Source organism: Hyla sarda, chromosome 6, assembly GCF_029499605.1.
Source record: "Hyla sarda isolate aHylSar1 chromosome 6, aHylSar1.hap1, whole genome shotgun sequence".
Classification (NCBI taxonomy): Eukaryota; Metazoa; Chordata; class Amphibia; order Anura; family Hylidae; genus Hyla; species Hyla sarda.
In genome coordinates, this window is record NC_079194.1 from 253,434,624 (window position 1) to 254,000,149 (window position 565,526).

A 565,526-nucleotide genomic window follows, 5' to 3' on the forward strand; every position below is an offset into this window, starting at 1 on the left:
ACTTTTAAATAGTACACCTTTAGGATTGAGCACCAGACTCCATATATTGAATATTGAGCTGCGTTGTTTGCTTAATGTTTATGATGATGATTGCAAAAATTTTCGTTTTCACAGTTTGCTGCTTCAGTGTTCTTAGCTCTTTTAGGGTGATGCATTCATACCACACTTGTCGGATCCGCCTCCCGTATCCCAGCCGGAACGGCGCCGAATCTCATTCATTTAAATGCGCCGACCGGAGCCAATAGTGGCTCATTTTTGCCCCATATCCGGTTTTGTGGCCAGACTGAAAACCATGGTAAACTTGATGAATTTGTTATAAAGTTTGTGAAGACCACAATTTGTGTCAGTCCCAAAAATGATTGCTATAGAAAATGAACACCAAAGTAGAGCACACCCAAATACAGTGAATCGCTTTATCAAAAATGGTCCTTGATATTTTCTTTTTACTAAGTGATTTACAGTATTTGGGTGTGAACTATTTTGATGTCCTTCTTTTTGTACTGCAATGTAGTGTTTGTCTTTGGACACAAAGTAGCACCCCATTATTTGTTTACTGTGTTCTTAAAGGGGTACTTCGCTGCTCAGCGTTTAGAACAAACTGTTCCTGGAGCCGGTGCCGGGAGCTCATGACATCATAGCCCCGTCCCCTCAGGACCTCACGCCCTGCATGGCGTGATGTCATGAGGGGGCGGGGCTATGACTTTACAAGCTTCCAGCTCCAGTGTTTGGAACAGTTTGTTCCAAATGCTGAGCAGCGGAGTACCCCTTTTTAGCCTCTTATTTCTGTATTTCTAGTCTCAAAACTTTTGGCCACAGCTCTGTACCAAGCTCTGCTGAAATCCTGCACATGCACTGTTGATGCAGAGTGCGGTTTGAAAGTAAGACCGATCCCGGACCTGGCAAAGCCACTGCTTTTACATCTGCATCAACGGCGTTTGTGTGCGCTATTAATCAATGCTGGACATTTAATGCGCATTTTCCACGTGACCTAAACTTTTAAAAGGGGTTTTACAATCACGGCTTTGTGGCAGTTTTTCATAATTTTTTTTTTTTTAAGCCAAAATCAGAAGTGGATCCAGCAGGGATGAGACCTATAAGTGCTTCCTTTTTTCTTGCTATTCCATAAAAATCCACTTCTGATTTTGGCTAAAAAACTGAATGAAAAACTGCCACAAAAAGCTGTGTATAAAACCTCTCGATGTTCACACGGGCAGATGTTTTGCGTATCCATAGACACATTTTCTTAGGGTAGATTAACACAGGGTGGATACACTTGGGATTTATGTGCAGAAACATCTGCAGTGTATTTACAGCAGGGGCAAAGTGAATGGGGCGCATAACTGCCCAGAATCCACACATTGACTTCAATGGAGAAATCTAAATTTTTCCTTTTTTTTGTTCTTTTTTTTTTTAACATAATCAGTTCAATTTGGTGTGAATTTTGGTACTCAAAAGCTGTGAAAAATCCCTAGCATATCTGCCCAGTGTGAACATACTCTTATAAATTTGTTTAATCTTGTTTATATGGTGCAGTTTTGATTATTAGTTTTTTTTTTTTTTTTTTTTTATAAGCCAAAACTTCTATTGTTTGTTAAAAAGAGCAGAAATTTCTCTTAGGCCGGAACCACTTGTGGGGTTTTTAATGCAATCTTTTGCGACAAAAAAGTATAAGGCTGGTGTCACACTCTGCAGTTATTTGTTTTTTCACAACTATCACTACAGTTTTTGAGCTAAATCCGAAAGTGGGTCCAGCAGGAAGGAGAAGTAGACGTTCTTCCTATATATTTCCTATTCCTTTTAATACACTTTTGGCTTTGGCTCAAAAAAAATGCAGTGGTAGTTTTCCAAAAGGGGGTGGGGGGCCCTGCAGTGTGTGACACCATCCTAATTGAAAAGCTGGTAAATTTCCACTCTTCTGTATTGTTGTTGTTGTGTTTTTTTTGTTTTTTACTGAAAACTATACATGTGAGATTCCAGTCATGTAGGATCTGCACTTGGAGCATTTGCACCCCTTTCTCTACAATCCTAGCCGTTTTCTTATCCCCCCCCCCTAAAGATATAATAAAAATCTTTGCTTCAGTTGCTCTTTCTGCTCTTTGTGTAGGTAGCATACTTACCCCTTTCTCTCTATTTCTTTCTTTCCTCGTTTCAGACAGTTACAAACTAAAGCAAACTTCGAAATTCTCCGAAAGAGGTAGTTAAACCTGCTCGCTTGTGGCGCTAGTTTGCCATCTTTCCCACTCTGCCCATCTTCCTTTGCCCTTGCAGCTTAGCATGCTTTGTCTCTTCTCAGCCATGCTGGTCGCCATTATGGTGGTGTCTGTAAACTCGTGCTTGTCTTTCATACCCCATTCTCTTAGTATGCTTCTGTCTTGGCACGTTGACTTGTAACATTGGGGGGTGGTAGAAATATGTTATGGTAAGTCCCTGTTATATTAACCAGCCACTTGCCCTGATAAAAAAAAATGAAACCTGGCTTTATGTTTGCACTTCTGCTCTGTAAGCCGAGTCTGCATTTCCCTTTTTACCGCTCCGTTGCCATACATCAACAGAATGACTTCCAGGCTTCTTTTAAGCTGGCGACACAATCGGTCCACAAAGTCTTTTCAGAAATGTTCTCATGTGGACAATTTCTGGCAAGGCCGACTAACGCTTGCTCTGCTGATGAATAGCCCTTTGTATTCCAAATTGCAAGTGTCTTTTAGTTTTCTACCTCTGCAGCCATTGATCGTAGCCTGGAAATAAAGTGATTAGACCACATGAACAGTGACGCATTAAAATGCATGCTTGCTTCACACTTCATTATGGAATATTTTCATGTCTGAGCTTCATTGCTTTTCGTCATGTTGTACACACACAGATTTATTTCTGCCTCCTGCATTTATCTTATAATAAATATACAATGCATTTGGAAAGTTTGTAGACCCTTTGTCACTTTTTCTTATGTTGTGGAAAAATCTATTCATCCCCCACCCCTATCATTCTGCATTCAATATAAATGCATAATGAGAGATATAGAGAGATATATACAGATTATTATTATTATTATTATTTTTATCTTTTTATCTTTGAGATGCTTCTACACCTTGAGTGGAGTCTTTTGTGGTAAATTCAGTTGAGTGGACATGAATTGTAAAGACACCACATCCCTTTCTATAGAAAGTCTCACAGCTGACAATGCAAAAACCAAGCCATGAGGTGGAAATAACTTCTTTAGACCCTCAGGGACAGGATTGTGTGGAGGCACAGATCTGGAGAAGGGTGCAAAAATCTCAGAGGCCATCGCATGTTGAAGGCAGCATCAACATACGATGCGTTTTTATGTCGGGGCCATCACATAAACGGCTATCCCGCAGCGCAGACTGCTTCAGCTGCCACCGGATAGCCGTTTACGGTGCCCCGTGAGCTCCGGTGATGATCACTTACCTGTCCTCGGGGCTCCGGCGCGTCCTCTTCGGGATCCCCTGCATCGTCGGCTCTCTCCATTGTCGTCATCACGTTGCTGCGCACGTCATCCAATAGGAGCGGCGTGCGTAGCGACATGATGACGGAGAGCGCGGATGCCGGGGAAGCAGAGGCCTTACCGGAGCATCGGGGACACCTCGGGGACGCGGCGACAGCGATGGACGGCGACATCCAGGGCAGCGGTGACGAGCGGTGACGGTCCGGAGCGGCGGGGACAGGGGAGTACAAGTTCCTCTTAGAGTGGTCTACAACCTGCGGACCTCCAGATGTTGCAAAACTACAACACCCAGCATGCCCGGACATCCGTTGGCTGTCCGGGCATGCTGGGTGTTGTAGTTTTGCAACATCTGGAGGTCCGCAGGTTGTAGACCACTGTCCTATACTTTTACATTGCACGGATCCCTCAACATGCGATGGTTTCAACAAACGATGGTCTGTTTGAAACGGATTACCATCATATGTTGAGGGACCACTGTATGGTTGGACTTTTTGTACAGCTGGTGACCCTGTCAAGTTTAGTAATTAGGGAAGAAGAGACTTGGTAGGAGAGGTGACCAAGAACCAAATGGTCCTCTGGTTGAGCTCCAAAGATCCTGTGTGCATTTGGGAGAAACTTCCAGACAGGCAACCATCACTGCAGCCTCCACCAATCTGGGCTTTATGACCGTGTCCAGAAAAATAGTCTCTCCTCAGTAAAAGACACATGAAAGCCCTGGTAGAGCTTACAAAAAACGTCTAAAGGACTTTCAGACGTGAGAAACAAGATTCTCTGGTCTGATTAAACCATATTTAAAGTTTTTGGCCTCAATCCTAAGCATTATGTCTAGAGAAAACCAGGCACTGCTCATCACCTGTCCAATACCATCCCTACAGGGAAGTATGGTGGTGGCAACATCATGCTATGGGGCTGTTTTTCGGTGACACAGACAGGGAGACTGGTCAGGGTTGAGGGAAAGCTGGAATGGGCACTGTCACTTTAGAAAACTTTTTTGCCATGTTGTTGAGACATGTCACAAGTTTTGATCGGGGTCTCAGTGTTCAGATTGTGACAACTAGAACTAGCTGGGAGAAGTGCATGCTCAGCAAGATAATGTAAGTCTACGGGATTGTCTGACGCACTTTCCTCTCTGCTCATTGTAACTATTTTACAGGGTCTGAACGATCAAAACTTTTCACAATTTCTAGGACATTCTAAATGTTTATTTAAGCGACGGGTACACTGTAATGAAAACCTGATCCAGACAACACAGGAACAACTTAGGGATAACTCTGTAAATGTCCTTGAATAGCTCAGCCAGAGCCCCGACTTGAACATCTCTGGAGAGAACTAAAAATGGCTTCCCCCGAAGTTCCCATCCAACCTGACAGAGCTTGAGAGCATCTGCAGAGAAAAATGGCAGAAAATCCCCAAGTCCAGGTGTGTAGCATCATCCCCAAGTAGACTGGAGGCTGTAATCGCTGCCAAAGGGGCTTCAACTGAGTAAAGGGTCTGAATACTTATGTCAATGCTATATTTTCATTTTTCCTTTTCAGTAAATTGGCAGAGATTTCTAACATTCTGTGTTAACTTAGTCATTATGGGGTATTAAGGGCAGAATATGGGGTATTAAGGGCAAATTAATTTTAGCACAAGACCACAACATAACAAAATGTGAAGACTTTCCAAATGCACAGTATACTCGCTTTTTTGGGGGGTTTATAGGTAACATAAACCCTGAGGTTTACCATACATGTGGTTCACCCCCGTATGTGGTCATTGAGGGATTGAAATACCTTCAGGTGACCCTACAATGGGAAATATTACGAAAATATCTACTATAGGGCTCAATGTTTCCCTAAATATGGCTTTGAGCACATGCACACTGGAGGGGGGTAGTTACATATGTGGCAATGGTGCCATGATTTTAGACGTCCCTCACAATTGCTCTCTGCTGGGAAAGCATCCACTAAACCTTTAGACACAAGAACTACAAAGCTGGTCGTACACATCCCATGAGTCTCTTGTGATCCCACTGATTTCTGTGCGATCAGCTGACTTGTGTTTTAGGCAGCCTCCTGATTCTCCCCCCCCCCCCCCCCCCCCCCGCCATGCCAGATGTTGGGAAGAGGAGGATTTGGCATGTTGGATTTTAACTGCCTGATTCTTTTGTTCTCCAGGAGATAAGCTTCCATCAGATGCTTACCCCACTCCTCTCCATTGAGAACACATGCACTCTCAGCTGCTGGTGAGAGAGTTTGACAGCTATCTTTAAAGGGGTACTCCACTGGCTAGCATTCGGATGTAAATGCTCCGAACGCTGTTTTCACGCTGCGGGCGTTGGCCACATTGCGGGGGACCTCCACCATGATCTTGAGAGTGGAGCCCTGACTCCTTTTTGTTTTCAACAAAGCAAAGATTTGCACAGGAGCTGGGACCTCATTCTCAGGATCGCAGGGGGTTCCAGTGGACTCCTGAAATCTCACACTCTTGCCCCATCCTGTGGCTATGGGAGGTGTTCTATAAACTCTGAATACCTCTTAAATTTTGGGATACCTCCTTTTAAAGGAGATCTGCAGACTTCTACAACTTGTCCCCTATCCACAGGGGCCCTGGAACTGCCATGGCGCTGCGTGGCTAATGCTTGTGTCATCGACCTCACTAAGAGGTCGACAGACATGCCCTCTCCATACATCTCCACCTTTCCCATAGAGATACATGGAGGGGGCATGTCGGCTGCGGTGTCATGCTGCGGCCATCATGCCTCCTGCATAGGGAGAGCTGTGACAGAGCTGGGTCCCCAGCGGTCTGACCCCCCGCGATCAGACACTTATCCCCTATCCTGTGGATAGGGAATAAGTTGTATAGGTCTGCTGTACTCTTTTAAGGGCACAAACAGGACTGTTTTGTCTTTTTGATTTAGTTAACTGTTTTCATAGCCAGTCCCTGTCCTGTGCAATGACCTGCCGGGAGAGAGCAGTAGGCTTCAGAGACTCTACTAGAATTTTCTACACCTTTTAAGCAGAGTCTATGTAATAAAGTAGACTCTACTCCCCCTCTTGTTGCTGAATTTCTGCTTTGATTCTGTAATCTCCATGTCTGATTTTGGATTTGCTATGAGATAGTGGCGGAGTTAGTAATCTATTTCTACCACTCCTGACCTGTTATGTTTTTTATGAAGCTTTAGATTTCTCTGTAGGTCCCTGTTGATGGGATGAGCATGACCCCCCCCCCCCCCCCCCCCCACCCCCACTCCTTTTATTCTAGATGATTTTGACCTTAATTCCACTTTCATATCACACATTTCTTTTCTCTGCTGCCAATAAATGTAGTTTGTTTACTTCAACTTTCTGTTGCTTGGTAAGCACTTGGTCAGACACATTCACCATTAAACAGCTTTTGCTATTTGATAAAGGAATGGTGTAGTTTAAAATTATATATTATAGATACCTGGAAGATCACATTAGTGAAGCCTGTGGTCTTGTGCTAAAAATCTGTGTGGACTCTTAGCAGTCGAGAACTTCAGCCAAAATTTACTTATACACTATCCAAAGCCTAAGGGGATAAGTAGCTGATCAAGGGGGGATCTGATCACTGGGACCCCCGCGATTTTCGGAACGGGACCCGGCTCTCAGTAAGGAGCACGTGTGTAGACTGCATGCGCTCCATTTATTTCTATGGGAGCACCGAAGAGACCCGAGCACAGCACTTTGGCATCATCTGCACTCCCACAGAAAATAAAGGGAGCTCCTCACTGAGAGAGTCAGGGTCCCATTCTTGAGATCCACAGGATAGAAGATAAGTAGTTGATCACAGGGTGGTCTGACCGCTGGGACGCTCCGTGATTAGCTGCTATTCCTGTAGATAGGGGATAGGTTCATTTTGGCTGGAGTTCTCCTGTAAGGCTGGGGTCACACTACGGTTTGTAACTACGGTTCCCGTATACGGCTGGGAGGAGGGGTGGGCGGGGCTTAATCGCGGCGCCCGCGCTCAGCCGTATTCGGGAACCGTAGTTAATGTAAGTCTATGAGCTGACCGGAGTTAACCACAGCCTCCGGTCGGCTGTATTTTCGACCGTATGCGGTTTCCCGACCGCAGGCAAAAACGTGGTCGACCATGTTTTTGCCTGCGGTCGGGAAACCGCATACGCCCGAAAACGCTCATAGACATACATTAACTACGGTTCCCGAATACGGCTGAGTGCAGGCGCCGCGATTAAGCCCCGCCCACCCCTCCTCCCAGCCGTATACGGGAACCAGCCTTAAAACTGTTTCTTTACTTCAGGCTATGTTCACACTGGATTTCTTTCACTTTTTATTCCAAAACTGAACATGCAGAGATATTCTTGACATCTTAATGACTGTAACCCTAGTGCAATCCTTTAAGGACCTTAATCTGTCAGTGTGGTCCCTCCCAGCCATTTGAATGGGCCCATGCACACTATAAAAATTTGGCCCTGAATAAATCTAAGCCGCATCCTATTGATCTCAATGGGATTCTGCTGCACTGTGCACATTACAGATGTTTATTTGCGGAACTTCCAAGGCCGATTCGGATTCCACCAAATGAGCGAACATGTTCATGTAGTGTCCGTGGGTGGTTTGTTTAAAGGAAAACTGTCACCAAGTTCACCCCCACTAAACCAATACTTTTTCTTGTCACTGAGTTGTCGTCCGCTAAAGTTCTGCCATTTGCCCTTCACTTGAGCTCTGAAGGCGCGTCCCTCGCTGACACCCTTGCTTTGGGTCCTGGAGGAAGGGGCCTTAGCCAGAACGATCACCCCCCGTGGTTCGCATATTCATTGTCCCCCTGAACGCAGCACGTTGGGAGAGCACTCTGTGCGCATCCTGGTAGTCGGAAGTAGCGAGCGGGTCCGGCGCATGCAAAGTTACAGAGTGCTCTCCCGCTGCGCTCAGGGAAAATGAATATGTGAACAAGGGGGACGGGCTAAGGCCCCTTCCTCCGAGACCCAAAGCAAGGCTGCTGGCAGGGGACCCGTCTTCAGAGCGCAAGTGGAGGGCAAACAGTGGAACTTTAGCAGACAACAACTCTGCTAAAATGAGTGACCCATGTATGGACTCCTGTTCACCCACACTATAACCCAGTGTATGAGGTTTAGTGTGGGTGAACTTGGTGACAGTTTCCCTTTAAGAAATCAGCAGTGGCCAGAAAGCAGACTTCACTAATGTGATATTTTTTTCTTCTGTGTTATATTAGAAGACCATTTTGATTTTATTACCCCTTTTATACAGCTACATCATGGTACATAGTAGAATTGGTGTGTCCTCTACAGTGTCCTCTATTGCTGCACCGAGGCTAAGCTAAATTAGGACATGATGGCTGCCAACATCTATAGCGGAGGTTTCCAAACTTATTTGGCCAACTACCTCTTTTTCAGCTAAACACCCCCGCCCCCCAAATGTAAATCGTTGTCAGTGATCATGCAGAGCTTTATTATCCCAATCCTTGGGCTGGCACTGCTGGGTCACCCTGACTGTGGATTGGCACTTTTTAGAGATTCTATTTTGGCATCAATGAAGCAATTTGTATGTAAAAAAATGTATACAATTAAATTTTTTTTAATCAATTTAATTTTTTTGCTTATTATTAAAAAGAAATCTGAAACATTCTCAATCTTTTCCGTATTTCTCCACCACCTCCTTATTTTTACTACCACCCCTGGGTCGTTTTTGTGCCCCCAATGGCCAATATTGCCAACTCTGGGAATCACTAATCTATAGTTATATAAAGAAAGACAGAAAATGCGGTCCACTTCTTTTCTCCTCCCAAAATCCTTTATAAGCCTCTTGGAGACTGAAACGCCAGCTATTTCCTCCCACCATTGCAGCCTCACTGGACCCTATTCCATAGATGTGCCATCAGTCTCTACCCTGAAATCCCCCCCGCCCCCTTGTATTGTTTTATATGTAATGGAAAACACTTACTGTAGAGAAGGTGTTGTTGCAGCATGTCATGCCCTAGTTTGGTGGTCCTAGAATATAACCTTGCAGCTTATCTGCCAGTCTACCCAAGCTTTGCTATATCGTTTTAACCTATTGCTTGCTGGGTACATTTTAAAGTCAAGCAGTTTCACCGCCGCTTTCACTTTTTGCTGCATTTTTTGTGTTATGACGTATTTTTCTTTCTCTGTTACTCTCATTCACTCTACTGCTACTTTTTTTTTTTTTTCTTTTCCTCCCACAGTCTGTGGAAAGCGTTACAAAAACCGACCTGGTCTGAGCTATCACTATGCACACTCCCATTTGGTGGATGAAGAAGGGGCCGGGGCAGAGGACAAAGAAGATTCACAGCCTCCCACCCCTATAATGCATAGACCAGAGGAGCAAAAGAGTAAGTCAAGTATGTCATTCCACAATCTTTTTATTTCTCATATACTGCATGCTTATTTCTTATGTTTTTGTGCCCATTTGTTAATACTTAAGTCAGTGTCTCCCAACCAGGGTGCCTCCAGCTGTTGCAAAACTATAACTCCCAGCATGCCTGGACAGCCAAAGGCTGTCTGGGCATGCTGAGAATTGCAGTTTTGCAACAGCAGAGGCACACTGGTTGGGAAACACTGACTTAAAGGGGTACTCCGCCCCAGGACATCTTATCCCTTATCCAAAAGATAGGGGATAAGATGTCTGACTGTGGGGGTACCGCCGATCTCGGCTGCAGCACCCCGCTTTCATTACTGCACAGAGCAAACTCGCTCTGTTTGTAATGACTGGTGATAGAGGGACCGGAGCATCGTGACGTCACGGCTTCGCCCCCCCCGTGACATCACGGACCGCCCCCTCAATGCAAGTCTATGGGAGGGGGCGTGACAGCTGCATTAAGGGGGCAGGCTGTGACGTCAGGAGGGGCGGAGCAGTGAAGTCACGATGCTCCGGCCACTGTATAGCCCGTCATTACGCACCGAGCGAGTTTGCTCTGTGCTGTAATGAAAGCGGGGTGCTGCAGCCGAGATCCCGGGGGATAGGGGATAAGATGTCCTTGGGGGGGGGGGGGGAGTACCCCTTTAAGCATTAATAAGAAAGATTGTATTCATGTTGATGAACTCGACTTAGGTGATGAATTATTTACTAGACTTGCAGATCTGATCATAAAATAGAAAGAAATTGTTTTCAGGTGGAGAAATAACATTGCAGCATTCGCTGGTGGAAACATCATACCTGGCCAGATAGTTCTAACAAATAAAGCTTGGCCATATATTTCAGATAGCTGATAACTATCTCTCCGGATCCCCACTTATACATGCTCCCCCCCCCCCCCCCCCACAGTCCATTCATTATACATAAATGCTCAGCTGAGCGGTGTTTGGATGTATTGTAAATAGGGAAAAAGGCATCACTGCCAGACTCTGTCACAGTACAAATGGTCAGGCACCAAATTCTGCAGGTGTATAAGTTTAATGTGTATGACCAGCTTATAATTTTTCTTGTTGTGAAATATATTCATATGTTCTGCTTTAGCATGGAGGCTTCTGAAAGGAATCTTCTAAGGTGTAAACTGATACTTCCTTTTGTTTTCTTGTTCTTTGTAGCCAAGAGAGGCCCGGATGGTCTTGCATTGCCCAACAATTACTGTGACTTTTGTCTTGGAGATTCGAAGATCAACAAGAAAACGAGCCAGCCAGAAGAGCTGGTATCTTGCTCAGACTGCGGTCGCTCGGGTATGAGAGGCAGGGTAAAGAGGGTGATACAATAAGCAGTGTGGGAGCTCAACGGTTACCTGGTTGTCAAGATGGCTGGGTGGTATAGACTGAATGTTTACATAATGGGAAGCTGTATCAATCTTGGTTGAATTGCATGCCCTTCCCCACTTCCCAGCGTGTTTTGGGCACCCCTTATCAGATCTCAATCCCTCCTCCCCCCATCCCAAATAAAAGAGAGAACAATTAGTGCCTCTTCTATTGCCTCTCCATATTGCTAGCTGACAGTTGGAAAGAAAAAAAATAATAATAACTTAGAGACACTTTAATTGTGGTGCAATAAAGTAACATGTAACTGTAATTAAATTATTGAAAACCGCCAGATGTCATTGTTCTTTATAATGAATGCAACCTAATATAACTATGCAAATAAATGTGGATTCAATGCAACAGACGGAGCCCTCTGTATACAAAGAAATCTGTGTGGGTTAATGTTTTGCAACCAAAGTCTGCTCTTGCTCAAAGAGAATATAATGAAACATATGACACTGTGTGGCTTATTTTTTCCAAAGTTGTGGTGCATCAGTTTCCTGTATTGCGGTCTAATAGATGATATTTATTTTTTAGTTTAGGCGTAATAAACTGATGGCATAGCCATCATCTTCGTTTATTTTCTTTTAGATGTACACAATACTTGCATGTAGCTTTCACAGTTGATTATTTTTTATTTTTTTCAGAAAGTTGAATGATCACAGTTTACATGGAATTCCATCCTTGTGCACTTTTTTATTTATTTTTGGGTGATGCGACGATTTGGGCAGAGGATAAATGGTACCCAGGACCAATTAGATGAAATGTCCCTTGGTGAATAAATGTAAATATACATATAAATATGAAATCACCAATTAGGCTCGTGATAAAATAAAACTTAGCTTTTACTTCAATCGGATAAAATTATAACAAAATGCACAACAAAATAAAAGGTGCTGGGATGGGGAAAAGGGGGTACAGGTGAAGACCTACACTAAACAACCCTACCAAATGGAGAGAAATAACCCCCTCCATTAAAAGCAAAGTTTTATTATAACCCCAGTAAAAGCTAAATTTTATTATATCACGAGCCTAATTGGTGATTTCCTATTTATATCTATATCTGCCCCCCTTTTTTTTTTTTTTTTTATCAAAAATGGCTCAATCTGAGGATTAATGTCTTAATAATTCTTTATACTGGTCAGTGCTTTCTTATTCTTATACAGAGTTCCAAATCTCCTTCATTGACATAGTTAAAATGTAAAAATCTAGCTGCCTGTGGACACCATTAGATTAGATTTAGAAACTTACAGCATATAGTTTATAAACTGAAATAATAAGTGTGCAATGAGTTCCTTACCTTCCCCCAGTGGCAGCGGCAGGCATCCAGAATATTTTTTCACAAGGGGACAAGGATTTGTGTATCAATTTTTTTTTTTAGCTCCAGTCACTATTAAAGCATTACTGTCATTTTCATAAACTTTTAACTTTTTGCACAGACATGTCAAAAGTTAAGACTAGTCAGGGTTTCTGTGCTGAGGTACCCTTCAAATATTAGTTAAAGCCGGGTGAAGTACGCAGAAGCGTTCTTCACTCCCCTAACCAGCATTCGGTCCTCCAGTTATAGCTGGGGAGTAAAGCACACTTGTGCGTAGTATACCTAGCTATAACTGATGATTGGAAGGGACTTACCACTGAGATCCTGACTGATCCCAACTTTTGACATGTCAAAAGTGAATTTAAAGGACGGTATCGCCTTAACATGTCACTGTCACTTAGAAAAGCGTTTGGCGTGTTAGAGACATTTCAAAAGTTTGAATTGGTCAGGATCTCTGCAGTGAGCTGGGAGAAGTGCCCAGCATTGCCGTTCAGCTGTAGCGATGCTTCTCTCACTGCTCCATAGACTTATAATACAGAAGCAAGACAAAGATCTCAACGAGCCAGGGAAAGAACAGCAACACTGAACACTTTTTCCTTCTCATTCTCCTGATCAGTGGGGGTCTCAGCACTGAAACCCTGCCCGATCAAAACTTTTGACTTGTCTCTGTAATGTGACAAAAAATGTTTCTAAGTGACAATGCCCATTTAAGGAATTTACTGGCACGTTGCACACATAAAAAACCATTGTGTTAAAAGGTGGGCATTAAGGTGTACTTGGGCGAGTAATGTGACTACACAAAAAGGATTTTTATGCTGATTGTCTACATTGGTGGTTTGGAGGAGAGACTATAACTCTAGACTATTTTTTCACGTCGCTTGAGCAAGGTCCATGTACTGAAAAAAATAAGAGCACAAAATTCAACTTTATTTTGAAGGCACAAGATATGTGGGTTAACTTTGGGAAAATAGTTTCTCACCTGTTTTCTATGGGGTATTATGACCATGGTTTCCTTTACTCACTCATCATTTAATAGCATGTTTCTTTTCCATTTTATTGGGATATCTCGTGCTGTATGGCTGAGAAAGCAACTTCCACTGAAGAATAGTTACTAGCTATATAGGGCTTATACCTGTTCCTGATTCCGTTATATGAACAGACCCTCAAGCTACACTGTGGCAAAATTTTGAGACAGTAAAGTGTTATTCGCGCATTTAAAATTTTGGACCCTACTCTGAGCCCCGTTTTTCTTGCGGTCACAGGGCACCCCTCCTGTTTGCAGTTTACACCCGTGATGATGGCGGCAGTAAAGACGTACCGCTGGCAATGCATTGAGTGCAAGTGCTGCAACATTTGTGGAACTTCGGAAAATGATGTGAGTAAATGCAAGTTAAATTAAAACTTTCACTGTACACTAGCATCTCTGTGCACTGACCTATAGTTAGTGATTTATTTGCTTAAGAAAAATTATCTGTCTAAAGGAACTATTTAATTTTACTACATATCATCCTTGGTTTACTCTATTAGTTCTGTAGATCCTGTGTTTGTCTAGACATTTATGTGTAATGGCTTTGAAGTTTTCTGAGCCCCTTGTTTTCATAGGACCAGTTGCTGTTCTGTGATGACTGCGATAGAGGATATCATATGTACTGCCTATCTCCTCCGATGGCCGAGCCTCCTGAGGGTAAGTGAAATTTAGCAATTTCAAGAAGAAAAACATTGGGGGAGATTGATCAAAACCTGTGCAGAGGAAGAGTGGTGCAGTTGCCCATAGCAACCAATCAGATTGCTTCTTTCATTTTCCACAGGCCTCTTTAGAGGCCTGTGGAAAATGAAAGAAGCAATCTGATTGGTTGCTATGGGCAACTGCACCACACTTCCTCTGCACAGGTTTTGATAAATCTCCCCCATTGTGTGCAAACACATTACTTTTACATTATTTTTTACCTATAATTTGCATTCTTAATAAACTTTGCTTACCCTTGTTTTTTTTTTTTTGTAGGAAGCTGGAGTTGTCATTTGTGCCTGGCTCTTCTTAAAGACAAAGCTTCTATTTATCAGAACCAAAACTCCTGACATTTTACTCAAATAGACAATACAGGGTGAGGAACACTGCGGAGCTTGTGGACCTGATCTTTCACCACTTTATGGAATAAAGCAGATTTTTTTTTTTTTAATGTTTCCTAATCCACAAATTGTGTATATGCATGTGTGCCCTCACATAAATATGCACAGTGTGTCCTTTGACTGTCACCGTTCTTTGACAATATATTGGGTTATTAGTAGACTTAAAGTATTCAGTCTTATTAAATGAACCTTTTAACTGCTGGAAAATCTCATGTGACTGAGAATCTCCATATAAAAACACCATCTGTTCAAACCTACAAGCACTGGAAAACAACACGTGAGCAGGTGATCCCAGGTTTACCTGCGTTCTAGTATAGATGTTAGAGGTGTAAAATGCTGGCGCATACGGAAAATGTATGTAGATCCTTAACTCAGACTCTCTTAGGTACATCAACACATACCGTATGGTGTTTTCCTTCCCTGGGGCTATCTGGCGTAAATGGGAAGAGTGAATTCTTGTGTATGACTATTCTTTACTAATTTATCAAAAGCTGTCAGCCTCTTCCCGAAAAATACAACCTTCCAGTGCCATATCTGCTGCATCTCCTGGGCCTGGAACCCACCCTTTTATTGCTTACTAAATGCTTACAACATTTAAAGAAGTTGCAATATTCATTATTTTTCTAGAGTATACATATATATTTTTTTAAATACCTGGATTAAAGGGGAAGTGGCTGATGGGCATTTAGATCTATAGTCCCATGTCAGTATCCAGTGATCAGTATAGCATAGGAAATTTTAACTTAAAGAAAAATAAAATAATCATTGTATTTAGCAAACTTGATATCATTTTTTTTTTGTATCTTGGTGAACAAGTTATGAATTGTACTCGTGTCAAAATGTTTGAGAACTCTTGCTTCATGTTGCATGTTCACCAGAATAAGTGGCATCTAGCACGTTTGTGGGCTGTTAGGGAGCGAGTGTCGCATTAGACCTCTCACTTGACTCCGTGGAAATAAAGGGAATCTATTGTGAAACAAAGAATATATTTTGTAATGTCAGTTTACTTTAGTAAAACAAATTCAAGCATATTTTGATTGACTTTCTCTGAGAGAATATAGCAACTACGCCAAGCACTACTGGTTGGCCGCCTAAGGGAATCTGGGAAAAATATAGAAATGACCAAAAACTTGATTTAAAAGTATTGTCTTTGATATAGTCCTCCAGAATTTCAGCATTGGCGCTATATGATGAGCACCCTAAGGGGGAGTTCCCACACAATACATTTTCATTTCCTTTCTATAAAAAACAGGAAGAACTTGGGATTAGTTCTCAGATTTTGTAGACTGTAAAGTGGTTTTCTCCCTTCGATGGTAAGCATTTTTAGTATAGCTGTGCTTCTAAAATAATTTTAAAAGCCTGCATGGTTTTGTTACATTATCCCTTTACAGTGCTGACAAAGTGATGTTAGTGCTCTCCTTGCTGTTATTGAAATGCTGAGAGCCCCTCCATGGTGCACAGCTTCATTTTCTTCATTTCAGGGGCATGACCAGAGCTAAGTTTTTGGGCAGTGTACATAGACTTCTTTTCCCTTCACTGTCCGTGCATGCTGGGAGTTCTAGTTTTGCAACAACTGGAGATACACTGGTTGAGAAACACTGCATTAGACAGTGTGCCAGTCCTGCCATGTTGGACTTTTTTTCTAATGTATATGATAGCCTTATAGCAACGTCACTACACAGAATGCATTGGCTGGCTGAGTTATGTGAAAAAGGGCAGATTTTACTTACTTAATTATAGCATATTTACAAACCTGTAAAACTACATTATAAAATATGCATACCCAAGTTCTTAAAGGAAAAGTCTCATGCTAGAAAACTTATCCCTTATCCTTTGGATAGGGGAAAAGTTTTAGATTGCGGGGGATTCGAGCGCTGGGGGCCCCCTGCGATCTCCTCTATGGAGCCCCTGTGCTTTAGCACAGGAGCGAATCACAACCCCTGCCCAAAGCGGAAGCCGCCACTTCCCCTCCATAAAACTCTATGGGAGAGCTGAAGGTTGCCGAACGGTGTGGCGGCCTCCGGTTCGGGCGGGGGTTGTAACACGCTCCTGTGTTACAGCACAGGGGCTCTGTAAAGGAGATCACGGGGGGCAGTGCTCGGACACCCCCATGATCTAAAACCCTTTCTTTCAGATAGGGGATAAGTTTTCTAGCATGAGACGTATCCTTTAAGGGTATGTTCACATTGAGGAAAGTTCAGTGTGTAAATTCAGCATCAATTCTGTACTAATTTAGCTCAAAGCTAATTTCACCAGAAACTATAAAGTCCCATTGACTTAAATGGGCTTTTACATGCAAAGTTTGTCAGAAGAATGAACAGAATACAGTTCCTCTTCCTCTGAAATTCCTCAGTGTGAACAGAGCAGCAAAAAGACCATTGAAGTCAATGGAACCTCTCATTCAAGGTGGAATTTGTGCGCAGAATTCAGCAGTGTGAAAATGCCCTTAAAAATTCTCCCATTAACTGTTCTTGCAGGAATGAAGGAAACCTTTTGTTATTATACATTTCTTAAGATTTTGGAGACCCCTATAAAAGCACAAGCCAGGAGAAAAGACACAGAACACTAAACATGGTAGCACTTTGGCAGAGATTGAGGTCAAATACGGAGTGGTTTATGTGACTGACATGTAACTTATTTTTAATACATTAAACTCTTAGACTTATTAAGTTACAGGAAACAGGTCAGTTTTAATCTGTTGTGGCTTTACTTTATTAAGAACTAAATGCTTTGTGCTGGGTTTTATATCTTTTTTTTTTTTTTTTTCTAATTGCTGCTGGTTTCAAATCCTAAAATGAAAAAATAATCTTAGTGGATTTATCTGTATTACTTAATATGGAAGGAAGTGGCCAAGGGAAAATGTGGGTAAAAGCTCTGGATCTAAATCATAGCTGAAGCCACTATTTGTGGACGTCAATGCTTTTAATACTCAAATGAATGCATGGCCAAGTAGTCTATATTAGATCATTGTAAGTATTGGCTTCTGATTTTTAACCCCTTAAGGACCAGGCTATTTTATACCTTAAGGACCGGAGCGTTTTTTGCAATTCTGACCACTGTCACTTTAAACATTAATAACTCTGGAATGCTTTTAGTTATCATTCTGATTCCGAGATTGTTTATTCGTGACATATTCTACTTTAACTTAGTGGTAAAATTTTATGGTAACTTGCATCCTTTCTTGGTGAAAAATCCCAAAATTTGATAAAAAGGAGAAAATTTTTACTTGTATTTGAAACCCAATTTCTCTCGAGTAAGCACATACCTCATATGTGTATGTTAATTGTTCGGCGGGCGCAGTAGAGGGCTCAGAAGGGAAGGAGCGACAAATGGTTTTTGGGGGGCATGCCGCATTTAGGAAGCCCCTATGGTGCCAGGACAGCAAAAAAAAAACATGGCATACCATTTTGGAAACTAGACCCCTCAGGGAACGTAACAAGGGGTAAAGTGAACCTTAATACCCTACAGGTGATTCACGACTTTTGCATATGTAAAAAAAATAGATATTTTTTTTACCTAAAATGCTTGGTTTCCCAAAAATTTTACATTTTTAAAAAGGGTAATAGCAGAAAATACCCCCCAAAATTTGAAGCCCAATTTCTCCCGATTCAGAAAACACCCCATATGGGTGTGAAAAGTGCTCTGCTGGCGCACTACAGGTCTCAGAAGAGAAGGAGTCACATTTGGCTTTTTGAAAGCGAATTTTGCTCTGGGGGCATGCCGCATTTAGGAAGCCCCTATGGTGCCAGGACAGCAAAAAAAAAAAACACATGGCATACCATTTTAGAAACTAGACCCCTCGGGGAACGTAACAAGGGGTAATTTGAACCTTAATACCCTACAGGTGTTTCACGACTTTTGCATATGTAAAAAAATATATATTTTTTTTACCTAAAATGCTTGTTTTCCCAAAAATTTAACATTTTTTTAAAAGGGTAATAGCAGAAAATACCCCCCAAAATTTGAAGCCCAATTTCTCCCGAGTACGGCGATACCCCATATGTGGCCCTAAACTGTTGCCTTGAAATACGACAGGGCTCCAAAGTGAGAGCGCCATGCGCATTTGAGGCCTAAATTAGGGACTTGCATAGGGGTGGACATAGGGGTATTCTACGCCAGTGATTCCCAAACAGGGTGCCTCCAGCTGTTGTAAAACTCCCAGCATGCCTGGACAGTCAACGGCTATCTGGCAATACTGGGAGTAGTTGTTTTGCAACAGCTGGAAGCTCCGTTTTGGAAACAGTGGCGTACCAGACGTTTTTCATTTTTATTGGGGAGGGGGGTTGTATAGGGGTATGTGTATATGTAGTGTTTTTTACTTTTTATTTTATTTTGTGTTAGTGTAGTGTTTTTAGGGTACAGTCGCACGGGCGGGGGTTCACAGTAGTTTCTCGCTGGCAGTTTGAGCTACGGCAGAAAATTTGACGCAGCTCTAACTTGCAGCCGGATACTTACTGTAATCCTCCGCCCATGTGAGTGTACCCTGTACGTTCACATTGGGGGGGGGGGGGGGGGACATCCAGCTGTTGCAAAACTACAACTCCCAGCATGTACGGTCTATCAGTGCATGCTGGGAGTTGTAGTTTTGCAACCGCTGGAGGCTCCGTTTTGGAAACAGTGGCATACCAGACGTTTTTCATTTTTATTGGGGAGGGGAGGGGGGCTGTGTAGGGGTATGTGTATATGTAGTGTTTTTTACTTTTTATTTTATTGTGTGTTAGTGTAGTGTAGTGTTTTTAGGGTACAGTCACACGGGCGGGGGGTTCACAGTAGTTTCTCGCTGGCAGTTTGAGCTGCGGCAGAAATTTTGCCGCACCTCAAACTTGCAGCCGGATACTTACTGTAATCCTCCGCCCATGTGAGTGTACCCTGTACATTCACATTGGGGGGGGAGAAACATCCAGCTGTTGCAAAACTACAACTCCCAGCATGTACGGTCTATCAGTGCATGCTGGGAGTTGTAGTTTTGCAACAGCTGGAGCCACACTGGTTGTGAAACACCGAGTTTGGTAACAAACTCAGTGTTTTGCAACCAGTGTGCCTTCAGCTGTTGCAAAAAGCTACAACCCCCAGCATGTACGGACAGCGGAAGGGCATGCTGGGTGTTGTAGTTATGCAACAGCTGGAGGCATACTACTTTGGCTGGGGATGCTGGGGATTGTAGTTATGCAACAGCTGGAGACACACTGGTTTGCTACTTAACTCAGTGTGCCTTCAGCTGTTGCAAAACTACAACTCTCAGCAGTCACCGACAGCCAACGGGCATGCTGGGAGTTGTAGTTATGCAACCACCAGATGCACCACTACAACTCCCAGCATGCACTTTAGCTGATTGTGCAAGCTGGGAGTTGTAGTTACACAACAGCTGAAGGTACACTTTTACATAGAAAGAATGTGCCTCCAGCTGTTGCAAAACTACAAGTCCCAGCATGCCCATAAGGGCATGCTGGGAGTTGTGGTGGTCTGCCTCCTGCTGTTGCATAACTACAGCTCCCAGCATGCCCTTTTTGCATGCTGGGAGCTGTTGCTAAGCAACAGCAGGAGGCTGTCACTCACCTCCAACGATCCAGCCGCACAGGTCAGTCCCTCGTCGTCGTCGCCGCCGCCGCTGCTGCTCCTGGGGCCCCGATCCCAACAGGGTCGCCGGGGATCGGGGTCCCCAGCACCAGGGGTGCACGTCCCGCACCCGCTCACGTCCTCCGGAAGAGGGGCGGAGCGGGTTGCGGGAGTGACACCCGCAGCATGCGCCCTGATTGGTCGGCCGGTAATCCGGCCGACGAATCAGGGCGATCGTGAGGTGGCACCAGTGCCACCTCACCCCTGCTGGCTCTGGCTGTTCGGGGCCGTCTCTGACGGCCCCGATCAGCCAATAATTCCGGGTCACCGGGTCACTGGAGACCCGATTGACCCGGAATCCGCCGCAGATCGCTGGACTGAATTGTCCAGCGATCTGCGGCCATCGCCGACATGGGGGGTCATAATGACCCCCCTGGGCGATATGCCCCGATGCCTGCTGAACGATTTCAGCAGGCATCGGGGACCGGCTCCGCTCCAGATGGTTGCGGGGGGCCGGTAAAACACATGACGTTCTCATACGTCATGTGTCCTTAAGGACTCGGAAATGGAGACGTATGAGAACGTCATGTGTCCTTAAGGGGTTAAAGCATAACTATCCTTAGAAAAATCTTTTGCCCAGACATGTAACATAAACATAGTAACATAGTTCATAAGGTTGAAAAAAAAAGACCAGAGTCCATCAAGTTCAACCTATATCCCTAATGAGTCCCTACTGAGTTAATCCAGAGGAAGGCAAAAAACCCTCATACTAGAGGTAAAAATTCCTTCCCGACTCCAAATATGGCAGCCAGAATGAAACCAAAAGTTTTGGTCTCATTGGCTGCTTTCCTGAGTCCAGTTGCGATTGCTAGTTAAAAGAAGGGGAAGTGCACAGCATCCCGCTTCATGATTGGAAGATCAGACCTTTTCGCTGCAATAGACTTCTATAGCAAAAAAGGCTGAATTGGATTAACAGCAGGGGAGTGAGCTGTGTGCTGCCGCAAACTTCCCCAGCTAATAACTAGTGATTGCAGCAGAACTCAAGCCAATGTGGTCAAAAGTTTTGACACATAATGTGAAGTGTGTTTTTTTTATTTTTTTTATATATATATATAATTTTTTATTTTAATTTTAAATAGTAACCCTTTGTGTCCCACATGTGCCTAATGATCAGTCCAGAATTTTGAGGAGTAGTTGTTTCTGCATGTATAAACAGATAACACTAGGTGAGGGTACTCTATCTATCTAAATAGTGTATTGTCTGAGAAATTAGCCTAAAATGGTATCCTCAAACCACTGGAGAAAATAATATAAAGCAGAAAGTATTGGCTGGTTCTCAAGGACTGGGTAAAAAATAAATAAATAAGTGATAAAGTAAAAATAAATAGGTAATGGATGTGATGAGTGTATTGTATGGTGTGTGTCAGTAAAGGATTGTGTGGATGTGAAAGAAAGCGGTCTTGGTTAGTGTTGTTGTGTTGTAACAAACAAATCCAGGGGATAAATAGATACTAGTAAATCATGTGCTGACCATGTCCAAAGTGTAACAATATTTATTTGATACAATACATATACATAACACTATAAAAAAAGTGCTGGATCCTGGCACTACCTTACAGCGCTTAGAGTAAAAGTTAGACAAAAACTCTTCAAATAATTTGACATGAAAGTTAAAAATTAAAATTAATGGACATAGCTCAAACAGTCTCGGGAGGTATGAGGAACAGATGGAAAATGTAAGTTGGGTGGTGGGAGCGCCTGCAGTGCACTTGCAGGTGCTGGAGTACCACAGTTTTTTGCCCACTCCTATTTAGTCACTGTAAAAGTTCCTCATTGATGGTAAAACAGATAAAAGGTGCCGGACAAGCTGATATAATGTCTTAGATGTTATACAGTAGATGGTGGATGGCCACCGAGCCAAAAAAGTGATGGAGATACCTTTTTTTAATAAAATGTCATAGGGTATCATTAAAAAAATAATAATAAAAAGATATAGTAGTAATGGAAAAAATTGTATTTAACGAAATTAAAAATTTTACATTTTTTTTACGTAGTTCTACTACTCACAGCATGGAACACACTGTTCCATGATGGGAGTAGTAGTACCTGTGCTAATTGACATATCGCCCCTTTGCAATCCGCCCGTATAATGTATAGATGCAGCCGTATATATACACCTATTTATATTTCCCGCAGAGCTGTGGTTGGCCAGATGGTTCCAGCCACTCACAACTCTCTGTGGGAAATATGAATAGGTGTATATACCGTATACATCAGTGCAGGGGACCATAGATACATCTATACATTATACAGGAGGATCACAGCGGGTGTCAGGAGGAGTGACATCTGCTGTTATCTGATTCTTACTGCAGGTACTACAGCTCCCAGCATGGAGCAGAGTGTGCTCCATGTTGGGAGTAGTAGTACCTGCAGTAAGAAACGGATCACAGCAGATGTCATTCCTCCTGACACCCCCTGTGAAATCCTCCTGATGTGAATGTCGGGATCAGCTGTACTCACAGCTACAGAACCGGGAGAACAGCTGATGCTGAGCAGTAGATATACATCGTATATCTACTGCCCAGCAAGAACTTAGTTAGCCTGCAATGTGTATACAGTATACACTTTGCAGGCTTACTTACCCCCTTGCTGAGTTGTGCGCTATGCGCAAGCCTGGCAAGGAAAGAGTTAATTTACACTGCTGGACAGTCTAGGTTAACCCTTTTGATTGGTATACAGTATATACAGCTATCTATAGATAGCTGTATATAGTGTATACAGAAGATGAAATCCCTTTCCTCCCTCCAGTCCCTGCTGGGTCAGTGTAGCTCTGCCTCCTAGTGATGACGTCATTAGGGGGCGGAGCTTCAGACGGGAGCCAGGCTGTTTAGTCTAAAGCTCTCTTCACATTGTCCGTTTTGTATAATGTGAACAGAACCTTCTGGCAGTTTCCTCCAGGACAGGGAGACTCCAGCTGTTGCTAAACTACAATTCTCAGCATGCCCAGACAGTCAAAGGCTGTCTGGGCATGCTGGGAGTTGTAGTTTTGCACCAATTGTAGGCTCCCTGTTTGAGTAGAGATTGCATTATGGGCTCTCTTCCCAGTGAAGAGCGCCATAAATGTCCTAACCAATATTTTTTTTTTTCTTCTCATTTCAGATCCGTGTATGCAGAGGCTTATGGCGGATGAACAGTTTTTTTTATTTATTTATTTTTTATAAAATGGTTAACGAGGGCTGTGGGAGTGTTTTTTAAAATAAAATAATTTTTCCAATGTGTTTTTTTTTATTGAATTTTCAGGCTTAGTAGTGGAAGCCGGTCTTATTGATGGAATCCATTACTAAGGCAGGGCTTAGCGTTAGCCCCAAAAGCAGCTAGCGCTAAACTCCAATTATTACCCCGATACCCACCGCCACAGGGGTGCCGGGAAGAGTCGGTACCAACAGGCCCGGAGCATCAAAAATTGCGCTCCTGGGCCTAGGCGGTAACAGGCTGGCATTATTTAGGCTGGGGAGGGCCAGTGACAATGGTCCACCCTGGTAACGTCAGGCTGTTGCTGTTGCTGTTTGGTTGGTATTGTGCTGAGAATGAAAATACAGGGAATCCTATGCTTTATTTATTTTTTTTAAATGCATAGGGTTCCCTGTATTTTCATTCTCGGCACTATACCAACCATACAGAAAAGCCTGACGTTACCAGGGTGGGCGAGGACCATTGTTACTGTCAGGCTTTTCTGTATGGTTGGTATAGTGCTGAGAATGAAAATACAGGGAACCCTATGCATTTTTTTTTCAAATAAAGCATAGGATTCCCTGTATTTTCCTTCTCGGCACAATACCAACCAAACAGCAACAGCCTGACGTTACCAGGGTGGGCGAGGACGATTGTTTCTGGCCCTCCCCAGCCTAAATAATGCCAGCCTGTTACCGCCTAGGCCCAGGAGCGCCATTTTTTGATGCTCTGGGCCTGTTTGTACCAGCTCTTCCCGGCACCCCTGTGGTGGTGGGTACCGGGGTAATAATTGGGGGTTAGCACTAGCTGTTTTTGGGGCTAATGCTAAGCCCTGGCTTAGTAATGGATTCCGTCAATAAGACCGGCTTCCACTACTAAGCCTGAAAATTCAATAAAAAAAACACATTGGGAAAAATTTTTTATTTTAAAAAGCACTCCCCCACAGCCCTCATTAACCATTTTATTAAAAGAAGAAGAAAAAAAAACAGTTCATCCACCGTAATCCATCGAATCCGCCGTAGTCCTTTGCATACACAGATCTAAAACCAGAAGAAAATAAAAAATGGTTAGCACATTTTTGGCATTCTCCGCTGGGGAGGGCGCCGATAATGCAATGTCTTCCTAAACAGGGAGCCTCCCAATTGGTGAAAAACTACAACTCCCAGCATGCCCAGACAGCCTTTGGCTTTCTGGGCATGCTGGTAGTTGTAGTTTAGCAACAGCTGGAGTCTCCCTGTAGACACTGGCAGAAGGGTCTGTTCACATTATACAAAACGGACAATGTGAACAGAGCTTCAGACTTATTAGCCTGGCTCCTGTCTGTTGCTCAGCCCCCTAATGCCATCATCACTAGGGGGCAGAGCTACACAGACCCGACAGGGAGCAAGGAAGGTAAGTGGACCTCGTGTTCTGTACACACTATATACAGCTATCTATAGATAGCTGTATATCCTGTATACAGCCCAAAGGGCTATAGGAGCAGGGAGTCCTGTCAGTCTGGTGACAGGATTCCTGTACAGTATACATGGGTACACTATGCACCCCTGTATACGGCTGGGGGAGGGGAGTAGTGATGCTATACATCACTCCTCATCTCCTTACACTCTGTGGACTGGGCGCTCAGCATCTGACCCACAGAGTGGTACCCAGAAGATAGTGAGAAAACTGCCACAGGGGACAAAACTGGAAAAACGCCAGTAAAATTGCCAAACGCAAGGAAAATCCATGGCAGTTTTCCTGCCAGGAAAAAACCTCAGTGGAATTCTGGCCTAAATATGTTGGGTTTTTGGGAAAATGTTGAACATACCCATTTTGGTGACCGCCCACTTTCCCTTAATGGTCCCCTTTTTTGGGTTTTCTCAGTAAACTGGAGAGTTAGTCAATTTGAGCACGACCCCACAAAACTTTTTAGGTTTACAGTAGTAAATCAGGACCATTGTATATGGGCATAAGTGCAATAGTCTTTACTGGATATTGATATTTCTTGAGCGCTTCATTGGAGGACACAGGACCATAGGTATATGCTGCTTGCCACTAGGAGGCTGACACTAGGCAAAACAAAAAAACAACCAAAAGGTTGTCTCTTCCTGACCGGGTATACCCGCCTTCTGACTCTGAGCAGCTCAGTTTTAGCTTAGTCAGCAGGAGGCAGACACAGGTCTTATTTCTTATGTATTTTTCCTAGTATCTAGCTACAGTTAGATTTTCTTTCCTTTTTTTGTGTTTTCTAGCATGGGCTGACAGGAGCATGGCGCTGCCTGTTGCCCCACCTGCAAGCTAAGGGCACGGTGCATTGCTGCATGGGCTGTTAACCCCTCCTCGTCATCAACACCTGGTGGTGTACCCAAGGTCAGGTCCCCCGTTTGCCAGCTGGGCTGGCTTAAGGCAGATGGCCCTAGCTGGTCGAAGACTACCTAGGTTAGTATGTCTATGTGGGAGAGTATGTTTCCCTTGGGGTTGTGTGAACTCCTCTGCTGCCCCTGGCCCATCGCTTGTTGCGTGCGTGAGCAGCCTGTAATGTGGGAGTGCACACTGCAGGGGGCTGCTTTTCTCCTCCCCCCTTCTACTTCTATGGGGGTAAAGCGTGCACCCTGGGTGTCATGGCTCTTGCCACTCTGGAGGCTGTGTGCCTTGCAGGGGTCAGTAGGTCCCGGCTTCTGAACCAGTATGGACCTGGCTGGACTCACTTCTCAGCCTGCTCTACCTTTTTGCGGTCATCTTGCGCTGCTGTCTGCTCCAGCTGGACCCTTCAAGAGTTAACACAGGATCTTGGGTGAGGTCACTCCTTGTCTGTCTGGCTGTCATACTTAATAGTGTCTACTCCTGTCCGAGCCCCCCCCTCACTGACAAGCGGCCCTTTGCTGGTCACTTATGCCTGTTCAGGCCGTAAAACCAAAATGCCAGGCAGGTCAACTGAGCCTACCTGCCCGCCTGTGCATCCTTGTGGTCCATTCCTCCCCGGGCTACTGTTCAGGATGACCCGCCGGACTGCGAGAGGTCTGATTCCACTCCTCAGTGGGTCTCCTCCCTTTATCAGACAATCTCCAATTTGGCCAGGGTCTCCCAGGAGGTGGTTTCCGCTTTGAGGCGGTCCTCCTTGCGTTTGTCTCCCAGGGAGACAACAGTTGATCCCCTAACCCACCCTCCTCCCACCATTCTCTATGGCCCTCCCGTGGCTGACCGGGTCACCTCTCCTCTGAATCAATGAATCCTGAATCCAGATGTGCAGGGCCCTCAGGCCACTGCTCACGCTCCATATCCAACTCCTCCAGGTGCTGCCGCCGCAACCGGTAACCCAGTGTCCACTCCCAGTCCACCTCCACCCGTTCTAGGACTCCTACGGTGTGCTCCTGGGCCCCAGGGGCTCTTGTGGACTCGGTTCGTCTCGATTCGGTTCCTCTCTGACTCAGAAGAGACTTCCCGTATGTCAGATTTGGTGGACTGTTTGGTGTCGGCAGTCAGGGACACCTTCCACCTACAGGAACTTCAGGATCGGTCCACACACTGGATTTGACGAGCTGTTAGAGGCAGCCTAGAAGCATACTGATAAGCGCTTCCATTGCACTAAGAAGGTTTGGGCTCTCTTTCCCTTCCCTCAGGACCTGGTTACAAAGTGGTTTTCACCTCCTACAGTGGACCCCCCTGTATTGTGGCTGTCTAAATCCACTACCCTGCCGCTGGCTGATGCAGCCTCCTTTTTAAAGGATCCCTCATAAAAGCGCATTGAATATTTGGCGAAATTCGCCTTTGAAGCAGCAGGCTCAACTTTGGCGGCAGCTTTTGCCCCTACTTGGGTATCCAAAGCCCTCTCAGTTTGGGCCGGTCAATTGCACAAGGGTATTTTAGCAGGTGCCTCCCCCGGTGATTTGGCAGATCTAGCTCGGCTCGCTGTGTTGCCTTTGCCTCGGGCAATCAAGTGGCTCTTCAGCGCTCCATTTGGCTTAAGGCTTGGAATGGTGATGCGGCCTCTAAGCGTTCCCTTACTGAACTTCCTTTCCTGGGGTCTCGTCTCTTTGGCAAGCACCTAGATAAGATCATCTCTGAGGCTACCGGGGGCAAGAGTTTCCTCTTGCCCCAACTTGTCCACACTGCTCGGACTCGCGACGGAAGACTTCTTCCTTTTCGTTCTTTTCATTTCTCAGGCTGCCCGGACAAAATGGCGGCCTCACAGAATAGGAGGACACCATCTTTCAAGTCTTGTCCCTCCTGGAAATCTGGGGCCCCGTTCCAACTGCCCCTCTTCCAAATCCGGAACTTGCAAACCTCCCACTGCCTGAGGGTGCGCCCCCATCTGATTCTTCTCCTTGGTCCCTCTTTCGGGTTGTTTGCCTGGCGCACATTCAGGATGCTTGCGTTCAAGAGGTCGTGTCCCAGGGCTTTCGAATAGAATTCTCTTCTATTCCCCAGGATTGTTTTTTCCGATCCCGCCCCCCTCATTCTCACGCTCTTGCTGCAGCTTTCCTCCGCGGGAACGGTTTTCGGGGTTCTACTCCAATCTCTTCATAGTTCCCAAGAAGGGCGGCACTGTCCGACCCATTCTCGATTTGAAGCTTCTAAACAGTTATGTGCAGGTCATTTTCAGTTTGTCGCCCTGCCCTTCGGGATGGTGACTGCGCCCCCTGAGTCTTCACGAAGACTCTAGCGGCAGTGGTGGCTCTCTTCTACTCCACGGTTCTACCCTATCTGGACAACCTACTCATCAAGACGCCCTCCCTGGAGCAGAACCGGGTCAGTCTCAACATCAATCTGCAGACCCTTTCCAGTTTCGGTTGGATCATCAACCACGAGAACTCCAACCTGTCTCTGTCTCAATCTCTCAGTCAGAGATTCGGCGGCCAGGTCTGATTCCTGTCCGGGACTGCATGTCTGTTCTGGGTAAGATGGTAGCTTGCATGGAGGCAGTTCCCTTCCCCCAATTTCGGTACCATCCTCGCCAGTGGACCGTTCTTTCTCAGTGAGACAAATCCCTCTTGTCTCTTCACCACGGGCTCCGACTTCTGCTCAAAGTTCGCCGCTCCCTCCTTTGGTGGCTTTGGTCTCCTCTCCTCTGGGCTGGTCGCTCCTTCCTGCCTCTCCATTGGCATGTCCTGACCATGGATGCAAGTCTCCTAGGCTGGGGATGTGTCTTTCAGGAGTAAGCGGTCCAAGGCCGTTGGACACTGTCAGAGTCCGGTCTCCCCATCAATGTTCTGAAGCTCCGTTCGATCTTCCTATGTCTTCTTCACTGGAGTCGCCTGCTGCGGGGTCCTCCGGTACAGGTGTGACTGACAACACCACGGCCGTGGCATACATCAAAAGCGGCAACCACAGCTTGGCGGCCATGAAAGAAGTGTCCAAGATCCTCTCTTGGGCGAAACTTCACGTTCAAGCCATATTGGCAGTTCACATTCCTGGGATCGACAATTTTGATGCGGATTTTGTTGTTCCACCACAGACCTGGGCAAGTGGTCCCTTCACCCGGAGGTCTTCGCTCAAATCTGTCACCACTGGGGAATTCCAGATGTGGATCTCTTCGCATTCCGCCGGAAAAGGAAAGTCTCTCGCTTCGTCTCCAGGTCACGGGATTCCCTGACACTAGCGGTAGACTCTCTCATGGTTCCTTGGACCCCCTTCGTTCTCCCCTACCTCTTTCATCCTCTTCAACTTCTTCCCAGGGTCGTCCGGAAGCTCAAGACGGAGGGTGTCTCTGCAATTCTTGTTGCTGTGGATTGACCTCATCGCGTGTGGTAGACGTTCCCTTCAGTGTTCCAGATCATCCTGACCTTCTCTCCCAAGGACCCCTCTGCCACCCCAATTTATGCTGCGTTTAACAGCGTGGCGGTTGAAACCGTGGTTTTGAGGGCTTGTGGATTTTCTTCCAGTGTGATCCAAACCATGCTCCGTGCTCGGAAACCCTCGTCCGCCAGAATTTACCACTGTACCTGGCAGGCCTATTTCCGCTGGTGCGAGGCTTGTTCCTTCTCTCCCACTTCTTTTTCCTTGACGAATCTTTTGTCCTTTTTACAATCAGACCTGGAAACGCGCCTTGCCCTCAGTTCCATCAATGGGCAGGTTTTGGCGCTTTCTGTCTTCTTCCAACGCCCTCTTGCGTCTGACCTTCATGTGCGCACTTTTTTGCAGGCCGTTGCTCATGAGCTTCCTCCGTTCTGGCCCCCCACTTCACCTTGGGACCTCGATCTTGTTTTAGATGCTCTGCAGGGAGCTGCATTTGAGCCTCTTTGTCAGGTTTCCCTTTTTTGCTTTCCTGGAAGGTGGCCTTCCTTGTCGGTAGTCACGTCCATTCGCCGTGTGTCGGAATTGGCTGGCCTCTCTTGTCGTTTCCCTTTTCTGGTACTTCACCAAGACAAGGTAATCTTTCTGCCCGCCCCCTTCTTACCTGCAGGAGCACCAGCTTCACAAGCTGGACTTGGTCTGGGCAGTTTGAACTTATTTGTCGGTAACTTCCTCCTTCCGGCGGTGTGACTCTCTGTGCTTCCCGGGCTTCCAAGGCCACTATCTCCCAGCGAATATGCTCTGCCATTTCGGAGGCGTATCATTGCAAGGGTCAGGTACCCCCCTTTCAAGTGACGGCTCACTCCACCCGCCCGGTGGGGGCCTCCTGGGCTTCAGCCATGGGGCTTCGCCTCTGCAGGTTTGCAAGGTGACAACTTAGTCGTCTCTGCATACTTTTGCCAAGTTTTACCATTTGCATGCCTTCGCATCCTCCGATGCAGGCTTTGGCCGTAGGGTTTTGCAGGCAGCATTTCTGCCATCCGCCTGAGTTCTTTTCTGGCTGGGATGTTGTTCTTTCCTTCCCAGGGACTGCTTTATGCTGTCCCATGGTCTTGTGTATCCCCCCCCCCCCAATGAAACACTCGAGAAAAGTAGATTTTTTTGACTTACTGTAAAATCTTTTTCTCTGAGCTTCTATTGGGGGACACAGCACCCACTCATTGGTTTGTTTTCACCGCTGTGGTGCGGGGGTGTTTTTCATGGTCGGTTCCCTTCTTTTGTCTGTTTTTTTTTTTGTTCGTACTGTTCTTTCTTGGTCGGTTCTCTTTCTGCTTTGGCACTAAACTGAGTTGCTCAGAGTCAGGAGGCGGGTATATCCTGCCAGGAGGAACCAACCTTCTTTTGTTTTTTTGCCTAGTGTCAGCCTCCTAGCGGCAAGCAGCATATACCCATGGTCCTGTGTCCCCCAATAGAAGCTCCAAGAGAGATTTTATGGGAAGTCAAAAAATATACTTATTTTTGTCTTCACTTCTGTGCATTTCTTGTCTTTCCTTCACATTAGATCTCGCCTACTATTTATTGTATGTATTTTGGAGATATATAATAAAGATTATATAATGTTTATGAGCCTATGAACTCTATTACTATATTAACTTCTACAAAGAAATACCAAACTCTGCCTATAAATCACCTAAATGCAGATAGATATAGCTGAATGGAAGTCAGACGTTTATAAATAGAAAAATAATTACCAAAGACTGGCAATTTTATTCACGTGACAACCATATTTGCAAAAGTGACAACAGTAAGTGCCGCTCCTTTGTCACTTCTAAATTAGTTTCTTGACAACTGGCCCTTTATCTTGATCTGGTAGATTGTGATAACTATGACAGATTACCAAATACAAAATAATTTAGCACAAATAAAAAACAAACAAACAAGGGAGGGTCTCCCATACATGTTAAATGGTCAGCTGATTAACAGATTTGGCTGAATTTAATGTAAATGCCCAGTTTAAGTTGAGCAATAAGTACTTATACAATTGGATTTTCGTGTGCTTGCTTATTTCTGTTCTTACTTGAAAATATGCGCTCAGGTATATTTGATCCTAGGCTACGTTTCAAGCCAAATGTGGACAGATTATCAGAGTAGAAAATTTGAAGTGCATGAAGAGCCTGAGGGAACGAGAGTAGCTACAATCTGTGTTGCTTAGTGATCTCCTCCTCCCCCTCCCTACACTGTGACTACCGCTAGTAAACAGCAGGCCCACACTACTCATTCTTACACTGAAGTTTTATTTCCATGTGGTTAAACTGCTATTCACAGCTCAGACCAGCAGCTAAGCCAAGATGGCTACCCCAATAGTCCTCTATACAAAATGAAGATGAAGCATTTCCGCTAATAGGGTAAAGGTTAATAGCAATTATTGCTTGGGATCTAGGAAATGTGGTTTTGTAAACTGGTCTAGCACAGTTAAAGGGGCTGAGCCGGCAGTTTCTGTCCACATGGCGTGTCACAGGAGCCACAAAAAAAAAAAAAAGGACTGCAATGGAGCCTGAATGTTCAGGAAGCAGCTGTGGCAGGGTTGTGGGCTGTGTATGCTTTTATATTTTCTCCACAGCCATCAATATGTCCAACCCTTCCACCCCTGGCTGGACAATATGGCATAGCATTGTTTAATGTTAGCAATGAAATATTTATTGACCAAAGATAAGTGAATAAAATAATATAAACAGATAATGTAATACATGTGAAGACCCCTCCCACAATAAATTTTAATTATATTACATTTTACTTCAAATAAAATGTTAGGGGAGCTTGGTATGAGCGGTGGCATGGAGTGATTGCTCCCACTTAGAGCTTGCTGAATCTCCATCCTGGCTTCCCAGACACCGATTGCCAGATCGCAAGCTAAGGAGATGCCCTTGGCTTGAATCTTGCTTATGGGCCAGGAGAAATTGGTGGCAGAAAAGCTAAAATAGTGTGCACGCGCTGGCAAACAAGATGGTGCCGTCTGCAGCCCAGGCCTCCCGCTCTGACTCTCTACCCCAGCCTGCACTAACTGACACATCAGAGCCGGAATCAGATGTCCCTGAGCTGAATCTATGGGAGGTTAGTGAGAGGCTGCTTACCACTATACAGACCAGCAGCACGTCCCTCACGGGCAAGATGAAAGATGTGCGGGTGGATGTAGGGCTCTTGCGGCAGGACATGCATAATCTTAGAGACCGGGTGACGGAGGTGGAGAAGCGGGTCTCCGTGCTGGAGGACACCATGGGCCCATTCCCAAACTCTATTGCTGTATTACGTACAGGCTGCGCCGAAACAACGTCAGGATTATAGGCATGCCTGAACGTGCAAAGGGGCAAAACTTGGGCGCATTTGTAGAGAGCTGGCTCAAAGACCTGTTCCCTGATGTGTACTTTTCGCCCGCATTTGCAGTGGAGAGGGTGCACCGTGTCCCAGCTAAACCGCCCATCCCTGGTGCTCCTCCACAGCTAGGCTCCTGAACTGTAATGACCGTGATTTAGTCTTGCGCTCTACGCGGAGTCTCCCAGAGATTCGTTATGAAAATGCACAGATATCTATATTCCTGGACTTCTTATCTGACCTGCAACGCCGCACAGTCACGTTTGCTGCGGTCAAAGGCCGCCTGTGCAACAAAGGAACAGTGCCATGGCTTATCCTGCTAGATTGCGGGTGGTGGACAGAGAGATCTGTTTTTTTCTACACCTCAAGAGGCTGATGAATGGCTAAGACGACAACACCGTGCGGAGAAACATTGCAAATTGAGAGTTGACTGCCTCTGCTGCTGTGCTACTGTGCATGCTGCTTGGTTGGGATCACTCCCTTATTCTGACTTCTGCCCTCGGTTCCTTTCCTATCATATTATTGTCCCTTTGCTTTGCCCGTCTGAATATCCTCACTCCCCTCTGCCTCTTCCTTCCCTCTCTCCTGTTCTTCCTTCTCTTCCCTCTGCATCATTTCTCTTGTCTCTGGTCTCAGCCTTCTTCCTTTTCTCCTCTTGTCATCCTTTCTCCCTTGCACCTCTTGCCTTCTACCTCCCTCATTCTCTTTCCTCTCCCTTCCTTCCTTCATCTTCTCCTCTTTTTCCCTTTTCTCCTCCTTCTTCCCTCTTCCTCCCATGTCTCCCCGTCTTCTCCCTTTTTCATTTCTTTCTCTTCTGGTTTCCTCTTACTCTCCTTGGCCCTTCTCCTCTCCTTTTTGTCTCTGAGAAACACGTCCTTACGTGTCATTGCAGGCTCTCCCCACTAGATGAAGCCATAACCACAGGGAAACTTCCTCTGTATGCTGTTCTTCACAATATGTTTGTTTGTTGTTTCCTTTTGTTACCTGGTCGGTACTCTGGTTCCACTTTTGTTTTTTCCTCCTCACATTTTAAAAATCATAACCCTTTCAATTTTGCACCTACAGATCCAAATGATGGCTTATTTTTTGCGCCACCAATTCTACTTTGTAATGACATCAGTCATTTTACCCAAAAATCTACGCGAAACAAAAAAAATCGTTGTGTGACGAAATTGAAGAAAAAAAACGCCATTTTGGGGGCTTCCTTCTCTACGCAGTACATTTCTCAGTAAAAATGACACCTTATCATTATTCTGTAGGTCCATACAAATAAAATGATACCCTACTTATGTAGGTTTGATTTTGTATAAAAAAAAAATCATAACTACATGCAGGAAAATGTATATGTTTAAAATTGTCATCTTCTGACCCCTATAACTTTTTTTTTTTTCTGCCTATTGGGCGGTATGAGGGCTCAAATTTTGTGCTATGATCTGATGTTTTTATTGGAACCTTTTTATTTTTATTGGACTTTTTGATCCCCTTTTATTCATTCATTCATATATGGTATAAAAAGTGACCAAATACGCTATTTTGGAATTTTGTTTGCGCATACGCCATTGACCGTTCGGTTTAATTAACAATATATTTTTATAGTTCGGACATTTACGCACCCGGTAATACCACATATGTTTATATTTATTTACATGTTTTGTTTTTTTTAATGGGGAAAGGGGGGTGATTTGAACTTTTATTAGGGAAGGGGTTAAATCACATTTATTAACTCTTTTTTTTTTTTTTTACACTTTTTTTTGCAATGTTATAGCTCCCATAGGGGGCTATAACATGAAGCACATTGATTGCCAGCACTGTTCAATGCAAAGCCATAGCATTGCATTGATCAGTGTTGTCGGCGGTCGATTGCTCAAGCCTTGATCACAGGCTTGGAGCAATCAATCGCCAATCGGACGCACCGGAGGCAGGTAATGGACCCTCCGCTTGCGTCCTAGCTGATCGGAACATCGCACTTTCACTGCGATGGTCCTGATCAGCCCAACTGAGCTGCCGGGAATGCTTCTTTTTACAGTTTAGACGCGGCGATCAACTTTGAACACCGCGTCTAAAGGGTTAATAGCGTGCGTCACCGCGATCGGTGATGTGTGCTATTAGCCCCGGGTCCCGGCAACCGTTAGACGCCGGGACCAACCCGATATAACGCAGGGTCACCACGTGACCCCGCGTTATATCGCGTGAGCAGGACTCAGGACGTACAGGTACCCAGACCCCTAGGTACAGGTGTCTGGTGTCCATCCTGTATACTCGCCTCATCCAAGCCAAGATTTCACTGTCTCCTCTCCCTGCTGAACGGCACTGGAGGTCTCACCTCCATTCTATGACTACTGAGAACTGGGAGGACATGCAGTCTTCCCACTTGTTGGTTTCTCCAGCTGCCAATAACAAACTTATCCAATTGTATATCATCCATTAGTGCTACATTACTCAGCTTCATCTGTATCAGATGGGGCGTGTGTCTTCAGATGCTCTGCCCTAGGGCAGATTTTTGGCACCTTATATGGGACTTCTCCTATGTGGTGTCCTTTTAGGGGGGAAGTCTTATGTTTACTAAATTCTATAGTGGCCCCTTCTATTCCGACTGACCCCTTGATCTGTTTGTTTGGTATTTTGGATGAAGAGGTATGGCAACATCATGTCTGTACCTTCCTTAGGGAATCTTTGTTTTTAGCTAGAAAGGTGATTGCACTACGTTGGATTGATCCGAGGCCCTCTACGTGCTCCAAATGGAAGAAATTGGTGAACTCTATTGCCCATTCTCTAAGGTGGTTATAAACATAGGAAATATCCGGCCAAATTTGAGAAAGTGTGGGGTTCCTGGTGCTCCTCTACATTTACTCATTGCTCCCTAGCCTCCAATCGTGGCCTGACTGACCATTAGTTGCCTCAAGACATTACCTCATTTGTGTATACCTACTATGTCTACCTTGCTATATTGTGAGTTCTCTCAGCGGCAGCAGCTTAATGTTTCCTCGATTCGTGCATAACTTAATCATTATTTTTTATTTATGGGTATACTCTCACCTAGTGCCTTAAGAGAATAAAGGACCTATGTTTATGTTTTTGACTTTATGGCACCTGCGGGTGCTTGTTCTGTCTACAATTGTTAATTGGCTAGCTCACTTATGTTCGTCTTTACCACTGTTGGTGTGTTAGGCATTATGTACTTTATACTATGTCATCCCTGGATTTTGTATGCTCTTGCCTATCTTTTTCTTCTGTAATGCTGATGTTTATTTAATTTTTTTTCAATAAAACAAATAAAATAAAAAAATGTTAGTTTAAAAAAAAAATAAAGAAAAAATATTTAACCCCTTAACGACGCAGGACGTATATTTACGTCCTGCGCCGGCTCCCGCGATATGAAGCGGGATCGCGCCGCGATCCCGCATCATATCGCATCGGTTCCAGCGCTCATCAACGGCCGGGACCCGCGGCTAATACCACACATCGCCGATCGTGGCGATGTGCGGTATTAACCCTTTAGAAGCGGCGGTCAAAGCTGACCGCCGCTTTTAAAGTGAAAGTGACCCGGCTGCTCAGTCGGGCTGTTCGGGACCGCCGCGGTGAAACCGAACAGCTGACAGGACACCGGGAGGGCCCTTACCTGCCTCCTCAGTGTCCGATCGGCGAATGACTGCTCCGTGCCTGAGATCCAGGCAGGAGCAGTCAAGTGCCGATAACACTGATCACATGCGTGTTAATACACGCCTGTGATCTGTGTAAAAGATCAGTGTGTGCAATGTTATAGGTCCCTATGGGACCTAGAACACTGCAAAAAAAATGTTAAAAAAAAGTGTTAATAAAGGTCATTTAACCCCTTCCCTAATAAAAGTTTGAATCACCCCCCCCTTTTCCCATAAAAAAAATAAACATATGTGGTATCACCGCGTGCATAAATGTCCGAAATATAAAAATATATAATTAATTAAACCGCACGGTCAATGGCGTACGCGCAAAAAAATTCCAAAGTCAAAAAAAGCGCATTTTTGGTCACTTTTTATACCATTAAAAAATGAATAAAAAGTGATCAAAAAGTCAGATCAAAACAAAAATCATACCAATAAAAACTTCAGATCACGTCGCAAAAAATGAGCCTTCATACCGCCCTGTACGTGGAAAAATAAAAAAGTTATAGGGGTCAGAAGATGACATTTTTAAACGTATACATTTTCCTGCATGTAGTTATGATTTTTTCCAGAAGTGCGACAAATTCAAACCTATATAAGTAGGGTATCATTTTAACCGTATGGACCTACAGAATAATGATAAGGTGTAATTTTTACCGAAATATTCACTGCGTAGAAATGGAAGCCCCCAAAAGTTACAAAATGGCGTTTTTTCTTCGATTTTGTCGCACAATAATTTTTTTTGCCGTTTCGCCGTTCATTTTTGGGTAAAATGACTAATGTCACTGCAAAGTAGAATTGGCGACGCAAACAATAAGCCATAATATGGATTTTTAGGTGGAAAATTGAAAGGGTTATGATTTTTAAAAGGTAAGGAGGAAAAAACGAAAGTGCAAAAACGGAAAAACCCTGAGTCCTTAAGGGGTTAAATATAACATTAATTAACACGTTCCATGGCGTAAATGTAAAAAATACCATAATCCTGAATTCTTAGTATGCCAGAAAAAAAAGTGATCAAAAAGTCCCATTAAAACAAACAAAAAAAAAAAAAAAATTATGATCAAAAATACAGATCATTATGCAAAACTATTTTCTCCCGTACAACCCCAATATATAAAACAAATTTAAAGAAAATATTAAAGTTATATTGGTCAGAAGAGGGCAATTTCAAGCATACTCATTTTCTTTAAAAAGGTTATACATTTTTTACATCTAGAGGACACTGGGCATGCAGTACAAGTACACCCTGTGCCCTCTCCTGGGCTGAGTCCTCTGTATAGATGGTTGGTTCTGGCTGCTGAACACCTGGCATTAACCCTTTAGATGTTGCAAACAAAGTTGATTGCAATGTCTAAAAAGCTGAGAATTCAGTTAGCTCAGCTAGCTTATTGGGAACACACCGGCAAAGTTGTGGGGTCCTGATCATCTTACAGAACAGACAGATTGGCTTCAATCTGTGCGGCAGACCAGCAGTGCAGACATCCTCAGCAGCCTGTAATAATGGAGCGCTAATGCACAGCATTGTTCAGTATACTAGGGGTGAAAAAGTATCGAACACATTTTTCTCAATAAATATATCTCCAAAGGTTCTATTGACATGAATTTTTTACCAGATGTTGTAAACAACCCAAGTAATCCATACATTCAAAGAAACAAAAACAAATAAGCTCAGGAATTATAAGAAGTTATGTGTAGTAAGATCAAATGACAGGGAAAAATTATTGAACACATGAAGAAAGGGAGATGCAAAAATGCATAAAAAGCCAAGATAACAGCTAAAATCTATTAGTAATTAAAGCAATCCAACCCCTTGTCATTGCACATTAATATTAGCTGGTTCAGTCCCAACTGATGGCCTACAAAAATTTCTCATTGCCAAAGTGTTACACAGGGCAAATCTTATGCTGGTTGTCTAGAAAGTGGTCTAAAGACATTGAAAACATAACAATGGCATTGGTTAGCGGCCTGTTTCTAAGCTACTGAATGTTTCAGAGAGCAATTATTACATTTCGTAATAAATTTGCCTCGACCAGGTGCTCCCCGCAAGAAGGAGTGAGAAGAATAAGAGGAAGAGTGGTCCAAGAGCCAAGGACCACTTGTGGAGAGCTTCAAAAAGACCTGGAATTAGCAGGTACTGATGTCTAAAAAAAACACAGGCCTTTTTAAAAATAAAAGAAGTGAGCTGATTGGTTGCTATGGGCAACTTTTCCTCTGGATAGGTTTTGATAAATCTCCCCCTATGTTTGGAGGAAAAATGGCACTGCTCATCACCCTAAAAACACCATACCAACAGTGAAATTTGGAGATGGGATCATCATGGTGTAGGGCTGCTTTCAGCAAATGGTATTAGTAACATAGTTTATAAGGTTGAAAAAAGACCAGAGTCCATCAAGTTCAACCTATATCCCTAATGAGTCCCTACTGAGTTGATCCAGAGGAAGGCAAAAAACCTTCCAAATATGGCATCAGAATAAATCCCTGGATCAGCGTTCTGTCCCTATAAATCTAGTATACGTAACCAGCAATGTTATTACTCTCCAAGAATGCATCCAGACCCATTTTGAACTCTTTTACAGAGTTCACCATGACCACCTCCTCAGGCAGAGAATTCCACAGTCTCACTGCTCTTACAGTAAAGAATCCCCGTCTGTGTTGGTGTAGAAACCTTCTTTCCTCTAGAAGTAGAGGATGCCCCCTTGTTATAGATACAGTCCTGGGTATAAATAGATCATGGGAGAGATCTCTGTATTGTCCCCTGATATATTTATACATAGTTATTAGGTCTCCCCTAAGCCTTGTTTTTTTCTAAACTAAATAACCCTAATTCTGATAATCTTTCTGGGTACTGTAGTCCTCCCATTCCCCGTATTACTCTGGTTGCCCATCTTTGAACCCTCTCCAGCTCCACTATATCTTTCTTGTACACTGGTGCCCAGTACTGTACACAGTATTCTATGTGTGGTCTGACTAGTGATTTGTACAGCGGTAGAATTATTTCCTTGTCGTGGGCATCTATGCCCCTATTGATGCACCCCATGATTTTATTAGCCTTGGCAGCAGCTGCCCGACACTGGTCACTACAGCAAAATTTACTGTTAACTAAGACTCCTAAGTCCTTTTCCATGTCAGTCATCCCAAGTGTTCTCCCATTTAATACATAATCCCAGCCCGGATTTTTCCTCCCCATGTGCATTACCTTACATTTATCAGTGTTGAACCTCATCTGCCACTTCCCAGCCCAAACTTCCAACCTATCCCGATCCATTTATGACAGTGCACTGTCCTCTATTGTGTTTACCGCTTTACAGAGTTTAGTATCATCTGCAAAGATTGCTACTTTACTATTCAACCCCTCTACAAGGTCATTAATGAATATATTAAACAGAACAGGACCCAAGACGGACTCCTGTGGTACCCCACTAGTAACAGTCACCCAATCAGAATAAGTACCATTAATAACCACCCTCTATTTCCTATCACTGAGCCAGTTACTTACCCACTTGCACACATTCTCCCCTAGCCCCATCCTTCTCATTTTATGCTTCAACCTTTTACGTGGCACCGTATCAAATGCTTTGGAAAAATCCAGATATACGACATCCAGAGATTGACCCTGGTCCAGTCTGGAGCTCACCTCCTCATAAAAGCTGATTAGGTTAATTTGACAGGACCAATCCCTCATAAAGCCATGCTGATATGGGGTTATACTTTTATTTTTATTAAGATACTCCAAAATAGCATCTCTTAGAAAACCCTCAAACAATTTACATACAACGGAGATTAAACTAACACGTCTATAATTCCCATGGTCCTCTTTTGATCCCTTTTTAAATATTGGTACCACATTTGCTATGCGCCATTCCTTGGGAACAGTCCCTGTTACTATAGAGTCCTGGAATATTAACCTCTTCAGGACACAGGGCGTATGGATACGCCCTGCATTCCGAGTACTTAAGGACGCAGGGCGTATCCATACGCCCGTGGGAATTCCGGTCCCCACCGCTAGCCAATTGGGGACCGGAGCCGGATGCCTGCTGAAATCGTTCAGCAGGCATCGCGGCATATCGCCCAGGGAGGTCATGATGAGTTAGGCTGAATTGTACAGCGATCTGCAGCGGATTCCGGGTCAATCGGGTCTCCGACGGCCCCGAACAGCCATAGCCAGCAGGGGTGAGGTGGCACTGCTCACGATTGCCCTGATTCGTCGGCAGGTTTACCGGCCGACCAATCAGGGCACCTGCTGCGCGTGTCACTCCCGCTACCCGCTCCGCTCCTCTTCCGGAGGACGTGATCGGGTGCGGGAAGTGGACCCCGGCAGCTGGGGACCCCGATCCCCGGCGTCCCTGTTGTCATCGGGGCCCCAGGAGCAGCGGCGGCGAGGGACTGACCTGAAGCGGCGGCTTGCAGAAGTAGGAGGCCAGTGAGAGCCTCCTGCTGTTGCTTAGCAACAGCTCCCAGCATGCAAAAAGGGCATGCTGGGAGCTGTAGTTATGCAACAGCAGGAGGTAGACCACCACAACTCCCAGCATTCCCTTATGGGCATTGGGCATGCTGGGACTTATAGTTTTGGAACAGCTGGAGGCACATTTTTCCTATGGAAAAGTGTACCTTCAGCTGTTGTATAACTACAACTCCCAGCTTGCACAAACAGCTAAAGTGCATGCTGGGAGTTGTAGTGGTGCATCTGCTGGTTGCATAACTACAACTCCCAGCATGCCCGTTGGCTGTCGGTGACTGCTGAGAGTTGTAGTTTTGGAACAGCTGAAGGCGCACTGGTTGTGAAACTCAGTTTTTTTCCCCCTTAACTCCGATGTGCCTCCAGCTGTTGCAAACTACAACTCCCAGCTTGCACCGTACATGCTGGGAGTTGTAGTTTTGCAACAGCTGGAGGCACACTGGTTGTGAAACACTGAGTTAGGTCACAAACTCAGTGATACATAACCAGTGTGCCTACAGCTGCTGCAAAACTAAAACTCTCAGTGCATGCTGGGAGTTGTAGATTTTCAACAGCTGGATGTTCCCCCCCCAATGTGAATGTACAGGGTACACTCACATGGGTGGAGGTTTACAGTAAGTATCTGGCTGCAAGTTTGAGCTGCGGCAAATTTTCTGCCGAAGCTCAAACTGCCAGCGAGAAACTACTGTGAACACCCGCCCGTGCGACTGTACCCCTAAAACACTACACTAACACAAAATAAAATAAAAAGTAAAAAACACTACATATACACATACCCCTACACAGCCCCCCTCCCCTCCCCCATAAAAATGAAAAACGTCTGGTACGCCACTGTTTCCAAAATGGAACCTCCAGCTGTTGCAAAACAACTACTCCCAGTATTACCAGACAGCCATTGACTGTCCAGGCATGCTGGGAGTTTTACCACAGCTGGAGGCACCCTGTTTAGGAATCACTGGTGTAGAATATCCCTATGTCCACCCATATGCAAGTCCCTAATTTAGGCCTCAAATGCGCATGGAGCTCTCTCACTTTGGAGCCCTGTCGTATTTCAAATCAACAGTTTAGGGTCACATATGGGGTATCGCCGTACTCGGGAGAAATTGTGTTAAGAATTTTGGGGGTTATTTTCTGCTTTTACCCTTCATTGCGACACTCTTCATTGCGCACAGTGTAACGCAGGACGCAGCAGGAGCCAGAAGTAGCGTGGACCCCAGGCCCCGGGAACAGGTAATTATAAAACCGGGGATGAGGGAGGCAATGGGGACGGGGCGGTGCGACGCGGTGCGGCGGGTCGGGGGAGGGGGACTAGCGGTCGCGGTGCGGGGGGCATTATCGGCTTATCGGCAAGGTAATTGCCGATACCGATAATGCCCAAAATCGTGATTATCGGCCGATAATATTGGCCAAACCGATAATCGGTCGATCCCTAGTATTTTCTGCTATTACCCTTTTAAAAAATTCAAAATTTTTAGGAAAACGAGCATTTTAGGAAAACAAAATTTTTTTTTTTACATATGCAAAAGTCGTGAAACACCTGTGGGGTATTAAGGTTCACTTTACCCCTTGTTACGTTCCCCGAGGGGTCTAGTTTCCAAAATAGTATGCCATGTGTTTTTTTTTTTTTTTTGCTGTTCAGGCACCATAGGGGCTTCCTAAATGCGGCATGCTCCCAGAGCAAAATTTGCTTTCAAAAAGCCAAATGTGACTCCTTCTCTTCTGAGACCTGTAGTGCGCCAGCAGAGCACTTTTCACCTCCTTATGGGGTGTTTTCTGAATCGGGAGAAATTGGGCTTCAAATTTTGGGTGGTATTTTCTGCTATTACCCTTATTAAAAATGTAAAACTTTTGGGAAACCAAGCATTTTAGGGAAAAATGTATTTATTTATTTTACATATGCAAAAGTCGTGAATCACCTGTGGGGTATTATGGATCACTTTACCCCTTGTTATGTTCCCCAAGGGGTCTAGTTTCCAAAATGGTATGCCATGTGGTTTTTTTTTTTGCTGTTCTGGCATCATAGGGGCTTCCTAAAGGTGAAATGCCCCCCAAAAACCATTTGTAGCTCCTTCCCTTCTGAGCCCTCTACTGCGCCAGCCGAACACTTTACATAGACATATGAGGTATGTGCTTACTCGAGAAAATTTGGGTTTCAAATGCAAGTAAAAATTTTCTCCTTTTTACCCCTTGCAAAAATTAAAAAATTGGGTCTACAAGAACATGCGAGTGTGAAAAATGAAGATTGTGAATTTTCTCCATCACTTTGCTGCTATTCCTGTGAAACACCTAAAGGGTTAAAATGCCGCTGACTGAATGTCATTTTGAATACTTTAGGGGGTGCAGTTTTTATAATGGGGTCATTTGTGGGGTATTTCTAATATGAAGACCCTTCAAATCCACTTCAAAACTTAACTGGTCACTGAAAAGTGAGTGAAAATTTTGTGAAAAATGTGAAAATTGCTGCTGAACTTTGAAGCCCTCTGGTGTCTTCCAAAAGTAAAAACTCATCAATTTTATGATGCAAACATAAATTAGACATATTGTATATGTGAACCCAAAAAATTTTTTTTTTTGAAATATCCATTTTCCTTACAAGCAGAGAGCTTCAAAGTTAGAAAAATGCAAAATTTTTGTCACGATTCGGCAGGCTGGAGGTGGATCCTCTGTGCCAGAGAGGGATTGGCGTGGACCGTGTCAGTGGACCGGTTCTAAGTTGCTACTGGTATTCACCAGAGCCCGCCGCAAAGCGGGATGGTCTTGCAGCGGCGGTAGCAACCAGGTCGTATCCACTGGCAACGCCTCAACCTCTCTGACTGCTGAGATAAGCGCGGTACAAGGGAGTAGACAAGAGCAAGGTCAGACGTAGCAGAAGGTCGGGGCAGGCGGCAAGGTTCGTAGTCAATGGTGATAGCAGAAGGTCAGGAACACAGTATTGGTAAACACAGAGTAGCTTTCTCTAGGCACAAGGCAACAAGATCCGGCAAGGAAGTGCAGGGGAAGTGAGGTCATATAGCCAGGGAGCAGGTGGAAACTAATTAGGGTGATTGGGCCAGGCACCATCATTGGTGCACTGGCCCTTTAAATGTCAGAGAGCTGGCGCGCGCGCGCCCTAGAGAGCGGAGCCGCGCGCGCCAGAGCATGACAGCCGGGGACCGGGACAGGTGAGTGACTTGGGATGCGATTCGCGAGCGGGCGCGTCCCGCTATGCGAATCGCATCCCCGCCGGCAATGTCAGTGCAGCGCTCCCGGTCAGCGGGTCTGACCGGGGCGCTGCAGGGAGAGAAACGCCGCGAGCGTAGAGTCTCCTTCTGGGGAACAGTGAAGTCCTGGATATGCACGGCAGACAGTTCAGAAGGAGTGGGAATGGGGAGGGGGGGCAGAGGGTGAGGCTTGGCACGGGGTAGAGTGTCACCAGGACGGGGGCTATGAGGAGGCACGGCACAGTCCTAATAGACCTTGGGGAGATCAGGCACAGGAGGAGACACTAAGGCTCGACAGACGGGGCTGGGAGCAGAAGTGAGGCATTTCTTGAGGCAAGCAGGACCCCAATTCTTGATCTCCCCGGTGGTCCAGTCAAGGGTGGGAGAATGATGCTGGAGCCATGGCAGACCGAGGAGGACTTCAGAGGTGCAGTTGGGCAAAACCAAAAATTCAATTTTCTCGAGATGCGGTCCAATGTTCATAAGCAGGGGCTCTGTGCGGTAACGCACAGTGCAGTGCAACTTGACTCCGTTGACCGAAGAAATGTAGAGTGGCTTGATGAGACGGGTCACCGGGATGCAGTACCTATCAAGCAAAGAGGCCAGAATAAAATTTCCAGAAGAACCAGAGTCCAAGACGGCCACGGCAGAGAAGGAGGAGTTGGCAGAAGGAGAAATCCGTACGGGCACAGTGAGACATGGAGAAGCAGACTCCGTACCCAGAGACGCCAGACCCACATGAGCTGGTTGCGTGCGTGCATTTTCCAGACGTGGAGGACGAATAGGGCAATCCACCAAGAAATGTTCGGTACTAGCGCAGTACAGACATAGATTTTTATCCCTACGGCGAGACCTCTCTTCAAGAGTCAGGCGAGACCGATCCACTTGCATAGGCTCCTCGGCGGGAGGCACAGGGGTAGATTGCAAGGGATACCGTGAGAGAGGTGCCCAGGGATTAAGGTCTTTTTCCTGGCGGAGTTCCTGGTGTCTTTCCGAAAAACGCATGTCAATGCGGGTGGCCAAATGGATAAGTTCATGCAGGTTGGCAGGAATCTCTCGTGCGGCCAGCACATCTTTGATGTTACTGGATAGGCCTTTTTTAAAGGTCGCGCAGAGAGCCTCGTTGTTCCAAGATAATTCGGAAGCGAGAGTACGAAATCGGATGGCGTACTCGCCTACTGAAGAATTACCCTGGACCAGGTTCAGCAGGGCAGTCTCGGCAGAAGAAGCTCGGGCTGGTTCCTCGAAGACACTACGAACCTCAGAGAAGAAGGAGTGTACAGTGGTGGTGACAGGATCATCGCAGTCCCAGAGTGGCGTGGCCCAAGACAAAGCCTTCCCAGACAGGAGACTAACCACGAAAGCCACCTTCGTCCGTTCTGTAGGAAATTGGTCCGACAACATCTCCAAATGTAGGGAACATTGTGACAGGAAACCACGGCAGAGTCTAGAGTCCCCATCAAATTTGTCCGGCAGTGACAAGCGGAGGTTAGGAGCGGCCACTCGCTGAGGAGGAGGTGCAGGAGATGGTGGCTGCTGTTGCAGCTGCTGTAGCTGCGACTGAAATTGCTGTACCATGGTGGACACTTGCGACAGCTGGTGACTTAGATGGGCGATCTGTCGGGATTGCTGGGCGACCACCGTGGTGAGGTCAGCGACAACTGGCAGGGGGACCTCAGCGGGATCCATGGCCGGATCTACTGTCACGATTCGGCAGGCTGGAGGTGGATCCTCTGTGCCAGAGAGGGATTGGCGTGGACCGTGTCGGTGGACCGGTTCTAAGTTGCTACTGGTATTCACCAGAGCCCGCCGCAAAGCGGGATGGTCTTGCAGCGGCGGTAGCAACCAGGTCGTATCCACTGACAACGGCTCAACCTCTCTGACTGCTGAGATAAGCGCGGTACAAGGGAGTAGACAAGAGCAAGGTCAGACGTAGCAGAAGGTCGGGGCAGGCGGCAAGGTTCGTAGTCAATGGTGATAGCAGAAGGTCAGGAACAGTAGTGGTAAACACAGAGTAGCTTTCTCTAGGCACAAGGCAACAAGATCCGGCAAGGAAGTGCAGGGGAAGTGAGGTCATATAGCCAGGGAGCAGGTGGAAACTAATTAGGGTGATTGGGCCAGGCACCATCATTGGTGCACTGGCCCTTTAAATCTCAGAGAGCTGGCGCGCGCGCGCCCTAGAGAGCGGAGCCGCGCGCGCCAGAGCATGACAGCCGGGGACCGGGACAGGTGAGTGACTTGGAATGCGATTCGCGAGCGGGCGCGTCCCGCTATGCGAATCGCATCCCCGCCGGCAATGTCAGTGCAGCGCTCCCGGTCAGCGGGTCTGACCGGGGCGCTGCAGGGAGAGAAACGCCGCGAGCGCTTCGGGGAGGAGCAGGGACCCGGAGCGCTCGGCGTAACAATTTTCAATTTTTTCATCATATTTTGGGATTTTTCACCAAGAAAGGATGCAAGTTACCACAAAAATTTATCACTATGTTAAAGTAGAATATGTCACGAAAAAACAATATCGGAATCAGAATGATAACTAAAAGCATTCCAGAGTTATTAATGTTTAAAGTGACAGTGGTCAGAATTGCAAAAAATGGCCGAGTCCTTAAGGTGAAAAAGGGCTAAGTCCTTAAGTTGTTAAAAATAGGGGTCTGTCTATAACATTAATTACGGTAATTCCTTTAGAACATGAATGCCATCTGGACCTGGTGATTTGTCTGTTTTGATTTTTTGTAGGCGGCACTGTACTTCTTCCTGGGTTAGACAGGTTACCTTATCTCGCTGTATTCCACCTGCCATTTCATTTTCCTCGATGAATACAGTGGAGAAGAATTTGTTTAATATATTTGCTTTTTCCTGATCCCCGTTTATCATTTTTTAAGGGGACTACACTTTCATTTTTGACCTTTTTGCTATTTATATAGTTAAAGAACATTTTGGGGTTAGTTTTACTCTCTTTGGCAATGAGTCTTTCTGTCTCTATTTTTGTGGCTTTTATCTGTTTTTTACATATTTTACATTTTTCTCTATAGCTTTTTAATGCTTCTTCACTGCTGTCATGTTTTAGTAGTTTAAATGCTTTATTTTTGTCATTTATTGCCCCCTTAACATTTTATTCATCCATATTGGTTTTCTTTTATTTCTGACCCTTTTATTCCCATAAGGTATATATTTATTACAGTGATAATTTAAGCTATCTTTAAAAGTCTCCCATTAAGTGTCAGTATTCATGTTTTGAGGACATTATCCCATTTTATATTGTTAAGGGCTTCTCTGAGTTGATCAAACTTTGTCTTCCTAAAGTTCATTGTTTTTGTGGCCCCTCGAGAGATTCCCTTATTGAAGAACAAGATATAATGTATTATATTATGATCAGTATTTCCCAGGTGTCCTTTTACCTGCACATTCGTTACTCTGTCAGGTCTGTTGGTTAATATTAAGTCCAGTAGGGCGCCCCCTCTGGTAGGGCTCTGCACCATTTGGGACCATTTGGTCTTTAGCTATAGTCAGAAACCTGTTTCCTCTATGAGATTCACAGTTCTCAGTCTCCCAGTTTATATCAGGATAGTTAAAGTCCCCCATTATTATCACCTCATTCTGATTTGCTGCCTTGTTTATTTGCCTCAGTAATTGATCTTCTGCCTCTTCCATTATGTTTGGTGGCTTATAGCAAACCCCTACCAGAATTTTTTTATTTTTATCTCCATATTATTCTACCCATAATGACTCCACATTATTGTTTCCCTCCCATATATCCTCCCGCAGTGCGGCCTTCAGATTTGATTTCACATACAGACAGACCCCTCCCCCTTTCCGTTTTGTCCGATCCTTCCTGAATAGACTATAACCCTGTATGTTGACCGCCCAGTCACAGGTATTATCCAACCAAGTCTCTGTTATACCCACTATGTCATTATTTTCCTCAGACATCAGCCACTCCAGTTCGTCAGTTTTATTGGACAGACTTCTGGCATTAGTCATCATGCAATTAAGTGGTGTATGTTTTTTCTTCCTATGAAGCCTATCCCTATTTACTATTCTAACCTCTCCCTCCGCTCCACCCCCAGGTACATTAATAAGTCTCCCCTCTATCTACACTATCTTCCCCCTCTATGTTATAGGTTCTCTCCCCCCCAGTCCCTAGTTTAAACACTCCTCCACCCTTCTAGCCATCTTCTCCCCGAGCACAGCTGCACCCTCCCCATTGAGATGCAGCCCGTCCCTATGGTAGAACCGGTAACTGACAGCGAAGTCAGCCCAGTTCTCCATGAACCCAAACCCCTCCTTCCTACACCAGCTTCTGAGCCACTTGTTTACCACCCTGATCTTCCGCTGCCTCTCTGGTGTGGCTCGTGGTACAGGTAATATTTCAGAAAATATTACCTTGGAGGTCCTTGCCTTAAGCTTGCGGCCTAAGTCCCTGAAATCATTTTTTAGGACACTCCACCTACCTCTTACTTTGTCATTGGTGCCAATATGTACCATGACTGCTGGGTCTTCTCCAGCCCCACCCAGCAACCTGTCAACCAAATCCGCGATGTGCCGAACTCGAGCGCCCGGAAGACAACATACTGTTTGGCGATCCCGGTCTTTGTGACAGATCGCCCTGTCTGTCCCCCTAATAATTGAGTCCCCCACTACCAGTACCTGTCAAGCCTACCCTGCACTCCTCCCTCCCTCCTTACTGGAGCAGACACCCCCCTGGCGGTCAGAGGCAGAGTCCTGCTGCAGTACTGCTAGCTCTGAAATGGCATCCCCCTCATCCGCCAACAGGGCAAACTTAGAATGGCCCAGTCAATCCCCATGGCCCAATCTACGGAAAGACCTGAAGATTGTGATTCATAGAAGAGGCCCATGAAACCTTCAGGATTTGAAGACGGTTTGTGTGGAAGAATGGGCCAAAATAACACCAGAGAAATGCATGAGACTAGTTTCTCCTTACAGGAGGTGTCTTTAAGCTGTCATTATCAACAAAGGCATTATAAAGTATTAAATACATATCAGTAAACATGTTCAATACTTTTTATTTTTATGTATGGATTACTTGGGTTGGTACCAACATCTGGTGAAAATTTCATGTCGCATCTTTCATGTCATTAACAACCTATAAGGGGTGACCCCCTTATGGGGACAACCCTCACTAGAACCCTCCCTATAAAATATTTACTTTATTAGTATTAATTAAAGTATGTGACCCCAAAGAAAAAGTTAAAATCTGCAGTGGAAGGGGAATGTATGTGATCAAGTGTGAAGGAATTCACACACTAGAGGGTGTTAGGGGCAGCTGCGCATGTATTCAACTCCATTCTATGGACCACTGGTGATTTCAGTGTCCACTGGTGCTCAGCTGTCCCTCACTCCTTTATTCCTAAAGATCCCCTATGCCACGCTAACTAAAACTCGGACCGTAGGCCTCCCCGACGTTTCGGTGACGAATCACCTTTGTCAAGGGTTGCGAGGCTACTGTGCTTCCAAACGCCCGACAGGTATTTATAAAAGCTCTGATGGCCGGTACTTCCTGTCCCTGGAGTGGCCAATCGGCGGGGGAGACGTCATAGTCACGCTTCTCGCGATATTACCGCGGCCAATCCCATGCCAATCTTGGCTTGTGGCCGTTGTTTACCTCCTAATTATCGCGAGAGCTCAATGCTTAGTTCCGTACTTGCGCGTTATTTCGCGCATGCGGGAAAACTTCACCGATAGCCCCAGTTCCAGCCCTCTCTGCGCATGTCAGAGGGCCCCACTCCCGTGACAAGGTGAGCAGATCTGGGTTGTTTACTGTTACCATGTGAACCTACTAAGTTAACTCTATGTGTGCCGATCGCGCTGATCTCTAAGGCTATGTCTGATGTAGGGTGGTGGTCAGTTCTATATGTGTCTGTCTGGCTGTTGTTGAAACCTATAACTGATGCAAGGTGGTAACTGTAGGCATTCAAGTAGAGACCATCAGGGAGAAACTCCATAACTCAGCCCTTTGGCTTGTTTTAACACAGGAAAAGCCAGTGTATAGTGTAGTAATGGTGATATAGGGGGGGGGGGGGAAAGGGGGGGATATGTATTACTGTTCTACAAACAGAATATGAAATGTAGTCAGTGGGCTCCTGGTATCTAAACAGGCTGCACTCATTTGTTGTTCACACAGTTAAGTTAGATGGATACGTGGTCCTGATGATATGTCCTCACAATAAGTGTATACCTACATATGTTTCCTGTTTGTATAATAGGTTGCCAATCTATCAATTTTAAATCCTTGATTCTTATGGTGATCCAAGATCGCTAATCTCCTACATGCTCTCTTCCTTACAGTCTACCCGATGCTCCGGCGGACTCCACTTCCACCCCATCCCCCAGCATCCCTCCCCCAAGGACAACCAGGGTAAGTATTAATCAGCCATTATTAGGCTCCTTTATTGGCTCCAGAAGACTATAGCTGTCACGATGCCGGCTGGCAGGTAGTGGACCCTCTGTGCCAGAGAGGGATTGGCGTGGACCGTGCTAGTGGACCGGTTCTAAGCCACTACTGGTTTTCACCAGAGCCCGCCGCAAAGCGGGATGGTCTTGCTGCGGCGGTAGTGACCAGGTCGTATCCACTAGCAACGGCTCACCTCTCTGGCTGCTGAAGATAGGCGCGGTACAAGGGAGTAGGCAGAAGCAAGGTCGGACGTAGCAGAAGGTCGGGGCAGGCAGCAAGGATCGTAGTCAGGGGCAACGGCAGAAGGTCTGGAAACACTGGCAAGGGACACACAGGGAACGCTTTCACTGGCACTAAGGCAACAAGATCCGGCAAGGGAGTGCAAGGGAAGTGAGGTAATATAGGGAGTGCACAGGTGATAACTCTAATTGGAACCACTGCGCCAATCAGCGGCGCAGTGGCCCTTTAAATCGCAGAGACCCGGCGCGCGCGCGCCCTAGGGAGCGGGGCCGCGCGCGCCGGGACAGAACAGACGGGGAGCGAGTCAGGTAGGAGAGCCGGGGTGCGCATCGCGAGCGGGCGCTACCCGCATCGCGAATCGCATCCCGGCTAGCAGCAGGATCGCAGCGCCCCGGGTCAGAGGACGTGACCGGGGCGCTGCAGCGGAGGAGGTGAAGCGAGCGCTCCGGGGAGGAGCGGGAACCCGGAGCGCTCGGCGTAACAGTACCCCCCCCCTTGGGTCTCCCCCTCTTCTTGGAGCCTGAGAACCTGAGGAGCAGACTTTTGTCAAGGATGTTGTCCTCAGGTTCCCAGGATCTCTCTTCAGGACCACAACCCTCCCAGTCTACTAAAAAAAAATTTTTTCCTCTGACCTTTTTGGCAGCCAAAATCTCCTTGACCGAGAAGACGTCCGAGGAGCCGGAAACAGGAGTGGGAGGAACAGATTTGGGAGAAAAACGGTTGAGGATGAGTGGTTTGAGAAGAGAGACGTGAAAGGCATTAGGGATACGAAGAGAAGGAGGAAGAAGAAGTTTATAAGAGACAGGATTAATTTGACACAGAATTTTGAAAGGACCAAGATAGCGTGGTCCCAACTTGTAGCTAGGGACACGGAAGCGGACATATTTAGCGGAGAGCCATACCTTGTCTCCAGGGGAAAAAACGGGGGGAGCTCTTCTTTTCTTATCCGCGAACCTCTTCATGCGTGAAGAAGCCTGTAAGAGAGAATTTTGGGTCTCTCTCCATATAATGGAAAGGTCACGAGAAATTTCATCCACAGCGGGCAGACCAGAGGGCAAGGGGGTAGGGAGGGGGGGAAGAGGGTGACGGCCGTACACCACGAAAAATGGGGATTTGGAGGAAGATTCAGAGACCCTGAAGTTATACGAGAATTCGGCCCATGGAAGGAGATCTGCCCAGTCATCCTGGCGGGAGGAAACAAAATGTCGCAAATAATCACCCAGGATCTGGTTAATTCTTTCTACTTGTCCATTGGACTGGGGATGATATGCAGAGGAAAAATTTAATTTAATCTTGAGTTGTTTACAGAGAGCTCTCCAGAATTTAGACACGAATTGGACCCCTCTATCCGAGACAATCTGCGTAGGCAACCCGTGAAGACGAAAAATGTGTACAAAAAATTGTTTAGCCAACTGAGGCGCAGAAGGAAGACCAGGAAGAGGAATGAAATGTGCCATTTTGGAGAATCGATCAACGACCACCCAAATAACGGTGTTGCCACGGGAAGGGGGTAAATCAGTAATAAAATCCATACCAATCAGAGACCAAGGCTGTTCGGGGACAGGCAGAGGATGAAGAAAACCAGCGGGCTTCTGGCGAGGAGTCTTATCCCGGGCACAGATAGTGCAGGCTCGCACAAAGTCCCCAACATCCGTCTCCAGAGTTGGCCACCAATAGAAGCGGGAGATGAGTTGCACAGATTTCTTGATGCCCGCATGACCTGCGAGATGGGAGGAGTGACCCCATTTGAGGATTCCGAGGCGTTGGCGTGGGGAAACAAAGGTCTTTCCTGGAGGAGTCTGTCTGATGGAGGCAGGAGAAGTGGAGATCAGGCAGTCAGGTGGAATGATGTGTTGCGGAGGGAGATCAACTTCTGAGGCATCCGAGGAACGAGAGAGAGCATCGGCTCTAATGTTCTTATCGGCAGGACGAAAGTGAATCTCAAAATTAAATCGGGCAAAGAACAGAGACCACCGGGCCTGGCGAGGATTCAGCCGTTGGGCCGACTGGAGGTAGGAGAGGTTCTTGTGGTCGGTGTAGATAATAACAGGAAATCTTGATCCCTCCAGCAGATGCCTCCATTCCTCAAGTGCTAATTTAATGGCTAGAAGTTCTCGATCCCCGATGGAGTAGTTCCTCTCCGCTGGAGAGAAGGTCCTAGAGAAAAAACCACAAGTGACAGCATGCCCGGAAGGATTTTTTTGTAGAAGAACAGCTCCGGCTCCTACTGAGGAGGCATCAACCTCCAATAGGAAGGGTTTGGAAGGGTCAGGTCTGGAGAGCACGGGAGCCGAAGAAAAGGCAGACTTGAGTTGTTTAAAGGAGTCTTCTGCTTGAGGAGGCCAGGACTTGGGATCAGCATTTTTCTTGGTTAAAGCCACGATAGGAGCCACAATGGTAGAAAAATGTGGAATAAATTGCCTGTAATAATTGGCGAACCCCAAAAAGCGTTGGATAGCACGGAGTCCGGAGGGGCGTGGCCAATTTAAGACGGCAGAGAGTTTGTCTGGATCCATCTGTAGTCCCTGGCCAGAGACCAAATATCCTAGAAAAGGAAGAGATTGGTATTCAAACAGACATTTCTCAATTTTGGCATAGAGTTGGTTGTCACGAAGTCTCTGAAGAACCATACGGACATGCCGGCGGTGTTCCTCTAGATTGGCAGAAAAAATTAGGATATCGTCCAGATATACCACAACACAGGAGTATAATAGATCACGAAAAATTTCATTGACAAAGTCTTGGAAGACGGCAGGGGCATTGCACAGTCCAAAGGGCATGACCAGATACTCAAAGTGTCCATCTCTGGTGTTAAATGCCGTTTTCCACTCGTCCCCCTCTCTGATGCGGATGAGGTTATAGGCGCCTCTTAAGTCCAATTTAGTGAAGATGTGGGCACCTTGGAGGCGATCAAAGAGTTCAGAGATGAGGGGTAAGGGGTAGCGGTTCTTAACCGTGATTTTATTAAGACCGCGGTAGTCAATGCAAGGACGTAGGGAGCCATCTTTTTTGGAGACAAAGAAAAATCCGGCTCCGGCAGGAGAGGAGGATTTACGGATAAAGCCCCTTTTTAGATTCTCCTGGACGTATTCGGACATGGCAAGAGTCTCTGGGGCAGAGAGAGGATAAATTCTGCCCCGGGGTGGAGTAGTACCCGGGAGGAGGTCGATAGGGCAATCATAAGGCCTGTGAGGAGGTAGAGTCTCAGCTTGTTTTTTGCAGAAAACATCCGCGAAGTCCATATAGGCCTTGGGGAGACCGGTTACTGGAGGAACCACAGAGTTACGGCAAGGGTTACTGGGAAGCGGTTTTAGACAGTTCTTGGAACAAGAGGACCCCCAACTCTTGATCTCCCCAGTGGACCAATCCAGGGTTGGGGAATGAAGTTGAAGCCAGGGAAGTCCAAGGAGAATCTCCGAGGTGCAATTGGGGAGGACCAAAAGTTCAATCCTCTCATGATGAGATCCGATGCTCATAAGAAGGGGCTCCGTGCGGAAACGTATGGTACAGTCCAATCTTTCATTATTTACACAATTGATGTAGAGGGGTCTGGCGAGACTGGTCACTGGGATGTTGAACCTGTTGACGAGAGAGGCCAAAATAAAATTTCCTGCAGAACCAGAGTCCAAGAAGGCCACTGTAGAGAAGGAGAAGGCAGAAGCAGACATCCGCACAGGCACAGTAAGACGTGGAGAAGCAGAGTAGACATCAAGGACTGTCTCATCTTTGTGCGGAGTCAGCGTACGTCTTTCCAGGCGGGGAGGACGGATAGGACAATCCCTCAGGAAGTGTTCGGTACTAGCACAGTACAGGCAGAGGTTCTCCATACGGCGTCGTGTCCTCTCTTGAGGTGTCAGGCGAGACCGGTCGACCTGCATAGCCTCCACGGCGGGAGGCACAGGAACAGATTGCAGGGGACCAGAGGAGAGAGGAGCCGAGGAGACGAAACGCCTCGTGCGAACAGAGTCCATATCTTGGCGGAGTTCCTGACGCCTTTCAGAAAAACGCATGTCAATGCGAGTGGCTAGGTGAATAAGTTCATGTAGATTAGCAGGAATTTCTCGTGCGGCCAGAACATCTTTAATGTTGCTGGATAGGCCTTTTTTGAAGGTCGCGCAGAGGGCCTCATTATTCCAGGACAATTCTGAAGCAAGTGTACGGAATTGTACGGCATACTCGCCAACGGAAGAATTACCCTGGACCAGGTTCAACAGGGCAGTCTCAGCAGAAGAGGCTCGGGCAGGTTCCTCAAAGACACTTCGGATTTCCGAGAAGAAGGAGTGTACTGAGGCAGTGACGGGGTCATTGCGGTCCCAGAGCGGTGTGGCCCATGACAGGGCTTTTCCGGACAGAAGACTGACTACGAAAGCCACCTTAGACCTTTCAGTGGGAAACAGGTCCGACATCATCTCCAGATGCAGGGAACATTGGGAAAGGAAGCCACGGCAAAACTTAGAGTCCCCATCAAACTTATCCGGCAAGGATAAGCGTATCCCAGGAGCGGCCACTCGCTGCGGAGGAGGTGCAGGAGCTGGCGGAGGAGATGACTGCTGAAGCTGTGGTAGCAACTGTTGTAGCATAACGGTCAGTTGAGACAGCTGTTGGCCTTGTTGCGCAATCTGTTGTGACTGCTGGGCGACCACCGTGGTGAGGTCAGCGACAACTGGCAGAGGAACTTCAGCGGGATCCATGGCCGGATCTACTGTCACGATGCCGGCTGGCAGGTAGTGGACCCTCTGTGCCAGAGAGGGATTGGCGTGGACCGTGCTAGTGGACCGGTTCTAAGCCACTACTGGTTTTCACCAGAGCCCGCCGCAAAGCGGGATGGTCTTGCTGCGGCGGTAGTGACCAGGTCGTATCCACTAGCAACGGCTCACCTCTCTGGCTGCTGAAGATAGGCGCGGTACAAGGGAGTAGGCAGAAGCAAGGTCGGACGTAGCAGAAGGTCGGGGCAGGCAGCAAGGATCGTAGTCAGGGGCAACGGCAGAAGGTCTGGAAACACTGGCAAGGGACACACAGGGAACGCTTTCACTGGCACTAAGGCAACAAGATCCGGCAAGGGAGTGCAAGGGAAGTGAGGTAATATAGGGAGTGCACAGGTGATAACTCTAATTGGAACCACTGCGCCAATCAGCGGCGCAGTGGCCCTTTAAATCGCAGAGACCCGGCGCGCGCGCGCCCTAGGGAGCGGGGCCGCGCGCGCCGGGACAGAACAGACGGGGAGCGAGTCAGGTAGGAGAGCCGGGGTGCGCATCGCGAGCGGGCGCTACCCGCATCGCGAATCGCATCCCGGCTAGCAGCAGGATCGCAGCGCCCCGGGTCAGAGGACGTGACCGGGGCGCTGCAGCGGAGGAGGTGAAGCGAGCGCTCCGGGGAGGAGCGGGAACCCGGAGCGCTCGGCGTAACAATAGCCAGTAGGTGATATTGTCTCTACAGGTATAGGCGCAGCCAACCATGTACCAACCACGACACCTCACTCCAACCCGCCACCCCACCACATGGACAGCCACCCCCAGGTAAGTAACTACATTATTATCAATGTCATGAGGTTTATTTAACTAAAAGAGAATTATATCCATTAAGGTTAACCAGCATTGCTGGGGCATCTGGAAGCATCCATCAGATGGGGTTCCTAAATAATACAGTGTAATACATTATCACTCAAGGAACGCAGTATATGTAAAGTCCTCATTTAGACCACGTGGGTTCTTAGTATTGAGGCGATAAATCCATCTCGCCTCCTCTTGTAACAATAATCTGTCTATGTTCCCCTTGCGTGGGCCCAACGTAAGTTGGCGAAGGCCCTAAAATTTCACTATGTCAGGTTTGTTCGCATGTCTCAGCCTGATGTGGCGGGCTAATGGGGTATCAGCCCCCGTCCTAATTGTACTTATGTGTTTGCCGACTCTTTTTCTTAGCTCTTGTGTGGTTTTCCCTACATATAACATGGGGTAAGTACACGTGGCTACATAGACAACATTGCGGCTACTGCAATTTAAAAACTGCCTTACATCATATTTAGTGTTGCTCGCGAATATTCGCAATTCGAATATTATTTGCGAATATCGTTTTTACGTAATTACGAATATTCGTTTTTTTTTTTTTTTTTTCTTCACAGTACACATCACAGTGATCACCCCTCTCTGCTTCCAGCTTGTGTGGTGTAAAGAAGGCTCTAATACTACTGTGTGAGACTGGCGTGCGAAAATTCGCACATACGAAAATGCGCATATGCTAATTTTCGCATATGCGAATTTTGGCATATGCTAATTTTGTATATGCTAATTTTCACATATGTAAATTTTCGCATACGTGAAGTTTCACATATGCGAAAATAAAACGAGAATACAACGAATATGCGAATATTCGCGAATTCGAATATGGCCTATGCCGCTCAACACTAATCATATTCTCTACCATCGCTTGGATTGCTAAATTTCTTAATCCTGGGCATATATCTGCACATGGTACAATGGCCACATGGGTATGAATCGGGGGGCGGACTCGGTGGCCAGGTTTGACCTGTTGTTGTCTCTTTTTTGTGGTGACTGTGTACTAATATATCCTTGATGTTGGCCCCTCTCCTATACGTAATACTAGGTCTACTGCCATGACCTCTTGTAGGTCGGCATCGAGCCTTAGTACAGGCCAGTGCCGATTGAGTATCTCTGTTACACGTGAGGCGTAGCCATCAAAGGTGCCAATGCATCTTATGACTTTTTCTGTCCGATCAGCATTCTTCTGTGAGTTTAACAGTTCAGTCCTATCCAGAGCTCTGACTCTATTATATGCTCGTCGCATATGTTTCTTGGGATAACCCCTATCAACGAACCGTTGCATGAGGTTCCTACTCTCAGCCTGAAAGTCTATCTCTCGTGAGCAGTTCCTTTTTGCTCGTAAGTACTGGCCATACGGTATACTCCGCTTAAGAGGTCCCGGATGCCAGCTATTCCACTGAAGGAAACTGTTGGTAGAGGTGGGCTTCCTATATATGTTAGTCTGGATCTTCCAATTGTCATCAATGGATATCGTAATGTCCAAAAAATTTATACTTTTGCCACCCTCCTCCGAGGTGAACCTCATTCCAATGTTGTTCTCATTGAGTTTGCTTACAAATTCCCTAAACAAAGTGATGTCCCCATCCCAAAAAATCAAAATATCATCAATATACCTCCCCCAAAATAAAATGTGCTCAGTGTAGTGTTGGTGAAGTTCCCCAAAAACAATAGTGCGTTCCCACCACCCCAAAAAAAGGTTAGCAAAAGAAGGTGCACACGTGGTCCCCATGGCGGTACCCTTCACCTGACGGTAGAGGGTACCCCCAAAGAGAAAAAAGTTGTGAGTGAGTACAAAATCTAGAAGTGAAGTGACAAAATCATTATGCCTCTGAAAGTGAGTACTACGTGTAGTTAAGAAAGTACTAACTGCTGTGATACCTTTTACTGGATTAATTGGTTTATGGGTTTTAGGGAGGGCTTAAAAGGAGGAAAGATCACAGGATGAGGATTAAAAATGTATTTCATCTCCTTTTCAGTGATCAGATGCTCAGCTCTGGCTCTATCGAGCAAGGACTTCAGGTCCGAAAGGTATAATTGTGTCGGATCACTGGGTAAAATTTTATGTCACGAAGACGATGGACCATATCCTCGTAGGTCTCTCTATCTAGCAACACAGCATTACCGCCCTTATCCGATGATTTAATAATCAGATTGTCATTCCTTTGCAGGTTCTGCAGGGCTTCCTGTTCTTCAATGGTAAGGTTGGAATGAATGCGTCTACTCTGTGGTCTAATGCACTGGATATCATTGGTCACTAAGTTAACGAACGTGGAAATGTTGGGATATTGTGCCAGAGATGGAGTCATCACTGATCTCTGTCTCAAATTTGTAAAGGGTGCATTTACCGACACCTCTTTTCCTTCGTTCTCACATAAGAGATCATACAAGGTCTCAACCGTGGCTGAATCTCTTCTTCTCTCTTCACTGAGAGGATTCTCATGTCCTAAATGCCACTTGTGGAGGGCCAATTTCCTCGCGAAGAGGTTAATATCCTTCACCCGCATCTTTCATGTCGACTGTTGCATCTTTGTAACTATATTTAGTGAGAAAAATGGAGATTTGTTAAATGCTAATTTAACCCGCTGTAGTCAATCAAAATATTGCATGCAACAGTCCCCTAAAAAAAATGTTGAATGTGAATAAGCCTCTGTGTATCTGACTGCACAAAAAATTATCCCTCATACATCCCTGTATGTAAAAAAAAGGGTTAATATTTGTAGATGGAAAAGTAAAAGATGGATTTTAAATGGTGAGGAGAAAATAATGAAACAACTAAAAAGAAAAATCGCTGCATCATTAATGGGTTAAAGAACTAAAAATGCGTTAAATGATCATATTCTCAGTCATATAACGTTTTTAATTTTGTTTGTGCCCTGACATATTTTTTATTGGTACCATATTGGACTATTGAGTGGTTAAATGGGTGATCGTGTACAGCATGGTGTTCTGCCATGGCATGTGTGGAGGCCTATAGAAGGTCTCCTGCTGCCATGGCAAACAAACGGCACTTCATGACTGCATTACAGGGGTACTGATAACAGCTCTGAGCTCTTGAAACATAACAAGATGGTAACAGACTAAAGTTTGATCCCAAAAATTGCTGGTGAGTGTCAGCTGTATGATACAGCTGGCACTTACTGCCTATGGGGCAGGCTCAGCTGAGACAACTCCGTATTCCCCAACAGCATGAATCACGCACATGCATGTGATTATTCAGGAAAGGGTTAAAGGTGTAATTGTATGTATAGTGTCAGTTCAATCCAAACAGATCTAAACCAGAAAGTTAAACAGATTTGTAAATTACTTCTATTAAAAAAGTCTTAATCCTTCGAGTACTTATTAGCTGCTGACTACTACAGAGGAAATTCTTTTCTTTATGGAACACAGAGCTCTCTGCTGACATCATGGCCACAGTGCTCTCTGCTGACATCTCTGACAATTTTAAGAACTGTCCAGAGTAGGAGAAAATCCCCATAGCAAACATATGCTGCTCTGGACAGTTCCTAAAATGGACAGAGATGTCAGCAGAGAGCACTGTAGTCATGATGTCAGCAGAGAGCTCTGTGTTCCAAAAAGAAAATAATTTCCTCTGTAGTATTCATCAGCTAAAAAGTACTGAAAGGATTAAGATTTTTTAATAGAAGTAATTTACAAATCTGTTTAACTTTCTGGCACCAGTTGATTTAAAAAAAAAGTTTTCCACGGGAGTACCCCTTTAACCCCTTAACGACGCAGGACGTATATTTACGTCCTGCGCCGGCTCCCGCGATATGAAGCGGGATCGCGCCGCGATCCCGGATCATATCGCGTCGGTCCTGGCGCTCATCAACGGCCGGGACCCGCGGCTAATACCACACATCGCCGATCGCGGCGATGCGCGGTATTAACCCTTTAGAAGCGGCGGTCAAAGCTGACCGCCGCTTCTAAAGTGAAAGTGAAAGTGAACCGGCTGCTCAGTCGGGCTGTTCGGGACCGTCGCGGCGTCCCGAACAGCTTGCAGGACACCGGGAGGGCCCTTACCTGCCTCCTCGGTGTCCGATCGGCGAATGACTGCTCCGTGCTTGAGATCCAGGCAGGAGCAGTCAAGCGCCGATAACACTGATCACAGGCGTGTTAATACACGCCTGTGATCTGTGTAGAAGATCAGTGTGTGCAATGTTATAGGTCCCTATGGGACCTATAACACTGCAAAAAAAATGTAAAAAAAAAGTGTTAATAAAGGTCATTTAACCCCTTCCCTAATAAAAGTTTGAATCACCCCCCTTTTCCCATAAAAAAAATAAAACAGTGTAAAAAAATAAATAAATAAACATATGTGGTATCGCCGCGTGCGTAAATGTCCAAACTATAAAAATATATAATTAATTAAACTGCACGGTCAATGGCGTACGCGCAAAACAATTCCAAAGTCCAAAAAAGCGTATTTTGGTCACTTTTTATACCATTAAAAAATGAATAAAAAGTGATCAAAAAGTCCGATCAAAACAAAAATCATACCGATAAAAACTTCAGATCACGGTGCAAAAAATGAGTCCTCATACCGCCCTGTACATGGAAAAATAAAAAAGTTATAGGGGTCAGAAGATGACATTTTTAAACGTATAAATTTTCCTGCATGTAGTTATGATTTTTTCCAGAAGTGCGACAAAATCAAACCTATATAAGTAGGGTATCATTTTAACCGTTTGGACCTACAGAATAATGATAAGGTGTCATTTTTACCGAAATATGCACTGCGTAGAAACGGAAGCCCCCAAAAGTTACAAAATGGCGTTTTTTCTTCGATTTTGTCCCAAAATGATTTTTTTTTTCCATTTCGCCGTGCATTTGTGGGTAAAATGACTAATGTCACTGCAAAGTAGAATAAGCCATAATATGGATTTTTAGGTGGAAAATTGAAAGAGTTATGATTTTTAAAAGGTAAGGAGGAAAAAACCAAAGTGCAAAAACGGAAAAACCCTGAGTCCTTAAGGGGTTAAGGACCAGAACATTTTTTGCACATCTGACCACTTTCACTTTAAGCATGAATAACTCTGGGATGCTTTTACTTATGAATTTGATTCCGAGAATTTTTTTTCGTGACATATTCTACTTTAACAAAGTGGTAAATTTTTGTCGATATTTGCATCATTTCTTGGTGAAAAATTCCAACATTTCATGAAAAATTTGAACATTTTTCATTTTTTTTTTTTATTTGAAGCTCTCTGCTTGTAAGGAAAATATCCATACCAAATAAATTATACATTGATTCACATATACAATATGTCTACTTTATGTTTGCATCATAAAGTTGCCATGTTTTTACTTTCGGAAGACATCAGAGGGCTTCAAAGTTCAGCAGCAATTTTCCAATTTTTCACAACATTTTCTAAATCTGAATTTTTTAGGGACCATAGTTACATAGTTACATAGTTAGTACGGTCGAAAAAAGACATATGTCCATCAAGTTCAACCAGGGAATTAAGGGGTAGGGGTGTGGCGCGATATTGGGGAAGGGATGAGATTTTATATTTCTTCATAAGCATTAATCTTATTTTGTTCCAGGAATGTATCTAATCCTGTTTTAAAGCTGTTAATTGTTCCTGCTGTGACCAGTTCCTGAGGTAGACTGTTCCATAAGTTCACAGTTCTCATGGTAAAGAAGGCGTGTCGCCCCTTGAGACTAAACTTTTTCTTCTCCAGACGGAGGGAGTGCCCCCTCGTCCTTTGGGGGGGTTTAACCTGGAACAGTTTTTCTCCATATTTTTTGTATGGGCCATTAATATACTTATATACGTTTATCATATCCCCCCTTAAACGTCTCTTCTCAAGACTAAACAATTGTAACTCCTTTAATCGCTCCTCATAGCTAAGATGTTCCATGCCCCATATTAGTTTAGTCACGCGTCTCTGCACCCTTTCCAACTCCGCAGTGTCCCTTTTATGGACAGGTGCCCAAAACTGAACAGCATATTCCAGGTGAGGCCGTACCAATGATTTATAAAGGGGGAGTATTATGTCCCTGTCCCTTGAGTCCATGCCTCTTTTGATACATGACAATATCCTGCCGGCTTTGGAAGCAGCAGCCTGACATTGCATGCTATTCTGTAGTCTGTGATCTACAAGTACACCCAGATCCTTCTCTACCAGTGACTCTGCCAGTTTAATCCCCCCTAAGACATACGATGCATGTAGGTTATTAGTACCCAGATGCATAACTTTACATTTATCCACATTGAACCTCATTTGCCAAGTGGATGCCCAGACACTTAGTCTATCCAAGTCATCTTGTAACTTATGCACATCCTCTATAGTCTGTACTGTGCTACAAAGCTTGGTGTCATCTGCAAAGATAGAAACAGAGCTGTTAATGCCATCCTCTATATCATTAATAAATAAATTAAACAACAGCGGGCCCAGTACAGAACCTTGGGGTACACCACTAATAACCGGGGACCAATCAGAGTACGAATCATTGACCACCACTCTCTGGGTACGATCCATGAGCCAGTGTTCAATCCAGTTACAAACTAAAATTTCCAAACCCAAAGACCTTAACTTACCTGTCAGATGTCTATGAGGGACAGTATCAAATGCTTTAGCAAAATCCAGAAACACTATATCCACAGCCATTCCTCTGTCAAGGCTTCTACTCACCTCTTCATAAAAGCAAATTAGATTGGTTTGACAACTTCTATCCTTAGTAAACCCATGCTGGTTATCACTTATAATACAATTATCCCCTATGTATTCCTGTATGTAATCCCTTATAAGTCCTTCAAACAATTTACCCACAATGCACGTTAAACTTACCGGTCTATAGTTTCCTGGGGAAGACCTAGAGCCCTTTTTGAAGATTGGCACCACATTCGCCTTGCGCCAGTCCCTTGGCACAATACCAGACACCAGAGAATCTCTAAATATCATGAACAGGGGTACAGATATTACTGAACTTACCTCTCTAAGAACTCTTGGGTGTAGTCCATCCGGTCCTGGGGATTTGCTTACATTTATATCACTTAACTTACCTTGTACCATCTCTACATTAAGCCAGTTCAGTACATTACATGATGTGTTACCAGCACTGACCTGGCCAATGTCAGCTCCTTCTTCCATAGTGTATACAGAACTAAAGAACCCATTCAGTAGCTCCGCCTTCTCTTGATCGCCTGTGACAACCTCCCCATTATCATTATTAAGGGGTCCTACATGCTCTGTCCTTGTTTTTTTTTGCATTTATATGTCTAAAAAAATATTTAGGATTAGTTTTGCTTTCTTTGGCCACCTGTCTCTCATTTTGAATTTTTGCTGTTTTTATTACATTTTTACAGATTTTATTAAGCTCCTTGTACTGTTTAAATGTTATAGCTGACCCATCAGATTTGTATTTTTTGAAGGCTATTTTTTTGTTGTTTATTGCTCTTTTAACATCATGTGTCAGCCATGTAGGATTTAATTTTAATCGTTTATATTTGTTCCCCTTTGGTATATATTTAGCTGTATAGTTATTTAGAGTTGATTTAAAGATGTCCCATTTACCTTCTGTATCAGTATTTGAGAACACCTCCCCCCAGTCTATGTCCTGTAGTGCAGATCTCAGCCCAGGGAAATTTGCCTTTTTAAAGTTATATGTTTTTGCCTTCCCCGCCTGTCTTTGTTTTCTACATTTTAAGTCAAAAGTAACTATATTGTGGTCGCTATTCCCAAGGTTTTCCCTCACAGTCACATTACCAACCAGCTCTGCGTTGTTGGAAATGATCAGATCCAACAAGGCATCACTTCTTGTTGGGTCCTCCACAAACTGGCCCATAAAATTATCCTGCAATAAATTTAGGAATTGTCGCCCCTTTGTAGGGGCGACAATTCCTAAATTTATTGCAGGATAATTTCAGTTCAGTTTTGAAGTGGATTTGAAGGGCCTTCATATTAGAAATACCCCATAAATTACCCCATTATAAAAACTGCACCCCTCAAAGTATTCAAAATGACATTCGGAAAGTGTGTTAACCCTTTAGGTGTTTCACAGGAATAGCAGCAAAGGGAAGGAGAAAATTCAAAATCTTCATTTTTTACACTCGCATGTTCCTGTAGACCAAGTTTTTGCATTTTTACAAGGGGTAAAAGGAGAGAAATCCCACCAAAATTTTGAACCCAATTTCTCTCGAGTAAGGAAATACCTCATGTGTTTGTAAAGTCATCTGCGGGCTCAGTAGAGGGCTCAGAAGGGAAGGAGCAACAATGGGATTTTGGAGAGTGAGTTTTTCTGAAATGGTTTTTTGGGGGCATGTCACATTTAGGAAGCCCCTATGGTGCCAGAACTGCAAAAAAAAACTAAAAAAAAAAAAACAACATGGCATACTATTTTGGAAATTACACCCCTCAAGGAATGTAATTTTATAAGGGGTGCAGTGAGCATTTACACCCCACTGACGTTTGACAGATCTTTGGAACAGTGGGCTGTGAAAATGAAAAATTACAGTTTTCATTTTCACGGACCACTGTTGCAAAAAACTGTCAGACACCTGTGGGGTGTAAATGCTCACTGCACCCCTTATTAAATTCTGTGAGGGGTGCAGTTTCCAAAATGGGGTAACATGTGGGAGGGGTCCATTGCTCTGGCACCACGGGGGCTTTGTAAACGCACATGGCCCCAGACTTCTATTTCAACCAAATTCTCTCTCCAAAAGCTCAATGGCGCTCCTTCTCTTCTGAGCATTGTAGTTCGCCTGCAGAGCACTTTACATCCATGTATGGGGTATTTCCATATTCAGAAGAAATGGGACTACAAATTTTGGGGCTTTTTTCCTATTTTCCCTTTTTTTTTTCACATCCAACACATCTGTGGGGTGTTAAGGCTCACTATACCCCTTGTTACGTTCCGTGAGGGGTGTAGTTTCCAAAATGGGGTAACATGTGGGTATTTATTGTTTTGTGTTTATGTCAGAACCAGTGTAAAATCAGCCACCCCTGTGCAAATCACCAATTTGGACCTCAAATGTACATGGTGGCTTTCACTCCTGAGCCATGTTGTGCGCCCGCAGAGCACTTTATGTCTACATATGGGGTATTTCCGTACTCACGAGAAATTGTGTTACAAATTTTGGGAGTCTTTTTTTTTCCTTTCACCGCTTTTGAAAATTTCAAGTATGGGGCAACACCAGCATGTTAGTGTAAAAAAAAGAAAATGTACACTAACATTCTGGTGTAGACCCTAACTTTACCTTATCATAAGGGGTAAAAGGAGAAAAAGCCCCCCAATATTTGTAATGCAATTTCTCCTGAGTACGAAAATACCCCATTTGTGACACCAATAAGACAGGGCTCCAAAGCGAGAGAGCGCCATGTGCATTTGAGGCCTAAATTGGAGATTTGCATCTGCCACCAAAATACCGTATGGCAGTGTTTCCCAAACAGAGTGCCTCGACTCTCCAGCTGTTGCAAAACTCCCAGCATGCTTTGACGGTCAGTGGTTGTCCGGCAATACTGGGAGTTGTTGTTCTTCAACAGCTGGAGGCTCCGTTTTGGAAACAGTGCTGTACAAGACGTTTTTTATTTTTATTGGGGGGGGGGGGGATTGTGTAAGGGTGTGTATATGTAGTGTTTTACTTTTTATTTTGTGTAGGTGTAGTGTAGTGTAGTGTTTTTAGGGTACATTCACACGGGTGGGGGTTTTAAGTAAGCTTCTCGCTGGGAGTTTGAGCTGCAACGGAACATTTGCTACATCTAAAACTTGTAGCAGAAAACTGCCTGTAAACCCCCGCCCGTGTAAATATACCCTGCACATTCACATGAGATGGGGTTGCTAGACCTTCAGCTGTTGCAAAACTGCAACTCCCAGCATGCACTGACAGACCATACATGCTGGGAGTAGTAGTTATGCAACAGCTGGAGGCACATTGGTTGTGAAACACTGAGAGTTTGTTACTTTACTCAGTGTTTTGCAACCAATGTGCCTTCAGCTGTTGCAACACTAGAACTCCCAACATGTACGGTCTCTCAGTGCATGCTGGGAGTTGTAGTTATGCAGCAGCTGGAGGCATACTGGTTGTGAAACACTGAGTTAGGACAACCAGTTTCGCAACCAGTGTGCCTTGAGCTGTTGCAAAACTGCAACTCTCAGCATGCATTGACAGCCAAAGGGCATGCTGGGAGTTGTAGCAGTGTGCCTCCAGCTGTTGCAAAACTACAACTCTCAGCATGCCCTTTGGCTGTGCATGCTGAGAGTTGTTAATAAGCTTCACCTCCTGCTGTATCCTGCCGCCTGCACTGCTGGGACCACCGCCGCTGCTGCCACCGCTCCTGCTGCTCCTGTCCACTGCCCCTGCTCCTGAGGTGACCCCCACTGGGCCGGGCAAAGGTAGGAGACCCCCGCCGGCCCCGATCACCGCCCCTATCACTGCCCAGCAGGGTAGTGATTGGTTGGTCGTACCCATGCCACCTCACTCCTGCTGGGAAAGGGTGAATGGGGCTGTCTCAGACAGCCCCATTCACCCTATTTTCCCAGGTCACCGGAGACCCAATTAACCCGGAATCGCCGCAAATCGCCAGTATGAATTGACCGGCGACATGGGGGGGTCCCTGGAACCCCCCAGGGGGTTGCACAGGGTGCCTGCTGAATGATTTCAGCAGGCATCCCGGTCCTGTCCCCGCCTGGCAAGCGGCGCGGACCGGACTTCCAACAGGCGTACAGGAACGCCCTTGGTCCTTAAGTCCCAGGACACCAAGGTGTATCTGTATGCCCTTGGTCCTGGTGGGGTTAATATATTTTTATAAATTTAAATGTTAAATATCTAAATTGCTTTGTCATGGAATGTTGCAGAATCTTGGAATACCTTTTTTATTGGAATAACAGTATTTTGTAGAGACAAGCTTCCAGGAGACTTCACTATATTGTGTCAAAAGCATTTTATCATTTTGGTAGGTTCAACAACAAAGAGATACATGAAGAGGAGTATACTATATATAGGGTTTTTATGTAGTTTGTAGCTGTGGATACATATAGATATTCATATGGGCTGTAGGAAGTTTTTCTTTTATTAACCCCTTAAGGACCGGGGGTTTTCCATTTTTGCATTTTCGTTTTTTGCTCCATGCCTTTAAAAAATCATAACTCTTTCAATTTTGCACCTAAAAATCCATATGATGGCTTATTTTTTGCGCCATCAATTCTACTTTGTAATGACGTCAGTCATTTTGCCCAAAAATCTACGGTGAAACGGAAAAAAAATCATCATTGTGCAACAAAATTGAAAAAAAAATGCAGTTTTGTAACTTTTGGGGGCTTCCGTTTCTACGTAGTACATTTTTCGGTAAAAATGACACCTTTTCTTTATTCTGTATGCAGGAAAATTAATACGTTTAAAATGGTCATCTTCTGACCCCTATAACTTTTTTATTTTTCCGTGTATGGGGCGGTATGAGGGCTCATTTTTTGCGCCGTGATCTAAAGTTTTTAACGATACCATTTTTGCATTGATAGGACTTATTGATATAAAAAGTGACCAAAAATGCACTATTTTGGACTTTGGAATTTTTTTGCGCGTGCGCCATTGACCGAGCGGTTTAATTAATGATATATTTTTATAATTCTGACATTTCCGCACGCGATGATAACACATATGTTTATTTTTATTTACACTGTGTTTTTTTTTTTTTTATGGGAAAAGGGGGGTGATTCAAACTTTTAATAGGGGAGGGGTTAAATGATATTCATTCACTTTTTTTTTCCACTTTTTTTTGCAATGTTATAGCTCCCTTAGGGACCTATAACACTGCACACACTGATCATTGTTATCCCACAGGGACCTATAACACTGCACACACTGATCTTTATCATTGATCACTGGTTTCTCATAAGAAACCAGTGATCGACGATTCTGCCTGGATCTCAGGCACTGAGCAGTCATTCGGCGATCGGACAGCGAGGAGGCAGGCAGGGGCCCTCCCGCTGTTCTGTAAGCTGTTCGGGATGCCGCGATTTCGCCGCGGCTATCCCGAACAGCCCACTGAGTTAACCAGCAGCTTTCACTTCCGGTTTTAGCCGCGCGGCTCAGCTCTGAGCGCGGGGCTAAAGGGTTAATAGTGCGCGGCGCCGCGATCGGCGCTGCGCGCTATTAGCGGCGGGTCCCGGCTTCACTATGATGCCGGGCCCACCGTGATATGATGCGGGGTTACCGTGTAACCCCGCGTTATATCAGGGGAGCAGGACCAAGGACGTACCAGTACGTCCTTGGTCCTTAAGGGGTTAATACTATTGCAAAAAAAAATGTGAGCAAAATAATACAGCTTTAAAAGATTTGTACAACAATCCTCTTTATACTCAATACTAGCTCAATGCCCACCACAAAAAGCAGAGCATTTTATCAAGTAACTAACGTATAGATGCTTTTCCTGCCGATGGAAACTTTTTTGCACCCCCTGTGCTATTGACAGGACATGGGTGCGGGGGGCACCCATGTCCTGTCACAGCATCTTGTTTTTGTCACAGCATCTTGATATGATGTAGATAGAAAGCCAACACCAAAGAATGGACCTGAAAAATTTAATACATAAATGTTCAAAACTTCTGCTAAATTTTTTTTGCCCATCATCACAATAATCTTTATTTTTTATTTTTTTGCAGTTTTATTTAGCAGAATAATCTGATTCATTTTGGGCTTCAGGTTTATTCGAAGAAGATAATACAATTTGTTTACTTACCTGTAGCATCAAATACCTATCCCAATAGTTTTTCAGTGAAAGAAGGGGAATAGATTCTAGAGCCAAAGCCGTAGAGGTAGCATTATTTATTGGTGGACATAGACATGACCAAAGGAAACATTAGAAAAATGTAGGTATTTTCCTCCATAAACAGCACCAATCTTATATCTTATATCATATACAGTATCTCAAAACTAGAGCCCTGCGTGAGACGGTTTTCTTAATCCCACTCCAGCTGGATTTCTGACCATTATGGATACTCCCACAAGGTGTTTGTTCCTCTCCCGCCTGCTCCCACAAGGTGTTTGTTCCTCTCCCGCCTGCTCCCGCAACATGTGTGTCCAATCCCGCCTGCTCCCGCAACATGTGTCCAATCCCGCCTGCTCCCGCAACATGTGTGTCCAACCTGCCTGCTCCCGCAACATGTGTGTCCAAACCCGCCTGCTCCCACAACATGTATGTCCAACCCGCCTGCTCCCGCAACGTGTGTCCAATCCCTCCTGCTCCCGCAACATGTGTGTCCAACCTGCCTGCTCCCGCAACATGTGTGTCCAATCCCGCCTGCTCCCGCAACATGTGTGTCCAATCCCGCCTGCTCCCGCAACATGTGTGTCCAATCCCGCCTGCTCCCGCAACATGTGTGTCCAACCTGCCTGCTCCCGCAACATGTGTGTCCAATCCCGCCTGCTCCCGCAACATGTATGTCCAACCCGCCTGCTCCCGCAACATGTGTGTCCAACCCGCCTGCTCACGCAACATGTATGTCCAACCCGCCTGCTCCCGCAACATGTGTGTCCAATCCCGCCTGCTCACGCAACATGTGTGTCCAATCCTGCCTGCTCCCGCAACATGTGTGTCTAATCCCGCCTGCTCCCGCAACATGTGTGTCCAATCCCGCCTGCTCCCGCAACATGTGTCCAATCCCGCCTGCTCACGCAACATGTGTATCCAATCCCGCCTGCTCCCGCAACATGTGTGTCCAATCCTGCCTGCTCCCGCAACATGTGTGTCCAACCCGCCTGCTCACGGAACATGTGTGTGCAACCCGCCTGCTCACGCAACATGTGTGTTCAACCCGCCTGCTCACGCAACATGTGTGTCCAACCCGCCTGCTCACACAACATGTATATCCAACCCGCCTACTCACGCAACATGTATGTACAACCCGCCTGCTCACGCAACATGTATGTCCAACCCGCCTGCTCACGCAACATGTGTGTCCAATCCCGCCTGCTTCCGCAACATGTGTCTAATCCTGCCTGCTCCCGCAACATGTGTGTCCAATCCCGCCTGCTTCCGCAACATGTGTGCCTAATCCTGCCTGCTCCCGCAACATGTGTGTCCAATCCCAGCTGCTCACGCAACATGTGTGTCTAATCCTGCCTGCTCACGCAACATGTGTTTCCAACCCACCTGCTCACGCAACATGTGTGTCCAATCCCGCCTGCTCCCGCAACGTGTGTCCAATCCCACCTGCTCCCGCAAACATTTTGTCACAGCTTTTAGAAGTAGTACCTCCTTGCCATTTGATCACCCCTTGTGCCATTTGATCACCCCTTGTGCCATTTGATCACCCCCTAATGCCATTTCATCACCCCCTTCTGCCATTTCATCACCCCCTTGTGCCATTGATCATTCCCTTGTGCCATTTCATCACCCCTTCTGCCACTTCATCACCTCGTTCTGCCACTTCATCACCTCCTTGTGCCATTTCATCGCCACCTTGTGCCATTGATCCTCCCCTTGCACCATTTCATGACCCCTTTGTGCCACTTCATCATCCCCTTGTGCCATTTTATTCCCCCTTGTGCCATTTCATCACTTCTTCGTGCCACCTCATCACTCCCTTGTGCCATTATATCAGCCCCTTGTGGCATTTCATCAGTCCCCTGTGGCATTTCAGAGGTTTGCAGGATTTTGCAGGACCCACTGTATGTTCTGTGACCGGCCAGTCCCAGCCACACCAACCTCATTACTACCCACAATGCAATCCCGATGAAGGGCTCTACTGAAAACTGCTGACCAATTTCCGTTAAGTGAATGTTGCTGAGCTGTAATACCATACACAGTCTTATGTGGCATTTTTTCTGGAAGAAAATAGTGTTGTTTTTTTTTAACAGAACTCTAAAATACAACCAGGCGCCAAAGTATCTGATAGAGATTCAGACTTTGATATATCACGGCCAGTTTATATAACTTTCCAGGGAAGGCGTATGCAAGAACAATTTCATTTGTGGCATCAGCTCAAAGCTTATCAAGGACTTTTAACCATTTGTTTATATTCTTTTGATATGTTTTTTTTATTTTTTGTTGTGTTTATTTTATATCATGAAAATCTTTCCGGTTACAATGCCATTTTTTGTTGCTTTTCTGTTTTTGGCATAGCTGATTTTCCGCGCTTCTCTTGTAGTGAAATAAATTTTAATTTCCTGTCTTAGGAAGATGTTTTTTATTACACTGTAAACATTATGCGGAGTAAAAGGTTTTGTCACGTCAAGTGCCAGATTTAAGTCAGAGATTACAATTCTCTTTGCCTTTTCATTTACATTTTTTATTATTTATGCCATGCTATACAATGTTTCAAGGAATGGTAAAATGCTCATATTTTGGCATATTCTTAGAGCTTGACAGATTTGTAGCTAAACATAGAAGCTCTTTATTTTCCGTGTACGTAATACTATATGTACTGTTTGATTTAAGTAATAGACTGTTATTAAAAATGTATTCCCATATGGACAACCCAATTTTAACCCCCTGATAGCTAAATTCCTGGAGCCCCCATTGCCATTTATCAGCGTTTTGATGTAAAAAAAAATGTTCATGGAACATGCCATTAAAAAAGATGAACTCCCTTAGGTTGATGGTTGGATTCAAAGGGTTATATAGGAATAGTAAAACAGAGCTAATTTCTTCCCAAAAGAGCACCACATCTGTTCTCAGGTTGTGTGTGGTATTACAACTTTGCTCACTTCAGTGGAACTGAGTTGCAATAGCACATCATTAAAGGGGTACTCCAGGCAAAAACTTTTTTTTATATATCAACTGGCTCCGGAAAGTTAAACAGATTTGTAAATTACTTCTATTAAAAAATCTTAATCCTTCCAATAGTTATTAGCTTCTGAAGTTGAGTTGCTGTTTTCTGTCTAACTGCTTTCTGATGACTCACGTCCCGGGAGCTGTCCAGCTCCTATGGGGATATTTTCCCATCATGCAAGGGATATTCTCCCATCATGCTCAGCTCCCGGGACGTGACATCATCATTGAGCAGTTAGACAGAAAATTTCAGAAGCTAATAACTATTGGAAGGATTAAGATTTTTTAATAGAAGTAATTTACAAATCTGTTTAACTTTCCGGAGCCAGTTGATATATAAAAAAAGGTTTTTGCCTGGAATACCCCTTTAAGTTTATTTAGGTCAGCGTCAGTGCCTCCTGCTGTTGTAAAACTACAACTCCCAGCATGCCCGGACAGCCAAAGGCTGTCCGGGCATGCTGGGAGTTGTAGTTTTACAAAACCCTGACATAGGTGATAGATCACCATCTAATCGGCAGAGAGTCCCAAAGGCGTGTGAAATGTAGGCAGGATTACAAAATAATTTCAGAGTTAAAAACGCATGCATGCCAAATCAGCTAAAACAGGTAAGCACAAGACTCCCACAAGAACCTCTACATTTTCTGATAAGCTACTTTGTATAAACAAAAATAAACAAATAAATAAATAAATACATTCATTCCCAGAGTTTGAACATTAGACTTGACAGACGACACTGTTACATTGAATAGGATACACAATAGTAGCTCATGTTTACATCTATTGAGAGCTTTACTCTGATTGTACATGTTGGTTTTGCAGGTATCCCAATGTACAGTCATGGCCGTAAATGTTGGCACCCCTGAAATTTTTCATGAAAATCAAGCATTTCTCCCAGAAAAGGATTGCAGTAACACATGTTTTGCTATACACGTTTATTCCCTTTGTGTGTATTGGAACTAAACCAAAAAAGGGAGGAAAAAAAGCAAATTGGACATAACGTCAGCAAACTCCAAAAATGGTCTGGACAAAATTATTGGAACCCTTAACTTAATATTTGGTTGTACACCCTTTGGAAAAAATTACTGAAATCAGTCGCTTCCTATAACCATCAATAAGCTTCTTACACCTCTCAGCCGGAATGTTGGACCACTCTTCCTTTACAAACTGCTCCAGGTCTCTCTTATTGTGAGGCGCCTTTTCCCAACAGGAATTTTAAGATCTCTCCACAGGAGTTCAATGAGATTTAGATCTGGACTCATTGCTGCCACTTCAGAACTCTCCAGCGCTTTGTTGCCATCCATTTCTGGGTGTTTTTTGACGTATGTTTGGGGTCATTGTCCTGCTGGAAGACCAAAGATTTCGGACGCATTCCCAGCTTTCTGACACTGGGCTGTACAGTGCGACCTAAAATCCGTTGGTAATCCTCAGATTTCATGATGCGTTGCACACATTCAAGGCACCCAGTGCCAGAGGCAGCAAAGCAACCCCAAAACATAATTGACCTCCACCATATTTCACTGTAGATACTGTGTTCTTTTCCTTGTAGGCCTCATTCCGTTTTCGGTAAACAGTAGAACGATGTGCTTTACCAAAAAGCTCTATCTTGGTCTCATCTGTCCACAAGACGTTTTCCCAGAAGGATTTTGGCTTACTCAAATTCATTTTGGGAAAATGTAGTCTTGCTTTTTTATGTCTCTGTGTCAGCAGTGGGGTCCTCCTGGGTCTCCCGCCATAGCGTTTCATTTCATTTAAATGTTGATGGATAGTTTGCGCTGACACTGATGCTCCCTGAGCCTGCAGGACAGCTTGAATTTCTTTGGAACTTGTTTGGGGCTGCTTATCCACCATACGGACTATCCTGTGTTGACACCCTTCATTAATTTTTCTCTTCCGTCCACGCCCAGGGAGATTAGCTACTGGTTTGCAAACTTCTTGATAATGTTGCGCACTGTGGACAAAGGCAAATGACAATCTGTTGTCCATGCTTAGTGTGGCACACACAGACACAAAATGCAAAGAAAGTGAACTTCTCTCCTTTTTATCTGCTTTCAGGTGTAATTTTTATATTGCCCAAACCTGTTACTTGCCCCAGGTGAGTTTAAAGGAGCATCACATGCTTGAAACAATCTTATTTTTCCACAATTTTAAAAGGGTGCCAATAATTGTGTCCAGCCCATTTTTGGAGTTTGGTGACATTATGTCCAATTTGCTTTTTTTCCTCCCTTTTTTGGTTTAGTTCCAATACACACAAAGGGAATAAACATGTGTATAGCAAAACATGTATTACTGCAATCCTTTTCTGTGAGAAATTCTTCATTTTCTTGAGAAATTTCAGGGGTGCCAACATTTACGGCCATGATTGTATACTGGTAACGGTGCATTGAAAGATTACCTGACACCAAACTAAACTTTTAACCCCTTAAGGACGCGGCCCATTTTGACCTTAAGTACACAGCCGTTGTTTGCAAATCTGACCACTGTCACTTTAATTAATAACTCTGGGATACTTTAACTTATGAATTTGATTCTGAGATTGTTTTTTTTTGTTACATATTCTACTTTGTTAGTGGTAAATTTTTGTGGATACTTGCATCATTTCTTGGTGAACAATTCATTAATTTGGCATTTTTCGAACTTTGAAGCTCTCTGCTTATAAGGAAAAGGGGCATGACAAATAAATTATAAATTGATTCACATATACAATATGTCTATTTTATATTTGCATCATAAAATTGACGTGTTTTTACTTTTTAAAGACATCAGAGGGCTTCAAAGTTCAGCAGCAATTTTCCAAATTTTCACGAAAAATAAAAAATCTGAATTTTTCAGGGGCAAGTTAAGTTTGAAGTGGATTTGAGGGGCCTTTCTGTGAGAATTACCCCATAAATGACCCCATTATAAAAACTGCACTCCTCAAAGTATTCAAAATGACATTCAGAGAGTTTGTTAACCCTTTAGGTGTCTCACAGGAACAGCTGCAAAGTGGAGGAGAAAATTCACAATCTTACACATTACAATCTTACAATCTTACACTAGCATGTTCTTGTAGACCCATATTTTTTATTTTTACAAGGGGTAAAAGGAGTAAAAGCCCACCAAAATGTGTAACTTAATTTCTCTCGATTAAGGAAATACCTCATATGTGGATGTAAAGTGTTCGGTGGGCGCAGTAGAGGGCACAGAAGGGAAGGAGCGACAATGGGATTTTGGAGAGTGAATTTTGCTGAAATGGTTTTTGGGGGGCATGTCACATTTAGGAAGCCCCTATGATGCCAGAACAGCAAAAAAAAAAAAAACACATGGCATACTATTTGGGAAACTACACCCCTCAAGGAACGTCACAGGGGGTACAGTGAGCCTTAACACCCCAGCAGCCACCCCTGTGCAAATCACTAGTTTAGGCCTCAAATGTACATGGTGTGCTCTTACTCCTGAGCCCTGTTGTGCGCCCGCAGAGCATTTTACATCCACATATGGGGTATTTCCAAACTCGGGAAAAATTGCATTACAAATTTTGGGGGTCTTTTTTTCCTTTTACCTCTTATGAAAATGAAAGTATGGGGCAACACCAGCAATTTTGGGGCAATTGTTTTTTACACTAACATGCTGGTGTAGACCCCAACTTTACCCTTTCATGAGGGGTAAAAGAAGAAAAAGCCCCCCAAAATGTGCAGCGCAATTTCTCCAGAGTACAGAAATATCCCATATGTGGCCCTAAACTGTTTCCTTGAAATACGACAGGGCTCCGAAGTGAGAGAGCGCCATGTGCATTTGAGGCATAAATTAGGGATTTTCATAGGGGTGGACCCTCCATCAAAAAATACCCTACGGCAGTGTTCCCCAAACAGGGTGCCTCCAGCTGTTGCAAACCTCCCAACATGCCTGGACAGTCAATGGCTGTCCGGCAATACTGGGAGTTGTTACTTTGCAACAGCTGGAGGCTCCCTTTTGGAAACAGTGGCGTACGAGACCTTTAAATTTTTATTGGGGGGAGGCGACATTGTAGGGGTATGTGTATATGTAGTGTTTTACTCTTTATTCTGTGTTAGTGCATGCTGGGAGTTGTAGTTTTGCAACAGCTGGAAGCACACATGGGTTGGGGAACACTAAGTTAGGAAACAGATAGTGTTTCCAAAACAATGTGCCTCCAGTTGTTGCAAAACTACAACTTCCAGCATGCCCGGACAGCCAAAGGGCATGCTGGGAATTGTAGTTATGCAACAACTGGAGGAGAACTGTTTGGAGACCACTTTGTAGTGGTCTCCAAACTGTGGCCATCCAGATGTTGCAAAACTTCAACTGCAGGCATGCCGAGACTGTCCAGGCATGCTGGGAGTTGTAGTTCTGCAACATCTAAAGGGCCAGATGTTACAGAACTACAACTCCCAGAATGCCTGGACTGTCTGGGCATGCTGAGAGTTGTAGTTTTGGAACATCTGGAAGGGTACAGTTTGGAGACCACTCCAGATGTTGCTAAACTACAACTCCCAGCATGCCCAGACAGCCAAAGGCTGTCTGGGCATTCTGGGAGTTGTAATTTTGCAACCTGTAGCAGCATACTCACAGTGATCGCCAATGCACAGGAGCCCTCTGCTGCACGCCGCACAGGATCGCCGCCCGGTAACCGCCGCCTGCTGTCTGCCTATCGCTGCCCGCTGCAAATCCCCCCGCTTTGCCCAACTTTGGTAGTCCGGGCAGAACAGAGGCAGGGGATAGGAGCAGGTGGAACCCCTGCCACCTCACGCCTATCCTTCAGGGTGATTGGCGCTGTCTCGATTGGCGCCAATCATGCAGATAACAGCTGCCATCCTGGCCTGATCACTGCGTCCAGAGACGAGGTGATCACAGAACCCAGTGCCGAAAATGTACGGCGATGTGCGCTTAGCAGCGCCATACATTTGCGGCGCTCGTCCTTAAGGGGTTAATATATTGTTCCTTATGTCATTATAAAACACTTTGCTATTTACTTGCTGTTAAAATTCTCAACCCTGATATGTTTTTAATGTGACGGGTGGCTCTGTTCTGTTCCCTGCGCAAATCAAACAGTTAGATTGGTCTCTTTTAGTCGCCGTGCGGTACATGGCGAGGCACAGCTCTCGCAGGCTTCAGTCACGCCGCGCCTGCTGGGGAACGCCCACTTTCTCCTCTCGGGAGCTCAGACAATGTGAGCAAAGAGATAGGTATGATGACACACAGCTTTTTAAAGCTTAGAAAAAAAGTTTTAAAGGAGTAGTCCAGTGGTGATTCAGTGGTGAGCAACTTATCCCCTATCCTAAGGATAGGGGATAAGTTGCAGATCGCGGGGGGTCCGACCCCTGGGGCCTCCCGCGATCTCCTGTACGGAGCCCCGACAGCCCGCTGGAAGGGGGCGTGTCGACCTCCGCACGAGGCGGCGGCCGACACGCCCCCTCAATACAACTCTATGGCAGAGCCGAAGCGCTGCCTTCGGCAATCTCCGGCTCTGCCATAGAGATGTATTGAGGGGGCGTGTCGGCCGCCGCCTCGTGCGGGGGTCGACACCCGCTATCTCGGCGGAGAGCCGGGGCCCTGTACAGAGAGATCGCAGGGGGCCCCAGCGGTCGGACCCCCCGCGATCTCAAACTTATCCCCTATCCTTAGGATAGGGGATAAGTTTTTCACCACTGGACTACCCCTTTAAGGGCAGGAGGAGTGTTAGGAGTAGTAAGGGAAAATAATCTGAGTTAGTTTAGAAATGATGTTTTGACAAGGACTCTGTAATAACTGTGTAGATATAAAAAGATCTTGTGATATTGCAAATCCCTTTAGTATGTGTTCTACTTGTTGCCCGTTGTGGCTGCACAATATGACTATTTACCTTGGCATGGTTTTATCTCCTATCAATGTCCTTATAAGAAGGCTGAAGCTGCAGGGTTCTCATTGTTAAGCATCCTGAATATATCTTCTAGTGCTGCGTGGAATGACTCGGGGTTATACATGCAGTAGAGGTTCTTTGTTATCCTAGGTTCTGCCTTTGGACTATGCAGCACACAGGTCAAAATGGATGGTTCTGCTATTTCAGCCTTAATATTTGCGCTGCAATACCGAAGTTCAACAGTAGAGGTCATGCGCTGCCTGCCCTCTGTTTTATGTTAGCCAAAGTCCTTGTAACAATTAGATTACTGGTTAAGTATTAGAACTGATTTCATTTTATTGGCCACTGATGGCTGAGAGCTGCACATTTCACTGCCAGATGAAGGCCTCCCTAATCTGTTATAATCTTATTACAGGCGCCAATAGATATAGGGGGAGATTTATCAAAACCTGTGCAGAGGAAGAGTGGTGCAGTTGCCCATAGCAACCAATCAGATTGCTTCTTTCATTTTCCACAGGCCTCTTTAGAGGCCTGTGGAAAATGAAAGAAGCAATCTGATTGGTTGCTATGGGCAACTGCACCACTCTTCAGGTTTTGATAAATCTCCCCCATAGTGATTAAAGCAACATATCATGTTATAATATACCAGATGAATGCGTTAGTAATAGGAAAGCAGGGCTGGAACTATAGAGGGTGCAGAGGTAGCAGCCACATTGGGGCCCTGGTGCCTAATGACACTCAAAGACACCTCTGCCCCAAAAGAAAACAACAATATTATAAATGGTGCACAGGAGACACGGGGCCCTGTAATAGATTTTGCATTGGGGCCCTGAAGCTACACGTTGCGCCTCTGCTTGAGGGTAGCATGGTGGCTAGTACTATTGCTCTACAATACTGGCCTCCTAAGCTTAAATGACAGTGGTTCATAGATCAGTCTTATCATAAATCTACCGGAGTGAGATGCACAACGAAAATCTACGCCCCCCAAAGGTCAGTCACTGCTGTGTTAGGTGTGCGGCATGCTTTACTCCGCAGCCTGGCACGAAGAGGGGATCTATTATGGTCTATGCAACCCGTCTCCTGTAATCACTTGAAGGAGAAAAATAGATTTGCAGGAAAAATTGCAACTTTTATACACCAAAAAATAAAACTGGCATAGATTCTGTAAGATAAATATAAGTTATTATTTTTTATTGATTTATTATTATTATTATTTATTTATTTATTATTATTATTATTTATTATTATTTAAGCTATTATATAAAATGTTTATTGGCACTAATGGGAAATCAGATTTTAAAGGGGTACTCCACTGGAAAACTGTTGTTGGTGCCAGAAAGTTAAACATATTTGTAAATTACTTCTATTAAAAAATCTTAATCCTTCCAATACTTAACAGCTTCTGGATGCTCCACAGGAAGTTCTTTTCTTTTTGAATTCCCTTTTCTGTCTGACCACAGTGCTCTCTGTTGACACCTCTGTCCATGTCAGGAACTGTCCAGAGCAGGAGCAAATCCCCATAGCAAACCTATCCTGCCCTGGACAGTTCCTGATATGGACAGAGGTGTCAGTAGAGAGCAATGTGGTCAGGCAGAAAGGAAATTCTAAAAGAAAAGAACTTCCTGTGGATCATGCAGCAGCTGATAAGTACTAGAAGAATTAAGATTGTTTTTATAGAAGTAATTTACAAATCTGTTTAACTTTCTTGCACCAGTTGATTTAAGTGGAGTACCAGTGGAGTACCCCTTTAAGTGGAGTACCAGTGGAGTACTCCTTTAAGTCCTATTTCGGTCCTATCTAGTATTGATGTATATGATGGCAATGTTTAGATCTGTGGAATACATCAATGCTGGTATAACCTACAAATAGTAATGGCAGTGGGAGAGATTCCCTTAGCAAAATGCAAAAAAATTCTGGCGCACATTTTGCCATAAAAGGTAAAATTCATAACATGCATTAAATTTGTGTTTTCAATACTTTTACCTCTCACTTTACAGTTTTTACTAAGTGTCTAGAACAGTGGCTGTGGGGGCATGCTGGGAGTTGTAGTTTTGCAACAGCTGAGGACACTCGGTGCGGAAAACACTGTTCTAGATAAAAAGCTTCTGTGTAAGACAAAACATGGGACATCCAGCCAGAGCATGCACCACGGCTTTTAGGCTCTTTAGCATCGGCAGACTTGCTGTAATATTTCTATTGATACAAATAGGAACATAAAGAAACCTATGTTTAGTTTTTTTTCCAGGTTTATTTCCACTTACAAAACTGGGTCACAGTATGGCTCATTGGAATTCACAAACTACTGTTACCGGCGCCTGATGGGGGTTATATTCAGTTGTGGAAGGAATACAGAAGTGCATGCCAGTGACACTGGAGCTATCACAGCTGGGATACAGAAACACAGGGACAGCTATATGTCAGCTATGCGGAAACAGATGGAAATCCGAGTGACTGGAGCAAGGATAATCTAGCCAAGTCTAATGCAGGTGTACAGTGACATTACTTACAGCCATATACTTAAAGGGGTATTCCAGTGCCACAAAATAGCTTTATTTTAAAACAATCACCTCCAGATATATAACTTACTGATATAGTGTTATCACAAATTGTACTGGCTTTAGCATGTATATGCTTGATTTACCTCTGACAGGAAGTTGTGTACTCCTTTCATTTTCAGTGTGGTGTCTCAGCTCCTACCTCTCTCCCAAGACTATGCATCATCCTTTGCTGTCTCAGGAGGCGTGGCTGGATCTTGTGTCAGAGCTCTAGCCCCGCTCCTGAGTGATGTCATTACCTCTCTGACCAGCCCCTACAGTCTACATCACCGTCTCCCTGTTATATACACATAAATCTTTATTGAAAAATTTAGCCAGAATGCTGCTTTGTGCTGAGCAATACCACAGGCAGAGAAGCGATCAGGAAATGAATACAGCAGCTTTTGAAGACTAGCTGCTGGAAGCAATGTCCTGTTGCAGCTCTGAGCAAGGAACTGGCAGGGGTGCTGTGGGAAGGATAAGAGTATTGTGATGAAGAACTGAGGGAAAGCAATGCATTCTGGGGATTGTACTGAGCATCTGCTCAACCTGGAAGCATTAACTGACATGCAAAAAAAAAAAAGAGGATTTCAGAACTGGAGCAGATAGGTAAAGAATATACTTCTGCAGCATTAGGTGACCTCTGGATATGCCTTTAGAGTGAGTTTTATTTTATGTTAAAAGAGTCTGTTTATACTGCTGAAGAAAAGAACGTTAGCCCTGAAACGTGTCAAGCTTTACCGTTACAACACGAGCAATACCCATGATCATATCATATAGAAAAAGACATTGCAACCGGCTATAGGGATAGTGACAGCTACAGGATCCCGCCAGAGCACCTCGCGGTTCAGCATCCGTAACGCTACCTCTTTGCATCAAAGACAAACGGCATTTCTATGCCACAGAAGAAAGCTCCACTCTATACAGGAAAAAGAGTGAAGATTGTCCGATGTAGATGCGGAAGAAAGACACTCAATGCGGATCGATCTCAATCCATAGAAGGACCACATTGTGTATTCAGTGTGGGGTAGTAAAAGGTGTAAAAACATTATAATACACTTACTACTTGAAAGTGTAATGTGTGGACTGTTCAGCTCACCCTCCAAAATGGAGGTACACGGATCCCCCACCCAGCCTGGTGCACAACAGACAGCAAAGAAGAGAACGATCCAGCACTTCATCAAATAGATATCAGCTTTATTGAAGATTCAGACATCCCATGATTCAGGTAAAAGGTTACGACACCAGACACGTTTCAAGTGCATGCACGCTCTTCTTCGGTGACCGAAGAAGAACACTCATTCGCTTGAAATGAATGTGATGTAGTAACCTTTTATCTTAATCCTGTGTTTTCCGAATCTTCAATAAAGCTGATATCTATTTGATGAAGTGCTGGATCGTTCTCTTCTTTACACATACTACTTTACCTAATGTCTTCTTATATAACTACTAGAGGCTGTACAAGACTGTGCACATGTCCTACAAACAGTCCAAAGAATCATGCTTGCTAAAAATCTAAGGCTATGTTCTGGGGCAGACTGTGACCCCGAACACCAAGGGAACCTGACAGGTCCCTTAAACTTTGAATGGGATCCATTGGGGTTCCCTTTGATGCCCTTATCTTTCCTGATTTTAGCAGACATGCAGGAATTTTTCTCTCTGCTAAAGTCCCATCATTTTACTGGAATCAGGGAACGGTACGCTGATGTGAACATAGCCCAAAAATGGTGTGGAAAAAATGGTACTTTTTTTTTTAGGAGACCACCAAACTAGCATGAGGAGTCTCTAGGCCATGCAATGCCCCACTGGGAGAAAATATATGTAAAGTAGCCATCCCACAGAAGTAGGAAAACTTTCTCTCTGGTGCCACCTATTGGAGGTAGCATCCCTTTAAAAGTCTTCAACCATGACTTGGATATATTAGCTAATCTGGAAACCCCACCCAGAAGGAAAAGTTACCCATTTATAAACTCAAGGAAAAATTTTACTCCCACAGCAAAGGCCTCTTAGCTAGTCAGCCCTCTTCCCTCATGGGAAAATTCTGACTTGGTTCATATTCCCCAGTCATGTTTCAAGGCTCCTTAAACGTCCAAGCATTAACTTGCGGAGATGCCACTTCCGTTAGTTAGCACAAGACAGCAAACTTTCTTCATTGTGACTTTACATACTCCAGAAGGAAGAAAACCTTAGCTAAACCAGAGTCACATCCAGTAAAGGAATAGACACCCATCTATAGACAGCCCCTTATGCCCCTCTTCAGTACATAGCAGAGCACTGATTGGCTAAAGAAGTTCCTTAGATGCAACTTATTGGTGGTGGTGGGGGGAGGAAGAGTACCAGGAATTAATGAAGAGAGGAGGGGTACAGACTCTTTTTCAAGCACTGCTCTACTCTCTTTTCTTCCTTTTGCTAATTTGCATACTTTCATCCCATGGAGCATTGCTTGGAAAATAGGTCTCCATATCACTGATGTCTTCAATGAGAATGAATGCCCCCTGAGATCAACTATTTCATGACATGGGTTACATTCAGGCAAAAAGCACCACAACTAACCAGACATCAGGTGATCTACAATGCAAGTGAATGAGGCTTCACAATAGAATTCTCTGGAAGGATAAACACATAACATGCCTAACCTGATTTTATTGTGGCGTATGAAATCTTTGGTAAGATCTCTATTTGAATCCACAATTATTAAAAGGCGCTGTGTGCGGGTACACATGGCCTAGGACGACATGACCTGTGACTCTCCGGTGTAAGGACATGACTGTCCCTGCTGACTGCAAATGATGGTAAATGACGGCTCTATAATTTATTCTGCACATTGTAGCCATTACTCCAGCGTGACAATAGGAAATTCTCCGAGACCGTCCTTAATTAATCATCTTCAGATGCTAAGTGGATATTACAGAAAACTTTGAAGTTGTTTTAGCAAAGCAGAAATCTATTATTCTATTCAACAAAGCAGATAAATTGTCTTCTCTTTGTTTTGAAGACATGCAAAGCTCTAATTTTTCTATCACTCTAAGACTTAAAAGTTCAGTTCTGGGTCACAAAATAGGAATTGTTAAAAAAATTCTATTGTCATTTGTGAAATGAAGGATATTAAATATGATGTTACCTCTGCAGAATAAGTGTATGTGAGTCTGCAGGTCGATGGTTGGGTCCACATGTCCGATATAATACAGTTCTTTCATGAAGCCATCGTCAGGAGTGAACCATTTTGTAAGGGGGAGGAAATAGGAACCACTCAAGTGACTCTGAAATGAACCCCCCCCCCCCAAAAAAAAAAAAAAAATAAAATAAACTTTCAGTGGCTCCATACTCTTGTGCTTGTGTCCCTTTGTTCAATCGGTCGGAAGAGGTCTCAGCAGCCACAGCCCAAGCAGCCGTAACAATTTATTAAAAATATAAAAGAGAACGCTCCATGGCGTAAAACCGACTGGGTAGATATTTGTAGAAGGATTCTTTTTAAAGCCTCTTACCCCAGGTGGTTGTGTGAGCTCACACACAACAATGGACAGCGTGTAAGGATTGTTAGAGCCCGGTCTGCAGCCTCCAAACCAAGTAGATAGAGACAAATGGACTTCAAAGGTGCGGTGGGTCTTTTGTGGCGCTGACTCGGAACAGGCACATCAGGGGAGTGTAAAAGGTTTATTAAAATGCAACGCGTTTCACCGCACATGCGCGGCTTCATGATGAAGCCGCGCATGTGCGGTGAAACGCGTTGCATTTTAATAAACCTTTTATACTCACCTGATGTGCCTGTTCCGAGTCAGTGCCGCAAAAGACCCACCGCACCTTTGAAGTCCATTTGGAACAATTTATTGTCTGTATTATGGGGTCTGGGAACAAGACCGAGACCCCATGTGGTTCTGCTGAACCAAACTTTGTTTACATCAGATTCTTTATTATGTATCTATAAGACATGGACAGAATTTCACGATTCAAAGGCTTCAGTTGGGGGTTGTGTATTTAGTGCCATGCACAAGATCAGATACTGCCTCGTAACATCAGTTAAGACTTGGCCCAGGAAGCTACTACCCTTGGAACGTGGAGGTTAACGCTACCCTGGTGTCACTATTTAACTTTATTGCAGGCACATTACCTCAGTTAATCACCACACCAGGGACAGGGGAGGATTTTAAAAGGAAATGTTAGAGTTAGTCTGGCTTTGGGGTATTACCACTTAAAGCAGCAGAATAAGAGACAATTACCGAACTGACAAACTCTTTTGCAATGTTAGACTAATGTAAGGATATCCTCTGGTCCGGCCTAGTCAAGTTACAAACTGTGTCTCAGACTAACCCAATGAAACGTAGGTGAGGGTAGGGGATCTTTGCATAATGCACCACGGCACCCACCCCTGCGAAGACCCCTGAAGCATGCACATTGGATTACAGCTAGAACAGCAGTCCTGTTTACTACCAAATCTAAAATTCTTTAGTCACAAGTTTGAAGTCTCATCCTGTAAGTGTAGTGGAGAACAAACCAGGATAGAAATGCTGTATGCCTCTGAGTCTTACTGAAACCACCAGGGTTAGTTTACAACTCAGGAGGACTACAAGTCACATAGTGTCAACTCTCAAATCTGTAAAATTATTCCAGGACTGTGACAAGTTACCAGTTACTTTTCAACTTCTAAAGTGTATACCAATGTATGCCTGTATGATTATAAGTGTATTCCTTCTGTATTTAATTTGCTTTTCAAGTAAAGAACAAGCTGTTATCGATATATACCATTGACTTTCAAGGCATTTATTTCCTTGGGGCATTGATACAGATATTCGCTTATAGAAGTAGTGGTTAGTGTGAACTGTCATCTAATTATAGGGTTGCTTCACTCCTACCACCTGACACTACAAACCTTATTATACACTACAATCACAATCTTACTTCTGGCGTCATAAGCCTGACATCATCATCACCATCCTGCCCTACCACACTGCTGTTGTCACAGCGAGCGTTCCGGTCTTCACCTCCGGACCGGAGCGCCCGCTGCCTCTGTCCTCTGCGCGGGTCTCACATTGGCAGGGACGCGGCTAGCGTGGCGGCTGGTCCCCGCTCGCGCGCCGCGTCCCTGTTCGATTTACCTGCTGCCCGCGCTCTGCTCTGCTCTCCTGGATCCCGGCGCACGCGGCCCCGCTCTCTAGGGCACGCTCCGGCTTCAGTAAATTTAAAGGGCCAGCACAACGGTAATTGGTGCGCTGGTTCCTCACCTCCCCCTGGCCCTTCCCAATAAAAGGCACCTGCCCCTTCCTGCCCTTGCCGGATCTTTGTGCCTAGTGCCTTTGAGAAAGCATTCCCTACTGTGATATTGCCTTGCCAGTTGCCGAACCCATTGCTACCGTATACTCGCCTGTGAACCCTTGCTGCCTGCCCTGACCTCTGATACGTCCGACTATGCTCTTGCCCGCTCCCTGTTACCACGCTATATCAGCTGCCAGAGAGGTCGAGTTACTACTGGGGGATACGACCTGGTAGTTACTGCCGCAGCAAGTCCATCCCGCCTTGCGGCGGGCTCTGGTGAAGACCAGTAACTGCTTAGAACCGGTCCTCCAGTACAACCCGTGCCATCGCCTCTCTGGTCCAGAGGATCCACTACCTATCCTGCCGGTACGTGACAGCTGTGCCCAGTTCCTGAGGTAGACTGTTCCATAAGTTCACAGTTCGTATGGTAAAGAAGGCGTGTTGCCCCTGGAGACCTAACCTTTTTTTTCTCCAGACAGAGAGTGCTCCCTTGTATTTTTAGGGGGTTTAACTAGAACAGTTTTCCAAACATTTTTTGTATGGCCCATTTATGTACTTAAGTAAGTTGATGATATTACTAGGGAAGTATATATTAAAAAAAATCTCAAAAGCCACCACACTTCCTGGATATGTTCCCTGTAAACCATCCTGCCTGATATGCATGGCTCCTGTTGTCTTCTTTGGCTGCTTGATATTTTTTGCCATCCTTCCCTTCCCTTGCCAACATCTCCCAGCAATCATTGCAGCTCTACTCTCCCAGCCCCCATCTCCTGAGTCTCAGTGTCTGATTGGCTAAGCCTCCAATTCCTCAGCACTAAAGAGAGTATGGCTCGTTAGTGCAGGGCAGAAACCACATGGTCTGTGTCTCTCAGGAGGGTGGGGGGGGGGCTGCTTTGGGAGAGGGATTTGGACAGAGACAGAGTGGATGGATGGATAACGTCATTCCCTTACTTCATGCATGTAAGTGATAACCAAAGAGGGGAAACTGCTCTATATAGTTAATGAATGATATTTAGACAATCAAATAGGTAGATGAGAGTGAAAGGATGGGCTATGAGTTTAGTTCCCTGGAGTACCCCTTTAAACGTCTCTTCTCAAGATCAAGAAATGTAATTCTTTAATCTTTCCTCAAAACTAAGATGTTCCATGCTCCTTATTAGTTTAGTTGCGCATCTCATTCCCTGTAGCCAGCTCCTGGATACTTCTAAACTAAGCGACTAAACTAAGGGAACCAAACGATCTCCTAAAAGGCATATTATTCTCATAAGGTTACAGCTAAAAGTTGTACAGTAACATATCCCTTAGTGGACATCTCCCAATAGGGGACACCTCCCAATAGCGGATAGTTTTTTTTTAATTCCCTGGCAGAGTCCCATAATACTTAATGTATTTGTATACTCTGAATAGGGGACACACCCCATATAACAGGCGTGGACACACCCAATAGGGGACAAAACACTCCCAATAGTGGACAAAACACTTGGGGTTAGGGGGTTTGATCAGAAACAGTGGGCACACTAGAAAGTATAACAAAAGATGTCAGTTGTATGATACTTTCTTTTAATAACCAGAAAAAAGCGGTACAAGGTTTATATAGACGTTAGTGATGTCTACAAAAGGGGTTGTGTAAATTGGGTGTTAGAAACACTTAATTGGTTAAAACTTCTTTTACGTATTTCTTATCTCGCTCACATTCCAATCTGGGACGCCATCTTCCATGCTCGATGGAGGGAGGGAAGGAGTACATATTGTTAATACATACTAATCCACCACACAGAGGGTTCAAGAAGGGAGGAATGAAGTGGCATTGGAGGGATCAAGAGGGGGAATAAAATGGCATGGGGGGATGAAATGGTACAGGGGGCTGATAAGGGCGATTAAACAGCACTGGGAGATTCTACTGTAATATTGCTTTTTATCATGTTTTATATGTAAATACACTCTGGAGTGAGTACAGTACAGTATTCGGTGATTTAGAAAGATTTTTGAGCCTTTTTTCCCAATAGGGGACACCTCTCAATAGGGGACACTTTTTATTTCCCTGTGAGTGTCCGCTATTGGGAGATTCTACTGTAATTGCTGTGAGTTGAAGATTCATTGATATGTGGTAAGCTTGTGGGGGTGTAGGGTATATGGGGTGTAGCTGTGCAGTGATGAAAGGGTGCTGGTTTAACCCTTAACTGTCATGATGCCAGGGTGATGGCTCCTCTGTGTGCTCTGTGTTCTATCGCCACCCGTCACAAGAGCGATAGGGAGGTATAATAAATGAATGTCCACAACTGGAGGTTTCAGAAAACTGTCGGAACTTTTACTGCAGGTTTTATGCAGAAACAAACAGGAACAGTCTTTGTACATTCAGAGTCTATGAGGATCCTGACAGTTGGTTGGGACCTTGTGAGTTTTAAGCTCAGGAGATTTATATGCGCTGTTCCGCTGGATTTAAGGGATTGAGTTTAGGTCCAGCAGTCACGCGGACATTAGCGGGGAGTTGTATTATAACTCACGTTTAGTATTATCAGGCTTCGACCTGGTCTTGTCTTTGAAAGTTGCACGGATCTCTACTCTCTGCTAGTCCGGAACCCAAGAGAGCGAGGATTGGCTGGCAGCTCCCTTATATGGGCAGGGGCTGGCTTTGAGCTCATTGGTCCATACCATCTGTCAATCACTTTATAAGGAATTATGGTCTAGACATGTGACCACCCACGTGACCTAGGAAGGTCCTTTAACATACCTTAATAGAATTAACATTAGTCATGTGACCTAAGGTCCTGTGACACTATATTCAACATTAAATATATAATTAAATATACATGTAAACATCATAAAATTGAAGAAGGAAGAGGTGACTAGGGGCTATCCCATCAGGAGGATGCTACTGGAACGAAGTCACTCTGACTTTGGGGACCACCATACAAGGTACGGTATACTATACGGTACCGGGACACCACAAATATATGGATGCATACATAACTAATGTCTTCTGTGTTGTATGTACAATAACACATACTACCTGTTATTCACACAAGCATAATAACCATGAATTTCATTGGTACATTATGCATTTGTTGCACAGCACAATTTTGCAGGTTAGTGAGGCTGAAGTTAGTCGCCCTCAGAGATTACAAAGGTGTATATAAGAATTTTCATGTTGAGTCTCCATTTTCACTAAGCCTTCTCCAGGACCTTAGTTACACACATACAAACACGCACTCAAACATGCACAGATCTGAAAGCAAATACTCAGTCCCTTGTCCCGTGTGAAAACTCTGTTTCCTGACACCACCTCCTGCCTTGTGTTTGCAAAGTGAATCAAGAAGCCTTTAAATGCTAATGGTTAAGACGAGAATCTAATTTCTTTGGATATGGTAGTATGTTAAATGATGAAAGGGACGTAGAACGTTAAATAAATACTGTGAAACCTCTCCAGAATACCAACTCTTCAGGAAGACCACCCCCTTGACCAGATCATATGTTGTGTGGCAGATTTACAGTCCACCGTACAGTATGCATTGGGGCCATCTTCGTTGAGAAGACCACTTTTCGATGCAATTTTGATTGGTCTTCTGAAAGAGGTTTAAAGGGGTTCTCTGCCCCTAGACATCTTATCCCTTACCCAAAGGATAGGGGACAAGATGTCTGATCTTGGAGGTGCCCCAATGATCTTTGTGCAGCACCCGGCATTTATTTAGAACACTGGGCGCGGGCGGCTGGGGGTCGTGATGTCACAGCCACGCCACTTGTGACCTCACTCCACACCCCTCAATGCAAGTCTATGGGAGGGGGCGTGGCGGCCGCCACGCCCCCTTCCATAGACTTGCATTGAGGGGGCGTGGCGTGACGTCACAACCCCCGCCACCCGTTCCAAGCGTGAACGCCGGGGCAGAACAAAGGTGTCCATATACATTAGCTAGAAGTATGTTGATGTACTTTCACAGCAACTATCAGACATAAATTCCAAACACAGACTTCATTTTAAACAATGATGGTCAGCTGGTAAAACAATTGTTTGTAATTGTTCTATATTTTACTGTCTTCTGATGGAGATCTGACAAATGGTTGTGATGCTTCCACAAGGTCTGAGGGACACATTCCGTGAAGGGATTTTCACACTTGCCTGATCCGATCCCCAGCCACCATGCACACAGCTTTACAACTGTATGTACATGAGGTCTTATAGAAATGCTCTAAATAGGATGTGAAAACTTCCCTTTATCTTCACTGGTGAGAGTCAGTTTATTAAACTGCAGAGCATGTAAAAGTTTATCTGAATACATGTGTGGTGTCCCGGTACAGGACCTGGTCCTGTCCCTTGTCTAAGGTCCCCGCAGCTAGAGTCCCTTCATGTCTATAGGGCTCTCCTGTAGGGCTTACCCCTAGTCGCCTCATATAAATGTGTTATTTAATGTATATATATATAATAATATATATAGGAAATATCTGTATAGGACCTTAGTGGTCACGTCAGGGGCGGACATATCACTTGTTCAGCCGGTTCGGCTGCACAGGGGCCCAGCGTGTTAGGGGGCCCCCCTAGTAGCCCAGGTCACAGCCTGGGCCTCACAGTTTGGGCCCCTGTAGGGCCCCCTGCCAGTACTTCATACTATATGCTGCAGCAACAGGTCCCGGACCTGCCGCTGACAGCAATAATTTACCTTTAAACCGGCCGGACGAGAGGACAGGCCAGGGGCTGATGGGAACAGACGTGCCCCGCGCAGGCACGCACGTCTGTTCCAAGCCCCTGACGTCACGTGTCATGGCCTCTGACCCCGGCAGAAGCGACAGGAGCAGCAAACCTTCCCGCCTCACACGGCCGCATCGCTGAGCAGATAAGGTGAGGAGAGTGACGGTCGGGTGCAGGGCGGTGGGGGAGGGGATTGTAATGATGATGAAGAGGACAGGAGGGGTGTTGAAGAGGTTGGTGGTGTAATGATAAGGAGGATTGGGGGTCTGGGAGAGTGTAGTGTTGATAAGGAGGACCAGAGGGGGAGTCAGGGGTGTAGTGATTAGGGGGTTTAATGTTGATGAGAAGGACTGGGGTGGGGTGTCAGCTGTGTAATACTGATGAGGTGCTTAAGGTATATGAGGTGATGAGGAGACTGAGGATGGAGTGCATGGGGTGTATGGGGTGATGAGGAGACTGAGGATGGAGTGCATGGGGTGTATGGGGTGATGAGGAGACTGAGGATGGAGTGCGTGGGGTGTATGGGGTGATGAGGAGACTGAGGATGGAGTGCGTGGGGTGTATGGGGTGATGAGGAGACCGAGGATGGAGTGCATGGGGTGATGAGGAGACTGAAGATGGAGTGCATGGGGTGAGGAGGAGACTGAGGATGGAGTGCATGGGGTGAGGAGGAGACTGAGGATGGAGTGCGTGGGGTGTATAGGGTGATGAGGAGATTGAAGATGGGGTGCGTGGGGTGATGAGGAGACTGAGGATGGAGTGCATGGGGTGATGAGGAGACTGAAGATGGAGTGCATAGGGTGATGAGGAGACTGAGGATGGGTTGCGTGGGGTGTATGGGGTGATGAGGAGACTGAGGATGGGTTGCGTGGGGTGTATGGGGTGAGGAGGAGACTGAGGATGGGTTGCGTGGGGTGTATGGGGTGATGAGGAGACTGAGGATGGAGTGCGTGGGGTGTATGGGGTGAAGAGGATGGAGTGCATGGGGTGTATGGGGTGATGAGGATGGAGTGTATGGGGTGATGAGGAGACTGAGGATGGAGTGCATGGGGTGATGAGGAGACTGAGGATGGAGTGCATGGGGTGTTTGGGGGTGATGAGGAGACTGAGGATGGAGTGCATGTGGTGATGAGGAGACTGAGGATGGAGTGCATGGGGTGTATGGGGTGATGAGGAGACTGAGGATGGAGTGCATGGGGTGTATGGGGGTGATGAGGAGACTGAAGATGGAGTGCATGGGGTGTTTGGGGGGTGATGAGGAGACTGAAGATGGAGTGCATGGGGTGATGAGGAGACTGAAGATGGAGTGCGTGGGGTGTATGGGGTGATGAGACTGAGGATGAGGTGTGTGGGGTGTATGGGGTGATAAGGAGACTGAGGATGGAGTGCATGGGGTGATGAGGAGACTGAGGATGGAGTGCGTGGGGTGTATGGGGTGATGAGGAGACTGAGAATGGAGTGCGTGGGGTGTATGGGGTGATGAGGAGACTGAGAATGGGGTGTGTGGAGTGCATAGGGTGATGAGGAGACTGAGGATGGAGTGCATGTGGTGAGGAGGAGACTGAGGATGGAGTGCGTGGGGTGAGGAGGAGACTGAGGATGGAGTGCATGGGGTGATGAGGAGACTGAGGATGGAGTGCATGGGGTGATGAGGAGACTGAGGATGGAGTGCATGGGGTGATGAGGAGACTGAAGATGGAGTGCATAGGGTGATGAGGAGACTGAGGATGGGTTGCGTGGGGTGTATGGGGTGATGAGGAGACTGAGGATGGGTTGCGTGGGGTGTATGGGGTGAGGAGGAGACTGAGGATGGGTTGCGTGGGGTGTATGGGGTGATGAGGAGACTGAGGATGGAGTGCGTGGGGTGTATGGGGTGAAGAGGATGGAGTGCATGGGGTGTATGGGGTGATGAGGATGGAGTGTATGGGGTGATGAGGAGACTGAGGATGGAGTGCATGGGGTGATGAGGAGACTGAGGATGGAGTGCATGGGGTGTTTGGGGGTGATGAGGAGACTGAGGATGGAGTGCATGTGGTGATGAGGAGACTGAGGATGGAGTGCATGGGGTGTATGGGGTGATGAGGAGACTGAGGATGGAGTGCATGGGGTGTATGGGGTGATGAGGAGACTGAGGATGGAGTGCATGGGGTGTATGGGGGTGATGAGGAGACTGAAGATGGAGTGCATGGGGTGTTTGGGGGTGATGAGGAGACTGAAGATGGAGTGCATGGGGTGATGAGGAGACTGAAGATGGAGTGCGTGGGGTGTATGGGGTGATGAGACTGAGGATGAGGTGTGTGGGGTGTATGGGGTGATAAGGAGACTGAGGATGGAGTGCATGGGGTGATGAGGAGACTGAGAATGGAGTGCGTGGGGTGTATGGGGTGATGAGGAGACTGAGAATGGAGTGCGTGGGGTGTATGGGGTGATGAGGAGACTGAGAATGGGGTGTGTGGAGTGCATAGGGTGATGAGGAGACTGAGGATGGAGTGCATGGGGTGAGGAGGAGACTGAGGATGGAGTGCATGGGGTGAGGAGGAGACTGAGGATGGAGTGCATGGGGTGATGAGGAGACTGAGGATGGAGTGCATGGGGTGATGAGGAGACTGAGGATGGAGTGCATGGGGTGATGAGGAGACTGAGGATGGAGTGCATGGGGTGATGAGGAGACTGAGGATGGAGTGCATGGGGTGAGGAGGAGACTGAGGATGGAGTGCATGGGGTGATGAGGAGACTGAGGATGGAGTGCATGGGGTGTATGGGGTGATGAGGAGACTGAGGATGGAGTGCATGGGGTGCATGGGGTGATGAGGAGACTGAGGATGGAGTGCATGGGGTGTATGGGGTGATGAGGAGACTGAGGATGGAGTGCATGGGGTGTATGGGGTGATGAGGAGACTGAAGATGGAGTGTATGGGGTGATGAGACTGAGGATGAGGTGTGTGGGGTGTATGGGGTGATAAGGAGACTGAGGATGGAGTGCATGGGGTGATGAGGAGACTGAGGATGGAGTGCGTGGGGTGTATGGGGTGATGAGGAGACTGAGGATGGAGTGCGTGGGGTGATGAGGAGACTGGGGATGGAGTGCGTGGGGTGTATGGGGTGATGAGGAGACTGAGAATGGAGTGCGTGGGGTGTATGGGGTGATGAGGAGACTGAGAATGGGGTGTGTGGGGTGTATGGGGTGATGAGGAGACTGAGGATGGAGTGCATGGGGTGTATGGGGTGATGAGGAGACTGAGGATGGAGTGCGTTGGCTGTATGGGGTGATGAGGAGACTGAGAATGGGTAGTGTGGGGTGTATGGGGTGATGAGGAGACTGAGGATGGAGTGCATGGGGTGATGAGGAGACTGAGGATGGAGTGCATGGGGTGATGAGGAGACTGAGGATGGAGTGCATGGGGTGAGGAGGAGACTGAGGATGGAGTGCGTGGGGTGAGGAGGAGACTGAGGATGGAGTGCATGGGGTGATGAGGAGACTGAGGATGGAGTGCATGGGGTGATGAGGAGACTGAGGATGGAGTGCATGGGGTGAGGAGGTGACTGAGGATGGAGTGCATGGGGTGATGAGGAGACTGAGGATGGAGTGCATGGGGTGTATGGGGTGATGAGGAGACTGAGGATGGAGTGCATGGGGTGTATGGGGTGATGAGGAGACTGAAGATGGGTTGTGTGGGGTGTATGGGGCGATGAAAAGACTGAGGATGGGGTGTATGGGGTGATGAGGAGACCGAGGATGGGTTGTGTGGGGTGTATGGGGTGATGAGACTGAAGATGGAGTGCGTGGGGTGTATGGGGGTGATGAGACTGAGGATGGGGTGTGTGGGGTGTATGGGGTGATGAGGAGACTGAGGATGGGGTATATGGGGGTGATGAGGAGACCGAGGATGGAGTGTGTGGGGTGTATGGGGTGATGAGAAGACCGAGGATGGGTTGTGTGGGGTGTATGGGGGAGATGAGGAGACTGAGGATGGGTTGCGTGGGGTGCATGGGGTGATTCAGTGGTGTATAGTGATTGGCAGTATTATATTCAGGGGTACAGTGGTTGGCAGTATTATATTCAGAGGTACAGTGGTTGGCAGTATTATATTCGGGGGTACAGTGGTTGGCAGTATTATATTCAGGGGTACAGTGGTTGGCAGTATTATATTCAGGGGTACAGTGGTTGGCAGTATTATATTCGGGGGTACAGTGGTTGGCAGTATTATATTCAGGGGTACAGTGGTTGGCAGTATTATATTCAGGGGTACAGTGGTTGGCAGTATTATATTCGGGGGTACAGTGGTTGGCAGTATTATATTCAGGGGGTACAGTGGTTGGCAGTATTCAGGGGGTACAGTGGTTGGCAGTATTATATTCAGGGGGTACAGTATTTGGCAAGGTTATAATGATTATTGTCATCATACAGAGGATCTACTGACAAATTAAGGAGCCAATGATGTCCAGGTGTCAGACTCTGCAGAGAAGACGTCACTCAGGTCAGTGATATCATTGTGTATTTTCCTAACTGTCCCATCAGAGCTGTAGTCACTGATATCATTGTGTATTCTCCTGACTGTCCCATCATCTGTAGTCACTTCAGACATGATGGGAGTTGCAGCTTTCCAACATCTGGGGAGCCACTTGAACCAAGGTGATTGGTGGGGGTCCCATGAGTCCCCCACCATAAAAATGGGCTGTTTATTTTAAAATGCCTGGGCCTATTTTTGGTCCCAGTCTGGCCCTGCCTGTATGTCACTTCTATCACTAAGGATAAGAAGCCAAGGAACCAGGGGGTGCCAAGGGGTGTCGTGCTAAGTCCAGGGGTGTGAATGTAAAGGGGAGCACTGCCCTCTGCCTCCCAGCTAGATACGGGTCAGGCTGACCTGGGGGAGTACTCACTGGGCCGCACACTGAGAGGGACAGGGGCCACCCGGAGCCCACCTCAGGAGCCGTTCCATCCAAGTGGCGACACTACATGCGCGGGGTAAGTGGAGGCCCTCCGGTGGGGTCTAGGTACATAAGGGGGCACAGTGCTGGGGGGGGCCCAGGCACATTCTTTGCACAGGGGCCCTCTGCTGTCTGTGTCCGCCCCTGGGTCACGTGATACACAGTTGCAATGTATAATATGCTTAAGGACCTTTGGAGGTCTTGTGATATACACAGAGTTCACTGGGTTCATAACTTACAGGTTTGCTGACCAATGGGCTTAGTCCAGCCCCTTATTATATAAAGGACTGTAGTCAATCAATTTGCTCTCTTATCTCCTGTACATAAAAGCAAGCACATCTCATCATCTTATCAGCATCAATTCAATTCAACTAGGCCCAAAGCCTAAGAACCTGCAGCCACAAAACGTGAGTCATTCAAAGCTCAAACTACTGAATCCTGTGTGACTACTATCAGCTCAAATCTTCTAAAATAGTAGCACAGTGGCTAGCATCAAAAGCTCATTGCTTCCAAGTCCCAGCAAACCAGTGAGGAACCTGTATCCCAGTTCACTCTTGAAAAGACTGTCTGTTATGTTAAATACCGTTGCATAAAATCTGCTGTGGACATATTTCTCCATGCCGTTTGTGGGACGGTTGGCGGTAGGAACATTACTATTGAGGAAACCGCACCCTGGCGTCACGACATTCAAGGGTTAATACCACCAGACCCTACACCACTATTACCGCAACACCCTAGACACCATTACTCTCTCCCGGCACCACACATGGTCAACATTTACAATGCCTGCACAGGCAAAGCAAGAATAAACAAAGAGGCAAATAATGTAATGGTGTTGGTGCAAAAATGGGCAAAATGTATAACAGCTAGTGTTTACATAACGTAGAGTGGGTGCCCTTAGTGACATATCTGGTAAGGGGTAAGGACAAGGGGTAGAAGAGGATAGGTATGATGACTGCCTCTGTGTCCTCATGATGCTCTTCGCAGCAAATGTAAAATCTGGCTCAAAATGAGGAATCCTGATCAGAAGACTTCTCTATAACATGCATATGAGCCTAATATATTAATTTACAACAAAATCCTCAGTCAACTTTTTGGTTCACCAAAAGATATGGAGGGAGATTTATCAAAACCTGTCCAGAGGAAAAGTTATGGACCAATTAGATCGCTTCTTTCATTTTGCAGATGCCTTGTTAAAAAGGAAAGAAGAAGAATCTGATTGGTTGCCACGGGCAACTCAGCAAAATTTCCCCTGGACAGGTTTTGATAAATCTCCCCCATGGAGTTTGGATCAAGTTACAATATTCAGTTTTGAGTATTTTTTGCAGATGCATTCCTTTATCATATTTACCTCTTTCTCCTGATATTCCTTTCTTTCCCTTGTTGATAGCTCGTTGTCTAGGTTGCAGACCACCACTCCATTGTAGACATTGTGATCAGGCTGAAATATAGTGAGGAGCGGCATAGGCCATATTTGAATTGGCAATATTTCGTGAATATTTGGACGAATATTCGTTCTATATTCAATCATTTCGCATTTTTGTTCACACTCTTTTTCCATGCGAAAGTTGTAATATAATTTGCAACATGCCCTTGAGCAAATATATCTTTCAACTACTTTCCTATTGGTTGCTAAGGACAGGGCCGGGTTTAGGCTTAGCATGGCACTGGGCAAAATCAAAAGTGGGGCCCCAAAAGTCATAATAGTGCACTAACCAGGTTTGCACATTTTTGGTCACTTCAAATACCATTAAAAAAATATCTAAAATGCTATTGAAAAGTCCCATAAAAAAAATGTTAACAATAAAAACTACAAATCACAGAGCAAAAAATGACCCTCATACATCCCCATATACAGAAAAATAAAAGAGTTATAGGGATCAGAATAGTACAATTTTATATTTTTGTATAGTTCCCCCACATTAGGTTGGCAGTATAGTTCCCCCACCTTAGGATGGCAGCATAGTTCTCCCACATAGGTAGGTAGTATAGTTCCCCCACATTAGGTTGTAGTTCCCCCACATTAGGTTGGCAGTATAGGTCCCCACACATTAGGTTGTCAGTATAGTTCCCCCCCACATTAGGTTGTCAGTATAGTTCCCCCCACATTACGTTGTCAGTATAGTTCCCCCACATTACGTTTTCAGTATAGTTCCCCCACATTAGGCTGGCAGTATAGTTCCCCCACATTAGGTTGTAGTTCCCCCACATTAGGTTGTAGTTCCCCCACATTAGGTTGTAGTTCCCCCATATTAGGTTGGCAGTATAGTTCCCCCACATTAGGTTGTAGTTCCCCCACATTAGATTGGCAGCACAGTTCCCCCACATTAGGCTGGCAGTATAAGTCCCCCCACATTAGGTTGTAGTTCCCTGCATTTGGTTGGCAGTGTAGTTCCCCCACATTAGGTTGTAGTTCCCCCACATTAGGTTGGCAGTATAGGTCTCCCCACATTAGGTTGTCAGTATAGTTCCCCCACATTAGGTTGTCAGTATAGTTCCCCCACATTAGGTTGGCAGTATAGTTCCCCCACATTACATGCAGTATAGTTCCCCCACATTAGGTGCAGTATAGTTCCCCACATTAGGTGCAGTATAGTTCCCCCACATTAGGTGCAGTATAGTTCCCCCACATTAGGTGCAGTATAGTTCCCCCACATTAGGTGCAGTATAGTTCCCCCACATTAGGCGCAGTATAGTTCCCCCACATTAGGTGCAGTATAGTTCCCCACATTAGGTGCAGTATAGTTCCCCCACATTAGGTGCAGTATAGTTCCCCCACATTAGGTGCAGTATAGTTCCCCCACATTAGGTGCAGTATAGTTCCCCCACATTAGGCGCAGTATAGTTCCCCCACATTAGGTGCAGTATAGTTCCCCACATTAGGTGCAGTATAGTTCCCCCACATTAGGTGCAGTATAGTTCCCCACATTAGGTGCATTATAGTTCCCCCACAGACATACAGCCTTCAGCCATATACAGTGTATGGCTGGAGGCTGTATGCCTGTGTACTGCCCCACTCCAGTGCTCCGTCCACCGCTCCTCCGGTCAGGGGTCACAATCTACTGATATGGCCTATAGGAGGAGCGGTGGTCAGAGCACTGAAGATGACGTGCAGGTAACTTACCATGCGCGCGTCCTCCTCCTCGATGCTCCGCTCCTCCGTTCCTATGGGCGCACGCACGGGACGTCAGTGACGTCCCTGTGTGCGCTAACTCCTGGCGGCCCCTGTGTTTTTAAAGTTCACGCGGGGCCGCAGAAAAGTAACTGGGACATCCTTCTGTCCCAAAGAGATCTTTCGGGACACAGGGATGTCCCGAATGTGACGGAGCCCCCTGAGGGCTGCTCAGTGGCGGATCCCCTCCCTGGATCCACCAATGAGCAGCCCACAGGGGGCCCCCTGGGGGATGGGGGCTCTGGGCAATTGCCTGGATTGCCCTGCCCTAACGCCGACCCTGGCTAGGGATGTTGCTAACCTCTGACAACTGTATTTGCATCCTTCTCATTGGCCTACAAGCTTAAAGAAGAGAGGGATAAGTGTCCTCTGGAAGTGCCGATATTCGCATATTTTTCGCATAAAATTCGCATTCACATATTCGCCTTCTTTGGACGAGCTGTAAGCAGGGAGGGATGATCACTTTTTATTTACACAGTACACATCATTGTGAAAAAAATCAAAACAAAACGAACATTCGTCATAATGAATATAATTAGCGAAATTCTAAATTCTAAAAACCGCGAAGTGCCAATATTCGTGTAAAAAATTTGCTATTTGAATATTCGCACTCAACACCACTGAAATATATATATTTCAACCTGATCACAATGATTAAATAATGTAATGGTTTTGGTACAAACATAGGCATAATGTATAACAGCTAGTGCTTACTTAACGTACAGCGGGTGCACTTAGAGACATATTTGGTATTTAGTGCCAGGACAAGGGGTAGAAGAGGGTAGGTATGTTGGGTTTATGCCTCTGTGTCCTCATGATGCTCTTTGCAGCAAATGTAAAATCTGGCTGAAAATGGGGAATCCTGATCAGAAGACTTCTCTATGACATGCATATGAGCCTAATATATTAATTTACAACAATTTCCTCAGTCAACTTTTTGATTCAGAAAAAGATATGCAATCTGGATCAAGTTATAATCTTCAGTTTTGAGTTCTTGTTTATAGTCAGGTATTTTTTTTTGCAAATGCATTCCTTTATCAAATTTAACTCTTTCTTCTGTTATTCCTTTCCTCCCCTTGTTGACAGCTCGTTCTCTAGGTTGCAGACCACCACTCCATTGTAGACATTGTGATCAGGCTAAAATATACACTGCTCAAAAAAACTAAAGGGAACACTTAAACAACACAATGTAACTCCAAGTTAATCACACTTCTGTGAAATCACACTGTCCACTCAGGAAGCAACACTGATTGACCACCAATTTCACATGCTGTTGTGCAAATGGAACAGACAACAGGTGGAAATTAAAGGCAATTAGCAAAACACCCCCAATAAAGGAGTGGTTCTGCACAGATCACTTCTCAGTTCCTATGCTTCCCGGCTGATATTTTGCTCACTTTTGAATGCTGGCGGTGCTTTCACTCTAGTGGTAGCATGAGACAGAGTCTACAACCCACACAGGTGGCTCAGGTAGTGCAGCTCATCCAGGATGGCATATCAATGCGAGCTGTGGCAAGAAGGTTTGCTGTGTCTGTCAGTGTAGTGTCCAGAGCATGGAGGCGCAGTCCAGTACATCAGGAGACGTGGAGAAGGCCGTAGGAGGGCAACAACCCAGCAACAGGACCACTACCTCCGCCTTTGTGCAAGGAGTAGCAGGAGGAGCACCTGCCAGAGCCCTGCATAATGACCTTCAGCAGGCCACAAATGTGCATGTGTCCACTCAAAGGGCCAGAAACAGACTCCATGTGGGTGGTATGAGGGCCCTATGTCCACAGGTGGGGGTTGTGCTTACAGCTCAAAACTGTGCAGGACGCTTGTCATTTGCCAGAGAACACCAAGATTGGCAAATTCGCCATTAGCACCCTGTGCTCTTCACAGAGGAATGGTTCACACTGAGCACATGTGACAGACGTGACAGAGTCTGGAGACGCCGTAAGGAACCTTCTGCTGTCGGCAACATCCTCCAGCATGACCGGTTTGACGGTGGGTTAGTAATGGTGTGGGGTGGCATTTATTTGGGGGGCTGCACAGCCCTCCATGTGCTTGCCAGAAGTAGCCTGACTGCCATTAGGTACCAAGATAAGATCCTCAGATCCCTTGTGAGACCATATGCTGGTGCAGTTGGCCCCTGGTTCCTCCTAATGCAAGACAATGCTAGACCTCATGTGGCTGGAGTGTGTCAGCAGTTCCAGCAAGAGGAAGGCATTGATGCTATGGACTGGCCCGCCCGTTCCCCAGACCTGAATCCGATTGAGCACATCTGGGACATCATGTCTCACCACAGACTGTCCAGGAGTTGGCGGAAGCTTTTGCCATGGTCTGGGAGGACATCCCTCAGGAGACCATCCGCCACCTCATCAGGAGCATGCCCAGGCGTTGTAGGGAGGTCATACAGGCACGTGGAGGCCACACACACTACTGAGCCACATTTTGACTTATTTTAAGGACATTACAAAGTTGGATCAGTCTGTAGTGTGGTTTGCCACTTTGATTTTGAGTGTGACTCCATATCCAGACCTCCATGGGTTGATAAATTTGATTTCCATTGATAATTTTTGTGTTATTTTGTTGCCAGCACATTCAACTATGTAAAGATGAAAGTATTAAAGTATTTCATACGATCAGTTCATTCATTCAGATCTAGGATGTGTTATCTTATGTATATACACACACATATACACACATATACATATCAGCCCGACCACACTTTCTAGGGCAGAGTGATGGTCTGTGACCTAGGCAATGAGCTGTCAACAATAGGAGGGAAATAACATGAATTTCATGAGGATACAATTTTGCTAAATATATGTATTTAAGAAAATCTTTTTTTTGATGCGCCTTTGAAGTTTATCTACATTAGATCAGATTAAAAATACAGCTTTAAAGGGAATCTGTTATCAGTGTCACCCGCAGTTACCTATTGTTACAGGCTTGTTGTGCGGGTGACACCGATGACAGATTCCCTTTCAAGGTGAAGAATGTTTGAGTTGGTTCATATATAAATATAAACTTGCAGAGGAACAGGAAATGTTTCTGTGTTATGAATAACATCATTCAGAATAATGACTGACATACACACATGAATTTGGGAATACCAGAACGGACTAAGTTTGTCCAAGTTTTTAGGTTCGCCAGATCTGGTTAAATTCTTTAGTGAGTGCTGTATAAAGAAGGTGTATTATTATATTAACAATAAAAGTAATACTAATCTGCACATCTAGTTTATTAAAGGTTTTATACCATGGCATGTCACTGTTTATGGGACTACAGAGCATAGCCAAGTTTAGCACTTAGCAATATTTGAAAAACCAATAGAGAAGTAATGTAGCAATGGTCAAGCATGCCACTCCATTCACTCGGGGGACAACTGACCTCTGTTCCTGTGATTGGTGGAGGTCCCAGCTGTATGACCCCCCACTGATCTAGTTATTCTCAGTCCTGTGGTTAAGGGATAACTTTTAAACTTGGTGTGGTGGCGGTGTGTGAAGTGCAGGGCAGATGTTGTTACCCTAGGGGCAGATGGCATTAACCCAGGGCGTGGTTTAGCCTTTAACCACCCAATCCTGGGCTAGGCACGGGGGCAATAAAGACTCCGACGCCAAGTTCTGGACAACGGTAGCTTTACTGAGATTAGACAGTTGGTAAAGTCTATACAGTTCAGGCAGGGTCCGAGGAGGTCACCAGTGATGTAGAGACCTTAAGGGCTTTCTGGGACTTGAAGTAGGACTGGACAATTGAATGCAGACCACGCTGATTTGACAGATGACAGGGACTGACTTGACTTGACTCATAAAGCTGTTACCTAAGCTTACTTGACTTGATGATGGCTGCAGGACTGGACTTTGAGGTCTCCAACACTCTGGACACACACACTAGGCACGACTGCACTGGACCTCAGCTTAGCAGAAGAGCAGAGCTTAAAGAGAGAGAAACTAGCTCCACCCATGGTTTCTATGGGACTAGCAGGGAGCCCATAGGTCACTTTTGGGATCACCTGGTCACTGGTGCTTCCTGGGTAACAATCACATGAAATATCACATGGTATAACTATTAAAGCAACATTACATTTTATAACACTTTACATGGTAAAACATATTTGCAATGGGGAAACAAGTGCAGGGGCCTTGAGGACACTGAAGGAGGCTGCCTGACAGGACAGCAGGAGCACGGGGTAACACCTCCCGTACTGGGCCACCAAAAACTCCCCCTTTTAATTAAAGTCATCCTCGACACCCAGTCCTGGAGGGCGGAGGGCTGAAGTGGCCACTGAGGCCTAGTGACAGTTCCTGGGGCATTTATGCACAATTTCCTTCTCAGGTCTGGATTACGAAACAAGATAAGGATGAGTCCATGTGGCATTGTGAATGTCCATTCATGCTCTTTAAACATATGGGGTTAATTTTGACTTTGTAACTGCTTTCTGAATACACTCAAAACAACAATATACATATCAATACACATAGATTCACGGATTGGGCTGTTGGAGGCTATCTACCCAATGCCTTGGCTGCTGCAACCCCTCGGTTCTCAACTCTTCTCCCCATGTATATCGGTATATACATATTTTCATTGTACCGCTCCACATTCCAGGTACATTTTAGAGTTCTTAGTAAAAATCACAGCTAGAAGCTGGGCACGTACACTTATGCAATTGGTTACAAATAAACTTCTTGACAAGTTCATCAGGCACTTTTCTTAAACGTTGCATAACTTGTGGAGAACAAAAGTACTTAACAAAGAAAGTTAATGATGTATATCAGAATTATCATGGGTAGACTTCCCTAACTTGCCATGCTAGCCTTGTCGGTCCGACTGCTTCCGAGGCTGGGACATGTAACGGGATCCATGGGACTGTGCCCCCTCAAATGGACTCACTTGGGGGTTCCAGTTCTAAAATTACTATATTACTAAATGAATATGTTACTATAGAGTGTATGTAAATTTGCTCAAAAACAAGGTACCTGCAGATTGGATTACATTTTAATGTGACAGGTTACCTTTTAAGTTTTAAACAAACACACTTTGCTCCACAAGAGGCATCCCAAACACTTCCCAAAACAAGTTAATGATGGAAAGCATTGAAATCCTTCCTCTCTTGATAACTTTGTCACAATAGTTCCTGAATTCCCAGAATACCCTAGAACTTTTATTTCCTTCTCCCAAACCACCGGTTTGTATAAGATAGCTTGACTGTTCTATTATGTCAAATAATTCGACCAGCTGGAAAAGTAAAGCTAAATTTTTTTTTATTCCTAAATTGTCCTTTTATTGAGAATACATTAGATTTTCTATAAATGGATTTTCTACTTACCTACCTCCTGAGGGAGGGGATGAATTACCTGTCTGCCTACCTACTGGGGGGGAATAAATAACCTACTTAGGCTGGGTTCACACCACGTTTTCTTAAATACGGTTCCCGTATATGGTTTGGAGGAGGGGGGCGGGGCTTAATCGCGGCGCCCGCACTCAGCCGTATTCGGGAACCGTATTTAATGCAAGTCTATGAGCCGACCGGAGTGAACCGCAGCCTCTGGTCGGCTTCGTTTTCGGCCGTATGCGGTTTCCCGACCGCAGGCAAAAACGTGGTCGACCACCGCACATGGCCGAAAACGAAGCCGACCGGAGGCTGCGGTTCACTCCGGTCGGCTCATAGACTTGCATTAAATATGGTTCCCGAATACGGCTGAGTGCGGGCGCCGTGATTAAGCCCCGCCCCCCTCCTCCAAACCGTATACGGGAGCCGTATTTAAGAAAACGTGGTGTGAACCCAGCCTTACCTGGAAAACTGCAGAGCCTAAAATGTTTGTTGTCTGTCAGGTTCTGTGATGACATTAGTCACGCCCCTCCCATAGACTTGCATTGAGGGGACATGGCCATGACATCACGAGCCTCCAGCACTGGACCCCCGCAATCAGACAAAGGATAGGGGATAAACTGTCTAGGGAGGAGTACCCCTTTAAGTTTTGCACATATTTTAGCTGTTTATCATGTAATTTTGTGCAGAGTCATACGGATTATGTCTGTAACAAAGTAATATTGCTGCAAATTTAATAAGCATTTAAGTATACTTAGATAGTCCCTGTCCTGTGTACATTGCCTCTCAAACCTCACGTTACACTAACATCAGAGGGATCCAAAAGAAAATTGCAATAATACTAGTCTGACAAGGACTTTCATCCATCTCATTCCAGGGCTGATCCTTTGTTTTTGGACTCCTTGGTAACTAAATCGTTGTGATGATAGAAGCCATTGTGATGAATAAGGCCTTATACTCCAGAGCATGGCTATGTGTACCCCAGTAATGCTGGCCAATAGGTTTCATCACATATTTATTTGAGATGCCTTTACTTAAGTTGTTCCTTACATATTTAAAGGGGTAGTACACTGGAATTTTTTTTTTTTTAATCAACTGGTACCAGAAAGTTAAACAGATTTGCAAATTAAATGCCGGGTCACAGCATAGGTGCAGGTGTATAGCGTTTAGAGGCTACACCAGCAGTTTCGCACGTGAGTGCGTGCTTCTTCCGGCCTCTCAGAGGCCGGAAGAAGTACGCACTCACGTGCGAAACTGCCAGCGTAGCCTCCGAGTGCCATACACCTGCACCTATGCTGTGACCCAGCACCCCGTTAACCGAACTTCCAGATGCAACTATCTCTGTTGAGTGGTGAGTGCACGTACGTGCCCTTTTGTTTATCTTATATTGATACTTCACACAATTGTATGTGCACCCAGCAGGAGACATTGGTATAGGTCGTTGAAGATGTAACTACAGGTCGTGGAAGGTGAAGTTGCTTCCTGTGTGCTCTCCCCTTTCCTACTATATTTTTTGGTTAGATTTGTAAACTACATCTGTTTAAAAATATTGACCCTTCCAGTACTTATCAGCTGTTGTATGTTCCAGAGGAAGTTCTCTTTTCTTTTTGAATTTCCTTTCTGTCTGACCACAGTGCTCTCTGCTGACACCTCTGTCTATGTCAGGAACTGTCAAGAGCTGGAGAAAATCCCCATAGCAAACCTATCCAGCTCTGGACAGTTCCCATAATGGACAGAGGTGTCAGCAGAGAGCACCGTGGTCAGACAGAAAAGAGATCCAAAAAGAAAATAACCTTCTTCCTCTGGAGCATACAGCAGCTGATAAATACTGGAAGGATTAGGTTTTTTAAATAGAAGTAATTTACAAATCTATTGAACTTTCTGGTACCAGTTGATTTAAATAATTTTTTTCCAGTGGAGTACCCCTTTAAATGCTTGGCTGAGCATTTTTATCTGTAAAATCGCTAGGAAGTGAATGTCAGTAATGCAGTAAGTCTAAAAGGGGTCATTTGTCTGTCACAGCAAGTTCTGCAATATATATATGTATTCTGTTTATACAGTTGGCTGCCTTAAAGGTGTACTCCGGGCCTGAAACATCTTATCCCGTCACGCCCCCTCCCATAGACTTGAATAGCGGGGGCGAGGCATGACATCACATGGGGGCGGAGTCATGATGTCACAATTCTCCGGCCCCATGGTCGCCACCCGGCTGTTTGTGAGCTGGCACAGCGGCATGCAGCTCCACCAGGTGGGTGGCGAATACAAGATTGCTGGGGTCCCCAGCGGCGGGACCGCCACGGTGAGACATCTTATCCCCTATCCTTTGGATAGGGGATAAGATGTTTCAGGGCTGGAGTACCCCTTTTAAACAGTACAATCCAAGCTATATTCTATCCCCAGAGGTTGTCATGCTGGTCAGCATATAGTGACTGCATCTCTGCACGTTCTATGCCATAAAGCGTCTTGTGTTAGATCTTTGTTTTGTGCCATTCCTCTGCTATTACTCCTGGAAATATATAAATGAATTGACAACTGGGTGTCACCATTTCCCCTTATCAGTTAGGTGTGTCCCTACATAGTGTGACAGTGCCATCATGGAGTGGACAGTATTACACTGGATAGATAAATATGAGAGAGATATTCCGGACAAAGATTCGGTCTGCAGTGGCCACCTACGAAATCCATTGATGTTAGGACTGTGTGGACCATGTCCGTGTCACCATTGATGCTGCCCACATGGAATTCCGCTTATGGATTGAACATCCTTCTTATTTCAGCAGGTCTGAAATCCAGAATTTCTGCAGTGGAATTGCGCAGTGTGAATAAGTCAACAGAAAACCCATTCTCACCAATGTAATGTTCATGCAGCAGAATTTCCGGGCTGGATTTTTGATCGGAATTCCGCTCAGAAATTCTGTAGTGTTTATGGACCATTAGTAAGTACACTCACTGGCCACTTTATTAAGTATACCTAGTTAGGTGTACTTTCTACAAGGTGCAGGTAACATTCCTCCTCCAAAGCTGCAGATTTGTCATCAGCACATCCATGGTGCTAATCTCCTATTTCCCCTCATCCCAGAGGTGCTCTATGAGATTAAGATCCTATAGATCCTATAGAGAGTCCAGTGACCTCATTGTCATGAATGAGATTATGTGAGATTTGTAACATGGTGCATTATCCTGCTGGAAGTAGTCACCAGAAGTTGGGTGCACTGTCGTCATAAAGGAATGGACATGTGTGCCGCAATACTCAAGTAGGCTGTCACATTTAAACAATGGTCAGTTGGTACTAAGGGGCCCAAAATGTGCCAAGAAAATGTCCCCCACAACATTACACCACAACCACCTCCCATGAACAGTTAATACAAGGCAAGATGGATCGATGCTTTCATGTAGTTTACACCAAATTTAGACTCCCAAACTTAGCAGCTGGAATAAAGACTCACCAGAACATTCTTCCAGTCTTCCATTGTCCAATTTTGGTGCCTGTGTTAATTGTGGGCTCAGTTTCCTGTTCTTAGCTCACAGGAGTGGCACCAGGGGGGTCTTCAGCTGCTGTAGCCCATCTGCTTTAAGGTTAGACATGTTGTGCATTCAGGTATGGTATTCTGCATACCTTGGTTGTAACAAGGTTATTTCAGTTAGGATATGTTCACGCATCGCAGCTGTTTTTGGCATGAATAACTAAAATAGTGGTTAAAAGTTGCATTTTTACAGCAATTTGCCTAATTTGTACAGTAATCAGTCATTTGTGGCAAAAAGGCATGTGACAATTAGCTGCGGTACTGCTAATTGGCTGCAACGTGTGACCACAGCCTTACTTTTGGCTTTTTTGTCATCTCAAACCAGTCTGCCCATTCTCCTCAAATCTGTGACATCAACAAGACAATTTCCTCTACACAACTGCAGTTCATTGGATATTTATTGGACCATTCACTTTATTGGACCATTTTCTGTAAACCATAGAGATAGTTTTGCATGAAAATTCCAGAAGCTCTGCAGTTTATGAAATACTCAGACCGGCCCGTCTGGCACCAACAACCATGCCACGTTCAAAATTACTTAAATCCCATTTCTTCCCTATTATGATGCTCAGTTTGAACTTTAGCAAGTTGTCTTTACCACGTCTACATGACTAAATGCTGCCGCCATGTGATTGGCTGATTAGCTAGCTATCTGTATTAACAAGCAATTGTACCTAATATAATGGCTAGTGAGTGAATATCTGAACCTTACCCAGATATGATATAGAGAAAGCTGGGTGGATGGATGGACAGATAGATAGGAGAGAAATGAAATATGAGCTAGAGTAATGACACATATATAAGATATATATAGACATTATCCATTATGGAAGGATTTACTAAGACCAGTGTTTAATATGATTTCCATGATAATTTATGCTGGTTTAACCTTTTCAAAAGTTGGGCGCTTGGCATAAAGGGAGCAAAGAGTCATCAATGTTTGCGCAAAAAGGTCATTGCGCAATAAATTGTGATATTTTTTTTTTACATCAAATGGCTGCATAGACCACTTGATAGATCCTGCGTATTTTCCATATCTTCTATGTCATCTATCTATCTACCTATCTATTTATTGACTTATTATATTTAAATTATCTTTAGATAGACAAAAGATAAGATATATTACACATATATAAGATATATAGACATACTAGAATGATGGTGAAATATATGAAAAATCTAATAGATAGAAAGCTGGATGTGCTGCTGTGATATTTCATTTGGATATTACAGAGCTTGTTGGACAGAGCCTTTCCCTATCTGGACTTCTTTGGTTGTGCTGCTCCTAGATAGATAGATAGATAGATAGATATGAGATAGTAACATAGTTACATAGTTCATAAGGTTGAAAACAGACCAGAGTCCATCTAGTTCAACCTATAACCCTAATGAGTCCCTACTGAGTTGATCCAGAGGAAGGCAAAAAACCCTCATACTAGAAGTAAAAATTCCTTCCCGACTCCAAATATGGCAGTCAGAATCAACCTTCTGGATCAACGTTCTGTCCCTATCAATCTAGAATCCATAACCAGCGATGTTATTATTCTCCAAAAATGCATCCAGACCCTTTTGAATTCTTTTACAGAGTTTTCCATGACCACCTCCTCCGGGAGAGAATTCCACAGTCTCACTGCTCTTACAGTAAAGAACCCCTGTCTGTGCTGGTGTAGAAACCTTCTTTCCTCTAAACCAGGGGTCTCAAACTCAAATTATCCGGGGGCCACTGGAGGTAGCAGCTGGGCCGCATGCGTCCCTTACATATAATGCCCCCATCATGCGCCCCTCACATATAATGATCCCATCATGCGCCCCTCACATACAATGACCCCATCATGCACCCCTCACATATAATGCCCCCATCATGTGCCCCTCATCATCCACCAGAAACTCTCCTATCATCCACCAGCAACCCCCCCATTCCCCCTATGCCCGTGTGGTAATAGCATGAGCTGATGGATGATGGGGGTGCTGCTTCTGGGGGTTCCCCAGATTAGGTATGCAGCAGGTTCCCCAGATTAGGTAGGCAGCAGGTTCCCCACATTAGATAGGCAGCAGGTTCCCCACATTAGGTAGGTAGTAGCAGTTTCCCCACATTAGGTAGTAGCAGGTTCCCCACATTAGGTGGTAGAAGGTTCCCCACATTAGGTGGTAGCAGGTTCCCAACATTAGGTGGTAGCAGGTTCCCCACATTAGTTGGTAGCAGGTTCCCCACATTAGGTAGTAGCAGTTTCCTCACATTAGGTAGAAGCAGGTTCCCCACATTAGGTATAAGCAGGTTCCCCACATAAGGTAGAAGCAGGTTCCCCACATTAGGTAGTAGCAGGTTCCCCACATTAGGTAGTAGCAGGTTCCCCACATTAGGTAGTAGCAGGTTCCCCACATGAGGTAGTGGCATTTTCCCCACATTAGGTAGTAGCAGGTTCCCCACATTAGGTAGTAGCAGGTTCCCCACATTAGGTAGTAGCAGGCTCCCCACATTAGGTAGTAGCAGGTTCCCCACATTAGGTAGAAGCAGGTTCCCCACATTAGGTAGAAGCAGGTTCCCCACATTAGGTAGTAGCAGGTTCCCCACATTAGGTAGTAGCAGGTTCCCCACATTAGGTAGTAGCAGGTTCCCCACATTAGGTAGTGGCAGTTTCCCCACATTAGGTAGTAGCAGGTTCCCCACATTAGGTAGTAGCAGGTTCCCCACATTAGGTAGTAGCAGGTTCCCCACATTAGGTAGTAGCAGGTTCCCCACATTAGGTAGAAGCAGGTTCCCCACATTAGGTAGTAGCAGGTTCCCCACATTAGGTAGAAGCAGGTTCCCCACATTAGGTAGAAGCAGGTTCCCCACATTAGGTAGTAGCAGGTTCCCCACATTAGGTAGTAGCACGTTGCCCACATTAGGTAGTAGCAGGTTCCCCACATTAGGTAGAAGCAGGTTCCCCACATTAGGTAGTAGCTTCTCTCCGGCGGCGGCTTGACAAGTGACGTCACTGACGTCCTCCTGTGCGGGTCTGCGGAGGGACGTCACATGCGTGACGTCTCACATCAGACTCGGGCCGGCCAACCGAACAGGAGGAGGGCGGGGTAAGTGAAGTCTTACGGCATTTAGCGCTGCTTGCCCCAAGCAGGGCTACATGCCTGAAGAAACCACCTGCCCGGACCCCGGAACTGCATGTCCCCACATTAGGTAGAAGCAGGTTCCCCACATTAGGTAGTAGCAGGTTCCCCACATTAGGTAGTAGCAGGTTGCCCACATTAGGTAGTAGCAGGTTCCCCACATTAGGTAGAAGCAGGTTCCCCACATTAGGTAGTAGCAGTTTCCCCACATTAGGTAGAAGCAGGTTCCCCACATTAGGTAGTAGCAGGTTCCCCACATTAGGTGGAAGCAGGTTCCCCACATTAGGTAGAAGCAGGTTCCCCACATTAGGGAGAAGCAGGTTCCCCACATTAGGTAGAAGCAGGTTCCCCACATTAGGTGGAAGCAGGTTCCCCACATTATGTAGTAGCAGGTTCCCCACATTAGGTAGAAGCAGGTTCCCTACATTAGGACATTAGGTAGTAGCAGGTTCCCCACATTAGGTAGAAGCAGGTTCCCCACATTAGGTAGTAGCAGATTCCCCACATTAGGTAGTAGCAGGTTTCCCACATTAGGTAGTAGCAGATTCCCCACATTAGGTAGTAGCAGGTTCCCCACATTAGGTAGCATTGTCGTTCCCCACCCCACGACTCACACACACAGACAGACACCCACACATGAACACACACAGACACAATTACCTGTCCTGCGCTGTGCTTCTCTTCGGCGGCGGCTTGACAAGTGACGTCACTGACGTCCTCCTGTGCGGGTCTGCGGGGGGACGTCACATGCGTTACGTCCCTCATCAGACTCGGGCCGGCCAACCGAACACGTGGAGGAGGAGGGCGGGGTAAGTGAAGTCTTACAGCATTTAGCACTGCTTGCCCCAAGCAGGGCTAAATGCCTGAAGAAACCACCTGCCCGGACCCCGGAACTGCATGTCCCGGGCATCGGGCAATACAAATCGCACATCCCTGGTGCGGGCCACAAATTTTCGTTCCGCGGGCCGCAAATGGCCCGCGGGCAAGGAGTTTGAGACCCCTGCTCTAAATGTAGAGGATGCCCCCTTGTTATAGATACAGTCCTGGGTATACATAGATCATGGGAGAAATCTCTGTACTGTCCCCTGATATGTTTATACATAGTTACTAGGTCTCCCCTAAGCCTTCTTTTTTGTAAGCTAAATATCCCCGATTCTGATAATCCTTCTGGGTACTGTAGTCCTCCCATTCACCATATTACTCTGGTTGCCCGTCTTTGTCCCCTCTCCAGCTCCACTATATCTTTCTTGTACACTGGTGCCCAGTACTGTACCCAGTATTCCTTGTGTGGTCTGACTAGTGATATGTACAGCGGTAGAATTATTTCCTTGTTGTGGGCATCTATGCCCCAATTGATGCCCCCCATGATTTTATTTGCCTTGGCAGCAGCTTCCCGACGCTGGTCACTATAGCTAAATTTACTATTAACTAAGACCTAACCCTAAGTCCTTTTCCATGTCAGTCATCCCAAGTGTTCTCCCATTTAATACATAATCCCAGCCCGGATTTTTCTTCCCCATGTGCATTACCTTACATTTATCAGTGTTGAACCTCATCTGCCACTTCCCAGCCCAAACCTCCAACCTATCCAGATCCATTTGTAACAGTGCACTGTCCTCTATAGTGTTTACCGCTTTACAGAGTTTAGTGTCATCTGCAAAGATTGCTACTTTACTATTCAACCCCTCTGCAAGGTCATTAATGAATATATTAAATAGGACAGGACCCAAGACTGACCTCTATGGTACCCCACTAGTAACAGTCACCCAATCAGAATAAGTACCATTAATAACCACCCTCTGTTTCCTATCACTGAGCCAGTTACTTACCCACTTACACACATTCTCCCCCAGCCCCATCCTTCTCATTTTATGCACCAACCGTTTATGTGGAACCGTATCAAATGCTTTGGAAAAATCCAGATATACGACATCCAGCGATTGCCCCTGGTATAGATCGATAGATGAGATAGATGATTGATAGATAGATATGAGATAGATAGATAGATATGTGGTGGCCCAGTATGGGAGATGTTGCCCCGTATCCTTGCTGTCCTGTCAGGCAGTCTCCTTCAGTGTTCCCAGGACCCCTTGCACCTGTTTCCCCTCTGTACATATGTTCTGCAGTGTATTGTATTATAAAATGTGTTGTATCTTTAAGAGTTATGTCACTCTTGGGATCACCTGGTCACTGGTACCTCCTGGGTAACAATCACATGACATAACTCTTAAAGATACAACACATTTTATAATACAATACACTGCAGAACATATGTATTCTCCCCCTGCTAGTCTCCCCTATATAAGCCCTGGGTGGAGCTTCTCTCTTCTCTCTTTGAGCTCTGCTCTTCGAGGTCCAGTGTGTGTGTGTGTGTCCAGAGTGTTGGAGACCTCAAAGTCCAGTCCTGCAGCCACCATCATTTCAAGTAAGCTAAAGTCGCAGCTTTACGAGTCAAGTCAGTCCCAGTCATCCGTCAATTCAGCATGGTCTGCATTCAATTGCCCAGTCCTACTACAAGTCCCAGAAAGCCCTTAAGGTCTCTGTGTCACTGGTCATCTCCTTGGGCCCTGGCTGAACTGTCTACCGTCAGTAAAGGTACCATTGTCCGTAACTTGGCGTCGGAGTCTATATTGCCCCTGTGCCTAGCCCAGGATACAGCGGTATACCTTTGGTGGTTTTAGGCTAAACCACACTCTGGTGTCACGAATACAAGGGGTTAATGCCATCTGCCCCTAGGGTAACAACATCTACCCTCATCACACTCCGCTACCACAGATAGATATGAGATAGATGATAGATAGTAGATAAGATAGTAGATAGATAGATAGATATGATATATAAGATAAATAGATAGATACAGGTCCGCCATCAGGGGGTATAGGCAGTACGTGACCGCCCCCGCCCAGCCCGGTAAAGGGCCCGCCGCCGCTACTGAGGATCCGAGACACTCGTCCCAGATGCCCAGCAGACAGCGCTGCCTTCTCCTGTATGTGCGATACACGTACATACAGGAGAAGGCGTCCCCTCTGTGTGAGCCGCATCTGCAGCTCACACAGAGGAGACGTGACCTCCGCTCCCACGCAGCACGCAGTACAGGCACTGATGACATTACTCATCCGGCGCCTTTACTGTGGAGGGGAGAAGACACGGGCCCCTGCTGCTGAGGAGACCGCTGCGTGGGACCTCAGGTGAGAATCTCTTTTTTTTCTTTTCTTTTTTAAACTATGCCTATACCTATGGGAAAAGGGGGGGGGGGTAACTGCCTATACCTATGGGGAAAAGGGGTGGGGGTGGGGGGTAACTGCCCATAGCTATGGAGAAGGGGGGGGGGTAACTGCCTATATCTATGGGGAAGAGAGGGGGGGGGGGGTAACTGCCTATACCTATGAAGAAGAGAGGGGGGGGGGGTAACTGCCTATACCTATGGGGAAGAGAGGAGGGGTAACTGCATATACCTATGGGGAAGAGAGCGGGGTAACTGCCTATACCTATGGGGAAGAGGGGGGGGGGGGTAACTGCCTATACCTATGGGGAAGAGGGGGGGATAACTGCCTATACCTATGGGAAAGAGAGGGGGGGTAACTGCCTATACCTATGGGGTAGAGAAGGGGGGGGGGTACTGCATATACCTATGGGGAAGAGGGGGGGGGTAACTGCCTATACATATGGGAAAGAGAGTGGGGGGTAACTGCCTATATCTATGGGAAGAGAGGGGGGGGGGGTAATTGCCTATACCTATGGGGTAGAGAGTGGGGGGGGGGTAACTGCCTATACCTATGGGGAAGAGAGTGGGGGGGGGGTAACTGCCTATACCTATGGGGAAGAGAGTGGGGGGGGGGGTAACTGCCTATATCTATGGGGAAGAGAGGGAGGGGGTAACTGCCTATATGTATGGGGAAGAGAGGGGGGGGGGTAACTGCATATACCTATGGGGAAGAGAGGGGGGGTAACTAAATATACCTATGGGGAAGAGGGGGGGGGGGGGTAACTGCCTATATCTATGGGGAAGAGAGGGGGGAGGGGTAACTGCCTATACTTATTGGTGGGGGAGGGCTACCTACCTTTATACCTGGATGCCTAACTACTTACCTACATTCCAGGCTATCTAACTAACTGGCCTTCATACATGGCTGCCGCACTGCCTAGCTAGCCCCCTACCTACCTGGCTTGGCACCTACCTACATATCCGGCTACCTACCTAGTTACCTATTTACCTGGCTACCTACCTACCTGCCCTTTTACTGTACAGGACACCAAGGAGGGCATTATTACAGTTTGTGGGCCTATAGATGGGAAGATTGTGTAGAGGAGGGCACTGAATATATGCAGAGTCTGACATGTTTTTCCTGCAGATGTTAAGAGATCCACATGGCGATCTTATCCGGAGGGAGAAGAAAAGGAAAGAGGACGCCGCTGATCAGAAAAGACGTAATTGTGAGTCCCAAAATGTAATTGTAATCGCTTATATGGTATATACATCCTGTGTACAGCTGATATCTACCACCATATGGTCCTGTATATAATCACTTATATGGTATACAGATCTCTATACAGCTGATATTTACCACCATATGGTCCTGTATATAATAACTGTCACGATGCCGGCTGGCAGGAGGTGGATCCTCTGTGCCAGAGAGGGATTGGCGTGGACCGTGCTAGTGGATCGGTTCTAAGTCACTACTGGTTTTCACCAGAGCCCGCCGCAAAGCGGGATGGTCTTGCTGCGGCGGTAGTGACCAGGTCGCATCCACTAGCAACGGCTCAACCTCTCTGACTGCTGAAGATAGGCGCGGTACAAGGGAGTAGACAGAAGCAAGGTCGGACGTAGCAGAAGGTCGGGGCAGGCAGCAAGGATCGTAGTCAGGGGCAACGGCAGGAGGTCTGGAACACAGGCTAGGAACACACAAGGAAACGCTTTCACTGGCACAATGGCAACAAGATCCGGCGAGGGAGTGCAGGGGAAGTGAGGATAAATAGGGAGTGCACAGGTGAACACACTAATTAGAACCACTGCGCCAATCAGCGGCGCAGTGGCCCTTTAAATCGCAGAGACCCGGCGCGCGCGCGCCCTAGGGAGCGGGGCCGCGCGCGCCGGGACAGGACCGACGGAGAGCGAGTCAGGTACGGGAGCCGGGGTGCGCATCGCGAGCGGGCGCCACCCGCATCGCGAATCGCATCCCGGCTGGAGGTGGTATCGCAGCGCCCCGGGTCAGTGGATCTGACCGGAGCGCTGCAGTAGCGAGAGTGTAGCGAGCGCTCCGGGGAGGAGCGGGGACCCGGAGCGCTCGGCGTAACAATAACTTTTATTGCATACAGATTCTTTATAGTATGCTGGTCTGTATACTATACTATAGTATACTGGTCTGTGTAGGGGTGGCGGCATCCTGGGACTTGCAGTACTCCTCAACATCATTTGGTATGTAATAGTTTGATGTTTGTTCAGCTTTACTACTTTTGTGCTTATTGTGGCGGTTAGTGAGTTGCATCTGCACTTTAGGACCTATGTTGTCCAGATTCCCTGCCATTTTGCACATTTAAATTTTCAGCTGCTATACATCGTTCTGTTTACATGGTACTCTTATGAATTATATCCATTACTGCTTGACAAGTGTTTTGTCCCAGGCTTTGCCGCCTCTTTGTCGTCTATTCCTCCTGTTTTAAAATGTTTTTATTCATACACTGCTTTGAATGTGTGATTTTTTTTCAATAAAGATTTATTGTGTATTTTTTCAAATAGCTCCCTTTTCTTTGTTGTTTATACTGGTCTGTATATAGTGGTTTTATTCAGTACAGTATGGTGGTATTATCCAGTTATTGTGTGGTGGTATATATTTACTCCTTGTATACCAGTATTATTGGTCATGGAAATTTACCTACGTGTGTTTCTTCCATGTATAAATTTTAGTTTATTGTGTGGGATATGGGCGTGGCAGAAGATTGACAAGCTGCAGAGCCTAGCAGGGGCCCTTGCCTTTTTTTTTTTTTGGTCCGGAGGTCCCGAGTGTTGTCAGTCCGCCCCTGGCTATGACCCATAGGCCATAGCAGTGGATCCTGACCCCAGACTAGAGAAGGAGTGATTGGACCACGGAAACTGGCTGGTACACAGACATATATGTGGCTGGAGGCAGTATGTCTGTGGAGGGCCTACAGCAGTATATGGAGGCACAAAGGGGAGGGGGGGGGGTCATTAAATATATTATGGGGGCAGCAAAAGGGAGTCATTAAATATGTATATGGGGCACCAAGAGGGGGGTCAATAAATATATAGGGGGCACAGAGGGGTGCACATATATATACAGGGGCACAGAGAGGCACAAAGTGGGCACTATTAACCCCTTAAGGACCAGGCCATTTTACACCTCAGGACCAGAGCGTTTTTTGCACATCTGACCACTGTCACTTTAAACATTAATAACTCTGGAATGCTTTTAGTTATCATTCTGATTCCGAGATTGTTTTTTCGTGACATATTCTACTTTAACATAGCGGTAAAATTTGGTGGTAACTTGCATCCTTTCTTGGTGAAAAATCCCCAAATTTGATGAAAAATTTGAAAAATTTGTATTTTTCTAACTTTGAAGCTCTCTGCTTGTAAGGAAAATGGATATTCCAAATAAAAAAAATTTTGATTCACATATACAATATGTCTACTTTATGTTTGCATCATAAAATTGACGAGTTTTTACTTTTGGAAGACACCAGAGGGCTTCAAAGTTCAGCAGCAATTTGGAAATTTTTCTCAAAATTTTCAAACTCACTATTTTTCAGGGACCAGTTCAGGTTTGAAGTGGATTTGAAGGGTCTTCATATTAGAAATACCCCACAAATGACCCCATTATAAAAACTACACCCCCCAAAGTATTCAAAATGACATTCAGTCAGCGTTTTAACCCTTTAGGTGTTTCACAGGAATAGCAACAAAGTGAAGGAGAAAATTCACAATCTTCATTTTTTACACTCGCATGTTCTTGTAGACCCAATTTTTTTATTTTTACAAGGAGTAAACGGAGAAAATGTATACTTGTATTTGTAGCCCAATTTCTCTCGAGTAAGCACATACCTCATATGTCTATGTAAATTGTTCGGCGGGCGCAGTAGAGGGCTCAGAAGCGAAGGAGAGACAAGGGGATTTTGGAGAGTACGTTTTTCTGAAATGGTTTTTGGGGGGCATGTTGCATTTAGGAAGCCCCTATGGTGCCAGAACAGCAAAAAACCCTCACATGGCATACCATTTTGGAAACTAGACCCCTTGAGGAACGTAACAAGAAATTAAGTGAGCCTTAATACCCCACAGGTGTTTCACGACTTTTGCATATGTAAAAAAAAAATTTTTTTTTTCACTAAAATGTGTGTTTCCCCCCAAATTTCACATTTTTGCAAGGGTTAATAGCAGAAAATACCCCCCAAAATTTGTAACCCCATCTCTTCTGAGTATGGAAATACCCCATGTGTGGACGTCAAGTGCTCTGCTGGCGCACTACAATGCTCAGAAGAGAAGGAGTGCCGTTGAGCTTTTGGGAAAAAAAATTGTTTGGAATGGAAGTCAGGGGCCATCTGCGTTTACAAAGCCCCCCGTGGTGCCAGAACAGTGGAACCCCCCACATGTGACCCTATTTTGGAAACTACACCCCTCACAGAATTTAATAAGGGGTGCAGTGAGTATTTACACCCCACTGGCGTTTGACAGATCTTTGGAACAGTGGGCTGTGCAAATGAAAAATAAAATTTTTCATTTTCACGGACCACTGTTGCAAAAATCTGTCAAACACCTGTGGGGCGTAAATGCTCACTGTACCCCTTATTACATTCCGTGAGGGGTGTAGTTTCCAAAATGGGGTCACATGTGGGTATTTTTTGGGGGGGGGGTTTATGTCAGAACCGCTGTAAAATCAGCCACCCCTGTGCAAATCACCAATTTAGACCTCAAATGTACATAGTGCGCTCTCACTCCTGAGCCTTGTTGTGCGCCCGCAGAGCATTTTACACCCACATATGGGGTATGTCCGTACTCAGGAGAAATTGCGTTACAAATTTTGGGTGTCTTTTTTTTCCTTTTAACGCTTGTGAAAATAAAAAGTAAAGGGCAACACCGGCATGTTAGTGTAATTTTTTTTATTTTTTTACACTAACAAGCTGGTGTAGCCCCAACTTTTCCTTTTCCTAAGGGGTAAAAGGAGAAAAAGCCCCCCAAAATTAGTAGTGCAATTTCTCCCGAGTACAGAGATACCCCATATGTGGCCCTAAACTGTTGCCTTGAAATACGACAGGGCTCCAAAGTGAGAGAGCGCCATGCGCATTTGAGGACTAAATTAGGGATTGCACAGGGGTGGACATAGGGGTATTATACGCCAGTGATTCCCAAACAGGGTGCCTCCAGCTGTTGCTAAATTCCCAGCATGCCTGGACAGTCAGTGGCTGTCCGGAAATGCTGGGAGTTGTTGTTTTGCAACAGCTGGAGGCTCCGTTTTGGAAACACTGCCATACAATACGTTTTTCATTTTTATTGGGGGGACAGTGTAAGGGGGTGTATATGTAGTGTTTTACTTTTTATTAGGTGTTAGTGTAGTGTAGTGTTTTTAGGGTACATTCGCACTGGCGGGTTACGGTGAGTTTCTCGCTAGAAGTTTGAGATACGGCGAAAAATTTGCCGCAGCCCAAACTTGGAGCAGGAAACTTACTGTAAGCCTGCCCGTGTGAATGTACCCTGTACGTTCACATGGGGGGGGGGGGCAAACCTCCAGCTGTTCCAAAACTACAACTCCCAGCATGTACTGACAGACCGTGCATGCTGGGAGTTGTACTTTTGCAACAGCTGGAGGCACACTGGTTGGAAAACCTTCAATTAGGTTCTGTTACCTAACTCAGTATTTTCTAACCAGTGTGCCTCCAGCTGTTGCAAAACTACAACTCCCAGCATGTACTGATCGCCGAAGGGCATGCTGGGAGATGTAGTTTTGCAATAGCTGGAGGTACGCAACTACAACTCCCAGCATGCCGAGACAGCTGATTGCTGTTTGGACATGCTGGGATTTGCAGTTTTGCATCTGTTGGGCTACAGTTTTAGAGACCACTGCAAAGTGATCTCCAAACTGTGGACCTCCAGCAGTTGCAAAACTACAATTCCCAGCATGCCCTGACAGCAAACAGTTGTTTGAGCATGCTAGGAGTTGTAGTTTTGCAAGATCTGGAGGGCTACAGTTTAGGGACCACAATATAGTGGTCTCAAACTGTAGCCCTCCAGCTGTTGCAAAACTACATATTCCAGCATGCCCAAACAGCAGTCTGGGCATGCTGGGAGTTGTAGTTTTGCAACATCTGGAGGGCTACAGTTAGAGACCACTGTATAATGGTCTCAAACTGTACCCTCCAGATGTTGCTAGGCAACTCACCGGCTTCCGTCGGATCCAGCCGCACGTCATCGCTGCCCGCCGATCTCCGTCGCCTGCAGCCTCCGACGCCCGTCCGGATCGGTAAGTGGATCTTCGGCGCCGGTCCCCGTCGTTTCCCCCGTCCTGCCCCGCCTATTGTGGGAGGGCAGGACGGGGAAAACGAAAGTAAACCCCCCCGCCCCCGATCTGCTATTGGTGGTCGCGTCTAGACCACCAATAGCAGGGATAGGAGGGGTGGCACCCGTGCCACCTCACTCCTATCGCTTCAGGGGGATCGTGGGTGTCTTAGACACCCGCGATCCCCCTTACATTGCGGGTCACCGGGTCACTATAGACCCGTAATGACCCGGAATCGCGCAAATCGCAAGTGTGAATTCACTTGCGATTTGCCGCGATCGCCGACATGGGGGGGTCTGATGACCCCCCTGGTCATTTGCACGGGATGCCTGCTGAATGATTTCAGCAGCCATCCCGCTCCGATCCCCGCCCGGCGCACGGCGGGGACTAAAACTGCCCATGACGTAAATGTACGTCCCTGGTCCTTAAGACCCAGGGTGTCGGGACGTACCGTTACGTCATGGGTCCTGTAGGGGTTAATGTATGCAGCCATACACATGAGGAGTCTGTACAGAAGTGGGCATTGTGCTGAAGAAAAGCGCCTAAAATGTTTGTCTGGCAGGTTCTTTGGAGATGAGTCTTCATGGTGGCCTCTAATCACAGTAGATGTAGCTTGTGAGTCAGTAAATGTAACTGTAATCCCTTATAATGGCTGCAGAGCCCTTGCTAGTATCGACCTCTGTATGATCAGTATGTGGCAATATTGTTGAATTTTTAGGGAAGTTTCACAGTAACTACTGTAGATTAGGGTGTATTAGAATATAGCAGGGTGCAGTGCAGTAAAATACTGTGCAGCACAATGTCTTACTGCACTGCACTCTGCTTTAATCTAATCAGAAATATATACCGTATATATTCGAGTATAAGCCGACCCGAATATAAGCCGAGGCCCCTAATTTCACCCCAAAATCCCAGGAAAAGTTATTGACTCGAGTATAAGCCTAGGGTGGGAAATACATCATCCCCCCCTGTCATCATTCAGACCCTCATCATCATCACCCTGTCATCATCCCCTTGTCATCATCCCACCCCCCCCTTCATCATGCCCTTGTCATCATCCCCTTGTCATCATCCCACACCCCCCTTCATCATCCCCTTGTCATCATCCCCACCCCCCTTCATCATCCCCTTGTCATCATCCCACACCCCCCCTTCTTCATCCCCTTGTCATCATCCCCACCCCCCTTCATCATCCCCTTGTCATCATCCTCTTGTCATCATCCTCTTGTGAACTATCCGCCCTCAGTGGTCTTCAACCTGCGGACCTCCAGAGGTTTCAAAACTACAACTCCCAGCAAGCCCGGGCAGCCATCGGCTGTCCGGGCTTGCTGGGAGTTGTAGTTTTGAAACCTCTGGAGGTCCGCAGGTTGAAGACCACTGCGGCCTTCGACATCATCCAGCCCCCTCTCACCCCCTTTAGTTCTGTACAGTACTCGCCTCCGCTCGGCGCTGGTCCGGTGCTGCAGGACTGTCCGGTGAGGAGGTCGTCCGGTGGGATAGTGGTTCCGGGCTGCCATCTTCACCGGGTGGCCTATTCTCCGCGCTTCGGGCCCAGAATAGAGGCGTTGCCTTGACGATGACGCAGAAGGACGTTGGTAATGAACGTACCTCTGCGTCGTCGTCAAGGCAACATGACTATTCTGGGGCCGGGCCCGAAGCGCGGAGAAGAGGCCTCCCCGGTGAAGATGGCAGCCCGAAACCACTATCCCACCGGACGACCTCCTCACCGGACAGTCCTGCAGCACCGGACCAGCGCCGAGCGGAGGCGAGTACTGTACAGAACTAAAGGGGGTGAGAAGGGGCTGGATGATGTCGAAGGCCGCAGTGGTCTTCAACCTGCGGACCTCCAGAGGTTTCAAAACTACAACTCCCAGCAAGCCCGGACAGCCAATGGCTGCCCGGGCTTGCTGGGAGTTGTAGTTTTGAAACCTCTGGAGGTCCGCAAGTTGAAGACCACTGCGGGTGGAGAGTTCACTCGAGTATAAGCCGAGGGGGGTGTTTTCATCCCGAAAAATCGTGCTGAAAAACTCGGCTTATACTCGAGTATATACGGTAATTAGAAAATAAAATAAGATTAGGCACAGGCCCTGGGGGCCGATTCGGGGGGCGGGCCACGTGGTGGAAGGGGGGGGGGGGGGCCCAGGCCTTGAGCTGTGTAAGGGGCCCTGAAATTTCTGATGGCAGCCCTGGATAGATATACAGTAAGATAGATAGATATAATATAGATAGATATACAGTAAGATAGATAGATATAATATAGATAGATATACAGTAAGATAGATAGATATAATATAGATAGATACATTAATGGATGGATATGAATGGCTTTACCTTAGTATCTGGTCAGATTATGGGAGCAACATCACAAAACTGGACAAGCTCTGAGAAAGTAACCTGGGAGAATAGGAACTATGGAATCACTTATGTCTGTTTAATGACCAAAATACTTGGCTTCATAACTCTAAGGTGACTGATTGTAGTTGCATGTTTCTGTCTCCATTTACAGTAAGAAGAACAGGGCCGGGTTTGCCTACAGGCAGCCGCCTAGAGCACCCTCTTGATGGGGAGTCGCTCTGCCCGGTGCAAAAAAAGTTAGTAGCCAGCCAGCATCTGAAGCACCCGCCGCTCATCTGTAGCGCCTGCCCAGCCAGCACCACCGTCTCTATAATGTATGTTTGTTACAGTAACCCCAGTAGTAAGGAGATTACATGAGGAGGAGGTTTGTTACAGTGTGTCACCCCAGTAGTAAGGAGATTACATGAGGAGGGGGTTTGTTACAGTGTGTTACCCCCGTAGTAAGGTGATTATATTACGAGGAGGTTTGTTACAGTGTGTCACCCCAGTAGTAAGGAGATTACATGAGGAGGGGGTTTGTTACAGTGTGTCACCCCAGTAGTAAGGTGATTACATTATGAGGAGGTTTGTTACAGTGTGTCACCCCAGTAGTAAGGAGATTACATGAGGAGGGGGTTTGCTACAGTGTGTCACCCCCGTAGTAAGGTGATTATATTACGAGGAGGTTTGTTACAGTGTGTCACCCCAGTAGTAAGGAGATTACATGAGGAGGGGGTTTGTTGCAGTGTGTCACCCCAGTAGTAAGGTGATTACATTATGAGGAGGTTTGTTACAGTGTGTCACCCCAGTAGTAAGGAGATTACATGAGGAGGGGGTTTGTTACAGTGTGTCACCCCCGTAGTAAGGTGATTATATTACGAGGAGGTTTGTTACAGTGTGTCACCCCAGTAGTAAAGGTGGGCGTATCAAAGGGTGGATCCAATGGGTGGAGTCAAGGGGGCAGCAAAATTAGCTTTCGCCTAGGGTGGCAAAAATCCTTGCACCAGCCCTGAAGAAGAATAGCTGTGAAGTACACAAATACTATGCAAGAAAACTAAGAGAAGAAAGAGCATATGTCAAGTTTCAGAGCTCGGGCAGGGAAGACAATTTGGTGATTTTCCTTGGTGCTCTTTTAAAGGTGAAAACGTTTTTCAAATCAACTGGTGCCAGAAAGTTATACAGATATAGTACGTTGCTTCTATTTATAAATCTTAACCCTTCCAGTTCCTGACATGGACAGAGGTGTCAGCAGAGAGCACTGTGGTCAGACAGAAAAGAACAACTCAACTTCCTCTGGAGCATAGAGCAGCTGATAAGTACTGGGAGGGTTAAGATTTTTAAATAGAAGTCATTTACAAATCTTTTTAACATTATGGCAGCAGTTGACTGGAAATATGGTTGGAAAACACAGAGCTAGAGTTTTGTATAGAAGACAGGGATCCTATGGTAAAATGAAAACTTGGCCCCCAATTTTTTGGCTATTTGCCATTTTAAAGATAGAGTTCTGGTGTTTGCCGGGCTGTTTCCCTCTACTAAATGTTCTCACCACACAAAATGGATATGACCAATCAGAGCTTGTACATGATGTTTCTATGGCAACTGTTCAATCACTAGACATATGTGAACAGAGCCTAATACTGACCCCATCTAGACACTCATATGATACATTTCTAGAATGATACAAACATTCGTAAGTCTGAAATAATTGATTTCTTATACAGACCAATTATCAGAAAGGAGCATTCCTAGGATAATCCCACCCAATAATCGCCCCCGTGTAAAAGACCAGGGATCAGCCGACGGACAGCTTGTTTGTCAGCGGCCATTTTATCTATGGCTCTTTGCCGCACATTTATCTGCATCATGAATCCAATCGGTGACACAAACAATCCAGCAAAAAAGCACCGATTTTGCTGTAAAAAGACCCATAAAAGATATTCAGCTGCTTAATGTGGCCATACACATTGGATTTAAGAAGTACCCTGGCCAAATTTCTTATTTATCCAATATACCTGGGCTGTCATTATTAAAGTAATAATCTTTAACTTACCTTTCACCGTTCCCTGGATGCCACCAATATTGCTCTATCGTCCCCTGGCCCCCGATCTTTTTTCTGGTTTTGAGGCACCTCACACTACCCTCAGCTAATCACCCGCCACAGCGATGCGTTGGCCGATGATAGGAAGAGGCAGTGGGATGTAACGGGGGCACAAGGAAGAACAATGGGCTGGAGGAGTGTAGAGTGATTTTGGAGGCACTGGGGTAGTGATAGCAGGTAAGTTAAAGTTTATCATTTTAATGGCAGCAGCCCAGGCATATTGGATAAATAAAAAATTTGGTCGGAGTACTCTCCATTCTGTATATATTTTGTTGAACTGAGTGTGTATGTGTGTATGGGGACCCAGAAAAATATGGAAATGTATGAAGTATCTTATTTGTATGTTTGTGGATTATGTGTAAGGCCTCATTCAGACAGCTGTAGTGAAACCGCATTGTACTGTATATAAGTCCTATTACGGTGCTGTAGCCTGAGTCTTGCAGCTGTAATGCAGATGGTAAAATGTGGCCACCTTGATGCCATTTGAACGACAAGCAAGAAGGTACAGAAGAAAAACATGGACGTGAGAAACTTGTGATGCCACAAACAGATCCATAGCTTGAGATTACAATGACGGGAGCTCCAAGTCACCATGAAGATGTAGAAGAAGACATGGCGGAGGCCATCACGTGCACTTTTTGTAGTATCAGTTTTTTTTTTTATTTACTTGAAATCAGAATAAATACACAGCCCTTCCCCTTAAAACTGTTTGTAAACAATAGAAAACCTTACCATGTTCTTTGGCCTGTCTTTTTGGTTTGTTTGGTTTGGCACAGCAGGGATATCCCATGAGCATAAAGATGGAATATTATCCCTAGAACATTTAGACTGGCCTTCCCTAAAATCCCCCTCCTTCCCTTAGTTCAGAATAACATGTACAAGACGTGTTCAACCCAAGACAGCCAGACTTCATGTAGGAAAATTCTAATGGATCAGTCATAGTGTCCCTGGTGAGGGGCTTAGTCCATTGCTTCTTCCTTCTCTGTCCCTATTTTCATCACAGGGATAGCGTGTTCATTGTAGCCCATCTGAGCCACACATGCAGGCAACTCCTTGTCTTCTTGGGACCTTTTAGCACAACTTTTGTCACACAAAATAATCTGTGTCCTAAGGGGAAAAATAATAAATTAGTAAGATAAGAATACTATAGAAAATAGAATATAAAAAAATGTAGTCCAATCTGCAGACATCATATTATAGAACAGGAAGAGATGAACAGATTGATATATAGTTTTATAGGAAAAGTTCCAGGATAACTTGTCATTTATTTAGGTAAATCTCTGCTCACTCCAGTCAAGTAGTCAAGTGGGCGGTCCTACTTAGTGCATGATAATTCTCTTTATATGTACACTTATACTAAGCGAGCTGTCAATTACTGAAAAGAACCGCCCACTTGACTACTTAGCCAAACATGCGCAAAGATTTACGGACTTTTGCCTACAAAACTATCTATCAATCTGCTCAGCATCAGGTGCCCTATAGCATAATGCTGAGGCGTAAAAAACGGTTTGGCGGAGGCGCTGCACAACAAGAACATAAAGAGAGGACTCGAGCAGCACAGGACAATAAAATGTTTTTATTGCTATAACGGTCTCGGCGGCAGCACAGACGCACACAGGACCTCTGACCAGCTCTACAGTACTACCACAAGCATCTACTTGGGCACTGTAAGTGGACCTGAGGAAGGCATGAGTACATGCCAAAATGCGTTGTCCCCGTTATACCAATGAAAGCATTTTATTGTCCTGTGCTGCTCGAGTCCTTGTTCTTGTTGTGCAGCGCCTCCGCAAAAAACGTTTTTTTACACCTCATCTGTCTACCATTACCATCGGCCCCGATACCGGTAATAGCGCAGCAGCCAACTAATACCATTGACCCAGCCCGTGCTTATTGCCGTATCATTCAGTTCACGGCTATACAAGGTGGGTATCTCACCGTGGTGTGGTGAAGGGCACACATCAGCAGATACCCCTCATCAGGGAGCGCCCCCGGTGATTTTTATCCTTCTCCAAGCATAGCATAATGCTGGCATACTGGGCTGCATGTTTTCCTTGTATCCAGGTAACACTCTGCCATAGGGCCCATACAAAGGGTCCTATTACAGATCCAAGATATACAGATTTCTAACACATTGCCTATAGACTGCCATGTGTCCAATATTTGCTTCCAATACTATGTTTTAATGATTGAAGCATTTTGTTTTATTGTATATTTTATAGGGTAATATCTGTATAGCCTCATAGAAGCAGCATACAGCAGCACAGTGCCTATGGCTATATAATGTGGAGCCATAGTGACTCTAGATGCTGTTGTACAAAGTCTATGCATGTGACATTGGCTGAAAACTAAACTCTGTTAATCATATTCAAGCCATAGTCAACTTTATACATCACAACATAATAGTTGGGTATTTCTGGAGCTGTGACTAGACTAGTGACCACTAGTGTTGCTCACGAATATTCGCAATTCGAATATTATTCGCGAATATCGCATATTCGCGAATTCGCGAATTTCGCGAATATAGCGCTATATATTCGTAATTACGAATATTCGTTTTTTTTTTTTTTTCTCTTCACAGTACACATCACAGTGATCACCCCTCTCTGCTTCCAGCTTGTGTGGTGTAAAGAAGGCTCTAATACTACTGTGAGAGACTGGTGTGCGAAAATTCACATATGCGAAAATTAGCGTATGCAAATGTTCGCATATGCGAATTTCCGCGGATACTAACTTTGAATGGGCTAATATTCACATATGTTAATTTTCGCATACGCGAATTTACGTATACGCGAATTTTCACATATGCGAAAATAAACGAGAATATAACGAATATGCGAATATTCGCGAATATATGACGAATATTCATCCATATATTCGCGAATATTCGCGAATTCGAATATGGCCTATGCCGCTCAACACTAGTGACCACAATGACTAGGTCCTAGAACTGAGCAAACTCATGACCATTCAAACCATCTTTGAGGGACGTCAGGTTGACGTGAGGGTCTTTGCTCCATTTTTGCTGCTGGATTGAAACCGCAGAAGACCACAGTTTTCAGTTGGGCAACAAAAATGGACACGGTCCAAAAATTACCCACTGAAGTCACTAGCCTAGCTGTCTGGCTCATTTTAAATCAAAAGGGTGCAGCATGGGTCTTTGGGGAATACGACAGTAGCCGGTTTTCAAACTCTACTGACATATCCGGCTGCCGTAACGTGATGTGAATGACGGCTAACTACATAAATGGTCCCTAAAATGCAAGTTTCTCTGTACAGATGGAATCGCCATAAGATTCCCCTTTTCTATTACATCATTATCTGTGCTGCAACTATATATGTACCTCATAGACTTCCTGTTCTGACAGTATGCACTATGGATATAATACTGTTAATACTAGTAGTGCTGTTATCTATTTTAGCTGCATTTCTTTTGCACCTACTACCTAGAAGGGGGAAGTATTACAGTATTATATGAAAACCTAGAGTTCTTTAAAAACCTGACAATATAGTTGATTTGCATCATCACATAAGCTCATTGTATGAATATAAACAGTTTATCACCCACCCATTCACTGTGATGGGGTCCTAAAGAAAGCTGCTGTGTGCCTGTGTGGCCTCCATTTCCGCTTGTCCCATCGACAAAGTAGAAGCATTTTGAAAGTGCGCCTGAATGAGCGGTTGCAGAGTGCATAACACATGGGGTTGACAGTACTGTTAACGTAGCATAACCAGTAACCCAGCTCCCACAACGTTGTTGGAATACAGTCCTTACAGAACGTGGACACTAGCACCATGATATTGTAAGGAGTCCAGGTCAAAATAAAAGCAAGCAGTATAGCACTTAATGTCCTTGCTGCTTTCTTTTCCTTGATGAGTGAATTACTTTTCCTCTTTCCATGACGGGTTTTTTCGATTTTAGCTTTAATAACTGTTGATGGCAAAGCTGTGGCCTGGGATCGTGATGATTTTCTAGATACCTCTCGCTTTCCTCCGTTGGCTTCATTCTCTACATCCCCCCGCCCAAGGGTGTCATTGGACCCATGAGAACCGGCGGGTGTTACAACAACAGTGCTGACCATCGGTAGTCGTATGACGGCTGAGCAGATGCTCTTCATCTCATATGGATGTTCATCTCCATCAGAAGAAGAGGAGAGTGAGTCTGCAGAAGCAGCGTCTTCCATAGTATTCCAGCTCCCGTTACTTCGTTGTTGAGGATAGCTTCTAAGTGATGGACTTGCAGAAAGTTTACCAGGAAAACAGCATGCTCTCTTGACCCTTGGCACCACCATTTGTGATCTGGACAATTTTTCTGTTTCACCCACTCCACTGCTGCTACCACTTCTGACACTCCCCAAAGGACGAACAATGTTTTCAGTCTCCGAGCCTTGCAAGCCAGACAGTTCTCTGCTCCTGTTCTCTGTCTCTCTGTAGATTCTCCAGTACAGTATAATCATGATAGTTACTGGCAAGTAAAAGGCAGCAATGGCAGTGCCAAATGTGATAATAGGTTGTGACAAGAACTGGATGTAGCATTTGTCAGGTTCTACTGTTCTTTCACCAACGATATACTGCCAACACAATATAGCGGGTGCCCATAATATAAATGAAATAATCCATGCTAACCCAATCATAATAGCTGCTCTTTTGGGTGTCCTCTTAGCCCTGTATGTCAGTGGCCGAGTAATTGAAAAATAGCGGTCAAAGCTTATAATCAGCAGGTTCATCACAGAAGCGTTACTTGCAACATAATCTACCGCCAGCCACAGGTCACAGGAAATACTGCCAAGTGCCCAACGACCCATTATAATGTAGGTTGTGTACAAGTTCATGGACAAAGCACCAATGACAACATCAGCACATGCTAAACTAAGTAAGAAGTAGTTATTGACGGTCTTTAGGTCACTGTTGACTTTGAAGGCCAAGAGAACCAGGATATTTCCAACTACAGTGATAAATGAAAGGATTCCTGTTGTAAGGACAATAAGCACCACCTCCCACACGGCATGGCCTCCAAAGGGGTCACGGTATGGATTCTCTGTAGCATTAGGGGTCAGCGGGTCAGAAGTAGAATTGTTCATGATTGGAAGCCAGTCGGTCATCGATTCTTGCCCAGCATTCTGATGCAGGGCTAACATGAAATCTTTGAGGGAAGTTGGGGAACGGTCCCCTATAACCAAAGTGTGTTAACCCGTTATCCACTGTAACCTGCAAGTACAAGAAAAATAAGGAATCAGTGGCAGATGGGCAATGAATGCCAAACCTTTTGATGAAGTACAGTACACCAGTAACTAGAATATTTCACTTGTTAACAGGTAGATAAGCTAGCACGGTACAAGCATAGTATACAGTAGAAAGCTACAGCACTTTGCTTTACCGCCTGTTGCACCTCGCACTACCTAAGGTGTCGTGGTTTCAGCAGTATCTCTTTCTGTCATGTCTTGTCCTTTGCTACTCCTAAAATTCTTTATTATGTTTTCATTCCAAGTTCCTTGCCCGCCTCTCCTGCTACGTGTGCCTCTAATCTGTAGCTAAACAAAGCTGGATTTATGATCTCTGGAGGAAGAAGTTGTGTTACAGTAGGAGGGACCCCTCCCCATCCGAGTGTTACCTAAAGTAAGGGAGGGAGAAGTGGTTGGACAGGTTTAGATTTTGCAAGTAAAATGATTAAAAGACGTAGGAAGTGAAAGAATAAAAGAGAGATGGAAGGGAAGCATTTAAGAATGAACCATATGTTACCGAAACAGCAGCTCGTCTTCTGTAACACCTCCTCTAGCTACACCTGTATTTCTAGTAGTCTGTCTATGCACGGCTCCATCTATCCTACCCTGTGACTCATTCCAGAAAGTTATTTTAATTAATTTATTGCATCAACTTCACTTAACATGACCTAATCCTCCAGATATCCTACTCCACTTATATGTTTTGCTGTAGATAGGTATTTGTGTCCCATTAGATTCTTATAATTATTGTGATATATATATATATATATATGTATATATATATTGCTTGGTGGTCTTAGCTGACCATAATGACAGTTTTTGTAGTCTAATGTGTATGGGGACCTACTGACCTTCTCCTGATGTCAGATTTTGGATTTTGACTGCCCGATCCTTTTGCTCTTTGCCAGATCAGCAAAAAGTCAAGTCTACCGTGTATAGAGAGATCGGTAGAAATAGCTGTTCCGCCAGCAGCTGATGTATATTTTGCTTTACGTCTGTTCACATCTGCCTTGTTCTCTCCATTTATAACAGAAAGCATAATTCAGTGCTGGATCCCTTACATGACCGATACCACTGGCATCCAATGGATCCAATTATTTTATCAGGGGGTTTGTTGGGTTTCACAATGTGTCTAAAGAAAAATCAATAAGAGAAATGAACCAGCTCACCGCCTATGAACATCACTGGATAGGAAGGAATTTCAGATGGTGCAGGGAGCACGGAATTCCCGGTCCAATCCGCAATTCCTGGAGTGAACAGTATCCAAAAAAGCAAATGGTGCAAAAAAAACAATTTTGCAAAAATTCCAGCTCCCAATCGTAAAATCCAAAATTTATTAAATGGGCACTGTCACCAACTTTATTTTTTGATATGTTGTAGTACTTATGTACTACAACATATCTCTAATATACTTTTATTTTATTTTTTTCATTAAAAAGGTTTAATTTACATTACGGGCTAGCAAAAAAAAAAAAATAGGATGGTGGGAGCTACCCTTTAAATCATATTAAAATTATACCCAAAATGTGAAGAATAAAAACAAGCAGAAACGCCAGTGGCGTTTCTGCTTGTTTTTATTCTTCACATTTTGGGTATCATTTTAATATGATTTAATAAATTTGGGATTTTATGATTGGGAGCTGGAATTTTTGCAAAATTGTTTTTTGCACCATTTGCTTTTCTAAAGAAAAATATTACTGAATGCAGCGTTGACAGACTCTGCAGTGGAGGCCGTAAAGCAATTGTGAACAAATCTGCACAGTGAAACATTTAGCTAAAACTAAACTAGTCCATAAAAACATCACAACATAAAAAAAACTATCAGATAAATAAAAACACTAGAAATGTGATATGGGACAGCACTGTCTCAATGAGCCTACATTGTCCTAAAGTGAGGTTCCAAATAATGATAAGGTGATGTGCAGCTGTTCTGTCGATGTGGTTATCCCATAGGATATATATTTTAGTGGATTCTAGCCTGTTTGGATCACCACGATGTTTAGCTAAAATTGGGCTGTGAAGGGGATGAGGAATAACTATTTTCTGAAAATCGGCCCATGTAAAAAAATGCTTATTTTTCGGCTAGTTGGAACTTCTGTGCAGCCAATAAGATCGAGCTGTAATGGGAGATGTGCAGCCAACAATGATGAAATTGCTGCATGATCAATCCAGTGATCGTTGGTGCGGCATGGATTCGTGGTTGGGCTTTGTGGTTCATCGGATCTTGTGTTGGCTCAGGAAGCAAGCGCTGACCATTGAGATCGGTGCTTAGTATCAGGAGGCGTCTAAATAGACCTTTACTTTTTAACCTCTTGTCAGCTGCTCTTGGCTTCACTTGGAAGACAATTCAATGTTCCATTGGCCTCTAGTAGAGATGAGTGAACTTACAGTAAATTCGATTCGTCACGAACTTCTCGGCTCGGCGGTTGATGACTTTTCCTGCATAAATTAGTTCAGCTTTCCTGTGCTCCGGTGGGCTGGAAAAAGTGGATACAGTCCTAGGAAAGAGTCTCCTAGGACTGTATCCACCTTTTCCAGCCCACCGGAGCACCGGAAAGCTGAACTAATTTATGCAGGAAAAGTCATCATCCGCCGAGCCGAGAAGTTCGTGACGAATCGAATTTACTGTAAGTTCGCTCATCTCTAGCCTCTAGTAATTGGACAATAATGACAATATGCTATTGCTATCAATGTGATAGACATCATTTTTTTCTGATTTATTTTAAATAAAATAAAAAACTGATGGGGATTATTGTTATAACTGGCTTGTAAAATAAAATCATCACGCTACAATAGATATGTTACTTTCTAATATTTTTTCTAATATTTTTTTTCAGCCGAGCATTTAAAGGGGTACTCCACTGGATAATTTTTTTTTTTAAATCAACTGGTGCCAGAAAGTTAAACAGATTTGTAAGTTACTTCTACTAAAAAATCTTAATCCTTCCAGTGCTTATCAGCTGCTACATGCTCCACAGGAAGTTATTTTCTTTTTGAATTTCCTTTCTGTCTGACCACAGTGCTGACACCTCTGTCCATTTTAGGAACTGTTAAGAGCAGGATAGGTTTGCTATGGAGATGTGCTCCTACTCTGGATAGTTCCTAAAATGGACAGAGGTGTCAGCAGGGAGCACTGTGGTCAGACAGAAAGGAAATTCAAAAAGAAAATAACTTCCTGTTGAGCATGTAGCAGCTGATAAGTACTGGAAGGGTTAAGATTTTTTAATAGAAGTAATTTACAAATCTGTTTAACTTTCTGGCACCAGTTGATAAATATATATTTTTTTTGCAGTGGAGTACCCCTTTAAAGCATTCTGCAGGATTCTGCAGGACTGGCCAACTATCTAGTATGTATGGCGGTCTCCTACCTTTCCTGACAGCAGATGATGGAGGAGAGAGGGGTCGGGGATGTTGGATCTTAGCATGCCTGATCCTCTATGGCGATAAGTTTCCACCAGAGTAGCCTAGCAGCAGCTTTCTTGTCTTTTCCCATACAGAATACATGCATGCTGGAATGTATGATCAGTTTAAGTTTACAGGCAAACATTTGCTCATACCTGAAGATAACTGTACATGTTTGTACATCATATTTATTGCCTCTAAATACAAATGAAATAACTAGTTAATCACAATAAAGAGCCACTGCCTGACTATATAACAAGTTAATGTCTGATCAAGATATTGTACTGTATGATGTTGTTTGTCATTGAGTGATAATTAAAAAGTTTCCCAAAAATCAGAAAGACGCATCTGCAACAGCGCCACTTTTGTCCATGGTCTGTGTCTGGTATTGCAGCCCTTTTATTGGACCTCAGATTTAAAGAGTACCTGTCATCAAACCATATTTTCTAAACTAACTCAGATTATATTCCTTAACTACTCCTAACACCCCACCTGCCCTTAACTTTTTATTTTTTTGAGCTTTATAAAGCTGTGTATCATACCTTTCCCCTTGCTCACATTGTGTGAGCTCCCGGCAGGAGAAAGTGGGCGTTCCCCAGCAGGCGCGACATCACTAAAGCCGGCGAGAGCTGTACCTCGCCATGCCCCGCACTCACTTCCTGAGTTTGGTCTCCTGCCAGGCTGGGAGAAGACCAAACTAACTGTGCAGGGAACAGAACAGAGCCACCTAGTGGCCGTTTTTTTTAAATCGAATTGAGAACTTAACAGCAAGTAAATAGAAAAGTGTCTTAAAATGACATTAGGAACAATATATTAAAAGTTTAGTTTGGTGACAAGTACTCTTCAATCTATCTATAGAGCCTAGTTGAAAGGCAATCTAGAAATGCTACCTAGATCGTATTATGATATATGACGACAATTCAAAACACGGCAAAGTAGACACCAGAGGTCAAACTTTCCCAGACAATAGCAGGCATTAAAAGATAGACCTTTATTTCCTATTGCTGTTATGACTCAATATTTGTATAGTGGTCGTATTGGTTTATGCCATAGAAAAAAAGAAAACCTCCCTGCTGGAAGGATGAATGGCACAGCATGGCAAATGTTCCGCAGACTAAGAATAACTGGCCATTCCCTGACTATAGTTTGCCTTGGAGAGGCCTAGTTTTGTAAAAAAAAAAAAAAAGAAACACGGTCTGTTTCTTGCCTCTATATCAGTGGTCTTCAACCTGCAGCCCTCCAGATGTTGCAAAACTACAACTCCCAGCATGCAGTCCAGGCATGCTGGAAGTTGTAGTTTTGCAATATCTGGAGGCCCACAGTTTGGAGACCACTGCCCTAGCTAGTTGCAAGCGCTGTCCGGGCATGCTGGAAGTTGTAGTTTTGCAACATCTGGAGGGCCGCAGTTTGGAGACCACTGCCCTAGCTAGTTGCAAGCGCGGTCCGGGCATGCTGGAAGTTGTAGTTTTGCAACATCTGGAGGGCCGCAGTTTGGACACCACTGCTCTATATCTTCTCCCTTGATATACACTGCAAGCGATCACTCTAGGTCAGTGGTCTTCAACCTGCGGCCCTCCAGATGTTGCAAAACTACAACTCCCAGCATGCCGTCCAGGCATGCTGGAAGTTGTAGTTTTGCAATATCTGGAGGTCCACAGTTTGGAGACCACTGCCCTAGCTAGTTGCAAGCGCTGTCTGGGCATGCTGGAAGTTGTAGTTTGCAATATCTGGAGGTCCACAGTTTGGAGACCACTGCCCTAGCTAGTTGCAAGCGCTGTCTGGGCATGCTGGAAGTTGTAGTTTTGCAACATCTGGAGGGCTGCAGTTTGGACACCACTGCTCTATCTTCTCCCCTGATATACACTGCAAGTGATCACTCTAAGTCAGTGGTCTTCAACCTGCAGACCTCCAGATGTTGCAAAACTACAACTCCCAGCATGCCCGGACAGCCAACGGCTGTCCAGGCATGCTGGGAGTTGTAGTTTTGCAACATCTGGAGGTCCGCAGGTTGGAGACCACTGCTCTAGGTGATGTAGAAGTGAAGTATGCAGACTATCTGCTGTACAGTCAGGGTGAAGCCATCTTTATTATAATACTTAGAAGGGATGAGGTGGCAACTGCAGTGATTATTCATTCCTGTCAAGGCCATCTGTTCCTGCACATAAGCTTCACTCACTTCTCCCCTATCTAAGTACCTTGACGAAACAACTCCTCCTCTTCAAGTAAGTTTAGGTGACACCTCTTTTAGTTCCCAAGAGTTCCTGGAAGGGAAGGGGTTATGAAGCGCTCAGCGAAGTTCTTGTTAATTCTTCGCTCCCTGTCCTCCCCCTTGAAGTCTGTGGATAAACAGGTGATCTTGGGGCAAACAGCGATACGAGACAGGTGTACACAGGACAGGCACGCAAACACCCTGTAACTACAACACTCAAGTCCACGAAGCATTGCACTTAACCCTTAGGTAGACAAATATTTAACCCACATTTTGCCAAAAGTTGATGCCGCATCTGCCAAATCACAACTGTTATAGCCGGATTCGATAAACCCTCTTATAAGAACAGACTGACCTATTACAACCCCTGACATTGCTAGAAACACACCTTCCTTTAAAGGGGTACTCCGCTGGAAAACATTTTCTTGGAAATCAACCGGTGTCAGAAAGTTAAACAGATTTGTAAATTACTTCTATTAAAAATATCTTAACCCTTCCCGTACTAATCAGCTGCTGTATGCTCCAAGTTCTTTTCTTTTTGAATCCCCTTTCTGTCTGACCACAGTGCTCTCCGCTGACACCTCTGTCCAAGTTAGGAACTGTCCAGAGCAGGATAGGTTTGCTACGGGGATTTGCTCCTACTCTGGACAGTTCCTAAAAATGGACAGAAGTGTCAGAAGAGAGCACTGTGGTCAGACAGAAAGGAAATTCAGAAAGAAAGAAAGGAACTTCCTCTGTAGTATACAGCAGCTGATAAGTACTGGAAGGGTTTAAGATTTTTAAACAGAAATATTTTACAAATCTGTTTAACTTTTTGGCACCAGTTGGTTTCATTATTTTTTTTTCCAGTGGAGTACCCCTTTAAGCTGGGATATCTGAAAAGCAAAAAAAAAAAAGGACAAGCAAAAGAACAGCATTAGCTAACCAAGAACATCCTACACTAACAACCTACAGATCTCTATGTAACTCAAGAACTCCTCCACCTAGACCCATGCATGGAGACAATGACGATTTGGCTGTAAAGATAAACCGAATACAGTGACCCCTCGACCTACGATGGCCCCGACATACGATAATTTCAACATGCGATGGCCTCTCAGAGGCAGCATCAACATACGATGCTTTTTTATGTCGGGGCCATCGCATAAACGGCTATCCGACAGCGCAGACTGCTTCAGCTACCACCGGATAGCCGTTTACGGTGCCCCGTGAGCTCTGGTGATGTCTATTACCTGTCCTCGGGGCTCCAGCGCGTCCTCTTCGGGATCCCCTGCATCGTCGGCGCTCTCCATCATCGTCATCACGCCGCTGCGCACGCCGTCCTGTCATCCAATAGGAGCGGCGTGTGTAGCGATGTGACGGCGGCGACGGAGAGCGTGGATGCTGGGTAAGCAGAGGCCTTGCCGGAGCGTCAGGGACACCCCGGGGACGCGGCGACAGTGATTGATGGCGACATCCCGGGTAGCGGTGACGAGCGGTGATGGTCCGGGGCGGCGGGGACAGGTGAGTACAACTTCCTCTAACAGTGGTCTTCAACCTGCGGACCTCCAGATGTTGCAAAACTACAACACCCAGCATGCCCGGACAGACAACGGCTGTCCGGGCATGCTGGGTGTTGTAGTTTTGCAACATCTGGAGATCCGCAGGTTGTAGACCTATCCTATACTTTACATTGCACGGATCCCTCAACATGCGATGGTTTCAACAAACGATGATCTGTTTGGAACGGATTACAATCGTATGTTGAGGGACCACTGTATACACTTGAATAAGCCTGATTGGCTTTTTTTTTAAAAAGAATTAGATACTTTGTATGGAACTGTTCCAGTACAGAACTATTCAGTACGAGATCAAGAAAACGCGTTTCTGTTTCATAAAACTATTCCTCTGTGAGCAGTAAAACCTAGGAGAGCCCTGGCTGGTTAAATTATTCATCCATCATCGTCAAAGAAATAGGGTCAATGTTTTAAAGCTGGTACGTTGTAGCCTTGTGTCTTGGTGGGTGTTAAACCACAGTGCGCAGTGCAATGGTTAATGACAGCTTGATTGACATTGATGAATTGCCGTTCAAAATCGGTTAAGTGGTAGCCTGCAGATACATATGTACTGAAAACCTACTCTATGGTAAATGCAAGACTTGACCGGGGTGCTGCCTAGGGTGGGCTAAATCTAGGTAAGTATACCGTCCTATGATGTCCCTCTTATAGGCACAACGTTCTTGGAAGGAATACTAAGTGAAGGGTTAAATAAACTTTACAAGAGAAGGGTTAAGTGATGCTCTGGTTCACACAATGACACAATTCTGCCAGAGTGTATCTTGTTTTACATGACAACCCATGTCAGCTGCAATAAGATATACAGACACAGGGAAAGGGACAGTGTCACCCAGCAGTGGGAGGAATGTTCCCAGCTCCTATCGCTGCTGATGGAGGGACCGGCCCAGCTCTCTCCCCATTATGTCACTGTCACCTGCTATAAAGCGCCAACAGTCCACAGAATAGTCACCAGATTTCTCATGGCTGTTTTTTTGTGATGCCCATAAATGGATGAGGCCCATGCCGTCTTGCAGCACCGGAGGCACAGTACGCCGTGCAGATCGTGGACTCTCTTGCCTACGCCAAGGGTTAATCCATTTCTTTTACCACACCAACTCCATCTATAACTTATTAATGAAGATTTCACTTTGTATCAGCCTCCGCTCAGCTGCACTGTGTAATAACTTTGTTCTTTTCAGACGCTATATGCTAAGCAGCGACTTAACACGCTTATCAGCACTCTCTGAGATCACTCGGCCATGCAACAGCTACCATAGCATCCTAATGGCTATTTCATAATTCAAGGCCAGAACGGTACAATACACTTTTTATTTTACGCAACTAAGGTGTCATTGTTGTAAAAATCTAAAAAAATATACAAAAGTATATGTCATGATTACTGGATTAAAGCAAATAATTTACACTATCGGTGCATTAGTTACAATAGGGCTGTCTGGTTTACAAAACCTATTTTACAATAGTCTATTATGGAATTCTTAGTTTAAATCCAGCTACAGGCAAATATTAACTTTTAAGCAGATATTAGATTGGTGGGGGTCCAACCACTGGGATCCTAATCGGTCGCTAGAGTGGGGCACAGGATGTTTTTGTTAGTACCCACTATTAGAACCTAACTATGTAACTCCGGTTGGCTCATTCAAATAATTGAGATATGGGCCAGGTCCGGCAGGGATACGGGAGCACCCAGTTTTACCATCTCCCAGCCGGATCCGGTCACCGAATGAAAGAATCGTGGTGTGAATGCGCCCTAACACAGAGAGATTTCCTGGAAAGTAATGAATGAGGAGGTGAATGGAATGGCCAGCACCCGCTTTCATCAAATTATTACCAAAGGGCCCATATACTGTTAATGGACAGGGGTCCCCTGCTGAATAGTCACAGACCAGTCAGAATGTCCATGCTGACCAGTGGAAATGTGTACAGGTGTGGACAGCCTATTGTGTGTAATGCTTACCTGGGGAAGAAAGTGCACCTGGATGTAGAAAGTGTGGTGTCCCGGTACCGCATCCTATGCGGTCCCTTTATGTGTATGGGTCCCCATAGCCAGAGTCCCTAGGACGTAGCGGTCCATGTTGTATAGTCTACCCCTTGTCACCTCTATTCCATCTAGTAAACCAGTAACTTATGCAAGGTTTATGTAAATATAGTTATATAAATGTAAATGAATAGTTAATTACCTGCGCGTAGCGTACCAGGACCTACGGGTCACGTGACTAGGTGAACTCTATGGTAATTCTGCTTGAGGACCTGTGGAGGTCCCTATGACGTATGCAATCCCATCATTCTGTGTACGAGTGAATGACAGGTATTCGGACCAATCAGATTCACACCGCCGCCGCCCATATAAAGGAGCGGCGGCCATTATTCTCTCTCTTGTTCCTGGGCTGTCAACCGAGAAGGACCTGCGCAGCTATTCTTGCAGTGAGTTAGGCCTGAGCCTTGCGGCGACGGCTGATCAATGCTAAATCGAGAGTGTATCAATCCCCAGACACTCTGCAGCATCACCGGACCTATTCTAACCCCTAAATCCGGACGGATCTGCAATATCTACCCTAAATTCAGAGACTTTCTAAATACCTCAAGGTCCGCAACAACTGTCAGTCACTGAGCAATATAAGGACTGTTATATTAGACTGTTACTGTGCCTTGGATGTACCGTAAGCACTTAAGCAAAGTTGTTCAAGTTCAAGTTAAATCTCCTTGTGGACTTTCAGTCATTTCATGCACCTATCGTTACTGGGAAGGGCGGCGATAGGCCGGAGAATTACCTCACCATACTAGCCCTCAGCCTGGCGTCACGAACTATAAGGTTAACATTAACCCCTCATATATCGATACAACATCCCCACTACTATACACCCCCCAAGGGCTACCACAAAGGCAAGTTAGCAGAGGCAATGTGATGCTTTGGGAATTGTTCTGCTGAGAAATCTTGGGTCCTCACATTCATATGGATGTTATTAAGTAAACAATAACATGCAGAAAGAACAGATGCTCACGGCACTCGATACGCTGACATCAAGTAACTTCTTTATTCAGGCAAAGGGGTTGACAGACATCGGGAGTGAAGACACAAAGACAGGTGAAACGGTCGTTGACCTGTCTTTGTGTCTCCACTCCCGATATCTGTGAACCCCTTTGCCTGGATAAAGAAGTTACTTGATGTCAGCGTTTCGAGTGCCGTGAGCATCTGTTCTTTCTGCATGTTTTGAACATTCTCTCTTACTCTGCTGCCACTGAGCACCGAAAGACTGATCACGAGTTTGCGGCTTCACATCTCGGCACCTCTCCAGGTACAGGTGTTTTATGGTGGGATATCGGGCAGTGCCGCCCCAGACCTCTATTCTGCTCTATTATTAAAGGAGTACTCTGGTGGAAATTTTTTTTTTTTTTTTTTTAAATCAACTGGCGCCATAAAGCTATACAGATTTGTAAATTACTTCTATTGAAAAATCTTAATCCTTCCAGTACTTATCAGCTGCTGTATACTACAGAGGAAGTTGTATAGTTCTTTCCAGCCTGACCACAGTTCTCTCTGCTGACCCCTCTGTCCGTGTCAGGAACCGTCCAGAGCAGGAACAAATCCCCCTAGCAAACCTCTCCTACTCTGAACAGTTCCTGACACGGACAGAGGGGTCAGCAGAGAGCACTGTGATCAGGCTGGAAAGAACTAAACAACTTCCTCTGTAGTATACAGCAGCTGATAAGTACTGGAAGGATTAAGATTTTTAAATAGAAGTAATTTACAAATCTGTATAACTTTCTTGCACCAGTTGATTAGAATTTTTTCTTTCCACCGGAGTACCCCTTTAAGTAAACAATGTTGTAAATCATTTCATAGCAATATAGCAATGGTATCTGCCACTGACAATGGCCTTTATTATTATTATTATTTTTTTTTAGCAGAATAAGGTCCCCTGCCACACTGTAGAAATTGTCCATGAATGGTTTGAGGAACATGACAAATAGTTCAAGGTGCTAAATTGGCCTCCACATTTACTCAAAGATTTCAATCTAATTGAGCATCTATGGGACCTGCTGGATAAACAATGCTGGTCCGTGGAGGACTCACTTTGCAACCTATGGAATCCATGCATCAAAGGGTCAAATCTGACCAGGGTACTGGTTGTTTTAATGTTAAAAGGGTATTTCAGGATCTTTTTTTATTTGATTATGCTACAGGGTCTGTAAAGTTAGCGTAGTTCATAATATACTAAAGTGTCTGTACGTGTGTGTGACGGTGGTCTCAGCATACAAAATTACTCATGTCTCAGGATTTCCCAGGTTGCAGTGCGTCGAGACCTGACATCACTAGTCAGGTGATCAGAGGGAGCCTGTCCTGCTTCAATTTAGCAATAGCTGTAGGCCCCCTGGTTAGAAAACACTGTCTTTCAATGAGTGGGGTGGCTGATGTGTGGGAGGAAGGAAAGTGATCTCGAACTTTCAAGCATGGAACTGTGGGATGTGTAGTTTAGAGAACAAATTCCAACAGGAAAAAAAACAGAACCCAGTTCTGGCAGGTAAGTACTAAAATCATCTTATGGTGGATAACCCCTTTAAGGCTGATTGGTGTATTATGGCCCTTTAGATATCAGTTCAGCAGTCAGACCTAATATGGGAAATTTTGCCTTTCTGTAATAACTACACTACTACTCCTGAGATCAGGCACAATGCCAAATGGCATGATTCCAGACGAGTAGATTTAAGTTTAGGTTCTCCTGTGTTGAACACTATATACTTATATACTATATAATAGGGAATTAAATAGGAATTACAGGATTTTCCATTATGGATGTCCATTTATCACAGTAGATGAATCAGTTACCTCGTAATCTTCTTGTTCTTCTGGTTGCACTGGTGGCGTAGTATACAATCTAGATACTGTAAGGTCAACGAGGAATCAACCAACCAGCATCCTAGTGTTCTATTGGGGGAGGTGTGCTCATGTGCAGTCACCAATATGAGCAAGCAGAGCAGCAAGGTATGGAAGAGGGACACAACGGCAACCCAAGCCACGGATGATGCAGGAGGGCACAGGAGCAACTAAAGCGATAGATAATGCAGAGGGACGTAACAGTAACCCAAGCCACAAATAATGCAGGGGGACAGAATAGCAACCCAAGCCACAAATAATGCAGGGGGACAGAATAGCAACCCAAGCCACAAATAATGCAGGGGGACGTAACAGTAACCCAAGCCACAAATAATGCAGGGGGACGTAACAGTAACCCAAGCCACAAATAATGCAGGGGGACGTAACAGTAACCCAAGCCACAAATAATGCAGGGGGACAGAATAGCAACCCAAGCCACAAATAATGCAGGGGGACAGAATAGCAACCCAAGCCACAAATAATGCAGGGGGACAGAATAGCAACCCAAGCATCAGATGATGCAGGGAGTGTATTATTTGCAAACCACATTAGACTGCCAGTACACAAAGCAGCGATGCTAACGTGCTGATCTTAGCTGATGGTGCAGGACTACAAAGCTTACCTATAAGTAAGGCAACCAGTGGACATCTGGGCCAAAGACCTTGGGAGGAATTTATCATTACTGTCTGTGATGGAGATGTTTTACAGCCAATAATTTTCAGCTGTGAAAGTGCTGACGTGCGTCAAATTTATAAAAGAGAGCACAGCTTCTGATAAATTTGTCTGAGCAATAGACAACTAGAATTACCTCAGCACAGTCAATTTCAAACTGAAAGGAAAGTGGCTGTGCTAAGTGCTGTGTGTTGCTAAATTTGACCCTGTTGACCCTCTGATGACATCCTATAAATTTCTTATTTTCCATATACAGGGCTGTATGAGGGTTAATTATTTTGTGGCATGATCTGTGTTTTTAACGGTACCATGTGATGTTTTAGTCACTTGGGATGTGATGTGACCAAAAATATGTAATTTTGGACTTTGTGTCTGTTTGTTTTTTTCTTACACTTGCGCCATTCACTGCAGGGGATCATGTTATTTTAACAGTTTGGCCATTTCCGCATGCAGCAATACCAAATTCAGGCTTGTTTAATTTTATTTATTTATTTGTAAAATAGAAAAAGAAGGTGAGGGCTATTTACATTTATTAAAACTTTTTCTTACTTTTTTATACCTTTTTTAAAGTCAGGGCATGTTGGGAGTTGTAGTTGTGTACCATATAGAGAGACACCTGTTAGAGCAGCAAGCCCCAACTTATAACTCTCCTGCTGTTGCAAAACTACAACTCACAGCATGTCCTCACTGTCAGAGTATACTGGGAATTGTAGATTTGAACCATTTGCCTGTGTCTAGTTTTTTGCACCAAACCCCTGTAAAAAAAAAGTAGTCTAAATGCTTTCATAAATTCCCCCCTCCACAACTTTTTCCAGCCAATAATTCTCCCTCGGCATGAACATTGCTGACCCTTGGCTCATCTAAATGGAGAAAACATGCCAATCATAGTAAATGGGTTTTACACCTAAGTGGAGGCCGTTCTTGGAGTGATTTACGTCGACTACATTAAAAAGCTTCCTAATCAATTCAGACAAGCAGAAAATAACATAAACGTGTGGATTTGCACCTATTTGACCATTTTCACTTTAATTACTTAATAAACTTTTTAACCTCTTCTTGCCACAGCAATTTACATTTTTTTCCTCCTTTCCTTCTACAATCCAGTAAAATGTTTTTATTTTTCCATTGACACATATTTTTTGATGGACACGTTGTGTTTTTTATTTGACCCCTTCATTTTACTTTATAATATATTGAAAAAATAAATAAAAATATTTGTGGAATTAAATAAAAAAATGGACAGCACAAACATAGGTATTGTTTGGCACTTCCACTACTGAACTTATGTTGGTGAAATTATGCTATATACCGTAGTTGCTTGATGTATAGATGTAGGGTTGTGCTCTGTCTGTGTAGTTCGTAATGTACAAAACCAAAAGCAAAAAGGAATAAAGAGACGGCGACACCCAATCTTCATAATTTCTTCTTTATTGATCAGCAATATTCACATTGTTGCAGGTGGGAGACATGCAGGGGGTACAAAAGAACTGAGGCTACAGCAGCCGTTTTGCTCTAGTTGTGCTTCATCAGGCCTCTCTTTTACTACTAGTCACAGGTAAGACTAAATAAGGGCGTGCTTCAGCATCACCAATCACCATTGATTACACCTATTCACGTGACTAAAAGCAAAAAAGACAATCCTAAAGGTAAGTACGTTAGACAAATGAATTCATGTCACATCTATCGTTAAATCCTAACGGACCTAATGCGTTAGTTCTTATAATCCATTTAGAACAAGAATGTAAATGGATTATAAGAACTAACGCATTATGTCCCTTAGGACTTAATGATAGATGTGATATAAATTCATTTGTCTGACGTACTTACCTTCAGGATTGTCTTTTTTGCTTTAGTCACGTGAATAGGTGTAATCAATGGTGATTGGTGATGGTGAAGCACGCCCTTATTTAGTCTTACCTGTGATTAGTAGTGAATAAGAGGCCTGATGAAGCACAACTAGTGCGAAACGGCTGCTGTAGCCTCAGTTCTTTTGTACCCCCTGCAACGATGTGAATATCACTGATCAATAAAGAAGAAATTACGAAGACTGGGTGAGTTGCCGTCTCTATATTTTTTTGTGCTTTTGGAATAAAAAAAAAGGTATTGAGCAATTATTTAAGGTGTCCTTGTTTCGCTGTCTGGTAAACATAGGGCTGTATTGAGGTAGGGGCTGATGGAGCTGCAGCTCCAGGCCTCTACCTGAAGAGGCCCAACCTAACAAAAAACAACCCAAAATGAACAAAACCAGGCCCACTAATGTGCATCCTTAGGTCCATAGAAGACAGGTGGGACTTCCTGTGTGTCAGATGTTGCTGGTGCCGAAAGCTCTTTAGAAACGAGGAATAAGATGCTGCACAACAGTATGGTGGCATATAAAGGGGTCTAGCTGCCATATGGGAGCACATGAAAGGGCTTAGTTACTTTATTAGGGTGTGGTGTCCCAGTACAGGATATTGTCCTGTTGGTGAAATGTTGCCTCAGGCACCTATGGTGTCACTGTTCTGGGCCCACTACTATAAGGTGTTCTTGTTCTTTTGTAATGTAATGTGTTTTTCTGCTAAGTTATAAACAATTGTATTACTGTCTGCTTGTGTTACTGACCCTGACGCCCCAATGGGAGCCCCCCACCTTCTTATTATACAGTGTATGAGTTTAGGAGTAGAGGAGAGTCGAGTTTGGAGTTGGAGAAGTCTGAGGAGGCCTAAGGAGTAGAAATCTACTTTGGGAACGGATCCAAAACAGAGACACATGAAGCTATCAATGATACTTCTGTGTTTGCTAATGGGGAACGTTATGTAGATATACAAGTTAAAAATAAAGTTACGACCATCGGAACACAAATATGTCACAAATATGCCTAAAATATTTAAAAACAGCCGATTGCCAAAAATGTCAATTAAACAAAGAAAACCGAAATAGCTTGGCTGCTGTAAATGCCTCCTCCGAGGGTGACAACAAATGAAATATAAATACTTTGCTGCATAATTCCTAATACGGTACGCCTGGCAAAGACGTAATAACTTGTGTAGTGTAAACATTGTCACATATGTAGCATTACAATGTTACATAGTCTGCATCTACTCGGCTCTGAGCATGTGTACAATATATTTAAAAAGGTCTCTAACAATACAATGGGGCAGGCTAATACTCATTTTTCACAAAGAAATAATGGAAATGTTATTGTTGTACTGTAAGCTATGTGTATCGGTAAGTTATGTCTTTATGTATCTTACAAAGCTGCCTGGGTAAAATAACAGAGCAAAAGATACGTTAAGATATATAGAGGCAGATATATCAAAACCATCTTTGTTACACACAGCAACCAATTACAGCATGTTTTACTAGCACTACAAGACATGAAAGCTGCAGTGTTATTGGTTGCTATTGGCAACAGACAGGCTTTCTTTTAGAACAGTGTTTCCCCCAAACAGTGTGCCTCCAGCTCAGTGTTTCCCAACCAGGGTGCCTCCAGGTGTTGCAAAACTACAATCCCCAGCATGCCCGGACAGCGAAAGGCTGTTATGTCACAGTAATCAAGGTCATGTCACTATGAATGGTCCCTGCAGCTTAGCACGGTCATAGGGTACATTCATACATACTGGCTTTGCTGCAGATTTTATGCTGATGAATCATTAATAAAATCTGCTGCATAAAAATCCACACCATATATGTATGTGTGAACATACCCTTCAAGGGAATCTGCTAGGTATGGAGCAGTGTATCTTGACAGAGAAGTCTCATGGGAATTAAACAAATAATACATTTAGTGCTGCTGAGCTGCCCATAGCAACCAATCAGAGCGCTTCTTTTATTTTTAACAAGACCTCTGCAAAATCAAAGAAGCGATCTGATTGGTTGCTATGGGCAACTGAGCAACTTTTCGTCTGCACAGGTTTTGATAAATCTCCCCTTAGTGCCCTTTCACATGTCAGAATTTCTGAACGGAATCAAGCAGGAAAAACCAGCTCAGAAATTCGGGTGCTTCCAGGGCTCTGCTTCCAGCACAAAGCACTATACAACCATCAGCGAAAGCAGAGCGGGAGGGTAATGGGAGGAGCATCTCAGCACCTCCTGACTGACTGCTGAACACTAGAGAAAACTGGTGCAAAGAAATATTTTGGTGCAGCGCTCTCATTTTTTTCGTGTGTGTGGAATACAGGAAAAAATGAACATTTATGTACAAATTGCTCAAAATGTTAAAATATTTTCTGACAAAACCTACACAAAAACCATTTACAAACTCATAAATTTCCCCCTACATTTGTGCAAAAGGTGTTAAACAGCACTAAAGGTATAGGCCCACATTTATCATTAGCTGTCTACCTCCGTGTTTTGTTGCGTCTTTTTAAACCCCATATATTTCCTGTCCTTGCGCCTTTGTTATTAAAAAGGCGCACGCATCTTGATGATTTTGGCGCAAGCACAGTAATACCCTCAAACCTCTATCTTACACCTTTCTCTTACACTGGTTTTTGTGATAGCGCAGTGGACACGTAGAAGGATTTCCTACACCACCTTGAGCTTGGTGTAAATTTTTGCCGTATTTCTGGTCTTTGCGCCTTTTTATGCGCCTTTTTATAAAAGGCGCAATTGATAAAACACGTCCATTTCATGCGTACGGCCCAAATCAGTGGATCGTAACTGAAAATCAGCAGAAACTTCTAAACAAAAAGGCGCAAAAAACATACTTTGCGCCAAATTAGCACCAAATATAGAAGGAAAAAATGATGTAAACACATTGATAAATGTGGGCCATAGTCTATTCACTCCTTTTGTGACTTCTCTGTCAGAGTCTTCTGCCCCCATACCCAGCAGAGAGCTGACATGTGGAAACAATCGGAAAAAATAAGGCTCTGGAGTTATGGCTTAGTGCGCTGAAAATTCAAGGATTGAGGAGTTGAAATCCAAAATGCGAGATTCTTCTCCACCCGGACATCCACTGTAACGTTGGTCAAGTTGAGAGATCACCACTAGAGATGAGCGAACTTATAGTAAATTCGATTCGTCACAAACTTCTCAGCTCGGAAGTTAATGCCTTATCCTGCATAAATTAGTTCAGCTTTCAGGTGCTCCGGTGGGCTGGAAAAGGTGGATACAGTCCTAGGAAAGAGTCTCCTAGGACTGTATCCACCTTTTCCAGCCCACGGGAGCACCTGAAAGCTGAACTAATTTATGCAGGATAAGGCATCAACTTCCGAGCTGAGAAGTTCGTGACGAATCGAATTTACTGTAAGTTCGCTCATCTCTAATCACCACATATATTAGATGATTGGCTAGTCCCACCAAAATCGTTGCATTCAGCCGATACGTATCTAACATCTATAGCCAGCTTTGTATCAACAGTAAACATTTTAATAATTTTTTTGTTATTTGTTGTAGGCTCTCTGGCTTTTTGAAAAATGTCTCTAGGACTTACCAACCCACGTCTCACTCCGACAAGAAAAACAAAAAGAAAAGTCAGACATATCTTAGGCTTTGTTCACATTATATTTAAAGGGATTATCCAGGAAAAAACTTTATTTTTATATGTCAACTGGCTCCAGAAAGTTAAACAGATTTGTAAATGACTTCTATTAAGAAATCTTAATCCTTTCAGTACTTTCAGTATGAGCTGTTGAAGTTGAGTTGTTCTTTTCTGTCTAAGTGCTCTCTGATGACACATGTCTCGGGAACTGCCCAAAGTAGAAGCAAATCCCCATAGCAAACCTCTTCTACTCTGTGCAGTTCCCGAGACAAGGAGAGATGTCAGCAGAGAGCACTGTTGCCAGACAGAAAACAACAACTCAACTTCAGCAGCTGATAATTATTGAAAGGGTTAAGATTTTTTTATAGAAGTAATTTACAAATCTGTTTAACTTTCTGGAGCCAGTTGTCTGACAAGGAAGTATGCTCCGCTTGAAGAAAGAACATGTTCTTTCTTACAGGCGGAATCAGCGTCGTTCTCCCATAGAGATCAATGTTATATATTTTTTTCAGTCAGAAGCATTTCCACGCGGAATTCGCGCGGAATTTCCGCATGAAAAAAAGGAGTATTTATGAATAATAAGAAAAATCTATCTATAGGGCCTAATTCTCCTGATAAATACCTGGGGCGTCCTGAGGCCAGTATATGTTAGCATAGCTGGCACAGTAACACTGCACTTCTAGGAAGCAGAGCGGTATTTTTGAGGAGATTACAGGCTGTACAAGGCCTCACCTTGTATATGTAAAATGTATTTCCAGTGCCCTGCCCCATTTACTGGCATCTCTGTGATATACCGTATATACTCAAGTATAAGCCGAGTTTTTCAGCACGATTTTGATGAAAACGCCCCCCCCCCCCCCCCCTCGGCTTATTCTCGAGTGAACTCTCCGCCTGTCAATACCTTCATCAGTGGTCTTCAACCTGCGGACCTCCAGATGTTGCAAAACTACAACTCCCAGCATGCCCGGACATGCTGGGAGTTGTAGTTTTGCAACATTTGGACGTCCGCAGGTTGAAGACCACTGAGGGGATTGACAGGCGGTAATGATGAAGGGTGGGGGGATGATGACGGGGTAATGATGAAGGGGGGGAGATGATGACAAGGTGATGATGACGGGGTAATGATGAAGGGGGGGAGATGATGACAGGGTGATGATGACGGGGGTGAAAATGACAGGGTGATGATGACGGGGGTGAAAATGACAGGGTGATGATGACGGGGTGTTAATGACAGGGGTGTTAATGACGGGGGTCTGGATGATGACAGGGGGGATGATGACAGGGGGGATGATGACAGAGGTGGATGATGACATGGAGGGGGGGGGGGATGATGTATTTCCCACCCTGGGCTTATAGTCGAGTCAATAACTTTTCCTGGGTTTTTGGGGTGAAATTAAGGGCCTCGGCTTATATTCGGGTCGGCTTATACTCGAGTATATATGGTATTCTTGTTTATTCACGTAAACTGTTCCATTACCTGCACAGTGAAAGAATCATTCTAATACAAATGGTTGCTAGGGCTTCAAGGTCTTTTCGAGAAGTGAACAGATCAGAAGAGATGAAGTGTTACCGAGTTACTGAGTACATTATTTTTTACTTTGTTACATTCCAATAGTATGAATGCTAATTTTTGGTTATGGGTGAAAAAAATCTTTGTGTGAAAAAAAACCCCAAACATTGCACTGAGAACAGCTACAAACACAATAAGAAACATTAGGAGCTGAAATAAAAAAGGTGCAGAATGAGAATATAATGAAAAGTTGCTATATAAATGCTTTTTATATAAACCTTTGTGTTAGAATTTAAACTTTCCAGTCTCAAAGCTCTATTGTTTTTGGTCGATATACATAATGTGCATTGTGTGTTCATACTATGAAAGGAAACATTTTACTTCTCACAGTTTAAATGGAAACAAATGATGTGCAGAACCTTGGGAAAACAGGCGTTGCCTGAAGCCCCTGGGCTCCTAATGCAAAAATCTTTACAAGGGTTCTCTACCTACTACCTATGTATCATTGATAATACTGGCATCTTCTCATGTGTCAGGTGGAGCTTAGGGGCACATGTTTAAATCAGCTGACCATCAATACATGCGATCATGTGACCAAGTCATCATCATGGATCATCATGGATTTTCTGACACAAAAAGAAGGAACATAACTCCAAATCAGACAAACAACATCATTTAAATAAAGTCCCAATCCTCATCTTGTGTTACCCCCTACCTCAACCGCCGATGCGTTTCTCTACTGCGTCCTTAAAAGCCGTCAGCCTGCCACACAATTCCATCACCCTCCCAACCCCACTACCTCCACTGTTTCGAACCACATTTCATGCTGCCTGAACCATGAGTCATTGGGTCGGTTCCTTTTGGTTTCGGCCTACCTCGCTATCTTTGATTGAAAGATCTTTCCTTATACCCAAACACGGAGTCACCTATTAATCAAGACTGGTGGGGGTGGCAAGAAGCCACCTAGGACCACACCAGAGATTTGTGGGTAAGGCTAGGTTCACACGTCAGTTTGCATCCGACGAGTTAAGGGTCCGATCGCCTCTCTTCTTTTTTTTTTTTTAGCAGATCAGACTCTGAAACAGGTCGGATGCAAATGGCTACTACCGGGTCATGACGGACCCTATTCACTTGTATGGGGTCCCTCGTTGACCCGGTAATTTTACAGGATTTTAGCGGAGAAAAAAATTTAGCTTGCGCTATACCCCCCCCCCCCCGCTAAATTCCTGTCCTTCTGGCCGAATTGCCGACACAACTCCAAATAGCGGAGTCCGACGGCAATGTGAATGAGGCCTAAGACAGCATAAAAGTGATAAAAGGTTTTCTATTTGTTAATAGTAGTAATAATCAGGGGACAGTTATTTTACATAGCGTTCATACTGGCTCTTAAGCTGGGACATAAATAGAGGTGTAATTCTGTCTGTAGTTAGAATTTACAGTCCCATAAATGACCTGTAAAGTAGTATTTATAGGGTAATAAGGCCGAGTCTGTCCGGTGAATTATCATCTATATATAGCATAAATACCCATGAATGCCACTAAAGCATCTGAATTTTATGGTTGTGGGGTAATAATAAATGTGCAAGACATGAAGAGGTTGCATGGTTTACCCATACAAAGCAGAAGTGCATCAAGGTGTGGAGAAAGCCAATATATATGTAGAAGAAAATATATGGACTTATACGAATGACATAGTAACAGATTGAATAATGGAAATGACAAGTCACCTTGCAGTCTATGGACATTTTTCTGCATATCTCTAAATAGTTGCATGCAAAAAAAAATGAAAAGAGTAGCCAAAGGGTTAAAATTTATAGTAGCTGAGATATGCTTTCAACCTTTTATTTATATGAAAAGTTACTTAATAGCATTTCTAGGCCTCCTATAGGTCTCCTCCGGCCATACACACAGGTTTTATAAGAACTCACAGACCAATCAACCCAGCAGTAAAATGTAAGAAATCGGTGCCCTTCCCTACTAATATACAGAGAAAGGTGCCAGGCTCTTTGTCACTGTGCCCATTTACAGAACAATATTTCCTGGAAAGTGCCAAGCGAGAAGTTTCCGTGCCTGTTGAATAGGTGTTTATCCCTTGAGGCGCCTCACTATGTCTTTCTAAGCCACAAAGTATGACTATGGGCTATTGAGACTCTTGCCACCCTGGCTATTTTTGTTACGGACATAATAGGCGTGTTTGTTTTGTCTGAAAACATGGCAATTTTTTTGCCATTAACCATTCATGCACAGTGGCAGGTGAACCCTTTGTGGTAGGATAACACCTCTATGGGGGAGTTTTCTCAAAACCTGTCCAGAGGAAAAGTTGCCCATAGCAACCAATCAGATTGCTTCTTTCATTTCTAACAAGGCCTCTGCAAAATGAAAGAAGAGATCTGATTGGTTGTTATGGGCAACTCAGCAACTTTTCCTCTGCAATGGTTTTCATAAATCTCCCCCTATGACTCTTTTTTTAACACTTTGCAACTAGCTAGGGGAGTGGTCTCCAAACTGTGGACCTCCAGATATTGCAAAACTACAACTTTCAGGATCCAGAGGTATTCCTTCGGGTGGTGTAGAGGATAAACCACACCCTGGCGTCATGAACACAAGGGGTTAATGCCATCTGCCCCTAGGGTAATTCAATCTGCCCTCATCACACCCTAATCACAACTTTTGGCATCATGAACAGGATACGGGTATGTGCCTTATGCCTAAAGTACCCCCCCCCCAGTCTGAACTGTGCCCAGCATTGCAGAGTAAAACGCACGAGCGTGCAGAGAAGTAGTGTGGGGGGTGCAGGGGGGGGGGGGCGGCCGCACCGGGCACAACATCTGGGGGGGCGCGCTCGCACTCGCAGCTCTCTGCCCCTGCCTGGCTCACTCACTCTCTCTGCAGTGCTGGCTGTGCGAATCCGATCCGAGCCGCCGGGTCGCCGCCCACTGTGGAGGCAGTGGCGGATCCAGGGGGGGGGCAACGGGGCAATTGCCCCACGCCCCCGAGATTGTTGCCCCTCTTCCTGAACTATCGCATGTGGAGCAGGAGCTGTCGGCTGTCCCGCTCCACCACTCCTTTCTCACGCCGATCACCTTGCTATCACACACCGCGGCTGCTCCATTCCTGCAGTCAGTGACAGCCAATCACGGCAGGCCGGCGCGATGACATCACATCATCGCGCCGGCGCCCGAAGATCACGTCCCCGCGGCTCTACCTGACTGCAGGAATGGAGCAAGGTGACGGGCATGAGAAAGGTGACGGGCATGAGAAAGGGGAGGGGGGAGCAAATTATAAGTGAGAGGGGCAAATGATGAGTAAGGGGCACATGTCAGGGGGGCATTATATGTGGGGGCACATGACAGGACCCCCCCCTGTCATGTGCCCCTCATATATAATACCCCATGTCCTGTGCCCCTCACATATAATGCCCCCCCTGACATGTGCCCTTCACATATATTGCCCCCTGTCCTTCCCCCTCAGGGGGCATTATATGTGAGGGGCACATGTCTGGGGGGCATTAAATGTGAGGGGCACAGGACATGGGGCATTATATGCGAGGGGCACAGGACAGGGGACATTATAAGTCAGGGTCACATGTCAAGGTGCATTATATGTGGGGGCACATGACAGGGGGGCATTATATGTGAGGGGCACATGACAGGGGCCCCCTGTCATGTGCCCATATAATGCACATATAATGCCCCCCTGACATTTGCCGCTTACTTATAATACCCAAAGTCATGTGCCTTGGATCACCTCCAGGGTAGGGTTACATTTTGATGTTTAGTTTTTGTTCTTGATATTTTTTGTTGTTTATGATGGTTGTGAGACGACATATAATAGCATGGCCCATGCTAGGTTACTACATTTGTAGATTTGTATTCATAGACCTGCTGAAAATGTGGAGAATGTGTAATGCATGTTCGCACTCAATAAAGTTGTTACGCCGAGCGCTCCGGGTCCCCGCTCCTCCCCGGAGCGCTCGCTACACTCTCCTCACTGCAGCGCTCCGGTCAGATCCACTGACCCGGGGCGCTGCGATTCCGCCTCCAGCCGGGATGCGATTCGCGATGCGGGTAGCGCCCGCTCGCGATGCGCACCCCGGCTCCCGTACCTGACTCGCTCCCCGTCGGTCCTGTCCCGGCGCGCGCGGCCCCGCTCCTTAGGGCGCGCGCGCGCCGGGTCTTTGCGATTTAAAGGGCCACTGCGCCGCTGATTGGCGCAGTGGTTCCAATTAGTCTGATCACCTGTGCACTTCCCTATATCACCTCACTTCCCTTGCACTTCCTTGCCGGATCTTGTTGCCATCGTGCCAGTGAAAGCGTTTCCTTGTGTGTTCCTAGCCTGTGTTCCAGACCTCCTGCCGTTGCCCCTGACTACGATCCTTGCTGCCTGCCCCGACCTTCTGCTACGTCCGACCTTGCTTCTGTCTACTCCCTTGTACCGCGCCTATCTTCAGCAGCCAGAGAGGTGAGCCGTTGCTGGTGGATACGACCTGGTCACTACCGCCGCAGCAAGACCATCCCGCTTTGCGGCGGGCTCTGGTGAAAACCAGTAGTGACTTAGAACCGGTCCACTAGCACGGTCCACGCAATCCCTCTCTGGCACAGAGGATCCACCTCCTGCCAGCCGGCATCGTGACAGTAGATCCGGCCATGGATCCCGCTGAAGTTCCTCTGCCAGTTGTCGCTGACCTCACCACGGTGGTCGCCCAGCAGTCACAACAGATAGCGCAACAAGGCCAACAGCTGTCTCAACTGACCGTTATGCTACAGCAGTTACTACCACAGCTTCAGCAATCATCTCCTCCGCCAGCTCCTGCACCTCCTCCGCAGCGAGTGGCCGCTCCTGGTCTACGCCTATCCTTGCCGGATAAATTTGATGGGGACTCTAAGTTTTGCCGTGGCTTTCTTTCCCAATGCTCCCTGCACTTGGAGATGATGTCGGACCAGTTTCCCACTGAAAGGTCTAAGGTGGCTTTCGTAGTCAGCCTTCTGTCTGGAAAAGCCCTGTCTTGGGCCACACCGCTCTGGGACCGCAATGACCCCGTCACTGCCTCTGTACACTCCTTCTTCTCGGAAATCCGAAGTGTCTTTGAGGAACCTGCCCGAGCCTCTTCTGCTGAGACTGCCCTGTTGAACCTGGTCCAGGGTAATTCTTCCGTTGGCGAGTATGCCGTACAATTCCGTACTCTTGCTTCAGAATTATCCTGGAATAATGAGGCCCTCTGCGCGACCTTTAAAAAAGGCCTATCCAGCAACATTAAAGATGTTCTGGCCGCACGAGAAATCCCTGCTAATCTACATGAACTCATTCACCTAGCCACTCGCATTGACATGCGTTTTTCCGAAAGGCGTCAGGAGCTCCGCCAGGATATGGACTCTGTTCGCACGAGGCGTTTCTTCTCCTTGGCTCCTCTCTCCTCTGGTCCCCTGCAATCCGTTCCTGTGCCTCCCGCCGTGGAGGCTATGCAGGTTGACCGGTCTCGCCTGACACCTCAAGAGAGGACACGACGCCGCATGGAGAACCTCTGCCTGTACTGTGCTAGTACCGAACACTTCCTGAAGGATTGTCCTATCCGTCCTCCCCGCCTGGAAAGACGTACGCTGACTCCGCACAAAGGTGAGACAGTCCTTGATGTCTACTCTGCTTCTCCACGTCTTACTGTGCCTGTGCGGATGTCTGCCTCTGCCTTCTCCTTTTCTACTATGGCCTTCTTGGACTCCGGATCTGTAGGAAATTTTATTTTGGCCTCTCTCGTCAACAGGTTCAACATCCCAGTGACCAGTCTCGCCAGACCCCTCTACATCAATTGTGTAAACAATGAAAGATTGGACTGTACCATACGTTTCCGCACGGAGCCCCTTCTAATGTGCATCGGATCTCATCACGAGAGGATTGAACTTTTGGTCCTCCCCAATTGCACTTCTGAAATTCTCCTTGGACTTCCCTGGCTTCAACTTCATTCCCCAACCCTGGATTGGTCCACTGGGGAGATCAAGAGTTGGGGGCCTTCTTGTTCCAAGGACTGCCTAAAACCGGTTCCCAGTAACCCTTGCCGTGACTCTGTGGTTCCTCCTGTAACCGGTCTCCCTAAGGCCTATATGGACTTTGCGGATGTTTTTTGCAAAAAACAAGCTGAGACTCTACCTCCTCACAGGCCTTATGATTGTCCTATCGACCTCCTCCCGGGCACTACTCCACCCCGGGGCAGAATTTATCCTCTATCCGCCCCAGAGACTCTTGCCATGTCTGAATACGTCCAGGAAAATTTAAAAAAGGGCTTTATCCGTAAATCCTCCTCTCCTGCCGGAGCCGGATTTTTCTTTGTGTCCAAAAAAGATGGCTCCCTACGTCCTTGCATTGACTACCGCGGTCTTAATAAAATCACGGTTAAGAACCGCTACCCCCTACCCCTCATCTCTGAGCTCTTTGATCGCCTCCAAGGTGCCCACATCTTTACTAAACTGGACTTAAGAGGTGCTTATAATCTCATCCGCATCAGAGAGGGGGATGAATGGAAAACGGCATTTAACACCAGAGATGGACACTTTGAGTATCTGGTCATGCCCTTTGGCCTGTGCAACGCCCCTGCCGTCTTCCAAGACTTTGTTAATGAAATTTTTCGTGATCTTTTATACTCCTGTGTTGTTGTATATCTGGACGATATCCTGATTTTTTCTGCCAATCTAGAAGAACACCGCCAGCATGTCCGTATGGTTCTTCAGAGACTTCGTGACAATCAACTCTATGCCAAAATAGAGAAATGTCTGTTTGAATGCCAATCTCTTCCTTTCCTAGGATACTTGGTCTCTGGCCAGGGACTTCAAATGGATCCAGACAAACTCTCTGCCGTCTTAGATTGGCCACGCCCCTCCGGACTCCGTGCTATCCAACGCTTTTTGGGGTTCGCCAATTATTACAGGCAATTTATTCCACATTTTTCTACCGTTGTGGCTCCTATCGTGGCTTTAACCAAAAAAAATGCCGATCCCAAGTCTTGGCCTCCTCAAGCGGAAGACGCCTTTAAACGGCTCAAGTCTGCCTTTTCTTCGGCTCCCGTGCTCTCCAGACCTGACCCTTCCAAACCCTTCCTATTGGAGGTTGATGCCTCCTCAGTGGGAGCTGGAGCTGTCCTTCTACAAAAAAATTCTTCCGGGCATGCTGTTACTTGTGGTTTTTTTTCTAGGACCTTCTCTCCGGCGGAGAGGAACTACTCCATCGGGGATCGAGAGCTTCTAGCCATTAAATTAGCACTTGAGGAATGGAGGCATCTGCTGGAGGGATCAAGATTTCCAGTTATTATTTACACCAATCACAAGAACCTCTCCTACCTCCAGTCTGCCCAACGGCTGAATCCTCGCCAGGCCAGGTGGTCTCTGTTCTTTGCCCGATTTAATTTTGAAATTCACTTTCGGCCTGCCGATAAGAACATTAGGGCCGATGCTCTCTCTCGTTCCTCGGATGCTTCTGAAGTTGAACTCTCTCCGCAACACATCATTCCTCCTGACTGCCTGATTTCCACTTCTCCAGCCTCCATCAGGCAAACTCCTCCAGGAAAGACCTTTGTTTCTCCACGCCAACGCCTCGGAATCCTCAAATGGGGTCACTCCTCCCATCTCGCAGGTCATGCGGGCATCAAGAAATCTGTGCAACTCATCTCTCGCTTCTATTGGTGGCCGACTCTGGAGACGGATGTTGTGGACTTTGTGCGAGCCTGCACTATCTGTGCCCGGGATAAGACTCCTCGCCAGAAGCCCGCTGGTTTTCTTCATCCTCTGCCTGTCCCCGAACAGCCTTGGTCTCTGATTGGTATGGATTTTATTACTGATTTACCCCCTTCCCGTGGCAACACTGTTATTTGGGTGGTCGTTGATCGATTCTCCAAAATGGCACATTTCATCCCTCTTCCTGGTCTTCCTTCAGCGCCTCAGTTGGCTAAACAATTTTTTATACACATTTTTCGTCTTCACGGGTTGCCTACGCAGATCGTCTCGGATAGAGGCGTCCAATTCGTGTCTAAATTCTGGAGGGCTCTCTGTAAACAACTCAAGATTAAATTAAATTTTTCTTCTGCATATCATCCTCAATCCAATGGACAAGTAGAAAGAATTAACCAGGTCTTGGGTGATTATTTACGACATTTTGTTTCCTCCCGCCAGGATGACTGGGCAGATCTTCTTCCATGGGCCGAATTCTCATATAACTTCAGAGTCTCTGAATCTTCCTCCAAATCCCCATTTTTCGTGGTGTACGGCCGTCACCCTCTTCCCCCCCTCCCTACCCCCTTGCCCTCTGGTCTGCCCGCTGTGGATGAAATTTCTCGTGACCTTTCCATCATATGGAGAGAGACCCAAAATTCTCTCTTACAGGCTTCATCACGCATGAAGAAGTTCGCGGATAAGAAAAGAAGAGCTCCTCCCATTTTTTCCCCTGGAGACAATGTATGGCTCTCCGCTAAATATGTCCGCTTCCGTGTCCCTAGCTACAAGTTGGGACCACGCTATCTTGGTCCTTTCAAAATTTTGTGCCAGATTAATCCTGTCTCTTACAAACTTCTTCTTCCTCCTTCTCTTCGTATTCCTAATGCCTTTCACGTTTCTCTTCTTAAACCACTTATCATCAACCGTTTCTCTCCCAAATCTGTTCCTCCCACTCCTGTTTCCGGCTCCTCGGACATCTTCTCCGTCAAAGAGATTCTGGCATCCAAAAAGGTCAGAGGGAAAACCTTTTTTTTAGTGGATTGGGAGGGTTGTGGTCCAGAAGAGAGATCCTGGGAACCTGAGGACAATATCCTAGACAAAAGTCTGCTCCTCAGGTTCTCAGGCTCTAAGAAGAGGGGGAGACCCAAGGGGGGGGTACTGTTACGCCGAGCGCTCTGGGTCCCCGCTCCTCCCCGGAGCGCTTGCTACACTCTCCTCACTGCAGCGCTCCGGTCAGATCCACTGACCCCGGGCGCTGCGATTCCGCCTTCAGCCGGGATGCGATTCGCGATGCGGGTAGCGCCCGCTCGCGATGCGCACCCCGGCTCCCGTACCTGACTCGCTCCCCGTCGGTCCTGTCCCGGCGCGCGCGGCCCCGCTCCTTAGGGCGCGCGCGCGCCGGGTCTTTGCGATTTAAAGGGCCACTGCGCCGCTGATTGGCGCAGTGGTTCCAATTAGTCTGATCACCTGTGCACTTCCCTATATCACCTCACTTCCCTTGCACTTCCTTGCCGGATCTTGTTGCCATCGTGCCAGTGAAAGCGTTTCCTTGTGTGTTCCTAGCCTGTGTTCCAGACCTCCTGCCGTTGCCCCTGACTACGATCCTTGCTGCCTGCCCCGACCTTCTGCTACGTCCGACCTTGCTTCTGTCTACTCCCTTGTACCGCGCCTATATTCAGCAGCCAGAGAGGTGAGCCGTTGCTGGTGGATACGACCTGGTCACTACCGCCGCAGCAAGACCATCCCGCTTTGCGGCGGGCTCTGGTGAAAACCAGTAGTGACTTAGAACCGGTCCACTAGCACGGTCCACGCAATCCCTCTCTGGCACAGAGGATCCACCTCCTGCCAGCCGGCATCGTGACAAAAGTGTTTGAAAATAAACTTGTATTTAGATGCATTTTACTTTAATTACATCAGTATTTTCATAACAAACAATACATGTGCTTAGGGGGTAAGAGTTTCTTTAACTAATCTAGTGGAAGAGACTCGAGTGCTAAAATCCACGGGTTAGGGGGTGCAAATTACTTGCCTTGCCCCGGGTGCTGACAACCCCCGCTACGCCACTGCGAGCGTGCAACAGAAATTGTGCCAGAAAGTGTACACGACTTTGTCAGTGAAAAGTGTTTAATCCGAGGCACTTGTGAAATAGCGGGGGAGGTGAAGAAAGGACTGTTGTTGCCGAGGGAGCGGAAGTCAGTACTGCACCGCTGATGCACGTCCGGCCGGTGGCCATTTTCAAGAAGCCCTGCATAAAAGGAGCAGCGCCATCGAATTCTCTCAGTTTGCCCGAAGTCTACAAGTGGAGCAACGTGGCGGAACAAGCAAGCAAGAGGTTGGAGAGTTGCAAGATGGCACCGGAAGTACAGAAAGTTGCTGCTGCGCAAATTTTTCACAAGCTTGCAGATCGTCTATAACGGATCTCCACCGGGGCCAAGGAGGCCTGCTACCAAGTCCCGCTGCCCAAGGATGATGGAGAGTGGCCAGCAACCCTGGTGGAGGGAACGCCAGCATCTTCCCGAGTATCATCGCCGGTGAGGCTGTCCCCTCACCACCGGACCTGGGGATCCTGGGCAGAGATCAACACAGAGGAGTCAGAAGTGAGTACTCCGGCTGAGGTGCTTTCTCTACCCCTCCTTTTACCCCTAGCCCAGAGCAAACCCCAGGGTCCAGAAGTCTGCAGTATGTCCCTGCAGTATGTCCCCTGGTGGCTATTTGGTGATGTGCCAGGACTAATCCAGTATATGAGGGAGCACCTTTTTCCCCTGCCAGGGAAGTCCCATCTCTCAGTTATGACAGCCCTGTCAAAAAGGGCTAGGAGAGAAGCCCAAGTGGCCGAAATTGTAGCAGGACTGAGGGCACAATGAATGAAAGAATACGAGCTGAAGATGCTGCCGTATGAGGTGCGACAGGCGCATCAACAAGACACCAAAACACTAGAGGCCCTGTACATCAGAATGCTGGAGCATCCCCGAGAGGGAGAGCCACCCCTGGAATGCTGCAGAGCCAAAGTTGTAAAATTCGACAAAGTGAGGGGGTTTGGCTCCCTCATGGACTGTCGTCATGGTGGGACCATCTTGGTCAATCGTCGGTAGTGCAGAGGTGGACTCACCAAGAACTCCTGTTACCATTTGTGTAAGAGTATGTGCCTGGCTTCTAGCCGTGATCCTTTACTGAGAACTCTAAATGTACCAGGACTGGTGAGTGGTACTCTAAAAAAAAAATATATATATAAATATATATATTAAGAGTAATATATTTTTTTTATTCCTTATTGCATCGGTGATGCAAATACTGCCATTGTTGTGATATCTAAGGCACATTATAATTAATATATAATGTGTAAGTACAAAAATGTCTGAGTATTTACTGTTTTTGTTTATGGCAATTTATTTAGGAGGTATCCTCACTACCTCACTGTCATGACAGTTACCAGCTAGGTACCAAGAGTGATAGTACCTTTGTATATTTAGTCAGTCTAGCATAGATAATGCTAATGTCGTGAACATAATGTTTTATATATAAACTAGTCAATTGTCATGCCTAGTTAGGACTGTAGCTAAAATGTATATTATCCAGTCCATACATAGTCAGAAACATTTATATGTCTAACTATTTTTCCTGTCCATCGTGTACAGGGTACTCTACTGGCCAGAGGGTTCCCCTTAAGCATAGGTGAAACACGTATAGAGGCAGAGTTACCATGTATAGGTAATCTTGTAATATTGTTACATTGTCTAAAAATGTGCATAGTGTTCTGGGGAGAAGTAGCTATTGTCAGCAGCTAAGGCATTCAGGTAGAGAGCCTCCAGTAGCCCGAGTTACGAGTTCAAAAGATTCTCATATATGCGTATATTATTGTCCCAATTCTCAATACCCTAACAAAGGAGCATGTAAGGACATTGCCAACTTATGCCACATGGACTCATCCCCAACTGTTTGTTATTTAGTCACCAGACCTGTGAAGGAAATTTGGAATCAATGCCCCAGGAACTGTTTGTTAGTTCCCAGTGGCCACTTTAACGTCGTCCGCCCTCCAGGACTGGGCGCCGAGGATGGCTGTTGTTAAGAGGGGGAGTTTGTGGTGGCCCAGTACAGGAGTTGCACCCTGTGTACCCTAGCTGCCCTGTCCGGCAGCCTACATACAGTGACTCATGGGCCCCCTTACACCTGTTCCCATCACACCCTCACCACACCTGTTTGCCCCCTAACCAGATGACCGAGTACAACAACAGCAGATGCTGCTACAATAGGACTCTATGGCAGTGATGATAACAGCACTTCACCCCAGAGACTGACCCCCACCCACCAATTCACCAAAGGATGCTTGTACTGTATGTTCACAAGTTTTCTAAGCCTTTTTTTATTTAAAATATGTTTTTCACATTCCGCTACCTTCAGAAAAATCACCCACACATGGCGTGCTTTCGTTCTCTTTAACCTTGGTTTTCCTACATTTTGCTTTCAATATGACTTTATGAGTCATAAGTCTGCAGTGTTTTATTACATCTGATACACCCAATGCAGACATGATTTATTACAATAGCAGATCAGATCACTACAATGCTCTAACTACATAAATAGGGATGAGCGAATCGAATCTGACGAATCCAAATTCGTTACGAATTTCAGCAAAAATTTGATTCGTAACAAATGCGAATATTGCCAAGATTCGATCACACGAAACGCTTAATTAAACTCCATTTAGTGAGGTCCAGGATCCAGGGGCTCGGCATTTAAAATGGCGGATCCACATGTGAGGACATGGGGCAAGGAATCCTGGGAAGGCGGGAACATGGGTGGGCAGGATGACCCTGAATCACATGTAGCATGCAGCCTATCAGCAGCCAGCCACCCCTGTGATGTCACAGCCCTAAATAATCGTCAGCCATCTTGCGGCCAGTCACATCAGCGTTTTATTACAGAGAGAGAGAGAGGAACAGACAGCAGTGTGTGTTGCACAGAAAAGCATTTTTACAGCAGTGATTCACCTCCCAGTCACATCAGGGTTCTATTGCAGAGAGAGAGAGGGACAGAGAGCAGTGTGTTGCACAGAAAAGCTCTTTTTACAGCAGCGATTCACCTCAAGCCCAAATCCAGACTGGAAGCACTGATAGGGAAGGGAGTGAGATTGAGAGAGAAAGTGCAATTTTGTGTGTAGTACACAGCGAATGTGTGCTGCAGCACTGGTGTGCACAACAACTGAAAAGCTAATAGTAGCCAGCCAGTTAGGGTGAGCAGAGCACTAAAAGCATATTGTCCTCTATTAAGTGTAACCTGTGCGTACATCTAAGTGGTGTACCATTTTGTTCCTGTTAAAGTCTTAAGGGCCTAGATACTGTGAAAGGCCAGGCAAAAGCACACACCTGCTGGTGTTATAGACAAGTATTAAGCCTCTTAAGGCTGTATTTGTGCGAGTGACGTACGTATTGAACACCCCTCCACCTCTAGGCAGAGTTTACAGGAGTTAGTGTAGGAGGGCGTGAGTATATAATGCCCCCTGTACCCTAAGGCGAGGAGTAGGTGGCATTTTGCTGAAGACACTGCATCCACCGTTTGAATCTCCCAGCACTTTTGGAGCTCTGGCAGCAGCACACTGCACTGGAGCATCGCTGTATCTGAATTAATGTTAGGTGTCGGGGCGTCTCTTTTAACCTGCTCGCTGCCTCATAGTGGGATGCTGGGTTGCCCGTCTTCTGCGTGGTTAAGTATCCAAGTTGTGTCTGCTTTTGACTGGTAAGTGACGTTTTGCGGATCCAATCCCACAGCCGGAGCATTCACAGCGAGACACCAGAGACCCATGGTTGTTGTGCACATCTTCCCGTTTCCAGGGAGCAGCATGTTTTCCGGCGATTCCCTGGTGACCCGACACAATCAGCCAGGTATATATAACAGCGTTGAGTGGGTCACAGAGCTTGTATTGGGAGGCTGGGGTATGCAGATAACTTTTCAAAGTACAGAGTCTGGCTGAAGGGTGTAGGGGGCCTGTAGGAGTAAGTAACTAGCGGTGCTGAGTGACTCATGATGCGAGGAGAGCAATTAACTACGGTAGCGTGACCGCTGTCACTCCTGTCATATAGGCTAAGAGAAATGTCCCGTTACGTCCTCCATCTTTGTTACATAGGTTCATATCCAAGACTGGTGCTGGTTGTGAAACCAGCTAAAACGGCATTCTGATGTATGTGCCAATTTAAAGGGGTACTCCACTGGAAATGTTTTTTTTTTTTTTTTTTTTATTAAATCAACTGATGCCAGAAAGTTAAACAGATTTGTAAATTACTTCTATTAAAAAATATTAATCCTTCCAGTACTTATCAGCTGCTGTATACTACAGAGGAAGTTCTTTTCTTTTTGAATTTGTTTTCTGTCTGACCACAGTGCTCTCTGCTGACACCTCTGTCCATTTTAGGAACTGTCCAGAGTAGGAGCAAATCCCTATAGCAAACCTATCCTACTCTGGACAGTTCCTGACATGAACAGAGCAGAGAGCACTGTGATCAGACAGAAAGGAAATTCAAAAAGAAAAGAACTTCCTGTGGATCAAACAGCAGCTGAAAAGTACTAGAAGGATTAAGATTTTTAAATAGAAGTAATTGACAAATCTGTTTAACCTTCTGGCACCAGTTGATTTAAAGAATAGTGTTGCTCGCGAATATTCGATATGCGAATTTTATTCGCGAATATCGCATAGTCGCGAATTCGCGAATATTCGCGAATATAGCACTATATATTCGTAATTACGAATATTCGTTATTTATTTTTATTTTTTTCACAGTACACATCACAGTGATCACCCCTCTCTGCTTCCAGCTTGTGTGGTGTAAAGAAGGCTCTAATACTACTGTGTGAGACTGGCGTGCGAATTTTCGCTTATGCTAATTTTTGTATATGCTAATTTTCGCATATGCGAAAATAAAACGCGAATATTACAAATATGCAAATTTAGTGAATATATGACGAATATTCGTCCATATATTCGCGGAATATCGCAAATTCGAATATGGCCTATGCCGCTCAACACTGTTAAAGAAAAATGTTTTCCAGGGGAGTACCCCTTTAAGTTAATGGCCCAAAGCAGTGCATCTTGACTATATGTGGTGTACTGCATTACAGTATGTTTAATGTTGGAATGGCATAGTGTGGTAGCAAACAGCTCATGCACAATCAATCCATTACGTTCAAGCAGATCAAGATTATCATAGGGCACATTTTACACACATTTTCTGACGCATACCACAAACATATGTACAAAACAAGATAAATGTTGTTAATTACCATTTACACGCATATGGCATGGCTTTCATACTGTTTAATATACTCATGGCATTTATACTGTTCATACGCTCATGGCATTTATGCTGTTCATACGCTCATGGCATTTATACTGTTCATACGCTCATGGCTTTTTATTCTGTTCATTCGCTCATGGCTTTTTACTGTATACTGTTCATACACTCATGGCATTTATATTATTCATATGCTCATGGCATTTTATACTGTTCATACGCTCATGGCATTTTATACTGTTCATACACTCAAGACATTTATACTGTTCATACGCTCATGGCATTTATGCTGTTCATACGCTCATGGCATTTATACTGTTCATACGCTCATGGCTTTTTATACTGTTCATACGCTCATGGCTTTTTACTGTATACTGTTGATACACTCAAGGCATTTATATTGTTCATACGCTCATAGCGTTTATACTATTCATACACCCTGGACATTTATGCTGTTCGTACACTCAAGGCATTTATACCATCCATATGCTCATGGCTTTCATATTGTTAATACGCTCATGGCATTTATACTGTCTATACACTTATCACATTTACACTGTTCAAATGCTGTGGCATTTACACTGTTCATACGCTGTGGCATTTACACTGTTCATACGCTGTGGCATTTACACTGTTCGTACGCTGTGGCATTTACCATGCGCTGTGGCATTTACACTGTTCATACGCTGTGGCAGTTACACTGTTCATGCACTGTGGTGTTTATATTTTTCATATGCTCATGGCATTTACAGTGACCCCCCCGACTTATGATGGCCCCGACATATGATCATTTCAACATATGATGGCCTCTCAGAGCCCATCGTATGTTGAAGGCAGCATGGACATATGATGCTGCTGTGTGTCGGGTCCATCATACAAACAGCTATCTGACAGCCCTGACAACTTCAGCATGTGACAGATAGTTGTTTAATGTCCCCGTGTGCCCCGTTCTGCCTCCTGTTACTCACATACTGTCCTGCTAACTCACGCAGGCTTCCACTGTGAGCTCCGTGTAAGCCCCGCCCCCCAGTGCAGCCATAGCCAATAGCCTGGAGCATCTTGCTGCAGGCATCCAATGAGCTGCTGGCTGCCCTCCCCTTCCTTTCCTATAGAGCTGTAGTCGGCAGGATCGTAATGGAGGACATTCTGTCCCCCCTGAAGGTATTTAAAGAACTGTACAGTACTGTATGCGATGTCACACATCACATACAATACATATACACACTATACACCCCATACATCAATGTTTCCCTATCAGTGTGCCTCCAGCTGTTGCAAAACTATAACTCCCAGCATGCCCAAACAGTCAATGGCTGTACATGCATGCTGGGAGTTGTAGTTGTGCAACAGCTGGAGGCACCCTGGTTTGTTAAACACTCCCCATACACTCCACATACAATGGTCATTCCAGAACCAATTAGCAGTTTCCCATAGAGATATGTATTCAACATACAATGTTTCCGAGGCCCCAGAACCAATTACCATTTTTACATAGACATATGTACTCGACATATGATGGTTTCAACATATGATGGTTCTCCTGGAACCAATTAATATCATATGTTGAGGGACCACTGTATTCTGTTCATACGCTCAGGACATCCATACTGTTTATACGCTCAGGACATCCATACTGTTTATACGCTCAGGACATCCATAATGTTTCACACTGTTCATACATTCATGGCATTGATACTGTTCATACATTCATGGCATTTATATTGTTTATGTGCTTTAGGCACTTATACTGGTCATAGGCACATAGTATTCATGCTGTTTTTACGTTCATGGCATTTATATACTGTTTAGGTGCTCATGGTATTCATTCGCTCATGGAATATATACTGTTGATATGCTTGTGGCATTCATACTGGTCATAGTATTTATACTGTTCTTACGCTCTTGCCATTTATACTCTGCATATGTTCATGGCATTCATACTGCTCATACGCTCATGGCATTCATACTGGTCGTATGCTCATAATAATCATACTGTTTATACGCCCATGGGTTTTACTGTCTATATGCCCATGGCATTTTATACTGTTCATACGCTCATGGTATTTATAGTGGTCATACGCTCATGGCATTACATACGTTCATGGCATTTACACTGCCAATATGGCAATGGATTTTATACTGTTTCATTCGCTCATGGCACTTATTTCGGTCATACGCTCATGGCATTTACATACGTTCATGGCATTATCGCTACGTTCATTATGTATACTGTTTATACGCTATTAGCATTTTAACGGTCATACGCTCATGGTGTGCATACGGTTCATACGCTCATTATATTTATACCGTTCATAAACTAATGACATTCATACTGATCATATGCTAATGATTTTATACTGTTCATAAGCTAATTGCAGTTATACTGTTTGTATGCATGGCTTTTTTCCTGATCATTCGCTCTCTTTGTTCATACATCCATTGCATTTATGCTGCACATGCACTCTTGATGTTTGTACTGGTTGTGCGCTCGTGGCGTTTGTGCTGTGCATGCGTCATATTGTGTAGTTTACCCCATTTACATTACAGCATTAAATACAGGGCAGGTGTTAATAGTATCTTTCTATAATGTTCTCACCATGCTTTAGGCACCATAGAGCACACACGGCATGTCTACCATGCCTGCAGGGGAGGTAATATTTAGTTATTATTGCTTACACGTCTGCACAAGCAATATCCTCATAACACACAGGCGGTGGTTACCTTTCATGCCTAACATGTCTACTCAGGGGGGATGATGCACTGCATAGTTATTGTCACTGACACATTTCACAGCAATTGGGTTATGACACATAGATGGTTGTGTACCCTTCAGGTCTACTTCGGCAGCAGGGGATGCACTATGACTGACACAAAGCAATAACATACTGACGTAGTTGGTTGTTTTCCTGTAATGTCTGCCACGTCTGCAGGGGGAGGCATCATGTAGGTTATTGTTACTGACACGGCTTCAGAGCAATAACATTACGACACATGGATGGTTTTTTACCCGTTATGTCTGCCACGTCTGCAGGGGGAGGCACCATGCAGATTATTATTACTGACACAGCTTCAGAGCAATAACATTACGACACATGGATGGTTTTTTACCTGTCATGCCTGCCACGTCTGCAGGGGGAGACACCATGCTGGTTATTGTTGCTGACATGCCTTCAGAGCAATAACATTACGACACACAGGTGGTTTTTTACCTGTTATGTCTGCCATGTCTGCAGGAGGAGGCACCATGCAGGTTATTGTTACTGACACGTCTTCAGAGCAATAATATAATGACACATAGGTGCTTGTTTACCCATTATGCCTGCCATGTCTGCAGGGGGAGGCACCACGCAGGTTATTGTTACTGACACGCCTTCAGAGCAATAACAGTACGACACATAGGTGGTTGTTTACCTGTTATGCCTACCACGTCTGCAGGAGGAGGCACCATGCAGGTTATTGTTACTGACACGTCATTCAGAGCAATAACACCATGGCACATTCATGGTTGTTTACCCGTTATGCCTGCCAAGTCTGCAGGAGGATACACCACGCAGGTATTGTTACTTACACGCCTTCAGAGCAATAACATTACAACACACACGTGGTTGCTTACCCGTTATGCCTGCCACGTTCGCAAGGGGATACACCACATAGGTTATTGTTACTGACACACTTTCAGAGCAATAACATTACTACACATAGGGGTTGTTTACCCGTTATGCCTGCCACATCAGTAGGGGGGTACACCACGCAGGTTATTGTTATTGACACGCCATTCACAGCAATAACATGCCGACATATAGGTGGTTATTTACCCGTTATACCTGCAAAGTTTGCAGGGGAATGCACCACACAGGCATTGTTACTGACACGATGATTCAAAGCACAACATCTCGATATCAACTGCTTACATATTCGTAGTACCTGTCACGTCTGCAGGGGGATTCACTTCCTAGGTTACTACTGACACTACTTCAGGTCTCACAGCTAAGGGTATGACTGACTGTGTATAGTCAGGTCTCATCCTCAGGTAAGCTGTTACATGAGTCTTGTTTAATCTACAGGTTAACTTGCGTCACAAGGTCATCATCTTTAAAGATCTGTCATGTTGTCAGGTTTTATCATTGGTCTAACAAGATATTTTTGCCTCTTAATGGCAGGGAATGGCAGGGACAACACTATGTTAATGCCTGTCAAGCATTTAACAGTTTCCCTCTTGCCATGTTAATAAAGGTAAGTTAGTTAATATGTACAGAAGTAGGTCTGGATCAGTGATGGTTCATTTTATTTCAGTGTGGTTGTGATTACCACAGCTTCTCAGTACTAGGCATCAGCTTATGTGGTGATTAATGAATAGCTGCATTCTGTTTCACGAGATATAGCTCAGCATAGTGTATGTGAGGTGGCTAGAGTGTGAGGTGTTAATATATAATATTGAGGAAGGAGGGTTCTACCTCCCAAACGCGTCATTGGTTCTTACTCTAATAAATATAGTGCCTGCCGGAACTTTAACCGCCACATTGCACATGTTCAATCTGGTTGTCAAGCTGTTCCTGAAGTGTTCCCCCATCTGCAAGACATCCTAACAATGGGAAGGAAACTTTGCATGCACTTCAGCCACTCGAACACTGCAAAGCACACGCTCCTTGAGCTGTAGCATCAGAACGGTATCCCCCAACATAGTCTGATTTGCAACGCTTCGACACTTTGGAATTCCACCCTCCACATGTTGGACCGATTATACGAACAGAGAAAAGCCATCACCAATTTCTTGATGATCCAAGCGGATAGGGGGACTCCCCTGTGTAACTTCAATGTCAACCAGGGGCATCTCATACGTGACACCTGCAGTTTGCTCAGGCTCTTTAAGGAAACCACATTATTAGGCAGTCGCCATGATTATGGGATGAACTACATCATTCCACTGCTTCATTTACTACAACACGTGTTGGAAACGATGGCTGGTCAGGGCACTGGAGACGTGGCACCTACATCTCATGGCCACCTGAGCCCTGTGGGGGCTGAACTGGAGGAGGAGGGAGAGGGGCACAGTGGAGCATAGTTTAGATTTCACGAGATGGGCGGTTTTTCTAGTCATCTGACAGGAGAGGATGGGCAGGAGCAGCTAGAGGAGCTAGAGCAGAGGTCTCAAACTCAAATTATCTGGGGGCCACTGGAGGTAGCGGCTGGGTGAGGCTGGGCTGCATGTGCCCCTCACATATAATGTCTCCATCATGCGCCCCTCGCATATAATGCCCCCATCATGCGCCCCTCATCATCCACCAGCAACACCCCTACCAGCAGTAGCACCCCCATTCCCCCTACCCCCCTGTGGTAATAACATGAGATGACGGATGATGGGTGTGCTACTGCTGGCGGGGGGAAGCTTTAGGTAGGCAACAGTTTCCCCACATTAGGTAGCCTTAGCACAGATTCCCCACATTAGGTAGCCGTAGCACAGATTCTTCACCTGGACAGCGCTACTTACATCTGCCTGCAGGGACTTCCTGATGCCAGGAAGTCTCTGAAGGCAGATGTAAGTAGCAGTTTAATGATGGGCCAAAACTGGCCGCCCTGTCTGCCAAAGTGTTTGCCAAAGTGTGTGAAGTGTTACAGCATTTTGCCCTGTTTGCCCGAAGCAGGACTAAATGCCTGAAGAAATCACCTGCCCGGCGCCCTGAACTGCATTTCCCGGGCGTCGGGCGATAAAAATTCCAGATCCTTTGTGCGGGCCGCAAAATTTCGTTCTGGAGTGTGAGACCCCTGAGCTAGAGGGTTATGAGAAAGGCGAGACAGAGGACCCAGACACTTCGTGGCCGTATGCAGTGGAGATGGAGGCAGGGAGTTCCACCGAGTCACTTGCACAAATAGCACGATGCATGCACTTTCAAGTTGGCTGATGCCTATCTGCGCCATCATCCATCCTCTCGCAGGTCTGACTTGGGGGGCCCTCTGTGCTCATCTTCCACTCCTGGGGTGGGGTGGTAGGAACAGTACCAGCTCCATCAGCAGCAGCCTCAGTCTACAGTCGCTGACAGGGCTGGACTGGGGACAAAAACCAGCCCTGGAAATTATTGCATACCAGCCCCACAACACATTGTGCCAGCCAACAGGCGGCATGTGGGCAGGCATATATATATACATGTATACATATATATATATATATGTGTGTATATATAGTTTTTTCAAGAAAACAGCAACTGAATGCATTGAAGAGTGTAGGCAATTGTAGGAATCCTGGGCACAAATCCACAGCAAATTTTATAAATAAAAAATAAAAAGTGGGTTTTATTCCAACATGTGTAGAGTTACAGGCAGCGTTTCTGCTGCTCACCCAGACATTGGGGGGAGATCTATCAAAATCTGTCCTGAGGAAAAGTTGCCTAGTTGCCCACAGCAGCCAATCAGAACGCTGCTTTTATTTTGCAAAGGCCCTTTTAAAAATGAAAGCAGCGTTCTGATTGGCTGCTGTGGGCAACTAGGCAACTTTTCCTCAGGACAGGTTTTGATAAATCTCCCCCAATGTCTGGGTGAGCAGGAGAAACGTTGCCTGTAACTCTACACATGTTGGAATAAAACCCACTTTTTATTTTTGCAAGAAACACAGATGTGCTGCAGTGATTCCTTCTCCCTCTCTCAGTATATATACACACACACACACCTCTATATTCATTTGTTTATTAATATATATATATATATATATATATAAATATAATGTCACCCATAGAATACAGCCAGTGGTATTGCTAGGGTTGGTGTCACCCAGTGCGGTAGAAAATAGTGTCACCACATACCTACACGCCCCCCCCCCAAAGTAATTTTTTGGCCAGTTGTGACAGACGCCACTGGTGTAGCGCATTGTGAAAAAATCTAGTATAATAATCAAATATACCAATTGCCATAGAATGGGAAAGCGCTAAAGAAGTCTTCACCATTTAAAACTACAGCTTCCAGAATGACTTAAAGGGGAACTCCGGTGGAAAACATTTTCTTTCAAATAAACTGGTACCAGAAAGTTAAACAGATTTGTAAATGACTTCTATTTAAAAATCTTAATCCTTCCAGTACTTATCAGCTGCTATATGCTCCTCAGGAAGTTCTTTTCTTTTTGAATTTCCCTTCTGTCTGACCACAATGCTCTCTGCTGACACCTCTGTCCATGTCAGGAATGGTCCAGAGCAGGTTTGCTATGGGGATTGCTCCTACTCTGGACAGTTCCTAAAATGGACAGAGGTGTCAGCAGAGAGAACTGGGGTCAGACAGAAAGGAAATTCAAAAAGAAAAGAACTTCCTGTGGAACATACAGCAGCTGATAAGTACTGAAAGGATTTTCAAATAGAAGTAATTTACAAATCTGTTTAACTTTCTGGCACCAGTTAAAACACATTTTTTTTCCAGCAGAGTACCCCTTTAAGCAGTGGTAAGGTTATGCTGGGAGTTGCAGTTTCACAAGTGACTATAGCTCTGATAGGACATAGTGAGGAGAATACACAACAATATCAGTGACTACAGGTGACGTCTTCTCTATAGTGAGGAGAATACACAAGAATATCAGTGACTACAGGTGACGTCTTCTCTATAGTGAGGAGAATACACAATAATATCAGTGATTACAGGTGACGTCTTCTCTATAGTGAGGAGAATACACAATGATATCAGTGACTACAGGTGACGTCTTCTCTATAGTGAGGAGAATACACAAGAATATCAGTGACTACAGGTGACGTCTTCTCTATAGTGAGGAGAATACACAATAATATCAGTGACTACAGGTGACGTCTTCTCTATAGTCTTTCCTTATCTAATTCAGATGTACATACCACCGGGACTTGTTCCAGCTAAATGTTCACTCAGCAGAACTTGAAGCCCAGACGTCTCCTCACTATATCAGCGGATTCTGATCCTCTATATGAAAACAATTATTATTATAATACTGCCAAACACTGTATCCTTTGAATATAATACTGGCACACACTGTACCCTCTGAATATGATACTACTAAACACTGTACCCTCTGAATATAATACCGCCACACACCGTACCCTCTGTATATAAAACCCGCCACACACCATACCCTCTGTATATAAAACCGCCACACACCATACCCTCTGTATATAAAACCGCTAGAGATGAGCGAATTTACAGTAAATTCGATTCGTCATGAACTTCTCGGCTCGGCAGTTGATAACTTATCCTGCGTAAATTAGTTCAGCTTTCAGGTGCTCCGGTGGGCTGGAAAAGGTGGATACAGTCCTAGGAGACTCTTTCCTAGGACTGTATCCCCCTTTTCCAGCCCACCGGAGCACCGGAAAGCTGAACTAATTTATGCAAGAAAAGTCAGCAACCGCCGAGCTGAGAAGTTCGTGACGAATTGAATTTACTGTAAGTTCGCTCATCTCTAATATACACTATAGCCGACATGTATAATTGTCTTTAGACAGTTTTTTGTGTCTAAAAATGGTGCAAAAAAGGCACAAGCAGGGTTTATTTGCGCCTTTTTTCCGCTTCAGTTGCAATCCACTGATTTTGGCAATACACATGATATGAACGGGTTTTATGAACTGCGCCTTTTTGTGAAAAGGCGCAAAAAAGGTGCAAAGCCACTGAAAAGTCTCTAAAACTACACCAGCCCAGACTTAGCTTTTTGATATATGTGAAGAGAGAAATTTCAGAAAATGTGACCTGCACAAAATGTATCAAATGCTCTGCTAACTTTTTATAAATGTGGCGCTCCTACACAGAAAAATACTTCACTTACACCTACAATGGTAAATGCCGGCCTACACCTCTGAAATGCAAAACACTCTATGCCCCTCACATATAATGCACCCTGACCTGTGGCCCTCACATATAATGCACCCTGTCCTGTGCCCCTCACATATAATGCCCCCTATCATGTACCCCTCATATATAATGCACCCTGCACCCTGTCCTGTGCCCCTCACATATAATGCACCCTGTCCTGTGCCCCTCACATATAATGCACCCTGTCCTGTGCCCCTCACATATAATGTCCCCTGTCATGTACCCCTCATATATAGTGCACCCTGTCCTGTGCCCCTCACATATAATGCACCCTGTCCTGTGCCCCTCACATATAATGCACCCTGTCCTGTGCCCCTCACATATAATGCACCCTGTCCTGTGCCCCTCACATATAATGCCCTCTGTCCTGTGCCCCTCACATATAATGCACCCTGTCCTGTGCCCCTCAAATATAATGCCCTCTGTCCTGTGCCCCTCACATATAATGCACCCTGTCCTGTGCCCCCCACATATAATGCCCTCTGTCTTGTGCCCCTCACTTATAATGCCCCATGTCCTGTGCCCCTCGCATATAATGCACCCTGAGGGGCATATGACAGGGGACATTATATGTGAGGGGCACATGCCAGGGGGCATTATATGTGGGGGCACATGACAGGGGGCATTATAAGTGAGGGGCACATGTCAGGGGGGCATTATATTGTGAGGGGCACGTGACATGGGGTATTATATATAAGGGGCACATTTCAGGGGGGCATTATATATAAGGGGCACATGACAGGGGGGCATTATATGGGTACATGACAGGGGGGGGGTCCTGTCATTTGCCCCCACATATAATGCCCCCCTGCCATGTGCCCCTCATATATAATGCCCCCCTGACATGTGCCTCTTATATATAATACCCCATGTCCTGTGCCCCTCACAATATAATGCCCCCCTGACATGTGCCCCTCACTTATAATGCCCCCTGTCATGTGCCCCCACATATAATGCCCCCTGACATGTGCCCCTCACATATAATGCCCCCCTATCATGTGCCCCTCAGGGTGCATTATATGCGAGGGGCACAGGACATGGGGCATTATATCTGAAGGGCACAGGACAGAGGGCATTATATATAAGGGGCACATGACAGGGGGGCATTATATGGGCACAAGACAGGGGGGGTCCTGTCATTTGCCCCCACATATAATGCCCCTCTGCCATGTACCCCTCATATATAATGCCCCCCCTGACATGTGCCCCTCACTTATAATGCCCCCTGTCATGTGCCCCCACATATAATGCCCCCTGACATGTGCCCCTCACATATAATGCCCCCCTATCATGTGCCCCTCAGGGTGCATTATATGCGAGGGGCACAGGACATGGGGCGGGCACAGGACAGAGGGTATTATATATAAGGGGCACATGACAGGGGGGGCATTATATGGGCACATGACAGGGGGGGTCCTGTCATTTGCTCCCACATATAATGCCCCCCTGCCATGTGCCCCTCATATATAATGCCCCCCTGACATGTGCCCCTTATATACAATACCCCATGTCCTGTGCCCCTCACAATATAATGCCCACCTGACATGTGCCCCTCACTTATAATGCCCCCTGTCATGTGCCCCCACATATAATGCCCCCTGACATGTGCCCCTTACATATAATGCCCCCCTATCATGTGCCCCTCAGGGTGCATTATATGCGAGGGGCACAGGACATGGGGCGGGCACTGGACAGAGGGCATTATATATAAGGGGCACATTTCAGGGGGGCATTATATATAAGGGGCACATGACAGGAGGGCATTATATGCGCACATGACAGGGGGGGGGGGGGGTCCTGTCATTTGCCCCCACATATAATGCACCTCTGCAATGTGTCCCTCATATATAATGCCCCTCACCCCTGACTTGTGCCCCTCACTTATCATTTGCTTCCCCTTCTCACACCCGTCACCTTTCTCACACGCTGCGGGCTGCGGCTGCTCCGTTCTTGAAGTGTTGTCAGTAACAGCCGCGGGGACGTGATTTCCGGGCGCCGGCGCGATGGTGTGATGTCATCGCGCCGGCCTGCCGTGGATGACATCACTGCGGCTGTTACTGACGACACTTCAAGAATGGAGCAGCCGCAGCCCTCAGCATGTGAGAAAGGTGACGGAGTGGTGGAGCGGGACAGCTGACAGCTCCCTCTCCACCATGCTAGCCGGAGCTTATAGCTCCTTCATTATGCGGCCGCTGCTGCTCTGCATACAAGGGCCTGATACTAGTATCAGGCCCGTGTATGCTAGTGTAGTGTGCATGGGCGGCCGCCGCGGGCCCGACCGCACTGCGCCGCAGCCGCGCTGAATATATAAAAACGGGTCAGTCTGATGGTGCCTGAGTTGCTCAGGCACCATCAGACTGACCCGTTTTTATATATTGCCGGCCCCAGGGTGAGCGGCCCACCGGGAATTTTCCCGGTATCCCGCTAAGCCAGTCCGGCCCTGGTCGCTGATGAGTAGCTTTCTTCTCCCGCATAGTGAAGCAACTCATCAGCAGCAGGTAGACCTGGAGCAGGACATGAACCAGCAGGTGGTGGCATACCTTGACATGACCATGCCAACACACCTTGAAGATCAGCTGGACTGGAGAGTAGTGTGCCATCAGAGCGGGTGTTTAGTGTGGCGGGGGCCATAGTAACCCCAAGGAGAACTCGTCTGTCCATGAAAAATGTGGAGAGACTGACCTTTGTGAAGATGAATCAGGCATTGATCAGCCAGGATTTCCACACACCAATGCCTGATGCACCAGAGTGGATTGACCATGGTGCCACACCAACACTTCACAAATATGGATAGTGCAAAATATATTTAAGCTGCTGCTCCCCAGTTACAGACATTCCACAGCATCAGACCACAAGTAAGTATTGAGGATATGCATTAGCCAAAACGTAACTTTTCTTAGGATAAAAAATTCTCCCACATATTTTTTTTAATCAAACAAAAAGAAAGGTGAGCAAAAAACACCATGTGACACCTACACCACCAAGTACTGATGTGATGCAATGACCTCTAAAAGGTGGAAGGGAACAACGTATGGTCCATTGTAACCGGTGGGGGTAAAAACTTCCCCTGTTAGGTCTTACTCTGTCATTATTAATTCCCTCCTTTGCAAGTGTTACTCGCCCTAAAAAGGGTGGCCCCACACAGGATCCTCTCCCTATTTCCACCTAAAAACACTGGGAAATGGCAGTGTTTGCAGGTGGAAATAGGGAGATGTTCCTGTGTGGGTCTGCCCTTTTTAGGGCGAGTAACACTTGCCAAGAAGGGAGTGTTACTCGCACGTGTTACAGAGGATGTTTTTATCCCCACCGCTTACAATAAACCATACGTTGTTCCCTTCCACCTTTTAGAGGTCTTTGCATCACATCAATACTTGGTGGTGTAGGTGGCACATGGTTTTTGCACACTTTTCCTTTTGTTTGATAAAAAAAAAAATTTGGGTACATATATTTTATCCTAATAATATTTTTAAAAGTTACGTTTTACGTAATGCTTATCCTTAATACTTACTTTTGAACACTAACACTTTAACAAAAGAGACCGTTTTCTTCTGCCTACCTGCCTCTATATGGTCTCCTCATGCTTCAGCCAACTCCAGGCTGTGTCATTCAGACACTATATGGTCTTTTCATGCTGCTGCAAACTACAGGCTGTGTCACTCAGCCGCTATATGGTCTCCTCATGCTTCCGCCATCTCCAGGCTGTGTCACTGTACCACCATGTGGTCTCCTCATGCTACTGGCACATTATATAAAACTTTTTAGGTTCATCTATTTGAAATCTTCAATTTAAATGTTAAAAAATATCTTTAATCTTTTCAATTGAGAGGCTCAATGGTCTTGTCCGGCTGTTGCCACCTCCAGGCTGGGTCATTCAGCCACTATATGGTCTCCTCATACTCAGTCTCCTTTTTACACTGGGCAGTGGGGCATAATTATATAAAAATTTATGAGAAGTGCCCTTTTTTTCACTTCAGTTACTGCCCCCCAAAATGTCTGTGCATGTCCCTGTTTGACATGTCCGTGTGACAAATAAAAACATTTTTGGATGTCTCTGTGACATGTCAAAAGTTCTTTTTTTTATATGATGCTTAAAAAGATATCACTGCTATCACTGCTCCAGAAGTATAGATGACTCTGTTATGAAGGCAATGTGGTTGGCTATTCATAGGGTACTATGGGGTACCAGAGGAAAAGTTTGCTTCTTTCATTTTTCATAGCCTTTTCAAAAATGAAAGAAGCGATCTGATTGGTTGCTATGGGCAACTCAGCAACTTTTCCCCTGGACAGGTTTGGATAAATCTCCCCCTATGTGTAGCCTTGTTGTGGGGGCACTGAGTACACTGTTTGGGGGCACTATGACTGAGGTTTTTTCCCCATAAGGCATTGTTTTTGCCTATTATACAGGGCATTAGCTGGCACTTTTAGGAAGGAACTCTGGTTTCTACTGTTATAAGGGCACTGTGGATGTTTATTTTTTTCTGGCTATAGTAAAGGTGTTATCTTTCGAGTTTAAGGAATCTCCCCATTCACAAGGAGGTATGGTCTTAGGTATGATTCCAAGATTGTGGTCCGCACCATAGTCACCAATTTGAAACAGGTTCACTTTAGTTTGTAGCAAAGTCAAGAACGTAACCAGGGGTTCACAACAGAATAGCAGTCAAAATGCACAAATGAGAGAATGGGACAGAAACAGAGGAGACGGGATGGGAGCTGAAACTGGGAGTAGATCCACAGGAACCATGCAACAAATTCAAAGGACAAGATAGGAGGGTAATCCAAGGACAAGGCTGAGGTCAAGGTCAGCATGATGATCAGGATTCAGAGATAGAGTCACGATATAAAGGAACAATAGCCAAGATGCAGAAGCTGGAATCCTCTTTAAATACACAACCAGGGCATGACATAATATTTGAATACATGTTGCCATGCTGCTGTCTAAATAGAGATGACAACTGTGGCCTGATTCAGCATCAAAGAAATGTGGTAGAATACGGAGACCATTACTGGGGTGGATGAGTCCAATTGCAGCCCAAAATTATCGGTAAACAGCAAGTGATAGCTGTGGCCACTATTGCTATTCACCAATTATTGTGGGCTGCACCTGCCCCTGGGAATCGAGTTCCCATCTATAATTATGGAACACACATGGTAGCTGTGGCTGGTAAAATGGTGTTTAAGAGCGCTCATGTATTTCTGGCTCTCAAACAGCTGAATAAAGGGTGCGTGCCAACCCTCATTCCATGCGCAAGAAGAGATGGAGTACTGTATAGAAGATGACGGGAGGTCCCATCGGTTGGACACTTTGGATAGAGTATACATTTTTCTACCCTAAGGGACTACCCCTTCAAATAAAGGTGACATAGTGAAATATAGTGAAATTTCAAATAAAATAATATTAAGGCTGTGTTCACACTTACAAACAAGGAACTATGGAATGTGTTGTTTGAGAAAATGAACTACAACAGGAAATAGCCAGTTCACAAAAAGATAGCCACAGTGTTATGGTAATCTCACAACATAGCCATTTAGCCCCAAGACAAGCAAAGATCCTTCCTATGCATGTCCATTAATGACTGGCAGAGACTGGGCCGCAGAGCAGTATTCCAACATGATAGCAACCCCAAACAACTCCAAGATGACCACTTCCTTGCTAAAGAAGCTAAGGGTAAAGGTGATGGACTGGCCAAGCATGTCTCCAGACCTAAGTGCTATTAAGCCTCTGTGGGGCACCCTCAAAGGGAGATGGGGGAGAGTAAGGTCTCTAACATCCACCAGCTCCGTAATGTCATCATAGAGGAGTGGAAGAGAACTCCAGTAGTAACCTGTGAAGCTCTGGTGAACTCCATTCCCAAGATGCTCAAGGCAGTACTCACTTATGTAAAATTCTGTATCTGTTTAAGCCAGATAATGTGTCCTCACAGTGCAAGTTTTCAAGAATAGTTTAGAGTTCGAGGTATTGACTTGACTCTATATGATCAACTTATTTAAGTATATAAATGGCCCATTAAAAAATATAAGGAAAAACAGTTATTGGTAAAACCCCCTCAAAAGAAAAGAAGGTTTCCAGGAACGATCAGCCTTCTTTCCATAAAAACTGTGAATTTATGGAATAGTGTACCTCAGGAACTGGTTACAGCAACACAACTGAGGGCTTTAAAACATGATTAGATACATTTGTAGAACAAAATATCATAAATGATTATGCAGGAACATAGAACTCCCCTTCATCTACCCATACCCCTTCCCTTCATCCCCTTGGTTGAACTTGATGGACATATGTTTTTTTTTTTTACTGCACTAACTATGTAACCAAGGACCAGAGCTGTTTTGGTGACACAAGGAGGACCTACACAATTTTAGCGGTTTTATTGTTGTGGACGATCAGTGTATTCTTTGTGGTATATATACTAACAAAAATTGCATTAAAAATGATATGCACTTATGAACGCGTTCTTGCTACTCTCAGAAGAAGTTTTGGACTTCTGCAGCTTTAAGGTTTTAAACCAAAATGTGAGAGTGGAACTCTTGAGTCAATTACACTCTTCTGAATTACTATGAAAGTGGCTGAATTGTTGCTACAAGTGCTTAGAATCTGTAGCAGATTACATTAAATGGCCCGAGAAGAGATGTTTTCTACCGTCCGTAAACTGAATACATGGGGAGTGGTGCAGCTATGAAAATGTCATGAAAAATGCCTGCCTTTTATAAACCCCTCCCCCACCCTAGAATAGGATGGTGACAAGGATAGTGCTAATAACCCTTCCTCGGCCCTAGACCACTAGGGATCATCATCTCTCTAACAAACTGTATCCCACATTATTTATGGTTTCTGGTAGTAAAAATGCTGATAAGACTATCTTTCTGTTATATTGGAAATATCCCTTATATGTGTATAGACTAAAAATTACTGATAGTCTATATCTGTCTTAAATCGACATCCACCGGAAAATGACTACAATTTCTCGTTTGTGTGATTATCATGACGAAACACACAGAGGGTTGCTACTATACCTGACTTGTTAGTTTAGACCAGTGGTCCTCAACCTGATATTTTGGACAGCTTCAAATAAATCTATCACTTGTTGCCTGATCCCCTACTACTGGGCTGCCCCCCCCCCCCCAACTCTTAAAGGGAACCTATCACCATAAAAATGCTATCTATCTATCTATCTATCTATCTATCTATCTTCATCATGTCATAGAGCAGACGGAGTTGAGCAGACTGGTGTATATCTTTGTGGGAAAATATACAGTATAACATATAACTTATTGATTAAATGCCTGCTCTTTCTATTCTTAGAAATGCAGTGGACAGTGTCATTCAATGATAAGATCACAAACTGGACTCTTAGGTATGGAAAGATAATTTCCATTTATTAAAATAGATTTTAATTAATAAATGTTCAGTAATACTGCCACAAAGATAACTCTTCCTGCGCTATAATATGATGCAGAGAGATTAGATTTTCATGGTGACAGGTTCCCATCAAAGGACCTTTGGGTCCATCAAGAACATGAGGGCCCGGGATTGGCCAGTTGGGCATCATTGTTCGAAAGCAGCAATCCCCCAACCAGTGGGTTATCATGTGGCTTGCAATATGAGTCCTTAGTTAGGACCATATCTACTGGCAATTGTGGATATAAATCTTAACCATCAAAAATGCTCCTCCCTTTTACAATTAAATGCAGTTGGGGACCTCTACTTTAGAGTATATGACCATGTATGTCTACATAAGGCTTTTCGAACACGGTAACTTCACATCAGATATTAATTCTCCCATTAATGACTTACATATATTTGAAATTTAACCCTATTCATGCATGAGGGTATGTTAACAGATTCCCATATACAGTAGATAAGTCAGTAATGAATGAGGGAGAGGCCAATGCTTTGTATGGTCATCCATTCCTAAGTATGAAGTATGACTTTCAATATCCCTTCTGCAGTTCATTGTACCAAAATATTGTATTCCTGTGGTCCTTGTATTTTATGTATAATTGTAGTGACCCTCTGACCTATATGCTGCCTTAGAGAGGTGACTGCAATAGCAAAAAGTACACCTGGCCCATTCATCATAAAGCTGTAAGTGACAAAATGTTAATGCTAAATTTTCCCTCAAGGATGTGTCAACTAAACGGATCAGTCCCTTTTAATTTCCGCAGAAACTCAAAGTAAAGACTTTGAGAACCCTATTTCACATTAAGTGATTTAACGGCGTATTAATCCCATATAGTACAATGTAGCTGATGCAGTAATACTGATCCCAAAGAGACATTCACAGTTTTATTTAGGTCTAGAACGCACGGATCGTAAATACAATACATTTTCGATGGGTACTGGTATCTAGACCTGGCTTAACTTTTGAGTCATAAGTTAACTGTGCTTTTTAGTAATCGGGAGGGGTTACATGGAGTAAATGGTGAGATGACGAGTGTATTTATACACATGGAGAAATGAATGATGAAGTAATAGAAAGCTCAGTAAGTCTCCGAGACCCACCCTTCAGCAGCGCTGTTTATGAACTAGACTTTGTGAGCAGTGACGTCCTTATAAAGTCAGTACTGGCAGAATCTGTTTTATGAGTCTGCATCGTTTAGAATAGGAGGAAAGCATTATGGTATCAGCCAAAATACCACCAGGGTACTAGAAACATAGTACTGACCTCTTTAACCATTTAATGCTGAAAACATAAAATAAACAAGTGTAACTAAAATGGATCCCAGAATCCTTCATGTGACAGGTGTCTAGAAATCTCAAACATTGTGGGATGTTTGGTGGAGTTCTCACCTAGGCACGCAATGCAAAATCTAGAACACAGTTCTTTAACCATGTGTCATACATAATACTAGTGCCCTTTTACAGTGGGGCAAAAAAGTATTTAGTCAGCCACCAATTGTGCAAGTTTTCCCACTTAAAAAGATGAGCGAGGCCTGTAATTTTCATTATAAGTATACTTCAACTATGAGAAACAAACAAAAAATCACATTGTCTGATATTTAAAGAATTTATTTGCAAATTATGGTGGAAAATAAGTATTTGGTCACCTACAAACAAGCAAGATTTCTAGCTCTCACAGACCTGTAACTTCTTCATTAAGAGTCTCCTCTGCCCTCCACTCGTTACCTGTATTAATGGCAACTGTTTGAACTTGTTATCTGTATAAAAGACACCTGTCCACAACCTAAAACAGTCACAATCCAAACTCCACTATGGCCAAGACCAAAGAGCTGTTGAAGGACACCAGAAACAAAATTGTAGACCTCCACTAGGCTGGGAAGACTGAATCTGCAATAGGCTAGCAGCTTGATGTGAAGAAATCAAATGTGGGAGCAATTATTAGAAAATGGAAGACATACAAGACCACTGATAATCTCCCTCGATCTGGGGGTCCAGGCAAGTTCTCACCCCGTGGCAAAAATCCCAGAACCACACAGGGGGGGGGGGGGACCTAATGAATGACCTGCAGAGAACTGGGACCAAAGTAACAAAGGCTACCATCAGTAACACACTATGTGTCCAGGGACTCAAATCATGTTGCGCCAGACATGTCCCTCTGTTTAAGCCAGTACATATCTGGGCCCGTCTGAAGTTTGCTGAAGAGCATTTGGAAGATCCAGAATAGTATTGGGAGAATGTCATATGGCCAGATGAAACCAAAGTAGAACTTTTTGGTAAGAACATGCTTTGGGGCTGTTTTTCTGCTAAGGGACCAGGAAGACTGATCCATGTAAAGGAAAGAATGAATGGGGCCATGTATCGTGAGATTTTAAGTGAAAACCTCCTTCCATCAGCAAGGGCATTGAAGATGAAACGTGTCTGGGTCTTTCAGCATGACAATGATCCCAAACACACCGCCTGGGCAATGAAGGAGTGGCTTCGTAAGAAGCATTTCAAGGTCCTGGAGTGGCCTAGCCAGTCTACAGATCTCAAGCCCATAGAAAACCTTTGGAGGGAGTTGAAAGTCTGTGTTGCCCAGTGACAGCCCCAAAACATCACTGCTCTAGAGGAGATCTGCTTGGAGGAATGGCCCAAAATACCAGCAACAGTGTGTGAAACCTTGTGAAGACTTACAGAAAATGTTTGACCTCTGTCATTGTCAACAAACGGTATAAAACAAAGTATTGAGATCAACTTTTCTTATTGAACAAATACTTATTTTCCACCATAATTTTTAAATTCTTTAAAAAACAGACAATGTGATTTTACTGAATTTTTTTCTCATTATGTCTCTCATAGTTGAGGTATACCTATGATGGAAATTACAGGCCTCTCTCATCTTTTTAAGTGGGAGAACTTGCACAATTAGTGGCTGACTAAATACTTTTTTGCCCCACTGTATGTGGTAGAAGCCCTTTAGGTACCAGAGCATGGATGCGACAGCTACTAGTAAATCTTCTCTGGTTATGCCCATCTACAGTACCTGGACACTATCAAATATATTACAATATCTCAGCTTCCTGGACCACTGTAAGGGTGCATTCATATCACTTTGGGGATACATCATCCAGATCTGGTGGGAGAATTTAAAAGCCGCACCCCATTCATTTCAATGAGCTAGTGACTTTGTCGGCTCATTTTTGTTGCCAAATCCAAACAGCGGCAAACTATGGTTTTCAGTCCAGCAAAACCTTATCCCCAAAACATAATATAAAGCTGAGATTTGAAGCATCTTTGAGCTGGATTCCTTGCTTTCATAATGTGAATAAGCCCTATGTGTGACATGAGAAGGATTTTGAGGTTAACTGCAGACACAACTCGGTTTTTCGGCTTTGGAGTTAAGTTTTACACAGGAGTTGGTTGTTGGATGACGTACAGTAACATTGACCATGTGACCTCTTGTAAAGCATAGTCTCATTTTATTTCTTTTATGTAAATATGCCAGCATGTTTGTTTATCACACTACGTGTTTCATTAGAAGGAAACGCCAGCTAGCTTCTACCATAAATCAGAATATTTTTATCCAGATTTACACAATCATTTTATTATTTTTAAAGTCTAAAATATTTATTTTTATAAGGTGTAAAACTATGGTTTAGTTTATTACTACTTTTTTTTATTCTATCCACCCACTCCCGGCTCTTCTATAAAAATTTAGTAGTAGAGGAAGTTCAATTGCAAAGATATCATGTTGTCCAAGAAACCCTACCGTAGGCCTCTTCTCTGCCTTTCTGCCAACGCTCTCATTGACAGCACCATTCTACTGTGACAGAGATTGCTAATCTTCCTCATGTGTAACTGCAGTAACTGGGCCAAATGAAATCCAGTCATTTCATATATATGATGTATATAGCTTTATATACCAAGCTGTATGTTTCAGAATTGGGTTCAATGTATAACCCATGCAGATAACACAATAGATGTACCTGTCTTCTCTTTGCATTCACCTACAAGGGCTGATGGTATAAATAATTAATATACTGTATTAGGAATATCTATGAAGACAGTCCCTTACTGAAAAGTATTTACATTAAAAAAGCTTGTGGTAAAATATGTAAAGCAGATTTTAAGGTGCCCTTGTCTTTAGAAAAATAGAGTCGTAAATAGGTTTTGTACTTTGTACTTAGAACCGATCAATGAATCCAACTACTGGGGCACCCACTGTTTACAAGAATAAAGGAGCGGCAGTGCTTCCGGAGAACAATACTGTCAGTCAGCAGTTCTCTTAAAGGGGTATTCAGGAGAAATAAAATATTAAAATCAACTGATTGCGGAAAGTTATATAGATTTGTAAATAACTTTTATTTAAAAAAAAACTCAAGCCTTGTAATACTTATCAGCCGCTACATGCCATGGAGGAAGTCATGTAGTCTTTGCAGTCAAAGTGCACACTGCTGCCACCATGGGGATTTGCTTCTGCTTTGGGCAGTACATGACACAGGCAAAGGTGGCAGCAGAGAGCACTGTTTCTCACTTAAAAGACTACACAACTTCCTCCAGGATATACAGCAGATGATAAGTATTAGAAGATTTGAGTTTGTTATAAAGAAGTCATTTACACATCTTCATAACTTCCTGCCACTAGCTGATTTGAAAATAATCATTTCCCCCCAAGTACCCCTTTAAAATATGTGCGGCAATAGTGTTTGGAGGTGAACTAATTATTTACATGGCTCTTCTTCTTAAAGGTGTTTCCCAGGTGGGAAGTCATCTTCAGAATGGGTTTAGGGTATCTTAAAAATATAACATGATGCTTAGTTATTGCCTGATCCTCCACTGTTGCCAACTTGCCATATCTATGGTTGTAGTACACACTGAAAAGGGCAGAAGTTGTGGAGGGCCAGTTGGAAGTTGTAATACTCCAGATAGAGTCAATCATATCAGAGTAGCCATAGCTGAACCTTTCTAGTGGCCTCAACATTTTTTGTCGATGGAGATCTACACATGTGAGTATTGTCCTTTACCACAAAACACTCGATAGTATTGGTATCTGGGTGCAAATGTGCAACATGGTGCTAAGTGCACAAAAATTGGACCAATCACAGTGGTAAGCCATAAATGATCATTTTACTGAAGAAGTTAAAGGGGTACTCCGGCCCTGAGACATCTTATCCCCTATCCATAGGATAGGGGATAAGATGTCTCACCGCAGGGGTCCCGCCGCTGGGGACACCCGCAATCTTGTATTCGCCACCCACCTGTTTGAACTGCACGTCGTGGTGCCTGCCATCACGCCCCCTCCCATAGACTTGCATAGCAGGGCAGGGGGTGACGTCACACAGGGGCGGAGTGGTGACGTCACGATACTCCGGCCCCGTGGTCGCCACCCGGCTGTTTGTGAGCTGGCACCATGGCGTGCAGCTCAAGCAGGTGGGTGGCGAATACAAGATTGCGGGGGTCCCCAGCGGGGGGACCCCCACGGTGAGATATCTTGTCCCCTATCCTTAGGGCCGGAGTACCCCTTTAACTGTGCAAGCCAATTCAAATTATAGTCTCTTAAGGCACAGGATAATGGGGCCCATTCTGATGTAAAGAAAGGAAAGAGACATTTGGGGGAATTTATGAAAAATGGAGGTGGAGAACGTCTTTATACTCTGTTGATTTACATGGTGGAAACTGAATGGTACCTGCACCAAATGTATTATATGGTGATAAATAAGGTTCTGATCACATTTCTTACATCAGTACACCACTTCGTATGGTGATTTTTCTGCAACTTTTTGTGCGAATTTTTAACCCGTGCGACAAATGTCAGTTTCTAACCCAACTGGACTGTAGAATTGTGCCTCAGTAAGTGCAGTTGCACTAAACAATGCAACAAACGGAAAACTCACAAATCATAACTGACATCATGACTTCCAACGTCACTTTGTAAAAAAATTTCAATTTGGTTTGGTGCAAAAAATTGTTGCAAAACAACCGCGACAAAAAAAAAAGCGACAAAAAAAGAAGCGTCAAATTACAGTCAAAATAATTGAGTAAAATATTTCATAAATTCCCCTTATTATCTTTCTTGGCATATCATAAAGTCTCTGTCCTCTTTTTATATCCTTATTCTTTAACAAAAGGGAATTGCATTTATCAGATTTGTCCTTTTTATAAGGCAAAGTACCAAACACATTATGCAATAGCTGTGCATGCAATTATTTATGAAAAAGAATGAACCCAATTCTGAAATAAAAACAGAAGACTGACTATAAACCTTATACTAAAGTAGTCTGAACCCAACGCTAATGGCGGATTCGTCCAACTGTCTAAGGTGCCAGGTGCGCCAGACCCTTTTGTTCTTGGAGGAATAAGCTGGTACCAGAGCTGTCTGTCTTTGGTGAATATTCATGTGTATGGGGAGGTTGGGAGAGGTAACCTGTTCGCCTCCTGTTATTAAAAATGTTTACCCACCTTTATAAAGACAAAGCCTATCTAGAGGAGTTCAAATGAAGACAAAGAGAGAGGATCGCACTCACCAGGAATACAACTCTTTATTCCGTTACCGGTACGTAAGGCATATACACAAGTAGAGGCGGGGGGGGGGGGGGGGGGGGGGACAGGAGCTCAGGAGCAAGTTTTGTCACGCCTGTTTGGCACTTCCTCAAGCCGGTGAATCATTCACCGGCTTGAGGAAGCGCCAAACAGGCGTCAAACATCAAACAACTTGTTCCGGAGCTCCTGTCCCCCCGCCTCCACTTGTGTATATGCCTTATGTACCAGTGACGGAATAAAGAGTTGTGTTCCTGGTGAGTGTGATCCTCTCTCTTTTTCTTCATTTGAACTTTTATCCTATCTGTTTATGGAGACGCACCGCAATAGGCAACCCTCTAGCTAGCCCCGCAGCCCCCTCAGATGCAAAGAGTGCCAGTAGCCTTAATTTCTGGTAGTGCCGGGTCCATTTTCTTCTTACCTTGATAAGACTGCCTATCTAGAGAAGAACAACTTTACATATTTATTATTCACATGACCTATTAGACTCCCGCACCAGCCTGATGGCTTCCTCAAGGGGATACATGACCCCTCAAACCTGCATCAATGTTCTCTCTCAGAGCCATCAATATGACCTACTCTAGAGTGATCAGGGGCAAGAACAATAAAACTGAATATCTACAGATGGGGAATCTAGTAGCAGCTCCAAATTTTTAGTAGGAGCAGTGCAAGGAGCTGTAGCATTGTTCTGTTCACCTGAAACGTATGGCCATTGCAGGCTGCGGTTTATGGACAAGTGCCACAGTCTCCTTAAACAGCTGATCGGTGAGGGTGTCTTGAGTTGGACACCCATCAAAATAACATTGATGGCCTATACCTGGAGGATAGGATATCAATTTAAAAGGTTGGCTTACCCCTTTATTGCTGGCAAATCAATTTTCCCAATATATACTAGTAGTAAATCAAAGTGCTTGTGATTTACTTTTTACCACAACCCGTGTCCATTTGTCTCCGTTATATTAAAAATGTAACACTTCTGCAGTCGACTGCATGCAAAACCTCTGACAGCTGCTATAAAATACTGGGAGACTGTCTCTCTTCATAAACATCTTACAGTATGGGGAAAGGATAGTCCACAAATGCAGTGACCCCTTTGTTTCACTTACTAGAAAAATAAAAAAATAAAGAAAAAAATTAATGATTGCTCTTCTCCTTCTGTTTGTGTAATGTCCACATAAATCTCGCGTGTGTTTACACTGAATCTAGTGCTTGTTTTAATTTACTAGAAAAATAACCTAGTGCTCCAAGTAGAAAATCCAAGTAAAGTGTCTCCGCTTACTGTTTGAATATTCTGTAAAGGTTTTGACACTGGGACCCCCACCGATCTCAAGTAAAGGGGTGCACATTCCGTGTTTCTGCCAGAAAAGTGGCTGCACATACATGGTTACCTGCCGATAAAGCCTATGAGAGATAAGGAAACAGCGTAGAGTTTTATTTGGTAATTCCCAAAGTTTATATTGGAAAGTAAATTCATTTGTTACCTGGATGATTTAACAACAGTCATGTAGAAAGATGGGTATGAAGAAGACCACCAAGGGAGCACCAAGGGGCAGCAAGGGGCAAATCACATCAATCTCTTCAATGTATACCTAAATGTTCTTATAGGTTCAAGAGACACGTCATAGAGACATGTCAGAATTTGTGATTGGTGGGGCCTCAGTGACTGCTAGAATCAAGGGACGCAAGTGCTCCCACTTATTTCTGATCCCCTTTCCTTGGAAAGCCAAGCTGACCTGTCATGATACCAATTTCCACTCTCTGGTTGCCCAAGTTCACAGCTTCCAAATCTTAAAACTACAACTTTTAGTGTAAGGAGAGGAGTGTCACGATGCCGGCTGGCAGGTAGTGGATCCTCTGTGCCAGAGAGGGATGGCGAGGACCGCGCTAGTGGACCGGTTCTAAGCCACTACAGGTTTTCGCCAGAGCCCGCCGCAAAGCGGGATGGTCTTGCTGCGGCGGTAGTGACCAGGTCGTATCCACTAGCAACGGCTCACCTCTCTGACTGCTGAAGATAGGCGAGGTACAAGGGAGTAGGCAGAAGCAAAGTCGGACGTAGCAGAAGGTCGGGGGCAGGCGGCAAGGTTCGTAGTCAGGGGAGATAGCAGAAGTTCTGGTACACAGGCTTTAAACACACAAAACGCTTTCACTAGGCACAAGGGCAACAAGATCCGGCCAGGGAGTGCAAGGGAGGAGACCAGATATAGCCAGGGAGCAGGTGGGAGCCAATTAAGCTAATTGGGCCAGGCACCAATCATTGGTGCACTGGCCCTTTAAGTCTCAGGGAGCTGGCGCGCGCGCGCCCTAGAGAGCGGAGCCGCGCGCGCCAGCACATGACAGCAGGGGACGGGAACGGGTAAGTGACCTGGGATGCGATTCGCGAGCGGGCGCGTCCCGCTGTGCGAATCGCATCCCCAACGGCCATGACAGAGCAGCGCTCCCGGTCAGCGGGACTGACCGGGGAGCTGCAGGGAGAAAGACGCCGTGAGCGCTCCGGGGAGGAGCGGGGGCCCAGAGCGCTAGGCGTAACAGTACCCCCCCCTTAGGTCTCCCCTTCTCTTTGTCCGGTAACTGCCTCCCCTGGGATGAGGACACCGGGAAAGGATGGAGGGATTCCTCAACGGCAGGCAGAACAGCAGGAGTAGGAATGGGGAGAGAGGGCAGAGGGCGAGACCTGGCACGGGGCAGTGTGACACCAGGACGAGGGCCATGAGGGGACACAGAGGCTTGTCTGATGGGACTGGGAGGGGGGGAGAGGCATTTCCTGTGGCAGGCAGAGTCCTTAATGACCTTAGGGGGACCGGATACAGGAGGAACCACAGGGTCACGGCAGGGAGTACTGGGAACCGGTTGAAGGCAGTCCTTGGAACAAGAGGGGCCCCAACTCTTGATCTCCCCAGTGGACCAATCCAGGGTTGGGGAATGGTGTTGAAGCCAGGGTAGTCCAAGGAGAATTTCGGAAGTGCAATTAGGAAGGACAAAAAATACAATTTCCTCGTGATGAGGTCCGATGCACATTAGGAGGGGCTCCGTGCGGTAACGCACGGTGCAATCCAACCTGGCTCCGTTGACCGCGGAAATGTGGAGTGGCTTGACAAGACGGGTCACCGGAATGCGGAATTTATTCACTAAGGACTCTCGAATAAAATTCCCAGAAGCTCCAGAGTCCAGGCAGGCCACGGCTGAGAGGGGAGAGCTGGCTGAAGTAGAAATCCGAACAGGCACCGTGAGACGTGGAGAAGCCGACTTAGCATCAAGAGACGCCACACCCACGAGAGCTGGGTGCGAGCGTGCGTTTCCCAGACGTGGAGGACGGATTGGGCAATCCACCAAAAAATGTTCAGTACTGGCACAGTACAGACAAAGATTCTCTTCCTTACGGCGATTCCTCTCTTCCAGGGTCAGGCGAGACCGATCCACTTGCATGGCCTCCTCGGCGGGAGGCCTAGGCGCAGATTGCAGTGGAGACTGCGGGAGAGTTGTCCAGAGATCTAAGTCTTTTTCCTGGCGGAGCTCTTGATGCCTCTCAGAAAAACGCATGTCAATGCGAGTGGCTAGATGAATGAGTTCATGCAGGTTAGCAGGAGTCTCTCGTGCGGCCAGAACATCTTTAATGTTGCTGGATAGGCCTTTTTTAAAGGTCGCGCAGAGAGCCTCATTATTCCAGGATAGTTCAGAAGCAAGAGTACGGAATTGTATGGCGTACTCGCCAACGGAGGAATTACCCTGGACCAGGTTCAGCAGGGCAGTCTCAGCAGAAGAGGCTCGGGCAGGTTCCTCAAAGACACTTCGAATTTCCGAGAAGAAGGAGTGTACAGAGGCAGTGACGGGGTCATTGCGGTCCCAGAGCGGTGTGGCCCATGACAGGGCTTTTCCAGACAGAAGGCTGACTACGAAAGCCACCTTAGACCTTTCAGTAGGAAACTGGTCCGACATCATCTCCAAGTGCAGGGAACATTGCGAAAGAAAGCCACGGCAAAACTTAGAGTCCCCATTAAATTTGTCCGGCAAGGACAGGCGGAGGCTAGGAGTGGCCACTCGCTGCGGAAGGGGTGCAGGAGCTGGCGGAGGAGATGGTTGTTGCTGCTGTAGCTGTGACTGTACTTGCTGTAGTTGTGACTGGAGTTGCTGTGTCATGGTGGTCAAGTACGACAGCTGGTGATCTTGTTGGGCGATCTGACGAGCTTGCTGGGCGACCAGCGTAGGGAGGTCAGCGACAACTGGCAGAGGAACTTCAGCGGGATCCATGGCCGGATCTACTGTCACGATGCCGGCTGGCAGGTAGTGGATCCTCTGTGCCAGAGAGGGATGGCGAGGACCGCGCTAGTGGACCGGTTCTAAGCCACTACAGGTTTTCGCCAGAGCCCGCCGCAAAGCGGGATGGTCTTGCTGCGGCGGTAGTGACCAGGTCGTATCCACTAGCAACGGCTCACCTCTCTGACTGCTGAAGATAGGCGAGGTACAAGGGAGTAGGCAGAAGCAAAGTCGGACGTAGCAGAAGGTCGGGGGCAGGCGGCAAGGTTCGTAGTCAGGGGAGATAGCAGAAGTTCTGGTACACAGGCTTTAAACACACAAAACGCTTTCACTAGGCACAAGGGCAACAAGATCCGGCCAGGGAGTGCAAGGGAGGAGACCAGATATAGCCAGGGAGCAGGTGGGAGCCAATTAAGCTAATTGGGCCAGGCACCAATCATTGGTGCACTGGCCCTTTAAGTCTCAGGGAGCTGGCGCGCGCGCGCCCTAGAGAGCGGAGCCGCGCGCGCCAGCACATGACAGCAGGGGACGGGAACGGGTAAGTGACCTGGGATGCGATTCGCGAGCGGGCGCGTCCCGCTGTGCGAATCGCATCCCCAACGGCCATGACAGAGCAGCGCTCCCGGTCAGCGGGACTGACCGGGGAGCTGCAGGGAGAAAGACGCCGTGAGCGCTCCGGGGAGGAGCGGGGGCCCGGAGCGCTAGGCGTAACAAGGAGAAGACATCCCCAGGGTTAATGAGGTGCGGTGCCTTTTTTGTACCCAATATAGCAATTTATTTGTATTAATTTGCACATATTTATTAACTGTACTGTACAGCTATGGGGACAAGCCTGACCAGCAGGTTGGCTTATGGAGAAGTTTAAAGTGGTAGCCATGATATGTTGCTGCAAGTCTCTGTTGCGGCCTTTGCCTCTTGTGTGCACTGACCTTTGTTTGACCTTGTTGCTCTGTAAGGCTGGGTTCACACTACGTTTTCTCCCATACTGGAGCGCATACGGCAGGGGGGAGCTAAAACCTTGCGCTCCCGTATGCCTTCGTATGCGCTCCCGTATGTCATTCATTTCAATGAGCCGGCCGGAGTGAAACGTTCGGTCCGGTCGGCTCATTTTTGCGCCGTATGCGCTTTTACAACCGGACCTAAAACCGTGGTTGACCACAGTTTTAGGTCCGGTTGTAAAAGCGCATACGGCACAAAAATGAGCCGACCGGACCGATCGTTTCACTCCGGCCGGCTCATTGAAATGAATGACATACGGGAGCGCATACGAAGGCATACGGGAGCGCGAGGTTTTAGCTCCCCCCTGCCGTATGCGCTCCCGTATGGGAGAAAATGTAGTGTGAACCCACCCTGAAAGAGTGCTTAGTTAGGAAGGTGATTTTCCTGTCTGAGACATCATGTTGCTACCCTTGTGAGGTTGAGGAGCATAAACCCATAGCATCTTGGGTAAATGTGACACTAGACATCAAGGGACCAGAGAAAGTGTGTGTGCGCACCTTTAAATTGTGATGCAGTAGGTATGGGCAGAGCTGTGTGTCTAGTGGCTAGTGGGTGAAACAGGACTGCAAATTTGGAAAGAATACCCCATTTTTGGAAGGCAAAAGGTCTGCAGTGATTGGGTGGAGTGGCTGTCAGGTGTGGTAGAGAGAAAGTGTACTTGAGCTGGAGGTCTAGTAGATTTGTGACTGTATATGGTGGTCTGGAGGCAATTCAGAAGATGGAGTGGAGGGCTCTCCACTGGAGGAAGCTAGTGCCCAAAAGAGTGTATAGTGACAGCCTGTGTGCGACATGAACCACGACAAGAAGGGACAGTGGGTGTACTAGAGTCTGTCAAGGTCTTTTGATCACCTTCACATAAGACCATTTATGTGCCTTACCTGCTTTCCTCTCTGGTCTCATGTGTCTAGCCTGTCACCTCCTAGTGCAGTGGGTACCCGTGGACAAAATAAGTCATAAAAGTACTTAATTTTATAATGGTGTGGGCTTACCTTTCTAATGCGATACTAATGCAATGCGTAATCCCCTTGTGCCATTATTCCCCCCTCCATCTTAATCCCCTTGTGCCATTATTCCCCCCTCCATTTTGTGAGATTATCCCCCCTCCAATCCCTCTGGGCGAATATATGAGATACATACAATAACACCCTCCCATACTGCAGTGTTACACTTAGTTTAACATGCTTACCAGGCCTGTGTCTATCCCATTCGGCGGGAGTCAGAGGGTTGCATTGATGGGTGACTGCAGCCCACACACAGTGGCTGCGGCCACAACTCTGGCCGTGGTACAATATAGTGAGCTGCCACGGCAACTGTGGCATCCAATCCCCACTCTGCGCTGACAAATACTGGCCAACGCATGGCCGATATTTGTCAGAGAATTGCCGTACCCCCACATAACCCTTGGCGTACCCCTGGCTTAGAACCCCTGTCCTAGTGTGACATGTCCCATGTCGATGATACCACTGTGGTGGCAGAGAAGAGCCCACTGGAAAGTCATATTACGAGGTCTGAGGTCTAAGACCTGAAGGTTAGCAGACATCATAGCAAACCATGCTTACCACCAGTGATATTGAGGGGTCCTTTAGAATAAGTAACACTATTGAGTAACTTAAGTCATTCACTTTAAGTGTAGATGTATTCACCTTTACCACTCCAATTTTTCACAATACAAATTTAATACAGCATACTAGCAAAACCCTTGACCAATTCATTTCACAACAACTGGATGGCCACATAGACAGATTATTGTGAAAGCATTTTTTTGTTTTGTTTCAGTTTTGGTAATTTTCTGCCATTCATCTGAAGATATGTTAAGCTATGGGGTCACTGTCATTTCAAACAACACCCCTGTGATCTGAAACATATTTGTAGATCATTGCATTTACCAAAAATAACTTCTTACTTCAGAAAAGAGCAATAAAGTCTCTGCTACTAGGTGTCTTACTTTACTGCAAATGCTGTTTACTGCTTACTGTTAGGGGTCATCCTTCTGAATTAACAGACAGACTAAGATGTGCCACAGGAACTGCTAAGGAAGCTTAGCTAGAGCCTGTGCTGCATACCTGCAATCTGTAAGCCTGCCTGCCTTTTACAGAGGATCCATGCTGTGCCTTAAAGGGTCACTCTCATTAAAACTAATTTTTGCTATTGCACTCCTTATGGTAAATGAAAAATATTTCTAATATACTTTGTTTAAAAAAAATGAATTTTTCTATGTTTTATTTGTGCTTAAAAAAGCTCAAGAGCACATTTTCCCCCAACTCGTACACAGACTTTGGACCAAAGTCCAAACACAGGAAGTGCAGCCTGGAGTGCTGAGGGGGGGGGGGGTGTCCAGCCTCATCTGATCATAGCTCCTCTCACACATAACTGCCATATGCTGTTGGTTGGACCCTCCCCCCCCTCAGCACTCCAGGCTGCACTTCCTGTGTTTGGGCTTTGGTCCAAAGTCTGTGCATGAGTTGGGGGAAAATGTGCTCTTGAACTTTTTTAAGCACAAATAAAACATAGAAAACTTCATTTTTTTTTTTAAACAAAGTATATTAGAAATATGTTTCATTTACCATAAGGAGTGCAATAGCAAAAATTAGTTTTAATGAGAGTGCCCATTTCAAGGTAAATCAAGACTTGCCTATCATATCTAGCCACCAATATCGTTCTGGGCAGTTGTCAATACTACTATTGTATGTAAACAGTGCTGCCTTTTGAATATAATCCCCCCACAACCCTATTTAGCCTGTAGGTTTGTCATTATCAATATCAGCGGTTCTGTGATTAGTGCAACCTCTTTCTTGCTGTTCTGGTGCTGTTTCTTTTCTTTCTGCTGACATAGCACGTGGTAAACCCATCACATCAATAACCCCCTTCTCTCCACACATTCCATCTGTAGGAGTTTATCTCCCCCAGCACAATGCCAGCCTATTCCGTCCAGTGCACTTTCATCAGCACTATGTCATGGCATAGCAGAGAGTAGTAGGGGCTGTTCTGTGATTGGCCAGGCAAGTAAGGGAAATAAAGTGCCTGTGTAAGTACGGCAGGCAAACAGCCTAGCTCTGATCCCACCTATAGAAATTGAGAGAATGACAAATAGCTGTACACCATGAAGGGGGCTCTTATGGGCTTAGTAACAGCAGTGAGAGCACTAAATTCACCTTATCACCACACATAGCTATTACTTGCAGCTTCTGGGCCCAAATATAAAATCTGCAACAGGGCCCCGTGTGCTGGTCTCTTATTGGGCAGATGTGCTGTGGGGCCCCCTTAGGCACCAGGGCCCCAGTGCGACTGCTACCTCTGCTCCCCACTTTAGCTACACCCCTGTCACCACTGTAAAGGGTGAGTGTAACAAAGCCAGACAGGATTTTCGAAATCTTTTAAAATTACATGTACGTTTAAGCAAAGAATAATATAGTCAATGTGTGGATGGTATTACACAACCTAAATAACACAGAACCATTTAGAGTTGTTGCAAAATGAGTGACAGGATTTAAGATACAAAGACAATCCACCAGTTCCTGCACATCCGCACCTGAATGTACTGCACAAATGCTAAGTAAACACATTACACCAGGCAGAAAGTGCAAACAGAAATAAGCTCACAATAAGCTCAGGAAGCCTCAGAGCCTCTGACAAGTCCTTCAGTAGTGAGGAGAACATTTGTACCTGGCATGTGTATTAAGTGCTGGTTTCATTGCCTGATCACGTATTCGCCATTACAATTAATGGAAATTGGATATGTGATACATACACCCTTTTCTTTTTTTAATGTTTACTTGTTATTTGTATGGCAGAGACTTAATGGCGGATACATTCTGTGTGGCCTCAATTGTTATCATGACTATTCTACTACTTCAAGTGAAGAGTGAAATGGCACCAACCACCCAACCGAGATAATGAAATGGGTTTTATTAATGCATTCTAAGTTGCCAGAAGTTAATATTGTTCATGCAAGATTAGCGAGGACAGGAAGCCCAGTTCCAGGTTTGGCCTGAAAACGTTCCACTTGAGCAATCATTTTGCAGTTCCGCACAACATCAGCCTTATATTCCAGGCTGGGTACTATGGAGCAATAGACATTTTCACCGTAATTAAAATTTACACATGATGCCTGCGAGTTCTCTATATAAAAAGAATGATGTCATTAAGTGTGTTGTAATAACTTCCTTTATATGGAATTAGCAGAGTTGTGTATTTAGAAAGATTATAAAACCCCCAGCAAAGATGAAGAATAGTACTGAGCAGTGGATCAGAGCATTTTTGGCATTGTGGCGCGCTTGACAAACCACCTTCCACATAATTCATTGTGTGTGACACGGAAATGTTGAAATATTCCTGTAAATAAACCGTGCTCGTGTGCAAATATAGAAGAACCAGGCAAATCAAGCATATCATCATATGAGAAATAGTTCATATACTGTACATTGGCAGCACAATTGGCTATAGACCAGTCTTTTTAATGGATAACATGCAGAGGATGTCTGGGGCCCCTTCGGTACCACAAAGCTGTTATAGCAGAAGCTATATAAGGGAAGGCTCTAAATATTCTCCCCCGGAATATCTTGGCATTCTTAGTTTAAATGTTATTGGCCCTTTAGTATGTGTTTTTTCACTATGGAACTACATTGTTTACCAGCTATTAGGATTTCATGCACAGCTATGTCCTAATACACTGTGGAGCCACAGAATTACCAACGTCCTTACTGCCCTTTCCCCAGGTTAGACTGCTGGCTCCAGTTTTTCTCAGTCTGTTATTAACTAACAAGCCACCCATTATAGACTGCTGTGAAATCAGGTAATGCTAGGGTAGGTTCACACTGTAGCTATCTCCATTGAAATCCACATAAAAATCTGAGATTTGTATGTTGCAAATACAGCTGAGGTTTAGGATATAAGTTATCCATGTCCTGGCAACCTCACGCAGAATCCACATAGATACAGTGACAAAGTAGTCACGAGTTACGTCTTAGTTTTCTATGACACGGATTTAAAATGTATTAGACCAAATATGCGCCATACTTAAAATGACTTGGAGCAAAAGTGCTGCTGATCTGTATTGCATTCTGCCCCAATCTGCACTGTAATTGTATTATGGTTATCTGGTGTTGAGTTCTGATGCCGCCACCAGAAGATCCTTTTTTGTCAACCACATAAAAGGGCTGACAGAAGGAAGAGGAGAGCAGAATGTGGTAGAGAGAGGTGAAAGAATCCCGGCACTCACGAAAATGCTGAAATCCCCTATAGTGTTTTATTCACATGAATGCTATGCAACAGCAAATAACGACACGCAATTTGCGGTCACAATTTGCGTATCGCAATTTGCTGTTCCATAGCATTCATGTGAATTAGACACTAAAGGTGATTTCATCATTATCGTGAGTGATTCTTTTTTATTTGTCCATGAGCACCACAGCTATATACGAGTGCCGACTGCTACTATCTACTCCAGAATGTGGTAGAAACCACAAGGATAGGTAGGAAATCCTACTTCTTCTATCAGAATAAAAATAGTCATCTGTTTGCTAGAAGTGGCCAATTTATACAGATCTAATCCATGAGGCAGATAAAAAAAACTTGAATTTGTTGTAGAAAAAAAACGATGCAGAATTTAAGATGAAAAGGCTGGCGGAGCAAAAGAAGGCTACAGATGGGAAGCTAAGGAGCACCTAAGGCTCCATCTTAAGCCAGCTGAGTCAAGGAGGAGAATTGCTGGATAGAGATACTTGACAAGCTGGGTCATGTGTATACTGAAGCAGAGATTGTAAGAGTGCTAGAGACTGACACTATGGACGTATATATGGAAAAACCAAATACCCCCTTTTGTGGCCTTTATTCACTCCGAACCACATATACAGTGTAAGCTGGTGCCAGGACTTTTGAAGGCTGTGAAATAGACCCTGAACTTTACTGTAACTGCTAAATTTGTGCCCTTATCTGAGAGTTTTTAACCACCAATGTTTGCACCTTTACGCAAATGAAGTTATATTTGAACTTTGGCTTGTAGACAGATTACTCCCGCAGATCGATGACCCAGGCCCACCACCCCTAGTTTGGTCACATTACAGTTTTTATATTGAGCAGCGGGATAACAGACAAATCCGGCACTTACGTCACTAGGTCTAGGTGCTAGGGTCACACCGCGTGGAGGAATGTCCGAACCGACTTATATGACTTCTGATGCGGTGGTGCTCAGTATGAGAAAGCATAAGCAGTCTAAAACATAGAAAGTGTAGACAACGGCACTCACCATTCAGGAAACTGCTTTATTAACGATGTTGGTGCATAACTGCTTCCGCATGGCTTGACCTGCCTGAACCTGCTATGCTGCAACATCGTTAATAAAGAAATTTCCTAAATGGTGAGTGCCGTTATCTACGCCTTCTATGTTTTGGACAGTTTTTATATTATTTTCTTACAATCTACTAGTATCATTCTCCAATACAAGATCTATACAGAATACATGAAGAGAACATAAAACACTGATCAGTAGGGGTTATGATTCTTCTCAAGCAGTACACACCTCACTCACATGTACAATTTTAAATAAAATCAATGTTAGTTATGTGAAGTGCCGAGTGCTCTCCTTTAGTAGTGTCTATTACTCCTTTAGGTTTAGGGTAAACAATATTCGTGCAGGAATGAAATCGGCATTTATGTCTAAACATTTTATTGTCTCAGCTCAGTAGTGTGTCACATTCAAATGGACCCATGCTTGTGTGTTACTTTGCCTGGTTACAAATTCTTCTTGCCTCACACAGCATTGTCACAGATACAGAATTACAATCTCATTTAAGTAGTATTATTATGGTCAATTATTTAAAAAAGAGGTGTTCCAGGATTTTTTCTTATTTGACTATGCTCCAGGGACTGTAAAGTTAGTGTAGTTCATAATATAGTGTCTGCACCTGTGTTTCATGGTGATCTTGCAATTCTTCTGTGTTTTTTTGCCCCAGTGTTTTTTTTTTTTACAGCACAGGACGTCTGGGGTGCCGCAGCCAAGATTGCGGGGGTCCCCAGCGGCGGGACCCTCGCGATCAGACATCTTATCCCCTATCCTTTGGATAGGGGATAAGATGTCTAGGGGCGGAGTACCCCTGTAAGACAATTATCAGTTCGCAGGCAGATCATTTCTTTAAAGGGGTACTCCGGTGCTAAGGCATCTTATCCCCTATCTGTAGACAGACACTTTAAATAACATAAGAATTTGTGTAACTATATATGGTCCCTGTAGTATGTATAACAGGTGCATACTGCTGTGTGTACAGAGACTGATTTCTGCCCTCTGTATCCACATGCTATGACCCAGTCACAGAGATAGTGATCTTATAAACTCATCTTGTTACAGAGCGTCGGGATAATAATAATAAGGAGATTATTTTCAACAGATGGAGACTGCTGAGAGGAGAATGCAAAGCACTGCTGTGTAAACCAGTCATATAAATCACTGCCAGTGACTCAGGTGAGATCAGATGGCAGACAAGTAGTACTACTCATATGTACTGAGACAGCGATCCTCTATTTACTCCAATCATATGTAATAGTATGCCAAAAAATCACTTAAACTGAAGATGGAGCATGCTTAAGGACACAGTTTGACCCACATATATATATATACAGTGACCTCCCGACCTACGATGGCCCCGACATACGATCATTTCAACATACGATGGCCTCTCAGAGGCCATAGCATGTTGAAGGCAGCATCAGCATACGATGCTTTTGTATGTCGGGGCCATCGCATAAACGGCTCTCCGGCAGCGCAGATTGCTTCAGCTGCCACCGGATAGCCTTTTATGGTGCCCCGTGTGGTCCGCTGACGATCACTTACCTGTCCTCGGGGCTCCGGCGCGTCCTCTTCGGGATCCCCTGCATCGTCGGCGCTCTCCATCGTCGCCATCATGTCGCCGCGCACGCCGTCCCGTCATCCAATAGGAGCGGTGTGCGTAACGACGTGATGGCGGCGACAGAGAGCGAGGATGCCGGGGAAGCAGTGGCCTTCCCGGGGCGTCGGGGACGCGGCGACAGCGATGGAAGGCAACATCCAGTGCAGCAGTGACGAGCGGTGACGGTCCGGAGCGGCGAGGACATGTGAGTATAACCTCCAATACCAGTGGTCTTCAACCTGCGGACCTCCAGATGTTGCAAAACTACAACTCCCAGCATGCCCGGACAGCCGTTGGCTGTCCGGGCATGCTGGTAGTTGTAGTTTTGCAACATCTGGAGGTCCGCAGGTTGCAGACCACTGTTCTATACTTTACATTGCACGGATCCCTCAACATGCGATCTTTTCAACAAACGATGGTTCATTTGGAACGGATTACCTTCATATGTTGAGGGACCACTGTATATGTCATTTATTTGGTTGTTACCGTATATACTCGAGTATAGGCCGAGTTTTTCAGCACGATTTTTCGTGCTGAAAACACCCCCCTCGGCTTATACTCGAGTGAACTCCCCCACCCGCAGTGGTCTTCAACCTGCGGACCTCCAGAGGTTTCAAAACTACAACTCCCAGCAAGCCCGGGCAGCCATCGGCTGTCCGGGCTTGCTGGGAGTTGTAGTTTTGAAACCTCCGGAGGTCCGCAGGTTGAAGACCACTGCGGCCTTCAACATCATCCAGCCCCCTCTCACCCCCCTTTAGTTCTGAGTACTCACCTCCGCTCGGCGCTGGTCCGGTCCTGCAGGGCTGTCCGGTGAGGAGGTGGTCCGGTGGGATACTGGTTCCGGGCTGCTATCTTCACCGGGGAGGCCTCTTCTAAGCGCTTCGGGCCCGGCCTCAGAATAGTCACGTTGCCGTGACAACGACGCAGAGGTGCGTTCATTGCCAACGTAATTCTGCGTCATTGTCAAGGCAACGGCTCTATTCCGGGCCGGAAGCGCGGAGAAGAGGCGCCCCCGGTGAAGATAGCAGCCCGGACCACCTCCCCACCGGACCACCTCCCCACCGGACCACCTCCTCTCCGGACAGCCCTGCAGGACCGGACCAGCGCCGAGCGGAGGTGAGTACTCAGAACTAAAGGGGGTGAGAGGGGGGCTGGATGATGTTGAAGGCCGCAGTGGTCTTCAACCTGCGGACCTCCGGAGGTTTCAAAACTACAACTCCCAGCAAGCCCGGACAGCCGATGGCTGCCCGGGCTTGCTGGGAGTTGTAGTTTTGAAACCTCTGGAGGTCCGCAGGTTGAAGACCACTGAGGGCGAATGATGAGAAGAGGATGATGAAGGGGGGGGTGTGGGGATGATGAAGGGGGGGGGTGTGGGATGATAAGGGGATGATGAAGGGGGGATGTGTGGGATGATAAGGGGATGATGAAGGGGGGATGTGCGGGATGATAAGGGGATGATGAAGGGGGGATGTGCGGGATGATAAGGGGATGATGAAGGGGGGATGTGTGGGATGATAAGGGGATGATGAAGGGGGGATGTGTGGGATGATAAGGGGATGATGAAGGGGGGATGTGTGGGATGATGACAAGGGGATGATGAAGGGGGGATGTGTGGGATGATGACAAGGGGATGATGAAGGGGGATGTTAATGACGGGTCTGGATGATGACAGGGGGGGGATGAGGTATTTCCCACCCTAGGCTTATACTCGAGTCAATAACTTTTCCTGGGATTTTGGGTTGAAATTAGGGGTCTCGGCTTATACTCGGGTCGGCTTATACTCGAGTATATACGGTACATTTGTAAACAAATTTTACTTCCCCATTGTTTATTATTATAATTATGTAGATTATTATTGTTATTATTATTATATTTATACAGTACTATGCAGTGAAATACACAGAAGAAAGGAGGATTCATAGAAAATAAAGAAATGGGTCTCTTCTCTCTTTATGGCATCTAATCCCCACCAGGATTATTCATCCATTAGGCTACTTTTCCCAGGGAACACACATTAAACTTACTGGAAGAACCTTTGACTGGTAAAATATGGGAAAAATATTATTTTGTTCAATTCTATGGAAGCTGTCTGGGATAGGCACAGAAAATCTTGTTTCTACTCTATGGCATTCCCACATGGCCCGCCTCTGTTTATGTTGTGTGAAAAACAAACAGAAGCACTGGAAACAAGCTATCAAGTAAGGTAAGAAAACATCCTGTACAGGATCACCAAGTGGGTCTTACCACAGGTATTGTAAGGCAATGTAATAACTTGTAGAGATGAGCGAACTTACAGTAAATTCGATTCGTCATGAACTTCTCGGCTCGGCAGTTGATGACTTTTCCTGCATAAATTAGTTCAGCTTTCCGGTGCTCCGGTGGGCTGGAAAAGGTGGATACAGTCCTAGGAAAGAGTCTCCTAGGAATGTATCCACCTTTTCCAGCCCACGGGAGCACCTGAAAGCTGAACTAATTTATGCAGGAAAAGTCATCAACCGCCGAGCCGAGAAGTTCGTGACGAATCGAATTTACTGTAAGTTCGCTCATCTCTAGTAATAAGAGTACTGATGAAGAGGAGTCAAAAAGTCCTTCCATAAAGTATGTTTTCTTCTCTATGACATTACTAGACAGTTTATGTCACTGTCACCACTGTAGACAGCAAAGAATGCAAAATGGCCTAGACTCTATAAGTGGTCCTAACCTCAGCATGTTTGATAAGGACAGTTGTTACAGGTCAAATGTTACAGTTCAATATATGATTTTTCTCAATATTATTTTGTTCTTCAGATGACTCACTGTAGTGTCCAAGTATTACTTTCCCAGTTACCATCCTAAAAAAAAAGATGTCGTATGGCTGAGAGTCATAGGTTTTGCATAATGCATAAACCTATATGAGGGACTGGAGAGTTGATGCAAATGTTTTCACGTGCTTTGCAGCATATTTATTGCATACATTGTGGTGTTTAAAGTGTAAAAGGGATAAGGAAACTGCTTTTAATGTATATAGAAGAATAATGCCTTGGTCACATGATCCCCACAACCAATGATTGCACATTATTGCAGAAGAAGTTCCCAGCTCAACCATTCTATCCCAGGAGAAGGGGTGTACCTAAACCTGTTATATCCAGTTGAGGTCTGTTCCCAGCCAGTGCCCCACGTATGTCTCCTAGCTCTATGCTATGCTATTACTAGGCATGCCTACAACTAGGTCACATGTTTTCTACCTCTGTAAAATTCTGTCTACAATAGAGTCACTCCTGGTTTCGTCCAAGCTTTAGCATCTCCAAGAGAAAAAATATTTTCTACATCAGAAAGGGGAGGGCTAAACAAGGACCTTTCTGCAATACACTAAGCGTTTCTTCAGCTACAGTCTGAGTTAGTGTTTCTTGGCTACATGTCAGGAAGATTTCCCTGGGTACAACCCTATGGGTAACATGTAACATAGCCACAGTTAGTAAAGAAAAGTCTACATATTGCACTGCAATAAGCCAACCTATGAAGATCCTTATCAGTATTTTGAACTAAGAACTTGAGAAGAAATAATATCTGCATTAAACATTACACATACACATGTTAAAAAGCAACTCAAAGTTGACTAAATTCAGCTGCTATAAAAGCAACATTTAAAGGCAGAGAGACCAAATATTCATTATTCTGCTTCAAAAGCTATAAAATTCCAAGCTAAATTAAGATTTTGTTGAAATTTCACAAGAATTTTAAGTAAAGTTTGGAAAGTTGTTCCATGGAATGCTAATGTCCAGAGGTCTGATTCCTCCATTTCACATATAGGAGTAGCTTCTTTGACAAAAGATAGCAGTTGGGTTACAGTAATAGGACACAAATGAAAAAACATGGGGTCTATATTGAGTGCTGCTGTATCAGTTGTTGCAGAAACACTTCGGTATGCCAACAGGTACACAGGATTATTTTTTTTTTCAAGGGTGTATTCAACAGGACAATGCGTTTCGGTGCAATGTCGTACCTTCCTCAGGTCCACAATAGTTGTATTAAGGTGTCCTGGCCAGGCTCCCTGTGTAAAGGCATAAAAAGGCATTTGTCACATGCCTTTACACAGGGAGGAAACCTTTACCCGGCCAGGACACATTAATACAATTATTGTGAACCTAAAGAAGGTGCGAGATTGCACCGAAACAGGTTGTCCTGTTTTATACACCCTTGAATAAAAAATAATCCTGTGTACCTGTTGGCATACTGAAGTGTTTCTGCAACAACCGATACAGAAGCACTCAATATAGACCCCGTGTTTTGTCATTTGTGTCCAATTATTCTATATTTTGTACCCTTCCGGGGTGTAAATGGATGGGCAATGAGCATCAGGTTGTACATACCCACCAACACCCTAAGCCTACTATAGAGTTGTGCCTATCCTATTGTACAACTTCTGAAGGTCAGTATGACACTATGGGTGTGGTGGTGGGTCTCTTTGCTCCATTTTAACAGATACTAGAAGATAGTACACTAGAGAGCGCCTAACATTTTGTCTTTTTTATTTTCTATTCAGTTGGGTCACAGGAAATGGCAGGTTTGCTACCCCAACTTGCCATGTGACATATGAGATAAAGGATAACAACGCAATTGACCTGCACCATTATTGTTTCTAGTAATTCTTCACTACAACTTGACACTGAAGAATTCTTATAGCCTTGTCTATTGTCCTTCATTACACACATGGCATTTGATCCGCTCAATCCAAGGTTTGGACATGAATCATTTTTCACAGATATCAGATTTTGAGAAATGGAATTACTCAATACAGTTGATAGCATGCTGTCCTACATGTTGAGATTTCTTTGGCGGATAAGTCTTACCTTTCCTTTATCTCGATAAAATCCCAGTAAGCTAAATCCTGGCCATGGCAGAGTGATTTGTTAGTGCACCTGATCCGTCGGGCACTTAACACCTAAGGCATGTGCCCCACAAACATTCTTATACCTACATATCTGCAGTGGGCTAAATGAGGGCTTAGTTAAAAGACTAACAGCATTCTCTAACATTTCTGGTGCTATATCAATGAGCAGTCAAATGTTTACACTTTAGGAGTGATAAATAACATACATTCTCAATTCTGAAGTTTGGTCTATGTTTTTTGGAAACCTGACATTAGAGTCTAACATCACTACAATTAGAAATGTGTGAATTTTCGAAAAATTCAAATCGGACGATTCGCAAATTTTCCCCAAAAATATGTTTCGGTGCGAATTTATTCGTGGCGAATCGCTATTAAAACGGCTATTTCTGGGCTACAGAAAGCCTCAATATGGATGTAGAACACTTTGCCTTGTTGTACCATGCATAGAGAGTGTGTGGTGTTAGTGAAATAATACTGTTATTCAGTATGACATGCAGATTACAGGCATCGCTATTAGAATCACACCGCAGAGAGTCTGGATGTGGCAGCAGGGAGACCATGTGGCATCAAAATTGAAGAGATTAAAGAGATTTTTTAATGTAATTTTTATTTAATTTATTTTGAATTTATTTTCATTTTGATGCTCTGGTGAGCATCGAGCTGGAGGTCAAGGCAAGCTACCACCTATTCCAACCCCTACCTCTCAGAGCCCCGACTGTCTTACTCTGTGTGGAACTGCAAATGTTTCATTTAATCAGTTATGGTTCATTGTTATCGCTCCAACCTGTTTCATTGGATTCTTTGGGTAATTCCAGAGGTAATATATGACGACTAGAGAGGAGTGGATTTTTTTTAAATTTGATTTGTCCGATTTGATTTGCTCATCTCTATTGAGGACCCATTGGAGGGCAAGTCTGGTGCCAGCAGCCGCAGTAATTCCAGCTCCAATAATGTAAAATTTGCTGAAGTGAAAAAGCTCATACTTGTATCTTAAAATCGAGCTGGCGGTCCGCCGCGAGGCCAGCTAATGCCTGTCCAAGCCCCTGCCTCTCAGCGCACCCCCATGGTCATGACTGAGTGTCCACTTCAAAAGGAAGGGACTGCAGCCCCAGCAACTTGGACAGGAGCACATTCAGCTTCTATGCCATTGGATAAGTGGGCGCATAAAGCTAGAAGTGGCTGCAGTGAAAAAGCTTGTACTTGTATCTTAAAATCGAGCAGGCAAGCTACCACCTGTTCCAGCCCCTGCCTCTCAGAACCCCCCCCCCCCCAACTGTGGAAGTGCGAATGTTTCATTTAATCAGTTATGGGTCATTGTTATCACTCCAACCTGTTTGATTGGATTCTTGTGGTAATTCCACAGATAATATTGGATGTCGACGACCATAGGGCCTCAGTCTTGAAAAGATTACATTGATTTTTTTCAAATTTAAATGTAAGATTTTGATTAGATTCACAAGTTTAATGTCCCAGGTGCTCAAAGCGTTTACTTTGAACTAATACTGTATGACCATAAAACCCAATATAACATGGAGTCACATGGCAGCACAATGACAGAGCCTAGAGGTGGCAGTAGCCCGACGAGACCATAGTGTCTCACAATAGATTAAAGATATTTTTGAAAATTTCAACTGAAGATTTTAGAAGTTTAATTTAAGGTGCCAACAGCATAAGGAGACCATATGGTGGTACAATGACACAGCCTGGAAGTAGCAGCAGCATGAGGAGATCTGGCAGAAAAATAAGGCCTGGAATTGGCGGCAGCAAGAGGAGACCAAATAGTGGCAGAACGACCCAGCTCCAGGTGGCAACAGCCTGATGAGACCATAGGGCCTCACAATAGAGAAGATTAAAGATATTTTTGAAAATTTAAATTGAAGATTTAAAATATATTAACATTAAGTTTCATTTAATGTGCCAGCAGCATGAGGAGACCACATGGTGGCACAATGACACAGCCTGTAGGTGGCAGCAGCATGAGGAGACCATAATATGGCAGAATGACACAGCCAGGAATTGGCAGCAGCAAGAGGAGACCATATAGTGGCAGAACGACCCAGCCTGGAGGTGGCAACAGTCTGACGAGACCAAATTTTCAAAAATATATTTAATCTTCTCTATTGTGAGGCACAATAGAGAAGATTAAATATATTTTAGAAAATTTAAATTGAAGATTTAAAATAGATTAAAGGGTTATTCCATTAATTTATTTTATTTGACTATGTTATAGGGGCTGTATAGTTAGTGTAGTTCATAATATTATGTCTGTACCTGTGTGTGACGGTTTTCTCACAATTCTTCTGTGATTTTCACCCTAATATTTATTTTTAACAGCATACAAAATGACTGCTGTCTCAGATTTTTCCCAGGTTGCAATGCGGCCGAGACCTGACTCACTAGTCAGCTGATGACAGGGAGCCTGTCTGCTTAAATGAGTGGAGCGATCGCTTGGTGGGAGAGAGATGAATCTGCAACTAATGCAAGAGCTGTAGGCACTTTGATTGAAAACCACAGGTCTTTTGAATGGATGCAGCTCATTTATGTTTCAATGGGTGGGGTGGCTGATGTGTCAGACGGAGGAAAATGAAATTATGGGATTTGTAGTCAAAAAAGAAAACTAAAACAGGAAATACCAGTTCACAAAAAGCTAGCCACAGTATTGTGGTAATCTCACAACATAGCCATTTTGCCCCAAGACAAGCGCCGATCCTTCCTAAGCATGTCCATTACTGTCTGCCAGGTACGTACTAAAATCACCTTATGGTGGATAACCCCTTTAACATTAAGTTTCATTTAATGTGCCAACAGCTTGAGGAGACCACACGTGGTACAATGACACAGCCTGGAGGTGGCAGGAGCATAAGGAGACCATATGGTGGCTGAATGACCAAGCCTGGAGGTGGCAGCAGCAAGAGGAGATCATAGGGCCTCACAATTGAAACTATATATTTTCAAATTTAAATTGAAAAGTTTTAAATAGATTACCATAAAAATGTTTAGGTAATGTCCCAGCAGTATGATGAGTCTATAGGGCCTCACAACTGAAAAGATTAAAGATATATTTTCAAATTTAAAATGAAGATTTTAAATAGATTACCATAAAAATTTTTCGGTAAAGTCCCATGGTGGCACAATGACAGCCTGGAGGTGACACCAGCATGATGAGACCAAAATGTTGTAGAATGACCAAGCCTGGAGGTGGCAGCAGCAAGAGGAGACCATATGGTGACCAAATCACACAGCCTGGAGGTGGCGGCAGCCTGAACAGACCAAAGGGGCTACACAATTGAAAAGATTAAAGATATTTAAAAAAAAAAATTTTGCATGTGGCCATGTTAACATCCTCAGGATACTTGATGAAAAACTGCCACACTGCAGAGGAGCTAATTTTCCCCCCAACAGTTCGCACTGACTGACTGCTACTGCCGCCGACTCCAGGGACCATGTTCCACTAACTCCCAGGGAGGTAGGCTGCCTCGAAACAGGTGGTCTACTCTGGGCACGTTTGGCTCCAGACTTCCCACTGCTGCCACCATGCTGACTTCCAACCATGCTACCACCTTGCTGGCTCAACTGCTGCCTCACGGGCAACCTGCCACCCTATTTTCCTGATGATGATGAAGAACCTTCTGCACCCGGCTCCAAAATGCGATCGGCTTCATCATCATCGAGTTGTGTCAGCACGTCACTGATGTCCTCCTCAGGTTCCTCAACAGTGTGTGCTTCAGGAGCCTGAATGCTCCCAACATCACCTACCATGCCACTCTCCTCATCACTACTTGCCCGCCTAGCGGAGGAAGCGGGGGATGACTCCTACACTTCTTGGCTGGGCAATAGCTTCTGACTGTCCTCTAGAAAGATCATCCTGCCTAAAAATTGGAGCTGAAACCACTGCATAGGATACTTCTATGGGGGAGTGAACAGCATAGGACAGAGGCAATTGGAGGACAGGGACTGCTCCCGAGCCATGTCAACTGATGGTTGTGTCTGAGGAACCCACCGACTGTTGACTGATGGTGTCAGATGTCACTTGTGATGAAGTGGGTGACTGAGTTAACCAGTCAATGACAGCAGATGGGTTGCTGGTCAAGACACAACCACTAGCTGATACCAGGAGCTCAGGCCTCTCGCTGCAACTCCTGCTGCCACTTGCCCCTAGTCTGCTGCGACCTCTGCCTGTGCCTAAAGAATTTAGGCCTCTGCACATCCTGGCACTTCTCTGCCTGGCACTTCTCTTAGTGCGTAAATGAGGGGAGTACAATACGCTCCACTACGATTAAAACAGTATTCGTCTACAACATCAGCAGGTGTGTACTTTTGGCTGGCCTTTCACAGTATCTAGGACCTTAAGACTTTAAAAGGAACAAAATGGTACACCACTTAGATGTACATATGTGGTATGCATGTATGAGGGGAGTTCAATGTGCTCCACTACACTTTAAACAGTTTTTGTCTACAACACCAGCAGGTGTGTACTTTTGCCTGGCCTTTCACAGTAATTAGGCCCTTGAGACTTTAACAGGAACAAAATGGTACACCACGTAGATGTGCGCATGTGGTATGCACTTATGAGGGGGAGTACAATGCGCTCCAGTATGATTAAAAGAGTATTTGTCTACAAACCCAGCATGTGTGCACTTTTGGCTGGCCTTTCACAGTAACTAGGCTCTTGAGACTTTAACAGGAAAAAAATGGTACACCATTTAGATGTGCGTATATGGTAGGCACTTATGAGGGGAGTACAATGCGCTCCAGTACGCTTAAAACAGTATTTCTCTTCAACACTAGCAGGTGTGTACTTTTGACTGGCCTTTCACAGTAATTAGGCCCTTAAGACTTTAACAGGAACAAACTGGTACACCACGTAGATGTACGTATGTGGTATGCACTTATGAGGGGAGTACAATGCGCTCCAGTATACTTAAAACAGTATTTGTCTACAACACCAGCAGGTGTGTACTTTTGTCTGGCCTTTCACAGTAATTAGGCACTTGAGACTTTAACAGGAACAAAATGGTACATCACTTAGATGTACGTATGTGGTATACACTTATAAGGTGAGTACTATGCGCTCCAGTATGCTTAAAACAGTATTTGTCTACAACACCAGTAGGTGTGTACTATTGGCTTGCCTTTCACTGTAAGTAGGCCCTTAAGACTTTAACAGGAACAAAATGGTACACCACTTAGATGTACACACAGGTTACATTTAATAGAGGACAATATGCTTTTAGTGCTCTGCTCACCCTAACTGGCTGGTACTATTAGCTTTTCAGTTGTTGTACTTACCAGTGCTGCAGCACACAGTCGCTGTGTACTACACCCAAAATTGCACTTCCTCTCTTAATCTCACTCCTATCCTTGTCAGTGCTTCTAAGCTGGATTTGGGCTTTAGGTGAATCACTGCTGTAATACACCCACAATTTCAGTTTCTCTCTCAATCTCTCTCCCTTCCATATCTGTGCTTCTAGGCTGGATTTGTGCTTTAGGGGAATTGCTGTTGTAATACACCCGCAATTGCACTTTCTCTCTCAATCTCTCTCCCTTCCCTATCAGTGCTTCAGGGGTGGATTTGGGCTTGAGGTGAATTGCTGCTGTAAAAATGCTTTTCTGTGCAACACACTGCTCTCTGTCCCTCTCTCTCTGCAATAGAATGCTGATGTGAGTGGATGCAAGATGGCTGCCGATTATATAGGGCTGTGACATCACAGGGGTGGCTGGCTGCTGATAGACTGCATGCTGCATGTGATTTAGGGTCATCCAGCCGACCCTTGTTCCCGCCTTCCCAGTATTCCTTGCCCCATGTCCTCACATGTTGATCCGCCATTTTAGATGCCCTGGAGCCTGGACTGCACTAAATGGAGTTTAATGATGTGATTCGTGCGATCGAATCGCGGAGATATTCGCATTAGTTGCAAATCAATTTTTTTCTTGGAATTCGTAATGAATTCGGATTTGTCAGATGCGATTCGCTCATCCCTAACTACAATCTAAGAATAAAAAGTTAATAAAAAGAAAAAAATGAACAGTCTGCTTAGTTGATAACTCTTGATGGGTCCTTTTAAATGTTCGATGTATGGAGGAATTAAGGTATAGTCTACATAAAAAACATGCGCTGGTCTGGTTTAACTCTACAGCTCCATGTTATGTTGAGCTCGTCAGAGAAGTACCAGACACCTTTTATCTCCCTGTTTAGAAAATATAGTTTTTACATACATAAAAATGACCATATTACTTGACCCTGACCAAGTATTTGATCAAGCATGAACAGCCAAAAATGTGGTTCCAAGATTACTTTACTTTAAAGGGGTACGCCACTGGCCAGTGTGCGCGCTTCGGGGGTCGGCCATGCCCCCTCGTGACTAGTGTTGAGCGGCATAGGCCATATTCGAATTCGCGAATATTCGCGATTATATGGACGAATATTCGTCATATATTCGCGAATATTCGCATTTTATTTTCGCATATGCAAATATTCGCGTATAGGAAAATTATCGAAAATTTGCGCATACGAAAACCTGCACAAGCAAAATTCGCATATGCACCAGTCTCACACAGCAGTATTAGAGCCTTCTTTACACCACACAAGCTGGAAGCAGAGAGGGGTGATCACTGTGATGTGTACGGTGAAAAAAAAAAAACAAACCAATATTCGTAATTACGAATATATAGTGCTATATTCGCGAATATTCGCGAATTCGCGAATATGCGATATTCGTGAATAAAATTCGTATTGCGAATATTCGCGAGCAACACTACTCGTGACATCACATCCCACCCCCTAAATGCAAGTCTATGGGAGGGGGCGTGGCAGCCACCACACCCCTCCCATAGACTTGCATTAGGAAGCGTGGTGTGACGTCACGAGGGGGCATGGCCGATCCCCGCAAGCGCCCAGCATTCGGAACTAAATGTTCCAAACGCTGGCCAGTGGAGTACCCCTTAAAATATATGTAAGTGCAGTAAACCTCTGCAAAAGACCACTTCTATGACAAGACCTCACCCTTATTATGATCAGATTTGATGTGATCCTGACCTTCTCATGGTTTATGAAGAGAGATATCATGAAAAGCCCCATCTTCTGTATACAGTTCCCCTAATGAATGTTATATTATCTAGCTGTCGGCATACGTCTTTGCATATATATATATATATATATATATATATATATATATATACACACACACACACACACTGTATATATATTCATGATTTGGTGGGCATCATACTGTGAGATCTCCATAGTACAGGATTCATGTTGGAGTGAAATGTTCTCCAAAACAAAAGTTATTTTACACTTGACTAATCCTTCTTTCTCTGTCCTACACTTTTCTCCAAAAATGTGTAACATCCTCAGGTAATATAAACATGTACCATATGTACATATAAAGTCCTCTGATCGTCTCCTTTGTCTATGTCCTGAAATGTCTCCTCTAAATCTCTCAGGTTCTGTTCAGAGTCCGGTTCCACTTTCACACTTGTGAGAATTGGATTGGGACCAGAGAAAACAAACAGCGTCACACAAATTTACAGCTTAGGACTGTGTAACTTTTGAAGTACTCAGGTCTACTTTGTGCATTGTTTGGGAGTGCAGGCTCTACGTTTCGAGTGTCCACTCCTCGAGGGAATGGTAAAGTCATGCTGTTACTGAAATACTTACAAGTACATTTACAAGATCTCGAAGAGATATTCCCCACAAGATTTATCTGATACAGCCTAAAGTAAACCAGACATTTTTTGCTACACTAATCTTGATTTAAGAAGGTCTTTCCACTATAACACTGTTTTGTTCATATTACAGAAGGGGGTAAATCTTTACTCAACACCACTGTTTAACTCTGCAGACAGGGGAAAGAGGATAACATTTTAGAAAGTAAATGTTGTATAATTGCTGGAATTTCAGTCTGCCCTTGTACTAGAGAACTATAATCAGAGATGACCAAATTTTAGAAAATTTCGATTCGGCCGATTCGCTGAATTTTCTGAAAAAATTTGGTTCGTTACAAATTTATTCATGGCGAATCGCTATTAAAAACGGCTATTTCTGGGCTACAGAGAGCCTCAATAGGGGTGTAGAGCACTTTGCCTTGTCGTAACACTCATAGGGAGTGTGCTGTGTTAGTGAAATAATACTGTTATTAAGTATGACATGCAGATTACAGGCATTGCTATTAGAATCACTATCACACAGCATCTGGATGTGGCAGCAGCGAGACCATATGGCATCACAATTGAAGAGATTAAAGGGGTATTCCAGGCCAAAACTTTTTTTTTATATATCAACTTGCTCCGGAAAGTTAAACAGATTTGTAAATTACTTCTATTAAAAAATCTTAATCCTTACAATAGTTATTAGCTTCTGAATTTGAGTTGCTGTTTTCTGTCTAACTGCTTTCTGATGACTCACGTCCCGGGAGCTGTGCATGATGGAAAAATATCCCCATAGGAACTGCACAGCTCCCGGGACGTGACATCATCATTGAGCAGTTAGACAGAAAACTTCAGAAGCTAATAACTATTGGAAGTATTAAGATTTTTTAATAGAAGTAATTTACAAGGGGTTTCCGGAGCCAGTTGATATATAAAAAAAGTTTTTGCCTGGAATACCCCTTTAAAGAGATGCAATATTTATTTAATTTAGTTTGAATATATTTTAATTTTTTTAAATCCTTTTTTGAGGACCCATTTTGGTGAGCATCGAGCTGGCGGTCCGCCACGAGGCGAACTACCACCTGTTCCAGCCCCTGCCACTGAGCCCAGACTGTCTTACTCTGTGTGGAACAGCGAATGTTTCATTTACTCAGTTATTGCTCTTTGTTATCGCTCCAACCTGTTTCATTGGATTCTTGTGGTAATTCCAGATGTAATATATGACGACGACCATGGGGCCTCAGACTTGAAAAGATGACATATATATTTTTTAAATTTAAATAGAAGATGTTGAATAGATTCACAAGTTTAATGTGCCAGCAGCATGAGGAGATCACATGGTGGCACAATGACAGAGCCTGGTAATTGGAATGAGCAAACTTTAAATTATTTTTTGAGGACCCATTGGAAGGCAAGTCTGGTGCCAGCAGATAAGGTAATTCCGGCTCCAATAGTGTATAATTGCTGCAGTGTAAACTATGGCAAAGCTCCTAGTTGTATCTTAAAATCGAGCTGGCGGTCCGTCATGAGCCCAGCTGCTGCCTGTCCCAGCCCCTGCCTGTCCCAGCCCCTGCCTCTCAGCACACCCCCATGCTCTTAGTGTTCACTTGAAAAGGGAGGGACTGCAGTACCAGCAACTTGGACAGGAGCATATTTAGCTCCTGTGCCATTGGATAAGTGGGCGCATTAAGCTAGAAGTGGCTGCAGTGAAAAAGCTTGTATTTGTGTCTTAAAATCGAGCTGGCGGTCCTCCACGAGGCGAGCTACCTCCTGTCCCAGCGCCTGCCTCTCAGCCCCCCGACTGTGAAAATGCAAATGTTTCATTTAATCAGTTATGGTTCAATGTTATCATTCACTGGAGTCTTGTGGTAATTCCACAGGTAATATATGACGTCGACGACCATACGGCCTCAGTCTTGAAAAGATTACAATGATGTTTTTACATTTAAATTTAAGATTTTGATTAGATTCACAAGTTTAATGTCCTGGGTGCCTGAAGCGTCTACTTTCAACTAATACTGTATGACCACAAAACCCAACATAACAAGAAGTCACATGGCAGCACAATGACAGAGCCTAGAGGTGACAGCAGCCAGACAAGACCATAGGGCCTCACAATAGAAAATATTAAAGATAGTTTGTAAAATTTAAACGTTTAATTTAAGGTGCCAATGGCATAAGGAGACCATATGGTGGCACAATAACACAACCTGGAGGTGGCAGCAGCATGAAAAGACCATAATGTGGCAGAATGACACAGCCTAGAATTGGCGGCAGCAAGAAGAGACCATATAGTGGCAGAATGACCCTGCCTGAAGGTGATAACAGCCTGATGAGACCATAGGGACTCACAATTTAAAAGATTAAAGATATTTTGGAAATTGTTTATTGAAGATTTAAAATAGATAAAGTTTCATTTAATGTGTCAGCAGCAGAAGGAGACCATAATGTGGCAGAATGACCAAGCCTGGTGGTGGCAACAGCCTAACTAGACCATATGGCCTCACAATTGAAAACATTTACAATATTTTGTTACATTTTTATTAAAGATTTAAAATAAATTAAGATAAAGTTTAATTTAATGGGACAGCAGCATGAGGAGACCACATGACCAATGTGTGTCTGGGTCCCTTGTGTTGTCTTCCTCATTACCCTGTAGCTCCACAGCCTGGGCCTGCTCCTCCTCTCCTGTCAGATGACTATAAAAACCACCCATTTCGCAAAACCTTGCATGTGCTCCACTGAGCTCATGTGGCCGTGAGATGTAGCCGCCACGTCTCCAGTGCCCTGACCAGCCATTGTTTCCAACACGTGTTGTAGGATATGAAGCAGTGGAATGACGTTGTTCATCCTGTAATCCTGGCGAGTGACTAATAATGTGGCTTCCTCAAAGGCCCTGAGAAAACAGCAAGTGTCCCGTATGGGCTGCCACTGGTTGACATTGAAGTTACATAGGGGAGTCCCCCTATCCGCTTGGATCATCAAGAAACCGGTGATGGCTTTTCTCTCCTCATATAGGTCCATATAGGTCCAACATATGGAGGGTGGAATTCCAACCTGTGGAAACATTGCAAATCAGACTATGTTGGGGGATGCCGTTCTGAAGCTACAGCTCAAGGAGGGTGTGCTTTGCGGTGTATGAGTGGCTGAAGTGCATGCAAAGTTTTCTTCCCATTGTTAGGATGTAACACTTCATGAATCGCTTGACAACCAGATTGAACACGTGTGCCATGCAGGGCGCATGGGTCAGGCTTCCTTGACACAGCGCAGACAAGATGTTCTTCCCATTGTCGGTCACCATGGTTCCCATTTCCAGTTTTCGTGGATTAAGCCATGATTCGATTTCTTGATGAATGACTTTTAGCAGTTCCTCCCCTGTGTGATTCCGATCACCAAGGCAAACCATGTGAAGAACAGCGTGACACTGCCGAGCCCTGCACACGTGGTATGCTGGAGGGGCACTGAGACTTGTCCATGCAGTGGAGGTTGAGGATACGGTGGAGGATGAGGAGGTGGATTGACACACTGTCGCAGGACCAATGGCCGGAGAGCGGGGAGGCGGAAGCGGCGTGACCTGTCCAAGTTGCTGTTGTGGCTGTGCAGGAACCACATTCACCCAGTGAGCCGTAAAGGACATGTATTGTCCCTGACCGTAGTTACAGCTCCACAGGTCAACGCTGCCATGCACTTTGTCACACTTTGGTAGAGTGGGGTGGTGGGTGTTAATACCAGTACCGGGTGACAAAGGTGGGTGAAAGAAGGAGAACTTGGCATCAAATGTGCAGCATTTGGCGGGTGGCAGGATCAAAATAGTAGTTGAGACAGGTAGGCAGAAGAAAACGGTCTCTTTTGCCAAAGTGTTGGTGTGCACAAGTAAGTATTGAGGATATATATTAGCTAAAACTTTTCTTTTCTTAGGATAAAATGGAAGGGAACAACATATTGTTCATTGTAGCAGGTGGGGGTAAAACTTCCCCTGTAAGGCACTACTCTCACCCTATAAATTCTCTTTTTGGCAAGTGTTACTCACCCTAAAAGGGGCGGCCCCACACATAAACCTCTCCCTATTTCCAACTAAAAACCCCAGGAAATAGCAGTGTTTTTAGCTTGAAATAGGGAGAGGTTCCTGTGTGGGGCCGCCCTTTTTAGGGCGAGTAACACTTGCTAATAAGGGAATTAATAATGCGAGAGTAGGGCCTTACAGGGGAAATTTTTACCCCCACCTGTTACAATAGACCACACATTGTTCCCTTCCCATCGAATCATTACTTGGTGATGTAGGTGGCACATGGTGTTTTTTTTGGAAACACTTTTCCTTTTGTTAGATTAAAAAAAAAATTTGCTTCCATATATTTTATCCTAAGAAAAGTTAAGTTTTAGCTAATGCATATCCTCAATACTTCCTTGTGGTCTATTGAAGAGGAATTTTTTTTGTAACTGGGGACCAGCACCTTAATTATGTTTTGCAGTATCCATGGCAGCACAATGAGAGAGCCTGGAGATGTTAGCATCAGCATGAGGAGACCATATGGTGGCACAATGAGATAGCCTTGAGGTGGCAGCATCAGCACAAGGAGACCATATAGCAGCACAATGACAGAGCCTGGAGGTGGCAGCATCAGTATGAGGAGACCATATAGCAGCACAATGACAGAGCCTGGAGGTTGCATCATCAGCATGAGGAGACAATATAGCAGCACAATGAGAGAGCCTGGAGGTGGCAGCATCAGCATAATGAGACCATATGGCAGCATAAGGACAGAGCCTGGAGGTGGCAGTAGCAGCATGTGGGCCATGCCAACAGAGGGTTGAGTCTGAGGAACCCACCGACTGCTGATTGGGGGTGTCGTATGTCACTTGGGATGATGCTCAGACCTCTTGCTACAACTCCTGCTGCCACACGCCCCTACTCTGCTGCGACCTCTGCCTGCACCTGATGAATTTAGGCCTCTGCCACTCCTCTGTGCATGTCCTGGCACTTCTCTGCCTGACATACTTATACACCAGCTGAGTGCGTATATGTTACAGTTCTGAGAGCAGGACAATGCGCTCCACTACGCTTAAAACTGTATTAGACTACAAAAACAAGTGTGTAGCTTTGTCTGGCCTTTCACAGTAACTAGGCCCAAATTTGTTTTTCAGGAAAAAACAATGTACACCACGTGGGTGTACCTACACTTTACACTTATGAGAGCTGGACAATACGCTCAACATAAAACTGTATATGGCTACAGAAACAAGGGTGTTGCTTTGTCTGGCCTTTCACAGTAACTAGATCCAAGTTAGTTTTTCAGGAAAAAAACAGACCACGTAGATGTACCTACACTTTACACTTATGAGAGCTGGACAATACACTCAGCTTAAAACTGTATAAGGCTACAGAAACAGTGGTGTAGCTTTGGCTGGCCTTTCACAGTAACTGGGCCCAAATTAGTTTTTCAGGAAAAAAAAACATACACCACGTAGGTGTATGTACTGTTTACACTTAGGAGAGCTGGACAATACGCTCTGCTTAAAACTGTATAAGGCTACAGGAACAAGGGTGCAGCTTTGACTGACCATTCACAGTAGCTAGGCAAAAATTAGTTTTTCAGGGATAAAAAAACGTATATCACCTATGTATGCACAGGTTACACTTATGAGAGGACAATAAGCTCAGCTATGCAACCTGTATTAGGCACTGTAATCAGGCGAATATGGCTTTTCTTGCTCACCCTAACTGGCCCCTGTTAGCTTTACAGTTGTTGTACAACCAACTGCAGCAGTACAGAATCGCTGTGTAGTAGAGACCAGTACAGTATTATTAGGCACTAATAGCAGGTGAGAATGGCTTTTACTGCTCAGCCTTTAGAATTGCTGTACACCCCACTGCAGCAGTGGAGTCGCTGTGTACTACACCCAAAATTGTACTTTCTTTCTCTGTCAGTGCTTTTAAGCAGTGATTTGGGCTTGTGGTGAATTGCTCTTTTTCTGTGCAATGCACACAATGCTCTATCTCTCTCTGCAATGAAACGCTGATAAGCTGCATGTTGCATGGGATTCAGGGTCATCCCGCCTACCTGCCTTCCCTCCTTGCCTTTCTGCCTTGCCAGAGTACCTTGCCCCATGTCCTCACATGTGGATCCGCCATTTTAGATGTCCTGGAGCCTTGACTACACTAAATGGAGTTTAATGAAGCGATTTGTGTGATCGAATCGCGGCGATATTCGGATTAGTTGCAAAGCGAATTTTTCCTGAAATTCATAATGAATTCGTATTTGTCAGATTCGATTCGCTCATTATAATATACTGAACAGTAAATTAAAAAATATACACGCTGCTCTTTGTCCTATGACTATCATCAGCAGAGAAAACCTATTTATTGGAGAAAAGCAAGAAAAAAAAATGATACATTTTAAGTTAACATTATACACTTGATAGGACACTGATACTATAGTGATCACTAGTCACAGTTGAGTACAGGGCATCTATTTGAGTAGAATGTCCAAAATTGCAGGGGTGGTCTTTTCAAAGAAAATGGCCACTATGCATAATATATGGTGGCCGTATATGGTTGGCCGGAGGAAGCACGGTGGTCCGTGCGAAACGGAATCTGTTGCCTGTTTATCCCCCCAATGCACGTCCCGATCCCCCAAGTGTGTGAGTATTTGTCTATGACTTGCTAATGCAAATAAAGAAGAAGAGAATAGTGGGGAGTCTGCCGGTCTGATCTTCTTTCTTCATATTCTTCATAATATATGGTGAACTTAAAGGGAACCAATCAATTGATTTTACCCTACATAACACTTGGCAAAGCATTATATAGGGTAAAATCTTTATCCTCACCATCCCCGGGGGACGTTCCTGCCTATGGGGATGGTGAGGATATGAACTTATAAACTGCTCCCCGCCACGCCCATAAGTAGTCCCCTGGGCGGGGAGCTCTTCTCACCTAGTCATGTCTTCGGTCGGCAGTGACGCTCCCTTGGTTTGATTGACGGGCTGTGTAATTGCTCTGCTCCATCTGTTAAGTGAGCAGAGCGATGACGTGGCCGACAATCAAGAGAAGGGGGCGTTGCTGCCGGCCAAAGACACGGGACTAGGTGAGAGGAGTCTACTAACGTGCGCGGAGGGGAGCAGTTTATAAATTCATATACTCACCATCCCGCAGGCAGGAACGTCCCCCAGGGATTTTGGCTTTAAAATATATAGTAAAAATACTTTCCCCATTCAAATCATGGCTTCTATTATTATAGGAACCATGATAGATTTGACCGATTCATTGGGTAACAGACCCCAAATCCCCTTAGCACAACAAAATACGCTATTCTTATCATCAGATGGCAACGAAAACATGACCGTACAGATCCTAATAAGGAAATATAGTCTTTCTGGTTTTAATAAATTATTGATAACAGATAATTCTCCTTATTGAAGAATGAAGAAACCAGCTACAGTGCTGAAATGTGTTTCCAGATGTTCCCTATTATGGTATGTTAGTCAGACTCATCGGTTTCTGATCAGTTAACATAATGTAATATAAGACATAGAGTAACTTCATAGGTTGTTAAATTATTCCTATATTGAACACAGTCCAGTCAGTCTTGGTAAGATTCACCACATGTCCAAGACTTCTCCATGTAGAGGTAAAGACTCTAAAGCTTGATGGCATCCAGGAGTTTATAACTATTTCCGGAGGGATTTATTTCAATAGCTTTATTGTCATCTGTCCTGAAATTTAGGCTCCATTCACATTGTGCTAAAGATTGCAGCTGACCAGGCCCCAGATATTTTCAACTTAGCACACATAAAAAAAAAAATGGAATACCAACTTATGCCAGTCAAATGTATGCGCAGACGTAATTGTTTAAACATTAGATCAGATAGTTTTATTTTATATTTGATTTAGAGGTTAGTTAGTGTCTCACCAGAGTACGTGTCTATCTTGACATATATAGTATAAATCTCATCTATTTCCATGTTGGTGGAGCGCCTGAGGATCACTCAAAGTTAAATGTGTTAATATATATATATATATATATATATATATCCAAATCTATCTGAATAGTGTAGCCTTTTTTGTGGCCACAGCCCCCCATTTGACAGCAGTGACAATGGCCACCAAATTAGTTTCCAATGAATTACCATGTAAATATTTGCTGGTAAACTATGATTTAATAACTGTGCGATGTATTTGCTCAGGTCCCTTTTTCAATTATTTTAGTTTGTTAAAAAATCCAGAAAGCAGCGTGACTATTATACAATGAAATGGAACATCTGAAATGCAGCAAATAGTGTCTTATTTTTATGCTTCAGGAAGAACTCATTTAACCAATTTCCATAAATAGCAAAACCAGAAAAACTGCAATTTACTATATCATTTATATGGACTAAGACTTAAAAAGCGGAACTCTGAGCTCATTTGGCTCAGTATATGTGTGGAAATGACCTGATAATCTTCATTTTCTCCTCGGTATAATTACTTGTAGTTTATAATCCTTCTGTCCTCGCTGAAATGGAAATCAGTGCTCCATATACTGACACCATGGGGAGACTGTGCCGGGCTTATGTGTATACACAGCAGCCAATCTATGTACACAAAACAGCAGTATAAAGCATGAGGGAGGGGAAGAGCAGTAGAGTGAGCGTCTGGTGACATAGGAGGGATGTTTCAGAATTTCTCAGATTTCTTTTCCACATAAGATAAGTAAATGAGACAGCTATCCAATGTGTATGGGGCCCTCCTGACTTTCCTCTACCAAGGTCCAGGCGAAGAGTCAGGAGAAAGTCCATCCAGTTTGTCAAGGTGACTTCAAAAACCGTATGGATTATAGTTGGAAGACAGAGACAGGTGGAGTAGACAACTACCTTATGGGGGGACACAAACATACCTAGTAGATGTTAAGTAGCCTGAATTAAGGAAGCTCTACCCTACCGCATAATCTAGGTGCAACCCGCAAACCAACCATGGTTATAATTTGAGACCATGTTCTTTGAAGGGGTACTCCCCCCCTAGACCTCTTATCAACTATCCAAAGGATAGGGCATAAGATGTCTGATCACGGGCGGGCCACCGCAGGGGACCCCAGGAATCTCCCTGCTGCACCCAGCATTCCTTTAGAGCGTCGGGTGCAGTGCTGGAGGCTCATGACATCACGGCCATGCCCCCTCAATGCAAGTCTATGGGAGGTGGCGTGCCATCACGACCCCTCCCATAGACTTGCATTGAGGGGGTAAGGCTGTGACATCATGAGTGGGGCATGACGTGACATCACGAGCCTCCGGCTTGCAACGCCAGTCATCTGGCACAGAGCGAAGTTTGCTCTGTGCATCGGATGTCTGATGTGCCGCAGCAGAGATCAGACATCTTATCCCCTATCCTTTGGAGGGGTAAGATAACCAATACTAGCCCTGAAGTGTTCCAAATAGAAGTACTTTGAGCAGACTGTCTCCACTTTTTAAATACAGTATTTCACATAACAGTGTCTATACAGTAGTGTCGAGGGCAGTGTGGGTAACACTTTGGGTTATAAGCAGATATGCAACAGGGTTTAGGGTTTCCACCATTTTCAGACCTTGTAGTGTTTTTGTCACAAGCCCAATATGATTGGTAAAGGGAGTAAGCAGAATGAGCATATAGCACTGTCAATATGTACTATCTGCTATAGAATGTTTATGTAAAATCAAGAATACCAAAAAGTATTATTCCCAGGTCGCTGAATTTCTCTTATTGAACTATTTCCAGGACTTCTGTTATATGGAGCACAATAAACTGGATTCCAACCATTTTGCAGACAATGGTGTACAGTACTGGGCACCAGTGTACAAGAAAGATGTGGGTCTGGAGAGGGTTCAAAGATGGGCAACTAAAGTAATACATGGAATGGGAGGACTACAGTACCCAGAAAGATTATCAATTAGGGTTAATTTATTTTGGGAAAAAATATGGCTTAACTATGTATAAATATATCAGGGGACAGTACAGAGATCCCCCTGTGATGTATTTATACCCAGGACTGTATCTATAACAAGGGGGCATCCTCCACACGTAAAGAAATAAAGGTTTCTCCAGTATAAGTCGCTTTATTTAATCTCTATACCGTGAGTTAGCTTTATTATACTTGTTTTCCTTTAATGTTTACAATTTTTTACAAAACTTGGAGACATTTCCTTCAAACTGGTTGACCTCCGTATGTGTCTTGAACGTCCATCATTGCTGCTCTATCCCAGATGGACACGTGAAGATGGGACTCTATGAAAACTGTCACCATATGTCTTGTTTTCTTTGTTTTACTGTTCCCTTGCACTATTTGATTCTGTCTAAATTGCTGACACAATCTTTTTGTGCCATTGTTTTCTCTCTTTGTTGGAAAATCTTTAAAACCTGTTTACAAAAATAAACAATTATAAAAAAAAAAGAAAAAAAAAAGAAATAAAGGTTTCTACACCAGCACAGACGGGGGTTCTTTACTGTAAGAGCAGTGAGACTGTGGAACTCTCTGCCTGAGGAAGTGGTCGTGGTGAACAAAATAAAAGAGATTAAAAGAAGCCTGGACAAGTTTCTGGACAGTAATAACATTACAGGTTATGGATTTTAGATCTATAGGTACAGAACATTGATCCAGGGATTTATTCTGATCGCCATACAGTTGTCCCTCAAGTTACAATATTAATTGGTTCCAGGACGACCATTGTATGTTGAAACCATTGTATGTTGAGACCAGAACTCTATGGAAACCTGGTAATTGGTTCTGAAGCCAGCAAAATGTCATCCAAAAATAGGAAAAGGTGAGAAATAAATAAAAATAAGAAGATAACTAATACAGATAAAGTAAATCCTTAGATATAAAAGTAAGAAAGAGCTGCTGGGAGCTGTAAATCACTGTCTATGTCAGTGTTTTCCAACCAGGATGCCTCCAGCTGTTGCAAAACTACAACTCCCAGCATGCCCGGACAGCCTTCGGCTGTCCGGGCATGCTGGGGGTTGTAGTTTTGCAACAGCTGGAGGCACCCTCTTTGGGAAACACTGGTCTATGTAGAGGAAAGAAGCTTCTCCAGGGTCCCATACACAATACGCAATGTCCTAAAAAAAGGAAAATGGAGCCGCCCTTACCTGATGTCCAAAGTAGCAGCTATCCAGTGCACAGGTAAAGAGTACAGAACATGTAATACCTCCCTGTACTGTAGGGGGCGCTACCAGACACCAGTCAGTGCATACACTTCAGTAATACAGGGGTTTTACCAGTGAAATATCCATTCTGATTGGTCGGTTCTTCCAGCCATTGACACGTTTCGCAGATTCCATAGCATTGTATGTTGAGTCTGGTTTCAAGTTACAATGGTCCAGAAAAGACCATTGTATGTTGAAACTATTGTATGTTGAGGCCATTGTAAGTTGAGGGATCACTGTATTTGGATTCAGGAAGGAATCATTCCCCTGGTATGGGGCAATTGACATCTTCCTCTTAAGTGTTTCTTGACTTCCTCTGGATCAACACGGTAGGGACACAGTAGTGATATAGGTTGAACTTGATAGACGTTTGTCTTTTTTAAACCTTATAAACTATGTTATTCTGTTACTATGTAGTTGTTATTCCAGCAGTGTCCATACAAATGTCCCAGACACAATGCTCATATCTCCTAGTTTATCTCCTTTATAGGTATAGTGAAATGGTAGCCACATAGAAGGCATTACAGAGCAACCAGGGAAAAAGTGATTTGTTATAAATAGGATCTGCCCCACCAAAACAGGGAAGTATGAATGAATTTGAGCTACAGAATTCGGTCTAGATGTAGGTTTTACATAGCGATGATGTCATGAAATGAGACTATTAAAGAGAGACTGTCTAGATGTTTGGACATGTTTTCATTTACTGTAAAAAAGTAGATGTCGCCATTAGAGATACCCACATCTTCTATTAGAGATACCCACATCTTCTATTAGAGATACCCACATCTTCTATTAGAGATACCCACATCTTCTATTAGAGATACCCACATCTTCTATTAGAGATACCCACATCTTCTATTAGAGATACCCACATCTGTTTAGCTTGTAATTCCGCAATATACTAATTCTTGAGTTTGCTTTAAGGAACTTCATGTCAAACTCCATGAAATTACTAAAATAAATGACATTCCCCGTGAAATCAATGGTCATACTCTTTCTATGGATGTTACGCCGATGTAACAGTTCAGGCCCTTATGGCCTATGACAAGGATCATACCATTAGCATTTTTAAAGGCATAAGAGCCACCATAAGGACAACTCATTTCCATCTGTCCTATTTAAGTATATTATTTCAAAGGAAATCATGTAATGTTACATTGTGCTGCAAATTGTTTCAGCTCTTAAGACCACGGTAACCTGGACTTTATGACTTAGTCTATTTACAGTTATATGTTATAAAATATATAAAGCATATTTCATCTCCAATGGCTACATGCCAGGTAGTGTAACTGCAGCTAGCAGCAGCAGCTGGAAAGCCACATGTAAGAGACCCAAGGGCCACATGTATGTCAGATACATTCTAGGTAATTCAGCTGATAACATCCTTTAAGTTACAATTTTTTTTAGGTCTAAAATAATTTTCTGCCCCCGCTCTTCCAAGAAGACAGGTCTGTTTCTCTCTGTCAGGTTTGGTTGCATTTGACAGTAAGTAATACAATCATTCTAGACATTCAATTATTCTGACAAGGATTCTTAAACAACATTAATAAAAATGGTGAAGTCTCTTAGCTAATATTATAGAGTGGGTATTTCTTCATATATTTCACAATCCCCCTCCCCAATTCATAGATCTATTGTGTTCAGTGAGATTAGATTTATATATGAAATTGCCACATTTTTGCTACTGGGATTTCACTGGTTTCGAGATATTGCCTGTATTCACTATGATTCCAAATTATTATATAAGAAAAAATTGTATATATTATTTGTATTTTTTCAAACTTGACCAGCTTACCACCCCTTCTCCGCTTGTGAAAGCTACATGTAAAGAGTGGTCCAGAAGTTCACATCCGCATCAAAAGAACAAAAAAGAGACAACAAAGTGGAATACTCAATAAAATATGCAGTTTCATTTCAATTCATCCAATGCCTGGCTGACTTATCTTGGAAAGGCTGCATTCACACTTCCTTTTTACATTACGGGTGTCGTATCCAGCTGGGGGAGGGGCAAACCGGGCTCTCCCGTACCCCAGCCGAACCAGCGCTGAACTCCATTTACTTTAATGAGCCGACTGGAGTTAAAAGGTGACTCCGGTCGGCTAATTTTTGACCCGTATGCGGTTTCCTGATTGGACCTAAAACCGTAGTATACTACGGTTATAGGTCCGGTCACAAAACTGGAAAAATGAGCCCTCCGGAGTCACCGTTTGACTCTGGTAGGCTCATTAAAGTACATTACACCCTTAATGTAAAAATGAAGTGTGAATGCAGACAAAATCAGTCCTCATAGCCCCAGCGGGTTACACAAATACATGGTCGAGTAGTGGGTTGTATCACCAGCTGAGGCTATGAGTAAGACCCGATTGCCAGAAACCTGTCAGTCAGGCTTCAGAGTTGTCTGTTTGATTCACTTTTACCTTTAAACTCAAATAAAATTGGATCATTTTTATTGGATATTTTACTCTGTTGTGGGCCATTTGTTTTGTTTGAACAATTTAAAACTAGTTTTAAGCCAGCTGGGAAGACACATTCTTATGGGATTTCTGGAGCATAGCCTGCTTGATCTGGGTGGATTACAAATAGGATAAACTGATTTAGGTACATGTTACAATCTTACTAAAGGTCTTCAATTATAACTGACACACATCTGTACTTTTTTTTACTGTCTTCAGGATAAAAGAAATACATGGGATCAACACTGTGTCCAAGTCAAAGGCAACCGTAATGAAGTATATCGTGCTCAGGTTTGGAAGGGTTTCTTATCATTTTCATTCATACTGTAACTAAGGAAGCTGTACTTTATTTGAAATGGTTAATACGTCCAGCTCATAATGGTGGTAGGATGTTAGAACTCAGGGCCATAGCTAAAAGGTCATGGGGGTCTGGTTTAAAAGTACAGCTGCCATCCTCCCCCACCACCCTCCCGAACATCATGCACACCCGAAATTTTCAGCTGCATTATTTAGCAGCACTAGACAGTGTTTCTGTAAGGACATGTTCACATAGCTAATAGCCGTGTGTTTTTTGCAGCAAAACTGCACTGTCCCAACAGAAGTGAGAAACCGTAGGCACTGCTTACACATGGAAATATCGCACTATGTGTGCTGGGGCATACACCTTTGGCCGTAGTGACCACACTAATGCATAAGTGGTGCTCAGTCCCAAAGAATACAACTGGAATCCAATGGCCAAGGGGCCGTTTCATGCTATGACGTGCTTCCTCATGACCTCTGCCAGAGGCAGAGGTCATGAGGAAGCGCGTCATTGCATGAAACGGCCCATTGGCCATTACCTGTATCCCTAGAACTGAAAAATGAAATAAACTGATTGCATTGTAATCGTGAGTGCCGTCTTATTCTATCAAATATTAGAAACTGCCCTGTTCCAGCTTTTGAAACAATGCTACCATCTCCTATTTTATTTCCTCCATGCCTTGGGCAATAAGTTTATAGCCACACAATGAAGTTAGACATATAGTCACACAGTTTTTAATGTATATCTATCAGAGCACCCAAAGGAAAAGATTTGGGTCAAAAATAAAACCTGTCCCACCAAACACAAAGACAACTGGAAGTATAAATGAATGTATAAGTAAGAATATTTTTATTTGCCATCAAGTGTTTCTATATGAGCTGCAGAATCTGGTCTAGATATAGGTTTTACATAGGGATGATGTCATGAAATAAGACTGTAAAACTGCTTCTAAGAGACTGTCTCTGTAGATGTTTGGACATGTTTTCATTAACTGTAGAAAAGTAGGTGCCACCAGAAATATGCTTCTTACCATTAGGAATACTTACTTCTGTTCAGCTTGTAAATCCCCCTATATATTAATCCTTGAGCTTTCAAGGAACTTAATGTTATATTGTTACTGTGCAATAAACTCTATAAAAGATGTTGCTAAAATAAATGTAATTCACTGTGACATCAATAGTCTTTGGATATTATGCTGATGTAGCAGTTCATCTCCTATGACTATAAGCATGACATTAGTAATTTTAAGGGCTAGCGGCATAAGAAACACCCATTTCCCTATATCCTAATAAAGTATATGGATGTCACAGAGGGGTCTCCTACTCTAAAGACATTTAAATGACCATATATATAACATACTTGCAATTTCATTTTAAAGAAGGTCATGTTGACACAAAGCTGCCCCAACAATCACCCACTCGAACATCATGCCCACCCAAAACTTTTAGCTCCATCACTGGGTTTCAAGTAGCAATTGAAGCACACACTAAAGCTCCCTTTGAAGGCAATGACCCAGGGCACAGCACTGTATATGAGATGCTTTATGCCTCTATGCACAGGCCTTGAGACAACTTTTATAATATTTTTAAAATATTGCAGGCTTAGATACATTGGCCCAGCTCCATTGCATGATGTCACGCCCCCTCCCATAGGCTTGCATTGAGGGGGCGGAGCGTGACATCACACGCCCCCATGATCGCCAGTAATCAGACCCGGAGCGAACATGCTCCAGGGACTGATTTTAACCGGTTGCTGCAAGCAAGATCATGGGGGTCCCCAGTGTCAGGACCCCCGCGATCAGGCATCTTATCCCCTATCCTTTGGATAGGGGATAAGATGTCTTGGTGCTGGAGTACCCCTTTAAGGCAGTATATGTCCGGGCCCGTCTGAAGTTTGATAGAAAGCATTTGGATGATCCAGAAGAGTATTGGGAGAATGTCATATAGTCAGATGAAACCAAATTAGAACTTTTTGGTAAAAACTCAACTAGTCGTGTTTGAAGGAGAAAGAATGCTGAGTTGTGAAGCATGGGGGATGGAAACATCATGCTTTGGGGCAGGATGACTGATCCATGTAAAGGAAAGAATGAATGGGGCCATGTATCAAGAGATTTTGAGAGAATACCTCCTTCCATCAGCAAGGGCATTGAAGATGAAATGTGTTTGGGTCTTTCAGCATGGCAATGATCCCAAACACACTGCCACAGCAATGGTGGCTTCGTAATCAAGGTCCTGGAGTGGCCTAGCCAGTCTCCAGATCTCAACCCCATAGAAATCCTTTTGAGGGAGTTGAAAGTCCATGTTGTCCAGCAACAACCCTAAAACATCACTGCTCTAAATGAGATCTGCATGGAGGAATGGGCCAAAATACCAGCAACAGTGTGTGAAACCCTTGTGAAAACTTACAGAAAACATTTGACCTCTATCATTGCCAACAAAGGGTATATAACAAAGTATTGAGATTAGGGATCGACCAATATCGTTTTTTTAGGGCCGATACCGATAATGGGTGTAGGTTAGGGCCGATAGCCGATAACTTATACCGATATTCCGGTATAAGTTATCGGCTATTTATCCCCCAGCGACACTGCTGCAGATCATTGATTTAAAGCGGGCGCTTTAAATCAATGCACTGCTGTGGCTTTTGCCGTGCCATAGACCACCGCCACCACCCGTTTCTCTCCCCCTGCTTGTCCGGGGGTCCTGAGGCCTATCACCGCCGCCGCCCCGCCGCACCGCGACCGCCCCGCCGCACCGCGACCGCCCCCCGACCGCCCCCCCGACCAGCCGCCCCGGCCCGGCCCCATTGCCTCCCCCATCCCCGGTTTTATAATTACCTGTTCCCGGGCTCCACTCTACATCTGGCTCCGGTGGCGTCCTCCTGAACTGTCACTGTGCGCACTGACGGTGACGTCACGTCGCGCACGTCACTGCGCACAGCGTAACGCAGGACGCAGCAGGAGCAAGAAGAAGCGTGGGCCCCGGGAACAGGTAATTATAAAACCGGGGATGGGGGAGGCAATGGGGCTGGGGCGGTGCGGTGGGGGGTGGGCGGTCGCGGTGCGGTGGGGGCGGTGTGGGGGGCGGGGCATTATTGGCTTATCGGCAAGGTAATTGCCAATACCGATAATGCCCAAAATCGTGATTATCGGACGATAATATCGGCCATACCCATAATCGGTCGATCCCTAATTGAGATTAACTTTTGTTATTGACCAAATATTTATTTTCCACCATAATTTGCTAATAAATTCTTTAAAAATCAGACAATGTGTTTTTATGGTTTTTTTTTTTCCTCATGTCTCTCATAGTTGAGGTATACCTATGATGAAAATTACAGGCCTCTCATCTTTTTAAGTGGGAGAACTTTTATGCCCCACTGTACATCCAGTAACTCAGAGCTGACTCTCTGATTTTAGTCATTCCCTGTCTCTTTTATTCCCTATCCAGGTCAATGGCCTCTGTGGTAGTCAGCACAAAAAGCCAGTGACTGGCTATAGAGGTTATAGGCACGTCATTAATACATGGAAGTAAACAAAGCCATTGGGGAGGGCCAGTTCAGTGGTGCTGGATGCAGCAGAGATTCAACAGATCTAACACATAGCAAGAGATTGGAGGTTTCTTCTGTAAGTCGGACAACCCATCCGAAGTACTGCATGAACATAATGGCTCCTTGTTACGCCGAGCGCTCCGGGTCCCCGCTCCTCCCCGGAGCGCTCGCTTCACTCTCTCCGTTGCAGCGCTCCGGTCACGTCCTCTGACCCGGGGCGCTGCGATCCCGCTGCCAGCCGGGATGCGATTCGCGATGCGGGTAGCGCCCGCTCGCGATGCGCACCCCGGCTCCCCTACCTGACTCGCTCCCCGTCTGTTCTGTCCCGGCGCGCGCGGCCCCGCTCCCTAGGGCGCGCGCGCGCCGGGTCTCTGCGATTTAAAGGGCCACTGCGCCGCTGATTGGCGCAGTGGTTCCAATTAGGGTAATCACCTGTGCACTTCCCTATATTACCTCACTTCCCTTGCACTCCCTTGCCGGATCTTGTTGCCTTAGTGCCAGTGAAAGCGTTCCTTGTGTGTTCCTTGCCTGTGTTTCCAGACCTTCTGCCGTTGCCCCTGACTACGATCCTTGCTGCCTGCCCCGACCTTCTGCTACGTCCGACCTTGCTTCTGCCTACTCCCTTGTACCGCGCCTATCTTCAGCAGCCAGAGAGGTGAGCCGTTGCTAGTGGATACGACCTGGTCACTACCGCCGCAGCAAGACCATCCCGCTTTGCGGCGGGCTCTGGTGAAAACCAGTAGTGGCTTAGAACCGGTCCACTAGCACGGTCCACGCCAATCCCTCTCTGGCACAGAGGATCCACTACCTGCCAGCCGGCATCGTGACAGTAGATCCGGCCATGGATCCCGCTGAAGTTCCTCTGCCAGTTGTCGCTGACCTCACCACGGTGGTCGCCCAGCAGTCACAACAGATAGCGCAACAAGGCCAACAGCTGTCTCAACTGACCGTTATGCTACAACAGTTACTACCACAGCTTCAGCAGTCATCTCCTCCGCCAGCTCCTGCACCTCCTCCGCAGCGAGTGGCCGCTCCTGGGATACGCTTATCCTTGCCGGATAAATTTGATGGGGACTCTAAGTTTTGCCGTGGCTTTCTTTCCCAATGTTCCCTGCATCTGGAGATGATGTCGGACCTGTTTCCCACTGAAAGGTCTAAGGTGGCTTTCGTAGTCAGTCTTCTGTCCGGAAAAGCCCTGTCATGGGCCACACCGCTCTGGGACCGCAATGACCCCGTCACTGCCTCTGTACACTCCTTCTTCTCGGAAATCCGAAGTGTCTTTGAGGAACCTGCCCGAGCCTCTTCTGCTGAGACTGCCCTGTTGAACCTGGTCCAGGGTAATTCTTCCGTTGGCGAGTATGCCGTACAATTCCGTACACTTGCTTCAGAATTGTCCTGGAATAATGAGGCCCTCTGCGCGACCTTCAAAAAAGGCCTATCCAGCAACATTAAAGATGTTCTGGCCGCACGAGAAATCCCTGCTAATCTACATGAACTCATTCACCTAGCCACTCGCATTGACATGCGTTTTTCTGAAAGGCGCCAGGAACTCCGCCAAGATATGGACTCTGTTCGCACGAGGCGTTTCGTCTCCTCGGCTCCTCTCTCCTCTGGTCCCCTGCAATCCTGTGCCTCCCGCCGTGGAGGCTATGCAGGTCGACCGGTCTCGCCTGACACCTCAAGAGAGGACACGACGCCGTATGGAGAACCTCTGCCTGTACTGTGCTAGTACCGAACACTTCCTGAGGGATTGTCCTATCCGTCCTCCCCGCCTGGAAAGACGTACGCTGACTCCGCACAAAGGTGAGACAGTCCTTGATGTCTACTCTGCTTCTCCACGTCTTACTGTGCCTGTGCGGATGTCTGCCTCTGCCTTCTCCTTCCCTGCTGTGGCCTTCTTGGACTCTGGATCTGCAGGAAATTTTATTTTGGCCTCTCTCGTCAACAGGTTCAACATCCCGGTGACCAGTCTCGCCAGTCCCCTCTACATCAATTGTGTAAATAATGAAAGATTGGACTGTACCATACGTTTCCGCACGGAGCCCCTTCTTATGAGCATCGGATCTCATCATGAGAGGATTGAACTTTTGGTCCTCCCCAATTGCACCTCGGAAATTCTCCTTGGACTTCCCTGGCTTCAACTTCATTCCCCTACCCTGGATTGGTCCACTGGGGAGATCAAGAGTTGGGGGTCCTCTTGTTCCAAGAACTGTCTAAAACCGGTTCCCAGTAACCCTTGCCGTAACTCTGTGGTTCCTCCAGTAACCGGTCTCCCTAAGGCCTATATGGACTTCGCGGATGTTTTCTGCAAAAAACAAGCTGAGACACTACCTCCTCACAGGCCTTATGATTGCCCTATCGACCTCCTCCCGGGTACTACTCCACCCCGGGGCAGAATTTATCCTCTCTCTGCCCCAGAGACTCTTGCCATGTCCGAATACGTCCAGGAGAATCTAAAGAAGGGCTTTATCCGTAAATCCTCCTCTCCTGCCGGAGCCGGATTTTTCTTTGTGTCCAAAAAAGATGGCTCCCTACGTCCTTGCATTGACTACCGCGGTCTTAATAAAATCACGGTTAAGAACCGCTACCCCTTACCCCTCATCTCTGAACTCTTTGATCGCCTCCAAGGTGCCCACATCTTCACTAAATTGGACTTAAGAGGCGCCTATAACCTCATCCGCATCAGAGAGGGGGACGAGTGGAAAACGGCATTTAACACCAGAGATGGACACTTTGAGTATCTGGTCATGCCCTTTGGACTGTGCAACGCCCCTGCCGTCTTCCAAGACTTTGTCAATGAAATTTTTCGTGATCTGTTATACTCCTGTGTTGTTGTATATCTGGACGATATCCTAATTTTTTCTGCCAATCTAGAAGAACACCGCCAGCATGTCCGTATGGTTCTTCAGAGACTTCGTGACAACCAACTCTATGCCAAAATTGAGAAATGTCTGTTTGAATGCCAATCTCTTCCTTTTCTAGGATATTTGGTCTCTGGCCAGGGACTACAGATGGATCCAGACAAACTCTCTGCCGTCTTAGATTGGCCACGCCCCTCCGGACTCCGTGCTATCCAACGCTTTTTGGGGTTCGCCAATTATTACAGGCAATTTATTCCACATTTTTCTACCATTGTGGCTCCTATCGTGGCTTTAACCAAAAAAAGTGCTGATCCCAAGTCCTGGCCTCCTCAAGCAGAAGACGCCTTTAAACGACTCAAGTCTGCCTTTTCTTCGGCTCCTGTCCTCTCCAGACCTGACCCTTCCAAACCCTTCCTATTGGAGGTTGATGCCTCCTCAGTGGGAGCTGGAGCTGTTCTTCTACAAAAAAATTCTTCCGGGCATGCTGTCACTTGTGGTTTTTTCTCTAGGACCTTCTCTCCAGCGGAGAGGAACTACTCCATCGGGGATCGAGAGCTTCTAGCCATTAAATTAGCACTTGAGGAATGGAGGCATCTGCTGGAGGGATCAAGTTCTCCTGTTATTATCTACACCGACCACAAGAACCTCTCCTACCTCCAGTCTGCCCAACGGCTGAATCCTCGCCAGGCCCGGTGGTCTCTGTTCTTTGCCCGATTTAATTTTGAGATTCACTTTCGTCCCGCCGATAAGAACATTAGGGCCGATGCTCTCTCTCGTTCCTCGGATGCCTCAGAAGTTGATCTCCCTCCGCAACACATCATTCCACCTGACTGCCTGATCTCCACTTCTCCTGCCTCCATCAGGCAGACTCCTCCAGGGAAGACCTTTGTTTCTCCACGCCAACGCCTCGGAATCCTCAAATGGGGTCACTCCTCCCATCTCGCAGGTCATGCGGGCATCAAGAAATCTGTGCAACTCATCTCCCGCTTCTATTGGTGGCCGACTCTGGAGACGGATGTTGGGGACTTTGTGCGAGCCTGCACTATCTGTGCCCGGGATAAGACTCCTCGCCAGAAGCCCGCTGGTTTTCTTCATCCTCTGCCTGTCCCCGAACAGCCTTGGTCTCTGATTGGTATGGATTTTATTACTGATTTACCCCCTTCCCGTGGCAACACTGTTATTTGGGTGGTCGTTGATCGATTCTCCAAAATGGCACATTTCATCCCTCTTCCTGGTCTTCCTTCTGCGCCTCAGTTGGCTAAACAATTTTTTGTACACATTTTTCGTCTTCACGGGTTGCCTACGCAGATTGTCTCGGATAGAGGTGTCCAATTCGTGTCTAAATTCTGGAGGGCTCTCTGTAAACAACTCAAGATTAAATTAAATTTTTCCTCTGCATATCATCCCCAGTCCAATGGACAAGTAGAAAGAATTAACCAGATCTTGGGTGATTATTTGCGACATTTTGTTTCCTCCCGCCAGGATGACTGGGCAGATCTCCTTCCATGGGCCGAATTCTCGTATAACTTCAGGGTCTCTGAATCTTCCTCCAAATCCCCATTTTTCGTGGTGTACGGCCGTCACCCTCTTCCCCCCCTCCCTACCCCCTTGCCCTCTGGTCTGCCCGCTGTGGATGAAATTTCTCGTGACCTTTCCATTATATGGAGAGAGACCCAAAATTCTCTCTTACAGGCTTCTTCACGCATGAAGAGGTTCGCGGATAAGAAAAGAAGAGCTCCCCCCGTTTTTTCCCCTGGAGACAAGGTATGGCTCTCCGCTAAATATGTCCGCTTCCGTGTCCCTAGCTACAAGTTGGGACCACGCTATCTTGGTCCTTTCAAAATTTTGTGTCAAATTAATCCTGTCTCTTATAAACTTCTTCTTCCTCCTTCTCTTCGTATCCCTAATGCCTTTCACGTCTCTCTTCTCAAACCACTCATCCTCAACCGTTTTTCTCCCAAATCTGTTCCTCCCACTCCTGTTTCCGGCTCCTCGGACGTCTTCTCGGTCAAGGAAATTTTGGCTGCCAAAAAGGTCAGAGGGAAAAATTTTTTTTTAGTAGACTGGGAGGGTTGTGGTCCTGAAGAGAGATCCTGGGAACCTGAGGACAACATCCTTGACAAAAGTCTGCTCCTCAGGTTCTCAGGCTCCAAGAAGAGGGGGAGACCCAAGGGGGGGGGTACTGTTACGCCGAGCGCTCCGGGTCCCCGCTCCTCCCCGGAGCGCTCGCTTCACTCTCTCCGTTGCAGCGCTCCGGTCACGTCCTCTGACCCGGGGCGCTGCGATCCCGCTGCCAGCCGGGATGCGATTCGCGATGCGGGTAGCGCCCGCTCGCGATGCGCACCCCGGCTCCCCTACCTGACTCGCTCCCCGTCTGTTCTGTCCCGGCGCGCGCGGCCCCGCTCCCTAGGGCGCGCGCGCGCCGGGTCTCTGCGATTTAAAGGGCCACTGCGCCGCTGATTGGCGCAGTGGTTCCAATTAGGGTAATCACCTGTGCACTTCCCTATATTACCTCACTTCCCTTGCACTCCCTTGCCGGATCTTGTTGCCTTAGTGCCAGTGAAAGCGTTCCTTGTGTGTTCCTTGCCTGTGTTTCCAGACCTTCTGCCGTTGCCCCTGACTACGATCCTTGCTGCCTGCCCCGACCTTCTGCTACGTCCGACCTTGCTTCTGCCTACTCCCTTGTACCGCGCCTATCTTCAGCAGCCAGAGAGGTGAGCCGTTGCTAGTGGATACGACCTGGTCACTACCGCCGCAGCAAGACCATCCCGCTTTGCGGCGGGCTCTGGTGAAAACCAGTAGTGGCTTAGAACCGGTCCACTAGCACGGTCCACGCCAATCCCTCTCTGGCACAGAGGATCCACTACCTGCCAGCCGGCATCGTGACACTCCTTTAGAACATTACTCTCTATAACATCCATATTTCCTTTGCTCACTATGTGTAGACTTCACATACAGATTCTGAAAAGTTTTACAGAAACCCCAGACATCTCAATTCTAATAACATATACAGCTGCTTCTTATGTGACAAACCTAAAAAATCGATAAGATCCCAGAAGAAAAAACGGAGGAATTTTTCAAAACAAGATGAATGGCTAGAACACATCCCTTGATGGTACATACATGCCTGTTTGCATAATAAAAACTTCCATATAAGATGTGGTACATATGAAATGCCTTTGATCATATACAGTGTCTTGCCAGTGTCTCTGGTGCATCTCTTAAGTAAGCGGAAACTCATGCATTTTCAGAATCTGAAGAACCTTGTGTACTCACTGGGGATATTAGATATTTAAAGAATATGTGATAATGTGATGTAAGAGAAAACCTATTCATGCTTGTAATAGCCTAGTTGGGAGAACAACTACAGTTATAGAGAACCCACAACAAATATAAGAAATATAATCTACTGTTCTCCCTTAGTCTCAACTAGACACCCCTCTCATGTCTCCTATAGAAAATGTGGTCTGCCACATATAACACTAGAGTGGATGCTGAAAGAAAAATATGGTATTCTGGTTTCTATTTAGGAAAATGGGCAATCGTGTATGCCAGATAAATAACACTCTGTGGTTAAAAGTGTGAGTATAAGACCACGTCTATGAGTTATTTTCATGGGATACCCTCTTTTTGGCTGTAGGGTATTCCTATTGTAGTGGTCTGGTGCCAATATTGTAAATGTCACATGGTTGGTCAATATAAATATATTTTTTTGAATGTTGTTGGTTCAATGGAAAGAGATGGTTTTTTTATGGTGACGATTTCTAACAATAATGTGTTGATTTCTGATCCAATTCTGGCAGAAGGTTGTTGAGTTGTTCTAATTACGGAAGAAAATGTCTTCTGTGCCTTGAGAATGAGTCTAAAAATAGGCAAAATTGTCTGCAGAAACTGTCAGTCACTTCACCCCTTATTGTACTGTTTTACAAATATAGACTTGGTTTTCAGATCCCATCTCCGCAAATTCTTCTCAATTATTTCCATTGTTTCTGGAATGCGCCTAACCTGTTTCTTGTTTAAAGAAAAACTTTGGTAGGTCAAAAAAATTTAAACCCATCACATGCTACTCTTATTTTCCATCCCTAAGAGCCCTAATACATGGGGGATTTACAGACAGATTAAAAGCAACAAATGATGAAAATAAAAGAAAACATGAATGATACAGCAGTCATTTGTGTGACCCTGCCTGCCCGATACTCATATAATTATCATTGTTAAACAAGAAAGAATGCAGTTGATCAGCGCTCACAGCCATCAGTACAGTTAAATACCATCTGACTGCCATATTGCTTACAGCAGGGTAAGAATCAGCCGATTCTGCACAGCAGTATGGCCGCTTCAGGGGTTATCAAATGCCACAAATCAACTCAATGACAACAGCTAACTAATCTTTCAGTAACAATGTGGGATGGCCAGTATATACTGTATATGTATGGGACAGCCAACATGCCACTAGGGATTTTGAAGTGTATTTACAAACAAATAGTTGGATTGCTTGAGTAAGATGAGTGGTGTCTGACATACCATCATAACATCTCTAAATTGCAAAAATCAATACACGGAAAAGAAGATTGACTTAAGTGACCACAGCAGCCATTGATAAAGAGAATAGTACAGATATTCAACCATCAAAGACATAAATAATCCTTAACACTTCCATAAACTGATATGCACAAAGAAAGAAAAAAGATGTGGAGCGCTCACCATATCACTTGCAGGCAGACCGATCAGATACCATAATCCACTGACCTTAGCAGGTACATGCAGGGAGGCGACAGATGGAACCGGGGGGTGCTCAGACTTCGAGCCACGGACCGTATCGCACCCCTAGGCGCTTCGTCAGACCGCTGCCCGACAAAGCATCTAGGGCCGTGATACGGTCCGTGGCCCGATGTCTGAGCTCCCCCCCGGTTCCATCTGCCGCCTCCCTGCATGTACCGGCTAAGGTCCGTGGATTATGGTATCTGATCGGTCTGCCTGCAAGTGATATGGTGAGCGCTCCGCATCTTTTTTCTTTCTTCATGCATATCATATGGATTGCTGTATATATCCTAGCGTGTAGCACCACACTGTCATTGCGTGATTTGCACACCTGGGTCCGTCATCCGAAGCTTAGTTTGAACAGTGGATAGACAATATGGTGGTGCTGGCTGCTCATCTTTTTACTTTCTTTGAGATTGTATACTTCCATTAATCTCCCAATAAACCAATATTAGTCACAACCAATCCATCACAGACAATGACAGGGACAGTCCATACAGCTACAACAAGTCCGGCAGCAATTTGCCCACACACATTTTAATGCAAGCCCTAAATCCTCATAGGCACCAATTTGTTTAAAATATCCACCTACTTTTAAGGACTGATACATTAAGTAGCCACCACCAACTTAGAGCAATATAGCCTAAGCCACACCAATATAATTGTGTATAATTTTTTGAAGTCCTCAACTTGGCTTTGTTGTAATAAGGTTTCTCAGGTGGACTGTTCAACACATTCACAATTCTTATGGTTAAAAGTCACCTATAATAGAGGACAGACTTGGAAGCAGTAGTTTAACCACTCTGCTTCACCTTTTACCGCTTCCTTCAACTTAAACCCCTCCCTGTTACAGTATGGTCATAACAGTACCTCCTATCCAAGTCATGTAAACCTTATCTAATGGTCTCATTGGCCGTCCAGTCTGCCCTTCAAAAAGCTTTCTCAGTAAACTCATTAGGAAAAGAACATCTTAGCCTGGAGTGAAGGCCTCAGCTCTTGGTAATTGAGCAGCCACATTTTAACATAATTTGACTCATCTTGGTTAAACACAGTATTGAGTCATAATATTGCCATGTAGGCAAGTAGAAGGATTTGGGGCAAAGATTTTCTTTATGGGTAATTCTGGAGCTAGACCACAGTGGACTGTGTTTTGCATTACACAGGTCATGATGTGTGGCGGCCATGGGGTGTTAAGAGTACTTGTTCACATCGTGACCCCAGGGCACCATTGTCCTATACACGGTCTGAGCTTGGAGGCAGCTTCTCCTGGTCCAGACACGAGGAGCGAATAAACACACCGTGGTCAGGTTACGGATAATTGTCTTTACTGAGCTTGTGCAGATGGTAACACGCAGACAGCTGGCCTTGTTGTGCTGCTGCCTTGCTGAGACTTTTGGTGCTTTCACCGGAGGGAAGTATAGACTGTAACTTGAGATTCTGGTTGCTAGGGTCCTTCCAAGGCACTGTAGACTATTCTGCAGGGGCTTGAATTCCTCCTGCAGGCTGAACTTTGTAGGATGACCATTAGAAAGATTAAAGCTGAAGTAGGCCTCTACTCAAAGCACACAACACACAGCTCAGGAGCCTTGATGGAAATGACTAACTCCTCCCCTGTACATCACTATACAGTGAATACTTTTGGGGTCTCATTGGCTCACATGGTCACATGGGGTTCACTGCTCACATTTTAAAGGCACAGTACACTTATTACAACTTATATACACATAAATAACAAACTTAATTTATAAATATATATTATAAACATTATCTCAGTGGAACTTGTGTGGGCCCAACACCCTGTGCTGCCGAGCTCCCCAAAACAGTCCAAATGCAAGGGACAGAATCTGTTGCAGGACACCACAAATGCTTGCACAGAGCCAAGCTGCAGTTTGCCACTGCAACTTTACCACAATGATACGATGAGAAAATCTAAATGGACTAGTGCTATGTTCCAATCTCAGAGCGACAACATCTATAGTAACTTATCTGGGCTCATAAAGAGTAAATTACCATCAAGCTAGAGTGTCCACTGCTTCTCTAGACATGTCTCCATTGCTTGAGACCAAATGTTTTGAAATGAGAAAGGTTGTAACAGCACCTGAATGCTTTTACTGTGATATAGAGCAAAAACAAATCTGTTTTACTGGTATAGGATAGAAACGAGACTCTTCTTAGATGTGACTGCTTTATCTGTTTATACAATATAGACCGACCATAAGGAGATAAACTTAATTATATATAAGCCATGAGTCACTTCTAGGTATAGCGTGCAAGGGCATCCTTGGCTAATGGAGAAAGCAGCAACAGGAATAGCTTGATGCCGATGAGCATGGAGAGCTAATTTAGCCTTGGGGTCAAAACTATTGAAAAATTCTGTGTTCAGCGCTGTGTAAAATTGTGTGCAGTGTGATAATAATAAATACTTATGTATAATACAGCTGATTTCTAATTGGTCAGAGCTGTTCTACACTACAAGAAGATTCTGCCTCCACCAATGCTCCATATAAATCTCTTCATATGGCTGCGGAAAACCAAAGAACTTCCACCGCATTAAAATTCATTCCAAAAATACGGCACTAACTAAGGTATAATTTTATGCAAATATCATTTCTTTAGCTGACTATACATTGCAGGAAATTTCCCATATTGTGGCGATAAGTGTATTCTAAGCCTCCTCTCCTTATATCCTGAGCACCTGCAGATTAATATTAGCTTCTATTAAATATTCCTGGGCAGGATCCCGCTCATATCTCCCATGCCCGTGCCTTCATTTGTCTCTTTCTTTTATTTTATGTCGATGTATTTATCTGTTTGGTTCCAAGTATAACAAAATTTCTTGCCCGTGCAAGATAAAGAACTGCATTGTTTTACATGGCTGGTTATCAATATTTCTATTCCAAACAATCCTCATTGTCGTCAGACGATAGATACAGCAATGCGATAAAGCCTTTTTCAGGCCCCATGCTCCAGCCCAAACACTTGCTTGCTTTTTGTTCTAGCCGATGTGGGGTGTATACCGTATTTCAACATTTGTACTCATCTTGTTACGTGTGGTTTAAGATTTCCATGTGAAAGTCATCTGCACAGAGTCTACGGGAAAACATTCCTGCCCGAAGAGCCGATGCGTTTCCAGAAACACCAGTGTGAGATGTGTGCCCTAAATCATGAGAATATGTGTACCGGAGTGTGCCTTATTTGCATCTTTGCATGTATTTATCTCCACTGAAGCTTGATAAAAAGCTGTCACGTTAAAACGCAGAATATGCTGCAAAGATGCGGAAACGTTACGGGAGGGGGACTTTATAAAGCAACATTTACATTTTATATTAAAATTTTTAACCCCTTCTGGAGGGGTTCGAGGGGGATTTAAGAAAAATGTAGCAGACTTTAGTTGCAAATCCTACCAAAAAAAAACATTGACATAGACACTTTTTACATGGCTAAAAACAGTGTTTCCCAACCTGGGGCATGCCAGGAGTTGTAGTATTGCAACAGCTGGAGGCACCCTGGTTGGGAAACACTGGCTAAGGCATTTTAAATGTGTAGGGAAGGTAAAATGTGACATCACCTATTTGTTATTTATATATAGGTGTCATCTTTCAATGTAATCTTCCATGTGATAATGAGCAGACGGCTAAGAAATCATCTCTACAAAATAGTAAGTGCCAGGTTATAAGTAAGCTGGGAGGGGGGGGGGGGGGTCCCGAGCACTGTGGACCCCACAGTCGTCTGTACTAGAGAAGAGCTATTTTAGAAAAATTTGATTCGGCCGATTCATTATTAAAAACGGCTATTTCTGGGCTACAGAGAGCCTCAATAGGGGTGTAGCACACTTTGCCTTGCTTTAAAACCCATAGGGTGTGTGCTGGGTTAGGGAAATAATACTGTTATTCAGTATGACATGCAGATCACAAGCGTCGCTATTAGAATCACTGTCGCAGAGCGGCACAATGACAGAGCCTGGAGGTGGCATCAGTATGAGGAGACCATATAGTGGCTGAATGACACAACTTGGAGGTGGCGGAAGCATGAGGAGAACATATAGTGGCTTAATGACACAGCCTGGAGGTGGCAGAAGCCTGAGGAGACCATATAGTGGCTGAATGACACAGTCTGGAGTAGGCGGCAGCATGAGGAGACCATATAGTGGCTGAATGACACAAACTAGAGTTGGCGGCAGCTTGAGGAGACCATATAGTGGCTGAATGACACAGCGTGGAGGTGGCGGCAGCATGATGAGATCATATAGTGGCCTAATGACACAGCCTGGAGTTGGCGGCAGCATGAAGAGAACATATGGTGGCAGAATGAAACAGCCTAGAGCTGGCATCAGCATGAGAACATATGGTGGCAGAATGAGACAGCCTGGAAATGGCATCAACACAAGGAGAATATATGGCGGCAGAATGAGACAGCCTGGAGATGGCAGCAGCAGGATCAGGAGTCCTGAAAGTGACCTGGTGACAGAGTGGTGCCGTGGGTGGCAATAGCAGTACCCGGTGACAAAGGTAGGTGAAAAAAGGAGAACTTGGCATCAGATGTGTGGCATCAGGTGGGTGGCAGGATCAAAATAGTAGCTGAGGCAGGTAGGCAGAAGAAAACGGTCTCTTTTGTAAAAGTGTTAGTGTGCGTGTAAGTATTGAGGATATGCATTATGTAAAATGTAACTTTTAATAATATGCTTAGAATAAAATATATGTACCACAAATATATATTTTTTAATCAAACAAAAAAAAAGGTGTGCAAAAAACACCATGTGCCACTTACACCACCAAGTATTGATGTGATGCAAAGACCTCTAAAAGGTGAAAGGGAACAATGTATGGTGTCCATTGTAACCGTTGGGGGTAAAAAATTCCCCTGTAAAGCCCTACTCTTGCATTATTAATTCCCTTCTTGGCAAGTGTTACTCGCCCTAAAAAGGGCGGCCCCACACAGGAACCTCTCCCTATTTCCACCTACAAACACTGCCATTTCCCAGGGTTTTTAGGTGGAAATAGGGAGAGGTTCCTGTTTGGGGCTGCCCTTTTTACGACGAGTAACACTTTCCTTGAAAAGGTGGAAGGGAACAACGTATTGTCCATTGTAGCAGGTGGGGGTAAAAACTTCCCCTGTAAGGCCCTACTCTCGCCCTATTAATTCCCTTTTTGGCAAGTGTTACTCACCCTAAAAAGGGCAGCCTCACATAGGAACCTCTCTCTATTTCCACCTAAAAACCCTAGGAAATGGCAGTGTGTGTAGAGGGAAATAGGGAGAGGTTCCTGTGTGGGGCCGCCCTTTTTAGGGTGAGTAACTCTTGTCAAGGAGGGAATTAACAATGCGAGAGTAGGGCCGTACAGGAGAAGTTTTTACCCCACCAGTTACAATGGACCATACGTTGTTCCCTTCCACCCATTAGAGGTCTTTGCATCACATCAGTACTTGGTGGTGTAGGTGGCACATGGTGTTTTTTGCACACCTTTACTTTGAATTGACTTTTGGGTATATATTTTATCCTAAGAATATTATTAAAAGTTAAGTTTTACATGGTCACACATGGTATCCTGGAGGGACACTGAGACTTGTCCATGCAGTGGAGGCTGAGGACACAGGGGAGGATGAAAAGGCGGAGTCGCACACTGTCACAGGACCAACGGCCTGAGAGCGTGGAGGCAGAAGTGGTGTGACCTGTCTAAGTTGGTGTTGAAGCTGTGCAGGAACCACATTCACCCAATGGGCCCTAAAGGACATATATTGTCCCTGACTGTAGTTACAGCTCCACACGTCAGTGTGGCTGTGCACTTTGGTACACACCGACATGCTCAAGTACTGGCCCACCTTCTCGTCCACAAAATTGTGCAGGGCTGGTACTGCCTTCTTCGCATAGAAATGACAGCTTGGGACTCTCCCACTCGGCTCGGCACAAGCCATCAGTTCTCTGAAAGAAGCAGAGTCCACCACTTGAAAAGGGAATTACTGCAGCTCCAGCAACTTGGACAGGAGCACATTCAACTTCTGCGCCGTTGGGTGAGAGGGTGCATACTATTATCTCTCGATGGATTGCTGGCGGAATGACTGACTCGAAATAGGAGGAGCAGGAGCATCTTGAGCGACAGAAAATGCAGCTCCCTTCGGCTGTGGTGGTGGAGCCTTGGCTGGCTGAAACAGGGAGCGGCGTGCCACTGGGTGATGCAGAAGCCTGGACCACCACATCGGAGCCATGGTTCTCCCAGGCCGCTTTATGCTGACGCTGCATATGTTGACGCAGGGCCGTGGTGCCAACATTGGGACCCTGGCCACGTTTACCCTTCTGCCGACACATCTTGCATGTGGCCATGTTAACCTCCTCTGGATGCTTGATGAAAAACTGCCACACCGCCGAGTAGCTGATTTTCCCACCAACAGTCTACACTGATTTATTGCTACTGCTGCCAACTCCAGGAACCCCTGTTCCACTACCTCCTGGAAAGGTAGGCTGCCGCAAATCAGGTGGTCTATCCTGACACATTTGGCTCCCTACTTTTCACTTCTGCCACCATGCTGACTGCCACCATGCTACCACCTTGCTGGCTCAGCTGCAGCCTCACGGTTAACCTGCAACCCTCTTCTCCTGATGATGATGAAGCTCCTTCTGCACCCGGCCCCCAAGTGCGATCGGCTTCATAATCATCAAGTTGTGTCTGCACGTCACTGATGTCCTCCTCAGGTTCCTCAATAGTGTCTGCTTCAGGAGCCTGAATGCTCGCAAAACCACCTCCCACGTCACTCTCCTCATCACTACTTGCCCACCTAGCGGAGGAAGCGGCGGATGTCTCTTCCATTTCTTGGCAGGGCAGTAGCTGCTGACTTTCCTCTATTAGATCATCCTCACTAAATAGTGGAGCGGAACCCACAGCATAAGATACTTCTGTGGGGGAGGGAACAGCATAGGACAGAAGCAATGGAAGGACAGGGACTGCTCCCGAGGCATGCCAACTGAGGGTTGTGTATGAGGAACCAACCGACTGTTGACTGGGGGTGTCAGATTTCACTTGTGATGAAGTCGATGACTGTGTTAACCAATTGATGACGGTAGATGGGTTGCTGGCTGAGACACGACCACTAGCTGATACCGGGAGCTCCGGCCTCTTGCTGCGACTCCTGCTGCCACTCACCCCTAGTCTGCTGTGACCTCTAGTCTGCCACTCCTCTGTGCACGTCCTGGCACTTCTCTGCCTGACATACTTAGTGTGTATATGAGGGGAGTACAATATGCTTCACAACGCTTAAAACAGTATTTTCCTACAACTCCAGCAGGTGTGTATTTTTTGGCTGGCCTTTCACATTATCTAGGCCCTTAAGACTTTAACAGGAACAGAATGGTACATCACTTAGATGTATGTATGTGGTATGCACTTATGAGGGGAGTTCATTGCGCTCCACTACCCTTGAAACAGTATTTGTCTACAACACCAGCCAGTGTTTACCTTTGGCTGGCATTTCACAGTATCTAGGCCCTTGAGACTTTAACAGGAACAAAATGGTACACCATTTAGATGTACGTATGTGGTATGCACTTATGACGGGAGTTCAATGCGCTCCACTATGCTTAAAACAGTATTTGTCTGCAACACCAGCAGGTGTATACTTTTGGCTGGCCTTTCACAATATCTCTGCCCTTAAGACTTTAACAGGAACAAAATGGTACACCACTTATATGTACGTATGTGGTATGCACTTATGACGGGAGTTCAATGCACTCCACTACACTTAAAACAGTATTTGTCTACAACACCAACAGGTGTGTACTTTTGGCTGGCCTTTCACAGTATCTCGGCCCTTAAGACTTTAACAGGAACAAAATGGTACACCATTTAGATGTACGTATGTGTTATGCACTTATGACGGGAGTTCAATGCGCTCCACTACCCTTAAAACAGTATTTGTCTGCAACACCAGCAGGTGTATACTTTTGGCTGGCCTTTCACAGTATCTCTGCCCTTAAGACTTTAACAGGAACAAAATGGTACACCACTTATATGTACATATGTGGTATGCACTTATGACGGGAGTTCAATGCGCTCCACTACACTTAAAACAGTATTTGTCTACAACACCAGCAGGTGTGTACTTTTGGCTGGCATTTCAAAGTATCTAGGCCCTTAAGACTTTAACAGGAAGAAGATGGTACACCATTTAGATGTACGTATGTGGTATGCACTTATGACGGGAGTTCAATGCGCTCCACTACGCTAAAAACAGTATTTGTCTACAACACCAGCAAGTGTGTACTTTTGGCTGGCCTTTCACAGTATCTCGACCCTTAAGACTTTAACAGGAACAAACTGGTACACCACTTATATGTACGTATGTGGTATGCACTTATGATGGGAGTTCAATGCGCTCCACTACACTTAAAACAGTATTTGTCTACAACACCTAGTATCTAGGCCCTTGAGACTTTAACAGGAGCAAAATGGTACACCACTTAGATGTACGTACAGGTTGCACTTAATAGAGGACAATATGCTTTTAGTGCTCTGCTCACCCTAACTGGCTGGCTACTATTCGCTTTTCAGTTGTTGTACACACCAGTGCTGTAGCACACAGTCGCTGTGTACTAGACCCAAAATTGCACTTTCTCTCTCAATCTCACTCCCTTTCCTATCAGTGCTTTTAGGCTAGATTTGGGCTTGAGGTAAATCACTGTTGTAATACACCCACAATTTCACTTTTTCTATTAATCTCACTCCTATCCCTGTCAGTGCATCTAAGCTGGATTTAGACTTGAGGTGAATCACTGCTGTAATACACCCACAATTGCAGTTTCTCTCTCAATCTCTCTCCCTTCCCTATCTGTGCTTCTAGGCTGGATTTGGGCTTGAGGTGAATCACTGCTGTAAAGAAGCTTTTCTGTGCAACACACTGCTCTCTCTCCCTCTCCCTCTGCAATAGAACACTGATGTGAGTGGCCGCAAGATGGCTGCCGATTATATAGGGCTGTGACATCACAGGGGTGGCTGGCTGCTGATAGGCTGCATGCTGCATGTGATTCAGGGTCATCCGGCCGACCCTTGTTCCCACTTTCCCAGGATTCCTTGCCTCATGTCCTTGCATGTGGATCCACCATTTTAGATGCCCCCTGGAGCCTGGACCACACTAAATGGAGTTTAATGAAGCAATTTGCGTGATCGAATGGCGGCAATATTCGCATTACCTTTTTGTCTTACCACAGTGCTCTCTGCTGACATCTCTGTCCATGTCAGAAACTGCCCAGAGCAGGAGCAAATCCCCATAGCAAACCTATCCTGCCCTGGACAGTTCCTGATATGGACAGAGGTGTCAGCAGAGAGCACTGTTGTAAGACTGAAAACAACTATACAACTTCATCTGTAGTATACAGCATTTGATAAGTACTGGAAGGATTAAGATTTTAAATAGAAGTAACTTTCTGGCATCAGTTGATTTACAAATCTTTTTTTCTCAAAAGTACCCCTTTATGGTCTCAATACACTTTAGTGAAAAGTAGGCCAACGCCATTTCTCGATTTCAGCGGGATCGTCTGACTGTCTAATGGGTATGGGGCCTCCCAACTCTTCACCATGACATGATGCGGAGTGAAGTTTTGGGCATATTAGATTTGACTGTCTGTTCCTTTTGTTTTCTAAGAGAAAAGCCGCTGCCAGAACTAATAAAAGTATGGCGATTGCAAGAACGGGCACAACTAAACAATAAAGAGGTGGTGGCGCTCTCTGTGCTCTTCACAAGCTGATCAGTGCTGGGGCCAGAAGTTGGACCCTGCTGATCTAATATGGATGGTCATCCTGGAGGACAGGCCATCAGTTTTTACATATATCCACACGAGTCTTTGTGCCCTTTTCTCCCCCTTTTTTTCTCTCTGTTTTCTTTTTTCACCAATTCATTCTGCATTCCATTAAAGGGTATCAAATGACTCCAAAAAGTTAAACAGATTTGTAAATTACTTCTATTAAAAAAATCTTAATCCTTCCAATATATTATCAGCTGCTGAAGTTGAGTTGTTCTTTTCTGTCTGGCAACAGTGCTCTCTGCTGACATCTCTGCTTGTCTCGGGAATTGCATAGAGTAGAAGGGGTTTGCTATGGGGATTTGTTTCTACTCTGGACAGTTCCCGAGACAGGTGTCATCAGAGAGCACTTAGACAGAAAAGAAAAACTCAACTTCAGCAGCTCATAAGTACTGAAAGGATTAAGATTTTTTTATTAGAAATAATTTACAAATCTGTTTAACTTTCTGGAGCCAGTTGATATATATATATAAAAAAAAGTTTTTTCCTGGATAACCCCTTCAAGATCACAACAGGCCTTAGATTAGGTTGGAGAATGGGAATAATGTAACTTTTATTTCTTAATGTTTTCCCTAGGTGTCTTGTGCCTGTGTTGTGGTTTATTCTTTCTCAACATTTAAAGTTTCGTCATGTATATCTTTGGAATTGTTATTTAAAATTTTACAAACTGTAACATTAAAGGGAAACTGACGGATGGATCAACCCCACTAACTTGAATATACAGGTGGTTAGTGTGGGTGATCCCAGGTGAAACAATGTATTCCTAACCCCAATCCGTCCATACAGCACAATCTTGCAATGGACTCTTAACTGCTCTGGAGGAGGCTTGAAGACCATCTGCACCTCCGACGGTGTTTACAAAATGTTTTTGCTAGATAACCCCTTTAACAGTTTTTTTTTTTTTTTTTTTTGCCATTGTTTAAAGTGATGGTGTAATGCTAGGATATTTTTGACTGGTAGGATCCAACCTTGAGACCTTCATTTATTCTAAAAATGGGGTCACATGCAAGGAAATAGGGCCAGCAACTACCTGATCCTTTTGTTTTCAGGGAGTCTGGCAGCAGCTTACCGTCACCTACTAAAATGTTCTCTGTTGTCTTTTTTTAGTTGTAACTTATAGATGCTTACCAGAATAATAGGGAGTAAACTGAAAGACCTACCGCTATATAAAACCTGAAGGAAAGAGCCGTTTGGACTTAAAAGGGATGGACCACCCCTGTATATAAAAGTCAATTCCATTATTCACACACTTGGCTTAAACTACAGACACCGCGCAGCAGCCTGTTCCCTGGCCAAAAGAATAAGTCATGAAGATTGAATGTGAGGTAATCTAGTGATGTTCACTATCCATTATGTGCCATTTCCTTCAGCCAGGCCGGTCCCGCTTCATGACATTGGCTTTTCTAGGGTAGTATCACAGGGAATATCAGAAAAGCTGATGAGTCTTTTAATGTTTTATGTAATAGGTTATATTGCTTTGGCTGCTGATAAATGCATTTAGTGACATCCTATAGGCGACACACAGTTATTTACAAACAGTAAAATCACGTGACTCCCAAGTGTCATTCACCTTCCTTTTTCCTACTGTCCAATCTACCAGACAAACATGTTAGGTTCCTTGTTCCAGCACCTTATTTTACCTCCACACAAACTCCCCATCTGTATTGCCCTACACCCCCTGTATGCCCCATAAAGTATGTAGGCCCATCTCTATGCCCTGTAAATTAATTAGGCCCCTATGTGCCCCTATATAGTAGTTTGGCCTATCTCTGTGACCCATGTAGTTTTAAGCCCCCACACTGTGCCCCTAAAAATATAATTATATACATCCCCCCTATATAGATTATATACTGTGCCCTTCTATATGGATTAGATACTGTCCGTGCCCCCCATATAAATTAGGCTTTGTGAATAAAACATGCTACATCCTCCAGAAGAATGTAAAAAAGGATGAAATAATAGAAATCGTCCCCAGTGTCTCCTGGTTTCCAGCCTGTAGTTAATTTACTAATATGTAAATATATATGTATAAAAATATTTGTCGATAGTGAAGCTGTTTGAGTTGTAACTTGTGGCTCAGAGCCCCCTTTATAGTGTGCACCCCTGGTGCGGGCCAAGTTTGCCATGGCGAGGGTACACCACTGCCTTTTATCCTATGTGGCATGTGAAGATAAGGAGCAGACTGCTGAAACAGTTTCTTTAGTGAAAATATAGTGTCCTGTTATTATTGTTATTAGGCTTAGTGGCCACAGTGAAAACTGCAAGATTTCTGGATTTTATTTATTTTTATTTTTTTAAATTTTTTTATAGTGATGTTAAAAGAAAAAAAAAACATTTACGGATTCTTAGTAAATTAATTTTACATTAAAACCTGATTTAAAGAAAAAGGTAATTTTCTGATAAAACATTCCCTATTTACAGATGACAAAAAAAGTAGAAAGGGTCAGCTTACCACATTTGGAGGAATCGGTGGAACATTCATTAGCGAAAACAATGGCGTCTTGCAATGGAATCTTCGGCAGACAGCTCAGCCGGGTCTCAGTGTGTAGATAATACAGAAAAAGAGAGAAAATGGTCTCCGGCTCCCATAAAAAGTTTTACTTTATTAGAAAATATCCATAAAACATTACAGGGGTACTCCGCCCCTAGACATCTTATCCCCTATCCAAAGGATAGGGGATAAGATGTCAGATCGCCGGGGCCCCGCTGCTGGGGACCCCGGGGATCGCTTCTGCAGCACCCCACTATCATTACTGCGCAGAGCGAGATCGCTCTGTGCGTAATGACGGGCGGTACAGGGGCCGGAGCATCGCTGCGTCACGGCTCCGCCCCTCGTGACGTCACGGCACCCCCCCCGTCAATACAAGTCTATGGGAGGGGGCGTGGCGGTCGTCCCGCCCCCTGCCATAGACTTGCATTAAGGGGACGGGCCGTGATGTCATGAGGGGCGGAGCCATGACGTCACGCTGCCCCGGCCCCTGTATCGCCCGTCATTACGCACAGAGCGAACTCGCTCTGTGCAGTAATGATGGCGGGGTGCCGCAGTGGCGATCCCCGGGGTCCCCAGCAGCGGGACCGCGGCGATCTAACATCTTATCCCCTATCCTTTGGATAGGGGATAAGATGCCAGGGGCGGAGTACCACTTTAAAGGGGTACTCCGGTGGAATACTTTTATTTATTTATTTTTAATCAACTGGTGCCGGAAAGTTAAACAGATTTGTAAATTACTTCTATTAAAAAATCTTAATCCTTCTAGTACTGATTAGCTGCTGAATACTACAGAGGAAATTATTTTCTTTTTGGAACACAGAGCTCTCTGCTGACATCGTGATCACAGTGCTCTCTGCTGACATCTCTGTCCATTTTAGGAACTGTCCAGAGTAGAAGAAAAGCCCCATAGCAAACATATGCTGCTTTGGACAGTTCCTAAAATGGACAGAGATGTCAGCAGAGAGCACTGTGGTCATGATGTCAGCAGAGAGCACTGTGTTCCAAAAAGAGAAGAATTTCCTCTGTAGTGTTCAGCACCTAATAAGTACTAGAAGGATTAAGATTTTTTTTAATAGAAGTCATTTACAAATCTGTTTAACTTTCTGGCACCAGTTGATAAAAAAAAAAAAAAGGTTTTCCACCAGAGTACCCCTTTAAGTATGAATCATATAAAAAGGATAAAAGCCATTAGGTCCTCGAAACGCCAATGGCGTTTCGAGGACCTAATGGTTTTTATCCTTTTGATATGATTCACGCTAAATGTTTTATGGATATTTTCTAATAAAGTAAAACATTTTTTATATATTTTCTAATAAAGTAAACATTTTTATGGATAGTTTCTAATAAAGTCACATTTTTTTATGGATATTTTCTAATAAAGTAAAACATTTTTTGTATTTTTTCTAATAAAGTAAACATTTTTATGGATAGTTTCTAATAAAGTCAAATTTTTTATGGATATTTTCTAATAAAGTAAACATTTTTATGGATATTTTCTAATAAAGTCAAATTTTTTTATGGGAGCCGGAGACCATTTTCTCTCTTTTACACAAATATCATGTCTGCACACGACCCTATGTGCTCTTTGTTCTATCTTATTTTTTTCTCATGATTTCTCAGTTTTTACTATTACATTCTGCATACTGTTAAGATCACATCAGGCCTTAGGTTAGAATGCAGAATGTGAATAACTTATGCTCTTATTACTTAACTTATGCTCTAGCTGTCTTGTCCATGTTGTGGTTTATTCTTTGAAATCTTTATTTGTGATTCTGTGGTTTTACTTTATGAATCTGTTTGGCTTGAGTATTGAGAGCATCACAGTCCACATTGCTATTTTATAGAGGACATCTATCAGATGTATAGTGGGAAGTCCAGAACATACTGGAGTAGAGCAGAGGATGCAGTTAAAGGGTTACTCCGGTGGAAATCAACTGGTGCCAGAAAGTTAAACAGATTTGTAAATGACTTCTATTAAAAAATCTTAATCCTTCCAGTACTTATTAGCTGCTGAATACTACATAGAAAATTATTTTCTTTTTGGAACACAGTGCTCTCTGCTGACATCACAAGCACAGTGCTCTCTGCTGACATCTCTGTCCATTTTAGGAACTGTCCAGAGGAGGAGAAAATTGCCATAGCAAACTCTGGACAGTTCCTAAAATGGACAGAGATGTCAGCAGAGAGCACTGTGGTCATGATGTCAGCAGAGAGCACTGTGTTCCAAAAAGAAAATAATTTCCTATGTAGTATTCAACAGCTAATAAGTACTGGAAGGATTAAGATTTTTTAATAGAAGTAATTTACAAATCTATTAAAAGTAAATGGGGCTCAAAGGTCAAAGATATCTGGTTTAGAATAATTTATTTTTATTAATATAGAATGAAAAATGAATTAAATAGGGAATGCACAGGGCCCTTGTACTCCCCTAATTAATTTATACACAGTAAAATATATAATAATGCCAATATAAAAATGGCAACTAAAAACCAAAATTAAATACAAACTAAAAACTGTAAAATTATTCTGCGATTTGAACCTGTGTGATCAATCAATCAAATCGCAGAATCATTTTACAGTTTTTAGTTTGTATTTAATTTTGGTTTTTAGTTGCCATTTTTATATTGGGATTATTATATATTTTACTGTGTATAAATTAATTAGGGGAGTACAAGGGCCCTGTGCATTCCCTATTTAATTCATTTTTCATTCTATATTAATAAATACAAATTATTCTAAACCAGATATCTTTGACCTTTGAGCCCCATTTTCTTTTAATACATTGTCCCTAATTTTTACACCGTGGGTATAGGTGTTTGTTGGGTTGCTCGGGTCTTTAGTGACGGTCAGATAGACAGGAGCCTCTCCATTGTGTTTATATAATTTACAAATCTGTTTAACTTTCTGGCACCAGTTGATTTAAAAAAAAAAAAAGTTTTCCACCGGAGTACCCCTTTTATTTTTATTTTTTTAAATCAGCTGGTGCCAGAAAGTTAAACAGATTTGTAAATCACTTCTATTAAAAAATCTTAATCCTTCCAGTACTTTTTAGGGGCTGTATACTAAAGACAAATACAAAAAAGAAATGCATTTCCTGTGATGTCCTGACCACAGTGCTCTCTGCTGACCTCTGCTGTCCATTTTAGGAACTGTCCACAGCAGTATAAGTTTGCTATGGGGATTTTCTCCTGTTCTGGACAGTTCCTAAAATGGACAACTGAGGTCAGCAGAGAGCACTGTGGTCAGGTATACAGCCCCTAAAAAGTAATGCAAGGATTAAGATTTTTTAATAGAAGTGATTTACAAATCTGTTTAACTTTCTGGCACCAGTTGATTAAAAAAAAAAAAAAAGTTTTCCACCGGAGTACCCCTTTAAGTATATGTATATATAGGAAAATGTGAAAAACATGTAAAAATAAAACAAAAGAAAATACGTTTGCCTACGGTGCGGATTGACTACAGCATCTTAGTTTATGTTGCTGATAAAATGCAAATTGCAGAGGATGATAAATTCCCAAAGGAAGTCTACAACAAAAAATATTGTGGTTGGAGACTTTATGCCTGTTTCATGGCCTGAAAACCTCATCGCTGCCTCATTCTCTGCGCTGCGAGTATGCCAAACAACAGCTGAACAGAATGTAAAGCAGGTCCATTATTCCGCAATGTTTTGGGTCTCACAACCAGACAGTGCTTCAAATATTCTGGGAAATCTACCACAGGAGAGCACAAAAAGAAAACTCATTCGGCTGGCAAGGTCAACGCTAGACCAGGACTAAATCCAGATGAAACGCTAAGGAAGGATTTCAGGCAGGTTGTCTATGCTAAAACCCTTAAACATGTCACAGAAGAATTCCTCCCATTCAGAGTAAATGGCAAACAGAACAAATGTTTATGTCAAATTGTTTTTGCCAGAGGGGGAACGACTTATAATTTTCTATTCAGGAAATGTTATTTTGGCAGATTTTTGCACAATAAATAATAGAAGGATACCGTTTGATTTTCTTGGAAGAGAAGATGCCGTATATATGGATTATTAGTGGTGGATGTTACGTTATCTTTAGATGATTGTTACAGGGGACTTATGTGTTACATTGCTCTAATTCTGAGGCATGTACAGTATATACTCGAGTATAAGCCGACCCGAATATAAGCCGAGGCCCCTAATTTTACCCCAAAAACCCAGGAAAAGTTATTGACTCGACTATAAGCCTAGGGTGGGAAATACATCATCCCCTCATGTAATCATCCAGACCCTCGTCATCATCCAGACCCCCGTCATCATCCCCCCCTTCATCATCACCGCCTGTCAATCCCTTCATCAGCGGTCTTAAACCTGCGGACCTCCAGATGTTGCAAAACTACAACTCCCAGCATGCTGGGTGTTGTAGTTTTGAAACCTCTGGAGGTCCGCAGGTTGAAGACCACTGCGGCCTTCATCATCATCCAGCCCCCCCCTTTTGTTTTGTACTCACCTCCCCTCGGCGGGAAGTTAGGGTGAGCTGGTCCGGGCCATCTATGCTGCAGGGACCGTCCGGTGGGGATGGTTAGTCGTTGTGGGCTGTCCATTTTCACTGGGGGGGGGCCTCTTCTCCACGCTTCGGGCCCGGCCCCGGACTAGTGATGTTGCCTTCACGATGACGCACAGGGACGTTGCGCATGAATGTCCCTGTGCGTCCTCATCAAGGCAACATCACTAGTCCGGGGCCGAAGCGCGGAGAAGAGGCCCCCCCCGATGAAAATGGACAGCCCGCAATGACTAATCCTCCCCACCGGACGGTCCCTGCAGCATAGATGGCCTGGACCAGCTCACCATAACTTCCCGCTGAGGGGAAGTGAGTACAAAACAAAAGGGGGGGGCTGGATGATGACGAAGGCCGCAGTGGTCTGATGACAAAGGCTGCAGTGGTCTTCAACCTGCGGACCTCCAGAGGTTTCAAAACTACAACACCCAGCATGCCCGTACAGCCGATGTCTGTCCGGGCATGCTGGGAGTTGTAGTTTTGCAACATCTGGAGGTCCGCAGGTTGAAGACCACTGATTAAGGGATTGACAGGCGGAGAGTTCACTCGAGTATAAGCCGAGGGGGGCATTTTTAGCACGAAAAATCGTGCTGAAAAACTTGGCTTATACTCGAGTATATAAGGTATGCTGTGTATACTTTATCATATCATATAGACATGCATACTGCAGAGACCATGGGAGCCAATGAATAATTTACAATTCTCATGTTTCCTGTTAACAGTCTAATCCAGTCCAAAAAAGTCTCAGTTACATCCTGTGTGTAAAATATGTTAATAGCTCAAGGTGAGTACATTCCCTATCCGCTTTTGTCCTTGTATTAAAGGAACTCTCTGGGCACTTCACTGAAGGACATACAAGACAAGAGTTTTTACAGCATGAAAAAACAAACATATTAGGGCGCATTCACACCACCGTTTCTTTATATGGTTGGCATACGGTTTTGGAGAATTAAAACCATATCAGGTTCTCATTGACTACAATACTATAAATTGTATATGGTAAATTTATGTTTTTTAAACAGTAGACAGAACCATGGTAGGACCCAGTTTTTTGTTTGGCAAACCGTACAAAACCAGATTCACTTTTTTTTCTATATGGTTTGTCAATGCTGGTCTTTGGCTATGGGGACACATATGCCTCTATATGGTTTTATAATTTATGGTTTATATAATATAAAACAATATTATATTATTATATAAGGTTTTATAATATAAAACCATACATGGTCTCTGTATACATAAACTGTGGTGTGAAGGCACCTGTAGGTCTGAAAACCTAGTCAGCAGTAGTATTATTATATATTACATTAAAAAAATGATATGCCATTATTGGAGATGATATTGGTATATTGGGATTTATTCTGATTGCCATATTGGAGTTGGGAAGGAATGTTTTGGCATGGGGCAATTGGCATCAGTAGGGACATAGTAGGGATGCAGACATCAGTAGGGACACAGTAGGGATGCAGACATCAGCAGGGACACAGTAGGGATGCAGAAATCAGTAGAGACACAGTAGGGATTTAGACATCAGTAGGGACACAGTAGGGATGCAGACATCAGTGGGGACACAGTAGGGATGCAGACATCAGTGGGGACACAGTAGGGATGCAGACATCAGTAGGGACACAGTAGGGATGCAGACATCAGTGGGGACACAGTAGAGATGCAGAAATCAGTAGGGACACAGTAGGGATGCAGACATCAGTGGGGACACAGTAGGGATGCAGACATCAGTAGGGACACAGTAGGGATGCAGACATCAGTAGGGACACAGTAGGGATGCAGACATCAGTGGGGACACAGTAGGGATGCAGACATCAGTGGGGACACAGTAGGGATGCAGACATCAGTAGGGACACAGTAGGGATGCAGACATCAGTGGGGACACAGTAGGGATGCAGAAATCAGTAGGGATGCAGACATCAGTAGGGACACAGTAGAGATGCAGAAATCAGTAGGGACACAGTAGGGATGCAGACATCAGTAGGGACACAGTAAGAATGCAGACATCAGTGGGGACACAATGGGGATGCAGACATCAGTGGGGACAAGGTAGGGATGCAGACATCAGTAGGGACACAGTAGGTATGCAGACATCAGTGTGGACCCAGTAGGGATGCAGAAATCAGTAGGGACACAGTACGGATGCAGACATCAGTAGGGACACAGTAGGGATGCAGAAATCAGTAGGGACACAGTAGGGATGCAGACATCAGTAGGGACACAGTAGGGATGCAGACATCAGTGGGGACACAGTATGGATGCAGGTTGAACTTGATGGACTCTGGTCTTTATAACCTTATGAACTATGATGAAAAAAAATTCTCATCTGCAGGTTGCATGTCTTAAGATATGCTATTTACAAAGGGGAGTGGAATTCCCTGGCAGCATTGTGTACCCCTAAGTAATGATCCAGAACATATCTGAAATGTTAGATAGAAACTGTAACCCCAGATATAAAGTGACAAGTCTGAAGGACACCCAAAAAATTACTGAATTCAAAATATCTAACCATGATGAATGATAATGAATTGCCAAAGGCCATGGCAGTTGTCATAGAATTTCTTTAAATATGACTATTTAGATATAGTTTAGGTAATGGTGGTTGCCATGCCTTTAAAATCACCTTTTTATTTCTTGCAAGTGTCAAGGAGGCAGAGCTGAGCTGCTCAAGTGCCACTACATGACATGCCTGTTCACTCACCCTTACCCCTTAGCCCCTCCTTGATGGACTATGTATGTCAATCAAGAGGGCCTGGAAGGTAAGGATGATTGAGGAGGCATGTCAGATTGTGGCACTTGAGCATCTCGACTCTACCTCCTTGACACTTGGCTGAGAAATAAAAAGGGAATTTTAAAGACTTGGTAACCACCACCAACTTGAAGAAAGTTATAGTTTGCTTTTACACCCTACAGTTATCTGATGGTGTCTGCAGGTCTTTACAGCAAATGACAGATTCCCTTTAAGGTTTGGCTTACATGATTACTTACTAGTCATATTTATCATGGTAAATGTATATGAGTTTAACCCACTGAAAGTACAATTTTACCTAGAAATATTCCATTGAAATCTCCATAATACAAATAATGCTGAGTTATGGTTTACATTTACACTTTTATTCACTATAGACTGCATAAGTCTTCTATGCACTATAGGGGAATGATTACATGTGCCTTTTCCATTGACAAAAGAATACCGCCAAGTGTTGTAAAAATGTAAGAAGTGAATGGAAACAAAGCCAATCCTCTAATGCTGATTTTGGATATACCTATAATTGTATGATTTTACAACACTAAAATTTATTTAGGAGCAAAAAGGTCAACCTCGTGTTCTACTATTATTATTATGCACCTTACAATGTCTTATTAGTTTAGCCAAGGAGAGCTGAATTGCTAGTATCAAGATAAGGATACACTACAGATGCTGCTTAAAGCGTACCCGTCAGATCCAACAAAAAACTTTAAATATATCACTTAGTACCTAATTCTGACCATGTACATCTAATTTTATGTGTTTAGCAGCTTTATTTATTTTTTATTACACTTTTAATTTAGCTCCCTAGTCTGAATTCCTCTCAAATGCAGGGGGCGTGGCCTCACTGTGCAGGTCTCCGCCCTCTCCCTCAGTATGCTGTCTGCTCACATCTCCCCTTGCCTTAGCAAAACCACAACTCCCAGCTTGTCCTCACTGACAGTAGCGGGACACACGCTGACAGTGGGAGGATTTTTCCTCCAGCTGTGAGCCCTGCACTCACAGCTGTCAATCAAGGAAGTGTGTCCATGACATAGTTGATGTCGCATGGACACAGCAGGACTAGTATGTGTCCAAGCAGGCAGGGGGGCAGTTGTTTGACTGGCTTTTTCAGTATGAAATACTAAAATTTTTCTAATGAAACCAATTGCAAAACCTATTGGTTTTGTATGCTTTACAACATATCAAAAGTTTTTGTATCTGACAGTGCCCATTTAGGCACCCAGTAAAATGAAAACTCCACTTTGTATGTGTTCATGCTTCAACCCAAGTTTAATGACTAATATTTGCACAAGAAGAAATGTTTCCTCTTCCGAGCTGCTAGTGCAACTGTTGGAAGAATTCACAATACGTGCAGCCGACGTGAACAAAAGGCTTTGTAGTTATGTAAGTCACGAAATGACCTTAAATTGTGCTCAGCTTTTATTGTACAGTAAGTGACATCAAGTAAAAGAAAGGGTGTGTAAGGACTTGCAGCAGGAAGGGGTTAATATCTTCCGTGTGTCTCATTGCCAAAGCTCCAAAGGCCCTGGGGAACTGAGAATAAACAGAAGCCGCTGTTCTCATTTATCAGCGTATATATACATATATATATACACACACACAGGAATATCAGCCCTTGTCTCACTGGGCATGCTGCCTGCCAAAAAAATAAGAAGGGAGAGAGAGCATGGGCGCCAGGGGTACTACACCCAATGGACAACAAAAGGGTTATGACTCTATACCGCAGTCTCTCTAAAAATCGAACTTGGCACTACAAGAAAGATGTAATAAATGGTCAGTGACAGGCTGTCGGTGCCCCCCTTGCCTCTGTTATTGAACGCACATTACTACATCACTGCTACTCTTTTTCACTGTCATGTAAAAACTGTAACACAGGACCCTACAAATTCAGAGACTCTGGAGTGAAGCCATATTCTACACCTTTGGCCTCACACTTCCGCCCCATGTTCTCTAACAATCTGGGACCTCCCCAGCTACTGTTTTCCAGCTGAAAGGGACGGTCTGTTTCTCAAAGATGTTAACCATTCCAGTTCTGGAAGGACATCACACATATTGAGACATCTCGGTTTAGCACACTTTATTGTGAGGTGGCCCAGTACGGGAGGTGTTACCCTGTACCCTTGCTGCCCTGTCAAGCAGCCTCCTGCAGTGTCCACTGGGCTCCCCTTACACTTGTTCCCCCATGTACATATGTTTCACCAATTGGTGTATCATAAAATGTGTAACGAGGTGTTATAACTTTAAGATGGTTGTCATGTGATTTGTCATGTGATTGTTACCCAGGAGGTAACAGTGACCAGATGACCCAAGGGTGGCCTATGGGTTCCCTGCTAACCTCCCCTATAAAATCCCTGGGAGGAGCTATCTCTCTCTCTCTTTCCTTGGTCTCTTGCTTCCTGCTGAGGTCCAGTGCAGTTGGTCTAGGTGTGTGTCCAGAGTCATAGAAGGCCTCAAGTCCAGTCTGCAGCCACAAACAGCTACAAGTAAGCCACAGTCTCAGTATTGTCAGTGATCAGTCAAGTCAACTCCGTCACAGTCATCATTTGTCAAGTCAACGCATAAAATTGACCCCATCTACTACAAGTCTCAGCAAGCCCTTAAAAGTCACTGGTCACCTCCGTGGGCCCTGGCGGAACTGTATAGACTTTTCCACCTGTCTAACCTCAGTAAAGCTACCGTTGTCCGTAACTTGGCGTCGGAGTCATTATTGCCCCCGTGCCTAGCCCAGGTTACAGTATACCTTTTGGTTGTATTGAGGATAAACCACACCCTGGCGTATACAAGGGGTTAATGCCATCTGCCCCTAGGGTAATTCCATCTGCCTTTTGCATCACACCCTCTAACACAATTATATTAAGATACATGTGCATTTTTTATACCGTAAGGCTGCATTCACACCATGTTTTACAGCAGATTGATCCAGCAGGGGAATTTCAAAACTGCATCCTGCCGTATACCAACAGGACCTGTGTCGTGCTCCATTCATTTTAAGGGTATTTCAGACTGCGAATTTTGAATCTTCGGTAGGGTCGCGCAGCACTGTGCAGTCACCATTGATGGCTATACAGTGCTCGCGGACTTCCGCGCAAAGAAAGAACATGTTCTTTCTTTGCGCGGATGAATTTCAGCGGCGGAATTGTCCGCCGCTGAAATTCCGCAGTGTGAACAGGTCCGCAGAAGACCCATTCACACTAATGATAGGAGTTCCCACTGCAGAATTCTGACGTGGAGCTCCGTGCTAAATCCGTAGTGTGCACATACCCTAATAAGGTGACCAGAGTCAGCTGGTGACTCCGGTCGGCTTATTTTCCCACCATATCCATTTTTTTTATAGAACTGAAAACCATGGAAGGCTGCGCTTTTCAGTCTGGTTCAAATACCAGATACGGTGGGAGAATGAGCCTCACTGAAATGAATGGGGTGGACTGGTTTAGCAGGGATACGGCAGGAGACACCACTGTGGTTCACTGTGGTTCCCTTCTGCACCCTTCAGCCAAATTTCACTACAATTAAACTGTACTGTCTGTATCATCCTGCTGAAAAGTGATTTCCATAACCTTGCATTTAACATATTCTTTACCCAGCGCTGGGCACCGGCAACAACTTACAAGTGTTGAGCACGAATATTCAAAATGCTATTTTTTACCGCGAATATCAGCACTTCACAATTTTGCGAATATTTAGAATATAACGATATTTATTCGTAATGATGAATACTTGTTTTTTTTTCCTTCACAGTACACATCCCAACAATAATGTGCACTGTGTAAAAAAAAAAGTGATCATCCCTCCCTGCTTCCAGCTTGTGGTCCAAAGAAGGCTCCAATATTATTTACTGTGTGAGTCGGTGTGGAGCGCGAATATTTTGTATATGCGAATAAGCAAATATTTGCGAATATTGGCATTTCCAAAGGACACTGATCCCTCCCTTCTTTAAGGTGAATTATATAATCGCGCATGCGTACTATGCAAATTTCATTTTGCATGGGAAAAAAAAGCCAATGAACATAGCGAATATGCGAATTTTGCAAACATAGGACGAATATTCGTCCATATATTCGCAAAATATTGCGAATTTCAATATGGCCCCTGCCGCTCATCACTACAGCTTATCCTTGGAGTGTGGTGGGTTAACACTCCTGACATCACAAAAACTTTATATAGTCACACTACCCCAAAAGTCTACATATACACCACCCTGCTCACACTTCTCTTCCCACCATATCTGTTGGGGGAAGAGTTAGGAGTAGAGATGAGCGAACTTACAGTAAATTCGATTTGTCACGAACTTCTCGGCTCGGCAGTTGATGACTTTTCCTGCATAAATTAGTTCAGCCCTTAGGTGCTCCGGTGGCCCGAAAAGGTGGATACATTCCTAGGAAAGAGTCTCCTAGGACTATATCCACCTTTTCCAGTCCACCGGAGCACCTGAAAGCTGAACTAACTTATGCAGGAAAAGTCATCAACTGCCGAGCCGAGAAGTTCGTGACAAATCGAATTTACTGTAAATTCGCTCATCTCTAGTTAGGAGGCTCCCATGCACAATAGATAAGTGTTTCCCAACAAGCAGGGGCGTAGCTATAGAGGTAGCAGAGGTAGCAGCCGCACTGGGGCCCTGGTGCCTAAGGGGGCCCCAAAGCACATCTTCCCCATTAGAGACCATTAAAGGGGTACTCCAGGCCAAAACTTTTTTTTAATATATCAACTGGCTCCGGAAAGTTAAACAGATTTGTAAATTACTTCTATTAAAAAAACTTAATCCTTCCAATAGTTATTAGCTTCTGAAGTTGAGTTGTTGTTTTCTGTCTAACTGTTCTCTGATGACTCACGTCCCTGGAGCTGTGCAGTTCCTATAGGGATATTCTCCCATCATGCAAGGGATATTCTCCCATCATGCACAGCTCCCGGGACGTGACATCATCATTGAGCAGTTAGACAGAAAACTTCAGAAGCTAATAACTATTGGAAGGATTAAGATTTTTTAATAGAAGTAATTTACAAATTTGTTTAACTTTCTGGAGCCAGTTGATATATATAAAAAAAGGTTTTGCCTGGAATACCCCTTTAATATAATTGGCATATGGGGCCCTGTTGCAGATTTTGCATCGGAGCCCAGAAGCTACAAGCTACGCCTCTGCCAACAAGTTTGTCTCCCGATGTTGCAAAACTAAAGGCTGTCCGGGCATGCTGGGATTTGTAGTTTTGCAACAGCTGGAGACCTGTTGATTGGAAAGACAGTCATACGGTCCTGCCAAAAACAGTTGGTTCAGATGACTTTTCACTTATGTGAATGGGGGTCTTTATTAAATATATTATTGTAACTAAATTAGATACAATAACATTTATTTCAAAGGTTTTCAGTATCAAGGACCAATGGTAACTTCAATTTTGTTCAGTAAGAGGCATGGTGCAAATGACTAGAGATGAGCGAACTTAAGTAAATTCGATTCGTCACGAACTTCTCGGCTCGGCAGTTGATGACTTTTCCTGCATAAATTAGTTCAGCTTTCAGGTGGTCCCGTGGGCTGGAAAAAATGGATACAGTCCTAGGAGACTCTTTCCTAGGACCGTATCCACCTTTTCCAGCCCACCGGAGCACCTGAAGGCTGAACTAATTTACGCAGGAAAAGTCATCAATTGCCGAGCCGAGAAGTTCGTGACGAATCGAATTTACTGTAAGTTCGCTCATCTCTACAAATGACCGGAAAAAAAATTCGGACACTTTTCGGAACTGCTCAATCGAGTGTCCTTACTGTTCTGTATATCCGCACAAGCTAATGCCTCAATGGGAAGAAAAGCAAATGTTGCGTAATCTTGAGCAAAGTTGTCAGCATTTATACATTTCCCCAAACTGATCCTACTTTACTAAAAATGGTCGTACGTGATACCAAAAAAATTGTTGATTTTTTCTAAAAACAATGCCACGTCCATCCACAGTTTAGGGGAACTAAGCAACAATACCAGACACAACCCATAGACAGGTGGAGAACAATTTCTGGAAGAAAGAAGTTTTTTTTATTGGCCCCTATCTACCTGGCCTAGCAAGCGTTAGACATGGACCCCCGCTATCATCTAGATCTTGTCCTGGAGGACACGGCCTTATCTATGAAATAGCGGCCTATGGGATTCAATGGTTTAAAATTGGCTGTAGCCATTGTCAGAAGGTCTTTTCAAAACAGTGGTTTGTTAAAAAAGCTACGGGATCCTTTTAGGAGGGGTATAAGTCACACTAAAACTTGGTGCAATAATTTAAATACGGTAGATTAATAGAAATAATAAAAAAGAGAGATTGTGAGAGTCCACACTCGGAAAGCCTTTTCTATTACATTGTGCAGTCATAGTGCAAACCAGTCCCCTGATGCTTCTCTTGACACTGAAAAGGCTTCTGATGGGAGGACGGGTAATTCATGGAGGCTGTATCGGCTCACAAGGGCTTAGGCTCCATAATGCTTGCCTGCTTCCTTGTCCTGTAAAGGAATCCTCAGGCTCATGTCTGGGTTAATGGCTTCCCTTCCTCCCCTGTCTTTATTCGTAATAGCACCAGACAAGAAATTCCCCTTCCTATGATATGTTCTTGTACCAAAACACCTCCTAAATTCTAATAGATTAAAGGCGTACTCCCGTGGAAAACGTTTTATTTTATTTTTTTAAATCACCTGGTGCCAGAAAGTTAAACAGATTTGTAAATTACTTCTATTAAAAAATCTTAATACTTCCAGTACTTATTAGCTGCTGAAAACTACAGAGGAAATGGTTTTCTTTTTGGGACACAGAGCTCTCTGCTGACATCATGACCACAGTGCTCTCTGCTGACATCTCTGTCCATTTTAAGAACTGTCCAGAGTAGCAAACATATGCTGCTCAGGACAGTTCCTAAAATGGACAGAGATGTAAGCAGAGAGCACTGTGTTCATGATGTCAGCAGAAAGCTCTGTGTTCCAAAAAGAAAACCATTTCCTCTGTAGTATACAGACCCTAAAAGTACTGGAAGGATTAAGATTTTTTTTCAATAGAAGTGATTTACAAATCTGTTTAACTTTCTGGCACCAGTCACCAGTTGATTAAAAAAAAAAAAAGATTTCCACAGGAGTACCCCTTTAAATTATTAAAGGCCTAGAATTGGGTGCTTCCCTTTGTGGACATCATATTATACCTAACAGGTGTCATATCTCCTTGCCCTTTCTTATGAAGTTGCGTCATTGTTTTAGTGCTCATAGCAATTTTAAAATGAACGGCCATAAATATTACCTGTGAGCCTCAGAAAATATACAGCCTATCTATATTTCTTTTCATTACCAGACTAGGCCACTTAAAGGGGTACTCCGGTGGAAAACATTTTTTTTTTAATCAACTGGTGCTAGAAAGTTAAACAGATTTGTAAACGATTTCTATTAAAACATCTTTACCCTTCTAATACTTTTTAGCAGCTGTATGCTACAGAGGAAATTCTTTTCTAATTTCTTTTTTTGTCTTGTCCACAGTGCTCTTTGCTGACACCTCTGTTCTTGTCAGGAACTGTCCAGAGCAGCACAGGTTTGCAATGGGGATTTTCTCCTGCTCTGGACAGTTCCTGAAACGGGATCAGGTGTCAGCAGAGAGCACTGTGGACAAGACAAAAAAAGATATTAAAAAAGAAAAGAATTTCCTCTGTAGCATACAGCTGCTAAAACGTACTGAAAGGGTAAATTTTTTTATTAGAAGTAATTTACAAATCTGTTTAACTTTCTGGCACCAGTTGATAAAAAAATAAATAAAAAAAAGTTTCCACCGGAGTACCCCTTTAAGTATTTTATAGTACACATTCCATCTGATCAATCCCACACTACTGAAATGCCCCATTCCCCACATTATTAAAGGGGTACTCCCCTGGAAAACATTTTTTTAAGTCACCTGGTACCAGAAAGTTAAACAGATTTGTAAATTACTTCTATTTAAACATCTTAATCCTTCCAGTACTTATCAGCTGCTATATGCTCCAAAGGAAGTTCTTTTATTTATTTATTTTATTTATTTATTTATATAGCGCCTACAGATTCCGCAGCGCTTACAATTATGGGGTACAAACAAAGACAAGTATCAGACATAATTCTTTTCTTTTTGAATTTCCTTTCTGTCTGACTACAGTGCTCTCTACTGACACCTCTGTCCAAGGAAATGTCCGGAGCAGGAGAGATTTGCTATGGGAATTTGCTCCTACTCTGGACAGTTCCGCACATGAACAGAGGTGTCAGCAGAGAGCACTGTGGTCAGACAGAAAGGAAATTCAAACAGAAAAGAACTTCCTCTGGAACATACAGTTGCAGATAAGTACTGGATAGAAGTAATTTACAAATCTCTGTAAATAAATTTACAAGTTTCTGGCACCAGTTGATTTAAAAAAAAAAATGTTTTCCAGTGGAGTACCCCTTTAAGGTAGACATAAACAGATTACATTTTTAGTACATTTATAATGGGGACAGCCATGTCTTTTTGCTGATGATACAAAGATATGTAACAGGGTTGATGTTCCTGGAGGGATACAACAAATAGAAAAGGATTTGAGTAAACTAGAAGAATGGTCAGAACTCTGGTAACTAAAATTTTATGTGGAAAAGTTCAAGATAATGCACCTGGGATATAAAAACCCAAGGGCAGAATATAGAATATGTTATACAGTCCTGACCTCAGTATCTGAGGAAAGGGATTTAGGGGTCATTGTCTAAGAAGACTTAAAGGTAGGAAGACAATGTAATAGACCAGCATGAAACACTAGCAGAATGCTTGGATATATAGGGAGAGGTATTAGCAGTAGAAAGAGAGAAGTGCTCATGGGTGTATAGGGAGAGGTCTTAGCAGTAGAAAGAGCTCACTCCTCACTTGGAGTATTGTGCACAGGGCTGGAGACTCTGGGGGAGATTTATCAAAACCTGTGGAGAGGAAAAATTTTGCCCAGTTGCCCATAGCAACCAATCAGAGGGCTTATTTAATTTTTCAGAGGTCTCTTTAAATATGAAAGAAGCGAGTTGATTGGTTTCTATGGGCAACAAAAATTTGTGCACAGGTTTTGATAAATCTCCCCCTGTATCCCCAGAAGGATATAGATATTTTGGAGAGTTCAGAGAACAGCTACTAAACTAGTACATGGATTGCAGGATATAACTTACCAGGAAAGCATGAGGTTAAGGGACCTTGAAATGAATATCTTGGAAGAAAGAAGAGGCAAAGGGAATCAACACGGTAAAGGCGGAGAGGAGATTTAAAAGAAGAAAAACTACCACAAGAGGACATCATTTTATTTTAGAGGGGCAAAGGTTTATGCAGTAATATCAGGAAGTATTACTTTACTGAGAGAGTAGTGGATGTGTTACGCCGAGCGCTCCGGGTCCCTGCTCCTCCCCGGAGCGCTCGCGGCGTTCTCCTCTCTGCAGCGCCCCGGTCAGACCCGCTGACCGGGAGCGCTGCACTGACATTCACGATGGGGATGCGATTCGCACAGCGGGATGCGCCCGCTCGCGAATCGCATCCCAAGCCACTTACCCGTCCGGTCCCCGGCTGTCACGTTCTGGCGAGCGGCTCCGCTCTCTAGCGCACCAGCTCTCTAAGATTTAAGGGGCCAGTGCACCAATGATTGGTGCCTGGCCCAATTTGTCCAATTAGCCTCCACCTGCTCCCTGCTTATTTAACCTCACTTCCCCTTCACTTCCTTGCCGTATCTTGTTGCCTTGTGCCAGAGAAAGCGTTTAGTGTTGTCCAAAGCCTGTGTTCCTGATCTCCTGCTATTGCCATTGACTACGAACCTTGACGCCTGCCCCGACCTTCTGCTACATCTGACCTTGCCTCCTCCTAGTCCTTCTGTCCCACGCCTTCTCAGCAGTCAGCGAGGTTGAGCCGTTGCCGGTGGATACGACCTGGTTGCTACCGCCGCAGCAAGACCATCCCGCTTTGCGGCGGGCTCTGGTGAAAACCAGTAGCAACCTAGAACCGGTCCACCGGTACGGTCCACGCCAATCCCTCGCTGACACAGAGGATCCACATCCAGCCTGCCGAATCGTAACAGGATGCATGGAATAGCCTTCCTGCAGAACCGGTCGCTGCAAATACAGTGAAGGAGTTTAAGCATACATGGGATAAGCATAAGGCTATCCTTCATATAAGAAAGAGATAGGTATAAGGCTATCCTCCATATAAGATAGAGATAGGTATAAGGCTATCCTTCATATAATATAGAGATAGGTATAAGGCTATCCTTCATATAAGATAGAGATAGGTATAAGGCTATCCTTTATATAAGATAGAGATAGGTATAAGGCTATCCTCCATATAAGATAAAGATAGGTATAAGGCTATCCTTCATATAAGATAGGGCCCGGGACTATTCATAGTATTCAGATTATTGGGCAGACTAGATGGGACAAATGGTTCTTATCTGCCGACACATTCTATGTTTCTATGTTACCCAATCTGTTTTTAACAGCATTTAGAGATATGTTTTACAGTAAACCCCATGGACATAGACACAATAGACCAGACCCTTCTGCTCTGTGATTTGTGTAAAGTTCATTTCTCAGGGAGGGGGAGGCTGACCTCTGAGCTTCAGCTATTATCCTATCTATCTACTGGTGTCACAATTGACCAAACTCCCTTCTGTGATGATAAGGAGGACGCTGCTAGAAGATGATCTGTACAGAACAGAAAGTATCAGCTTTATATTGGGCATAGTGGCCAGGGTGAACACAGCAAGTTTTCAGGATTATTTTATAATATAGATAACAAAATGAAAAATGAGAATTAACATCACCAAAAAGTTTTTCAAACTATGTTTAATGTAAAAACTTGATCTTAACAATAGGTCATTTTCTGATTCACTTGCCGATACATATTCAATGGCTTTAGACTAAATGCTCATTCATCCGACAGCTATTACTCACGTTTTCCCCATGCACAAACACATCCCCTTCCCAATTGCATGACCTATTTTCCTATTTTTAGCAGTATCCATGTGTACATTGGACTAGTTCTCCTCCACAAACTCATGACTCTAGGTGCAGTTTGAAAGTGTTTGAAGAAGCATATATAGTGCAGCATAGGCTATTATTAGAAAAAAAATCTAGAGGTTCTTGCGTATGCCTTGTGCTTTCCTGTTTTAGCTGCAGTAGTAGGCATGGGTTTTCAGTCATACTGCTTCCAATTCCATCACTGAAATTTTATTTTAATGCTGAATACATTTCCTATAAATTCTCTAGAAATACAGAGAGATCGGGTGGAATCTTATTACTATTAATTGCCCTGAGGAGAAAGTGATTTGATCTATAATCACAACTGAAGCGTTATGTAAAGATTTAAAGCCTTCAGGCTTTGTTGGCAGATACATTTTTACTGCGTTTCTGGAGCAATGTTTACCACATTTTGAGAGTGTTTTGCTGTAATTTTCTTAAACTGGGGTAATGGTAATCCATGGTAAAAATTATGATAAGTGATGATATCATCCTGTTTGTCACAGGGAGCAGCCTTAAAGGGGTACTCCAGCGCTTAGACATCTTATCCCCTATCACTACTGTCGATCAAGGGGCCGGAGCATTGTGACTTCAAGGCTCTGCCCCCGTGTGACGTCACACTCCGCCCCCTCAATGCAAGCCTATGGGAGGGGGCGTGGCATGAAGTAAGGTCTCTTACTTCTCCCACTCCATAGACTTGTATTGCTTGTGACTTCATCCCTGAGCGAGCTACAGGACAAGCCCTGAGCAGACACAGGACAGCAGTTACATTATTTTCAAAGTCTAGAGCACGAAAGACAAATTACAAAATAATATTTTGGTGGTACAGAGTGCCCGCTCTGCTTCATATTCTATATTTTTACTTTTGCAACCTCTGCTGTTTATGCAGACAAGCTTGTGGTACGATAACCCATATTTCATAAAAACGTCCTTTAAATTACTCATGTGTTGGATCTAGTTCAAAAGATAACAGGTAGTGTATCCCAGAATCATCCAGCGGTTCTCCTGCTATCCGTTGCCAGTTTTCTTGCCTTGCTCTCTGTAAATCATTGGTCTGCTTCTTGACACTAGCAACGAACGCCTTGATTCCAAGACTCAGAAAAACCACCTCACTACCTACCATAATCCCATTGTTCAAAGAAATCCACCAATTTTAAAGAACAGAAAAACTGATGGCAGAAATCATCCCCAGAATTAGACAACAGGGTTGGAGAAAAATTGGGGAGATTGGTGACATTTCACAACCTCCTGGATAGAGATGAAATGTCCTGGTACCCATGTTACTTCTACAATATGGCTGAGAAAACCATCTAGTAACTGCCTAAATGTATGTGTGGGGTACTGTAAGTTGACTTGGATCACTGTTTTGGCCATGTTTACAGGGATCACAGCACTATAGCTAAATACTTCGCCTGAAAGGTCATCTCCAGCACACACTGTGAATGCATTGTGCTAAAGTTTCCAGCTTCAAAAATATCTATTAGCCAGAAGAGGAGAAAGCCAAACAAGGACCCATCTGCATACACTAATCTCTTCAGTGGCCTATGGTCAGGTGTCGCTTAAGTGCAGTGTGGCCCAACATGTCAAAAAAGGTCCTTAGGGTACACCCTGCATAAAAGCTATTGTGCAGCAAAATCTATGAATAAAAGCACAAGTCTTTGCACCACAGTAAGCCAACCTGTGTAGGTCCATTATAGTAGAGTTTGAACTAATTGGACTGTCTCCTGTCTGTAAATGCATTACACTAGTAACCTCACTTACAGATGTGAAACGCACCACAGAGACTCTCCAGTCAGAATATCTGCTAGTAAAGCAACTCTTAAATGGACAGTGACCATCTTCTCACTCATCTGTAAAGATGAGCAAATTGAACCTGTAGAACTCGATCCCGTCAGACCTTTGCTAAAAGTTCAGTTTGGCTAGAACTCGAACTTCGGAACGTTCGGTTTAGCAGAACCTGCTTAAATACCATAAACCATATGGCAGAAAGAAAACGGAGGAAGTAACACATGACCTCAACTAATCCCATATCACCTTTCATCAAATATCTCTCCTAGCCAATCAGGAGGCAGTATAGAGGTAATGTCAAAGCTGCTGTAAAAGGCTTTGCACATCACTCTGTGGTCACAAATCCTGTTGCTACTCTCAAAATAGGATACATTTTAGACCACTTGGAAAAAGCCATTGCTTCTTCTGTTACCTATGTGTGCATATACATTGTCAGGCATCTGCCTCCTAACAAGGGATTATTTTTGGGCATTCATTTTAAAAAGCATGCAAAATCCCACCTGTTAGTTACCACTGGGTACCACTTGTTTGCTCATAGCCATCCAAGTTGCTGTAACTTTGCTATTAACTTAGAGTTTATATATATATATATATATATATATATATATATATATATATATATGTCAGGGTCCGGGTACTGAGAGGATACTGGTGGTGGATCCTCTGTGTCAGTGGGGTGATGACGTGGGCCGTACCAGGGGAACGGAGTCTAAGGGGTTACTGGTATTCACCAGAGCCTGCCGCAAAGCGGGATGGACTTGCTGCAGCAGGTAACCCCCAGGTCGTTCCACCCGATAGCGACTCAACCCCGACTGACTGCTGAGATAGGCGCGGTACAAGGGATTAGGCAAGAGCAAGGTCGGATGTGGCAGAAGGTCAGGGCAGGCAGCAAGGATCGTAGTCAGGGGCAACGGCAGGAGGTCTGGAACACTGGCTTGGGACATACAAGGAACGCTTTCACTGGCACAATGGCAACAAGATCCGGCAATACAGGGAAGGGGAAGTGAGGTAATATAGACCAGTGCACAGGTGAAATCACTAATTTGGGCCAGGCGCCAATCAGTGGCGCACTGGCCCTTTAAATCGCGGAGAGCCGGCGCGCGCGCCCTAGGGAGCGGGGCCGCGCGTGCCGGGACTGGACAGACGGAGGACGGGTCTGGTAAGCAGGCTGGGATGCGAACCGCGAGCGGGCGCGTCCTGCATCGCGGATCGCATCCCTGCTAGAGACACTATCGCAGCGCTCCCGGTCAGCGGGGGCTCTGCGAGTAGGTAAACGCTGCGAGCGCTCTGGGGAGGAGCGGGGACCCGGAGCGCTCGGCTTCCCCCCCCCTTGGGTCTACCCCTCTTTTTGGAACCCGAAAATTTGTGAATGAGGTCTTTGTCGAGGATGTTATCCTCGGGTTCCCACGACCTCTCCTCAGGACCGCAATTCTCCCAATCTACGAGAATTTTTTTTTTACCTCTGACCGTCTTAGACACAAGAATTTCTTTAACAGAGAAGACATCGGAGGAAACGGAGACAGGAGCTGGAGCTACAACCTTGGGAGAGAAGCGGTTAAGGACAAGCGGTTTAAGGAGAGAAACATGAAAAGCGTTAGGAATACGGAGAGAAGGGGGAAGAAGGAGCTTGTAGGAGACAGGATTGATTTGGCACTTGATTTTAAAGGGTCCAAGATAACGTGGTCCCAGTTTATAACTGGGGACACGGAAGCGGATATACTTGGCGGAGAGCCACACTTTGTCTCCAGGAGCAAAGACAGGAGGAGATCTTCTCTTTTTGTCGGCATGCTTCTTCATCCGGGATGAGGCCTGTATGAGGGATTTTTGAGTTTCCTTCCAGATGGTGAAGAAGTCTCGGGTAACTTCGTCAACAGCAGGCAAACCAGAAGGGGTGGGAGTGGGGAGGGGGGGAAGAGGGTGACGACCGTACACCACAAAGAACGGGGATTTGGCAGAGGATTCAGAGTTCTTGAAATTGTACGAGAATTCAGCCCAGGGTAGAAGATCGGCCCAATCATCCTCGCGGGAGGAAACAAAATGTCGCAGATATTCTGACTGGAGAGTCTCTGTGGTGCGTTTCACATCTGTAAGTGAGGTTACTAGTGTAATGCATTTACAGACAGGAGACAGTCCAATTAGTTCAAACTCTACTATAATGGACCTACACAGGTTGGCTTACTGTGGTGCAAAGACTTGTGCTTTTATTCATAGATTTTGCTGCACAATAGCTTTTATGCAGGGTGTACCCTAAGGACCTTTTTTGACATGTTGGGCCACACTGCACTTAAGCGACACCTGACCATAGGCCACTGAAGAGATTAGTGTATGCAGATGGGTCCTTGTTTGGCTTTCTCCTCTTCTGGAGATTATATGCGCCTCTTAATTCTAATTTGGTGAAGATGTTAGCGCCACGTAGGAGGTCAAAGAGTTCCGAGATAAGAGGCAGGGGATAGCGTTTTTTTTTATAGTGATCTTATTTAAACCGCGGTAATCGATGCACGGCCGTAAGGAACCGTCCTTTTTGGAGACAAAGAAGAACCCCGCTCCGGCAGGGGATGAAGACTTGCGGATGAATCCCCTCTTTAAATTTTCTTGGATGTAGTCCGACATGGCTTGAGTCTCAGGAGCAGAAAGAGGGTAGATCCTGCCCCGGGGTAGAGTAGTACCAGGAAGGAGATCAAAAATATGTCATGTTCTAGGTTCTAGCCACCTTTTGCTTTGATTACTGCTTTGCACACTCTTGGCATTCTCTTGATGAGCTACAAGAGGTAGTCACCTGAAAAGGTCTTCCAACAGTCTTGAAGTAGTTCCCAGAGATGCTTAGCACTTGTTGGCCCTTTTTGCCTTCACTCTGCGGTCCAGCTCACCACAAACCATCTCGATTGGGTTCAGATCCGGTGACTGGAGGCCAGGTCATCTGGCGCAGCACCCCATCACTCTCCTTCTTGGTCAAATAGCCCTTACACATCCTGGAGGTGTGTTTGGGGTCATTGTCCTGTTGAAAAATAAATGATGGTCCAACTAAACGCAAACAGAATGGAATAGCAGCCGCTGCAAGATGCTGTGGTAGCCATGATGGTTCAGTATGCCTTCAATTATGAATAAATCCTCAACAGTGTCACCAGCAAAGCCCCCCCATTCCATCACACCTCCTCCTCCACACCAGCACACTTGTGAAGTGAAAACCATTTCAGGTGACTACCTCTTGAAGCTCAACAAGAGAATGCCAAGAGTGTGCAAAGCAGTAATCAAAGCAAAAGGTGGCTACTTTGAAGAACCTAGAATATGACATATTTTCAATTGTTTCACACTTTTTTGTTATGTATATAATTCCACATGTGTTAATTCATAGTTTTGATGCTTCAATGTGAATCTACAATTTTCATAGTCATGAAAATAAAGAAAACTCTGAATGAGAAGGTGTGTCCAAACTTTTGGTCTGTACTGTATATATTATATATATATATACTCCTTGGTGGCATAACAGTGTTATACAGGGCTTTTAGGACTCTGTGACAGTTTTATACACATGTTCTTTGGCTATTGGTGAAGTACAGGTTCGGATAGAACTAGTTTGATTATAAAAATAACTTTTTGACACATTTAGGAGAACTGTCAGAACTGAAATTTTTAAAAGTTTGCTCATCTCTACTCCTCTGCTAAAGGAAATGTATTGTGCTCAGATCTGCACAGAACATTTAGTAAAGTTTTAAGTCATTTTAATGTTATTCAATATCTGGTTTATTCTGCAATTGACACTACGGGGGAACAAATCCTTGACAAAAGCATTGTTGGGCTTATTGGGACCCTCAAATTAGTTATAACCCCCCCCTATATGTGACCTCATCACCATTTACTCCCAAAGGGGATACTACTCTTAGCTGTCTAGCTCTACATTACCTATCCTCCCCTTGAGTACCATAGAATATATAGAGAAAATCATTTCTGTACCAAAACGTGTGTATTTTGGTGCAGTTGCGGATTTTCTTTTACGATAATGTAAATTGAGTTGAAAAAGTAATGTGTCAAAAATCTGCAGTTGTGGATTTCCCTTCAGATCTGCAGCATTTGGCAATTTTATAGCATTTTTTTGTTTGCTATTAAAGTCAATGGTTAAAATCCGAAAAGAATCCACACCATTAGTTGCCATGCTGAGAAGTTACAATCAGCACTGCAGGTCTTACATACACAGTGTAGCTTGCAGTGCTACTCTGCTTACACAACTCCCAATAAAGTCAATGGGAGTTACGCAAATTCCAATAAACAGCTGGTTCGGCTATTTTCCCCTTCTCATTCAGCTGTTCCTCACAGCCTTCTTTTGAGTGTGCCCCTAAAATGAAATAGTGGAATTGTGAGGTATTTTAAATATTGACACAATAAGTACATAGATGTGCCAAAATGTGTTTGCTGTGCGTCAATCTTAATTTCCAGCTCCTGCTTGGTTTCCATGATTACACAATTGTGCATGTATGAGTTAAAAGTGACACCAAGCCTAATTTTACATCATGCGGAAACAACCTTTATTGATCAGTGAGTCGTGAAAAGGTGAAACCATTTACTTGACATATTAACAGATTCACAATTTTTTATGTATTTATTCCCCCCTCCGTTTCTTAATGGTCTACACAGTATGTCACTATATAAATCCTCAGTTTTCTGTCTCCAGGAGTAAAAAAAAAATTAAATCAAAATCACCCAGTGGAAACATGTCGGTAATGTTCAGGAAATTAACAGTAATTAAACGCACAGGAAATTATTCTCTTCTTCCATCTTAATTAGAAAATGATTCCATCTTTTTCTGAGAAGTATAGGAAGCCATCCATGATGTACCCAGCAAATCCGCTATGTGCTACACTGATAATTCTTACATTCATAGTTGGCCTGCTTAGAACTATGGGAAATCTGGATGACAAGGTCATGATGATGACACGGTCCGTCAGTCTATGCCAAGATTAAAAATATTGCTTGAAAGGTACCAGATTTTCGCAAAACTCTTCACAGTCCCATAGACTTCCATTAGCAGACTGTATCAGTCACGTGACATAGCCCAGCTTTCTCAGAATTTAATGTAATTTAAAAGGTTGTGATCAGCCTACGAACGAGCAATTGCTATTGCATAAGATGATCACTGAGTCTTTTACCTGGGGCAATAATAAGCCTTTTTGGCCAAAAATAGACTGGTCCTTTACTTTTACCTTATTTTCAAAGTTGGGAAAATGGATTTAAAGGGGTACTCCGCCCCTAGACATCTTATCCCCTATCCAAAGTAAAGATGTCTGATCTCGGCTGCGGCACCCCAGACATCGAGTGCATGGAGCGAACTTCGCTCCTTGCCGGATGACTGGCGATGCGGGTGGAGGCTCGTGCCGTCACGGCCACGCTCCGCTTGTGCCGTCACAGCCATGCCCTCTCAATGCAAGTCCACGTCCATCACGCCCCCTCCCATAGACTTGCAGTGAGGGGGCGTGGTCATGACGTCACGAGCAGGGTGCTACCGAGATGGCACCTTCACCCGATGCTCTAAATGAATGCCGGGTGCAGCAGGGAGATCGCAGGGGTCCCCAGCGGCGGGACTCCCGCAATCAGACATCTTATCCCCTATCCTTTGCCCCTATCCACGTGACTGAAATAATCTGCTTATGGAAGTCTATGGGGCTGTGGAGATTTTTTTGAAAACTGAGGTATCTTTTAAGCAATATTTTTAATCTTGGCACAGACTTCAACCACTGACGGACCATGTCATCTCCATGACCTTGCCAGGGAAGCCCTAGTAGAAAAGCTTGAGAAGTTAAGTACTAAACTACACATGAGTTCTACGTTATGAATGATGGATTGTAAGCTTTGTACAGTTGGGAACCAACTCTGTGTATACATATAATATGTTTTGTTTCCTAGAGACCTGTATGCCCTTGTAAATGACAAATCGCCTGAGCTTATTGTTGCTGTCTATTGCCATCTATTGCCATGTTATCTGTGTGAGAAGCAATTATGATCTAAACAATTACAAGCCACAGCAATGACTGGGTGGTTTGGAAACTGCTCTGACTGGGGACAGTCCCCTTTCTGTAGCTGAGTGACACTCATGGACTCTTTGTCCCAGGGATAACAGAGTGACAGACAAGGGAAGACTTAATGGCCTGGTATTTGCTGAGGGTAAACACCACAGTTTGCTCACAAAATCCCCTCCTACCTCCTCTCTGCGCCCATTAACCACGATACTGCTGGCCTGTTATGAAATGTCTTGGAGGACTTTCAAGAGTTAAACAGCATTTTTCTGTCGTCCCTGTAATCTTTGTTGCAGCGCCTCTTCACAATTTTACATATGAAAAGACGTAGATGGATTTCATCTGCTTTTATTGCCCGACATCTCCGCGGTTTGAGGATTACTGAGGTTGTTATGTAAAGCATCATCAAACACCTGATAGGTGCAAAGTCACTAACCACAGAAATGAGGTTATCAGATCTGCAAGAGAAGCTAGCCAATGTTGGAAGGTCACATTCACCCATGGGTGACATTGATATAGGTGTGAGCTGCATTGCTATAGCACGAAGAAAAAAAAACTTGGCAAAAAATGCATTCATGACATGTTTTTTCTGCAGTGATTGTTGGACGGGATCTGCTTCCATGGGGAGCCATATGTGCAGTTCTGAAATGTGTAAACAAGGTAAAAATAGGCACAAATAAGTTTTTTTTTTGTTCGAGCGCTACTGCATGCAATCAGTATGCCAGCACATACACAGGACTTTTTATTCTGGTTGATTGGTAAAAAGGACAATGCATTTCGGTGCACACTCGCGCCTTCCTCAGGTCCACAATAAATAAATTACGATGTCCTGATGAGTTTCCCTGTATCATGTTTCGGGGCACACTCGCACCTTCCCCAGGTCCGCAATAAATAAATCACGATGTCCTGATGAGTTTCCCTGTATCATGTTTCGAGGCACACTCGCGCCTTCCTCAGGTCCACAATAAATAAATTACGATGTCCTGATGAATTTCCCTGTATCATGTTTCGGGGCACACTCGCACCTTCCTCAGGTCCGCAATAAATAAATTACGATGTCCTGATGAGTTTCCCTGTGTCATGTTTCGGGGCAAACTCGCACCTTCCTCAGGTGAGCAATAAATAAATTATGATGTCCTGATGAGTTTCCCTGTGTCATGTTTCGGGGCACACTCGCACCTTCCTCAGGTTCGCAATAAATAAATTATGATGTCCTGATGAGTTTCCCTGTGTCATGTTTCGGGGCACACTCGCACCTTCCTCAGGTCAGCAATAAATAAATTATGATGTCCTGATGAGTTTCCCTGTGTCATGTTTCGGGGCACACTCGCGCCTTCCTCAGGTCCACAATAAATAAATTACCATGTCCTGATGAGTTTCCCTGTGTCATGTTTCGGGGCACACTCGTGCCTTCCTCAGATCCGCAATAAATAAATTACAATGTCCTGATGAGTTTCCCTGTGTCATGTTTCGGGGCACACTCGCGCCTTCCTCAGGTCCACAATAAATAAATTACGATGTCCTGATGAGTTTCCCTGTGTCGCGGGCCGTGACACAGGGAAACTCATCAGGACATCGTAATTTATTTATTGCAGACCTGAGAAAGGACCGAGTGCGCACCGAAATGCTTTGTCCTTTTTATCAATCAACTTGAATAAAAAGTCCTGTGTATGTGCTGGCGTATTGAATTACATTTTTTTGCATGCATTAACGCTCGAACAACAAAAAGCCCCTTACTTTATGTCTATTTTTACCCAGTCTTCCTTATTCCATACCCTCCTGGATACGAATGAGGCGTGTCAAGCTGTCAAGCTGCAGACTGTTTCATACCGTGCTTAACCCCAAAACCTACAATAGAGTTGTGCCCACCTTTTTGCACAACCGCAAAACATCAGTACGTCACTATAGATGTGGTGGCGGGTTAGTTGCAAGTTTTACTTTAAAGATACAGCACGAGTTGACGCCCCGTATTTTTTCTTTCCACTTCTTCCAAAAGTGAAAACGGAGATTTTATTGTTTTACATTCACTAGCACTAAAATGTACAATAAATAAATAAATAAATAAATAAGAAAACACTAATAGTTTCAGGTTTAGGTGAATATTTTTGTAAAGTCTATGAAAATGCTCTTTTAAAAAATCCACACATGCATTATTTAAACGTAGCGCATTATAAGCAAATTTCACACAACGTATTTGACTTGGGTAGTAAATCTAAGGCTAACTGGTAGAAAACATGTGAGTTCTACATTCCATGGGCTAGGCACATCCTGCCACAGAGTGTAAGGGGTTAAGTGTTAATGCATAGCTAGGGGGGTGCAAAATGCATTATGCTGTAGCGTTTTTTCTCCCCAGTTTGTGGCGTTTCTCCCATAGACCTCCATAGGCTCATTTTCAGCTCAAAAATATGCACGGACAAATGTGTATTCTGTTTTTTGTTGCACTTTTTGAGACTTTTTTTCACATTATTTATGAGAAATCCTTGAATCACATGATCAAAGACTTGTATCAGGAGAAACAGAGAATTTCAACAAAAAATGCATGTACTAAAAACATTATTTTGGAAAAACACTACTAAAGCTGCATACAAATGCATGAAGCATACAAAAGTTTTTGGGGAATTCTTTTCAAACCAAACATTCCAAAAATAAAAATGTCAAAATGTCATGGACAAAAAAATGCATTGTGGGGACTTTTATTCAGTATATCCTTTTGCACGGAAGACTCAACAGGGTGAAACTAAAAACAATGGGGGGCTTCGTAGTCTTTAATCCCCTATCAGCAAACATATGGCTCCTGCATTGTTAGCAGCCAAAAAAAATGAAGCCTAAAAAGGTAACTAAAAAAGCTGCTAAAAACAGCCCTAAATGTGTGTTAATCCAGCCTATGGGTGCGTTCACATGCTATTTGGTTTTGAGGGTTTTCCGCTGCGTATTTGAAAGGGGGTGGGCTCTTCTCGGCTGTCCGCAGCAGATTTTCCACAGAGGAATTTAAGCTGTGGAAAATCCGATGCAAGCCCCATTGTAGTCAGTAGGGACTGCGGCGGATTTTCCACAGCGTACATTCCACCGCGGAAAATCTGCTACGGACAGCCGAGAAGAGCCCGCCCCCTTTCAAATACGCAGCGGAAAACTCGCAAAAATAAACAGCGTGTGAACGCACCCTCAGGCTAGGTTTCCAGAGCCTAACTGGAGGAGGTAAATGATCTTTTGCTTTCTGTATACAGATTACAGCCATCTATATAGATGGGTGTATATACTGGATACCCCAAGTAGTTAACTAGCATTGCTCAGCAGCACTAGTAAACACTTTCCTTGCTGAGCTCATGCATAGCGCTTAGCCCCTTTGTTGACAAAAAAGTTAAGTTGGGCTGGCACAACTTAACTCTTTCATTCCTGGGCTGACGCATAGTGCTCAGGCCAGTAAGAGGGTACAGTAAACCAACGATCTATACAGATCCCTGATTTACTGTATGTTTTTGCTTGACAGGAGATACACAATGAATATCTCCTGCCTGGCCTGCACATCTCCTGCCTGGCCTGTATAGCTGTGGGCACAGCTCAACCCTGCTAGGAGCAAGGATAGTATACAGCCCTGCGCTATGCAGAGATTACAAATAGGATTTAGAAGGGACAGATAGGATTCTACCTTGGAAATTTTCATTTAAATACAAGTATAAGCCTTTGAAAATAAATGTCCTAAATTTGACACCACGCCCACTTTTGAAAACTTGGAGGGCATTGTGTAAACTTTTGTTTTTTTTATGTAAACGTCCTTGTTGTGATTGTTTTGCACCCAAAAATGTGACGCAAAACTCTATACCGTGGGGCAAAAAGTTTGGCATATGTCTTCCACAGTTCTCAGTATTATATATTCCTATTCCTCCAGAGATACCATATATACAAAAAAAAAAAAAAAAATGTATGGTAAATGGGTCAGTAAACAGTATATACCTACAAATACCCTAAAAAGAATATATGACTCATAATAAAACAATTAGCAAAAATGAGTGCATAGTGCAGTGTTTCCCAACAGGGTGCCTCCAGCTGTTGCAAAACTACAACTTCCAGCATGCCTGGACAGCCTTTGGCTGTCCAGGCATGCTGGAAGTTGTAGTTTTGCAACAGCTGGAGGCCCACTGTTGAGAAACATTGGCATAGTGCATAAATAAAGGACCTGGGCACATAAGGACAAAACGTCATAAAGGCGGCTAGGTGATACAGCCCATAATGAAAAATTGTAGGGGCGATTTATCAAAACTTTTGCAAAGGAAAAGATGACCAGCTGCCCATAGCAACCAATCAGATCGCTTCTTTCGTTTTTGAAAAGGCCTGTGAAAAATGAAAGAAGCAATCTGATTGGTTGCTATGGGCAACTGGTTAACTTTCCCTCAGACCAGGTCTTGATGAATCTCCCCTTATATGTATATAACCAATACAAAGGCCACTATTAAAGTAGCATACACATACTTTATTCATACCCCTGTCCCAGTTTGTGGTGTTTAGCAAAGTTTTGCAATAATTTTTGTTATTTATTTATTATTTATTCTTTTGGGGTAATATATGTGTTAGTTGACTTTTTTACACTCCGTTATATTCCTGAAAGCATGGAAACATGGCAGAGGTCATAAATAGGATCCAGAAGGAACAGATAGGATTCCACCTCGGAAATAGAGGGCCTCAATGTTCTGCACAGGGGAAAATGTGATGGCGATATACAGCACGCTGAGACTGTGCAGGACAGAGCGGAATGCCGGGCATGAAGGAGAAAACTATTACAGTATGAGACACAGAGATCATAAAAGACAAGAGCTCCAATATGCATATACACTAGTGACAGACAGACATGGGTACTGCAGGCTAGCAAAAGTTTAATAGGTTCGAATGTGACATTAAAGGAAAACTGTCACTAAACTCCCCCTTCACTAACCAGAGGTACTGGCTGAGCAACCAGGGAATGCTGATCAATATGCTGCCTACCATGCCTGGATCCGTTCCGCCGTTTGCCCGTTATCTTCATTATTCTTGATATGCAAATGATCTTCTAACTGGCACGGGCAGGGTTATAAGGCTCCATCTGGCACTGTGACGTCAGTGCCGCTCGTCCGCAGCACCGCCCGGCTTATGAATATTCATCCCCTCCCTCCGCCTCTCTCTCTCTCCTCCGCCTCTCTCTCTCCTCCCCGCTCTGTACAGGACTCCACTGCGCATGTGCCACTTCCTGTGTACACAGGAAGCAGCCTTAGCACAGTGGAGTCCTTCATCGGCTGTCCAGGCATGCTGGGAGTTGTAGTTTTTAAACATCTGGAGGTCCGCAGGTTGAAGACCACTGCCGGGCCTTTGTCATCATCCAGCCCCCCCCCCCCCCTTTAGTTTTCTACTCACCTCCCCTCGGTGGGAAGGAAGGGTGAGCTGGTCTGGGCCATCTATGCTGCAGGGACCGTCCGGTGGGGAGGGTTAGTCGTTGCGGGCTGTCCATCTTCACCGGGAGGCCCTCTTCTCCGCCCCTGTGCGTCGTCGACAAGGCAACGTCACTAGTCCGGGGCCGTCCCGGAGCGGAGAAGAGGGCCACCTGGTGAAGATGGACAGCCCGCAACGACTAACCCTCCCCACCGGACGGTCCCTGCAGCATAGATGGCCCAGACCAGCTCACCCTTCCTTCCCACCGAGGGGAGGTGAGTAGAAAACTAAAGGGGGGTGGTCTGGATGATGACAAAGGCCAGGCAGTGGTCTTCAACCTGCGGACCGCCAGATGTTTCAAAACTACAACTCCCGATGGCTGTCCGATGCTGGGAGTTGTAGTTTTGCAACATCTGGTGGTCCGCAGGTTGAAGACCACTGAAAGGGATTGACAGGCGGAGAGTTCACTTGAGTATAAGCCGAGGAGGGCATTTTCAGCACGAAAAATCTTGCTGAAAAACTCGGCTTATTCCCAAGTATATACGGGTCTTATTGATTTTGTGTGCAATGATGACAATAAAGATTACAATGCCTGCATTGTATAGGTTGAGGTGAGAGTTCAGGATCATTTCCTGTGTATCTCCGGCTCTGCCTTAGATATGTAAGTGTTACGCCTAGCGCTCCGGGTCCCCGCTCCTCCCCGGAGCGCGTACGGCGTCTCTCTCTCCGCAGCGCCCCGGTCGGCCCCGCTGACCGGGAGCGCTGCACTGTCATGGCCGTCGGGGATGCGATTCGCACAGCGGGACGCGCCCGCTCGCGAATCGCATCCCAGGTCACTTACCCGTTCCCGTCCCCTGCTGTCATGTGCTGGCGCGCGCGGCTCCGCTCTCTAGGGCGCGCGCGCGCCAGCTCCCTGAGACTTAAAGGGCCAGTGCACCAATGATTGGTGCCTGGCCCAATTAGCTTAATTGGCTTCCACCTGGTCCCTGACTATATCTGACCTCCTCCCATGCACTCCCTGGCCGGATCTTGTTGCCCTTGTGCCTAGTGAAAGCGTTCCCTTGTTTGTTCCTAGCCTGTGTTCCAGACCTCCTGCCGTTGCCCCTGACTACGATCCTTGCTGCCTGCCCCGACCTTCTGCTACGTCCGACCTTGCCTTTGTCTACTCCCTTGTACCGCGCCTATCTTCAGCAGTCAGAGAGGTTGAGCCGTTGCTAGTGGATACGACCTGGTCACTACCGCCGCAGCAAGACCATCCCGCTTTGCGGCGGGCTCTGGTGAAAACCAGTAGTGACTTAGAACCGGTCCACTAGCACGGTTCTCGCCAATCCCTCTCTGGCACAGAGAATCCACCTCCTACCAGCCGGGATCGTGACAGTAGATCCGGCCATGGATCCCGCTGAAGTTCCTCTGCCTTATATCTCTGATATCACCACGGTGGTCGCCCAGCAATCCCGACAGATCGCCCATCTAACCCACCAGCTGTCGGAAGTGTCCACCATTGTGCAGCAACTTCAGTCGCAACTTCTGCAGCAATCATCTCCTCCGCCAGCTCCTGCACCCCTTCCGCAGCGAGTGGCCACTCCTAGCCTCCGCCTGTCCTTGCCGGACAAATTTAATGGGGACTCTAAGTTTTGCCGTGGCTTTCTTTCGCAATGTTCCCTGCACTTGGAGATGATGTCGGACCAGTTTCCTACTGAAAGGTCTAAGGTGGCTTTCGTAGTCAGCCTTCTGTCTGGAAAAGCCCTGTCATGGGCCACACCGCTCTGGGACCGCAATGACCCCGTCACTGCCTCTGTACACTCCTTCTTCTCGGAAATTCGAAGTGTCTTTGAGGAACCTGCCCGAGCCTCTTCTGCTGAGACTGCCCTGCTGAACCTGGTCCAGGGTAATTCTTCCGTTGGCGAGTACGCCATACAATTCCGTACTCTTGCTTCTGAACTTTCCTGGAATAATGAGGCCCTCTGCGCGACCTTTAAAAAAGGCCTATCCAGCAACATTAAAGATGTTCTGGCCGCACGAGATACTCCTGCTAATCTGCATGAACTCATTCATCTAGCCACTCGCATTGACATGCGTTTTTCTGAGAGGCATCAAGAGCTCCGCCAGGAAAAAGACTTAGATCTCTGGACACCTCTCCCACAGTCTCCATTGCAATCTGCGCCTAGGCCTCCCGCCGAGGAGGCCATGCAAGTGGATCGGTCTCGCCTGACCCTGGAAGAGAGGAATCGCCGTAAGGAAGAGAATCTTTGTCTGTACTGTGCCAGTACCGAACATTTTTTGGTGGATTGCCCTATCCGTCCTCCACGTCTGGGAAACGCACGCTCGCACCCAGCTCTCGTGGGTGTGGCGTCTCTTGATGCTAAGTCGGCTTCTCCACGTCTCACGGTGCCTGTACGGATTTCTTCTTCAGCCAGCTCTTCCCTCTCAGCCGTGGCCTGCCTGGACTCTGGTGCCTCTGGGAATTTTATTCGGGAGTCCTTGGTGAATAAATTCCGCATCCCGGTGACCCGTCTTGTCAAGCCACTCCACATTTCCGCGGTCAACGGAGCCAGGTTGGATTGCACCGTGCGTTTCCGCACGGAGCCCCTCCTAATGTGCATCGGACCTCATCATGAGAAAATTTAGTTTTTGGTCCTCTCCAATTGCACTTCTGAAATTCTCCTTGGACTACCCTGGCTTCAACACCATTCCCCAACCCTGGATTGGTCCTCAGGGGAGATCAAGAGCTGGGGTACCTCTTGCTTCAAGGACTGCCTTAAACCGGTTCCCAGTACTCCCTGCCGTGACCCTGTGGTTCCTCCTGTATCCGGTCTCCCTAAGGTCGTTATGGACTCTGCCCGCCTTAAGAAGTGCCTCTCCCTCCCTCCCAGTCCAGTCAGTCAAGCCTCGGTGCCTCCTCGTGGCCCTCGTCCTGGTGTCACACTGCCCCGTGCCAGGCCTCGCCCTCTGCCCTCCCTCCCCATTCCCACTCCTGCTGTACTGCCTGCCGTTGAGGAATCCCTCCATCCTTTCCCGGTGTCCTCATCCCAGGGGGGGCCGTTACCGGACAAAGAGAAGGGGAGACCTAAGGGGGGGGGGTACTGTTACGCCTAGCGCTCCGGGTCCCCGCTCCTCCCCGGAGCGCGTACGGCGTCTCTCTCTCCGCAGCGCCCCGGTCGGCCCCGCTGACCGGGAGCGCTGCACTGTCATGGCCGTCGGGGATGCGATTCGCACAGCGGGACGCGCCCGCTCGCGAATCGCATCCCAGGTCACTTACCCGTTCCCGTCCCCTGCTGTCATGTGCTGGCGCGCGCGGCTCTGCTCTCTAGGGCGCGCGCGCGCCAGCTCCCTGAGACTTAAAGGGCCAGTGCACCAATGATTGGTGCCTGGCCCAATTAGCTTAATTGGCTTCCACCTGGTCCCTGACTATATCTGACCTCCTCCCATGCACTCCCTGGCCGGATCTTGTTGCCCTTGTGCCTAGTGAAAGCGTTCCCTTGTTTGTTCCTAGCCTGTGTTCCAGACCTCCTGCCGTTGCCCCTGACTACGATCCTTGCTGCCTGCCCCGACCTTCTGCTACGTCCGACCTTGCCTTTGTCTACTCCCTTGTACCGCGCCTATCTTCAGCAGTCAGAGAGGTTGAGCCGTTGCTAGTGGATACGACCTGGTCACTACCGCCGCAGCAAGACCATCCCGCTTTGCGGCGGGCTCTGGTGAAAACCAGTAGTGACTTAGAACCGGTCCACTAGCACGGTTCTCGCCAATCCCTCTCTGGCACAGAGAATCCACCTCCTACCAGCTGGGATCGTGACAGTAAGGAGGGGAAGTGTCGACCACCGCTCTGTGCACAAAGCAGTGATTGTTCCGTGCATGAGGAGAGTCAGGGCACTGGACAGGAGATGGTGGAGGATCCAATCGGTTGGACCCCCCCCCCCCCGCGCAATCAGACACATAGCTCCTATCCTGTGGCTAGGTACTGGAGTTCCCCTTTAATGCTTCTTGGATGGTTACAAGAGAACCATTTTCGTAAGTTTCCCTATTCACCTTCCGCTTTTTGTAGTCCAAGGGTGTGCACCATCTAATGAACCAACTTTTATATTCAAAGCAAATAGAAAGCAACACAAAGTATGTTACAGTCATAGTAAACATTGACACCTGCAGTATGCCAGTCCACATGCACACAATAAAGATTTACAGGGCAACAATGACAAGTCATATCGGATATTTATAGCAAGTTAATGTAGACTTTATAAGGGTTCATATTCCAGTGTCCGTGAGAAAAAAAGATGGGTACATGACTTTCTGGAGGAGCTTGTAGAGATTATTTTACCTGTATTTATCACCATCTAACATGTTCACAGCAGTATTCTGCCCTTTGAACATATATATACAGTCATGGCCGTAAATGTTGGCACCCCTGAAATTTTTCAAGAAAATGAAGTATTTCTCACAGAAAAGGATTGCAGTAACACATTGTCACGATGCCGGCTGGCAGGTAGTGGATCCTCTGTGCCAGAGAGGGATTGGCGTGGACCGTGCTAGTGGATCGGTTCTAAGCCACTACTGGTTTTCACCAGAGCCCGCCGCAAAGCGGGATGGTCTTGCTGCGGCGGTAGTGACCAGGTCGTATCCACTAGCAACGGCTCAACCTCTCTGGCTGCTGAAGATAGGCGCGGTACAAGGGAGTAGACAGAAGCAAGGTCGGACGTAGCAGAAGGTCGGGGCAGGCAGCAAGGATCGTAGTCAGGGGCAACGGCAGGAGGTCTGGAACACAGGCTAGGAACACACAAGGAACGCTTTCACTGGCACAATGGCAACAAGATCCGGCAAGGAAGTGCAGGGGAAGTGAGGTGATATAGGGAAGTGCACAGGTGAAGACACTAATTGGAATCACTGCGCCAATCAGCGGCGCAGTGGCCCTTTAAATCGCAAAGACCCGGCGCGCGCGCGCCCTAGGGAGCGGGGCCGCGCGCGCCGGGACAGGACCGAGGGAGAGCGAGTCAGGTACGGGAGCCGGGGTGCGCATCGCGAGCGGGCGCTACCCGCATCGCGAATCGCATCCCGGCTGGCAGCGGAATCGCAGCGCCCCGGGTCAGTGGATCTGACCGGAGCGCTGCAGCGGGGAGAGTGAAGCGAGCGCTCCGGGGAGGAGCGGGGACCCGGAGCGCTCGGCGTAACAGTACCCCCCCCCTTGGGTCTCCCCCTCTTCTTAGAGCCTGAGAACCTGAGGAGCAGACTTTTGTCTAGGATGTTGTCCTCAGGTTCCCAGGATCTCTCTTCAGGACCACAACCCTCCCAGTCCACTAAAAAAAAAGTTTTCCCTCTGACCTTTTTGGAAGCTAAGATCTCTTTGACAGAGAAGATGTCCGAGGAGCCGGAAACAGGAGTGGGAGGAACAGATTTGGGAGAAAAACGGTTGAGGATGAGTGGTTTGAGAAGAGAGACGTGAAAGGCATTAGGGATACGAAGAGAAGGAGGAAGAAGAAGTTTATAAGAGACAGGATTAATTTGACACAAAATTTTGAAAGGACCAAGATAGCGTGGTCCCAACTTGTAGCTAGGGACACGGAAGCGGAGATATTTAGCGGAGAGCCATACCTTGTCTCCAGGGGAAAAAACGGGAGGAGCTCTTCTTTTCTTATCCGCGAACTTCTTCATGCGTGATGAAGCCTGTAAGAGAGAATTTTGGGTCTCTCTCCATATGATGGAAAGGTCACGAGAAATTTCATCCACAGCGGGCAGACCAGAGGGCAAGGGGGTAGGGAGGGGGGGAAGAGGGTGACGGCCGTACACCACGAAAAATGGGGATTTGGAGGAAGATTCAGAGACCCTGAAGTTATACGAGAATTCGGCCCATGGAAGGAGATCTGCCCAGTCATCCTGGCGGGAGGAAACAAAATGTCGCAAATAATCACCCAAGATCTGGTTAATTCTTTCTACTTGTCCATTGGACTGGGGATGATATGCAGAAGAAAAATTTAATTTAATCTTGAGTTGTTTACAGAGAGCCCTCCAGAATTTAGACACGAATTGGACGCCTCTATCCGAGACAATCTGCGTAGGCAACCCGTGAAGACGAAAAATGTGTACAAAAAATTGTTTAGCCAACTGAGGCGCAGAAGGAAGACCAGGAAGAGGGATGAAATGTGCCATTTTGGAGAATCGATCAACGACCACCCAAATAACAGTGTTGCCACGGGAAGGGGGTAAATCAGTAATAAAATCCATACCAATCAGAGACCAAGGCTGTTCGGGGACAGGCAGGGGATGAAGAAAACCAGCGGGCTTCTGGCGAGGAGTTTTATCCCGGGCACAGATAGTGCAGGCTCGCACAAAGTCCACAACATCCGTCTCCAGAGTCGGCCACCAATAGAAGCGGGAGATGAGTTGCACAGATTTCTTGATGCCCGCATGACCTGCGAGATGGGAGGAGTGACCCCATTTGAGGATTCCGAGGCGTCGGCGTGGAGAAACAAAGGTCTTTCCTGGAGGAGTTTGCCTGATGGAGGCAGGAGAAGTGGAGATCAGGCAGTCAGGTGGAATGATGTGTTGCGGAGAGAGTTCAACTTCTGAGGCATCCGAAGAACGAGAGAGAGCATCGGCCCTAATGTTCTTATCGGCAGGACGAAAGTGAATCTCAAAATTAAATCGGGCAAAGAACAGAGACCACCGGGCCTGGCGAGGATTCAGCCGTTGGGCAGACTGGAGGTAGGAGAGGTTCTTGTGGTCGGTGTAGATAATAACAGGAAAACTTGATCCCTCCAGCAGATGCCTCCATTCCTCAAGTGCTAATTTAATGGCTAGAAGCTCTCGATCCCCGATGGAGTAGTTCCTCTCCGCTGGAGAGAAGGTCCTAGAGAAAAAACCACAAGTGACAGCATGCCCGGAAGAATTTTTTTGTAGAAGAACAGCTCCAGCTCCCACTGAGGAGGCATCAACCTCCAATAGGAAGGGTTTGGAAGGGTCAGGTCTGGAGAGCACGGGAGCCGAAGAAAAGGCAGACTTGAGTCGTTTAAAGGCGTCTTCTGCTTGAGGAGGCCAAGACTTGGGATCAGCATTTTTTTTGGTTAAAGCCACGATAGGAGCCACAACGGTAGAAAAATGTGGAATAAATTGCCTGTAATAATTGGCGAACCCCAAAAAGCGTTGGATAGCACGGAGTCCGGAGGGGCGTGGCCAATCTAAGACGGCAGAGAGTTTGTCTGGATCCATCTGTAGTCCCTGGCCAGAGACCAAATATCCTAGAAAAGGAAGAGATTGGCATTCAAACAGACATTTCTCAATTTTGGCATAGAGTTGATTGACACGAAGTCTCTGAAGAACCATACGGACATGCTGGCGGTGTTCTTCTAGATTGGCAGAAAAAATTAGGATATCGTCCAGATATACAACAACACAGGATTATAACAGATCACGAAAAATTTCATTAACAAAGTCTTGGAAGACGGCAGGGGCGTTGCACAGGCCAAAGGGCACGACCAGATACTCAAAGTGTCCATCTCTGGTGTTAAATGCCGTTTTCCACTCATCCCCCTCTCTGATGCGGATGAGGTTATAGGCGCCTCTTAAGTCCAATTTAGTAAAGATGTGGGCACCTTGGAGGCGATCAAAGAGTTCAGAGATGAGGGGTAAGGGGTAGCGGTTCTTAACCGTGATTTTATTAAGACCGCGGTAGTCAATGCAAGGACGTAGGGAGCCATCTTTTTTGGACACAAAGAAAAATCCGGCTCCGGCAGGAGAGGAGGATTTACGGATAAAGCCCTTTTTTAGATTCTCCTGGACGTATTCAGACATGGCAAGAGTCTCTGGGGCAGAGAGAGGATAAATTCTGCCCCGGGGTGGAGTAGTGCCCGGGAGGAGGTCGATAGGACAATCATAAGGCCTGTGAGGAGGTAGAGTCTCAGCTTGTTTTTTGCAGAAAACATCCGCGAAGTCCATATAGGCCTTAGGGAGACCGGTTACTGGAGGAACCACAGAGTTACGGCAAGGGTTACTGGGAACCGGTTTTAGACAGTTCTTGGAACAAGAGGACCCCCAACTCTTGATCTCCCCAGTGGACCAATCCAGGGTTGGGGAATGAAGTTGAAGCCAGGGAAGTCCAAGGAGAATTTCCGAGGTGCAATTGGGGAGGACCAAAAGTTCAATCCTCTCGTGATGAGATCCGATGCTCATAAGAAGGGGCTCCGTGCGGAAACGTATGGTACAGTCCAATCTTTCATTGTTTACACAATTGATGTAAAGGGGTCTGGCGAGACTGGTCACTGGGATGTTGAACTTGTTGACGAGAGAGGCCAAAATAAAATTTCCTGCAGATCCAGAGTCCAAGAAGGCCACAGTAGAGAAGGAGAAGGCAGAGGCAGACATCCGCACAGGCACAGTAAGACGTGGAGAAGCAGAGTAGACATCAAGGACTGTCTCACCTTTGTGCGGAGTCAGCGTACGTCTTTCCAGGCGGGGAGGACGGATAGGACAATCCCTCAGGAAGTGTTCGGTACTAGCACAGTACAGGCAGAGGTTCTCCATACGGCGTCGTGTCCTCTCTTGAGGTGTCAGGCGAGACCGGTCGACCTGCATAGCCTCCACGGCGGGAGGCACAGGAACAGATTGCAGGGGACCAGAGGAGAGAGGAGCCGAAGAGAAGAAACGCCTCGTGCGAACAGAGTCCATATCTTGGCGGAGTTCCTGACGCCTTTCGGAAAAACGCATGTCAATGCGAGTGGCTAGGTGAATAAGTTCATGTAGATTAGCAGGAATTTCTCGTGCGGCCAGAACATCTTTAATGTTGCTGGATAGGCCTTTTTTAAAGGTCGCGCAGAGGGCCTCATTATTCCAGGATAATTCTGAAGCAAGAGTACGGAATTGTACGGCATACTCGCCAACGGAAGAATTACCCTGGACCAGGTTCAACAGGGCAGTCTCAGCAGAAGAGGCTCGGGCAGGTTCCTCAAAGACACTTCGGATTTCCGAGAAGAAGGAGTGTACAGAGGCAGTGACGGGGTCATTGCGGTCCCAGAGCGGTGTGGCCCAAGACAGGGCTTTTCCAGACAGAAGGCTGACTACGAAAGCCACCTTAGACCTTTCAGTGGGAAACAGGTCCGACATCATCTCCAGATGCAGGGAACATTGGGAAAGAAAGCCACGGCAAAACTTAGAGTCCCCATCAAATTTATCCGGCAAGGATAGGCGTAGACCAGGAGCGGCCACTCGCTGCGGAGGAGGTGCAGGAGCCGGTGGAGGAGATGACTGCTGAAGCTGTGGTAGTAACTGCTGTAGCATAACGGTCAGTTGAGACAGCTGTTGGCCTTGTTGCGCTATCTGTTGTGACTGCTGGGCGACCACCGTGGTAAGGTCAGCGACAACTGGCAGAGGAACTTCAGCGGGATCCATGGCCGGATCTACTGTCACGATGCCGGCTGGCAGGTAGTGGATCCTCTGTGCCAGAGAGGGATTGGCGTGGACCGTGCTAGTGGATCGGTTCTAAGCCACTACTGGTTTTCACCAGAGCCCGCCGCAAAGCGGGATGGTCTTGCTGCGGCGGTAGTGACCAGGTCGTATCCACTAGCAACGGCTCAACCTCTCTGGCTGCTGAAGATAGGCGCGGTACAAGGGAGTAGACAGAAGCAAGGTCGGACGTAGCAGAAGGTCGGGGCAGGCAGCAAGGATCGTAGTCAGGGGCAACGGCAGGAGGTCTGGAACACAGGCTAGGAACACACAAGGAACGCTTTCACTGGCACAATGGCAACAAGATCCGGCAAGGAAGTGCAGGGGAAGTGAGGTGATATAGGGAAGTGCACAGGTGAAGACACTAATTGGAATCACTGCGCCAATCAGCGGCGCAGTGGCCCTTTAAATCGCAAAGACCCGGCGCGCGCGCGCCCTAGGGAGCGGGGCCGCGCGCGCCGGGACAGGACCGAGGGAGAGCGAGTCAGGTACGGGAGCCGGGGTGCGCATCGCGAGCGGGCGCTACCCGCATCGCGAATCGCATCCCGGCTGGCAGCGGAATCGCAGCGCCCCGGGTCAGTGGATCTGACCAGAGCGCTGCAGCGGGGAGAGTGAAGCGAGCGCTCCGGGGAGGAGCGGGGACCCGGAGCGCTCGGCGTAACACACATGTTTTGCTATACACATGTTTATTCCCTTTGTGTGTATTGGAATTAAACCAAAAAAAGGAGGAAAAAAAGCTAATTGGACATAATGTCACACCAAACTCCAAAAATGGGCTGGACAAAATTATTGGCAACCTTTCAAAATTGTGGAAAAATAAGATTGTTTCAAGTATGTGATGCTCCTTTAAACTCACCTGGGGCAAGTAACAGGCAATATAAAGATCACATCTGAAAACAGATAAAAAGGAGAGAAGTTCAGCAGGAAAATGACCCCAAGCCTACATCAAAAAGCACCCAGAAATGGATGGCAGCAAAGCACTGGAGAGTTCTGAAGTGGCCAGCAATGAGTTCAGATCTAAATCCCATTGAACACCTGTGGAGAGATCTTAAAATTGCTGTTGGGAAAAGGCGCCTTCCAATAAGAGAGACCTGAAGCAGTTTGTAAAGGAAGAGTGGTTGTCACGATGCCGGCTGGCAGGTAGTGGATCCTCTGTGCCAGAGAGGGATTGGCGAGGACCGCGCTAGTGGACCGGTTCTAAGTCACTACTGGTTTTCACCAGAGCCCGCCGCAAAGCGGGATGGTCTTGCTGCGGCGGTAGTGACCAGGTCGTATCCACTAGCAACGGCTCACCTCTCTGACTGCTGATGATAGGCGAGGTACAAGGGAGTAGACAGAAGCAAGGTCGGACGTAGCAGAAGGTCGGGGGCATGCGGCAAGGTTCGTAGTCAGGGTGGATAGCAGAAGTTCTGGTACACAGGCTTTAGACACACAAAACGCTTTCACTAGGCACAAGGGCAACAAGATCCGGCAAGGAAGTGCATGGGAGGAGGTTAGATATAGTCAGGGACCAGGTGGAAGCCAATTAAGCTGATTGGGCCAGGCACCAATCATTGGTGCACTGGCCCTTTAAGTCTCAGGGAGCTGGCGCGCGCGCGCCCTAGAGAGCGGAGCCGCGCGCGCCAGCACATGACAGCAGGGGACGGGAACGGGTAAGTGACCTGGGATGCGATTCGCAAGCGGGCGCGTCCCGCTGTGCGAATCGCATCCCCAACGGCCATGACAGTGCAGCGCTCCCGGTCAGCGGGACTGACCGGGGAGCTGCAGGGAGAAAGACGCCGTGAGCGCTCCGGGGAGGAGCGGGGACCCGGAGCGCTAGGCGTAACAGTACCCCCCCCTTAGGTCTCCCCTTTTTTTTGTCCGGTGACTGCCTCCCCTGGGATGAGGACACCGGGAAGGAATGGATGGTTTCCTCAATGACAGGCAGTACAGCAGGAGTAGGAATGGGGAGGGAGGGCAGAGGGTGAAGCTTGGCACGGGGCAGGGAGACACAAGGACGGGAGCCATGAGGGGACACAGAGGCTTGCCTGAAGGGACTGGGAGGGGGGGAGAGGCATTTTCTGTGGCAGGCAGAGTCCCTAACGACCTTAGGGGGACCGGATACAGGAGGAACCACAGGGTCACGGCAGGGAGTACTGGGAACTGGTTTAAGGCAGTCCTTGGAACAAGAGGGACCCCAACTCTTGATCTCCCCAGTGGACCAGTCCAGGGTTGGGGAATGGTGTAGAAGCCAGGGTAGTCCAAGGAGAATTTCGGAAGTGCAATTGGGAAGGACCAAAAATTCAATTTTCTCGTGATGAGGTCCGATGCACATTAGGAGGGGCTCCGTGCGGTAACGCACGGTGCAATCCAACCTGGCTCCGTTGACCGCGGAAATGTGGAGTGGCTTGACAAGACGGGTCACCGGAATGCGGAATTTATTCACCAAGGACTCCCGATAAAAAAATTCCCAGAAGCACCAGAGTCCAGGCAGGCCACGGCTGAGAGGGAAGAGCTGGCTGAAGTAGAAATCCGTACAGGCACCGTGAGACGTGGAGAAGCCGACTTAGCATCAAGAGACGCCACACCCACGAGAGCTGGGTGCGAGCGTGCGTTTCCCAGACGTGGAGGACGGATAGGGCAATCCACCAAAAAATGTTCGGTACTGGCACAGTACAGACAAAGATTCTCTTCCTTACGGCGATTCCTCTCTTCCAGGGTCAGGCAAGACCGATCCACTTGCATGGCTTCCTCGGCGGGAGGCCTAGGCGCAGATTGCAGTGGAGACTGTGGGAGAGGTGTCCAGAGATCTAAGTCTTTTTCCTGGCGGAGCTCTTGATGTCTCTCAGAAAAACGCATGTCAATGCGAGTGGCTAGATGAATGAGTTCATGCAGGTTAGCAGGAGTTTCTCGTGCGGCCAGAACATCTTTAATGTTGCTGGATAGGCCTTTTTTAAAGGTCGCGCAGAGGGCCTCATTATTCCAGGATAGTTCAGAAGCAAGAGTACGGAATTGTATGGCGTACTCGCCAACGGAAGAATTACCCTGGACCAGGTTCAGCAGGGCAGTCTCAGCAGAAGAGGCTCGGGCAGGTTCCTCAAAGACACTTCGAATTTCCGAGAAGAAGGAGTGTACAGAGGCAGTGACGGGGTCATTGCGGTCCCAGAGCGGTGTGGCCCATGACAGGGCTTTTCCAGACAGAAGGCTGACTACGAAAGCCACCTTAGACCTTTCAGTAGGAAACTGGTCCGACATCATCTCCAAGTGCAGGGAACATTGCGAAAGAAAGCCACGGCAAAACTTAGAGTCCCCATTAAATTTGTCCGGCAAGGACAGGCGGAGGCTAGGAGTGGCCACTCGCTGCGGAAGGGGTGCAGGAGCTGGCGGAGGAGATGATTGCTGCTGAAGTTGCGACTGAAGTTGCTGCACAATGGTGAATACTTCCGACAGCTGGTGGGTTAGATGGGCGATCTGTCGGGATTGCTGGGCGACCACCGTGGTGATATCAGAGATATAAGGCAGAGGGACGTCAGCGGGATCCATGGCCGGATCTACTGTCACGATGCCGGCTGGCAGGTAGTGGATCCTCTGTGCCAGAGAGGGATTGGCGAGGACCGCGCTAGTGGACCGGTTCTAAGTCACTACTGGTTTTCACCAGAGCCCGCCGCAAAGCGGGATGGTCTTGCTGCGGCGGTAGTGACCAGGTCGTATCCACTAGCAACGGCTCACCTCTCTGACTGCTGATGATAGGCGAGGTACAAGGGAGTAGACAGAAGCAAGGTCGGACGTAGCAGAAGGTCGGGGGCAGGCGGCAAGGTTCGTAGTCAGGGTGGATAGCAGAAGTTCTGGTACACAGGCTTTAGACACACAAAACGCTTTCACTAGGCACAAGGGCAACAAGATCCAGCAAGGAAGTGCATGGGAGGAGGTTAGATATAGTCAGGGACCAGGTGGAAGCCAATTAAGCTGATTGGGCCAGGCACCAATCATTGGTGCACTGGCCCTTTAAGTCTCAGGGAGCTGGCGCGCGCGCGCGCCCTAGAGAGCGGAGCCGCGCGCGCCAGCACATGACAGCAGGGGACGGGAACGGGTAAGTGACCTGGGATGCGATTCGCGAGCGGGCGCGTCCCGCTGTGCGAATCGCATCCCCAACGGCCATGACAGTGCAGCGCTCCCGGTCAGCGGGACTGACCGGGGAGCTGCAGGGAGAAAGACGCCGTGAGCGCTCCGGGGAGGAGCGGGGACCCGGAGCGCTAGGCGTAACAGTGGTCCAATATTCCGGCTGAGAGGTGTAAGAAGCTTGTTGATGTTTATAGGAAGCGAATGATTTCAGTTATTTTTTTCAAAGGATGTGCAACCAAATATTAAGTTATGGGGGTCAATAATTTTGTCCAGCCCATTTTTGGAGTTTGGTGTTACATTATGTCCAATTTGCTTTTTTTCCTCCCTTTTTTTTGTTTAGTTCCAATACAAACAAAGGGAATAAACATGTGTATAGCAAAACATACTGCAATCCTTTTCTGTGAGAAATACTTCATTTTCTAGAAAAGTTTCAGGGGTGCCAACATTTACGGCCATGACTGTATTACTTCACAATTTTTTATAAATTGTCCAAAAGAAAATAAGTCACCTTGGCTTCCTCAAGGTTCATTACAGACACATAGGGCTAAATTTATCAAAACCTGTGTAAGAGCAGAGTGGTGCAGTTGCCCATAGCAGCCAATCAGATGCTTCTTTCATAAAATTAAAAATGAAAGAAGCAATCTGATTGGTTGCTATGGACAACTGCACCACTCTGCTTCTACACAGGTTTTAATAAATCTCCCCCATAGTGAACTAAACAGGAATTGTTTAATGGAGCAATACATGTAGGGTCTTTTCACAGTATTCTGCGCAGATTTGATGCGCAGGATTTTCTGCTGCAGATTTCAATATAAACTGAAAACTGCTTGAAATCCTACGCATCAAACCTGCACATCAAATCTGCGCTAAATACTGTACGTGTGAATAGACCCTTAAGCTCCATTTTCAAACATGGCATTTTGAGTCCTTAGGGCAGTCACACGTAGCGTATCCGCAGCACAGTGGCGTACCAAGGGGCGGACTGACCCGCCGCCGCAACTACTGAGGATCTGGGACACTCGTCCCAGATCCCCAGCAGACAGCGCTACATTCTCCTGTATGTGCAATATACGTAGATACAGGAGAAGGCGTCCCCTCTATGTGAGCCGCATCTGAAGCTCACACAGAGGAGACGTGACCTCCGCCCCCACGCAGCACGCAGTACAGGCGCCGATGACGTCACTCATCAGCGCCTGTACTGTGGAGGGGAGAAGATGCGGGCCTTGCTGCTGAGGAGATCACTGCGTGGGACATCAGGTGAGCATCCTTTTAATTTATTTTTTAAACCTGCCTATACCTATAGGGAAGGGCGGGGGGGTGCTCTGTATATACCTATGGGGAAGGGGGGGGGGGGCGCTCTGTATATACCTATGGGGAAGGGGGGGGGTGCTCTGTATATACCTATGGGAGAGGGAAGGAGAGGGGGGGTGCTCTGTATATACCTATGGGAAAGGGAAGGAGAGGGGGGGTGCTCTGTATATACCTATGGGAGAGGGGGGGTGCTCTGTATATACCTATGGGAAAGGGAAGGAGAGGGGGGGTGCTCTGTATATACCTATGGGAAAGGGAGGGAGAGGGGGTGCTCTGTATATACCTATGGGAAAGGGAGGGAGAGGGGGGTGCTCTGTATATACCTATGGGAAAGGGAAGGAGAGGGGGGGTGCTCTGTATATACCTATGGGAGAGGGGGGGTGCTCTGTATATACCTATGGGAAAGGGAAGGAGAGGGGGGGTGCTCTGTATATACCTATGGGAAAGGGAGGGAGAGGGGGTGCTCTGTATATACCTATGGGAAAGGGAGGGAGAGGGGGGTGCTCTGTATATACCTATGTGAGAGGGGGTGCTCTGTATATACCTATGGGAAAGGGAGGGAGAGGGGGGGTGCTCTGTATATACCTATGGGAAAGGGAGGGAGAGGGGGGGTGCTCTGTATATACCTATGGGAAAGGGAAGGAGAGGGGGGGTGCTCTGTATATACCTATGGGAAAGGGAGGGAGAGGGGGGGTGCTCTGTATATACCTATGGGAGAGGGGGGGTGCTCTGTATATACCTATGGGAGAGGGGGGTGCTCTGTATATACCTATGGGAAAAGGAGGGAGAGGGGGAGTGCTCTGTATATACCTATGGGAAAGGGAGGGAGAGGGGGGATGCTCTGTATATACCTATGGGAAAGGGAGGGAGAGGGGGGGTGCTCTGTATATACCTATGGGAAAGGGAGGGAGAGGGGGGGTGCTCTGTATATACCTATGGGAAAGGGAGGGAGTGGTGGGGGGTGCTCTGTATATACCTATGGGCAAGGGATGGAGAGGGAGGGTGCTCTGTATATACCTATGGGAGAGGGGGGGTGCTCTGTATATACCTATGGGGAAGGGAGGGAGAGGGGGGGTGCTCTGTATATATCTATGGGAAAGGGAGGGAGAGGGGGGTGCTCTGTATATACCTATGGGAAAGGGAGGGAGAGGGGGGGTGCTCTGTATATACCTATGGGAAAGGGAGGGAGGGGGGTGCTCTGCATATACCTATGGGAAAGGGAGGGAGACGGGGGGGGGTGCTCTGCATATACCTATGGGAAAGGGAGGGAGAGGGGGGTGCTCTGTATATACCTATGGGAAAGGGAGGGAGAGGGGGGTGCTCTGTATATACCTATGGGAAAGGGAGGGAGAGGGGGGTGCTCTGCATATACCTATGGGAAAGGGAGGGAGAGGGGGGTGTAGCTCTCCATATACCTATGGGGAAGGGGGGGGGTAGCTCTGCATATACCTATGGGGAAGGGGGGGTGTATCTCTGCAAATACTTATGGGGAAGAGGGGGGTGTAGCTCTGCATATACCAATGGGGAAGAGGGGGGTGTAGCTCTGAATATACCTATGGGAAAGAGGGGGGTGTAACTCTGCATATACCTATGGGAAAGAGGGGGGGTGTAGCATAGCTCTGCATATACCTATGGGAAAGAGAGGGGGTGTAACTCTGAGGGAGTTACCTGGCTACCTACCTACCTGCCCTTTTACTGTTCAGGACACCAAGGAGGGCATTATTACAGTTTGTGGGCCTATAGATGGGCAGATTGTGTATAGGAGGGGAGGGCACTAAAAAATGCAGAGTCTGACATGTTTTTCCTGCAGATGTTAAGAGATCCACATGGTGGTCTTATCCGGACGGAGAAGAAAAGGAAAGAGGACGCCGCTGATCAGAAAAGACGTAATTGTGAGTCCCAAAATGTAACTGTAATCGCTTATATGGTGTACTCATCCTGTGTATAGCTGATATCTACCGCCATATGGTCCTGTATATAATCACTTATATTGTATAGATATTCTTTATAGTATACTGGTCTGTGTATAGTGGTTTTATTCAGTACAGTATGGCGGTATTATTCAGCTATTGTGTGGTGGTATATATTTACTCCTTGTATACCAGTATTATTGGTCATTGAAATTTACCTACTTTAAAGTGTTTCTTACATACCGTATTTATCGGAATATAACACGTACTTTTAAAACTTAAATTTAAGGCAAAAAGTCTGCCTGCGTGTTATACGCCAATTAATTTTCTGGTCACTGATTTAAAGAGGCCTCAGCAGCGTCTGCTTGTTAAGTATTAACAGCATGGCAGTGGCCACTTTAAATCAGTGACCAGCGGCATCTCCTTCCCGCTCTGTCACTGTTTTTCTCCCGCACTATTCACAGGTACTGGTGTGGTGGATAGTGCGGGAGACGCTGATAAAAATGAGCCCTACCTTGTCCGGATCTGCCCTACCTTTTAATCAGCGTCTCCCGCACTATCCACCAGTACCTGTGTATAGTGCGGGAGAACCTCCCCCCTCCCTCATCATTCCCACTTTTCCTGCTTTTTATAGTTTTGTTTATTTTCCTTACCTGGCTGCGCTTCGGCAGGTCAGGTCAGGCGGAGGGTCTTGCGGGGTCAGTGAAGCAAATGAGTTACGTCCTCTGCTTGCTTCTCTGTGCGGCATCACTGACATCACTTTTCGTTTCCTGTAGTCGCCGCCGAAAAGTGACCTGATGCCGCACAGAGAAGCCGGGAGAGGACGTCACTCATCTGCTTCACTGACCCCGCAGCCCGCAAGACAGCCGAAGCGCAGACAAGTAAGGAAAGGGGAAGAGTGGTCTTCAACCTGCAGACCTCCAGATGTTGCAAAACTACAACTCCCAGCATGCCCGGACAGCAGTTGGCTGTTCGGACATGCTGGGAGTTGTAGTTTTGCAACATCTGGAGTTCCGCAGGTTGAAGACCACTGGATGCCATAGGAGGAACATGATGGGGGGGGGATGATGAGACGGGGAAATGATGAGGCGGAGGGAATGATGGGGGGATGATGAGACTGGGAAATTATGAGGGGGGATGATGAGGCAGGGTGGGGGGATGATGATTGACATGATGAGACAGGGTGGGGGGATGATGAGACAGGGTGGGGGGATGATGAGGGGGAATGATGAGGGACATGATGAGACAGGGTGGGGGGATGATGAGGGGGAATGATGGGGGACATGATGAGACAGGGTGGGGGGATGATGAGGGGGAATGATGGGGGACATGATGAGACAGGGTGGGGGATGATGAGGGGGAATGATGGGGGACATGATGAGACAGGGTGGGTGGATGATGAGGGGGAATGATGGGGGACATGATCAGACAGGGTGGGGGGATGATGAGGGGGGGAATGATGGGGGACATGATGAGACAGGGTGGGGGGATGATGAGGGGGGAATGATGAGGGACATGATGAGACAGGGTGGGGGGATGATGAGGGGGGAATGATGAGGGACATGATGAGACAGGGTGGGGGGATGATGAGACAGGGTGGGGGGATGATAAGGGGGAATGATGAGCGACATAATGAGTCAGGGTGGGGGACGATGAGACAGGATGGGGGGGATGATGAGGGGGAATGATGGGGGACATGATGAGACAGGGTGGGGGATGATGAGACAGGGTAGGGGGATGATGAGGGGGGAATGAGGGGGACATGATGAGACAGGGGGAAATGATGGTGGGGGAGGCACTAAATGCTTAATGTCTGTATGGCTAGTGGTGGTCTATGACAGGGGGAAATGATGAGACATGGGGGGATGATGAGACATGGGTGGTGGTGATGAGAGGGGTTAAATGTGGCACAGGGACTGATAAAAGGGAAGGAATGATGTGGCATTGGAGGGGACAGGACCAAACAGGTGCAGAAGAAAACGAAGTTGGGGGGATGATGTGGCATTTAGTCCAAGTCATTTATTTAACATTTTATTTTTTTTACTTAAATTTCCCTGTTAAAATGGGGGTGCGTGTTATACGCCGATAAATACAGTATATAAATTTAAATTTATTGTGTGTGGGATTTGGGTGGAATAGGAGCATGGCAGAAGATTGACGAGCTGCAGAGCCTAGCAGGGGCCCTTGCCTTTTTTTTGGTCCGGGGGCTCCGAGTGTTGTCAGTCTGCCTCTGGGGGGAGGGGAGGGGGTGTAATTAAGGGGGTGCATGTGTGTGTGTGTGTGTGTGGGGGGGGGGGGGTGCCAAACAAAGGGTCCGCCCCGGGTGCCAAATGCTCTAGGTACGCCCCTGCCGCAGCATAATTCCCGCTGCAGATGCGCCGACGGCAGTCACAGAGGGACTGCAGAGTGAGCTCCCAGCGGCAGGGGGAGCTCGCTCTGCAGTGCCTCTGTGACTGCCGTTGGCACATCTGCAGTGTGAAATACGCTGCGTATGTGCCCCGTGTGACCCTGCTCTTAGGGTGTATTCACACATACAATATCCTGCACATATTTGAAGTTGCAGATTTGAAGCTGCAGATTTGAAGCTGTATAGCTGCTTTCTATTCTGGCCAACACCCAAGTGACACATAATAATACCTTATACTCTATTTTTCACAAGCGCGTCTGATATACAAAAATGTGCCCCCAGCAGCTTTAAATACTGTTATATTACCCTGACCACCACGCCTAACGAGCGAATGCAAAATAATATGTATTTAGTATTTAGCGCATTGTGGGACTTGAGAAACTGGGGTAAGTATAACTAGTCTCATATACACTATATATCACTAAATTACTATTTATATGAGTATTGTTCTACTGTTGTTAGATTGTGTTACAGTTAAAATTCTATTTCAGCCCATAAGGGTTAAATACAACGAAACAACAAGGCAATTTTCCGCTTACAATATTTCTGTGCAATGCTCTGCAGTGTCTGTAGAATAGGAAATGCAGCGTTTTTAATATGGGGTGCAATGATCTGTTCTACAGAAGAAGCGATGCAGATAATATTGTAACAATGATTACGCTATCTTAACCTCTAAACATATAGCACATACATATTTAGATTCAGGATGTATTAGAAGACCAGGAGAGGGATACTCACCATTCTGGTCTTCTAATACATCCTGAACCTAAATGCAAATGTGCTTTATCAGCTATTCTCTTTAATTGCTAGGGAAGATGATGTTAAAGGGGTATTCCAGGAAAAAACTTTTTTTTTTATATATATATTAACTGGCTCCAGAAAGTTAAACAGATTTGTAAATTACTTCTATTAAAAAATCTTAATCCTTCCAAGAATTATCAGCTGCTGAAGTTGAATTGCTCTTTTCTGTCTGGCACATTGCTCTTTTCTGTCTGGCTCTCTGCTGACATCTCTGCTTTTCTTGGGAACTGCACAGAGTAGAATAGGTTTGCTATGGGGATTTGCTTCTACTCTGGACAGTTCCCAAGACACGTGTCATCAGAGAGCACTTAGACAGAAAAGAACAGCTCAACTTCAGCAGCTCATAAGTACTGAAAGGATTAAGATTTTTTAATTGAAGTAATTTGCAAATCTGTTTAACTTTCTGGAGCCAGTTGATATATAAAAAAAAAGTTTTTTCCTGTATAACCCCTTTAACAATTTACTGACATGAACTTGTTCAAGTATACCGTATTTTTAGCCGTATAAGACGCACTTTTTCTTCCCCAAAACTGGGGGGGGAAAAGTTGGTGCGTCTTATACGGCAAATACACACACCTATCGGGTCGGGCCGGGACCCGCGGCTAATACAGGACATCACCGATCGCAGTGATGACCTTTATTAACCCTTCAGATGTGGCAATCAAAGCTGACCGCCGCGTCTGAAGCGAAAGTGACACTAACCCGGCTGCTCAGTCGGGCTGTTTGCGACCGCTGCGGTGAAATCGCGGCGTCCCGAACAACTTACAGGACACCGGGAGGGACCTTACCTGCCTCCTCGGTGTCTGCTCCGGGCCGGGATCCCCTGCATGGCCGGCGCTCTCCTTCGATGTCATCACGTCATCGCGCACGCCGTCCCATCATCCAATAGGAGCGGCGTCCATAGAGACGTGATGGTGGTGACTGAGAGCGAGGATCCCAGGGAAAAAGACGTCCGGAGCGTCGGGGACACCACGGGGACGCGGCTACAGCGATGGAGCGACATCCAGGGCAGCGGTGACGGGTCTGGAGCAGCGGGGACATGTGAGTATTACCTCCTACCAGTGGTCTTCAACCTGCGGACCTCACAGCCAACGGCTGTCTGGGCATGCTGGGATTTTTGCAACATCTGGAGGTCCACAGGTTGAAGATCACTGTTGGGTTCAGAATCTTTTTTTTCTAGATTTTGCACCTTTAAAATTGGGTGCGTCTTATATGCCGGTGCGTCCTATAGGGCAAAAAAAAACGGTATCTTTTATAAGTTAATGTTACAGCTAAACCATTTACACAAAAGCTGAGAAATGCTTTAGTTACCTTATCATACAATGGCCCCCATTTGCTAAGCTAAAACCCACTAGTTTTGACGGGGTTTTTCCAAGTTATTTGGTGCATATTGTCTGCCAGTTTGCACCAGGGAAACCCAACTAACCCAACATTGCATTGTGAAAAGCCGATAAAGGGGCGTGGCCAGTCCAAAAAGGTGCGTGGTTTTACAACCCGACCTATTTACTATTAAATTCACACAAAATCCTGTGAATAAATGGCTGTAAATTTCTACCTAGAAAAAGCTGGTCAGAAAATGTTCCCGACTTGTAAATCTGTGAATCTCCATAGTAAATAGAGAGGAATCCTGCCAGTCTAAAACAACATTTCACACTAGTAAAAACCCTACACTCTTAGTAAATGAGGCCCAATAGGTCATGTGTAGTCCAAAAAATTTACATTTTTTCCTTTTAACTCTTTTCCAGTTAAATAAGTTTAAATTTCTTTTTTTTCTCCATTCTTGACATGTAAGAGGCGGTTCATTTGATGTTTTAAAATAAAGCAGTTCTACAAGAGTGGGCTATAATTCATCAAGGAGGTATTATCAATGCTATTGCACATACAGTTACAAAAGAAAGAGAAGCGCTCCATAGTGCATTAACCGGGCAAGTTGATATTCACAGTGGTTTACTGGAAGCGCTTACCCGGTAAGTTGTGCTAGTATACCAGGCACAACACTGTTAAGAGTTTCCAAAATGCAGCCAGTCCCGCCACCACATAGGTGTAACGAATACAGCAACCTTCAAATACTCCCAAGGGACTTCAATAGGCGCAGAAAGAATGAGGAGTTGTAGATGTATAAGCGATATCATTTATTTGCAGAACAACGCGTTTCGACGCCAGGACGGGCGTCTTTCTCAAGTTCATTGCACATACAGTAGGAGATTTAAGTGTAAATTAAAGGGATTGTCCAGTAAATAACAACTTATCCTTTATCCACAGGATAGGGGATAAGTGCCTGATTATGATCTCTGGGACCCCTCACGATCTCCAGAATGGGGGCGGTCCTGGAGTTGCAGACACTATATCATCCATTCATTTCTATAGGAGCGCTGGAGATACCAAGTACAGTTCCTATGTATAAGGGATACAATGTTTTCCACTGGACTACCACTAATGGGAAACCCTGTTAAAACGATCACATTAGTTTCATGGCGATGTCCTTAACCACCACTGGCATCCAGAACTGGTGACCATAGGACACTGAAACTGCTTTGGCATTTCTTTTAATGGAAATCTGATACAAAACTGATTTGAATGGTTCTTCCTAATAGAAATTTACTCTGCGATGCAAGATTCTGAAAACATGACATCTATAAAGATATATTGAAGCACTCTATGTGATGTCTTGCTCTTGGAAAGTCTTGGCATTATGCACACAATATAAGCACTTTTAATAGACCATTGGAAATTTATGGGACGGTATAAGAAGGTCACTGCTGGATAACAGAGAAGGTTTTTGGGAAATGATACTTGTCAATTTACATTGAATCGTGCTGTAGATTGTAAATCGATCTATCAATCTTTCTACTTTAGTAGCTCCATTTGATTCCCTTATGCTGGACAACACTTTAATAATAGATGTTTGATTTCCTTCCAGGATCGTGATGTGATTCATGCTTTAGAGTTCTGACTTAAAAACAAACAAAAAAAGCCTTTACGGTACTGGAAAGAGTTCAGAGCGGTACAACGAAATTAATAAACTGGATGGAAGATTTTCTATGAGGAAAGCAAAGTTTATTTATGCAGGGGAAAAAAAGGAGTCTACAGGGGAATATGATAACATTATATAAATATATTCAAGTTTAATACAATGAACATTCCAGAACTTTGTCATTACCATAGATGCCCAAAAGAGAGAAGGTCACGATTTGAGGTTGGAGGGAAGGAGATGTCACCTGCAAAGGTTCAAAGTTGTTCACGGCAAAGGGGGGAATTTAATATCAGGGGAGGTTTTAGTAGACAACATGGCAGATTGTGTTATAAAGCTTAATGAGATAACAGGACGAGAAGGACTTTGTAAATGAAAACAGTAGAGAGTTCATCCAGGGAACGCTCGGAAGATTGAAGCACTTTCCTATATTAAGGCAAAATCTAAAATCCTTAATTCACGTTGTTTCTCCTGGATCAGCAACAAGTGGATGTGTGAGAGGTTGATAGCCTTATAATTCATTTCGACATCACCGCTGGCAATGAAACACAATATTCTCTACACTCTCTCGTGCTTATATTTGAGCCACTTTAGTATATTAACTGTATAGTTTACAAGAGTGGGAAGACAAGCAGATATTGTACTGAGAAACATGCTAAATATGGGATGAACCTGGTGGAATTATATGGAAACTATCAGAAGGGGATTTATTGAAAGTGAGAATGTGCATAATTCATGACAACGTCTTAGAGAAAGTAAGAGCCGGTGTAGGATTGTCCTGGAAATGTCTCACACAGAAGAAACAGTGTAAAAGATTACAAGTGGAGGATAAAAGTGCAAGGTAGTCATCAGCAAAATGCCAACTACAATGGAAATGACTTTTCAAGTCTCAAGTTAAGTATCCACTATAGTCTCCTCAAAATAAATTGGTTTAGAATGTGAAATTTCCTTTTTTATCCAACATGTTTTCCTCTGCTTTTTTTTTATTTTTTATTTTTTTTATGATTCCTTATGAGGTGTTTAGCAACAAGAAAACCTCCTCCCCTAATGACCACTAATATTTTACTTTACTGGGAAGCTTGAAGAAGTAGTCTAAACGAAATTAAAAGTTTGTACAGAAACTCTGTAAATCACATCCCTACACTGCATGTCACACAGTACACTAAAGACCATAAAGAGGATCTGTTACCTCTTTATAAACATATGTACTATAATCCATGTAAAGCCACTGCTTTCAATAATTGGCTGTGTTTGTTTCTAGGCCCACCATTACCTAAAAATATTGTATGTGCCATTCGTTTCGGAGGCCAATATGCTAATGAGAGTCTAGACTGTCAATTGGGTGATCACCACTGCTCAGGTCTCAGTGTGGAGAGTGCTAAGGTGTACACCCAATGATAACAGTGGTGATTGCCCCCTTTACAATCTTTAGATATAGTTGTAGTCTGCGGATTGCCAAGGGGGTAGTTACATGACTAACAGTATATTTATATTTCAGCGCTTCATGATAGATTTTACTTTTTAAAACTTATCAATTCCAGCTCTTACTTTCTTGTCTGAAGAAGGGCTGGATTGCCACATAAGGGAGAGAAAAAAATTCAAGGGAATAGGGCACCAATGTACCAAGATCAGATGCTCCTTTTGATCAAAAAGAGAATACTGTACAATGGGAAAGGGGCCCAAGGTTTCAAATACCCCATCTTCCATATTGATAAAGGAAATCTCTTTATTGCGTAACAGTATAAAATATTTACAATATATGGGGCAATATACTAAGGCCAGCGTTTCACACACTGATCCTAAAGGAGAACTCAAGCCTATATATAGCTACACATATTGATGTTATATAACTTTGCAATGTACCAGTGTAATTGTTGCTCAGCACAGCTCTTGCTTCTCTCAGCATTGCTTTCAGTAGCACACATGATGACTGTCGGGCACCAGTTTGCTTGGCCCTACTCCGTTACTTTGTATACAGCCAGAGCACCTCAGTGTGCAGTGTGTGTGTGCCTGATTGGCTGAGGTGCACACACCTCCGTCATCTATATTCACTGCTTCTCTAACCATGTGACCTGTTCAGCTATCTCATGGCAGCTGTTCTGCACCTCACACAGAAAAGTGCAGTGGCTAATGGTTTATGTAGTTTTTTTTGCTGTTCTCAGCTAGATTTTCAAAGGCTGTTAATGTGAACTATGGGGGTCTGATTATGAAACAAATCAGTTGGCATGTCTTGTGAAGTCATGCTAGCTTATGGAAGCCATGCCCCCTTTCTGCCAATTTTTTGCAAAGCCTCGCCCACAGCATAAGGTTAACAAAAACAATTGCAACTTTTTGATGCATGAAGCCAGACATACTGGTTTCATAATTTGCCCCCATAGTGTTTGGGGTCATAGCAGCTGTAAATACAGTCAGTACCACGCTCCATGTCAATGTCTTATATGCTATACTATATTCTGAATGAACAGTGTGGAGTTCCAAACATTACTGTTCTTTAGACCAGTGGGGATCCAACTGCTGTGGATAGAGGTAACTTTTTGTTAGAGAAATACCTATTTCAATTCACTTCTTCAATTCAATTCCTCATTGCGAATGCTTTCTACAGATACACTAAAAAGAATAAAAACCTGACAAATTGTTTTCAATATTTCCTGAAGGCCTAATATGGTTTACATTTCTGACTATTTTGTGAACACTGATTGCTATAGCTATTGGGCTTTCTCATGCATGCTGAAATGAGTAATGCTGGGATGAGTAATGCTGGAAAAAATATATTTTAATTAAAGTAATGTCAAGCTAAAGCCAACCACAGACAGAGCGATTATTGTCAGCTATGTGAGCGATTTTACAACCATTAACCATAATCTCTTATACTAAAAACAAATTATCCATGCTTCAAAAAGGGGAATTTGTCCAGAGACTATACAAGTATTTTGGGATTCTGTGAAAGAACAGATTGTGACTAAAGGGATTCAAATCCTAAAGAAATGAATGGAATCTATCACTAAAATTTAAAGTCAACACTGTAAACTCTGCCTATGCCCAAATAACACCATTTTACATTATGAGCACCATTTCTGTTCTAGTATGGCAGCCCCCGTGCACAAAGAAAAGTTTGGTGTGGAAGAACTTTACTGGCCCACAGAGGGCCCTGAATGTCAACTCCAGTGAACACCTTAGGGATGAACTAGAATAGAGATTGCAAACCAGACTCTCTTATCCAACATCACGGTCTGACAGATGATTTTCTAGATGAATGGGCAGAAATCCACACAGACACCATCCATAGTCCTGTAGAAAGTCTTCCCAAAAGAATGATAGGTGTTATAGCCAACAAGAGGTACCAACTCCATATTAATGCCTTTGGATTTAGAATGGGATGTCCTAAAAGCTTGTGGAGATGTTATGTTTAGGTGTCCTTGTACTTTTGTTCATATAGGCCAAGATCTACCCACAACAGCTAATCACAGCTCAGTTTCCATAGCTTCATGAGCTCTTGTAAAATAGAAAGTTGTTGTTTTTATGTTATTGGGGGGCTACTTGGAGACTGGGACCCAACCCTGGTTGGTCCCATGTAATATTGCTACTGCAAATAATTCATACGCAGGCTTCCCTACAACCTGTAGACCAATTGGTGGGTAAAGTTGGGTTTACATCATGTTTTTTCCTATATCAGAGGTATACACCTTGAGGTCTCCTGAAGTTTACAGTACCTCAAACATCAGGCTGAAACAAACCCCACTATGCTGACATACAATAAGCTACTTTTTCACAAAACCCACTTTCCCTTCTTTTCCCCCTTTCCCATCAAGCCCTGATCCCCCTGGGGAGGCATCAGTGATGTAACAGTCATTTTACTCTAGGCTCAGGTCTCTTCTATGTACAAGCATAATGGGTGTGCATTTATAAGGGCCTGGAGAGCATCTGTGGCCTGGTGTGGCCCAGCACATGATCTGTGATTAGTGGTCATGTTCTTCTGTCATGGGTACCTGGCATCTACACAGACTTTTCTTGGCTATTCAACATAGCTGGTGGTGCGTCTGTACAGCACAGAGACTGTGACTCGTCTGATTCCAGGCTCAGCAGTTATCTTGGCTCACAGAAGCTCCAATGAGATATGCCCACAGAACAAAAGGCCGTGATGGTGCCATACGTTAGAATCTGCCACCCTTAGGCTACCATAGAATATTTTGTATTTTTTTTTCTCTTCCAGCATCCATGGATGTATAAGAACTATATGCAGAGTTTTGTCCCCTTCTGTCATTTTGGGAAATTGTCTTATGGTGACTCTCAATACACCTCCCGATGTTTTATATTATACTATATATTTGTGTTTTTACTAATTATTTGGATGCCCACTACTGTAGGCAACCTATCTGATATATTTTCTTGAGCACTGTTTAGATTCATAATTAGTATGAATTTCCACATTATATTTTAACATATATTTGGTTTGGTCTTTAGTTCATACATGTGTTCTTTTTCATTCCACCCCTAACGCCCTTCCCTTTTCCCCTCTCTTCCCCCCCCCCCCCCTTCTTTCTCTCTCCCCTCCTCCCTTTCTTTTCTTTCTCACTGCACAGCATCAGTGTTTTCGTGTGGTTTGGTGTTTACACTTATCTGAATGTGTGGGACATTAACCCCTTAAGGACCCGGGGTTTTTCTGTTTTTGCATTTTCGTTTTTTCCTCCTTACCTTTAAAAAATCATAACTCTTTAAATTTTTCACCTAAAAATCCATATGATGGCTTATTTTTTGGGCCACCAATTCTACTTTGTAATGACATCAAGTCATTTTACCCAAAAATCTACGGTCCATATGGTTAAAATAATACCCTACTTATGTAGGTTTGATTTTGTCGTACTTCTGGAAAAAATCAAAACTACATGCAGGAAAATGTATACGTTTAAAATTGTCATCTTCTGACCCCTATAACTTTTTTATTTTTCCGTATATGGGGCAGTATGAGGGCTCATTTTTTGCGCCATGATCTGAAGTTTTTAACGTTACCATTTTTGCATTGATAGAACTTATTTTATTTTATTCATTTTTTCATGATATAAAAAGTGGAATTTTTTTGCGCGTACACCATTGACTGTGCGATTTAATTAACGATATATTTTTATAATTCGGACATTTCCTCATATGTTTGTTTTTATTTACACAGTTTTTTTTTTTTTTTTTTGGGGAAAAGGGGGGTGATTAAAACTTTTATTAGGGAAGGGGTTAAATGATCTTTATTAACTTTTTTTTTCACTTTTTTTTTGCAGTGTTATAGCTCCCATAGGGGGCTATAACACTGCACACACTGATCTTTTACATTGATCAGTGGTTTCTCATAAGAAACCAGTGATCGATGATTCTGCCGCTTGACTGCTCATGCCTGGATCTCAGGCACTGAGCAGTCATTCGGCGATCGGACAGTGAGGAGGCAGGTAGGGATCCTCCGGCTGTCATGTAAGCTGTTCGGGATGCTGCGATTTCGCCGCGGCGATCCCAAACAGCTCCCTGAGCTAAACGGCATGGTTTCATTTTCATTTTAGACGCAGCGTTCAACTTTGAACGCCGCATCTAAAGGGTTAACAGCGCGCGGCACCGCGATCAATGCCGCGCACTATTAGTCATGGGTCCAGGCCGTTGTTAGAGGCTGGGCCCGACCCGCTATGACGCGGTACCACGCCATGGCCCCCCCGTTATAGAACGGGAGCGGACTCAGGATGTACAGGTATGCCCTGGGTACTTAACAGGTTAAAGGGGTACTCCGGTGAAAAACTTTTTTCTTTTAAATCAACTGGTGCCAAAAAGTTAAACAGATTTGTACATTACTTCTATTAAAAAGTCTTAATTCTTCATGTACTTATTAGCTGCTGAATACTAAATTTGGAAATTCTTTTCCATTTGAAACACAGAGCTGTCTCCTGACATCATTAGCACAGTGCTCTCTGCTGACATCTCTGTCCATTTTTGGAAGTGTCCAGAGTAAAAGGAAATCCCCATAGCAAACATATGCTGTTCTGGACAGTTCCTAAAATGGACAGAGATGTCAGCAGAGAGCACTGTGGTCATGATGTCAGCAGAGAGCTCTGTGTTTCAAAAGAAAATAATTTCTCCTGTAGTATTCAGCAGCTAATAAGTACAGGAAAGATTAAGATTTTTTAATAGAAGTAATTTACAATACTGTTTAACTTTCTGGCACCAGTTCATTTAAAAAAAAAAAGTTTTTTTACCGGAGTACCCCTTTAACATTGGTGCCATGGCACCGTTGTGGTATTTTGGTGCATGGTGTTTAATATGTATTAATAATTATGATGTCATTTATGTTGCATAAAGTAATTTCTCTTGCACTTTATTATTAAAGATAGAATACAATTTTACATAAAAACATATATGACCCATACTTATTTTATTATGGTCCTTTTTCTGCGACTTTTTGATCGTATTTTTTGCACCTTATATTTTTCGCACCTTATGATTGACTGCACTTTAATACATGCATTTTTTTACAGCATATGCACCTATCACTTTATTTAATATCTTGTTGCTATTAATTCACACTATGAGATTTTAATATCATATCTAACTCTACATTGTATTGGTCACATTCGCACCATGCGATTTAATATCGCATCTGTCACATTCACTCTTTTCACTCACTTTTATATATAAGTTTTGTTTATTCATACACTATTTATATTTCATTAACCCCCTTTCTCCTCTGTCCCATGACTAGCACTATGCATATGATGTATTTTTAAATGGTTCATGTGTATTGAGGCCGGCCTCAGGGGGCGTGTATTTGATCTGTGTGATGTGTTTACTGAGTGAGCCGTGTCACATGATCCGGTCAGCTGACCGGCTCGGTGACGCCGCTCCCGTAAGTCGCAGGGGCCGGCATATATGCGCCAAGCGCGCCGATTCATCTGGGCACTCAGTTGAGAGGGAAATGTAATTACATCTCTGCTATTCCATTGGATGCTTTCTGTATAAATGCCTTGCCTTGCTGGATGGACACCACCCCTCGACAAAGGCATTTGCCGAAACGCTAGTGTTGGGGTGGTGTCGCTCTGGTGCCCGTCTTGCTACTCTGTGGTAATATGCTATGTTTGATGCCATGTACAGTTGATTTTCCATGATATGTGTATCTAACAATTTTGATTTAGCCTCATAGTACATTTGGCAATATACTTATGCATCTATGATTCATGTATAGACTTATTATGGCAGCTGAGTGACACCTTTTGTCTTCCCTCTCTGGGTGGAATCCTTCCTAATTTGAATCTAATTATTTAATAAAGATTTGCATATGATATATCTTTTTGTAAAATGACTCCATCTTCATATATGTGTATGTATTTGGGAGGTCATACAGCATTGTATTATTGGGTAGTAATTAAGCATTTGCATTATATTTGATAGCTGACAATATACACCCTAAGTGTCTGAAATATTTTCTTTGCTTATTATAGAATATGTCTAATGTATATATATTTTTACTTCCACTGGATGGAATAGTGTAGTCCACGTTGCTATTCAATTGTGGATCAGGGGTTAATGAGAAAGCATGAACAGTGTAATTGTGATGTCCCAGTACGGGATGATGTGGCCCCGTACTGTCCTCCTGCCCTGTCAGGCAGAGTCCCTGCATGTCCCCAGGGCTCCCCTGCAGCATACCCGCATTATGTATATAGGTTTGCCTCAGTTAATGTACTGTTGCTTTAATGTTTGTACTAGATGATTGTTACTCAGAGGGCTCCAGTGACCAGGTGACCCCCCCCCCCCCCCCAAGTTACCTATGGGCTCCTTGCAGAGCCCCCGTATATAACCAGGGGAGGGACTGCAATCTTTCTCTTAGAACATTGCTCTTCTGCTGTCTGCTGAGGTCCAGTGCAGTCGTCTCAGTGTCTGTGTCCAGAGCATTGGCGGCCTCAAGCCTAAAGTTCTGCAGCCACAAGTCGGTCATCAGTAAGTCAAGTCATCTTACCAGAGTCACCATCTCTGTCAAATGAAGTCTATCTGTAGTCACCGTGGTCTGCACTAAAGTCAGTCTTACTACTGCAAGTCCCAGCAAACCTGCGAGGTCCCCCTGTGTCACTGGTCAACTCCCTGGGATATTTGGCTGTACTGCAAAGACTATGGGGGAGATTTACCAAAACCTGTGCAGAGGAAAAGTTGTCCAGTTGCCCATAGCAACCAATCAGATTGCTTGTTTCATTTTTCACAGGCCTATGGGCAACTGGGCAAGTTTTCCTCTGCACAGGTTTTGATAAATCTCCCCCTATATCACCTGTCTTACCTCAGTAAAGCTGCCGTTATCCTAAATCTGGCGTTGGTGTCTTCATTGCCCCTGCCTAAACCAGGATTAGCGGTATTACCTTCGGGTGTTTAAGGCTAAACCATGGCCTGGCGTCACAACAAGAAGGGGTTAATACCATCTGCCCCTTGGGCCATAACATCTGCCCTGCATCATCCCTGCACCTCACACCCTGACACCACAAAATAAAGCAGCAAACACTTCTGTCTTGGATGGCAAAGCTCAGCATCATAATGGAGGCCCACATTGATCTTTTTCTAAAGACCTTCTCTTTTTCTATGTGTACCTTAGAATATACCAAAGGTCCCTTTACAGAGGCGACACAACTACAATATGTGAGCACAGCCTAAAAAGCCCAGCGATCAGCCAACAAACGAGAAAACTCTGATGGAATCTGTATTGTAGGCATTCAGGTCATTGTTCTTTGCTGCACAAGGTCCTATGGAAAGGCACCTGCGATAAGCCATGCGAAGGCTCATTAAACAATCACCAACAGATTGGATCAGTGCTCATTGTCAGGACAATATAAAAAGCCCTAAGATAACACTTCATGTATAACGTCCACTGTTGGTACACACAGGATAAATAGCACTCCAGTCCTATTTTCATTATTTCTAATTTATTTTTTATTTATTCACTTTTAAATTGATATGTTTCACATATGCAAAAGGCTTCCATGTAACTAACTGCAAAGCAAAAAACCATAGTATTTCACAATTAGTATCTGGTCTATATATATACTGAAGTTCACGTAAAAATATGTATCTATTACTCATAGGCTCTATATTTGCTGACAGCTTCATTACTCTATGACAAGTTTTACTTAGAGAATGTAACGTTTAGAACACTTTTAACTGCATTATATTATAGCTGTCAGCACCCTAATGCTGCAGAGAAGTCCTAGAAAATGTGTTCAGTCCTTCAAATGTTCTTTCTTATAGATACAGCTTAAAGGCATATTTTAATGTCAGCATTTTCAAATAATACAAAAAATTATGATAATACAGTAATGAGAAACAGAGAACCCTGAACTAGGGCCCTGTGAGGGACTGATATTTTAATCCCGCTCCCATTGCATTTTTGGCCATTATTGCCCACTCCCGCAAGGTGTGAGTTCCATGTGTGTCCAATCCCCGATCCCCCCATGTCATTTTTTCCCCCACCCCCCTTGTGCCATTTAAATTCCCCCCACCCCACCCCCCCTGTGAAATGTTAACCACCCCGTACCATTATAACAGCCTCCTGTGCCTTTTTAATCCCCCCTCATTCCCGCCACTGGCCGCATGTTTTTCATTGAGCCACGGGGGATCCCAATGCCAATTCAGGGCTCTACCCTCATTAATGACTGGTATGAACTATGGGGGATATTCATCAAGACCTGTGCTGAGGAAAAGTTGACTAGTTGCCAATAACAACCAATCAGATCACTCATCAATTTTTCAGATACTTTTTCAAAAATAAAAGAAGAAGCAGTCTAAATTGGTTGCTCTGGGTAACTGGTCTACTTTTCCCTCTACACGGGTTTTGATGAATCTCCCCCTAAATGATTACCAAAGGGTGAAGAGTGTAGAACAACTGCAGATGGTCCTACATAACCGCATTTAGGAGCATATAATATAATTCCAAAAGTCAATCGTGGCGGGCGGGGGTGGGGAAGGGAGGGTCGTTTGTGGTGGGCTGGGTGGTGACATTGGAGTGAATAGTTTAGGCTTTATTCACCACAGGCTTTATTCACCACTTTAGTCAGAATACTAGCAACAGGGTATTCTGACATATACTGCAGAATACCAGTATGTGATTTAAATAGGGGCTTGGTAACTGCAGTGGGATCTTTGGAGAATGGTAGATATATCATATATGTTTAGAGTGCTTGTCTTACAATATAGTACCACATTTTTTCCTATGCATTTTTTGAACACTTTTCTGTACACCAGCGTCTGTCAGCCCCCTTCTTGTACAAGAAAAAGAGGAAGGGCTCAACCAATGTATTGCAACAATATAGTAGGGGTGCTACTTACAGCAAGAAAAGCACAATATCTATTCAAGAGAAAGCAAGCAGCATACAGTGCACAACCAAAGTAAATTTAAATAATACAAAAACTTTATTCATAGAAACCACAAAAAGGGAGACACATACATCTAAAACCATTTAAAAAGGCTAATTTGTGAGCCTAATGCCAACCCTGCCCCCTTCTTGTGACTAGTAAATGTCTCAGTGCGTCCCTGGTTATGCAGTGAGGGCAATGGCATGATCCTCAGACCGGGCATGGTGTAATGGGAGCTGAGGATGCGGAATCCGGCATAGCGTTCCAGAAATACCAGCCTCTCACCAATGTATAAAGCACCTCATGTGCAGATACAAACAATAGTCCCGTGAGAAAGAGATACATATATTGTGATGACTCGCTCTTGCAGACAGGTGCGGTTGCAGTATAGAGGCATGGAAACAGGACTTTTCAAATCAAAGTTCAGTGCTTTTTTCACACTTGGCAAACAGCAAACAGTCTCAAATGCAGAACAAAGGAAAAAGTAACAAAAGTCAACCTGCGTTCCTTAGGTGTTTGTTCACACCCGAGTCCATGCCATGCGGCCGCAAGCAAGTCTTTTCCAAGTCTCCAAGTAGTCTGCTCATCAGCTTCCACACTCTCAAGGAAGATCTCCACACTCAGCTCTCTCTGGCAGTGTGAGCTGCAACATGCATAATCTCCCTCAGCTTGTGAGGTAGCCTAGCTTTAAGGTCAACAAAAGCACCGAGACCTACCTCAGAGGCATCAGTCTGTACCACAAATTCCTTTTGGAAGTCGGGTGTCACCAACACCGGAGAACCACATAGGGCCTACTTCAAAGCGGAAAACCCCTGCTCTGCCTATTCGTTTCAACGCACCATTACGGACCTTCAGGAGGTCTGTTAAGAGCACAGCCACCGTAGCAAAATGGGGGATGAATCTCATATAGTAACCCACCATTCCTAAAAACTACTTCACATGTTGGGTAGTGACAGGTCGGGTCCAATTCCAGATGGCCTCTATTTTGTTTACCTGGGGTTTGACAACTCCATGCCCAATGACATACCCCAGGTATTTGGTCTATTCCAACCCTATGGCACATTTTTGGGGGTTAGCAGTTAACCCGGCCTTCCTAAGGGAGTCTACCACTGCCTGTACTTTTAGAAGGTGACTTTCCCAGTTTGTACTGTGGATGATGATATCATCCAGATAAGCTGAGGCATACTGACGATGTGGCTGAAGTACAATATCCATTAGCCTTTGAAACGTAGCGGGAGTGCCATATAAACCAAAGGGTAACACCTTGTACTGAAATAAACCTTCTGGTATGACAAAGGCTGTTTTCTCTTTGGCAGCCTCTGTCAAGGGTACCTGCCAGTACCCTTTTGTGAGGTCCATAATAGAAAAATACTGAGCCTGTACTAGCCTTTCAATAAGCTCATCAACTCAGGGCAGGGGATATGCATAACCAAAACCTGATCCCCCAGGTTAAAATTCCAAACACGATAGTGGGATAGTCTTTTAAGTCACCCTGTATACACAATACTCCAGCCTGTCATCCTGTGTACTCTGTGGGTGGCACCAGGTTGGACCTCACTAAAGTCACCATACTAGTCTAGCAACGCTTCCACAACACTACCTCCCACCTTTACCTGGCAGAGGGGACCGAGTCCCCTGCCCTGGGGACACTGATGGCACACAGTCTCTGAGCATACAGGGTTGGGCGGAGTGCAAAATTGGTGCCCATAGGTTCTTCCCTTTAGGGACAATTAGCCCTAACATGTCCCGGCTCCTGATACCTCCAACATAGCAACGGGGCGGGGCTTTGAGGGCTTTCCAGCCACCTAGGCAAGGGAGGGGACCTCTAGGGTTTAATCACCCCCTCCCGCAGTTTTACGGTGGCCTCAAACCTTTCTACTAGGTCGATCATCCCCAGTGCGTTGCTAGAGTACGCCTTTGGAGGGAGTAAGGCAGAGCTCTCCAGAACATATCGGCCAGGAGAGGGTCCAGCATGGCAGTGGGACTTAGTACATCCAGCTGTAGCCATTTTTGCAGGCGTTATAATAGGTCGTAATATTGCGGTCTGGCAGGCTCAGCTGGCTTGTATTCCTACTGTAGCACCCGCTGGGCCCGGACCCAGCAATGACCTCAGCCCACTGGTCTCGGGGTAACCTCTCCCTCGTGGCCACCTTCTCGAAGACCGCCAGGTAGGTCTCAACATCATCCAAAGGGGTCATCTTGGGGATCGCCATCCTAATGGCTTTCCGGGCGTCCGGGGCATCACTGTGGCTTGTAATGCTATTATATGCTGTAAAAGCAGCTGGTTGGTTTCCTGCTGGTGCTTGTTGGTCTTCCGCTGTTGCAAGCTGGCCTCCATGAGCGCTTTTATAGCAGCCTCCATTTTGACAACACTGCGGTCACTGGAACACTGCTTTGCCTTGACTCTCTGGAGAAAACACTCCTGCTGTACTGTCAGTCACTTGTCGGCAGTATCATTGCCCCTAGCAACAACTCCGACTGGTTATCGCAGGCTTGGTTCTTAGCAACAGCGTGCTGCAACTCAATCGCTGACCTCACTGCGTTGCCCGCATCCTCCACCAAATGTGATGACTCGCTCTTGCAGACAGGTGCGGTTGCAGTATAGAGGCACAGAAACAGGACTTTTCAAATCAAAGTTCAGTGTCTTCCTCACTGATCTCCTAAGCAGAAGTCCAGCTACTTTGGGTCTGTATGACTTCTGTATTTTTGTTGAGTCAATGTGGCCAACATAATACATATTCAACCAATCCAACCTACAAACTTGTGTTTGGATGTAATAGGTAACTGTGGTGCTTCATAGCAAATTGCATGACTGACTGTCACAAAACCTGTCATTATAATGGTGAACCAGGTCAAACCCCCCCAAAGGACGAGGGGGCACTCCCTCCATCTGGAGAAGAAAAGGTTTAGTCTCAAGGGGCGACACGCCTTCTTTACCATAAGAACTGTGAACTTATGGAACAGTCTACCTCAGGAACTGGTCACAGCAGGAAAAATTAAGAGCTTTAAAACAGGGTTAGTGTCACGATTCGGCTCACGGGTTGTGGATCCACTGTGTCAGCGAGGGATTGGCGTGGACCGTGCTGGTGGACCGGTTCTAAGAGGCTACTGGTGTTCACCAGAGCCCGCCGCAAAGCGGGATGGTCTTGCTGCGGCAGTAGCAACCAGGTCGTATCCACTAGCAACGGCTCAACCTCGCTGACTGCTGAGAAGGCGTGGGACAGAAGGACTAGGCAGAGGCAAGGTCAGACGTAGCAGAAGGTCGGGGCTGGCGGCAAGGTTCGTAGTCAAGATGGATAGCAGGAGTTCAGGTAACACAGGCTTGGACAACACTAAACGCTTTCACTGGCACAAGGCAACAAGATCCGGCCAGGGAGTGCAGGGGCAGTGAGCAGATATAGCCAGGGAGCAGGTGGAAGCCAATTAAGCTAATTGGGCCAGGCACCAATCATTGGTGCACTGGCCCTTTAAGTCTCAGAGAGCTGGCGCGCGTGCGCGCCCTAGAGAGCGGAGCCGCGCTCGCCAGCACATGACAGCAGGGGACCGGGACAGGTAAGTGACTTGGGATGCGATTCGCGAGCGGGCGCGTCCCGCTGTGCGAATCGCATCCCCGACGACCATGTCAGTGCAGCGCTCCCGGTCAGCGGGACCGACCGGGGCGCTGCAGGGGGAGAGACGCCGTGAGCGCTCCGGGGAGGAGCAGGGACCCGGAGCGCTCGGCGTAACAGTACCCCCCCCCCCTTAGGTCTCCCCCTTTTTTTGTCCGACAACTGCTTTACCTGGGACGAGGACACCGGGAGTGAATAGAGGGTTTCCTCAAAGGCAGGCAGTACAGCAGGAGTGGGAATGGGGAGGGAGGGCAGAGGGTGAAGCTTGGCACGGGGCAGGGTGACACCAGGACGGGGGCCATGAGGAGGCACTGAGGCTTGCCTGACGGGACTGGGAGGGGGGGAGAGGCATTTCTTGTGGCAAGCAGAGTCCCAGTTCTTGATCTCCCCGGTGGTCCAGTCAAGGGTGGGAGAATGAAGCTGGAGCCATGGCAGACCGAGGAGGACCTCAGAGGTGCAGTTGGGAAGGACGAAAAATTCAATCCTTTCGTGGTGGGGTCCAATGCACATTAAGAGGGGTTTTGTGCGGTAACGCACGGTGCAATCCAATCTGACTCCGTTGACCGCGGAAATGTAGAGCGGCTTGACGAGACGGGTCACCGGGATGCAGAATTTATTCACCAAAGACTCCAAAATAAAATTCCCAGAGGCACCAGAGTCCAAGCAGGCCACGGCTGAGAGGGAGGAGTTGGCTGAAGGAGAAATCCGCACGGGCACCGTGAGACGTGGAGAAGCAGACTTTGAACCAAGAGACGCCACACCCACGTGAGCTGGGTGCGTGCGTGCGTTTCCCAGACGTGGAGGACGAATAGGGCAATCCACCAAGAAATGCTCGGTACTGGCACAGTACAGACAAAGATTTTCTTCCCTACGGCGATTCCTCTCTTCTTGGGTCAGGCGAGACCGATCCACTTGCATGGCCTCCTCGGCGGGAGGCCCAGGCGTAGACTGCAAAGGATGCTGTGGGAGAGGTGCCCAGAGATCTAAGTCTTTTTCCTGGCGGAGCTCCTGATGTCTCTCAGAAAAACGCATGTCAATGCGGGTGGCCAAATGGATAAGTTCTTGCAGGTTGGCAGGAATCTCTCGTGCGGCCAGCACATCCTTGATGCTACTGGATAGGCCTTTTTTAAAGGTCGCGCAGAGAGCCTCATTATTCCATGATAATTCGGAAGCAAGAGTACGAAATTGGATGGCGTACTCGCCCACTGAAGAATTACCCTGGACCAGGTTCAGCAGGGCAGTCTCGGCAGAAGAAGCTCGGGCTGGTTCCTCGAAGACACTCCGGACTTCAGCGAAGAAGGACTGGACTGTGGCTGTGGCAGGATCATTGCGGTCCCAGAGCGGTGTGGCCCAAGACAAGGCCTTTCTTGAAAGAAGGCTCACTACGAACGCCACCTTAGACCGTTCTGTAGGAAACAAGTCCGACAACATCTCCATATGCAGGGAACATTGAGACAAAAATCCACGGCAGAGTCTAGAGTCCCCATCAAATTTGTCCGGCAGGGACAAGCGGAGGCTAGGAGCGGCCACTCGCTGCGGACGGGTTGCAGGAGCTGGCGGAGGAGATGGTTGCTGCTGTAGCAGAGGCAGAAGTTGCTGTAACATGGCGGTCAGCTGCTGTCTTTGTTGGGCAATCTGCTGCGATTGCTGAGCGACCACCGTGGGAAGGTCAGCGAGACTTGGCAGCGGCACCTCAGCGGGATCCATGGCCGGATCTACTGTCACGATTCGGCTCACGGGTTGTGGATCCACTGTGTCAGCGAGGGATTGGCGTGGACCGTGCTGGTGGACCGGTTCTAAGAGGCTACTGGTGTTCACCAGAGCCCGCCGCAAAGCGGGATGGTCTTGCTGCGGCAGTAGCAACCAGGTCGTATCCACTAGCAACGGCTCAACCTCGCTGACTGCTGAGAAGGCGTGGGACAGAAGGACTAGGCAGAGGCAAGGTCAGACGTAGCAGAAGGTCGGGGCTGGCGGCAAGGTTCGTAGTCAAGATGGATAGCAGGAGTTCAGGTAACACAGGCTTGGACAACACTAAACGCTTTCACTGGCACAAGGCAACAAGATCCGGCCAGGGAGTGCAGGGGCAGTGAGCAGATATAGCCAGGGAGCAGGTGGAAACCAATTAAGCTAATTGGGCCAGGCACCAATCATTGGTGCACTGGCCCTTTAAGTCTCAGAGAGCTGGCGCGCGCGCGCGCCCTAGAGAGCGGAGCCGCGCGCGCCAGCACATGACAGCAGGGGACCGGGACGGGTAAGTGACTTGGGATGCGATTCGCGAGCGGGCGCGTCCCGCTGTGCGAATCGCATCCCCGACGGCCATGTCAGTGCAGCGCTCCCGGTCAGCGGGACCGACCGGGGCGCTGCAGGGGGAGAGACGTCGTGAGCGCTCCGGGGAGGAGCAGGGACCCGGAGCGCTCGGCGTAACAGTTAGATACATTCCTAGAACAAAATAACATTAATGCTTATGAAGAAATATAAAATCCCATCCCTTCCCCAATATCGCGCCACACCCCTACCCTTCAATTCCCTGGTTGAACTTGATGGACGTATGTCTTTTTTCAACCGTACTAACTATGTAACTATGTAACCCATTGTAATCTTTACTATTGGGTCCTTACACTTCTATGGATGAATCATAGTTTTTAAGAATGTTTTGATGATGTTTTTTCCAATTTTCCATTTTACTACCTATATTTTAAAATAATTATTTTCTGTACTGATTACTTTCCAGCAGTGACCTCCTTATAAACATAGACAAGATAACAGAGGCACCAACACTAGCTGCTGCTCACAGATAAGCCTCCCACTCCCACTAGAATGGCCTTTGCAAAGGTCAGAAAGCAAGCCAAGACACATTTCTCATTCGTGTCAATTAGGCAGCTTCAGTCTATTGTCTCCTATGTCCAGAGGGCTTTCTGTAAAGCATATCCCTAAATGTTGTCATAAATAGCTTAGGCAAGATGGCTGCCTACATAATAATGAAAATAAAATTGCAATAACAAAATAGAAGCATATTAGAAAAAAAATATTTCAGTATCTATCTCTAATCTTAAAATATACCTAGGTGATGCTTTACTTTTAAGCTTCTGTGCTTACTGAAAAATATTTTCTATTTTTAGACCTCTTTTGACCATCTACAGTTACTGCAAAGCACAAAATATAGCATGTAGAAAATAATAAAGTGTGTAAGAGCCTAGAAAAAATTTAAGGACAAGCGAGTAAGTCGTATTTAGACCTACAGACTAGAAGACAATGTGCAGGACAGGTCTGGGGATATTGAGCATATATAAGGAAACATGTACAGTATGATAAGAATGTGAATAGAAGCCAAAGAGCAAAGTGTGATCTAGATCCAGTGATAGAGAAAATAACGGACTGTTATAGGTAACCACATTTTTTACCTTGTCAGACGTACTCAAGATTTCTAAGCTTTTATAAAGAGTTTACACAGTATATATATTTATTCCTGTGACACTTTCCATAGTACATTATTTGTTAAGGATTTTTTGCCCTTCTGGCAATTTGTACATTTTTGATTTCATGATCAACAGTAATGAAAAGTTTTGAGTGAAAACTAAAGCAAACTCAGCTAACTATTCTGTTTCTAGCAAAACTTTAAAAGGAACATAACATATACTATGATTGAATGGAAAACCTATTCTCAGAATAAAGCTACAAGTCTGGCTTCTCTGATCACTGGAGATCACTTTTTATCGGCTGCAGTTTGTAGGCCGGTTAGTCTCCTCCTATTGAGTCAGTAGTGTTGCTCGCGAATATTCGCAATACGAATTTTATTCGTGAATATCGCACTATATATTCGTAATTACGAATATTCGTTTATTTATTTATTAATTTTTTTCACAGTACACATCACAGTGATCATCCCTCTCTGCTTCCAGCTTGTGTGGTGTAAAGAAGGCTCTAATACTACTGTGTGAGACTGGCGTGCGAATTTTCTAATTTCTTATGCTAATTTTAGCATATGCGAATTTTAGCATATGCGAATTTTCGCATATGCTAAAATAAAACGCGAATATTACTAATATGCGAATTTAGTGAATATATGACGAATATTCGTCCATATATTCGCGAAATATCGCAAATTCGAATATGGCCTATGCCACTCATCACTATGAGTCAGTGCACACTCTTTATTTCTGTCTTCTTCCAATGCCTGCCAGACTCCACCAATATGGGAGCACTTCTCCTTTCCTGTGGTGCCTGCGCAATATTGTAGTATTTGCAAGCAAAGGTGTCTGTTCCCTTGTTCGTGATCTTCATATCTGTGTCTGACCCTGCTATCCTGGCCTTGCTTCTGCCTGATCCCTTGTATGTGCTTATTTTTCCAGTGTATGACCTGGGCTGTCGACCACACCTGAACTCTAATCAAGTCGGCACCATTTGGCTGCATCTGAGCTTCTCAGCTTTGCTGTTCCACAGACTCTGTGCTATTATAACACAATTCTCACTCTACTGTGTTATACTAATACCATCTCCAGCAATACCATCTCCAGCATCAGCACCTGTAACCATTGTGCTTGGCACAAGGGCATTCTGGCCAGCTGGCCTGCTGTTACCAAACTGGGACCACTCATACAGTAGCAACCTAGTATCTCCACTGCATGCTAAGCCGAGTTTTCAATTTGGTCAGCAATTGGCAGGCCATTTCTAAAACTATAGGTGCTGAACAGTGGGGCTGGGCACTATTGGAATAGCTGCAGCAAGGGATTGAGAGTATGCAATTTGTTTGATTGTTTTTTTGCCCAAACTGGCCATATTGTCTTGTGAGACAAACCATTTAACAGCTATGCTATCTTTGGAACTTTTTGCTATTACTTCAAAATTAAAATGAGGACATTTTGCAAAGAATTTTGATTAAATTGCTCCATCTTAATGATAAATATCCCAAATATAGGACTAAAAATATAGGACTTTCTTTTAACTCTGCAAAGGAATTTTAAAAATGTATTTCTTAAGCAAGAAACCCCCTTTATCTGTGGATGAAACCTGTCTTATTGAGTGTTTTTGCCTTGAATTTTACCAAACCTTTTCAGGAATTAAGGATTAAAACCCTGGATTGAATCCCACTTTTACCAATAGCATGGTTAACATGTCTGCACAGGATAGGTGACAGAACCTATATACAAGTACACGGGATAAATAAACTTGCTGTCTGGAAACAATACTAAGTGTTGTAGATCTGCTGCATTATAACAGAACTGTATGCAATGAATATTTCCTGTAACTGTTACAGATTAGCTGTTACACATTCTTCCATACAAGACATGGGCAGCCACTTAACATATGACATCTGCAAAATTCTCAATTTATATACATACACCATCAAGGCCTGTGTACTTTTAAACAGTTACAATTTCCTTTTGTCAAATAACATGTTAACAATTATAATCTGTGGAGGAACCCAATAGAAAGTGTACAAATTCCCTGCAGTGCCTCCACAGGGCAAATGAAGCATTACACAGTTCTAATTGCAGGGAATTGGGTATCTATATAATAATATTTAATTCTATCAATATTTTTAATTACATAATTTTTTAGTCTAATAATTTAGAGCACCAAGTATGATCAGACTAGGCTTAGCTGCCATAATGAAAGTCAGATTGCGTAGACATACAAAGCACATCAGCTCACATTCACTGTCATTTGAAAAAGTGTTCAACTTTTCCATCAAAAGACTCAGTATGGCTCAGCAGCCAACTTCGGAGAAGTCTTAAAACCTGGTAAGCCCAGTAATAATCTCAGACACAACAGTCTTTCTGGTAAATTGCAGAACTGTCAGATTGCCAGTCCAGGCCCTGGAGAAGCAACAGTTCTCTCATGAATAAACCTGGTCGTACACTTCAAAGAACTGCCAGCCAAATGCTCATTTGGCCAACAACGATTCCTTCCGACTACTCCTCTTAACCATCAGCATTACTTTCATCATGTTATGAAGCCCGTTTCTTGTACTTTTTATTTCGACGTTGTCACGCGTCACCATTTTCCTGACAAGAAAGCATACTACCTAACTCTTTGGGTTGCCAAAGAGGGACACTTATCGTTCATTGTAAGAAAGAAGTCAGAAACCCCAATTCAGGATCTTTTTCCATACTGCATATATAGTCTACATAGACATGCAAATACTGCTCTATTGTGTGCATGTATTAGTCTTCAGGTGCCTTAAAAGGGTTATCCCAAGATTCAAATCGTATCGCCTATCCACAGGATAGGTAATAAATATTTGATTGTTAAAGGTCCAACCACTGGGATCACTGGTATGAGAATGAAGCCTCTAGGTAGATGCACACTGTCACTCTCTCTATCTGCTATATGAGTGCCAAAGATAGTTAAGCACTGTACTCCATGGGGGATATTTATCAAAACCTGTCCAGAGGAAAAGTTGCCCATAGCAACCAATCAGGTCGCTTCTTTCGTTTTAAACAAGGCCTCTACAAAATGAAAGAAAAAATCTGATTGGTTGCTATGGGCAACTCAGCAACTTTTCCTCTGGACAGGTTTTGATAAATTTCCCCCCATCAGTCCTAAGGAGGATGAGTGAAACGTACATGCTCTACCACCACTCCATGCCCAAGGAGAGATGATATACCCTCAACCTTGTGATCATTGGCAGTCCCACCATTTGGCCACCGATCAGATACTTAATATCTATCCTGTGAATAGGTAAAATGTTTTATACTTTGGATAACCTCATTCAAAACTCCAAATGCCCAAAGTAGAATAAATGGGATCAACAAAATAAACAGATTACAAATTTAGACCCCACAAACTAATCTCAGGGTTAAGAATCGGGCTTCTGTAAATAACAGCACTGTGTATGTAGCTGGTTACAGAGAGATCAATGTATGCGGCTTGTCCTGAGATCCTTTTACACAGACATGTAAATAAACTCATCCGTGTCCTTAACCCAAGTCCCTCTTGGGGACAGAATTTGTTCTACGTGTGTATTGTGTGTATTACAGTGGAAAGCCAATTCAGGTGCTCTGCCTATGAAGCCATGCTTTAAAAGGATTTCCCTTTCAGGATATCTATTTTTTCATTGTTACAGGATAACACAAACAAATCATTTTGAAATAAAAAAAGAGACTCCTTAGATGTCTAAAATGTGCACGTAGGTTCTACCCTCCCTGAGAGGAAGACATACTGAGAACTGTCTTGGTAGAATCCTGTGACACAAGCGGCATTACCGTTCACCACATGTTATATTTTACAGAAGTGACATCATCACTCTCCAAACATCCCTGATAACATTACCACTTACCACATAAAATGAGGCAGCAGAAAACATAAGCACGCTCCTGAACTATGCACAAGAACACCAATGAAATGAATCACCCCTTCCACGAGACAAGTGGAACAATCCCTGGGAGACCTGCAATGTAAACGGCAATAAATAAGCCGCAGGCTATATGCGACATCAGGCCAGGAATTTATATCATGTTGACATTATCAATTCTTTACTGGATTATTTGAGGTAATGATTTCTTTCCCTGTGTTCTTTCCACTGTGTATGCAGATCAAACAAATAGGCTACAATTTATGCATATGCCATGACCGAATACAATGTAGGCATCTTACGGTCAAATCTATTATTATCTATGTAGTTCATTAGACCATGTGTTCTGTTCGCTAAGAGGCATCTCAAGACGTATGAGTTGTTGCCTGGCAACATGTGCTGCAGTTGGTGAGTGACTACCCTGAAATTCCATTAATCTCTGGGAACCAGTGTAATTAAGCTCCTGCCCATAGCAGTAGTGGTGGTGTATGTTGGTGAATTGCATTCAATACATCTGCACCAGGGATTTCTCATGGAAATATGACCATGTTGATGATTTTTTTCTTGAAGGAACTCTGTCATGTCCAAATCTACCTAGACTTAAAGGGGTTATCCACCATAAGGTGATTTTAGTACGTACCTGGTAGACAGTAATGGACATTCTTAGGAAGGATTTGTGCTTGTCTTGGGGCTAATTGGCTATGTTGTGAGATTACCATAACACTGTAGCTAGCTTTTTGTGAACTAGTATTTCCTGTTTGACGTTTCTTTTTTTGACTACAAATCCCACAATTCCATTTTCCTCCTTCCCACACATCAGTCACCCCACCCATTGAAACACAAATGAGCTGCATCCATCAAAAGACCTGTGGTTTTCAATCAGGGTGCCTACAGCTGTTGCATTAGTTGCAGATTGATCTCTCTCCCACCAAGCGATCGCTCCACCCATTGAAGAAGACAAGCTCCCTGTCATCAGCTGACTGAAAACCGTCACACACAGGTACAGACACAATATTATGAACTACATTAACTTTACAGCCCCTGTAGCATAGTCAAATATAAAAAAAAAAAATCCTGGAATACCCCTTTAAGTCATTAGTGATTCCCCACACCATCATGCTAACTACAACAGCTTGAGCTGTTTACACATGACAGGAAGGGTTAATCAATTTATTAATGAGAATGTGAAAGCACAAATTTTCAGTCAAGATGATCAAGAGAAATGGGAGACCCCAGAACTAAGTTTCAAGTGACATAGCAAAAGGGTCTGAATACTTATGTCCATGTGATGTGTTACTTTTTCCTTTTTAAATAAATTAGCAGAAATAAAAATAAAAAACTTTCATTTCACTTTGCCATTAAAGGACAACTGCAGCGGCATTACACTTATCCCCTATCCACAGGATAGGGGATAAGTGTTTGATCGCGGGGGGTCCGACCGCTGGGACCCCCCCCAGATCTCAGCATGACGTTGCGGCCGGCACGCCTCCTCCATACATCTCTATGGGAGAGGCGGGGAGGCAGCATTCGTGCCTCCCCGCATCCCCCATAGAACTGTATGGGGACGGGGAGGCACGAATGCTGCCTCCCCGCCTCTCCCATAGAGATGTATGGAGGAGGCGTGCCGGCCGCAACGTCATGCTGCGGCTGGCACGCCCCCTGCATGGGAGAGCCACGGCCCCGTACAGGAGATCGCCGGGGGCCCCAGCGTTCGGACCCCCCGAGATCAAACACTTATCCCCTATCTTGAGGATAGGAGATAAGTGTTTGTAACGCTGCAGATGTCCTTTAACCTGTTCAGGAGGCAGGGTGTATGGGTACACTCTTGCTTCCTGGTTATTAAGGACGCAGGGCATACCTGTACGCCCTGGTCCCGTTACCATTATTTGAAGCACGCTCACAAGCTGATACCTGGAATGTGTGACACAATATGGGTGCAAAACTTGAGAAAAAAAGAGTCGGGATCACGTTAGTAAATAAACCCCATAATGTACAATTGTAAAAGGAAGGGTGTTTCTAATAAAGTGACCATTAAATATATATTTTTTGTCATGTAGAATTGGACTTGGAAAGCTCTACCTGGGGAAATATAATGGGGAGATATGCTGGGAACCAGGACAGAGGTTAGGAGCAATGCTAGGGTCCAATACTATGGAACTTAGGAGAGACCGGAAATTTTTGTGGTGCTGATCGGGGAGAAGTCAATCACGGTGTGTACATCAAGATAAAATTCCTTTAATTGTTAAGGTCCAACGCGTTTCACTGCGCCTGCGCAGTGAAACATGTTGCACCTTAACCATTAAAGGAATTTTATCTTGATGTATGCACCGTGATTGACTTCTCCCCGATCAGCGTCACGAAAATTCCCGGTCTCTCCGAAGTTCCATGGTCTCCTTAATCTTCATGGGAAGGCTGCAGATGGGTCCATGAATATTTTGTCATTCATTACATGCTTTCCATTGTTGTGTATTTCGGTACACAACCGGAGCGGGTAAGCGGCCATTGTGCCCCCCTCTGTATAATTACCATCCAGCACGTATGATTCTCCACAGGGAGCGCCTTTTTGTTGCTTTTATATTTCAGGATTCAATACTGGGATGGGGGGAGCCATCCATGGGACCAGGAATGAGACATGCCGAGGACCAAGAACAAAATGGGTAGTCATGCTGTGGACTAGAAATGAGATAGGGAGCCATGCTGGAAAACAGGGATAAGAGGAATAAAATGGTGAGCCATGCCAGGATCAAGAATGAGATGGGGAGCTATGCTGTGGACTAGGAATGAGATAGGGAGTCATACTGTGCTCTAGGAATAAGATGGGAAACAATGCTGTGTACTAATAATGAGAAGGGAAGCCAGGCTGTGAACTAGGAACGAAATAGTGAGATAGACTGGTACCAAGAATGAGATAAGTATCAGGGATTATGGATCAGATAGGACAAGGAATGACAAGGACAAGGAATGAGAAGGAGTACTATGCTATGATTTAAGCAATTTGACATATAAAGATATATATTTTTTGTGTTTTTGTGGGTGCCATATATACTTTATGACTTCATTAGATACTTCAACCAACATTCTGCATACTTTTTTCTTTTAAAGAGGTTTCTTTGAGAGAATTTGAGCAAAAAAGTATTTTAAGGGGGTATAAAATATGTTTTTTTGTGCAAATTTGGGAGGTCGGTGTAAAGGAGTTTCTTTGTATATCTATGCACAATACATATAGGATCCATATATGGCTCTATGACACCTGAGATAACATCTGTGAAGAAGCCAAAAAAGTATTTTTTTTATACACAGTATAAATCTGTTTTAGTATGAACACCTTTACCAGAAGTAAACTGCATATTTTTATATATATATATATATATATATATATATATATATATATATATATAATAGGTCTCATCGTCCAGCGACATCCACTGTAGCTAATAATGACTTGTAGAATATCTAAGTGTATTGTTAGGGCTCATTCCTGCCTGAGTGTATGGATATTGTATATTATTCATATGTGCTGTATATAAGAAGTCATGATGATGTAATATAGGGACTGAGGGAGCTGTAGATATTATCATTTATAATCAGAATACATAGGTGGCGTGTATGCTGAAAACCAGCAGGAAACATGCATTTCCAAGTAATTTCCCTTCTTGTTCCCTCTGCTATTCCTGCATTCATCCCCATGGGATGCTACTTAGGAAAGCATGACCTTGTGTGTACACAGAGATAGCACTAGTTTGGGGGGCTATTATGTTCCTTTTCCGGATCCCCTCCTAGAGTGAGGTCATCTAGTGGAAACCTCACATCTATGGTGTAATGTACAAGGTGGTGTTCCAAGTCTCAAAAGAAAATATAGATACAGAGAATAAGAGAACAAGTGTAAATCTGAAATGTGATTTATGACTACTGCATATGCCATGCGGAAGTAGTGACAATATATGTGCATAAGTCCTCATATATATTGTTTCATGGAACTCATGAAAATGTAATATCCCTATCTCAGGTACACTAGCGTCAATATCATTGGAAGTCAAATAACCAAGCAATATGTTTCTTGAACGTGTGAGAAAACTAAAGTAATCAGAGGTGAGTCTTTGCTGAGTGTTGCAGAGCTGCATTGCCATCCGTTAAAGGGGTACTCCACTGCCCCAGCGTTTGGAACATTTTGTTTCGAATGCTAGATGTGGGCTGCGGGGGTTGTGACATCATGGCCACGCCCCCTCCCATAGAATTGCATTGAGGGGCAAGGCGTGGCATCATGAGAGGTGTAGCCATGACATCATAACCCCCGCAAGCCCGCACCCAACATTCGAAACAAAATGTTCCAAACGCTGGGGCAGTGGAGTACCCCTTTAAGTCTTCTAGGAGCATCCCATTATGATATAACAGTAGATGATCACTGGAAAACTATTATAACAGCTGACAAAGCATCAGTTATAGGATTGGTTGTCTAATAGGGACCACCTTGGTATGTAGGAGCAAAATTGGATTATATTTACCAATACAATTACACCAGGTTTTTAAATGGAATTATATGGGCTAATGACCACATTCATCAAGTAACTTAAGAGTTTTTATAATACTTGTACATTTTCAGGACGTCTCATGGCTTGCAAAAAGGCGCACTGTACAACTTTATCTTTTCCACAGTAAAATGGAGTGATGCACCACATTCTATGCTCAAATGTCTTAAAAATTCTTAATGTATTACTGGAGAAAATGAGCTCCATTCTTTTGAGGTTTTACAGAGGTAGCCTGATTTGGGTCCCTGGACTATAATCAGATCACAAGATGTCCCTACACTGGGGCTGCAGATAACTAGCTGTTATCTGGAGGGAAACATAGCGGTCAATATTCACTGTCCCTGCAGCGCCACCAATATGAGAAATAAAGCATTACATGATTTGTCTGTACAACAAAAATCAGGACTGCTCCTCCAGGGGGAGAGATACTCAAAGAATATATATGTAAATGGGTTTTATAACGTGAACAACCCCTTTAAGGTTCTGGCCACACAGGTGTCTTGTCTTCCGTTTTTAAAGGATGCAGAATATGGCTAATATGTTTTGATCAGTTTTGTAACGGATCCTAATCAATGTTTTTGCTTTTGCAAATGCAATAAAAATTTCCATTAATGCCATTTGTTGGGATGTTTACTTCCCAAAATACGTCCCAAAGTATGTGCCAAAAAAATGAATATATGTCAAAATATGTCTGGTAAAAGACCCCAACACTTAATTTTATCGCTGTACCAAAGTCAGCCATAAAACTAATTTGTGTGTGCACATAAGGCCATTTTATCAAATCACATTGGCTCACAGACATACCTCCGGATTTACACAGTTCCCCCCACAAGATGGAGGACGGTCTCCTCAAGTACCCACAGAGTGGGGCCGATTGTCTCAAGAGCCCAGCATTTCCAACCCTTACAGCACACAGCACAGAGGTATTGAATCAAATTAAAGGGGTTATCCGGCCAAAGGCCCAATGTAACGTCATGCCACGTCCCCTCAATTCATGTCTATGGGAGGGGGCATGATGTCTGTCACGCCCCCTCCCATAGACATGAATGGAGGGGGCATGGTGTGACGTCACGTCTCCAGCCCCAGAAAGAAAGAGTTTTCCAAGACTGGAGACGCAGCCCCGCATAGAATGCCGGGTGCTGCATGGAGATGGCGGGAGGGTTCCTGTGGAAGGCCCCTCATGATAAGACATCTTATACCATTATCCTTTGGATAGGGGATAAGATGTCTTTGGCCGGATAAGAGGATAGGAGTTGAGCAGTGATAGGGAACGGAAAGATGGGCATTTGAGAAAACTCCTTTTGCGCTGGGCAGCGGTCGGACCCCCCATGATCAGAATGTTATCCTCTATCCTGTCAAAAGGGAATAATATTGCAAGTTGGAGTAAACCCTTTAGCCGAGTATGCTTTTGAATTGTGGATGGAAGATAAGGTACCCTGAGGAACCCATGCAAAAATGGGGAAAACATACAAACTCCATGTAGATTTGAGCCCAGGGCCCCAAGTGCTCCATGATTGAATTTTTACCTATTTCAAGCATTTAAAGAATTCTACACAAGAAAGGTTATTTCGAGTACACAAAATAGTGACAGTTAGTAGCTGTCATAAAAAGACATGTTCCTCAAATATAGCGAGACATTTATGCCCCTTAACAGCTCTTCTGAGAGAGATTAGGCTCTTTCACTGCATACACAACCTGCAGTAACTATGAAGAACAGGGTCTAATAGGGACATGAGCACCGAAGAGTCAAGAAAATGCAATTGAAAAAAATCAAATGAGCATTTTTAAAGCACTGTCCTGAAATATTAGAGCGTATTTTGCCCAGCAGAGCTTGCTATCTACCGTATTTTTCACCACATAAGATGCTTCGGCATATAAGACGCACCCAATTTTAAAGGATTAAAATCTACAATGTAAAGTATAGGACAGTGATCTTCAACCTGCGGACCTCCAGATGTTGCAAAATTACAACTCCCGGCATGCCCGGACAGCCAACGGCTGGGAGTTGTAGTTTTGCAACATCTTGAGGTCCGCAGGTTGAAGACCACTGGTATTGGAGGTAATACTCACGTGTCCCCGACGGTCCGGACCTATCACCGCTCGTCACCGCTGCCCTGGATGTCACCCTCCATCGCTGTCGCCGCGTCCCCGGGGTGTCCCCGTCGCTCCGGAACGTCTCTGCTGCCCGGTATCATCTCTCTCTGTCGCCGCCATCATGCCGCTACGCACGCCGCACCTATTGGATGACGGGACGGCATGCGCGACTACGTGATGGCGACAAAGGAGAGCGCCGGCCATGCAGGGGATCCCGGCACGGAGCAGACACCGAGGAGGCAGGTAAGGTCCCTCCCGGTGTCCTGTAAACTGTTCGGGATGCCGCAGCGGTCCCGAACAGCCCGACTGAGCAGCCGGGTTAGTGTCATTTTCGTTTCAGACGCGGTGGTCAGCTTTGATCGCCGCGTCTGAAGGGTTAATACAGGGCATCACCGTGATAGGTGATGTCCTGTATTAGCCGCGGGTCCCGGACGTTGATGGCCGCAGGGACCGCCGCGATAGGACAGGGTTTTAATTTTTATTTGTTGTATAAGATGCACCAACTCTTCCCCCCCCCAGTTTTGGGGAAGAAAAAGTGCGTCTTATACGGCGAAAAATCCAGTAATAAAAGTCTTGCCCTAGAGAACTGCATTACAGTGTATCAACAACACTTAAGGCTTTGTCTTTGTGGATAAATATAAACATGTGCAACGCTGTTGTTATGAATAATAACACTAATTATACTCCTTATACTCCTATTAATAACAATATGAAGAAGCGAGTGTTTATTGTCTATTGTTGGAAGTGGAAACGTCATTACGCAGATTCTTGGCTTCCACACCATGTACTACATGTGAAGATGTAGACAGATACATAATAAAATCTAATGTACGCATAATAAATATTTCAATACCACCATAGAGAGAACAAAATATTTTACAATGAACAACAATAAATATCATGAGATACAGTGTCTGCCAAAAACATTCTAGAAAGAAATGTAATCTCTTTCAGATTTCCAATGAATGCATAATGTATCACCTAGATTTTTTTAACTGATAAGAGCCAGATACTTAAACGGGTTATCCAGGAAAAAACTTTTTTTTTTATATATATATATCAACTGGCTCCAGAAAGTTAAACAGATTTGTAAATTACTTCTATTAAAAAATCTTAATCCTTTCAGTACTTATGAGCTCCTGAAGTTAAGTTTGTTCTTTTCTGTCTAAGTGCTCTCTGATGACACCTGTCTCGGGAAACGCCCAGTTTAGAAGAGGTTTGCTATGGGGGATTTGCTTCTAAACTGGGCAGATCCCGAGACAGGTGTCATCAGAGAGGACTTAGACAGAAAAGAACAACCTTAACTTCAAAAGCACATAAGTACTGAAAGGATTAAGATTTTTTAATAGAAGAAATTTACAAAAAAAATTTTTTTCCTGGATAACCCCTTTAAATCTGTTCTTTTTTCTAATCTGTTTTATAACATCTAATTACATTTTTTTATTTTTTTTTACTGCATTATTACAGAGGCTTCCATCTTCACTGAGCTACTTTTAACAGCATTTAAAGAGGTACTCTGGTGGAAAACAATTTTTTTTTCATATCAAATGGCTCCAGAAAATTGAACAGATTTGTAAATGACTTCTATTAACCCCTTAAGGATGCAGCCCTTTTTCACCTTAAGGACTGAGCCCTTTTTCGCAATTATGACCACCGTCACTTTACGATTTAATAACGCGAAAACGCTTTTACCGAATACTCTGATTCTGAGATGATTTTTTCGGGACCTATTCTACTTTATTTTGGTGGTAAATTTTCGGCGTTAATTGCATCCTTTTTGGTGAAAAATCCCAAAATTTCATGAAAATTTGGAAAATTTAGCTAAAGTTTTCTAACTTTGAAGCTCTCTAATTGTAAGGAAAATGGATATTCCAAATAAATTTTATTTTTCTTTACAAATAAAATATGTCCACTTTATGTTGGCATCATAAAATGGACATACTTTTGCTTTTTGAAAAATTTTGAGGGCTTCAAAGTAGAGCAGCAATTTTCAAAAATGTCATGAAAATTGCTAAATCTGAAGGGACAGATGTTACAGAACTACAACTCCCAGCATGCCTGGGCAGTCGAGGCATGCTGAGAGTTGTAGTTTGGCAACATCTGGAGGGCTACTGTTTGGGCACCACTGTAACAGTGGTCTCCAAACTGTGACCCTCCAGATGTTGCAAAACTACAACTCCCAGCATGTCCAGACAGCCTTTGCCTGTCTGGGCATGCTGGGAGTTGCAGTTTGGCCCCCCTAGTGGTTGCCACAGTAAAGATCGATTTACTTTCACTTTCAATTCCCCCCCCCCCCCCTGTTGATTCCCTACCTGAGCAAAGATCCAGCAGGCTCAAGCGAAGATCCCTGGTCCCCAGGCATCTTCTCCTGCAGGTACGGCCTCCATCTTCTTCCCAGAGCCCCTGGACATCCAGGGGCGGGCAGAACGGGGGGTTGCCATGGCAACCCCCTGTCCTGCGCTGCCATTGGTCAGAACTCCGTTCTGAGTAATGGCAGGGGATAGGAGGAGATCGCAGCTTTGCGACCTCACTCCTATCCTTTAGGCTGATCGGGGCTGTTGCTGACAGCTCCGATCAGCCCTATTTTCCAGGTGATCGGGTCACCAGAGACCCGATCAGCCCGGAATTGGAGAAAATCGCATGTCTGAATTGACATGCGATTTTCTCCGATCGCCGACATGGGGGGGGGGGGTCTCATTCAGCAGGCATCCGGCTCCGGTCCCCAACCAGCTAGCGGTGGGGACCGGATTACCCACGGGCGTATGGATACGCCCTCGGTCCTTAAGGACTCGGAATGCAGGGCGTATCCATATGCCCTGTGTCCTGAAGAGGTTAAGAAAAACTTAATCCTTCCAGTACTTATCAGCTGCTGTATACTACAGAGGAAGTATAATTGTTATTTTCTGTCTGACCACAGTGCTCTCTACTGTCACCTCTGTCTATGCCAGGAACTATCTAGAGCAGGACCAAATCCCCATAGCAAACCTCTCCTTCTCTGGACAGTTGCTGACATGGACAGAGGTGTCAGAAGAGAGCACTGTGGTCAGGCAGAAAACAACTATACAACTTTCTCTGGTGCATACAGCAGCTAAGTACTGGAAGGATTAACATTTTTAAACAGAATTAATTTATAAATCTGTTTAACTTTCTGCCACCGGTTCATATGAAAACAATTGTTTTCCACCAGGGTATCCCTTTAAAGATATGCTCTACAGCAAACCCCATGGACATAGGAACAATAGACTGGAGGGGACCCTATTGATTTAAATAGAAGTATTTTGTAGGCATGCTCTGTGACCTGTGCAGGGTGATTCGGAAGGCTGAGCCGTAACCATCAACCATTATAAATGAGCCAACCCTATATTATTTATAGACTGGTGTCTCCTTTCACCATAATCCTGCATGTGATGAAAATGATGAGACAGCTTTTCCTTGACTGACGTAAAAAGTCTTGTATGTCAGTTGAGGAGGAGCTCGGAGCAAAGGATGAGTGACATGACTACAGCACTGATAGAACACCATAAGGAAGGGTACACAATGATATCAGTGATTCACAGGTAACTTCTTTTCTGTCATCTTTCCTTTTCTTCTTCCTCTGGTCCAGACTGCCAAACATTCTTCCAGCTACATCTTCTCTTTGCAGAGTTTTACAATAATTAATAAAACTCTGCCACATACTATGTCCTCTGAATATTACCCTGCCCCATACTGTACCCTTTGAATATAACATTGCCACACACTGTACCCTCTGACCCTTTCCTGCATGTGCTCGGAATATAATTATGCCACACACTGTGCCCTCTGAGTATAATAATGCCACACACTGTGCCATCTGAATATAACCCTGCCATACTCTGTGCCCCCCAAATATAACATTGCCAGACAAGGTACCCTCTTAAGATAACCCTGTCAAACACAGTACCCTTTGAATATAATACTGCCACATTCTGTATCCCCCGAATACAACACTGCCACACACTATGCCTTTTGAATATAATACTGTTACACACTGTGCCCTCTAAATATAACCATCCCATGTTCTGTACCCTCTTAATATAACAGTGCTACACATTGTACTCTCTGAATAACACCATATCATATTCTGTACCTGCTATATATAACACTGCCATACACTGTACCCTCTGAATATAACCATTACACATTCTTTAATTACTATACTGTGCTTCTCTAAACAAATTAATGTGTTGTGCCCCATAAATAATACCGTGCCTCATATATGAATTACTTATATGTTGTTCCCATATTTATCAATTACTTATATGTTTTGCCCCATAAATGAATTACTTATACACCATGCCCCCACTAAATATAACATACAAACCTCCTTACTGTCCTCTCCTGCCCTGTCCTCACTAGGTGCCACCAGCTACCCAGGCCTAGCATCTAAATATGGATGCAGGAAGCATTATGATGTAACCACGCTACCTATGTCCTACAGTGGGTGCTGAGTGCTGGTGTCATGAACGTAGGGCTCCCTTCCCCAGCCACTGATAATTTCATAGTAAGTGCGTCCTAAGCATGCAGTTAAAGTTGGCTATACATAATCAATGACAGCCGGCAAAGGATGAATACATTTTTATTTAAAAAATATATATTTCACTGAAATATTGTTTAATGTCCATCTGCACTATACAGAGTCAAGTATTAGTCACTATACAGGTTGCCAGGACTGACATGATAGTACTAAATGATGAAGGATTACAGGTTGTAACAGCCTCTAAAGAGACTGAAAGTAAAATAAAAAAAGGAAAAATTTTTTTTTTAAGAATATAAGAAATATGCTGTAAAAAATGCAAAAATTTTTTTTTTTTTTCATTTTTACCACATTATTTTTTTCTCAGTACACTATATGGCAAAATAAAGGTGCCATAAAAATTTACATAAAAAACAAAAACCTATGTTTTGGCTATTACTGTAGAATAATGTGTAAGTCGTTAAGGGGTTAAAATGAAATTGCTAGAAAACTTCTGCCTTCTGACAAGGTGTACAGACACATCAGAGGGTAATGGCCATTGATCATTTTGCTTCAGTCGGTAGAGATGCAGAGCTGTCAACCAAGAGCTATTATATTGTCTCCACCATAACATGCCAGCTAGTCTCAGCTCTTAATATTTGCTATTTCAAATGGAGGGAGATGAGCAGCTGTCAGACATCTCAAACACTACTTATCTCCCTGAAGAAGAATCATTTAGATTGGGTTAAAATCCAATGTAGCAACCCTCGTTTCCCCAAACCGAAAACAAATTAGGTTATCTACATATCCCATTGAAAAAGGATCCACTGGCACAGTTTAAAGGGGTACTCCGCCCCTGGCATCTTATCCCCTATCCAAAGGATAGGGGATAAGATGTTAGATCGCCGCGGTCCCGCTGCTGGGGACCTCGGGATTGCTGCTGCAGCGCCCCGCTATCATTACTGCGCAGAGCGAGATCGCTCTGCACATAATGACGGGCAATACAGGGGCCAGAGCATCGTTACGTCATGGCTCCGCCCCTCGTGACATCATGTCCCGCCCCCGTCAATACAAGTCTATGGGAGGGGGCATGGCGGTCATCACGCCCCCTGCCATAGACTTGCATTAAGGGGACGGGCCGTGATGTCATGAGGGGCGGAGCCATGACGTCATGCTGCTCCGGCCCCTGTATCGCCCGTCATTACGCACAGAGCGAACTCGCTCTGTGCATTAATCATGGCGGGGTGCCGCAGCGGCGATCCCCGGGGTCCCCAGCAGCGGGACCGCGGCAATCTAACATCTTATCCCCTATCCTTTGGATAGGGGATAAGATGCCAGGGGCGGAGTACCCCTTTAAGATGTCTATGGATTCTTGGGCTTGTTTAGTCTGTGAAATTAAGGTTATGTGATGTCCCAGTACAGGATATCATCCTACAGTCCTACCGGCTTGAGTCCCTGTATGTCCTCAGGGCTCACCTGCAGTGTTCCCCCATAAAGTGAATAGGTTGTACATAAAGTGTAAAGGACCTTTGATATGGTCACATGGTTATTAGTCACATGATAATGGTTGTCATATGTTAAAGTCACATGTTTTGTTACCCAGAGAGCACCAGGTGACCAGATGACCTGCAGCTAGCCTATGGGCTCCTTGCACAGCCCCCCTTTATAAGGAAGGGAGGAGCTGCAATCTGCCATTTTTGCTCTTACACATCTCTTAGATCCTGAGGTCAAGTCCAGTCCAGACGTCTCAGAGCCAGTGTCCAGTACATCTGGAGGCCTCAAGTCTAAATTGCAGCCACAGATCTGTAAGTCAAGTCATCTTTGTCTGCAGGGCCGCCATAAGGAATTTTGAAGTTTCTGGGCCCCCTTAACTATACAAACATGGGTATTAGTTTAACCGTATTGACCAAAAGAATAAAAAGAACATGTTAGTTTTACTGTAAAATGTGCTGCATAAAAATGTAACCCCTAAAGTAGCAAAATAATGTTTTGTTTTTCAATTCTCCCAAAATAATATTTTTTCATTGCAAAGTACATTTGGTCGCGCAAAAAGAAAACAAGCCCTAGCATGGGTCTGTAGGACAGAGGTCTGGCTCCAAGAAGGAGAGGAGGAAAAATGAAAACGGGAAAATAGTTCAAAAAGGGTCTGGATGGATTTATGGAGAATAATAACATCATTGGTAGTGTTGTTCGCGAATATTCGCAATGCAAATTTTATTCACGAATATCGCATATTCGCGAATATAGCACTATATATTCGTAATTACGAATATTAATTTTTTTTTCACAGTACACATCACAGTGATCACCCCTCTCTGCTTCCAGCTTGTGTGGTGTAAAGAAGGCTCTAATACTACTGTGTGAGACTGGCGTGCGAATTTTCGCATATGCGAACATTTGCATATGCTAATTTCCGCATATGCGAATTTTCGCTTATGCAAAATTTTTGTGTATGCTAATTTTTGCATATGCTAATTTTTGCGTACACGAATTTTCGCATATGCGAAAATAAAACGCGAATATTACGAATATTCGAATTTAGAGAATATATGAGGAATATTCGTCCATATATTTGCAAAATATCGCGAATTCGAATATGGCCTATGCCGCTCAACACTAATCGCTGGTTATGTATACTAGATTTATAGGGACAGAACGTTGATCCAGGGATTTATTCTGATGCCATATTTGGAGTCGGGAAGGAATTTTTACCTCTAGTATGAGGGTTTTTTGCCTTCCTCTTGATATTTCAGCAAAGCTCTGGTTGTGGACATTCCATTATTCTACATCTCCATATCGCTTTTGGGAAGGTTTGCTATAGGCTAAGCTATACAGTATTAACCCTCACCCTGGCGTCATGACTGACAAGCGTTAATTACACCCTTGATATACCGCATAGCAACACCCCAACTGCCATACCCCCCCCATATGTTAAATAAAAATTAGCTGTGTCCTGAAGGGGTGAAATGGACAGCAAAAGTATGGTGTAAACATACCCTAAGGTGCTTGATGCAACGTGAACCAGACTTATAGCTACATCTTTATAACTTACAAGACCATGCCTATAAAGGAATAGAAGATTATGCAAATATGAAGGCATCTAGTGAAGGTGGAAAAGAGGTAGAAGATAAAGAAAGGGAAGAAGAGAAGTCTACAAGAATGAGGAGCAAAAAATGAAAGACTGATGAAGGTGGCTAAGTCGAGGTTCATATTGCATTTTGAATCTTTATCACGGGTAAGAACAGGATACCGACGTATACTGCGGTGATAAGTAGTGGTGCAGACAGTTTAATTCAATTGCCTGAACAGTGTCACCTAGTGATTCACTTCTGGCCATATACGCTATTTTAACTGGACAGGACAATACAGCAGATTGTGAAGTACAATGCATTTGGGTCAGGAACAATAGTGAATACAGCCAGAATGGAACAGACTCTGATCAGGCAATTGAAGTACATGGCACCCACTGCTTTCCACCACAGTATACATCAGTTTGCAGTCCTTCTGACATATACAAAAAGCAGTATCAACAGAGCCTGCTGGAGAGGGAATAAAGTAAGAGGAATGGGTTAATGAAGTGACATGAGCCTGGACACGTGGTCTCCCCACCCCCATACAGCAGTCTATCTGCTGGCCAGTCACTAAATCACCTTAAAGGGGTAGTCCAGTGGTGAAAAACTTATCCCCTATCCTAAGGATAGGGGATAAGTTTGAGATCGCGGGGGGTCCGACCGCTGGGGCCCCCTGCGATCTCTCTGTACGGGGCCCCGGCTCTCCGCCGAGATAGCGGGTGTCGACCCCCGCACGAGGCGGCGGCCGACACACCCCCTCAATACATCTCTATGGCAGAGCCGGAGATTGCCGAAGGCAGCGGTTCGGCTCTGCCATAGAGTTGTATTGAGGGGGCGTGTCGGCCGCCGCCTCGTGCGGAGGTCGACACGCCCCCTTCCAGCGGGCTGTCGGGGCTCCGTACAGGAGATCGCGGGGGGCCCCAGGGGTCGGACCCCCCGCGATCTGCAACTTATCCCCTATCCTTAGGATAGGGGATAAGTTGCTCACCACTGAATCACCACGGACTACTCCTTTAAGAAATTATAGTAGATAATGTGAGGAGGAGGAGACCCTTTTACACTTCACTGACCTGCACTGCAGCCCCAGGATCTCCTGCACTGTGTTTCTTTGGGTGGGAAGCTGGAGGAGGATGAACAGAAAACTTCCCCCCACACTTCTGTCCTACTTCTAATGACATTCCAGAGGTGAGCAGTCTGACAGGGAGGCAGGCAGCACTTCTGACAGGGAGGCAGGCAGCACTTCTGACAGGGAGGCAGGCAGCACTTCTGTCAGGGAGGCAGGCAGCACTTCCTCAGCGGAGCTCCCTGTCAGAATGTAGGCCGTCATTACAGGAGAGAAGCCGCAGACTGCTCCACACAGCAGGGGATGAGGAGGTGCATTACTTGTCTCGTCTTCCTCTCAGTTGTGCCACCCGGGTCCCAGTGATGCTCTTCTCCCAGGCAGCCTTTGCGGTCCTCTTTAAGAACTGCAGTGGCTGCCTGGGCAAATAACCTCCCTCGGCTCTACTACACAATGTGGTGGTAGCTAAATAGAGCAATTAGAGCAGCAGACGGGCCCAGTCTTCAGCAGTCTTCTGCTTCTGTGCTGGGGCTGCTGTACGGGGGGTGCAGCGGGGCCTGGGCCCCTTGGAAGCACAGGCCCCTCACTGAAGTACTGGCTGTACCCCCCTGATGGCGGCCCTGTTTGTCTGCTGTCACTATCTTCAGTCAAGTCAGTTATAGTCAGCGTGGCTGCACTAAAGTCTGTCTAGTCACTGTAAGTCCCAGTAAGCTGCGAGGTCGCTCGTGTTATTGGTCACCTCTCTGGGAACCTTACTGCCCTGTAAAGTCTATTATATCTGTTCAACTTCAGTAAAGCTACCGTTAACCTTCACCTGGCCTTGGACTATTATTTACCCCTGCCTAACCAAGGAGTAACAGGATTACCTTTGGGTGGTTACATAGGCAAACCATGCCCTGGCATCAAGAACACTAAGGGGTTAACACCATCTACCCCTGGGCAATAACATCTGCCCCAACACCTCACATTGCACCCCGACACCACAACTATCTTTGGCGTCACGAACAGGATACGGGTGTGTGCCATAGCCATAAAGCCACAAGCACACTCAAATCATCTTAAAGCGAGAGTACACTCAAATTATCTTAAAGCGACAGCGCACTCAGTTCATCTTAAAATGACAGCATACTCAAAAAGTGTACAAGATTTCAGCATAGGTATTCTTGGGGAATTCTGTCCTCCCTACCTACAATGGATACCCCTTCACCCTGAGGGATTTGAAGGAGAAGATCCAGAGTTTGTTTGTCTTTTACTCCTAATCAACAGGTGCAGCTGCTCACAGGATAACTACAAGGACCAGCACTAGAGGAAGTCTGCACCTGGTCCGCCCCTCAGAAGGCAACTGTAGAGCAGATCTTTGAAGGGCTGTACCAGATATTTGCGTCACATTCTCCGTCAGAGGTACGTCTCCAATTGTATGAGAGGCGACAGAAATCAGGTGAGACTCTAAGAGCTTATGCCATGGCCCTACAGAATGCCCTAGAGACTGTTCAAAAAATAGATGGTATCACGACCGAGCAGGGCAATGAGGTGTTTAGTGGACAGGTTTATCGATGGGGCTCATAATAAGCAGGGCAAAGCCCAGTTGAGAATGCTAGCAGTTCAGAAATACTGGCTATTGAGTAATTGATTCCAGGACTGAGTCTAAAGATGTTTGTACTCCCCTTACACCTGCACAGGAGCCCTCAGGGGAGATGGTCAGGCCTATACTGCCGCATTCAACTGTCCCAACTGCAGTCCAAGCAACCATGTCAGTCACTACAGATTCAGACTTACAAAGTATTCAACAAGACCTTGCACAATTGACTATCAGGGAGCTAGCCACCTGGCCTGCTCCGCTCTCCCGGGAACAATCCTTGCCCAGAGAAAGCCCCTCTACTCCTGCCCCATATAATCCCAGTTACTGTGCTCCTTCGCCCGCTAGGTATTCTGGGAGTAATAGACCCTTCTGTACTCACTGCACACTGGACAATGCACTGCTGGGGTTTAAACAGAATTCCCCCTGGGGTCAAGGACCGGTCCCCAGGAAAACAGCCAGCAGCCACAACTCCAGAACGCCCTAAGTCAGGATTATCTCTTTATGTCGCCTCCGGCCCCTATGTAAAAATTGTTGTAGAAGGTGTACAGTTGGAGGCATTGAAAGATACAGGGTCACAAGTGTCTACTATATCTAAAGATGTTTTTTTTATAAGTACTGGAATGCTAATTTGTTGTGTGAACCTGACGATGTTGATTCTTTGCATGCCCCTCTCCCCTACATGTCTCCTTCAGGCCAGCAGGCTGCGCAGCACCACTTAAAGATTCTAAAGGTGGAGCAGAAGTTTGCCAACAGCAAGGTGAAGTTTGCAGAGTGCAAATTCAAGACATCAGGTCAGTGACCTCACAACCCAACACAGAAATAATCATCAGGTGCCGTGCACGTTCTGGAGTAAGAAACAAGGACTATCAAGCCCTGCTAGAGCCTATGCAGTTGGAAGATCATCCCTTAGTCCGAGCCTTGTCACAGTTACCAATGGGAGAGTTCAAGTCCGGCTAGTCAATCTGTCCGATGTTGCTACAGTCTTACCTGAATACACCCCAGTCGCCCAGCTGTATCTTCTAGAGTCAAGGGACATCTTAACAGAACGCAAGGTTGCCTGGCAGTGGATGGACCAAGCGTCTCTGGAATCTACTGCAAGGTCCCCTGAGCCCTGGTGGGCACAACTCCAAGTGGGAGATGAAACCACTCTGAGAGATCAAGTCAGTGGAGTCATCAATGTTGCCAAGAGGCATCACAAGGCTTTCAGTAAGCACCCCACAGACTTTGGACGTACGTCCATGATCCAGCACTGGATTCTGAAAGGCGACAGCCCACCTATCAAAGAAAGACACCGTCCGGTCGTGCTGGGCATGTATCAAACCATTAAGAAGATGCTGACATGAAAGACGCGGACGTCATTCAAAAGAGTCAGAATCCCTGGGCGGCGCCCCTTGTCTTGGTCAAGAAGAATGGGACCATCCGTTTTTATGTTGACTACAGGAAACTGAACAATGCCATACATAAGGACTCTTATCCCCTTCCAAGAATCGACAAGTCACTTATAGCCCTCGGGTCGGCTGCCTACTTCTCCACCTTGGACTTAACCAGTGGGTATTGGCAAGTGCCTATGGCTGAGGAAGACCGAGAGAAGACAGCCTTCGTGACACCCAGGGGACTGTTCGAATTCAAGAGTATGGCGTTCGGGCTGTGCAATGCCCCTGCTACTTTCCAGCATCTGATGGAGTGGTGCCTGGGCCATCTAAACTTTCGGAGTGTCCTGATGTACCTAGATGATGTCATCGTGTACTAGAAGTCCTACCAGGAGCACCTGGATCATTTGTCAGACGTCTTCCGAGTCTTGATCAAACATGGGCTGAAGATTAAGCCGTCCAAGTGTCATCTGCTTAAACCTCAGGTACACTACCTAGGTCATATTGTAAGCGCTGAAGGAGTCCAGCCTAATCCTGAGAAGATAGAGATTGTTAAGTACTGACCTACCCCACGCACAGTGAAAGATGTCAGGAGCTTCCTGGGATTTGCCGGCTACTACGGTCTCTCCCCCTCAATACAAGTCTATGGGAGGGAGCTTGACGCCCATCATCCCCCTCCCACAGACTTGCATTGAGGGGGCGTGGCCATGTTGTCACGAGCTAGTCGCGGCTGTGACGTCACGAGCCTCTGCCCCGCATCGCCAGTCATCCGGCATGGAGCGAAGTTCGCTCCGATCACCGGATGTCTGGGGTGCCGGTGGGGGTTACCAACTGCAGGACCCCCGCGATCAGACATCTTATCAATGGCTCCCCCCTCTCCCTGGTCCCAGAAGTTCGCGGCTTTGGGATCACCTTTGATTTCGCTTTTTTTTTTTTTTTTTTTTTTTTAAACCTCAAAAACATTTCTAAAATCCAGTCCTTTTAGGATCCAATTTAACTACTGGTATACGCCCTGACAAAAGAAAAAAAAAACTGGAATAATTTAAATATTAATAAAGATTTATATGTTTTGCAATAATCATGTTTTAAATGACTCAAATTTTTTTCTTTTGAGAGTTTATATGCATTCAGGAGGTCATATCGCAATAATTATTATAGGGAGTATATTACCTTTTACACATTATACATTGATAATTGAGGAGTACCTATTTAGATACCCCATATCTGAAATATAATTTTCATTTGGTACATGCCCTGATCATCTCCAGCTTGGACTACTACAGTCTCCTCTGTGCCTTCCATCAAACATTCTTTCTCCCCTCCAATCTCTGCTGCCCGACTATTCCACCTCTCCCCTCTCTTCTCTTCTAAAACTGTTTAACTGTTCTCCATGACATACAAGCTGTCCACAACCTGTCCCCTTAATGCATCTCTAACCTAATCTCCCCATACTGCCCCATGTAATTCCCTTGTGCTCTCCTCTCGTTCGCACCTCACACAACCGTTTCTAAAATTTTTCCCATGCTTCCCCCATATTTTCCCATGCTTCCCTGAAACCCACACCCCAACACATTTAACTCTAATCCATCATCAAGACCTTCAATAGCAACCTGAAGAGCCATTTCTATGACTTACAGAAACTCTTCTACCACTGTATTGCACAGTGCATGGCTGCTGTCCTAACTGCTCACAGATGACCAGCTGTCTCCCTCACCTACTGTTTCCTTCCCCTCCCCTTAATGATTTGAGCCCTCATGGGCAGGACCCTCTTTCCATTGAAGTGATGTATGGTGGAAGTTAGGCCAGTTTAACGCTAGAGTATTACTGACAACGTAGCCCCTTTCAGAACCGAGGTCAGGTTGAGACATGCAGCCAGATATAAAGGAGAATTAAAGGAGTACTCTTAAGAAAAAAACATTTTTCTAAACCAGCTAGTGCAAAAAAGTTATACAGATTTGTAAATTACTTTTAGTCAAAAATTGTAATCCTTCCAGTTTCTGACATGGACAGGAGTAGAAGCACAGAGCACTGTGTCTGACTGGAAAGAACTTCACAACTTCCTCTGTGGTATACAACAGCTGATAAGTACTGGGAGGATTAAGATTTTTAAACAGAAGTACAAATACAAATCTGTTTAACTTTCTGTCACCAGTTCATCTGAATTTTTTTTCCTTAGGAGTACCCCTTTAAGCAATCTTCTATTATGTTTCAGTGTCTCCAGGGTGCAGTGATGTCTATTTCGTGTGCTAAATCTTATGAATTTCATAAATAATAAGCCGCTAACTGTATTCAGGATCCACTTGCTAATCTGTAATAATAACATTATTAAACCCTTACTAAGTCTTCTCACTCACAGCATTATTACTAGACCAGGCATAGGCAACATTGCAGATGTTTTGGACTACATCTCCCATGATGCTCATACAGACAAAATGCTGCAAAAGCATCATGGGAAATGTAGTCCAAAACAACTGCAGTGCCGAAGGTTGCCTATACCTGTACTAGACTAATATTCCCCAAATTGTGGCTCCCCAGCTGTTCCTGGGAGCTATGGTATAGCAACAGGTGTGCTCTCTCCTGTCTGATAGTACTCCTCTGTGCTCTCTCCTGTCTGATAGTACTCCTCTGTGTTCTCTCCTGTCTGATAGCACTCTTCTATGCTCTCTCCTGTCTGATAGCACTCCTCTGGGCTCTCTCCTGTCTGATAGGACTCCCCTGTGCTCTCTTCTGTCTGATAGTACTCCTCTGTGCTCTCTCCTGTCTGATAGTACTCCCCTGTGCTCTCTCCTGTTTGATAGCACTCCTCTATGCTCTCTCCTGTCTGATAGCACTCCTCTGTGCTCTCTCTTGTCTGATAGCACTCCTCTGTGCTCTCTCCTGTCTGAAATGACTCCTCTGTGCTCTCTCCTGTCTTATAGCACTCCTATGTGCTCTCTACTGTCTGTAATAGTACTCCTCTGTGCTCTCTCCCGTCTAATAGCACCCATCTGTGCTCTCTCCTGTCTGATAGCACTCCTCTGTGCTCTCTCCTGTCTGATAGCCCTCCTCTGTGCTCTCTCCTGTCTGATAGCACTCCTCTGTGCTCTCTCTTGTCTAATAGGATTCCTCTGTGCTCTCTCTTGTCTGATAGGACTCCTCTGTGCTCTCTCCTGTCTGATAGTACTCCTCTGTGCTCTCTCCTGTCTGATAGCACTCCTCTGTGCTCTCTCCTATCTGATAGGACTCCTCTGTGTTCTCTCTTGTCTGATAGCACTCCTCTGTGCTCTCTCTTGTCTGGTAGGACTCCTCTGTGTTCTCTCCTGTCTGATAGGATTCCTCTGTGCTCTCTCGTGTCTGACAGTACTCCTCTGTGCTCTCTCCTTTCTGATAGGACTCCTCTGTGCTCTCTCGTTTCTGATAGGACTCCTCTGTGCTCTCTCCGGTCTAATAGGACTCCTCTGTGCTCTCTCCTGTCTGATAGGACTCCTCTGTGCTCTCTCTTGTCTGATAGCACTCCTCTGTGCTCTCTCCTGTCTGAAATGACTCCTCTGTGCTCTCTCCTGTCTTATAGCACTCCTATGTGCTCTCTACTGTCTGTAATAGTACTCCTCTGTGCTCTCTCCCGTCTAATAGCACCCTTCTGTGCTCTCTCCTGTCTGATAGCACTCCTCTGTGCTCTCTCCTGTCTGATAGCCCTCCTCTGTGCTCTCTCCTGTCTGATAGCACTCCTCTGTGCTCTCTCTTGTCTAACAGGATTCCTCTGTGCTCTCTCTTGTCTGATAGGACTCCTCTGTGCTCTCTCCTGTCTGATAGCACTCCTCTGTTCTCTCTCCTGTCTGATAGGACTCCTCTGTGTTCTCTCTTGTCTGATAGCACTCCTCTGTGCTCTCTCTTGTCTGATAGGACTCCTCTGTGCTCTCTCCTGTCTGATAGGACTCCTCTGTGCTCTCTCGTGTCTGACAGTACTCCTCTGTGCTCTCTCCTGTCTGATATGACTCCTCTGTGCTCTCTCGTGTCTGATAGGACTCCTCTGTGCTCTCTCCGGTCTAATAGGACTCCTCTGTGCTCTCTCCTGTCTGATAGTACTCCTCTGTGCTCTCTCCTGTCCTATCAGACAGAAGAGTGCTAGCCCACCTTCACTTACTGGACTTTGTTCATGCCTGTGCTTCAACTTGGACAAAGCCATGATTTTATAAGCCATGATTTCTATGAAAAGGAAATACAATTTTCTTATGAAGTATATTAGAAAGGTTAATGTTTTGCCAAGATGTACAGCATATAAAAGTTTTTGTATATGACAGTGCCCATTTAAGACTACAATGAATTATCATGATGTAATAAGTATGTTTTCCTATATGTGCAGCCTCTCACATGCATATACACTGCATCACATCTTAAGACTGGAGCAATGGCTGATCATCAGATTTAAGCTGCAGCTTCATATGTATCTCTCAATAGCCCCTAGCAGTGAATTATGAAGTAGACGTGACTAGCAAGCCTATGACTAAGTAAACTGCATGAAAATTACATTTAACATAACATTATGGAGGAAAAAAGTTGTGAAACATTTTGAATTATGGAAATACCTCATTTAGTTTATTTGAGAAGTACATTGTAGTCACATGTATGTTTATAACCCAGAAATAAAGGAGCTTAAAGGAGTTATCCACCATAAGGTTATTTTAGTTCAGACGTAATAATGGACATACTTAGGAAGGATCTAGGGGCTAAATGGCTATGCCGTCAGATTGCCATAACGCTGTGGCTATTTTTTTGTGAACTGGCTATTTCCTGTTGGAGTTTCCTTCTTCAACTACAAATCCCATAGTTCCTTGTTTGTAAGTTGAAGGCCACTTTTCTCCTCCCACACATCAGCCACCCCACCCATTGAAACACAAATGAGCTGCATTCTATACAAAAGACGAGTTTTTTCTAACCAGGGTGCCTCCAGCTGTTGCAAAAATATAATTTGTTGCAGAATGATCTCTCTCCCACCCAGCGGTCGCTCCACCTATTGAAGCAGACAGGCTCCTTTGAACACTTGACTAGTGATGTAATGTTTCGGGCCGCATTGCAACCTGGAAAAACCTGAGATGACATTAATTTTGTATGCTGTTACACACACAGGTACAGACACTATATTATGAACTACACTAACTTTACAGCCACTGCAGCAAAATAAATCCTGAGATACTCCTTTAAAGTGTTCACCAGCCCTTACTCACTGGGTCTTATAAGGACACCCCATTAAGTTGATTCCACATGCGTCAGAATTTTTTCATGCAGATTTGTCACAAATACACTGAAAAAAAAAAACATGTGTTGTATGCAGTTTTTGTTGCAGATTGGCCATGGATCTCACCCCTATACACACGCAATGTGGTGAAATCTATGAAAAATCCATAACATAATGAGTGGCTGTGGCTGCAAACATACAGATAAATATTACTGCTGTTTGGATTCTCCCAAAAGTATTTATACTTTTCATTACTCCCTGCCCCTCTTACTGCCGCCCTAGGCAAAGGCCCTTGTGACTAGCGGCAATAACAGCCCTGGCCACAAGACCGAAGATTGAGATGTGGGGAATAAGGAGGTTACATTAAGAACAGGAGGCATCGCACCATCCCACTGAACCGACTTCAACAGATTTCAGAGGTTTCATGTGGTTGTAAAAAGTGCATTCATTCTGGCTCCTATAGCACTGAAGCCCCCGCCATATGCCAAAGTAGGAACTAGGTGCTTGAAAATTTGCTGATCTTAGCAACACTTTCTACATCCTCTTTTGGCAAAACCTTATGGTGTGTCCTTCTTGGTGTTGCCATTTTAATGTTAAAGAGGTACTCCGCCCCTAGAAATCTTATCCCCTATCCAAAGGATAGGGGAAAAGATGTCTGATTGTAGGGGTCCCGCAGCAGGGACCCCCGCGATCTCCGTGCATCACCTGGCATTTTAAACAGTATGTTTAGAGTGCTGGGTTCCAGCCTCCTCGTGACGTCATGCCATGCGTCCTCAATTCATGTCTATGGCAGTAAGGTCCCCTCCTATAGATATGAATGGAGGGGGCGTGGTGTGACGTCATGAGGGGCGTTGGTTCTAAACATACTGTTTAAAATATCAGGTGCTGCACGGAGATGGCAGGGGTCCCAGCAGCAGGACCCCTGCAATCAAACATATTATACCCTATACTTTGGATAGGGGATAAGATGACTAAGGGCGGAGTACCCCTTGAAGGAGTGTGTATACAAAAAACACACGCACACACATATGTATATACTTATAAATATATGTTGTTGCAGGTGTCTGTTGCCTCCCCCGCACTCCCTGGAGTAGTTTCCTTACTATGTTACTATGTAATTACACATGATCTCAGGCTCTGTGTGTCTGTTTGCGGGGGAAGAAGCTGATTACCATTTACAAGGACCAGTCTTAGAAAGGACATTGTACGCTGTCACCCTTCTCAAATATTCCCTTGTTTTGTTTTTTATGCCTGGACACTGAAGGAGTTAAGAGCTCTGTTCACACTTCAAATGCTTCTAATTTTCCCCTGTAACCAATGCAGCCAAGCAGAATTACATTTTCATAAAACATTATGTATAGGAGGGGAGGTCTGGTCCATCTGTATATCGCCGCACTGTAAACGTATCCCTCAGGAAGTCATTGGTGACAATCTCTAAAGTACTGTGACCTCATTAAGGGCTGATCCCATAAGTGCTTCCAGCATGTAATTTAATGTGTCGTGTTTCTGTTTGGGATTGAGGATTATTTTTTGCATAAAACAGAATAGAGGAAAATCCTATAGTATAAATAGGATATACAGATTAATCTCCATTCCACAAACAGAGAAAGGCACTTCTGTGAAATATCACTGTGCCTCTGTGTCTGGGCTTAGGCTTTGCAGCTTTGTCCTTGTTAGAGCTGTTATATGTCGTAGCAAATTCTTTAGGGTTTTTCTTAAAAAACACAACTAAATAATAATAATACATCTTTCTATTTCATTTTAATGATACATATTTTTATTTTATTTTTATAAAACTTAAGTAAAGAAAAAGCAAATTAATAACACAAGTACAGCACATATTACTGGACATTTTCAAAATTTCTAACTATTTTCTGTTATATTTTATATAATATGACAGTCAATGTAGTAGAAGCAAAGAAGCCTGGCACTAGTAGTATAGGCTGGAGAAGTATGTATATGTTCCTGTATATTGTGGAAAAGGCGTAGGAAGCAATGTGCCTGCTGCGGGTGGTGCTCACACTGTGCGGTATAGTCCAAATGGCAATGACAAAAGAAGATAAATGAATAGGAGCAACTCACCCAAGACCCGAGAGGCAGTAGCAAAATCTTTACTTTATTGCATATCGTGCAGACATAGATGCAAGCCAACACCGTTGTCTGCTACTCCCCCACCGTGACATCTGCCCCCCGTGGCTTGCATCTATGTCTGCACGATATGCAATAAAGTAAAGATTTTGCTACTGCCTCTCGGGTCTTGGGTGAGTTGCTCCTATTCATTTATCTTCTTTTGTCATTTTTTATATAATATGATATTTCTCTGGATCCAATGAAATTCATGGGAATGGTTAGGGTTTAAAAGAGAAGGATTCCTAACTGTGCACTCCTACATGCACATCTTTTTTCTAGTATATGAGTTAGCATGGAAATAACACACTGAAGACTAACAGATATGAAATAAAGGTGTTGAGCGCACCATTAACATAGGATAGGGAATAAGTGTATGACTACAGTGGGTCCATTTGCCGGACCTCCCACCAGGATCTTGAGAATAGACTCCAAGGTCTCTTGTTGGAATAGAGTGGTGGTTGTACATGCACTCCACTGTTAGAGTCATTGTCCATGGGAGCTGATGGAGATAGCTGAGCGTTGTGCATGAGCGGCCACTGCTCCTTTCTGACAATGGGCTTGGGACCCCATTCTCAAGATTGTGGATAGAAGATGAGTGTTAGTGGCTGAAATACAGAGTGAATGAATGAAGAGAAAGATTGCCATTGTGGTGTCATTGATTGATTCATGTCATGACCTTTTATAGTCTTGTGGAAAGTAGCGGGGACCTTCTTCCCCTCCATACTCCGTACACTTAGTCATAAGAAGTGCTGATGCACATACTGGACAAGCTGTCCTTGAACTCTCATCTACTGTATGCTGCAGACCCTTGTGCAGTCAAGAGCGCTACAGTACAAAAAAGACCTACAAATAGTACACCTCTTTACATCAGTAATCTCATATACACACTGGGTGATAGAGTGGTCAACGGTTGCAACTTCTTGGCCCTAGCTACAAAAAGAACATTATTTCTGAAACACAAATGAGATCTATTGCAGAGGTTGAAAAGAAATTTTAAACCATTTAAGACGTATTTACCTTTCTCAGACTGGCAACAGTATAATATGTGTTACACATTGCGCTCCGACCACTTGAGCTGGCTGTGAGCCCATTTCCCTGCTCTCCCCTGCTGCCGGCGGGGCTGGGATTCGCATCGTGGGACGCACCCGCATGCGAATCCCAGCCCGCCACTGCCTCTCAGCTCTCGGTGCGCGAATCACCGTCTCATAGGGCGCACGCACGCCGGAGCTCTGAAATTTAAAGGGCCAGTACGCCCATAATTATGTGCAACACCTGACACTACTCTATAAGTCCCTGCACCTCTCCCTCTTCCCTGCCGGATCTTCAGTGCCATTTGCCTGAGATTAAGCGTACCCTTGTCTGTTTGCCTAGCCCGTGTTCTGACCCTTCCGCTACGTCATTGACTACGCACCTTTGCCACCTGCCTTGACCTTCTGCTAAGTCCGACTTCGTCTCTGCCTCATCCTACTGTACTTTGCCTCGCCCAGCTACCTGTGTGTTCAAGTAGTAATGGGAGTGGCAACCTGGGTGTTGCCTGCCGCAGCAAGCCCATCCTGCCTTGCGGCAGGCTCTGGTGAGGACCAGCGACACCTTAGACTCCGCACTCTGATACGGCCCGTGCCATCAGCCATACAGGTCAGTGGATCCACATCCCACAGCGTTACAATATGCCTTGTGTAGCTATATTCCTTCTGTATGTGTGACTTTGTAGCGCAACATTTTTCAGTTTGTACTTTATAGATATTAAAATTACAGCACAAAGTTTCTGATTTATCTACAATTTACTGACCACATGAAAAGATGCGTGGTGGTAAGACCCAAATGTCACTTCAGATTCTACCAACCTAATATTATATGACTATCGTATTTGACAATTTAAACATTTCTCTAGAATACATTCTTAGTCTTCCATCATTTTTAGCTGAATCAGACCTGAAGGACCAGGACACAACAACAGATAATGCCATAGAAATGTTAGAATTGTGTTTTATGTACTTTATTCTGTTCTTATGTATTGTGTTTTATATGACTGCAGCTTTGTATGCTCATAGGGGATGGTGGAGGGGGGGGGCTTTGCCTTCCTCTGAATCAACACAATAGAGTGTTAGGTTGAACTCAATTTTTTTAAACTTACAAAATATATTACTGTGTTACTACGACATAGGGCTGTAGAGTAGACAGTCCAGACAGAGCTGGTGCTAAATTTAGCTAGGGTTGTGGCTTAGATTATATAAGGGCCTGCACCGTAGAGAGCATAAGTGTACTTACTTAAGGGGAGAATTTGACCAGTGGGAGCACCACAACTTGGGTGTAGGATATGGATGCCCAATGTTGCTGGATGCCCTGATTACCTGATTATTTGCCCTGTATGCTTTTTTTTACCAACTGTGCCACCCATATACACCATCTGCTAGGAACTGTAGAATAGTATAACCCAATTTATATGTGGGCTATGGCCATCTGGATGGTGATATACCTTTCTGTCTCTTCCATGCCATTTTATCAGGATCATCATCATTGTTCTTCAACGAGTTCTGCAAGGACCCCACATAACTCTTCTAAAACCTGCTCTGTAACTGTTGTTGGCAAATGGATATACTATTAAATATCAGTAGCAATATCAGTGACTTATGTAAACTTGACTTTATAGACAGCACCATTTGACTCTCAGTTTTAATTTAGGTCTATTTAAGGGCTATTTTACTGGCCCCTGACCCATGTCAACCAATCAATGTCACTCTGCATTGAAATGAGTAGGAGCTATGGCTATCTCTGAGCACTCACATTTACCTCTTCATTTTAGTGGAGTTGCATTGTCTATCTATAGTAATGTGGTAACAGGGGTGTGATGAGGGCAGATGTTGTTACCCTAGGGACAGATGGCATTAACTCCTTGTATTCGTAACACCATCATCATCGATACCACCCAAAGGTATACCGCTAGATACTGGGCTAGGCACGGGGGCAATAATGACTTCGAAGCCAAGTTACGGATAACGGTAGCTTTACTGAGGGTAGAAAGATGGCAAAGTCTACACAGTTCAGCCAATGTTATCAGACCACCAGAAAAATTCTTAATGGTCTTTGCTCTGCTGTGAACTTCCTGACATCAAACATAGGATCACCAAACATTCACCATCTTAGCAGTACAATGTTCTCTGTCAATTTATGAACAGTTTTCTACCATCTAGGGCCGGCATTAAGGCGAGGCAAACCGGCAATTGCCCAGGGCACCCATCCCCCAGGGGGCCCCCTGCAGGCTGCTCAGTGGCGGATCCGCGCGCGGGGGGGGGGGGGGGGGTAATATGCCACCGAGCAGCCCACAGGGGGCCCCCTGTCACATTCGGGACATCCCTGTGTCCCAAAAGATCTTTTCGGGACACAAGGATGTCCCAGTTACCTTTCTGCGGCCCCGCATTAACTTTAAAAACGCAGGGGCCACCGGGAAGTAGCCATGCAGGGACGTCACTGACATCCCGTGCGTGCGCCCCTAGGAACGGAGGAGCGGAGTATTGAGGAGGAGGACGCGCGCATGTTAAGTTACAAGCTGCACGTTAGCTTCGGTGCTCCGACCACCGCTCCTCTGGTCCCGGGACCTACTGCTATGGCCTACAGGCCATAGCAGTAGATCGTGACCCCTGACCGGAGGAACGGTGGTCGGAGCACTGAAGTAGGGACGTACACAGACATACAGTCTCCAGGCTGAAGACATACAGCCATCTGAAGGCTGTATGTCTGTGGGGGGCCACTGCCTACCTAATGTGGGGGAACTACAACCTAATGTGGGGGGGGGGGACTATACTGCCAACCTAATGTGGGAGGACTACAACCTAGTGTGGGGGAACTACAACCTATTGTGGGGGAACTACAACTTAATGTGGGGGGACTACAACCTAATGTGGGGGAACTATACTGCCAACCAAATATGGGGAAACTACAACCTAGTGTGGGGGAACTATACTGCCAACGTAATGTGGGGGAACATACTGCCAACCTAATGTGGGGGAACTATACTGCCAACCTAATGTGGGGGAACTACAACCTAATGTGGGGGAACTATACTGCCAACCTAATGTGGGGGAACTATACTGCCAACCTAATGTGGGGGGAACTATACTGCCAACCTAATGTGGGGTAACTACACAAAAATATAAAATTGTACTATTCTGATCCCTATAACTATTATTTTTCTGTATATGGGGATGTATGAGGGTAATTTTTTGCGCTGTGATTTGTAGTTTTTATAGGTACCATCTTTGTATTGATGGGACTTTTCAATAGCTTTTTAGATATTTGTTTATGGTTTTTGAAGTGACCAAAAAGGTGCAAATCTGGTTAGTGCACTATTACGACTTTTGGGGCCCCACTTTTGATTTTGCCCAAGGCTACGCTAAGCCTAAAACCGTCCCTGCTACCATCTTTTATCTGAATGTAGTCTAGTCCTTTGCTGAATTGCTGTTCCCACACCTAATGTTATCTCAACACTCTCAAGAGTGTAGAGGGGTGTTCATGGGTGACAGAGGGGTGTACATGGGTGACAGAGGGGTGTACATGTGGGACAGATGGGTGTTGGGGGTGTAGAGGAGTGTACATGGGTGACAGATGGGTTTTGGGGTGTAGAGGAGTGTACATGGGTGACAGAGGGGTGTACATGGGTGGGAGGGGTGTTGGGGGTGTAGAGGAGTGTACATGGGTGACCGAGGGGTGTACATGGTTGACAGAGGGGTGTACATGGGTGACAGATGGGTGTACATGGGTGACAGATGGGTGTTGGGAGTGTAGAGGAGTGTACATGGGTGACCGAGTGGTGTACATGGGTGACCAAGGGGTCTACATGGTTGACAGAGGGGTGTACATGGTTGACAGAGGGGTGTATATGGCTAACAGAAGGGTGTTGGGGGTGTAGAGGAGTGTACATGGGTGACAGAGGGGTGTATATGGGTGACGAGGGGTGTTGGGAGTGTACATGGTTGACGAGGGGTGTTGGGGGTGTACATGGGTGACTGAGGGGTCTACATGGTTGACAGAGGAGTATACATGGGTGATGAGGGGTGTTGGGGGTGTACATGGTTGACGAGGGGTGTTGGGGGTTTACATGGGTGACAGGGGGGTGTAGGAGGTGAAAGAGGGGTGGACAGGAGTGACAATGAGGTAACAGAGGGGTGGACAGAGGTGTCAAAGAGACAGAGGGGTAAATAGGGGGGGTTGGACATTGGTGATAGAGGGGTAGATTGGGGAGTGGTCAGAGGGGTGGTGATCATGGGTGACAGGGGCAGACAAGGTGGACATGGATGACAGGAAAGTGGAAAAGGGTGAAAGGGGGTAAAAGAGGGGTGACAAATGGGGCTGGACAGGGGTGACAGAGGGGAGAGGGTGATTTACCTTAATTAAGTTGAGCTGAGCCGTTCTTCTCCGGAAGGCCAGGAAAAATCGGTGGGCTTAGAAGAATCAGGCAGGCCGGGAAGATAATCTGGGGGGTCGGCGGGAACATTGTCCGGGGTGGGGGTGGGGGGGGGGTGGCGACAACACAGTCAAGGAGGCTGGCGGGAGGATAGTCCGGGGGGGGGGCTGTGGGAGGATAGTCCAGGGGGCCTGTGGGAACATAGTCAGGGCGCACCATCCTCTGCATTTATCCTCTTCCTGGCCTGCGCACCTGTGACTTACGGCACTGCATGGGACCTCTGGCAGTTCTCAACGGAGCACTGGGGTACCGGGGAACCCCAGTTGGGAATCACTGATATATGCATTGTGTTTTTTTTCCCTCCGGCGCTGCAGAAAATGCAGTGGAGGGAAAATGAAGCAAGAACTGATTCCATTTATTTGAATGGGACAGTTCACAATCATCTGCTGTCTCAATTTGGACGCCAGATGATTGGACTCGCTAGACTGGCAAAGACAGGAGATCGCACCTTGCTGTGTTTCCCCATCTGGCGATCACAACTGATGCCAATTAATGCACTTCGGGCATCAGTTGTGTCAATTTCGCCCCAGTTTCACCGGAGCAGGACGCCGCATATATGTATCTTGAGCCTAAGATGTGACCCAACTAAACAAGCTGAATTTCTTTACATACTAACAATATTGCTGTTCTAGAAAACGACTTCGCAAGATGTACAGGACAGATTAAGGATTCCTAATGCTTATCATGACGGTCTGTGATAGGACATTTTGCAGATACCATTAAAGGGAATATTTAAAACAAGATACAGATATAAGCTCTTTTTTTTGCTGACTGTAGATATTATATTCTAATTCCTGTACTTGGACAAGCTATCTAGCCTGAACTGTTTTTAACATCATTAGAGAAATGCTTTACAGCAGCTGCATAGACCATGAGAAACAATAAACTGGAGTTGACTCATTGACTTCTATGATAGAATTTTTTGGACATGCTCTGTGACCTGTGGAGAGGTCACTGTTCAGGAAGGGGGGAGGGGTGAGCTGTGACCATCACCTATTGTGAATGGCCTGATACTGTCCTGTTTATATATCGGTGTTACCTATTATTTTAATCCTGTCTGTGATGATAATGACGAGACTTTAGAGAAGTTTATTCTGCATAACAGATGGAATCAGTTTATTATTAGATTAAGAGGCCTGACTGAAAACGGCAAGATTTTTAAAGTAAGATGGAAAATTAGGAAAAACAAAAAAGAACAAAAATTCGTCAGAAATGTGTCTAACAACAAACCTTTATTTAAACAATAGATCATTTTCTAAGCCTAAGAACACGTTCCCTTTAAAGAAATAGAAGAAGGAACTGCCCCTGACTGGGCTCCACTAATAGTAGCCTGTTTTTTAGGTTATTTTACACCTCTTGGAGATACAGGTATAGCCCCCTCTAACCTAATGTAAACTGAATTTTTTTTGGAGAAGATCTGATAAAATACATAAACATCTCATGATTAGCATTTTAATATGCCTGAAAACCTTATGGAGCTATAGCCTAGGCTACATCATTCATTGGATAGGCCATCAATATTTTTTATTGGATGGGAGTCTAAATGCCCTCATAGACGGGCCGACACTGTCACAATACTGAGCAGTGATCTTGGTGATCGGCACTGGTTTGCTGAGACTTCACAAAGTGCGATCAACCATATGTCCAGGAAACACTGAATCGGTCATTCGGCCCTTTAAAGTCATCATTGTCACTAGGAGTCAAGTCCTGGGAAAAAAAAGTGTGAGAACTCACCAAAGATTTCCACTCAAGGGCTGGTCCTGCAGGATTCCTGCTAATGGGAACAGTGTTCCTGCTGTGGAAAAAGTGCAGGGACTTCGCTCCCACAAACTTGATTGTCACCTGTATATGAACAGCGATGTGCAGCTGATCACAATGATTATATTGGCTGCACAATAGATTCAACCAGCCAAAGAACGAGCATGTACTTGTTTGGCGGCTGATCGCTAGTTCTTTTATGAGTTGATCATTGAGAACAAATGTTCCAAGGAGTGCCCATTCAACCGAAAACCGGCCCATGTGAAAGAGCCTTTACTCTCATCATCCCTACACATCAGCCTACATCCTTTACACGCTCATTCAATCTTGAATGAAACTGAGTTGCAGTGAGCTGTATTACCAGTTACGACCATGACTACTGGACTTAGTTTTTGACCAATGCTGCTGCACCACTTTTCAATGAACATTGGGAATGCACATATATAAGTATAACATCCACATTAAAATAGGAAGGAGCAGTTGAGATCATGCGTTCGGAGTCATTTGCTATATTCACCAGAACAATGGCAATTTCTACTGCAGTCAGCTGTGTCTGATGGAAAACTAGTACAAGCCTCAGCTCCATGTCAGACTGAGCTGCCAGCAAAAGCTATCCTGACAGAATGCACCACATGACAGCCACTGCTTTCTGTCACAGCAGCTTCCAGACACTTATATGTTTCACCGATGCCCCCTGGGGTCTGCTTTGACCTATTAACAGCTGTAGTGCCGTATATATCCAGTGGACAGGTAAAGTGATTTATAAAGTCACATAAATGAATAGGAGAAATGCGGTATGGTCTATACATACATGTCATGTCGGTTTCACATAGATGTCAATGAGTAACTGCTTCAACACATTACACATCATGAGCAGAAGGAACAGGACGCATAGCTTCAGCTGAATACCAACATACATGTACGTCATTTCTGAGATTACGGAAAATGCCAGAATGGTCCTCTTAATATTGCGCTTTAGGAGGGAGAAATGATCTTTGAAATTCATGGTATTTTACTGACTGCTTAGAAAATAAAGTGAATGCGTCCATGCTAATTGACATTAGAAGTAGACCCTGAGGGAAGTTTCCAAGAAAAAAAATATATACATCTTGGTTTTTTTTCTAGATACACTATTCAAGCCGAGCCTGAAAATCATTTTGTCTTGCATGTGTAATGTCCTTATAATAAGTGCATTGCTAAAGTTACCATATACAGTACAATGCTTATATGGAATTTATATTTACATAACAATAGAATTATTATTGTGTCACTACTAAATCATTTCTAAAATAGGCTTTTTATTTTAATTTTTCCCATTTTCATGATGTCTGCTTGCTATTTTTGGATATGTTATTAGTTACCTTTCCAGATAATGTGCTGCTCACAATGGCACATGGCTTGTTACAAAGAGTGGGCATACATGGGGCATAACTATAGTTCAATGCTTGGATAGTGGCAGCATATATCACAGAATCACATGGTAGTGCTAGATAGAAGAAAGCCACTAACTGTTTATTCTCAAAACAAGGGAACAATGGGGAGAGGAATGAATATTTGTGAGGCAACGGAGCTCGGTGAGCTGGCTCCCCGCCTCCAATGTCCTGGAGCGCAATATATATAAAAGAAGCAACGGATAGAACACTACACAGGAGCCATTGAAAGGAGTAAGTAACCCCACATTGTAGAGCTCTTCAACCGCACTATAACTGCTTTCTTGTGAAGTGAAATGTGTATTAGTTTGGCTTTTTTTGATTTCTCAACCACCTCCAGCACTGACAAGCAAACCACAGGGGGCCTAGATCTCCAAAGGTGGGACCTGTATTTATCATACATTTATGGCATATCCGATGTCTAGATGGGGACATAAAAAATGTAAAAAAGATTTCAAATTGAATAAGCCACTCCACCAATAAAAATGAAATCACCCCTTTTTCTTATTTGTAAAAAATGTAAAAGTAAAAATAAATTAAACATACTCCGTATTGCTGTGTACAGAAATGTCCAAACTATTAAAATATAATGTTAATAATCCCGTATGGTGAACGCTGTAAAGGCTGATTTTTGATCACATCCCAGAAAAAAATGGATTCAAAAGTGGCCAAAAAGTAGACAAAAACTATACCTCTGCATATAAAAACTACAGACCCAGAGCAAAAATGAGCCATCATAAAGCCACATAGACTGAAAAATAAGAAAGTTATAGGGGTCAGAATACAGAAATTTAAAATATATTAATTTTGTTCAATAAAGTTTGACTTTTTATAAGCAGTACAAGAATAGAAAAGTATGTAATCATGGGTATCATTTTAATCTTGTTGACCCACAGAATAAAGAGAACATGCCAGTTTTACTGTAAAGTGCACTGCACAAAAACCGCCCACCATCAGTTGCAAAATTGCAGTTCTCTTTTCAATTTCCCAACATAAATAAAATGAAAGATGTTGGTAAAAAGTACAATCGGTCACAGAAAAAACAAGCCCTCATATGGGTCTGTGGTTGGGAAAAAAAAAGAGTTATTGCTCTAAAAAAGCAAAGAGGAAAAAAACAAAATGCAAAAATAAAAATTGGCTGTGTCCTCAAGGCCAACATTACCCTAAGGGGTTAATAATATAGATACTCCATTGCTATCAGATAGTATTTGTTCTTTTTGGAACCAATGATCCTTATTGGCAGTGCTAATAGTGAACCATACTATAGAAAGCAGGAAAAACTATAATCTCCATAAAGATGTCTGTGAGCTACATTTCAAAGTTTGGGGCCCGGACAAGGCAAGACAACATACACTTCACCTTGTGAAGATTCCCAGGTCATTCCTGTCCTCCTAGGAGAATTTTGTAATTATTGATATAGGTGACATTTACACATATGGGGCCACTGACACATTGGAGAATCAAACCTACCTACCACAGACAAAAGACACTTTGGGGGAGATTTATCAAAACCTGTGTAAAGGAAGAGCGGAGCAGTTGCCCATAGCAACCTATCAGATCGCTTCTTTCATTTTCCATAGGCCTCTTTAAAAATGAAAGAAGAAATCTGATTGGTTGCTATGGGCAACTGCACCGCTCTTCATCTACACAGGTTTTGATAAATCTCCCCCTTTGACACTAAAGCTGTGGCCATGGTTGTAAACATGGCCATTCACAAGCCGAGGCAGCATTCCCTTACAAATCCCTTACATGTTTGGATCAGTCAATCTTAAAAGACCTCCGGCAGAGATGTTGATATCCAAAATGTGCAAGCCATGTTTTCCCCCAAATATCAACCGGCTGGGACATCTGGTACTTTCCTTATACTCTATGCAGCAAGAACTGGAGCCCTTATTTCTATGGGTCCCCATACACAGGTTTATTACAGCATTATCTTTGCTTCTCTATTATGGCCACAAGTTCTGGCCCAACCATGGGCTGAATGATGCTAGATGTCTCATCTGTTTTCACTAATGTCTAAAAGAAAATTCAGTGGTTGAATTTACTGTCATAGGAAGTCGTGAGAAAGTGGAATGCCAGACAAAACAGCAGCCACCAAGGTACGGCGTCTACTTTAGGACATCGTCAATCATCAGCTGTAACTCCGTCCCGCGTCAGGCGAAACAGCGTCCCACTTCCTCACTCAGACCAATCGCCGTCAGTCGTCAGCTGAGACTCCGTCCCCTGTCAGGTGAAACAACGTCCCACCTCCTCCCTCATGCCAATCGCCATCATCCTTCAGCCACAACTCCCTCCTCCCTCATCCGAAACTCCCTCATCCAAAACGCTGTCATCCCTCAGACGATTCTCCCTTAAATGCAACTTCCTGCCGTATAGCAGTGCTGACGCTGCACAGCATGTATAGCAGAGTGGAAAATGTGAAACTTGTACGTGTACTACAGACACTACATATGCTACAGAGTCTGTATAGCAGAGCCGACACTGAATAGCATGTACAGCAGAACCTGTATAGCAGAGAATCGACACTGACTCGGCTCTGTTACATGGCAGGAAGGGTTTTTGTCTGAGGGATGATGGAGTTTTGGATGAGGGAGTATCGGATAATGGAGGAGGGAGTTGTGGCTGACGCCTGACGGAGATTGGTCCGAGGGAGGTGGCAGGACGCTGTTTCACCTGATGCAGGATGGAGTTCCGACTGACGACTGACAGTTTCCTAAAATGGTCACCGTACCAGGGGACATTTTGTTCCCTTTACACACATTAGATTCGCAGAACCTGGGCATTGATAGTGTCGGCAGTCAATCATTAAATGTGTATATCTAGCTATGGGTACCTAATCTACCAAACATGTATTGCCTATTCACAACATATGCAATAAATAAGATGAGATGACAACTTTCATTTTCACTTATCTTTGTCTTAGGATCTCAATCTACATGAATTTAGCCATGGCAGTCCATATTAGACTGTATTAGACTGTATTGTGATCCACATAAAGCAGCATTTCTCTAAGGAGTACTGTATGTTGAGCACATACCAATGCCAGGGAATACAATGCTCACTTACATGCTGAGTACTTGAAAGCAGGATCTACAGCTATATATCTTAGCGTCTCTAAGCCAAGTACCCCAGATTGAAAGAAATTGCCCCAAAATTTAAAATACCATATTTCAGTTATTAAATCCATAGCTGAAGACAGGTCATTTTCCCCTAGAAACATGACATGCACCCTCTATAATACCAGTGCCATAGGTAGGGGACATTGTCAGTTTATCAGTCCTTCCTAGGATAACATAAAGTCCACTTCTTTGTGCTAAAGAAGAAACTTTTATAAAAGTGTCAATAACAATCCAAGGGCTGTTTTGGTACTGCAGCTCAGTTCCAATAAACTAATCAGGACCTAAAGGGGTGTTCCGGAATTTATATGTCTTATCCCCTATCCAAAGGATAGGGGATAAGATGTATGATCACAGGGGTCCCGCTGCTGGGAACCCCCAGGATCTCGGTGCAGCCCCCAGCATTCTGCGCTGCCTCTGAGTCGGGGACATGACGTGATGGCCACGCCCCCTAGTGACGTCACACCACGCCCCCTCCATTCATATCCATGTCCACGGCCATGACGCCCCCTTCCATTGACATGAATAAAAGGGCGTGGCGTGACATCACTAGGGGGCATGGCCGCAACGTCACGTCCTTTTCTAATCTTTTATACCCCTTTAATATGTTTTATACATTTGACATGATCTTTACTAGTGATCACAAAGATCCAAGGGCTTACAACCAGAGCCCAAATATGCCCGGTAGCTGGAGCATCCTTCTATAGATCCATCACATAAAGAAACCTCACAAAGGAATATACACATCTTATTAATGTAAACCGCTGAATGTCGGGCGATTCATCAATTCATTTTTTGTCAGTATCACTAGGCAAATATTTTGGTGTAGATAGCTTAGTGTTAATACAAAGACTTGTAGTTCAGGCTTATATTAACATTGCGTCCTGCTCTTCTCCTCTTCTTTCCTTAGGCAGGGTGGGTGCATGCCCCTACATTCCTAGGCACTGGCAGGACTCACATGTACCTTAGCAGCAAATAGGGTCAAGTATGTTCAGTATCGTACGTTGTTTATGGAATCAAATCCCAGTAATGACACATTGTAACCAAGCCAGCACAACTCTACTCAACAGTACAACAATCTGGACTAATCCTTACTTCATTCCTCACAATACACAATGACTGCACCTCTTGTAAATGCTACAAGACTCTTATAGGCACAAGCCAACAACATAGGTGCACGTCAAGCATGGATGGTTGGGGCTGGGAAAAAGCATATGTATAAAACTTGTTCAGGATGAAAGGGGTAACACCAAATAATGTTTTCAATTTCCCTATACAGGATCTTATATAAACAGGTAGGTTTATATTCTCCCAACATTTCTTTGTGCATCTCACTAACACTACCGCACTGTGTAACATATTACAGCAGTGACATAATAATTTTATGTACACATAGCGTGTTGTCCAAAAAGAACTTGGCTGGTAAATGCAGTTATACGGAATGAGAGGTTAGTGATCTCAGGGCTCTTTCTTCTATACTCTTGTATGAATCTCAGTTTCATAGCCCACAACAGTAAATATATATATATATATATATATATATATATATATATATATATAGCATAGAAGAGACACGGTTACCCACACACACCGATAGGCTTCAGCCAGCCGACATCGCTTTAACTGCTCACACGGACGTCACCAGTTCCAGACACGATGCAGGGCGCTCAAAGGTCGACTGCCAGTGGTTTTGCGCGAAACCGCCAGCAGTCACCTCTGAGCGTCCTGTATCGTGTCTGGAACCGGTGACGTCCATGAGAGCAGTTGAAGCTGAGTCGGCTATATGGAAATCTGGGAAATAAAGTGAACATATATTTTCGGAAATGTTTTCCCTTTTCCTTCTATTTGCAAAAATAAATGTAGAACAGAATTAGGACCTGACATCAGATTTATGGGCATATGCAAAAAAAAATTCTAGGCTGAAGGAATAGTGTGTGACCAGATCCAGCACTACCAACTTTGGTTTGAATTGCGCTGTTCATAATTCTTTGCAGCTCTACCATAGAGGCACAATTTTTTTTTTAGCAAGACGGAGGAAAGAGAGGGAGAATACCCCCATGAACGTACATGATGATGAGTTGGCACAGTTGTGCACAGTGGAGCAGACAAACACCCAAAATTCCCCCCCCCCCCCCCTCCCCATGGACGTGTATGATCAGATTGCATGAACTACATTGATAGGGACACCCAGTTGCTTTGAGCAGCCATAGGAGGACCCATTGCTGGGAGAACTGTATGGGAGAACCCACTCTGGATAGCAGTGCAGGTTGGGCTTACTGGCAGCCACACTGTGTCTGACAGGTTATATGGCACCCATTGTGGTTGGTACAGTAATACATGTGTCCGCTGCTGCAAACCTCCGACACGTCCCCTCAATACATTTCCATAGCAGACACGGAGACTGCCATATGTAGCGCTCCGGCTCTCCCATAGAGATGTATTGAGGGGGAGTGTCGGCTGCCGCATGATGCCGTGTTTGGACACACCCCCTTTCTGCGGACTGCCAGGGCCGTGTACGGGGGAACATGGGGGTCCCAGCATTTGGACCCCCCGTGATCTGAAAGGATAGGGGATAAGTTTCATTATCCCAGAGTACTCCGTTAAAGCTACAAGTGCATAAGGGTGTCTTTATTTTGGGACATTGAGTTTCTTATTCTCTCTTTATCAGTTTTAGAAACTCTATCTAATAATGAATTTTGTGGTAGGATCACTTGGACCTGCACCATCATCAATGGCAACAATGCATTTCTGAACGGATTTTGACAAAAAAATTTACATGGTCTGAAATTTAATTTCCCTGGCAAATTTTTGTGCCACAGAAATTCAGCAGTGTGCCCAATGCAGCAGAATCCCATTGAAGATAATGGGAGACTGCTTCATCGGAATATCTGCTTCATCAGGGTGCATGGGGCCTTAGAGTTTAAGAAGGGCACTGGAAACTTTCCTTGGCTTTCTCAGAAAGTTGAACTTTTGGCGTAAAGACATCATGAAAGTCAATGACACTTTCACTACATCTGTATTCCGTGCGCTCGGCTTTCTCGGAAGCCATGCAGAAATGAAGGGACACAGGGCATATTGGAAGTTATGTAAAGGTTTAGATACACTTTATTGGTGGACATTTTAGTTCTGTTAACTATGAAACTGTGAAGAGTTTATTGGTTTCAACAAGTTCATCTCCTTTCTCCTATCTTCCTCAACATCTTCACACCCATCTACTAAGGCTCTTTTGTGGTGTCATCATAGACCCCAATCACCTGAATGTGTCATTTGTTTTAACATGGGAGTCTACGTATGACAGATTCCACATGATATTTTGAGGATTTATCCCTTAGGGACCTCCAGGATGAGCACCACAAAAACATAGTATGCAAAAAGCCTTTCTCTTTTACCTACCTATTAATATAAGAATTTTGTTTAAACTAGCTTAGGCTGGGTTTAAATATATGCGTCGTCTGGCATTTTTTCCCTTTGGTGCTGTACAAAATGTGCTGGAGGGAAACTGATGCTAGAACTGATCCCATTAATTTGAACAGGACAGTTCACAAAACTGAGACGCCAGATGGTTGGACTCGCCGGACCGGCACTGGACAGTGGAACGCATCTTGCTGCATTCCCCCTTCCGGTGTTCAGGAAAATGGACACTGGATGCTACATAACTTATGACAAATGTGGTCAACAGTTGTTCGCATTAGTTGCGTCAAGATTTAAGCTGGATTTACGTTTGCCGAACATATGTAATTCTTGCCTTACTATGGTTTTCTTTACCACTATACTGTAGTATATATTAGATATTTTATCCATCACCTTAACACACCGCGGTAATGGGATTGTTCCCTTTCCTCTCAAAATTCCATTATAACAGGCCCATGTGTAATCTGGAGGAGTGATATATTGAATTATCAAATGACAACAACATGATGCTGCGGTGATACCAGCGGACACCATGTGACCAATCTTTGCTCATATCCATGGACTCATTTATCACTGCCAGCTTCTACCACAACCCACAACCTATGGGAAAATTTTTGTTAGATAGATAGATAAGAAAATGGCCAAAAATAAATATACTGGAGAGAGTATGAAAACCAACTTTGCTATATATGTATATAAAAATATGTTTGGGCTGAATCTAAAAATGGTCTAGATGGCTATACGCCCAATGTACTGTAGTTTACCCCTTACAATTGACATGCCCTGTGGGAGAAAGTAGATGCCGCTGTAATGCCACATGCAACCTGAAGACAGGGGTCGTATTGTTTTTAATCAAATTAACTTTTTTAACTTTTTTTGTTTTTTATTCCTGGACAATCTTTTTATTCCTGGAAGCTTATTAGTTTAGTAACTATTATTAGTTAAAGAGGTTTATCCGGGAATTAAAAAACGGAGCTACTTTTTTTCAAAAACCGCTCCCTGCGCTCCGCTGTCTCCAGGTTGGATGTGGTTTTGCAGCTCAGTTCCATTGAAGTAAATGGAGCCAAATTGTAAAACCATACCCAACCTGAAGACAGACATGGAGCAGTTTTTGAAAGAAATTTGCTCTGTTTTTCTATTCCTGGTTAACCCCTTTAAATTATAGTGTTTGGGATATAAGGTAGGTTCAGAGAACTTACATGCGAGCGTGCGACCTTAAGGTATTATGTCTAGGTATATCCTTGAGGTGTAACTTACGAGCTGGAGTTGACGTTAGAACATGGCCTTCATGGCTGATACTTATGAATTTCAGATCTAAGTCCAAACAGGTGTATATTCTAACTACAGAGATCCGCAGGGCATTAACATGGTTTGTGGTTTGCAGGTGTCCAGGGACTATTTAAGTAAGCAGTCTGTCTTGCAGATATCTGGCACATTCACACAGCTTGTTATTACCTGTGGCTACTTTCTTTTAACAAACATGAATATTATTTGTAGTTTAGGAGGTGCCCTTACTGGAATATAGTGACTTTGGGCAATCAACCTTACAACCCAAGAAGCATATTGCCTCTGCTTACCCTTAAGCCAACCCACAATTACCACCCCATGGGAAAGGCCAACTTTAACCCCTGCCCATAGCACAGCAGGTATATACATAACCTAACCAAATGCTCATAATGCACCCTCCATATGAGTTGGATGCCAACAAGATGTGGTGACTGTGAGTCGTCCGCTTTCATATGCCAGGTTCTAGCACCTTTATATTGCCCAATCACCGATCTTATGCACTACAAGTAAGCTATATGCCAGTGTAATGGTATGAAACATTCTTAGAGTTATACAGTAATTGTGGCCCAGTCTTTTTGCTCTCTACTAAAGCTACTAAACTAGAGTTGTGACGTCACGATCTTCCGTTCCCGTGGTCGGGAGCCAGAACCTCCAGCGCTGCCGGAAGCAGATACAGGTGGGTGCTGCATGCTATATTGCAGGAGTCCCCAGCAGCGGGACCCCCGAGATCAGACATCTTATCCCCTATCCTTTGGATAGGGGATAAGATGTCTAGGGGTGGAGTACCCCTTTAAGAGGAAATTCTGAGCTGAATTTGCCCGCAGCAGCCTCCCATTGTTTTCTATGGGGTTTCTGCTGCACTGTTCATTCTTTTGACAGAATTTGCTCAGAAAAGACTATTTGCCAATGATATTCTGATTTCTGTTGCTTATTTCCGTGGTAAAATTCCACATGGATTAAGCACCCATTCTGGTTGATTCAAGGAAATCCCTCGCTGAACTTGAGTGTATATGGGCCATCTACCGTAAAACCTCATTGAAAAGACCATACCAAATTTCACTGAAAAGTTGTCTTCCATGCATGTGGTCTTCTCAAAGAAAATGGCCTCTATGTAAAATATATTATAGACTGAACATTGATCCGAGCAAAATAATTTGGATAAAGGATTGGTCTTCTCAAAGATGTGGTCTTTTGGAGAGGCTTCATTGTATTTTTCTTTTCAGGGCTTCCTTAAAGGGGTACTCCGCTCTAAACATCTTATCCCCTATCCAAAGGAGTGAAGTCGCACCACGCCCCTTGCATTCATGTCTATGGGAGGGGGCGTAATGGCTAGTACATAGTCGTCATGCCTCCTCCCTTAGACATGAATGGAGGGGGTGTGGTGGCTAGTACATAGTCGTCATGCCTCCTCCCTTAGACATGAATGGAGGGGGTGTGGTGGCTAGTACATAGTCGTCATGCCTCCTCCCTTAGACATGAATGGAGGGGGTGTGGTGGCTGGCATCGCTAGTCATTGGGATTGGAGTGGAGTTCGCAGGGATTGCGGTTGTCCCCAGCAGCGGGACCCCTGCGATCTAACATCTTATCCCCTGTCCTTTAGATAGGTGATAACATGTTTTATAGCGGAGTATATGGGTTTAGAACCTTGAATACAGCTGGCATATTGTCTACAGTCACATTTTTATATTTCCAGTATATCTTTTCTATTCATGTCCAAGCAGTTTATAAAGGTCATTCAAATATTAAAAGGGTAACAAAAGATGCTTAAAAATGCTGAAAATTCTTACATTTATCTGTAGCATTGGAAAGTTGTGTTAGGCTCCATTCACATGGTGGAATTACCTGACCGAACATTTTGAAGGCGGCAGTCGCTGGCAGAACAATCCGGCACTAGGACTGCACGAAAATGTGTCGTCTACATAGACAGAAATGCATTTCCAAGCGGATTGGGCCAAAAGAACTGACATAGTCATGTCTGCAATTTGAATGTTTCCGGCACAGAAATTCTGCCGTGTGCACGGTAAAGTAGTATTGAAAACAGTGGGAGTCTGCTGCAACAGAATTTCCAAGTGGGATATTTTTGCCGTGTGAATAGGGTTTTAACCTATGACCATCCTGACTTCTTGATTTATTAACCACAGTCACATACGGCGCAGAACACCATAGCAATGTCATTGTGCGGAGCAGGCAGAGCGCTCGGCATCTCCTCATGTGTTCGCTTATATCTGAAGAACACCTCAGTATTACCACATTAATTACATTAATTGCATCTTTGTAAATGACATTATTTCCTGATCCCATATTCAGCCGGGCTCAGGGGACCGTATTTTTATCAGCACCCAGGGACCCTTTGCTCAACTGCTTGTGATTGCTGCCATGGCTCTTGCTTTTTATAGTCTGCTTCGGTGTAGGGGAATATTTTGTTGTATCTATAAATGGAGGTTCTCGCGGCTTGTCATTGAAAGTGAACAGGTGGACGGCTTCAAGTAGAAAGCGAACATTTTGCAGTTGCAAACTGGAAAAAAATCAGCTTGAGGCATTGCCCTTCCAAGTGCACCTGCTCTGACCCCACGGCACCCACATTATCTGCTCGCTGTCTTCCCTGCCTCTTCTGCTCGCTCCCATACAAACCATGAACAGCTTGATATTATGCATGTCCTCTACTACTCATGAAGCTGCATTCCATGCCATAATTGTGTACAGATTCACTCCTATTGCTGCGCTCCCTTTTTTTTTCCCCCATAACATTCCATTGCTCGCTGTGTTGCTACCAGAATTTCCTGAGCTCGGTCTCCTCAGGTACATTTACATTTTCACACAATGACAAGAATCTTCCTCCCATCATCACTGACAATTAGAGAAAAATGTTTTTATCTGTTTTCTTCCAGAAACAGCACCCCCCCCCCTTGCCCTCAGGTTGTGTGTGGTACTGCAGCTCCATTCCCCTGAAGGAAACGGAGCTAAGTTGCAATATTATACTCAACCTGAGCATAGGGGTGGCGCTGTTTTTGAAAGCTCTTTTTTATGTGTATATATATATATATATATATATATATATATATATCTAATCATGTTGCCATGCAAACCTAGACTACAGGGCAAATAAAGTGGCATTGCCCATAATGTCTATATATATATATATATATATATATCTCGTGTATAGTTGAGTATAAGCCGACCCGAATAGAAGCCAAGGCCCCTAATTTCACCCCAAAAACCCAGGAAAAGTTATTGACTCGACTATAAGCCTAGGGTGGGAAATACATCATCCCCCCTGTCATCATCCAGCCCCCCCACCCGCTTTAATTTTGTACTCACCTCTCCACGGCGGGAAGGAAGGGTGAGCTGGTCCGGGCCATCTGTCCTGCAGGGACCGTCCGGTGGGGAGGGATAGTCGTTCCGCGCTGTCCATCTTCACCGGGGGGGGGGGGTTCTTCTCCGCGCTTCGGGCCCGGAATAGTGACGTTGACTTGATGATGACGCACAGGGACGTTGCGCATGGGTCGTCGTCAAGGCAATGTCACTATTCCGGGCCCGAAGCGCAGAGAAGAGGCCCCCCCCCCCCCCCCCCCAGTGAGCCCGGAACGACTATCCCTCCCCACCGGACGGTCCCTGCAGCATAGATGGCCCGGACCAGCTCACCCTTCCTTCCCGCCGTGGAGAGGTGAGTACAAAACTAAAGGGGGTGGGGGGTCTGGATGATGACGAAGGCCACAGTGGTCTTCAACCTGCGGACCTCCAGATGTTTCAAAACTACAACTCCCAGTTGTAGTTTTGAAACATCTGGAGGTCCGCAGGTTGAAGACCACTGAGGGCAGAGAGTTCACTCGCGTATAAGCCGAGGGGGGGTGTTTTCAGCACGAAAAATCGTGCTGAAAAACTTAGCTTATACTCGAGTATATACGGTATATATATATATATATATATATATATATATATATATATATATATATAATCTTGATGCCATGCAAACCTAGACTACATGACAAATAAAGTAGCATTGCCCATAATGTCTAATCCAATTATAGACAAGATTTATTTTTTATTTATTTATTTATATATAATCCTGCTGCCATGCAAACCTAGAATACAGGGCAAAAATAAGTGGCACTGCCTATAACGTCTAATCCAATTATAGACAATTAATTATGGATTTATTAATTTTTTATGTCGGGTTTCTCTTAATAAACACGCTCCAAAATCTGTTCTCTAAAGACAAAAAAACATAAAATAAAAAAAAATTTAAATGATCAACATAAATAAAAAAATTAAAAAAGGAATAATGATAAAAAAAAAAATCCGGCTTTCAGACTGACTTTGACACCTTTATAGAACGTGTCTACACGAGTCAATATTTGTTTTTCGGAGATGTATGTGTGCAGAAGTTTATTACTGTGGCACCAGGTAATAGAAACAACCCAACCAACAAAGTAAAATAGACACAAAACCCCTCCCTACGAGGCTCATAAACTGCAAGCGTAGTAGCACTGAGTGTGTTGGACGCAGCAGGACTCTGTTTGTCAGCAGGACTCTGTTTTTTTATGGTCTTAAGTACAATTACAGTTAAATCTACGGAATTATCTCAGTTTAGGGTTATTATCACCGGCGTCAACGAAGAACTCAGCTTTGCTACACCTTGTCTGCATGATCCGGCATATAACATCATCTCATCAATAACTTATGGCAGTGTTTCCCAAGCAGTGTGCCTAAACAGATGTGCCGCAGCATCTTCCCGTTCCCCTCAAGCACAGGAGTCGACCTACCACACCCATCTGTCACCGCCGCGGCGCCCATCGCTCTTTTTACTTTGCCACATCTTAAACCACAATCCATAAAAGTACCCATCATAGGTGCCACCTTAGCTTTTAGGAAGCATATCGGGCACAGCAGCCCTCAGGTGTACGGGCTACCTCAACGGCTCACCTGGGCACTTGCCAGCTCAATCGTCAGTCAAGACGTCTCGCTTCTTGATCTGGAAGGTTTCTTAGGGCAACACGATCTCCCGTAGAACACCATGTCGTACCTAGGACTTCATTTTTTTTAAAGGGGCAAAGATTCAGTGTGCTGCCTTAAACCTGTATATCAATACCTATTGGCAGGGACGGGCACAGACATTTTGGGGGCAGGGGCTGAACTGAAAAAAAGGGCACTTAATTAAATTAAATATCCAAATAATAATGCCGGACTGCCCAGGGTACTTTTAGACGTAACATTGAAAGGGCAGGGGCTCAAGTCAACCTGTGCATGTCCCAGCCTATTGGTGTTTAGTATCTAATAGCTCTTGGTGTTGCTGCTGTCACCTGTACACTATTGATACCAATGGATGCTGTACGTATCATGACTATATATATATATATATATATATATATATATATATATATATATATATAAAGTGCAGGTTCTGAAACTTCATATAACTATGCAAAGTACAGTGTGACGTTAATGTGCGCCATTTCTCTTTCTAATGATAATGTTGATAGGTTTACTTCAAAATGGCATTACGTGTTCCTATAGTGGTCTCCAGACTGTGGACCTTCAGCTGTTGCGAAACTACAACTCCCAGCATGCCCGGACAGCCGTTGGCTGTCCGGGCATGCTGGGAGTTGTAGTTTCGCAACAGCTGAAGGTCCACAGTTTAGAGACCACTGCTTTATATAGTCCATTTTTGGATGGTGCCCATCTATAGTGAAGAGGCTCTTCTATGATGGACAATAGTACCATCCAACATATGACTAGGTGCTACCTTATTGGGGTTATGGCAAACAATACAAAAACCTTATTAAAAGTGATGCTAAATGCTACCCCCTATATATAGACTAAACTCTGTATAACAAGAGGCAGGAATGACATTATAGGGAGGAAATATAAGCCAGGGGACAAACACAGGGACAACAAAAGGTATCCTGAAGATAAAGGGTTACCAGGTTCTCACCTTAAGCAACGTGGAGGAGGCAGCAGAGTTCTCCAGAGTTATAATCCCATGGCTACTTGTATTCCAATGGCTGGAGGTGAGTGCATGGCTATGCGTCTATAGCCGTCTGCTGTGTGTTCCTGGATGTATAGGATCGTGATGTGCGCTCCTGCTGCATGCCCTATATACAGTGACAGCGACTTTCCAAGACTCGTACTCCACACCAGCCAAAAGACCTACACGCCCTCTAGCGGAGGAGAGGGGGAACTGCAGGCTTCAGAAAAGTCGCAGTTGTTGTGGTGATGTCTTCTGTTGTCATGTTCTTCTCAGTGATGTGTGGATTTATTGGGATTTTATGAGACAATATTATGACATCTCTTTCTGATTCCTTTTTCTTTTCTTTCTGTAGGGTACAGTTTTGCACTAGGTTTACACATATCAGATCAAGTTCACACAGAGCAGATTTAGAGCGGATCGATTCTGAGGTTAAAACATCCTAAAGCTTTAAAACAGGATTAGATACATTCCTGGAACAAAATAAGATTAATGCTTATGAAGAAATACAAAATCTCATCCCTTCCCCAATATCGCGCCACACCCCTACCCCTTAATTCCCTGGTTGAACTTGATGGACATATGTCTTTCTTCGACCGTACTAACTATGTAATTATGTAACTATGAATGGGGATTGTTTTACTTTATGTCTATTTTGGTGGTCTGTCTTTATAAAGGGTACGGTCACATGGGCGGATTCCCTGCGGAATTTCGGAATTCCGCAGCAGATTTTGCTACCATTGACTTCAAGGGATCAGCATAAAATCCACAATAGAGGCAGATTTGCAGATTTTTCTTCGGACCCATTGAAGTCAATGGTAGCCAAATATGCTGCGGATTTTCCGCAGCAAATATGCTGTGGAAATTCCACAGGTAATCCACCATGTGAACTTACTCTTGAGGCGATTTGTAGTTTGGTGTTTTTTTTTTTTCTTTTGTTATATTTTAGGGTGGTCTGTATTGAGTGATCTGATTTAAGGGGGAAGTATTTTGGTGGTGTTTATATTTAGGGGGTCTATATTTTGGTGATCTTTTTTATAGTTTAGGGCGGTCTGTATTTAAGTGGTCTGTTTATATTTAGGGTCTGTATTTTGGTGGTCTTTTTTTTATTATTTTTTTTAAGAGGGTCTGTATTTTGGTGATCTTTTTTTTTTATAGTTTAGGGTGTTTTGTATTTAAGTGGTCTGTTTATGTTTAGGGGGTCTGTATTTTGGGGGTCTGTTTAAATTTAGGGGTCTGTATTTTAATGGTCTTTTTTATGTAGTTTTTTTTCAGGGGATTGTATTTTGGTGGACTGTATTTAGGGCGACTGTACTTGAGTGGTCTGTCTTTATTTATGGGGTCTGTATTTATGTGGTTTTATTATATTTAGGATTGTCCTTTTTATTTTTTTAGGGGACTGTATTTTGGTGGACTGTTTATATTAAGGGGGTCTGTATGTTGGTGGTCTGTTTGTATTTAGGGGCTGTATTTTGGTGGATTGTTTATTTAGGATGGTCTGTATTGTAGTGGACTGTCTTTCATTAGGGCAGTCTGTATTTTGGTGGTCTGTTTATATGTAGGGTGTATATATTTAGGTGGTCTGTTGATATTTAGGAATCTGTATTTTAGTGGTCTCTTTATATTTGGGAGGCTGTATTTTTGTGGTCTTTTTACATTTAGGGTGATCTGTTTAATTTAGGGGGATGTATTTTGGTAAACTGTATTTTGGTGAACTGTCTTTATTTAGTGGGTCTGTATTTTGGTGGCCTGTTTATATTTAGAGGTCTGTTTTTATTTAGGGGACAGTATTTTGCCAGACTGTTTATATTTAGGAGGTCTGTATTTTGGTGATCTTTTTATATTTTAGGGCAGTCTTTATTTGAGTGATCTGATTTAATTTAAGGGGCTGTATTTTGGTGGACTGTATTTAGGGAGGATGTGTATTTTGGTGGGCTGTTTATATTTAGTAGTCTGTTTTATCAAGGGCTGTATTTTGGGGGACTACTTATTTAGGGTGTTCTGTATTATAGTGGACTGTATTTATTTAGGGTGGTCTGTATGTTGGTTGGTCTGTGCTTATTTAAGATGTTCTGTATTTTGGTGGTCTGTTTTATTTGGGGGATATATTTTGAGGGGTATATTAACCCCTTAAGGACTCAGGGTTTTTCAGTTTTTGCACTTTCGTTGTCACGATGCCGGCTGGCGGGTAGTGGATCCTCTGTGCCAGAGGGATTGGCGTGGACCGTGCTAGTGGATCGGTTCTAAGTCACTACTGGTTTTCACCAGAGCCCGCCGCAAAGCGGGATGGTCTTGCTGCGGCGGTAGTGACCAGGTCGTATCCACTAGCAACGGCTCAACCTCTCTGGCTGCTGAAGATAGGCGCGGTACAAGGGAGTAGACAGAAGCAAGGTCGGACGTAGCAGAAGGTCGGGGCAGGCAGCAAGGATCGTAGTCAGGGGCAACGGCAGGAGGTCTGGAACACAGGCTAGGAACATACAAGGAACGCTTTCACTGGCACAATGGCAACAAGATCCGGCAAGGAAGTGCAAGGGAGGAGGTTAGATATAGTCAGGGACCAGGTGGGAGCCAATTAAGCTAATTGGGCCAGGCACCAATCATTGGTGCACTGGCCCTTTAAGTCTCAGGGAGCTGGCGCGCGCGCGCCCTAGAGAGCGGAGCCGCGCGCGCCAGCACATGACAGCAGGGGACGGGAACGGGTAAGTGACCTGGGATGCGATTCGCGAGCGGGCGCGTCCCGCTGTGCGAATCGCATCCCCAACGGCCATGACAGAGCAGCGCTCCCGGTCAGCGGGACCGACCGGGGAGCTGCAGGGAGAAAGACGCCGTGAGCGCTCCGGGGAGGAGCGGGGACCCGGAGCGCTAGGCGTAACAGTACCCCCCCCCTTAGGTCTCCCCTTCTCTTTATCGGGTAACTGCCTCCCCTGGGATGAGGACACCGGGAAAGGATGGAGGGATTCCTCAACGGCAGGCAGAACCGCAGGAGTAGGAATGGGGAGAGAGGGCAGAGGGCGAGACCTGGCACGGGGCAGTGTGACACCAGGACGAGGGCCATGAGGGGACACAGAAGCTTGCCTGATGGAACTGGGAGGGGGGAGGGGCATTTCCTGTGGCAGGCAGAGTCCTTAATGACCTTAGGGGGACCGGATACAGGAGGAACCACAGGGTCACGGCAGGGAGTACTGGGAACCGGTTGAAGGCAGTCCTTGGAACAAGAGGGACCCCAACTCTTGATCACCCCAGTGGACCAATCCAGGGTTGGGGAATGGTGTTGAAGCCAGGGTAGTCCAAGGAGAACTTCAGAAGAGCAATTAGGAAGGACAAAAAATACAATCTCCTCGTGATGAGGTCCGATGCACATTAGGAGGGGCTCCGTGCGGAAGCGTATGGTACAGTCCAATCTTTCATTGTTTACACAATTGATGTAAAGGGGTCTGGCGAGACTGGTCACTGGGATGTTGAACCTGTTGACGAGAGAGGCCAAAATAAAATTTCCTGCAGATCCAGAGTCCAAGAAGGCCACGGTAGAGAAGGAGAAGGCAGAGGCAGACATCCGCACAGGCACAGTAAGACGTGGAGAAGCAGAGTAGACATCAAGGACTGTCTCACCTTTGTGCGGAGTCAGCGTACGTCTTTCCAGGCGGGGAGGACGGATAGGACAATCCCTCAGGAAGTGTTCGGTACTAGCACAGTACAGGCAGAGGTTCTCCATGCGGCGTCGTGTCCTCTCTTGAGGTGTCAGGCGAGACCGGTCGACCTGCATAGCCTCCACGGCGGGAGGCACAGGAACAGATTGCAGGGGACCAGAGGAGAGAGGAGCCGAGGAGAAGAAACGCCTCGTGCGAACAGAGTCCATATCTTGGCGGAGCTCCTGACGCCTTTCGGAAAAACGCATGTCAATGCGAGTGGCTAGGTGAATAAGTTCATGTAGATTAGCAGGAATTTCTCGTGCGGCCAGAACATCTTTAATGTTGCTGGATAGGCCTTTTTTAAAGGTCGCGCAGAGGGCCTCATTATTCCAGGACAATTCTGAAGCAAGAGTACGGAATTGTACGGCATACTCGCCAACGGAAGAATTACCCTGGACCAGGTTCAACAGGGCAGTCTCAGCAGAAGAGGCTCGGGCAGGTTCCTCAAAGACACTTCGGATTTCCGAGAAGAAGGAGTGTACAGAGGCAGTGACGGGGTCATTGCGGTCCCAGAGCGGTGTGGCCCATGACAGGGCTTTTCCGGACAGAAGGCTGACTACGAAAGCCACCTTAGACCTTTCAGTGGGAAACAGGTCCGACATCATCTCCAGATGCAGGGAACATTGGGAAAGAAAGCCACGGCAAAACTTAGAGTCCCCATCAAATTTATCCGGCAAGGATAGGCGTAGCCCAGGAGCGGCCACTCGCTGCGGAGGAGGTGCAGGAGCTGGCGGAGGAGATGACTGCTGAAGCTGTGGTAGTAACTGTTGTAGCATAACGGTCAGTTGAGACAGCTGTTGGCCTTGTTGCGCTATCTGTTGTGACTGCTGGGCGACCACCGTGGTGAGGTCAGCGACAACTGGCAGAGGAACTTCAGCGGGATCCATGGCCGGATCTACTGTCACGATGCCGGCTGGCGGGTAGTGGATCCTCTGTGCCAGAGAGGGATTGGCGTGGACCGTGCTAGTGGATCGGTTCTAAGTCACTACTGGTTTTCACCAGAGCCCGCCGCAAAGCGGGATGGTCTTGCTGCGGCGGTAGTGACCAGGTCGTATCCACTAGCAACGGCTCAACCTCTCTGGCTGCTGAAGATAGGCGCGGTACAAGGGAGTAGACAGAAGCAAGGTCGGACGTAGCAGAAGGTCGGGGCAGGCAGCAAGGATCGTAGTCAGGGGCAACGGCAGGAGGTCTGGAACACAGGCTAGGAACATACAAGGAACGCTTTCACTGGCACAATGGCAACAAGATCCGGCAAGGAAGTGCAAGGGAGGAGGTTAGATATAGTCAGGGACCAGGTGGGAGCCAATTAAGCTAATTGGGCCAGGCACCAATCATTGGTGCACTGGCCCTTTAAGTCTCAGGGAGCTGGCGCGCGCGCGCCCTAGAGAGCGGAGCCGCGCGCGCCAGCACATGACAGCAGGGGACGGGAACGGGTAAGTGACCTGGGATGCGATTCGCGAGCGGGCGCGTCCCGCTGTGCGAATCGCATCCCCAACGGCCATGACAGAGCAGCGCTCCCGGTCAGCGGGACCGACCGGGGAGCTGCAGGGAGAAAGACGCCGTGAGCGCTCCGGGGAGGAGCGGGGACCCGGAGCGCTAGGCGTAACATTCGTTTTTTCCTCCTTACCTTTAAAAAATCATAACCCTTTCAATTTTCCACCTAAAAATCCATATAATGGCTTATTTTTTGCATCGCCAATTCTACTTTGCAGTGATATTAGTCATTTTACCCAAAAATGCACGGCAAAACGGGAAAAAAAATCATTGTGCGACAAAATCGACTTTTGGGGGCTTCCGTTTCTACGCAGTGCATATTTCGGAGAAAATTACACCTTATCATTATTCTGTAGGTCCATACGGTTAAAATGATACCCTACTTATATAGGTTTGATTTTGTTGCACTTCTGGAAAAAATCATAACTACATGCAGGAAAATGTATACGTTTAAAAATGTCATCTTCTGACCCCTATTACTTTTTTATTTTTCCACGTACAGGGCAGTATGAGGACTCAATTTTTGCGCCGTGATCTGAAGATTTTATCAGTATGATTTTTGTTTTGATCAGACTTTTTGATCACTTTTTATTAATTTTTTAATGGTATAAAAAGTGACCAAAAATGCGCTTTTTTGACTTTGGAATTTATTTGCGCGTACGCCATTGACGGTGCGGTTTAATTAATAATATATTTTTATAGTTTGGACATTTACGCACGCGGCGATACCACATATGTTTATTTATTTATTTTTTTACACTGTTTTATTTTTTTTATGGGAAAAGGGGGGTGATTCAAACTTTTATTAGGGAAGGGGTTAAATGACCTTTATTAACACTTTTTTTTACTTTTTTTTTGCAGTGTTATAGGTCCCATAGGGACCTATAACACTGCACACACTGGTCTTTTACACAGATCACAGGCGTGTATTAACACGCCTGTGATCAGTGTTATCGGCGCTTGACTCCTCCTGCCTGGATCTCAGGCACGGAGCAGTCATTCGCCGATCGGACACCGAGGAGGCAGGTAAGGGCCCTCCCGGTGTCCTGTAAGCTGTTCGGGACGCCGCGATTTCACCACGGCGGTCCCGAACAGCCCGACTGAGCAGCCGGGTCACTTTCACTTTAGAAGCGGCGGTCAGCTTTGACCGCCGCTTCTAAAGGGTTAATACCGCACATCGCCGCGATCGGCGATGTGTGGTATTAGCCGCGGGTCCCGGCCGTTGATGAGCGCTGGGACCGACGCGATTATGATGCGTCGTTAAGGGGTTAATATTTAGCGGTCTCAATTTTAGTTGTCTGCTTACATTTAAAGTTGTCTGTTTTTGTTTAGGAGGTCTGTATTTTTGTGGATTGTATTTAGGGTGGTCTGTATTTTGGATGACTGTATTACAGGGGCTGTATTATGTATTTAGGGCAGTCTTTTTGGTGGACTCTATTTTTGGGGTCTGCATTTAGATGGTCTGTATTTGTTTAGGCTGGTGTGTACTTTGTTTGGTGTTCTGTCTATACTAAGGGGTGCTGTATTTTGGTGGTCTGTTCATATTAAGGGATTTGTATTTTGATGGACCGTTTATATTTAAGGGCCTGTGTTTTGGTGATCTGTTTATATTTATGTTATTACTGTTTTTATTTATTGGGCTATATTTTGGTGGAGTGTATTCATTGGACTGTCCTTATAAACATTATTAAGAATTGCTTATATTTTGGTGGTCTGTTTATATTTAGGGGTCTGTATTTTGGTGTTCTGTTAACATTTTGTGTGGTCTTTATTTTGGTGACCAGCTTTTATTTAGGGCAGTTTGTATTTTGGTGTTTGGTTTTATTTAGGGTGGTCTGTATTTTAGTCTGTTTTTCTTAAGGATGGTTGTATTTTAGTGGTCTGTTTTTCTTTGGGGTGGTCGGTATTTTAGTGGCCTGTTTTTCTTTGGAGTGGTCAGTATTTTAGTGGTCTGTTTTTCTTTGGGGGGGGGTCAGAATTTTAGCGGTCTGTTTTTAATTTGTGGTCTCTAGTTATGTTTTGGGAGTAATGTATTTCCTTTGGCTTATGCATTTATTTAGGGGTCTGGATTGATCAGGTTCTTATATTTTCCGTGTTTGTTTTTCTTCTCCATTCACCCCTTAAATGGGCACTGTCAGATACAAAAACTTTTGGTATGTTGTAAAGCATGCAAAACCAACAGGTTTTGCCATTGCTTTCATTAGAACATTTTCAGTATTTCATACTGAAAAAGCCAGTCAAACAACTGCCCCCACTGCCTGCTTGGACACATACTAGTTGTTACGCCGAGCGCTCCGGGTCCCCGCTCCTCCCCGGAGCGCTCGCAGCGTTCTCTCATTCGCAGCGCCCCGGTCAGACCTGCTGACCGGGTGCGCTGCGATATTACTCCCAGCCGGGATGCGATTTGCGATGCGGGACGCGCCCGCTCGCGATGCGCATTTCGGCTCCCGTACATGACCCGTTCCCCGTCTGTGTTGTCCCGGCGCGCGCGGCCCCGCTCCTTAGGGCGCGCGCGCCGGGTCTCTGCCATTTAAAGGGCCGCTGCGCCACTGATTGGCGCAGCAGGCCTAATCAGTATTCTCACCTGTGCACTCCCTACTTATACCTCACTTCCCCTGCACTCCCTCGCCGGATCTTGTTGCCATTGTGCCAGTGAAAGCGTTCCCTTGTGTGTTCCTAGCCTGTGTTCCAGACCTCTTGCCGTTGCCCCTGACTACGATCCTTGCTGCCTGCCCTGACCTTCTGCTACGTCCGACCTTGCTCTTGTCTTCTCCCTTGTACCGCGCCTATCTTCAGCAGTCAGAGAGGTTGAGCCGTTGCTGGTGGATACGACCTGGTTGCTACCGCCGCTGCAAGACCATCCCGCTTTGCGGCGGGCTCTGGTGAATACCAGTAGCAACTTAGAACCGGTCCACCAGCACGGTCCACGCCAATCCCTCTCTGGCACAGAGGATCCACCTCCAGCCAGCCGAGTCGTGACAGTAGATCCGGCCATGGATCCCGCTGAAGTCCCACTGCCAGTTGTCGCCGACCTCACCACGGTGGTCGCCCAGCAGTCGCAACAGATAGCGCAACAAGGTCACCAGCTGTCTCAACTGACCGTGATGCTACAGCAGCTATTACCACAGCTCCAGCAACAATCTCCTCCGCCAGCTCCTGCACCTCCTCCGCAGCGAGTGGCCGCTTCCGGCTTACGATTATCCTTGCCGGATAAATTTGATGGGGACTCTAAGTTTTGCCGTGGCTTTCTTTCGCAATGTTCCCTGCACTTGGAGATGATGTCGGACCAGTTTCCAACTGAAAGGTCTAAGGTGGCTTTCGTAGTCAGCCTTCTGTCTGGGAAAGCTCTGTCATGGGCCACACCGCTCTGGGACCGCAATGACCCCGTCACTGCCTCTGTACACTCCTTCTTCACGGAGATCCGAAGTGTCTTTGAGGAACCTGCCCGAGCCTCTTCTGCTGAGACTGCCCTGCTGAACCTGGTCCAGGGTAATTCTTCTGTTGGCGAGTACGCCATCCAATTCCGTACTCTTGCCTCCGAATTATCCTGGAATAATGAGGCCCTCTGCGCGACCTTTAAAAAAGGCCTATCCAGCAACATTAAAGATGTGCTGGCCGCACGAGAAATTCCTGCTAACCTGCATGAACTTATTCATCTTGCCACCCGCATTGACATGCGTTTTTCCGAAAGGCATCAGGAGCTCCGCCAGGATATGGACTTTGTTCGCACGAGGCGGTTTCTCTCCCCGGCTCCTCTCTCCTCTGGTCCTCTGCAATCCGTTCCTGTGCCTCCCGCCGTGGAGGCTATGCAAGTTGACCGGTCTCGCTTGACATCTCAAGAGAGGACACGACGCCGCATGGAGAACCTATGCCTGTACTGTGCCGGTACCGAACACTTCTTGAAAGATTGTCCTATCCGTCCTCCCCGCCTGGAAAGACGTATGCTGACTCCGCACAAAGATGAGACAGTTCTTGATGTCTACTCTGCTTCTCCACGCCTTACTGTGCCTGTGCGGATATCTTCCTCTACCTTCTCCTTCTCTGCTACGGCCTTCTTGGATTCCGGATCTGCAGGAAATTTTATTTTGGCCTCTCTCATCAACAGGTTCAACATCCCGGTGACCAGTCTCGCCAGACCCCTCTACATCAATTCTGTTAACAATGAAAGATTGGACTGTACTGTGCGTTACCGCACGGAACCTATCCTAATGTGCATCGGACCTCATCACGAAAAAATTGAATTTTTGGTCCTCTCCAACTGCACTTCTGAAATTCTTCTTGGATTACCGTGGCTTCAACGCCATTCCCCAACCCTTGATTGGTCCACAGGAGAAATCAAGAACTGGGGTACTTCTTGTCACAAGGACTGTCTTAAATCGGTGCCCAGTACTCCTTGCCGTGACCCTGTGGTTCCCCCTGTATCCGGTCTTCCTAAGGCTTATATGGACTATTCTGACGTTTTTTGCAAAAAGCAAGCTGAGACTTTGCCTCCTCACAGGCCTTATGAGTTGTCCTATTGACCTCCTCCCGGGTACTACCCCACCCCGGGGCAGAATCTATCCTCTGTCTGCTCCAGAGACTCTTGCCATGTCGGAGTACATCCAGGAGAATTTAAAAAAGGGGTTTATCCGCAAGTCCTCCTCTCCTGCCGGAGCTGGATTTTTTTTTGTGTCCAAAAAAGATGGCTCCCTACGTCCTTGTATTGATTACCGCGGACTTAATAAAATCACGGTAAAAAAACGCTACCCCTTACCTCTTATCTCGGAACTCTTTGATCGCTTACAAGGTGCCCACATCTTTACCAAACTGGACTTAAGAGGTGCTTATAATCTCATCCGCATCAGGGAGGGGGACGAATGGAAGACCGCATTTAACACCAGAGATGGACACTTTGAGTATCTGGTCATGCCCTTTGGCCTATGCAACGCCCCTGCCGTCTTCCAAGACTTTGTTAATGAAATTTTTCGTGATCTCCTATATTCCTGTGTTGTGGTTTATCTGGACGATATTCTGATTTTTTCTGCCAACTTAGAAGAACACCGCCAGCATGTCCGCATGGTTCTTCAGAGACTTCGTGACAATCAACTTTATGCCAAAATGGAGAAATGTCTCTTTGAATGTCAATCTCTTCCTTTCCTAGGATACTTGGTCTCTGGCCAGGGACTACAAATGGACCCAGATAAACTCTCTGCCGTCTTAGATTGGCCACGCCCCTCCGGACTCCGTGCTATCCAACGTTTTTTGGGGTTCGCCAATTATTACAGACAGTTTATTCCACACTTTTCCACTATTGTGGCTCCTATCGTGGCTTTAACCAAGAAAAATGCCAATCCCAAGTCCTGGTCCCCCCAAGCGGAAGACGCATTTAAACATCTCAAGTCTGCCTTTTCTTCCGCTCCCGTGCTCTCCAGACCTGACCCATCTAAACCCTTCCTATTGGAGGTAGATGCCTCCTCAGTGGGAGCTGGAGCTGTCCTTCTACAAAAAAATTCTTCCGGGCATGCTGTGACTTGTGGTTTTTTTTCTAGGACCTTCTCCCCGGCGGAGAGAAACTATTCCATGGGGGTTCGAGAACTACTGGCCATTAAATTGGCGCTTGAGGAATGGAGGCACCTGCTGGAGGGATCAAAATTTCCAGTTATCATAAACACTGATCACAAGAATCTATCCTACCTCCAGTCTGCCCAACGACTGAACCCTCGCCAGGCTAGGTGGTCGTTGTTCTTTGCCCGTTTTAACTTTGAAATCCATTTTCGCCCTGCTGACAAGAACATTAGGGCCGATGCCCTCTCTCGTTCTTCTGATGCCTCTGAAGTAGAGGTCTCTCCGCAACACATCATTCCTCCGGACTGTCTGATCTCCACTTCTCCAGCTTCCATCAGGCAAACTCCTCCAGGGAAGACCTTCGTTTCTCCACGCCAGCGTCTCGGGATTCTCAAATGGGGACACTCCTCCCACCTCGCAGGCCATGTGGGCATCAAAAAATCCTTGCAACTCATCTCTCGATTTTATTGGTGGCCGACTCTGGAGACTGATGTTATTGATTTCGTGCGGGCCTGTACTGTCTGTGCCCGGGATAAGACTCCTCGCCAGAAGCCTGCTGGTCTCCTTCATCCTCTGCCTGTTCCTGAACAGCCTTGGTCACAGATTGGTATGGACTTTATTACGCACTTGCCCTCATCCCGTGGCAACACAGTTGTTTGGGTGGTCGTTGATCGATTTTCCAAGATGGCACATTTTATTCCTCTTCCTGGTCTTCCTTCAGCGCCTCAGTTGGCAAAGCAATTTTTTGTACACATTTTTCGCCTTCACGGTTTGCCCACGCATATCGTCTCAGATAGAGGCGTCCAATTCGTGTCTAAATTCTGGAGGGCCCTCTGTAAACAGCTCAAGATCAAATTAAACTTCTCTTCTTCTTATCATCCCCAATCCAATGGGCAAGTAGAAAGAGTTAATCAGGACCATGGACCGTGTTGGTGGACCGGTTCTAAGTTGCTACTGGTATTCACCAGAGTCCGCCGCAAAGCGGGATGGTCTTGCAGCGGCGGTAGCAACCAGGTCGTATCCACCAGCAACGGCTCAACCTCTCTGACTGCTGAAGATAGGCGCGGTACAAGGGAGTAGACAAGAGCAAGGTCGGACGTAGCAGAAGGTCAGGGCAGGCAGCAAGGATCGTAGTCAGGGGCAACGGCAGGAGGTCTGGAACACAGGCTAGGAACACACAAGGAAACGCTTTCACTGGCACAATGGCAACAAGATTCGGCGAGGGAGTGCAGGGGAAGTGAGGTATAAGTAGGGAGTGCACAGGTGAGAATACTGATTAGGCCTGCTGCGCCAATCAGTGGCGCAGCGGCCCTTTAAATGGCAGAGACCCGGCGCGCGCGCGCCCTAAGGAGCGGGGCCGCGCGCGCCGGGACAACACAGACGGGGAACGGGTCAGGTACGGGAGCCGAGATGCGCATCGCGAGCGGGCGCGTCCCGCATCGCGAATCGTATCCCGGCTGGGAGTAATATCGCAGCGCACCCGGTCAGCAGGTCTGACCGGGGCGCTGCGAATGAGAGAACGCTGCGAGCGCTCCGGGGAGGAGCGGGGACCCGGAGCGCTCGGCGTAACAATAAGTTTAAAATTGTCATTTTCTGATCCCTATAACTTTTTTATTTTTCCGCGTACGGGGTGGTATGAAGGCTCATTTTTTGCACCGTGATCTGAAGTTTTTAGCTGTAACATTTTTGTATTGATGGAACTCTTTTTTTTTTTGCAATAAATTTTTTATTGATTTTTCAATATAAACAAGTCATCCAAAGATGTGAAATAGGACAAGAAAGACAGATAACATGACATAAGAAACACGATGTGACTTGCAAATGTGATGGAACTCTTTTATCGCTTATTATTCATTTTTTCATCATATAAAAGTGACCAAAAATATACTATTTTGGACGTATACCATTAACCGGGCGGCTCAATTAATGATATATTTTTATAATTTGGACATTTTCGCACGCAGCGATACCACATATGTTTATTTTTATTTACACAGTTTTTTTTTTAAATGGGAAGGGGTTAAATTATCTTTATTCACTTTGTTTTTTTTTTGCAATGTTAACACTGCTTACACTGATCTTTTACATTGATCAATGGTTTCTCATAGGAAACCATTGATCAATGATTCTGCCTCTTGACTGCTCATGCCTGGATCTCAGGCACTGAGCAGTCATTCGGCGATCGGACACCAGGAGGCAGGTAAGGGTACCCTCCTGCTGTCCTACAGTTGCTGTCTAAAGGGGGGCCCTGCTGCTGTCTAATAGGGGGGCCCTGCTGCTGTCTAATGGGGGGCCCTGCTGCTGTCTAACAGGGGGGCCCTGCTGCTGTCTAATGGGGGGCCCTGCTGCTGTCTTACAGGGAGGGCCCTGCTGCTGTCTAAACGGGGGGGGGGGCTGTTGCTGTTTAAATGGGGGCCCACTGTCTAAAGGGGGCTGTGGTCTACAGGGGGGGCTGCTGTCTACAAGGGGGGCAGCTGTCTACAGGGGGGCTGCTACCAATGACTGCCAGGGGGCTGCTGCTAATGTCTGCAAAGGGATACTACCTACTATTAAAGGCAATCTTACAGCAGAGTCACCTGCACTAACTTGAATTTATAGGTAGATAGTGCCGGTGACCCAGTTTCTACCGCTGCTCACCATGTGATCATCAGTCTCGCTGCCAATGCAAATTCCCGGTTCTGTCCAATGGAGAAGAGAGAAATCTTGGCTCATACTACAGCAGCCGCCTCCATTGTACACAACAAGGACCCACATATCATACGGTAAACAGCGCCAGAAACCGGGTCACCCTGGTGTCAGATTCCCTTTAAAATATAAGTATTCGTAATTGGTATCGGCGAGTACTAGAATTAAAGTATCGGTACTCGGACTCGGTCTTAAAAAAATGGTATCGGGACATCCCTAGTTAATATCTATATCCTGCCCTGTATGTTGTAGGGTTTGGCTGTTACTTTTTCCCATGGCCATATACATCATGAAGGATTTTCAAGCTATTTACATAGTGATTTTTTTTCTGCTATGTGAGCACTTAGCCTTTATTGGATATGTTTTAACATTACCATTTATCACACTCATGTAATCATGACATGTATTTGATGATCATTCACATTGAGATATATTGGATATACTGCTCATTTCATTTTTAGTAGATGATCAGATATGTCTGTAGAGACTCGGGTGATTGTGATTGATCTATGTATAGGGCTTCCGCATGGCTGGAAATGATCATTTGCTGATACAAAAAAAAAAGAATTATGATGCCATTCTTACATTGTTGTTGGTAAAATGGACGTGCAGAAAAGCAAAAATGATTCTGTCCCCATATCTGTATCACTATGGATGTAAAGACAGGAAAGTGAGTGGGGATGATGAAATCCTCCCACTGTCAGGATTTCTCTTTAGCTTTATACTTTCCCGCACATTTATCCTTTTTTTTTCTTTCTTTTTAAATCTAATTTAAAGATTTGTATTTTTGTTTTGACATAGTAAAACCATAAAATACAATCTTATCTAAAAAGGCCAGCAATAATAAGAGATGGTGCACATGAAATCATATACAATGCGATAGTAAAGAAGAACATGAGATAAATTGTACAATGTACTTAGATCATCACCTTTCTACATTTAAATGAATTATCCAATTTTATCACCACCAATTTGTGCTATAGAATGTTTTTTCAAGACTCGGCCAGATAGTAAAGGATGTTTCCAAGCTAATTTAGAGTTGGTTCTAGGACTGAATTCTAGTAAAAGAAGATAAAGGAAGGTTTGTTGTACAAAATTATCCTACACTTCCTTAACCCCTTAAGGACCCAGCCATTTTACACCTTAGGACCCGGCCATTTTTTGCACATCTGACCACTGTCACTTTAAACATGAATAACTATTCACACCCCTACCCCTTAATCACACCCCTACCCCTTAATTCCCTGGTTGAACTTGATGGACATATGTCTTTTTTTCGACCGTGCTAACTATGTAACTATGTAACTATGGGATGCTTTTAGTTATCATTCTGATTCCGAGATTGTTTTTTCGTGACATATTCTACTTTAACATAGTGGTAAAATTTTGTGGTATCTTGCATCCTTTCTTGGTGAAAAATCCCCAAATTTGATGAAAATTTAGAAAATTTTGCATTTTTCTAACTTTGAAGCTCTCTGCTTGTAAGGAAAATGGATATTCCAAATAATTTTTATTTTTATTCACATTTCCAATATGTCTACTTTATGTTTGCATCATAAAATTGATGTGTTTTTACTTTTGGAAGACACCAGAGGGCTTCAAAGTTCAGCAGCAATTTTCCAATTTTTCACAAAATTTCCAAACTCACAATTTTTCAGGGACCAGTTCAGGTTTGAAGTGGATTTGAAGGGTCTTCATATTAGAAATACCCCACAAATGACCCCATTATAAAAACTGCACCCCCCAAAGTATTCAAAATGACATTCAGTCAGCGTTTTAACCCTTTAGGTGTTTCACAGGAATAACAGCAAAGTGAAGGAGAAGATTCACAATCTCCATTTTTTACACTCGCATGTTCTTGTAGACCCAATTTTTGAATTTTTACAAGGGGTAAAAGGAGAAAATGTATACTTATTTTTGTAGCCCAATTTCTCTCGAGTAAGCACATACCTCATATGTCTATGTAAATTGTTCGGCGGGCGCAGTAGAGGGCTCAGAAGCGAAGGAGCGACAAGGGGATTTTGGAGAGTACGTTTTTTTTAAATGGTTTTTGGGGGGCATGTTGCATTTAGAAAGCCCCTATGGTGCCAGAACAGCAAAAATCCCCCACATGGCATACCATTTTGGAAACTAGACCCCTTGAGGTACGTAACAAGGAATAAAGTGAGCTTTAATACCCCACAGAGGTTTCACGACTTTTGCATATGTAAAAAAATAAAAATAAAATGTCACTAAAATGTGTGTTTCCCCACAAATTTCACATTTTTGCAAGGGTTAATAGCAGAAAATACCCCCCAAACATTGTAACCCCATCTCTTCTGAGTATGGAGGTACCCCATAAGTTGACCTGAAGTGTACTATGGGTGAACTACAATGCTCAGAAGAGAAGGAGTCATATTTGGCTTTTTGAGAGCAAATGTTGCTCGGGGGTATGTCGCATTTAGGAAGCACATATGGTGCCAGGACAGCAAAATAACCCCCACATGGCATACCATTTTGGAAACTAGACCCCTTGAGGAACGTAACAAGGGGTACAGTGAGCTTTTACCCCCCACTGGTGTCTGTCAGATCTTTGGAACAGTGGGCTGTACAAAATTTTTAATTTGCACAGCCCACTGTTCCAAAGATCTGTCAGACACCTGTGGGGTGTAAATTCTCACTGCACCCCTCATTACATTCCGTGAGGGGTGTAGTTTCCGAAATGGGGTCACATGTGGGGTTTTGTTTTTTTTGCGTTTGTCAAAACCGCTGTAACAATCAGCCAACCCTGTGCAAATCACCTCAAATGTACATGGCGCACTCTCCCTTCTGGGCCTTGTTGTGCGCCCCCAGAGCACTTTGCGCCCACATATGGGGTATCTCCATAGTCGGGAGAAATTGTGTTACAAATTTTGGGGGGCTTTTTTTCCCCTTTACCTCTTTTCAAAATGAAAAGTATAGGGCAACACCAGCATGTTAGTGTAAAAAGTTTATTTTTTTACACTAACATGCTGGTGTAGACCCCAACTTCACCTTTTCATAAGGGTTGAAAGGAGAAAAAGCCCCCCAAAATTTGTTAGGCAATTTCTCCCGAGTACGGTGATACCCCATATGTGGCCCTAAACTGTTGCCTTGAAATACGACAGGGCTCCAAAGTGAGAGCGCCATGTGCATTTGAAGCCTGAATTAGGGATTTGCATAGGGGTGGATATAGGGGTATTCTACGCCAGTGATTCCCAAACAGGGTGCCTCCAGCTGTTGCAAAACTCCCAGCATGCCTGGACAGTCAACAGCTGTCCGATAATACTGGGAGTTGTTTTGCAACAGCTGGAGGCTCCATTTTGGAAAGAGTGGCGTACCAGACGTTTTTCATTTTTATTGGGGAGGGGGGCTGTGTAGGGGTATGTGTATATGTAGTGTTTTTTACTTTTTATTTTATTTTGTGGTAGTGTAGTGTAGTGTTTTTAGGGTACAGTCACATGGGCGGGGGATTACAGCAAGTTTCCCGCTGCGAGTTTGAGCTGCCTCGCAAAATTTGCTGCATTGCAAACTTGCAGCCTGATACTCACTGTAAGCCCCCTGCCCATGTGAATTTACCCTGTACATTCACAGGGGGGGACCTCCAGCTGTTGCAAAACTACAACTCCCAGCATGCACAGTCTCAGTGCATGCTGGTAGTTATAGTTTTGCAACAGCTGGAGGCACACGGGTTGGGAAACACTGAGTTAGGAAACAGACAATGTTTCCCAACCAGTGTGCCTCCAGCTGTTGCAAAACTACAACTCCCAAACATTCTCAGGCATGCTGGGAGTAGTAGTTCGGCAACATCTTTAGAGCCAGATGTTGCCGAACTACAACTCCCAGCATGCTTGGAGTTGTAGTTTTGCAACATCTGGAGGACTACAGTTTGCAGACCACAAATACAGTAGTTCCCAATCTGTGCCCTTCCAGATGTTGCAAAACTACAACTCCCAGTATGCCAAAACTGTCCAGGCATGCTGGGAGTTGTAGTTCTGCAACATCTGAAGGGCCAGATGTTACAGAACTACAACTCCCAGCATGCCTGGACAGTAAGGGCATGCTGAGGATGTGTAGTTTTGCAACATCTGGAAGGGCACAGTGGTCTCCAAACTGTGGACCTCCAGATGTTGCAAAACTACAACTCCCAGCATGCCTAGACGCCAAGGGCTGTCTGGGCATGCTGGGAGTTGTAGTTTATAGGGTCCCATTACAGCAATGCATGTCGCTTTACGGCGACGTGCATTGCTGTAAAGGGCCCGACCGCGGCTGAAGATCTACTCACCTGTCGTCGCCGTCGCCGCCGCCTCCGCCGCCAGGATCCGGGTCTTCAGGGACGAGGTAAGTACCGGGGCCGGGCCCCAGCACTCCCCCGTCCCCCGCCGCGTCCTCCGGTCTTCCTCCCGTCCTCTCCGGAGTTCAAGGGGCCGGGCAGGAGGGGAGGAAGTAACCGCCCCCCCTCCTGCGATTGGTCGGTTAACTAACCGACAGATCGCAGGGTATAGGAGGAGGTGGCCGGCTTGCCACCTCGTCCTAGGCTCCAGCATGGTCCTGGCTGTCTGTGACAGCCGGGATCATGCGAAATTACCGGGCGGTCGGGTCCCAGGCGATTTCCTTACATGGCCCCCCTCGGCGTTTGCCCTGGATGCCTGCTGAAGGATTTCAGCAGGCATCTGGTTCCGATCTCTGCCCGGCGAGCGGCAGGGACCGGAAAAGGCCAGGACGTACGGGGACGTCCTGAGTCCTTAAAGCCCAGGGTGCGGGGACGTCCCCGTACGTCCTGGGTCTTTAAGAGGTTAAGGCTAGGACTCCACTGAGATTTTTGCCCTGCGATTTTTGTGGCATAAAAACGCCAGAAAAAATGCCAGAAAAACTGCCACAGGTTTTCCCTGCTTTTTTTCTGGCGTTTTTTCTGGCGTTTTTACCTTTGTGTGGAATTTGCTGTTTTTGGCCCATTTGGCTTTTTTTTTTTTTACAAAATAGTTGAGTACCAAAAAAAAAAAAAAAGGATGCAGTAGGGATGTAAAAATGTACTTAACTAAATGTTTATTTTTTATAACAACATTTTTATACATTTTTTTTTGCAAAGTGTGTTTGTTTAACTTTTTTTTTTTTTTTTTTTACATTTTACACACTGTTCCATGCTGGGAGTAGTAGTACCTGTACTATAGACATATCGCCCCGGGTGTCAGTCTGACACCCGATGCAATTGTCCATAATATAGCAGAGATGTGGCTCTATACAGCGCTCCCATCTCTGCTCTATTCACATCACTGGCCGTTCATATTTTCCGCCCAGAGCTGTGATTGGCCGGATGGTTTCAGCCGATCACAGCTCTGAGGAAAAGATGAATGAATGAGCGGCCGGCACGTAGTATAGTGCAGAGCAGGGATGCGAGCGATGTATACAGCCGCTCCATCTCTGCTATAGACAGGACGATCACAGCGGGTATCAGTAGTGATACCCACTGTGATGTGTCCTTAAGGGCAGGTACTTCTAATCCCAACATGGAGCACACTCTGCTCCATGCTGAGAGCTGTAGTACCTGCATTAATAGACAGATCGCAGTGAGTGTAACTTCTGACAGCTGATGCGATCTGTCTATTAATGCAGGTACTACAGCTCCCAGCATGAGGCAGAGTGTGCTCTGACACCCGCTGTGATCCTCCGGTATAATGTATGGATTCCGCCGGCGCTCTCCTATGGTCCACTGCATGCCGTATGTATACACATTCCGATTTCTCACAGAGCTGTGATTGGCTGGAACCATCTGGCCAATCATAGCTCTCTGCGGGAAATATGAATATGTGTATATATACGTCAGGGCGGGAGACCATAGAAGAGCGGCCACTGCATTTATACATTATACAAGAGGATCGCAATGGGTGATCTGTCAATTAGTACAGGTGGTACTACTCCCATCATGGAACAGTGTGTTCCATGCTAGGAGTAGTAGTACTACCTAAAAAATTTTAAAAAATTAAGTGAAAAACACACACACACACACACACACACACTACATTTTTACTATTGTCGGCTACATTTTTAGTGCTTTACCCGCTCACATAAATTGATCCCTGTTTAAAAATTAGTAAACATTTTGTAATAAAAAAATATAAATTTCGTTAGATACAATTTTTTTCCATCACTTCTGTATCTTTTTTATTAATTTTTTATGGTACACTACGAAATTGTAATAAAAAAAGTATCTCCATCATTTTTTTGGATCGCTAAAGTCCAAAAAAGAATAAAAACCGCCTGCAAAAGCGCAAAATTTAAAACCAACATGTTTTTCTTGGCGTTTTTGCTCTCCCATAGACTTCTATCGGAGGGAAACGCCACGATTTCAGGGCAAAAAACGCCAAACTAGGTTTTGCCGGGCGTTTTGAAAATCCAGCCTCTGAGTCCGAAATTGCTGAAAAACGCCAAAAGGATAAAAAAAAAACGCCAAACTGAAAAACGCCAAGTGAATCTGGCATTTTGCAGTTTACAATTGACTTGCCGCTAACATCTGGAAGCTGCGTTTTTTCACTGAAAAACACCGTGTTTGTCATTTTTAATGGGGTTTTTGCAAAAAAAAAAAAATCTGTGGAGTTCCAGCCTAAGGAAGGAAAATAAAATTGAATCACAGAGACACTTGATCACATGGTCCTGGACAGGCGTACAATCGTGCAGAAGTGAATGCCACTGATCACAGCCGAAATGAAATGAAATACCATGATAATTGTAATGTACTATATTAATGTTTACATATTGCCCGCCATAATAATAACACTAGAACTGTAGTGCCCCTGTAAACAATAGTACCTCACACATAGGGAATGTTAATAAATGATATATTCTTACTATTGTTACAATGTTTTTGTTTATTTCTTAACATAATTTTATTAACAAAACAAAAGAAAATGGAACAATACATAGGCAATAGAGTGGATGCTTATGTAAAATGCACAGAAGCAAGAACCCCGTTTCAGCATTTCCTTTGCTGCCGGACACCAGCAGCCATTCCTGATTTTTTTATTACGTTTTTTATTAAACGTACAAACAAATTTTATAACACAAAATTACAACATACAATTTTCCTGTTTTCTCACTCCCTTCTTCATAGAAGCTGATCAGGTTAGTTTGACAGGACCGATCCCTCATGAAGCCATGCTGATATGGAGTCATACATTAGTTTCATTAAGATACTCCAATATAACATCTCTTAGAAAACCCTCAAGCAATTAACATACAACAGAGGTTAAACAAACAGGCCTATAATTCCCAGGGGTTACTTTTTGTCCCCTTTTTGAATATTGGAACCACATTTGCTCTGCTCCAGTCCTGTGGAACCTTCCCTGTCACTATAGAGTCCTTGAATATTGGAAATAGGGGTCTGTCTATTACATCACTTAACTCCCTTAGAACATGGGGGTTAATACCATCTGGACCTGGTGAATTGTGTATTTTTATTTCAGCACTGTACTTATTCCTGGGTTAGGCTGCATTCACACCACGTTTTGTACAGGTGCCGGATTCGGCTGGGGGAGGGGCCAACCGGGCGCTCCCGTACCTCAGCCGAATCAGCCCGTGACTCCATTTACTTTAATGAGCTGACCGGAGTCAAACGGTGACTCCGGTCTGCTCAGTTTTGACCCGTATGCGGTTTTGGGACCAGAGCTAAAACCGTAGTATCCGGCACCCATATGTACAAAATGTGGTTTGAATGCAGCCTAAGACAGTTGTGCAGATCTGTATGAGAAAACATAGCAGAACTTTTATTTACTGCACTTCTTGGGTTAGACAGGTGACCTGTACTGGGGAGATTACCTAATATCGCTGTATTTTACACGGCATATCATTTTCTTCTACGAACATTGTAGAGAAAAATGTGTTTAATATATTTGCTTTTTCCTCCGCACCCTCTATAATTCCTTGCTCATTACCTTATAAAGGGCCTACACTTTCAGTTTTAACCTTTTTACTATTTATGTAGTAAAAGAACATTTTAGGTTAGTTTTACTCTCTTTGGCAATGAGCCTTCCTGTCTCCACTTTTGCTGCTCTTACCTGGTTTTAAAATATTTTATTTTTTTCTCTTTAACTATTTTATTGCTGCTTCACTATATTTCTTTTTAAGTGGCTTAAATGCTTTTTTTTTTTTTTTTTTGGTCATTTATTGCCCCCTTTACATTTTTATTCATCCATACTGGCTTTCACCTGTTCCTGGCATTTTTATACCCATAAGGTATGTAGATCTCACAGTGAGAATTAAAGTCATTTTTTTTAAATCTCCAATTTAGTGTCTCTACTCTTGTTTTTCAGGACATTTTCCCAATTTACAATGTCTTGGGCTTCTCTGAGTGAATAAAACTTTGCCTTCCTACAGTTTCAAAGAGCAGATTACCTATGAGAAGCAGCTGGGTTCAATGCTGCCGTTCTAAGTGACGGCGGCATTGAACCCAGCTACTTCTCATAGGTAATCTGCTCTTTGACTACGCATTGGTCCTTTGTAATATAAGTAGCGTGCTTCACTAACCCATAGACACTCCCTGACGAAGTGAAAGTGAAACAGCGTAGGGCTTGGTGTGCTCTCTGACATTGTGAGTATCTATGTGGTGACTTTGTATACGCTGTGGTGGTTATTGCCCACATTGGGTTTGCTGCAGAGATGAGGTTTAGGGGTACCTGGACCAGTAACTTCATTTATCTGGTCTTTAAGTGATGCCCCCCTTTACCTCTCTGCATGTTCAAACTCCCACACCGTTGCAAGGCTTACTCTCTTCACCACATTGTACCTTGTCTCTTGTTCTCTATATTTGTGGCTCGCTTTTTGTATTGTATACACGTTGTGGCATTCTTTTTGTAAGCCTGTTATGTATCTACCAATACTGCTAGTACCTGCCCTTTAAGAGATCATTCCAGATCTGAGTGCACACCTTTTTTCCGGTTGTTACTGCTCCTCATATTCATGTCTTTTGATCATGTTTTTATGATTATGTTTGCTTAATAAAATGTGTGATTTTACTGGCTAATTCATTGTTTGGTGCTACTCATTGATAGGATATAATATTGAGCGTGGTATGTACCAAACGCATACAACTTTTCCTCATTGAAAAGCCACTTTTGGTCATACTTGGTTGTTTTCTTGCCTTCTGTCACAAAGCTAGCTGCCTGTCGGAAGTGTTCTATTCCACATGCTGACTTCCTACATTGAATATGATTCTGTCCCTCAATACGAGGCTTTTGGAAAGAGTTGGCAGCTCTATTTCAGATACCCTGGCGCTTAAATCTTCCCATGAAGCCACAGGCTCTGCTTTTGAACAAACCTGTTTCTAGGACAGGCCATGTTATGATTTAACCCCTTAAGGACTCAGGGTTTTTCCGTTTTTGCACTTTCGTTTTTTCCTCCTTACCTTTTAAAAATCATAACCCTTTCAATTTTCCACCTAAAAATCAATATTATGGCTTATTTTTTGCATCGCCAATTCTACTTTGCAGTGACATTAGTCATTTTACCCAAAAATGCACGGCGAAACGGAAAAAAAATCATTGTGCGACAAAATCGAAAAAAAAAAACGCCATTTTGTAACTTTTGGGGGCTTCCGTTTCTACGCAGTGCATATTTCGGTAAAAATTACACCTTATAATTATTCTGTAGGTCCATATGGTTAAAATGATACCCTACTTATATAGGTTTGATTTTGTCGCACTTCTGGAAAAAATCATAACTACATGCAGGAAAATTTATACGTTTAAAAATGTAATCTTCTGACCCCTATAACTTTTTTATTTTTCCACGTACGGGGCGGTATGAGGACTAATTTTTTGTGCCGTGATCTGAAGTTTTTATTGGTATGATTTTTGTTTTGATCTGACTTTTTGATCACTTTTTATTCATTTTTTAATGTTATAAAAAGTTACCAAAATACGCTTTTTTGGACTTTGGAATTTTTTTGCGCGTACGCCATTGACCGTACGGCTTAATTAATGATATATTTTTTATAGTTCGGACATTTACGCACGCGGCGATACCACATATGTTTATTTATTTATTTTTTTACACTGTTTTATTTTTTTTATGGGAAAAGGGGGGTGATTCAAACTTTTATTAGGGAAGGGGTTAAATGACCTTTAGTAACACTTTTTTTTTACTTTTTTTTTGCAGTGTTATAGGTCCCATAGGGACCTATAACACTGCACACACTGATCTCTCATCCTGATCACAGGCGTGTATTAACACGCCTGTGATCAGCATTATCGGCGCTTGACTGCTCCTGCCTGGATCTCAGGCACGGAGCAGTCATCTCCCGGTGTCCGATCAGCTGTTCGGGACGCCGCGATTTCACCGCGGCGGTCCCGAACAGCCCGACTGAGCAGCCGGGATACTTTCAGTTTCACTTTAGAAGCGGCGGTCAGCTTTGACCGCCGCTTCTAAAGGGTTAATACCGCACATCGCCGCGATCGGCGATGTGTGGTATTAGCCGCGGGTCCCGGCCGTTGATTAGCGCCGGGATCGACGCGATATGATGCGGGATCGCGGCGCGATCCCGCTTCATATCGCGGGAGCCGGCGCAGGACGTAAATATACGTCCTGCGTCGTTAAGGGGTTAAATGTGAAACAAGTCCTATTGACCTATTGGTTGGATTCCTCTCCAACAAACAGAATGGTACTTCACGAAAAATATTGTTGGGTCCCAAGGCAGGTTAAAATGCCTTGATGTTTTTTCAATTTTTTTCCACCCTAGAGGAAAACCCGGATTCGATCTGAATTTCAGGGTGACAGCAGGTCCCCGAACTTTCAAACATTACCAGTTCGGCTTGTGCGAGCCTGGCAATGTCCATATTAATAGCAAAAGGAATGAAGAACATATGGCATTTTGGTATCTAGGTAAAAGTATGAACTACTGGGAACAGTGAGATGATGTCAGTGTAGCCCAGAATACCCAATGCAGCTATCACATGACCCCAAGTTATACAATTATTTGTTTGCACTGAGGTGTCTTACAGCTCCCAGGCCAATTGGACACAGCACAGTGGTGGGTTTAAGAGGCTGATAAAGGCCCATGCACTGCATTGTGGCCACTATTTTGGAGAGAGAGAACTAAGCGAGGGCAAGGACAACTGATTCCAGAAAACCTTCACAATTCCTATACAATTCCAAAGCAAGTTGAGCACAGCATTGATCAGTGGGCTAACCTCAAACAGTGACCTCCCGTAACCAGAACTACAGTATACAGTAGGTGCACTAGATCCCAGACAGCAGGGAACCTGTTCATAAAATCTATCATTCTACAAGCAGAACAGATCATTGTTCAGTGGGCTTACCTCAGACAGAGACATCCTGTCACCTGCAACGAGCCCATAAAAGCTATCACATTACATGCACATGGTTAAAGGGGTACTCCGGTGGATTTTTTTTTTAATCAACTGGTGCCAGAAAGTTAAACAGATTTGTAAATTACTTCTATTAAAAAGTCTTAATCCTTCCAGGACTTATCAGCTGCTGTATACTACAGAGGAAGTGGTGAAGTTCTTTTCTATCTAACCACAGTGCTCTCTGTTGACACCTCGTGTCAGGAACTGTCCGGAGTAGGAACAAATCCCCATAGCAAAACCTCTCCTGCTCTGGACAGTTCCTAACATGGACAGAGGTGTCAGCAGAGAGCACTGTGGTCAGGCTTGAAAGAACTACACAACTTCCTCTGTAGTATACAGCAGCTGTTAAGCACTGGAAGAAATCAGATTTTTTTAAATATATTTTTTAAAGTAATTTACAAATCTGTTTAACTTTCCACCGGAGTACCCTTTTAAAAGCAATAAAAAGAATGGTACACAGCCATCCAATGAGAAGTTACATGTATTTACTGAGTTTAGTCAAAGTATTTTTACCTGGGTTTAACATAACAATGCAGTTAAATGCGTAAAATATGAATGCAACATAGCCATTTGAGAAGAATATATGTGTATTTTCTGGGTTTAAAGGGGTTATACAGGAACAGAAAACAGAGCTGGATTCTTCTAAAAACAGCACCACACCTGTCCTCACATTGAGGGACATTTATCAATGTTTGCTTATGTATTCCTTTTTTTAGTAATTTTTTCCTTACTTTTTTTTTGCTTATGTATGACGTATTTATCAATTGCTTTCAGCCTTTTGATAATTTTCTTTCACGTAAGCAATTTTTCCTTTTTTACTTTGGTAGTAGCTTTTTCTGCTACATGTTTGAGCTGGAGTAAATTTAGTCAATTTTTAACGCTGTTGCGACTTTTTTTTGCGCAGTTGCGACTGTCGCAGTTAATAAATACCTGACTACCCGTAGTCCATTTTAAAATTATTACTACATAGTAAATTTTAGGAAAACTTGCTTTTCTCGCTTTCCAGTCAAAATGTTGCACGAAAAAGCGTGTAGTCGCAGTTGCGACAATTTTGCGACAATTATAGTAAAGAAAACCTGACTAAACCTGTTGATAAATGTCCATAATTGTGTGTGGTATTGCAGCTCAGTTCCATTTAAGTGAATGGAGCCAAGTTGTACTACCACACACAACCTGAAGACAGGTGTGGTTCTGTTTTTTTTAAAAAGAAATCCTCTCTTTTTTTTATTTTTTTATTCCTGGATAACCCCCTTTAATCAATTTAATTTTTTTTAACCTGGTTTTAACCTAACACAGCCGTTAAAAGCAGTAAAAATAAATGAAGCATAGTCATCTAAGGTGAAGTAATATGTATTTTGGGGGTTTATTCTAATTAGAGATGAGCGAACTTACAGTAAATTTGATTCAACACAAACTTCTCGGCTCGGCAGTTGATGACTTTTCCTGCATAAATTAATTCAGCTTTTAGGTGCTCCGATGGGCTGGAAAAGGTGGATACAGTCCTAGGAGACTCTTTCCTAGGAATGTATCCACCTTTTCGAGCCCACCGGAGCACCTGAAGGCTGAACTAATTTACGCAGGATAAGTCATCAACTGCCGAGCCGAGAAGTTCGTGATGAATCGAATTTACTGTAAGTTTGCTCATCTCTAATTCTATTATATAGTATTTCTACTTACCATAAGTTTTGCCTAACTACGCCGTTAAAAGCATTGACAGTGAATGTGGCACAGCCATCCAAAGCATAGTTACATGTTTTTCCTGGGTTTAATATCATATAGCATTTTTTTTTACATTGGTTGTGCATAATTACCCAAATAGAAATACTAAATATGAAAGTTGACTAGTAGGTACATGAAAAATCACCCCAAAAAGATAAAAATAAACTTAAAATCTTTTACAACAAAAAAATGTGTCTGGTAAAGGTATTGTTGGACAGGGTAGAGGACAGAACATCCCCTGCCAGTAGGAATGTTGGTGGCAGTATTAATATGGGTAGCAGAGGCAGGAGGTACCTGGTGGTAGTAGTAGCAGCTGTCTTCCAGGGTTTGTGGAGTTTCAGAGAACAGTACGGCCCTTGTGGATTGGTAAACTGCCTCAAGGTCGTCTCAGGAGTAGGAATAAGAGTCTGACTATATAATGCTGAGCCAGGTGTCATGGGATTCATTTACATCTAAAATTACATGGCTGAGTGGAAATGTCTTTCCTAGATGGTCTATTCCATCTCCTCTGCCTTTGCTTCACCCCCTAGTGCTAAGCAGAAGAATAACATTAGCCACGAGAAGGAGTTATGTCACAGTCCGCCTTTGGAGTGTGTTGCAGACATGGTGGAGGTGGGAGCAGTGGCCGAGTATTGAACTAGTGGGCTTGTTGGTGATAGGTGTGGTGGCCATGTTGTAAGAAATCATGGTGGAAATGCTGTGGGGAGCACAAGGAGAGGCATCATAGGGCCTGGCTACAAGCATCACAAGTCCAACAATGCCTGCTGTCTGCTGACAATAGCTAACACTAGTTCATCACTGCCTGCTGTCTACCAGGCCCGGACTGGCCTACCGGGATACTGGGAATTATCCCGGTGGGCCGCTGGGCCTGGGGCCGCTTTGTGGTCGGATTAACGTATTGGCTCCAGGCCCCTACATGAAAATAGGTCCAGCTGGCTGCACAGGCGGCCCCCATAGGCCGCCTGGCACTGACGATAAATATCTTAGCAGAAAAAGGGGGCCGGCCCTGCTTCTTACTTACGGCCCTGGGTGGTCGGCTGCCTGGGAGAGGCACTTTGAACTCTGGCGTGGCGCGTTGCTGTGCTTAGACATGAGGTCACGTCACCGTGGGGGTGACGTGACCTAACGTCTAAGCGCAGCAGCGCAACGTCGGAGTTCACTGTGCCACCGATCAGTGCACCTGCCACCCTGGCTGCTCTCTCGTACAGTGTACAGAGCCCTGCTTGTCCTCAGTGTACAGATCCCTGCTTGTCCTCAGTGACTGCACCTAATGTGGGGAACTGTACTGCACCTAATGTGGGGGAACTATACTGCACCTAATGTGGGGGGAACTATACTGCACCTAATGTTGGGGGAACTGTACTGCACCTAATGTGGGAGGAACTGTACTGCACCTAATGTGGGGGGAACTGTACTGCTCCTAATGTGGGGGGAACTGTACTGCTCCTAATGTGGGAGGAACTGTACTGCACCTAATGGGGGGGGGGGGGGACTGTACTGCACCTAATGTGGGGGAACTATACTGCACAAATGTGGGGGAACTATACTGCACCTAATGTGGGGGAACTATACTGCACCTAATGTGGGGAGAACTACACTGCACCTAATGTGGGGGGAACTATACTGCACCTAATGTGGGGGGAACTATACTGTAGCTAATGTGGGGGGAACTATACTGCACTTAATGTGGGGAAACTAATATGCTTTAAAATGCATGATTTTACCTATTATGAACAAGAAAATGACAACGTGCTGGTATAATGACGCAACACTATGGGGCTAGTATGTATTTTTTCCAGGGCTGGTTTTCACACCCAGTCCGGCCCTGCTGTCTACTGATCCCCGCTCTGCACAATAATGTGGTGGAGAGAGTGAGACACTCCATGCAGTTTTCAGTGTGCAGCACAGTGCATGCCACAGTGGATACTTGGAGTAGTAGCTATAGCCAGGGCCAGAAATATGTGGTTGCCCAGTACGGGTGGTGTTACCCCGTGCTCCTACTGTCCTGTCAGGCAGCCTTCTTCAGTGTCCCCAAGGCCCCCTGCACTTGTTTCCCCATTGTAAATATGTTTTACCATGTAAAGTGTTATAAAATGTAATGTTGCTTTAAGAGTTAAACCATGTGATATGTCATGTGTGTGTCCAGAGTGTTGGAGACAACAAAGTCCAGTCCTGCAGCCACCATCAAGTCAAGTAATCTAAAGTAACAGCTTTATGAGTCAAGTCAGTCCCTGTCATCTGTCAAGTCAGCGTGGTCTGCATTCAATTGCCCAGTCCTACTACAAGTCCCAGCAAGCCCTTAAGGTCTCTGTGTCACTGGTCACCTCTTGGACCCTGGCTGAACCGTATAGACTTTACCAACTGTCTACTCTCAGCAAAGCTACCGTTGTCCGTAACTTGGCGTCAGAGTCTTTATTGCCCCCGTGCCTAGCCCAGGATCCAGCAGTATACCTTCTGGTGGTTATAGGCTAAACCATGCCCTTGCATCACAAATACAAGGGGTTAATGCCATCTGCCCCAGGATAACAACATCTGCCCTACACCATGCACCCCGACACCACAACTACATGATTCAAAATTTCAAAAAACTATTTATCTAGTGTGTACAGGTTTTTACAACATCCAGTTGCAAATCCCAAAATGAAAGAATTGTGTCTTATTTTTTAAAAATTTCAGAAAACAGTTTCTCTAGTAACTCACAAAAAGAAAAACAGAAACATATCCGCACACCCACAACTTGTACTATGATCTACTTGCTTTTTAGCATAATTTCAAAAACGAATACATTTCTAGCAGTGTTATACATGGATTTAGAGCTCTTAGGCAGTGTTATACACGTTTTGAGGCTTATTTCATTGCCACTTCATGGAAAACTTGCTTGACGCAAATCAAACATTTTCTGAAAGTTTGGCGAGCCCAGCAAAACAAGCTTTTTAACCCCTTAAGGACTCAGCGTTTTTCCATTTTCATTTTTTCCTCATCACCTTCTAAAAATCATAACGCTTTCAATTTTGCACATAAAATTCCATATGATGGCTTATTTTTTGCGCCACCAATTCTAGTTTGCAGTGACATCAGTCATTTTACCAAAAAATCCACATGGAAACGGAAAAAAAAGTCATTGTGCGACAAAATTGAAGAAAAAATGTAACTTTTGGGGGCTTCCGTTTCCGTTTTTGGTAAAAATAACACCTTATCTTTATTTTGTAGGTCCATACGATTAAAATGATACCCTACTTATATAGCTTTGATTTTGTCGTACTTCGGGAAAAAAATCATAACTAAATGCAGGAAAATTTATATGTAAAAAATTCTCATCTTCTAACCCCTATAACTTTTTAATTTTTCCTCATACGGGTTGGTATGAGAACTCATTTTTTGCGCCGTGTTCTGAAGTTTTTATTGTTACCATTTTTGTATTGATCGGACTTTTTGATCGCTTTTTATTCCTTTTTTCATGATATAAAAAGTGACCAAAAATACGCTATTTTGGACTTTGGAATTTTTTTGCGCATACGCCATTGACCGCGCAATTTAATTAACAATATATTTTTATAGTTCAGACATTTCCGCACGCGGCGATTCCACATATGTTAATTTTTATTTACACAGTTTTGTTTTTTTTATGGGAAAAGGGGGGTGATTCAAACTTTTATTAAGGAAGGGGTTAAATGACCTTTGTTAACTTTATTTTTTCACTTTTTTTTTGCAGTGTTATAGCTCCCATAGGGACCTATAACACTGCACACACTGATCTCCTATGCTGATTCCTGCAAAGCCATAGCTTTGCAGGGATCAGCGAGATAGGGGCTCGATTGCTCAATCCTGTAGCTCAGGCTTGGAGCAATCAATCGATGATCGGATGCTGCGGAGACAATTAAGGAGACCTCCGCCTGCGTCCCAGCTGCTCACGATGTACCGATCAGCCCGACTGAGCTGCCAGGAAGCGTTTACTTTCATTTTCAGACGCGGCGGTCAACTTTGATCGCCGTGTCTGAAGGATTAATAGCGCACGGCACAACGATCGGTGCCTCGCGCTGTTAGCCCAGGGTCCCGGCTAGGAATAGCAGCCGGGACCGACCAGGTGTGATGCGGGGTCACGGCTTGACCCCGTTTTAAACACCGGGATCGGGCTCAGGGCATACAGGTACGCCCTGAGTCTTTAACCTCTTAACCCCTTCATGACCCAGCCCATTTTCACCTTCATGACCTGGGCATTTTTTGAAAATCTGACCACTGTCACTTTAAACATTAATATCTCTGGAATGCTTTTACTTATCATTCTGGTTCCGAGATTGTTTTTTCGTGACATATTCTACTTTATGTTATCTGTAAAATTTCACTGATATTTGTATCCTTTCTTGGTAAAAAATCTAAAAATTTCATGAAAATTTTGAAAATTTAGCATTTTTCTAACTTTGAAAGTCTCTGCTTGGAAGGAAAATGGATATTCCAAATAAATTACATATTGATTCACATATACAATATGTCTACTTTGTGTTTGCATAAAAAAATTGACAAGTTTTTACTTTTGGAAGACACCAGAGGGCTTCAAAGTTCCGCAGCAATTTTCCAATTTTTCTCAAGATTTTCAAAATCGTAATTTTTCAGGGCCCAGTTCAGGTTGGAAGTGGATTTTAAGGATTTTCATATTAGAAATACCCCATAAATGACCCCATTATAAAAACTGCACCCCCCAAAGTATTCAAAATGACATTCAGTAAGTGTTTTAACCCTTTAGGTGTTTCACAGGAATAGCAGCAAAGTGAAGGAGAAAATTCTAAATCTTCATTTTTTACACTCGCATTTTCTTGTAGACCCAATTTTTTGAATTTTTACAAGGGGTAAAAGGAGAGAAATCACCCTAAAATTGGTAACCCAATTTCTCTTGAGTAAGGAAATACCTCATATGCGTATGTAAAGTGTTCGGCGGGCGCAGTAGAGGCCTCAGAAGGGAAGGAGCGACAATGGGATTTTGGAGAGTGAGTTTTTCTGAAAGGGTTTTTGGGGGGCATGTCCCATTTAGGAAGCCCCTATGGTGCCAGAACAGTGGACCCCCCCCACATGTGACCCCATTTTGGAAACTATACCCCTCATGGAATTTAATAAGGGGTGCAGTGAGCATTTACACCTCACTGGCGTTTGACAGATATTTGAAACAGTGGACTGTGCAAATCAAAAATTTTATTTTTCATTTTCACAGACCACTGTTCCAAAACTCTGTCATACGCCAGTGGGGTGTAAATGCTCACTGCACCCCTTATTACATTCCGTGAGGGGTGTAGTTTCCAAAATGGGGTCACATATTTATTGTTTTGCGTTTGTCAGAACTGCTGTAACAATCAGCCACCCCTGTGCAAATCGCCTCAAATGTACATGGTGCACTCTCCCTTCTGGGCCTTGTTGTGCACCCCCAGAGCACTTTGCGCCCACATATGGGGTATCGCCGTACTCGGGAGAAATTGCATTACAAATTTAGAGGGTCTTTTTTCCCTTTTACCTCTTGTGAAAATGAAAAGTATAGGGCAACACCAGCATGTCAGTGTAAAAAATTAATTTTTTTACACTAACATGCTGGTGTAGACCCCAACTTCACCTTTTCATAAGGGGTTAAAGAAGAAAAAGCCCCCCAAAATTTGTAAGGCAATTTCTCCCGAGTACGGCGATACCCCATATGTGTCCCAAAACTGTTGCCCTGAAATACGACAGGGCTCCAAAGTGAGAGAGCGCCATGCGCATTTGAGGCCTGAATTAGGGATTTGCATAGGGGTGGACATAGGGGTATTCTACGCCAGTGATTCCCAAACAGGGTGCCTCCAGCTGTTGCAAAACTCCCAGCATGCCTGGACAGTCAATGGCTGTCCGGCAATACTGGGAGTTATTATTTTGCAACAGCTGGAGGCTCCGTTTTGGAAACAGTAGCGTACCAGACGTTTTTCATTTTTTGGGGGGAGGGGGGCTGTGTAGGGGTATGTGTATATGTAGTGTTTTTTACTTTTTATTTTAGGTTAGTGTCAGTGTAGTGTAGTGTTTTTAGGGTACAGTCACATGGGCAGAGGTTCACAGCAAGTTTGCCGCTGGAAGTTTGAGCTGCAGCGCAAAATTTGCGCCATCTCAAACTTGCAGCACTCACTGTAAACCTCCGCCCATGTGAGTGTACCCTGTACATTCACATTGGGGGGAGGGGGCAAACATCCAGCTGTTGCAAACTCTGAGCATGCCCTTTGGCTGTCCGTGCATGCTGGGAGTTGTAGTTTTGCAACAGCTGGAGGAACACTGGTTTGGAAACACTAAGTTAAGTAATAAACTTTCAAGTGTTTTGCAACCAAACTTAGTGTTTCCAAACCAGTGTGCCTCCAGCTGTTGCAAAACTACAACTCCCAGCATGCATGGTCTGTCAGTGCATGCTGGGAGTTATAGTTTTGCAACAATTGCAACAGCTGGAGGCACTGAGGTAGGAAACGGACAATGTTTCCCAACTAGTGTGCCTCCAGTTGTTGCAAAACTACAACTCCCAGCATGCCCAGACTGCCAAGGCATGCTGGAAGTTGTAGTTCGGCAATATCTGAAGGATCAGATGTTGCCGAACTACAACTTCCAGCATGCTTGGGCAGTCTGGGCACGCTGGGAGTTGTAGTTTTGCAACATCTGGAGGTCCACAGTTTGGAGACCACTGTATAATGTTCTCCAATCTGTGCTCTTCCAGATGTTAGAGAACTACAACTCCCAGCATGCCTGGACAGACTGAGCATGCTGAGATTTGTAGTTTTGCAACATCTGGAAGAGCACAGATTGGAGACCATTATACAGTGGTCTCCAAACTGTGGACCTCCAGATGTTGCAAAACTACAACTCCCAGCATGCCCAGAAAGCCAAAGGCTGTCTGGGCATGCTGGGAGTTGCAGTTTTGAAACTCTCAGAGGCAGCAGTGAGATCGCTTTACGGCGATCTCACTGCTGCCAATGAAGATGCCGCACTGCTGCCGGAAACTCACCTCCGGGACGCAGCGCAGCCGGGACCGCACGGAGGACGCCGGGACCGCACGGAGGACGCCGAGACCGCTCGGGACACCACTCGGACGGGTAAGTGACGCCGGGGGACGGGTCAGGGACACTTAGCAGAGCGGTGTGTGTCCCGATCCCCGTGATCGGAACTCACACACCGCGCTGCTAAGTATTCTGATAGCGAAACGCTGCTATCAGCTAGTCAGATTTGATCAGCTGATAGCAGCGATCGCTGGGGGGGGTGGGCACGAAACCCCCCGTGGTCGCACGGTAAGATGGCTGGCTATCAGTGATAGCCACCATCTTTCCGGGCACTGCGGGATGCCGCGAGTAGCGGCAGTAATGTCCATGACGTACCTGTATGTCATGGGTCGGGAACACCTTGCCACCCATGACGTACAGGTATGTCATAGGTCGGGAAGGGGTTAAAGACCGAGGACGTATGGGTACGTCCTGGGTCCCGATCCTGGTGCCACGCGCTATTAACCCTTTAGCCGCGCGCTCAAATCTGTGCCACGCGGCTAAAAACAAAGTAAAAGTGCCGGCTAACTCAGGGAGCTGTTCGGGATCGCCGCGGTATAATCGCAGCATCCCGAACAGCTGTAGCACAGGAGGAGGTCTTCTTACCTTCCTTCCTGCATTCCGGTCGCCGAATGAATGCTTCAAGCCTGAGATCCAGGCTTGAACATTCAATCTCCGAAAACACTGATTGATCCATTCCTATGGAGATGAATCAATCAGTGTAAAAGATCAGTTAATGCAATGTTATAGCCCCCTATAGGAGCTATAATATTGCATAAGAAAAGTGTAAAAAAAAATCATTAACCCTTTCAATTATCCCTTCCCCTAATAAAAGTTTGAATCACCCGGCATTTCCAAGAATAAAAAAAACACAGTGTAAATAAAAATAAACATATGTGGTATCGCCGCGTGTGGAAATGTCCGAATTATAAAAATATACCACTTTTTAAACCGCACGTTCAATGGCGTACGCGCAAATAAATTCCAAAGTCCAAAATAGCGCATTTTTGATCACTTTTTATACCACAAAAAAAGGAATAAAAAGTGATCAAAAAGTCTGATCAGAACAACAATGGTACCGCTAAAAACTTCAGATCATGTCGCAAAAAATGAGCCCTCATAGCGCGCTGAACACATAAAAATAAAAAAGTTATAGGGTTCAGAAAATTACCATTTTAAACGTATTCATTTTCCTGCATGTAGTCGTGATTTTTTCTGAAGTAACACAAAATTAAACCTATACAAGTAGGGTATCATTTTAACCGTATGGACCTACAGAATAAAGATAAGGTGTCATTTTTGCCAAAAAATTTACTGCATAAAAACCGAAGCCCCCAAAACTTGCAAAATAGTGTTTTTTCATCAACTTTGTGGCACATAGATTTTTTTTTCCTGTTTCACTGTAGATTTTTGGGTAAAATGACTAATGTCATTACAAAGTAGAATTAGTGATGCAAAAAATAAGCCATCATATAGAATTTTAGGTGAAAATTGTAAAGAGTTATGATTTTTTAAAGTTAAGGAGGAAAAATTGAAAATGAAAAAACGGAAAAAGCCCGAGTCCTTAAGGGGTTAAGAGGTTAAAAGTTTACTTATCTCTAGCAACTATGAAGTGCAATGAAAAACAATACAATCAATTCTCACCTATAGAAATGGACAAATGAATATAGTTCTAGGATGCTGCCACCCTGATGCACATTTCATAATTGTTATCATGGGCGCCTACAGTCTAGGACACACTAATAGACCTACCTTTCCAGGCTACTTTCCAGGCCAGCAGACAACTAATTGCTTCTATAACTGCCTATTGGCCCACCAGAACTGGGTACTCCATCTCAGCTTCCAAAAGCAGGTTACCCATACTAAACAAACTTTGTCCCACAGCCCCATTAAACTCACCAGAGCTAGCTACTCACAGATTAACAATGCACTCAGCCTACACCAGTAACAGTTCACACAGCACACTGCAATCCAGCCCATAACTAACCCAAGGGAAGTAAAAGTCACTTTACTGCTTACACTCAGCTCTGTAATGCCCAGGCCCTGCTTGCCAAACTAGCCCTTGTGCTTCCACAGTGATACAAATAATTACCCTCACAAGATAGGCAACCCTTCAGATTAACTCCACAAGGGCCTGTGCTATGTCTTCCAGCCTCCAATACACACAAAGGTCTAATAATCTTGGCTTCAGGGGTTGCGACCACCACTAGGTTTGCATGTCCCGAACCCTGAGAGAACACAGTTGGACTATGCCACTAAATAAGGGCTGCTGGGACTTCATGGGGAATGCTTCTTGAAACAGAAAATCAGAGAAAGAAGCAGAGCATCAGGAAGATGCAGAGGAGCTTAAGGAGATATATATACGATACATGGATTTATGAAGGTTAACTACTACATGAGGCCTAATTTCACATGGGGTCTAACTGCTCTATGGGGGCTAACTACTACATGTGGGGGGTAACTACTACATTAGCAGCTTATTTACTATATAGGGGCCTAACTACTATATTGGGGGGTCACTACTACATGGAGGTGGTGGAATATATAGGGGAGTTAACTACCATATCAGAGGCCTAACTACCATATGGGGGCCAAACTACTCCATGGGGTGGTTTAATATATAGAGGTGATAGCTACTATATGAGGGACCTTACTTCTATAAGAGGGGGCCAAACTACTAATGTAGGGCTAACTACTACATAAGCAGCTTTTCATCTACTATTTGGTGGCCTAAATACTTTATAGTTGGCCTAACTACTATATGGGGGCTAGATACTGTATATGAGACCTAACTACTGTATAGATGCATCGTGTGGGGCCCTGATATCATGTTGGGGACACAGAAGGGGCCTAACTACTATCTGGGGGCACAAAGTGGGCACTCTTACTGTGTCAGCAATACAGATGGTGAGTTTGTTAAAAGGTGAGGAGGGTGTTGAAGTGAGGAGCCTAAAATGTTTGCCCGGCAGAGAAGAGTTATGGCTGGAAGAAGTTTATCATTTCCCAGGCTGGAAGAAGAGTGCAAGTCATCAATAGTGTTGAGCGGCATAGGCCATATTCGAATTCGCGAATATTCGCGAATATATGGACGAATATTCGTCATATATTCGCGAATATTCGCATATTCGTTATATTTCCGTTTTATTTTCGCATATGCGAACATTCGCGTATGCGAAAATTATCATGTGAAAATTAGCATATACAAAATTTACATTTGCGAAAATTCGTATATGCGAAAATTAGCATATGCTAATTTTCGCATATGCGAATTTTTGCATGGCAGTCTCACACAGTAGTATTACAGCCTTCTTTACACCACACAAGCTGGAAGCAGAGAGGGGTGATCACTGTGATGTGTACTGTGAAGAAAAAAAAAAAAAAAAAAAAAAAAAAAAAAAAACGAATATTCGTAATTACGAATATATAGCGCTATATTCGCGAAATTCGCGAATTCGCGAATATGCGATATTCGCGAATAATATTCGAATTGCGAATATTCGCGAGCAACACTAGTCATCAACTTCTCTTTAAGAAGACACCCCCTGTGAGTAACTGAATGTAACTTCACTGTAATCACTTATATGGACTGCAGAGCCTGTGTAGAGTCGAAATTTAATGCTTTGTGATCACTGCATAAAGAAGAATATTGGCCTATAGCATAGTATATGCTAGTGGTTTTAGAACAGTAATAGTATGGTGCTAGTAGTAAGTCATTTTGTTTTAGTTATTGGTGGATTCTATTTATGCCCCTGAATACACAATACACAAGTGACTTCTGAATAATGATGAGCTGCATAGGCAATATTCGAATTTGCGATATTTTGCAAATATATGGACGAATATTTGTCCTATATTCGCGAATTTCGCATATTCATTCACTTTTTTTCATGCAAAATTCGCAAAATGCGCATGTGCAATTATATCTTTCAACTAACTACTTTCTTATTGGTTGCTAGGGATGATGCTAACCTCTGACAACTGTATTTGCATTCTTCTCATTGGCCCACAAGCTAAAAGAAGGGAGGGATCAGTGTCCTCTGGAAGTACCGATATTTGCAAATTTTCGCATATTCACCTTCTTTGGACCACAAGCTGGAAGCAGGGAGGGAAGATCACTTTTAATTTACACAGTACACATCATTGTGAAAAAAAAGAAAAGAATATTCGTCATAATGAAGTTATTTCGCAATATTCTAAATATTCTCGAAATTGCGAAGTGCCGATATTCGCGATAAAAACTTGCTATTCGAATATTTGTGCTCAACCCTACTTCTGAGTTCCTTATCATCCTGCCACTCCTTCAGAAGTCCTAATGCCCAAGCCTTCACTCCTGTTGCCAAACACCACAATCCAACATAATGGCTTTGCTATTGACACTATCCTCCGCCTTTAACCCCTTAAGGACCAGGCCATTTTACACCTTAAGGACCAGAGCGTTTTTTGCAAATCTGACCACTGTCACTTTAAACATTAATAACTCTGGAATGCTTTTAGTTATCATTCTGATTCCGAGATCGTTTTTTCGTGACATATTCTACTTTAACTTAGTGGTAAAATTTTATGGTAACTTGCATCCTTTCTTGGTGAAAAATCCCCAAATTTGATGAAAAAAATGAAAATTTAGCATTTTTCTAACTTTGAAGCTTTCTGCTTGTAAGGAAAATGGATATTCAAAATATATTTCTTTGGGGTTCACATATACAATATGTCTACTTTATGTTTGCATCATAAAGTTGACATGTTTTTACTTTTGGAAGACACCAGAGGGCTTCTAAGTTCAGCAGCAATTTTCCAATTTTTCACAAAATTTTCAAACTCACTATTTTTATGCAGGGACCAGTTCAGTTTTGAAGTGGATTTGAAGGGTCTTCATATTATAAATACCCCATAAAAGACCCCATTATAAAAACTACACCCCCCAAAGTATTCAAAATGACATTCAGTAAGTGTATTAACCCTTTAGGTGTTTCACAGGAATAGCAGCAAAGTGAAGGAGAAAATTCAAAATCTTCATTTTTTACACTCACATGTTCTTGTAGACCAAATTTTTGAATTTTTTCAAGGGGTAAAAAGGAGAAAATTTTTACTAGTATTTGAAACCCAATTTCTCTTGAGTAAGCACATACCTCATATGTCTATGTTAATTGTTCGGCAGGCGCAGTAGAGGGCTCAGAAGGGAAGGAGGGACAAATGGTTTTTGGGGGGCATGTCACCTTTAGGAAGCCCCTATGGTGCCAGGACAGCAAAAAAAAACACATGGCATACCATTTTGGAAACTAGACCCCTCGGGGAACGTAACAAATTTTTACATTTTTAAAAAGGGTAATAGCAGAAAATACCCCCCAAAATTATGAAGCCCAATTTCTCCCGATACAGAAAACACCCCATATGGGGGTGAAAATTGCTCTGCTGGTGCACTACAGGTCTCAGAAGAGAAGGAGTCACATTTGGCTTTTTGAAAGCAAATTTTGCTCTGGGGGCATGCCGCATTTAGGAAGCCCCTATGGTGCCAGAACAGCAAAAAAAAAAAAAAACACATGGCATACCATTTTAGAAACTAGACCCCTCGGGGGACGTAACATGGGGTAACGTGAACCTTAATACCCTACAGGTGTTTCACGACTTTTGCATATGTGAAAAAAAAATATTTATTTTTAACCTAAAATGCTTGGTTTACCAAAATTTTTACATTTTCAAAAAAGGTAATAGCAGAAAATACCCCCCAACATTTGAAGCCCAATTTCTCCCGATTCAGAAAACACCCCATATGGGGGTGAAAAGTGCTCTGCTGGCGCACTACAGGTCTCAGAAGAGAAGGAGTCACATTTGGCTTTTTGAAAGCAAATTTTGCTCTGGGGGCATGCCGCATTTAGGAAGCCCCTATGGTGCCAGAACAGCAAAAAAAAAAAAAACACATGGCATATCATTTTGGAAACTAGACCCCTCGGGGAATGTAACAAGTGGTAATTTGCACCTTAATACCCTACAGGTGTTTCACGACTTTTGCATATGTAAAAAAATATATATTTTTTTTACCTAAAATGCTTGTTTTCCCAAAAGTTTTACATTTTTAAAAAGGGTAATAGCAGAAAATACCCCCCCAACATTTGTAACACAATTTCTCCCGAGTACGGTGATACCCCATATGTGGCCCTAAACTGTTGCCTTGAAATACGACAGGGCTCCAAAGTAAGAGCGCCATGCGCATTTGAGGCCTAAATTAGGGACTTGCATAGGGGTGGACATAGGGGTATTCTACGCCAGTGATTCCCAAACAGGGTGTCTCCAGCTGTTGTAAAACTCCCAGCATGCCTAGACAGTCAGTGGCTATCTGGCAATACTGGGAGTAGTTGTTTTGCAACAGCTGGAGGTTCCGTTTTGGAAACAGTGGCGTACCAGACGTTTTTAATTTTTATTGGGGAGGGGGGTTGTATAGTGGTATGTGTATATGTAGTGTTTTTTACTTTTTATTTTGTGTAAGTGTAGTGTTTTTAGGGTACAGTCGCACGGGCGGGGGTTCACAGTAGTTTCTCCCTGGTAGTTTGCAGCCAAGTACTTACTGTAATCCTCCACCCATGTGAGTGTACCCTGTACATTCACATTTGGGGGGGGGGGGGGGAACATCCAGCTGTTGCAAAACTACAACTCCCAGCATGTACGGTCTATCAGTGCATGCTGGGAGTTGTAGTTTTGCAACAGCTGGAGGCACACTGGTTGTGAAACACCGAGTTTGGTAACAAACTCAGTGTTTTGCAACCAGTGTGCCTTCAGCTGTTGCAAAAGCTACAACCCCCAGCATGTACGGACAGCGGAAGGGCATGCTGGGTCTTGTAGTTATGCAACAGCTGGAGGCATACTACTTTGGCTGGGGATGCTGGGGATTGTTGTTTTGCAACAGCTGGAGACACACTGGTTTGCTACTTAACTCAGTGTGCCTTCAGCTGTTGCAAAACTACAACTCTCAGCAGTCACCGACAGCCAACAGGCATGCTGGGAGTTGTAGTTATGCAACCAGCAGATGCACCACTACAACTCCCAACATGCACTTTAGCTGATTGTGCAAGCTGGGAGTTGTAGTTATACAACAGCTGAAGGAACACTTTTCCATAGAAAAAATGTGCCTCCAGCTGTTGCAAAACTATAAGTCCCAGCATGCCCATAAGGGAATGCTGGGAGTTGTGGTGGTCTGCCTCCTGCTGTTGCATAACTACAGCTCCCAGCATGCCCTTTTTGCATGCTGGGAGCTGTTGCTAAGCAACAGCAGGAGGCTGTCACTCACCTCCTGTTGCTGCTCCACGCCGCCGCTGCGCAGGTCAGTCCCGCCGCCGCCGTCGCTCCCAACAGGGACACCGGGGATCGGGGTCCCCAGCACCCGGGGTGCACGTCCCGCACCCGCTCACGTCCTCCGGAAGAGGGGCGGAGCGGGTTGCGGGAGTGACACCCGCAGCAGGCACCCTGATTGTTCGGCCGGTAATCCGGCTGACGAATCAGGGCGATCGTGAGGTGGCACCAGTGCCACCTCACCCCTGCTGGCTCTGGCTGTTTGGGGCCGTCTCTGACGGCCCCGATCAGCCAATAATTCCGGGTCACCGGGTCACTGGAGACCCGATTGACCCGGAATCCGCCGCAGATCGCTGGACTGAATTGTCCAGCGATCTGCGGCCATCGCCGACATGGGGGGTCATCATGACCCCCCTGGGCGATATGCCCCGATGCCTGCAGAACGATTTCAGCAGGCATCGGGCATCGGCTCCGCTCCAGATGGTTGCGGGGGGCCGGTAAAACACATGACGTTCTCATACGTCATGAGTCCTTAAGGACTCGGAAATGGAGACGTATGAGAACGTCATGTGTCCTTAAGGGGTTAAGCACATGTCATAAAACAGGACACATCATACATTATTATATATTTATATTAGTCAAAACACACAAAATATTTATTGAACTGACTCTCATTACAAATTGCCACTATTTACAAAAGAATATATGGGGAAATTCATCAAAACTTGTGTAGTGGAAAGCCAACCAGTTGCCCATAGCAACCAATCAGATTTCTGAAAAATAAAAGAAGTGATCTGAATGGTCGCTATGGGCAACTGGCAAACTTTTCCTAAGCACAGTTCTTGATGAATCTCCCCTATAGTCCTACCAGGGAGAATTTTTTATTATTTCCCCATATATCTGCTCCCATATATTTTGCCCAGAGGCCTCAGTAGATCTGCACTGTGAATATGAAAATGACTGGGATGGCGGTATATTGCAGTATGGTTAGCAGACAAAGGAGCATTGCTGTTGTTTCCTTGTACTGTACCCAGTCATAAAATAAATAAAACAAGTAAAATAAATAAGTAAAATCTTGTTTGTCTAAGTAAGGCAAGGCTGGAGTTTCTAAGCAGTAGAATGAAAGGAGGAAGTTTACCTCCTGAGTTCTTGTACCTCACATAATATATTGTACAATTCGATCAGAACAATCTCCCATATTTAGCGCTACCTACCACTACTCTCCCACATAGAACAATTATTGTGGCCAATCCATTCAGTAAGAATAATATAACAGCATAGTCTGTGTATTTAGTCCGGGAGGCTCAAGGTCCGGGAGATGTCCATCGATGGCACCGAAGCACTCGGAGGCAACGCCAGCTGTTTCACACGGTACTCTGTGCTTCTTCTGACCCCGAGGCTGGCCTCGGGGCCAGAAGAAGCACGGAGTACCATGTGAAACAGCTGGTGTTGCCTCCGGGCACTTCGGTGTCATCTATGGTCATTTCTCGGACCTTGAGCCTCCTGGACTGTATACACAGACTATGCGGTGAGTGCACGGTATTGCTTCTTTGTTATATTATGCCTGAAGAAGCCACAAGAAGCATGGAGTACCGTGTGAAACAGCTGTCATTGCCTCCAAGTGCTTCGGTGTCATCTATGGTCATCTCTCGGACCTTGAGCCTCCTGGACTGTATACAAAGACTATGCGGTGAGTGCACGGTATTGCTTCCTTGTTATATTATGCCTGAAGAAGCCACAAGAAGCATGGAGTACCGTGTGAAACAGTTGTCATTGCCTCCAAGCGCTTCGGTGTCATCTATGGTCATCTCTCGGACCTTGAGCCTCCTGGACTGTATACAAAGACTATGCGGTGAGTGCATGGTATCGCTTCTTTGTTATATTATGCCTGGTTTGTTGACACTGGATACGTTGCACCCCGCAGGTGTTTTGAAGTTATTTGCTGAACGGAGGATCGCAGCTTAGTACACACTCATAGTAGTGAATACGTTGTTCTGGTTTCCATGTAGTGGTGTGCATCCCCCCTTTCTTCTATATTAGTGCCATTCATTAAGAAGCCTGTGGTGTTCTACATTCTCACAGAAAAAGAATTCTAAGAAGAACAAATGTAAAAACTGCCCAGATCTGAGGAATCCATTCTTGGGATCTCTGCTCTGTGCATTAATCCGGTTACCGTGATAAGTTCTGCTAATATTAATATTTTGAGACACTAGAAAGTACTAGGGTAAAGAATAGCTCATGTAAAGCAAAAGTTAGCTGCTTTGTAAAAAGCTCTTATGTTTTATTTCCAAGGTAGCTGCAGAATAATGGCTTTATAGCTCAACCACCTTATTTTCTCGCTGCACTCCTACCACTGAATTAAGTATAGACTATTTTACAGGAGCAGTTAAAATAACACCTCTTGCTCTGGAAGACCTGGCCAGTCCTGTATACAGAGACAAACCACTGATTTGAATGGGCAGTATGTAATGCTAACTTTCTCCTGTGGTGGCACTGCAGGCATTCTGAACTTTTACTGCCAGGTGTCCCCACAGACAGTGATGCTGCTATTGAGGTGCAGGGGTGAGGACTGCACCTGGTGACACCTGCAAATGGGGTGACACCACCAAAAGTAATCCTGTAATGGTGTCACCCCATCCACCCTTTACTGCCTACATACAGCAGTGATTCCCAATCAGTGTGCATCCAGCTGTTGCAAAACTACAGCTCCCGGCATGCACAGACAGCCAAAAGCTGCCGAGACATGTTGGAAGTTGTAGTTTTGCTATCTGTAGGCACTCTGATGGGGAAACATTGCCTTACAATTAGCGATCTTGGCCTCCAGCTAAGCTCCTCCCCCTGAAGGTCATGTAATCACCACAGAGGTCTGCTGGGGCCAGAGTGCAGGAAAAAAGAGGATTATGGCCCCTCTGGCAGGTTACACAGGTAAAACTATAAATACTGTGCCCTGACCCTTGCCATTCCTCACTACCCCCCCCCCCCCCGCCCATTGTGAATTCTAACCCTGTACTGTTGTGTAATTCCGTATTAACCCTGTACTATGACATCACTGTGTATAATCCCTGTACTGTGACATCACTGTGACCATTATCCCTTTCCCTTACGTCCTAACCAGTGGCACAGATGTGGTATTCCGTGCCGGTGGACTGGTTAGGGCCGGTGGAAATTTTATTGACAACCTTTATTAAACTAATTAGTGGACCCTCCCACCCCCCTTACATATAGGGGAAGAATACCCCAGCCCCCTTTTCTTTTCTTCTTTTTTTCTGTCCTTTGGATAGGTTTTGACTGGTGCAGGTCCAGTTTCTGGACTCCTTCCTCCTTTTGTTTTTGGAAGTTTCTTTATTGACATATCTTCTGGGCATGTTTTGTCCACTTACTCTGCTGCTTTGCAGCTCCCTGTATCTTTTTTGCCGGCTTCGGCACTTCATGCGTTCCTATGTATCCCTGTCGGTGTTACTTCCTCCTGTGAGAGGTCGTGCCAGCACTTGGCATCTGACGTCACTTCCGGTTTTCAGCCATGATGTTTCCTCTAACCCCCTAGGCTTAATTTTTTAGATTTTACTTATTTTCCAGGTTGCTAGACTAGCAACCTCTATTTTTAGGCTAGTTTGGTTATATTTTGTTATCTCCTTGCTATATAAATTTTATTTTTCCCTAAGCTCCTCCCATTTAGGGGCGGAGTTCAAGGATTGGCACCCAGGAGACCATTTAAGCAGGCCAGTTCAGGCTTTGGGTCTCCTGGATCAGTTGTTCTTGTGACTATGTCCAAGTACTTCTTCTTCTGCTGCATTCTTGCTATTGTTATTTGCGACGTTTGTAGCTTTTTTCTGTTTTCCTTGTGGTAAAACCTCTTTTATTCTGGGATAATAATATTTTTCCTTTCTTCCCCTTCCTTTGTATAATGCTCTTTTTTATTTTCAGAGCATGTTATCGGCTGACGGATCTAGGGAGACGCCTCCTAAAAAGGCTACCTCTGAAAGAAAGCATCTTCAGTGCCATGATTACCAGGCACTTCTAGAAGAAAACTATGTTTCTTCCGCTGTCCGTCCTGCTGTGCTCGGTACCAGGCCCAGTAAGAACCATCTATTCAAGATATGGTGGTTTGGGTTAAAGATTTTGTTTCTTCAAATATGAGTACCATGGGAGCCTCCATTGAAGAGCTAAAGCAACTAGTGACCACCAAGAGAGCTAGATCATCTTCGCCATCTAGATCTATGGAGGTGTCTGGGGAAGCCACCCGTGAGGATTCTCAGTTGTCATCCTTGGAAGAGGAGGAAAAATTCCAAAACATATTTTTTTCCGGAGAAGACTCAGCGGCTGCTTAGGTCCATCAGGTCGGGGGACCATGATGGTGATGGGGGTGAAGCCTCTTCTTCTGCCTCTAAGGGGTCAAGGGCCTTTAAAGCAGATGACTCCCTCCTGTCTTTGATGAACACAGAGTGGAAAAAGCCGGAGAAGGGTCCCGTTCTTACCAAGTGGTTCAAGAGTATGTTTCCTATGCAGGAAGACCAGGTGTCTTCCTTGGGACCCATTCCTAAGGTGGATTTGGCCATCTATAAACTATCCAAGCAAACCTTGGTTCCTTCTGATAATGGCTCCAGCATTCAAGATCCCATGAATCGCAAAGCCAACTGCGCCTTTAGGCACTCTTGTTTTACTGCTTCGGCTTCGGCTTGTAACTTGTAAATATAAATGTTGCCATGAATGGAAATGAGTGCATGGATGGATCATGTGGAACTATAGATGTCAGTCAGATGGATATGTAATGGTGTGAAAAAATAAAATAATAAATATAATATAATAAAAACCTGTTAGTTTTTGATATTATGCTGAGAAGCAATCAGATCATTATATAAGATTGTAGATGTGCACCATGTCTGTTTTTCTACCTGAATTCTCAAAATAATAAATATATTTAAATAAATAAATAAATAAATAAAAAAAAATAATAATAATAATTGTGTTAGCTGAGAGGAGATGGTGGACTATATATACCGTATTTATCGGAGTATACCACACACCGGCCTATAACACACACCCTCATTTTACCAAGGATATTTGGGTAAAAAAAGTTTTTTTACAAATATCCTTGGTAAAATGAGGGTGCGTGTGTGTGCATGCGTATACCCCGATACACCCCCAGGAAAGGCAGGGGGAGAGAGGCCGTCACTGCCCGCTTCTCTCCCACTGCCTGTCCTGGGGTCTAGAGCCCTGCTGCCGCCGCTTCTCTCCCCCTGGCTATCGGCGCCGCTGCCCGTTCTCTCCCCCTGGCTATCTGCGCCGCTGCCCGTTCTCTCCCCCTGACTATCGGTGCCGGCGCCCCATTGCCGACACCGATAGCCAGGGGGAGAGAAGGGGCAGCGGCACCCATTGCCGGCACCGCTGCCCCGTTGCCTCCCCCATCCCCGGTTGTATAATTACCTGTTGCCGGGGTCGAGTCCGCGCTGCTTCAGGCCTCCGGTGTGTGTCCCCTGCATCGTTGCTATGCACTGCACAGCGCGGTGCAATGACGAGTGACGTCAGTGCGCCGCGCCGTGCAGTGCATAGCAACGACACAGGAGGCCTGAAGCAGCGCGGACCCGACCCCGGCAACAGTTAATTATACAACCGGGGATGTGGGGAGGCAACGGAGCAGCGGCGCCGGCAATGTGTGCCGCTGCCCCTTTTCTCCCCCTCGCTATCGGCGCCGCTGCCCCATTGCCGGCGCCGCTTCTCTCCCCCTGGCTATCGGTGCCGGCAATGGGGCGCCAGCACCGATAGTCAGGGGGAGAGAACGGGCAGCGACAACGATAGCCAGGGGAGAGAAGGGCAGGTTTCTGCACCTGCAAAGCCGCTGCAGTTCATTGATTTAAAGCGTCCGCTTTAAATCATTGAACTGCAGCGGCTTATTGGCGTATAACACGCAGGTAGACTTTAGGCAAAAAATTTTAGCCTAAAAAGTGCGTGTTATACGCCGATAATCACGGTATATATATATATATATATATATATATATATATATATATATATATTCACTTGAGGCAAACGTGTGAGTATGAGGTGGTTAAGAATTATCTACTGATTGTGCCTGATGGTTGAATGAAAGGTTAGGCGGTCATGTGAAAGAAAAAAATGGGGAAAATAAAAAATAAAATAAATAAATAGATAGATAAAAATAACAATGGGAAAAAATGGTTGTGTTAGCTGTGATAAAAATAAATAAAAATAAAAATAAAAAAGGGGGGGGGAGTAGAGAAAAATGCTAGATGTCTAAGGTACAAATGTAGTTTATTCTAAATGGTCAAATACAATTATAACATACAAAAACACAGATGATGCAGGATCCTTGCATGCCTCCCTGATTAATGAATTAAAATATATATATAAAATCAAATAAAGAGTAGTAGTGACATTGTCCCAGGTAAAAATTTGTATTAATGTGCATAAAGAAGCCAAGGAAAGATGGAAAAATCTCAAAAATGCATCAAATTACAGATTAGACATTCTTATAATATGTCAACAAAAGTTAGATTTTCTTTCCATCATTTACACTTTCAAAATAACAGAAAACTAAAAAAAAATGGTGTCTGCAAAAGTTTGGGCACCCTGCAGAATTTATAGCATGCACTGCCCCCTTTGCAAAGCTGAGATCTACCAGTGTAATGGATTGTTCTGAATCATCATCTGGGCAGACCAGGTGATGTCAATCTCAAAGGTTTTAAATGCCCAGACTCATCTGACCTTGCCCCAACAATCAGCACCATGGGTTCTTCTAAGCAGTTGTCTAGAAATCTGAAACTGAAAATAGTTGACGTTCTCAAAGCTGGAGAAGGCTATAAGAAGATAGCAAAACTTTTCAGATGTCAATATCCTCTGTTTGTAATGTAATTAAGAAATGGCAATCATCAGGAATAGTGGAAGTTAAAGCAAGATCTGGAAGACCAAGAAAAATATCAGACAGAACAGCTCGCTGGATTGTGAGAAAAACAATTCAAACCCCACATTTGACTGCACAATCCCTCCAGAAAGATCTGGCAGACACTGGAGTTGTGGTACACTATTCCACTACAAAGAGATACTTGTACAAATATGGTCTTCATGGAAGAGTCATCAGAAGAAAACCTCTCCTACGTCCTTACCACAAAAATCAGCATTAGAATTTTGCAAATGAATATATAGACAAGCCTGATGCATTTTGGAAACAAGTTCTGTTTAACTTTTTGAACTTTTTGTCCGGAATGAGCAAAGGTACGTTTGGAGAAAAAGGGGAACAGAATTTTATGAAAAGAACCTCTGTCCAACTGTTAAGCATGGGGGTGGATCAATCATCCTTCGGGGTTGTATTGCAGCCAGTGGAACAGGGAACATCTCACGAGTAGAAGGAAAATGGATGCAATAAAATTTCAGCAAATTTTGGATGCTAACATCTGTGAAAAAGCTGAAGTTAAAGAGAGGATGGCTTCTACAACTGGATAATAAACCTAAACACACCACGAAATCCATGGGGGATTACATCATGAGGCGTAAACTGAGGGTTTTGCCATGGCCTTCACAATCTCCTGACCTCAACATAATTGAAAATCTATGGATAGACCTTAAAAGAGCAGTGCGTGACAGACAGCCCAGAAATCTCAAAGAACTGGAAGACTTTTGTAAGGAAGAATGGGCAAAGATACCTCAAACAAGAATTGAAAGACTCTTGGCTGGCTACAAAAAGTGTTTACAAGCTGTGATACTTGCCAAAGGGGGCAGTACAAGATATTAACTCTGCAGGGTGCCAAAACTTTTGCAGACACCATTTTTTTGTTTTCTGTTATTTTGAAAGTGTGAATGATGGAAATAAAATCTAACTTTTGTTGACATATTATAAGAATGTCTAATCTGTAATTTGATGCCTTTTGGATATTTTTCAATCTCTCCTTGACTTCTTTATACACATTAATACAAATTTTTACCTGGGGTGCCCCAAATTTTTGATCCCCACTGTAACTCCCGAAAGAAAGCTACGGGTTCAGGATACAGCCCAATCTCTCTTAGTTCCCAAGAAGGTTACAATTCGCTATCTAATGAGAATGTTGGGTCTAATGTCAGCGACCGCAGAGGCAGTACCATGGGCACTTAGGCACTTAAGTCCACTTCAGTTGGAAGTATTAGCCAAGTGGGATCACAGTCCAGTGGGACTAAATTTTGTGCACTCCCTGTCTCCTCAAGTCCGGTCCTCCCTGAATTGGTGGGTTCACCTTCAGGACGGCAAGTGTTTGATCCCACCTGTGTGGATCATACTTACCACAGACGCATCCCTTGTAGGTTGGGGAGCTCATTTATCGGACATGACAGTCCAGGGGACCTGGTCTCTACAGGATAAGATGCTATCTTCAAATCTCCTGGAAATGAGAGCCATCAGTCTGGCCCTATTTAATTTTGCGCCTCATATTCAAGGGAAGGTGGCAAGAGTTCAATCGGACAGCATGACTGCTATACTGTACATCAACAAACAGGGAGTCACGAGGTCCCAAAGTCTCCTGAGAGAGATAGGTGTGAGTCTGGATTGGGCAGAATTGAACCTTACCCATTTGTCAGCCATTCACATACAGGGAACTCACAATGTCTTAGTAGACCACCTGAGCAGGGGTCTTCCAACTGGTCTCTCCATCCAGACATCTTTCATCAGATCACGCTCAGGTGGGGTATGCTAGAGATCGATCTCATGGCAACGAGGTTCAGTGCCAAGGTGAATAAATTCTGCCCCCTTTACAGGGAAGACAATCCTGTGGCGGTAGATGCTCTCTCAATCCCATGGAGGTTCAGGCTGGCCTACATCTTCCCTCCCTTTTCCATGATTCCGAGGGTATTGAGGAAAATCAGGCAGGACCAAGTCTCTGTGATAGCCATCATTCCATACTGGCCCAAAAGAGCTTGGTTCACTTAACTCAATCCAAATGAGTCAAGGTCAGTTTTGGAGGCTTCCCCCAGGGCAAGGAATTGTGTCAGGGGACACTCACAGCTGCTCGAACCTACAAATGTTCAACCTGATGGCCTGGAGGTTGATCAGTCCCTTCCACACTTAGAAGGGCTTTCAGGGGTGGTCTTGAGTACTCTATCGCACTCCAGATCTGAAGCTATTACAAAAGCTTATGGAAGAATTTGGAATTTTTTTTCATCATGGTGTCGCCTGGGCCAACTATCCCCCAAGAATGCTTCCATCCCTACCATTCTTCGATTCCTGCAAGATGGATTGGACAAAGGATTATCCTCTTCCACTCTTAAAGTGCAAGTTTCTGCTATATCGGCTTTCCTCAATAGGTCATTTTCTCAAGACCCCCTGATTAGAAGATTCCTGAAAGGAGCTTCTAGAATTAAAGGACATGTCCGGTGCTCACCTTTCTTATTGTATCCGTTCCGGGCTGCAAAAAAAAAGAAAATAAGCTTTCTCTTGCCTGCCTATACTCCCCCGGTGCTCCGGTACAGGTGTTCGGTCCCCGTGCTGTATTCTTCTTACTTCCTGTTAGCCCGGCACTTCACACGGAGCTTCAGCCTATCACTGGCCGAGGCGGGACATCGCTGCGGCCGGTGATAGGTTGAAGCTCCGTGTGACGTGCAGGGCTAACAGGAAATAAGAAGAATACAGATCGGGGACCGAACACCTGTACTGAAGCACCGGGGGAGCCTAGGCAGGAAAGAGAAAACATTTTTATTTTATTTTTCAGCCCGGAACGGATAAAATGAGAAAAGTGAGCACCGGACATTTCCTTTAAGCCTACAGTCATTCGACCTATCCCTGTTTGGAATTCATCAGTCGTGCTCTGGGGGTTATCATTTTCTCCCTTTGAGCCTCTGGAGGAGGTGGATCTAAAGTTTCTTACTCCTAAAGTAACATTTTGTTGCTCTGCTTGCTATTTCCCCATCTGTGCCACTGGTTAATTTCTAACGATAATTTGTTTTCCCTTAGTCCTAACAGTGGCACAACAATCCCTCCCTCTATTTCCTTCTTTCTATTTTTTATTACGTGTATATTACACAAGGGGGCGGGGGTATTCTTCCCCTATATGTAAGGGGGGTCCGCTAATTAGTTTAATTAAGGTTGTCAATAAAATTTTCTCCAGTCCTAACCAGTTCACGGGGGCGGAATACCCCATCTGTGCCACTGTTAGGACTAAAGGAAAACAAATTATCGTTAGAAATTAACGTGTACTGTGACATCACTGTGTGTATTATCCCTGTACTGTGATATCAGTGTTTATTATCTCTGTACTGTGACATCACTGTGGGTATTATCCCTGTACTGTGATATCACTGTTTATTATCTCTGTACTGTGACATTACTGTGTGTGTGTTAACCCTGTATTGTGACAACATTGTGTATTAGCCCTGTACTGTGACATTGCTTGGTGTATTATCTCTGCACCATTACATCACTGGGTGCATTAGCCCTGTACTGTGACTTCACTGGGCATTGTTATACTGTATTTTATATGTAGGGGGGACATGACAGGGGCCATTATTACTTTATGTAAGGAGTGTTTTGAATTTAAGAGATATGTATATATATATATATATATATATATATATATATATATATATATATGCTATATTATAAGGAATTTCTGGGGTGGTACAGTTTTTATGCGCCACAATATGTTGTGGTGTTGTTTTCAGAGGGTGGACTGTATGGCAAGGTTATTCAGAGGTGCAGTGTGTAATAGTATTATATTCAGAGAACACAGTGTGTGGTGATATTATATTCAGTGATTACAGTGTGTGGTAGTATTATAATAAGAGGGTACAGTGTGTGGTAGTTTTATATTCAAAGGGTATATTGTGCTGTAATATTATATTCAGAGGGTAGTGTGTTGCAATATTATATTCAGAGGGTACAGTGTGTGGTAATATTATATTCAAAGGGTAGAGTGTGTGGTAATATTATATTTAGAAAACACAATGTGTGGCAGGCTTATATTCAGAGGGTACAGTGTCTGGCAGTATTATATTCACATAATACAGTGTCTGGCAGTATTATATTCACATAATACAGTGTCTGGCAGGGTTATGTCCCGGCGGTATGTACCAACTGAATTAGATAAGAAAAGACTATAGAGAACACGTCACCTGTAGTCACTGATATTATTGTGTATTCTGCCTCACTATCTCCCGTAAGAGCTATAGTCACTTGTGAGTTCTGCAGTTATGGTCTTCGAAACTACAACTCCCAGCATAACCTTATCACTGTTAAGGTCATACTGGGAGCTGTAGTTTTACATAGTAAAAACATCTCTAGTGCTTTCCCCTTATTTGGCATTTGGTATATTTGATTATCATGCTGGAAATAATTTTCCGCAATGGGGGGGTGATACTTGGATGGGGTGCCACTTTTTTCTACTGCACTGGGTTACACCAACCCTAGCAACACCACTCCCCACAGATTACAGCTGATTGATGGGAGTCCCAGCAACTTTTAAAAATAGAGATTCATCAAAACAGAGAATCTCTGTTATGGTTTCTTTCCCCCCACTCATTCCTCTGTACTGCTGTTTCCTTCCTATGAGTACACACCATGTTCGGTCACTATAGCAGGCATATATGCTATCATACAAAAATGTACCCAAATGCTGCAGTTGTGCAGATGTATTCCAAAAGGGTCCATGTGGCATAAGTTTCACAGGTGGAAGCATCAGGTAACTTTTCGGTAAAGCTGTTGTGTATGAACATAAGGATCAGCACTATTTTTGGCCGGTTTATAACCTATGGCATTTGTCACTAGTTTTATCTTCCCTCTGCAGGCTTCCTCTCTAATGTTCACTCGCCCCTGATGTGGTAGGGCCTTGGGGGTGTAGTGTAGTTGGGGTGTTGCTTCGGTATATGAGGGGTTAATTTAACCCCTGTCACTCGTGACGCCAGGGTGAGGGTTAATACGCTGAGGTAAATCTTTGGCCTATCGCCACCCTTCCCAGAAACGATAGGTGCGTGCTTAAATGAATGAAGGTCCACAATAGGGATGAACTTGAACTTGCATAAACTTTACTGAAGTACTTGTGGTACATCCAATTAACAGCAACAGTCTTGGTAATACAGGGGGAGATTTATCAAACCCCATCTAGAGGAAAAGTTGCTGAGTTGCCCATAGCAACCAATCAGATCGCTTCTTTTATTTTTGAAAATACCTCTGCAAAATGAAAGAAGCAATCTGATTGGTTGCTATGGGCAACTCAGCAACTTTTCCTTTGCACAGGTTTTGATAAATCTCCCCCACAGTCTCTATACAGCTCAGCAATGGTTGACAGATGCTGCGGACCATTGATTTATCCAAGGATTAATAGAATTAGGATTTGTGCAGAGATCCGTCTGGATTTAGGGGTCTGTTTAGGTCTGGTGATCTTGCGAAGTTAACAGGGATTGAGATAACTCAAAGTTTTGTATGAATGGCCGTTGCCACAAGGCTTGGGCCTAGTCACTGCTGACGACAGCTGCGCAGATCCTCCTCTATCAGCAGCCCACGAGGAAAGAGAACGCTTAATGGCCGCTGCTCCCTTATATGGGCAGGGGCAGGGCCGTTTTGGATTGGTCCGTGTCAGCTGTCACTCACCGTTACAAGGCATGGTGGGTGAACACGTCACTGGGATCTCCTAAGGTCCTAAAGCAAAACCATAGAATTTTCCACCTGATCACATGACCCGCAGGTCCTGTTATTCTACAAACAGGTAGACAATTCAATATATACACTTTTTATACTTATAACTGTATAAATATCAGATAGAACTACTATTCATTTAGTGGCTAAGTGAGAGGTGACAAGGGGAAGACTAGAAAAGAGGGACCCCAAAGTCCTAGGGACTCTGACTATGGGGACCTCTACATAGGTAACGTATAAAATACGGTACCAGGACACCCCACTGAGCTAGTTGGTTGAGCCTAACCCCTATTATGTCTCCCATATACTGCACTCATACAGAAGAAAAGTCTTTCTCTCCTATGTCTTCATACACAGCATGGGTGACAATATAGATCAGTAGTGAAAAGCATAAGACAGTACAAGGTGAGACCTAATACTTACAGTACAGCAGTCTCTTTACAGTTTCTCTGTTTCTCTCTGACCTTGCTCTCTGAAGTCACTCCCCCCTTTATCTCCCTTCTCACCCTCCCCCCTCCATAGACTCGTATTGGCAACGTGCAAGTTGATCTCTCAAACAGCAGCTAGTACATATACACTGGATGAAATTGAGCAGTTTATTAAAGGGAGAGTGGATTTGAGTGGGAAAAAGAAGCTTGATAACACAAGAAATAAACCATTTTCATTAATTACATACATTACAAGTTTCTAAGAATTATATGTATTATTTATTTGAGCAAAGTCAGTGATTATTTACTGTGTGAATTCTATATATTGCTTTTATATGCTCTATAACAAAGTAAACTGTAATGTATACATTTAGTTTCTGTGAAGTCATTATCGGATGAAGGCAACAAATCATTTTTGTCGGTACATGTTTTCTTTTAAACATATCTTTGTTACCTGGTTACTACACACACTGTAAAATGTGATATCTATTCAATGCAATCTTGTACAACATATACACATTCACTGCGGAATGCAGGCACACCTCATGCTACAGTGATATTTTCTTAATATAATTTTTATTGGTATATGAAAAAAACAAGGATTGGGTGGCTACAAACTAATAAGATAGACCGAGGTACTGAGTTGCTCTTTACCCAAAAGGGCCAAAAAATCATTTAAAACCAAAGAATAGAATTAAGACCTCAAGGTATAAACTAGCCATATACCTTCCAATGGGAATATATCTAGAGAAATACGATGTAGCTGGTTTGAATAAAATTGTGTATCTGAGCAGGGCCCTTGCTACAGAATCAGTGAATATTAGATAACCGTATAATATTAGATAATGACGCTATGTAGATGACATCATATTAGTATGGGACAGATCATCCACACAAAACCTCAATTCCAACAATTGCAATTTAAAATTCACAGCATCCACTAACACATCCACAATAGAATTTCTAGCACATCAGGTAAACCAGTCTGTAGAACCTATCACAAGCCTACTTCCACCAACAGTTTAATTCTCTTTTCCAGTTGCCATTTAACTAGATGGCTTCTCAACATACTACCAGGAGGACATTTTAGAAGGATAAAAAGAAATAGCACAGAAAATACTCAATAAGAAAAAGAAGCACAGACTCTTACTGCCAAATTTCAAGAATGTGGTTATCCATGAAGGATACTTCAGACCACACAATCTAAGATTTTACGGCAAGATAGATCCACTTATTTTGAACAAACCATCAAAGGCAAAGAACATACTGACAACGAGATCCGTTTAATCCTACCCTACAACAATGAACAGAGAAAAGTCAAAACAATCATCTGTAAAAATTGGCACCTCCTACGACAAGACAGATCATTACAGTATATCATACCATCTGCCCCTAAAATCATATATACAAAAGCCCCAAATGTAGGTCCCACAATAGCCCCAACCATCCAGAACACACAGGTAGAAAGTAACCGTACATGGTTAGACATCAAAGGGTTTCACTGCTGCGGAACTTGTTCCAACTGTAAAATAACATATTTTCCCAAAACAACTACAACAGTACAGTCCACAACAGTTTTAAATGGGACATCAAAGAACCCATAACATGTAATACTAAACAAGTTATCCATATCCTTCAGTGCACGTGCAATATACAATATGTAGGTAGAACAAAAAAAAAACACTCAACACACGAATATCCGAACACATCTACAACATTACGAAGGGCAATGAAAAACACCCTCTCTGCACATATTCTCACATTTCACAAACAGGATCCATCACAGTTGAAATACTTTGGCATTCAGATCATAAAGAGAGACTGCAGAGGAGAACATTTTTTAGGATATGAACAGAATCAAGGAAGATTCACAAATTCGAGACAACAGATCCCAAGGGCCTTAACTCTTCAGATTCCTGTAAGGCCCTTTTGGGCTCTGACCCGTTCTCTGTCCAATGCCCGGCTGTTTACCCAGCGCTCAGACAGTGTCCGGTCCCTAGCCCAAGGGGAAGATCTACCAGCAAGTCCAGCAGAATTAGCAGGCTCATCCATACGGAAAGTACATACAAACCATTACCCAAATCTCACTTTTTTACAACTATCATTTTTTTTCATATTTATTTCCCATAACTATTTTTTACACAATTATTCTCACTAAAAATTACTGCACACAGTTGTCGGAACTCTGTGCAACACCATCTAAGATGCTGAGCTCAGATGCTGCCTTGTCTAAAACATATTGGCCCTGATTTACTGAAAGGGGAGTATAGTTTTCTTTGTGGGTTTTAATTCCCTACAATTTTTTTCCACTGTATTTATTCAGCTTCTTTTTCTTTTACACCTGCTCTGATCTGTAGGGTTTTCCTTAGCTGAAATCTCCTTACTACTAGGGTGACACACTGTAACAAACCTCCTCCTCATGTAATCTCCTTACTACTGGGGTGACACACTGTAACAAACCCCCTCCTCATGTAATCTCCTTACTACTGGGGTTACACACTGTAACAAACCTCCTCCTCATGTAATCTCCTTACTACTGGGTGACACACTGTATCAAACCCCCTTCTCATGTAACCTCCTTACTACTGGGGTGACACACTGTAACAGACCTCCTCCTTATGTAATCCCATAGGCCATAGCAGTAGATCGTGACCCCGGAGCGGTGGTCGGAATACTGAAGTGGGGCAGTAAACAGGCATACAGCCTCCAGCCAAACACTGTATATGGCTGAAGACTGTATGTCTGTGGGGGAACTGTACTGCACCTAAAGTAGGGAACAATACTGCACCTAAGGTGGGGGGACCTACACTGCACCTAATGTGGGGGAACTATACTGCACCTAATGTGGGGGAACTATGCTGCACCTAATATGGGGAACTATACTGCACCTAATGTGGGGGACTATACTGCACCTAATGTGGAGAACTATACTGCACCTAATGTGGGGGACTATACTGCACCTAATGTGGGGGGAACTATACTGCACCTAATGTGGGGGAACTATGCTGCACCTAATATGGGGAACTATACTGCACCTAATGTGGGGGACTATACTGCACCTAATGTGGAGAACTATACTGTACCTAATGTGGGGGAACTATACTGCACCTAATGTGGGGGAACTATACTGCACCTAATGTGGGGGAACTATACTGCACCTAATGTGGGGGGACTATACTGCACCTAATGTGGGGGACTATGCTGCACCTAATGTGGGGGACTATACTGCACCTAATGTTGAGAACTATACTGCACATAATGTGAGGAACTATACTGCACCTAATATGGGGGACTATACTGCACCTAATGTGGGGGACTATACTGCACCTAATGTGGGGGACTATACTGCACCTAATGTGGGAAACTATACTGCACCTAATGTGGGGAACTATACTGCACGTATAGTGTGGAACTATACTGCACCTAATGTAGGGAACTATGCTTCACCTAATGTGGGGGAACTATACTGCACCTAATGTGGGGGAACTATACTGCACCTAATGTGGGGAACTATACTGCACCTAGTGTGGGGAACTATACTGCACGTAATGTGGGGAACTATACTGCACCTAATGTGGGGAACTATACTGCACCTAATGTGGGGGACTATACCGCACCTTATGTGGGGAACTCTACTGCACCTAATGTGGGGAACTATACTGCACCTAATGTGGGGAACTATACTGCACCTAATGTGGGGGACTATACTGCACCTAATGTGGGTAACTATACTGCACCTAGTGTGGGGGACTATACTGCACCTAATGTGGGGAACTATACTGCACCTAATGTGGGGAACTATACTGCACCTAATGTGGGGAACTATACTGCACCTAATGTGAGGAACTATACTGCACCTAATGTGGGGGACTATACTGCACCTAATGTGAGGAACTATACTGCACGTAATGTGGGGAACTATACTGCACCTAATGTGGGGGACTATACTGCACCTAGTGTGGGGAACTATACTGCACCTAGTGTGGGGAACTATACTGCACGTAATGTGGGGAACTATACTGCACCTAATGTGGGGGAACTATACTGCACATAATGTGGGGGAACTATACTGCACATAATGTGGGGGAACTATACTGCACCTAATGTGGGGGAACTATACTGCACCTAATGTGGGGAACTATACTGCACCTAATGTGGGGGAGCTATGCTGCACCTAATATGGGGAACTATACTGCACGTAATGTGGGGAACTATACTGCACCTAATGTGGGGGACTATACTGCACCTAATGTGGGGAACTATACTGCACGTAATGTGGGGAACTATACTGCACCTAATGCGGGGGACTATACTGCACCTAATGTGGGGGACTATACTGCACCTAATGTGGGGAACTATACTGCACCTAATGTGGGGAACTATACTGCACCTAATGTGGGGAACTATACTGCACCTAATGTGGGGAACTATACTGCACCTAATGTGGGGAACTATACTGCGCGTAATGTGGGGAACTATACTGCGCCTAATGTGGGGAACTATACTGCACCTAAGGTGGGGAACTATACTGCACCTAATGTGGGGAACTATACTGCACCTAATGTGGGGGACTATACTGCACCAAATGTGGGGGACTATACTGCACCTAATGTGGGGGAACTGTCGGGGGGGGGGGGGGCATCATAATGAAGTGCTCCGTCTTCCAGGCACCCGTAATCTGGCCCTGCATGAGGAGCAGGTTTGTTACAGTGTATCACCCCAGTAGTGGGGAGATTTCATGAGGAGGTTTGTTACCGTGTGTCACCCCAGTAGTAAGGAGATTAGGGACGTGGCTTGTCCCTCTTTTCTCTCAGAAAAGTTGGGAGGTATGCAGTAGCGCTGTAGTGGAGCAGAGAAGAGTTGCCCTGCTGCTGCTTTTCTGGCTACCGAGGAGGAGAGCGGCATTGGCGACTTGAAAGGAAGAAGAGACGGAGCCTGCCCTTAGGACTGGAGGGTACTGTAAAAAAATGTATATACTGTATAATATGACTTGGGACCGAGTGCCCGGGGCAGAATTCTATTGCAGTGGCAGCTAGCTGGAGCCTGCTGCCTGGGGGCAAGGGCTAAGGACTACAAGTACATGGGGCAAGGGGGGGGGATCGGAGCAACAATTAGCAGAGAAAGGCCTACAACTACTATATAGGGGAAAGTTGTGGTCACATAGTTGTTGTGGGCCCCTCTGTTAATAGTTGCCTACTAAGGGGGCAACTATTAACAGAGGGGCCCACCCAAACTATATGGAGCCCCCATATAGTTTGGGTAGTCTGCTCTGTTAATAGTTGCTTTTATTGCATAATCCGTTAAGGACACAGGGCATAAGTGTACGCCCTGCAACCACTTTTGCAATTTAAAGCGTGCTCAAAAGCTAAGAGTGTTTCATACCCAGTGGGTCCAGGCTGCTATCAGCAGCAGGGACCCATGGCTAATGGCTGACATCGCCGATTGGGCAATTAACCCTTTAGAGGCCTAAATGCGGGAAATTGGCTCTAGCGGGCTACTCATTACCACCGTGACAAAATTATATCCTATAGGGATAAAATTATTGTGAAAAAAATGTGTAAAAGAAAAAAAAAAGTAATTAATGTGAATAAGCCCCTTTCCTAATAAAAGTTTGAATCATCCCCTTTTACCCTTTCTCAAGTAATATTAAACATATGTGGTATCACCTCATTCATCACACATGTCCAAACTATTTAAATATGGCTTCAATATATTAATTTAGGTCGGGTGTAGTCGAGGCGGGCCATGGGGGGGGGGGGGGGGGCAGGCCTTGAGCTGTGTAAGGGGCCCCAAAATTTCTGATGGCAGCCCTGTTTGCTGTAGCGGATTTTCTACCCATTAAAGTCAATAAGCAGCCAAATTTGCTGCAGTAAATCTGCAGCAAAAATAAGAGTGTGTAAACCAACCCTTAGGCTCGTCCACACGAGTGGATTTCTTTTCAAACTTGCAGGGGATCTCCCGCTGCGAGTTTGAAAAGGGGTTGGGTCACCGTGTGCTACCCAAAGCAGACTTTCACCAACAGAATGTCTGCTGTTGAAAATCCACTGCAGACTCTATTGACTTCAATGGGGTCTGTGTCGGATTTTCAACAGCAGAGATTCCGCTGGCAAAAATCTGCTGCGGCTAGCGCACGGAGACCCCTCCCCTTTTCAAACTCGCAGCAGGAGATCCGCTGCAAGTTTGAAAAGAAATCCGCTCGTGTGAACGAGCCCTTAGGGCACATTCATATGAGGGGCGACCTCTGGTTCACATGTGCATATTTTGCTGCAGATTTTCTGCAGCTGATTTTGCTACTTATTGACTTAAATGGGTCAGCAGAAAATCTGCAACAGTGGCAGATTTGCGGATTTTCTGCAGACCTATTGAAGTCAATAGTAGCAAAATCCACACAAAATTCACCAGTGTGAACGGACCCTTTACAGTTCAACTAATGCAGGGAAAATCACTAGTGGGAGAAAATGGATAATATCTAACTACATTATCCAAATGTAAGATAAGTGAGGTCTGAGGCACCAGAGTCTAAATAAAACAGTATTGATTCAAGTCTATTTTACAGGCTGACATTTCTCAGTCCAAATAAGGCTGCATTAACACCACGTTTTGTACATACGGGTGCCGGATCTGGCAGGGGGAGGGGCAAACCGGGTGCTCCCGTACCCCAGCCGGATCAGCCCATGACTCCATTTACTTTAATGAGCCGACTGGAGTCAAACCCGTATGTGGTTTTGTGACCGGACCTAAAACCATAGTATACTACGGTTTTAGGTCCGGCCCAAAACCGCATACGGGTCAAAACTGAGCCGACCGGAGTCACCGTTTGACTCCGGTCGGCTCATTAAAGTAAATGGAGTCACGGGCTGATCCGGCTGGGGTACGGGAGCGCCCAGTTTGCCCCGGCACCCGTATGTCCAAAACGTGGTGTGAATGCAGCCTAGGTGTAACCTATACGTAAGTTTTGAGCTGCCATAAATGCATAGAAATGGGACAGGATCACCTTAACAGATAGAAAATCACACAAGTGACGTGGATGTCATGTGTCCTTAGGGATGATAATCTGACACGTTGTTTACAGGTTTAAAGGCTCAGCTGTGCATAGTAACTAAGTGGGTTAATGGCAGACACATATTTAAGGGATTATAGTCCCGACTGTATGTCCTAGGTGTGGTGGACCGCAGTGTTACATGGCTAAGTATATATCGGTTCCAAGCTTTAGTCTCATCTAATATCTATCTGTCTTATTATTTTTATACCTCACAACTTTTTGGATGGCCCATGAAAGAAACTTATGGTGATGTATGTATTTAAGTGGAACAGTTTAGATTTAATTATTATCACAAAAATCATCTGAATTTATAAATTTAGGAGGAGATTTATCAAAACTTGTGAATAAGAACAGTGGTGCAGTTGTCCATAGAAACCAATCAGATTCCATCTTTCCTTTTTCAGGGAACTTTTACAAAATGAAAGTAGCAAACTGATTAGTTGCTATGGGCAACTGCACCACTGTTCCTCTGCACAGGTTTGATCTCCCCTTTATGGACTTTGTGTGGAATCTTTTTTTATTGTTGACTTGATTCCTGAATGAAAAATGAAACAAATTTCTATGCCAGTGGTCTTCAACCTGCGGACCTCCAGATGTTTCAAAACTACAACTCCCAGCATGCCCGGACAGCCGATGGCTGTCCGGGCATGCTGGGACTTGTAGTTTTGCAACATCTGGAGGTCCGCAGGTTGAAGACCACTATTCTATACATCCTTCATTAAAGGGGTACTCCGCCCCTAGACACCTTATCCCCTATCCAAAGGATAGGGGATAAGATGTCAGATCGCCGCGGTCCCGCTGCTGGGGACCCCTGGGATCCCCGCTGCGGCACCGCGCTATCATTACAGCACAGAGCGAGTTCGCTCTGTGCGTAATGACGGGCGATATGGGGGACGGAGCAGCGTGACGTCATGGCGCCGCCCCTCGTGACATCACGGCCCGTCCCTTTAATGCAAGTCTATGGGAGGGGGCGTGACGACCGCCACGCCTCCTCCCATAGATTTGTATTGAAAGGGGCGGGTCGTGACGTCACAAGGGGCGGAGCCATGACGTAACGATGCTCCGGCCCCTGTACTGCCCATCATTACGTGCAGAGCGAACTCGCTCTGTGCAGTAATGATAGCGGGGTGCCGCAGCGGGGATCCCGGGGGTCCCCAGCAGCGGGACCGCGGCGATCTGACATCTTATCCCCTATCCTTTGGATAGGGGATAAGATGTCTAGGGGCGGAGTACCCCTTTAAATAAGTCCTACCTTTTAGCTGCTGCTCAGAGAAAGATAAGGCAAATATGTCAGAAGGACTTTCTGCTCTCTCAGAATTAGATAGAGCAGCAATGATGGAGTTACACGCCAGCTTATTTAGTGAACAAGAGGAGAGAGACATTGGAGGACACACAGACTGTAGACAGAGAGGGCAGAGCTCATTCAAGGCAGGGAACACAGGCTGTGTACAAGTATAGAAAGTGGAGCTCACACAGCAAAACAAACAGTCCGAATCAATTAGATTTCTTTAAAACAAATAAAGAACATAAATTACCAATGAATCTATTACAAAAAATTACATATTGTAGGATAAAAACAAAAAGTGGAACACCCTTGTCTACCTGCCCTGTAGGCGGATGTCACTTCATGGTGCCCACTTCTGGACTCACAGCTCCTTGTGAAAATGTATTGTTTTATGATAAATCTCTTTACTATGGTTCTCATTGACTAATGTGGTTGCATTTTTTATGTAAGAAACCACATGAGCAGTCCAGCTAATCTGGAGGGGCAAGCTTTGCATAACTAGCTTGCCCCCTGACTGGTGAGCAGTTAAGGGGTTAATAAATAATACAGGCAAGGTTTTTTAGCCCCCTCCCCCGCCTGTATAACTTGTCGGTAACAATAGCGGTATGTTCCATGGGTGGGGGGAAGGAGTGCACCAATCAGGGGTTTAATAGTTTCCCGGGCTTTCAGGGGCCCTCCCCTGGGTACTTATAGCTGTGGTGTCTCCCTTCCCCCCTCAATCTGCCCAGGACCCGGAGTTTTGCCCTCCCTCCCTCCCTTTTTGTATCTCTGTTTATTGTAAGTCACAGCTTGGCGGTAAGAAGACGGTGAAAACGGGGTCAACCGGGGTAGACCTCCACACAGGACAGTGTGGCAGCACCTCTCAGGTTGGTAAGAAGCCAATCGGTGTCTTTGTTACAGTTAAATTGTTATTTATATAAGTAATTTTATAAATAAAGCTGTGGCCGATCCCCACCCACAGAAAAGTTAAATTGTTGTTGTGTCAGTTATTATTGAATTATGTATTGTAGTAAGGAGGAGGGGTAGTTATAGCCTGCTAGGAGGTAATTGGGTCTCAACAGTCAAGGCCTCCTGCCCTTCACCACCTTGGTCCGAGCAAACAGAGAGGAGTTTAGTTCAGTCAGTGTAGAGAGATAGTCCAGCATTAGTGAAGGTAGAGACAAGACCTCTGCTATGTGACCTGTCCCTCACCCAATGGGGACAGGCTCAAGACCCAGTTGATAAAGTTCATGTTTCAGAGCAACTACACTCTTCACAGAGATCCCGCCAACCAGGTTGTCAATCTAGTACAAGCATGCTTTGGGGACATTAGAAGAATCTGACAGGCCCCATAGCAACCATGGATAGAGGGGTGAAGATCCTCAGGCCACCCCTGCCCATTAAAGTCCATCCTGGCAGTAAGCACCAAATTGGATTCCCTACTGTGAAGCAGTGCAAGGTAAACTCCCATAGTCAAGCCTATGCAATTTATGTCAATTCCAGTCAAATCTATTCAAGTCTTTTCAAGTTCAGTCTAGTCAAGTCTAAGTCACGTCACAGTCGATATGACTAACATAGAGACTGTAACGCAACTGTGGTTTCTTACTGCATCTTTCACTGCAATTGTGCATCTACTGAACTGAACTGTCTTTACTACCTCTCCTGCAATTGTTAAAGTAAAGTTCAATTGGTTACCTTAACCTTGCAATGGAGGTATTCTTTACCCAGTGCTTGGCACTGGCAACTGCTTTACCTGTTAAAGGGGTACTCTGGTGCCAGAAAGTTAAACAGATTTGTAAATTAATGTATCAATAACGTAAGAATAGGTATAGGTGGTCTTACGTGGGCCACCAGATTAAATGCCAAAATCATCCAGCAATATTAATGAAAAAAATAGGAGAAGAATTCTCGGGATGTGCACATAGAACGTAACTTTTACTATTATATATATCTTAAAAGGTATATTTTTCTTAGTGCAGGTTAATGATATTTGCACGGTGGCAAAGCAAAAGTAATAGAGTATACGTTGACTCGGTGTGGCTGGGCCCAGCCACACACGGTACCGCAATTAACTGTTAAAAGAAAACAGTATCAAAGCTCATAGAATTATACCACCAACGCGTTTCTACCACCAGTCTCGGTAGTGTCATCAGGGAGGTATATATAATGTAAACAGTCGTAACTCACCAAGTAGCCCAAATGTCATACAATGGAACCACAAGACATGCAAATAAGCAACTGCACTACCAACATATTATTTAACAATGTAGGAAAGCCTGATTAATATTACTTCCATTGGTTGCTTTATAAATCATTGCCCAATGACCTAAAAAAAACAGAAACATGTATCATGCCAATGATAAGGCTAGGTCTGCACTGTAGCGGTCCTATAGAGAAATAAAAAGAAGCACATAGGCATTTTCTCCCTGGGCTGATTTATTCAGATGCCACTGGTATAGGTCACGGTTACTGTGGTTATACAGCAGAGAGCGACATGAGACACCTGCATCCAGCAGGGAGTCGGGGATTACCGGCTCTTTCGCGGGTTCCAGCGAGCGTGTGGCTATGGGGATTTTCTCCTACTCTGGACAGTTCTTAAAATGGACAGAGATGTCAGCAGAGAGCACCGTGCTCGTGACGTCAGCAGAGAGCACTGTATTCCAAAAAGAAAATAATTTCCTCTGTAGTATTCAGCAGCTAATAAGTACTGGAAGGATTAAGATTTTTTAATATAAGTAATTTACAAATCTGTTTGCACCAGTTGATTTAAAAAAAGTGTTAAAGTACCCCTTTAACACTCCTGGCATCACAAACATTCACCTTAGTCACATAACCCAACAGTCTAAAATACACGCCATTACCCCTGCCTACCACACTGACACTATATACTACTGTATCGGCCAGAGGTGGGTTGTCTTTTGTATGTGCCAGTCACAGTACTGCTCATGGTCAGATATATAGCTGTTGGCTTTGCAAAGTTTCTAGTATTAGGGCACAAAAGATTATTTAGAATGTCAGTATCATATTGTAGTGAAAGGCAGATCTCTGAAGTGGGCAAGCTGCTTTGCCAAGCAGGGAACAATTGTGTGGTGATGATGGATTGCCATGGCAACTAGAGTCCAATCTATGCCATAAGGTCTGCTATTAGGGTATGCCTATGGTAGAACATAATAGGTTACCTGTCAGTATTTAACTAAGAGGCATAAATTAATACAGAAGGACTGCAGTATATTCCAGACATCAATATTTAAATCAAATTGTTGTAACAAATACAAAAAGATAAAGATAAAAATAAATAAATGCCAGTGTAAAGAAACAACATTTTTTCCTTTTATAAAATCTTTAAAAAAATGTCATTGATGTAAATGGTTCATCTGGTCTCCTAAAAATAAAAAGTGATGTAAAATTTGTATGAACCCCAATATGATGCCTGTAAAAATGCAGCTACATTAGTGGAACAGTAAATACGTTATGGGTCTTGGTTTAGAGTCACACGTTCCGTATTTTGCGTATTTGCTGTTGCATATTTTCCTACCCTTTGAAGCCAATGATTATCAACATATGCATCTGATTTTGCTATCCAGTAACTTTAATAGGTAGGAAAATATGCAGCATCCAATACGCGGCAAAATATGCTACATGCCCCCCCCCCCCCCGCAAAAGTAGTAAAATATAAAAACTAAATGAATTAAATTTGGTATCACCATGATCATGTTGACCCACAGAATAATATTATTGACTTATTTTATTGCTCAGTGAAAGCTACAGGTGCAAAACCCAAAAAATTAGTGAGGTTTTGATGTTCTTCCATCTCAGTGGCAACAGCTGGAGGTCCCCAGTTTGGAGACCAAACTGGAAATTGTAGTTTTGCAACAACTGGAGGTCAACAGTGTGGACACCACTATTCTGTCTTCCTCAATAAAAGTTATACTGTACAATATACAGTGATCCCTCAACTTACAATGGCCTCAACATACAATGATCTTTTCTGGACCATTGTAACTTGAAACCAGACTCACCATACAATGCTACGGACAGTCCAGATCTGTGAAACATGTCAATGGCTGGAAGAAATGACCAATCAGAATGGACATTTCACTGGTAAAACACCTCTATTACTGAAGTATATGCACTGAATTCCTATCTGGTAGCGCCCCCTACAGTACAGAGAGGTATTACATGTTCTGTACTACTCTTTACCTGTGTTACGGTTACCTGCTCCTTCGGACACCAGGTAAGGGCGACACTATTTTACTTTTTTAGGAAATTGTGTGTACTATACAGAACCCTGAAGAAGCTCCTGTCCTCCACATAGACAGCGATTTACAGCTCCTGGCAGACCTTTCTTACTTTTATATGTAAGGACTTGCTTTATATATATTAGTTATTTACTTATTTTTGTATAATCCTCACTTTTTCCTATTTTTGGATGACATTTTGGTGGCTTTAAAACAAATTACCAGATTTCCATAGAGTTATGGTCTCATCAATGGTTTCAACATACAATGGTCATCCTGGAACCAATTAATATTGTAAATTGAGGGACCACTATATGTTCCTCAAAACAAGTAATCTCTTGTTTAGGACAAAATAAAACATTATTGTCTTTAAAATGTGATCATGAAAAAATTGCTTAGTTCATAATGGCCCAAAGCAGGCCTTCAGATGCTGCCAAAATGAAAGATAATGCATACTCACCTGACCTAATCCTGCACTGCAGCCGTTCAAACGTAGCCCAGTTCCCAGTTCTCTCTACTCCTTTCTGTTTTTAATTACATTTTTGCAGAAACTGCCCACTTAGACAATCACTGGCCCCGGTGCTCACCATTCTTAGCCACTGAATGGCTGAATGGACACTTACTGCATGAAGAGGTCTTCATCAGAATCAGAAAAAAAGTGAAGAGCAATTAATGAACCATCAGAACAGCAGAGGTGGGGGATTGGACAGGAGAGTTACATAGTTAGTAGTACAGTAGAAAAAAAAGTCTATTAAGTTCAACCAAGGAGAACTACTGTGCCTAGGTCTTTATTGAAAAGCTACTGTGATCCCTGTTAGTTAGCCATCCATGTAAATGTTGCATTACAACAGAAAGGAGTGACACCAACAGCTGGAGAAACAGGGCAAAGGAACGTCGGCTTAACATCAGACAACCTCATGCCTTTTGTCCACTGTTGCCAGTATGGCAGTGGACAAGAAGAACCTTAATTGGGGTGCCAACTGGGCATCTTGAACCTTATACAGATCATGGAAAAGGGTAAAATTGTAAAATATCCCTAATTTTTTGCTGCAGGCAACCTATACAAAAAGTTGTTAATTGGATTTAGATTTTATGATAAGGCTTCATCATATGCTTAGATAGACTGGTTTGACAACCCAAACTGCATCCCTAATTCAATCTATATCCTGCTATCTCCAAATACCATAAATAATTATTTAATATTATTTAAGCTAAATGTAAGATTCAGTAGTGCTCTTGGCTCACTGGCCCTGTGGTGTCTTTATGTTACTTACTTGCCTTTACTCAGCAGCCCAGGAGTCACAAGCCATTGCCAAGCCATAGTTATGCCTGGTGATCTCTTAGACAATGTCCTTTCATTCCACTGTTGTATGTATATAATTGAGAAACACTGAAAACAATAACATAAAACCACAGGAAATATTGTATAGTAGCAGAATAAATTAATTGCAAGTATGGAAGTATGAACTGTAAGTCTCCATAATGTTCTACATGAGTGGAAAAAAGACTATGAGGAAAGAGGTAAAGATGTTTCTTCATGTGTAAAATAGGAAGCTTTGTAATGCTCTGCATTAGGAATTAGCGAATTGAATCTGCTGAATCCGAATTCGTTACGAATTTCAGGAAAAAGTTGATTCTGAATGAATGTGAATATTACCGCGATTCAATCACTCGAATCGCTTCCTTAAGCTCCATTTAGTGCGGTCCAAGCTCCAGGACATCTAAAATGGGGATATGGGGCAAGGAAGGCGGGTAGGCGGGATGACCCTGAATCACATGCAGCATGCAGCCTATCAGCAGCCAGCCACCCCTGTGATGTTACAGCCCTATATAATCGGCAGCCATCTTGCGGCCAGTCACTTCAGTCTTTTATTGCAGAGAGAGAGAGAGAGAGAGAGAGAGAGAGAGAGAGAGAGAGAGAGAGAAAGAGAGAGAGAGAGAGGAACAGACAGCAGTGTGTGTTGCACAGAAAAGCATTTTTACAGCAGCGATTCACCTTTTAGTCACATCAGTGTTCTATTGTAGAGAGAGAGGGACAGAGAGCAGTGTGTTGCACAGAAATGCTTTTTTACAGCAGCGATTCACCTCAAGCCCAAATCCAGCCTAGAAGCACTGATAGGGAAGGGAGGGAGATTGAGAGACAAAGTGCAATTTTTGAGTTTAGTACACAGCGACTGTGTGCTGCAGCACTGGTGTGTACAACAACTGAAAAGCTAATAGTACCAGCCATTTAGGGTGAGCAGAGCACTAAAAGCATATTGTCCTCTATTAAGTGTAACCTGTGCATACATCTAAGTGGTTTACTATTTTGTTCCTGTTAATGTCTTAAGGGCCTAGATACTGTGAAAGGCCAGGCAAAAGCACACACCTGCTAGTGTTGTAGACAAACACTAATGCGAGAGTAGGGCCTTACATGGGAAGTTTTCACCCCCACCGGTTATAACAGACCATACGTTGTTCCCTTCCACTTTTTAGAGGTCTTTGCATCACATCAATACTTGGTGGTGTAACAGGTGGCACATGTTTTTTTTTTTGCACACCTTTCCTTTTGTTTGATAAAAAAAAAATTTGGTCCATATATTTTATCCTAAGCATATTATTAAAAGTTGCGTTTTACGTATTGCATATCCTCAATACTTGTGCACTAACACTTTTACAAAAGAGACCGTTTTCTTCTGTCTACCTGCTTCAGCTACTATTCTGATCCTGCCACCCGTCTGATGCCACACATCTGATGCCAAGTTCTCCTTTTTTTCACCCACTTTTGTCATCGGGTACTGGTATTGCCACCAACCGCACCACTCTGTCACCGGGTCACTTTCAGGACTCTTGATGCTGCCCCCTCCAGGCTGTCTCATTCTTCCACCATATGTTCTCCTCGTGCTAATGCCACCTCCAAGCTGTCTCATACTGCCATCATATGTTCTCCTCATGCTGATGCCAGCTCCAAGCTGACTCATACTGCCACCATATGTTCTCCTCATGCTGCTGCCACCTCTAGGCTGTGTCATTCAGCCACTATATGTTCTCCTCATGCTGCTGCAAACTCCAGGCTGTATCAGTCAGCCACTATATGCTGCCTCCAACTCCAGGCTGTGTCATTCAGCCACTAGGTGGTCTCCTCATACTGCCGCCAACACTAGGCTGTGTCATTCAGCCACTGTATGTTCTCCTCATGCTGCCGCCACCTCCATGCTGTGTCATTCAGCCACTGTATAGTCTCCCCATGCTGCCGACACTTTCATGCTGTGTCATTCAGCCACTATATGGTCTCCTCATACTGATGCCACCTCCAGACTCTGTCATTGTGTCGCTTTGCAACAGTGATTCTAATAGCAACGCCTCTGATCTGCTTGTCATACTGAATAACAGTATTATTTCACTAACCCAGCACACAGCCTATGCGTGTTACAGCAAGGTAAAGTGTTCTACACCCCTCTGTATGCCAGAAATAACCGTTTTTAATAGCAAATCGTCATAATCGAATTTTTAAAAAATTTGCTCATCTCTACTCTGCATGTGAAGTGGAACGGCTGCATAATCTGGATAACGTAGAGGAGAAGCTGTGAAATTCTCTGGAGCCTGTGAAAATGAAGGGTCTGTAATGCCCTGAATGTGGGTGAGAAATGGACGTGCAAGGCTCTGCATGTAGAAAGGAAAGGCTATGTAATGCTTTGAATACAGGTAAGGAGAAGACCATATAAAGCTCTGCATATAAAGAGGAAAGTCAGTTTAATGCTCAGAATGAGGTCGGGGAGGGACTATTTAAAGCTATGTGTGTAAAGATGAAAGGCTAGGTAATGCTCTGCATGTGAAGAGGAAATGTTATATAATGTTGTGGGTAGGGGTGAGGAGAGGCTACTGTATGAAATGCTCTGCATGACTAAGATGAGAGGTTACGAGATGCTGTTTTGGTTTCACACTCAGCATTTCCCTTTCCTCCTTCTGTTAACACCTTAACAATTAACCATTCTCTAAGGAATCACCATGAATCAGCAGCAGAGGGTCAAAAGTCTGCGCCTCCCGCGTTCCGCTTCTAGATTTCACATTCTAGTTTAACTTTTTGATGATTTCAAAGTACTTGTACAAGGCGCATTACAAAATAACAAGTCATTGCTTGGCTCAGGCTAACTATACTGTACCTACATTATGTAAACCAAAGAAGGCCAGCATTTCGAGGCTAAGGACAGCTTGGTCAGGCCCCACTAGGACATCTATGCATGTTCTTTAGGGGGGAATAAAATGTGTGCATTTCTTGCCGAAACCCCTGTTACTAGTTAGGCTGCAGGACTCTTGATAGGTCTCGTGGGCAGGAAGGGTTGAGGGCTCATTTTTTGTGCCCCGATCTCTAGTTTTTAACAGTACCCTTTTTGCTTTGATGTGACTTATTGATCGCTTTTTTTTATTAAATTCGGAAGTTGCAGTTAGTTACTAACTACAACTCCCAGCATGCCTTGATATAGCCTGTGGCTCAGCAGCTGCCCCAAACGAAAAACTACAACTCCCAGCAAGTTGGACTATATAGTAGTATATAGTATAGGTCAGTGTTTCCCAACCAGGGGTGCCTCGAGCTGTTGGCTGTCCGGGCATGCAGCTAGTTGTTTTGCACACCTGGAGGCGCTCTCATTGGGAAACACTAGTATAGCATATTGTGCAACATTCCGGGAATTGGAGGATTGGTTGGATAAATACCGGCCATTGCATTGCTGGTATTTTTTATATAAAAATACCGTCAGGGTGGCCAAAATACTGGCTGTGTCGGTAAAATACCGGCCAGGTGGCAACCCCATGTGCTGGTGATGCTCAAAGCATGATGTGCAATACAGTTTTCAGAACCAGAGTTGTTGCCTTTTCTGGTGACAAGGTATTTTGGTCTCTAGGACCCCGCTTTAGTTAAGGGCCTAAAAACTGCTGGGATGAACAGCATATCCAAGTCTTACAATGCTCTCAATGGTGGAATTGTGCACTTTACAACAATATGAATTTCAAAGATATGGTGGAACAACACCTAACTTATCATATGCAACCTTCTTTATTGCATATTCTTAAGAACTAGTGCTTGATAAGGGCCAAGGCATTGGCCAGAATGTTGCCATAATAATAAAGACTGAATCGGATAAGTGCAGTCCCTCCACTTTTTTGACCTCTGTGTTGAGTCTCACAAACCCAGTCTTTCTGTGGTGGGGAGAACTCTCTTTAACTGACTCTGTTGGCAGTAGAGTCCTACTCCCATACCTAACAACTGCAGTCCTACGTTATATATTCCAACAGCATACTCATCTTTTTCTACCATTTACCTGGCACTGCACACTATTGGCCTTGACCTTTAACCACATCAATTATGGAGCCACTCTATTTCACAGTCTTTTGTCGGGTTTTGCGCCAGATTCTGCCTGCGCCAGAATTTGCGCCAGAATTGAAAAAACCCTGACTAACTCTCCATTTTGCTAAGAAAACCAGAAAAAGGGTTGTGGCCATTGTAAAAAGAGGGCGTGGTCACCAAAAGGGGGTGTGTTCCCAACATTTTCACAAAATCCCAACATATTTACTAAGGTTTCCACAGAAAATGTGGTGGATTTCAGCTGAGGAAAACCCTAAAGATCAGAACATGTGTAAAAAAAAGCAAAATGTGGGGAAAGTGGAAATGGAGGGAAACCTTAGTAAATACCATTAAAAATAAATTGTAGGGAATTAAAACCCACAAAGAAACCTACACTCCACTCTTAGTAAATAAGGGCCATCATCTCTACCCTTCTGACGTATGACTCAAAATACCACATGCCACGTTACAGAAGAGGCTATATACTAACACTGCATAGGAACACAAATGGCAGAATTCTCAGACTAGTTGGTAGGTTTTCAAGCCTTTCTCTGTGTTTCTTGCCTTTGGCGTCCAGTGTAGGACTCTCCGCACACCAGAAGGCTCACAGCCTTACCTTCTCCTGGCCATGTCGCTCTCTTTTCTCTATCCTGTATGACAACATCAGATGTTAATGGCTGCTGGTGTTGTAGAATTGTGTGCTTAGTCCAAATATGGCTTAAATTTGTCAATAATCCATAGTTTAGTCACTTTGATAAAAATAATAATTTTCCTACTGGCATTTGATAACCATGTGCTCCTTAGGGACATAAACCCACTCATGTGCTTGAAGACCCCACTTTGAAAAGACACTTTCATATACATAAGAAATGTAAGTTCGAGCTACTGCTCCAGTCTGATAACCAGCAAATAAATTGTGTCAATTTACATACGTTTGAAGGCCACCCCGCCAGTGTTAACCGTACAAATATAGCAGCTACACAAAGTAATCTAAACATTAAGTGAAGGGAACAACAAGTTAAAAGGACTTTCAATTTTATTTCTGATGATGTAAAATTATTTTATGAGAAAAAATATTTGGTGCTGATAACCACATTCTGCATAATCCGATGGTGCAGAAAATTCTTCCAATGGAAAAGAATGACCACAATGCACTGCTTCATAATGATGAGAAGTAGCTGCAGCTCAGGATGATACAGACATTTAGGTTAAGTTTCCAGTTTCTTGTGCAACTGTTTTTGTGAGTTGTATAATGGATTGAGAATGTAATAATACTAAAAAAAAAAAATTCTTATAGAAAAACAGAAATCCAGCGCAGAATATGCAGTGCGAGAGTCCCGTTCATTAAACGATAAAAGTCATGAGCACAAGTGGTGTGAACAAGGTCATGTGTTTCAGGTGTTGCCACCCTTATATTCCAACTTTTAAACTTATCTCTTCGCTGGACTTGGGAACCTTTTTTCTATGGGAAGGGCTGTAAAGAAATGAAATGTTACATAGTTACATAGTTAGTACGGTCGAAAAAAGACATATGTCCATCAAGTTCAACCAGGGAATTAAGGGGTAGGGGTGTGGCGCAATATTGGGGAAGGGATGGGATTTTATATTTCTTCATAAGCATTAATGTTATTTTGTTCCATGAATGTATCTAATCCTGTTTTAAAGCTGTTAATTGTTCCTGCTGTGACCAGTTCCTGAGGTAGACCGTTCCATAAATTCACAGTCCTCACGGTAAAGAAGGCGTGTCGCCCCTTGAGACTAAACTTTTTCTTCTCCAGACGGAGGGAGTGCCCCCTCGTCCTTTGGGGGGGTTTAACCTGGAACAGTTTTTCTCCATATTTTTTGTATGGGCCATTAATATACTTATATACGTTTATCATATCCCCCCTTAAACGTCTCTTCTCAAGACTAAACAATTGTAACTCCTTTAATCGCTCCTCATAGCTAAGATGTTCCATGCCCCATATTAGTTTAGTCGCGCGTCTCTGCACCCTTTCCAACTCCGCAGTGTCCCTTTTATGGACAGGTGCCCAAAACTGAACAGCATATTCCAGGTGAGGCCGTACCAATGCTTTATAAAGGGGGAGTATTATGTCCCTGTCCCTTGAGTCCATGCCTCTTTTGATACATGACAATATCCTGCCGGCTTTGGAAGCAGCAGCCTGACATTGTATGCTATTCTGTAGTCTGTGATCTACAAGTACACCCAGATCCTTCTCTACCAGTGACTCTGACAGTTTAATCCCCCCTAAGACAAACGACGCATGCAGGTTATTAGTACCCAGATGCATAACTTTACATTTATCCACATTGAACCTCATTTGCCAAGTTAGCATGTAGAAACTAGAGAAAGATATGGACAATTGTCACAATATTATTGACTTTATAAACATGAGATGTGATGTGATAATGCAAAGGGTTTTGTCGCAATTGACAGCACTATATTGTCAGAAAGATGTTCTACAAAAGAGAACCTTTGGTCAATATTAAAAAAACATCACATACAGTATACACCCGATGATCCTGGTTCACACCTCCTCAGCATCATATTCACACACCCCCAAGCCGGATTCAAATCTCCTTATATTCCCTCCCCCACTCTCTCCTGAGTCTGATTCTCACATCCTCAGCAAGGGCCCCATAGCATCGATGGTCTGCCACTATGGTATGTAGGCCATTGCATGTTTATGTGGTAGAGGAGTGTGATGCAGGGCAGATGGAATTACCCTAGGGGCAGATGGCAATAACCTCTTGTATTCATGACGCCAGGGCTAGGCACGGGGGCAATAATGACAAGTTATGGACAATGGTAGCTTTACTAAAGTTAGACAAGTGGAAAACTCTACACAGTTCAGACAGGGCCCACGGAGGTGACCAGTGACTCAGAGACCTTACAGGCTAGCTGGGGCTTGTAGTAGAAGGGGGTCAATTTAATGCAGGCCATGTTGTCTTGACAAAGGGTGACTGTTACTGACTTGACTGATCACTGACAATACTGAGACTGTGGCTTATTTGTAGCTGCTTGTGGCTGCAGACTGGACTTGAGGCCTCCTATGACTCTGGACACTCTCTAGGACTCGACTTGACCTCAGCAAAGACTTGTAAGAAAAGAGAGAGAGAGCTAGCTCAACCCAGGGCTTATATGGGGTAGACTAGCAGGGAGCCCATAGGTCACCCCTGTGATCACCTGGTCACTGGTACCTCCTGGGTTGCAATCACATGACAAGTCACATGGTAAACAGTCTTAAAGTGACAACACTTTCTGAACACATTACATGGTATAATACATTAGAAACATATTTACATGGGACATATGTTAGGAGGCCCAAGGGACACTGTAGGGAGGTTGCCTGACAGGGCAGCAGGAGTACGGGGTAACACCTTCGGTACTGGGCCACCACAAACGCCCTCTCTTAAGCACAGCCATCCTCGGCGCCCAGTCCTGGAGGGCGGAGGACTAGAAGTGGCCACTGGGGCCTAGTGACAGTTCCAGGAGCATATTTGTATAAAATGTCCTTCACAGGTCTGGATAGTTAATTACAACAGGGAATGAGTCCATGTAGCACTTTAGAAATGTCCATAAATACTCCTTTGGGAAATAAATAGGTAAACATGTGGTATTTATTACACTTGCAACTGCATTGGTAACATATAAATTGTGGATTGGGCTGCCGGAGGCTATCTACCCAATGCCTTAGCTACTGGGGCCCTTCGGTACTAAAACACTTCTCCTCAGAACTCCATACATATTTTATACAACACACCATTGTTAACTCTATATACAGCATTTCTGTCTCTCTATGTGCTTTACTTAAGTTGCAGGGGAACCCTCTGGCCAGGAGAACACCCTGTACACAGGCACAGGAAACATTTTAGATAAATATAAACATTTCGACAATATGGACTGGTAATGGACACGTTAGATACAGTCCTGACTAGACATTTTGACAAGGTTATATACACATTGTATAGACTGACTAAATTAGACTATGTGTTGCACTGATAACTTTGTATAAGGCATTATCATTACTCCCTATATCTGGTGGGTAACTGTCCTTGAGTAGACCTTTGGGATCTACACAACACCACCTCGAGGGAATCTGGAACTCTTGAGCTCTTCCTCAGCTAACTCAGGAGCTGGTAGTTCAGAACTGGCGGTACCCAGAGTCGCTGGCATCTGCGCTGGAGAGGCTGAAGACAGAGTTGGTACTCTAGAGACTGGCTTATAGGCCGGAGCCAATGGTGACAAGACTGGGACTGGTGTAGAGACTAGAGTAGGTTGAACCGGCCCCGGGGTTGGTGAGACACAGAAGATTGCAGGCTGATTTGGAGAAAACATGGAGAAATTCATAGATGGGTGGATTCCCTTACCTGGGATCTATTTTTTCGCAGGTCTGACAGCTGGTGGAGGCGGTGCTGGGAGCACTGGTAGATCTTCTCTCAGACATAACCTGATTCGATTTTGGTGAACAACTTGTGGCTCATACCCAGGCTTTTGCACTTCGTATTCATCAGATTCCGGATAGGGTATGGCCATCACCGTGTACGGTTCTGTCTCCCAGATAACTTGTGGGTCCTTGAAAACTTCCGCAGCCAGACTTTATCACCCAATTGAAATGGTTTGGCAGAGGCATGACTGTTATAGTCCTCTTGTTGTCTCTGTTGTTGTCTCTTTTTTTCTCTGTTGTTGTCTCTATTTGCTGACAATTTCTTTGGCTTCTTGGATTCTTATCTGGTGGTCAGAGACCCATTCCAGTGAAGCTTGGGGAGAGTTGTTAAACGGGGCCTGGAAACCAAATTTCCAATCTTTAGGCAGCTGCCCACGATGCCTCATCATCAAGTAGAAAGGGGTGCACCCTGTAGAACAATGGACTGTGTTATTATAGATCTCCAATAGTTCGGGCAACAGTCAGGACCACTCTTCTTGTCTTGACACAGAGGCTGCTCGCAGCATATGGATAAAGACTTGATTGATGCATTCACAGAGCCTGTTCCCCTGGGGGGTGGTAAGCAGTAGTCCAGAGTTTCTTGCAGGCATGGAATTGACACAGCTCTTGGAAGAGTTGGGCCTCGAAGGCCGTTCAACGGTCCATTATTGGACCCAATTGGAGCAGAACATCTGGGACACTGTCTTGGCTGTGAGGTCTTTAACGGGTACAACGACAACCCATTTGGAGTAGTTATCCACCATGGTGAGAGCATAAGTGTACCTGGACTGGGTAGGAGACAATTTGACATGGTCTAGCGCGACCAACTGGTTAGGCCTTTCACTCTGGATGGAATGGAGGGGTGCTCTTGCGTCCTAGCACACATTCTTGGTGACGTTACAGACTGCACATTCACTGCACCATTTCTCAATGTCGCTCCGCATTCCGATCCAATAGAATCTTCGCCTGACAGTAGCTTTGGTCTTGTGGACCCCAAAGTGTCCCGACTGATCATGGTATGCATTGAGGACCATTGCCGTGTCTCTTCGGGAAACCAGAGTCTGATGATGTCGATCCCTAGAGTCCGGATCCGAAGACTTTTGGTACAACAGTCCTTTGTGCACAAACAGTCGTTTCCTCTGTCGCCATAGACGTTTCAGCTTGTAGTCACACTGAGCCCGGCGTAGATGGGTTGGTATCTTTTTCGCCAGAAGGTAGTCCAACAGATCCTCTATGATTCGACTTTCATCTTGAAGAGTCTTCCAGGTGTATAGGTCTTCTTTAACCTTTTCGGACCTGGGTTCAACATCCATGAGGGCGGTCACAACATTCTGGTTCACAAACCGTTAATAGAATAGGAGCATCTCCACATCTTCCCACACGTCTTCAACAGGGGGTTCTTGGCTGGGGGTCATCCGAGACAGTACATCGGCATTGACATTTGACTTGCCGCTTCTGTACTTCTGTAATTGGCTAATCTTGAAGACCAATGCTGTTCCATGGCACCCAACTTGGCAGTGTTCAGGTGGGCCAACTGGTTATTGTCTGTGTAGACAGTGAATGGCGTGGCATCCAAATAGTCTTTGAATTTTTTGATCACGGCCCATACAAGGGGGAGAAGTTCCAACTTCCAATTTGCATTGTTCTTCTCTGCTCCTCGCAGTTTACGACTGGCATAAGCAATTACTCGCTCTTGCTCCTCTTGGACTTGGGACAGGACAGCTCCCAGACCTTCGAAACTGGCATCAGTAAAAACCGGAATGGCTGACTGTAGTCTGGATACGCCAAGATGGAGGGTTCTGTCAGCAGACGTTAAAGAGCTCGGAACACTGTCTCTTGCTCTTCGGGCCATTCAATAAGTAGTCTTCCATTGTAGTTCTCCTTCGCCATATCTCTCAATAAGAGAGCTGTGAGGGGTTCTGCAATCTAAGCAAAGTGGGGAATGAAGCGGCGATAGTAGCCAGCAAATCCCAGGAAGCTCCTGACATCTTTCACCGTGCGCAGGATTGGCCAGTTCTTGACAACTTCCACCTTTTCAACATTGGGCTGGACTCCCTCTGCGCTGACAACATGACCCAAGTAGGGCACTAGAGGTTTATGCAAGTGACACTTTGACGGTTTGATCTTCAGCCCATGCTTAATCAGGACTTGGAAGATGTCTGACAGATGACTGAAGTGTTCCTGGTAAGATTTTGAATACATGATGACATTGTCCAGGTACAACAAGACACTTTGGAAATTCAAATGACCCAGGCACCTTTCCATCAAACACTGGAACATAGCAGGGGCATTACATAGCCCAAACGGCATACTTTTAAACTCGAACAGTCACATGGGTGTCACGAAGGCGGTCTTTTCCCGGTCCTCCACGGCCATGGGCACTTGCCAATATCCACTGCTCAAGTCCAGGGTGGAGAAGTAAGCAGCCAATCTGAGGGCCGTGAGCAACTCCTCGATCCTTGGCAAAGGATAAGTGTTCTTGTGTGTGACATTGTTCAGGTTCTTGTAGTTGACACAGAAGCGATTGGTTCCGTCTCTCTTCTTGACCAGACAAGTGGTGCCGCCCAGGGGCCCTGACTATCTTGAATGACATCCACCTCTTTCATGTCGGCCAGCATCTTCTTGACAGTCTGATACATGCCTGGCGCAACCGGACGGTGTTTTTCCTTGATAGGTGGGCTGTCGCCTGTGAGGATACTGTGCTGAATCATGGACGTATGCCCGAAGTCTGTAGGGTGTTTGCTAAAAGCCTCATGGTACCTTTTGAAGACATTGATGACTCCATTGACTTGGTCCCACGGTATAGTGTCATCTCCAACTTGGAGTTGTGCCCACCAGGGCTCTGGTTGACTCACACTGGATCCTTCGGCCACTTGAGCTGCACGCTGTCGGGCCACCAGACATTCTGTCAAAATGTCCTTCGACTCTATGAGGTACAACTGGGCTACTGGGTTGTACCTGGGTAAGACAGTAGCAGCATCAGACAGGTTGACTAACCGCACCGGGACTTTCCCATTAATGACAGTGACAAGGCTTCTCGCAGCTCGGACCAGAGGATGATCTTCTAGTTGCATAGGTTCCAGCAGGGCCTGATAGTCCCTATTCTTGACTCCGGGATGTGCAGGACACCAGATGATAGTCTCTGTGTTGGGTTGTAAGGTCACTGACCTGATGTCTTGAACTCATACTCTGCAGATTTCACTTTGCTTGTTGGCAAACTTCTGCTCTGCTTGTAGAACGTTCAAGTGGTGCTGCGCAGCCCACTGGCCTGAAGGGGACATATGGGGAAGAGAGGCATGCAAGGCATCTAATACTTCAGTGAAACAATTCCTCATAATGTTCATCCCCAATATAAACTCACCAGACCCCTTATCTGTCACATTAGATGCAATCGCTCCCTGCCTGCTAAGTACATGCTTTCCCAACTAAATGGTTGGCTTCCAGTATCTGGTTGCCCATTACCCGCAACTACTCTGAAATTAACATCATCAGGCTCACACAAACTACAGAAACCACTTTTAGGTATGGTACATACTTGCGACCCTATATCTATCAACGCCTCCAAAGGTACACCTTCTACAATTACTTTTACATAGGGGCAGGAGGCGACATAAAGTTAGAGTCCTGATTTAGGTCATTCGGGGATTGGACCTGATGACTGTTTTCCTGAGGGCCGGTCCTCGCCGGAAATCCGTTTTACTCCCAGCACTGCATTTTCCAATGTCCTGACTCGTTACAATCAGTGCAAAAGGGCATTTGAGTCCCCTAGGGTCTATTGGCTGGATGATTGTGGTAGTTGGGAGTGTAGGTGTAGGAACAGGCTTTTCTAGGCAAGGGCGGTTCACGGTCAGAGGGAGCAGGCCTGGTGGCAAGCTCCTTCACAGCCTTGGTCAGTTGTTCAATGTCCTGCCTAACAGTCTGTAAGTCTGAGGCTTCAGCGACTGGCAAACTAGATGACACGTGGGCAGGGACAGGTGGTATAGGTCTGGCTACCAACCCTAGTGGCTCTTGAACAAGTGTAAGGGGAACACAAACTTCCTCTAACTCAGTCCCGGACTCAATTACTTGGGGTTTTGGACCGCTAACATTTTCAGCTGGGCTTTGTTCCACTTATTAAGGGCCCCATCAATAAATCTGTCCATTAACACCTTGATGCCCAGCTTGGGAGTTATACCATCTAATTTTTGGACAGTCTCTAGGGCATTCTCCAGGGCTACTGCATACGCTCTCAAGGTCTCACCTGGCTTTTGTCATCTTTCATACAGCCGGAGACATACCTCTGACAGAGAGTGTGACTCAAATACCTGGTACAGGCCTTCAAAGATCTGCTCTACAGTTGCCTTCTCAGAGGCGGGCCAGGTGCGGACTTCCTCTAACTCTGGTCCCTGTAGTTGTCCTGTGAGCAATTGCACCTGGTTAGGAGGGAAAGAGTAAAAGACAAACAAACTCTAGATCCTCTCTTTGAAATCCCCCAAGGTGAAGGGTCTCCATTGTAGGTAGGGAGGACAGGGTTCCCCATGAATACCGGTGCAGACGCTGGAACACCAGGACTGTTGATGCTGACTGCAGGCAGTTCTGGCAAGATCCTGGCTGCTGGGGCAGGTGATGACCTCGCTGCTGGAGATGAAGGGGCGCTGTCGCCTGGTTGATCTGGAGAGCTGGGTTCTGACATCCTGTAGAATTTTGATTGCGCTGTCGCTTTAAGGGAAATAAGGTGCGTTACCCATTAAGATGCTTACTGTAGTGCACCAGCAGCTTTGACTTGACTGATGGGGGTACTGTAATGGATGCTCCCCCTCTATTTTGCAGGTACCCAGATGTAATTCGTCTTGCGACCAGACTTGCGGGCACTACTGATAGCTACTGGCACTGGAGACTTGATACTGACAATCTTTGGTGTTTGCAGAGTCTGTGCTGCAGCGGGTGCTTTACAGGTAACAAGATACGAGCGCAGCAGCCGGAGCTTCCAATATGGCTGCGCCCAGGAAACGTCCTATCTTTGTTCGGTCAGCAAAATCTTCCCCTGTGCATGACAGGGCGGCTCTTTGGTTCCTCCTCGCAGCACTGAAGAGGCGTCACCGCTGGGGAATGACGGGGCGGAGCTGCGACCGTTTGCGCGCGCAGGAAACACCAGTCTACATTAACCATTTCAGGTACCACCTCTATACAGTTCACACAGTTCATACAGTTCACAGTAGCAGATAACAGTCTTTTCTTCACCTCCCCCTCTATTTCACAAGCCCCTCGGGTAAAGCACTTTTCACTGGTAAAGTCCTGTACACTTTCAGGCGCAAATTTTTTTTCGCATCGACATGCGATTTTCTGACAACACTGGACACAGTTCAGACTTGGGGAGGACTTGTCGCAAAAGGCGCACACCCGTATCCTGTTCGTAGGACGCCAAAAGTTGTGGTAGAGGGGTGTAATGGAGGGCAGCTGGAATTACCCTAGGGGCAGATGGCATTAACCCCTTGTATTTGTGACTTCAGGGTGTGGTTTATCCTCCATACCACCCGAAGGTATACCGCTGAATCCTGGGCTAAGCACGGGGGGCAATAATGTCTCCGACACCAAGTTACAGACAACGGTAGCTTTACTGAGGTTAGACAGGTGGAAAAGTCTATACAGTTTAGCCAGGGCCCACGGAGGTGACCAGTGACTGAGAGACCTTACGGGCCCGCTGGGACTTGAAGTAGATGGGGTCAATTTAATGCAGGTCACGTTGACTTGACAAATGGTGACTGTGACTGACTTGACTGATCACTGACAATACTGAGACTGTGTCTTACTTGTAGCTGCTTGTGGCTGCAGACTGAACTTAATGCCTCCTATGACTCTGGACACTCTCTAGGACTCTACTTGACCTCAGCAAAGACTTATAAGGAAAGAGAGAGAGAGCTAGCTCCACCCAGGGCTTATATGGGGGAGACTAGCAGGGAGCCCATAGGTCCCCCCTGGAATAACCTGATCACTGGTACCTCCTGGGTAACAATCACATGACAAGTCACATGGTTAACATTCTTAAAATGACAACGCTTTCTGATCACATTACATGGTATAATACATTAGAAACATATTTACATGGGGGGACAGATGCAAGGTGGCCCTGGGGACACTGTAGGGAGGCTGCCTGACAGGGCAGTAGGAGTACGGGGTAACACCTCCCATACTAGGCCATCCCATTTATAGGAATGAACATGCAGAATATGAAATTGGGGTACACATGCAAAAATTTTTTGCCTGATTTAGAGACTAGATATAACCAGACACTTCAGGTAAGATATGTGTCATGTACAATAAATGGGTATATAAGAAAAGCCTTATATGAAAATTAATAAGTAACCTTATATATTAACTCCCAAAGCATAATATACATTCAAAGAACTGGAGTCGTTACAAAAGCTTAATAGTCACAATTTTTTTTATTGTATTAGTCGATATTTAAGATGGTAAAATTTAAGGGATTCCATCCATAGTGGGATAAAAACAACTTGGTGACACTCTGTGTCCTATAATAGATGCCTAAATACACACCATAATTTGAATGTAGCATCTATCACAGCACTGAATATACAAGAAGAGCAATGGATCATAACATGATAACAATCAGAAACAACATACTTATATCACAAGGCAGCAGGACACCGGAGTGGCACTACCCCTGAGGTTTTCAATGAAATGCTGCATTGGGGTAGTGCCATTCTGGTGTCCTTTAGCCTTGTGATATCATTATGTTGTCTCTTATTGTTTTCATGTTGTGATTCTTTGCTCTTTTTGTATATTCAGTGCTGTGATAAAAGCTACATTCAAAATATGGTCCTGTGTTATGTGTGTGGTAACATTCCACTTCTTTAGGCATCTATTGTAGGATTGAGTGTCACCTTGTTGTTTTTACTCCCCATCTGGGTGTAATACTGCCAATTTCATTACCGTATTTTTCGCCCTATAGGATGCTCCGGCATATAAGACGCACCCAATTTTAAATGAGGAAAATCTAGAATACAATGTAAAGTATAGGTCACAGTGATCTTCAACCAGCGGACCTCCAGATGTTGCCAAACTACAACTCCAAGCATGCCTGGACAGCCGTTGGCTGTCCGGGCATGCAAGGAGTTGTAGTTTTGCAACATCTGGAGGTCTGCAGGTTGAAGACCACTGGTATAGGAGGTAATACTCACGTGTCCCTGCCGCTCCGGACCCGTCACCGCTGCCCTGGATGTCGCCCTCCATCGCTGTCGCCGTGTCCCTGGGGTGTCCCCGTCGCTCCGGAACGTTTCTGCATCCTGGTATCCTCGCTCTCCGTCGCCGCCATCACATCGCTACGCACGCCGCTAAGCATGCCGCTCCTATTGGATGACGACATGATGACGTGATGCGCGACGAAGGAGAGCACCGGCCATGCAGGGGATCCCGGCACGGAGCAGACACCGATGAGGCAGGTAAGGTCCCTCCCGGTGCAGCCGGGTTAGTGTCACTTTCGCCTCAGATGCAGCGGTCAGCTTTGATCGCCGCGTCTGAAGGGTTAATACAGGGCATCACCACGATCGGGGATGTCCTGTATTAGCCGCGGGTCCCGGCCGTTGATGGCCGCAGGGACCTCCGCGATAGGTGTGTATTCTCCGTATAAGACGTACCAACTTTCCCCCCCCCCCCCCCCCCCAGTTTTGGGGAAGAAAAAGTGCGTCTTATACGGCGAAAAATACGGTATGTTAAAAATATTGACTAATAAAATAAAAACAAATTTTGTACTATTAATCTTCAGTAACAACCCTAGTTCTTTCAATGTATACTCTGATTTAGAGAGATCACAGAAAAAATTTCTCTAGAGTTGGCAACAATGCTTTAAAGGAATTGTATACTATCATTAAACTAAGGTAAAAAGTGTTATCACATAAAACATTTATACTTAAGATGCCCTTAAGTTCAGAGAAATAGAGTCTTTTTTTTTCACATGAAAATCTATGTACACAGCTATGTCCTGAGAGACGTGAGCATGGATGCCACTGCAATAAGACAATGTTCTTTGCTTCCCTCTTCAAAAAAACATTAGATGTCAAGAACTAAGTGGAGGCGTCATTCCACAGATTTGTGGACTTTTTGTTAAACCAATCCCCCACCCAGACACTTTCTCTAGCTATAATGGCCGCATGGCAATTTTTGGGGGCCAAAAATGTTGTGGTAAGATGTTAGCTGGGAGTCAATGGGGAATTCTAAAAACATTAGCTCATTGGCAGTCTTTACAAAATTGCTGCATGCTCTGGGTACAGCATTTTTTTCAACAAAACGTTTGTATTTTCCCTCCTGTTTTCTTTCTATAGGTGGAATACGATGCATGTATGGTAGCATTTTCTCCTCATAGCCTTACGCCTTAATTTGTTGAATAAAACAAACAGCTAAATAGAACATGGTGGACATTCTCTATAAATACTGATTTATTTTGTGTTGCAATAACTTGACTCTGATTTATCAACCCCTTAAGCGTTTTTTCCGCTTTTGCATTTTCATTTTTTCCTCAACACCTTCTAAAAATCATAACGCTTTAAATTTTGCATATAAATTTCCATATGATTGTTTATTTTTTGTGCCACCAATTCTACTTTGCAGTGACATCAGTCATTTTACCAAAAAATCCACGGCAAAACAAAAAAAAAAAAATCATTGTGCGACAAAATTGAAGAAAAAATTTCATTTTGTAACTTTTGGGGGCTCTCGTTTCTCTGCAGTGCATTTTTCGGTAAAAATAACACCTTATCTTTATTCTGTAGGTCCATACGATTAAAATTATATCCTACTTATATAGGTTTGAATTTGTTGTACTTCTGAAAAAAATCATAACTTCTGACCCCTATAACTTTTTTATTTTTCCGCATACGGGCCGGTATGGGGGCTAATTTTTTGCGCCGTGTTCTGATGTTTTTATCGTTACCATATTTGGATTGATCGGACTTTTTGATCGCTTTTTATTCATTTTTTTTTATGATATAAAAAGTGACCAAAAAGACGCTATTTTGGACTTTAGAATTTTTTTGCGCGTACGCCATTGACCGTGCGGTTTAATTAATGATACATTTTAATAGTTCAGACATTTACATACCACATATGTTTATTTTTATTTGCACTGTTTTTTTTATGAGAAAAGGGGGGTGATTCAAACTTTTATTAGGGAAGGGGTTAAATGATCTTTCTTAACTTATTTTTTTCACTTTTTTTTTGCAGTGCTATAGCTCCCATAGGGGGCTATAACACTGCACACACTGATCTTTTACCCTGATCCCTACAAAGCCATAGCTTTGCATGGATCAGCGTTCTAGGGGCTTGATTGCTCAAGTCTGTGTTACGCCGAGCGCTCCGGGTCCCTGCTCCTCCCCGGAGCGCTCGCGGCGTTCTTCTCTCTGCAGCGCCCCGGTCAGACCCGCTGACCGGGAGCGCTGCACTGACTCTGCCGGCGGGGATGCGATTCGCATAGCGGGACGCACCCGCTCGCGAATCGCATCCCAAGTCACTCACCTGTCCCACTCCCCGGCTGTCATGTTCTGGCGCGCGCGGCTCCGCTCACTAGGGCGCGCGCTCGCCAGCCCTCTGAGATTTAAAGGGCCAGTGCACCAATGATTGGTGCCTGGCCCAATCAGCCTAATTAGCTTCCACCTGCTCCCTGGCTATATTACCTCACTTCCCCTGCACTTCCTTGCCGGATCTTGTTGCCCTTGTGCCAGTGAAAGCCTTTCCTTGTGTGTTCCTAGCCTGTGTTCCAGACCTCCTGCCATTGCCCCTGACTACGATCCTTGCTGCCCGCCCTGACCTTCTGCTACGTCCGACCTTGCTCTTGCCTTATCCCTTGTACCATGCCTATTTCAGCAGTCAGAGAGGTTGAGCCGTTGCCGGTGGATACGACCTGGTTGCTACCGCCGCTGCGAAACCATCCAGCTTTGCGGCGGGCTCTGGTGAATACCAGTAGCAGCTTAGACCCGGTCCACCGGACACAGAGGATCCACCTCCTGCCTGTCGAATCCTAACAGTAGATCCGGCCATGGATCCCGCTGACATATCCACGCTGGTCGCCCAGCTATCCCTACTGGTCACCCAACGAGATCACCAGCTGTCGTACTTGACCACCACGATACAGCAACTTCAGTCATAGATACAGCAGCTGCTACAGCAACAACAATCTCCTCCGCCGGCTCCTGCACCTCCTCCGCAGAGAGCGGCCGCTCCCAACCCCCGCTTGTCCCTACCGGGCAAATTTGATGGGGACTCTAGACTCTGCCGTGGTCTCCTGTCTGGGAAGGCCCTGTCATGGGCCACACCGCTCGGAGCACCTCTCTCACAGTATCCTTTGCAATCTACTCCTGTGCCTCCTGCCGAGGAGGCTATGCAAGTGGATCGGTCTCGCCTGACCCCTGAAGAGAGGACTCGCCACAGAAATAAAAATTTACGTCTGTACTGCACTGTGCGTTACCGCACAGAACCCCTGCTCATGAGCATTGAACTGCATCTCGAAAAAATTGAACTTTTTGTTTTGCCCAACTGCACCTCTGAAGTCCTCCTCGGTCTGCCATCGCCCCAACGCCACTCTCCTACCCTTGACTGGACCACCGGGGAGATCAAGAGCTAGGGTGCTTCTTGCCACAGAAAATGCCTCACGTCTGCTCCCAGTCCCGTCAGTCAAACCTCAGTGTCTCCTCCTTTACCTGGCCTCCCCAAGGCCTATCAGGACTATGCTGTGTCTCCTTCTCATAGCCCCCATCCTGTTAACACTCTGCCCCATGCCAAGCTTCACCCTCTTCCCTCCCTCCCCACTCCCACGCCTTCTGGTTTGCCCGCTGTTGATGAGGTTTCCCGGGGCTTCGCCACCGTCTGGAAAAAGACTCAAAAATCCCTCATACAAGCTTCATCCCAGATGTAGAAGCATGCCGACAAAAAAAGAAGAACTCCTCCTGTCTTTGTGTGGCTCTCCGCCAAGTATATCCGCTTCCGTGTCCCCAGTTTTAATCTGGGACCACGTTATCTTGGACCCTTTGAAGTCAAGTGCCTAGAGAAAGCTACTCCTGTCTCCGGGTCCTCAGATGTCTTCTCGATTAAAGAATTTTCAGGTCCCAAAAAGAGGGGGAGACCCAAGGGGGGGTACTGTTACGCCGAGCGCTCCGGGTCCCTGCTCCTCCCCGGAGTGCTCGCGGGGTTCCTCTCTCTGCAGCGCTGCACTGACTCTGCCGGCGGGGATGCGATTCGCATAGCGGGACGCACCCGCTCGCGAATCGCATCCCAAGTCACTCACCTGTCCCGGTCCCCGGCTGTCATGTTCTGGCACGCGCGGCTCCACTCTCTAGGGCGCGCGCGCGCCAGCCCTCTGAGATTCAAAGGGCCAGTGCACCAATGATTGGTGCCTGGCCCAATCAGCCTAATTAGCTTCCACCTGCTCTCTGGCTATATTACCTCACTTCCACTGCACTTCCTTGCCGGATCTTGTTGCCCTTGTGCCAGTGAAAGCCTTTCCTTGTGTGTTCCTAGCCTGTGTTCCAGACCTCCTGCCGTTGCCCCTGACTACGATCCTTGCTGCCCGCCCTGACCTTCTGCTACGTCCGACCTTGCTCTTGCCTTATCCCTTGTACCATGCCTATCTCAGCAGTCAGAGAGGTTGAGCCGTTGCCGGTGGATACGACCTGGTTGCTACCGCCGCTGCAAGACCACCCTGCTTTGCGGCGGGCTCTTGTGAATACCAGTAGTAACTTAGAACCGGTCCACCGACACGGTCCACGCCAATCCCTCTCTGACACAGAGGATCCACCTCCTGCCTGCCGAATCCTAACAGCCTGTAGCTCAGGCTTGGAGCAATCATACGCCGATCGAACGCGACGGAGCAAGATAAGGAGACCTCCGCTCGTGTCCTAGCTGATCGGGACATGGTGATTTTATTGCTATAGTCCCGATCAGCCCGACTGAGCTGCCGGGAAGCTTTTACTTTTGTTTTGGACATTGTGATCAACTTTGATCGCCACGTCTGAAGGGTTAATAGCACGCGGCACAACGATCTGTGCCACGTGCTATCAGCCCAGGGTCAGCCGGGACCGACCCAGTGTGATGCGGGGTCACGGCGTAACCCCGTTTTAAACACCGGGATCGGGCGCAGGGCGTACAGGTACGCCCAGCGTCCTTAAGAGGTTAAAATGTAAACATATAAATGTCACTTGTAAAATTTCAACAGAAAAAAAGAGGATGTAGCACTCACTTATCATTGGGCAGATGCAAAGTTTTTCATGTGCAATACGCACACAAAACATCTGTCACCTGTTGAGTCTGTAATCTGAGGCCGCCATGTTCGTTTGCTTTTTATTGTAACAAAGTTAAGAACAATCCCTCACAGTAGTGAGTGCTGCATCTTTTTTTTTTCCTGTTGAAATCTACTTTTTCCAACTGAGAACTTTACTTGTCCAGTGAGGACTGGTCATACTGGGAGATAGTCAGGGCTCAAATCCTGCAGGAATGTGTAGGAACTGAGTTCCTGCACTTTTTTCCACAGCAGGAACACCATTCCCATTAGCAGGAGCAGCCCTTGAGTAGAAATCTTGGGTGAGTTCCCACACTTTTTTTTCCCAGGACTTGACCCCTGGAGATAGTACAATTATGCAGTATTTCAGCTGTGTCAACTACTCTATCTCCATATTTGGATAAATGTCATATGTGTTGAACAATAATAAACTATCTGTATGTAAAGCAACAAATTATTAAAAGCAATATAATAAGGATCCGTGTGAAAGTAAAAGAACGTCTTCATATGATAAAATAGAGAACTATTATACCAACCTCTCTACGTCTTGTATGGTCTCGGGCAGCGGTACACCAAGTGTCTCTGGAAGGAAACATGCAGCTATGCCAGAAAGTATGGGACAAAGGCTGAAAATGATGAGCGGTAAATGAACATAATAATCAGCTGTCATCTGAACAAGTGGAGCGAAGATTCCTCCAAACCGAGCTACCATGGTGCCTAGTCCCATACCAGACTGCCTGCAATGAAAGTTATAGGTGCTCGTCAGTGAAATATACAAAGGGAAGAAAAAGAAAACAAAGGCGCTCTCTAGTGCAATATGTATGAAATGATACAATCTAATAGATGAAACAGAGAGTTCAACATCTATAAGCACATGTTGACATATATATGCCTAGACATGCGGCAGCTGCCAACGCCCGGGCGAAAATCAGTAGGATGAAGATCGGAAGGTTAAAGGAGCAGGAGACCAATTGGACACCATAGAAAATGGGCTTGCTTGTGGCGCTATAGCGCCACAAGCAAGGCCGTTTTCTATGGTGTCCAATCGGTCTCCTGCTCCTTTAACCTTTAGAGGGGATCTATAGATCTCTCAGTTCCTTCTTCTCACATCGGCCATTTGCTCACCTGATGACAGTCGGGTACAATTCACCAGTATATAGAAATACACAGTTGAAAGATGCCGCTAGACATCCTTTCCCCAAAACAGTTACAATTGTTTTCACCGTCAGAAACTCTAAAAAAAAAAAGAATAGACAATGTTTTAGTAGAGATTCTGTCTATAATGCTACATAAGGCAAGTAGTTACCCCGATAAATCCTAATGGAGACTGAAAGATGAACTCGATGAGCGACACTTGCAGCTAATCAGCTAATAAATAGTACTGAATGAAGTCAGGGTAGAGGTATTGCTCAGTATAAAGCACAGCATGTATGAAATCTACAATGTACCGCCCATGCTCCAATTACCATGCAAGCGCTACCTGTATCTGGATCTGACTTGTGCTTTATGAACTAGAACTAGAAACTGCCTCTTTACTATTGTGATCCAGCTCTGTTAACTATTCTTAAGGATCTTTCAACCGGATTAAGCTTGACCACCATTACTTGGCTAATCTGACTGCCAGGGTTACCAACCTGATTATTTCTTTTTCCTGGACATCTTATCCAAAAATCAGGGCTGGTCAATATTTTTTGCAGACAAATTTGTAACCCTTAAAGGGGTACTCCAGTGGAAAAAAAAAAGTTTTTTAATCAACTGGTGCCAAAAAGTTAAACAGATTTGTAAATGACTTCTATTTAAAAATCTTCATCCTTCCAGTACTTATCAGCTGCTGTATGCTCCAGAGGAAGTTCTTTTATTTTCGAATTTCCTTTCTGTCTGACCACAGTGCTATCTGCTGATGCCTCTGTCCATGTCAAGAACTGTCCGGAGCAGGAGCAAATCCCCATAGCAAACCTATCCTGCTCTGAACAGTTCCTGACATGGACAGAGGTGTCAGCAGAGAGCACTGTGATCGGACAGAAAATAAATTTGATGGACCTTACTGTAGATCTGCTCAAATTTTGAAATATCCGGAAATTTACAAATGATTGATAACCCTCCTGACTACTACTCATGTTTACTCCATAGGCATAATGTCTTGGAATGTTTCCAATGAGTTTCCCTTTTGTCACTGCGTATACCTACATTTATTTTTATTTTTTTCTGTTATTCTCTTGCTGGACTGTAACCAGGGAATCAACTAGACCAGCTTGGAGCACCCATGTTCTTGGAGCGCAAAGTATCTCAATCCTTACCTGTTGTAGGTACACTCTCTTTCTTGGTATGGCAGAGACCAGACTGTTACATATATGTGAACTGCAGATTCAAGCCTAAACTAGCCAATAGCCCTTTCCTGTCCTTACAGCCATTCTCAAAGTTTTTAAAGTTCTATCTGTTGTCCTTCATACAGTGACTGGTGAAAGTTGTAATTTTCAGTTCTTCATTTTGTAGACCCAAATAAGTCTAATCTAAGATGAGCTGATACTGATCAAGATGTAGGAAAATTTTCAAGCAATGGCTTTATTCTTTGCCTATTATAGAAAAAACATAGTGTCCTCCACTCCGGGATCGGATGATGGTGAACGACTGGTGAGACATCTTTCTACCTAAGCAGTTTGATGAATTCAAAAATTGAAATAATAAAAATGGATTACCTTCAGGAACGAAGATATTGACTAAAATTGCAGTCCCAGCTAAGATCAAACTAGAGGCTTGCAAAATTCTACGTCCTAGGTATGTCATCACAAAATAGGAAATAAACTTTGCCGGGAAATCAACTGATCCAAAGGTAACCTGAACAATGTAGATGCTCAGCCCAAATTTCTGAAGGTCCATAGCTAGACCATAATAAGCGAAGCTGGTGGAGAACCTAAAAGTAAGAGTGAAGAAAACACCCCATTACACATAAAAGACTGACATGTTTTAAGACTAACAGTGCTGAACAATGTAACAATTCTTACCAAGTTAAACATATACAAAAAGATATCCGGCGCACCACAGGTGTCTTTACAAGGTCCAGCACTGAATAACTTCTCCCACGACAAGCTTTAATTTCTCGTTGCATGTCATATTTAATTGTCTAGAATGAAGATAGAGTGAGTGAAGTAACACAATGATGAAATATTACTTCAATATGGATGACATGAAACATCTCTGGGTAAAAACAGTAAGTAGTAGGCAATTTATGCTTTGTATTGGCTTCAATAAATTACTCCCAGTGCCACGGTGAGGTCATGATCATAAGTTGTCTTTATTTTTTTTTCCCTGCGACAAACGGGTCCAGACACAACAGGAGTCACGTTTCATCAGCTGCAACTTTTTTTTTTGATGTTTTACACCAAACTCTCGCACCATGATTGCGGCTGGCACAAGTATCTGACCGTCATGTATAAAGAGGCTGCTGGATCACCTGTAGAGCACAGATTTGGACTGCAGGCGATCCAAACACACTTTGCGCTGGATGTAATAATAAATAATAAATATGTTGGGTGTAGCAAAGGTGGCACACTTATTTGCCAGATGTACACTATTCAGTGCTGCCTAGCACATCGCTGAGTATACTGGGGCCCCAAATCTGAGCTGTCCCTAGGGTCCCTGCTCGGTGCTGGAAGCAGTTGACTAATAACGAGAATCCCTACTCTCCTCTGCCTTTGCAGGAGATATACATTGTATTCTTTATAACAAGGGCATTGATATGTATAAACATCATGGCAAGGTGCTTCAGATAAATTGATGAGTGCCCCGAACCTCAGCCACATCCTGCCCCCTCTTTTACTTAAAAGGGCACTGTCAGATTCAAAAACTTGAATACTTGCAGTATACCTTTGGGTGGTTATAGGCTAAACCACACCCTGGCATCACAAATACAAGGGGTTAATGCCATCTGCCCCTAGGGTAACAACATCTGCCCTACACCACACAACCCGACACCACATAGGACTCCTCTGTGCTCTCTCTTGTCTGACAGGACTCCTCTGCGCTCTCTCCTGTCTTATAGGAGTTTTCTGTGCTCTCTTCTGTCTGATAGCACTCCTCTGTGCTCTCTCCTGTCTGATAGTACTCCTCTGTGCTCTCTTCTGTCTGATCGTACTCCTCTGTGCTCTCTCCAGTCTGATAGCACTCCTCTGTGCTCTCTCCTGTCTGATAGTACTTATCTGTGCTCTCTCCTGTCTGATATCACTCCTCTGTGCTCTCTTCTGTCTGATAGTACTCCTCTGTGCTCTTTCCTGTCTGATAGGACTCCTTTTTTCCCTCTCCTGTCTGATATCACTCCTCAATTCTCTCTCCTGTCTGATAGGACTCCTCTGTGCGCCCTCCTGTCTGACAGTACTCCTCGGTGATATCTCCTGTGAGAGAACTCCTCTGTGCTGTCTCCTGTCTGAAAGTACTCCTCTGTACTGTCTCCTGTCTGATAGTCCTACTATGTGCTCTCTCCTGTCTGATAGCACTACTCTGTGCTCTCTCCTGTCTGATAGCACTCCTTTGTGCTCTCTCCTGTCTGATAGCACTCCTCTGTGCTCTCTCCTATCTGATAAAACTCCTCTGTGCTCTCTCCTGTCTAATAGGACTCCTCTGTGCTCTCTCCTGTCTTATAGCACTCCTCTGTGCTCTCTCCTGTCTGATAGTACTCATCTGTGCTCTCTCCTGTCTGATAGTACTCCTTCCTTGTGGCTCTCTCCTGTCTGATAGGATCAGATTGCAACAGCTGGAAAGCCATATGTTCAGACCATAACTCTGAAGCCCCCAAAATGTCATCCAAAAACAGAAAAATAAAAAAAATAAGTATATACCGTATTTATCGGGGTATACCACGCACCGGCCTATAACACGCACCCTCATTTTACCAAGGATATTTGGGTAAAAAAAGTTTTTTACCCAAATATCCATGAAAAAATGAGGGTGCATGTGTGCGCGTGTATACCCCGATATACCCCCAGGAAAGGCAGGGGGAGAGAGGCCGTCGCTGCCCGCTTCTCTCCCCCTGCCTTTCCTGGGGTCTAGAGCGCTGCTGTCGGCCCTTTTCACCCCCTGGTTATCGCCGACAGCCAGGGGGAGAGAAGGGGCAGCGGCACCCATTGCCGGCGCCGCTGCCCCGTTGCCTTCCCCCATCCCCGGTGGCATAATTACCTGAGTCCGGTCCGCGCTGCTCCAGGCCTCCGTCGTGCGTCCCCAGCGTCGTTGCTATGCACGGCGCGGCGCTCTGACGTCATGCGCCGCGCCGTTCAGCGCATAGCAATGACGCCAGGGACGCACGACGGAGGCCTAGAGCAGCGCGGACCGGACTCAGGTAATTATGCCACCGGGGATGGGGGGAGGCAACGGGGCAGCGGCGCCGGCAATGGGTGCCGCTGCCCCTTCTCTCCCCCTGGCTATCGGCGCCGGCACCGATAGTCAGGGGGACAGAACGGGCAGCGGCGCCGATAACCAGGGGGTGAAAAGGGCTGACAACAGCGCTCTAGACCCCAGGAAAGGCAGGGGGAGAGAAGCGGGCAGCGACGGCCTCTCTCCCCCTGCCTTTCCTGGGGGTGTATCGGCGTATAACACGCACACAGACTTTAGGCTAAAAAATTTAGCCTAAAAAGTGCGTGTTATACGCCGATAAATACGGTAACTAATATAGATAAAGCAAATCCTTACATATAAATAAGAAAAAGCTGCTGAAAGCTGTAAATCTCTGTCAATGTAGAGAACAGAAGCTTCTTCAGGGTCCTGTACAGTAAAGGCAATGTCCTAAAAAAGTAAAATGGAGCAGCTCTCACCTGATGTCCAAAGGAGAAGCTAACCCTGGCACAGGTAAAGGTGGGCACACGGCCATAGTTTGCCAGGTGGGGCAAACCAGGACATCCCTGTGTCCCGAAAGATCTTTTACCTTTCTGCGGCCCCGCGTTAACTTTAAAATGTCACTGATGTCCTGTGCATGCGCCCATAGGAACGGAGGAGCGGAGCATCGAGGAGGATGCGCACTGGCCGGCATGGTAAGTTACCATCTACACTTCAGCTTCGGTGCTCCGACCACCGCTGCTCCAGCCCCGGGACCTACTGCTATGGCCTATAGGCCATAGCAGTAGGTCGTGACCCCTCAGCGGTGCGGTGGACGGAGCACTGTGAGGCAGTACATAGACATATAGCCTCCAGCCATACACTGTATATGGCTGAAGGCTGTATGTCTTTGGGGGAACGCACCTAATGTGGGGGGACTACAACCTAATTTGGGGGAACATACTGCCAACCTAATGTTGGGAAACTGCAACCTAATGTGGGGGAACTGCAACCTAAAGTGGGGGAACTGCAACCTAATGTGGGGGAACATACTGCCAACCTTATGTGGGGAAAGTACAACCTAATTTTGGGGAACTATACTGCCTACCTAATGTGGGGGAACAACAACCTAATATGGGGTAACTATACTGTCTACCAAATGTGGGGGAACTGCCTACCTAATGTGGGGGAACTGCAACCTAATGTGGGGGAACTGCAACCTAATGTGTGGGAACTGCAACCTAATGTGGGGGAACTACAACCTTATGTGGGGGAACTGCAACTTAATGTGGGGGAACTGCAACCTAATGTGGGGGAACATACTGCCAACCTAATGTGGGGGAACTACAACCTAATATGGGGGAACTATACGGTCTACCTAATGTGGGGGAACTGCCTACCTAATGTGGGGGAACTGCCTACCTAATGTGGGGGAACTGCAACCTAATGTGGGGGAACTATACTGTCTACCTAATGTGGGGGAACTGCCTACCTAATCTGGGGGAACTGCAACCAAATGTGGGTGAACTAAAACCTAATGTGGGGGAACTACAACCTAATGTGGTGAAACTATATCTGCCTACCTAATGTGGGGGACTACAGTACAACCTAATGTGTGGGAACTGCAACCTAATGTGGAGGAACTGCAACCTAATGTGGGGGAACTGCAGCCTAATGTGGGGGAACATACTGTCTACCTAATGTGGGGGAACTACAACCTAATGTGAGGAAACTATACTGCCTACCTAATGTGGGGGAACATACTGCCTACCTAAGTTGTTTTTTTTTAAACTTAAGCCTCAGTATTCTGATTTAATTGCTGTGCTGGCACTTTGAGGGAAAATAAATTGGCGTGCATTATGGTTTGGGCACTCGGGCTCAAAAAGGTTTGCCATCACTGTCCTATGTGCAATGTTTTATGTCCAATATAGTCTTTGTGTGTGTTAATATATATATATATATATATAAATATATATATACCGTATTTATCGGCGTATAATACACATTTTTTAGGCAAAATTTTTTAGCCTAAAGTCTATCTGCGTGTTATACGCCGATAAGCCGCTGCAGTTAAGTGATTTAAAGCGGGCGCTTTAAATCAATGAACTGCAGCGGCTTTTGCAGGTGCAGAGACCTGCCGGCTTCTCTGCCCCTGCTTGTCCTGGGGTCTAGAGCCCTGCTGCTGCTGCTTCTCTCCCCCTGCTATCGGCGCCGCTGCCCCTTCTCTCCCCCTGGCTATCGGTGCCGCTGCCCCATTGCCGGCGCCGATAGCCAGAGGGAGAGAGGCGCCGATGCCCCGTTGCCTCCCCCATCCCTGGTTGTATAATTACCTGTTGCCGGGGTCGGGTCCGCGCTGCTTCAGGCCTCTGGTGTGCATCCCCTGCGTCATTGCTATGCGCTGCGAGACGCAATGACGAGTGACGTCACTCGTCATTGCGCCGTGCAGCGCATGGCAACGACGCAGGGGACACACACCGGAGGCCTGAAGCAGCGCGGACCCGACCCTGGCCCCATTGCCGGCGCCGCTTCTCTCCCCCTAGCTATTGGCACCGGCACCGATAGCCAGGGGGAGAGAATGGGCAGCGGTGCAGATAGCAGGGGGAGAGAAGCGGCGGCAGCAGGGCTCTAGACCCCAGGAAAGGCAGGGGGAGTGAAGCGGGCAGGGATGGCCTCTCTCCCCCTGCCTTTCCTGGGGGCTTCTGCGGGGTCAGAAACAGTGTATCGGGGTATACACATGCACACACACGCACCCTCATTTTACCAATGATATTATCCTTGGTAAAATGAGGGTGCGTTTTATAGGCCGGTGCGTGGTATACCCCAATAAATACGGTATATAATGTATGTATGGTGCACATACAATGTATATAAGTGGATATAAAGTATGTGTTTTCTGCTTATTTATCTGTATATACAGGTGTGTGTGTTATATACTTATGAAGGTATGCAGCACATATGAGCATATTTATATGTATGTGTGAACTGTGGCCCCACCCCCTGACGAAGCGCAATCGCACGAAACGTGCGTTGGGTTAAGTGCAGGTGGTAGATGGCTCTGCATTGGTTATCTGTGTTATGCTACTTGTAGCTTTTTTCTGCGAAACATTCTCATTGATCTCTGTTTAATAGTGTTGAGCGGCATAGGTCATATTCGAATTCGCGAATATTCGCAAATATATGGACGAATATTCGTCATATATTCGCGAACATTCGCATATTCGTTATATTCTCGTTTTATTTTCGCATATGCGAACATTCCCGTATGCGAAAATTAACATATGTGAATATTAGCATATACAAAATTAGTATACGCGCAAATTCGCATATGCGAAAATTAACATATGCAAATTTTTCGTATATGCGAATTTCCGCACGCCAGTCTCACACAGTAGTATTACAGCCTTCTTTACACCACACAAGCTGGAAGCAGAGATGGGTGATCACTATGATGTGTATTGTGAAGAAAAAAAAAACAAAAACGAATATTCGTAATTACGAATATATAGCGCTATATTCGCGAAATTCGCGAATTCGCGAATATGTGATATTCGCGAATAATATTCGAATTGCGAATATTCGCGAGCAACACTACTGTTTAATACTTGTCATTGTACTCTATACATGTGTTGTACTTGGTCTGTTTGATATGCTACAATTATCTGTACTCTCGTACCAATGTTTATGTCTTACACCTCCTTTACTCTATCCAGTGCTGTCCACTATGCCCATATTCCTTTTTTCGTATGGGTTTATGATATGTACACTTAATAAAGATTTATAAAGCTTTTGTACTCTGGTTGTTGCTGTACATTTTTGTCGGTGGTTATCACTTTGGTTAAGGGAAAAAGTCCAGTGGAGTGAGCATCTATTGCTCCCTGCGATCACTCATCACTCTTAAAAGTAGTAACCTAATTGGTTGCTAGGTGCAATTTTCCTTTGCACTTATTTTGGTGAAACTCCCTCGCTGTGTATGGCATGAACATGTGTATATGGTACCCCATGGTGGGGTACCATATACACATGTTCATTCCATACACAACGCCACACCAGCACGTTATATATATAGGTAGTATGTGACTTTTTCTTGGGAAGAGAGGGAGGGGCTTATGTTCCTGAACTTTTCAGACCCTAGCTATGTTTCTGCTTCCTGCCCACCCCAGAAAGAGTTAAACAGCGTTGCTATGCATCACTCAACATTCATCTTACAGCTAATGCATGGGCACCTTAAAGGGGTACTCAACTGGTGCCAGAAAGTTAAACAGATTTGTAAATTACTTCTATTAAAAAATCTTAATCCTTCCTGTACTTATTAGCTACTGAATACTACAAAGGAAATTATTTTCTTTTTGGAACACAGAGCTCTCTGCTGACATCATGAGCACAGTGCTCTCTGCTTAAATCTCTGTCCATTTTAGGAACTGTCCAGAGTAGGAGAAAATCCCCATAGCAAACATATGCGGCACTGGACAGTTCCTAAAATGGACAGAGATGTCAGCAGAGAGCACTGTGCTCGTGATGTCCACAGAGAGCTCTGTGTTCCAAAAAGAAAATAATTTCTTCTGTAGTATTCAGCAGCTAATAAGTACTGGAAGGATTAAGATTTTTTTAGTAGAAGTAATTTACAAATCTGTTTAATTTTCTGGCACCAGTTGATTAAAAAAAAATTAAAAGTTTTCCACCGGAGTACCCCTTTAAGGCTATACAACACAATCAAATAAAAAAAAAAGAGTAAATAAATGTATGATGTGATTTCTAACATAAAGCTTTCAGATATAGCAAACTTTCTGAAAAACAGAGTTAATTCTAGATATACAATGAAAATAAAAATTTGCCATGAATTTCTTGCTGCCTTAAGGTGTATTTTTAAAATTGAAGCAGTATTATTAAATCGAGTTACGTTTATATGACTTTCTATAAGAAAAAAAAAATAACAATAAGAGAAAAACAAACAAGTTGGCTCAATATTCCATCTTCAAGAGCATTTATGAAATAAGGTTTTATGGACCAATTTACTGATATTAAATGTAAAAAAAATGTGTGTTATACAGTCATGGCCGTAAATGTTGGCCCCCTCCTATAGACTTGCATTGAGGGGGCGGAGCATGACGTCATGAAGGTCGGGGCTATGACATCACGAGCTCCCGGCGCCAGCGTTCGGAACAGTTTGTTCTAAATACTGAGCAGTGGAGTACCCCTTTAAGTTTTGCTTTTCCCTAATTTTGCTTATTTTTTGTAACTGCTCTGAGGTGTCGGGTTTTCCAGAGCACATTTTATGTGGGAACATTAGCAAATATGTTGGGTTTTTTCAAAACTGTCTGGAACCCACCCCCTACCGCTAGTTACGCCCCCATTACCCTGCAACCACACTAGTTTTTTGGGTTTTCTGAGTAAAATGGAGAGTTGATCTGTTTTTTTATTTTTTTTTCTTGGTTGCAAATACTGGCGCACAATGCCGTGTGACACAAATTGGGTGCAAAATCAGAGACAAAATTGTCGGGATCACATTAATAAATGACTCCATTATGTATAAACACTCAATAGGCATCCATTTTTCATAAAATATATAGAAATTGATATTAAAGCCTCTGACGCCCATCCCTTTCAACAAATGTGGGAGGGTGACTTGGGTGGGGATATTTCAGGGGACCAATGGCTAACCCTATATTCTCTCCCATTTAAGCTCTCTAAGTGCACCAACCATATTGAATCCGCCCGAAAACTGTTATACCGTTGGTATTATACCCCCGAAAGACTATCTAAAATATACCCTGGAACGGACCCTACCTGCTGGAGGTGTGGCGCTCAAGTGGGGACCTTCCTACATGTTTGGTGGACATGCAATGCCTTAACGCTTTTCTGGTCTAGAGTTCACCACTTACTCCATGATGTTCTGGACGTTGCTATCCAGTGGGGCCCAGACTTTGCTCTGCTCTCCAATCACGTTATTGATCTCCCTAATCAATGCAAAACTATCGCATTTCACATTCTTGCAGCTGCTCGCCTTCTTATTGCATCTTCATGGAAGTCCAAACATGCTCCGGACTTTGCCCAGCTACGGGCCAAAATAACATATGCCTGTGAAATGGAGAGAATGATAGCACGCAGACAGGGCAAGGAACAGTCCTTTATTCATTTGTGGGACAGTTGGCTGCGATATATTGCCCGTAACCAGTCAGCAGCTCAATGAAGAAATACCCAATTTCCGCCTTGCTTTACGATTTTATTTTATTTACTTTGTTCCTTTAACCCTATTTTTCCTTTACTAGGTCGTGTTCTCTAACTAAGGATTCGCTAAATTAGTTGATAACGAAGCATGCTCTTGGGCTCTATGTTATCAGACACCATTTACCTAAGCTTCGTGTGACATTTGTGACACAATACTTAATCTATGGGTTGTGCTCCTTTCCCTCCCTTCTTCCCCATGTCGGTATTCCCTGTTTGTTTCTTCCCTCTACCCCTCTCCCCTACCCAAATTTAATAGGTTATACTGTAATCTGCGAGGTCAACCGACCGCATGTTATGCTTACTTGTGCTTTATATACCTGTAAAACCTGATAAATAAAGTTTGAAAAAAAAAAAAAAAGAAATTGATATTAAAACTAACCAGTAGTTGCTTTAATGGACTAATGGTTGTGGAAATAGCAGCAGCTTTTGCCTCCCCCCAAACAAGGGGTTTACATTCACTCAGAAGCTCAAGGAGGGCCCCATTTAAATGTGCTAAAGGGCCCCTCATTGTTTATTTTTCAGCATAAAAAAGGAAAGCATAAAGTATGTATACATATATATATATATATATATATATATATATATATATAAACTCCAATGGCGCAGCACTCCAATAAAAAAGGTGCATTTTATTCACACAAATCTCAATACAGCAACGTTTCTGCTCCTATGGAGCCATTTTCAAGCCTCAGGGCTTGTCTAAAGGAGGCCCTGATCTGGTCTGGACGCTGGCACCCATCTTGTTTTTGGCACTAAGCTGTGCTGCAATTACTTTTATATATATATATATATATATATATATATATATATATATCAGAAAATTACCAAGCGGCCTCAACCATTTAATATTAAAAAAAATGAAAATATGTTGTTTGTCTTTTTGTCTTTTTTCCAGCTTACATCTTTTTTTTGCAATTTGGTTTGAATTGATGACAGATATGTACAAGGACATTTTCCCTGATTCATGTAAACTTACTTTTAGTAGTCAGATGCATTTCTTCCTCGCCAAGATTCAAGTGATCCAACATATTAGTGACATTGATTTCTGAGCTCTGGAATGGCCAGCAGCCTCTTTATTAGATGTATATGATGTGTTTGATACCATATCTTCATCTTTATGCCCATGTTCCAAGTGTCCAACTGATATTCAAAATTTTTTTTTGCCAGTTTCCTTCTCATTAACGGCAATAAGGCTGGGTTGACACTGCGGAATACCAACGCTGACTGAATCAGAAAAGGCTAGGACCATGCAGACATTGCCGTCCCCATAGACGGAGATCTGCCAGAACATTCAACATGTTCAATGTTCAGGCAGATATTTTCAAGGGGTTTTCCAGGTGGAAAGTCCACCTCAAAAACTCCACAGTTTACACTGTGCAGCAGAATCCTATTCCAAGCAAAATTTCTAAACGGAATTCTGCTCGGAAATTCAGAAGTGTGAACCCGGCCCTACTGATTACTCATCCTTTCAGACCCAAAACATAAAGTTCTCTTCTTACTAAGCATTTTATTATTATTTCAGGTTTGCAGTATGAATGATGGTTTATTTTCTTTAATATGTCAAAGATAAATGATTGAAAGATGACTTGTGGTCGGAATAATTTTTGTAGCCTCTGTTTGCAACATTCTTTTTGTTTTGTTGCTACTCCCCAAGTTCCTGAGATGTAGGGATTTTACTATCTAGTTGACTATCTGCATTTTTCCTTGAGTAGTCAGATGGGTGTGAACTTTCAAAATAGGGGTGTAAATTTTAGGCTTAGGGGATGTAAATATGAGACTGATGGATCAGGCTCTGGGCATGTGAAAAGTAGGCTGAAGGGACATGGATCAAACAGGGGAGAATGAATATGAGGCTGAGGAGCGTGAATCAAAGTGGTGGATGTGGTAAGAGGTATGCATTGAACTAGGAGGGTATGAATATGAGGTTAAAGGAGTACTCCGGTGCAGAGTAGTCCTGCTCCGTTCTGCCCGGGCTGCAAAAAAAAAAATGAAAATAAACCATCTCTCACCTTCCTGGGTTCCCACGTAGCGCCACTACAGCTGATCGGTCCTCCGGTCCATCCTCTTCATACTTCCGGGTGTAACGAAGCGTCACATGGCGCTCAGCCTATTGCCGGCTGAGGCAGAACATCGCGGTGGCCGGCGATAGGCTGAGCGCCATGTGACGCTTCGTTACACCTGGAAGTATGAAGAAGATGGACTGATCAGCTGTAGTGGCGCTCCATGGGAACCCAGGAAGGTGAGAGATGGTTTATTTTCATTTTTTTTTTGCAGCCCGGGCAGGACGGAGCAGGAATACTCCGCACCAGAGTACTCCTTTAAAGGGGTACTCCGGTGGGAAACTTTTTTTTTTTTTAATCAACTGGTGCCAGAAAGTTAAATAGATTTGTAAATTATTTCTATTAAAAATTCTTAATCCTTCCAGTAATTATTAGCGGCTGTATACTACAAAGGAAATTATTTTCTTTTGGCATTTATTTTCTGTCAGGACCACAGTGCTCTCTGCTGACACCTCTGTCCATTTTAGGAACTGTCCAGAGTAGCATATGTTTGCTATGGGGATTTTCTCCTGCTCTGGACAGTTCCTGACATGGGCAGAGGTGTCAGCAGAGAGCACTGTGGTCATGACAGAAAAGAAATCCAAAAAGAAAATAATTTTCTTTGTAGTATACAGCCACTAATTAGTACTGGAAGGATTAAGATTTTTAATAGAAGTAACCTACAAATCTGTTCAATTTTCTGGCATCAGTTGATTTAAAAAAAAAAAGTTTTCCACCAGAGTACTCCTTTAAAGGGTCATGAATCAGGCTCAGGGGAGTGTGGATATGAGGCTGTGGGGATGTCAATCAGGTTTTACCTGAACCTAGAATTCAGACCATTTTGAAATAAAGTTCATTATAACAACAACATTTAAAAAAATGTATTGGAATCAGGGAACCGAAGGCTACAAATCTAGATATTTTTAAGATACAACAGCTAGAGGAATATGCGGGTGACACTACTGTAAAACGAACAAGTGAAGTGGAGATATAGAGCACAAAGCATACAATGGAGGAGTCCACGTGGAGAAAAAACGCAATGGGGGCGCAATCAACTGGAAAAATAATAATACAGTGCTAAATGCCAGACAAAAAAGAAAAAAGAAGTAGGTGAACCCAATAAAAAATAGCTTTATTTCAATCCATTAAAAAAACATCACCCGCAAGAGGGGAAGAGAGAAAGACGCTGGTGGCCGCCAGGCCTGTGGGCAACAGGCTGTTTCGCGGAACCCCGCTTCCTCTGACCGGCCGCCGGCATCTTTCTCTCTTCCCCTCCTGCTGGTGATATTTTTAATGGATTGAAATAAAGCTATGTTTTTATTGGGCATCTACTTTTTTCTTTTTTGTCTGGCATTTAGATCATTTTAATACTGACCTCTCCAAAAAGGACAAGCCCTGTAAATATGCCCTATTAATGCATATGACGTCATATGGGGGGGGGGGGGGGGGTCACATGCTTGGGACCCTTTGTATTTTCCGAAACGGAGAACCACTCAGTGAGAGGATTCAATAAATGTTTGCTTCCTACTCTTTATGGACTTAGTGTTTTGCTCAGTACTTGAGTGAAACCTTTCTAGAAGGCCATCTCTGGTAGAATACCACTGCCTTATCAACAACAGATTGCCTGCAACAGATTCTCAGTTCCACCATTTATTAAAAGACCACCCTGATAAAAGACCACTTTTTAATGCAACTTTTGGTGGTCGCCTCAAAGAGATTTCAGAGACATTCAGCACCTTGTACATTGGTGTATCACTTATTGACAACTACAGGGGTGCAGTATCACTTCCATTGGTATTGGAAATCTGTATCTTTAAAACTCTATGAATGTTTAAACTGCAAATAGATTTTCTGCTTTTCTAGTGATGTGTATGGTTTACCTCCACTGTAAGTTTTTCCCCCTCCTCTGTCTTCCCATTAATTCTGGCCACTTTCCTGAGGTCTTTGATGGCTTGTTCATATTTCCCACCTAGAACAAGCCATCGGCTGGACTCCGGGAGCCACCTGTGGTCCACAAGCAGTGAGAACATAAGTCATTGTGAAAAGTTACTACAGGATTATTTTCATCACACAAACACATTGAAGAGCAAAGCTACCGAATATATTAATGCAAAAATTATATTCAATTATATCTTAAAAAAAACAATAATATTATTGTTAAAAAAATAAATCTTCATATTAGAACATTTATGTGATTTGGCAATTTAGTAAGACTAGGTTTCCACACAAGTTATTTTTTTTATTTGTTTTAGAAAACTGCTACTGCAGTCTTTGAGCCAAAGCCAGAAGTGAATTCAAAAGGTGTGGGGAATATAGAGGAAAGACTTATACAGTGACCCCCCGACCTACACTGGCCCCGACATACAATAATTTCAACATACAATGGTCTCTCAGAGGCCATCGCATGTTGAAGGCAGCATCAACATACGATGCTTTTGTATGTCGGGGCCATAGCATAAACGGCTATCCGGCAGCGCAGACTGCTTCAGCTGCCACCGGATAGCCGTTTACGGTGCCCCGTGTGGTCCGGTGATGATCACTCACCTGTCCCCGGCGCTCCGGACCGTCCTCTTCGGGATCCCCTGCATCGCACACCGTCCCGTCATCCAATAGGAGCGGCGTGCGTAACGACGTGATGACAGCGATAAGGAACGACGATTCCGGGCAGCGGAGACGGTCTAGAGCGGCGGGGACAGGTGAGTATACCTTTTTATATTAAACAGTGCACGGATCCCTCAACATATGATGGTTTAAACAAACAATGGTTCATTTGGAACGAATTACCATCGTATGTTGAGGGACCACTGTACTTCTCCTTCCTTATGGATCTACTTGTGACTTTGGCTCAAAAACTGCAGTGGCAGTTTTCCAAAAAACGCCAGAAAAAAAACCTGTGTGGAAACCTAGCCTGAGGCTCATTACACATCAGTGCAATGTCACACCAGCGATCAGATATCTTATCCCCTATCCTTTGGATAGGGATAAAATGTCTGTGGCAGAGTACCCCTTTAAGAAGGGGAGAAAGAAGCAATTCCTTTATATGTTCTACTCCTTTTGAATCCACTTCTATCTTTAGCTCAAAAACAGTATGAAAGTTCCGTAAAATGCCAGAAAAACTAGCCTACACAATTTTGTAGCATTGTTGACTTCAATGTGTAACAAAATCTGCTACAGCAAATCTGCATCAGATCTGCAGCAAAAATATGCATGTGTGAACTGACTCTAAGGGTGATTTCACACGCACAGTTGCCCTCATTTACTAAGAGTGTAGGGTTGTGCTGGATTTTTTTGGGCACATGCAGGGAAAATATTAATTCTAAATTATATTCCAAATTAATAATTGTACACACATTACTAGGGAATCTAATACCAAGCAAAATCGCTTAGAATAAAAGCAACCAAAATTTCCAAGGGCAAAAGTGAAGGGATTGAGTAATGTGGTTTTGTAGGATTCAGACCATCTTTGTTTTGGTCAGAAATTTAGTGAAAACCTTACCACCTTTAGGACCAGGGGTTTATTGTGGGGGGGCTAATGCAGGACATCACGAATCGCGATCAAAGTTGATTGCTGCGTCTAAAATAAACAGTCCCAGCAGCTCAGCGGAGCTGATCGGGACCACTGCGGTAAAACCGCAGCATACCCAGCATCCCTTTTCTACTACTCAATTTCACATAGGCAGAGAGAGTCTTATGAACACTTAAGAGGCGGGCAGGCACATTGGAGCAAAGGAGAAGGAGTTAGGGATTGCTGGGTATTTTAGCTCCCTCCTCCATTGCACAAAGCCATGATTAACATATTAGCAATGCCGGCTAATACATTGTATATCTCCAAAATGGCAGCACCAATCCGAGTGAGTAATACATGCTCTTAATATGGTTCACCCGCACTATCACACGGGGCATTGGGTTAAGTGTGGGTAAACCAGCTGTCAGTTTCCCTTTAGCAAATAACAAATCCAGGGCATATTTTATACACTTTAGTTTGGCTGTCAGGAGTCAGGTGGAAGTTTCAGGCAAGTTATTTTTGGACTCATTGTAACTAATTATGATTAGTTACAATTAGTAATGTTAGGTTGTTAAACCTCATGGTGGTGAACAGGCATCCAGGGGCAGACACAGTGGGTAAGCACAGGAATGAGGATCTACAGTAGGGTCTAAAAAGTGTACTGGCTCTGATAGAATGACAAGCCAGAGCATGTCCCTGCACCTTTACCACATGACGTTTCGGTTTTCCACCAGAGAGTGCCACCTCTGGGGGCTTATGTCAGACAGCTGGATATTGCACAGTGTTCATGAATGCCAATCACATAGCTTTCTCCCTGACTCCTGTGCTTGTCTTAGTCCTGCAATTTAAATATAGCTGTAGCCACTTTTTACTTTAAAAACATTTAAGTTTTTCACTTAAATTCACTTTATAGTTTGTGTTTATTGTAGTTGACGTTGTTTAAAGGAAAAGTGAGGGTCCTTCCCATATCCAAAAAGTCAAGTGTTCCCATACACGTGCAGTAAATATACCTTTTAAACATGATAAAGAACTGAAAACACTAAGAATATCAGACAAAATATACATTGTTTGACCACGTATTATGCTTAGAATAACAGATAATACCTTTCCTTTTAAAATATGTGTCATTTAGGACTCCAGGAAAGCTTGCACCCCCCCTGTTTGAGCTGTCATGGGGATGATATTGAAATTGAAAATGAGTTTTATAAAGAATATATATATATATACATTACCATGAGTATAAAAAGTAGATGAAGAAGGGAAGGGATGCAGCCATCTGCAGCATGCGCCAGTCTTGAATCATAAATGCTAGACCCACCAGCACCAACTGGCCAGTTGTGTAACAGTACCCGGTGACTGTACTGGTAAAAGCCCGATACTCTGTTGGAATCCATTCTACAACTATAGGGAGAGCACACAGTTTAATAAGTTCTCAGGGGAAACTAATGTTCCAAAAGATCAAAGAAAAAAATAACTGATATTCTGATGGTGCCCAGGTATACACTGCTTATTGGGGATATCTCAACATGCCGGAAATGTCTGCCCAACAAATCACTGGCAGCTGTGGTGATTTCCTATTGGGGTCAGTGATTGGCTCTGCCGGCATTTCCTGCAATGAAAAGAAAAGGAAGTAATGAGCAACAGACCCAATCACCATCAGAACTGAAGCTGGAGCATGGGAAGAAGGATCAGGCAGGTGAGTATCATTTTAAAAAGCCAATTAAAATCCTGAAATTCCTATGATGTTCAACATGATTAAAATGAAGATCTAGATAACATTTAATAGAATTATTAGAAATGTCCTTAGATAATACTAGCCGAGTACCCGGCATTGCATGATCTTCCTACCTAAACCTAAAAGAAACAATGACTCTACTGTCCTCCTATCCAGTCCTCATATCCCCTACACATATGCAGACCGCATATCCCAACTTCGTATCCCAACCTTATATTCTATCTTCATATCCCAACTTCACATGCCAACCTCATATCCTGTCCTCATATCCCGTCATCACATCCCGACCTTATACCCTGACCTCATATCCCTGCCTCATATCCCAACCTCATATCCCTTCCTCATATCCCATCCTTATATCCCATCCTCATATCTCGACCTCATATCATGACCTTATATCCTGTCCTCATATCCTATGCTCATATCCCATTGTCATATCTCAACCTTATATCCCATCTTCATATCCGGACCTCATATCCTGATCTTATATCCTGTCCTCACATCCAGACCTTATATCCCATCCTCATATCCTGACCTCATATCCCATCCCCCTATTCCGTTCTCATATCCAGTTCTCGCACTAACTATTCTGCTGCTAGAAAGTTGACAGGATGTTTACAAGTCCTAAGAAATCTCTGCAGCCTGAGTAACATGATCAGGAGAAGTACCAGAAATCCCAAAGACTTGCATGGGGCTTCAAAGACAAATCCACATCCTTTCATAAGGGGGTCAGTAAGGGTTGATTTAACTGCTGTAACTGGTATATATTTTGTTGACATATTATGTTATGCTGAAACATATAAAGTTATGCTGAAACATACATGCATACATTGAGTTTTATATACATACTAGCACTAGTACCCAGCGTTTTTTATATCGCTTGTGGGAAAGGAAAAGCAACATATGAGGACGCTCTTGTCCTTATATCCCCCCCCCCATATCCCATCCTAATGTTACCTCCTCTTATTCATCCAAAGATCCTGTCCTCATATTCTTTCCCTCATATCTTAACCTCGCATCCCGATCTTGTATCCCTTTCTCATATCCCCACCTTACAGCCTGTCCTCATTTCCAGTCCTTATATTCCGACCTCAAATCCCTATCTCATATCCTGACCTCAGATGGGGCTGAGTTGTGATGAAGAGATTGTAGATGGAAAAGAGAAAGGGGTGTGGTTTTTTGGGGGGCATTGCTTTGTTGGATGAGATGTGACATGAAAGCCGACCAAAGCACAAAACGGATGGAAAATAGAAGGAGGTGGGGTTTTGCAAGCTGGACTAACATACAACAAAGGAACAAAATAGAATGGGGTGTGTGACTTGTGGGAGAGGATGTGGCCTGCAAGCCGGTCTGACACATTCAACCAGAGATGCAGAGGGGAGCTTGTGCAGTAAGGTGGGGCTGAGCTGTGATGAAGAGATTGTGGTTGAAGTACCTGTGATGTGGTGTAATGGGCGAAAATGGTGTTTTCAGCTTTGAGGAGAAGCTAAAAAGGGCCGAAACCAGCAGGTGCATAGTTTGTGGGAGGGACTTTCTGTATGGGCATGGCTTGCACGGCAGGGCTGTAGCCCCCATGAGGCGATCGCCTCAGGTGCGCTGTTGCAAGGGGCACAGCGGACAGGGCTGCATTGGCCCTAGCTGCTGTACCTGCTTGCAAAGGGAGTCCAGCACATATTACACTGATTCCCTACCGGGGTGCCAGGACACTCTGGTGGAAAATATGGTGCAAAAATGTTTTGATTTTCCTGCCCAAGCCTGCACACCTGTGAGTCACAGGCGTGTAGGCCGGGCGGGAGGGAAGTCTGTGTGCAGTGCCGGGACGGGTGATGCTGCAGCTCCAATCCTCGTGTATCCTCCTTCTCCTGTGGAGCAGCTCTGGACTCTGGATTCTCCCTGGCCCCTCAGCAGAATGATGTGGATGGAGGGAAGGAGCAGAGGTGGCGCTGACAGATGCCTACTCAACTTCTGGTAGTGCACTCCCATCCTTCTTTCACTCCTCTACACCTCTCTGTCACCCCTCGTAACCTCTCTGTAACCCCTGGAAACCCCTCTGTTATACCGTACACCCCTCTGTCACCCCTCTAAACCCCTCTGTCACCCCTGTACACCCCACGATTACCCCATACACCCCTCTGTCATTCCTCTACACCCCTCTCTCCCTTGTACACCCCTTTGTCACTGTGTGGGATAAGGCTGGAGGCATTGTGTGTGGGTGAGGCAGATGGCATTGTGTGTGCTTGGGGGGGGGGGCTGGATGCATTTGAGTGAGGCTGGAAACATTGGGGGATGTTAATCAAAACCTGTGCAAAGGAAAAGTTGCCCAGTTGCCCATAGCAACCAATCAGATTGCTTATTTCATTTTGCAGAGGCCTTGTTAAAGAGAAGAGTTGAGAACCGAGGGGACCCAGCAGCCAAGGCATTGGGAAGATAGCCTCCGGCAACCCAATCCGTGAATCTATGTATATTGATATGTATATTGTTGTCTTGAGTGTCTTCAGAAAGCAGTTACAAAGTCAAATTGACCCCATAAGTTTAAAGAGTATGCATGGACATTCACCATGCCACATGGACTCATCCTTATCTTGTTTCGTAATCCTACCTGAGAAGGACATTGGGGAAGATTTATCAAAACCTGTCCAGAGGAAAAGTAGCCCAGTTGCCCATAGCAACCAATCAGATTGCCTCTTTCATTTTTCACAGGACTTCTAAAAAATGAAAGAAGCGATCTGATTGGTTACTATGGGCAACTGGGCAACTTTTCCTCTGAACATGTTTTGATAAATCTCCCCTATTGTACATAAATTCCTCAGGAATTGTCACTAGGCCTCAGTGGCCACTTCAGTCCTCTGCCTTCCAGGATGGGTGTCAAGGACAACTTTAATTAAGAGGGGAGTTTGTGGTTGCCCAGTACGGGAGGTGTTATGCAACGTGCTCCTGCTGTCCTGTCAGGCAGCCTTCTTCAGTGTCTCCAAGGCCCCCTGCACTTGTTTTCCCATTGTAAATATGTTTTTCCATGTAAAATGTTATAAAATGTAATGTTGCTTTAAGAGTTACACTTTATGATATGTCATGTGATTGTTACCCAGGAGGTACCAGTGACCAGGTGATCCCAAGAGTGACCTATGGGCTCCCTGCTAGTTTCCCCCATGTAAGCCCTGGGTGGAGCTTGCTGTTTTCTCTTTGAGCTCTGCTCTTCTGCTAAGCTGAGGTCCAATGCAGTCGTGCCTAGTGTGTGTGTCCAGAGTGTTGGAGTCCAGTCCTGCAGCCATCATCAAGTAAAGTAAGCTAAAGTCACATTTTTATGAGTCAAGTCAGTCCCTGTGATCTGTCAAGTCAGCGTGGTCTGCATTCAATTGTCCAGTCCTACTACAAGTCCCAGCAAGCCTTTTATGTCTCTGCGTTACTGGTCACCTCCATGGGCCCTGGCTGAACTGTATAGACTTTACCAACTGTTTACCCTCAGTAAAGCTACTGTTGTCCGTAACTTGGCGTCAGAGTCTTTATTGTCCCCGTGCCTAGCCCAGGATCCAGCGATATACCTTCAGATGGTTATAGGCTAAACCATGCCCTGGCATCATGAGTACAAGGGGTGAATGCCATCTTTAACCATTTAATATACTACATCATGTACATTAGATTATTGTCCCTTTAAATCTTGCATTCAACAATGGCGGCTCAGCAGACATATAACTGACATATTATACCTATTACATTGCTGTACTAGAGTAGTATTTTTTCTCCTTCATTGACATTCATATTTCATAGAATTTTTAATTTATTTGTTTTGTAATTAAGTGACTCTTAGATATTATACTTGCTTAGAGAATAGGAATTAAGAACAATCCCGGAGAGAGCAGCACCAGTCAGGAAACGAAAGACACAGTACACTACGTAGTTTGGAGCAAAAGCTGCACATATTCCAGTCACAAACATCTGAAGGTTTGACCAAATATTCAATGGTCTGCGCCCAAACCTGGAATAACAAATTGGGATAACATTTTGGAAGACATTCATTCTGTTGATAGCATTCTGTTGTGTATGGGGCTGCAAGATTTATAATAATATATGTTTATTTCTCAGATGACAAACCCTGGAGAAGAGACTTGTTTTCTTTTTTGGAAGACAGAGCTCTCTGCTGACATCACGAGCACAGTGCTCTCTGCTGACATCTCTGTCCATTTTAGGAACTGTCCAGAGCAGCATATGTTTGCTGTGGGGATTTTCTCCTACTCTGGATAGTTCTTAAAATATTCAACATCCATTTGTATAAATCTGTGGGGAAAAAATCTATACAGCTGCCACGCCCCCTCCCATAGGCTTGCATTAAGGGGGTGGAGCGTCATGTCACACGGGGCGGGGCCATGACATCACAATGCTCCGGCCTCCGTGATCGCCAGTAATTAGACCAATGCTCCGGGGACTGATTATAACGGGGTGCGGAGTGCAAGATCACGGGGGTCCCCAGCGGCGGGACCCCCACGATCAGGCATCTTATCCCCTATCCTTTGGATAGGGGATAAGATGTCTTAGCACCGGAGTACCACTTTAAGCACAGATAACACTGATCAATGCTATGCTATGGCATATCATTGAACAGTAAATGCAATCCAAAGATTGCATGTAATAGTCCCCTATGGGGACTTAAAAGGAGTGTAATAAAAAGTGATAATAAAAGTTTAACTCCTTAACAATGCAGGAAGTGTATTTACATCCTGCGCCGGCTCCCGCGATATAACTCTGGTCTTGTGGTTGATCGTCGCGTCTGAATCAATAGAACATGTCATTTTTACAGAAAAATGCACTACATAAAAACGAAAGCCCCCAAAAATTGCAAAAGGACGTTTTTTTTTCAATTTTGTCGAACATTTTGTCGATAAGTTATTTTTTTTGATTGGCTGTAGATTTTCGGGTAAAATGACTGATGTCATTACAAAGAAGAAAAGGTGGTGCAAAAAAATAAGCCATCATATGGATTTTTAGGTGGAAAATTTAAAAGGTTATGATTTTTAAAAGGTAAAGAGGAAAAAACGAAAATGCAAAAACTGAAATACGCTGTCCTTAAGGAGTTAAATCACCCCCTTTTTCCTTAAAAAAAAAAGGAAATAAACATAAACATATGTAGTATCATTCCTGAACTATAAAAGTATAATGTTAATTAGACTGCACGTTCAAAGGCGTATACGTTATAAAATACCAAATTCCAAAATTGCATATTTTTGGTCACTTTGTATACCTTAAAAAAAAGTATAACTTAAAAAAAAATGTATAAAAAGTGATCAAAAAGTCCCCTCAAAACAAAAATGGTACCGATAAAAACTTCAAATCACGGAGAAAAAAATTAGCCCTCACACATCCCCCTGTACGGAAAAATAAAAAGTTATAGGGATCAGAAGAATACTCATTTTCATGCAAAAGGTTATAATTTGTTTAACAGAAGTAAAAAAATAAAAAAAAACAAGACCTATATAAGGTGTCATTTCTACCAATAAGAGCACTGCAGAGAAATGGAAGCTGCCAAAATTGACAAAATTGTATTTGTTGGTTTTTCAATTTTGTCCCAAAAATAATTTTCTTTTTTAATTTTGCTGTAGGTTTTGTGGTGAAATGGTTGATATAACTGAAAATTTTAATTGGTAATGGAAAAACACGCCCTTATATAGGTCTGTAGTTGGAAAACTCAAAGCCTTATGATTTTTAGAAGGTTGGGAGGAAAAACGAAAATTCAAAAATAAAAAAAAAACTGAGTCCTTAAGGGGTTAAAAAACACACCTCAATGAGCTTGCATAAACATCGCAAAACAATTCCAGCATGGTTGATCAAACATTTAGATTATGCCATTGCGAATTATCATTCATGCATATTTTATCTAAGTTTATCTAAGTTTAGGGACTGATATATAAGAGGAAATAATGTGGTCACAACCATCTGTACAATGGCCAAGAATACTTTGCTGCTGTAGCCCATAGGGCTCAATAGACGAAATGTCTACTTGTGACAACTTTCATTCGGCTTAAAGTGTACCTGTCATTAACTAAAACTTTTTATGTATGTAGATAATATCATGATATGAATATTTGTAACATACATTGGTTAACAAATGTGTATATTTTTGGGTGAAAAAGTGCTGTCCCTGCAGCTATTGTCTGTGTGTCTCTGTGAGTAGACCAAATACAGGAAGTGAGGGCAGGACAAGCAGGGCTCTGTGCAGGCTCCTGGCTTGTCAATCATCCTGCTGAGTTAGCGTGTACCGTGTATTTCTACAGGAGCATGTCACAGTTCCTCACTGAAAAATCTATAGAAAAGTAAAAAGAGAAAAAGGTGCAGAAATCAGGAATAACATTCACATAGGGCGTTAGGTTCACTGCTTACCAGATAGTGTTGTGTTTAAAGCACAACACCTCAATGTGCCTGTAGAATCACTGGTGATATAGAGGTCAGCTGCCCTGCTTGCCCTCAGTGTACAGAGCCCTGCTTGTCCTCAGTGTTCAGAGCCCTGCTTGTCCTCAGTGTACAGAGCCCTGCTTGTCGACATTGTACAGAGCCCTGCTTGTCCTCAGTGCACAGAGCCCTGCTTGTCCTCAGTGTAGAGGGCCCTGCTTGTCCTCAGTGTACAGAGCCCTGCTTGTCCTCAGTGCACAGAGCCCTGCTTGTCCTCAGTGCACATAGCCCTGCTTGTCCTCAGTGCAAAGAGACCTGCTTGTCCTCAGTGTACACAGCCCTGCTTGTCCTCAGTGCACAGAGCCCTGCTTGCCTACGTGCACAGAGCCCTGCTTTTCCTTAGTGCACAGAGCCCTGCTTGTCTCCAGTGTACAGAGCCCTGCTTGTCCTCACTACATATAGCCCTGCTTGTCCTCAGTGCACAGATCCCTGCTTATCTTTAGTGCACAGAGCCCTGCTTGTCCTCAGTGCACAGAGCCCTGCTTGTCCTCACTGCACAAAGCCCTGCTTGTCTTTTGTACACAGAGCCCGGCTTGTCCTCACTGCACATGGCCCTGCTAGTCCTCACTGAACAGAGCCCTGCTTGTCCTCAGTGCACAGAGCCCTGCTTGTCCGCAGTGCAAAGGGCCCTGCTTGTCTCCAGTGTACAGAGCCCTGCTTGTCCTCAGTGCACAGAGCCCTGCTTGTCCTCAGTGCACAGAGCCCTGCTTGTCCTCAGTGTAGAGAGCCCTGCTTGTCCTCAGTGTACAGAGCCCTGCTTGTCCTCAGTGCAAAGAGACCTGCTTGTCCTCAGTGTACACAGCCCTGCTTGTCCTCAGTGCACAGAGCCCTGCTTGCCTACGTGCACAGAGCCCTGCTTGTCCTTAGTGCACAGAGCCCTGCTTGCCTACGTGTACAGAGCCCTGCTTGTCCTTAGTGCACAGAGCCCTGCTTGTCTCCAGTGTACAGAGCCCTGCTTGTCCTCACTGCATATAGCCCTGCTTGTCCTCAGTGCACAGATCCCTGCTTATCTTTAGTGCACAGAGCCCTGCTTGTTCTCAGTGCACAGAGCCCTGCTTGTCCTCACTGCACAGAGCCCTGCTTGTCCTCACTGCACAAAGCCCTGCTTGTCTTTTGTGCACAGAGCCCGGCTTGTCCTCACTGCACATGGCCCAGCTTGTCTCCAGTGTATAGAGCCCTGCTTGTTCTAACTGCACAGAGCCCTGCTTGTCCTCACTGAACAGAACCCTGCTTGTCCTCAGTGCACAGAGCCCTGCTGGTTCTCAGTGCACAAGGCCCTACTTGTCTCCAGTGTACAGAGCCCTGCTTGTCCTCAGTGCACAGAGCCCTGCTTGTCCTCAGTGCACAGAGCCCTGCTTGTCCTCAGTGTACAGAGCCCTGCCTGTCCTCAGTGCAGAGAGCCCTGCTTTTTCTCACTGCAGAGAGCCCTGCTTGTCCTCAGTGCACAGAGCCCTGCTTATTCTCAGTGTACAGAGCCCTGCATGTTCTCAGTGTACAGAGCCCTGCTTGCCTACGTGCACAGAGCCCTGCTTGTCCTCAGTGCACAGAGCCCTGCTTGTACACAGTGCACAGAGCACTTCTTGTCCTTAGGGCACAGAGCCCTGCTTGTCCCTACGGCACAGAACCCTGCTTGTCCTCTGTGCACAGAGCCCTGCTTGTCCTCACTGCACAGAGCCCTGCTTGTTCTCAGTGCACAGAGCCCTGCTTGTCCTTAGGGCACAGAGCCCTGCTTGTCACTACTGCACAGAACCTTGCTTGTCCTCCGTGCACAGAGCCCTGCTTGTCCTCACTGCACAGACCCCTGCCTGTCCTCACTGAACAAAGCCCTGCTTGTCCTCACTGCACAGAGCCCTGCTTGTCCTCACTGCACAGACCCCTGCTTGTCCACACTACACAGAGCCCTGCTTGTCCTCAGTGTAGAGAGCCCTGCTTGTCCTCAGTACACAGAGCCCTGCTTGTCCTTAGGGCATAGAGCCCTGCTTGTCCCTACTACACAGAACCCTGCTTGTCCTCAGTGCACAGAGCCCTGCTTGTCCTCAGTGCACAGAGTCCTGCTTGTCCTCAGTGTACAGAGCCCTGCTTGTCCTCAGTGCACAGAGCCCTGCTTGTCCTCAGTGCACAGAACCCTGCTTGTCCTCAGTGCACAAAGCCTTGCTTGTCCTCAGTGTAGAGAGCCCTGCTTGTCCTCACTGCACAGAGCCCTGCTTTTCCTTAGGACACAGAGCCCTGCTTTTCCTCAGTGTACAGAGCCCTGCTTGTCCTCACTGCTCAGAACCCTGCTTTTCCTCTGTGCACAGATCCCTGCTTGTCCTCAGTGTACAGAGCCCTGCTTGTCCTCAGTGAACAGAGCCCTGCTTGTCCTCAGTGCACAAAGCCCTGCTTGTCCTCAGTGCACAGAACCCTGCTTGTCCTCAGTGCACAAAGCCCTGCTTGTCCTCAGTGTAGAGAGCCCTGCTTGTCCTCACAGCACAGAGCCCTGCTTGTCCTCACTGCACAGAACCCTGCTTGTCCTCCGTGCACAGAGCCCTGCTTGTCTTTAGTGCACAGAGCCCTGCTTGTCCTCACTGCACAGAGCCCTGCTTGTCCTCAGTGCACAGAACCCTGCTTGTCCTCAGTGCACAGAGCCCTGGTTGTCCTCACTGCAAAGAGCCCTGCTTGTCCTCAGTGCACATGGCCCTGCTTGTCTCCAGTGTGCAGAGCCCTGCTTGTCTTCAGTGCACAGGGCCCTGCTTGTCTCCAGTGTACAGAGCCATGCTTGTCTTCAGTGAAGAGAGCCCTACTTGTCCTCAGTGCATAGAGCCCTGCTTGTCCTCACTGCACAGACCCCTGCTTGTCCTCACTGTACAGAGTCATGCTTGTCCACCCACATTTCCTGTATTTGGTCTTCTCATCGAGACACACAGGCAATAGCGTAAGGAACAAAAATAAACATAATTTTTAACCAATGTATATTACAAATATATATAAAATGGTATTATCTTCTTTACATAAAAAGTTTTTGATAATAACAGGTACACTTTATGTGCAGTGTATGTCAAAATAACCTTTTAAATGTATACCCGATGCTTATAGCCGAAATGTGATGTGAACAGCCCCTTACAGTACCTTGACCTCCTGTAGAAATACACCGTACTGTACAACTATAACAACCTGCTCATTTATCCTCAAGCAAGAATTGAAAGAACACACCAAATAACACAGCAAACTGATTTTGTTTTCTTGCTGAATATTAACATTTTGTGATTTATTGTTGTGAAATGTTTACTATATGCAAATGACTTCATTTATTTTTCATTTTATATGACTTTCTTCTCTGCAGATTATTGTGTAACATATCTTTAATCTAGTTTAGACTATTGTATTTCCTGATAGTTCTGTGGATTATGAAGGCACTTTATGAATAAATCATCTTAAGGTTGAGAGAAATTTGTGAAGCTACATATCCTCTGCAGTCTTATGATCATCCAAGGGCGAAATAAATGTCCCACTAAATAATAATACCCAAAAAGGCCATATATGGGTAATTCAATAATAGAAAAAGCTTTTTTCCACTTATCAATAAAAGTTCCTTTAAAGGGGTACTCCTGCCCTAAGGCATCTTATCCCCTATCCAAAGGATAGGGGATAAGATGTCTGATTGCGGGGGTCCCACCGCAGCACCCATCTGTGGATAGGTTCCTTTGGATAGGGGATAAGATGTATTTGGGCCAGAGTACCCCTTTAATGTAATACACTGCTCAAAAAAATAAAGGGAACAGCAAGATAACACATCCTAGATCTGAATGAATGAGCTAATCGTATGAAATACTTTCATCTTTACATAGTTGAATGTGCTGACAACAAAATCACTTAAAAATTATCCATGGAAATCACATTTATCAACCCATGAAGGTCTGGATATGGAGTCACACTAAAAATCTAAGTGGAAAACTGCACTACAGGCTGATCCATCCTTGATGTAATGTACTTAAAACATGTCAAAATGAGGCTCAGTAGTGTGTGTGGCCTCCACGTGCCCGTATGACCTCCCTACAAAGCCTGGGCATGCTCCTTATGAGGAGGCAGATGGTCTCCTGAGGGATATCCTCCCAGACCTGGACATGATGTCCTAGATGTGCTCAATCGGATTCAGTTCTGGGGTGGGAACGGGCGGGCCAGTCCATAGCATCAATGCCTTCTTCTTGCAGGAACTGCTGATACACTCCAGCCACATGAGGTTTAGCATTGTCTGCATTAGGAGGAACCCAGGGCCAACTACACCAGCATATGGTCTCACAAGGGGTCTGAGGATCTCATCTCAATACCAAATGTCAGTTAGGCTACCTCTGGCAAGCACATGGAGGGCTGTGTGGCCCCCCAAAGAAATGCCACCCCACACCATTACTGACCCACTGCCAAACCGGTCATGCTGGAGGATGTTTGTCAGGGTCCGGACTTGCAGCTGGTGAGGACACTGGAGGTGGATCCTCTGTGCCAGAGAGGCGATGACGCGGGTCGTACTGGGGAATCGGTTCTAAGCAGTTACTGGTGTTCACCAGAGCCCGCCGCAAAGCAGGATGGACTTGCTGCAGCGGTAACTACCAGGTCGTGTTCCCCAGTAGCGACTCGACCCCTCTGGCAGCTGAGACTGGCGCGGTACACAAGGACTAAACAGAGGCGAGGTGAGATGTAGCAGAAGGTCAGGGCAGGCAGCGAGGTTCATAGTCAAGGGCAACAGCAGGAGGTCTAGGTACACAGGCTTGGGAACACACTATAACGCTTTCACAGGGCACAAGGCAAGATCCGGCAAGGAAGGGGAAGTGAGTATTTATGTGTAGGGAGGTGATTACACTGATTGGGCCAGACACCAATTAGCGGTGCGCTGGCCCTTTAAATCTTAGAACATCGGCGCGCGTGTCCTAGGGAGCGGGGCCACGCACTGCTGGGACGAGACAGCCACAGGAGGGGGGTGAGTACAACGGGGTGCGATCCGCCACGCGGATCGCGTCCCCGCCAGCATGAACACAAGAGCGCTCGCGGTCAGAGACAGAGACCGGAGCGCTGCTGTTAGCATAACGTCGCGAGCGCTCCGGGGAAGCCGCGGGACCCGGAGCACTCGGCGTTACAGTACCCCCCCCCCCTTAGGTCTCCCCCTCTTTTTGGAGCCCAGGAACCTATGGATGAGCTCCTTGTCGAGGATATTGTCCTCGGGCTCCCAAGACCTCTCTTCGGGACCACAATTCTCCCAGTCAACAAGAAATTTTTTTTAACCTCTGACAACCTTGGAGGTGAGAATTTCTTTTACCGAGAAGACATCAGAGGAGACAGAGACAGGAGCAGGAACGGTGACCTTGGGGGAAAAGCAGTTAAGAATGAGAGGTTTGAGAAGGGAAACATGAAAGGAGTTAGGAATACGAAGAGAAGGAGAAAGGTGGAGCTTGTAGGAAACAGAGTTGATTTGACTTTTGACTCTAAATGGCCCTAGGTAACGTGGACCCAGCTTGTAGCTAGAGCCACACTTTGTCACCAGGGGCAAAGACAGGAGGAGTTTTTCTCTTCTTATCCGCATGTCTCTTCATTCGAGAAGAGGCCAGTGAGAGCGACTTTTGAGTCTCTTTCCAAATAGAGGAAAAATCCCGGGTCAATTAGTCTACGGCAGGAACTCCAGATGAAGTGGGAATGGGGAGGGGGGGGAAGCGGGTGACGGCCGTACACCACAAAGAACGGAGACTTGACGGATGACTCAGAGTCTTTGAAATTGTATGAGAATTCAGCCCAGGGTAACAGGTCGACCCAATCGTCTTGGCGGGAGGAGACAAAATGTTGCAGGTAGTCACAAAGGGTCTGGTTTACTCTCTCCACTTGTCCATTGGACTGCGGGTGGTAGGCGGAGGAAAAATTCTATTTAATCTTCAATTGAGTGCAGAGTGCTCTCCAGAATTTAGAGATGAATTGAACGCCTCTATCAGAGACGATATGCGTAGGCAGTCCGTGGAGACGGAAAATGTGCAAAAAGAATTGCTTCGCCAACTGTGGCGCAGAAGGGAGGCCAGGAAGCGGGACAAAATGAGCCATCTTGGAGAATCGATCAACGACCACCCAAATGACAGTGTTGCCATGGGATACAGGAAGGTCAGTGACAAAGTCCATCGCTATATGTGACCAAGGCTGTTCGGGCACCGGCAGGGGAAGGAGAAGACCCGCAGGCCTCTGGCAAGGAATTTTGTAATATGCACATACAGTACAGGACCGTACGAACTCAGTCACGTCTTTTTCAAAGGCAGGCCACCAATAGTGTCTGGCAATCAACTGAATGGATTTTTTGATTCCAGTTGGAGGAATGACCCCATTTGAGAGTCCGGAGGTGAAGACGAGGAGGGACAAAAGTTTTCCCTGGAAGGACAGGCACCAGAGAAGCAGGAGCAGAAGAGATCAGACACTCAGGAGGGATGATGTGTTGAGGAGAGGCTTCAGCTTCTGTGGCATCGGTGGAACGTGATAGACATCTTCTTGTCTGCAGGACAAAAATGGATCTGGAAATTGAAGCGGGCAAAGAACAACGACCACCTGGCCTGGTGAGGATTTAAACGCTGGGCCGACTGTTGGTAGGATAGATTTTTGTGGTCAGTGTAGATGGTGATAGGGTGAAGGGATCCCTCCAGGAGATGTCTCCACTCCTCTAGAGCGAACTTAATGGCCAACAATTCACGGTCACCAATAGCGTAGTTCCTTTCAGGAGGAGAAAACGTTTTAGAAAAAAAACCGCAAGTGACGTTTTTTCCTTTAGCGGTTTTTTGAAGAAGAACCGCCCCAGCTCCTACTGAAGAAGCATCTACCTCAAGGAAGAATGGTTTCAGAGGATCGGGCCTAGTCAAGACGGGGGCGGAGGCGAAGGCAGCCTTAAGGCGAGTAAATGCTTCTTCAGCTTGGGGAGGCCAGGATCTTGGATTCGCATCTTTCTTGGTCAGAGCCACAATGGGAGCCACGATAGAGGAGAAGTGGGGGATGAACTGACGGTAGTAATTAGCGAATCCGAGGAAGCGCTGGATAGAGCGAAGTCCCGAGGGGCATTTCCAATCCAAGACCGCGGAGAGCTTGTCGGGGTCCATTTGTAGACCTTGTCCTGAGACCAGGTACCCAGGAAAGGAAGACAGCCACGTTCAAAGAGGCATTTTTCAATTTTGGCGTAGAGACGGTGAACACGGAGGCGCTGGAGCACTTGACGAACATGGAGGCGGTGTTCCTCTAGGTTGGAGGAGAAGATTAGTATGTCATCAAGATAGACCACAACGCAGGTATACAATAATTCCCGGAAGATTTCATTGACAAAGTCTTGGAAAGACCAAATGGCATGACGAGGTATTCAAAGTGGCCATCCCTGGTGTTAAAAGCGGTTTTCCACTCATCTCCTTCACGAATTCTGATGAGGTTATATGCGCCCCTGAGATTAAGCTTAGTAAAGATCTTAGCTCCACGCAGACGGTCAAGGAGTTCCGAGATGAGAGGCAGAGGGTAGCGGTTCTTTACAGTGATTTTATTGAGGCTGCGGTAGTCAATGCAAGGGCGTAGTGACCCGTCCTTCTTGGCAACAAAGAAGAATCCTGCTCCAGCAGAAGACTTCCCGATGAAACCTTTCTTGAGATTCTCCTGAATGTACTCCGTCATGGCCTTAGTTTCTGGAGCGGAGAGAGGGTAAATCCTGCCACGGGGCAGTGTGGTACCAGGGAGCAAGTCAATAGGACAATCGTAGGGCCTATGTGGAGGTAAGGCCTGCCTGTTTCTTGCAAAAGACGTCAGAGAAGTCCTGATAGGCCTTAGAAAGGCCGAGCAGTGGAGAAGCGGTGGTGAGTTGGCAAGTAGGTACCGACTTAAGGCAGCGAGTGTGGCAGGAAGGGCCCCAGAATTTAATGTCCCCAGTGGTCCAGTCAGGAATAGGAGAGTGACGATGGAGCCAGGGCAAGCCAAGAAGCATGTCAGAGGTGCAGTTAGGCACAACAAAAAATTCAATAGTTTCTTGATGGAGAACCCCCACGGTCATGTGTCCGGGTTCTGTGCGGTAGCGCATGGTGCAATTCAGTTTTTCTCCGTTAACCGAAGGTATGAAGAAGCGTTTAACGAGTCGGGTAACAGGGATGTTAAACCGGTTGATGAAGGAGGCTTTAATGAAGTTTCCTGCTGAACCAGAGTCCAAGAAAGCCTCCGCAGAGAAGGAGGCTTTAGTGGCTGGAGAAATCCGCACTGGAACAGTCAGTGGTGGAGAGGAAGACTTTACACCCAGTGACGCCTCTCCCACGTTCACTAGGTGCGAGCGTTTCCCTGACGCTGAGGACAAAGGGGACAGTCCTTTAGGAAATGTTCAGAGCTCGCACAGTATATGCATAAGTTCTCGTTCCTCCAGCGAGTCCTCTCTTGCTGGGTCAGGCGTGACCGGTCCACTTGCATGGCTTCCTCAGCGGGAGGCACAGTAACAGGCTGCAAAGGATACTGGAAGAGAGGAGCCAGGCGTGGGTATCGCCTGGTGCGAACAAGATCTTTCTCCTGGCGGAGCTCCTGACATCTTTCAATGTAGCGCATATCAAAGCAAGTAGCCAACTGGATGAGTTCAGTCAGGGTGGAGGGTATCTCTCGTGCGGCCAGACAATCCTTAATGTGGCTGGATAAACCATTTTTAAAGGTCGCGCAGAGAGCCTCATTGTTCCAGGCCAACTCACAGGCCAACATACGGAATTGTATGGCATATTCGCCCACTGTAGAATCTCCCTGGACAAGGTTCAGCAAGGCTGTTTTCGCGGATGAGGCACGGGCAGGTTCCTCAAAGACACTGCGGATTTCAGGAAAGAAGGACAGGACGGAGGCAGTGGCAGGATCGTTGCGGTCCCAGAGCGGCGTGGACCAGGCCAAGGCCTTCCCAGATAGTAAACTGACCACGAACGCCACCTTAGACCGTTCTGTGGGGAATTGGTCCGACAACATCTCCAGGTGCAGGGAACATTGGGACAGGAATCCCCGGCACTTCTTAGAATCCCCGTCAAACTTATCCGGGAGAGACAAGCGGACTCTAGCAGTGGTAGCGGCAGCTCGGAGAGGAGGGGAAGCTGAAGCTGGCGGAGGAGATGGTTGAGGCTGTGGAGGCAGAAGCTGTTGAATCATGGCGATCAACTGCGACAGCTGTTGTCCTTGTTGGCCAATCTGCTGGGACTGCTGGGCAACCACAGAGGTGAGGTCAGCGAGGCTTGGCAGAGGCACCTCAGCGGTATCCATGGCCGGATCTACTGTCAGGGTCCGGACTGGCGGCTGGTGAGGACACTGGAGGTGTGCCAGAGAGGCGATGATGCGGGTCGTACTGGGGAATCGGTTCTAAGCAGTTACTGGTGTTCACCAGAGCCCACCGCAAAGCGGGATGCACTTGCTGCGGCGGTAACTACCAGGTCGTGTTCCCCAGTAGCGACTCGACCCCTCTGGCAGCTGAGACTGACTAAACAGAGGCGAGGTCAGACGTAGCAGAAGGTCAGGGCAGACAGCGAGGTTCGTAGTCAGGGGCAACAGCAGGAGGTCTAGGTACACAGGCTTGGGAAAACACTATAACGCTTTCACAGGGCACAAGGCAACAAGATTCGGCAAGGAAGGGAAGGGGAAGTGAGTATTTATGTGTAGGGAGGTGATTACACTGATTGGGCCAGGCACCAATTAGCGGTGCGCTGGCCCTATAAATCTTAGAACATCGGCGTGCGCGCCCTAGGGAGCGGGCCGCGCGCACCTGGACGAGACAGCCACAGGAGGAGGAGGAGGGTGAGTAGAACGGGGCGCGATCCGCGAGCGGGTCTGACCCGCCACGCGGATTGCGTCCCCACCACCCTCATGGAGTCTGTTTCAAACCGTTTGAGTGGACACATGCACATTTGTGGCCTGCTGGAGGTCATTTTGCAGGGCTCTGGCAGTGCTCCTCCTTGCGCAAAGGCAGCGGTTCCGCTGCTGGGTTGTTGCCCTCCTACAGCCTCCTCCACGTCTCCTGATGTACTGGCCTGTCTCCTGGTAGTGCCTCCATGCTCTGGACACTACACTGACAGACACAGAAAACCGTCTTGCCACAGCTCGCATTGATGTGCCATCCTGGAATCCTGTATGAGCTGCACTACCTGAGCAGCTTGTGTGGGTTGTAGACTCCATCCCATGCTACCACTAGAGTAAAAGCACCGTCAGCATTCAAAAGTGACCAAAACATCAGCCAGGAAGCATAGGAACTGAGAAGTGGTCTGTGGTCACCCCATGCAGAACTACTCCTTTACTGGGGGTGTCTTGCTAATTGCCTATAATGTCCACCTGTTGTCTGTTCCATTTGCACAACAGCATGTGAAATTGATTGTCAATCAGTGTTGCTTCCTGAGTGGACAGTGTGAATTGACTTGGAGTTACATTTTGTTATTTAAGTGTTCCCTTTATTTTTTTGAGCAGTGAATATATTCCATTTTACAGAAGGTTTTTCCTATGTGAAAAATACAAAAAAGTGACTTGTAGGAACAGACAAGTGGAAATCAAAAGCTTGATTTTTAGTGAAATAAATCTTACTTGTCTGATAGACCACCAAACACAATGGATCCCACCAGGACTCCTGCCATATAAATGGATTGAGCAAGCTGTCTCATTCTCCTTCGATTACAGACCAAATCCCACTGCAAGAAATAGAAGGATATAATGGCATTAAATGATGCTTCCAGCTCTTCCTGCAGACATCCCTATCTCTTTTCACTTCTTTTTATTCACTGGTAATGTCTGATAGACCTCAAGTGCTTTATTCTACAGCAGCTTTTATAAGGTATTAGGACTTTAGTATGTCTTATTTGCTGATTATAACTTATGATCATGTGGATTAACCCAATGAATGGTATGGAGACTGTATGTGATAGAAATAACCCCATGTCCTATTAGGTCATATGGATGTCAAACAGGGAGGGACAACTGCCAGATAAAAAAAATGTATTGTACAAGCTGAACAATTTTTAACAATAATCTTATCTGAAAAGTTAGCACTAAGGGTGTGTTTACCTGGGCAAAGAATGCCTCAAAATGCACCTAAAATGCAGTTTCCAGCTCTTATTAGTTTATGTATTTGCCGCTTCCTTTTCTGAGTGTACATGCCTGGTATCTGAGCAGTCCTGGTGTTGCTTACCCCTCTGTGTCTAATAGTGTGACCATCTGCCCCACGTCCTTTCATGACAGAGGCAAGCACGTCAGCAGGATGAGGCGAAGGGGGGCGGCATGATCCCTGGTCAGGACACTGCGCATACGATCTATTGGTGAACGGCGTAGGCAGAAGCACGAGTAGCGCTCCAGATGTCTGCCCCTATAAAGTCTGTAGATTACAGCCCCTTGAAGGCAGTGAAAAAGCACGTTCAGGGTTCATCACAGGACGCTGACACTAAAATGAGTGAGTGGTTGTGATTGAGTTTGGGTCTATTTGAGTAATCAATACCTGGGGGATCTTTTAATAAAGGTTAATTTGGCTTACAATTTAAGGGGCCATGACCCATTGAGGTTACCTATAGTTACTTTGGATTCTCGAGCCATATTTATACATCCATTAATATTGATATGCAAAAAAAAAAAATAGCCAGCACATTTACCTAATACACAGGGGTACGCTGCTGTTGCAAATGCAAAGTATACATAAAGAAAGTAGCAGAAGAACTCATGGTCGATAAATTTAGGCTCTTAGCGCACTTTTTGAACAAAACATGTCCCCCATCCACCATGTGGAGGTGGCCTCACTTCGGATGGATGCAGGATCCACTATCAATTTGAGAACCTCCTGTGAACAGGGAGGGGTATACGGCTAAAGAGGGTGCCGCTCCCCCTAAATTGTACAGCAAAAAGAAAAAGAAAAATAGCCAGCACAACTACCTAATACACGGTTGCATGCTGGTCCCATCCAGGGGAAGACTGACAACACTCGGGGCCCCCAGACCAAAAAAAGCAAGGGCCCTCTGCGATGCTCTGCCGTTGGTTCTGCCCCTATTCCACCCAAATCCCCCGACCAGCCCTACTCACAAAATAAACTAGATTTTACATATAAGAAACACTTTAATGTAGGTAAAATAATTTTTCATGACCAATATACCAGTATACAATGAGTAAATATATACCACCACACAATAACTGGATAATACCGCCATACTGTACTGAATAAAACCACTATACACAGACCAGTATACTATACAGGATCTTTATACAATATAGGTGATTATATACAGGACCATATGGCGGTAGATATCAGCCGTACACAGGATATGTATACCATATAAGCAATTACAGTTACATTTTGGGACTCACAATTACGTCTTTTCTGATCAGCGGCGTCCTCTTTCCTTTTCTTCTCCATCTGGATCAGACCGTCATGTCAATCTCATCTGCAGGACAAACATGTTTTTCCAGTGCCCTCCCCACCTCTACACAATCTTCCCATTTATAGGCCCACAAACTATAATAATGCCCTCCTTGATGTACTGCACAGTAAAAGGGCAGGTAGGTAGCCAGGTAAATAGGTAGGTAGATCAGAAAGCCAGATATGTAGGTAGTTGACTAGCTAGGTACTTAGGCAGCCATGTATGAAGGCCAGGTATGTACATAGTTTGGTAGCCAGGTATGTAGGTAGATAGAAAGATACGTAGGTAGGTAATTAGGCAGCCAGATATGAAGGTAGTTAGATAGCCAGGTATGTAGGTAAGTAGTTAGGCATCCAGGTAGGTTGCCAGGTAGTTAGTCAAGTATGTAGCCAGCACGCCCCTCCACCCAGTGGCGGATCCAGAGTCTAGTCTCGAGAGGGGCACTATCAGAGTATTTTGTGTTAGCAGACAGAAAATAAAGTGTTGCTTACAGAAGTTACAGGTCGGTAATGTCCTCAAGAGGTAGTGGCACCTAGTAGATCAGGCCCCCAGGTTAATATCCCCCAGGTAGGTAACATAGTAACATAGATAATAAGGTTGAAAAAAGACCAGAGTCCATCAAGTTCAACCTATATCCCTAATGAGTCCCTACTGAGTTGATCGAGAGGAAGGCAAAAAACCCTCATACTAGAGGTAAAAATTCCTTCCCGACTCCAAATATGGCAGTCAGAATAAATCCCTGGATCAATGTTCTGTCCCTATAAATCTAGTTATGCACCCTGCTGTGAATACATCCCCCAGAAAGCTACCCCTGTATGAAAACCCCTATGTAGGTAGTAAGTAGCCCTCCAATTAGTTTGGTCGTTTGTCCCCTTATTAGGAAGGAACATAGTATATAGTCCCTGACATTAGGTGTAGGCAGCAGAGTTCCCTCACATTAGGTGTAGGTAGCAGAGTTTCCCCACAGTAGGTGTAGGCAGCAGTGTTCCTCCACAGTAGGTGTAGGCATCAGAGTTCCCCCACATTAGGTGTAGGCAGCTGGGTCCCCCCCACAGTAGGTGTAGGCAGCGGGGTCTCCCCCATAGTAGGTGTAGGCAGCTGGGTCCCCCCACGGTAGGTGTAGGCAGCCGGGTCCCCCCACAGTAGGTGTAGGCAGCAGGGTCCTCCCACAGTAGGTGTAGGCAGCGGGGTCCCCCCACAGTAGGTGAAGGCAGCAGAGTCCCCCCCACAGTAGGTGTAGGCAGAGGGGTCCTCCACAGTAGGTGTAGGCAGCGGGTCCCCCCACAGTAGGTGTAGGCATCCGGATCCCCCCACAGTAGGTGTAGGCAGCCTGGTCCCTCCCACAGTAGGTGTAGGCAGCAGGGTCCCCCCACAGTAGGTAAAGGCAGCAGGGTCCCCCCCACAGTAGGTGTAGGCAGAGGGGTCCCCCACAGTATTTGTAGGCAGCGGGGTCCCCCCACAGTAGTTGTAGGCAGCCGGGTCCCCCCACAGTAGGTGTAGGCAGCCTGGTCCCTCCCACAGTAGGTGTAGGCAGCAGGGTCCCCCCACAGTAGGTAAAGGCAGTGGGGTCCCCCCACATTGGGTGTAGGCAGCGGGGTCCTCCACAGTAGCTTTAGGCAGCAGGGTCCCCCCACAGTAGGTGTAGGCAGAGGGGTCCCCCCACAGTAGGTGTAGGCAGCAGGGTCCCCCCCCCACAGTAAGTGTAGGCAGCCGGGTCCCTTCACAGTAAGTGTAGGCAGCGGGGTCCCACCACAGTAGGTGTAGACAGCCGGGTCCCCCCACAGTAGGTGTAGGCAGCGGGGTTCCCTCAGAGTAGGTGTAGGCAGCTGGGTCCCCCCACAGTAGGTGTAGGATGTCAGGTCTCCCCCACAGTAGATGTCGGCAGCAGAGTCCCCCCACAGTAGGTGTAGGCTGCGGGGTCCCCCCACAGTAGGTGTAGGCAGCCAGGTCCCCCCACAGTAGGTGTAGGCAGCGGGTTCCCCCCACAGTAAATGTAGGCAGTGGGGTCCCCCACAGTAAGTGTAGGCAATGGGTTCCCCCCCTCCCCTGATCCCAGGTGGAAGAAAAAAAATTATGCTCACCTGATGTCCCACGCAGTGATCTCCTCAGCAGCAGGGCCCACGTCTTCCTTCCTCAACAGTGCAGGCACTGATGAGTGACGTAATCGGCGCCTGCACTGCACAGCGGGGACGGAGGTCATGTCTCTTCTGTGTAGGCTCAGACGCGGCTAACACGGAGGGGACGCCTTCTCCTTTATGTGCATGTAATGCACATACAGGAGAAGGCAGCGCTGTCTGCTGGGGATCCGGGACAAGTGTCCTGGACCCTCAGTAGGGGCGGCAACGGCTGGCCCTGTACCTGGCCGGGCCCTTGGACAACTTCTGATCGGACCAGCCAGTCAGTCTGCCCCTGGTCCCATCCGAAGTGAGGCCACTTCTGCGTGGTGGATGGGGGAAACACTTTGATTAAAAAGTGCATTGAGAGCCTCCTTTTTCTGACCAAGAGTGCTGCTGCAACCTTTTTTTTTGTATAATTTGCCACAGCAGCGTGCACCCATGTATTAGATAGCTGTACTGGCTATTTTTCCTTTTTTCTTTTGCTATGCAAGTTAGGGGGAGTGGCATCCTTCTTTAGCCGTGCACCCCTGGAAGTTTTTCAAATTGATAGTGGATCCTGCATTTCACCCATTTAGAGGCTGTATGCCCAGCAGAGGAGTAGAATGAGCGTGTTAGCGTCCCATCCAAAGTGAGGCCACCTCCGCCTGGTGGATGGGGGACACGTTTTGATCAAAAAGTGCACTGAGAGCCTTCCTGGGTGGGACCTTTGGTGTTAATATGTGTTTCTGTGTTGTTTTTCACAACTGGTTCCAATGTGGACTATAAGGCCCGTGAACAGACACGTCTGGTTAAAATTGATGAAGTAATTAGTTAAAGATTGCACTTGTTTTAAGATTTAAGTTGATTTTGTGTTAAAGAGGCAGTAACTAGGCTGAAAGTTGTGCACAAAAGAATCAAGCTATGGTGGATTAAAATGTTCCTAAAAAATTATTTTATTAAAAGTCTGATTCCTAGAGGTTTGATGATCCAAGTATTCCTCTCCTTCCCGATTAAGGATTAGGTGATTACACAGGGATGGGGGGAGTTTGGCACTTAATGTTCAAGGGGACTTTTGGAATTGCCAATCGAAATAAATTCCAACCCTACAAGGGAATTAAGTATAGTCATTTAAATGCAGTTTGTGAAAAATTGAATAGGGACCTGAAGTCTCAAAAATGGGAAAAGGAGAAAAGTGAGATCAAGTCTAAGACATTTCAGAAATATTTCCAGGGCCAACAAACTAGTAAGATGTATAGGTGGCGGAAGCCTATAGATGGATCTAGATCAGTATCCCGCTCTAAATCATCTTCATTCACCTCCAGAGCTTCCAGTGTGAAATTCTCTTTTCACGTACAAAAAATGTGAATAAATTAGATTTTTTTTTTACAGTCCTAAAGGATCTACACATATTTGTACGAAATTTACTGTTAAAGAAAAATGGAGCCCTCATTTACAACTCCTGAAGAATTAGATACTATAGGCATCTTGGAAGATTTGATACGGGAACAAGAGAAAGAGGGATTAGATAGGTTTCCTGATAATATTCTTCCCAGGCCAAAAGCTTTTCTTCTATCCTTGAGTCCCTTGATTGAAGTTTTTACAAAAATAGTATCTGAGGAATTTAGACAAATGGAGCGCACTCGGTGAGTTACAGACAATGGATGATGTCCATATTTAAATCAGTGGATATGGGGGGAACGTGGTGATTTGGCCAACTAGGCAGTATGAGTAAGAAATCGTCCCTCAGCTTAAAGACAAAAAAGATATGAAAAACTTGCCTCAAACCTTCTTGTCTTTTTTTTGGGGACACTAAGGTTAATCCTGGAGATTGCCCTACAACAGGAAATTATCACAAGGAAAGTTTGTGATGGACTTCATATCCATAGGTACCAACATTTTACATTCTTCCTACGGTCCATAAAAATCCCCTAGACCCATGAGGCGTCCGATTGTGTCTGGAATTGACAGTTTATGTGATTCCATCTGCAAAATTTATTGATTATTGTTTGAAACCTTTAGTCAAGTGTCTTCCATGCTATGTCAAGGACACAACAGATTTCAACGGTAAAGTCGATGGGATTTTTATAGAACCTAACATGATTCTTGTCATAGCTGATGTAGAAGCCTTGTATACTTCTATTGATCATGAAAATGGATTACGTTTTTCCTTAAATATATTACTTGGGATCGTGTCACCTGCGATTTGATGCAGCACTTGTTGAGATACACATTGACGCACATTTTGTTTTACTATCAAAGATAGTTTCTACCTACAAAAACACAGCACTGCTATGGGGGCAGCCTGCGGCCCATCGCATGCCAACCTCTTCCTAGTTTACTGGGAGAGGAGGTGTTTCAATGTGATGAGGCGCAGAATGTCCAACATGTGTACTGCTGCAACAAGCTTTTAAAGAAAATAAATTTGAGCTGCAGAGCAAACACCTCAAACTTCGTTTTTTGGAGAGAGGTTACACGTAAATGTGAAACATTCTTTAAGGCGTACTCCGGTGGTAAACTATTTTTCCTAATCAACTGGTGCAAAAATGTGTAAATTACTTCTATTTAAAAATCTTAATCCTTCCAGTACTTATTATCTGTTGTATGCTGCAAAGGAAATTGTACAGTTATTTTCTGTCTGACCACAGTGCTCTCTGCTGACACCTCTGTCCATGTCAGGAACTGTCCAGAACAGGAGAGATTTACTATGGGCATTCGTTCCTGCTCTTGACAGTTTGTGACAAGAACAAAGGTGTCAACAGAGACCACTGCTCAGAAAGAAAATAACTATACAACTTCCTCTGTAGTATACAGCAGCTGATAAGTACTGGAAGGATTAAATATTTTAAATAAAAGTAACTTACAAATCTGTTTGACTTTTTGGTACCCCTTTAAAGGAGACCTAAAAAATTCAGAGGACTGATCTATTAGTAAGAAAAGCCAGGGAAAGAGGAGCTGAAAATAAAGTCTGTTTAACCCCTTAACCCCTTAAGGGCGGACCCATTTTGTTATCTTAATGACCAGGCTCTTTTTCTTTTTGACATGTATCTCTTTAAATGGTAATAACTTTAGGATCCTTTTTCTGAGTGGAGCGATTCTGATATTGTTTTTTAGTGACATATTGTACTTCATATAAGTAGTGCATTTTTGTTGACACATGCAGCGTTTTTTGTGAAAAACTCCAAAATATTGTGAAAAACTGGAAAATTTATTGCGTTAAAAAATTTTTTTATGGTGTACACTGTGCGGTAAAAATGATGTTATATTTATTCTGTGGGTCGGTATGATTATGGAGATTTTTATATAGCTTTCTATGTTCTATTTCCTTTTCTGAGCAAAATTCTTTTTCTGCCATTAATTTTCCAACAGCTGTAACTTTTTTATTTCTGTCCGACGCCATTGAGTAAGGGCTTATTTTTTGTGCGATGAGCTGTCCTTTTTATTGGTATAATTTTTGCAATACGTGCTACCTTTTGATCTTTTTTATTCCACTATTTGTACCAAAATTGGCGAATTTTGCGTTTTTTTTATGGCGTTCACCGTGCGGGATAATTTACATTAAAGTTTTATAGTACATGTCATTATGGTCGTGGAAATACCTATTATGTATATGATTTGTGTTTTTTTTTTTATCTTTTTTGGTGATAATATAGGGCTTTTATTGGGAAAGGGGCATTTTTTTTAATTTTTTTTTATGCTTCATACTTTTATTGAAGAACTTTTTATTTTATTTTTTACACTTTTTACAGGTTATACTATACTGCAATACATTTGTACTGCAGCACAGTATGACCCGATCAGCTGCACACAGTACAGCCTGTGCGATCCAGCCTGTGGTTGGATCTCACAGGCTTCTGTAGCAGGCATACAGGAGGTCATGATCTGACCTCCTACTGCCATAGCAACCAACGGCAACCCGCGATCGTATCGTGGCTCTGCCATTGGTGAACAGGGGGAGAGCGCTCCCCCTGTCAACACCATAGATGCGTGATCAGGATTGATCACCGCATCTATGGGGTTAATGCTGCCGAGACTGGCGTGATCGCGGCCCCGGCAGTTGTGGCAGGTCCCCAGCTGTGATTGACAGCCGGGTCCCACTGCTGATCTCCTGCGCTGCCCGCAGCAGTGCCGGAGATCGCTAGGATGTATGCATACGTCCCACTGCGCAAATATGCCGGATGCTGGGACGTATGCATATGTCCTATAGCGGGAAGGGGTTAAGGACAATAGCCATTCAGGTACATCCTTGCATCCTGGCACTTATTGACCACGGACGTACCTGCACACCCTGGTCCCATTACCGAAGTTTGAAGCATGCTCACGAGCTGAGCACACTTCGTACCCCCAGGGTCCCGGGTATGAAAATTGTTCTGGTCCATAAGTGGTAATCTCCATTTATAATTGTCAATGGCAAAGAATGAGGATGATGATGCAAAAACATTAGGGAATCGAAAAACACTGACCCCCAAATTGCTTCATTTGTGACGGTTCAGGTACCGTATATACTCTAGTATAAGCCGAGTTTTTCAGCACGATTTTTCGAACTCTCCGCCTGTCAGTCCCTTCATCAGTGGTCTTCAACCTGCGGACCTTCAGATGTTGCAAAACTACAACTCCCAGCTGTCCGGGCATGCTGGGTGTTGTAGTTATGAAACCTCTGTCTGCAGGTTGAAGACCACTGCGGCCTTCGTCATCATCCAGCCCCCCCCCCCCCCTTTTGTTTTGTACTCACCTCCTCTCGGCGGAACAGTAAAGTGAGCTGGTCTGGGCCATCTATGCTGCAGGGACCGTCTGGTGGGGATGGTTAGTCGTTGCGGGCTGTCCATTTTCACCGGGGGGGGGGGGGCTCTTCTCCGCGCTTTGGCCCCGGCCCCGGAGTAGTGACATTGCCTTGACGACCACGCACAGAGACGTTCATGCGCAACGTCCCTGTGTGTCGTCGTCAAGGCAACGTCACCAGTCCGGGGCCGGAGCCGAAGCGCGGAGAAGAGGCCCCCCCGGTGAAAATGGACAGCCTGCAACGACTAACCATCCCCACCGGACGGTCCCTGCAGCATAGATGGCCCGGACCAGCTCACCCTAACGTCCCGCCGAGGGGAGTACAAAACAAAAGGGGGGGGGGGGGCCTGGATGATGACGAAGGCCGCAGTGGTCTTCAACCTGCGGACCTCCAGAGGTTTCAAAACTACAACACCCAGCATGCCTGGACAGCCGAGCATGCTGGGAGTTGTAGTTTTGAAACCTCTGGAGGTCCGCAGATTGAAGACCACTGATGAAGGGATTGACAAGCGGTGATGATGTGGGGGGGGGGGGGATGATGATGAAGGCCGCAGTGGTCTTCAACATTCGGACCTCCAGAGGTTTCAAAACTACAACTCCCAGCATGCCTGGACAGCAAATGGCTGTCCAGGCATGCTGGGAGTTGTAGTTTTGCAACATCTGGAGGTCCGCAGGTTGAAGACCACTGATGAAGGGATTGACAGGGGGTGATGATGAAGGGGGGGGGATGATGAAAGGGGGGATGATGACAGGGGTCTGGATGATTACTTGGGGGGATGATGTATTTCCCACCCTAGGCTTATAGTCGAGTCAATAACTTTTCCTGAGTTTTTGGCGTGAAATTAGGGGCCTCGGCTTATATTCGGGTCGGCTTATACTCGAGTATATACGGTACTTATGACTGGTGGAAAAGGAAGAAACTGGAAGGATATTTTAGCCATTTTGGAACTAAAAATGTGAATCCCTTCAGTTTAAGGGTTCCTCGGACAAGGTGCTTCCCATGTAGAGCATGCACAAACATATTAAGATATAGGAGTTTTCCTTGGCAGACAGCTCACATAAATATCAGATCAATATATATTATGCAGTAGTTGCAATGTCATCTATTATGCTAAATGTGACTGTGGCAAAATATACGTTGGCCTAACGTCAAGAGAACTGAGAGTAAGAGTAAGGGAACATGTTAGGGACATTGTGCCGGCAAGGGACCTACAGGAGATACAGACCTTGAAGACAATCCCTAAACACTTCAAATTGGTACATAACAGTGATCTAAAAAAATAAGCTGAAAGTTAGAGGTATAAGAAGGTCCACTGTGGCATCAGAGGTGGTGATGTGAAGCCATTGTTGGCCAGGAGAAAATGTCAGTGGATTGTTATACTGGGGACAATGGTCCCATTTGGGCTTAACAAACAATTACGCTTAAATCAAAAAAGAACTGTGGAGCACTCACCAGGTATATTCAATCAGGGGCTTCTTTATTTTATCTTCATACATTCGGGTTACATGCAGGGGAGAGAGATGGTGTGGACGTGGGGGTATTCAAGCTGGCGACGGACCGTTAACTCGCCTCGGTGCTTCATCAGGCCGATGCGCAAACGGTCCGTCGCCAGCTTGAATACCCCCACGTCCACACCATCTCTCTCCCCTGTATGTAACCCGAATGTATGAAGATACAATAAAGAAGCCTCTGATTGAATATACCTGGTGAGTGCTCCGCAGTTCTTTTTCGATTTATTACTTCCACTGCCACTTGTTGCGAGACTGCACCGAAGTGGTGTTCAGGTGCGGCTTCTAGGGACTGTGTGGACTAGTCATCTGAGTATCTGAATTATATTGCAGCAGCAGGTTTGTGCCAAGTCCACTTCTTTGTGTTGTAAACAATTACGCTGTATTTCTTCTCTTTAAAACACTCTTCCACTTATGTTTTACATTTTAACTGTTATCTCTGTTTTTAAGATTTTTTAGTAGGTTCTATGATATTTGTATCTAACAATCGTATCCTATCTTGTTTGTGAAAAGTATGATGGTGAAGAGTTGCACAGAAAGAGAGCGAGCACAACAATTTACCATCTGAAGATTGACTCCATACTTGGAAAAATTCCCTTTCCATCCGCCTTCCCCTTTTTCCTTTTCCCCTTCTCTCTCTCCCCCTTTTTTTGTGTGTTTCTAATGCGTTTTTTATTTTGTCTTTTAAATGCACTTGTCACTTTAATATTTAAAATATAGTGCACTTTATATAAATAATCATATGTAAACTTTGTATTGTAATATACTTATACATTTTTGTGATATATGACCCTTTTATTTATGCACTTTATCCATATGAATTATATATTAATTTTTATTTATTTATTATCACATTATTTATATTATTGATTAACTCAGTTCACTATGTTTCTTTGCTTTGTTTGAGATTCACGATTGATTTATATATTCTGAAAGAATTGATTTATATATATATATATATTTTTAAATTTTTGCATCATTTGCCCAATATATGTGTATAAAACGGGTCATGGCATGGGATTTGGTGTATTAATTAAAGGGGTACTCCACCCCTAGACATCTGATCCCCTATCCAAAAGGAATAAAATGTCTACTCACGGGGGTCTGGCCGCTGGGACCCCTGCAATCTCAGGGCCAGCATCCCAGCATTCTGAGCATTTATTATTCAGAACGCCGGATGGTTATTGGGTGGTTATGGTTGTGACTGTCACGCCCTCTCATCACGCCCCCTCCATGAATGGAGAGGGCATGACATCTCGACCATGAATGGAGAGGGCGTGACATCTCGACCATGAATGGAGAGGGCGTGACACCTCGACCATGAATGGAGAGGGTGTGACATCTCGACCATGAATGGAGAGGGCGTGACACCTCGACCATGAATGGAGAGGGTGTGACATCTCGACCATGAATGGAGAGGGCGTGACATCTCGACCATGAATGGAGAGGGTGACGCCACGCCCGCCAGCCCGAAACAAATGTTTTTAAATGTTCGGAACGCTGGGGTGCGGGCCGGAGATCGTAGGGGGGGGGGGCATAGTAGCTGGACCCCCCAATTAGAACATCTTACCCACCTAGCCTTTGGATAGGGGTTAAGATGTCAAGGGGTGGAATACCCCTTTAAGCCATGAGTATATGTATTTGCCACTCCATTCCCTGAGACCCCTGGACATGCACCACTGTTGGGGAGGCCAGAAGCTGACCTGGCTTTCTGGATGTGCCTCTATCTGCCCCATAAAGACAGGATGTGAACACATACTATAGATTTTATTTCTGAGAAAGGAAGTGAAAATGTGTGTTCGGGGTCCAGCACACTAACATGGGTGAGTGGTTGTATAGAGTTTGGGTTTATTTGGGTTATCAATACCTGGGTTGTCAATACCTCAATACCTGAGAAAAAGAAATACATAGCCTCACCTGCAGCAGAGATGCTCTAGTAAATACCTGTTGAATTAATCCAGCAAATGTCAAAAACCTCTAAATGGGACATGTGCTCCTGCTCCTGAAAATTGCCCATCACATTCATTTTGCCCCTGCATATGATTTCACTAAACAGTTCTCAGTGTAAATCACAAGAAGGTCCTGTTGTCAGGTGCAAATACAATCATAGAAAAGACTCAATACAGGACAAAGTAATGAGAGATAACCCAAAAAGATCTCACCTGGTTTATAATAGTTGAAGAATATTCGCTGTCATCATACTCGTAGCCATCCGCGCACATCTCAGTCTCTAAGTCACTTGCATTGCTTGCGAAACGATAATTAAGTAAATTGGGTTGGGGGCTTGTGTATCTTAAGCAACTAGAGAGTTTTCCATTAGACTCCAATGGAATGTGAGCATGTAGCCAAAGTCCGGTAAAATTGCCTTCTTCCTGGGATGCATTGAGTTTACATCGATGCTTTGGAATAGCAGCCGTGAAGTTCTGCAAGAGATTGTGACTAGCCAGCATGAAAACTGGCAAGGCCAGCAGAATGACATGTATGATTTGGTACCGTCCCATTCCACCTATTTTCTCCAAGATCTCTTGAAACGCCATGGTTAATAACAGAATTCACAGTCTCCACATGAACGAGGAACAATAAAGCTTTGATGCAAATAGTTTGAGCAGTTACAAAGTCACTGGATGGCACGTGGCGACACTAGGCTGCAGCCCTATATAAGAGCGCAGCGCATTGTCCTTTGTGACCCCTGAGGATTTGTGTCCACGTAACTGTGTGTTAAACTTTTACTGGTATATGGAAGCATTAACTTGTAGAGGAAAGAAGATTTTATTCCCTGAATTAAGGATAAAGGGCATTGTTATTATAGGTCAAGTTTATCCAAAAATAAAAACAACAAATAAACTAATGTTAATATAATTAATTTCTAATAAGCAAACAATATATTGAAAGACAAGAATGATGTCACTAGATGGTTCACATCTCATACACAGACAAAGCTTGTTGGGAACGTTGGCAAGTCCTGTTTATATGCCTGGATTTTATGGAGTCACCAGCAGGTTGGTAGTGGGGCTTATCATTATCTTCCTGGCCAGCCAATTATTGGTTCAGCCTCAGACCGCCCAGGTGCTGCAGGCCATCTCATTAGTAAACATTGCTGTGTTGGACTGTAAATTCTAGTGTGCCAACCATGTTAGATCCTGGAGCTGGCGATCCCCGTGAACGAGTAACCCCCAAGTTGTCACAATAAATTTATCACTTGAAATAAAAGCAAGGTTCATACACAGTATGCTATGTGGGTGATGTTGTATATTGCTAGAATACAAATGCCTTACATATCATTTGTTGAATTTATGGAATAGACTACAGACTAATAAAATGGAATATGGATTACTGACAGAACTGCAGGGAGGCCGCTGGGAATTTTAGTATCTCCACAGTCACATGTATAATAATTAGAACAGTACATCATATCTAAGAGTTTTTGTAATGTGGTGTCCCGGTACCGTATTGGATACCGTACCTAGTGTAGAGGTCCCCAAAGTCAGAGTAACTATGTTCAGGTAGGGTTCCTCAGGTGGAACAGCCCCTAGTCGCCTCTCCTCAAGTCTAATTCTCTAATGTTAATACATGTTTATATTCAATAATAATATATATTTTATAGTAATGTATAGTACTTACCTAGTTTAGCGTCGCAGGACCATCGGTCATGTGACCATGCTAATAACCTCTATGGTATGTTGGAGGACCTTTGGAGGTCCTTGTGTCATGTGTTACCCACAAGTCTTTGTAATGGTGATTGACATCAGTATGGACCAATTAGCATTAGTCCAGCCCCTGCCCATATAAGGGAGCTGCGTCCAATTATCGCTCTCTTGGGTTGCTGCTCTCGTGTATGCCGGACTAACAGGACGGTTCTACGCAATTTTCAAAGACATGCTAGGCCTCAAAACCTGTCAGCCTCAGCTGAACCAAAACCGTGAGTTCAAATCTAAATCCCCGCTAATGCTAGCGTGACTTAGCGTGACTACTGGACCGCAACTAAACCCCTATATCCAGTGGAACAGTGCATAATACTAAAAGACTCTAAATGCTAAAGTCCCAACCTTTGTCAATCTCCAAGGAAAGCAGTTGTTATGCTTAGAGACTGTTCTGTTATTGAAGCTTGCAGAAATTCTTCAGTAAAAGTTAATCCTGTTTCAGAAAACTCTCCGGTTGTGGACAATCTATTATTATATACCTCCCTATCCCTCTTGGGAAGGGTGGCGGTAAGACAAGCATTACTGAGGAGCCCGCACCATGGCGTCACGAATAGCAAGGGTTAACAAGCACCCTTTAATTACCGCACAGCTAAGCTCCCCATACCCTATATCCCCCAGGCTATCACAGTAATATATATATATATTCTAAAATGCAAAATGTTTAGAGGTGTAAATATTGTGTTGTTCAAACTCCACAAGGCAGTCTCCAAAGACAGCTTGTTGGGGGGAGAGCATGGTGTCCTCTAATAAGCTGGGAATTTATTGAGTTTATACCATTTGGTTACAGCTCATAATTCCAACTACCCCAAAGGGGGTTGCAGGGGCATAGATGCCCACGACAAGGAAATAATTCTACCGTTGTACAAATCACTAGTCAGACCACACATGGAATACTGTGTACAGTACTGGGCACCAGTGTACAAGAAAGATATAGTGGAGCTGGAGAGGGTTCAAAGACGGGCAACCAGAGTAATACGGGGAATGGGAGGACTACAGTACCAAGAAAGATTATCAGAATTAGGGTTATTTAGTTTAGAAAAAAGAAGGCTTAGGGGAGACCTAATAACTATGTATAAATATATCATGGGGCAGTACAGAGATCTCTCCCATGATCTATTCATACCCAGGACTGTATCTATAACAAGGGGGCATCATCTATGTCTAGAGGAAAGAAGGTTTCTGTCAGGATCCGGACTGGCGGCTGGTGAGGACACTGGAGGTGGATCCTCTGGACCAGAGAGGCGATGGCGCGGGTCGTACTGGGAGATCGGTTCTAAGTAGTTAGTGGTGTTCACCAGAGCCCGCTTCAAAGCGGGATGGACTTGCTGCGGCAGTAACTACCAGGTCGTGTCCCTCAGTAGCGACTCGACCTCTCTGGCGGCTGAGACTGGCGCGGTACAGAAGGACTAGACAGAGGCGAGGTCAGACGTAGCAGAAGGTCAGGGCAGGTTGCAAGGTTCGTAGTCAGGGGCAACGGCAGAAGATCTGGATACACAGGCGAGGGAACACACTAAACGCTTTCTCAGGGCACAAGGCAACAAGATCCGGCGTGGAAAGGAAGGGGAAGTGGGTTTATGTAGTGTTTGGTGGTGATAAACTGATTGGGCCAGACACCAATTAACGGTGCACTGACCTTTTAAATTTTAGCAAGCCGGCATGCGCGCGCCCTAGGGAGCGGGGCCGCGCGCGCCAGGACAAGACCGACACTGGCGAAGGGTGAGTGGAGCGGGGCGCGATCCGCGAGCGGACATAATCCGCCACGCGGATCGCTCCCCACCGGCACGGACACAGCAGCGCTCGTGGTCGGAGACAGAGACCGCAGCGCTGCTGACAGCAGAACGCCGCGAGCGCTCCGGAGGGACAGCGAGACCCGGAGCGCTCGGCGTTACAGTTTCTACACCAGCACAGACAGGGGTTCTTTACTGTAAGAGCAGTGAGACTGAGGAACTTTCTGCCTGAGCAGATGGTCATGGGGAACTCTGTAAAAGAGTTCAAAAGGGGTCTGGATGCATTTCTGGAGAGTAATAACAATACCGGTTATGTATACTAGATTTATAGGGACCATGGATTTATGCTGATGCCATATTTGGAGTCGGGAAGGAATTTTTTACCTCTAGTATGAGGTTTTTTTTTTGCTTTCCTCTGGATCAACTCAGTAGGGACTCATTAGGGATATACGTTGAACTTGATGGACTCTGGTCTTTTTTCAACCTTATGAACTATGTTACTATGTAGTGTTAAAAAGACTGCACATTGTCAGATAAAAGGGTCTTTTTTCCCCCAAGACAGCATGATTTTTGTCTATTGGCAGTATCTAGTATAGCAGCTTAGCCCCATATGTTGTCCATGCCAGACACAGCTGGAAGACATCAATAGTGCTATTCCTTCATGAGAAGAAGCAGACAGCGCTGTACATTGTGTAGTGGCTATGCTGGGTACTGCAGTTAAGTTCCTTTGATTGGAATAGAAACTGACTGTAGTAACCCAACACAACCACTACACAATGTGAAGAGATGTCTGCTTCCTGCTGTGTTACACCATGTATGTACGGCTAGCAGCTGATCAGCGGGGGTGCCAAGTTACGGTACCCCACCAATCTCTTATTGATCAACCTGTAGGTAGGTCATAAATACATTTTGCACATAAAACCCCGTAAGGACATAGCCCATTTTGGTCTTGAGGACACAGTTATTTTTATTTCCGTCCAGCCATATGAGGGATTGTTTTTTGTGCAAACATTTATACTTTGTAGTTTAATTTCACCATACAATGTACAGTGCAAAATAAATTTTTTTTTTTTTCACGCAGTCCACTTAGAGGTAAAAAAAGCCCCAGTATCTTTACTCTGTGGTCAATACTATTTAACCCCTTAAAGGACAAGTCTCACAGTGAACAATTGTTCAGCTTTTAGTGCAGAAGGTAAAGTTATACAGGTTTGTAAATCACTTCCATTACCAATGCTGCTTAGAAACAAGCTTTATCTGCATTCTTCTGTCTGACAGGAAATTCAGCTGTTCCAGGTTTTCATGACTTTCGACCCCCTATTCAGGCTGTTATCAGCAGCATCCAGGGGCCGTGACGTGACAATTACCCAGAAAACCCCTGTGCTGCAGAGAGCTGACTGAGCTCGGGCCTTAGCCCCTCCCATCTGATGAATATTCACACTGTCCTCCCTCTGTTCTGCAGTGATTGGCTGAGCAGCACTGCCTATATGTCGGCTGATTCAGATCATAGTTCTCTCCCCTCTCCTTGCTAATGTTTTTACACTGAGAACGGAGGAGAGGGGGGAGGGGAGGGAGCTGCCAGCGTAGGGCTGTCACACTGAGAATGGAGGGGAGGGAGAGTAGAATTGTCACACTGAGCACTGGGGAGAGAGGAGTGCAGGGCAGAGGAGGGGGGAGGTGATTGTGCCACTGTAAAGCTGTTTCATTGAGAGGAGGAGGGGGAGGGAGTGATTTTACAGTGTAAAACTGCAGCTTCAACTCCAGGGTCCCTCTCTCTGAGCACTGAGATTACATTTTGTTTCCTCTTGGCCACCCTGCTGTATAGGGCTATGATTGGAGCTCAGTGTTATGTGGGAGGGAGCTAGCAGAGCTGTGGGAGTGGCTAACATAAGTTAGGGGTGGTAACAAGCTCTCTGCTCAGGCAGCTGAGAGCAGGAAATGTGAGCAGTGCATGCAGGGAAATGTAGTCTTTGAGATCACAGGCATAGCCACCATAACCAGGAAGTAACTGCAATTTATGAGCTGAATAGCCGGTGAATGGGGGGCGGAAAAAAAATCACAGACATGTCAGAGAGGTGGTAGGTGAATATACTATGGAATGGCTAGGTATTTTTTTTTTCTTTGCTGCATGGGATATCTTCTTTAAGGACCAGGCCAATTTGCACTGTAGGACCAGAGCGTTTTTGCACATCTGACCACTTTAACTTTAAGCATTAATAACTCTGGGATGCTTTTACCTTTCATTCTGAATTCGAGAAAGTTTTTTCGTGACATATTTTACTTTAAGATAGTGGTAAATTTTTGTCGATACTTGCATCATTTTTCTAACTTTGAAGCTCTCTGCTTGTAAGGAAAATGAATATTTCAAATAAATGATATCTTGATTCACATATACAATATGTCTACTTTATATTTGCATCATAAAGTTGACAAGTTTTTACTTTTGGAAGACATCAAAGGGCTTCAAAGTATAGCAGCAATTTTCCAATTTTTCACAAAATTTTCAAAAGAGGAATTTATCAGGGACCAGTTGAGTATTGAAGTGAATTTGAAGGGCCTTCTTATTAGAAATACCCCATAAATGACCCCATTATAAAAACTGCACCCCTCAAAGTATTCAAAATGACATTCAGAAAGCTTGTTAACCCTTTAGGTGTTTCACAGGAATAGCGGCAAAGTGAAGGAGAGAATTCAAAATCTTCATTTTTTACACTCGCATGTTCTTGTAGACCCAGTTTTTGAATTTTTACAAGGGCTAATAGGAGAAAAAGCCCCCCAAAATTTGTAACCCAATTTCTCTCGAGTAAGGAAATACCTCATATGTGTATGTCAAGTGCTCGTTAAAGTCGAATGTGTAAATGAAAAAAAATTTTTTTCACCAAAGTGCAGTTTCTTTTCCCAAATTTACCATTTTTAGGAAGGGTAATGGGAGAAAATGCCCCCCAAAATTTGTAACCCCATCTCTTTTGAGTATGGAAATACCCCATGTTAGGGCGTAAAATGCTCTGGGGATGAACTACAATGCTCAGAAGAGAAGGAGTCACATTGGGCTTTTTGAAAGAAAATTTTTCTGAAATGGTTTTTGGAGGGCATGTCACATTTAGGAAGCCCATATGGTGCCAGAAGAGCAAAATAAAAAACACATGGCATACTATTTTGGAAACTACACCCCTCACAGAATTTAATAAGGGGTGCAGTGAGCATTTACACCCCACTGGCATTTGACAGATCTTTGGAACAGTTGGCTGTGCAAATGAAAAATAAAATTTTTCATTTTTACGGACGATTGTTCAAAAAATCTGTCAGACACCTGTGGGGCGTTTTTTTGTGTTCATGTCAGAACCGCTGTAACGATCAGCCACCCCTGTGCAAATCACCAATTTAGGCCTCAAATGTACATGGCGCTCTCTCACCTCTGAGCCATGCATTTCGTCCGCAGAGCATTTTACGTACACATATGGGGTATTTTGGGGGTCTTTTTCTCCTTTTACCTCTTGTGAAAATGAAAAGTATGGATCAACACCAGCATGTTAGAGTAACAATTTAAATTTTTTTACACTAACAGGCTGGTGTAGCCCCCAGCTTAACCTTTTCATAAGGGGTAAAAGGAGAAAAATCCCCCCAAAATTTGTAACACAATTTCTCCCGAGTACGGAAATACCCCATATGTGGGCCTAAACTGTTGCCTTGAAATACGACAGGGCTCTGAAGTGTGAGAGCGCCATGCGCATTTGAGGCCTAAATAAGGAATTTGCAATAAGGGCGGACCCGGTTACAAGGATGGGGCTTGTCTCCACCAAAACCCTACAGCAGTGTTTCCCAAACAGGGTGCCTCCAGCTGTTGAAAGACTCCCAGCCTGCCAGGACAGTCTATGGCTGTCCGGCAATACTGGAAGTTGTGGTTTTGCAACAGCTGGAGGCTCCGTTTAGGAAACACTGCCGTTTGAGACGTTTTTCATTTTTATTTGGGGGGGGGGGGGACGTGTAAGGGGGTGTATATGTAGTGTTTTACTTTTTATAATTTGTTAGTGTACTGTAGTGCTTTTAGGGTACCTTCACACGGTTGGGTTCACAGTAAGTTTTCCGCTGGGAGTTTGAGCTGCAGCAGAAAATTTGGCGCAGCTCAAACTTGTGGAAGGAAACCCACTGTAAACCTGCCCATGTGAATGTACCCTGTACTCTTTCAATTTTGCACCTAAAATTCCATATGATGGCTTATTTTTTGCACCACCAATTCTACTTTGAAATGACATCAGTCATTTTACCCAAAAACTACGGCGAAACAGGAAAACATAATTGTGAGACAAAATTGAAAAAAAATACGGCATTTTGTAACTTTTGGGGGCTTCTGTTTCTACGCCATACCTTTTTTTTGTTACAAATGACACATTCTCTTTATTCTGTAGGTCCATACAATTAAAATGATACCCTACTTTTATAGGCTTGATTTTGTCGTACTTCTGAAAAAAATCGTAACTACATGCAGGAAAATGTATATGTTTAAAATTGTCATTTTCTGACCCCTATAGCTTTTTTATTTTTCTGCATATGGGGCAGTATGAGGGCTATTTTTTTGCGCCGTGATCTGAAGTTTTTAGCAGTACCATTTTTTTTTTTTTTTTTTTATAACAATACTTTTTATTGAAAAGATTTTCATATACAAAAAGTAGAACACAATACACTTAGAACATATAAGGAGGTGAGACACCTCTCTGAAAGTGTAAATAAATAACAACATAAGATAACTAACACATTACACAAGTTCCATCCATCAAATAGGTAAAATATCCATAAAATACTTTTGTCTTATTTATTTATTTTTTTCCGGGTCTTAGTTTACTGTATAAGTACAAGCCCACGTATACCAGGATCTCACAGAGTATCTCAATTATCCGTTATATCTGTATCGTATTATGTGGGCCCTGTAACCAAACATCCCATCTAGTAAGAAATTCAGCCTCCCTGTCACAAGCCGAAGCCACCTTATATTCGTGCCAACCATTAAGATTAACTCTAGTGTTGCTCGCGAATATTCGCAATTCGAATATTATTCGCGAATATCGCATATTCGCGAATTCGCGAATTTCGCGAATATAGCGCTATATATTCGTAATTACGAATATTCGGGTTTTTTTTGTTTTTTTTTTCTTCACAGTACACATCACAGTGATCACCCCTCTCTGCTTCCAGCTTGTGTGGTGTAAAGAAGGCTGTAATACTACTGTGTGAGACTGGCGTGTGAAAATTCGCATATGCGAAAATTTGCATATGCATATTTTCGCATATGTGAATTTTCACACATGTTAATTTTCGCATACGTGTATTTTCGCATACGCGAAAATAAAACGAGACTATAACGAATATGCGAATATTCGCGAATATATGACGAATATTCGTCCATATATTCGCGAATATTCGCGAATTCGAATATGGCCTATGCCGCTCAACACTAATTAACTCTAGAAACGATCTCTTTAATGGATGGAATATGGGGTGAAGTCCAATACTTAACTATGAGAAATCTAGTGACAATTAGTACATGAATAATTATAGACTTATGGAAAGAAGAATATTGGTCTATATCCACATTAAGTAGAGCTAGAGCTGGACTCAGTATGACAGGGAAGCCGCAAATGCTAGACATTAATCTACCTATACGTTTCCACATCACACTTATTTTGGGACATTGCCACCATACGTGATAGAAGGTACCTCTCTCCTTGCACCTCCAACACTTCTCCGAAGAAGAAGTAAATCTGGCTAGTCTGTCAGGGACTAAATACCATCTATATAACAGTTTTTTGGATGTCTCCAAATGGGCCACGCACCTAGAAAGTTTGGGTACAACTGAGTGGGCTCTACTCCATTGGTCATCCGAGAATGACACATTTAAATCTTGTTCCCATCTAATTTTGTTCATATCTTCTATTACACCATGTTTATTGACTAAGAAATTATAACACCAAGATATGCCTCCTCTATGGTAACCCTCTTGAGAAAACCAGTTATGTAATTCTGAGTTAACAGTGGAGAGAGGTACCCGTACAGTCTCCATGGCGTGTCTGACTTGGAGAAATTTATAGAAATCTTTGTGAGAAATATCGAATGAGTGGTGCAAATCGTCAAAGGATACACATTTCTCTTCATCCCATACATCTCCTATTTTGTGTATTCCCTTATGTATCCATGCTTCTAACGTGAGGTGGGGTATAAGGGCTTCTAATACTCCTATTGGGGCTTCCAGGTGCGCGGTATGATAAAGACGACGTGGTATGACATAGGCAGACCAAACAGAATGAATGGCAGCAATCATGGGATGCTCAGAGAAGGGTTTAGAATGAAATAAATGTGCAGCAATTAATGTGTGGGCTATAGGGGTACGATTCAATACAAAATGTTCAATTTCCACCCATAACTTTGATGTGTCTAGAAGCCACAGAGACTTTAATTGGTCCATAATAACCGCTTTATAGTAAGACGCTATAGATGGACAGCTAATTCCTCCATTTTTAAGGGATGGGTACAGGTAAGATGTTTTAATTCTGGACTTCCTCCCTTTCCAAATGTATTTCATAAGTAGTGCCTGCAGAGATTGAATGTATCGGTAGGGCAAAGCAATCGGCACATTTCTGAAGGTATAGAGAATTTTAGGCAAAACCATCATTTTGATGGCCGAAACCTTACCCAGCCAGGACACCTTCAAATTGGGCATCTGGGAAGTAATTCTCTTTAGATCTGTATAAAGTGGAATATAATTAAGGTCATATAATTTTTTAGTAGGAAAGGTTAATTTAATACCTAGATAAGGAATACAATTCTCCGCCCAGGAAAAAGGATATAGGCCTTTAAGTCTGGAAACAACTTTGTTGGTTAAGCCCATATTCAAAATATGGGATTTGGAGGGGTTAATTTTATAATAAGAAAGCCTACCAAAATTGTCTAGTTCTTCTATAATTCTAGGGAAGGAAACCTCAGGGTCTCTACAAATTATCAGAATGTCATCCGCGAATAGGCCAATACGGTGTTCTCTATCACCAATTTTTATGCCAGCTATTGTTAAGTCTAATACTTTCCGCTAGGGGTTCCATCGCCAGGGCAAAAATAAGGGGAGAAAGGGGGCAACCCTGTCTGGTCCCATTAGTGATATCAAAATTATTAGACATGAAACCTGAAGTAAAAACAGAAGCTGAAGGGAAACTGTATAGCGCCATGATCGCGGTCCTAATTTTGTCGGAGAACCCAAATTTTGACAGTGTGCGCCCCAGGTAACCCCAATGAATTCTGTCAAAGGCCTTCTCGGCATCTAAAGTCAGTAGTAATGAAGGTATTCGACAGGATTCTACATGGTGAATTAAATTAATGAACCGTCTAGTTCCGTCTACTGTTTGTCTTTGTTGGACAAAACCCACCTGATCATTTTTGATCAGGGAAGGGAGAATATTATTAATTCTGTTCGCAAGGATTTTTGAATATATTTTTAAATCAATGTTGAGAAGTGAAATCGGCCGAAAATTCTCTGGTCTATCAGGGGTTTTACCTGGCTTGGGAATCGTGATAATTGTCGCTTGTAGCATTTCGGGTGGGATATAACCAGACTGAAAAATAGAATTGAATAAAGGGAGGAGATATTTACCAAGAGTACTTTGATATTTCTTATAGTATTCCCCTGTGAACCCGTCAGGTCCTGGGGATTTGTTCAACTTTAGGGAGGATATGACCGAGTTCAGCTCAGTCTCAGTGATGGGGCTATTGAGAGCCTCAGAATCATCTGAGTTTATATAGGGGAGGTTTAGATTCGATAAAAAGCGATCAATCAATGAGTCTTGGGGTTGAATAATGTCAGGGTCCGATTTTAGATTGTACAATCTTTCATAGTACTCTGCCATAACATTTGCAATTAATTTGGGATTCAATATTTTTTCTCCTTTACTATTAAAGATATGTGGAATTTTTGATTTGTTCGTTATAGACCTGAATTTATTGGCCAGCATCTTGCCTGCTTTATTTCCGTGTCCGTAAAATTGGGTATTTGTCTTTTTAAGAAAAAAGTCAACCTTGTAGTGTAGGGCTTGATACAATTGGAATCGTAATTTTTTTAATTCTGTTAACAAATTATTTGTGGGAGTTCTTTTATGATTATTTTCCAAAATTTTAATTTGAGATATAAGGGATTTTATTTTTTGGGATCGTAGCTTTTTTTGGTGGGACGCTAATTTAATACATTCCCCTCTTAACACCGCCTTGTGAGCACACCAATGGGTAAAAACATTAGTGTCTGTCACGGAATTTAATTGGAAGTAGTCTTGTATTTTTTGATCTATGGTGGCGCTGGTGTGAGCATCAGAAAGCAGGGAGTTGTTAATTCTCCACTGAAAAACTGGAGGGGTATTATATTCTTCAAATAGACTAGTTGTAACTGGTGCATGGTCTGACCAGCTGATAATTCCTATTGAGGAAGTTTTTGACTGCTGGAGAAGCCATTTATCCACTACTATCATATCTATACGTGAATACACACGGTGAGTATGGGAGAAGAATGTGTAGTCTCTCTCCTCAGCATTGAGAGTTCTCCAAGAGTCAAAGAGGTCAGCTTTAAATAAAATATTGGAGACGTCCGTATTTCTATCTGAAATATTAGGGGTATTTTTATCTATTCGTGGGGATAGTACTTTATTAAAATCACCCGTCAGTATTAGCGCTCCATATTTATTTTGGGCAATTCTGTTAAGGACGTGATTCAAGAAAGTGCCTTGTTTTTTATTTGGAGCGTATATAGAGGCTATAGTGTATTTACGGTTATTAATATCGCAATTTAATGTAATATATCTGCTATAGGCATCATATACATCATCCACCATCTTAAAGGCTACTGAATTTTTCACTGCTATCAATACACCTTTTTTCTTATTAACGTTAGGGGTGAAGAATATATTGGGAAAGTTTCTATGCTTAAGTCTAAAGGTGTCAGTTGTTAGCAGGTGGGTTTCTTGGGCACAAATAATATCGCATCCCACCCTTTTACACTCCCTCCAGAATAAGCTCCTTTTAAAGGGACTATTAAGCCCCCTCACATTGAATGTAGTGATATTAAACACCATAATTAAGACCTGTTGTAAGACTCTCAGTCATACCCCATTTGAAATGAAACATATAAGCAAACCCGGCATATCCTATATACCCGTGTCTGTAAATGGAGCTCCATAATAAGCCTAGACCCTTAGTAGAAGTATGAATAAGAACTTGCGAGAATGTAAACTTTGAACTTTTGGTTCTGTAAGAACCAGCCAGTACCTCATGGTATAACACGGCCAAGAGGATGGCGTGGGAGAAAAAATGCATTGCATGGAAATACAATTTCAACGTTAGAACACGCATCAATATTATCTAGCAGACATTCCGCCCTGATGTCAATAACTGGTAACGTTAACCCTATAAACAACAAGATACCTCAACCAAAGAATAGTCTTTGACATAGTTCTGCAGTGGAGTTCGTCATGAGGGCTTGACGGTAAACAGTTCCACAAAGTCTCTATGAGCTTGTCTGTCACCTGTATATAAACGAAAAAGTTAAATCACAGAAGGAGAGGGAAGGCAGTTAGGGGGGAGGGAGAACACAAGAGGGAAGGATGACAATTACTGGGGGGAAAAAAAAAAATATATTAATTTTGAGACCAGTATGAACCGCTTACATTAGTATTTCAGCAGGAAAAAGAAAAAAAAAAAAAAAAAGGCACTGAGTAAATCTCTCGAGCTCCCAGGCTTTCGTGTGCAAGAGGGAGAGAGAAAGAAAAAAGGGTGGAGAAGCCAAAAAAAAAAAAAAAAATGAAAATAAAAATCCTTCTCATCTCTTCAGGTAGGGGAGCGAGATCTCGAGTGGGAGCGTCTGTCTCGTCCGTGAGAAGACTCAGGAGACTTCCGTTGTACTCTTGACCATTCCTGATGGATAGGTGCTGGTCTGGATTTAGGTGGATCCGTCAGCATGGAGGATTTAATTCTGTCAGGGAACCACTTGCCCACCATGTGTAGAGCCTCTCTAGGTGTGGAAAAGGAGAGTGTAGTTCCATTTCTGGGAACCAATAGCTTCACTGGAAAACCCCACCTGTAGGGAACTCCTTCCTCTCTCAGGACAGCGGTGGAAGTGGAGAAAGCTTTCCTCCTTTTCAATGTTGCAGCAGATAGGTCGGCAAACAGGGTGATGTTCAGGAATCGGTCCGGTAAGTTAGGAGGCTTCTTAGCTGCTCTTAATACATCTTCTTTATAGTGAAAGAAATGGATCCTGGCAAGGACATCTCTAGGTATGTCTCTCGAGAGATGTGTTGGTTTAGGAAGACGGTGTACTCGATCCACTATCATGTCTCTTTGGTCAGCTTGTGGAGTAAGCACGCTAAAGTAATCTGTGAGAAAATCACACAATTCTGAGTTTTGCACTGACTCAGGTATTCCTCTGAAGCGGATATTATTCCTCCTGGATCTGTCTTCCAGGTCCGCTAATTTTAATTGAATGGAAACAATGTCATCTGTCGTCTCATTTTGAGAGTCCACTAGTGCATTGTGAGCATCTGTGAATTTTTCCAGTTTGTCCTTTAAATTTGCTGTGCGTTCACCTATTTGTGCCACTTCTTTAGAAAGTACGCTTATGGATGACAGTACATCTTTCTGTAAAGAGTCTCTGAATTCTTGGAATAAGTTTCTCATTGTAGATTCCATGCTAGCAGGCATTTTATCCTCCATTTTGGATGTCATATCGGGCGATTTAATGGAGGGGTTGGACATATGGGTAACAGCTGCCGATATAGAGCTTAGTTGTGAGTTGGTATTTGGAACTACAGATTCAGCTCCCAAAGGGGTAGATAGAGATGTTTGGTCACCTGTGGTATAATTCCATTTTTGTATTGATCGGACTTATTGATAGCTTTTTATTTCTTTTTGTCATGATATAAAAAGTGACCAAAATACATTATTTTGGACTGTGGAATTATTTTGCGCGTACTCCATTGATTGATTAATTTGGACATTTCCGCATACGGCGATACCACATATGTTTATTTTTATTTAAACTTTTTTTAATTGGGAAAAGGGGGTGATTCAAACTTTTATTACGGGAGGGGTTAAATTATCTTTATTCACTTTTTTTTCACTTTTTTTGCAATGTTATAGCTCCCATAGGGGGCTATAACACTGCACACACTGATCTCTTACATTATTCAATGGTTTCTCATAGGAAACCATTGATCAATGATTCTGCCGCTTGACTGCTCATGCCTGGATCTCAGGCACTGAGCAGTCATTTGGCGATCGGACACCAGGAGGCAAGGTAGGAGACCCTCCTCGTGTCCCGGTGCTGTTCGGGATGCCGCGATTTCGCCGCGGACATCCCGAACAGCCCCCTGAGATAATCGGCAGTGATTTACTTTCACTTTAGACGCGGCATTCAACTTTGGTTAATAACTAAAGGGTTAATAACGCGCGGTACCGCAATCAGTGCTGCGTGTTACTAGCCCCCGGCCGCTGTGCCCCGCGTTATAGAAAGGGGAAGGACTCAGGACGTACCGGTACGACCTTGGTCCTTAAGAGGTTAATAGTTTGGACATCTATCATTGGACTCCTTCAATCATGCTGTGGGTGGTCTGATGAGTGAATACAAGCACCGCAACTGCTTTAGATCAGTATTGATCATGGCATCTGAAGGGTTAATTAGCATGATCGCTGATTTCCGCCATTACTGCCAAGGTCCCGGCTGCTATCAGCTCCTGCGCTCGCTTCATAGTTGTAAGGCCGCTTTGGAGGTAAATGTACATCCTGGTGCGGTAAGTCCTTACAGGAAAATATCTTTCCCATACCATCTTAGGCTGGGTTCACACTACGTTTTTGCCATACTGTTTTCAATCCGTTTTTCTAAAGATAACCGTATGGCAAAAAAACGGATGGAACAATATGGAAAAAAGTAAACCGTATGCGTTTTTAAACAGTATACTGTTTTTAAAAGTGCATACAGTTCCGTCAGTTTTTATTAAAAAAAAACATACATTTTTGAAAATGTCCATTTTTAAGGGGAGGGGTCTTGGGTGGGGACTTTAGGATTCAAATGCGCATGTGCAAAGTAAAAACATATACGTTTTTCCCGTATGGAACCGTATACATGTGCGTTTCCCATTGACGTCCATGTTAAAAAAAACGTATGCGTTTGCAGTACGGTTTTTAAACCGGAGTCAAAACCGTGGTTGACCACGATTTTGCCTCCGGTTTAAAAACCGTACTGCAACCGCAAACTGACGGAACTGTATGCACTTTTAAAAACAGTATACTGTTTAAAAACGCATACGGTTTACTTTTTCCCATACTGTTCCATCTGTTTTTTTGCCATACGGTTTTCTTTAGAAAAACGGATTGAAAACAGTATGGCAAAAACGTAGTGTGAACCCAGCCTTAGTGAAAGTCTAGGGAAAAATGGGATTTTGCTAAACAAAAAAAATGTTATTTCTAAAATGTCTATTATTATTGTAATTATCAATATTATTATTAGGGGGCAAGAACTTAAGTGAAAATGGCCACCTATGCATATTTTTTGGCAGTGCAACTCATAAATATCGAACAATTACAAATTTGTATATCAAATGCTGAATAAATAAAATGTTAAAATGATAATTAAATTTAATTAATTCCACAGATACAATTCCCCTTTAATGAATCAAGAATGCTTCCCATGAGTAAATATGCAAATATGTACAACTGTTTATTTTCGATAAATGAGTCATCCGTCTCATTAGTCAGGCGGTATTATAATACGCTGTGTGGCTGAATACCTTGCTGTGCTGATATGTAGCTTCATTAAGAGACACCAGAAACGCATCCGAACCATCACAAAAAGATGCCAACATAGATGTTGAATATAAATAAGGATATAACATCTTTATTTATAATGTGATGTTTAAAACATAAGATACATTAAAAATAGCTGCACTAATGTTTTCCGCTCAAAAATTCTGCTCATAAAAACTGTATTTGCAACTGCATATAATTACTGCGTTTGACCCTTTGACACCGCTGTTCCTATCTTGAAGCAACAAAAAAGTCGAATTTTTTAGTAAACATCTATCATTCAGGAGAGCATCAACCACAAATATGTTCTTTGTATTGTAGCGTTATGTGTTAATTATATTCAAGACGTGAAAGTTTAGCGAAAAAAAATAATATATACACTGAATAATAATGTTTTGGTATATAGAGAGAAATGGTCTACAGCTCTTGAAACTTTAGCTTGGTGGCTTATCTAAAGTTTTTTTTTTTTTTTTTTTTTTTCACTTTGCTTAGTTTAAATTAAGTTTGTGCTGTACATTGACTTTAATGGGGTCTGCAGCGGATCTTCTACTGCAGAAATTTTGCTGGCAAAAATCTGCCGCTGAAAGCCAGCCCCGAAGCACGCTGATATCTTGCAGTGTTCATGAACCCTACAGCTGTATAAGTGTCAAATCGAGGACGGTCCATACCATAAATAATAAATGTAGTGGCAACTTTATTGCCCAGCTGTAATAACAGCTAATACTCAGTACAATAGGGCCCATGAGCGACAGATGAGCGAGCCGAATCCGGAGAACCCAGATTCGACTCGAACTTTAGGATTTTTCCAGCTCAGTGAAACCCTCAAGCTTTTACCGGTTTGGCTTGCGCGAGCCAGTAAATAGCGCAAAAAAAATGAAAGCATGTTTTTTTGGGCTGACAGAAGAAGCAGGGCAGGCTGGGGGTGGTGAGATGGTGTAGGGATATCATCAGATCACATGACAACCCAGGTCTATGATGTGATTTGCTGCTTACTGTGTCAGTTAGCACAAAGGCCAATAGGATACAGCAAGGGACACAGATTAAAGTTGGCCAGATGAAGCATGCTAGGCGTGTGAAACAGGAGCTCGGTCGCCACCACTTGTCCCCCCACCACCCCTCTCTTCTGTACCCTTACTTGAGAGTATGTCTCAATAAAGAAGACTTCACAGCCACACTGGTGAGTGCCGATATTTCTTTATGCTTCTCTATGGACACTGCGAATATTATCTACCATATCTGAGCACCGCCTAAGGCAAAACAGCTACACCTGTTCCCACTCGCCATCCTATCTCCAGTACACTCTATAACGCAGTGCCGCACCATCTCCAAAGTGAACAGATTAAAGGGCACTGACATCACCCACAGCATTCAGAGTATTGGAACTTCTGCACAGAGGAACCTCACGTTGCCATTGTCAAGCACAGAATGGTGTGAGAGGAGGGTAAGTAAGGTCTCGCAGGACCAACCCACAAATTAGCATAATATAAGCATAGTGACCTTGTGAGCAAGTGTACAATAAAATTACATTACAAAAGTCGGCGGAAGGACACAGTCAGTCACCCGGCAGTTGGCCCTTGGATATGCGGTGAGAGGACGCTACATGATAAGTGTGGTTTCTGCCAGAAGTGATGTAGGTAAACAATGTCAGGTGAGAGATCATGTGGTAAGTATTGTAGAGACCAAAGATGCTGTTCCCGTCCTTCAGAGATAATTAGCACCATCTTGCTTAAGGGAATCCCATTGGCTCAAATTGGTACAATACCGCAATCTCTGTTAGGTATCGCATGCACAATGCAGTCGCGGTGTACAGTGGGAACCACTGCACACCCGCGGAGCAAAACTAGGGTAATTATGACCGGCCACCTAGGTAGTCAGCCTGAAGTCCCACAGTGCTCACCTGTTGCTAGAGAAGTACTGGATCCCAAGGTGGAGCCGAGGGTCAAGATGGAAGCCTGGGAACTTGGTAGCAATATGGTCAAAGATACATGGAACAATGTGACAAAGTAATGAGTAAAAAAATAATAAAAGAAAAAAAAAAGCATTTCTCAATGGGGTGTTTTTTGCTAGATCTGCCAGTTTGATTGGTGAGTTTATTTTTATTTTGTTTACATATTTTTTATATAGAATTTGGAAAAACGGGGTGATTTAAACTTTTAATATGGAAGGGGTTAATGTGTGTTCTTTTTTACTTTTATTTAACTTTATTTATTTTTTACACTTTATTAGTCCCTTAGGGTAATTTTTGGAGGAATCATCAGATTCCCCATGCAGATCAACAGAGTTCCATAGAACTTCATTAATCTGTGTGATCTGTGCTCGATTGATAAAGCCTGGTCCTGCCAATAACAGATAACAGAGCCGCAGAGCCGGGATTGCCCCCACATGCACTGCAGGGGGCGATCCACCCCACAGGACCACCAGGACTGGTTAAAGCTCCCTTTAGACGCCGCTGTCAGCTTTGACAGTGGTAATCTAAATGGTTAATAGCTGGCTGTGGCGATAGCCAGCTGTCGGCTATTAATGGGAGCCCCCAGCTACAGGAATCAGCTGGGGGCAGGCCGGTATGGGAGCCCCCGCCATACACTGGTTGCCATCTTAGGATGAGCTGGCTCGTCCTTAGACGACAACCGTTAAAACATCACTTGCTCACCTACAATGCCAAAACGGTCTTGCCCAACACCGCCTTATTTGCAACATTCCAACATGGTGGAACTCCACCTTACACATGTTGGACCGCCTCTCCCTCAGCGCAAAGTGGTGACCAATGTTCTTATGCAACAGCAAGACAATTTCTGGAATAAACCACAGGGGTCCCCAAGAAAAACGTAGAAAATCCCACGCATTAGATTAAAGCATGAACAAAAAATGAAAAAAGCACGTACGGATCAATTTATAAAGCTTTATTGAGAAAACATACATGAAAACATACATTTAAAAAAATGATGACCCATGGTACACCATATGATGGAGAACATGAAGTGGAGACAGACAGGATACTGAAAAATATGTCAGTGGGCTTAAGATAATACAAAGTGTAAAAGACAAAGTGCATATAAGATGTAGCATTAATTAAAGTGCTGGTATGCTGTAAATACAGTCCTGTACCAGAAGGCAGACAGCCTTAAACCTCTGGTCCATTATAGCGACAAAGTGTATAAGCATCACAAACATCAAGGCAAAGTGCATTACATAGTTACCAGATGGTACAGGAGAGCGTGTCCACACTGCCACAACCCGACGTTTCCCACGGAGGCTTCTTCCAGGGTGTGGTCAGTGATAGACCGTCCCTACTTAAATATACACAACAACCCAATCCTGATCGATACTGGATACCATGTGAATATGACGTCACTAATTCAAAACATATGTGTGCCGGGACCTCCCTGTATCTGGCAAAGTCAGGCATCCATGAATAAAGTTCTAAATACGCCCATAGGGAGGCTCCCAGCCAGGCTGCCCCACAATGGGCGTGATGAAAGCGCTCGCGCACACAGAACACACACACCACACCCACCGTGGTAGGTGCGATGCGTGTGCCAGTCCGCACAAGCGCCTAAACATACTGCCCAATCAACACGGCCAGATAGGTTCCACCAATCAGAGGGCGCAACTGCGCCCACGTGGTAGCAGCATCCAACGTGTGTAGCAGACGATGTAAACATGACCCACGTGGTGCAGGGACAGTCGTCCCCACCTCAAGTGGATGTCATCCATACTCAACAGAGCAGGAAAAATTGTACCTGCCCAAGGGGTGTGGCTACATTTATCACCCTATTAGAGACACCCTGCATCCTACAATGGGTAAGTAACGCTGAAAAAGACTTCAGAGCACGGAACGGGATTGAGGAGAGAATGAACTTACAGAGTTATAGTAATACCTACAATATACACATAGCCCAAATTGGCACAAATGGGAGGCAATAAGATGTGATAAATCCATAGAGAACACGTCCGCAGTGCGGCCAAACGGCAGCGGGGCAGGACTACAGTTCTGCCCAATCCCGCCCCCGGTAACCGCAGCACGGACCGGAGCAGAACCGCAATACACATTATACAGTGTGAACAGGGCTGTATTTAAAAATGGGCAAATATTCTATGTAAATACAAATTGTGATGGGTGTGATTGTGTATTAACCAATAAAGTGATACATTAAGCATTGTACCATATGGCAAATACGGTGCAATGGAAAAAGAATAATGAAACATAAAATGAAGTATAAGCCTACATAGGGTGTGTATAATAATATACAAACCCGCATAGGAAGTGTAAGTGCAGAAAAATATTGTTATGTTGGTTAGAAAAGTGTAAAAAAAAAAAGTGTTATGTTGGTTAGAAAAGTATAAAGCACAGGGTGAGAATGGCCAGTTAATAACGAATTAATAACAATAAATGATAATAAAATGTAAAAATGAAATGGTTAAAAAGGAAACGTGCTAAATCAAATAAATGTGAGTATGAAAGATTTAATACGTTACCACGTTCTCCAAGAATGTATCCAGAAATCTAAAATAGCTGTTCTTGGTAAACACAAGATATATCCGGAAATCTAAAATAACTATTCTTGTTAAAATACAGGATATATTGGAACCAGTGTATGAAGCAATATTAGTAATAATAATCACAATATCCAAAAGTGCGAAAATACGTGCCAAAGTGCAAAAAGAGGCACATTACAAATATAAAATGCATAATATAAATGAACAATTGCAACAAGCCCTAGTAAACATAATGTCTACTGATGTATGAGCGCTCACTCCAAAGTAAGTAATAAATATATAAAAAAATTAAATCATAAAGTCCAATCAAAAATTGCCGACTCCATTGTAACCCAGGGTCAATACATGTCATGATGGTATATTGTACAGTGCTATGGTAACCATATGTGTACTGGAAGAGATACAGTCCAAAAAAGAAGACTAAAGTGCCCGTTGGCCAGATAACTACATTGTAAATGGAGATCCATAGCTCACATATGGGAATAATGGATAAGTCTTCCTGTGACCTAGGGAAGGAAAGGAAAAGATAGGTAAGTGTTAAAAACAATTTTAAATAATTATATATACATAAAATATCAGAGCTGTGAACAAGGCATGACAGTCCGCTGCAGACAATCAAAAAATTCATAAGAAAGGAATATAGCTGTTGGTCTCGTTCAATCCTTGAGGTACCATGGTGTCTAGTTGAAAGATCCAACGAGTTTCTTTCTGAGCCAATACTTTCTGCCAGTTACCTCCACGTGGGCCCACATTTACACAATCAATACCTTTGAATCTTAGAAGTGAACTGTCACAGTTATGTCTGGTTTTAAAGTGTCTGGGTAAAGTTTTCAAACCAAGAATGTCCACCTGGTTGGCCGCCAGCTGTATATCACGTACATGTTCACGTACTCGCTTTTTAAGTTTGTGCGTGGTCATGCCGATGTATAGCAAATTACAGGGGCAGCTGGCCATATAAATAACTCCTTTCGTGGAGCAATCGATGTTATGGGATATTTCATAGGATCTGTGTTTAGAAGAATCATTGAACTCAGTTGCTTTATCCATGTTGGGGCAGGCCACACAGTGGCCACAAAGTTTACACCCCGGTTTCGGACCCCTACTGCCAAAAATATATGGCATGTCCTGAGTGGGATGTAAACTGTGGACCAACATATCCCTGATGTTCCTGGATCGTCTGTAAGTTACAAAGGGATATGCAGGCAAGCTTTTTGCCAACGCCCCATCCGTCAACAAAATTGCCCAATGTCATTTCAAAACTTCCATAACTTCTTTGCTCCTAGAATTATATTCCAGTATGCATCTTATTTTATTATCACCCCCTTTGGATACAGATTCACTTACCCTTCGAGGATGAAGAAGGGAGCTCCTCTCACTGTTTCTTGTCCTCAGATAGGCTCTGTTAAGGCAGCGGTTACTATAACCTCGTTCACGAAACCTATTCCTCAAATCCTGGGCCTGTGACTCAAACTTGGCGTCCTGGGAGCAAAGTCTTCTAGCACGCAAGAACTGGCCTGTGGGAATATTCCTTCTCAGGTGTATTGGATGAGATGAAGTGGCATGGAGTATTGTATTGGCTGCGGTGCTTTTCTGGTATAAGTCTGTCTGGATGTAACCATTTTCGTCCTTGTACATCTGTATATCCAAAAAATCAACCGTTGTGTTACTGGCTTTGTAAGTAAGATGTATATTTACATTATTATTATTCAGATGACACATGAACTCTTCAAGCTCCATGGTAGTCCCCTGCCACATCAGTATATCATCGATATACCGGCCCCACCATAACACCTTTTCGAGATGTGGGGTATTGTCACTTGAGAAGAGTGTTCTTTCCCATTTGCCCATAAACAGGTTGGCATATGAGGGCGCACAAGCCGCCCCCATAGCCGTACCTTGGCATTGATGATAGAATACCCCTTTAAAGATAAAGAAATTGTGACATAAAACAAAATTAAGTAAGTCACATAGGAATATGCAAGTCTCAGGGTTCAAGTCACTTGATTCTAGGAAAAATTTGACCGCCGCCATTCCGTCATCATGCCTGACAGACATATAGAGGGCCTCTACGTCACAGGTGACCAATAACATTCCTTCCTCAAGATGAATCCCCTCAATTTTTCTCAGCACATCATTGGAATCCTTCATTTAGGAAGGTAACAATTCCACAAACGGTTGTAAATAGAAATCCAACAACTTACCTATTGGTTCCGTGAGGGAGTTGGATCCCGAAACTATAGGGCGTCCGGGAGGTGTCTTCTCATTCTTGTGGATCTTGGGTAGCAGGTATATGGTTAAGACTGTAGGGTTAACTGGCAGGAGGCCTTCAACCTGTCTTGTAGTTAATATGCCATTTGTTTTGGCAGATTCCAAGATGTGGGAAAGTTCAATCCTAAAAGAGAGTAAGGGATTATATATTAATCGTTGATAGCACCTCGCGTCCTTCAATTGTCGATACATCTCTTTTTCATACATAGAGACCGGCCACAAGACCACATTTCCACCCTTGTCGGATGGTTTTATAACCACATCCTTCCTGTCTCCTGTTCGGCAAGTAGTGATTCCAATGCTGCCAATGCCTCCCATTCATTCGCTGTATCAGAGTTATCAAGTATATCTTCATCCATTATCGCCCGTCTGGTTTCTTTAAAACCAATTTCCGGGCGAAGAGCTGTATATCCTTTACTGTGGAGAACAAATTAAAGTTTGCCTCAGGGCAAAAAGATAACCCCAGTTCCAACACCTGTTGCTGGGCTGGGGTTAGGGAAATATCAGATAGATGAATTACCTTTCGGGTACTTTTCTTTGCTCCTCCATTGGCCTGTTGCCGAGTATTTCGCCTCTCCTTGGATCTTTGGTAGTAATCGTTCCTCCGTCTGCCACCCCTAGTCCGTTGGTGATCTGATGTACTGGAAGAAGCGACAGATATACCACCTATTGATGAGACTGATGACATGGTTGGTGATCGTGTAAGGGCAGGTTGATTTTGGCGCCACCGGTAGACTCTGTTAGACTGGAAATAATTAAGGTCTTGCTGAAATTTTCTCATATTGGTGGCTTCAATTTTCCCCTCCCATTCCTTAAACCAGGAATCCAGTTCTGAGTTGAATGTATTAAGTGTATCCGGAGCGCAGTCATTCCGTACCTTTGTTAGAATGGCCCCTATTGCTCGATTGATAAAGCCTGGTCCTGCCAATAACAGATAACAGAGCCGCAGAGCCGCAGCCAGCACATAAAGAGAGGTAAGCCCTCCGGATACCTTGAAAGTGGATTGCCCCCACATGCGCTGCAGGGGGGCGATCCACCCCACAGGACCACAGGAATCAGCTGGGGGCCGGACGTTATGGGAGCCCCCACCATACACTGGTTGCCAACTCAGGACGAGCTGGCTCGTCCTTAGACGACAACCATTAAAACATCACTTGCTCACCTACAACGCCAAAACGGTCTTCCCCGACACCGCCTTATTTGCAACATTCCAACATGGTGGAACTCCACTTTACACATGTTGGACCGCCTCTCCCTCAGCGCAAAGTGGTGACCAATGTTCTCATGCAACAGCAAGACAATTTCTGGGGCCAGTGTGATTTACAGCTCAGGGATTGGCAGCTAATCATATACAACAAATCCCCAGAAGGCACTAAGGTAATAAAAAATATATATCACCAAAGATAATACACCAGTCACTTTAGAAATGTAATACTTTATTACTCATGATATGGTAAAAGACATACAAAAAGCATAAAAATGAAGGAAATGGCACTATATTTGTCCTAGACATAGAAAATCGGTGGTGCTGATCACAGAACTGCATATAAGGCATATGAAGTATAGAAAATAAGGTGTATCACAGTAAACAAGGGCATAAGGTAAGTATTATAGTTACACAGGAGTAATCCCATAAGTACACTGAATCAAAGCATGGAAAAAAGGGAAAGACAAAAAAATATAGGGAAAGTTAAATTTTACTGACTAGATTACACCTGCCAACGTGCATGCCAACTGGATGCAAAACACCACCAACCCCTACGTACGTTTCGCAAAATGGCTTCCTCAGGGGTCATGTCTAGGATAACTATAGGGCCATTTCCTTCATTTTTATGCTTTTTTGTATGTCTTTTACCATATCATGATTAATAAAGTATTACATTTCTAAAGTGACTGGTGTATTATCTTTGGTGATATATTGTTAGTATTACCCAGTGACGGCCAGTAGCTTGGCCATATATTAATTGGTGTAATACAAAATATAACAAAAACTGTAGGGGAAACCCCCTAAAAGGGGTGCCCTAAACTAAGAACCCTCCTAATAAAATATACCCTTTATTGTTCTCTATTAAAATCAGAAAAAAAATGAAAAAAACTGACTGTAGTGTTAGAATTAACCCGTTGCCATCTAAGGGCGAGCCGGCTCATCCTGAGATGGCAAGCGGTGTATGGCGGGGGCTCCTGAATTAAAGCATACCCATCAGATCCAACAAAATTTTTTTTTTTAATATATCACTCAGTACCTAATCCTGACCATGTACATCTAACTTTTATGTGTCTAGCACCTTTATTTTTATTTTTTTATTACACATTTTAATTTAGCTCACTAGTCTGAATTCCTCTCAAATGGAGGGGGCGTGGCCTCAATGTGCAGGTTTCTGCCCCCTCCCTCAGTGTGCTGTCTGCTCCCATCTCCCCTAGCATTAGCAAAACTACAACTCCCAGCTTGTCCTCACTGACAGTAGCGGGACACAAGCTGACAGTGGGAGGATTTTTCCTCCAGCTGTGAGCCCTGCACTCACAGCTGTCAATCAAGGAAGGGTGTTCATGATATAGGGGATGATGCATGGACACAGCAGGACTAGTATGTGACCAAGCAGGTGGGGAAGGCAGTTGTTTGACTGGCTTTTTCAGTATGAAATACTGAACATTTTCTGAAAGCAATTGCAAAACCTATTAGTTTTGTATGCTTTACAACATATCAAAAGATTTTGTATCTGACAGTGCCCATTTAAGCCCACGCCATACCCGCCAGCCCCCAGATGATTCCTGTAGCTGGGGGCTGCCGTTAATAGCCGGCATGCGGCGATCGCCGCCGCCGACCACTAACCCTTTAGATCGCCGCTGTCAAAGCTGACTGGGGCATCTAAAGGGACCTTTAACCAGTTCCTGGTGGTCAAGTGGGGTGGATTGTCACCCCTGCAGAGTGATCATGGGGGGCAATCCACTTCTGAGGTAGCCTGAGGGCTTACCTCTCGTCCTGTGCTGGCTGCAGCTCCTGCATTAATAGAGCCTGGCTGGACCTGCATGAGGAATTTAATGATTCCTCCCAAAAGTCCCCTCAGGGACTAATAAAATGTAAAAAAAAAAAGAAAGCAAAATAAAAGTTTAAAAAAACACACATTAAAGGGGTACTCCGGTGCTTACACATCTTATCCCCTATCCAAAGGATAGGGGATAAGATGCCTGATCGCGGGAGTCCCGCAGCTGGGGACGCCCGTGATCATGCACGCGGCACCCGTTTGTAATCAGTCCCCGGAGCGTGTTTACGGAAAAATAAAAAAGTTATAGGGGTCAGAAGATGAGAATTTTAAACGTACTAATTTTGGTGCATGTACCGTATTTATCGGCGTATAACGCACTTTTTAGGCTAAAATTTTTAGCCTAAAGTCTGTGTGCGTGTTATACGCCGATACACCCCCAGGAAAGGCAGGGGGAGAGAGGCCGTCGCTGCCCGCTTCTCTCCCCCTGCCTTTCCTGGGGTCTAGAGCGCTGCTGTCGGCCCTTCTCACCCCCTTGTTATCGGCGCCGCTGCCCGTTCTGTCCCCCTGACTATCGGTGCCGGCGCTGATAGCCAGGGGGAGAGAAGCGGCGCCGACAGCCAGGGGGAGAGAAGGGGCAGCGGCACCCATTGCCGGCGCCGCTGCCCCGTTGCCTCCCCCCCATCCCCGGTGGCATAATTACCTTGGTCGGGTCCGCGCTTCTCCAGGCCTCCGTCGTGCGTCCCCGGTGTCGTTGCTATGCGCTGAACGGCGCGGCGCATGACGTCAGTGCGCCGCGCCGTGCATAGCATCGACGCTGGGGACGCACAACGGAGGCCTGCAGCAGCGCGGACCCGACTCAGGTAATTATGCCACCGGGGATGGGGGGAGGCAACGGGGCAGTGGCGCCGGCAATGGGTGCCGCTGCCCCTTCTCTCCCCCTGGCTGTCGGCGCCGCTTCTCTCCCCCTGGCTATCGGCGCCAGCACCGATAGTCAGGGGGACAGAACGGGCAGCGGCGCCGATAACCAGGGGGTGAGAAGGGCCGACAGCAGAGCTCTAGACCCCAGGAAAGGCAGGGGGAGAGAAGCGGGCAGCGACGGCCTCTCTCCCCCTGCCTTTCCTGGGGGTATATCGGGGTATACACGCGCACACACGCACCCTCATTTTACCATGGATATTTGGGTAAAAAACTTTTTTTACCCAAATATCCTTGGTAAAATGAGGGTGCGTGTTATAGGCCGGTGCGTGGTATACCCCGATAAATGCGGTAGTTATAATTTTTTTTAGGTAGTAAAATAAAACCTATAAAAATTAGGTATCCTTGTAACCGTATGGACATACAGAATAAAGATAAGGTGTCATTGTTACTGAGAATTGCACTGCGTAGAATCGGAAGCCCCCAAAATTACAAAATTACATTTTTTTTTTACGTTTCGCGATTTTGTGATGAAATGATTGATATCATTACAAAGTAAAATTGATGTCGCAATAAACAAGCCCTAATATGGGTCTGTAGGTGGAAAATTGTAAGTGCTATGATTTTTAGAAGTTGAGGAGAAATAAATAAAAGTGGCCCAGTCCTTAAGGGGTTAACTACACTACACTACAATCAGTTTATTCAGTTCAGGGACTTCCCCTAAAGTTGTTGTTATATTTGGCAGCTAATCAGGGACACTTATCGCATGCTCGTGCCTTTTTAGGAGGCTACATGATATGTCAGCAAGAAAAACAGCAGCATTGGTGATGTAATGCCTCTGATATTCCTTTTGAATCAGATTCTGATGGCGATGATGAAAGATGGAGGGATGGAGGAGACTACACGTCATAATGGCAGCAGTACAGATGTTCTCATTGAGGAGGAGGAATGGGATGAGGCGGTAGTGGGACCTGAGGAGGAGGATTTGGAGATGGACTCTATGGAAGAAAGAGGGGACAAGGACCTTACTCAAGGTGACACTGATGAGGACGAAGAGGAGCATGACCTACCTTGGCAGTATGGTACGGAAGTGGAACAAGCTGGGTCCTCAGAAAAGTTTGCAAGGATGGTTAGGTGTATGCTTTCCTGCTTGCACAATAAAAAGCATATCGTTGGCTTGAAGGGAAAAGAAGAGTACAGAAGAGTACTGGATAGCCACACTCTTAGACCCTCAGTTTAAACCCAAAATGGGGAAATATTTCCCACCATTATATAAGGTGAAGCTACTTAACCAGCTTGCCACAGCTTTCCAGCAACAAACACCTGCTGAACGGGGGTCCAGTCTCCTCTCTCCACAGAGTCAATGCTCCACTACCTCTGCCAGCACTACCTCAGCAAGAGGCGGGAGCAGCAGCAACAGTGGCGGCATCTTGACATTTGAGCACATGATGGTGAAGTTTCTGCATCCTTTATGCTCCCCTGACAGGAGTTATGAAAGGTATGTAAATCACCACCTGAACAACCAGGTTGAAGCCGACCTCAGCAGTTACCTTTCTCTGACAGACACCATGAGCACAGACCCCGTGGACATCTGGCTCACCAGATTGGACCATTGGCCAGTACTTGCCTAGTTTGGAATGAGTGTTCTGCCTTGTCCACCCTCTAGTGTAGCTTTGGAGAGAGTGTTCAGCACAGCAGGGGGCATGGTCACCCCAAAGCGAAAGAGATTGTCAGCCAGCAGTGTGGAAAAACGGACTTTTACTAAAATGAATCAGGCATGGATCAGTGAGGAATATAAACCTCCTGTGCAAGATGCCACTGATTAGGAGGTTCAACCACCTGCTGGATGCTAGTGACATCAGTCCGCCATCTCATGCTGTATGCTAGTGACATCTGTCCGTCATCTCATGCTGTATGCTAGTGACATCTGTCCACCATCTCATGCTGTATGTTAGTGACATCTGTCCGCCATCTCATGCTGTATGCTAGTGACATCTGTCCACCATCTCATGCTGTATGCTAGTGACATCTGTCCGCCATCTCATGCTGTACGCTAGTGACATCTGTCCGCCATCTCATGCTGTATGCTAGTGACATCTGTCCGCCATCTCATGCTGTACGCTAGTGAAAACTGTCCTCCATCTCATGCTTTATGCTAGTGACATCAGTCCACTATCTTATGCTGTACGCTATTATCATCAGTCAGCCACCACCTGTTGTACGCAGGCTACTACTAGAAAACACCAATCCACCCATCACCCTACCCTCCAGCCAGGCCTAAACATACACAACCCATCATCCGGAGAAAAGGAAAAAAAAAATTCGGCTTTTCATACAATAGCTATTTCTTCTTCAGTCTTCACTATTTCAGAATGCCAATTCTGTTGCTACTCCCAAAAAAAGGGATCATTTTTGGAATGCTTAGAAAAATCCATGGCATCTTCTTCACTTGCTAGACTATGAACTAGTGTTGGGCGCGAATATTCGCATTTCGAATTTTTATCGCGAATATCGCAAATTTGCGAATTCACGAATATTGCAAATATATTCGAAATTGCAAATATTAGCTTTTTTCCGCATATGCACATATGTGGATATTCGCATATTCCTTCTTTTCACTTGTGGGCCAATTAGAATGATGCAAATACACTTGTCAGAGGTTATCAACAACATCCCTAGCAACCAATAGTAAAGTTGCCCACCCCCTCACTGTTTTCTTCCTCCAATACACAAATATGCGAATATAACGAATACACAAAATTCGCGAATATAGGACGAATATTCGTCTATATATTCACGAAATATCGCGAATTCGAATATGGGCAATGCCGCTCATCACTATTCATGAGGTGGGCGGAAATATCAGAGAAGAGGGGAAGGAGGAAGGAATGCTGGGTATGCCAGGTCCCGCCTCCAGTATGCAAAGTTGGCTATTTCCATATTAACAAAAGAGGCAAATAGAGGCTCTAACTCCGGAAACACCACTCTGGGTAAGTGATCCATGATTTTAATCCAGTTCAAATGCACTAAAACCCCATGTATTGGGTTAAGTGTGGGTATACCAGCTGTCAGTTTCCCTCTACTGTGTGCATAGAGACATGTGGGGAGATTTATCAAAACCTGTGCAGAGGAAGAGTGGTGTAGTTGCCCATAGCAACCAATCAGATCGCTTCTTTCATTTTCCACAGGCCTCTTTAGAGGCCTGTGGAAAATGAAAGAAGCGATCTGATTGGTTGCTATGGGCAACTGTACCACTCTTCCTCTGCACAGGTTTTGATAAATCTCCCCCATGGAGTAGAATTCTCTTCTGTGTGCAGTTTACGGGAGACATCATAGTGGCTACGCTCCTCCAACTAGTTCCACTAAAATTAGAGACTAAGCCTGCAAAGCAGAAATACAATAAAACTTTCCAAATGCACATGATATAATTACGAGAAATGTTGCTGATCATCATGTACAGTACACATGAGCACATGAAAGCTTATCATGATTACTTGCCTGTAAGAACTGCTATGCTTTCATTGCATCTGAGGATATTTGCTATTACAGGGTCTCCAGTTAAATGCAGGAAGTGACCAAGATTTTTAGGTTTAATTATCAGCTGCTGGTTTTATTTCCTTGGGACACAATATGTAAACACACAATAAAATCCTCAATAAAAATCTTAACCATCTGGCCGCTAACTATATATAGATCATTCACAAGAGGGTCAAAGCCTCAGTTCATACAAGTAACAGTCCTGTTATCCTTCTCACAGTATTGTGGCCCATGTATCTGTGGTAGTGGGGTGTGATGAGGGCAGATGTTGTTACCCTAGGGGCAGATGGCATTAACCCCTTGTATTCGTGACACCAGTCTAAAACCACCAGAAGGTATACCATTGTATCCTGGGCTAGGCACGGGGGCACTAAAGACTCCGACGCCAAATTATGGACAACGGTACCATTACTGAGGGTAGACAGTTGGTAATTTCTATACAGTTCAGTTCAGCCAGGCCCACGGAGGTGACCAGTGACTCAGAGACCTTAAGGGCTTGCTGGGACTTGTAGTAGGACTGGGCAATTGAATGCAGACCACGTAGGCTTGACAGATGACAGGGACTGACTTGACTCATAAAGCTGTTACTTTAGCTTACTTGAATTGATGGTGGCTGCAGGACTGGACTTCGAGGCCTCCAATAGTGTTGCTCGCGAATATTCGCAATGCAAATTTTATTCGTGAATATCGTATATTCGCGATTTCGCGAATATTCACAAATATTGCACTATATATTAGCAATTACGAATATTTGTGTTTTTTTTTTCACAGTACACATCACAGTGATCATCCCTCTCTGCTTTCAGCTTGTGTGGTGTAAGGAAGGCTCTAATATTACTGTGTGAGACTGACGTGTGAATTTTCCCATATGCGAATTTGCGCGTATGCTAATTTTTGTATATGCTAATTTTCGCATATACTAATTTTCCCATATGCAAAAATAAAGCGCAAATATTACGAATATGCGTATTTAGCGAATATATGACGAATATTCGTCCATATATTCGCGAAATATCGTGAATTCGAATATGGCCTATGCTGCTCAACACTAGCCTCCAACACTCTGGATACACAATAGGCACGACTGCACTGGACCTCAGCAGGAAGTCCTAAAGATACAACACATTTTAAAATACAATACACTGCAGAACATATGTACAGAGGGGAAACAGGTGCAAGGGGTCCTGGGAACACTGAAGGAGGCTTGTTAGGCAACATCTCCCATACTGGGCCACCACATATCCATGAGTTTTTCCTATTTTCTGAATAATAATAAAGACTTTACGATCGGCTATTTTCAGAAAAATCTTCATGTTTTATGAGACAGTTCTAGGAAATGACTGGAAATAACCTTTTCACCACTAACATGTACTCCCTTAATGGCTTAAGAATGACATTTTCTATATGATGTATATTAATAGTTTCTTCCCTCCTTTTGAGATCCTACCTATCAGAGACTATACTGTAGAATCATTCAGTACTTACCGTTAAAGCTGCAAACCCTACTTCATTACCAATTGTGAAGGGTGAATTAGCAGGGTAAGTAATAATAACATACGGCCCCTGTATCCTCAAATGAAGCCATTCCCTTACACAAAGCCTAGGACACAGTGAGACACATAGCTACAGCACCAGTCAAAAGCAGTAAGATTAACATAACATACAAACATTTAAGCACTACAGGGATGATAAACATAAAATATGATAACTATACAAAAACTAATATTTATAATGAAACCAAGGACACGCGTATGTATGGAGTATACATCTGGCCTCCAATTGGAACAGATACTGATGGTGATCAGGTTGATAAAATTGGTACACATAAGAAAAAAACAAAAAATTATTTTAGAACACTACTTTGTATGATTCCTCCTCTCTTCTGTGACTTTTTTTTTACTCAAAAAGTCGCAGTTGTGAAAACAATGTGCACATACTAGGTAAACCTAATCATAGTCTAAGTAGTCATTCAGCAGGCAGGTATATGACTGTGGTTACCAGGTCCAGAGCAATAGCCAAAATTATTTTTAATATTTCATTCCTTAACCCCTTAAGGACCGGAGGTTTTTCCGTTTTTGCATTTTCGTTTTTTGCTCCTTGCCTTTAAAAAATCATAACTCTTTCAAATTTACACATAAAAATCCATATGATGGCTTATTTTTTGCGCCACCAATTCTACTTTGTAATGACGTCAGTCATTTTGCCCAAAAATCTATGGTGAAGCGGGAAAAAAAATCATTGTGCGACAAAATTGAAAAAAAAACGCTGTTTTGTAAATTTTGGGGGCTTCCGTTTCTACGTAGTACATTTTTCGGTAAAAATGACACCTGATATGTACTCTGTAGGTCCATACGATTAAAATGATACCCTACTTATATAGGTTTGATTTTGTCGGACTTCTGGAAAAAATCATAACTACATGCAGGAAAATTAATACGTTTAAAATTGTCATCTTCTGACCCCTATAACTTTTTTATTTTTCCGTGTATGGGGCGGTATGAGGGCTCATTTTTTGCGCCGTGATCTGAAGATTTTAACGGTACCATTTTTGCATTGATAGGACTTATTGATCACTTTTTATTCATTTTTAAATGATATAAAAAGTGACCAAAAATGCACTATTTTGGACTTTGGAATTTTTTTGCGCGCACGCCATTGACCGAGCGGTTTAATTAATGATATATTTTTATAATTCGGACATTTCCGCACGCGGTGATACCACATATGTTTATTTTTATTTTTATTTACACTGTGTTTTTTTTTTTATTGGAAAAGGGGGGTGATTCAAACTTTTAATAGGGGAGGAGTTAAATGATCTTTATTCACTTTTTTTTTTCACTTTTTTTTTGCAGTGTTATAGGTCCCATAGGGACCTATAACACTGCACACACTGATCTTCTATGCTGATCACTGGTTTCTCATAAGAAACCAGTGATCAACGATTCTGCCGGATGACTGCTCATGCCTGGATCTCAGGCACTGAGCAGTCATTCGGCGATCGGACAGCGAGGAGGCAGGAAGGGGCCCTCCCGCTGTCCTGTCAGCTGTTCGGGATGCCGCGATTAGCCGCGGCTATCCCGAACAGCCCGACTGAGCTAGCCGGCAACTTTCGGTTTCACTTTTAGCCGCGCGGCTCAGCTTTGAGCGCGCGGCTAAAGGGTTAATAGCGCGCGGCGCCGCGATCGGCGCTGCGCGCTATTAGAGGCGGGTCCCGGCTTCACTATGACGCCGGGCCCGCCATGATATGACGCGGGGTTACTGTGTAACCCCGCGTTATATCAGAAGAGCAGGACCAAGGACGTACCGGTACGTCCTTGGTCCTTAAGGGGTTAACCAAATTAATAACTTTTGTAATTGGCTTCCATTAATAAAATAAAATAAAATAAAATGTTTTTCTGCTGTATATTTATGGCCACACAATAGGCACGACTGCACTGGACCTCAGCAGGACCTTCCTTCTTGGCCAGACCGTCTCATCAAAATCTCAGACCAAACTCAGAAAGTGTTTCTCTGCACTGAGCTCGATTGACAGCTGCAAAGAGCCTCACTGAAAGCAGCTGCACAGACTAAAAGATGCCCAGGCTGAAAGCTGAACAGAGCCTCACTGAAACATACACAGACTGAAAGCTGCTGCACAGAGCCTGAGGTCTTCTATTCATCACAGCACTGTAACCATGTGAGAGCGGAAGTGGTCCCCCAGAAGGCTTCAGTGATGTCATGCCTGCTGGGAAACACCTACTTTCTCCTGATGTGAGCAAGAATAAAGATATGATACAGAGCTTTTTTATCCTCTTAAGGACCTAGGGCGTACGGGTACGCCCTGGCTCCCTGGTACTTAACCCCTTAAGGACCAGGGGGTTTTCCGTTTTTGCACTTTCGTTTTTTCCTCCTTACCTTTAAAAAATCCTAACCCTTTCAATTTTGCACCTAAAAATCCATATTATGGCTTATTTTTTTGCTCCACCAATTCTACTTTGCAGTGACATCAGTCATTTTACCCAAAAATCTACGGCGAAACGGAAAACACTTTGAACAACGCGTCTAAAGGGTTAATAGCGCGCGGCACCGCGATCACTGCTGTGCGCTATTAGTGTCGGGTCCTGGCCATTGTTAGAGGCCGGGCCCGACCTGCTATGACGCGGGGCCACCCGACCCGCTATGACGCGGGGCCACATCGCGTTATAGAAAGGGAAAGGACTCAGGACGTACCAGTATGTCCTTGGTCCTTCAGGGGTTAAGGACCCAGGGCGTACCTGTACACCCGTGGGAATTTCGGTCCCTGCCGCACACCGGGTGGGGACCAAACCGGGATGCCTGCTCAATTTGCAAACTGTGCAAATGCATGGGGGGTCGACAATTTGCGGAGATTTGCGGTGATGCCGGCTCAATCGGGCTACCAGTGACCAGGGCCGGACTGGGGATAAAAAACAGCCCTGGAAATTATTGCATACCAGCCCCACAACACATTGTGCCAGCCATCGGCCACCGTGTGCGCAGGCGTATTACTTTACATGGATATATATATATATATATATATATATATATATATATATACATATATGTCACAGTATAGTTCAGTATAGTATAGTATAGTTCCCCACATTAGGTGCAGTATATAGTCCCCCACATTAGGTGCAGAATAGCTCCCGCACATTAGGTGCAGTATAGCTCCCCCACATTAGGTGCAGTATAGGTCCCCCACATTAGGTACAGTATAGTTCCCCCCACATTAGGTACAGTATAGTTCCCCCCACATTAGGTGCAGTATAGTTCCCCCCACATTGCGTGCAGTATAGCTCCCCCACATTAGGTGCCATAGAGTTCCCCACATTATGTGCAGTAAAGTTCCCCACATTAGGCGCAGTATAGTTCCCCACATTAGGTGCAGTATAGTTCCCCACATTATGTGCAGTATAGTCCCCTACATTCTGAGCAGTATATAGTTCCCCACATTAGGTGCAGTATATAGTTCCCCACATTAGGTGCAGTATATAGTCCCCCACATTAGGTGCAGAATAGCTCCCCCACATTAGGTGCAGAATAGCTCCCCCACATTAGGTGCAGTATAGCTCTCCCATAATAGGCGCAGTATAGCTCCCCCACATTAGGTCCATTATAGCTCCCCCATATTACGTGCAGTATAGCTCCCCCACATTACGTGCAGTATAGTTCCCCCCACATTACGTGCAGTATAGTTCCCCCCAACATTACGTGCAGTATAGTTCCCCCCCACATTACGTGCAGTATAGTTCCCCCCACATTAGGCGCAGTATGGTCCCCCACATTAGGTGCCATAGAGTTCCCCACATTATGTGCCGTATAGTTCCCCCCACATTATGTGCAGTATAGTTCCCCCCCACATTACGTGCAGTATAGTTCCCCCCACATTAGGCGCAGTATGGTCCCCCACATTAGGTGCCATAGAGTTCCCCACATTATGTGCAGTATATATGATTGTGACCCTGTGAGCTGTCGGAATACTGAAGATGACGTGCTGCTGCCCGCTGGTCACTTACCTACCATGCACGCGCATCCTCTTCCCCGCTCTGCTCTGTTGGGCGCACGCATGGGATGTGAGTGACGTCCCTCCGTGGGCTACTTCGCGGAGGCCCCTGCGTTTTTAAAGTTAACGCGGGGCCGGCGGCCACACAGAGGTAACCGGGGCATCCTTGTGTCCCGAAAAGATTTTTGGGGACACAGGGATCTCCCTAATTTGACGGGGGCCATCCCGGTAGGCCAGTCCGGGCCTGCCAGTGACCCGGAAAAAAAGGGTGATTGAGGAAGTCAGAGCCAGCACCAATCTCCCTTGCCCAGCAGGAGTGAGGTGGCACCAGTGCCACCTCACGATCGGCATGATTAGTCGCCTGGACCGGCCGACCAATCATCTGTCCTTCTGGGCGGCATCGGCGGTGGAGGGAGGGGTGGTCAGCAGTGGGGGTGTGGGTTCGGCTTACCTGGGGTCCGGGGTGGCGGCAGTCCCGAGCTGCGGCGGTTTCCAGTGGCCCTGGCGGTCTTCGGTGGAGGAATTTAACAGCAGGAGGTAAGCGCTGTTTGCCTCCTGCTATTGCATAGCAACAACTCCCAGCATAAATAGCCAAAGGGCATGCTGTGAGCTGTAGTTTTGCAACAGCTGGAGGCACAACTGCAACTGGAGGCACAACTAGCATGCAGTGACAGCCAAAGGGCATGCTGGAAGTTGTAGTAGTATGTCTCCAGCTGTTGCATAATTACAAGTCCCAGCATGACCTTCGGCTGTCACTGCATGCTAAGAGTTGTAATTTTTTTGCAACAACTGAAGGCACACTGGTTGCGAAACACTGAGAGTTTGTTACCTAACTCAGTGTTTCGCAACCAGTGTGCCTCCAGCTGTTGCAAACTACAACTCCCAGCATACATTGACAGACTGTACATGCTGGGAGTTGTAGTTTCGCAACCGCTGGAGGTTCCCCCCCCATGTGAATGTACAGGGTACATTCAAATTGGTGGGGGTTTACAGCGAGTTTCTCGCTGCAAGTTTGAGATGCAGCAAATTTTCCGCTGCAGGTCGAACTCCCAGCGGACAACTCGCCGTGAACCCCCGCCTGTGTGAATGTACCCTAAACACATAATAAAAAGTAAAAAACACTACATATACACATACCCTTACACAGTCCCCTACCCCCCCCCCCCACCCACCCCTAATAAATATGAAAACGTCTGGTACAGCAGTGTTTCCAAAACGGTGCCTCACGCTGTTGCAAAAGTTTTGCACCAGCTAGAGGCACCCTGTTTGGGAATCACTGGCATAGAATACCCCTATGTCCACCCCTATGCAAATCCCTAATTAAGGCCTCAAATGCGGATGGCGCTCTCTCACACTGGAGCCCTGTCGTATTTCAAGGCAACAGTTTAGGGTCACATATGCATACATTCACACATGCGTATTTTGCTGCACGTTTTCTGCTGCTGGTTTTCCTACCTATTGACTTCAATGGGTAGGGAAATCAGTAGCAGAAAATCTGCAGGAAAATCTGTGAAGGTACCTTTAGGACAGTGGTCTTCAACCTGTCGACCTCCAGATGTTGCAAAACTACAACTCCTGTTGGCTGTCCGTGCATGCTGGGAATTGTAGTTTTGCAACATCTGGAGGTCCACAGGTTGAAGACCGCTGCTTTAGGAGAATATCTTTCTTCTCATGAATGAATGGCCTATAAATCTTCACACATCTCTATCTCCACACAAAGAAACATTACCTATTTGTTTCACAATCAGGGGTGGACTGACAACTCATGGGGCCCCCGGGCAAAATAGGATTTTGGGGCCCCCGTGCACCTCCCCCCACATGTAAACTACACCCATACAGATGCCCCACCCACATACAATATATGAAGTAAAGAAAATATGCAAAAATAAACTTACATTTAAAGGGGTTATCCACCATAAGGTGATTTTGTACGTACCTGGCAGACAGTAATGGACATGCTTAGGAAGGATCTGACTTGTCTTGGGGATAAATGGCTATGTTGTGAGATTACCATAATACTGTGGATAGCTTTTTGTGAACTAGAATTTCCTGTTTGACTTTTCTTTTTTTGACTACAAATCCCACAATTCCATCTTTCTCCCTCCCACACATCAGCCACTCCACCCTGTCACGATTCGGCTGGCAGGAGGTGGATCCTCTGTGCCAGAGAGGGATTGGCGTGGACCGTGCTAGTGGACCGGTTCTAAGTTACTACTGGTTTTCACCAGAGCCCGCCGCAAAGCGGGATGGTCTTGCAGCGGCGGTAGTAACCAGGTCGTATCCACTAGCAACGGCTCAACCTCTCTGACTGCTGAAGATAGGCGCGGTACAAGGGAGTAGACAAGAGCAAGGTCGGACGTAGCAGAAGGTCGGGGCAGGCAGCAAGGATCGTAGTCAGGGGCAACGGCAGGAGGTCTTGAACACAGGCTAGGAACACACAAGGGAACGCTTTCACTGGCACGATGGCAACAAGATCCGGCGAGGGAGTGCAGGGGAAGTGAGGTATACATAGGGAGTGCACAGGTGAACACACTAATTAGACCAACTGCGCCAATCAGCGGCGCAGTGGCCCTTTAAATCGCAGAGACCCGGCGCACGCGCGCCCTAGGGAGCGGGGCCGCGCGCGCCGGGACAGGACCGACAGAGAGCGAGTCAGGTACGGGAGCCGGGGTGCGCATCGCGAGCGGGCGCCACCCGCATCGCGAATCGCATCCCGGCTGGAGGCGGCATCGCAGCGCACCCGGTCAGTGGATCTGACCGGGGCGCTGCAGTAGCGAGGATGTGGCGAGCGCTCCGGGGAGGAGCGGGGACCCGGAGCGCTCGGCATAACAGTACCCCCCCCCTTGGGTCTCCCCCTCTTCTTGGGGCCTGAGAACCTGAGGACCAGACTTTTGTCAAGGATGTTGTCCTCAGGTTCCCAGGATCTCTCTTCAGGACCACAGCCCTCCCAATCGACTAAAAAAATTTTTTTCCCTCTGACCGTCTTGGAGGCCAGTATCTCCTTAACTGAGAAGATGTCAGAAGAACCGGAAACAGGAGTGGGAGAAACAATTTTGGGAGAGAAATGGTTGATGATGAGTGGTTTAAGGAGAGAGACATGAAATGCATTGGGAATACGAAGAGAAGGAGGAAGAAGAAGTTTGTAAGAGACAGGATTAATTTGGCACAAGACTTTGAAAGGACCAAGATAGCGTGGTCCCAGTTTGTAACTGGGGACACGAAAGCGGACATATTTAGCGGAGAGCCATACCTTGTCTCCGGGAGCAAAAATGGGGGGAGCTCTTCTTTTCTTATCGGCAAACTTTTTCATGCGAGATGAAGCCTGTAAAAGAGAATTTTGGGTCTCTTTCCATATGGTGGAAAGATCACGAGTCACTTCATCTACAGCGGGCAAACCAGAGGACAAGGGAATAGGGAGGGGGGGAAGAGGGTGATGGCCGTACACCACGAAAAATGGGGATTTAGCAGAAGATTCAGAGACTCTAAAGTTGTACGAGAATTCGGCCCAAGGTAGAAGATCTGCCCAGTCATCCTGGCGGGAGGAAACAAAATGCCGTAAATAGTCACCCAGGACCTGGTTAATTCTTTCTACTTGCCCATTGGATTGAGGATGATAAGCAGAAGAGAAGTTTAATTTAATCTTGAGTTGTTTACAGAGAGCCCTCCAGAATTTTGACACGAATTGGACACCTCTATCCGAGACAATCTGCGTGGGCAAACCGTGAAGACGAAAAATGTGTACAAAAAATTGTTTTGCCAACTGAGGCGCTGAAGGAAGACCAGGAAGAGGAATAAAATGTGCCATCTTGGAAAATCGATCAACGACCACCCAAACAACAGTGTTGCCACGGGATGGGGGTAGGTCTGTAATAAAGTCCATACCAATCAGAGACCAAGGCTGTTCGGGGACAGGCAGAGGGTGAAGGAGACCAGCAGGCTTCTGGCGAGGAGTCTTATCCCGGGCACAGACAGTACAGGCCCGCACAAAATCAACAACATCTGTTTCCAGAGTCGGCCACCAATAGAAACGAGAGATGAGTTGCAAGGACTTTTTGATGCCCGCATGGCCTGCGAGGTGGGAGGAGTGACCCCATTTGAGAATCCCGAGACGCTGGCGTGGAGAAACAAAGGTCTTCCCTGGAGGAGTTTGCCTGATGGAGGCTGGAGAAGAGGAGATCAGACAGTCAGGAGGAATGATGTGTTGCGGAGAGACCTCTACTTCCGAGGCATCCGAGGAACGAGAGAGAGCATCGGCCCTAATGTTCTTGTCGGCAGGGCGAAAATGAATTTCAAAGTTAAAACGGGCAAAGAACAACGACCACCTGGCCTGGCGAGGATTCAGCCGTTGGGCAGACTGGAGATAGGAGAGATTCTTGTGATCGGTGAAAATGATAACTGGAAATTTTGATCCCTCCAGCAGATGCCTCCATTCCTCAAGTGCCAATTTAATGGCCAGTAGTTCTCGATCCCCGATGGAGTAGTTCCTCTCCGCCGGAGAGAAGGTCCTAGAAAAAAAACCACAAGTAACAGCATGCCCGGAAGAATTTTTTTGTAGAAGGACCGCTCCAGCTCCCACTGAGGAGGCATCAACCTCCAATAGGAAGGGTTTAGATGGGTCAGGTCTGGAGAGCACGGGAGCAGAAGAAAAGGCAGACTTGAGCCGTTTAAATGCGTCTTCCGCTTGAGGAGACCAGGACTTAGGATTGGCATTCTTCTTGGTAAAAGCCACGATAGGAGCCACAATAGTGGAAAAATGTGGAATAAATTGTCTGTAATAATTGGCGAACCCCAAAAAATGTTGGATAGCACGGAGTCCGGAGGGGCGTGGCCAATCTAAGACGGCAGAGAGTTTATCTGGGTCCATTTGTAGTCCCTGGCCAGAGACCAAGTATCCTAGGAAAGGAAGAGATTGACATTCAAACAGACATTTCTCCATTTTGGCATAAAGTTGATTGTCTCGAAGTCTCTGAAGAACCATGCGGACATGCTGGCGATGTTCTTCTAAGTTGGCAGAAAAAATCAGAATATCGTCCAGATACACAACAACACAGGAATATAAGAGATCACGAAAAATTTCATTAACAAAGTCTTGGAAGACGGCAGGGGCGTTGCACAGGCCAAAGGGCATGACCAGATACTCAAAGTGTCCATCTCTGGTGTTAAATGCAGTTTTCCATTCGTCCCCCTCCCTGATGCGGATGAGATTATATGCACCTCTTAAGTCCAGTTTGGTAAAGATGTGGGCACCTTGAAGGCGATCAAAGAGTTCAGAGATAAGAGGTAGGGGGTAGCGGTTCTTTACCGTGATTTTATTAAGTCCGCGGTAATCAATGCAAGGACGTAGGGAGCCATCTTTTTTGGACACAAAGAAAAATCCAGCTCCAGCAGGAGAGGAGGATTTGCGGATAAACCCCTTTTTTAAATTTTCCTGGATGTATTCAGACATAGCAAGAGTCTCTGGGGCGGACAGAGGGTAAATTCTGCCCCGGGGTGGAGTAGTGCCCGGGAGGAGGTCAATAGGACAGTCAAAAGGCCTGTGAGGGGGTAAAGTCTCAGCTTGCTTTTTGCAAAATATGTCAGCATAGTCCATATAAGCCTTAGGGAGACCGGTTACAGGAGGAACCACAGGGTCACGGCAGGGAGTACTGGGAACCGGTTTAAGACAGTCCTTGAAACAAGAAGTGCCCCAGCTCTTGATCTCTCCTGTGGACCAATCAAGGGTTGGGGAATGGCGTTGAAGCCACGGTAGTCCAAGGAGAATTTCGGAAGTGCAATTGGAGAGGACCAAAAACTCAATTTTTTCGTGATGAGGTCCGATGCACATTAGGAGGGGTTCCGTGCGGTAACGCATGGCACAGTCCAATCTTTCATTGTTAACACAATTGATGTAGAGGGGTCTGGCGAGACTGGTCACAGGGATGTTGAACCTGTTGATGAGAGAGGCCAAAATAAAAATAAATAAAATTTCCTGCAGATCCGGAATCCAAGAAGGCCTTAGTAGAGAAGGAGAAGGTAGAGGCAGATATCCGCACAGGCACAGTAAGGCGTGGAGAAGCAGAGTTGACATCAAGAACTGTGTCACCTTTGTGCGGAGTCAGTGTACGTCTTTCCAGGCGGGGAGGACGGATAGGACAATCCTTCAGGAAGTGTTCGGTACCGGCACAGTACAGGCAAAGATTCTCCATGCGGCGTCGTGTCCTCTCTTGAGGTGTCAAGCGAGACCGGTCAACTTGCATAGCCTCCACGGCGGGAGGCACAGGAACGGATTGCAGAGGACCAGAGGAGAGAGGAGCCGGGGAGAAAAAACGCCTCGTGCGAACAAAGTCCATATCCTGGCGGAGCTCCTGACGCCTTTCGGAAAAACGCATGTCAATGCGAGTGGCAAGATGAATGAGTTCATGTAGGTTAGCAGGAATTTCTCGTGCGGCCAGAACATCTTTAATGTTGCTGGATAGGCCTTTTTTAAAGGTCGCGCAGAGGGCCTCATTATTCCAGGATAATTCGGAAGCAAGAGTACGGAATTAGATGGCGTACTCGCCAACGGAAGAATTACCCTGGACCAGGTTCAGCAGGGCAGTCTCAGCAGAAGAGGCTCGGGCAGGTTCCTCAAAGACACTTCGAATTTCCGAGAAGAAGGAGTGTACAGAGGCAGTGACGGGGTCATTGCGGTCCCAGAGCGGTGTGGCCCATGACAGAGCTTTCCCAGACAGAAGGCTGACTACGAAAGCCACCTTAGACCTTTCAGTAGGAAACTGGTCCGACATCATCTCCAAGTGCAGGGAACATTGTGAAAGAAAGCCACGGCAAAACTTAGAGTCCCCATCAAATTTATCCGGCAAGGAAAGTCGTAGGCCGGAAGCGGCCACTCGCTGTGGAGGAGGAGCAGGAGCTGGCGGAGGAGATGATTGCTGAAGCTGTGGTAGTAGCTGCTGTAGCATCACGGTCAGTTGAGACAGCTGGTGGCCTTGTTGCGCTATCTGTTGCGACTGCTGGGCGACCACCGTGGTGAGGTCGGCGACAACTGGCAGTGGAACTTCAGCGGGATCCATGGCCGGATCTACTGTCACGATTCGGCTGACAGGAGGTGGATCCTCTGTGCCAGAGAGGGATTGGCGTGGACCGTGCTAGTGGACCGGTTCTAAGTTACTACTGGTTTTCACCAGAGCCCGCCGCAAAGCGGGATGGTCTTGCAGCGGCGGTAGTAACCAGGTCGTATCCACTAGCAACGGCTCTACCTCTCTGACTGCTGAAGATAGGCGCGGTACAAGGGAGTAGACAAGAGCAAGGTCGGACGTAGCAGAAGGTCGGGGCAGGCAGCAAGGATCGTAGTCAGGGGCAACGGCAGGAGGTCTGGAACACAGGCTAGGAACACACAAGGGAACGCTTTCACTGGCACGATGGCAACAAGATCTGGCGAGGGAGTGCAGGGGAAGTGAGGTATACATAGGGAGTGCACAGGTGAACACACTAATTAGACCAACTGCGCCAATCAGCGGCGCAGTGGCCCTTTAAATCGCAGAGACCCGGCGCGCGCGCGCCCTAGGGAGCGGGGCCGCGCGCGCCGGGACAGGACCGACGGAGAGCGAGTCAGGTACGGGAGTCGGGGTGCGCATCGCGAGCGGGCGCCACCCGCATCGCGAATCGCATCCCGGCTGGAAGCGGTATCGCAGCGCACCCGGTCAGTGGATCTGACCGGGGCGCTGCAGTAGCGAGGATGTGGCGAGCGCTCCGGGGAGGAGCGGGGACCCGGAGCGCTCGGCATAACACACCCATTGAAACATAAATGAGCTGCATCCATTCAAATCAGTGTGGTTTTCAATCCGGGTGCCTACAGCTGTTGCATTAGTTGCAGTTGATCTCTCGCCCACCAAGTGATTGCTCCACCCATTGAAGCAGACAGGCTCCCTGTCATCAGCTGACTAGTGAGTCAGGTCTCGGCCGCATTGCAAGCTGGGAAAAATCTGAGACAAAAGTCATTTTGTATGCTGTTAAAAAAAAATTTCGGGTGAAAATCACAGAAGAATTGTGAGAAAACCTTCACACACAGGTACAGACACTATATTATGACATTGGTTACTATGTCAGCAGATCCTTGTCCTCTATATAAGAACAATAAACATTATAACCTTGTCAGTATGCACAGAGCAACAGAATCCTATTGAAAATAATGGGACTCGGACCGGAATTTCACCAGTGGAAACTCTGCAACGTGAACAAGCAATAAGTCCCCCCAGACCCCTAAATTCTCCTCCAGACCCCTCTGCTTGCCCACACTCCCTAATTCCTACTTTAAACCCCTCTACTTCATACTACTCTGTCCCTCCTAGAATCCTTCTCCTCCATTTTTCTGCCCCCACTCACCCCCTCTGTTTGAGCTCCTCTGCCAACCTCCACACTCCTTAGCCACCTCCCCCATCATCCTTCACACTCCTCAGTGCCCCAAGCCACCTCCCATCATCCTTTACACTCCTCAGCGCTCCCAGACCCTCTGTCTTCCTTCACACTCCTCAGTGCCCCAACAACCCCCCATCATCCTTCACACTCCTCAGGCCTCAACCCCCCCATCATTGTTCACACTCCTCAGTGCCCCAACCCTCTATCATCCTTCACACTCCTCAGCACCCCAACCCATCCCCAATCATCCTTCACACTCCTCAGTGCCCCAACCCCCCCCGCTCCCTGTCATCCTTCACACTCCTCGGTGCTCCAACCCCCCCTCCCTGTCATCCTTCACACTCCTCAGTGCCCCAACCCCCCTCCCTGTCATCCTTCACACTCCTCAGTGCCCCAACCCCCCTCCCTGTCATCCTTCACACTCCTCGGTGCCCAGACCACCTCCCCATCATCCTTCACACTCCTCTGTGCCCCCCCCCCCGTCATCCTTCACACTTCTCAGCGCCCCTACCTCCTTCAGTCATCTTTCACACTTCTCAGATCCCCAACACCCCCCCCATCATCCTCCACACTCCTCAGCGCCCCAACCTATCCCCAGTCATCCTTCACACTCCTCAGTGCCCCAACCTCCCATCATCCTTCACACTCCTCAGTGACCCATCCCCCCATATCCTTTACACTCCTCAGTGACCCCCATCATACTTCACACTCCTCAGCATCCCAATCGCCCCCCCCCCACTCCAGTCATCCTTCACACTCTTGTGTGCCTACCTTCTGTCATTCTCCACAATCTTCACCCACCAACAATCTTCACAGTGCCCCCTATTCATCTGTCATACCTCGCACCTTTAACCTGCTGCAGCAGCAGCAGCTCTCGGCAGCGGCGAGATCCCATTCTGCAGTGGAGCAGCCGGGGCAGGGACATGTCCATGACATCAGGGGTGTGCCTGCATGGATGTCTGCTGCTCTTAAAGCGGCAGAGTCCCTGCCCCATCTCGCTTCACTTGGAGCTGGGGGAACGACCCGGAGCCATGGTGATGGAGCATATGGACTGGGCCAGGGAATGGGGGTGCGCTGGAGGCAGCGGCGGGCCCCCTCTGACACCCTTGCCCTCGGGCACTGCCCGAGTGTCAGACGTGTCAGTCTGCCCCTGTCCAAAATGATAAGCTTTTGTGCAGCCAGCCAGCACCCTGCTCTATACTGATGAGGGGCAATGACCCTGAAACTGCTATCTACATATGGCTATAGTCTCCTTCTGGAGAAACACAGACTTGAAGGGAAAGTTACATCAGATAGCTGCTTTGCATATCCCTTTTTCCGGAACGAGACCATGTCTTTATGATGCTTTCATCCAATAGGCACATTACCTCATTTTAGTAGAAGAAACACCTTGGTTAAAGAGAATCTGACAACAAATTTACTCGCACTAAATCCAGTATACTGGGTTATAGTGCGGGTGAAGAGCTGTAAATTAAGAGGGGTTATTCACTAAAATATGTTCACTAGGTGCTTCTTTCTTCTTTTATATAGTCTCATTCCTAATAAACCCCAGCACACATTGGAGGGGGAAGCTGAGTTCCCCTGTCTCCTACATTATCCCCTGTCATCCCTATCCCCTTTATTATTATACATATGAAGGCAGCGAGTGAGCACACAGAGAGCAGAACACTCACAAGCAGCTTTAATTAGCATAATACTGAAGGGGGAAATGGAGGAGACAGGGGCACTCGGTCAGTCGGCCCCCTGCCTCAAATGCGCCGTGGCGCATTATGAATAATACTATTTAAAAGTCTAACGCAGCACCTATCTGTACCCTTGTTCACGATATTTAGAGATTCTCTGGTGTCTGGTATTGTTCCAAGGGACTGGCGCAAGGCGAATGTGGTACCAATCTTCAAGAAGGGCTCTAGGTCTTCCCCAGGAAATTATAGACCGATAAATTTAACGTGCATTGTGGGTAAATAGTTTGAAGCAGGGGCGGACATATCGCTGGTGCAGCCGGTTCAGCTGCACAGGGGCCCAGCGTGTGAGGGGGCCCGCCCTCACACGCTGGGCCGGTCCTACCATCGGACCCAGTGCACAGGGCCACCATCAGGGGGTAAACCCATACACTTGTATGGGGCCCGGAGCTTCAGGGAGGCCCGGACGTCCCTGTACTTTTTTTTTCCGGCTAGTCAGTGAGTGACTGCGATTGTCACTCACTGACTCCTGGCTGGGTACCTGTCAGAACTATGACCGGGCCTCATAGTCTGGGGGGCCCGCAGGACTATGAGGCCCGCTCTTTCTAGGGCGCAGGCCCCTTAAGAAGTATGGCAGGGCCGGACAGGCCAGGGGCTGATGGGAGTCGACGTGCCCCGCGCAGGCACGCACGTCTACTCCAGTCACCTGACCTGTCCCGGCGCGATCTCCAGTCCAGCAGCCTCCCGACGGATCCTCCCCGTGCAGTGACACTCTGACAGGAGCAGCAGCTGCACCGAACCCCGTCAGGGTGAGTGAACGGGGGGGGGGGGGAGGGGGGTTTGGATGGGGGCTATGTTGTTTGCAGACTACAATGGTGATGAGAGGTGCAGGGGAACAGGTGCTTGGTGTGTTATAGGGGTGATGAGAGGGGGGTAATGAGAGGTGCAGGGGGGTGTTATAGGGGTGATGAGAGGGGGGGTTATGGGGGTGATGAGAGATGCAGGGGGGTTATGGGGGTGATGAGAGATGCAGGGGGGGTTATGGGGGTGATGAGAGATGCAGGGGGGTTATGGGGGTGATGAGAGGGGGGTTATGGGGGTGATGAGAGATGCAGGGGGGGTTATGGGGGTGATGAGAGATGCAGGGGGGTTATGGGGGTGATGAGAGATGCAGGGGGGTTATGGGAGTGATGAGAGGTGCAGGGGGTGTTATGGGGGTGATGAGAGGTGGGGTGTTATGGGGTGATGAGAGGTGCAGGGGGGGTTATGGGGGTGATAAGAGGTGCAGGAGGGTGTTATGGGGGTGAAGAGAGGTGCAGGGGGGTGTTATGGGGGTGGTGAGAGATGCAGGGGGGGTTATAGTAGTGATGAGGAGAGGTGCAGGGGGATTATAGTAGTGATGAGGAGAGGTGTGGGGGGGTTATAGTAGTGATGAGGAGAGGTGTGGGGGGTTATAGTAGTGATGAGGAGAGGTGTGGGGGGTTATAGTAGTGATGAGGAGAGGTGCGGGGGGGTTATAGTAGTGATGAGGAGAGGTGTGGGGGGGGTTATAGTAGTGATGAGAGGTGCCTGGGGGGGTTATAGTAGTGATGAGGAGAGGTGCGGGGGGGTTATAGTAGTGATGAGGAGAGGTGTGGGGGGTTATAGTAGTGATGAGGAGAGGTGCAGGGGGTTATAGTAGCGATGAGGAGAGGTGCGGGGGTGGTTATAGTAGTGTTGAGGAGAGGTTTGGCAGGGGTTATGGGGGTGATGAGGAATGATGAGGACACAGAGGATGAGAGGTATTATATTTAGTGGGTATAGTGTGTGGCAGGATTATATTTAGTGGGTACAGTGTATAGCAGTATTCAGGGTACAGTGTGTGGCAGGATTATATTTAGTGAGTACAGTGTATAGCAGTATTATATTCAGGGTACAGTGTATAGCAGTATTATATTCAGAGTACGGTGTGTGGCAGGATTATATTTAGTGGGCATAGTGTATAGCAGTATTATATTCAGGGTACAGTGTATAGCAGTATTATATTCAGGGTACGGTGTGTGGCAGGATTATATTTAGTGGGCACAGTGTATAGCAGTATTATATTCAGGGTACAGTGTATAGCATTATTATATTCAGGGTACAGTGTATAGCAGTATTATATTCAGGGTACAGTGTGTGGCAGTATTATATTCAGGTTACAGTGTGTGGCAGGATTATATTTAGTGGATACAGTGTATAGCAGTATTATATTTAGTGGGTACAGTGTACAGCAGTATTATATTCAGGTTACAGTGTCTGGCAGTATTATATTTAGGGTACAGTGTGGGGCAGTATTATATTTAGTAGGTACAGTGAATAGCAGTATTATATTTAGTGGGTACAGTGTATGGCAGTATTCTATTCATGGTACAGTGTGTGGCAGTATTATATTCAGGGTACAGTGTGTGGCAGTATTATATTCAGGGTACAGTGTGTGGCAGTATTATATTCAGGGTACAGTGTGTGGCAGGATTATATTCAGGGTACAGTGTGTGGCAGGATTATATTCAGGGTACAGTGTGGGGCAGTATTTTATTTAGGTTACACTTTCTGGCAAGGTTATAATGATTATTGTCTTCATGCAGAGGATGAGGATCTGCTGACAAAGTGAGGAGCCAATGATGTCCGATGTCAGAAGATGTCACTCAGGTCACTGACATCATTGTGTGTTCTTATGACTGTCCCATCAGAGCTGTAGTCACTTGTAAGTTCTGCAGTGATGATGGGTAAAACTGTGTCCAATCTGTGTCTCTTCAGCTGTTACAAAACTACAACTCCCATTGCCAGAGGCTCTTCAGACATGATGGGAGTTTTAGCTTTCCAACAGCTGGAGAACCACTTCATCCAAGGTGATCGGTGGGAGTCTCAGGCCTTGAGTTGTGTAAGGGGCCCCGAAATTTCTGATTGCAGCCCTGCCAGTGCACATATGACAGGGAAACCAGTCTTGCCCAGTCACTAAACTGCTACTTACATCTGCCCATGGGGACTTCCTGGCTGAGGTGCGTGCGGTGAGTGACGTCATCGCAAGCACCTGGACGCTGACGTCCAGCGCAGAGCGTTCGATAACGTCACTTATAGCGCGCACCTCTGCCAGGAGGTCCTCTCAGGCAGATGTAAGTAGTGCAGGCAAGGTAAGAGTGTGTGGGTGAGTGAGAGTGTGTGTGTGTGTTTGTTTGTTGGGGTTATCCTACACTACCTTATGTGGGGAATCTATGCTACCTAATTTGGGGAATATATGCTATGCTACCTAATGTGGGGAATATATGCTATGCTACCTAATGTGGGGAATATATGCTATGCTACCTAATGTGGGGAATATATGCTATGCTACCTAATGTGGGGAATATATGCTACGCTACCTAATGTGGGGAAATTATGCAATGCTACCTAATGTGGGGAATATATGCTACATAATGTGAGGAAACTATGCTACCTAATGTGGGGGAACTGCTGCCTACCTAATGCAGATTAATGTGAGTTGCAGTGCAATTTTATGGCATATTACTTTTTTTTGGGGGGGGGGGGGGGGGGGGGCAGGCACATTCTTTGCACAGGGGCCCTCTGTTGTCTGTGTCCGCCCCTGAAGGACTTATAAGGGATTACATACAGGAATACATAGGGGATAATAGTATTATAAGTGATAGCCAGCATGGGTTTACTAAGGATAGAAGTTGTCAAACCAATCTAATTTGCTTTTATGAAGAGGTGAGTAGAAGCCTTGACAGAGGAATGGCTGTGGATATAGTGTTTCTGGATTTTGCTAAAGCATTTGATACTGACCCTCATAGACGTCTGACAGGTAAGTTAAGGTCTTTGGGTTTGGAAACTTTAGTTTGTAACTGGATTGAACACTGGCTCATGGATCGTACCCAGAGAGTGGTGGTCAATGATTCGTACTCGGATTGGTCCCCGGTTATTAGTGGTGTACCCCAAGGTTCAGTACTAGGCCCACTGTTGTTTAATTTATTTATCAATGATATAGAGGATGATATTAACAGCTCTGTTTCTATCTTTGCAGATGACACCAAGCTTTGTAGCACGGTACAGTCTATAGAGGATGTGTATAGGCTACAAGATGACTTGGATAGACTAAGCGTCTGGGCATCCACTTGGCAAATGAGGTTCAATGTGGATAAATGTAAAGTTATGCATCTGGGTACTAATAACCTGCATGCGTCGTATGTCTTAGGGGGGATTAAACTGGCAGAGTCACTGGTAGAGAAGGATCTGGGTGTACTTTTAGATTACAGACTACAGAATAGCATGAAATGTCAGGCTGCTGCTTCCAAAGCCGGCAGGATATTGTCATGTATCAAAAGAGGCATGGACTCAAGGGACAGTGACATAATACACCCCCTTTATAAAGCATTGGTACGGCCTCACCTGGAATATGCTGCTCAGTTTTGGGCACCAGTCCATAAAAGAGACACTGTGGAGCTGGAAAGGGTGCAGAGACGCGCGACTAAACTAATATGGGGCATGGAACATCTTAGCTATGAGGAGCGATTAAAGGAGTTACAATTGTTTAGTCTTGAGAAGAGACGTTTAAGGGTGGATATGATAAACGTATATAAATATATTAATGGCCCATTCAAAACATATGGAGAAAAACTGTTCCAGGTTAAGCCCCCTCAAAGGACAAGGGGGCACTCCCTCTGTTTGGAGAAGAAAGCGTTTAGTCTCAAGGGGCGACACGCCTTCTTTACCATAAGAACTGTGAATTTATGGAACAGTCTACCTCAGGAACTAGTCCCAGCAGGAACGATTAATAAATTTAAAACAGGGTTAGATACATTCCTGAACAAAATAGCGTTAATGCTTATGCAGAAATATAAAATCCCATCCCTTCCCCCAATATCCCACCACACCCCTAACCTTTCAATTCCCTGGTAGAACTTGATGGACGTATGTCTTTTTGCGACCGTACTAACTATGTAACTATGTATTTCAGTGAGTAACCCCTTTTTTTACAGCTCTCCACTCAGTATACTAGGTTAAGTGTGGGTAAACTAGCTGTCAGAAAAAATATTACCCCCTTTACCTAATTCGTCCCATAAAGCTTATTAAACATTAGTCAATGTCACACTCCTTTAGGTTTTTTCGCTCAATAAAGTAGTGTCTTGATCTGTTGCCAGTTTAGTGAGTAGCCAAATTATTTAGCTACCAGATTAACTATGATTATGATGAATTAATGTAAAATTACCCTTCAGTGTGCCATCTGCTGGACTTTAGTGTTATGTGAATACATATATAATCTATAGATCATCAAAATTCTTTACTGACTGATTAAATGGTACCAACTATGCTATTCTGTATTCAATTTAATGTATTTCTTTAGTACACTTAATACACATTAAATCTCAACTATACCCATAAATATGTGGCCATTAAAGCATACCTGCTGTTAGAAAAGATATTTATAAACTTGTACTGTTTTGTTAGATAAACTCTTTAGAGTGCTGACAAGGTAATTTTATTGTTCTCATGTTATTATTGAGCTCCTGACAGCCCCCTCAATGGTGCACAGTTAATTCTCACTCTCCGCATGGTGTAAATTTCAGGGGGCAGGGCCAGAGCTGGCTTTTTTTCCCAGTAGTACACTCACAGGGACTTCCTGCTTTACTTTTACAGTACCATATTTGATGACATTTGGGGGTTACTTATGCACTTGGTTTGCAAGGTGCTATGTGAGCAGAAAGGGAAGAAACTGCAGCAGGATCACAGCAAAGAATAGGTTACACTAAGCATTGAGCTGCTGTTGCTGCTGTTGTTAAATAGCCAAAAAGAGGGGAAAGAGGAAAATTACACTGCAATACTGTGGACATACAGCAGTAGGTACACTTATATTTACATTAGTGGCAGCTGCCTGAGCTTTATGGGTGGTCAGAAATGAGAAGAAAGCGTTGAGGCCAGTGTGGATCGTCTTCAGCAGGCAGACTAGCTTAGATTGCAGGCACACAACCCAGGCGTTCTCAGATTCTATAGTTTTTTTTTTTTTTTTTGGTGTGATAAAACAAGGCTTTAGTGATAAAGAGGCATTTATTCATTTTTTTTACTCTTTTACATTGATTATAAAAATAAAATGTTTTTCAATAAATAGCTACTTTTTTTTTTACCTGTTAGCTCATTCTGATCCTTAATATGAATAATCATTATAACCCTGCTACACACTGCACTCTTTGAATATAATACTTCTACAAACTGTACCCTCTTAATATAATACTGTCACACACTGTACCCTCTGAATATAATACTGCCATACACTGTACCCTCTGAATATATTACTAGCACACACTGCACTCTTTGAATATAATACTACCACACACTATACTTTCAGAATATAATACTACCACACACTGTACCCTGTCCTCTGCCCTCATCATATTAATGCCCCCGTCCTGTGCCCCCCGACATAATAATAATGCCCCCTCTCCTGTGCCCACACATAATAATTATGGCCCATCCTTTTCCCCCCACATAATAATGCCTCGTCCTGTTCCCCCCACATAATAATTCCCTTTGTCCTGTGCCCCCACATATAATATTAATGTCCTCGCCCCCCCACGTAACCCAGTGCCCCTCAGATAATTCCCCCTGTCATGTGCCACATATATTGCCCCCTGTCCTGTGTCCCTCACATATAATGCCCCATCATATGTGCCCCTCTCATATAATGCCCCATGTGATGTGCCCCTCACTTATAATGCCCTCTGGCATGTGCCCCACTCTTATAATGCCCCATCATGTTTCCCTTCACTTATAATGCCTCCTGCTCTGTGCCCCCTACATTAAATGCCCTTTGTCCTGTGCCCCTCACATATAATGCCCCATCATATGTGCCCCTCTCATATAATGCCCCCTGTGATGTGCCCCTCATTTATAATGCCCCCTGTCATGTGCCCCTCTCATAAAATGCCCCATCATGCTCCCCTTCACTTATAATGCCCCCTGTAATGTGCCCCTCACATATAATGCCCCCTGTAATGTGCCCCTCAGATATAATGTCCCCTGTCCTGTGCCCCTCAGATATAATGTCCCCTGTAATTTGCCCCTCACATATAACGCCCCCTGTTATTTGCCCCTCACATATAACGCCCCCTGTAATGTGTCCCTCAGATATAATGCCCATTTTCCTCTGCCCCTCAGATATAATGCCCATTTTTCTCTGCCCCTCAGATATAATGTCCCCTGTCCTGTGCCCCTCAGATATAATGCCCCCTGTAATGTGCCCCTGATATAATGCCCCCTGTAATGTGCCCCTCACATATAATGTTCCCTGTAATGTGACCCTCAGATATAATGCCCATTTTCCTCTGCCCCTCAGATATAATGCCCTCTGTAATGTGCCCCTCACATATAATGCCCATTGTATAATGCCCCTAAAGTGCCCAAAACATAGTAAAAAAACAACAGCAATTGTACTCACCTAATCCACGTTCCCAGGAGCAGGTCTCTCCCTTGCTCCTGGCTCGCCGCATTTGAGCCGCAGGGACGGGATCTTCAGCAGGCGCATTGACTTCACATCATTGTGCCAGCCTGCCGGGGATCGCATCCCTGCGCTCGCACGCTGCGAGCATGAATGTCCACCATTCTAGTGCACTGCTACTGTGTTCCCAGAGGCAGTAAACTTCCTTGCGTTGCTGGGTGATACCATCGCGGGATTATTTCCCGCTGGAGGGTGTTACCCTATTTGGGGGAGGGATTTGGTAGTGGACATGCCCACAGCGATCCGAGGACCAGGGGGGCGCTAGTGACTTGGCGGCATCAGGGTGTCATCCCATCAGGCTGGTGTCACCCGGACCGCACCCCCTGCCCCCCCCTTGCTACGCCACTGTTAGTATGCCATATTTGGAAATGGGGAGGATTCTTTTACCCTGGTATGGGACAATTGGCATCAGCCTCATAAGGGTCTGTTATGTCTTGAACCTAATTATAATTGATAAAAAATATGATGGAACAACATTAGTCTATGTCTTTTACTAGTCAAAACTAGATGGAGACAAATACCAACAAGTATTACCAATATGACAGCAAATAACTGACATTCCTATACTTTTCTGAACCTCCCAGTTACAGAGCCATCTAGTGGTGCTTGGCATACATAACACACAATGCACAACAGACACAGCTGGTGTAGGTTAAACTTGATACACTCTTGTCTTTTTCAACCTTATCAACTGTGTTACTATTACCAAGCCTGTAGCATATTGGTGCTTCAGACTTGGACAGTACAAAAAACTGATCTGTCACAATCCTGTTTATAAGAGGGCAGAAAAATATAGACAGTTTCCATGTGTCTGATTTGTTGAAAAAACATCCTGGGAGAAACTGAGGCAAGTGAACATATGCCCCAATCTATCTATCTATCTATCTATCTATCTATCTATCTATCTATCTCTTATCTATCTATCGCAGCAATCTCTTACATTAGTGTTATGAACGTCTTAGCGCTCAGGGTGTGCTGCTGTATTTTTCATGTATTTCTGCCCTTGACATGTGAAGCTTCCTTAACACTGATGCAATCCTTCTATACCGAACTATCTTACTGAGCAAATGTAAAATCACTGGAGTGAAAACTACAGTTTTGTCATTTCATAATTCCTGTGGACAGAAGATGTTCTGAAAAGAAGCCTAGAAAAAAGCCACGGTCACACTTTATGAATAATACATTTATTTACTTAGTTTGTTACATTAAAACTGTTACACAAACTGTACAGCGATCATTCTTTTCAGGTCAAGGTAAATGACAGTAAAGAAATGCAGCTACAATTTTTCTAACAATATTGTATTGTTGCTTATTTTTCTATGTAAAACCAATACATACCTGAAATATATGTATGTGTGCTTTCCAAAAAAAATATCGACAACCTCTTTTCACATAAGACTGTGAGTGCAAAACAGCCATTGTCAATATTAAAAAGTGCACACTTCTTCCGACTCAATTTCCTGATCGGTCAGGGTCTGAACACGCAGACTTAACTCTATGACATATATCAAAAGTTTTTATTCATGACAGTGACCATTTAAGCTGTTCATGCACATTAGTTTAATATTGGCTGAATCCACTGGATCGCTCAACCAGCAACCTATTTTTAGAGCTTGAGCTCCCCTAGGCACTTTATATGCTGGTGCTCGCCCCAATGAGGGAAGGGTTAAGTGGCAATGCACAGCATCACCACTTATCTCCTTGGGGACAGACAGTAATCTGCGATTGATATAGTTCATATCCTACTGTTCCCTCCTACTCGCTGTGTTGTGCATTCTGCACTGGCCCAGCAAAAATGGGCTTAAGTTGTGGTGCATAGCATCACCACTTAACTCCTTAGGGGTAGACAGTAATCAGTGATCTATATGTATGGCACAGAGTACTCCGACCATAGGGTTAAGTGAGGATGCACAGGATCGCCGCCTAAAGTGGTTGTCCGGCAATTAATTTCTTTAAAAAAAAGGACCCACTCTTACCATTCTTGTTCCTACACTGTTGCCACTATATAAAATCATCGCTCCCGCTGCCTGGAACTTCTTGGTTCAGAGATGTAACATCACATAACCACTCAGCCAATCAGCGGTTAAGGTGGAACCAGGTTTATAATTTAATCAGCAGGTGTGTGCCATCACATCCCCAAACCCAAAAGTGCTGGACAGAGAACATAATCACTAAATCACCCTTTTAAGTGGTGATTCTGTGCATTGCCACGTAACTCCATGCTTGCCAGGGTAAGTGATTTGCGTCGGTCCAACAAGAAGGGGGTTTATGGCAGTGCATAGCACTGCTGCTTAATTTCTTGGGGGCTGGACACTCCTTACTGTCCCCTTTCTACTGGATGATACACCACCACCTGACGAATATCCTACTACCTGACACCCCCAACCCAATGGGAGACCACCCTGAGACAGGCAACCCGGCACTTGGCACCGGGGGGAGACAGAACAGATTGACACCCAACCGACCCCACCATT

The 565,526-nt window shown here is 44.9% G+C and overlaps 3 protein-coding genes and 1 long non-coding RNA gene across 11 annotated transcripts in view; 2 read left to right on the forward strand and 2 right to left on the reverse strand.

Annotated features, from left to right (window-relative positions):
- The window catches only part of DPF2 (double PHD fingers 2), a 72,143-nt gene extending 56,485 nt beyond the window's left edge, over window positions 1-15,658 (forward strand). The window contains exons 7-12 of one of the 6 annotated variants that reach the window (XM_056526960.1): window positions 2,153-2,194; window positions 9,647-9,802; window positions 10,989-11,117; window positions 13,767-13,879; window positions 14,107-14,188; window positions 14,507-15,657. In XM_056526960.1, coding sequence (XP_056382935.1) covers window positions 2,153-2,194; window positions 9,647-9,802; window positions 10,989-11,117; window positions 13,767-13,879; window positions 14,107-14,188; window positions 14,507-14,580 — 596 coding nt within the window. In that variant the 3' untranslated portion in view covers window positions 14,581-15,657. Of the gene's footprint in view, window positions 1-2,152; window positions 2,195-9,646; window positions 9,803-10,988; window positions 11,118-13,766; window positions 13,880-14,106; window positions 14,189-14,506 lie in introns of all 6 variants that reach the window. The other 5 variants (XM_056526956.1, XM_056526955.1, XM_056526959.1 and 2 more) reach the window with 5 other exon arrangements.
- A 42,346-nt stretch (window positions 15,659-58,004) lies between these two features.
- On the forward strand, window positions 58,005-70,932 carry LOC130277732 (uncharacterized). The gene is made up of 3 exons (XR_008845554.1): window positions 58,005-58,090; window positions 58,169-58,196; window positions 70,799-70,932. It is a non-coding gene; the product is annotated as an uncharacterized LOC130277732 (long non-coding RNA).
- Window positions 70,933-124,547: 53,615 nt separating this feature from the next.
- Window positions 124,548-373,265, reverse strand: CHRM1 (cholinergic receptor muscarinic 1). 3 transcript variants are annotated; one of them, XM_056526962.1, is made up of 4 exons: window positions 373,127-373,265; window positions 325,198-325,308; window positions 127,557-129,196; window positions 124,548-125,098 (listed from the first exon to the last, which is right to left on the reverse strand). In XM_056526962.1, exon 3 carries the CDS (start codon window positions 129,124-129,126, stop codon window positions 127,561-127,563), a length of 1,566 nt encoding a protein of 521 aa, XP_056382937.1. In that variant the 5' UTR covers window positions 129,127-129,196; window positions 325,198-325,308; window positions 373,127-373,265; the 3' UTR covers window positions 124,548-125,098; window positions 127,557-127,560. The 3 variants fall into 3 exon arrangements, with proteins under 3 accessions (XP_056382937.1, XP_056382936.1, XP_056382938.1); XM_056526961.1 differs by lacking the exon at window positions 325,198-325,308; XM_056526963.1 differs by lacking the exons at window positions 325,198-325,308; window positions 373,127-373,265 and adding an exon at window positions 266,014-266,038.
- A 72,616-nt stretch (window positions 373,266-445,881) lies between these two features.
- Window positions 445,882-510,265, reverse strand: LOC130277733 (solute carrier family 22 member 6-B-like). The gene is made up of 10 exons (XM_056528467.1): window positions 509,687-510,265; window positions 497,330-497,433; window positions 484,165-484,319; window positions 479,844-480,012; window positions 476,987-477,110; window positions 464,544-464,662; window positions 464,238-464,452; window positions 462,667-462,775; window positions 462,078-462,278; window positions 445,882-446,326 (listed from the first exon to the last, which is right to left on the reverse strand). The coding sequence occupies exons 1-10, from the start codon at window positions 510,059-510,061 to the stop codon at window positions 446,263-446,265; spliced, it is 1,635 nt and encodes a 544-aa protein (XP_056384442.1). The 5' UTR covers window positions 510,062-510,265; the 3' UTR covers window positions 445,882-446,262.
- Between the last annotated feature and the right edge of the window lie 55,261 nt (window positions 510,266-565,526).

Excerpts from the sequence above, each read along its gene's own strand:
- LOC130277733 (XM_056528467.1), bottom strand. The coding sequence starts at position 510,061 with ATGGCGTTTCAAGAGATCTTGGAGAAAATAGGTGGAATGGGACGGTAC. Across the intron at positions 477,111-479,843 it reads ATCTACTTTTTATACTCATG|GTGGCTCCCGGAGTCCAGCC; the intron begins GTAATGTATATA and ends TGTGGACCACAG. Across the intron at positions 464,453-464,543 it reads TTTTGTATATGTTTAACTTG|GTTCTCCACCAGCTTCGCTT; the intron begins GTAAGAATTGTT and ends TCTTACTTTTAG.
- CHRM1 (XM_056526961.1), bottom strand. The coding sequence starts at position 129,126 with ATGTTAGCCCTGCATCAGAATGCTGGGCAAGAATCGATGACCGACTGG.